This window comes from Peromyscus californicus, unplaced genomic scaffold, assembly GCF_007827085.1.
Source record: "Peromyscus californicus insignis strain IS unplaced genomic scaffold, ASM782708v3 Scaffold_8__1_contigs__length_139910024, whole genome shotgun sequence".
NCBI lineage: Eukaryota > Metazoa > Chordata > Mammalia > Rodentia > Cricetidae > Peromyscus > Peromyscus californicus.
The window spans coordinates 5653811-6108824 of record NW_026294606.1 but is presented as its reverse complement, the minus strand read 5'-3'; the positions used below and the strand labels follow the sequence as shown (position 1 = coordinate 6108824).

The 455014-nt window shown below is 42.8% G+C and overlaps 8 protein-coding genes and 1 long non-coding RNA gene across 37 annotated transcripts; 3 read left to right on the top strand and 6 right to left on the bottom strand.

Annotated features, from left to right (window-relative positions):
• Window positions 1-4434: 4434 nt before the first annotated feature.
• Hnrnpa0 (heterogeneous nuclear ribonucleoprotein A0) lies at window positions 4435-5715 on the bottom strand. Its single transcript, XM_052728827.1, has one exon. It carries the CDS (start codon window positions 5606-5608, stop codon window positions 4697-4699), a length of 912 nt encoding a protein of 303 aa, XP_052584787.1. The 5' UTR covers window positions 5609-5715; the 3' UTR covers window positions 4435-4696.
• Window positions 5716-36636: 30921 nt separating this feature from the next.
• Window positions 36637-46668, top strand: Idnk (IDNK gluconokinase). Of its 4 annotated transcripts, XM_052728745.1 has the most exons (5): window positions 36637-36720; window positions 40457-40487; window positions 40881-40967; window positions 44682-44725; window positions 45074-46668. In XM_052728745.1, the coding sequence occupies exons 1-5, from the start codon at window positions 36671-36673 to the stop codon at window positions 45420-45422; spliced, it is 561 nt and encodes a 186-aa protein (XP_052584705.1). In that variant the 5' UTR covers window positions 36637-36670; the 3' UTR covers window positions 45423-46668. The 4 variants fall into 4 exon arrangements, with proteins under 4 accessions (XP_052584705.1, XP_052584706.1, XP_052584708.1 ...); XM_052728746.1 differs by lacking the exon at window positions 40881-40967; XM_052728748.1 differs by lacking the exon at window positions 44682-44725 and having other exon boundaries at window positions 45074-45281.
• Window positions 46669-55901: 9233 nt separating this feature from the next.
• On the bottom strand, window positions 55902-94318 carry Ubqln1 (ubiquilin 1). Of its 2 annotated transcripts, XM_052727517.1 has the most exons (11): window positions 94047-94318; window positions 78222-78373; window positions 75151-75266; window positions 72403-72665; window positions 71351-71509; window positions 70977-71211; window positions 63126-63268; window positions 60767-60850; window positions 59492-59607; window positions 59113-59281; window positions 55902-57771 (listed from the first exon to the last, which is right to left on the bottom strand). In XM_052727517.1, exons 1-11 carry the CDS (start codon window positions 94197-94199, stop codon window positions 57619-57621), a joined length of 1743 nt encoding a protein of 580 aa, XP_052583477.1. In that variant the 5' UTR covers window positions 94200-94318; the 3' UTR covers window positions 55902-57618. The 2 variants fall into 2 exon arrangements, with proteins under 2 accessions (XP_052583477.1, XP_052583478.1); XM_052727518.1 differs by lacking the exon at window positions 60767-60850.
• Window positions 93417-198803, top strand: LOC128103286 (uncharacterized). Of its 3 annotated transcripts, XR_008215662.1 has the most exons (6): window positions 157086-157201; window positions 177789-177911; window positions 182802-182912; window positions 185125-185208; window positions 190377-190476; window positions 195919-198803. It is a non-coding gene; the product is annotated as an uncharacterized LOC128103286 (long non-coding RNA). The 3 variants fall into 3 exon arrangements; XR_008215663.1 differs by lacking the exons at window positions 157086-157201; window positions 185125-185208 and adding an exon at window positions 93417-93769; XR_008215661.1 differs by lacking the exon at window positions 185125-185208.
• On the bottom strand, window positions 120149-158931 carry Gkap1 (G kinase anchoring protein 1). 4 transcript variants are annotated; one of them, XM_052727522.1, is made up of 13 exons: window positions 158010-158931; window positions 157004-157179; window positions 148827-149060; window positions 148208-148351; window positions 144161-144238; window positions 140379-140502; window positions 137501-137523; window positions 129788-129926; window positions 127231-127328; window positions 124521-124584; window positions 123069-123139; window positions 122551-122628; window positions 120149-120461 (listed from the first exon to the last, which is right to left on the bottom strand). In XM_052727522.1, the coding sequence occupies exons 3-13, from the start codon at window positions 149040-149042 to the stop codon at window positions 120414-120416; spliced, it is 1083 nt and encodes a 360-aa protein (XP_052583482.1). In that variant the 5' UTR covers window positions 149043-149060; window positions 157004-157179; window positions 158010-158931; the 3' UTR covers window positions 120149-120413. The 4 variants fall into 4 exon arrangements, with proteins under 4 accessions (XP_052583482.1, XP_052583481.1, XP_052583479.1 ...); XM_052727521.1 differs by having other exon boundaries at window positions 129788-129944; window positions 157073-157179; window positions 158010-158927; XM_052727519.1 differs by having other exon boundaries at window positions 129788-129944; window positions 158010-158926.
• Window positions 172166-283606, bottom strand: Kif27 (kinesin family member 27). Of its 10 annotated transcripts, none has more exons than XR_008215660.1 (19): window positions 282831-283377; window positions 279399-279782; window positions 274707-274907; window positions 272957-273915; window positions 265122-265265; window positions 241554-241760; window positions 238523-238692; window positions 237656-237759; window positions 224432-224587; window positions 218237-218442; window positions 211884-212081; window positions 200718-200831; window positions 198810-198986; window positions 190785-191000; window positions 184967-185173; window positions 183314-183512; window positions 181313-181480; window positions 176383-177866; window positions 172166-172908 (listed from the first exon to the last, which is right to left on the bottom strand). XR_008215660.1 is itself a non-coding variant. In XM_052727511.1 (19 exons), exons 3-19 carry the CDS (start codon window positions 279694-279696, stop codon window positions 177403-177405), a joined length of 4188 nt encoding a protein of 1395 aa, XP_052583471.1. In that variant the 5' UTR covers window positions 279697-279782; window positions 282831-282896; window positions 283403-283606; the 3' UTR covers window positions 172166-177402. The 10 variants fall into 10 exon arrangements, 9 of the variants coding, with proteins under 9 accessions (XP_052583471.1, XP_052583472.1, XP_052583468.1 ...); XM_052727511.1 differs by adding an exon at window positions 283403-283606 and having other exon boundaries at window positions 172166-177866; window positions 282831-282896; XM_052727512.1 differs by lacking the exon at window positions 282831-283377 and adding an exon at window positions 283403-283606 and having other exon boundaries at window positions 172166-177866.
• Window positions 283607-292604: 8998 nt separating this feature from the next.
• On the bottom strand, window positions 292605-302765 carry Qng1 (Q-nucleotide N-glycosylase 1). The gene is made up of 4 exons (XM_052728776.1): window positions 302392-302765; window positions 299929-300188; window positions 296012-296207; window positions 292605-294205 (listed from the first exon to the last, which is right to left on the bottom strand). The coding sequence occupies exons 1-4, from the start codon at window positions 302720-302722 to the stop codon at window positions 293973-293975; spliced, it is 1020 nt and encodes a 339-aa protein (XP_052584736.1). The 5' UTR covers window positions 302723-302765; the 3' UTR covers window positions 292605-293972.
• Window positions 302766-309276: 6511 nt separating this feature from the next.
• Hnrnpk (heterogeneous nuclear ribonucleoprotein K) lies at window positions 309277-320674 on the bottom strand. Of its 8 annotated transcripts, none has more exons than XM_052729626.1 (16): window positions 320559-320674; window positions 318635-318719; window positions 318209-318306; window positions 317310-317366; window positions 315907-315950; window positions 314977-315049; window positions 314286-314357; window positions 313673-313786; window positions 313279-313407; window positions 312686-312990; window positions 312536-312590; window positions 312331-312414; window positions 311916-311931; window positions 311755-311837; window positions 311264-311433; window positions 309277-310515 (listed from the first exon to the last, which is right to left on the bottom strand). In XM_052729626.1, exons 2-16 carry the CDS (start codon window positions 318690-318692, stop codon window positions 310482-310484), a joined length of 1392 nt encoding a protein of 463 aa, XP_052585586.1. In that variant the 5' UTR covers window positions 318693-318719; window positions 320559-320674; the 3' UTR covers window positions 309277-310481. The 8 variants fall into 8 exon arrangements, with proteins under 8 accessions (XP_052585586.1, XP_052585585.1, XP_052585588.1 ...); XM_052729625.1 differs by having other exon boundaries at window positions 320555-320668; XM_052729628.1 differs by having other exon boundaries at window positions 309277-310455; window positions 320555-320668.
• A 142-nt stretch (window positions 320675-320816) lies between these two features.
• Rmi1 (RecQ mediated genome instability 1) lies at window positions 320817-333467 on the top strand. 4 transcript variants are annotated; one of them, XM_052729623.1, is made up of 3 exons: window positions 320817-320942; window positions 325873-325959; window positions 328648-333467. In XM_052729623.1, the coding sequence occupies exon 3, from the start codon at window positions 328652-328654 to the stop codon at window positions 330530-330532; it is 1881 nt and encodes a 626-aa protein (XP_052585583.1). In that variant the 5' UTR covers window positions 320817-320942; window positions 325873-325959; window positions 328648-328651; the 3' UTR covers window positions 330533-333467. The 4 variants fall into 4 exon arrangements, with proteins under 4 accessions (XP_052585583.1, XP_052585581.1, XP_052585582.1 ...); XM_052729621.1 differs by having other exon boundaries at window positions 320820-321208; XM_052729622.1 differs by having other exon boundaries at window positions 320820-321427.
• Window positions 333468-455014: the final 121547 nt, after the last annotated feature.

Below are 455014 nucleotides of genomic sequence, written 5' to 3'. Positions count from 1 at the left end.
CTAAGCAGTGGGAATGTCCTTTGTGGCTTGACTTCCTAACCCAAATGTTAAAACTAGTTCGAACACCTGTCACATTTTCTTATAAACACAGTCACAACTGCTTATAGGTCCAACTCAAATGCTGGTACTGTCATAGTTGTTTAAATTATCATCCAGACAAAACTGTGGATACCTTAAAAGGCTGGCCCCTATCAGCTTAGTACTCAATTTTTTTGTTGAAGGTATCATAAGAACAAATCTCAAAGTTTCTCTCAAACTGTTAATAATTACCAAGAACGATTTGAAAACCATATTAAATCATAAGGTATCTAAACAATTGCATAGTCTAAGAAATCAGCTGACTTACCAGGTTAAATAGCAAACTGAAGTTGTATCTCAATCTAGAAATTCACATTTTTGGTGATAGTCACCTCTGACCCAGAGCAAACCTCACCCAGCACTTCCCAATTTGTTATTTTCCCAACTTCTAGAGAAAGCTTCATTCATGATAAAAGTATTCAAGCAAAAGCAAATGCTGCTACTAACATCTATTAACGTACAACTGGAAAACTGTGCCCTCAATTTTTAGTAGGATAAAACAAGAGTAATGCTTGCTATAATCTCTGACCTCACTGTGTAATCCCTTCAGAACAGCAGCTAAGCAGTCTAGCACTCAGAAGGCAGAGGCAGGTGGATCTCTGAGTTTGAGGCCAGCTAGGACTACATAAAGTAAGAGCCTGTCCCCACCAAAAAAAATAATTTTATTTTAAAGCTGCAAGATTCCAATCTCCTATTTTCAATCCTTCATATTAGGCAAACTGCTTAAGAACCTGTAGCCAGCAGGCAGATGGAGATAACAGGATCTCTTCATGGAGTGACTGAGGACAGAAATCAACAACACATACAAGCACTTACCTACTTCTTAGGCTCTCAAGGAACTTCTTAATGGGGAAAAAAAAAGTTTCATTTTTAAGAGATCAGGAAAAGTGTGACTCAAGCATGTCTGCAATAGAACACTGAGGGGAAAAAAATGTCCCACTTAGTTCCATAGGCTTGGCCAGTCCTTCCAAAAAGGCGGAAGAGCATGTCCACAATCCTAGCACTAGGTGGGCAGGCTCCTAAAAATTCAAGGACAGCCAGGTCTACATTAGCTAGTTTCAAGCCAGCTAGGGGCCCCCAGGGCGGGGCGGGGGGTGGGGGGGTGGGGTGATGAGGCCAAAATGACAGGGCTCTTCCCTTCACACTGACTGAAGTGGAAGAAACTTTCAAGTGTCAATGTTCCACAGGTAGCACCCATACACTAGCTAAAAGCAGGTGATGAGCAAACCAACCCACACCTCAGAGTACACTTTACACTTTCATTACCAGATGCAGAAAACAATCTGAAATGCAAGTAATCCAATTTAGAGTGTGAACAAACAAGTCTACAAATCAACTGACCCTCACTTGTGGTCTTGAGGCAAGGAGTCCTAAATTCCAAATTCTCAGCCACCCTTCATCCTTTAATAGCTTTCCTAAGACAAGATTCCATATTAGGGTATAACCATGAATACATTCAGACTCAAGAGCATTTTGTGAACCTAAATCACTTTTAAGCTTTAAAGATTTGAAATTCTGGGGTCTGGGAATGGCTCAGCTTTTGAAGAGGACCCCCCCCATCTAGCAACTCACAATCACCTGTAATCTAACTCCAACGGATTCAATACCTTCTTCTGGACTCTGCAGGAACCTGCACTCACAAACCTACACACACACACACACACACACACCAACCTTTTTTAAAAAATAGACCTTAAAAAAAATAAGATTTTAAACTATTGCCATCTTATTTCAAGATCTCCCAGATCCATCAAGATGGCTCAGCTGGGAAAGGCACTTGCAGCCAGGAGTTTGATCCCCAGGACCCACCCAGATGGTAGGGCAGACTTGCATAAATCCTGACCTCCACAGGTTGCTGTGTGAAAGGCACAGGCTTATACACATACACTCACACAAAATGAATGTAAAGATCTTCCAAACTATCTTTTAACTAATGACTACTTTAGAATTTACACTCAAAAAAGTATTTGAAATACAAGGATCTTCACATTGGGGCAACTTCATCTTGAAAATCAGGTTACAGGGCTGGAGAGCTGGCTCAGAGGTTAGGAGCACTGGCTGTTCTTCCAAAGGTCCTGAGTTCAATTCCCAGCAACCACACGGTGGCAGAAAACCATCTGTAATGAGATCTGGTTCCCTCTTTGGGCCTGCAGGGATACATGCAGGCAGAAGACTGTATACATAATGAATAAAATCTTTAAAAAAAAAAAAAAAAGAAAATCAGATTATATTCATTCAAGTATGAAAACCATCTCCACCTCCTGCCAACTAAGCTTGAAGTCCTCTGTTCAGACTCTCACAGATAAATCAAGACACCAAACAGCTGTCCACCCATTTAAAAAGCTCCCCATGCTGGCAGGGGAACACAGGAACTCTATTTCCTGTCCTACTATTCAATTAGAGATTTCTAAGGTGAACATAGATGACACTGGGTTGTTTGAGTATGCACCATGAACTGTGGGGTCAAACAGGAAATTTTTATAAATTTTTCTAAAGTCACCATTTTCAAAGTAAAAAATGACCTCATGTTTGACAATCTTCCCTAATTCCTACCAGCTAACTCAATCTTTTCACCAAAAATAAGCAAACATCAGAGGTAGCACGTAACAATAGCTCTAAATCATTTCCTGTCTCCTCGAGGCACCCCCCCAAAAAACTGCATTAAAAAAATCTCCAAGTAGTCTTGTGAGTCAAAGCTGAAGCAGAAACTTAAGGGCAGTATAGCTTAGCGAGCAAAGAATTCAATTTCCATCCAATTTTCACTTTCATGTGGGATACTTACCTGTTAGAGGTGCTAAATATTTGAACCAAGCATCAACCATCATTCATGAAAGTACCTGAGCAAACTAGCCTAACCTCCAAGTCCTTTTTGACCTCTTTAAGAGCCTTGGTAATTACACTATTTGGGCAAGAATCGGATCTTAGAAATTATATAAGGACTAGTTAAAATGTAGGGGTTTCAACATTAAAATATTACCATAAGGCTTTGGGCTTTCAAAATCCGAGTCAAAAAATTTTACCATACCATTAAACCCAGTAAGTTAACTGGTACTCTGAACCACCCACCGGATTATACATACTCTCACTCAATCATGTAAAGAATTGAATTCTTTATTTGTGATATCCATAAACGTTGCTATTCTATGTTTCTATCCAGGAAGGCAATTTTTTTTCTCCTATTATCAGGTTTTTTTTGTTTTTTGTTTTTATAAACAACAACTTGAATTCTATTGCATGAAGGGCTACAAATACACGTTAACCAAGCAGAATACATATATTTTGTTTTACAACTTGCACCTAAAACCCCAGTACACATAGCTGCTTCAGTAGCTATCAGAGCAGTTTGGGGCTACTGCCCAAGCTATGCATAGCAGTTTACATTTTCAAATCTCATGTAGAAAAAAGACTGATAAGGGCTGTTAACTACATTCCTGTGAAGCCCATCTCAGTTACAAGTAAATGTGGAACTTTCAAGTCTGCACAGATTTCTGATGGCAAACTGCTAAATCTGATGAAATTGTCCTGAACAAATTACTTGTTTAACCAACTGTCTTGCAGCTATACGGCCACTCTACCAGTAGATGGTGCTACATGGGTTGGACTCCAAAGGACAAAGTTCAGATTTAGGAAAAGAAACGTTTTTAAACCTGCTCTGAAAATACAAAAAAATAAAAACAAAACAAAACAAAAAATCACTTAGTGTTAGGGTAAACATAACCCTTATTTGTAACCATTCATTACAGACAAACCAATAAGGATGAAACTAGGTCATCTAAAAAAGTTTTCAACAGTTTTATATGAATGAGAACACATGCTTAAACACAAACTATTTCTCTTAAAACTACACAGTACATATTCTGAAGTAAATTCTCATAGAAAGAAGTGACCAACCATGTCAAGATGATAAGCTTACTCGCTCATTACAAGGAGATGGATGCACAGAAACCTTCAACAGCCACATCCACCACTTCAAAAGTTTGACTGTAAGGGGTAAATTCAACACATCACTAGCTGGGCAACAGGAAGGGAAAAAAATAACCCACAAGACCTCTTTTTTAAGTTTCTCAAAGTACATCAAAAACTAACAAAAATATCCTTTAAAACGGTAAGGAGTGGATCCTAGAAAAAAAAATGTTAGACATGTACGGTCAAACACAATGATTTATTAAAAATAAAACGTAAAAATGATTTTTGTACATATGCTTCCAAATTTCAGGCATGGGATCCAAGTAGGTTTCATAGAAAACGCTGTAGCCAGGTATCAAGTCCTTACAACAAAGTAAACTACCCCCCGCCCAACCCCCACCCAGGTTTTGCTACAGAATCAGCAAGTTCACTCCCTCCCACCCACCCCCCCCCAAAAAAACACAAATTAAAACAAGACATTTTGCTAGTATAAAAACGACCAAGGTCCAAGTAATAATAAAAAAATAGAGTCCATCAATGACTGTAACACAAAAATGTGTGTGTGGGGCCGAGTCCACCTTCAGAGGGAGACAGGCAGGCAAATGGGGGGACTGCCCCCCGCAGGGTAAGCGGCTCCCCCGAGGGCACCTGGGGCGGGCGCGGAGGGGAGAAGCGCCGCCGCCGCCGCCGCCTGGCATCCGGACCTCGGCTTCTAGAACGAGCCTCCGCCGTAGCCGCCGCCGCCGCCGTAGCCGCCTCTGTACGGTCCACTGTTGCTGCGGCCGCCCCAGCTGCCGCCGCCGCCGCCGCCGCTCTTCATCGGCCCGTACGAGGACTGGTGCTGGCTGTAGCTGCCGAAGCCGCCGAAGCCGTTGCCGTAGTCGCTGCCGCCGTACGAGCCGCCGCCGCCGCCGCCCCCGTAGGCGCCGTAGCCCCCGTAGCCGCCGTAGCTGTTGTAGCCGCCGCCGCCGCCGCCGCCCTTGGCCAGCCCGTTCTGGTCGCGGCCGCCGCCGCCTCCGCCGCCGCCGCGGCCCCGGCCGCCGCCGCGCCCGCCCCGAGCCGCCCGCGCGCCCCCGCCGCCCGCGTGGATATCCTCCTTGGGCACCGCCTTCTTCACCTCCACGCGGTGGCCCTGGATCGGGTGGAACTTGACCACCGCCGCCTTGTCGGCCGCGTCGTGGCTCTGGAAGTAGACGAAGCCGAAGCCGCGCTTCTTGCCCGACTGCTTGTCGGCGATGATCTCCGCCTTCTCCACCGCGCCGAACTGCGAGAAGTGCTCGATGAGGTCGCCCTCCGCCACGTCGCCCTTGAGGCCGCCCACGAACAGCTTCTTCACCTTGGCGTGCGCGCCCGGCCGCGCCGAATCCTCCCGCGACACGGCGCGCTTCAGCTCCACCGTGTTGCCGTCCACCGCGTGCGGCGACGCGGCCATGGCGGCGTCCGCCTCCTCCACGTTCGAGTAGGTCACGAAGCCGAAGCAGCGGGAGCGCTTGGTCTGGGGGTTCACCACCACCACGCAGTCCGTCAGCGTCCCGAAGGCCTCGAAGTGGCCGCGCAGCCCCGACTCACTCGTCTGCACGTTCAGGCCGCCGATGAACAGCTTACAGAGCTGCGAGTTCTCCATGTCGGCCGCCCGGGCCCTGCCCCCGCCCTGCGCGCTCCGCGGCGTCGCCGTCGCCGTTAGCGGTCGCCGAGGCCTCGCCGGAGCCCGGGCCCGGCCGCCGCCGCCGCCGGCGGGGAAGGGGCGGGAGGGGGAGGGAAGGGGCGCGCTGCCGGCCCGAGGGCGAGCCGAGGACGCTGGAACCCCACCAGGGCAGCCGCGGCCGCCACCTCCGCTCCCCTATCAGGGCACCACACAAAGAGGCCGCTGAAGGCGCGCGCACCCTCCCCGCGCGGTGCGTCACGAGCGACGCCGGGCCGCCGGCCAATCGCCTCCACGCCCGCCTTGGTCCCGCCCACCGCGCCGCAGCGCCGCTCTAGGCCGCGGCCTCCCCGCCCTCCGCGGTCTCGTCCGGGCCTCGGGCTGCCCGGCCTCCGCCCGCCCTTCCGCCCCCGCGCTCGCACTCGGCGCGCTTCCGCCGTGCCCCGGACAAGGGCCTCCAGAGCGCTCCGCGCGCATCCGCCGAGCGTTTCCTATCAGGCGCGCGGCTGTTCCCGCAGCCCGCCCGCCCTCCCCTCGCCGGATCCCCCGGCCCGACTCCGCAGTGGCGTTGGCGCCAGCCCCTTGAGGGACGTGTCCGGCCAGCCAATCACTGCCAGGCTCTCGAACCCACTTCCGGCGGCCGCGGCCGCGGCACGGGCGCGCTCCTCTTACGCGCTGGCCCGGCGCCTCCTGTGCGGAGCCGGCTGTCGCCCGCACGCCTCGTCCTCGCGCGCCCTCGCGGGACTCCTGGCCGTTCCCAACGGATCTGCCCGGGGCCTCCGCGCGGGCTTTTTGAAAACTTGACTGTTGGGACCGGCCCGCACCTGGCCTCCGCTCCCCGCGGGCGACACAAAGATGGAGGGCCAAGGCCTGACAGGAAGGCGGTTATTGGCAGTTCAGGGTGGGCTGGCGGCTCGATTAAACCAGTGTGACTTATGGCCCGTGCCAGCGTGCCCGCCAGAGCGAGCTCGTGTGAAGTAACAACGCCAAAAGCCCTTCAGACCGGGTGACCCAGACAAGGCCCGAGCCCCGGCCCGCGGTGGCCTCTAGCGCTCCTGCAGCCATGTCCCGTGCGGGCCGGCCAGCGCTTGTACGTTTAATCCGCCCCATGTATGCGCTGCTAGCTTAAGTATTTGAGACGGGCATTATCCAGGCCCTGCTGGCCTCGAAGTCGCGGGACATTAGCCCCCGAGTGCTAGATTACTAGCATGTTCTGTGAAGAAGTTTAACATTTTTACTGCATCCTCACCGCTACCCCTGTTTGGGAATTAAACCCAACTTCACTAGAACCCAGGCTTTACCCGAGCTGTGTCTCCAGCGCTCCCCCTCACTTTCCTCTTCCCTATTCCGCTGTACCCCGGTGCCTTGCAGCAGTTTACTGCCTGCCTCTCCACTGGGCTGCCAGCTTCATAAAGAGGGACGCACTGTCATTTTGCTTCCTTCTAGCACATTACCCGTGTAACTGGATAAAACAACTGTCACTTAAGTGCTTGGTGTCCACAGACAAGATCTCAATTTCTTTTTTTCTTTAAATAATTTTTATTTTATGTTCATTGGTTTTTCACCTGCATGTGTGTCTGTGCAAGAGTGTCAGAAGACCTGGAACTGGAGTCATAGACAGTTGTGAGCTGCCACGTGGGTGCTGGGAATTGAACCCGGGTCCTCTGGAAGAGCAGTCACTGCTCTCAACCACTGAGCCGTCTTTCCAGCCCCCAAGATCTCAATTTCTAAAACAAGGAAAATGTGTTGTGTTTTGTTTTTTCCATTTTAAGATGATAGAACCAGGAGGCTGAAGAGATGGCTCGGTGGTTAGGAACACTGCTTCCAGAGGACCAGAGTTCTGCTCAGTTCCTAGCACCCAGGTCAGGGCTCTGGTCTCCGCAGGCACAGGCACTCTTGTGCACGTTCCCTCAGGTAGACACACACCTACATGTAATTTTTTAAAAGTAATGTTTTAAAGATATTAGTGCCCAAAAATTGCATGCCAGGGTTTATACAAATGGGATCTGTGTAACAGAAGTGGGTTTATACAAATGGGGGGATCCGTGTAACAGAAGTGGGTTTATACAAATGGGGGGATCCGTGTAACAGAAGTGGGTTTATACAAATGGGGGGATCCGTGTAACAGAAGTGGGTTTATACAAATGGGGGATCCGTGTAACAGAAGTGGGTTTATACAAATGGGGGGATCCGTGTAACAGAAGTGGGTTTATACAAATGGGGGGATCCGTGTAACAGAAGTGGGTTTATACAAATGGGGGGATCCGTGTAACAGAAGTAGGAAATTCAAGGGAAGGAGCTATTTTGGTGTCAAATTCCTGTAACTAGAGTTACAGGATGTGCCACGTGGGTGCTGGGAATCAAACCCATGACCTCTGCAAAAGCAGCCAGTACTCTTAACCTCTGAGTCATCTTTCCAGCCCCAAGTCTTTATTTTTTATTGATTTTGTTTTTTAACAATTTCTGATTACTCTTTCTCCTTATCATTTCTCTCTTATCCCTGCCAACCATCTCTTCCTTATTATTCACCTTCTTTTTTTTTTCTGATTTTTCAAGACAGGGTTTCCTGTGTAGCCCTGGCTGTCTTGGAACTAACTCTGTAGACCAGACTGGTCTCAAACTCACAGAAATTGCCTGCCTCTGCCTCCCGAGTGCTGGGATTAAAGGTGTGCGCCACCACCGCCCGGCCGGCCAGGTCAGTCTTTTGACTAGTGGATTGGAACTATCCACTGGAGCCTAGTGGGGTCACAAAGGCAACAGCCCTCTCTTCTTGAGTCTGTCGGTGGCAAATAGGTCAAAAGTGAGAGTAGGAACCCGTGAGCCCCTACGCCATCCAAGCCTGGGTGTTGATGGGCCCATTCTTGTGCAGACCTTACTGGCACCCTTACAGCTGCTGTCAGTTGTGACTGCAATGGCTGTGTCCAGACTAGAGCTGTCATTTCACTGTCCTTTCTATCTTCTGGCCCTTAGGTCCCCACCCCAGTGTTCCCTGAGCCTTAGAGACTATTATACCAGACTCTTTACTATGTATGGGCCTCAGTAAACTCTAGAAGACCTGCAACTATTTCCTCCTAGACCAGAAGGGCACCACTTCCCACTGTGGTCTAGAGAGGGTGATGTAAGCAGGATGCTCAGGCTCACATGGTGAGTCAGCTGAGACACTCCCATGTGTCGCCTTCCCTGGTGTTGCCACATTAGCCCCAGTAAAGTTTCCCTCTAGTGATCTTTTAGGGAGGTTTAGTGGTGCAGCTGACCTGCTAACAGGATGAAAGCAGCAGCAGCAGCAGCGACACCCGAGCAGTTAGAAGGCTGGTCTTTGCAAGCAAGTCAGCCAGCGCTTGGCAGGCAGCTAAAGCAGGGCACCTTCCATGTTAGGGACGGCCCAGGGCATTGGGAGCTGTCATATTGACCAGATTGTCTAACACTAGAATCCTAACTGATACAAGATGATTCCCTGGTCTCTATTGTGTCTTGCAGATGTCCACTGGAATCTTAATGCCTTAGACCAGTGGTTCTCAACTTGTGCGTCGTAACCCCTTTGGGGTTGCCTCAGACCATCAGAAAACACAGACATTTACATTATAATTCATAACTGTAGCAAAATCACAGCTATGAAGTCGCAACAAAAATAATTTTATGGTTAGGGATCACCACAATATGAATTGTATTAAAGGGTCACAACATTAGTAAGGTTGAGAACCACTGCCTTATACTTCTCTTTCTGAATCTTTCCAAGGATTGTGGAAGGTTCTGTTGGGTAGCAATTTCCTCTGAGATAAAGCCTTCTACCTTTGAGGGAAGGCCTTATGACACAGGTGAGCCTTTCTGCCCTGCAGGGAATCCCCTTAAACTCAGAAAGTAAACAACTCAATAACTTCAGGAAGTCCCTGAAATCCACCCCATCCACCAGGCTCCACCTCCCCGGGGATGGGTAAGCAGTAAGTGCTGCCGAGAGAAGACTTTCGGACCAGTAGAAGCGCCTGGAAGACAGTCTCCAGAGCTGCCTGCGAGCTGTGCGATGAGCTATGGTGGTGTTTTATTTGTGCTGAAATGTGATTTTATTTGTATGTTAATAAATAAAGTTGCCTGGGGATCAGAGCTAAGAGCAAGCTATTGAGCAGAAGTCCAGCAGTGGTGGCACACGCCCTTAATCCGATCACATGGCAGGCAGAGTCTCTGTGTGGTCAAGGACACAGCCAAGCGGTGACCCGAACCTTTAATCTCAGTATGAACCATAGAGACCTGGAGGTCTGTATAGACAGGCAGCGACAAGGAACCAATGAGAAGGCAGAACAGAAAGGCAATAAAAAGACAGGACACAGGAAGAAGGTCTCTCTCAGGGGAAGGACAGCAGCGAGTGGTAAGATAAGGTGGTCTTAGCTCTTGGCTACTGTTCAATCTCTGGGCTTTTAACTCTTTATTTGACTCTGTTTCTTATTTAATAAGACCATTTAGAATTTCATCTACATTTGGTGCCCAACGTCCATGGTACGAATTTGAGAAAAAGCTACTTGCCTGGGGCCTTGTGAGCCCCAGCTCAGACCCCAGCTACACTCAGCCAGAAAATGGTGGCACACACGCCTTTAATCCTATTACTTGGGATATCACACTGGAAACAGCCAGGCATAGTGACTCACGCCTTTAATCCCAGGAAGTGATGGCAGAAAGCAGAAAGGTATTTATGGCATGAGGACCAGGAACTAGCGCCTGGTTAAGCTTTTAGGCTGTTAGCAGCAGTTCAGCTGAGATCCATTCGGATGAGGACACAGAGGCTTCCAGTTTGAGGAAACAGGATCAGCTAAGGAATTGGCGAGGTGGGGTAGCTGTGACTTGTTCTACTTCTCTAATCTTATAGCATTCACCCCAAATAACTGGCACTGGGTTTGTTTTTATTAATAAGACCTTTTAAGATTCGTGCTACAATGAGCTCCAGGATCCTACCTTCCCCGAGCTGTGCATGCTGAGGTGCAGTGAGCTCCAGGATCCGACCTTCCCCGAGCTGTGCATGCTGAGGTGCAGTGAGCTCCAGGATCCGACCTTCCCCAAGCTGTCCCATGCTGAGGTGGCCACTTGCTGATGCAGGTGTCTTTGAGGCAAATCTGCTTCTGTAAGTAGCCCCAATAAAACTCATTGGTCCACTAAGTTGGACCTTGATGATATCCTTAATTTGGTCTATTGTTGGTTCCCTGTGCAGTGTGTGATGTCTTCTCAGGGATGGCATCACATGACAGGTATATTGGATGCCAGGCTTCAGTTGAAGAAACGAAGGCTATCTCCACGTTAAGTTGCCCAAGTTCTGTCATCCATACCATCCTGCTTTCTTAAAGGACTAAGCCAAAGAAATACAATAGACTGAAAGTAGAATAAATCATGCTCACATCTTTATGAACCCCTTTGCTTTAAATATTTTTAAGAATCCAAGGAAGGTGTTTTCAGTTTGATATCATTAATGTGCCTAGCTAACTGCATCTGAGGGTGATTATAGAGTTTCTATCAATTGTTAGCATAAACAACATAAAAAAGTCCCATAAGGTTTTACCCCTAGTGACACTGGAGCTGTCAAGTGTTAATTAGCGTGAGTAATTCTATGGTGTTTGCACACTGAAATCAACTAATGGAACACTTCTTAGAAAGTTACACATCCCTGTGGCTTAGGGATGCATGACTGTAGGTGCAAAATATCACTTGAGCAGAGAAAACACTTACTGTTTGAATCTGCGTACTTCATAAAGGAAAAATCAAAATACAGAGTATCAACCTCAGTGTCTTGCTTATGAGTGGCAGAAGCCAAAGTCCACCCTAGCCCTTTCCGCTATCCCAGAGGTACATTCCCAGAGTCAGAGCCAATCCCCAAGCTCATGTCACACCCAGCACAGCTTGCTTCTGCCATCTCTGTTGTTGCATGGTGTCCCCAGAATAAAATGGTGCCCCACAAATGGTTAGTGTGAGGCCCACATCATGAGTCCTCCAGAGATCACCAGGAGTCTAAGTTCATATGCAAAGGCAAAGAGCCTTTATTGTAAGCTTAAGCTTAGGCCTCCCATCCATTCTGACACAGCAGTTGGATCAGGGAGAGCATCGAGCTCAGTTATGGTAGGGTTTTTAAGGAGTAAAGGATGAGGGGAGGGGATCATTTGAAACAGGAAGACCCACTTTTAATCCAGATCTTTTGAACGAAGTACAAACCCAGTACTCCTCAAAAGGCATTGTCAAGAAAACACAGAGGCAAAGTCATCAAGTCGAGAAGCCACGTGCAACCCATGCATGATGAAAGTTTTGTGGTGAGAATATGGAAAGAATTCTCACAATTTGATAATGAGAAGGCAGAAATGAAACCTTTAAAAATGGACAAAGACTTTGATAGAATACTTACATGGGATGATAGAAGAATGGCCAATAAGCACATGGAAAAATACTTACTATAATTGGATTTCTGGGAAGTGAGAATGACAGGTTTGATGAGAGACATCTACATGACCATTAGAATGACCAAAATTATTAGTTTTTTTTTTTTAATCTGGGCCACACCTTCTCCTGGCAGCCTATATAAAAGATGTGGAAGAAGGAAGCTTTCTCTCTTTGTCTGCTTGGCTCTTGCTCTTGCTGGTGAGTCCGTTCCCTCACTGGCATTAGAGCCTGCTTTTTTGAGATTCCATCAAATACTGAAGACCAGCTGAGACATCCAGCCTCACAGACTGAGCAACTACTGGATTCTTGGTCCTTCCATTGGTAGACAGCCATTGGTAGACTAGCTGGACCACAGCCTGTGAACCACTCCAGTAAATCCTCTTTATACATATGTAGATTCAGTCTCTAAGTGTTGGTGGCCCTGTCAGAGGAGCTGCAGTCAGCAATGGAGCTCATGGAGTTCAATTCACCAAATAGCAAAACTAAATCCTGAGAGGCAAAGCCCCAGGGTGGGGATGGGGTGGGGGGGACTGTCTCCAGAATGTCCTTTGCTCCTGCTTGCTGCGACCCGGTTCTTGCTGTGTCAATCATGGTGTGAGTACTATATGAAGGGACCCCGCTGTATCTAGTATAGTGTGATTGTTTCTTGGGAAAACCCCACTCCTCGCTGGGCAATTTACTTGCGGATCATAATGAAGATAATTTTTATAAGAACAATGATAATTACTTAGATCTGTGATTTAATTGGACTTTTGGAGTTAGCCTAAAAGATTCAGGTGGTAAAGACAGTGAAGATGATTAGGAAAATGGTTTAGGTTATTCTGCCAATTGCTCCACTAAGAGATACAAAAAAGGCAAAAATAAGCTAAAAGTCACCTTCCCCTTTGTTAGATGTGAGATTTGCAGAAGATGGAAAATAAGAACACGGAAGTTTTATGCATTATAGAACCATGAATTCTGCTTGTGAAAAAACAGGCTGATAATTAAAGAGAACAATTATGTCCCTACTCCCAAGGCTAGGCCTGAGTTCCTTGGTCATGTAACAACAGAATTAATCACAGGCCCTCGTACTCACCTTGAAAAAACAAAGTTGTGAAAGGAAATTAAATGACCCTCTTGTGTGTAAAGAAAATAGATGGTGAACTGTCCACTTGTTGAAGGTTTTATAGAGTCAAAATAGGAAAGGAGTTGGCTGCACTGAGACCACCAACAGCTGCCTGCCAGTACAAAGGAGCTGCAGGAATAGACTTGGCCTTCGGGAAACTGTTCATCAATAATAAAAGCATCATTGCTTTGGGGTGAAGAAAAGCGCTGAAGTATGTGTGGGCTTCTAAGGAAAACATGTAACTTGTGACCTTAATGCGATTCCCACCCCACCCCCCGCCCCTCCCCCCCAGCTGAGGACCGAACCCAGGGCCTTGTGCTTGCTAGGCAAGTGCTCTACCACTGAGCTAAATCCCCAACCCTCGATTTCTTCTTATGTAAAGATTTTAATTTGTTTTTGGAAAATGTGTAACTGGTAGTTGTGAGGTGATCTTTCCTTCCATAGGAATCTTTGTATTAGAAGGTATAAAAGAGGCCGGGCGGTGGTGGCGCACGCCTTTAATCCCAGCACTCGGGAGGCACAGAGCAGGTGGATCTCTGTGAGTTCAAGGCCAGCCTGGGCTACAGAGTGAGTTCCAGGACAGGCGCAAAGCTACACAGAGAAACCCTGTCTCGAAAAAACCAAACAAAACAAAACAAAACAAAAAAAACCAGAAGGTATAAAAGGGATATAAGAGAAAAATAAGAGATAGAGAAGAGAAGAAAAGAAGGGATGGTGTAAAGGGAAATATGGGGAGAGATAAAAGAATCAGATCGGAAAGGCATGCAAGAGAACAACTGGGAAGAAAAAGGGGGACACCAGGGCCCAAGAACAAAACAAAAAAGAATAGGAAGAACATGCAACAGAAAGAAAAGTAAAATGAAGAAGTGAGCTTTGGTCTTCACATGAAGTTCCCGTGTATGTCTGTGTGTCTGGTCCAGTAGCTCACTTAGTCCACATCTCCCAGTTTCTCTGGGACTTTCAGCACTGCTGGCCTTTCAGCAGCATCCTAGAGAACCCTGACTCACACACTGCTTTTTTTTTCTTTTGGTTTTTCAAGACAGGGTTTCTCTGTGCAGCCCTGGCTGTCCTGAAATCCACTTCTGTAGACCAGGCTGGCCTTAAACTCAGAGATCCAACTGCCTCTGCCTCCCAAGTGCTGAGATTAAAGGTTTGAGCCACCACTCCCCAGCTCATACACTGCTTTAAGTCTCACACACTGGGTCTTAAACAACAATTAACTTCCTCACAGTTTTGGAGGCTAGAAGTGCAAGATGGAGACAGTGCTAAACGTGGGTTTTGGTGAATCCTCTTCTGAGCTGGTGGGAGGCCATCTTTGCCCTGTGTTATTACATGGCCTCTTTTCTTGCCAGTGTAGGTTGAGATCTCAACATCTCTCCTCTTATAAAGAGATTCTGGTCCTATCAGGTTATAGTCCCAATTATGACCTCATGTACCTTTCCTGAGGAATGGTGTCACACAACTGGCCCAAACTGGACTCAGCATAGAGGGGCCAGGAGAGAGGCAACACTATTCCCTGTGTATGATGTCCTTCAATACTTTGAATATTTCCTACCCCAAGCTTAGGGTTTTGACTCTTGAATCTGACATGAGAATCAAGAGCAAAACTCCCCAACCATATCAGTGTGGTCTGTAGACGAAGTGCTAAATGGTCTTATTAATAAAAAACCCGGAGCCAGATATTGGCATCTAGTGAGGTCAACAGTTGATATTCAAAATCAAGAGATCCAAGCCTGACAACCATAGTTCAATTCTTAGGACCCACAAGATGGAAGCAAGGAACTGGCTCCCACAGGCTGTCCTCAAGCTGTGACATGTGCAGACTCCCATCCCCTAATAAATGTTCAAAAATTAAAAAATAAAAACCTGAAAACAAAACAATAGAAAGAAAAAGAGAGGGAGAGAGGAAGGGAGGGATTGAGAGAGGGGAAGAAAGAGAAAACAGCAAGACAGACAGAAGGAAGACAGAAGAGAGACGGACAGCAGATTGAAGGGCGGACACTGAGATAATAAGATGAGAACTCTGACCAAATGGACAAAGGGATGAGGACAACAGCAGGTGGGAATTCCCGGATGGAGCCGAGGGAAAGTCACAGAAGCCCACATCCGCAGAGAAAGGAGGACCTCATGAGGCCACAGCATAAGGGCTTTTCTCCTACCCCAGCCCCACACCCTAGTTCTGGTTACTATGGTAACAGCTTCTGGGGGCTGAGTATCCACTGTGTCTCAGCACCGTCACACATGGAAGGTGACTTTACAGAGCCCTCAACATACCTCTGGAAGCAGTGTTGTCCTGCACAGTCTCAATCAGGAATCTGAGGCACAAAGACAGCATTCACTACAGCTTCAGAGCTGTGGTCCATGACATCTCCAGACTCTGGAACCTTGAGCACCTCCTTCTGCCTCCTGAGTTCTGTAAAACTTCACGTGGATTTGAGAAGGGGGTGGGAGCTAGACTCCTTGTTGCAGCAAGGTTTGCCTGGAGGATGAGGAAGCTGACCAAATGCAGCGGGGTTGTAGAATGAGCAGGGGAGATTCTGGGACTGCCCGAGAAAAACAAGGATTTAATTCAATCAAGGCAAGAGGAAAAAGCGTAAGCTGTGGGGTGCAAAGGGGCATTTGACCCCCTGAAATAAAGCCTGGCTTTGCATTTTGACTCTGTTTGCTTTCCTCTCTGCATTCTTCTTTTGCACTTTATTTATTTATTTTACATGTGTGTATGTGTGTGTGCACTCACACACATTCACATAGAGCATTTACACATGGAGTCAGTCCAGAGGACCTTCTGGGTAGTTTTTTCGACAGGCCTCTCACTGGCCTGAAGCCTGCCAAGTGGTTAGGCTGGACGGCCAGCAGGCCCTTGGGATCCATTTGTCTCTGCTTTCCAAACACCAGAATTACAAACACACACAACCCCACCTGGCTTTTTCACACAGGTTCTGGGGATCGAACTCAGGTCCTTGTACTTGCAAGGCAAGCACTTTACTGACTGAGCCATCTCCCCATCTTGCAATAGAGTCTTTAAAGAGGCAAGTAAAGTAAAAATAAGGCCATCCAGATGGGCCTACTTCAGTACTGCTAGTGTCCACGCAAGAAGAGGGCATGGGAATTCACATGCTCATCCTGGCGAGACAGTGGGAAGGCATGAGAAGACAGCCAGGGAGGGCGAGGAGGGCGGCACCAACCATGCTGAGAGCTGGATCTCAGACTTCTGGTCTCCAAACTAGAGAGAAAATAAAATTCTATTGTTGAGGCCTCCAAGCCTGTGAGACCGTTCTGGGGGAACTCATTACCATGCACTCACAGAAGAGCTCCCACAGTGGCCACAGCCAGGGCTTCTTGTTCATTGGCACCTGCCCAGACAGCTTGTGTGGATTTCCCAAGGCCTGTTGACTGAAGTAATGACACTTAGTGATTTACCTGTAAATTCTGGTTTTTAATTGACTTAACTCATTTTATGTGTATGGGGTTTGGGCTGCACATTTTGACAGAAGAGGGTGCCAATCACCTGGAACTGGAGTTATAGCTGGTTGTGAACCACTGCATAGGTGCCCAGGTCCTCTGGAAGAGCCTAACTGCTGAGCCACCTCTCCAGTCCATACCTGTGATTTTTTTTTTGGGGGGGGGGTCAGGGGTTGGTTTTTTGAGACAGGGTTTCTCTGTGCAGCCCTGGCCATCTGGGAACTTGCTCTGTAACCCAGGCTGGCCTTGAACTCAGAGATTTGCCTACCTCTGCCTCCCGAGTGCTGGGATTAAAGGTGTGCACCACCACTGCCCAGCTACCTGTGAATTCTTTAAAGAATTATAGATTACATATATCCCTTAAAATCATATAAATTATTTAACTTTGGGTTTGAATGTTATTGCTTTTATTTATATTTACATATTTATATTATCCTAAAATTGCTTTCATTTTAATAGTGTTGTTGTATAATCCACTAAAAACTTGGATTTGCCAGGTGGTGGTGGCACTCACCTTTAGTCCCAGCACTTGGGAGGCAGAGCCAGGTGGAACTCTGTGAGTTCAAGGCCAGCCTGGTTTACAGAGAGAGATCCAGGACAGATACCAAAACTACACAGAGAAACCCTGTCTCGAAAAACCAAAAATAAATAAATAAATAAATGAAAACTTGGATTTGTTTTGAGTATCTCTTCCAACAAATTTTATGCTGAATATTTCATCTCTGTGGGGCATCTGTCAGAAAGATATGAAAATAAAGTTTTTAATCTTACCCATTAACCTCATCCATTTTCTAGCTTTAGCATGTAGGATAACTGGGGGTGCCAAGAGTGACTCACCAAGCTCATCTTCCTCATCTTCTGAGACAGACAACAGAAACACCTAATCTTGACCTACTTCCCGTCAACCTGACGAGAGTGATGTCCTCTTCACGATACCCATTGGAGCCCTGAAGAATCTGGTTCTTCCTCATTTCTAAGCACACAGTGAGCCGGGGTGGAGGGGTTGGGGGAGGCTTGGTGGCGGCACCCTGCTGTCATGTGGGAGGTTCTGTCTCCCAGCATCACAGAAATAAATGAATACAAGCTGAACAGAAAGGAAGATCTGCCTATGGAGCTGACCAGGAGAGGTTTCCTCAGTCACAGTCAGATCTTATAGATACAAAGCTTTCTGGACCATTCAGTCTAAACATTTTTAGTTAAATGGTACTTATTATCACACTTTCAGTACATTAATATTAGAAGGAAAAAAACAAGCATCTTGTTCAACTAAAAGTGAGCAGTGGAGAACATGAAAATAGCCAACCTTCCAAGAGCAACAATGAACTGATGTGGAATGGACTCACTCCTGCCGCTCCCCCAGGCACAAGCCCCTGGGATGACACTGGCCACCTCCCACAAACCGTGGACAGCCCAACTTACCGGAAATCCAGTTTCCTTTCCACCCAGGATTCTAACTACACTGTCTTCTGGCTTCTGAAACAGTGTAGAAAGCATTTTCATTGACCATTATTAATAACTGGATATTCTTTCAATGACAAAAATTACATCAAAATCATTTCCATTTCTAATGATTTGCTAATTTCATTTGTTGTTCATTCAACGACATTGATATCTTTGGCACTCAATCAAAATTTGTAGTAGCACAGCTAAGTTTTATCTCAAGGTTCTGTTGGATTAATGTCACTGTTGTCAGGTCTCAAAGACTGGGACAAGTCCCACTGAGTACCTGAGGCCCTCCCTGCACTTCCCACCCCACCCCTGCTCTAAACCTCTACAGCCCAGGGGCGGGGCTTCGCTTCTAGCTGCTCTTCCTGATAACTCAGCCATTTTAGTTAGCTACATGCTCTCTTGGTTCCCATGGCCTCCTCTTCTCTCTTCTCTTCCTCTCTTGCTATCCCCATCACTCTCTCCGCTCATGGTCCAGTCAATTCTGCTGGCCATGTTCAGCCTGGATTCTTCCAGATGCCTCTGTTCTCCCCCTCATATCTACAATAAAACACTTCTCAGCCATACCTAGGAGCAGCCATGGCCTCATATTTTCTTCTCTTTTCTTTCCTTTCCTTTTCTTTCTTTCTTTCTTTCTTTCTTTCTTTCTTTCTTTCTTTCTTTCTTTCATTTCTTCCTTCCCTCTCTCCTTCCTTTCTTTTTTTCTTTTTTGTTTTTTGGGGACAGGGTTTCTCTGTGTAGCCCAGGCTGGCCTCAAACTCACAGAGATCTGCCTGCCTCTGCTGGGATTAAAGGCATGCGCCACCACCACCCAGCATGTTCTTATTTTCATTCAACTGCAACATTCAAATTTTCTATTAAAAATAATCCTACATCTATTCATTCTCTGTGATACATTCTCTGTATCGATTTATATTTATCTTCATTCTAAAATGGTACAAATAGAGCATAAGGAGGCTGAGTATGATCATCCAGTCCAAATAAGAAGCAGTGCACACAAAGTAATCCACAGTCAGTCAGCCGGCTTTTCACACACAGTTAAAGCTATCATCACTTGTGCTGTATTCCCTGAATTTCTTCTTTCAATTACTAAAATTACATCAAGTTCATTTCTAATAATTTGTTTATTTCCATCATTTGTTGTTCATTCAACAACCTCTGATATCTTTGGCACTTAAAGATTCCTTTTTTTAAAATTATAAATAGCTCATTGATTTTTTTTTAAGATGTAAAATCTATTTTTCTCTCAATACTATAGTCTTTTCTAAAAACTTATGTCTATTTGTTTTGCCCAAATGAGTGTCTATGCACTGTGTATGTGCCTGGTGCCTGCAGAGGTTAGAAGTTGTTATAGCCCCTGGAACTGGACTTACAGATGGTTGTGGAACCATCATGGCGTTGCTGGGAACTGAACCTGGATCCTATATGACAGCAGCCAGTGCTCTTAAATGGGGAGAGATCCCTCCAGCCCTGATTTGATTTGATTTTTTTTTTCAGAGCTAAGGACTGAACCCAGGGCCTTGCGCTTGCTAGGCAAGCGCTCTACCACTGAGTTAAATCCCCAACCCGATTTGATATATATATATATATATTTGTCTGTTTGTTTGTTTTTGTTTTTCGAGACAGGGTTTCTCTGTGTAGCTTTGCACCTCTCCTGGAACTCACTTGGTAGCCCAGGCTGGCCTCGAACTCACAGAGATCCGCCTGGCTCTGCCTCCCGAGTGCTAGGATTAAAGGCGTGCGCCACCACCTCCCGGCCCCGATTTGATATATTTTTAAACAGAAGAAAAATGGGGAAAGTTTTAGGTTATGAAATCCCTCCTTCCAAAACAAATGCTTTTTTAAATTACTTTTTCTAAATGGGTCCATGGACAGATGTGTTCAGTGACCAGTGGCATCTAATTCCTACCATGTTGATGGTTCATGGAATTGAAAAGAATGCCCAGAGCTAGGCATGGTGGTGCACACCTTTAATCCCAGCACTCAGGAGGCAGAAGCATTCAATTGATGAGTTTGAGGCCAGCCTGGTCTACAGAGCTGGTTCCAGGACAGCCAGGGCTACACAGAGAGACCCCGTGTCAAAACCAGAAGGCCAGCTTCCACAATCCCTGCCTCAGAGGAATGGCACATTTTGGATTCATTTGGAATGCAGAAACTGTTCTTGCCACTTCAATTTCCAAAAATTGAATTCACATATTGACATCAAAGAAAATGAAACAAACAAACAAATAAACAAAACCCACCATGCGGGAGTTAAAACTAGAACAAAGGAGCCGGGCAGTGGTGGCGCACGCCTTTAGTCCCAGCACTTGGGAGGCAGAGACATGTGGATCTCTATGAGTTCGAGGTCAGCCTGGTTTACAAAGCCAGTTCCAGGACAGGCTCCAAAGCTACACAAAGAAACCCTGTCTCAAAAAAAACAAAATCAAAAACAAAAAACCTAGAAGAAAGGTGAGCTTATGTCCTCTTGCCCAGTTCCTGTGTCCTTCTGCCTGCACCTCATCCTTCCACATCGCCTAAATCGCCCTCTGTGGGGCAAAACTTTAGATGTAATTTAGGAAACAAAAATATCACTGAAGAACAAGTCGAGTCTCTATTTTTCCTCTTTAAAGACAAGGATTGGAGAGATGGCTGGCTGCTCTTCCAGAGGACCCAGGTTCAAGTCTCAGCACCTACATGGCAGTTCACAACTGTCTGTAAATCCAGCTCCAGGAGATCTGACACCCTCAGACAGACATGCAGACAAAATGCCAATACACATAAAAATAAACCATTTAAAAAATTATTAACAAAAACAAAAACACCAATAGGGTTTTACTCTGTAGCCCTGGCTGGTACAGACTTTGAAGAGATCTGCCTGCCTCTGCCTCCTGAGTCTTGGGATTAAAGACATCACTAAGTAAGTACATTTGTCCATTGACCCACTTAGAAAAAGACCACCATGCCCCCCATCCCTTTCTTTTTGCTGTTCCCTGATCCCAGATTCTTGTATGGACTAGGTAAATGTTCTACTGTGAGCCAAACTCCAGCCCTCAGTGTATCCTCATGGTCATTGTGTAGCCAAAGTCCATCAACAGTGTGTCACAATTAAATTCTCCAGGCTTAAATTAAGATAACTACATATATGGGAGTGCCAGGTGTAGAGGTACACACCTTTAATCCTAGCACTGGTGAGGCAGAGGCAGCCAGATCTCTGTGAGATCAAGGCTAGCCTGGTCTCAGAGTGAGTTCCAGAACAGCCAGGGATACACAGTGAGACCCTGTATCAAAAAAAAAAAAAAAAAAAAAAAAAAAAAAAAAAAAAAAAAAAAAAAAAAAAACTAAGAAGAAAAGCATATATAAGGGTTAGATACTTGGATGAGATTTTGTATGTGGAGCTAAAATTTTGAATCCCTGGAGTAAAGCTGCTGTTGGTCCCTTGAGCTCAGGGTATCCTGGGGAAAGGGCTTTCTCCTGAATGTCACAGTTTGTCCCTTCCATTCCAACACCAGCTTTTGGGTTAAAGAGAATAAAAGAAAACCAAGCTCTTTGAGGTAGAACGAACTTGTCTGGCATTGATTTCTGAGTATACAGCAAATGCTCTCTCGTTTGTTTTCTCATGGAAATTTGAGCCAGGTGGTGGTGGCGCACACCTTTAGTCCCAGCACTGAGGAGGCAGCGACAGGCGGATCTCTGTGAGATCAAGGCCAGCTTGGTCTACAGAGGGAGTTCAGGGCAGCCAGAGGTACACAGAGAAACCCTGTCTTGAAAAACCAAAACAAACAAACAAACAAAAGACACTCTACATTTTATTTGAAAATGCCTTTTTATGTGTAAGAAATTCCTGACAGACACTGAGAGCTAGAGACATGGGGTGGTGGAGATGTAAACTATCCCTCTGCCCTTGAAGAAAAATGCACATTATTTTCGTATTCTCATGTCTCACCTTAAACCTCTCCGAATGTGACTGAAACTCTAACTTAAAGTGATAAATCCATGGGAGTCTGCTTAACAAGCATTAGGGAAATTTATTAAGGTAAATTGAGGAAAATAGGGCGGTGGTAGCACACGCCTTTAATCCCAGCACGGGGAGGCAGAGCCAGGCAGATCTTTGTGAGTTCGAGGCCAGCCTGGTCTACAAAGCGACATCCGGGAAAGGCATAAAGCTACACAGAGAAACTCGGTCTCAAAAAACCAAAAAAAAAATTGAGGAAATCCACTCACAAATACAGAATGGAGTAGACAGCTGAAGTCATCCTCTGATCTGACAAGGAGTAAATCTACTTTGCAGGCAGACAGCAGGAAGAAGGGGCATGTGACCCTTTTAAGAGGTCATGTACAATGGCAGGAAGCACCACCTCCTTCGGGCCCTATAGCCCAAGGCCATAGGCGGAGCAAATTCCACTACATTTCCCCTTTTTGTCTAAATAAGAAGGTTCTAAACTTAATGCAAACTATATACAATAAGAATGATTATCAAGTATTGTCCAGGAAAATCAAAGGTTAATAACATAAACAAAAATGGAACAACAACCAACAAGAATAACATCAAACAAGAAAGACATGCTTAATGTCCAGAAACATCCAGAACACAGGTAAATGGCAAATTGCCAAGATTACTCCGATAGCTGTCTTATCTTGAGGATTCTAACTCTAGCACTAATATGTTCTAGCTAGTACTAGATTGTAACTATAACTATCTAGTCTTCAATCCCATCAAAGATCTGAGAAGGAAAATAATAATATCTGAGAAAACGGAAAATGCAAGCAAGCAGTTTCCGAAATTCTTGCGAGACTAAACAGAGACAGCTGGCAGCCTGGACAGTCACCTAAAGTTTCTCAGCATCATTGGGGCATCCAATTTGGCTATAGGCCTAGAATATCTGACATAATCAGAAGCAGGGATTTTGAAAGACCGTCTTACCCTGTCTTGGCAGAGTTCAGTAGTCACTTTTCCTTGTGTCCCACTCATCCAGAAAGGACAGCGTTCATACTGTCAGCAGTCAAGGCAAGGGCAGTTCTTTACCCAGCAGGCCATTTTGTGCCAAGAAGAAGACAAACTTCTAAATGGAAATGTCTCAGAAGCCCAACATTCTCTCAGGATCAGATCAGTGCTGCCAGGAGCAATTGTGTCTCATGTCAACAGAATTCTAAGTTATCAAAACATTTAAATGCCATATTCTTTTTTTTTTTCTGGTTTTTCAAGACAGGGTTTCTCTGTGTAGCTTTGTGCCTTTCCTGGAACTCACTTGGTAGTCCAGGCTGGCCTTGAACTCACAGAGATCCGCCTGGCTCTGCCTCCCAAGTGCTGGGATTAAAGGCGTGCGCCACCACCGCCCGGCTTAAATGCCATATTCTGTAGGTCTATGAAGTGTTTGAAGATTACCCTATCCATCTGACCTATATATCTGTAAATCTGGACAAGCTAACTAACATAACTATTGAGATGACAAGCCTGGGTGATTATAAATCTGTAAGTAATGGATAAGATATCTAAATATCCTAAGTACTAAGGCTTCACATTAACAAGATAAACAGTCTATAAGCAGATGTACAGTATAAGAACAAAGACCTCAAAATGGTGACAATACATAAAATATCTTAAACAGAGATAGAAATGTGTAGTGCAATATGCAGTGACAGCCATATCCTTAATATGTATCAATATGCAAAATATCCTAAACAGAAGTAGAACATACATACAGTATGATAAATATAATATTACATTTGTATCAATATATAAAATATTTCAAACAGGAGTAGGAATATGTGTACAACAAATATAGTTTTGTATTTGTATCAATATACAAATTATCTTGAATATGAATATAAGAATAGTTTATGTTTGTATCAATATACAAGAATCCATATCATTGCAAATTATCCAAGACTGATAGTTTGCTAAATCAGTTTACTAGTACATACAATAATCTACCTTAATATACTATTCCTATCCATTCCCCTTTTTCTTTTCTAATCTTTTTTTTTAATTTTTATTTTACGTGTATGGGTGTTTTGCCTGCATGTATGTCTATGTGCCACATGTGTGCCTGGTGACCACAGAGGACAGAAGAGGACACCAGATCCCTGGGCCTGAAGTTACAGGCAGGTATGAGTCATCATGTGGGTGCTGGGAATCGAACTCAGGCCCCTCTGCAAGAGCAGCCAGTACTTTCAACCACTGAGCCAGCTCCCCAGCCCACCCCTTTTTCTTTTCTAAAGGAGAATACTGAGTCTAAATGTTATTGTTCCACCCCCAACCCTAAAATCATCCATCCATAACCCTGAGAAAAATGAAAACTTTAGGAGAGGGGGCATAGTTTTCTTAGAATTGCTTCCTGCTGTTTAGGGATCAACAGTATCTCTGTGGGGTCCTATAAGAAAACGTAGATAGTTAGGGCTCAATAGGGCTGGCTGTAGAGTCTGCAGCCAATCTCAGAGTAGTGGATAAGATTGTCTGAGATTCTGGTTAGAGGTGTAGTATGATGGACCATCTCATCTTAGAACTGTCCTGAAGAGTTTTCAGTCCAAAGCTGATCCTTGAGTAATGTTCTTAGGTACAATGACATCTTTCTGGACCAAGTAGAGTCATTGTTGTGGGGGCTCCATCTTCCTTATGGAGATTTTAGAGATTGCTATTGGGAAGATTTATTTTCACTGTGGAAAACTTGAATATTATTAATATAAAAATGGAAAGTTTGGATTTTGTATTGGATTGAAAAGGGATTCCCAGAAAGCAAGGACATGAAAAAATATAGAATCTTGACAATAATGGTTCCTAGATTATTGGCTTTCTTCTGTCTCACACCAGTTGGCTTTTCCGATATGAGACAGATTCTCCTATTTTTCCTTTGAACAATATGCTTGGGTTTAGAGAAGAAGAGAGCCACATTCCAACTCCAAAGCCAGCTTGATTTATAATTGAATCAGGACCACAACTTTTCTACAGTTAAAGAGATATTGATGTTAGACAGTGAGATACTACCCTGTAGAGTATATTGGTACCAGTAGGTCCTTCCTTTATGTAGTAGATGTCTAGGTGTCCAAGGCCTTATGATTTCTTTAAGATGGGTATATCTATTATCCTTTAAAGACAAAAAACAGAACCCTGTCCTCACCTTTGTTTGTTGAGTTCTTCTTACAACTTGTAGAGTTGTTACATTGGTGGATGAGCTATTACTTCTCCTCATCAAGGGGTTTCTCCTGTTCGAATCGAATTTTTATTAATTTTGTTGGTATCCATAGCTTTTCTTCTCCTGCAGAAACAAAGGCAAAACCCCTTCCCCAACGTAGAACATATCCAGGTTTCCATTCTGAGGTCAGCACATCCTTGAAATAAACTGGTTGGTTTAGCTCAGGAGTTTTGTCTGTCGTCCATTGTCTCTCCGCAGCTGTTGTTCCTTTCTCATCAGCATTGAGAAAATTCAAGGTTAATAAAGCACTGTGCAATCTATTTCTAGGATTACCTGTTTCTGTTTATTTAGTATATTCTTTAAAGTTCAATTGGATCTTTCTATGACTGCTTGGCCTGTGGGATTGTGTGGTATACCTGTAACATGCTTTATATTGTAATAAGCAAAAAACTCTCATTTTATTGGAGACATATGCTGGGGCATTGTCTGTCTTAATTTGTACAGGTATTCCCATGATGGCCATAACTTGTAATAGGTGTGTAATCACAGAGTCAAACTTTTCAGAACTCATAGGAGTTGCCCATTGAAATATTGACTATGTGTCAATGGCATGGTGTACATATTTTAATCTTCCAAATTCTGCAAAATGAAACACATCCATCTGCCAAATTTCATTTCTTTGTATACCTTTTGGATTGCTCCCTGCAGGTAATGGAAGTTGGTTATAGATGGAACAAGTAGGACATTTTTTTATAATTTCCTTGACAAGTGATGGAAAAGTCCTTTTTCAAACCCTTGCTGTTTACATGGTGTTTCTTTTGAAATTCTGAGGCTTCTAGAACATTAGCCATTAATAACTGAGCAATCTCATCGTTACCTTGTAGATGGAAACTGGCAGACCCATATGGGATTTGATGTGTGTTATGTATAGAAAGAATGTTCCCTATTTTTGATGATTTTCTGTAATTGTATAAATAGTGAAGTTAATTTTGTATTACCAGGAATAAATTCAGCAGTTTCAATATGTAAAACAACTCTCTCTGCACATTGAGAGTCAGTGACTATATTGAGAGATTCTGTGAAGTCCATTAGTAACATAAGAATGGCATACAGTTCTGTCATTTGTACAGAATTTTAGGAGCTATGAACCACTTTACTTAAAACTCCTGATATACATCCTGCCTTTCCTGATTTATTTGCATCAGTATAGAATGTGGGGACTCCAAAGATTGGTTTTTGCCATACAATGTGAGGACGGACCCATCCAGTTCTTTTTATGAGTTCTATTCTCTTGCTTTTAGGATAGCTGAAAGGATGAACGGCGCTGGTAAGAGGGGATAGGATGGAGAAGTCAGGCCTGGCAGAGAGGAAACAGAAAGAGAGGCAGAGAGAGAGAGAGAGAGAGAGAGAGAGAGAGAGAGAGAGAGAGAGAGAGAGAGAGAGAGATGTAGCTAGAGTTTTCCTGCCTGGCCCACAGTCAGGACAAATCTCTCTCACCCACCAATCCCAAGCCGCTCAGACCCGATCAAATAAACACAGACACTTATATTGGTTTCAAACTGTATGGCCGTGGCAGGCTTCTTGCTAACTGTTCTTACAGCTTAAATTAATCCATTTCTATTAATCTATACCTTGCCACGTGGCTTGTGGCTTACCGGTACTTTACATCTTCCTTGTCCTGATGGCGGCTGGCAGTGTCTCCCTCACCCAGCTTCCTGTTCTCTCTATTCTCCTCTCTGTTAGTCCTGCCTATACTTCCTGCCTGGCCACTGCCAATCAGTGATTTATTCATTGACCAATCAGCAACACATTTGACATACAGACCATCCCACAGCAGAGAGAGACGGGGGAACATGGCTCAAGCACAGAGATCGTGCGCGACTATGTGTAACCATGGGGCATGGGTCACGCAGGACGTAAGACCCAGAAATGATTAGGAGGAGATGACCAAGTGTCCCGCCGGGCATGCACGTCCATGGAGCATGGTTGGAATTACTATCAATAGCAATTGTTAATCTCTCCCAAAAAGTTACTGCAAGCTCTTTGCTAGTATATATTATCTTTCCATAAAGAGGAAATTTCCTCATTAGTTAAAGGTACCACAATTTCTGCTGGGTCCATTCCTGTCAACTGATGAAGTTTTAATTTTCCTTTTAGAATAAAATCAGAGATCTTTTCTATATAAGTCTTTAACTTCTTACTCGGTTTACATGGTAGAAATATCCATTCCAATATAGTATCTTCCCTCTGCATTAAAATCCCAGTGAGGGAGTGTCTGGAGAGGAGTATGACCAGAATGCAGTTAAGTTCTGGATTCACATGATCCACATGTGCCTCTTTTATACTAGAGCCCATTCTTTTCAGCTTCAGCTGATAATTCTCTTGGACTATTTAAGTCCTTGTCCCCTTTTAAGGTATTGGCCGGGCTGTTGAGATGGCTCAGAGGTTAAGAGCAATGGCTGTTTTCCAGAGGTCCTGAGTTCAGTTCCCAGCAACCACATGGTGGCTCATTATCATCTATAATAAGATCTTGTGCCTTCTTCTGGCATGCAGGCAGAACACTGTATACATAATAAATAAATTAAAAAAAAAAAACGAAGGTATTGGCCAAATTTACTAGTCCATCTTTAGGTATTCCAATGATAGCCTGTAAGTTGGAAATACTTCCTAACAATTTTTGAAAATCATTAAGAGTCCATAATAGATCTCTCCCGAGTAATACCTTCTGGGGTCTAATTTTTGTAGACCTATCTTATATCCTAAGAAATTAATAGAATTTCCTCTTTGTATTTTTTCAGGAGCAATTTGTAATCCCCAGTGAGGCAAAACGTTTTTTACTTTTTCAAACATGTTTTCTAAGGTACCTAACTTTGGATCAGCTAATAAGATACCATTCATATAATGGTAGATTATAGATTGTGGAAATTTTGCACGAATTATTTCCAATGGTTTTTGCACAAAATATTGGCACAGAGTAGGGTTATTTAACATTCCCTATGGGAGGATCTTCCATTGATATATCTTGACTGGCTGGGAATTATTATAAGTAGTACCGTGAAGGCAAATTTTTCTCTATCCTTTTCTTGTAGAGGTATGGTAAAGAAACAGTCTTTTAAGTCAATTACTATAATAGGCCATTCTTTAGGTAACAGAGAGGGCAAGGGCATCCCATTCTGTATTACTTTATTTATGGCTCTCGGATCTATCAGCATTCTCCATTTACCAGATTTATTTTTAATAACAAATACAGGAGAATTCCAGGGGCTGGTAGATTCTTCAATGTGTTGAGCATTTAACTGCTCCTGAACCACTGTTCTAAAGCTCATAGTTTCTCTTTTGTCAAAGGCCATTGTCCAACCCAGACAGGTTTATCAGTTAGCCAATTTAAAGGTAGGACCATTGGTACTTCTGAGAGTTCAATGGCAGTTGTGCTCTGTTTATGTACAGCCTGAATGGTTGGTTGCTGTTTTTTATAGTATCTTATCAATCTCTAGAAACTGGACATCTACCTCTTGAAGAGGCCAATTTGGATGCCATGATTTTAGTGTAATTATATTCACATCTGCACCCGTGTCCACTGATCCTTCAAGGACATTGTTATTAATTTGCACTTTAACTTTTGTCTTAGTTCATTTATGGAAGTCTGCCAAATTATTCGTTTTATGGTGGTTTTTTTTTGGAATTTTTGATCATCTATCAAAGCTGTTCTATCATCCAGTGCAGTATCATTCTTTACATTAGGCACTGGGTTATTTAATTGTCCTGGGGAGGAATTTCCTCTACAGTGATTGGAAATGTTTGGACCACATTCGGTTTGGGGGCCTTTGAGAGGCCCTCCAAGGCGTTTCCTACTGGTAAAGGGTTGTCTTGTATGTCTCTTGTTGATCTGCATTCATTGGTCCAGTGTCAGCCTTTGTTGCATCTTCTGCATAATCCAGAATGTTGGGCTCTCCTGTTAGGGTTATTTCTAAAAGAAACATTGCTTCTAGGAGCACTCTGTGTACAATTTCTTCTAATATGGCCTGGTTACCACAGTTAAAACATTCTTTACCTTGATGCCTCCTTCCACCTTTGGAAATGGCCTCTCCTGTCCAAACCTCATTACCATAGTTAAGAGACTCAACACCATTCATATGTTGAATCCATTCCTCCAAAGGTGCTGGCCTGACCTTTAAAGGTGTAAGGACTCTTTTGCATTCTGTATTAGCATTATCAAAACCCAAAGACTGAGTTAATACTTGTCTTAATTATGGGTCTGATATTGCCTTGTTTACAGCCATGGTCAGCCTTTGTAAAAAATCAGTAAACAGTTCTTTTGACCTTTGGAAAACCTTCATATATAGCTCAGTTGGTTTCCCTGGTTTTGGAATTTTTTCCCAAGCATTTAAAGCTGCTGTACAGCATACAGATAATGTATGCTCATCCATGGTAGTTTGTACATTTAAATCAGTGAAATGGCCCTCACCAAGAATTTGATCTTGGGAGATCTCCAAACCTCTGATTTCACCTTGCTGTTCAAGGGCCTTAGCCTCTTCTCTAAACCAGCTTTTCTGTTGTAACTGCTGGCTGTACTCTAAGAGAGCTGAAATTAACTGATTCCAGTCATCTGGTGTGATTCTATTTGTGGAAGACCACGTATTTAACATCTGTTTTACATATGTTGAATGTATTCCATAGGTGACTACTGCTTCCTTAGTATTTTTAAAATTTCCCATATGACTAGGTTGCTGATATATTCTATATATTCTTCAGGATGTGTATCATCTGCTGGCTTCTCACGGATGGTGATAGGATAAGCCATGTTATAAGAGCCACCTCGAGATGTTATGACTTGTATGGCTCTGACCTTCTGCTTATTAGTTCCTTTATTATGCTTACTGAGAGACTCCTCCAGAGCTGGAAATCGATTAACTGCTGCCTGTTGCTGTGTGTGAACCTCCTCTGCTGAAAAGGATTCTAGAGACTTCATGAACTCACACAGTTTTTTGGGTTTTTTTTTTGTTTTTTTTTGTTTTTTTTTTTTGTTTTTCAAGACAGGGTTTCTCTGTGTAGTTTTGCACCTTTCCTGGAACTCACTCTGTAGCCCAGGCTGGCCTGGAACTCACAGAGATCAGCCTGCCTCTGCCTCCCGAGTGCTGGGATTAAAGGCGTGTGCCACCACCACCTGGCTTCATACAATTTTTTTTTTTTTTTTTTTTTTTTGGTTTTTCGAGACAGGGTTTCTCTGTGTAGCTTTGCGCCTTTCCTGGAACTCACTTGGTAGTCCAGGCTGGCCTCGAACTCACAGAGATCCGCCTGGCTCTGCCTCCCGAGTGCTGGGATTAAAGGCGTGCGCCACCACCGCCCGGCTCAATTTTTTATGTTCATCAGAAACATATGATTCCCAAGACTGATTCTATCAGTTGGTGATGCTCTTTCCTCCTTAGAAATTATCTGAATGGCATTAAGATTGCTCTGAAGATTTATTGTTTTATGCATTAAGTATTCATATTTATCATCAATAGAATTAAATCTGGTTGTCCAGTTATTATTAATGGACTGAAGTTCTTATGGTAAATTGTAGATGAACAGTCTTATTAAATAAGAAACACAGAGCCAATTGCAGAGTTAAAAGCCCAAGAGTTCAGAGCAATAGCTAAGAGCTAAAAACCCTTTCTTACCCTCCACCGCCGCTGCTGTCCTTCCTCACAGTAAATTAGTGGGATCCAAAGAAAGAATCCTTCTATTGAAGTCCTGTATCAGTCCCAATAATGAAAGAATCCTTCTATTGAAGCGCTGTATCCGTCCCATCAATGTCTCATTTTTGTTATTATTAAGCCAATTTTTCAATGATATGAGATGAATCACTATGCTAATTGCTATTTTGGTGAACATTATATACATCCCAGGAAGGTCATATATGTCTTGTAATACTTCATTCATAGTACAAACAAGAAGGTTTTTAAACTCCTGAGTGGTGAAATTGTCTGCCATTTTTTTTGAGAAACATTCAAAATTTGTAAAGAAAAATTTTATTAATTTATTTATTAATCAGTTTAAAGTGTAAAATTATCAAGTAATTTACCTCAGATAAAATCTTTGAAAGACCGTCCTATGTGTCCAGATGTTCCAGGTGCAATTAACCAGGTTAGGCGAATGGCTGGTTCATTTGATGATTTTTGGATGTAGTATTGTTTGTTGCTTGGCCAGTAAGTGTCGCAGGTGTAGCACCAAAACAGGTCTGGTGTGAGCTGACTCAGTCTCCCTGAATGGGCTCTTGTGAATTAAGCACTCACCCGGACAACTCTCACCTGGTACCCGTGAGTACTAGGCAGAGCAGATCACAACAGATGAGGAGATACACCAAATGAACAATTAAAAGTGCTGCCTGCCAGGCAGTGGTGGCGCTCACCTTTAATCCCAGCACCCAGGAGGCAGAGCCAGGTGGAACTCTGTGAGTTCGAGGCCAGCCTGGTCTACAGAGGGAGATCCAGGACAGGCACCAAAACTACACAGAGAAACCCTGTCTCGAAAAAGAAAAAGAAAAAAAAAGTGCTGCCTGGGACACCGGCAGACACTCTGCAGGACTGGCTGCATGCATGCGCTCCATGATGGCCGCACACAAAATGGCAGTCACGGCGGCAGGAGTTTCAGAAAATGGAGTTGGCAGCAGCCACACTGAGCAGTGTTAAAAGTAAAAGAACAGTGGCTGGTCATCTCTAACCAGGCGAGGTCTGTTACCCGATCTGGCCACTTCAAGCGCAGACCTAGAAAGGCGCCCAACTGGATACCTTTCTGTCTGCTGCAGTGCTCTATCATCTGCCGCAGAACTGCAGTGCTCCTCTATCCACCGCAGAACTGCAGTGCTCTCTCCTCTGCAGAACTGCAGTGCTCCTCTATCCACCGCAGAACTGCAGTGCTCCTCTCTCCTCTGCAGAACTGCAGTGCTCTATCATCCGCCGCAAAACTGCAGTGCTCGATCATCTGCCGCAGAACTGCAGTGCTCCTCTATCCACCGCAGAACTGCAGTGCTCCTCTCTCCTCCGCAGAACTGCAATGCTCTATCATCTGCCGCAGAACTGCAGTTCTCCTCTATCCTGCAGAATTGCGTGCTTTTGGCAGTGGTTACAAGAACGGCTGCCTTGAGAGCTGCCTGGCCTACAGGCTCCCAACATGGCCGCTGTATTCAGGCGGTCACTTGAGCAGGGGTCAGGCAGTTCTGGAGGGGCGGGGGCAGTTTGTGCAGGCTCTGCAGGGCGGAGAACCTTACCCCAGCCACCCGCGGGTGTTAGGGGGTCACACCAGTAGTCCCAGTGGGGACTCATGGGGTTCAGATCCACGTGGTTGGGTGCCAGATAAAGCGATAAATCCATGGGAGTATGTTTAAGAAGTATTTGGTGGCGCACGCCTTTAATCCCAGCACTTGGGAGGCAGAGCCAGGTGGATCTCTGTGAGTTCAAGGCCAGCCTGGGCTACCAAGTGAGTCCCAGGAAAGGCACAAAGCTACACAGAGAAACCCTGTCTTGAAAAACCAAAAAATAAATAAATAAATAAATAAATAAATAAATAAATAAAGAAAGAAAGAAAGAAAGAAAGAAAGAAAGAAAGAGAAAGAAAGAAGTATTAGGGAAATGTATTAAGGTAAATTGAGGAAATACACTCACGAATACAGAACAGAGTAGACAGCTGAAGTCATCCTCTGATCTGACCAGGATCAGGAAGAAGGGGCATGTGACCCTTCTCCCTCTCCTTTTTAGAGGTCATGTACAATGGCAGGAAGCACTGCTTCCTTCGGGCCCTATTAGCCCAAGGTCATGGGCAGAGCAAACACTACTACACTAACCTCAGTCATTCCTGGGGCTGTGTCCATGCCAAGGGCAGAGGCCTCAGGCTTTACACAGTCCAGAATGTAACAGGCCCCCAGACCTTAGCACAACTGACCCCATGATGGAAGCACCATTCAGGCTGTAAAACTCAGCATGTAGACAGCACCACCGGCCAAAATGAAAACAGACCGAATCTATCAAAGTCCATAGGTATGGGAAGTCTCACCCACATGCTGGGCTGCCACCAGCACCCTCCGGCCAATGAAGAGGTCTCCTACCTAATGGCTTTTGGATTTCAAGGCAAGGACAAAGGGAATGGAAGGGGTGGGGAGTGGAGGGGAGGAAAGGAAGAGAAAGGAATGGGTGGGGAAGGGAAGGAAGGGAAAGGGCAGGTTTTCAATTCAAAATTGCAGCACATACCTGATCAAGCCATTCTAATAATAACTTCTTTCTTTTTTTTTTTTTTTTTTTGGTTTTTCGAGACAGGGTTCCTCTGTGTAGCTTTGCGCTTTTCCTGGATCTCACTCTGTAGACCAGGCTGGCCTCGAACTCACAGAGATCCGCCTGCCTCTGCCTCCCGAGTGCTGGGATTAAAGGCGTGCGCCACCACCGCCCGGCAACTTCTTCCTCTTTTGATGGTCACCATCCACAAGAAAATTTATTCATGAGTCAGTGGATAAAATTGAAGGTTTTTATAATTTCTAAAATGGGCCACAATTGAAATTATATGTTTAAGACATTTATTTTTTTTTAATTTATTTATTATAAATAGTGTTCTGCTTCCATGTATACCTGCAGGCCAGAAGAGGGCGCCAGATCTCATTATAGATGGTTGTGAGCCACCACCTGGGTGATTGAAGGACCTCTGGAAGAACAGCCAGTGCTCTTAACCTCTGAGCCATCTCTCCAGCCCAAGAAACTATGTGTTAGGACTCTAATAGCTCATTTTTTTTTTCTGTTTTACTGGGAAATTAAAAAAATTCAGAACAGTGGGCACAACGAGAGTGACAGTTGCAGGTCAGGAGGTTCAGTGGTCTGAGATCACCTGCAGGGCAACAGGAAAGCCAGACTTAGAACAGAGCTAAGCAAGGGCAGAACATGCAGGGCCTTGTGCACCAGGCACACAAAAACAGGTTTTAAAGAACAATAGAGCCGGGCAGTGGTGGCGCAGGCCTTTAATCCCAGCACTCGGGAGGCAGAGGCCGGCGGATCTCTGTGAGTTCGAGGCCAGCCTGGCCTACCAAGTGAGTTCCAGGAAAGGCGCAAAGCTACACAGAGAAACCCTGTCTCAAAAAACCAAAAAAAAAAAAAAAAAAAAGAACAATAGAATCACAGGAAGGCTTTAACAGGAACTAGCATGATATGATTTCTTAAAACTTACAAGACTGCCACTGGAGAGTCTGCTGAGTGGAAAGGACCTAGGCTGGGCTCTCAGAACTGCCCCATATGGGGTGACTCACAACTCCACTCCAGTTTCAGGCACCCAAATGTCCTCTTCCAGTCTATATATGCTCTGCATTCGTGTGCACACACCCACAGACAGACACACATGCGTGTACATAATTAAAAATAAGTATTTATAAAACTTTAAGTGAGTGTCTTCTATGTGAATCTGGACAGCTGGACAGAAGCAAGAAAATCAGTAGCAGTCTCTTTCAGTAGCGCAAGCAGAGGGGGAGATGTTGGGAACCAAGCCCATGGAAGAAGACATGAAAAGTAATGATGAGTTCAAACAGTGGGGCGGCAAGGAATTTGCTGCTGGTCTTGATTAGCATGTAAGACAAAGCAGTTAAGACAAGTTCATGGAGGCTCTGTTGGCCAACCATGGGGAAAGCAAACTCATTGTTTAAAGTTTGGAAGGCTGAGAGAGGAGACAGGCATTCTTATGAATTTTGTTTTGTTAATATTAAGTCTTGAATTAGACAATCTAAGAGTTAAGTAAGCAGTTGGATATATGGAGATCAGGGATAAAGACCTACAGGGAAGTAATTTACACATAGTATTTAAACACACAAGATAACATCACATAGCAAAGCCCTGGGATAGAGAAGCTGACTCAAGACAAAGCCTGGGGTCATTCCAACATTTAGAACCTGAGAAAAAGAAATGGAAGAGGACTAGAAGGAGGAAAAGGGAGAGGAGGAAGGGGAGGAGGAGGAAGAGGAGAAGAAAGAAGAGGAGGAGGAGGAGGTAAAAATATAACAGGGGCTTAGAAAGAACAGTGATTGAGGTAGAAGACAAACTAGGAGAGTGTCATGACTTAGAAGTCAGTGTAAGGCAGTGTCTCAAGAATGAAGGATGGAGGTGTGGCTGGAGAGATGGCTCAGCAGTTGAGAGCACTGGTTGCTCTTGCAGAGGACCCAGGTTTGGTTCCCAGTATTTGCATGGCAGCTCATAACCATCTGTAATGCCAGTGTCACAGGATCTAATGTCCTCTGAAAACACTGCATGCATGGGGTGGACCTATACACATGTAAAAAAAACACTCATACACATAAATTTAAAATCTTTTTTTAAAAAAGCAAAGATCAAGATAGTGTGAAAACAACAGCAACAACGTTAGCGGCGAGCTGAAGAAGGCTCGCACACTGCTTGGTGGGCCTGTAAATGTACAGCCACTTTGTAAAACATTTTGGTATTGTCTCAAATCTAGAGATACCCTAAGATCCATCGCCCTCTTCTGGCTCCGTGGGCATGCGCGCACGTACACACATGTAGACAACACACACACACACACACACACACACACACACACACACACACACACCATTTTTAAAAAGAAATAAGAGGCTTGTTTGGAAGACTGTGAGTTTACCTCTCGGACTCGGGGGCAAAGCTTTGCTTCTGGTGACTCATCCAGGCCTCTCCAGTACCTTCTGTTTATGGTTGTCTTTAGAGTGACTCTGGCTGGTGGTCGCTGTGGATGAAGCCTGTGGACTAAGGGACAGTCTGAAAGCCCCAGACTGTTTGAAATCACCAGACTGTGTTGCTTGTTCTCAGGAAGAAGTTCATGTGAATGGACGGCAGCTCACTTCCAGCTCTCACGTGCACCTGTTTTCATTGCCAACATTACTGAGAGCCGCAGTTCTTGAACGAACAGCGCGCCACTAACACAAACCCCTGCCGGGAAGAGCTACCTCCTGGGTGGGGGTCCTTACTGAGCCTGCTCTGCTGGCTCCCTCTGGGAGAGTCAGCGAGGCACCAGTGTATGTGCCGAGCATCTGCCCAGCCGGATTTAGTGAGAGTCCTCCTGCAGAGTTGGTGTTCGGTCACTTCCTGCAGAAGACAGCCACTTATGCAGATTCGCTGTTTGCACCGTGGAAGGGGGTCCAGGGGAACTGGCTTTCAGCAAAGTGGGGACAGGGGATAATTTCGAGGAGAGAGAGAGAGAGAGAGAGAGAGAGAGAGAGAGAGAGAGAGAGAGAGAGAGAGAGAGAGAGAGAGAGAGAGAGAGAGAGAGAGATCCACCCCTGGCTCCACGTCGTTGTCCTTCATTGTTGTCTTTGTTAGTAAAATATTTCTATCACTGCCCACCTGTCCCTGGTGGATTCCTTGTTGCAGAGCACAAGCACCTGGAAGTGCCAGCAGCTGCCCTCTGGCTGCACCACCCAGCTGTCTGCACGAGTCGGCGGGGGCGGGGCCTGTGACGTCAGGACTAGGCGGGCCCTGTCCCGGAAGAGGGCGCTGAGGACCAAGGAACTGGGAGATGGAGGCACCCCTGGTGTTGCTGGTGATGGGCGTGAGCGGCTGCGGGAAGTAGGTCGCGGAGGCCGCAGGCGGGCGGGAACTGGGAGGCGGTGGGGCGGCCTGAACCCCGGGAGACCTGCCGAGGTCCCCTGCTCTCCTGCCCCGCTGGCCGCTCCCCAGGGTCACCACGGGTGAAACGCCAAGGTCCTGTTGATGGTGGCTAGCAGCCGGGGAACGAAGGTCGGGCATAGAGAGAGGCTGCTGGAGTACAGAGTGGAAAGTTGTAACGGGAGAGACGAGTCCCGCCACAACTTTCAGCTTCAGTCTTAACGAACCTGGGCCTGGGGACATCTTAGAGAGAGCAAGGTGGGAGGGTGCAAAGTCCCAAGCAAGAGGTAAACCTTGTCCCGGGTCTTTACAAAGCTTTGTCTGGTTGGGCAGATGGTCTCCCTACTGGGTGAGTTTCTGGATTTTTCTGAATAGACTTTGAAAAGTGAAGATCACTCTGCAAGGTATCGTCTTCTTTGATCATGTTCCTGGCTTAAGAAGGAATGTTCATATGCAAAGTGCCAGAACTATGCAAAGTGCCAGAATTCTGCAAAATATGCAGTTTCTTCTCAGCCCAGGGCAGCCAGTTTAGAATTAAGCAAGCAGTAGGCACTTGGTTTGATAGACACCATCAGACTGCACCGGGTATAATCCAAAAGACACCAAACTGCAACATACAATCATAGGCATCACAACATCACATCATCTGGTGAACTAGAGCCTTTTACGGGTCACTGTGTCTTTCTGAGGACTTTCTAAACCATGAGGTAGCCTTTTAAAATGAAAGACTTATTTTTATTATTTTTAAGTGTGTGTGTGTGTGTGTGTGTGTGTCCGCACCTGCACACAGTAGTGCAGGTGCCCTCCGAGGTATCTTATCCTCTGGAGCTGGGTGGCAGTGAGCCAATCCATATCGGTTCTGGGAACTGATCTCAAGTCCTTTGCAAGAGCAGTATGTATTCTTAACCAGTAAGCCATCTCCCCAGTCCTAGAAGGTAGCTTTATGTTTCCAAAATTACTAAGTAGTGTTTAATTTGAGAGAGAATTTTTGATGTGCAGTTAAGGCTGGCCTTTCAAATGCAGGGATCTTCCTGCCTAGTTTTCTAGGTGCTGGGATCACAGGCATAGTCCATCATTCTCTGCTTCAAAAACCAAGACTCAGAACTAAAAGTGAAATGGAACACAGAGCCCAGAGCTGTAGGTGTAATTCAGTGGTGGAGTGCTTGACTCTCATACCCTGAGTTCAATCCCAGCGCCACAAAAATGAACAGAAATCACAGAGCCTGAAAATCCCGGCTGTTGTATAATAGGGAAACCTGTTTGCTGTGTTCATTGTCTCTTCCCCCACCAGAGACCCTTTCTGTCTTGTCCAGAACAGCACCTATCCCATAATAAGTGCTCAGATTGTCCTTGTCACAGAGACTGGAAGGATGAGCCAGAGGACCTTAGCATTGTTTATTTTCTTATATTTTAACATCATAGTAAAGCCATCTCAGCTTCTGCTAGGATAAGCTTAAGCCTTTCAAATCTGGTTTTCTTCATTTCTTCCCTCTCCCCGATGGCCTACTGTCTTCCAAAGTGTCTTTTAGTCCAACCTGCTGGGAGAGAGACATCTGGGTCCTGAAGTTTGGTTTGCAAGCTTACATCCAGCCATTGCTTATGAGCCCCACACTACGCCTTGTTCCTACTGTGGTCCCTTGTGCATGTCCTCGCATCCAGGTCCTCTAGTTTAGATCTGGATGGAGCAGGGAGAGTGGCTTTTTCCTTTCCCTCCTGCCTCCTTTCTGCCAGTTGACACGTAACTTAGCTCTTCTATAATCAAATGTTTCTCTCCCACCTGCCTGTCCTTAAATACCTGGCAGCCACTTCCCAAATAATTGACTCAGAGGCTTAATATTACTTATAAATGATCAGCCGAGAGCTCAGGCTTATTACTAGCTAACAGTTACACTTAAATTACCTCATAATTCTTACCTATGTTTAGCCACGTGGCTTGGTAACTTTTCTCAGTACAGCATTCTTATCTTGCTTCTTTACATCTGGCTGGTGACTCCTGACCCCATCCTTCCTCTTCCCATCATCCTTAGTTTGGTTGCCCTGCCTATATTTGCTGCTTGGCTACTGGCCAAGTGTTTTATTTATTTTATTAAACCAATTTGAGTGACAAATCTTTACAGTGTACAAGAGGATTATTCCACATCACTCTTCTTTTAGACTATAGTTGGTGCTAACATGTTTATTCATAGTTAATCTAACTTGATCTTAAGTATGATTTTTTTTTTTCCTGTGCAAAACTCTGGTTTGGGTCCGGTGTGGTGCACTCACCTTAATTAAAGTACAGTATAGTGGTCTCTCTCTTCTTTGTCTTTTGGGAACTGCTAGGTGATACATACTCAATAAAAATTGGCTGAATTGGGATTGGAGAGACGGCTCAGTTAAGAGCACTGGCTGCTCTTCCAGAAGACCTGGGTTCAATTCCCAGTAATAACATGGTGGCTCACAATGGTCTATAACCCAAGTTCCAGACCCTCTTCTGACCTCCCTGGGCACTGCACGCATGTGGTACACTAACTTACATGCAAACAAAACACCCATATACATAAAGTTCTCTTAGTTGGCTGAATAAACTAGAGATGAATGGACAACTTGTGTAGTTCGGTTCCCCTGAGCAAACTGAGGACTTGAGAAGCCCAGTTAGCTAGGAACAGTCATTTAATGACAGAATGACTGAGGCCCAGACCTCCACTTTTGAGGCCCCCAGTTCTCACTAGCACATTCTGTGGGACACCCTGTCTTAACAGGTGTTGGCCATTCTTGACTAACTGACCTTCTCTTTTATGTGTATGGTTTTTTGTTGTTGTTGTTTTGCCTGCATGTATGAGTGCCACATGGGTGTGGCACACAAGGAAGCCAGAAGAGGGCATCAGATCCCTGCCATGTGGGTGCTGGAAATCGAACCCAGGGCCCTTGGAAAAGCAGCCAGTGCTCTAACTGCTGAGCCTCCTCTCCAGCCCCTTATGCGTATCTAGTAAACTAACAATGCTTTGATGTGTTTATGGGCCCCCGAACTTTACACAGTGCTGCATGGTACTAAATTTCTTATTAAAAACCCCTCTCTCACTGGGTGCATCAAGCACTCCTGGGAGGCCCAGGAGTAGTTGGCCAACACAAAATAGTATTTTTTAAAAAATAAAACCAATCCTCTCTTGAATTTTTGATAAAACTACCACTTTATTCATTTGGTATTCTCTCTCAAAAGATGAGCATCTATAGGAACTAAAACAACGACTCTCTGTTGTCATTGTTTGTTGTTTTTTTTTTTTTTTTTGAGTCAGTGTCTCAGTGTGCCATCCAAACTGGCCTGGAACTGACTACCTTCCTGCCTCCACCTCTCGGATCCTGGGATTACAAGTGTGTGCCAAAACAAGTAACTATGAAACACCGATTATTGAGAAAATGCTTTGTTGTTGTTAGTTTGTTTGTGTTGTGGACCTCCAAGTGTTGGGATTACAGACAGGCATGCACCACCACACTGGCTCAGTGGTCTAATTAGTTCTGATAAACTGCTTTCTGGATAATACATCTTAGGACAGTGAAGGTTGTCTCTAGACTCCAGGGTTAAGGGCATCTCTGCTTTAGGACCACAGAGGGACCTGCACATTAATGTGACAGCTGCTCCTCTCTCAGGCATCCTCTCAAAACAGCTGGCACTTACATGTGTTGAGTAGAAATGGACACATCTGTATTCTTTCCACAGATCTACCGTGGGTGCACTGCTGGCCTCTAAGGTAACGTCCCTCATCCATTGTGCTCTGGTCCATGGCTTCCTCCCTTTCTTTTGACCTATGGTTTGTGCAGATGCCTTAGCATGGCAATCTAGGTTTCTTCTTGGTGTTTATAAGTGAGAGGGGCAGCCTCAGACCAGTGATTTCTTTTTTATTTTTTGAGACAGGGTTTCTCTGTATAGCTTTGGAGCCTGTCCTGGAACTCACTCTGTAGACCGGCTGGCCTCAAACTCACAGAGATCTGTCTGGCTCTGCCTCCTGAGTGCTGGGATTAAAGGCATACTCCACCACTGCCTGGCTAGACCAGTGATTTCTATACCTGCCTGCCAGTAAGCTCTTGGTGACTGTTTATGGGTCTTGCTGATGCTACATACACCTCTCCCTTCATTCCTAAAGCTGGGATGGAAATTCTATGATGCCGATGATTACCACTCTGAAGAGAATCGGATGAAGATGGGAAAAGGGGTACCTCTGAGCGACCAGGTAACGTTGGCCGTGGGTGTCCAGTATCTCTGCATCATGCCTCCTTGTCTAGTAGCCTAGAACCTGAGCTTGTCCATGAACTGGGGCCCAGGAGTGAGCCACCTTCTCCCCTATCTTGTGCACAGCCAGCCACAGCTTGTTGCAGGATTTTAACCTCTAATCCCCAAGTGAGCAGAGGCTCCTTTGTGCTCAGACAGGGAAATTGGTGCCTCCTAGGTTCTTTCCCCTTCCCCACACCATCAAGTTCTGGTGAACTCCAAGGCAATAGTGATCATACAAATTCAATGTGGCCATGTGTCTTAATTACTTTCCTGTTGCTGTGCACCATGACCAAGGCATCTTAGAAAAGCGTTTAATTGGGTTTACAGCTTCAGAAGATTAGAGTTCATGATGGTAGAGCAAAGGCAAGACAGCAGGAACAGCTGAAATGTCCAATAATTGATCTGAAACAGGAGGCAGAGAGCACATTGGGAATGCACAAATCCTGCTCCCAACGACACACTTCCTCCAAGGAGGCCATACCTTTTCATCCTCCCCCCAAAGTTCCATCAAATAGGGACCAGTATCTGAGCCTATAGGGGCCGTTCTCACTCAAACCATGGCACCAGGTACCATGTCTGAGACCCTTTAGGCTTTTAACTGATCTCACATTATGTGGAGTCTCTTTTAGAAAAGTGTTAGGTACTCCTCCGTGTCCACAGGAACCTCTCAGCTCCTCAGTCCCTCCTGTGACCATGCTCTTCCTCATAGGGCTTTTGTGTCCACTGCCCCACTGCTATCTGGAATGTTTCCTCCTTCACTGAGTGACCGATGTTCATCCTTAATATCTCAGCTCCTAGGCCACTCCTTGGGGATGCCTACTAAAAGGCCATACTGTAGCTAGAGTTTTCCTGCCTGGCCCACAGTCAGAACAAATCTCTCTCACCTGCCAGTCCCACAGCCGCTCAAACCCAAACCAAGTAAACACAGAGACTTAAATTGCTTACAAACTGTATGGCCGTGGCAGGCTTCTTGCTAACTGTTCTTACAGCTTAAATTAATCCATTTCCATTAATCTATACCTTGCCACGTGGCTCGTGGCTTACCGGCATCTTCACATGCTGTTTCTCATCCTGGAGGCTGGCAAGTGTCTCTCTGACTCAGCCTTCCACTTCCCAGCTCTATTCTCCTCCTTGTCCCACCTATACTTCCTGCCTAGCCAATGGCCAATCACTGTTTTATTTACTGACCAATCAGCAACACATTTGCCATACAGAACATCCCACAGCACTCCCCCCCCCCGCTTTTTTTTTTCAAAAAGGAAGGTTTTAACCTTAACAAAGTAAAATTACATATAATTTGGGAATTTGGGCGTAGCTTCTCTTACTACTTCCTGCTGGAGGGGGATGCTGTATCTTATGGGGACATAAAGAAAATTTTAGAATTTATGGAATAATCCATGAGGCTGTATTGTCTGAGCCAGTTGCCTTCAAACCATTCTGGATGTTGGGTCATCTGGGCCATGGTGTCATCGGAGACCTTTCAGGGGGTCTTGGCTGGTCAAACCTGATGTATCTGAATCTGGAACAAATCCATAGCCTTTGGCTTTCTGTGGGAACAAAAGCAGAGTCTCCTTTCCAAAGTAACATATCCTTACATCCAAATTTTGAAGTCAAGGTATCTTTAAAATATACATTTTGGTTTAACTCAGCTTCTTTTACAATCAAATATCTCTCTGCAGTTAAGAATCCCAAAGACAACACAATCCAGATTCTCTGTGTAAAATTCATCTTTATGTGGCTTATTTTTTATATTAAATTTAATGTCTCTTTAAAGACTTTATTTTTTAAAACTATGTATTTGTTTATATAACTGTATATATCACCTTTTTTGTCTCTTTCAAGCCTAAGTATATTTTACACACATTATGTAAACTATTACATCTGAATCTGTCTTATTGTGAATCTATTGCTTTAAACTGCAGCAGCTGTGGCTGCTGGCTCCGCCCACCTCAGCTTCCCAACATGGTGGTGGTAGTTTACCACCAGCTCTGGGAGCTATCGTGGGTCTCTATGCTTTTATCCAAGCAGCGTGTAGCCCAGAAACCTCTTTTTTTGTTTTGTACTAGCAAAGGCTAAATCCACCATGCAGCTTAATGTGCCACTTGCAGAGGCCTCATTCCCACCATACAGCAGCAGGTCGAGCACGCATACAGAACATCCCACAGCACTCCCCCCCCCCCCCCCCGCTTTTTTTTTTTTCAAAAAGGAAGGTTTTAACCTTAACAAAGTAAAATTACATATAATTTGGGAATTTGGGCGTAGCTTCTCTTACTACTTCCTGCTGGAGGGGGATGCTGTATCTTATGGGGACATAAAGAAAATTTTAGAATTATGGAATAATCCATGAGGCTGTATTGTCTGAGCCAGTTGCCTTCAAACCATTCTGGATGTTTGGCTAGAATTTTCCTGCCTGGCCCACAGTCAGGACAAATCTCTCTCACCTGCCAAGTCCCACAGCCGCTCAGACCCAACCAAGTAAACACAGAGACTTATATTGTTTAAACTGTTTGGCCTAATGGCTCAGGCTTCTAGCTATCTAGTTCTTACATCTTAAATCCCACAGCAACATACCTTCCCTGTTGGGCTGAAGGTTTGATAATCCACAGGGTATGGGAGTGGTGCAGTGTGGTCGAGGTGGGTGGTGGTGACAACACTTGTACAGAATCCCAGGAAAGGAGATAGAACTTTCTTGGATGGCCTTGTCAAGGCTGAGTCACCTTCTGCTACACAGGCCTAGGAGCTGCTTTACACAATATACCTGAGAGGCTGGAGAAGTGACTCAGTGGTTAAGAGCACTTGCTGCTCTTCCAGAGGACCCGGGTTCAGTTCCCAGCACCCACATGGCAGCTCATAGCTGCCTGTAACTCCAGTTCCAGGGGATTCCTCCACTCTTTTCTGGCTTCTGAGGGCATGCACTCAGTGCACTTATACACACACACACACACACACACCGGCGAAACATTCACATGAAATAATTAATACTTAAAAAAAAGAAAAAAATATATACCCAAGAAGTTAAAATTAAGAAGCTTATAAATAATCTTTTTCATCCCCATTAGTTCTTGAATGTTGTAGGAAACCTTGGCTAACCACAAGGTATTGCAAGAGTCATTTTGAAAGATTTTAAGTGCTACATTAAGAAGTTAGCTCGGCAGGGTGGTGCTTGAGCACACCTTTAATCCCAGCACTCCAGAGGCAGAGGCAGGAGGATCTCTGAGTTCAAAGCCAGCCTGATCTACAGAGGGAGTTCCAAGACAGCCAGGGCTACACAGAGAAACCCTGTTGGGGGTGGGAGGGTTAACTCAAGGGTTGGGATAGAACTCAGCGGCAGAGCATGTGCTTAGCTACAGGTTCTGATTAGATTCATTGAAAGACTATATTAGCTACAGTAAGAAGTGTGTGAGCATCAAAGCTGGGGAGACATTTACACAGTGGGGGGGGGGATTTAGAGAGGGTATAAAGTAATGTAGCTTAAGGGGACTTATATTATGAAAGAGCCATTGATACCAGAACCAAGGAACTGCTTCTGTGGTTGTAGGCAGTGGGCATGGCCCTCAGGCTGTCCATGCCCAGTTCCCATTAAGGTCTCTGGAGTTAGCATTTGTGACTATGGTACTACTGTTTCTGTACAAGAAATACCTGGGAAAGCTTGTAATTCCTGCTCTAATTTCAGGACAGGATCCCATGGCTCTGCAGCTTGCATGACATTTTACTAAGGTAAGAAGTCATCTGGCTCCTGGTATAATCCAGTAAATTAAAAAAAAAAAAACCACTTCTGAAATTAGAACCAGCTGCATCAGCGTGGAGCCAAACACTTATGCAAACCAGGTACTCACTTAGCTCTGTCCTGTGGACAGCTTTCCAAGGGCCACTTAACAAGCGAGGAACTGATGCCTGGAGATGGAACACTTGAGCCCAAGACTACTCAGTTCACTGAGGAAGGTTGAGAGCATCCCAGGCTTAATCTCCATTTTCAAGTAACATTTTACATTGGCAGGGACTAGTTCACCACCTAGAATTGGCACAAAGTATCTCCATTCTTCATTTCTTATATTTTGAAAACAGAGATGTGGCCTCAGGACAGCATGTTGTTCTAGCCTGTTCAGCACTGAAGAAAATGTACAGAGACATCTTGATACATGGAAGAAATGATGTGCCTTTGGAAAGTGATGAGTCAGCAAAGGAAAAGCTGGCTGGCAAACAGCTCTTGGTGGTCTACCTCTGTGGGTCGTTTGAGATCATTTCCAGACGCTTGTTCCAACGAAAAGGACATTTTATGCCTCCTGAGTTACTGCAGTCTCAGTTCAGTATTCTGGAGCCCCCATCAGCTCCTGAAAACTTCATCCAAGTCAACGTGGACCAAAGTCTCTCAGAGATCGCTGATGCCATTATGGAGGAGCTGCAAATGAAGTAATCACTTCACACCTGTGGTTTACAGCGCACTCTGGTTCCAAGCTCCTCACCAGTGTGTATTCTAAATGCCGAATTGAGAACAAACCACAGTGCGTGGAGATCGTTGTCTGACTGTATTACAGGAGTCTGTGGTATGCTTGGCATCCTGCAGGTGTGCCAGGAGGGGAGGATATCAAAAGCTAAAGCTGAAACTTAAGTTTCAATTCATGTATAATGCAACCAGATTGTCAGTGGAAATTCTGTAATCAATGCTAGAAATTACTACCATTCAAAAGAACAATGCTCATGCTTGTGTTTGTACAAATGAATGAAATATGTTGTCCTGGAAATCCGCTGGAAATTGGTCTCAGCAATAGAAACCAAAAAAAACCAGCCACCCACTGCAAGTCATTTCACACCACACTGCCTTTCGTTTTTTGAAACATGGTTTCTCTGTGGAACAGCTCTGGCTGTCCTGGAACTCACTCTGTAGACCATCCTCAAGCTCAGAGAGAGCCGCCTGCCTCTGCCTCCCAAGTGCTGGGATTAAAGGTGTGGGCCACCACTGCCCAGCTGCAGTGACTGTTTTTAAATATTTAGGTTAGCATACAAAATCTAGGCTTCATTTTCTTTTGTTATTACTGTTTATATCTTTCTTTATTCTTGTGACTATTTTTTATTAAGAATATTTTTATCCATTTTACATACGAACCACAGATCCCCCTCTCATCTCTCTTCCTACTCCCCGCCAGCCTTTCCCCTCAACCCAGCCCCGATTACCTTCTCCGAAAAGGTAAGGCCTCCCATGTGGAGTCAGCAAAGCCTGGTACATTCATTTGAGGCAGGTATTATGACTATCATTTTTTGGGGGGCGGTGGGGGTGGGGGGAGACAGAGACTCACTATGTAGCCCTGGTTGGCCTTAAACTCACAGAGATCCACCTGCTTCTGCCACCCCAGTGCTGGGATTAAAGGTGTGCATTGCCATAACTGGCTTCGTCTTCACACATACTTTGTTATTATACTTTGTTCTAATTCATTCCCCTCCCCTGTGTTGCCTGCTCCTCTCTGGCTGGTTCCCTTCCTTTCCCCAGGTGACCACCTTCCTGCATTTATGGTTTCTTATCCTTTCTCAACATCTCTTCCTGCGTGTTTGAGCGTGGACATAATATATATATATAAAACTTGAAGTCCTGCTTGGGAGAAAATATGGGCCTTTTTACAACCACGTAAAACTCCATTGTGTACATACACCACATTTTAACTTTTTGTTTGCTGGCTCCGTTTCCTGATAGGGGTTACAAATAGCTGACTTGCTAACAGAATCCAAGGGCTCTTTTGGTTGAATAGTGAGTGTGAAGGATCATCTTGACTGTCAACCTGACAGACTTAGAATCACCATGGGGAATAGCTACGATGGATTTTCTTTCTTCTTGTTTTTAAAAATCACTGTTTTAGCCGGGCGGTGGTGGCGCACGCCTTTAATCCCAGCACTCGGGAGGCAGAGCCAGGCGGATCTCTGTGAGTTCGAGGCCAGCCTGGGCTACCAAGTGAGTTCCAGGAGAGGCGCAAAGCTACACAGAGAAACCCTGTCTCGAAAAAAAATAAAAAAAAATAAAAAAAAAAAATAAAAATCACTGTTTTGTCTGTTTTTTGAGACAGTGCCTCTCTGTTATCCTGGCTGTCCTGGAGCTCCCTACAGTGACCAGGCTGGCCACAAAATCAGAGATTAAAGGTACGTGAGGCTAATGATGTGGGAAGACCCACCCCAGTGTGGGCAACACTACTCCACGGGCTTGGGTCCCACACTGAGTAAAAGTACATGAGTTGAGAAGCAGACTTCACTGCTCTGTGCTTCCTGACTGGATGCAATGCGACCAGTCATCACCAGCTCAAGCCTCCATGCTGTCCTTTGCCATGGACTGTATCCTGTCAAACTGAAGCCAGAGGAGCCCACCCTGGCTTCCCCGAGCTGCTGCTTGCCAGGTGCCTGGTCCCAGCAACAAGGAAAGTTACCTGTCACACAGCTGGCACTCCTGGGAAAACAGGAAGCTTTCTGTTCTTCCTCTTTGCCAAGTTATTTGGAACATGTTCTCTTTGGTTTCAGACTTGACATGGTCCAATCCTGCCAGAGGAAGATAAGAGTTCCCCACATGGGCCAGGCATGGTGATGCTCACCTTTAATCCCAGCATGCCAGGAGCAGCCAAATCTTCAAGTTCCAGGCCAGCCTGGCCTACATACTCAGTTCCAGGCTAGCCAGAGCTACACAGTGAGACCTTGCCTCAAAATAACAAATAAAAATAAGAGTTCCCCACACCAAGCAATAGAGGAAGGAACCGTGATGTATTCGCTGAGCCACATCTATGGTATGTCTTCTGAAAGGCAGGAGGATGATAACACAAAGCTGTGCTTCTTAGATAGCTCCATTTGGAGGGAAAGGGAAAGACAGGTCACCTTGTGTTATCAGGCTAGACTCCTCATGAGGAAGAAAGGACATGGCAGGAACCTTGGGACTTGGTAGAATGTCCCTGTGCCCCACTCCCTTCCCGTGACAGAACTGAAAGCATATCCCAGATAAGATTTGTATCAGATCACCACAGACGTGCCACAGTTGGACCTTAGACCCTCTGTCATGTGACAAGAAAATGTAAAGAGGAAGGCACTGGTTCCCAACATCCAATGCACTTTAGTATTGATATCTCAGGGCTGCAGATATAGCTCAGGGTAGAGCACTTGCCTAGCATGTTCGAGGCCCGAGTCTGAGCCCCAGCACTACAGAGACCATGCCTTCCCAGCAAGTACACTAACCCATCTCAATCAGGGTGCTCCAGTGGCTGACCCGAGAGCCTTACAACTGTGAAGAGCAGCCTGGCCCAGGACCGGGGCCAGCTCTGGCCAATCAGACCCATCTGGATATGCAGTTTATGTAGACCACCACCTGGAAGGAAGCAGCAGAGACTTTTCATTAGGGTCAAGTTCAGAGCTGGTGGGTTCAGACCAAGCCAAAAACCCACTGGACAATTCACACAAATCTACAGAACTCCAGGTGAGAACTCAGAGAAGACCAAAGGAAGAACAGACCACAGAAAGGGGTGGGGTGAACTGGGCTTAGAATACAGGAAAGGCCAGGCGGTGGTGGCGCATACCTTGAATCCCAGACTCTGGAGGCAGAGGAAGGTGGATCTCTGAATTCAAGGCCAGCCTGGTCCACATGGAGTTCCAGGACAGCTAGGGCTACACAGAGAAACCCTGTTGACACCCCCTCCCCCCGCCCTCCCAAAAAAAGAATACAGGATAGACTGAGCTTGCTAAGACGTTCTTCCCACAGGAAAAGGAAACTCTGTTTAATGTCATTTGAAGAGGCCTTGGGCCACCTCACAAGTGACAAAAGGTCAGTGGGAAGCAGCAGTGAGGCTGAGTCTGGGTAACACTGGAGACTGCGTTCCAAGAGAAAGCGCATTGGGAATCAGGCAAAGGTGGAACCTGAGCTGTCCAGGCTGGACTTGTCCTACTCAGAAAAGACCACACTTCTGACAGGCCTTAAACCTGTCTGGCAGGCAAGCTTTGGAGACTCAATCCATTTTGTCACCCCCTATATCTCAGAGTGCGATACAGTCAGCCACCATACTGAGAAGGGGATACTTATTGTTTGAGACCCAGGCACTCTGGGGACCAGAAAGCAAGCAGCAATCAGGGATCCTGGGGACTCCCTGCCACTGGGTTGCCATGGAAACAGCCACAAAGGCTTGAAAAGGGGGAGGGCCAGATGTAGACACAGTGAGAGGCTGGAACACACTGGAGAGCAGAGCCTGACTATAGAATGCAGTGCTCATCCACTTCTGTGGTGAGGGGAGGGACGAGCCTTTAGCTTGCACATTACCATGGAAACAGAAAGCTCTGAGCACAGGTCTAGGACTGCACATCTTTCCAGCCTCCTCCCCACAGGGCAGTTTGCTGCTGGGTGGGTCTATAAGTGCCCAAACCAACAGGCAGAACTTAGAGCTCCCTCCTCTCTCTTCCTGCATGCAGAACTCAGTGCTCGGCTTGCCGACCCCTCTGACACACTTCAGCTGGGACACTTACTACCTCTGGGTGTACAGAGGGGTGGAAGGGGATGCTCTGGAGGAAACAGGAACCGAAACAGGTTACAGGCTACAAAGCCCATGGGAGCCAGCAGCAGCTCCTGATGCATGGAGCCTGCAAAGTTCTAAGATTAACCCAGCAGTGACCCTGGCAGCTTAACATTGATCAGCCCAGGCCTCAGCCAGAGGGAGCCAAGAGGAATTGCAGTGAACTCCACCTACAGATGGAGTAAATCTCACGCAGAGGGTTGGGAGACTCATGTTAGAGGACCCGGAAAGAAGCTCCTACATTCATCGCCCATCCCCACATACACACAATCAACATTTTACCTTTTTATTATATTTGACTATTGTTTTCTTTTTATTAATTTTTATTTTGTGTTGTTCTTAACACTCCAATAGCTGAATTCAATGCTATTAAAATGACTGAAATGCTGCATAAAGAACTGGAAGCCTAGTTTTAAAAAATGATAAATGGGAGAGAGGCATGGTGGCACACAACTTTAATCCCAGCACTTGGGAGGCAGAGGCAGGTGGATCTCTGTGAGTTCAAGGCCAGCCTGATCTACACTGAAAGTCAGGTCACTCAGTCAGAGGTACATAGTAAGATCCTATCTCCATAAAAAACTGGAGGGATGGCTCAGCAGTTAAGAGTGCCTATTGTTCTTAAAGAGGGCCTACATTTGGTTCCCAGCACCCACATGGTGGCTCATAACCAGTTCCCGAAGAGCCAATTCCTCTTCTACCCCTGCAGGCTTCTGCATACTTGTGGTACATAAACATACTTTCAGAAACACACACATACACATAAAATTATTTTGTTTTAATCATGAATGACCTCAAGAGACTTCAAATCAAGTCAATTTATAATTTGGATGAGAAATTCAACTTCAATGAGAAATTCAGCAAAAAAGGATTCTAAAAAATAAAAACCAAAATATTGCAACATAAAGTTCAATACATCAACTCAATGGAAAGCATTACTGCTGTGGGATGGTCTGTATGTCAAGTGTGTTGCTGATTGGTTAATAAATAAATCACTGATTGGCCATTGGCTAGGCAGGAAGTATAGGCGGGACAAGGAGGAGAATAAAGCTGGGAAGTAGAAGGCTGAGTCAGAGAGACACTGCCAGCCTCCAGGATGAGAAACAGCATGTGAAGATGCCGGTAAGCCACGAGCCACGTGGCAAGGTATAGATTTATAGAAATGGATTAATTTAAGCTGTAAGAACAGTTAGCAAGAAGCCTGCCACGGCCATACAGTTTGTAAGCAATATAAGTCTCTGTGTTTACTTGGTCGGGTCTGAGCGGCTGTGGGACTGGCAGGTGAGAGAGATTTGTCCTGACTGTGGGCCAGGCAGGAAAACTCTAGCTACACATTACCAACAGACCAGCTTTCTCTACACATAAGGACTGGTGGGCCTGGTGTGCATACTGAACAGGCGGATCTCTGAGTTCAAGACCATCCTCAGCTACTGAGCCCCACCCCAAAAGGAAAAAATGTGGGGCCACAAAAAAATTGGCTATAGTAATGGTAGGGGGACAAGAAGGCACATCTATATTCTGTATTTAAAGACATTTTCACCTCACATTGCTGAAAGGAGTCCGCTGTATTTAGTTCATATGTACACAATTTTTGGTTCTGAGTCAGCACCCACCCCACCCTGCCCCTACAGCACAGACACCCCAGGAGGAATACAAGGCTGGCACTGGCAGATGTTAACTAGACTTGAGGTTCAAAGAACTGCCTGAGCCCAGACATGCAGAGAATGCCAAGAGATGGTGAAAGACATCACACGTCTTAGAGATCTGAGTCCCTAGAAGAAAGGGACAACACGGAACTCTGGAATGATTGGCTCTATGGTCCACCCCACCACACCCCTTGTAAGGCTGACTGACTGGAGAGAAGATATAAGGCAGTTTCCAGGCAGTTAGATTCTATTAAGATTGTTGGCTTTAATAGATTAGAGTCTAAAGTTCAGCCAGGTGTAGCAGCACAGGCCATTACTGCCAGCACTCAGGAGGCAAAGGCAGGCAGATCTTTGTGACTTTGAAGCCAGCCTGGTCTACATTGTGAGTTCCAGTCCAGCCAAGGCTATATAGTAAGACCTTGTCTCAAAAACCAAAAGCAAATGGAAACAAAGATTTCAGTTTGTCTCCACTCATTGGACATCCCAAGTGCCGGGAATAGGTTTCTGACATGCAATACCCACAGATTAATTTAAAATCAAACATGTTAAGAACCCCAGGTATCTCTGGAGCTCAGCTGTGTTATAGCATGTTACAGCAGCTTCCTTCTGAGCACATGCACGCACACTGCACCAGATGCTGCTGTGGCAGCCTGTCAGAACACAGTCCATGGATGAAGTCTGTGAGATTTCTGGGAGCTTGTGAGAAAACCCCAAGTATCCAAGACAAGAGTCTTGTAACCTCTGTTCCTCCATAACATGAATTGTTCCTGGATGTGCTTTCACGCCCCTCCCAGGTGTAGTAATTATTTCCAAGAATGGGTCGTCTTTGTGACTATGTACAACTGAACTTTTCTTGAATGGCTTTGCCTAGCCCTCAGAATATACATTGTCTGATGCCCTGAACAGTTAGCTGTTGTCAACTTTGGCCTCCCTGTGGGGCATGTTGGAATTACAGATGTTTGTGAACCACCTCTGAAACACCTCAGACCAGATTGGAGACTAGTATACGTTACGGAATGCAGGAGAAGGAAGTAAAGGGGAAATAAATAAAAAGGAGTAGTTTCTAAATCTCACATCCAAGTGTGTTCCTCAGGCCTTGCCCAGATCATTCCTGATCATCATGGTGTCCCCTTGGTTTACCATAACTACAGTCTAACCCCACCATGCCCACTGTGGTCCTGAGTACCAGCCAGCCTGTGAGTGAGCCAGCAGTGCTTCTCCATGGCTTCTCTGTCCTTCCTTGGCTAGGAGTTCCTTGATCAGAGGCAATGCTGTATGGAACAGCTAGCAGACCTTCCTTCAAATTCCTGCCTTGACTTCCCTCATTGATGGATCATGACCTGCCACTGTCGCAATCGACATTTTCTTCCCCTAAGTTGCTCTTGATCACAGTATCTCTCACAGTCTCAGCAATACAACTAGAACACATCTAGCCAGCCCAAGTGCCTGTGACCTCTTAACCTAGACTGCCACCCTGTTCTCTCTAGACCCTTGGTTCTCAATTAAGAATGGCAGAGCTAGGCTGAGGATGGCTCAGTTGGTGAAGTATCTACCACAGAAGCAGGAGCAGCTGAGTTGCATCCACTAAAAAGCCTGGTATGCTACACTGGCCTGTAATCCCAGGGCTAGGAAAGTGGAGACAGCCAGACTAGGCTCCTCAGTGAGTTCCAGGTTCAGAGATCCCGCCTCAACAAACAAAGGAAGGAAGGGAGTGATCAGGGAAAGAAACGTGACATTGGTCTCTGGCCTCTACACCCAAGTCCATAGATACACATGCCCACACTGACAAGCATGTTCACCACACAAAACACACCAGGAAAAAAAAAGCCTAAACTCTCTCATTCATTAATAACCACAAATTCTCGGTGGGACACAAAAATGACACCACTCTCAAGATAGTTAAGAATGTTACCCCTTGTAATGAGAGTGCCCACTCCTGGCCCAGATTCTACCACAAGGCTGTACTTCTTGCAGAACCTCCTCGCACTGGCAGGCAGTATGTTGTATGTACTGGCTCCACTACTGTCAGTACCAGACAGAATTGTATTTGACTGCTATCCTTGAGTGAGAGAACAAAGAGCTTCCGACTGAACAGCATCACCCCCAAAAGAGAAGACCCTTCCAGTCCTCTTCAGCCGTGACGTACCTTTGTAGCAGATGCCCAGATCCATCGACCCACGTATCCTCTCAGTATGCGATAAACAGGTCCAAAATGACAACGGTCTCCCTGTCACCTGTATATAATCAAGACTTAAAATACTACTTATACTCATTGTTCGCGGTTTCTTTTTTGCTTGTTTTCTGCTCTGTGGTATAATGACTTTGTTTAAAATGTCAAAAAGACCAGCAGATAGGACAAGAAAAAGAGGAAGCATTTATGTCCATCTATAGCACAGGAAGTCAACCTTCTGGAAAACCTGGACAGCGGTACACCATCTTATTAAAGAGTATGGTACTAGAATAACTACCAGATATGACCTGAAGAAACAGGAAGAGAAATTGTTGAAGGTCTGGGCTGAAAGTGAGCTAAGAGTAATGAAGAACAGAAAAACATGGCATTAAGCTAAAACTGAAGCACCCTGGTGAAGTACTTAAAGAGTGGACCCATCAGTGTTAGCAGTGAACACGTGCTGTTGGACAATGTGCTGCTTGTGAAACAGCCAATAATCGAGCAGAACTGTGAATATGCAAAGGCTGACTGCAGAAACTTAAAAGAAGGAATGGCATTAACATTTTAAAGATGTGTGGCAAAACAGCATCTACAGCAGAGAAATTCATGGACAACATGAATACTGAAGAAGCTCTGGACATTAACGATGAGCGAGGCTCCAGGTGTCCATTCATTTCACTCACTAGACTGTGGTAAACAGATGGACTGCCCTGCACTAAGATGGCCGTAACAGTGATGAAGACAATGTGGGGAACACTGCAAACATGCCTCTAGACACCGTGTGCAACCGTGTGTGGGCTTCCTGAGGGGCTGGGCTGTGTGCACTCATACCTGAAGGTCAAGTCCATTTATCAAAGACACTTCTGGGACAAAAAAAAGTCATTAACGAAGCAGATGACTCCAGAAGAAATATTTGAAAAAAAACAGTCAGCAACATATTCCCACACATCTCTAGAAGATCCATTTCCCAGTTCCTCAGCTATTTTTGATGTTTCTCACTTAAATCATACAAGGTACAGTAACACTTTAATGAGAAACAGTACTACACTGCTAACAGCTCATCTCGGTAGCCCGAGGAAGCCATTTTCTCCCACTGTATTAGTAGGTCATATTCTTCACTACTTATGTGTTAGTAAGTGTAAGGAAATGGTTGCTCACTGGTGGCATATATATTCAGCTAGGGTTATGGTGATGTCAAATAGCCAGATTGTCCCCATAGGGAGGAAAGTGAGACCTTTGCTTTCTGGTGAGCCAGTGAACACAAACTTTGTTTCATCCACAAAGTGATTAAAATACTGTGTATAAGGTATGTGTGAAACATTAATGAATTTTATGTCTAGACTTATATCTACTCCCTAGATATCTCATTAGACACAACTACTCTAAAACCCAAAACAACTGGAACTTTTGGTCCAGAGCATTTCAGACAAGAGATACTTTTAACATAATGAGATTTCTGCTGCCTGTAGTGAATACATACACATATTTAACTATGGACTTCAGAAGTAGGGTAAGTTCCTGGCACACTTTATGACACGAAGTACAGCGAGGTAAACTGAGCTCTGAGGAAGTTTCTGCTCCCTGTAATATTATCCTGTTCCCTTGCCACACTCCCTGGTAACAACTTCAATCTATTTCCATAGGTTGTCTTTGTTTTGACTACACACCGCTGCTGCCCCACAATAAAAGGAAATGCTGTTTAAAAAAAAAAAAAAAAAAAAAAAAACCCACAGAGGCTAGTGGATCTTTGTGAGTTCGAGGATAGCCAGGGATACATGGTAAGGCCTTGTCTAATTAATAATCCCTTTCATTACTATGGTTAAACCAAACTTGAAATCCAAGATTTGAGTATTTTTCCCTTTTCTTCTTTTGATACACAGAATTTCACTGTATATCCAGACTGGCCTCAAACTTTGGATCTCCCCCCAGTTACAGGCACATAGGATCCCAACTGGCTTGAAAGTAGAAATCCTGAACACACAGAGAGACCCAGCTGTCATGTGCCTGACTGTTTGCTATCTGGTAACTTTGGTTTAGAGTTTCAATTTCACCCCCTCCATTCTTTACTCAAATTGTTCTAAAGGACTTGACGTAAGAACAATCCATGCCTGCACTCAATGTTTTCTTAGCACTTCTAAGAATTCCAGCAACAGCTCTGCTGTTCGTACATGGGGTCATTCCTAAACAAACCTACTGGGAGCGGAAAGCATCAAGTCAAAGAACACTCGGTAACCTAACCTACTCGATGGCTCACTGTCACAACACTGCACTTGCAGTACAGGACGGCTCACATGTTATCGCGATACTCAGGAGACTTACTCAGGAGGAGGACCAGTGCAGATTCAGTCTAGGGATACATAGATAATGAATTTCTGAACAGCTGGATCTACGGAGTAATACCCTGTTGCATAAACCACTGCTGTACCCTCCGCCCCCACAAAGAAGAAATAGCCAACTTTTCACAAAATCTGGGATAAATTAAGCCAAATAGCCTTTACATTGAGACGTGTTGAGAAAAACCAGACATTTTTCTACAAAAGAGGCAAGACAAACCAGTGTAAAAGCTGGAAATTTATTGTTATTTGTGATTAATAAATCAAACTGGTGATGACACCGCCCCGCCTGTGGTACCATTCACCAGTACAAAGTCCTTAACCCAGACAGACGGAGGCATAAGGCAGAGCGCAGGGACACACCAACACTATCCTTGCCAAGCTCCTCCAGCCATGCCTCCACCCCGACCTTTGTACACGCTTTCTTCCTGGGGAAAGTGTCACAACAGTGCAGTCTGGGGGCAACCTGGCCTCTCAACCTTTTCATAGCAAGCAGCTTACAGAATTTATGGAATTCACCTTCTAGTTCCCTTGATTTTATTTGTTTGAACTCGTTTTAGATTATTTTAACATCATAATTTTGGTTAACTGTACAAGAAAGAATACAATGACCTAAGAGAATACTGAACCAGAGTCAGCCGCATATATCACTGACCCTGAAGTTATATTTTAATTGGTCCCGAAGGAATGTATCACCCCAACAGTGTGAGAGTTAGGCAAATAGAACTTCTTTGGGGAAGGAAGAAAGAGGCTATAGGATAGCCAAACTTACTCAAAACTGTTAAAACGGCTCTTTGTTTTCACCAGACTGACACTACTATATGCAGAGAGTCTCCACAGAATCTTGGTTGCCAGTATTACTTAGTTCAGGCTGGCCCAATCCAGAGTAGATTCTGTCTTACCCCTCCCCCACCCCCCTTCTCTGAGGCTCTGAACAGCACAACATTCAACTATTTCTTAATAGAACTAGGCAAACACTTCAGAAACAAGTGGCTCACTAATCATTTTAAATCCAGGTATTGCCTATGAATGAGAAAGCTGATAAACCCAAAAGATAGTTCTACTTTTATATGGCAATTAAAACGGAAACATCAGCACTTTCAGTGAAAGCAACATTCAATCAAACTCAATGCTGCTTAGACACCTATGGGGAGCAGAAAGCCCCGGGCATATGCATTGGAGTATGTTACAGTGCTTCTTCAATCTGAACAAAATAAAGGTAATTTACAGCCATTATGTAAATGTTGAGATATTATTACATTATATTTTCTGTACAATTAAATGTCCCTAAAGAGATAACCAGAATCAGTTTTTCTTTATTTTCAACAAACTGACTAAATGGCACTTCTGCTGAGAGATGTTTATCAAAGGTGCTGTAAGATTCTACACAATTAAGAATCCTTATTTTACTTTTTTGGTTACAGGAATTTTGCTTAGATGATCTAGAAACGCGCAATAATTTGTACTGTATACAAATAAGCAAAATTGTCAGTAGTATAAATCTTACAGCATTATTTGCAAAAATACATGCCAAAGTCACAATAAGCAATACTGTCCCACAAATCATGGAGCGCAAATGATCTGCTTTTTAATGCCTTTATTCTACATAAATTACTACCATAGGGTTATGTTTAAAAAGCAAGTTAGTTGGACAGATGCAGGACAAAAATTTATTCACCCAATTAGAAAAGGTGATATTTTAAAAAAATTACAATAAATGCCAAGTGTTTGATGCATGCAGCAGCCTTAACTGAAAACATTGATTCCCACTGTTCCAAAGATACAGAAAACCTGCACATCTTACTGCACTCCACCTCAGATGCTTCCTATTGGTTTCGTTTATAACAGCACAGAATTCCAATGAAATAAAGCAGGTTATTTTAAAGATTTAAGAGCCGTTATCAAAAATAAATTACATTTTTTTCAGGATACAGAAATGCTGCTATGATGGCTGAGAGCCCAGTAACCTTTCAATCGCTGCGTTGATGTCACCCCCTGTTGCTATCAGTGCTTGCAAGTTTGCTTCTCGGTTCAGAAACCCCATGGCACTGAGCTGTTCCAGCTGCTGCTGGAATCTGACTTCCGGACTCTGCAGCTGTTGAGAGGAGCAAAGAGGCACGTTCTGAGGAAGGCAGGCTATGCTAATGCCGAGTCCCTGTCCAAACACCTCAGCTGCTTTTTAAATGATGCATGCGGGTCTACTGAGCTTTCTTTAAATTACTACCTGTGCCTGGAGATACATCCACCATATTTGGTAATTTATTAAAGAGAATGAACTTATATATTTTATTGAGTAAGTTCATTCTCTTTAATAAGACCAGCTATAACTATTTTATTAAGAAAGTAGATATTTCCAGGTGTTGTTTAGTTTATAATTTATCCTTACATATATAAGTGCATATTTACTTCAAATGAGCAAAATATGATTTAAAATAATTTAGCTATAATTTATAAATATCCATCACATTTAAAAGTTGTTTAGCATTTTATTTTAGAATAGTTTATATCTAAACAACCATGATAAATAGACTATATAATTCTGCCTTTTAAAAAAACCTCATAGCCTGGGGATGAGTGCTTGGGGCCTTGGATTTGATTCCTTGGGGTCCTCCCTTTCCCCTTCTCCTACAAAGGGTAAAATAGGCTTGTTAAATTCCATTGCTTTAAGGCTTGTGAACAAGCAGAAACTCTTTTTAAAGCTCATGCACAGTTAATGCTTTCTCATGTATTGATACTGAATGTACTTCAACTACAGTATACTAACTAGCCTGATGGCAGAATTTTTTAAAAACTTTATCTTATGTGTTTTGCCTGTATGTGCACCATGTGCATGCCTGATGCCCACAGAAGTTAGAAGAGCCCTGAGACTGGATACTGAAGTTACAGACATCTGTGAGCTGCCATGTGGGTGCTGGAATTGGATCTGGAAGCACAGCCAATCCTCTTAAGCACTGAGTAGGTCATTTCTCCAGGCCCCCTTAATGGTAAATTCTTAGTAAAGACAATAAATGCTCACAGGTGCAAGACCATCACTAGGAGTCCACACATGTTAAGTTACTACAAGAAGTGCTGGGGTAGTGGATGAGCTAAAACAGGAAGCCTAGATACAGGTGTTCTGAAACACAGTATGCTTAGGTTCTCCCTGATAAATCCTTATAAAATAAAACTTATTTCAAATGACTTTGAAGAAAGGACTTCAAAACTCTCATTTTATAAGGCTATTTCTAAATACTATGGCATTAGATTGAAGCATTCTCTCCTTTGGTATCTGATATAACAACAAAATTAATTTCTGTAATGCCTGGTTTTAGATTTAATATCCTTGAATAGTACTTTTCATTACCTAAACACTAAATGGCTGCTGCTTTCCTTTTGCCTTTTTTGAAAGTTCTATACTTAAGCTAAATGTAAAATTTGTAAAGAAAAGCATTGTCACCTGAGGATTCACCCCAGCAAGAGCTTGTAGCATTTGCTGGATAAACTGCTGGTGGCCTGGCTCAGTAGCGCCCCCTGTGGGGCTCGTGTTTTCACTAGGTGCAGTGCTAGGTGCGTTGTTTCCTGAAGTGCCTCCAGAATTGCCTGCTGCCCCCAAGCCAGGATTAAACCTAGGGAAAGCACACACATCCCCATCAGCTGATCAACCAGTTACATTTAAACACAGTATTCGCTAAGTTATTTTCTTAAAAGTAAGCCGGTGTAACTTTGAAAACTAAAAGTCAACAACAACCAAAATAAAAGGCAGAACAATATTAATTCTGTAATTCTCAGAGAAATGAACCATTACGAGCTTTCAAATCTTTCCCAAATAAGCCTACCCTGGGATGAGGCCGGGGGCTTCTGTCGCCAAGGTCTGCAAGCCCTGCTGAATCTGCAACAGCGCCTGCATGGCTCTAGGGTTCGACATTGCTGACAGCGTGTCAGGATTCTGCATCTAAGGAAGAAGGACAGACAGTGGTTATCACAGAATTAAAAGCAAGGGAGGTACATTTTTCCAACTTTGCTACATTTTTAAAAGAAAATCTAAAACCTTATTCCCAGACAGCAGTACTCCATATTTCTTCCCAAAATACACACAAACCCTCCTCTTTGACAGCAAAGTCCATACACAAATCATGACTTGACTCGATTGCAAGCCTACCATAAAAGCCATTTTCAGAATGAAGACAATTAAGAGCAATCCCAGAAGCCACATTTCCCCCTACTCCAAAAGAAGAAAAAAAAGAACAAAAACCAAACAAACAAAAAGCCAACCATTTCTAAGCAACTCCAACTGCACGGTTTATTGGATGGTGGTACACTGGTCAAAGTGTGAATGTCTCCTGAGCACACACTGTCTGCTGCTAACTTAACAGTGCTACCAGTCTGCCACCTCAACAACTGCTCCCAAGTGGAGTCAATCCAGGGTCCCATGGCTAGCTTCGTTCCTTTCAAACACCCACACCTGACTGACAAAAGGGGGCGTAGACTACTGCAGCAGACCAAGGACAATCACTGACCGTGGATAACGGCTGCCTGGCCTAACAATCATTTCAGTCAGATATGAACCCTGAGAACTACCAGTTTCCAAAGCACCAACACCACCTTCATGTTTAAACAATACTATGACAATCTTGGGCACTGTGTTTTTAAACCTCCCTGACGTGACATCACTGACAATTTTAACCTTACTATTTATTTCTGGTTTTGAGGAAATGAGGTCTACTCCTTGGAGAACAAGCATTCTACTAATTTGGAAGAAACTGAGACATTACAACAAAACCCAACTTGTGAAGTAAGAGAGGGTAGCTCACTCAAAACTAGTCCAAACTAGTGTATGTGCTACAAGGAAGCACTTCAAGGCTAGCAGAGTGAAGGGAAATGGTCTGTGCTATTAACGAAGCCTTCCAAACCCTAAATCCTCGTGAGCAAGGCAACAGGGCATTAAACACAGTCAGGAGTGACACGGCCAGGAGGGTCAGGCTGGGGTCTGCAAGTGGGTGGAGTCACACACTCCTCTCTCTGCTCTGCTCTATAGTCGGGAAGAAGGCCACGAGCACCATCAACCTTTCAAGCAGATCATTACAAAGACAGCAGCGTCTTTTCTTACTCACTTGTTGGAGGAAAGTTGGGAGCTGTTGTCTCATTTGTTCTTGAAGCTGAGGATTTCCAGCAAATAGGGGATTATTCAGCATCATCTATGGGGCAAGTGTTCAAACAATTTTAACTGGAAATATCTGAAACAAGTAATGTACCTGGTTTAATATTCTACCTTCCTCCAAGTGCCTAAACTGGCACTTCAAAGGGAGGAAGGGAGAACACAGATAAAAAGGGAGCAGGGACGTTCTATCCACAAGGAGCTCAGGGGGAAAGAAAGGAGAAAGGTAGGTAGGTAGGAAGGTAGGAAGGAAAGAAGGCAGCTTCTCTTCACCGAGAATGGTGGATGATGATGACATGCTGGGCCCTAAAAAATGAAAGCAACTGTTTTGTGGTCTTTTCCTTGAACAAAGGTGAACTTCTGCCTTTGGGGGAAAACTGGGAGTGCCAGGCTCGCAGGAAGATAACACTTTTGGCTACACTACAGAATAAAAGAAACATCAATCTGTAAAAGCTTAATATGGCTTGCTTAGAAACCTCAACAGACAAACAGCAAGCACAGAAAACACTCAGATCTGGGGCCACTATTATCTACCTGCCCACATCTAACAGTTGGTATTAAGTCCAGGGTAACCACCAAACAGCAACCAACTTGCCAGAGAAATGGAGCTGCTAGATGAAAACCAGCCCAAACTAGCACCAACAGTCCTCTGGGGAAGTGTTAAAATACCTAAGACCCAAAGATGGAAATGAGACCACCAAGATTAACATCTGGACTCCACCTCCTTAGCGCCACAGCAGAAAAGTGGGATGCCTCCTAACCTTCGAAGTCTGACCAACTAAAAAGCCAGGGCAGTTGTAACAGGACTTGACTGCCTGAAGATACACTCACACAGTCAGCAAACCAGAGACTGTTCAGTTCAAAAGACAGATGGTGTGTCACTTTCCAATGAGTGACTGACAGCCTGTTTACCTGTCCAAAGTCTGGGGAGGAAATGACCTTTGCCCTCAATTAGGTAACCATACTGAAGAACAACTGTATGAAAATCCTGTTTAAAAAAAAAAAAAAGAAAAAGAAAAAGAAAAAAAAAAGAGAGAGCTTTCCCTTCCCTCTTTCAAAGTAGATTATTTAATTTCAACATCACCAAGTAGGAAATAGTTAATGCTTTATGGACACAGATTACTTCCGAGTGAGCAGTAAATAAAGCAGGAGCTGCTCCAAGCCAGGAATGCCTCTTTATTCTTCCAGACAAATGCTGCTTTACTATGAGGTTATTAACCAGTTATCACATTCATTTTTCATTTTAAATTATTCAACTGGTCTGGAAAAAGCTTGTCACAGAAAAATCTTTTCATTTATTATATTTATTATTTCTCCTAACTTACCTGAACCTTCATACCACAATTAAGTTTTTATATTTCAAATTTCAAAAAATAAACTAAAAACTTTAACCATCTGATGCCAGAGCACACTGTAAGTTTTAAAATATTCTCTAATAAGAGACACCACCTAGCATTGTCAGTGTTTTGCTTTAAAGTTAGAAAACAAGTGTGTAAATCAGCCCAAATCCTTTATAAACATAAATTGTACATGAAATATGCTTACTAAAGAAGAATTTTAAGAACAAGATACACATTCAGTGTTGTAACTAAATACACACTTGAAAATACAGGAAAGGATCACTTCACACATTTCTACATCTTAGCTCCCCAAGTGACAAAAGTGGCTCAGGATACATTAACATCAAGCATTTCAGTAATAAAGTCACAAGACCAGCTTTCATAAAAATAGACCCATAACATACATAGTTTAAGATAAAAATTATCCCAAAGCATTATTCTTTAATGATTTGTCATTATGTAAGTTTTCACTGAGGATCCCACCTCAAGGACACCTGCTATATTCTTCTGCCAATGTGGATTCAGAATTTTGAAAATAAAAACCATTTCATCCAGCATAATGAAACAAGGAGCCTTTGGACGTACATAGAGGAGCTATGAAGGAAAGCATTCTAAACCTCTAACCCAGTAGCAACCACTGTGGACGATCACAGTTTACAGCACACCCTCCACAGTTGTTCAGGCCCAGGAGTGGGTGCTGCTCCAGGTGGGACACGACCACCACCCAGAGAGCTGACACCCAAACAACAGACAAACAGGGGGAATGTGATCAGAGCAAGTTCTCCATAAGCTTCATTTTTTTTTTTTTAAAGCACATTGCATCAACAAATAGCAGAAATGAGGTTGTTCTAAGCATGTATGAAATAAAACTGTCCCCAAAGCTGGAGACACAATTTGTCTACATCTCTAGGACCCGGAGAGCCCAGAACAGAACTACTCAACTCACAATACTCTTAAACACGTTTATAAGCTCACCTGTGCAGCAAGGTCAGGGTTCTGGCTTAGTGACTGCATCATGCTTCTCATGTATGGGGCAGCCAGCATGTTCTGCATAAGCTGTGGGTTTTCAGTTATTTGTTGCAACAAGCTTTGCATTCCTGGTGTGTTGAACATACTAGCTAAAATTTTATTTACAAAAACAAAAAAACAAAAACCAGATTAAGACATATTAATATTTTAAAACAATGTACACTGTACTTAAATTTTAGCTACTTAAAGTGGCATTCTCTCTCAGCAATAGGTTCACTTTATGAAGTTTGGTTGCCCACCCATAGTCAACCACAGCTCCCAAATATGGAATGACAACCTTTACAAGTAGACAGCTAAGTTTAAACTGTATGGTTTCTGAGAAGCATGAGAAAATGCTGTCCCACCCTACTCCGTCCCTTTCTCCAGTACACTCGTGCCTAATAAGGGTCTATGACCTGATGAGATCACTTAGCTGTTTTCAGATCAACCCTTATTTTACTTGTCTCCAAGGCATAAGAATTCTGACACTGGCACTTCAGAGTCAACACACACACACACACACACACACACACACACACACACACACACACACACACACACACAAAGCAAGTATGCTTCCTTCAAGTGAAGAGAGAACACTTCTGACATAATACCAAAGGAAAAGAAAATGCCAGTATAGTGCTAACAGAACTATTTAATTCTTCACTTCCATTCTGGTTTTTGAACCTTTATCTGACTTAAAACACTTTTACTATTTCCACTTATCTTTCTAATTTGCTCTAAGTCTTGTGCTTGTGGTGTACCTATATTATCAAGTTTCAAGTTAGTTTTTTCCACACTCTATAGTTCAAAAATATCTTAAAGAGAGTTTGGCAAACTAAAGCCTACAGGACCAATCTGGCTTTCACAACCTGTTTTTTATATAACAAAGAGAACATTGTTTTTACATTTTTAAATGGGTAAGAGGAAAACTTCTAGTGAAGATAAATATCTGTATAAATGAGGAAGTTACTGAAATCCATGCTCAGTGTCTATAAGTTATCATTTTGCAGGAATAATTATGCTGACTATACTGCTAGGTGCTTTTACTCTAGAAGTTCCAAGTCAGTCTGTGGTACATAATGGAGACCCAGTCTCAAAAAATGAAACAACAGTATGGCTCAGTCGTTGGGAATTGGTCCCTATTTCAGAGGACCCAGGCTCAAGTCGCAGGACTCACATGGCAGTTCACAGTGCTAGATGCAATGCCCTCTGCAGGCTTCCTCAGGCACTGCATGCACGTCGTACAGACATACATGCAGGCAAAACACCCATATACATAAAATCATCTTTTAGAAAAGATATTTAAAAAACAAAACAACCCAACCTCAACCAACATTGTCTACTCACAGGAGAACAAAGATCAGAAAAGTTACAAAATGAATGTGAAGTATCTCAGCAGAACTATATTTCTTTGATTATGCTGCAACCAGTTAAATTTTCAAGGAGCATATCAGTAAAGGAGAGTCATGTATCAGCAGTAACTAATTCACAGTTAATTATATCTACATTGTACAGGCAAATGTGTTTAGAGAAAGTAAACACAATCTTTTTGGGGAGAACAGATGCTTTTCTCAGAACTAAGGACAGTGGAGCCAGCATCAATATTAGATTAAAAAAACAGTACTAATGATTCTGAGTAATAGTTTCTTGGTTCCTAAAGGTCAAAAGACATTACCAATGGTGTCCTGTCCTAGGTTATTTAGGGAATCACAAAGTTTACTCCTGGGCTGGAGATCACTCAGAGGTTAAGAGCATTTGTTGCTCTTGGCAGATGTCTCAGGTTCAGTCCTAGCACCCACATGTAACCCTAGGTCCCGGGGACCCACAACTTTCATATATATATACATAAAGTAACATCTTTCATGGAACTGCTCAGGGAGATTGTTTTCAAGGGCACCAAGGATCTAGTGTTGGAGACCAGCCTGAGCTGCAGTGAGTCCTTAAAAACCAACAAAACAACCAAGTGAGAAAATACAACTTCAGTGAGACCTAAAGTAGGGTCTGCTCAAGTAAGCTCCATCTGACACTGACCAAAATATGTGTGGAGAACTACAAGGGTTTAGTTGGGCCAATTTACAAGTCTTATGACTGGCTTACTCATTATAGGCAGGTACCTGAGAAAATACTTAATTGGTGTTATTGAAACAGAAGACCATCAATGATGACCATCACTTACTCCTACAAACTTAATCCGTTAAGGTCTATCTTGTCAGAAACAGCTCAATATCCTGATGTGCCAAAGCATGGATGGTATCTTGGCCGAGGTACAGCAGTGTTTTTATTAGTTCATGGGCGAGATTAATCTTTTTCTAAATAAGAACACCCATTCAATGTTATGAAACCTTCGATAATTTTAGAAATCAGCTTTTGCCAGAAACTGAAGTTTCTCCATGGACTTAGCATGCTAACTCACATTCATTCACTGTAATGAACTAATTTTTTGTTGTTTTTGTTTTTCAAGACAGGGTTTCTCTGTGTATCTCTGGCTGTTCTGAACTAGCTCTGTAGGACAGGATAGCCTTGAACAAAAGAACCTCAAACCACCCACTCAGTTAAGTCCATCCAATAATAAGCTGAGTAGTCAGTTCTCAAAAGACATACAAATACTTGAAAAGGTTCAAACCTTAGGCATCAGGGAAACACAAATTAAACTGATTTGGGATTCCATCTCACTTCAGCTAAAACACAGGCAAGGAAGGATAGAGGGCAAGAGGAGACCTTAGTCACTGCACATGGGATATAAACTTGTGCAGCCACTATGGAAATCAGTGTGGAGGATCCTAAAGAACTGAAAACTGAACCACACATGACCCAGCTACACCATTCTTGGGTATATATCTGAAGGACTCTGAAGTAACATATTGTTGTGTTATTCACAGCAGCCAGGCTAAAGAGCCAGCCTAGGTGTTCACCAACAGACAAACAGATAAGAGAATATGTGAAATACATATGCAATGCAAGTTTATGCAACTGTAAAGAAAACTACCATTTGCAGGAATATGTATGGGAGCAATTAGAAATCCTTATGCTAAGTGAAATGAACCAGACTTAGATACATTTTCTCTCACATGTGGAACTAGACATAAGGCTGAGTACATGTAATAAAAAAGCAGAGGTTGGGTCAACTGGGAGAAGAAAGGAAACCAGTTTGGGAAGATGGGACATGGGGGAGGACGTTGTAGCCTAGTGGCTGTACCCAGCAGGACTGCATAAGAGGTTGATTGGACCACGGGCCTGAGTCTCAGGTGTTTGTAAGGGTCTACACTTGACTGTAACTAGCAAGGGGGAGGTCGTTTGCCCCGCCCCTTGGCATTGTTATAACCAGCCCCTTGGAATAAAGCTCTGTGTCAGTGGATAAGGATCCAGGCCCATCTGAGTCTATCCTGTTTTCTCTCGCCTCTTCATTTCTAACTAAGTCTCTTATCTCTCATTCTTCAAGTGCTGCGGGCCGCAGGAATATATTATAAGAACTCAGCTGGTTATGGCAAAGTCACTACCTGGAGGAATCAGGGAATTCCTCCAGAGGAAGCCAAATCCCAAGGAGTTTTTGGTGTTATTTGGCTTGTTATATATCAGCTGTCTTCTGTTATGAAAATCATGTGTGCCTTCATAGTTTTTCCAATTGACTTTTCCCTAAGAAGGGCTAACAGTGTGGACTGATCACTCTCTGGACATACACAATCCAGGTATTTGGAGAACAGCCTCAGGAAAGGCTTTCTCTGGAATCAGATATCTCCCTTGGCCACTTTCAAGGACTAGCAGTAATAACAGTCCACATGCAAGTCTCCTGATTTAAGGCAAATTCCACAAGGAGACACCACCTAGGTCAGGTGGACGTTAAGTAATAGCTTTACACAATTCAGCTCAGACCCTCCTTTCTTACAGTCTTACTAACTTTATTGACCGCTAACTCCTTACCTAACCGCTTCTAGGAATATTTAGATAACCTTCTGCGCTGACAGCTATGCTCAGCCAGAAGCCCAGTTCAAGTCTCCCTGTAATTATCATCATTGGCAGCATCCGGCTAGGTCCATCCCCGGATGGAGGAAAGTACCTTATCAGAGATACCTCTGTACTCTCTAAGAACAGACTTAAGCATCCAGACTACCTGTTTGAGAAGGCCTGGCGGATGTGCCAATAAGCCTTACTTCCTCCTTTCCCAAACCTTACCTCCAGTTCCAGATCTCCCTTTAACTATCACCAGAGGCATCTAGCTGTACACAGGTTGCCTAGCAACTGAGCACACTTTCCCCCACCCTGCAGAAAAAACGGCAGATAGCTTGGACAGATAGGAGCCACAGGAAAAAAGAAGGCAGTTTTATTTTCTCCCATTGACCTAGCAACTTATAGATTCTTAACATTTTCTACTAATCACGTTTAAGATTATAGTTGAGCACATAAGAGCCCTCTTCTTAGATATTACCTGAATTCAGCCTTTAGTTAATTCATTTCCCTTTGGGGTTGCAAATGATAATTAATGGATATTGCCTCTCAATGTGATTCTTATCACCCCTCCGTTTGACCCTGGAAGCCTGGCTTTATATACCAGGACTTCCAGGGCACGGAGAGTCGGAGAAGAGAAAAGAGAGTGGAAGAACTAGATGGGTAAGAACTTGAGAGGAACAAACTGAGATGGGGAAGAACTAGGTTGTAGGGCTAGAAGAGAGTACCAGAGGAACGAGATGGAACATGAGGAAGAGCCAGATGAGGAAGAACAAGATGAGGAAGAGCCAGATGAGAGAGAAGGAGACGGGAGAGGAGCTGATAGGGGAAAGAACTAGATAGATGAGAACCTAGAAGGGACAGAACTAGATGAAGGAATTAAGATAGAACCTAGAGGGGACAGTAGATAAATATAGAGAAATCAGGCAAGTAAGGAGCTAGACATGAGAGCAGAATAGAAGCTGTGTAGAGAGAGAACTATCACAGAATAATAAAGTGTATGGACTAAGGAGTCTCGTGTACATAGATTCATTTCTTTTCATCAAAGATTAATTATCAGCTGGTTGTAGATTCTTCCTGGACCCTGGGAGGGGACTATCGAGGGGCTGGACCCCCATAGTCCCCGATATTCAAGAGTCCCTGGGGGTAAATAAATGTAGGGGCTGGTCCACCACAGGAGGATAGAAGGGAAGGGGAACAAATAAAATGTATAATGATTCATATGCACAAAGCTGTCATTGTGAAATCCAATTTTTTTTGTTTGTTTTTGTTTTTTGAAACAGGATTTCTCTGTGCAACCCTGGCTATTCTGGAACTCACTCTACAGACAGGGCTGACCTGGAACTCAGAGATTCACCTGCCTCTGCCTCCTGAGTGCTGGGATTAAAGGTGTGCACCACCACGCATGGCAACCCAATGCTTTTTATGCTAATCTAGAAATATTAAATTAACCTCCTTCCCCCACAGATCTCATACCTCACAATGAAAGGTTCTGGTTCATGAGGTCTGACATTAAGACCCAGAACCTTGGCTTTTGAGGGTGGGAATCAGTCACTGTTAACCTAGCCTGGTCCCGTACTTCCATATTCAAGTAGTCTCCCTATCTCAGTCTCCCAAGTAGCTGGACTATGGACCTGAGCCTGGCTGCAAAAACCTGCTAGTTAACACATCTGGCAGTTGCTCTACTTCAGCTCAGTTGGGCTCGGCCTTTAGACTCAATTTTGAGAATCCACAGGTATAGATCAAAAGACCAACTAAAACTCAGGAAATGAAAACAATTTCTCTTGACACTATCTTATTAGGATGTGTGATCACAAAACTGCTTTAGAAATCTTCAGTAACACTCTTACTGACAATGCACAATTAACAATCATGTATGTAAAATTTCCTTCAGGAAAAAAAAAAATCTTTCACATAACAATGGGAATGAACCCAGGAAGGAAGCATCTAATTAAAAGACCCACAAACAAAATGTTAATTAAGTGAAAAGCAACCAAGACCTGAGCATGTCAATACTCAGATTCCAGCCTTCACAAAATATGGCCGGCCTCAAAAAAAAGACGCACATACCAACAGTACTGAAAATTTGGTTAAAAAAGCACAGAGCAAAAGGATCCCACCACCAGCAATTACCTACGGGTGTGAAGTCAAGACCAATCTTTTCAGAGTAATATGGACATATCCTTATCTCTGACTATGTCAACTCTGGAGCCTTAGTTCACACACATCATCCCTCACACTCATTCCAACTCAGCAGATGTCACAATTTTCAAGTCTTTTCTGGCCTCTGCTAAGATCCAACACATAGTGCTTTCACCTTATCTGGGAATCTCAATTTTGTTTTCCAAGCTCCATGCCTAATTTGTATGGCTCTACATCTCTACAAAGTATAGAAAAACTAGGTTAAAGGGGGGCGGGGAGGGGGAAATACACATGTGGTAATGAAGCCATATACCCCTAGAAGGAAATACCTTTCAGCAAAACAAATCAGAGATATACACAGTATAAATGGATTTCAAAATGAGTACAGACAGACACAAAAGAACTACACACTGTGTAGTCTATTTCTATGAATTCCTAGAGCTAAAGATGGCTGTCTCAGAGAAAGAAAGAATGAAGCAAGAGATGGAAATGTTTGAATTAGTGTGGCAACAACTTAGGTGTCAGACATCTAAATCTGCATTTTTATACCTTGTATTTAACAATAACAGTATAATCATGGTAATAATAAGGGCAATTGTTTTACTTCATCAGTAAGTTAATATGTGGCTTATTTTCCTTTTTTGTTTTTAGTCACTCAGCCATTACTTCATGTCCTAGGTTACTCAAATGACTTCAGAATCAAGTTCCTTTCATTAATTCTGACTCCCCCGAATATATTAGTATTTTTATGTAACTGTGACAAAATATTGGACATAAGACAATTTAAAAGAGGAATTTATTATGGCTTATGGTTTTGAAGACACCAGTCCACAACAGCATGGAAATTGTGGCAAACAAAGCACTGGAGTTCATATCATGGCAGCCAAGCAGCAGGGAAGGGGCATCCTAGGACTCACCTCTAGTAACCTACCCATCTCCTACAGTTTCTAATACCTTCCAAAATAGTGCCAGCAGCTGAGGCTTTAACACATGAACCTGTGAGGAATGTTTCATTCCAAACCATAGTACTCAATCCATGCTCTTCGAATAGTAGCCAGGATAATTTCATTATCATCTTAAAATACGTTATTCTTCTGTTTAAAAATTTCCCAGGAATGAGCTCTGGAGATCTTTTGTATAACATGGTGACTACATACACTTAATCATTTCACAACAAATACACAGATCAGAACATGTTGTAGGGGCTAGAGATAGAGCTGTGATTAAGAGAGAGTTAAAAAAAAAAAAAAAAAAAAAAGCCGGGCGGTGGTGGCGCACGCCTTTAATCCCAGTACTCGGGAGGCAGAGCCAGGTGGATCTCTGTGAGTTCGAGGCCAGCCTGGTCTCCAAAGCGAGTACCAGGAAAGGCGCAAAGCTACACAGAGAAACCCTGTCTCGAAAAAAAAAAAAAAAAAAAAAAAGAGAGAGTTTACTGCTCTTGCAGAAAACTTGTGTTTAATTCCCAGCACCCACATGATGACTTGCAACCATCTATAGTTCTAGAGGACCCAACACCCTTTTCTGATTTCCATGGGCTACTGTATACACACACACTATAAGAGATAAATATTTAAAACAAATGTTATACCTCATAGATACATATACAATTTAAAAATTCTATCCTTCAAACAATCCCAAAAGCCTGCAACAAAGAATCTTCATAAGAGGGATGCACATGAATGATAGACAGTATCAGCAATAGTTTCATTATATCAATGCAAGGCCACATACCTCCTGCTCCAGGCACCAGGCCTGGCCCTGAGGCGCTCTGCCCAGCGGGGGTACTGGTGGCACCCCCAGCAGAGCCACTCACAGTGCTGGTGGTGCTACCAGTAGCTGGTGAACTCTGAGAAGTCTGCGGAGCCCATGGGTTGGGTAGTGGATCTCTATTTTCTGTTCGAGAAGGCTGACTTCCTTCACCAGAGGAAGTACTGCTCACTAAGGAAGCAAATGGATTACCACCAAACTGAAAGAAAAGAAATATTAACAAACACGTAGTTATTTTTCAATGAAGCCACATTCTCCACATATTGGTCCCTCAATCACAGACATCTGTGTTAGACATGAACAACTCTTAGGCCCGAGTCTTGGAATAAATGGATCACCTGCTCTTGTGCAGCACTCAGCATAGGCTCCTGAATATCTGTATACATGCGTCGTAAAGCATTGTAGCCCCCAGGAATGCTTTCTAGGTTGCTCAAGGCTCGGTCCTGGTTTCTCATCATTTCCTGCATCATTGCTGGATTTCTGGCAAGTTCCAATGTCTAAGAAAGAAATCTCCATTTTAAAAAAAGGCACTGAAATATCGTTTAACTAGCTAAGTTTATGAGAAGCCACTGACTTGGACTAGCTCCTGTACCAGGCCACAGAAAACTGAATGGAGCCACTGGTGCTAAGTGCCAGGTAGTCAAACTGAACTTTTAAAACAGTCAGCATCCTAACTGTTGGGAAAGTGACTGTCGCACTTGCTGCCTGTCTCTGCTTTCCCCACCTGTTTTCTGCCTGCCAGGAAGCCCAACTCATTTGTCCAGTTCACAGAAACACTAACTCTATTTTATAGGACAAGGTGTCATCGAATTCTAGCATCATAAAAGCCAATTCAGAGTTTTAAACCAAATTTCTTATAACATTTAAATTGGGAAAGCACTTCTTAACTCACAAGAGATCCTCTTGCCTCTGCCTCCCAAGTGTTGGGATTAAAGCCATGCACCACCATGACCAACCTAAATGTTTTTACTGAAAAATTTTTTTCTGGCAGTGTTTTCCCCTCTCCCAAAACTGTTTTGTTTTTATTGTGTGAGGGAGGAGCAGGGCACTGACATCATCTCTCCATCCTGCATTCTAAGAACCTTCTCTTGGACCCCCAACACTGAGGAGAAATGGGCATGGAAGGTTTGTCCTCTACAGTGTTTTTTAAAAGAATTTTCAAGCATAGCAGAAAATTCAGAGTTCAAACAGACCCAAATAATATTTGTGTTTTGCTGACTTTCCTTAAACAATGGTTGGAATGCTCTTTAACTTAGGACATACACAATGCAATCTCTGAAACCACAGAAAGTAACATATAGTGTGTGTGTGTGTGTGTGTGTGTGTGTGTGTGTGTGTGTATATATATAAAAATTTGTAGTTAAGTGAAAGGAACTACTTCTCTACATACCTGTCTCATTATATCTGGATTATTAAGCATATGGCTAATCTCTGGATTTCTCTGTATCAGCTGCTGCATCTGTGGATTGGCCATAATCAACTGCCGCATCAGGTCAGGGTTTGAGAGCATGCTCTGGACGAAGGGATTTTCCATGATCTGGACCATCATTTCAGGATTGGACAAAAGCTGCCGTTGCATTTGGCTCTGTAGTTCAGAGAAGTTGGTAGTATTTAAACCCAAGCTACTGAGACCTGCAAGTCCTCCAAGTCCACCTTAGAGGATAAGAGGGAAACAAAAAAAAAAAATGAAATTCAGAAGCTTGTGCTAAAACATGAATAATTGTTAACTCAATAATACACAAGAAACCATTTAAAACAAAACAACTTCTCTCACTCATTTTTATGATATTAGGTTATACTTACTATTATACTGTTCAGCTTTAATTCCTATGCTATGGCTTAGATAGGAAGTGCTGCTGCCCCAAAGCCTTGATCCTCAGTTGGTGACACTGATGAAGGTGACTGGTGCTGTGAGTTCATAGCTCAATGGGCTATGTGGTGCAGTACATTTGAAGGGACTTCCTGCTGCTACGGCTAGAGGACTTCTATATCTGTATTGTAAAGACATACTTGTACTCCACATTGGAGAACACTCGATAACACCATACAGCACACACTGCACCCACAGCAGACCAGATGCCCCTATCAATGCAGCACTGACACCAATCAGATACTAATTAGTCTCAGGTTTCAAGAACTGTCTGAACCCAGACACCCAAGGACTAGGGGATGAATGAAAGGTCTAACACAGGAGACATAGACACTACCAGTCTCATGGCTGACCATCTGACCAGAGAGGCAAACCTGAGCTCTGAAATGATCAACCACCTTGTTTCTGTTCTCCCCCACCCAATATCATCTGCTGGCGGAAGGTAAGATGTGGCCTCCTCAGATTACTAGCACTGAAATAAAGCACAGCTTATAGACTCAATCTGCCTCTTCTCATTCACCTCTGCAGTGATAGGCAGAAGCTCAGGACTGCAGTTACTCTGGGAGGGAAACAGCTCTCTGCTGCCCCTCCTTGCCACACCACAGGCCTTAACGCAGCAGCAGTCCATCAGCTGAAACTATGGGCCAACATTTTTTCCTCATCTAAACTGCTTCTTTCTGATGTTTGTCACAGTGGAGCCCCTACCCCAAATACATTCTACAATCAAAACCAGCCAGATTTTCAACTTTGATATTTAACAGAACCAACAAAACATATTTTTTAACCTGTCTAGTAAAACACAACCTATTTGTTCCTTCTTGATCCCTTACAGGATTCCTAAAAGCCTAGGCATCTTGAGTGCCTTTTGTTGTTATAGCAGGCCCTGTAGATCTCTCCACTGATGAGGATAACTGGGAAAAGACAAGGATGGTAAAGCTGGTCATCAGAAAGCCTAACGGATTAAAGGTGGAACTTTCAGTCCCACCAACCAGTCATTGAAGGAGAAGAGAAGCAGCTGGAGACTCCTCTCTGTGTAAACCTACAAAAGTTTCTATTTACTTGTTATTAGTACTGTGTGTTGTGTAGCATCCATGCCATGCTCTAGAACTTGTGTACCATATACTGGCATACTATAATTGAGCTACCCAAAAATTTCCATGAAGGTGTATGATTCCTAATATGTGAAAATGATACCCAAGAAAAACTTCAAAGCACTATACTAGCTATAGCCAGCGGGGCTGATACCAACATTTAAGCAATTCTTCTATTAAGCCCAACTTTTTTTAGCTTCAGAACATGCTTCCTCAATAAAATCTCAACATATGCAACTGGACAAAGAGTAGCAGTGTGGGGCTGGAGAAGGTCAGTGTGAAGTGCTTGCACAGAGAGCAGGGGGACAAGGCAGGGGAGGAGAGCAGAGGGGCTGAGGTGAGCGGGGAGGAAGGCAGAAGGAAAGGAATGTGGCTGAAGTATTAGATTTAGTTATTTTTTATTTTATGTGTGTGAGTGTTTTGCCTGCATGTATGTATGTGTACCACATGCACGCCTAGCATCCACAGGAGTCAGAAGAGGGCATCAGATCCCTTGGAATTGGAGTTATGGATGGTTGTGAGCCACAGTGTGGGTGCTGGGAACTGAACCCAGGTCCTCTTCCAAGAGCAAACTATGAGCCACCTCTTAACTACTGAGCTCTCTCTCCAGTCCCTAGGACAGTTTCAAAGCAACTACTGTAGGTCCAGAGTGATTCTGTACACCTGCAATCTCCACACCAGGAAGCTGATGTAGAAAGACCAGAGTTCAAGGCTAACTCAGGCTACATGTGCAAGACTTTCTCAAACAAAACCAAGACAAAAAGGTAACAAATAACTAGCATAGTCCGCCTAATACCTTTCTTGTACAAATGAAAACAATATCATTCACTTGATCATAGCTTATCATCAATTAACTATATCTTCATATGCAATTATGTGGTAGTCAGATTACTAGGTACACACAGGCTACATCTTTTTCAGTATAAAACAGGTGTGTCATTTACTAAATGTAAATGTAAGCTAATCAAACATGCTTGTATCCCAAGCTACTTTCTTAACACAATTACAGAAGTAAACTATGAAAAGTCTAAAAAAAAATTTTTTTAATGGCATGTTTTATCCTGTCATTTTATCTAAAACTACCCTTGGAGAAAGAGAACTTTTTACTCCCATCCTTATCTAAAAAAAAAAAAACAAAAAAACAAAACAAAAACAAAAGGACCAAAACAACACTTACCTAAGCCAAAAGGGCTGTTAGCAGCAGGAGCAGATGTGGGGTTACTATTAGGAGATGATGAATTGGTGGCATCACTTCCAGTGGTATTTGTTTGCTGAGCTGAATGATCTTGCGGCCTAGTGAAAATAATTAAACCACAATGTAAAATGTAAAACTAATTATTTTTAAAAGAATTTCTAAAATTCCAATAGCCAGAAACAAAGGGTAAGTTCTCATAAACACAACTGTCATCAATACCCTGTCTGAAATGACTGAGCATTAGGAACAAATATTGGAAACAGTAAACTTTATAAAATTACTATTGTCTCTCCTCTTTGAATATAATATACACATGAATGTTTCATTACTTTCAATCATAGTGATTATACGAGAAAGAACCAACAAGTCACCTCACAGAAGACAATCTAACTAACACCCACAAAGCTCAAATACTTAAACCATTTTCTAGTTCTATGGGGTTAGGGGCAGTTTAACTTCAGTCCATGAAGACTGTTAAAAGTAAAAGAACTTAAGACACTTTATGAGGCTGGCTCGCTGGGCGGTGGTGGTGCACGCCTTTAATCCCAGCACTCAGGAGGCAGAGCCAGGCGGATGGATCTCTGTGAGTTCGAGGCCAGCCTGGTCTACAGAGTGAGATCCAGGAAAGGCACAAAGCTACACAGAGAAACCCTGCCTCAAAAAAACAAAAAAAGGCTGGGCGGTAGTGGTGCACGCCTTTAATCCCAGCACTCGGGAGGCAGAGCCAGGCGGATGGATCTCTGTGAGTTCGAGGCCAGCCTGGTCTACAAAGTGAGTTCCAGGAAAGGCGCAAAACTACACAGAGAAACCCTGTCTTGAAAAACCAAAAAAAAAAAAAAAAAAAAAAAAAAAAAAAAAAAAAAAAAAAAAAAAAAAAAGGAGGCTGATTCAGTAGTTAAGAGCACTAGGTCTTCCAGAGGACCGAGTTCAGTTTCCAGCACCCTCAGCTGGTGGCTCACAACTACCTGTAACTCCAGCTCCAGAGGATCTGATGCCTCCAAAGGTATTGCACTCACATGCACATACCCATGCACAGACAAACACACAATTTTAAAAATAAAATCTCAGCTGGGTGGTGGTGGCGCATACTTTTAATCCCAGCACTCAGGAGGCAGAGCCAGGCGGATGGATCTCTGTGAGTTGGAGGCCAGCCTGATCTACAGAGCGAGATCCAGGACAGGCACCAAAACTACACAGAGAAACCCTGTCTTGAAACAAACAAACAAAAAGATGACACTTTAATCACAAAAGCTGACCGATTGCCAAGGCACTGGCTGTGACAAAGGAGAGAGTTTGTGAGGGTGCAGACTCCGACACTACTATGTAACTACACAAGAGTTGAGACCCTGTCCCATGCATCTCCCTTTGGCTGTCAGACTCCTGACATACCGGTCCAAGGAGCTGGAGTTTCCCCAGGAACCACATGCTGGGAGAAGGAAAGGCTGGAGAGCTGTTATCAACTAGTGGGAGAACCTGTCCTGGAATTTAATTTCACCGTTTTGACAACTGGATAGAGATTGAAGCCAAGACAAGGATGGGTCCATAGGCGGGACCTCACTTTTACCAGGGCTGCTTAGATATGTATACCTCTTATCCTCCATTTCAACCTAACGTTTGTCAGGACCTGGAAAAAGGGGTGGGGAGGCTGACACTGGACTCTACCTGCTCTTCTTCCCAGAGTGTGACTGCACTCAGTGGAGTTCCCTTCTCTGACCTTCAGCATCACTTGTCTGTTTAATGGGACACTAAGGACGAGAGGTGGAGCCAGCTTGTTAAGGAGGCCAGGGCTCAGACTGTGACGCCTACAATTCAGGTGTCATCATTACTTAGTACTTTAAGAACAGCAGGACTTTATTAGAAAAGCCTCTCTCATCTGAGGTCAGGTAAGACTGTGGATCTCACCACTTCATTGTTGATTCAAAGGTCTACTTTCACTTTAACATCCCAGAAATCATAATCTGCCTTACACTTGCTTGGCAACTTGACATCAGTCACCATGTATGCCTCTGTGTGCTGTGTACCACAGTTATCTGCATGTGTCCTTAACTTCTTACTTGACTGTGATGCAGCTTTATCAAGGACACAGAAAAGCACAGGAAGAACACATTTCCTTATCAGCTCTCTGGGGAACACCAGCACAAAAACCTGCCTAATGAGTATGGATGGCTTAGAAGTTCCTAGAGCAAATGCAAGCTTGTGAAAGACATGCTTCACTACAATGCTTTTCAACTGCAGTCTGTAGCAATGGAAGTATCAGAAGAATCAGACTCTCTGTCCATAGTGAGGCACACCTATAATCCCAGCATTCAGGAGGCTAAAGCAGGAGGAGCAAGTTCATGTCAGCCTGGACTCGACTGACGCCTCTCTCAAAAAGAAAGCTAGTGCAGCAACATAGGTATGCACTTCCAGGACTCGGGATGCCAAGGCAACATGGCAAGAGACTCAGGCTGACCCGGGCTATGCAGCACAGCAAGTCATGGCTAGCCTCAAAGTTAAGAATAAACATGAAAACGTCTTAGGAGGCTTTAGTCATTTACTCCATTACATTATCTTAGGTATGTGTATAGCAGAATGATGTAATAAAACTTCATATTCAATAAATCTGATGAAGCAAATGATGAAACAAAAATTTAAATGATATTCAGAGTGACAGCAATATAAAAAAATAATAGTTTCTCTCAAAAATTGATCACACAATAAATTATGATTGGTCTATAGTCTGATAGTATATTACCAAAATCATGTCTAAAACTTCCCCAAAGCAAAGAGAATAGCTAAAAAAAAAAAAAAAGTTGTTACCTAACTCAAAACATTTCTACATAATGCCAGTTGAATTTTCTAAAGTATTAAATGAGGGTTGCCCTAGATTTGCACCCCAACCCTTCCCATAAAAACGTTTACCTAACGAACACGGCAGAACTAATACTGGCATGGAGTCACACTGCTAAACATTCTGCTATCAACAGAAACAAAGAAAAATACTTTAACCATTTAAATACTAATGATAACGAAAGCCCCTTAAAGCCGAAACTGGTTATTTTTAGAAGACATACCTGTTCTGTGTTTTGATGACAAGGTGAACAGTAAGTCCATCGTGAATTCCATGCTGACTCAAAGTATCTTGATCTTTTAAAATTTTTCCAGCAAATATCAACACAAGTTGGTCAGTATGAGATTTGAAACGTTTAGAGATTTCTTCTTTGAACTGAGTGAGATAAAATAACGTATGTAGTTTTAATCCCAGGTGTTTGCGCAGCACCATCCAGACTGGAGAGGCCCTATAATGCAAGCACTGCATCTCCATCTGAGTGTTCAACAGTTCTGTCTCTAACACAAAGGACTTACTTACTCCAGGTGTGTTCGTTAGAGACATGATCACCTCGCCCCAAGATGGAGAACGTGATATGTTTCCTCCTTCTTACGCTAACAGGACCAAGTTTAGTTGGGGGGTCACAAATTAGCTCTTGCTAAACTTACCCTGTTTCCTGGACCTCCATCTCCAACCCCGTTGATTTTTAGTTCCAATACACACATAGCCAAGTTCATATTCTCAGCCATTTTTACTGACTATACTAACCACTTCTCTCCTTCAACATTTATTAATGAGCAGTACCACGGAAAGGCAAAGATTAAATAGTAAAATCTTTCCATGAGAGAGTCAAACTGTAAACAGAGAAAGCACAAAGAACAGTTGGCGAAGGCTTTTCAAAACTGAAAACCAAAAGAAAGATTAGAAAGAAATCAGGAGAACTGCTTGCTAGAGAACAGAATAGCCTGCAAATGCAGAAAAAGACAATACTACAGAGAAAAACTTATCCTGACCATCATTAAGTTTCTATTAAAATAACCAGAATACACAGGCTTTATTCAAATCAGAAAGCCTCACAGTAGCCTGGGAATCCACATTAATAGACTACCTCAGAGCACCACAGTTCAAATCTAAAGAAAAGAAACACTTCTTCAACTCTACCCACTACTACACAGTGGTAGGTTTCAATCCAGCACTACTACAAAGAGGAAGCTTTGTTATAATAACATGAATCTACTGGGAAGGGTCGAGTGTTCCTTATCTGAAATGCTTCTGGAAGCAGCTAGCTCATCTTTAATATCAGTACGTGACTCTAATCCAAAATACCCCAAATCTAAAACTGTTCCAAAATAATCTGAAACTTTGAGTGTCCTGTTGTCCCTCAAAAGGTCTCTGACCTCAGATCATTTCAGACAGGAAAGCTCAGCCATCTGCGTACCTGAGTCTTAGAAAGATCCTCCAGGATCAGGGAATATAAGTAAGGGCTACAGACAAAACAACACAGCCAGCACATGTTATCAACCAGAGCTGAAAACCAGAGATGCACAAAAATTCACAGTATTCGATACATTCACACATAAATGACATTCCCCCAAGCCAAGTCCCAACACTATGTAACTGTAAGGCTTTGTTTGTTTGGCTTGGTTCTGAGACAGGATATGTCACTCTGTAGCAGAAGGGTGACCTCAAACTCCCAGCCATCCTCCCAAGTCCTGGCATCACAAGCTTGATCATCACCTCACCTAACAACCTGGATTTTACAACCTACTTTCTCCACTCATGCACACAGCCACAATTTTGAAAAAGGCTGAGAAAGCATAAAAATGCACAAAATTGTACTACAGTAAATATTCTGGAACTTTCTCATCTGAGCCACCCCCCACTCCTCCATTTGAAACTATATGGTACATAATGTTTTTTGTCATTGATGGTTTTTTAAGACAAGGTCTCGCTACATAGCCCAGACTGTCCTGGAACTCATTATGTAGGTAGATCAGGCTAGCCTTGATCTCATAGCTATCTAACAGCCTCTGCAGGAAATTAAAGGTATATGCCACCACACCTGGCTATGTGATATATAATCTTTTCACCTAAGCAATTTCCAACTGACTAAAAAAACAAGCTGGGTGGTGGCAGCACATACCTTTAGTCCCAGCACTTGGGAGGCAGAGGCAGGGGGATCTCTGTGAGTTCAAGGCCAGGATGGTCTATGTAGTGAGTTCCAGGACAACTAGGGCTACACAGAGAAACCCTGTCTCAAAAAAACAAAACCAAACCAAATAAAAAATAAACAAACAAGCAAGCAAGCAACCCCCTCCACACACACAAACTAAATACCATTCTATATTCTGTACCACTGTACATGGAAAGAGCACAACTTAACCACCCATTAGGTACTCCCTCCTTTTGGTAGTTATCAGAAATAATATAATGAAGAAAATATTTGTATAAGATTAAATCACAATGCATAAAATACAAGCATCAAACACAGTAAATGGTGGCCACTTTTCTGCCAGTCCTCTTAATCCACAAGAACAGAGAAAAGGGTTAAAGACATGGCCCTGAAAAGTGTCAATGATATTAAGTTGCTGCATTGGGTTTTCACCATAAATCCAATTTCAAGGACAAATCTATACAAACCATACACAAAAGAAAATTTACTAAACTAGATTAAAATGTATTTAATATATAAAATGGGAAAGCTGATCTAAATCAACTGTTTTATTCTTAAACTCAGAAGTCCTTTTAGTTTAATCTCCCTCACATTCTGAAGTAAATAATCTAAAATAAAATCACTGGGCTGGCAGGATGGGTCAGTGAGTAGACACGCTTGCTGCCAAGCCTAACAACCTGAGATCTATCTACTCCTGGTACCTACATGGTGGAAGGAGAGAACTGGCCTTTGACTTCCACATGCGGGCTGTGGTGCACACACACAACTAATAAATGCATTTATATAGCATTTTATAGTGTTTGAAGGTAAGATGTTAGATCTAAGGCATGCTCCCACTTTTGCCTCCAAATTCCCACTAACATAAAACTTTACTAAGTTATAAATCACCAGGCATGGTGGTGCAAGCCTTTAATCCCAGCACTTGGGAAGCAGAGGCAGGCAGATCTCTGAGTTTGAAGCCAGCCTGGTCTACAGAGAGACCCTGTCTCCAAATACATATATCTCGCACACCATATAATTTGGCCACTTAAGTGTGTAATTCAAAGATCTTTAGTATATTCAGAAATAGACTGCAATGATGACAAGAGTCAATTTCAGAATACTCTTCTGTTTCTGACCTAATATCCTTGAATCAAAAAAATCTTTAAAATGTATTAATAAGCCACTAGCTTATCCAATGCAAAAACTAAGAAACCATTATACAGCATCCAAAACCTATAGCAATTTCCTCTTTGCTATACCCACCTACTGTGGTGATATTTTGTTCCCCAAAATACTGTGCACCCTAATAAACTTACCTGGGGTCAGAGAACAGAACAGCCACTAGATACAGAGGCCAGAAAATGGTGGCGCACACATCCTAGCATTCCAGAGGCAGAGATCCAGATGGATCTCTGTGAATTCAAAGCCACACTGGAAACAGTCAGGCGTGGTAACAAGAGCCTTTAATCCCAGGAAGTGATGACAGAAAGCAGAAAGGTATTTAAGGCGTGAGAACCAGGAACTAGAGCTGGTTAAGCTTTTAGGCTTTTAGCAGCAGTTCAGCTGAGACCCATTCGGATGAGGACACAGAGGTTTCCAGTCTGAGGAAACAGGATCAGCTGAGGAATTGGCAAGGTGGGGTAGCTGTGGCTGGTTCTGTCTCTTTGATCTTTCAGTGTTCACCCCATACCTGGCTCTGAGTTTGTTTTTTATTAATAAGACCTTTTAAGATTCGTGCTACAACCTACCTGCAATCTTCACCAATGCATCTGGCAAAAATACTGTATTCTGTAATGAAATCTCTTGTAACCACCATCACAGCAGAACATGCCTTTCAAGCTAACCTCGACACATATCCCTGGATCCTGGTCAACTCATATTTGGTTCAATAAACTCACTCCCTTTGAAGTGACATCTGTGCTCTGCATCAACAATTTATTCATGTAGTGTGTGTGTGTGTGTGTGTGTGTGTGTGTGTGTGTGTGTGTGTGTACTTCATTCATCTCTATAGTCAGAATCTCCTTTGTGATTGCTGGTGTCCATTTTATACTCCTAGCTTCATAGGATTCCAACATTCCCACAGCCTCACCAACAGTTTTGATTATCAGACTTTTCCATAGCCATTCTAGATGTTGTGCAGTTTGATCTGCATTCTCATGACACAAACGGTACTGTGCCCCTTGTTCACATGCTCACTGCCCACTTTCCTTGTGTGTGAATGTGGTGTGTGCACACATGGGGGCCAAACTCAGGTCCTCATGCTTGCAAATGAGCTATGCCCAAGACTCCCCAATTTCCTGAAAGATGAAACCTAGAAAAACAGTCAATCTCCTATAGAAACAGGAGAAACATTTCTCAACTCATTTCACAAGGCCCTTATTACTAGAGACAAAAACTAGTAAAGGTAAAGAAGAAAACCAGCATTCTCCTGAACAGACTAACACCATCAGAGCTAATCCAGCTATGTGGGCACTAGGGGGAGCTGGAGGGAGGTAGTAGTGGCTAGACATGATCAAAATACATATATAGACACACAAAATTTATCAAAGAATAAAAAAATGTTACTTTTAAAAAGTCTAAGTGACCAATTGAACTTAAGTCTATAAAGGGGAGGTTCCCCATGTGGGGAAAAGGTCAGGTAGCTCATTGGATTAACTGACAAAAAAGAAGAGCCACACGGTCAGTGCCAGAAAGGCATTGACAGCATCACTTCACAGCAACACTCAGCAAATTAAGAGTTTGGAAGAAAAAAAAAAATCTTAGACTAGACAGAAGTGTCCCTACAAAATAATGGCAAACATAGATTTAACTGTGAACCAATGGATGGTTCCCTCTAAAATCAGTAAGAATGGAGTGTGTCAACTGGGGACATCTGGTCTTCAGGGTTCTTGCCAATGCAAGAATTTGGAAGGACGGAAAGAAAGAAAAGAGCAGGAAGCTCTTATTAGTCTCCGGCCATTTAAAAGCACAACTGGACACAACTTAAAAACATCTTTCAAGAAATTAGAAGAGCCGGGAGGTGGTGGCACATGCCTTTATTCCCACCACTCAGGAGGCAGAGGCAGGTAGATCTCTTGAGTTCTGAGTTTGAGGCCAGCCTGGTCTATAGAGTGAGTTCCAGGACAGCCAGGGCTACACAGAGAAATCCTGTCTTGGGGGAGCGGGGGAAGAAAGAAATTAGAAGATGAACAACAGAAGAGACAAAAATATTTGCAAAAGGCATATTTTGATAAACAGCTATTGCCCAAATATACAAAGAACTTATAAAACTTGACAATAGCAACCCAATTTTAAAACTGGCCAAAGCAGGCACTTCACCAGAGATATACAGATGACAAATTAGCGTGAAAGATGCTCCTCCATCACACCCAGAAGATGTAGAACTAAAGCAAAGAGATAAGCAAGAGATGCATTAAAACAGTCAAAATTCAGAATACCAACACCACCAAATGCTGGCAAGGCTAGGAGCAACAGTGAGGCCTTCGACAAGGTGAGAACACAGGATAAAGAGCCACTGCAGAAGAAGGCCTAGCTGTTTCTTAGGAAACCAAACATACACTCAGCATGAAATTCAGCAACCACTCCTTTATATTTATCCCAAAGAACTGAAAGGTATTCACATTAAAACCTTCATGTATATACATCTTCAAAGGCCTTATTCATAATTGCTAAAATTTGGAAGTAACCAAGAAGTTCTTTAGTAGATAAACTGTGGTGCATTCAGATAATGAAATATTCAGCACTAAAGGAAGTGAGCTCTAAAAGAAGTGAGGTCATGAAAGGATATGGAGAAACTTTAGACGTATATCACTAAGCAAAAGCTGACAAACTGAAAAGGGACCTACTATGTGACTCCAACTCACTGATCAAGCCCAGGACCCTCTGCAAGTCAGGCAAGTTCTCTACCACTGAGCAATATCACGTCCTAGTCTCCACCTACTTGAATTTAATTATAAACTTTTTTTAAGAGAAAGTGACCTAGAGTTTTATATTCAGTAAAATTTCCTCAAAATTAAACTGAAATGTAAGAACAAAACAGCCCACATGATCTTTTTCATACTCACATAAACAAAGAATGTGACACCTAGCAGACAAACAGGTTAGAAAATGTAACAGGCTCCTTCAGGCACAAGAAAATGACCCTGGGTGAAGGAAAATGAAAAACTGTACAGACAACTCTTAAAGCCAATTTTACAAAGCCCTTATACATCTTAGGTCATTTGACAGGGACCAAGAGAGGGAACAGAAAGTCCAGGGTACATAGAGTTCAAGAGTTCTAGGATCTATGCATTATTCTAGGAGTAACAAGTACTTCCTGATTTGAACAATTTATAAAATTCATGGAGAAATCTCCAAAGGATATAAAAACAGAAAAAGAAAGTCAGATAAAACAGCCACCACAAAGATAACCAGCAGAGGGGGTTGTGAAGAGCATGTACTAGGCCATACATTGAAAACTTAGCACCACTGGGTACACTACTTGCAATCCCAGCACACAAGAGGTCAAAGCAGGAGGGCCAGAAGTTAAGGTCATCCTTGGCTACTCAGAGTTCGAGGACATAGTCTAGCCAAATCATAAGCTCCAGGTTCAGTAAGAGAGAGCATCTCGGAAAAAAAGTAAGTCCGAACACATGTGGGGGTCCACATTACTTACTCAAGGTCAGAGAATCTGAGCTTGCTTTACCCAGCAAGGCTGCATAATGGGATGATTTGGCCACAGGCGTGGTTACCAGGTGTTCTGAAGAGTCTATTTGATCTTGAATGGGGGAGGTCTTTTGCCTCTCCCCCGGGTAGTGTTTATTTTATGTGTATGGTGTTTTGTCTGGATGTATGACTGTGTATCACATGTACCTGGTGCTTGTAGAGGCCAGAAGAGGGTGTTGATCCTTTGAGACTAGTTACAGAAGATTGTAAGCCACCATGAGGTTGCTAGGGATCTAATCCTGGTCCTCGGCAAGAGCAGCCCACAGACCTCTTAAAGGCTAAGTCCCCATTCCAATCCCCTCACACCATTTCTCCTACCTAGATCACACTGTTACATAGTAAAAGATTTCCAATGAGCATTGTAACAAGCTGCTGAAGCTTGCAGTTTCCGTAAAGGGCTACACAAAGTCTATTTTGTTTCTAGAGGCCAGACTGGTGCGCTGTGAAGGAACCAGCCATATACAATACAAAGGCAGACAGGAATTGCCCTTCCATAGTCGCTAGCCTCTGTCTAAGGAAACCACTTAAGTAATAGCTTCTTAATTTTTAGGAATTTTTGAAGCAGTTTAATACTGGTGGCTTGAAATCTACCATTGTGAGAATATATACTACATACGAACAAGTAAACATTCCAAATCTGTGCTGTTTTTCCTGGAGAACTGATTGACAATCATTTACCAGCTTAACATGGACTCCGCAAAAATATTAATTTCTCTACACATCTGAAAATTTATCAGGGGTCAGTGGGATGGCTCAGCAAGTGCTTGCAGCCAAGCCGGATGACCTGAGCTCAATCAATAGGACTGAGATGGTAGAAAAAGGACAGAAGCAATTCCCATAGGTTGTCTGACTTCCATATATGCGCCCTGTCCTGGTGCAAAGGCCCACACATACAAAAGACAAATGTAATAAAATAGTTATCATCAGTTACAAACCATCTTTTTAAAAATATAATGTATTTATTTTTATTTCATGCACATGCATATATGTCTGTGTGAAGGTGTCAGATCACTGGAATTACAGACAGTTGTTAGCTGCCATGTGGGTGCTCAGAATTGAATCCGGGTCCTCTGGGAGAGCAGCAAGTGCTCTTAACCACTGAGCTATCTCTCCAGCCCCTACAAACCATCTTTGATATAAGGAGGCGAATACTAAAATCATTTTCTATGAGCCCGAAGATCTCTTCAGCTGAGAAATAAGGAGCCAGTGAGACGGCTCAAATGTGGAAAACACTGCTATCCAAGCCCAGCTCACATGTAAAATAACTCTAAAAAGTATTTTTAAGAGTTGATCTGGGCCAGGTACATGCCTTTAATCCCAGCACTTGAGAAGCAGAGGCAGGCAGATCTCTGTGAGTTCAAGACCAGCCTGGTCAACATAGTGAGTCACAGGACAGCAAGGGGTACTTAGACCCCATTTCAAAGGAAAAGAGTTCTGAGCTAGGAGAATTGGTTAATTAAGGAAGAGAAGCTTAAGATGAGGTTTCCAGGGGACAGTTGCCATTTGTTCATGCTTTACTCAGTAAAAGTTCCACAATGGGTATTTAGTATTAAATACATATTACTGTGCAAAATGTTCCAAATTCATCCACAAACACAATGTTTATGGAGTCTATACTATGCACCAGGTTCTAGGGACAGAAAAGTAACAATCACAGCCCTTTTTTAAATAATAACTATATAATTTTGAACTGTAATAAACAATCATACACACACACACACACACACACACACACACACACACACACACACGCTAATGACATTGTGAGAAAATGCAACAGGTGACCCCAATCTAGCCTGGGCAATCAGAGATACTTTGAGAAACCGGTCTTTGTTCTGCAATTCCAAGGATTGGTGGAAGCCAACAAAGAGCAGGCCAGAGCAAGCTGTACAAAAGTCCTAAGACAGGAGTAAATGTCGTAAGAGGTCAAGGTATTACAGAGACAGTGTGGCTAACCAAGAAGATCAAGGAGCCCTGACATGAACTCAGATTTTAAGACAAATAGACCTTTAGTTTTATGCATAAGGACACCATCTAGTGAACAATTTTCAGATTTTACTCTGGGAATAAATGGGAGGGAGAAGGCCGGGCGGTGGTGGCGCACGCCTTTAATCCCAGCACTCGGGAGGCAGAGCCAGGCGGATCTCTGTGAGTTCGAGGCCAGCCTGGTCTACAAAGCAAGTTCCAGGAAAGGCACAAAGCTAAAAAGAGAAACCCTGTCTCGAAAAACCAAAAAAAAAAAAAAAAAAAAAAAAAAAAAAATGGGAGGGAGAAATAAAGAGAAGTCAGAGACTACCAGTAAACTACAATCTAATTTCCAGACAAGAAGCAATGGCAACTTAGTGGGGCCAGTCCTCAAATGTTTTTAAGCAACTACCTGTCATTTAATTACACTTAATTACAGCAATTTGCTAGACACCATTTCACACAAGGGCTATTCAGGCAAATCTCAACTATTGGTATTATATTGGAAATTAAAACTTAATAATCTAAAATGTTAATTAAAAAACTCTTCCCATATTACTACAGTCTTCAGAAAGACCGCTGTAATTTCCTAGTAGAGAAAGTTGCACCAGGACTGAGAAAGGTGGATCGGTGTTGAGAGCAAGAGCTGTTCAGGGGACCTGGGTTCTCAGCATCCACACAGTGGCTCACAACCAACCATCTGTAACTCCAGTCCCAGAGGATCGAACACCCTTTCCTGGCCTCCACAGGGACCAGGCACACGTGGTACATCAATGTACACGCAGGCAAAACGCCCATACACATACATTTTTTAAAGAGTTTTCTTTTTTTCCTTCACTGTTTAAAATTTTGTTTATATTCACACTGTTATGGGAAGGAGGACACACAGGACAAGATGCACAATGGAAATCAGAGGACAACTTCTGAGAGTCAGTTCTCTCCTTCCACTGTGAGTAGCTGTGACTCAAGCTTCAGGCTGTCAGGACTGATGACAGCCCCTTTATCCTCTGAGCCATCTTGTCAGTCACTTCAACATATGACAGCTGGGTTTTTCTGCATGTTGCAAATATCCCATAATCTCAAAATCTGCCAAAAATCATTTGTGATATTTAAAAAAAAAAAAAACCCACAATATCTCTAGCCCATCGGTGGTGGTGCACACCTTTAATCCCAGCACTTGGGAAACAGAGGCAGGTGGCTCTCTGTGAGTTTGAGGCCAACTGAAAGAGTGAGTCCAGGACAGCCAGAGTAACACAGAGACCCTGCCTCAGAAAAACAAAACAAAAAACTCAAACCAAACAAAAACAAAAAAAACACAACATCGCAAAATTACTATGACATGGCCATCCTAAAAGAGTATTAGTAATAATAAACAATATCTTAGTGACACTCAACAGCCACTGGGACAGTTATAATCAAAGTCAGACAATAGAAAGTGTCAATGAGAAACTAGTAATTGAAACAGCCTGTTTAGAAAATACTTTGGCAATTACCCAGAGATTTAAACATACAGTTACCATGTGATCCAGCAATTCTACTTCTAGGTCTACACCCAAGAAAAATGAAACCATATGTCCACAAAAAAAGCACACAAATCAAGTGTTCATGGAGACATTATTCATAACACAAAACAGAAACTTAATGTCCAGTAGGTGATGAAGCAATCAAATGTGGTACACATTCAGAGTAGCATATTACTTAGCAATACATAGGAAATACTTGGGGCAATTTTGAGATAGTTCAGAAGGTAAAGGTATTTGCCATCATATCTGGCGCCATGACTTCAATCCTTAGGACCCACACGTTATTTTGATGGCCACCACACACACAAACACACACATATGAATAAAGAAATGCTTTAAAAAAAAAAAGTACTGCTAGACTACAATTCAGATGATCTATGAAAACATTCTAAGGCAAACACAGCACAAAACCTAATCCCAGCACTAGGAAGGCTGAGGCAGAAGACAGCAAACTGAAGGCTAGCCTGGACTCTACAGAGAGAACTTGCTTCAAAAACTAAAACAAGGGAGAGTATAGGATTTCTCAGGGGTAAGGGTGGGGGGTAGGGAGGTGTTACATAAGCCTAAGAATGTTCTTTTAAAAATGATGTCAATTACAGCTTAAAGGAACCAATTGAACAGTCTCTGAATTTTTTATTTATTTATTATTCATTTATTCATTCACTTATTTATTTATTTATTTATTATTGATTGATTGATTGATTGATTGATTGGTTTTGAGACAGTGTTTCTCTGTGTAGCTTTGGTGCCTGTACTGGAACTGGCCTTGCAGACCAGGCTGGCCTCGAACTCAAGAGATTCATTCACCTGCCTCTGTGTCCCAAGTGCTGGGATTCAAGGCATGTACCACCACCGCCTGGCTTTGAAATCTTAAATTATGCTGTTAAAGTTAATTCTCTGCTAATTAGAATCTTCACATCAGTTCTTGGTAATTCTTTAGAGCACATAAAACACTAATCTCAGGGACATATATCCTGTGATACTGGCTCAACCTAAGATGAGATGCTGTCCAGAAAAATACAACAGAAACCACAGAAATGATTTCAAACATTCAAGCAGACACACTAGAAAAGTAGAGACTGAGGATAGCATGGTGGTAGAGCACATAGCACAAGAGGCCCTGGGTTCAAACCCCAACACCAGAAAGAAGTCAGATTCACATTTACATATTATTTAATGTAGTGTGTGCAAAATATTATTTTAACACTTACTATCTCTAAAGTCTATTAAAGTTTTTGAAAAATACCAAATTCCCCAAACCTGGCTGATATTTCATAGCTACAATATAGCTTAACTCAGTGCGCAACGACAATTTTACAAGCTCAACACCCGCATGCGGCTCTTAGCATTAAGATGAGCATGGGAGTTTCATACCCTGCACGGCATCATGTCAATGTTACTTGTAATGACCTAGAAGTATGTAATCTCCCTCATCAAAGAAGGGCTCACATTTAAAAGTTATGCACAAGCTCCCCTCCATTCTCTCTCTCCACCAATACACACACACACACACCCTTTTGCCTTTTGACCAAGAATCCTGGAATTCTCAAAGCTGCCTGCTCATAAGTAGCAGAAAAAGTCTCATACACAAAGCCACTACACATTTGCCTTTTCAAAATCTATTTTATAAAGAATCTTTATTAATGAAACCACTGTGGAATATAAACTGTTCCAGTTACTCATAAATAACAAATTAAACATTACACAATTCATTCTAGCTACTCCATGAAAAAAAATGTTTTTGCTCTAATTTGGGTAAAATTTCAAGCTTTATTAATACATATAAAACAAGTAATACTTATTAAATGCCAACTGTACATGGTACTGCATAGAAATCTTGTTTCTATTTGTTGGTTATACACACACACAAAAAAAAAAAATCAAGAATTAAGCTGGGCCTGGTGGTGCATGCCTTTAGTCCTAGCACTCAGGAGGCAGAGGCAGGCAGATCTGAGTTCCAGGCCAGCTTGGTCAACAGAGATCCTGTCCCAAAATTAAATAAAAAGAAATAAAAATCAGCTGGGTGTGGTGGCACATGCCTTTAATCCCAGTACTCAGGAGGCAGAGGCAGGTGGATTTCTGAGTTCAAGGCCAGCCTGTTCTACAACGAGAGTTCAAGACAGCCAGGGCTGTTTCACAGAGAAACCCTATGTGTATGTGGGATTTAAATTACTTAATTTACAAATTACTGAGGAGGTTTAAGATAATTCATCTAATTAACTATAACAGTCACAGAAAATGGGGTATTGAAGCTGGGAGATGGATCAATGGGTTAAGCACTTCACCCAAATATAAGGGGGACCTAAGTACAAACCCTCAGAACCAAGTCAGGCCTGCAATCGAAGTGCTCATACAGTGAGCTACCACAGACAGGGATTATGAAACAAACAAGACGACCCTATCACAAAGCAAGGGGGAAGGCAAAGAAAGATGATACCTGAAGTGGTCCTCCAACCTCCACAATCCTGAGACTCTGGATATGTCTCCCCCTTTCCCTCTCTCACACACAACACACAAAGATTTTTAAGAGAGATTTCCTACCATAATGAAACCCATTACTTTGTGTGCTAACACATGTTTTTAATGTGATTTGCCAGCCAGGAGGAGGTGGTGGCGCACACCTTTAGTCCCAGCACTCCGGAGCAAAGGGAGGCAGATCTGAGTTCAAGGCCAGCCTGGTCGGCAGAGTTCCAGGACAACCAAAAATCATTCTTTTCCTCCTTCCCCTTCATAGGTTAAGAATTTTCAGAATCAAATAATTCCCAACATCAGCCTGCCACTTAGGATGTGGGGGTGTGCTGGGGATTCAACCAGGGTCTCCTGTATCTGAACCACATGCTCCAACACTGAACTATGCCCCAGCCTCTTCACAATTACTAACTACTAGGTATTTTTAAAGGAAATCCTACTGCCATCAAACATTGCTCATTGACAAGCTTTAATGTATAGCAAGTATCAAATCTAATAAATTCTGTAAAAAAATTTTATCTTTTTCTTGTATATGTTTCTAAGTGTACTCTCCTCACTCAGCAGTTTGATGTGTTTTCAGTTTGTGGTGCAAGGGTAGTAAGCTTTCAACTTTTATCATATTTTCTGTTTCCACAGAAAACAGACAAAACTTTAAACATTAACCAATATCAGAATAAGTGACTTTAAGAAAGCTTTAAAGTCATTTTTAGTTACAGCACAGTAAAATATAAACTTCCATGGAATTTAAAGTTTTAGTGCCACTATTACAAAAAAATCTTACAAATGTTCATATAAATAATTTTTTCTATTTATAAAATATTATTTCTAATGTCCTGAAGTAAAAAGTGGAAGCTTCAGGATGATGGAAATCTAAACTGGGAGTCTCAGACTCAAGAGCTTCATAATTTAATATTAGCTACACATTCATTAAACAGCTACAATTAAAAACAAAAAAACTGTTCATAGCAAATATTAGCAAGGATACAGAGAGACAGAAACACACACCCATATGCTGTTGACTGCTTCTTATAAAACTAAACAAAACTGGACAGGCGTGGTGGTGCAGGTCTTTAACCCCAGCACTTGGGAGGCAGGGGGCAGAGGCAGATGAATCTGTGAGTTCAAAGCCAGCCTGGTCTACAAAGCAAGCTCCAAGGTGAGTTCCAGGGCAGCTGGGACTACATGATGAAATCCTGTCTTTAAAAACAAAACAAAACAAAAAAACAAGCAGGGCATGTTTGCGCTCGCCTCTGATCGCAGCACTAGGGAGGCAGAGGCAGGTGGACCTCTGTGAGCTTGAGACCAGTCTGGTCTACAGAGTTCCAGAACAGCCAGGGCTGCTACACAGAAAAACTGTCTCAAAAAACCAACCAACCAAACAAACAAACAAAAAACCCCAACAACAACAAACTAAACAGAACTATTCTAATGCAGAGAAAAGGATATAGTCTCAAAATGATTTATTTGAGGCTGTTCACAGGAACTGCAAACCGGCTGAAAAAAGACCCGGGGCAGTAAGTACACTGGTACATTCAAGGTATGGAAAACCACAGTACTGAGCTGGGGACATGGTTCAGTGGTAAAATGGAGCCTGGGCCTAGTATGCAAATCTCTGGGGTAGGGGGAGTGCAAACACTCACAAAATAAGTGGAGTGAGGGAAAGAAGGAAAAAAAAAAAAAAAAGCCTTACCCAAACGATTGCACTATATGTGACTCTGCTTATGGGAACTTCTGAACAGGCAAACTCAATCTCTGGTGGGGGAAAAAAAAATCCCCACAGGAGTGACAAAAAGTGACTTGAAAAGAAAAGGTGAGACCAAACCTTTCTAGTCAACTCTAACAGGCTACACCTAGTTGTGTGCTGACACAGGTGTAGATGGATTTGTGAAAACTGGCGAAGGCAAACCACGTGCATCTCATTGCACCTCAAATCTATTTGGAATAAATCTTTCAAAACAGTTGTTCTCAAGTTACTAACATGCGCTCGCCTTATGTGCCTTATCAGATAATGCTGATATTTATAACTTCGAAGTGTATTTTAGAAATAAGAGACGCATAAAACAGCAAATGCAGGAAAATGTCAATGGTGTGTGACGCACAGACATGCTGAAAAACACAAAAATGTTAAAACTTTTTTTTTTTTTTTTTTTTTTTTTTTTTTTTTTTTGGTTTTTCGAGACAGGGTTTCTCTGTGCAGCTTTGCGCCTTTCCTGGGACTCACTTGGTAGCCCAGGCTGGCCTCGAACTCACAGAGATCCGCCTGGCTCTGCCTCCCAAGTGCTGGGATTAAAGGCGTGCGCCACCACCGCCCGGCAAAACTTTTTAATAGCGTTAACAAACAAGGAATGATGATTCAGTCAACAAGAGTTTCTCTCAGCTGATGCCACACACCCTCCTGCTTCACAAAAAACGGCTTCACCTTTGGAACGAGATAAACGTTCAGAGAACTTGAAGGTCCATTCCAGTGGTTAACTGCTTCCTCACACAAAACTGCACAACGTTTGAGACTGTCAACAATTCAAGTGCTCTAGAATGCGTTGAAAAGATAAATTTGACAAATTCTACCAAGGCTCTTAATTAGTTGCAAAATTTATTTTCCTGAACAGAGTTTAAAGCTTAGTAAAACTCGTTTACTAAGATTTCCCATTAACACCAATTTTGTTTCCTTGCGTTCGGTTGCAACCACTAATATCCAGCCAGGTATAGCTCTCGTCCCCCTAAAACCAAACAAAAAACCTATCCAACGACTGCAGCTAAGCGATGACGACTGTATTGAAACAGAAACAGCAAGTCGCCTATGAATCAAAGTCATTTACTTTCCCCCTTCGGGCGTGAGCTATTACAATGTGACTGAAAACAATTCCACGTCATAATTTTTATATAAAAGGCTGAAAGGTGGGAAAGACTTCAGTATTCAAAGCTGAGAACTAAACCTCACGTGCTTCTCACCCCCAAGCCTCTCCGATTCGCAAGCAGGTAAAACAATGACCCCCCCACCCAGCCCGACCGAAGGCCGAGCGCCGCCCGCGCCCAGCCTCCCCCCAGCGCCCGGCTCCTTTGTGAGGAGAAGGGTCCCGAGGCCCGGAGCTCGTCGGCCGCGGCGCGGCCCAGCCCAGGCCGCGCGGCCCGCCCGTCCAGGCCCCGCAGAGCTCCCGCAGCGGAACCTGGCGGGGCCGCCGCCCGGCCTGGCCTCCCCAACGCCGCCCTTCCCTCCCCGCCGGCGACACGGCGGCTGCCCGGCCCGGGACCTCACCTGCTGGACCGAGCTGTTCTCGGGCACAGCGAACTCCTCCTTCTCTTTCGGCGTCTTCACCGTGACCTTCATGATCTTGGGCTCGGCGGGGCCGCCGTCGGCCGCACTGTCCTGCGCGCCCGGGGGGCCGCCGCTCTCCGCGCTCTCGGCCATGGCGGTGACTCAGGCGACCGGGACGCTGGGGGCTGCGGCCGAGTCCGCGGGGCGCGGCAGGCTGCGGGGCCACCGAGGGCGCGTAGACGCGGGCTGCGGGTGCGGGTGCGGGCCCGGGTGGGCGACCGGCTGCCGTGTGGACGCGGGGACTCTCCGCGTCGCCGCCGCTTCCTCCTCCTGCACCTCCCCCACGTCCGTCGCCGGCGCCGCGCAGGGCACGCTGGGTAACGCGCTGGCCGCGGCGCCGACTCATGGCGGCCGGTGGCGCGAGGCACGCCGGGTAGCGCGTTGGCGAAGGAGCCGAGTCATCGCAGGGCTCCCTCCTTTCTTAGCTGGTGGACGAAGCGCGGCCTCCTCCTCCAGTTCGAAGGAGCGCTGGGCTCGGCGAGAGAGCATCACTCAGTTCGCTTCGCCCACCCTTCGTTCAAAGAAAGGAGTCGGGGATTCTGGACGGCACCATGATGGTGCACTAAGATGACGTCAGGCCAGCGAAATTGCTAGAAGCGGCCTGGCGCACCGGTGCTCACGTCCCGGTATCCTCCCGACCTGGTCCCCGTGGGCGTCGGCCTACAAAGAGCGGCGAGTTACTTTGTTCTAATACGCCCGGTGTTTGCCCGGGTAAAGGGGGCTGGAACTGTCCTGTTTCGTGCTCAGGGGTTGCAAGCTGAGTCACTGGAGGAGAAGGGTCTTCCGATGGCCTCGAGATTGTTTCAGTGAGGCCAGAGCTTCCCTCCCTGGAGGCAGACCGGTTTGGGCAAGATAGCGCAACCCTTGTTTGTCTTCCAAGCTGTGTGGGACAGAAACAGGATGCCCAGGACTGTCCACCCCACGGGTAGGATTTAGCCTAGCTGATGCGTGCCTTTAGTAGTCTGTCCAATTAAGTTACTGTACCCCTCAGGCTTGAGGTGGATTCGGGGATAATCGTTGAAAAATATTTTCAGTATAATGTAGGTACAAATAAGCTATTTTATGTGTGAATCCCACGTCATTTATTCATAAAGATAACTTGCAATACATCCTGGCAGTTTATATTAATCAGCATTTCACAAATGTGAACCCTGACAGCATACTGTGACCCAAATATGCAAAGACATTCCATATTTCTGCTCTTGGGCCATCGAACCCTGTTCTATGATCAACTACTGTTGCATCAACACTTCTGAGCAGAGCCCTTTGAAATCTGGGTCAGAGTTTCAAAGGTATAAATTACAATACAGGTATGATTTGATATCACTTAAATGCCTGCCAGCATTGTTCAGTAACAGGAAGAAGTTACAAGGCTTATGTCCAGGTATAAGAAGAGTGTTACTTCTTGGGGTAGAAAGTTCCACCATTGGGCTAGCAAGCATTTGGGAATTTTTCTCCTGTATATTTAAGTAAAATTTCTTCCCAATTTCATTAGTTCCCTGTTGCTGTCTTGTTTTCCTTCATGGTGTATTCTCCCTGTTTATTTTCCCTAGGCTGCCTCTCATGCCCACAGTGACCTCTCTTACCTTCCCCTGCCTACCTTTATTTATTCTTATATCACATTCCCCTGAAAGTCTTCAGTCCCTTGCCCTTTAGAAACCTGAATTCTTGTGCTCTAATAAATCGGCTGTAGATAACCTCTAACAGTGTACATATGGAATAGTCTTGTAATTGTCCATTTTGTCTGTTTTTTTTTTCCTCTTTCTTTCTTTTTTTTTTTTTGTTTTTTTTTTAAGACAGTGTCTCTGTGTTGCCGTGGCTGTCCTGGAACTCACTCTGTTGACCAGGCTGGCCTCGAACTCACAGAGATCTCCCTGCCTCTGCCTCCTGAGTGTTGGGATCAAAGGTGTGTGCCACCACCACTCAGCCTATATTGATTTCTAAAAATTTCTAATATAACATGTTGTGAATGACTGTTCTCCCAGCCAAGCAAGCAACTGCCACCTTTGGGGAGTTCAGCTGCATTCTCTTGGAAAAGGTTGATCCCAGCTAGTCTTGACTGTCACAACCCATCATGGGATGGTAGGTAGAGTCACAAGATCTGTTTGCAACGCTGCCCTAATTGTATACAGGTTAATGTACAAGGAAGGGCTAGGGTAAATAGGCCCTGAAGAGACTTAGGGGAGAAGGCCCCATCTATGTGACTAAGTGAAGGCCCTCACCACTGCTGTGTAAAGGCATTCTGGGAGCGTCTGCATCCCTGTAAGGAACCCCTCGCCTATGCTGTGTAAGGAAGTACAATAAACTCACAGGTTCTCCCAAGTGAACTTTGGTGGAATCATGCCTTGGTTTGTTGAGACCTTAGAGGAGGTAGCCATTGCTTCTGTTGTCCCCTGGGAAGGAATTTTCGCAATATGGCATATTTATGAGTATTTAGTGTATTGCTTTCTTCATTGCTTTAATCAAAAGGTAGGTACAAAAGATGAGCCTCACTGATGCCTTAGGTGTGTATAAGCAGGTTGATAATCAAAATTAACCATCACAGTCAAGAAGATAGGGTGTCTTTAATTGCCCATCATCATGATGTTAACCTGACAGAATCATAGATTATAAAGGACCATTGGCAATGTGGACAGGGATTTTCTAGATAAGGGATCTGTAAACTTTCTCCAAGGATGGGGGTCCAGTAGGCCATACATTCTCTCTCCAAAATATTCAGTGGGGATACGTTGTTAATCTTTGGTCTAGATGTCTAGAGCCTTTTTTTTTTTTTTTTTTGCAGGGGGGGGTTGGCTTTTATTAAGTGGTTGGTCTAGAGATAATTATAAGAATATATTTCAGGCCGGGCGGTGGTGGCGCACGCCTTTAATCCCAGCACTCGGGAGGCAGAGCCAGGCGGATCTCTGTGAGTTCGAGGCCAGCCTGGGCTACCAAGTGAGTCCCAGGAAAGGCGCAAAACTACACAGAGAAACCCTGTCTTGAAAAACCAAAAAAAAAAAAAAAAAAAAAAAAAAGAATATATTTCAACTGTTCTACATTTAGTTGAGTACAATTGATTCCCAAATACTGAATCAAGGATTGATGGATAGCATTTCCCAACTTCCTTGCAAATGTCCAATTTAAACTACCAACTTGAGGTCACTGGGGAATTAACCATTCAGCTCTCACAAGCTAGTTTGAGCAGCTCCAACTAGGTAGTGGCTCATGGCTTTCGTCCCAGCACATGGGAGGCAAATCTCTGATTTCATGGGCAGTGTGGTCTATAGAGAAAGTTCTAGGACAGCTAGGGCTACACAGAAAAACCTTGTGTTGGGGGGAGTATTCCTTGACAACATGAATTAAGAGTTTATTGTGCACCATTTACCAAGTTTATTCTAAGCCTGTGTATAAGAATTAATATAACAAACACAATGTCATTTATATGTCAGATAGATAAAAGTAACATGCACTCTATGTTACCCCCTGTGCTAGTCTCTCCCCCCCCCCAGACAGGGTTTCTCTGTGTAGTTTTGGTGCGGGTCCTGGATCTCACTCTGTAGCCCAGGCTGGCCTCAAACTCACAGAGATCCGCCTGGCTCTGCCTCCCGAGTGCTGGGATTATAGGCGTGCGCCACCACCGCCCGGCCCTGTGCTAGTCTTATGTCAGCTTGGCACAAGCTAGAGTCATCAGAGAGGAAGGAACCTCAATTGAGAAAATGCCTCCATAAGATCAGGCTGTAGGCAAGCCTGTGGGGCATTACATTTTCTTAATTAGTAATTGATGGGAGAGGGCCAGCCTATTGTGAGTGGGGCCACCCCTTAACTGGTGGTCTTGGGTTCTACAAGAAAGCAGGTTGAGCAAGCCATGAGGAACAAGCCAGTAAGCAGCACCTCTTCATGGCATCTGCATCAGCTCCTGCCTCTTTGAGTTCCTGTCCTGACTTCCTTTGATGATGATGTGTAAGTGGAAGCCAAATAAACCCTTTCTTCTTCAAGTTGCTTTTGGTCATGGTGTTTCATCATAGCAACAGCAACACTAACCAGGACACTTCCCTATTGTGCAATCTGTATAAAATAAAGCCCAAGAGCTTCAATAGAGGCAGGAGGATCTGAAGTACAGATCATCTTCAGCTGCATAGTCTGAGGCCTACCTAGAAAAGAAAAAGAAATGGCATTTTATGAAAGTTCTTTTAGTTTCACATCTGTGTAATATTTAAGATAAATCTTAGTGTAGTATTGCCAAGATCCCATTATAAACTTACATTTAATTTCAGTTGTATTTTGTGACCTTGTTTTTTTTATCTAGCTGGGATATACTTAGGATTTGGGAAGAGGCCTAAGAATATCCCAGTGAATCTTCCTGTGGCATCTATTAAACACACACCTCCCAGTGCAGTCCATCTCACAGAAGTTGTAAGACTGGTTCTCCTGGAAACTAGGAACACAATGTAACTGCTCTGGTAGGTAGGCTTTGGCTCCAGTCTTACTGGTTTTCAAAATTGCAGGCCTAATAATTTCTTTGCAGATGACAGATTTACCCCAAACAATTGGATTTAAAATGTGTTTCCTGAGCTTCTCTATGTAAAGATTTTGCTGTTATACATTGTGGAAACCATAAGCAGGTGAGCTGTATAGAAATGGTGGACGCTTTGCAGTAACAAAATTTTAAACTGCAAAACAAATTTTCTAGGATAATAAGGCATCTTAGGGAAAACAGGTCTTCAGGACTGAAATCAGGTCTTTCAGGAAAGGCTTTTACCTCTGGAGCACTCAGGAGAATCCATCTCTTGCCTTTTCTGGTTTCTGGAGGATACCTATGTTCTGTGACTTGCTGCCACATCATTTACTCTCTACTTCGGTTGTCACTTTCTGTTTGTTCTCTTCCTAAGGATGGTTGGCCCGCCCAGATAAGCAGGCCTCCTTTATATGCAACAATGTACACAAGAATTCTGTAGACTAGGCTTGGATAGGTGTTGCGAAAGAGTTTCCTCTGAGATTGAAACATTCTATCCTTCAGGAAAACTCCTTAATTAGGAAGGTAAACAACTCAAAATAGCTTCAGGAAGTCCCTGAAACTGACCAGATTCTCTAGGTCCACTTCCTGCAAAAGTCAGCAATAGAAACAGAGTTGCTAAGGAGATTCTCAGACAAGTAAGCAATAGAAACAGAGTGGCTAAGGAGATCCTCAGACAAGCCAAACAGCAAAAAAGACTGACCCCAGCCCAGCTGCCTGGAAGATGGTTAACGCCAACGAGGCACCAAGAAAGAACACTCTCCAACCTGATGACTTGCCTGTAGTCTGTGCAGTGAGCTCAGGTTTCCCAGCCTTGTGAGTTGTCACCCATGCTGGAATGGGCTTTGCTGATGCAGCTGTCTTTACTCATTTCTGCTTCTATAAGAAGCCCCTCACATATATTCCTGTAAGTAACTTCAGAAAAACTCATCCGCTTACCAAATTGGACTTTGGTGGTATCCCTACTTCAGTCTGTCCTGGTATCCCTATCTGGGGTGAGTAGGGGTGTGTGTTGTGTCTCCCCAGGAAAAGTTTTATCACACAACAAAATGCAAGCAGAAGGACCCCATAAAGAACTATATTTCAACTACCTGCACATTGTCACTGCAGTCTTCACTGTCTGTGAGCGTGACAGTCCTCTGGTCATGGATCAGTCTCAACTCCAGGTTCTGGGACAAACCATCTCAATTTGTTTTACTTTGCTTTAATAAGGTTACTGTCCACAAGACTGTTAGCAAGACAAGAGCAGCCTGCAGAATTAAGGGCCACATTCTGTAGTGCTCCACTCCTAGGCTATCTAAACAAATACCATAAACCATCAGACTCTACGTTGGCTCTGCCTAATTATTGTATCTGTATTGACTTTTTCACTTGATCCAAAGCATTAGTCCAGGTACTAGAAATATCAGAGTTTTCACATCCTTTGTCATGGCCTGCAAGGAGGAAATCTAGAACAGTCTTACTGGTCACAACAACAGTGAGCTGCAGTCCACTTGAATACTCCCCCAGGCTAATGTGACCATTGATCATTCCTGCTAAAATAAGGCCAGATTTTGTTCCATCTCTTTCAATTGGATGTTCACATTGTAGGAATAACATATACAAGAGACACATAAATACCAACCAGCCATCCTTCTGAGAAGCTCCTGAAACAATCCTAACCAGTCTCATTTTTAGACAATTTTCTCCAGAGATCTGTTGAACTCTTGGGGCTCTTATGACTAGCCCTAAGTCACTGTTTCCAGAGTGGGGTATTATTGCTGACTTTTGTATAATACAGTGCTGATGATGTATGTGGTGCACCTGAAAGAAAATGTTAGTAATTATTAGAGGCCAAAATTGTGACCTGCATCAGTTGGGAAGTACAGGCAGGCAGGACCTTCAAAATGGTTGATCGCTACACCTTAGTTTGAATATTCAGTTTAGTTCTTGTTTATGGAGAAACTGCCTAAGAGCATCAATTCAAAATATGGTAACTGTGCCACACAGTAAGTAGCATTCATCTACCCTACAGAATGGCTGGCAAAGGGTAAACATGGATGCTAGTGGGAAAGATACTCAGAAGTGTTGACAGATGCTTTGCTTAAGAGGGGCAAGAGTTAATCTATTCCCTGCTGTCTTACTCTCCTACTGTACTTAGTGGGCAGGACTCAAGGCCTGTCCCTTATTTTCTGAGTGACAGTCATCCTCAAGAAACTTGCTGCAGTTTGTGCTCACTCTTTTTGTTTTGTTTTATTTTATTTTGTTTTGTTTCTGAGACAGGGTTTCTCCATGTAGTTTTGGTGCCTGTCCTGGATCTCGCTCTCTAGACCAGGCTGGCCTCGAACCCACAGATCCACCTGGCTCTGCCTCCTGAGAGCTGAGATTAAAGGCATGCGCCACCACTGCCTGGCTGTGCTCACTCTTAGGGACAGTTTGAGAAGACTGATTATGTGGCCAGAGCTGTCTGATGCATACAGCAGACCCAGCCAGGTCAGGAGAACCTTCTCAGAAGACTTCACTGTCTTTTTAGTTAGGGTTTCTGTTGCTCTGGAGAGATACCATGACCATGGCAACTCTTATAAAGGAAAAACATGTAATTGGGGTGGCTCACATTTTCAGAGGTTTAGTCCATTGTCATCATGGCAGGAAGCAAGGCAGGTTGCAAGCAGACATGGTGCTATAGAAGGGGCTGAGAGTCCTTTCATCTTGACTCACAGGCAGCAAGAAGTGGTTGAGACACTGGGTGGTATCTTGAGCAAAGGAGACCTCAAAGCCCACCCCCATAGTTACACACTTTCTCCAACAAGGCCATACCTACTTCAACAATGCCACACCTAATAGTGCCACTACCTTTGGGGGCCATTTTCTTTCAAACCACCACATTCTACTTCCTGGCCCCCAAAGGCTTATAGCCATATTATAATGTAAAAATGCATTCAGTCCAACTTCAGAAGTCCCCATAATCTATAACAGTCTCAAACTTATTTAAAAGTCTGAAGTTCAATGTCTCTTCTGAGATTCATGCAATCTCTTTAACTATAATCCCCTATAAAATAAAAATCAAAAACTATATCAAATACTTCCAACATATAATGGCACAGGATATACGTTTGCATTCCAAAATGTAGGGCAGAGGGCATAGTGAGGAAATAGTGGACAAAAGCAAGACCAAAACCAGCTAGACAAACTCCAAACTCTTTATCTCCATGTCTGATGTCAAAATGTTCTTCAGATCTCCAACTGGAAGTGTGATCCTAATTATTTTTATCAATAAAAATCAGGAGTCAAATATCAGGATAAAGCAGCCACTAGAGACTTCTTACCTCTCCGAATCCTCAGACCAAAAAGGGGGTTGAGATCCTATCTCCACCAGCCTTATATTCCTGTTCCCACCTCCCAATTGTGCTGGAATGAAAGGTGTGAGCCTCCCATGTTCTAGGATCAAAGGTGTGAGCCTCCATCATTGCCTGGCCTCTATGGTTAACTAGTGGCTAGCTCTGCCCTCTGATCTCCAGGCAAGCTTTATTTGTCAGAACACAAAATATCACACAACACCAACTTCTTTCAGCTTTGTTAACTGCAACACACTTCTTTCTCTTGGACTGGTTCCATTCCCTATTAGCAGCTCTCCCCAGCAGGTAACCCACAACTCTGGCATCTCCAACATTTTGGGATCTACAAGGCAATCCAGGCTTCAACTTCACAGCTTCATGCAATGTCCTCCCTAGGCCTCCATTCAGGGACACCTAAGACACATGCCTGGCCTCAGCAGCTTTCTTTAGTCATGGAGGCAAATTCCATAACTCATTTCTTCTATCCTTAACTCTAGAACCATGTAGCCAAAACTGCCAAGTACTGCTGCTTACTGGGGCTGGAATATGGCCCCCTTGTTCATTTACATCTCTACCAGCTTTCTGTTTTCCATGGTTTCCTTCACTGCCTAAGCTTGGCTGTTCTGGAACTTGCTCTGTAGACCAGCCTAGCCTCAAACTCAGAGATCTGCCAGCCTGTACCTCTGGAGTGCTTGAATTAAAGGTGTACCCCACCACACCAAGCTCCTAGCTTTTATTTAGTACCTTTTCACAAGTTGGAAACTTAGCTGGGTGGGATCTTGCCCTGAGGCCACCACCCCCTTTATTCCATTTCTTAATCTATCTCCTTGAACACAGGATTTAACTCTATTCCACTTCCTAGTGCCCCTTTTCTCAATCTGTACATTTTGTATTTTTATTTGCTCAGCTTGCTCCTTTTCATTATAAATCTTCATGAGAGTTAACACTAATAATCACACGAGAGTCTAAATGAGGCTGTTTTGAGATTTTCTCTGCCTACAGAATTAATCCAAAACTCTCTACTTTAGCCTCAGACAGACTTTTCAGAGAAGGGCAAAAAGCAGCCACTTTCTTCACCAAAATATTGTAAGACCAATCTCTAGACCACATAATAACAGTCTTCTCCTCTGAAACCTCTGATCTCTACAGTTCAAATCACTTTTTAAAAAATTATTATTATTATTATTATTATTATTATTATTATTATTATTATTTGGTTTTTCGAGACAGGGTTCCTCTGTGTAGGTTTGTGCCTCTCCTGGCACTCGCTCTGTAGCTCAGGCTGGCCTCGAACTCACAGAGATCTGCCTGTTTCTGCCTCCTGAGTGCTGGGATTAAAGGCATGCACCACTACTGCCCAGCTTCAAATCACTCTTAACACCACTGTCTTCCATGCTCCTACTGGTATGGCCCATTAAGCAGTGCTTAAAGCATTCCACTGTTCTCCTTATCCAGAGTACCAAAGTCCAGATTCCTCCAAACAAAACCATGGTCAGGCCTATCATAGGCAATACCCAAGTCCTGGTACCAACTTCTGTCTTAGTTAGGATTTCTATTGCCGTGAAGAGACATCATGACCATGGCAACTCTTATAAAGGAAAACATTTAATTTGGGTGGCTTCCATTTTCAGAGGTTCAATCCATCATCATCATAGTGGGGAGCATGATAGTATTCAGGCAGACATGGTGCTGGCTACATCTTGGAAGGCAACAGGAAGTGGACTAAGTGATACGTGACCACAGCAACTCTTATAAAGGAAAACATTTAATTGAGGTGGCAGCTTACATTTTCAGAGATTCAGTCCATTATCATCATGGCAGGGAGTATGGCAGTGTGCAAGCAGACCTGGTGCTGGAGACAGAGCTGCTACATGTTGATTTGCAAGCAACAGGAAATAGACTGAGGCACTGGGCATGACTTGGGCATATATGAGACTTCAAAGCCCCTCCCCCCACAGTGACATACTTCCTCCAACAAGGCCATACCTACTCCAACAAACCACACCTCCTTGTAGCACAAATCTTAAAGGGTCTTATTAATAAAAGCATGAGAGCCAGATACTGGGGTGAACACTGAAAGATCAGAGAAACAGAACAATCCACAGCTAACCTCACTTCACCAATTCCTCAGCTGATCTTGTTTCCTCATACTGGAAGCCTCTGAGTCCTCATCTGAATGGATCTCAGCTGAACTGCTGCCTAAAAACTAAAAGCTTAAAAAAAGGTCTAGTTCCTAGTCCTCACACCTTATATACCTTTCTGCTGTGGGATATTCTGTATGGCAAATGTATTAATAAATAAAACTGATTGGCCAATAGCCAGACAGGAAGTATAGGTGAGACTAACAGAGAGGAGAATTGAGGGAACAGGAAGAAAAAGGGAGACTGCCTGGAGCCGCGGCCAGGACAAGGAAGATGTAAGGTACTGGTAAGCCATGAGCCACGTGGCAAAGTATAGATTAATAGAAATGGGCTAAATATAAGAGTAAGAGCTAGACAATGATAGGCCTGAGCTAATGGCCAAGCAGTTTAAATAATGTAAGAGTCTGTGTGTTTATTTTATAAGTGGGTTCTGGGACTGGAGGGACTTGGCGGGAGCTGGAGAGAAATTCTCCAGCTACACCTTTCTGTTTTCTGCCATCATTTCCTGGGATTAAAGGCGTGAGTCACCATGCCTGGCTATTTCCAGTGTGGCTTTGAAATCACAGAGATCTGGATGGATCTCTGCCTCTGGAATGCTAAGATTAAAGGCATGTGCTATCACTGCCTAACCTCTATGTTTAATATTGTGGCTATTCTGCTCTCTGATCCCCAGATAAGTTTATTGGGGTACATAATATATCAATCATATTTCCCCTTTTTTGTTTAAAATAAAAAAGTTATAACAAATATAAGAAAAAATATATACAATATATTTTATATACAATGTATACACTCAAGAATTACATTAACAATGTCTAGTCCATTCACATTTGACAGATTCAGACAAAAACTCCATTATAAACATTAACAATTTCCAGTCCATTAACATTTGACAAATTCAGACAAAAAATTTCATTTCTTATTCTATTTAAAACAAGTAGCTGTTGTGTGGCTATTCTGTTCTCTGACCCCCAGATAAGTTTATTGGGATGTACAATATATCAACCACACCTCCTAACAGTGCTAATCCCTATGAGTTTATGGGGGCCAATTACATTCAAACTTCCACACCCAGCAATTCTGGATTTTCAAAGTAAATCTACAAGCTTCCTATGCCATCTCTTTTGTCCTTATCATTACCTTCTAGGAAATGGTCAGGAAGAGGTTATTCTTTTCTGAGGATAGCCATATTTAGTGACTAAAATATCTAGTACCGAAGTGTGTGAACTAAAAAATGATGAAGATAGAATGTGAGGTGGTTTTGATCTGAGATAATTTTTTTTTTTTTTTTTTTTTTTTTTTTTTTTTTTTTTTTTGGTTTTTCGAGACAGGGTTTCTCTGTGTAGCTTTGCGCCTTTTCCTGGTACTCGCTTTGGAGACCAGGCTGGCCTCGAACTCACAGAGATCCACCTGGCTCTGCCTCCCGAGTGCTGGGATTAAAGGCGTGCGCCACCACCGCCCGGCGTGCGCCACCACCGCCCGGCGATCTGAGATAATTTTGATATATTGTGGGGCCCCACAGAGACTCCATAGTGAGGTCTTATTCCATCTTGACTCAAGGTCTGAGCTTGTTTTACCCCTGCAAGTCTGCATAACAGAATGTTTTGCCAAAGGTGTGGTTACCCAGTGTCTTGAGTACTAAGGGGGTGTTTACACTTGTTCGTACTTTGAACCATGATGTCCTTAAAAGGGGGAGGTCTTTTGCCCCACTTGTTTTGGGTATGAAGAGGCTGTGAAAAATAAACTCAGGGCGACGTGGTGTTGACCCAGAGCCCTCCTGATGCTATTCTGTGTCTCTGTCCTTTACTTTCACGTCTACATCTCTATTTTTCATATCTATTATTTCTCAATCCACACTCTCCTATACCAAGAACTGTCCAAAGGTCAGGCTGGACTCAACAATAAATCTTCCAATACTGAACAATACTACATGCCAATGATTGATGGGGAGTACAGAAGACCACTAAGTACCTTGACCACTGACACTCTGGGCAGTGACCTTTGCAATGAAAGATGTTCCAACTGTCAGACTGTGAAAAGCTCACAAAGTTAAAAAAAAGACACATTAGTGTTAAGAGCCACAACCGTGTAACTATGTGGTTAAAAATCAACTGACTGGGGTGGACTAGAGATACCGTAAACTGAACAAATTATCAACCAGAGAAGAAACCACCTTTATCCCTGAGGGACTGCCAGAGACCTCTGGTAATCAATACACTAAGGACATGATCCGCTTCACTGAGATAGATGTGTGAGCTTTAATCAGGAACCACAATATGGTCTGTATGACAGCCAGTGCAGCAGATACACTGATAGCTCTATGTTCAGTCTGTGATGATGGATGGTTACTGGGCATAGCACATCAATGTACACAGGCAGCAATTTTGTCTGTTGATGGTGCATCAGCAGCTTGACACACCACTCAAATTCATCAGAGAATGTAGTGAGTCTTTCTCTGTCCTGCCTGCCAGCTCCCAAATAACCACATGGAGCTTATTATTCATTATGAAAGCTCAGCCAATAGCTTAGGCTTTATTCTAACTAGCTCTTATTACTTAAATTAACCCATTTCTATTAATTTACTTTCTGTCTCATGGCTTTATTACTTCATCTCTGTATTTCTCATCCTGCTTGCTCTGCATGTGACTGGCAACTCCACCTTCTTTTTCCCAGCATCCTCTCTGTCTACTTATTGGCTATTTAGCTTTTTCTCAAACCAATCACAGTAACATATCTTCACACAGTGTAAAGGAATACTCCACAACATTTCCCCCTTTTTGTCTAAATAAAAAGGAAAGGTTTTAACTCTAACACAGTAAAACTATATACAATAAGAACAAGTATCAGGTGATAATTAAATTTACAATGTCCAGTCCATTTGCATTTGGCAAATTTAGAGAAAATATTCCATTATCTATCCTGTCTTAGTCCAAAATTTTATACCTAAACCATTTTTATCATAAATTGTATTAGCATCCTAAAAATATCTTTGTAGACCTTAAAATTTTTTTTAAATAAACAACTTAAGTTTTTATGTTTTTCAACCTTATAAACTTTATATCACTTATGTAAGTTTCTTTTTTGAACTTGGTAACATAGAAAACTGTAAAACTGTAACTATCTAGTCTTCAATTTCCATCAGAGACCCAAGAAGGATGAAATATAACTTGAGTAAAAAGGAAGTGTAAAGAAAGCAACCTCCAAAACTATAGAAATGACAGGAACAGCTGGCTGCCTGGACAGCCGCCCAAGTTTCCTCTGCAACATTGTGGCATCCATCTTCAGCCTATAGGTCTAAAATATCTGACAGACTTTTCTGTAAAGCGGGGATTTTGAAGGACTGTCCTACCTTGTCTTTTGTGTCCTTACTGTCTAGTTTTGACAGCAACTGTCAGCAGTTGAGGCAAGGGCACTTTCTTGCCCAAATGGCTAGCTTTTGCTGCAAAGAAAGCAAACTCCATATGGAGTTTCTTTGTTGTCCATTATCTTCTCTGAAGTAGATTGGTGCTGCCAGGAGCAGATGTGGGTTTTTTTTGTCATCAAAAACCTTATGTTATTAAAACATCTTAAATGCCATATTCTGTAGGTCTCTGAAGCATTTGAAGATCACCTATCTATCTAAAACATATCTCTGTTTGACCTTGAAAACATATTTAACATGGTAAGTTTATTATAGGTGACTAACTACTAACCTGCATTTCTTTATTATCCTAAATAGTTTGTAATTATAACTTTCAAGGACTAGAATTTTACATTACATTGTTAAATGAGCTGCATTGGTACAACACCTTCAATAAGAGTAGAAACATATGTGCAGTGTGTTCTAACAAAAATAACATTAAATTTGTATCAATATATAAAATCCATACCAATGTAAAATATTTGAGATTAGTGGTTGTTCAAAAGTAGACTCAGCAATCCACCCTTTTATCTCATTATTTTTATGCTATATCTTCCCTTTTTCTCTTCAGAAAGAGATCCCTGAATCTCCTTTGTTCAGTTTTTTTCTAACCATGACCAATAACAATTTGTAAGCCCCCTAAACAATGACAAACATCCATAGCCCACTGAATGACCCAAATCCACCTACCCCATTTATTGAGAATATGGACATTGTGTTCCCTAGACTGTTTTCTGTTGTTTGGAGGCACTGGCATTTTTGGAGGACCCTGAGAAAATTAGGATAATGGTCAAGTCCTGGCTAAAATAATCTGTGAGGCTGGACCATCTCAGCCAGCAACCTTGAAATGTTCTTGATGCAGAACTCTGAGGCAACAGAGGCACTCTGAGAGCCTGGATCACCCTGACCACTCATTTTTATTGGTGTCTGGTCCCCTTACTCTGAAAACACATAAACTTTGAAAGGTAACATACATATCTACATTAACACAAGTATAGACTATGCATTGTACATAAGCCAGCCAAAGATAATTTTTTGTTTTACGTTTGAGCAGGTAAAATATACATCACTGCTGTGGATATCACTCTGTATGCTGTGAATGTGTTGCTCTGATTGGTTAATAAATAAAATGCTGATTGGCCAGGAGCCAGGCAGGAAGTATATGCAGGATAAGCAGACAAGGAGAATTCTTGGGAAGAGGAAGGTTGAGTCAGAAGATGCCAACCCACTGTTCAGGGAGCAGCATGTAATGGCACACAGGTAAAGCCACAGAGCATGTGGTGACACATAGATGAACAGAAATGGGCTGGGTTTAAGTGTAAGGGCTAGTCAGTGGTAGGTCTGAGCTAATGGCCAAGCAGTTTTAATTAATATAAGCCTCTGTGTGTTTTCTTGGTTCTGAGCGGCTGCGGACTGGGTAGGACACAGAAAAATTCAGCTACACATCATCTGTATTATAGTTTTTCTAGGTTTATTTCTTTATGTCTGTAGCCAGGATTCATGTGTGTGTGTGTGTGTGTGTGTGTGTGTGTGTGTGTGTGTGTGTGTGACTTTAATTTTTTTAAGAAATTTTTTTATTCATTTTACATACCAACCAGAGATCCCCTCTCATCCCTCCTCCTGCTCCCCCCCCAGCCTCCCCCAGTCAACCCTCCACCCCCTCCTCCAAAAGGGTAAAGCCTCCCATGGGGAGTCAGCAAACCTGGTACATTCAGTTGAGGAGGTCCAAGTCCCTTCCCCCTGCATCAAGGCTGAGCAAGGCATTATAGGTAATGGACTCCAGAAAGCCAGGCCATGCACCAGGGATAGATCCTGATCCCACTGCCAGGGGCCCTTCAAACAGACCAAGCTACACAACTGTCTCCCATATGCAGGTTCCACAGCTGTTGGTCTAAAGGTCATGAGTTCCTATGAGTTTGGTACTAGATGAAGGTTCCATGATGACAGTCAAGGTATTCACCAGTCTGATTACTGGGGTAGGCCAGTTCAGGCACCCTCTCCACTATTGCGAGTAGTATTAATCTGGGGTCATCTTTGTGAAATCCTGGGAATTTCCTTAGCACCAGGTTTCTCCCTTACCCCATAACGTCTCTCTCTATCAAGATATCTCTTTCATTGTTCTTCCACTTTGTCCCTCCCCCAGCTTGACCATCCTGTTCCCTTATGTTTCCACCCCATCCCCTCCCCTGTATTGCCCCTCCTCCTCAGTTTACTCATGGAGACCTCATCTATTACCCCTTCCCAAGGCAATCCATGCACATCACTCTTAAGGTCCTCCTTGCTTCTCTGGAGCTGTGGGTTGTAGTCTGATTTATCCTTTGCTTTACATCTAGTATCCACTTATGAGTGAGTAAATACCTTGCTTGTCTTTCTGGGTCTGGGTTACCTCACTTAGAATGATATTCTAGTTCTGTCCATTTGCCTGTAAATTTCATGAGGTCATTGTTTTTTACATCTGAGTAATGCTCCATTGTGTATATGTACCACATTTTCTTTATCCATTCTTCAGTTGAGGGGCATCTAGGTTGTTTCCAGGTTCTGGCTATTATTAATAATGCTGCTATTGAACATAGTTGAGCAAGTGTCCTTGTGGTATGATTGAGCATCCCTTGGGTATATACCCAAGAGTGATATCATTGGGTCTTAAGGTAGATTGATTCCCAAATTTTCTGAAAAGTCACCATACTGACTTCCAAAGTGGCTGTACAAGTTTACACTCCCACCAACAGTGGAGTGTTCACCTTGCTCCACATCCTCTTCCACATAAGCTGTCATCAGTGTTTTTTATCTTAGCCATTCTGACAGGTGTTAAGATGGTATCTCACAGTAATTTTGATTTGCATTTCCTTGATGACTAAGGATGTTGAACAATTCCTTAAATGTCTCTTGGCCATTTGAGATTCTTCTGTTGAGAATTCTATTTAGATTGATAGCCCATTTTTAAATTGGATTGGTATTTTGCTGTCTAGTTTTTTAGTTCTTTATATATTTTGGAAATAGCCCTCTGTCAGATGTGGAGATCTTGTCTCATTCTGTAGGCTGTTGTTTTGTCTTATTTACTGTGTCCTTTGCCTTACAGAAGCTTTTCAGTTTCAGGAGGTCCCATTTATTGATTGTTGCGCTCAGTGTCTGTGCTACTGGTGTTATATTTAGGAACTGATCTCCTGTGCCAATATGTTGTAGGCTATTTCCTACTTTCTCTTCTGTCAGGTTCAGTGTAGCTGGATTTATGTTGAGGTCTTTGATCCACTAGGACTTGAGTTTTGTGCATGGTGACAGATATGGATTTATTTGCAGTCTTCTACATGTTGACATCCAGTTATTCCAGCACCATTTGTTGAAGATGGCTTTCTTTTTTCCACTGTATAGTTTTGGTGTAGCCAGGATTTTAAGGGTGTCTTCCCTGATCAAATCTGATCTCTATCAACTTTGAATGAATCCACAGCCTTTTGTTTCTATGGAAACAAAAGCATAATCTCTTCCCCAATGTAACTTATTGACTTCCACTTTGAAGTTAAGACATTTTAAGAATATATAGGTTGGTTTAATTCAGCAGTCCCTTTCACCATCCCATGTCTCTCAGCAGCTGTTAATTCAAAATTTACAAAGTACCATATATGGTCCAAACTCCCTGTGTTATAATATTTCCCATCCTTATGTGGCTTATTCTTTTTTTTTCTTTATTACTTTACTTCTGTCTTTATTTATATGAATGCTCTGTTTGCATGTACAACTGAATGCCAGTAGAGGGCATCAGATTCCATTATAGATAGCTGTGAGCTACCAGGTAGTTGCTGGGAAATGAACTCAGAACCTGTGGAAGAACAGCCAGTGCTCTTAATCACTGAGCCATCTTTCCAGCTCCTTTACTTCTGTCTTTAAAGACTATATTATTTTAAAACTATTTTTATGACTGTATATGTCCTTTTTCTTTTCTTTTTTTTTAAAAAGCCTACATACATTGTTAAACACACTGTAACCTGTTTAGAGGTTTTTTTTTTTTTTTTAGTCTGAATTTGCTTTACTTTTGTCTGCATGAGCAAAACTTAAATCACTGTGCCACTTCGCTCATGGCATGCTGGCAGCTCACACCCGCAGCGATGGCCTGGAGATGCATCTCTGACTGCCACCCACATGAGAGACTGTAGGACTAGGAAGCTGCATTTGGCTCCATTTTTGTGTGTCTGGAATATTTTTTAAGTGTTCTTAGGTTTTATGTGGAAATACGTGTCCCCACATTAGATGCCATTTGTAGTGAGTCTTTCTCTGTCCCACTTGCCAGCTCCCAAATAACCACATGGAGACTTATTATTCATTATGAAAGCTCAGCTGATAGCTTAGGCTTGTTTCTAACTAGCTCTTATAGCTTAAATTAACCCATTTCTATTAATTTACTTTCTGTCTCATGGCTTTATTACCTCATCTCTGTATTGCCCATCCTGCCTGCTCTGCATCTGGCTGGTGACTCTGCCTTCTTCCCAGCATTCTCCCTGCCCTGAAAATCCTGCCTAGCTATTGGCCATTTAGCTTTTTATTAAACCAATCACAGTGACATATCTTCACACAGTGTGAAGGAATATTCTGCAACAGGAGAACTGGCCCTTATCATAAACATGTATTGAAATGTGGTTGGGTCGGCAGCTATGATTCCTTTTCACAATTCAGTCACAAAGCCATTTTCAATCTACTAGTCTTCAGCATGCCAAGTCCAGCTAGCCCAGTGGTAACAGCCCAAGGGTAAGAACAAACACAGGAGGCTTCATAAAGATGGCAACTGGTGCCTTAGTTAGGATTTCTACTGCTGAATAAAACACTGGGACCAAAAGCGACATGTCGAGGAAAGGGTTTATGTCATCTTACAGCTCCACATTACAGTCCATCACTGTAAAGGCACGAAGTCAAGCAGAGAAGAAACCTGGAGGCAGGAACTGAGGCAGAGGCCACTGTTGTGTGATATTTTGTTTGTGTTCTGACAAATAAAGCTTGCTTGGAGTCTGTGGGGGACCAGCTCCCACATTTATTTACCCCAGGGACTCTTGAGGAATGAGGGATAAGAGACTTAGGTAGAAATAAAGAAAGGAGAGAAATGCAGGATAGACTTGGGTGGGCCTCGATCCTTATCCACCAGCCCAGAGCTTTATTCCAAAGGCCTATTTATAACAATGCCAAGGGGAGGAGCAAACGACCTCCCCCTTGCTAGTTACAGCCAGGTGTAGACGGTTACAAACACCTGATACTCAGGCCCGTGGTCCAATCAACCTCTTATGCAGTCCTGCTGAATACAGCCACTAGGAAACCTAGTGGGCTCCAACAGGAGTCAGGGGGAGGAGCTAGCCTCTAGTTAACCATAAAGGTCTGGAGGTCTGTGCAGAGAGAGGATCTAGGCCCTTTTGGTCAGAGAAACCACAGAGGTAGGAAGTGACTGTGGCTGCTCACCTGTGTAGATGTATCCAACCTTCCCATCAAACAATAAACACAGAACCAATGCAAAGAAGAAAGCCAAGAGGTCAGAGCCAAGAGCCAAAACCTTACCCTTCCTCCTGCAGTGGTCCTACCTCTCCGAACCAGAGCTACCCCTGTGTTAAAGTCTTTATATAGAGTTCCTGTCCTGCCTTCTCATTGGTTGTAAACCCAACCACATGACCGCCTCCTCACAGCCTGTCTGTATAGGCCTCCAGGTTTTCCATGATTGGTATTAAGATTAAAGGCATGTGTATCCAATAATGGCTGTATCCCTGAACACACAGAGACTTACCCAGCTCTGCCTACTAAGTGCTGGAATTACAAGCGTACGCTACCACTGCCCTGCTTTCCTATGGCTTGCTAATAGCTCTGACCCCCGGGCAACTTTATTTATTAACATACAAATAACATTTTAATACAAATAAAATATCACCATACACCTGCTTCTCTGATCTTTCAGGTTTTACCCCAATACCTGACTTCTGGTTTTTATTGATAAGATTAATTAGATTTATGCATCAGGTCATGGAAGAACACTGCTTACTGGCTTGCTTCTCATGGCTTCTCAGCCTGCTTTCTTATAGCACCCAGAACCACCAGTACAGGGGTGGCACCACCCCCAATGAACATTTTCTCAATCGAAGTTCCCTCTTACAAAATGACTCTAGCTGGGTCAAACTGACATAAAAATATCACAATTGGTTAGAGATAATAGGTAAACCCTAACTCCTGTTCATAAGTATAATGGTGGATATTTCTGATTCTGTGCGTCAGCATGGAGACTGAACTGCCTCAGTAGCTCAGAATTTCTGTAAGGCTTCAACTAAGCTGAACCCTTTGAGTGAGGCCCAAGGACACAGGGAAACTGTCAAGTGAGGGTCCCACCGAACAAACAGCTTTGCTTCAGGGAGAAAAGTCAAAAGGACAGGGAGGAGAAAGATAAATTTAATTAATGCAAACATCACTTATAAAATCAATTTTGTCTGTGACAACTTTGTACGTGTTTATAATACAACCCAATCATACTCCTCCCTCCTCCTTTTGGCTGCACTTCCTGCTTCAAGTCCCCATTCCACTTTCATGTCTTAGCTTTTGCTTTGTGACCCATGGGTCTGACCAGTGTCACTTGCAATGGCATGGATGTAGGGCTATCCACTGGAACATGGGTAACTCACCAAGGGCTACATCACGAGATAATGAATTCCTCTTCCCAAGCAACCTGTGATTGCCATTAGATAAGACATCCTTTCATGGCCCTGATCCTCATCATCTGGCTCTTACACCCCTTCTCATTTTGCTTCTTCAGTGTTCCCTGAGCCCTGGTGTGGGGAGGTGTGAGACGGGCATCCCACACAGGTCGAGCACACAGCAATCACTTGTCTCAATATCTTGACCAGTCACGATTCTGCATTAACTGCTATTCGCTGCAAAAGCTTCTTTGGTCAAAACCGAGGACTGTACCAGTCAGGTTTGACAACATATCCATTTAGCAAAATAAAAGTGCTCATGAGCTCTGGGTCTTTGACAAGATCTGCAGTACTAGGCATGAATTCCCTCCTATGGAATGGGCCTCAGAGCCCATCAAAACGAATTTGTTACCTCATAACAGTTGTGCCACTGTTACTTCAGTGAGCACCCTTGCCTGGCAACTTGATATTGTAGTTTGCAAGGTCCAAAGCTAAGAAATACCATTTCTGACTTCCCGTACCCCCTAAACTGCCTACACAGCAACTTCTGGCACCATGATGGCCTCCCAGCAGTGAGGAAGCTTCCTGCTTGGTTCCAACATGGCTTCTCTATATTCTGTATCCAAGATGTGTGGTTGTCATCAACAAAAGGGATGTCTTACCATCCAGTTCTGGTGGGCAAGCAGGTGCAATGGCCATAACTTGCATAATTTAGGAGGTCTTTCTTTGGGACTTCCTGGCCAATAATTCTTAGAGAGGTATCTCATACCCAGGACTGGGATTTTTGTTTAGTGACCCAGGGCTTCAGGAATGGGAAATGCAACTTTTAAAAAATTATTTGACAATTTCACACACGTATGTAATGTATTCTGATTATTCTCTCTCCATCCTCTCTCATCTGGCTTCCACCCCAACATCCCTTCCCCTCCCGCTACGTCCTGCCCCATCACTAGCAAGGCCTTCCCTACACTCTTGACTTTGGCTGTTAGTGACCCATGTAGTTTGACCAGGTTCATCTCTGTGACAACTTGTATGGTCATCGATGTGATGCACATGCAAAAGCCAATGGTTCTTCCTCACCCTGAATCTACTGGTAGCAATACTTCAGCTGTGAAGGGCAGGGCCTTCTTGTGCAGCTCCATCTTGTGTCTTGTCCAGAAGATAACACTTCGCAGTCCTTCGCTGTCTTTTCTCTCTTTTTACCCACTCTTCTGCAGTGATCCGTGAGCCTTAGAGAAGATTGTACAAATGTTGTCCAGGGCTGGATTGCATCTGTCACTTACTCTTGGCCCCATGAGGCTTTGCATTCACCACCAGTCACTGGAAAGAACTTTTCTAATTAAGGTTGACAGTAGCATTTGCCCATGGGTATAAGCATAAATATTTAGAAGACAGCTTAATGCTATGTCAATTTGCCAAGCTAGGGTATTCAGTTGCCTCCCAGGGCCTATAATTTCTTCCACCACTGATTTTTGACTGGGTTTACAGTGCTAAGCCATGGGCTTTCCTCTGGTCTCCAATCTCATCGGAGAGCAGAGAGCTGCTGGCTACCTTCCCACCAATAGTATATTGTTTCATTTTACACTACTGTTGGAGTGGTGAGTGCACACAGTGCACACCAACAGAGGACAGTGGTCCCTTTACTATTTTTGTTTGGTTTTTATGTTTCCTGAGACAGGGATTTTCCGTGTAACAGCCCTAGCTGTTCTGAAACTCGATTTGTAGACCAGGCTGGCCTCGAACTCACAGAGATTCACCTGCCTCTGCCTCCCAAGTGCTGGGATTAAAGGTGTGTGCCACTATCACTTGGCTTAATTAAGCTTTTTCTTTTTTCTTTTTTGTACCTTTTCTTTAAAGTTTATCACTGTATATATGAATTGTGCCTGGTATTAAATAAGAACATTTTCATACAATTATATAATGTTATATAATGTACTTTGAGCATACCCCACCTTATTTCTCATCTTCCCATTTCTGTCTGTCTTCCTGGAAGCCCCCTTTGCTCTAGACATTTTTCACTCTACATTCATGCCATGCATACATGGTTTTATACATCTATCCAAAATCTAGGAACAACAGATGAGGGAAACATACAATAGTTGCCATTCTGAGACTGGTCTAATTTATACGATTATCTCGGGTTGCATCCATTTTGCTGAAAACATAACTTCATTCTTCTTTGTGACTGAACACACATGTATATCTCACACTCCTCTGCTGTTGGACACCTAGGTTGGTTCTGTAATTAGACACATTGATTCTCAAGTACCTCTGTGAGATGCTGAAAATAGTAATGACTATTTTCAGATTTCTGAGGAGACTGCATAGTCATTCCCATGGTGGCTGCACCCGCTCACATTCCACCAGCATCATGTAAGAGTTCCCTTGGTCCACAATGGTACCAGCATTTATTTTTCTTTTGGAGAATGAGTACTGCATTAACATCATTTACACCCTCCTCCTCCCCCAAGTTCTGCTCGCTTTTTGTTTTTTTTTGTTTTGTTTTTTTCTCTTTTAACCATGCAACAAAACTTCTATTAACATTTTTAGCAAAGATTCAGCTATTACTAAAACTTGTAATTTCTAAACTTAAATTGGGGCAAATGGCTATAGTGCAGAGTAGTGCCATCATTGCCCACTAGGAATGCAGACTGAAGAATTAATAGCCACCCCTCCGATGGAGGACCAGGTGCAGGGTGACTCTTTCTGGATGCTGTAATCAGAAAGTGTGGCCATCTTCCAGCTGCTGGGGATGGTGGTGCCCTCTTTATCCTGGATCTTGTCCTTCACGTGGTGGTGCCATGGGCTCCACTTCTAGGGTTATGGTCTTGTCAGTCAGGTTATTTTGACCTGTTAACCAATGTGATGAAACCACAAAGCGCCTAGAGCACAGAAACACCTAGACACAAGGTCCACTGAAGAGTCTCTTGTCACTCTGTTTTGTTTTCTTCATGACTGCCATAATGGCTGGGGTAAATGAAAATTCAATGTAGCTTAATTTGCTTTAAAGTACTTTTTATTATTTTTAATTAAGTGTATTTATGTGTCTTCACCTGGCTGTTTGAATTTCTTTGAAGAACTGTTCACTAGCCCATTTCTTTTGAGTGGTTGTATTTTTTTAGAGTTTTGAGTTTTGTGAATGTTCTAGATAGTAATCCTGTCAGACAAACAAATTTATTCTCATTCAGGAACTGTCTCTCCATGTGGTGGTTTCCTTTTCTGTGCTAATTTAATGCATGAGGTCCTATTTGCCAGTAGTTGGTCTTATTTCCTGAACAATTGAAATACTGTTCAGAAAGTCCTTGCCTATGATTCTAGAAGTGGTTTTTTTTTTTTTTTTCTGTAACAATTTCAGCTTAAGGACTTACATTAAGGTTTCTGAAGCATTTGGAGTTGATTTTTTAGATGGGGTAAGAGGTAGGGATCTAGTTTTGTTCCATCTGTGGGTATCCAGTTTTTCCATCAATGTCTGTTGAAAAGGCTGTCTTTTCTCTAAGGTGTATTTTAGCATCTTTCTCAAAAATCAGGTGGCTGCAGCTGTGTGGGTTGATGTCTGGTCCCGTTTTACTCCACAGATCAGTCTGTTTTGCTGTTATCATGCTCATAGCTATACTGTGCAGCAAGAAAAGACAATGCCTGCAGAGTCAGGCCTGCTTTGTCTATCTCAGGGTCTTTTGTGCTTCCATGCAAATTTGAAGATGGCTCTTTTGCTTTTGTGAAGAACGGCACTGCCATTTTCATGGGCTCACACTGCATCTTCAGGCTGCCTTTGGCAGCTTAGCCTCTCACAGTATTCATATTCCCAATTCCTGAACATGGGAGGTCCTTCAAGTCTTTCATATTCTTGGTTAGGTTTATTTCTAAGTGTTTTTTCTTCAGTTGTGAAGAGATCCCTTCCCTGATTTCTTTCTCAGCAAGGTTGTTACTGGTAGATAGGAAGGCTACTGACTTTTGTATGTTAGTTTTGTGTCCTCTTTCTCCTGTGTGTACTCTGGGGATTGAACTCAGGCCAGCAGATGTGACAGCAAGCACCTTTACCTGCTGAGCCGTCTCACCGGCCCACAAGTCTGTTTTCTCCCACTCTGCTTATAAGTATTTATTAAAGGATCAGCTCACTCTCACTTAGGCCTGAGATCTTGTCTTTGTCTCTGAAACAAAGTTTTTTCTTTCTCACTATTCACTTTTTTTTCCCCTTGAGACAGGATCTATTACGTATCTCTGGCTATCCTGGAACTCACTATGTAGACCAGGCTGGCCTCAAACTCACAGAGATCCACCTGCCTCTGTCCCTCAACTGCTGGGATTAAAGGCAAGTGTCACCACACCTGTCCTAAACTCAATTTCCTTAAAGGACATGGATTACAGGACTCTCATGTAAACTTTTCATGGGTTTCCTTCACTTATCAAATTATGTTGATTTCCTAATTGGAAGCTCAAGATGGATCGTTGGCTATCTGTACACTACTTCTCTGCCTTTCTAATTACTATCCTGTGTAAACATCCATGCTTTAGTCAAAATGAAGGCCACCTGGGTGGCAAGTGCAACTCAGCAGAGTGTTTCCTACTCACCTAAGTGTGTGAGGCCCTGGACTAGACCCCTAGCATAAAATAACTTTTCAGGCTTCTACTCCTTCACCATACTTTATCATTTTTCTTTTATCCTAATTTTTATTTTCCTTCTCCCCTGAATATCCTCTTTATCAATCAAACACTGCTTCAGCATCTACTCTATGCCTCATGACAGAGCAGCACTGGGCACACAGGGAATGATAATCACAGCTCCTTACAAGGCTCATATAACCCAATGGAAGAGTCAGAGAGAGATAAGTAATGACAACTCATCACATTTCTGTTAGAATTGGTTTGTTTCTCAAAAACTGTCAAGAAATAGAGCCAGTGAGATGGTTCAGTGGGGAAGGGTGCACTGTCCAGAAATAGAGCCAGTGAGATGGTTCAGTGGGGAAGGGCGCACTGTCCAGAAATAGAGTCAGTGAGATGGTTCAGTGGGGAAGGGCGCACTGTCCAGAAATAGAGCCAATGAATGGTTCAGGGCCGGGGACACTTGCCCTCAAGCTCAGCACCCCGAATCTGACAGCTAGGCCCCCGATGGTGGAAGGAGACAAGAGTTACTCCAGGTGTTCTCTGACTTCACGCATGCTACAGCACACACCGCTTCAGTAAATTAAAAAAATAAAAAAGAAAGACTGCCAAGAAAGGGAATCTTGGGGGCTAGAGAGCTGGCTCAGTGGCTAACAGCACTTGTGGCTCTTGCAGAGGACCTGGGTTCTATTCCCAGAACTTGCATGGCAGCTCACAGCCATCCCTAACTCCAGTTCCAGGGGATCTGACGCCCTCTTCTGGCCTCCATGGGTGCCAGGCACACACATACATTCAGGCAAAACACTTATACACGTAAAACACACAGAGAAGCGCGCGCACACACACGGAGTATTTCAGTAATATTGGCTTAAGAGGCCAAGCTCAGTGTGCATGTATTCACTTCTAACATTACACACTGCTTCTGCCACTCAGCAATCTACTTCAAAGGACAAAGACAAATTTTAATAAATCATAATTGTGTATCACTGAACATATTGAAGGAAAAAAGTCCCCATTTGCAGTTAATGATTCTAGCAATTTCCCAGCAATCGAGCGTCCCTTGTTGACCCCCTCACCAAGCCTCCTAAGTGTCGCTGTGTCTCTTCTGACTGTGCTAGGCCAGGCTGCTATTTCAGCAAATCTTCTAGTCCAGATTTTATTCTTCGGCCAGAATGCTTCTCAACAAAAATACAGGAGAAACTCTCTGTAAGCATCATCTCTTGTAAGCTTTCTCAATTTACATTGAGGAACATGTGATACACTTGTGATGACTCTTGGAGACACGTGGTCACTAGTTTTTCCTCTTTGCTCACCACCACCTGAGGACATCAGCCGTGTTCTTTCTACTCATGGTGCGATCCTGTCAGGTTCAGCACACAAAGGTGTGGAAAACTGAGCAATAACAATACCACACTGTTCAGGAGACTTAAAGATCAGGCAGATTAGTGGAAGAGTAAATTAATTTTATTGACTGATGAAAAACTAAAGTCATAAGAAGTTTGGACAGAAAACAATAATCAAGTTCTGCTGGTATTCTATATTTTCTTTTAACTTTAAGCCAAAAGAACATAAAATTGTAGACTATGAGTGAGCTAGTTACTTTTAGTTCCTTCAACAAAAACTGCAGTCTAGCAGTTACACAGCATTAAATATACACATTTTTTTGCAGAATTCTGAGAAATCTGTGTGTCGACCTCAAAGGCTGCCGTAATCACCTACACTGGTCAGACTCAGGGTTCCTTTTCCCTCTTCTGCCGCCCTGTGAGGAGAAACAGCACATTCCTTCAGCTTGGGGCATTTTCAGTTTGCAAACACACAAAATCAAAGTGCAGCTAGGCATTCTACCTGGCTGCTTTCACAGTTACTTTTACAAAGACTACATAAAGTAATTGTTTAGGCTGATTAAGTAAGATCACAAATACCTCATTTTCCAGAGTTTACTTTGTCCTAAATACTTTAAAAAGTACAAAACAAGCAAAGTTTATTCATTTCATATAATCAGCAAATTTGGTAATTCAGGTAATTTCTTTTTTGGTAATTTAATTTATAATTTATGTATAGTTTTGTTCTTATTTAATAGCATTAGAATTTAAAAATTTTCAATTTATTTGTATTTTCTGTACATGGGTGTTTTCCTGCATATACGTCTGTGTACTTTAGTGTCTGGCTCCCAGGGAGGACAGAGGAGATTGTCGGATCTCATGGAACTAAAGTTACAGAAGGTTGTGAGCTGCCTGCCATGTGGGTGCTGGGAACTGAACCTAAGTCTTCTGGAAGCACAGTCAGTGCTCTTAACTGTTGACCCAACTCCTCAGCATTAGAAATTTGATTTTCAGGCTGGGACGAAGGGCAAAACACCAACACACATAAAATAAAAATAAGCACTTAAAAGTTTAAGAATACACTAAAAGTCTATTTCTCAGCCGCACTAGGGACATGTCAGGCGAGGCTCGTGTGAAAGGGTAGTGGCTTCTCTGATTTCTTTCACCCTTTGGGCCTACAGCATCCATTTGAAGTCAAATACATCAACTTTCTCAATTAAAACCCAAAAACTCTTAAATATATGAATGCTGTTCTTCACTCCTGATCACACACAAAGTTCCAAAAGATTTATTCATTTAGGGGGAAAATGTACTGATTTTGCGGGAAATGAAATGTATAATAAACATACATTTAAAAAGAGATTTATTTCCTGTTAGTAGGAAAATAAAAATAAGTTTAGAAAACATTCCTTTAAGGTAAATAGCCACTATGCTCAGGCCCTACTATTGTGTATCTTAAAATTCTTAGCATGCTTCTCAATGATCAGAATTACCAATAACACAGCTGGATGAGTATCACTGGCTATGACGTTGCCAGTGTGAAAATCCAATGAGATTAAAACAAAACCAAAAAAACCCCCAAATAACAGACATACAAGGATTGCTTTCAACATCTCATTATGACCAGGCTGGCCTTGAATTCACAGAGAAACACCTGCCTCTGCCTCTCAAGTGCTGGGATTAAAGGCATGTGTCACCATGCCAGGCTGGATTAAATACTTTTTATATTTTCTATGCCTCCAATGGCTTTCAAGCCTTTTTTTTTAAACCATGATTTCACATTGATGATTTACATGTATATGTGTAAGTATGGAAAAACATATCTGACACATTGATTAATGGAAAATATTGATGATTACTCTCAACTGTTTCATACAGGAAAAAAGAGCTGAGTTATCTTCTTAAGCCTAGCAGAATCTAATATCATCAAAATAATAATGAATGCAAATAACATCAATGGCTACAAAATCACTGGTGAAAGATCACACAATCTCAAAGTATCAATCTCTGCCCACTTGTCGGTTAAAAAGAGCAAAATCTACATCCAAGTCACCAAATGTGTGATGCTGTGGTGTGTCACCTGCGCCTTTCTGTTACATAACTAACAGTACAGACTGTCTACATAGCTCTGATGCACTTCTCAAATCACTTTAGTTATTGTTGTACATACCAATATCTAGAATTACCTTTATATTTTCGAAAATGTACATTATCTGGCCAATAACAAAAGCATTAACATGGAATTGGAGAAATGGCTCAGTGGTTAAAAGCCAGAGGACCTGGAGACTTACAAGTGTTTCTAACTCTAGCATCAGGGGATCAACACACTCTTTGGCCTCTACAGGTACCCCTCCATACACACACAACTCATACACATAAATAAAACAAATCTATTTTTCTTTTACAAAATCATTAATATATCTGGTGAACACATTTTCACTTAAAAATAAAATAGCACATTTATTCTTACATTGGATCTACTCCAAATGTAGCTATAAAGAAAAATTCAAAATTATAAAAACATACCTGGTATTTGGCTAATTCTGCCTGTAATACTTTCACTTTAGATCTTTCCTGTTCCAATGCGGCATGAAGTGAAGTCACCTACAGCCAAATAGTCAATAAGAAAACTCTTTTTGCCTTTTTTGGAAAGTACACTAATTCTGAACATACCCAGTGTGGTAAAATCTGACAACTGTCAGTATCAGAGGTGCCCTTCCCATGGTTTCCATGAGACACCACAGGTGTGCACAGACAGGAGGAGAGGCTCACGGTGTAGAGAACACACCAGAACAGGGTAAGCTCTGCCTGCTGTTGGTGTTCATGTCCACTAACTCACAACCTTACCTTTTCAGACTCTTTAGGACATACCTACCATCTTTAATTAAGTAAGCAGAAACTCTCTTTGCTAGTACACAGTAATAATGAATACACTACTGTTTTCTCGCTTGCTTACTGGGCAGTACTTCTGTTTTGTGGGGCATAACAATTAAGACCTCAGAACAGCATGAGAAACACAGTCAACAGGTCCCAAAGCCCCTCACCTGGACCGTCAGCTCATTCTTGATGCTCTGTGATTCATCCACTTGCAGGAGTATCTCTGCCTTGTCTTTCACTGAGGGAAAGAAAGCAGCGGCGTCACTGTTCAGTCCCTGCAGTGCCGAGTGAGATAAACTCAGGGCAGCACAGTCAGAACAATCGTTTCTTCCTCTTTGCTTAATGCACGTCCTTCTGGGGCCTGACTGGCCTTATTTCTCACTAGTACATACTGGTCATTATTACAGCAACAGGTTTTTGTTTTGTTTTTTAGTAATTTAATTTTTTTCTGTGATGTTGAAATACTATCCGCATAGATATGATTAATTTTTCAATTTACAACCATTAGGACAGGTATATAAGAAAACTGAAAAATTATAAGAAAAAAGAAATATCTTGAATATTTATCTATTTATTAGGTCATGTTTATATTTTTTGTTATACTTATTTATTTTGTGTGTGTGCATGTGTGTGCATGTGCCACAGTCCACATGTGTCAGTATAACTTGTGAAAGTCAGTTCTTTCATTCTATCATATAAGTTCCAGGAATCAAAGTCAGGTTTATCATGTTTGGCAGCTCAGTTTTACCCACTCAGCCATCATTTTACTTTGTAGCCCAGGCTGGCCCTTGAGCTTCTGATCCTCTTGCCTTAGTTTCCAAGGTGCTGGGATTACAGAAACAAACCACGATACCTGATTCTTGGCTATTCTTAAAAGAAACATTTTATTTTATTTCTTTTCATTTTTTTGAGACGGGGTCTCATCACTATGCAGCTCTGGCTGGCCTAAAACTCAGAGATCCCCCTGCTCCTACCTCCAGAGTGCTGGATTAAAGGTGTGCTCCACCATGCCCGGCTTGGTGCAACAGTGTGTAAGAACTCGAATCTCAGCCCTCTTACCTGAATAGTGGTAGATGTGCACAAAGCCAGGTGCTTGAAGAGGCCTTACAGTGGTGATATTACAAAAAACTATCCAACTTGTATCACTCTGGGAAATTGTGTGTGTGCGCATTGATAAAACATGTAATTTGGTGATTTTTCTTCAGATATTAAGATTAACTCTAATTCTAAAAAACACTCAAAGGCTGAGTGTGGCGCACACGCCGCTAACCCAAGCACCTGAGAGGCAGAGGCAAGTGGATCTTTTCGAGATCAACACCAGTCTGGTCTACACAGCAAGTTTCTGGCCAGCCAGAGCTGCACAGCAAGACCCTATCTCAAAGAAACAAACTAAACAAGGGAGCACTGCTGCTCGTATGGAGAGCCGGAGTTCAACCTGCACACCCACACGGTGGCCACAGCTGTGTGAGTCCAGCTCCAGGGAACCCATGCCCCTCTTCTGGGGTTTCTGAGCACCAGGCACACTCACAATACATTTACATACACACAGGCAAAACACCCACACACCTCAAATAATTAAACAAACAACCCTTGCACCCAAAAACACGTGAATCACTTACTTTCTCCTTCCTGAAGCATTTTTAATAATTGTCCATTTCTTGCTTTTACTTCTTTATACTTTGTCTAATAATCAAAGAAAAGAAATTTTAACTTTTTAAAAGTAAATGATAAATTATGGTCCACTTTTAATTTATTGGGCTGTACATTCTGTGCTTGTTTAAAAACATAAATCATTTAGGAAATAGACAGAGGAAGATGTAATTGGAACTACTCAATTAAATCTCGGAAAACTTAAAAAGGGCCAACAAGATGGCTTCAAGGGTAAAGCTAATGACATGAGTTGATCCCTGGAACCCACACAAAGGTGCAAGGACAAAACGGACTCCACAGGACTCAAGTCTACATGTGTTGTAACACACGCACGCGCGCGCGCGCGCACACACACACACACACACACACACACACACACACGCACGCACGCACGCATGCGCACACACTCATGCCCCCCCCAACTAATAAAATTAAACTTAAAAAGTTTCAAAGTAGTAGGGGAATAAAAGTGAAGTCAGGAAATTATTAAAATTTCCTGAAGGATTTTTTTCTTTCTTCCCAAATAAAAACTCTAAATAATTCCAACTAATTTCGATAAAAATCAAAAGAAAATGGCTTCCTGCAAGTTTTACCATAACTCTCTGTCTGTTCTACAACTGCTATGGTCAGATACAGAACTATCAGCACTACTGGACTTTTTCAGTTCCTTTTCCCAAATGTCTTGGTTCTTCTAGTCCTAACAAACAATACACCATACATTCATGAATAAGAGGAACTGTGCTCCCACATGGACCATTTGAATTTTTGATAATTATCTCCCCAAATTGTCTTCACTCAACATTTCTTTTAGTACTCTAAATACCTTTAAACACTAATAAGCAATTAGTGAAAACATTAAATGTTATAAAAAGATAAAAGCCTAAAAATGTCAGTATAAAAACCTCTTTTTTTTTTTTCTCTCAGTAGGTACCAAGTGTGTGCAGAATTTACCAGTTTCATTTTTATTTCCACAGTGCTGGGGTCCAACCTAGGGCCTCACCAAACATACAAATCAAGGAGCTACCACTGAACGATGCCAGAGCACAGTGGACTTAAATATATTTTATTTTTATTTATTTATTTTGGGAGAGGGGTTGAGACAAGGTTTCTCTGTCTAACAGTCCTGGCTGTCCTGTAGACTGGGTTGGCCTCAAAGTCACAGAGATCCGCCTGCCTCTGCCTCCCGAGTGCTGGGATTAAAGGTGTGGGCCACCACCACCTGGCTTTCAATATATTTTAAATTCTATAAAAAGTGACTTTTACTAAATGGTACTCTATCCAATTAAACTGCTGATAATAATTATTTACTGAGTAATACTGCAGTCCACAAAGGGAACTGAAGTGTCTGCCACAGTAAATATAAAGAAAGCAGAAACACTTAAGACATTGAGATGAAAGAGAGATGCTGCACGCGGCAGCCCCAGGACCCTGGCATGCCCACAGGCCCCAGGAAATAACCAGTAGACTAACGTTGGTCAGAAGACACCCATGCCTAGGAACTGGAGCATCTTTGTCCAAGTCTAAAGGGGAGCAGTAAGAGAGTGCTTCCTGAGTTTGTGGTTAAAAACCACTGTTAAGGGCTGGAGAACCAGCCCAGAGTCAGGAGCCCTTGCTGCCCCTGCAGAGGACCCACCCAGTTTGGTTCCCAGCACAACTTGTAACTCCAGCTCCAGGGGATCTGACACCCTCTTCTGGATTCCATGGGTACCTGAACACACATGTGCATTCATACAAGCACATATACACACAAATAAAATTTTAAAACTAATCTTTAAAAGAAAACAATTGTATACATAGTATTAGGAAGGGTATGGAGAAATTAGAATCCCTGTGCATTTCTGGTAAAAAAGGAAAAATAACAGTTGCTTTGAGAAAGCTTGGAAGTCACATAAAAAGCTAAAACAGAATATCATATAATCAATTCTACTTTTAGTTTCTCAAAATATTCAAAGAACTCAAAGCAGGATCCCAGATACTTGTGCACTCATACACAAAACGTAGTCTGTACATTTAGGAGGATGTTATTAAGTAAGGTAGGACAAGGAATGAAGTTCTGATAAATGCTACAACACAGAGGAACCTCAAAAACATACGTTAAAAGAAATAAGCCAGAAAGAAAAGACAAAAACTGTGTGAGCCTCCAAAACGAGGAATCCACAGCAGGCAATTCACAGAGATGGAGAGAGGGCGGGAACAGCAGGCTGCTTCAGGTCAGCGTCTCTGCAGGGGACAGCAATACCGGTCACTCGACAGTGGGAAGGTAGTACTTTATGTTACTGGGCCTTTAATCCCAGCACTCGGGAGGGAGGCAGAGGCAGGCTAATCGCTGTTTGAGGCCAGCCTGGTCTACAGAGTGAGTATGGTCGGGGCTACACAGAGAAACCCTGTCTCAAACAACAAACAACAAGCAAACAGACACAAAGAACAAGTAACTAAATAAACTTAATGCTACTGAACCATATGCTTAAAATAGTTTATACAGCTAAATGCATGTAACATACAATGTATTTTACAATATGTATTTCCTAACAAAATTTATACCATTATTCAGACTTTAAGTGAATAGTCAGTTTAAAAGACTGAATAACAGAATGACTATTTCTAGTAACTGAATAATAAACATATATAAAAACCCATAAAATGTAAATTCCTAATTCTTTTACAGGAATGGATACACACCTCCCACTGGGTGATCACAGCTTTGAGCTTCTGAATTTCAGCATCCTTCCTTTCAAGTTCTAACTTTAGTCTTTCAATTCTTCCGTCTTTTAGACCCACTTCCTGAAAAAAAGAAAAATACTGCTTGTGACCAAGATTGTTCCACCTATCATTGTTTACAATAGTTCTTTGAGAAAATATTAAGAGGAAAAATACTGTATTTTTTTTAGACAATTTTGAATTACTACATTTCTACCTTACTCAATTACATGATCCTAGTTTCATACAGTGATAGCAAGTGAGGTTTTTATGACAAGCTGTAAGTATACGCTAGACCAATATCCAGTCCTAGAAATGACAGTTCTGTCCTAGAATAAACACATGCTGGAGTTCCCTGACGAGGCTCTACATAGCCCCGGCTGTCCTGGAACTCACTATGTAGACCGGGCTGGCACTGAATTCAAGACACTCTCCTGCCTCCGCCTCCCGAGAGCTGGAATTAAGGTGTGCGCCATTAGGCCTGGATCTATTCTGATGAATGTAAACTGGCTATATTTTCCTCAAGAGTGATGCACACAGATGCTCAATGAGTAGTTTCTAGGTGCCAGGGAAGAGACTGAAACATTTTTGTCTTTATGAAACTTGTCTAGTATAGCATGGGCATTTCACATAAAGCGCGTGTGCATATAGAAGCCAAGGTTTAAGCTGTGAGGTAAACTCTGGGCAGTGTTATGAGGGAGATGGCAGGAGATGACTTTGAGCTGGGTGTGGTGACATGCTGTGGTCCTGGTGCCTAGAAGGCTAATACTAGAGGACTACTTGAGCCCACAAGTTAAACCCAAGCAAGACAAACAACAGTCGCTCTTCATTTTTCTGAAAACATTTGAAATAATTGTCTGGCCCTGTGCCCATCTCACTGTTTATGAGGTCAGTAGCCAGGGTGTTCTCTGTTGAAGGGTCTTATGTTTTTGTCCTGTGATTTTCCCATCTGTTGGTTTGAGTATCTTCCTATTCTGGGGTGTGTGTGTGTGGATCTTTTTCTTACTCAGTCTTCTCTTGAAGACTAGATCCTGGTACACTTACCAAAGCAAAAAAACAAATTGCCTTTAGAAGTGGCTTCTGCTTCTCTCCTCCCTGACAGGGCTAAGTGTGGAGCTGTCCTGGCTCCCTGTGCTGCCTGTCTGTGTTCCAGCTCTTTCCAGGCTCCTTTTATTTCTTTTGTGGGTTTCTAAAGCTATTTCTCTCTCTCTTTGGAATAGAATCTATTTTTTCCTTATTCTGCTTTTCTTAAAAGTTTCACTGGTTTACACAGAGGCATTCTCAAGTCTGCCATCTTGTGTGTAAATCTGATATTTATTTATTGTGTGTGTTTTCACAGTGAATTTTAAAATACACCGTGTAATGAGAAAAGTCACTAAATAATAGTTCATATATATATATATATATATATATATAATTCATTCTCCAGATGTGATGTCTCAGGTCTGTAATCCTAGTGCTTGTGAGGCTGAGGCAGGTAGATCCCTGTGAGTTTGAGGCCAGTCTGGTCTACATAGCGAGTTCCAGGACAGCCAGGGCTGTTACAAGGAAAAACTCTGTCTCAAAAAAGAACTGAAAAGAATTAGCACAGCTTAAGTCATGCCCATCAGCTAGCTTCAGGTTTCAAAGATACTGCCGCACTGGTTTTGAAATGGCAATTCTAATCTCCATTCTGCCTAGTTTGCTCTGCCATCCTGTCTCCTTGAAACTGTTATCTAGCCCCATGCATACTCTTCATGTTCCTTCAATTCTCCCTAGACTCTGCAATAAAATTATTAGTACTAAATAAAAAGTTTATTCTGCTCAAAAATTTCCTGAAATTCTTTCCTGTCTACAGACTAAATTGCAAACTAGGCTTTAAATGCTCCACAATGCTTTCCAATCCACCTCTGCAAACTTATACAATCTCCTCTTTTCACTAAACTGATTTCTGTTTCACTGTTCATGGTTTTACTGAAGACAAAAACTCATCATGATGTCCATTCCCAACTACACTAATGTGCTATTTTTATACTCACGACTCTTATCTATACAACATCTATAAATACATATTGTGTACACAGACTCAACGTTAAGTATTTAAACTGAATTTCTAACTCTAACCATCACATAAGAAGGAAACAATTATGTCCACTGCAGTATGGCAGATGAGTTGCAACGCTGATATTTTTATAATATTTGATTTCAACAACTGTTCTCTTTCATTACACTCCACTGTCATTCAGGCTTTATATAGCACTAATGCCTCCTAATCATCTTAACTACATTTATATACTCAACTTAGGTCTACCGAGAGAGCAGGGCCTGAGAGACAGGGACCACCCTCTCCAGCACCAGTTCTTAACTATACACACAGCACAGCATGTGCTCCATATTCATTAGTGAACTAACTGCACATACACATTATCCTCTCAGAATAATGACTAAGATAATATCCTAAAACTGTTACTTTATACAAATAGAGTTGAAATCTGTCATTTCCCTTATTTTAAAAAGAAAAAGAAAACTTCACTGTGATTTTAAGAGAATTTTATTGTACATGCCTGGTTGTGCTCCGGAGCGGGACAATTATCTGTTCCGTTATGTTCTGTAAGTTGTTCTCTTCTTTTTTCTCTAGTAAGAATCTTATGAACATCATCTTCCAGTCTATTGAAGAATCCCCCATCGTGTGATAAAGTCTGAGAAGAATTCAATTCCTGTCAAAATAAGTCATGATTTTCTATCATTCCACACAAACACACACTAAACCCTGTGAGTCATTAGGAGGGTAGTGGAAGGGAATGGTTGCTAGGAGACAGGCCACCACTCTACCCTGTCTCTGGAAGAGAAGCAGGAGATACACTTGCAGGTATCTTTTTCTTACTCCTTCGCATTTTGGAGTGTCATATGATTGACAGTTTTTAGAGGGAGGGTCTTACTACAGAGCCCAGACTGGTCTGGAACTTGTGATCCTCCTGCCTCAGCTTTTCAAATGCTGAAACTACAGCTCTGTGACATCATGCCCAGGCACGACTTGCCCTTTAAATTTTTATTATACACACACCACACAGTTCACCCTGTTAGCGTGTAAAAGTCCCAGGTTTTGTACTCTCAAGAGTTGTACAACTGTCACCACAAACAGCTTTATATACTCTTCACTCTGCATTCATTAGCAGTCACTCTGTCCCTCATACTCTTCTCCACCCTAGGCAACACTAATTTTCTGTTTCTATAAACTTATCTATTCTGGACATTTAGTATAAACAGAATAATTGTGTTTTCTGTCTCAAACTTCTTTGATCTAGCAATATGTTTATAAGATTCTTCTACGTGATAACATGGATTAGTGCTTAATTTTTATTACCAAGTAAATACCCCATTTTACATTGTGTTTTTCTTGTCACTGGTGGATAGACATCTCTTTTGCCTGCTATGAGTGGTGGGGCTATGAGTATTTATACACAAGATGTTTATAGACAAGTTTCCAATTCTGTTTGGCATATACCTAGGAGTAAGGTTATTGGATGGTTTTAACCCTCTGAAATCTTCCAGCTAGTGTTCCAAGCAGCTCACTATTTTACAATCAGCAACATGAGACAGTTCTAATATCTATATTCTCACACTTATGTTATTGTGTTTTTATTGTAGACACCCTCATGGATGTGAACGACTATTTCATCAGGGTTTTGAGTTGCATTTTCACTATGGCTAACAGAGCAGGCCTGCTTTCATGTGTTTACTAGACACTGTATAATAATCTCTTGAGAAATGTTTACTTAGCACCTTTGCTCATTTTTAACTGAGTTATTTGCCTACTCACTTTCAAGTTACAAGGATTTCTGTCTTCTGGCTGGAGAGATGGCTCCATGGTTAAGAGTGTGTACTGCTCTTGCAGAGGGCTGGAGTTTAGTTCCCAGCACCTATTGTGGGTGACTCACAGCAGTCTATATAACTCCAGCTCCAGGGGATCTGACACTATCACTCACGTACACATACCTGTCCCTTCAACATGTCCCCCAAAACATACAGGCATATTTACAGTAAATACAGATAAAAAAGAAAATAATGTATTTTAAAAAGCTGAGCATGGTGACAAATGTCTATAATCCAGTGAGTAGCAGAGGGGTCAGAAAGATCTGTCCTGCTGAGGACCTCTGATGGTGAATCTTTTCTGTTGACACCCTCCCATTCTCAAGTCTGTGAATAAAATGGTTTGACACCCTCCCTCAATATAGTATATAAAATGAAGAGCAACTGAGGAAGACACTGGACATTGACTTTTGGCCCCCACAAACACACACATGCACACATACATGTACATGTACACATACAAAACCTTATTTTAAATAAATATCTCATTAAATATTATTTGTATTTTCTCTCATTCTAAGGGTTGCCTAAGCAAGTATTTCATGTCCTCTATATAACACAAAAGTTTTAGTTGCCCCTCGTTTTTTTTTTTTTTTATTTTTAACTAGGGGTTGAGTTCAGGATCACATGCTAGGTGAGCACTTCACCACTTTACTTCCAATCTTCTTCTAAGAGTGTTGGAGTTACAGCTCTAACATTCAGCAAACCTTTCCACTTAGATCTGCCTTTGTGGTGTCGGGGTTCAAACCTTGGCATGGCCTCACTGATGTCAGTGGTGGGCACTTGACCACAGGAGCTGCAACTCCAGTCTGCCACTTCAACCCTTGTGTCCAGGCAAGCTCCAGCCTCTCAAGCAGCTGGACTGCAGTGCATGCTCTTCTGCTTGGTTTTAGGTTTTACATAGACTTCTGTGATCTACTTTGAGTTAGTGTCTGTGTATGGTATGCAGAAGGCATCCAAATGTATTCCTATGCATACAGTTATCTCACATTTATTCAAGGAGAAGACTATTTTTCCATACTGAGATGTCTTGGCACTCATACTCAAAAAATCAAACAAATACAGATATCAAGGTTTATTTCTGGACTCTTAATTCCATCCGCCTCTGTGTCCATTCTCAAGACTCAATTCTCAGTATCAAATTGACTTGATTACTACAGTTTAGTAATTGCACTGTTTTACACTGCATTTAAAATTCACTTTGATGCCAGGTGGTAGTGGTGCACACCTTTAATTGCAGCATTAGGAGGCAGAGGCAGGCAGATCTCTGTGAGTTCAAAGCCAGCCTGGTCTACAGAGCGAGCTTCAGGAGAAAGGGCTACACAGAGAAACCCTGTCTTGAAAAATAAAAAAAAAAAGCCATTTTGACATAAACTGTGCTTACAAATAAAGACAATACGTTAAAGAGGAGTGATTTTAACACAAACTATCAAATTACTTAAATTTGGAAATTTTACACATTCTCTAATAGAAGTAAGATTTCCCCTCTCGTTATCAAGCACAGAGACTGACAGAAATTCTCCTCCTGTCCCCCTCAATTCCATACCCTTAGGCTACAGTACTGAGTTTTATCAAGTTCAACTGTATTTGTAAACAGTGATCCACAGTTAAATGGCTGCTCACTGTTTTACTTCCATTTCACCTAAGAAAGTGAAATGTTTGAATGAAAGTTTACTTGTCTATCAATACAAATGAAATTGTTAACTACCTGTGGAGAACTTCATGTTCTATAGAGCACTAAGACCCTGCTTTACCTGAATCTCATAAACACCAGGAGAGGCTGACAGAGTCATCAAGGCTTGGGATGCCCAGGAGCCACCACAATGTGGCATAACCATACTTCCAAGTATTGCTTTATAAAACATGTCCACTATATGGTAAGATCTCATTTAAAGCATAAAACAGTGCTGAGCTTCCATGGAAGGAGCACCAGGCTGACATCAACTAACCAGCTTCTGGATTTACACTAGTCAGTGGCCCTGTTTGACTGACAGTTTTGGAGACAGATCTCACTATTCACTCTGCAGCTTTGCAGGCCTTGGATTCACAGAGACCTACACCTCCATACTGGGATCAAGGACATGCACACCATACCTACCATCTTCTGACAGCGGCTCCCCTTACCAGTGTTCCTATCCCCCAAAACAATTTTAGCCCCTCAATATTTCTGAATGATACACACATAAAAGCACATTTAGAATTGGCAAAAAGAGAAGACTGTTCAATAATAATACCAGAATTTTGACAAACACATGAAAACATACTAATTAGTTATCCTGAAAATGCAACTGAAATTCAATGGCATACACTACATTCCCACTACTGTGGTGATGTTTTATTTGTGCTGAAATGTGATATTTTATTTGTATGTTAATAAATAAAGTTTGCTTGGAGATCAGAGGTCATAGTGAGCCACAAACAGAAGTCAGGTGGTGGTGGCACATGCCCTTAATCAGATCACATGGCAGGCAGAGTCTGTGTGTTCAAGGACATAGCCGAGCATGGTGACACACGCCTTTAATCCTAGTACCAACCATAGAGACCTGGAGATCTGTATAGACACAGTGATGAGGAAGTGAGGTGGCTGGGCTTACAGCCAATGAGAAAGCAGAACAGGAAGGCAATAAAGGTGCAGGTTAGACAGGAAAATGTTCTTTTGGGAAGCTACAGCAACATGGTTAGTTGGCGGCTATTGCTCTGATCTCTACGGCTTGCACCACTGTATTTGGCTCTTTGTTTCTTATTTAATAAGACTGTTTAGAAATTCGCCTACAATTGGCACCCAATGTGGCAAGAATGTCTTTAAACCGTTGGTGGCCTTATAGCTTTACATCATTGGTGGGGATAGTAAATGGAACATCCACTCTTTAAAACAACCCGACAGGCTCTTGACAGCTAAATAGCGTCAACCAGGTCTCCTGGTGCAGGCCTACAATCCCAGATAGTGCAAGGCTGAAGTAGGAGGAGAATCAGGTCAAGGCTTGCCTGTGATAGAGAGTTCAACGCCAGCCTAGATAACTTTGTAATGAAATGCTTTCCTAGCTGCTCAAGGCCCTGGACCTGATCCTCAGAACATTACAAAGAGGCAAACATTTTCAATCCCTGCCTCTGCAAAAAAGAAAAATATACTATACAGCCTAAGCAATTTCAGCCCTACAGAGAAAAACACAGAACCACATAAATATTATCAACAGTTTGTAACTGAATACAAAACATTTCCACAATGTTCAGTAATAAAGCTGAATGAACTATTGTTTACTTGTTTGAGACAGTCTCACTCTGTAGTGCAGGCTGGCCTGGAACTATGTGGACCAGGCTGGCCTTGCCTCTTCAGTGTTGGGATACAGTGTGCAACTATGTCTAGCTGAATAATTACTGATACATGCCACAACATAAATCAACCTAAAAACACTATGCCAGGTGAAAAAGCCAATCATAAAAGACCACACATAGTCTGTTCATAGGTTACCAGAAAATGTAAATCTCGAGAAATCAAAACAGAATAGTCATTGCCAGGGACTCAAGAGGGGAGCATTTACAAGGGAACTCTGGGGAATTATAGGCTATTCCAAATCTAGACTGTGATTATGGTTGAATAACTTCTTAAATACACTACAAATGGGGCTGGGAGTTTAAAAAAGCAATTGTTTAATATATCTGAGACCCTGGTTTGATTCTCTGTCTTTGTTCATGACTTAGTTATACACATGCAATGGTAAATTAATTATATAACTCAATAAAGCTGTTATTTTCAATTATATTTTGTTTACTGAAGGGGGTAGAAGCCAGAGAAGAACTTGTTTTCTGCAAGAGTTAGTAGTCTTCTGTCACATGGGTCCCAGGGATTGAACTAGGATCATCAGGCTTGGCAGCAAGTGCTTTCCCATGAGCTACATTACCAGTCAGTAAAACTGCTTGTAAAAAAGCCACCCACGACCTCGTTTCTCTTGAAAACTAGAGCATGACCTACCAGTGCCTGTGCCCTTCATCATCTCCCACACTCAACTTCTTGCCTCCACAAAGTAACCATGACCCTGAATTTAGTGTTTATCACCTCCATCTTTTTTGTTATTAGGTAAACAGCATTCAACAATATAACTTCATTCTGTTTGTTTCATTTCACTTGTATACTTCTTGACTTAGGTATTTTTTGCAATAGGGACACCATGGCCTAATCTGCATGAGGCCTACATTACAGCTGCTGATCTCTCAAGTCTCTTCTAATCTAGAACATACCCCTTTCTACAACCCACTTTTTCTTCACACATTCTTATTGGAGAGACCAGGTGAGTTGTTAGACAAAAATCCATTCCCCAGATTTGCTGGGAATCAACCTAGGGCCTTATTCACAGCAGGCAAATGCTCCGCCATCAGCAGCATCTCCAGCTGCTTAACTGCTTCCTTTAGGATTCGTTTCACTTGCACATCTGAGCCCGGAACCTCATGTAGCATAGACAGCCCTCTTAAGACTTGACTTATATTTAAGTCTGTTAAGCACTGTTTTTGAGCACACACAAAACTTTAAAGGATAGTTTTGCTTATCCTTAAGTTATATCATTACTTCATAAACCTCTGTGTGATTACTCTAAAATAAGTATTCTACTAAAGATAAACATCTGGATTTATTCTAGTCTTTTCTTGGGTAAGATGAAGGGTAAGGCCTGGTCATCACACACACAAATACCAATATTAATGTACATGGTTCCCAGGTGGTCACATATGTAAGCTTCTCTAGAGCAGGTATATCTGTGATGGCCACACAATCTTATCTTGTATATGTTTGTGTATGTTTGAGTGCTTCTGTACATGTGTGCAGAGGTCAGAGGCACCCTTCTTTGTCACTTCCCACCTATTCCTTAAGGCAGGATCTCTCTCTGATCCTGGCGTTTGTATCAACTCACAGGCTGTAGTTAAGCTAGCAGGCCCCAGTAATCCTCCCACTTCTGCCCCTCTCGGAACTGGGGTTACAGGATAAGTGCGATCCTCAGCCTCTGACATCTGAGCTCAGGCCTTCACAACTACACCACAACACTGCACTACTGAGCATCTCTCCAGCCCAACATTTTCTGATTTCTAAGGGTTCCATATAACCTCTTACATCCATCTTTATAATTAAAGATCTCTCTCTTTTTTTTGTTTTGGTTTTTCGAGACAGGGTTTCTCTGTGTAGCTTTGGAGCCTGTCCTGGATCTCGCTCTGTAGACCAGGCTGGCCTCGAACTCACAGAGATCCACCCACCTCTGCCCGAGTGCTGGGATTAAAGGCGTGCGCCACCACTGCCTGGCTAAACATCTCTTAATGCACTGCAATACACAATCTTCACAACGGTCCATCTAAACATGCTGCCCCACTAGTCAAGTGTTTGTAATGTATTCCAAGAAGCAGCCACCAGTGGTGTTCCTCAAATGAACTACCACAGATGACACTAGTTGGCTCTTCCCTTCTACCAAATGGTCTCAAGGATCAGATTCGGGTTGTAAGCTTGACAGCAAGCACCATCATGTGCTGAGCCATCTTGCCAGCCTTTTGGTTGTTTTGTCTTTTTTTTTTTCTGGATTTTTCTGTTGTTTTGGCTTTTAGTCACAGGATCTTGCTATATGTTTGCTATAGCTTTGCTATATTTTTAGCCTTGAGCCAAAAATCTCCTGCCTTTGCCTTCCAAGTGTGAGATTTGTAAATGTATGTCACCACACCTAGAAGGGTAAGCATTTTTAAAGGTTTTTTGGTGTGCCACATTTAGGGTGGCATGTGTACCAGAACACATGCAGAGATCAGACAACAAGCTGTAACGGTCAGTTCTCCTCCACCATGTGGGTCCACAAAGGTGGACAGCATGTAAGGAACAACATCTGCACTTGTTTCCTGGCCTCCACACACAACCATGCACACACATGCATGAACACACACCTGTGCAGACACACGCTTTCCCCAGTACAAAAGAATGAACGCACTACAAACACAAAAATTAGCACAGGGCAGTGGTGGCATATGCTTTTAATCCCAGCACTTGGGAGGCGGAGGCAGGTGGATCTCTGTGAGTTCAAGGCCAGCCTGGTCTACGGAGTGAGTTCCAGAAGAGTCAGAGCTACACAGAGAAACCCTGTCTCAAATAATAATAATAATACAAAAATTAAAATACAGATTTGGAGACTAAATCACTCCTTTGAGTTTTAAGCCTTATAAACAGACGTAATTAGGATAGTGATGCCAAACAGAACTGTAGCTTATGCAAATAATCACTTTCACTCTACTGTGTTTACATCCTCATGATACCAAAACACAGTGAGTTTAGTCAAGACAAACCTTTCAGTGGCCGTGTCTCTAGAAAAAGACTTACTGTTAGTCATTATAGTACTATTCTTCAGTGTTTTCTAGACTACAGGACAATCATAGTAAAACTTACCTCTGCCTTTTTACTAATATGATCTGTAAATGAAAAAAGAAAAGAAAAGTTTTACTGGAAAGAATTAACAAATACAAATATTTTAACATGTAAAAAACAAAAATATCCAAAAGAATGTTAAAATTGTAAAGAGGTGCAAACAGAATGTTCTAAGACTCATATCTGATTTACTTTCAGGCTTAGGATGTTAATTCTAGTACAGACTGGCTAGTTTGTTCAGCTCAGGGACTGTATCTTATACCCTAGTAGACACCACCACTTGGAGGGATGTTATTAGATTTTAAGCATGTGAGTTTTATATATAACTCAGTTACCTGGCTTCATTTATTTTTCAGGGGACAGAGATTTGAAGAGATACATCTATGTCCAAAATCAAATCACAGAGGACTATTAACTGAAAATGTTCCGATTACTCTCTTTGTTGAATGAAATAAAAAATATGATAGCAATTTATGTCCTTGAAAGCTACTGGCTATATTATTTTTAAGATATCGTGATTTAATTGCACTGTAATAAAACCCTTAGCATAGCTATATACATATGTATAGATGTGTATTTATAGAATTTAACGATGGAACAACAACAAATTATAGATGAAACAAACCATGGACAAGAAACTCCCACACAGCCCTTCTAGGCAGGAGTGACCGAGAGCAGGAAGAGGGAACCACTGCATTTAAGTCAGGGTGATCAGGATGTCTAGTTACTTAACAATGTTCTTGTACACAAACAATTATCCCCTCTCAAAGAAGAACCTGATAAAATTCTTTTTTTCTTTTTTTCTGAGACAGGGTTTCTCTGTGTAGACAGGGTTTCTCTGTGTAGACAGGGTTTCTCTGTGTAGACAGGGTTTCTCTGTGTAGACAGGGTTTCTCTGTGTAGACAGGGTTTCTCTGTGTAGCCCTGGCTGTTCTGAAACTCACTTGTAGACCAAGTTGGCCTTGAACTCAGAGATATGCCTGCCTCTGCCTCCCGAGTGCTGGGATTAAAAGGCATGTGCCACTACAGTCCCAGACTAGCTTTTTTATGATCAACAATTTGAAAGTTGGCCTCATTTTCTACATTATTTGTTCATCAGAACAGTATAAAACATGGTCAATATCAAAGCCTTAATTCACATCAAATTACCAAATGATTGTTCTTCTGGTATGTCCTACTTGGTAATATGATGCCATAATCCAAGGAAAAATCACAACTGTGATAATCACACCTTGTAAAAAGCATGTAGCTTACCTTTGCTATACTCTCAATGCAGCTAATAAGTTTGCTTACAATTTGAAAAATCCAACACACAGAAAATAAATTTTTTAAAAAAGTATTTTGGATACGTATTTTGTCTCATGAACTTCCAATTCATCTTTCAGTTAAGGATGAAATGGAACTTCTTACCTTCCTGCCTCCACCTCTTCAATGCTAGTATCACAGGTACATGCTACAGAGCTCTGTGTATGTGGTGCTAGGGATCAAATTCAGAGCTTCTTGCATGGTAGACAAGGCCACTACCAAGTGAGCTGCATCCTCAGCCCCTATTAAGTATGCTTCTGCCTAAATTTTAATGCAATTCTTTTTTTTAAAAAAATTTGGGCTTGAGAGATGGCTCAGTGATTAAGAGCACTGGTTGCTCTTGCAGAGGACCTGGGTTGGATTCCCAGCATCCACATAGTGGCTCATAGCCACCTGTGACTCCTATTCCAGAGGATCTGATGCCCTTTTCTGACCTCCACAGGGACCAGGCGCACATGTGGAGAACAGATATATATTCAGGCAAAACAAATTTACAATAGAAGTAAAGACATAAATTTTTAAAAATTTTAAAAATTTACAAAATTAAAAAATTTATTATCTTACTCTATGTGTACGGGTGTTTTGCTGGCATGTATGTCTGTGTACCATGTCTGAGTGGTGCTCAAGGAGGCCAGAAGAGGGCACCGTTTCCACAGAACTATCTGACACAGTTGTGGGTGCTGCCTCACCTGCCCTTAACTGCTGAGCTTCTCCATAGACCCAACATTTACTATATAAAAAATTCTTCTTGGTAAACTTGGCTATTTTACTTTAATGTGTATGTTTCATCCCTAACCCAAGCAACTTAGACTACAGAAAAACTTTCTTCCTTTTTATGATTTTTGTGGGGGGGGGGGGAGAGGGAGAGGGAGAGAGGGAGAGGGAAAGGGAGAGGGAGAGGGAGAGGGAGGAGGGAGAGGGAGGAGGGAGAGGGAGGAGGGAGAGGGAGGAGTGTTTAGGAGCTGCCACCCAGGCTGAGATGGCTTTTGGTGATGCACGTGTGTCCTCTAGGTGACCTCTCTCCTGTGCTTCTGTAGGAAAGCCCCATGAATTCATTGGTTGGGCAGGCTAGACTTGCAGGCAGCTACCTTTGGTCTGTATTGGTGCCCCTCCTGGGTGAACAAACACTTGTCCTCATCTCTCAGGAAGTCACACAGCACCTTCTCTCTGGCCCTTTTGCCTTCTACTGTTTGAGCAGCAGGCATCCCTCTGACAGATTCCGGCACCTCCAGAACCGTGAGCCAGTGCATTTCTGTTTGTTGGGAATTACCCACTACAGCAGTACAAAATTAACAGGCTTACATTTTTATACTTTACATGGTAAACAAACCAAACCAAAATCAGAAAAGTACTCCTAACTATAAAAAAGACTCAGTTGGTAGACTCTTGGCCAGCACAACCAAGCTTCCAGGTCTGACCCCCAGCACCACATAAACTAGACATGGGTGCACGGCCTGTGACCTTGAGGCAGAGGCAGGAGGACCCTCGGCTACACAGTGAGTATGGAGTCAGTCTGGGGAACAAGAGTCCAGACCTGAGAGACAAAGAACACATTGAAGCGGCTCTGGTGTGGCCGGGGTTGCACATACTTTACCTTCACACTGAAAATCTTTTAGTGATACTGTGAGAGGTTTGTCTTTTCCCTGCTGGTTCTTTCTTTTATCTTTTTTATTTATAACTTTTGACTGAGTTGAAGCATTTTCAGCATTTTCATAATCCTAAAAAGAATTATCAACAGTAATTAAGTTTGGTTCATAAAGCACATCAACTCCTCAATATGTTTCTTAATGTTTTACTTTTAAAGATTAAAGGCAAATAAAAAACTGAAAACTCAGGTTAGCCAAGTTGTATGAAAATTCCTATTTAGTTATTGTTCATCTTCTCAACTGAAAACATTGAAGTAAAAATATCATAGATTGGTATATAAGCCTCCCCCACTGCCAACTTCTTATTCTTTCCTTCAGGACTAAATTTAAGAGACTAATCTACAATTTCCAACCTCATACCCTGAAATGGGGATTGTGTTTTTCTCTGACACTAACATTAAGATACAAATCTAAAAGACATTTTTTTAATCAACTCATGTTTTTAAAAGAATACTTTTATTTTACATGTATGGGTGTTTTGTCTGGTGCCCAAGGAGGTCAGAGAGGGCACTGGACCCCTTAGAACTGGTGGTTGTGAGCTCTTACATGGGTGCTGGGAATGGAACACTGGTCCTCTGAACCACTGAGCCAGCCCCTAACTCCACACATTTTTTTTAAAAATGTTTTTTTCCATACATTTGTAATGCCTCGGGTCTCCATTGCTGCCTTCTTTTCCCAACCCTCCTCATAAGAACATAGCTGTTATCCTTAACCTATTCTTACATGCTCTTCAATATCCAAGTTCCCACTTTTACACTAATGATTTCTCTATGTACAGACAGCAGCTGCAGTGCTCAACACACTCTGTCACACCGTGTTTATTTTTCAATCAACAACCCTGGCTTCCACTTGATGCTCTACTATGTGCTTGGCTATACCACCCTCTACACGGCCATCAGCTATAAGCCATTCTTAGATGCAAATAGCCATTCAGTTGGTTACCAGGTCTTGCTGAGTTCATCTCCTAAGGATCTCTTTGCCCTTTGTATTTCTGTCATTCCCTTTCTCTTCTCTGGCTTGGACACTGACAGTCTCTAATTTCACCTTCTATAATATTGATCGCATATCTTTCTGAAATAAAACCTGAAATCAATCTGGAAGTTAAAATAGCAGTATCTTAGGAGAAGGCAAGCCCACCTGTGTTCTGACACCCTGTCTTCCTTCCATACTGAAGCTTTCCTAGGTCACTCAATTAGTCTCCTATACAACACATTCTCTCACATGTGATCTGTTGTGTATTTTTTTGTACATCTTCCCCGAGAGTGCCTCTCTCTGGTCTGCTTTGCAAAAACAGCTAATACATTAAGTAAGACTTTAAAAAATCTTTTTTGAAAAATCCCATCCTCATCAAAGGCTGAGAAGCTGTGGATGCTTGAACCTTCATTGTGCTAAGAACAGGTAACTCTCAGCACTAACAGGATGATCATTTGCATGCCTCTTGCACTGAGCTCAAGGGCTGAAACTGTCTTTATCTCTACATCCTAGGCAGCACATTCTGGCTATTTAATAAGCACCCAGTGAGTAAGTAATAGAAAAGGACAGAAGACAGCATCTCTAATTTTCTTTCTTTTCTGTAGCCCAAGCTGGCCCAATGCTGTGGCAATCCTCCTGTCTTTGTCTTATCGGTGCTGGGACTATAGATGTGAGCCAACGCATGGCCCAAACTCATTATTTGTTATACAAACTCACAGTAAGAATAATCATGGCGCAGGGGAGGAGTGAGTAGAGATGATCAGTTGGTGTTTGCTGTGCAAGCCTGAGGCCTGGAGTTCAATCCCTAGTCTCACGGAAAATAAAGACACCTGGTACAGTAGTGAGTCCTGTAACCCCAGTGCTGGGCACGGGGCAGAGAGGACGACCACGGGCCTGCTGGCCAGCCCATCTAGCGGAGTCTGTGAGCTCTAGCTTCAGTAGAGACCCTGTCCAGAGAGAGACTGAAGAAGACACCCAATGCAGATTTCTGGCCTCCCCACACCTTGTGTATGGGCACCAACATACACACATGTGCCTGCATGCATGCAGGCGCATGAACACACACACACACACACACACACACACACACAATTATGGTGATTTGGTTGAAATACTGACTTATAAACTATGAATACACTAACACAATTACATAAAACTAAAAAGTAGCACTTCCATTCTCTTCGAGTCATTATTGTCTAACAAAAAGCAATGCTTTGGGGTACTTAGGCCTATGAATTTAGCAAGAAAACTGGCTGGGATCATGACATTTTATCAACACCATTTGCTCCACTCCTGAATAGCTAATCCTTTTAGCTTCAGAACAACATACATCCAACAACTAATCATTACTGTATGGTAATATTCTCTAAGTTAAAATCCTATGCATTAATTCAGAAATAAAGAAGGACCTTGCCAAGCATAATCTCTAAGTCCATTTAAATGGCTAAATCACAGTCAAGTGTGTTGTATTCACTTTTATACTAGCTTCATTTTTATATAAGTGGACATCTAACCATTTTGGTTATAATCATTCTTTTGTTTTCTCTTTAAAAAATATGTGTGTATTTTTATGTGTATGGGTATTTTGGCTGCAAATGTGTTTACCACTATGTGTGTGTATGTAGTGCCTCTGAAGAGCAGAAGAGGGTGTCAGATCCCCTGGGCCTGAAGCTGCAGGTAAGCTGCCTTGTGGTTGCTAAGAATTGAAACCTGAGTCCTCTGGAAGAGCAGCCGGTGCTCTTAAGCACTGAGCCATCTCTCCAGCCCTGATTTTGGTCACAATCATTTTCAATTATTTAGCGTACAAGGAATAAGGACATGGAAAATAAAGCACACAGGATACATAGACCACCAGACTGGCAAGTTTTATTTATGTATTTATTTTATAGCAAAGTCATCTGCTGTGGGTTTTAATTCCTCTCTTCCTTTCTCCTGGGATAGAGGTACCAGCGGACTGTAGCATGGCCAAAAGGGCTTTAATCATGAGAGGGGGGCATTCTGTTCAACCATTAAGTTATACCATGAATTAATCTAGCGAAGAACAGCAGAATTCTAATAAGTGTTAAGAATACGTTACATAAATCAAATCCCAAGTAAATACAGGAACTGGAAACCAACATTACTTTTCCCTTAGTATCCCTCTAATCAGAGCTGCACAACATAGTCCAACCTCTAGCCTAAGGCCAGTGCTCACGACACATGCTGAGCTTCAGAACACAGTCTGGGAGGTGAGCTCTGTGTCCTGCACGGCCATGCCTCTCTGGCAGGGAGCCTTTGAATGGGTTCCCGTACACTGCAGCACTCAGATTTCCTTAGATTTCTAAATCTCCTTTGGAGGAGGAGCAGCCTTGATGACTGGACAGTATGTGGTAAGCCCACACTTGGCCTCTGAGCATCACTCAAAGCTCCCTAAACGTATTACATTCAATGCTCATTTGAAATGAAAATAAATCATCTGGCATTAATTTCATTTCTTTTGCTTGCTTCATCTTGGTTGGAGAAACTTCACATTCCAAGTCATTAGACAAAGTACAGCTCACTTGTTTCTGTCCCTCAGAATCTGAGGAGGGAATCCTATCATGGATTTTTAAGGCAAACTTTATTTATTTTTTTGTAGTTCTAGGGAATGAATCCAGAGCCTAACACTAAGTTACATCCCAGCCCTAAAGAAGAAATTTTATATAAGTTCAGGAAGGACTGACCTGAGCTTTACTACATAAAAATTTTTAAATGCTTACATTGGTAAATATATAAGTACCTGTTTGTGCTCTTCATATTCTAATTTGCTCAGCAACAATGCCTTCTCAAGATCAGCTTCAAACATTTCAGATGTCAGCTGAAACAAAAGTTTCAGAATAAACATAGTTTTATACCATACTCTCAAAATAACTATGATATAGGATAATACATACAGGAAAAGAAAAAGAATGCACTTTAAATAAAACGTTATCTGTTCTCCAAAGTTTAACCATGCTCTCCTAGGAACCCTGTATGTATAAAAGCATAACTCCTATCTTTGAAATGTCTATTTCCTCTTTCATTGTTGAGTACATATCTGTGCCTACATATGTTATTGATGTCTCCTATTTCTTCTCTCCAGAACCCCTTACTTCATACTTTAAATAAACTATTCTGATACTCCTCGATTCAACAGGACAGTTGAGCATTCCCATCATTCTGCCACACTACCACACGAACACCCAAGCTGAACCACCAGCAACAGGTCAGGGAGATGACCCAGGGCTTCTCTGCTCTTCTAGGCATTAGCTCAAGAAAGGTTTAACCACCTGACATCACCCCTGGAATGTGGTATCTGCTAGCTCTGGCTTCTAAGTGTCCCAGAACTTTAGTTTCCATCTTTCCTATGGCCTAAGTTTTCAGGTTTTAATCACTCCTCAATAAATTTTTGCCCAAGTTATTAAAAATTATTTATGTTGTGAACTCTGTGAGTTCGAGGCCAGCCTGGTCTCCAAAGCCAGTTCCAAGAAAGGCGCAAAGCTACACAGAGAAACCCTGTCTCGAAAAACAAAACCAAAACCAAAAACAAAAAAAAAATTATGTTGCTTAATGTTTAGAAATATATAGACTAAAATAGAAACCAATGTCAAGAGGGTATAAGGGTATCTAGAAAACTTAATATTGAATGCTACGAATTCAACTTTCTAAATGAAGTCACCCCTTTGAAAGTGTCTCGTCTAATCCTATGCTGAGACAAAACCAGCAAAACAAGTCGGCTTTACACAGAAAAGCACTCATCTAACAGAAAAATACAGCGAGAATTAAAATGATAAATGCAAGAATCTAAGTAAGCCCACAGTAAGCTACAATAACCTAAAAAGACTGAGGATTAACTCAATTCAAATTAACTGTTATCAGAAAATAGCACTTTACAATTTAATTATAGGAGCCCAGAAAGGTGGCTCAGTGGTTACAAGCACTGGCTACTCTTGCAGAGGACCCATTCCCAGCTCCTACGTAGCTGCTCACGACCATCTGTAACTCCAGTTCCAGGGGATCCAACACCTGCTTCTGGTTTCTGCAAGCACTAGGCACACATGTGGTACACATATATACATGCAAGCAAAACTCCCATAAACAAACAAAAACCCTAAATCATTATATTGATAATGAAAAATAATAAAGTAAAAATAGGATTTATGTGTTAGCCACATTAAAAAGAAAGTATAAACCAATTTCTACATCTAAGTTGAATAGTTTGTTCATGAATTAAAAATTTGATGATCTTAACAAAAAAAGTAGCAAATCTTAGTTTATTCTGAACAAAGCTCGTTAACTGTCATTAAAATCCTATTTTTAACATTTAATTACGGAAAGAAAATTTGTGGTTATTTCTAATGTATCATATATTTGGGCTGATATCCCAATGAGCCAGACAGAAAAACAGGTTAGGAAGCTGGAAGTCTTGCAAGATATTGTGATGTTCCACATTAACTCACAGAATTTAAGTGCTAAGGTAGAGCATTCCGATAAAACAACAACAAAAAAATGAATTAAATCAATTTTTTTTGAGATGGTTTCACTGTGTTGCTGTGGAACATTCCTTTACATTGTATAAGGATGTGTCACTGTGATTGGTTTAACAAAATACTAAAAGCCAACAGCTAGGCAGAAGGTGGAGCAGGGACTTCTGGATAGAGAGAGCTCTGGGAAGAAGAAAGGGGAGTCACTAGCCAGATGAGAGGAAGCAGGATGGGCAGTAGAGAATAAAGGTAACTGAGTCACATAGAAGAACAGATTTAAAAATATGAGTTAATTTACGTTATAAGAGCTAGTGGGACAACATAAGCTAAAGGCTGAGCTTTCATAATTAATAATAAATCTGTGTCGTTTTTTTGTGAGCTGGTAGCCCAAAGAAAAGCCAGACTACACTGCCTATCCTTAGCTGTCCCAGAACTCACTACACAGACCAGGTTTGTCTTGGCATAGAAATGAAAAAGTGAAAAACAAACAAACAAAACAACAACAAAGAAAACAAAGCCATGGCTCTCCCTGGGATCTGAGTCTAACTGTGACAGCTCAAGGTCCGCCTGACTTTATTGTGGTGCTGGCAACTGGTCTAAGTGTGATAAGAAGCAATGATACAGTATAAAGCATCAAACAAAACCCTGACCTATCCCTTAAATTTACTTTTTTTATTAACATACACTAGTATACAGATAAGCATGAATGAATGAAATTCAAAATTCTAAAGAATAGAAAAGAACCTTAATTGGGATATACTGAGAATTTTATGGAAATTAATTTTATGTTGATATTTAAAGGACAGAAATAATTTTGATAGGTAGAAAAAGGAAAATAGTAATTGTAGAATAGCGATTCTTACATATAATGCTTACATGAGCTTACAAAGTATAGCTGTCTTATGGAATACTAAAGACCATCCTGACACAGAATGCATAACCTTGACTGTTTGCTTCTAAGCAGAAGTTCTAACTAAGATCTAGGTCTTCCCACATGCTCCAACAACACACCCGGTACGAATTCCTCCATGTTCCTGAGCCATAGAGGAAACGTTTACATAGAACACCTGATCACTGTGCTGGCAAACATGGACAAGAAAGGGCCCAGCAGACTGTGTGCATGTCAGCACTGCACACATTTCTGAGTGACTCTCAGTCATTGTCCTACATCACGGTCCAGTCACCTTTGGGCAATTGAGAGAAATTCCCTCTAGTGAAGACAATGTCAATTCTATGACTGCCCAACAGCACCTCACTATCTGGAAATGTCAATGCCATTAATGCATGGCTCCAGAGTAATAGTTGGTGCTCATAAGCGGCGTCTTGGACAATGCAAGATCCTAAAGAAAATACACTGAACACAGCTTGTGAAAGGAGCATACTGAAGCACTGGCGGCCTGTGTTAGCTTGTCTTGCCCAAACAGGCTGGGCTGGAACTCAAGAGCTTCCTGACTCAGTTTCCCAAGTGGTTAGATGCTTGGATTACATATAAGTACCACCACACCCAGCTTTCTCTACTTCCTTTAAAACTGGTAACATAAGAATGATAGAAAAATCCACTAAATGGACCAAACATGTTTGAAAATAATGCCTATTTTCCTATGGACCAAATTATAGTTTAATAAATATGCAAATAAACAATGTTCATTTCCTATGCATGCAGAGCTCGTGAGCATGCGTGTGCACCTCCACCCACACTTTCTCCCTTTCCTCCCTCGTGTGTACTCTCACAATAAGCATTTAGAGACAATAAAACACCATGTAAACAGGTCAGCAGAACAAACATGCCTTCAACAATTCTGCACTGAAGTTAAAAAGGAACTCTCACCTCAAAGTCCTTATGTTTAATCAAAACTGTTACTAGACATTCTAACAGGAGACCTGTAGCCCTACAAATCTGGTTTTAAAAAATCTGAACAAGTGTTTTTTAACCACTGAGATACCTCTCCGGCCCTCAAATATCTGAAATAAATTAATTATATTTCTCTATGTTCCTAACACTCTTCTCATACGTAAACAGTAGATGAATTAAAAAAAAAAAAGACACACACACACAAAAAAAAAATACAGGGTTGTAGCTCATGGGTAGAGCACATGCTCGCATGCCCAAGGCCCTGGGTCTGATCCCCAGAACCCATAAACAAACAAAGAAGACACTCAACTGCTTCGCACTGACAGATCTAACATGGTGTACACACTGGCCACCAGCTCTCAAAGCTGCACACAGGAAGCGTCCAACCCTAACTGCTCTCTAGAAGGCAGTGACGGGGACTCAGGTGAACTCAGGAAACAGCTGGGGCATTCCTCTGCTGACCCGGCCGTACCTGCTCATCTCTCTGTCTCCACTCTTGCCAGTTCTCTTCCCGAGACTCCTTCTGTGCTGGGTTTGGCAATGGAAGCTCATGTTGAACATTGCAAATGGCATGGGAAGATTTCTGGGGAATTTTCTTAAAAGCAAGATTCCTGAGCTATAAAATAAGCACAACATATATTAAATTCAATTAATTTTAATTTTAAAATATTTCTAGTCTAAGTACTCATATTAACTTTTAAAACTTAGATAAAAGTTATTTATGGATTTATCTTTACTTATAAATTTCTTAATTTGTTTACTACATAAAGTCTCACTATGCTCTATGCTGTCAGGTTGGCTCAAGTAACCCCATCAGCTCAGTCTCCTGACAAGCTGGGGCTCCAGGCATGGGCTGCCTCCTTTTAAGACTTCTCTGTTTTAACTTAAGATCTTGAACACACAAGCTGCTCTGGTCAGGAGAAAACGCCTGTAAGTGTTTACTACATTTGAATTCAGGTAGGTGTATGTTCACCAAGTAGCTCTGCTCCAGAGATGGGGCACAGTGGCTGCCCCAGCGTGGCTTACATCAGTGCTCACAGCGTGGCTTACATCGGTAGCTTAGGGAAACAGACAAAGAACTCTAACAGTACCTCATTTGCTTCACTCTGCTGCTGTTCCTTCTTTTTTCTTCGTTTCTCTCTCTTTTTTTCATTTGTGGTTGATTTGTTTCCCAAAGTTTGAGACTTCCCATTATTCCGGCCTTTGCCTTTTCCAGGCTCGGAATCAGAACCACTGCCACTATCAACTTGTAACAGGGCAAATCGAGAGGCAGTAGTGAGAACAGAGCTAAGGACTGCTGAAGCCATGGTTCAGAACAGTAACTCCTGTGGGCAAGGAGGAGAGGAAGCAGATGAGAAAACACACTGAAGAAAAATTATTCTAATGTCTAGAACAGCCAGACATATAAAATACATTTCTCCTAACATCAGATTTGGTAGTATTTGGATTTGTACCCACAATTTCACTGTCATTAACATATTTTTTAACTTAAGTAAAAAAAAAAATTAAGAAAACATGGGTTTTATTTATCTCACAGGTAACAATACAAAACTACAATCAAACATGATGCTCATTCCCACATCTGGTTTTAGCATCCTTGGCTTTCCTTTTCTTTGAATGCTTGTGTGGTGTGTACACACTCATGGGAAAAATCCTAAATCACGATGGTCTTGCTGTGGAAGAGGAGGAACAGCACTTTTCATTATACACAAAGGCCCTTACTGCAGCTACATGTTTATCCCCAACTTCCAAGAAAACAAAAGAACAGAAAAGAACATTCTTATATTCAAAATGCTGAAGTTTGATTATAAAGACTGAGGTCTTACAACTAATTTTAAAAAATAAAGAGCTTATATTCCTTCAACCATGGAATTCATGCCTAGTACTGTCAACTTTGGCCAAAGCCTATGGCTGATGAGGTCACAGGCCCTAGGGGTACTTACTACGGTAGATTTGCTGAAAAGGCATGCCAAACCACCATGACCAGTGCTGCTCTAAGCCTTGGCCAGGGAATCGTTTCTTTAGAATGGAGTGCAGTTAAAACAACTGGGGCCAGAAAAGGGCATTGTATCCCCTGAACCACTGTACAGATGGTCGTGAGCCACTGTGCATGTGGTGAAAACCAAACCTGGGTCCTCTGCAAGGGCAGTAAATGCTCTTACCCGCTGAACCACTTCTTTACCCCGAAATACTAGCTTCAAACGACACTGTGTTCTCTTTCCCCTTCATCTAAATTCTTGGAAGCGTATGCTATACTGGCATGGGGTTGGCTCTATTAGCCAGATTGATATAATCTGAAGCCACAGTGAATTAAACCCTTAATAACCTGTGCTAGGCATGTGGCTTGAACCAAAAGGTTGTGCCACTTTAGGCTCCTGGGATTTTCAAACTGTTACTGCAGTATAACCTAGCTTTATCATGACATATTTAAAGACATTTCCAGAAGAGGGCGCCAGATCTCATTATAGATGGTTGTGAGCCACCATGTGGTTGCTGGAAACTGAACTCAAGACCTCTGGAAGGGTAGCCAGTGCTTTACCTCTGAGCCATCTTTCCATCCCCTATGAGCAGGTTCTAAGCAATGGCCTTAAACCTCTACACTGACATTTTCCCTCCTTTGCTAGCTAATAGCATGCCCTTTTAATAGCACAAAAATATATCTACAAGGCCTTGCTTAGACAATGCAAACATATTCTGCCAATCAGAGCTTTGTCATCAGTTTAAAACACCTGAAATTAGAAACTCATTAAATTTGAATTACTGAACTTACACAAATTCAGTATGTAGTGCCTGTCCTGCTAACTTACTGTTTTATTCCTCCTGATAACATTATTTTTAAAATGTGAATTTATTTCTTCCATTAGCTCTATATGAACACTCACAGGTCTCTTTCCAGTTTTAGATTAAAAGATGCCTTTTTCCTGTGTGTTAGAGATGCAGATGTCAAATGGTAGGGGTACTAAGCCAGGAGCTCAGTCTGGGAGCCAGGGAGCCTAGTCAAGCCCAATGTGCTACTTAGTGAGAGCCCCAAGGCAGTCTGCTATCTTCTTCCTCTGTGAGATGGGAGTGACAGCTGTCTGATTTCAGTAGGTCAAGATGTGTGAACTCTGTACAGCGGCAGCATAAATCAAATGTCAGCATTTACTGGTATTACTTGACTGTAATGTCTACATGAGTTAAATGCTCATAAATATCTATTCTAAAACACTTCTTGAAGAGGAGATAGGATCTGGCACAACTAAAATGTGACTAAACACAATGATTCCACTACAAAGCATGTTCCGAAATTCAAACCAACATTTGCCCGATCTAGAAGCTAAGACTTTGAAATGAAAGAAACAAGTTTTTAGGCGTGAAGTAGAAATTAGGCAGTCAGCAAAGCTCCATCAAAGGCCTAGTGAGTCCACTAGTGTAGCACAGAAGATAAGCATGGGTTTACCTGACCACAACTACAGCTGGGACTATGGGGTTTTTTTCTTTTTGGTTTTTCGAGACAGGGTTTCTCTGTATAGCCCTGGCTGCCCTGGAACTCATTCTGTAGACTAGGCTGGCCTTGAACTCAGAGAGATCCACCTGCCTCTGCCTCCCCAGTACTGGGGTTAAAGGTATGCACCACCTCGTCCAGTGGGACTATGTCTTAAACACTGGACACACAGAAGTGTTTCCTGAATGAGTGAGAATAACAAAAGGCAAAGCACAAAGGGCCTGAGAAAGGCCAACAAGAACTGTTGATAAGACAAAGCACGCTCACTAAGAAGGCTGCACCTCTGCAACAGCTTGAATGTGAGCACAGCATTAAAGGGGAGAGCGCAAAGGCGGAAATGCTCCTGAGCAACAGCATTCCTCGTTTGCTCAGGTTCAAGGGCGCAAAAGGACAGGACAGTGGCAGTCACCAGAACAATAATATAATAAATTATTATAATATGCTAAATATTTAATATAGTAAATAAAGTAAAGACAAAAAATTGTTCTACTTAGTCTTCAAAGCTAAAATTTCAGGGTTTTATGGTCCCTGTTCTTTTTTAAGACCAGGATTCTCTAGGTAACCCAGGTAAGCTCAGAGGTTACTCTGAGGCCCATGTGGCCTCCAGGTGCTGGGATGATAGGTGTGTACCATGACGCTGACTGAACCCAAGATAAACAGCTGGCATGTCTTCTATCTCAGCAGCCATGAGGGGATCTACATGCCATGGCAAAGGCAGAGTAACCAGTACTTCTAAAGTGACAGATGTAAACTTAAATGAAGAAAAGAGAATATGGTTTAATATAAAAACCACGCTCAGTTCCACTGGCAGTTGCTGACAGCTCTCCACCAGTAGGATTTTCATTTTTCTGACCTCTTAACTCTGTAACTTTTCTGTTTCCATTTTCCATATTTTCTTCAGATACCTGCTAAATTCTTAAATATACCTGTCTTAACACTCTGGGCATTCTCATTCTCACACTTTCTCTCAAGATACTCCTAAAGTCAGCCGGATGGCAGTAGCCTTTAATCCCAGCACTGGGGAGGCAGAGGCAGGTGGATCTCTGTGAGTTCGAGGCCAGCCTGGTCTACAGAGTAAGATTCAGGACAGTCACCAAAACTAAAGAGAGACCCTGTCTCGAAAAACAAAAACAAAAAACAAACAAAAAAGATACTCCTAAACTCAATACAGCTGCTTGCAGACTTCCACTCTGAGCCTGCCTTCTTGGACATGATCTCAAAAGACACAACACTTTTCCTTCTTCCAAGAACCTACCAAAATGTATAACTTTCCTGCAGTTTTTAATCTTAAAATCCAATAAAATTGTCCTTGAGCTTACAAAATACAAAAAGAAAAATCAAAATGCTTGAAATTACATTATGTTTTCCAATGACTCCTATGAAAAACAAAATACCTTGAAAAGGGAAAATTACTATCTCTCCCCAAAATGAAACAGAGTGGAACCAATACAGTCGGGCTTTTCCTACCACGAATCAAAATGAAGAATTAAGAGAATTAGAATTGGCAGTCAGACTGCGGTCTTTCATGTTAGTGACGCCTAAGGATAGCAGAAGGAGAGCATGCTCCTAGAGTCCATTAGCTTCACTAATCAACTTCTAAGACTTCCCAGAAATAGTCATTTCATACAATCACCATCTCCTTTGCAGCCCTACAGCTCACACAGACACATCCCAGGTCCCTACAGCTCACACAGACACATCCCAGGTCCCTACAGCTCACACAGACACATCCCAGGTCTCTACAGCTCACACAGACACATCCCAGGTCCCTACAGCTCACACAGACACATCCCAGGTCCCTACAGCTCACACAGACACATCCCAGGTCCCTACAGCTCACACAGACACATCCCAGGTCCCTACAGCTCACACAGACACATCCCAGGTCCCTACAGCTCACACAGACACATCCCAGGTCCCTATAGCTCACACAGACATCCCAGGTCCCTACAGCTCACACAGACATCCCAGGTCCCTACAGCTCACACAGACATCCCAGGTTCCCTACAGCTCACACAGACACATCCCAGGTCCCTACAGCTCACACAGATATCCCAGGTCCCTACAGCTCACACAGACACATCCCAGGTCCCTATAGCTCACACAGACACATCCCAGGTCCCTATAGCTCACACAGACATCCCAGGTCCCTACAGCTCACACAGACATATCCCAGGTTCCCTACAGCTCACACAGACACATCCCAGGTTCCCTACAGCTCACACAGACATCCCAGGTTCCCTACAGCTCACACAGACACATCCCAGGTCCCTACAGCTCACACAGACACATCCCAGGTTCCCTACAGCTCACACAGACACATCCCAGGTCCCTACAGCTCACACAGACATCCCAGGTTCCCTACAGCTCACACAGACATCCCAGGTCTCTACAGCTCACACAGACATCCCAGGTTCCCTACAGCTCACACAGACACATCCCAGGTTCCCTACAGCTCACACAGACATCCCAGGTCTCTACAGCTCACACAGACATCCCAGGTCCCTACAGCTCACACAGACATCCCAGGTCCCTACAGCTCACACAGACATCCCAGGTCCCTACAGCTCACACAGACACATCCCAGGTTCCCTACAGCTCACACAGACATCCCAGGTCCCTACAGCTCACACAGACATCCCAGGTCCCTACAGCTCACACAGACATCCCAGGTCCCTACAGCTCACACAGACACATCCCAGGTCCCTACAGCTCACACAGACACATCCCAGGTCCCTACAGCTCACACAGACACATCCCAGGTTCCCTACAGCTCACACAGACACATCCCAGGTCCCTACAGCTCACACAGACACATCCCAGGTCTTAAAGCTCTTCCCGCAGGATGTGGCTGGGGTTAGTGCTCCTTTAGTCTTGTGTTCTCAGTTTCAGCATATCACCTCCAGTCACATCTGAGAGTAACACAGCATCACTTCCTCTCCTCCCATCCTCTTTCAAGCATATTTAGTTCTTTAAATCCAGATACTGACTTACATATACATACTTACATAATTAGTTAATAATTAATTATATAATTAAATGGAGGAATAATGGCCTGCACTAAGGTAGTCTATAAATATGGTGTTTACTATATAGACATTTATATAGCACTAAAATACTGCAAAGTCAAGTTTTAAATCAAGAAATCTAAATATAGTTTTGTATTTTTTCCTCTCTACCCTGTGAGTCTTCCATTAAGAATAACTTTGGTGCTGGAGGGCAGTTTAGTATAGGACAACTGCTTTGCTCTCCAGTACTACTAAACATAAAAAGTAAATGTGTCCTCTATAAAATAAATTGTAAAGCTAGTGTAAGGGGTTGATGAAAGACAAAACAAGTTCACAAGGTAACTTAAAAAGCAAATGTTGCAGGGAAAAGTAAGAAAAAAAAAACACAAAAAAACAGGTTTACAATAAAAACCATGCAGGTAATTTATCATCTGCAAATCCATCTCACTAGTCCACTGCTTTACCTGAGGCTCCAGTGTGCTCCCTACTCTACAATCCCAGGTCTAGAATGTCTCCTCCACCTAAAACATCTCCATTCCTCAAATTTAGCCCTGTTGCAAGTCAACTCTGATCTGCCCTCAAGTTAAGCATTCACTCTAATATTCCTTCTATTTACTCCTGTTATTCAATGGATTCCTTAAAACAGCTGTTATTGTATCTAGCTCCCTGCTGTCCCGATTTAAAAATGTTGAACATGGATCTCTTCCCCGTGTTCCCAGGGAACATAAAGAACTTGGCACACACATTAACAGATAAATTGATCAGTCATTTGTAATGGTGCACATCTGCAGTCTCAACACTAGAAGAGCTAAGGCAGGAAGGTCTTATGTTCAAGGCTAGCCTGGGCTACACATTAGGAAATTGTCTCAGCAAAAAGAAAGAAGAAATAACATTAGATATATCAATAATGACATCAAGCTTACTGGCTGGGGCCTAACTATATTTTCCAGGTACAGAGTGCTACATACCTAAGTGTGCGCTGAAATGTGTGCTTCTGAACTAGGAGAATGAGGGTACAAAGTACACGTGAATGAACAATCAGTTCAAAACTATTTCATTAAAAGCACCATCACAACTAATTATTCCTACAACTAATTTTTTCTAGGAATCTTGCTTTTGTAGGGAGTTTTTGATTTTTAAAAGGTGAGGGTGCAAGATACACTGTTTATAGTAGAGAAAAGGCTAAGCTGCAATCAGCAAGATTTATAAATGATCTAGATTCTTGGTCTCTATGAAGGGCCACAGCCATTATGACCTCCTTCCTCTATGACCTCACTAGAGTCAGGAAAGAACTTGTCCAGGGAACTCAATTACACTCAAGAACAATTAATTTTATTCCTTTTTTTTTTTTTGGTTTTTCGAGACAGGGTTTCTCTGTGTAGCTTTGCACCTTTCCTGGAACTCACTTGGTAGTCCAGGCTGGCCTCGAACTCACAGAGATCCGCCTGGCTCTGCCTCCCGAGTGCTGGGATTAAAGGCGTGCGCCACCACCGCCCGGCAATTTTATTCCTTTTTAAATGAACAGTAGTTATCATCTATCAATACCATCAACCAGTTAGCTAGATCCAAAAAGAAAATTCACAATGTATATACCATCAATGAATGTGGCTATATGCTTTGAGACAGGATCTCACTGTGTAGCCCAGACTGGGACTCTCAATCCTCCTATCCCAGCCTCCTGAGTCCTAGAAATACAGATGTATACCACCACATCCATCTAGAGAGGCCTTGGTAAAATCTAATAGATTAAAAACAACAAACTGATGAATTAGACCATGAAAGGCCCTGTGTTTGATGCTAAGCACCCCTCCTGCCCCCCACCCCCAATTAAAAGTGAGCATAAAATGAAATGTCATTAAGTATCACTAAACTTTGTGCCTGTCATTTTGACTTCTTAAAACTTAAGGTTCACAGGCATCAAGGGCCAAGTGCATTCTGAAACTCTGCTTTCAACACACTTATTGCAAATGGCATAAACTTAAAGGTCTACCCCAAATCCCACCTCCCCCACATACACTGGTTAAGTACAGCCTTCCTTCTCTGATCTGCAGCTCTCAATTTCTGGGACTGAAAATTCTTTAAAAAAAAAAAAAAAAAAAAAAAGAAAGAAAGAAAGAAAGAAAGAAGGAAGGAAGGAAGGAAGGAAGGAAGGAAGGAAGGAAGGAAGGAAGGAAGAAAGAAAGAAGAAAGAAAGAAAGAAAGGAAGAAAGAAGGAAAGAAATCCAAACAATGTACTAAGGGATTCTGTCGTGAAGGAAGTGTAAGAATTTTCACAGCATCCCTATGATCCACGTTCATGTTTGCTAGAAGCCCCTGGGTTAGTGCAAGTAAGTTTATTTTGATCTTTAATAGATAAGCTCATTAAATAAGCTTTAACTACTTGCCAATTTTAGTGGTATAAACTAGTGTAGGGAAACCCTAGATTTCTAGAAAGGTTTTTCAATATAGTTTTACGATTTTTTCGATAGTTTCTCAAATATTTTTGGAGCTACAGGCTTAACTTCATTCTGGTTACAGGTGCAAGCACGTTCTTATAAACAGAGCAGGGTGCAGAACAATGTGTTCTCGGCGTTAGGAAAGCCATCTTTCGCTAGAACTCTCCACCGATATCAACTGAGAAATATGGCAATGGGAGGGGGCGGGGCAGACAATGGAATAAACTTTCGTCCCAACTGCTCAGGATCTAGGAACACCTCAGCGCAGGCGACCCCGCCACAACGCGCAGCTGTTAAAGGCAGCGGCAGCAAAGGCACGCCTGAGAAGCCCGCACGTCTACCTCGGGCTGCCGGGAGGAGGGCGGTGTGGCCGTCCCCTCCTCTCCCTCCTTCGGGACCCAAAGCCAAACCTCACGCACGAGCGGTTCCGGGTGCTCCAAAACTTGTTCGCGAAGTACCCGGAGAAAGAGCGCGGGGTGGGCGAGCCCCAGCTGCAGCCGAGACGCGGCGTCCAAGCCTGCAAGCAACACGGGAGTCAGGTGGGCGCTCTAGAAATTTCCGGGCGGGCGAGCGGCCGCACCTGTCACGCCCGCGGCCCGCCGAGGCCTGCGGCCCGCACTCTCCCGCAGCCTCCGCGGCCCTCTCGCCCTTCCCGCCGCCCGGCCCGGTCCCCGCCTCAGGCCGCACTCGGCCGCGTCGCCTTAGCCGCGAGCTGCGGGGCTCCGCGGACTCACCGGGCCTCGCCGCGGCGCGGCCGCTCTCCTCTCCCCCGCCGCTCCCGCGCAGCCCCGGGCGTTGGGCGCGGGGCGCAGGGCGTCCGCAGTAACGGGCCCGCGGCCGGGCGGCGGGCGCGCGGAGGCGGCGCGGCGCGGCGCGGAGCGGCAGGCCTGGCGCCCGCAGCGGCGCGCGGGACTTCTTTCCTGAGGGTCGCGGCGCGGCGGACGCGGACGCTGGCGCCGAGGCGAGGTCCGCGGGTGACGGACCGCGGAGGACCAGAACCACCTGCTGGAGGAGCCGCGCTACGGGGGCCGCGCAGGGTCCAAACGGCTCGCGTAGGCTGCGGCTCCGCGGTCCTCGGGGTCGCGGAGCACCGCGGAGCCGGGAAGGTGGGAGGCCTTCCGGGACAGAGGCTTAGGCCGCCGCCCGCGCAGCGCGGCGGGATCACTGGGCTCTCCCGAGGCCCGGGGGCGGAGGAGGACCTCCAGGCGGGGAAGGAGGGCGGTGCCGCCAGCGAGATGCAAACAGCCAGGCGGCCGCGGATTCCCTAGGGAAAAGAGAACTGCTCCGCTCTGCCGCCCCGGACACCTATCGGGTCTCGGTTTAGTTTTGCAAAGTTGAGTGGCTTACCCAATCCCGGCAGCCAGCGGCAGAGCTGGAACGGCGCTGTACTGCCCTGACGCTATCCCACACAAGTCACTTCCACGGGTAGGATGCTGCGGGGACACCGAGAGGAGTTGAAGTTATCCTCGCCCTCACGGAGAAAGGAGCGAAGCAAAGCTGAAACTGTAGAAAACGCCAGACCACCGTAGGGGCCTTGAGGAAAAATACAGAGCACTACACAGGAGGACGGCGCGCATCTGTGGGCCAGCGTGAGGGAGGAGGCTTCTGGAACTGGCCTGGGAAGAGGTGGAGTTTTGCAGGGAGACCTTGGGGCCTCAGATGGAGGCCTTTGGACGCTGCGTTCCAGTGACTGAAGACGCCAGAGGCTGGGGCATGGTGCCGAGTGGCAGAGACAACTGGAAATGGGGCACAACTTCCAAATGGAAGGATTTGTATTTAAGGCAGTGTTTCGTTTTCTAGGTTTAGAAGTTGAGAGGAAGAAAAGGCTTTTGCGTTGTAAGTACTGTCTGAAGGAAAGCAGACGTTAGAGATGGAAAAGTGACAGCCCTATGTAGACCAGGTAGAAGGTAATGACCAGCTATGACAGCTATTGAGGTGTGGTGACACACGCCTGTGATCCCAACCCTGGGAGTCCGAGGTCAGTGGTTACACAGAAAGATTGATCTGGGCGTTAAGACTGAGATGGGGGAGGGGCAGAAAGAATTTTAAATAATGTGTAGTACACTTTACAGGATTTGACAGCTTGATTGCTTAGGGTTAGGGAGAGAGAAACAGGGGCTTAAGACTGGACGATCGTCAGAGGGACAATACTTAGAAGAGAAAGGAGACAGTTACTCTAAAAAATATTTTTAAAAATGTATTTATTCTACATCCAGGCTGAAGTTTCCCCTCGCTCCTCTCCTCCCAGTCCCTTCCCCCCACCCTGTGTTCCCACCCATTGTTTTTGGTTTTTCACACACACCCCCCCCCCCCAAAGCTCCCAAATAAATCACACACAAAGGCTTATTCCTAATTATGAATGACCGGCCTTAGCTTGGCTTGTTTCTTGCCAGCTTTCCGTAACTTAAATTATCCCGTTTACCTTTTGCCTCTGGGATTTTCCCGTCCTCTTCTGTAAATCTTACTCTTACTCCATGGCTTGCTATGTAGCTGTGTAACTGGCCCCTGGAGTCCTCCTCCTCCTTCTCTGACTACTTCTTTCTCCTCCCAGATTTCTCTTTCTATTTATCCTCTCTGCCTGCCAGCCCCGCCTATCCTTTCTCTTGCCTCGCTATTGGCCAGTTCTTTATTGGACCATTAGGCGTTTTACACAGGCACAGTAACACAGCTTCACAGAATTAAACAAATGCAACATAAACAAAAGTAACACACCTTAAAATAATATTCTACAACACACCGTCTAATCCACTCCTCTTCCGTTTTTTGTTTAGGAAAGGGCAGATCTCCCAGGGATATCAACAAAACATGGCATATCAAGTTGCCTTAAGACTAAGCCCTCCCCATGTGTTAAGGCTGGGCAGGGCGATCCAGTATTCAGAGTAGGTCTCAAAAGCCGCTGGAAGAGTCAGAGACGGCCCTGCAGGCGCTGCTTTTTTTTTTTTTTTTCAAATGTTCATTGGTGTTCTGCCTGCACGTATGTCTGTGTGAGGGTGCCACATCCCCTGGAACTGGAGTTACAGCCTGGTGTGAGCTGCCATGTGGGCGCTGGGAGTTGAACCCGGGTCCCCTGGAAGAGCAGACAACTACTGAGCCATCTCTCCAGCCCCCAGACAGCTGCTCTTTAGGAAAAGATGATCAGTTTAGACTTGGACATTTGGAAGGGCTGAAGGCAGCCCAACAGATGTGGTTACTAAGAAGTTAGAGAGAAAAGTTCTGAAATAGGTGGAAGAACTGGATGGGAATGCGCATGGGGCCGAGGGGGCAGTACAGTGGGTAGTTTGCATTCTATCCCCAGAGTGAGTGTCAGATCTCCCATGGTAGCATGATCTTGTCCCAGTGATTAGCAGACAGGGAGAGGGGGATCCCTGGGTCTTGCTAGCCAACCTGTCTCAAAAAAACAAAAATCAAAGAACAAAAACAACCCAAGGTGGATAGCACTTGAGGAATGATAATCAAAGTTGTCCCTCTAGCCTCCACACACACATGTACACACAATCCACCTGCATATATATGAGCACCCCCACATCTACACACATGTACACACAATCCACTTGCATGTATATGAGCACCCCCACATCTACACACATGTACACACAATCCACTTGCATGTACATGAGGACCCCGCCCCCACTCACATACACACAGAAATAGATTGGAAACTCCTCAGCCTAGCATTGTATTGCTGTGAGAGAAGCAGGTAGACACAGTCTTCATATACATTGTTAGTCTTGCTACCTCAAGTATGGCCACATCTGTGTCATCAGCAAGTCCATTAGAAATATGGGGATCTCAGGCCCCAACACAAACCTGCCAACTGACACCCTAGGCTTCAAAGACATTGCAGGAGGTGATCCACATGGGTGTTTGGGAAGCTGGGTCATAGGTGAGAAAAGCCAGCAGTAGAAGAGGAAGAGGGGCACCTGAGTAGGACCGGAACACCAAAGCAGGGGGACTTGAGTCTCATGAAGCTGGGCATGAGGAGTGCAGGTCAGTGCCATGAACTGTAGAGGTTGAGAAGGACGAGGGACAGCGATGCCATGAGCACCATGCCAGCCAATTCTCAATGGAAGCTTAGAGACTTACTTTCTGACTGGGGAGTACCTAGAGACAGTCCTTGCTGTGTGCGCACACTTGGGACATGTTGAAGTAAGCAGGTGGACTGATAGATGGAGAACAGAACGTCTGTCTCTAAGGGTTGCTTCTGCTTTCTCAGCAGAGTGAGGAGCAAGGTCATCTTTTGTCTGTTACAGTTCACGTCCCTGGATGCAGACTGCTTTTCCCAGCCTAGAGTGGGACTTGCCGAGTCTTTACTTGAGCAGTGTGCTTCCTCCAGGTGTTTCCTCCTTCTGCCAACTGGACCAGGACACAGCAGCTCTGCTTCGATTGTCTAGACTCCTGGAAGCACCTGGAAGTGGCAGAGCCACAAGAAAGCGCCTGGAGGAAGAGGAGCTTCTGACGGTTGACCTAGAACACCCAATTATGTGAATGATGTCTGGACTTGGATTGAACTAGAGCCTTAAGACTTTGGGGTCCATTTGTTGTAGCCTAACATGGCATTAACTAAAACTCATAAAGGAAGAATAGAACTTGGCATGTCTGAGTGAAGAAAAGTGATCAGACGGAGCTTTCCAGACACCACTAAACCCTTCAGTGAAGGACCAAGAAATTAGAGGGAGACTAGTCAACCAGTCCTACATTCCAGTTCATGTGAGGCACTGAGGAGATAGCGTGGGCACTATGCAGGACAGGGAGCTGGCCAGGAAGCATAATAAGGGAGAAGGACAAAGTATTTGAAGGTAAGAAACAAAGGAAGCATTATTATGTCAAGCATGGTAGGAGAGAAGGTTAAGAAGAGGGTAAGGAGTAGCTAGAAATATGGTAAGGTTGGGGCTGGAGATGTGGCTTGGTGGTTAAGAGCACTGGCTGCTGTCCAAAGGACCTGGGTGGGTCTGATTCCCAGCATCCACATGGTGGCTCACAAACTTCTGTAACTCCAATCCCAGGAGATCTGGCTTCCACAGGCACCAGGCATGAATGTGGTGCATGATATATATGCAGGCAAACATCTGAAAACATTAAAAAAAATAAAATATGGTAAAGTTTCTAAACTGGAGCATTTGACCAGGTTAAGTAATTTTTAGAATTTGGGTGCTGTGGAACAATCTTTGTACACTGTATGTATTTCTCTCATTGTTAATAAAAAGCTGATTGGACGATGGCTAGGCAGGATTTGGGGGCAGAGAGAATGCTGGGAAGGAGGGCAGAGTGGGAGGAGTTGACAGACAGACAGGAAGCAGGACATACAGGAAAGGTAAAACTCAGAAGCCCTGGGACAGCACATGTATTAATAGAAATGGGTTAATTTAAGTTGTAAGAGCTAGTTAGTAATAAGCCTGAGCTATGGGCTGAGCATTTATAATTAATGAGTATCTGAGTGGTTATTTGGGAAGTGGCTGGCGGAACAGAGCTGATTGTGGTCCCAATGAAAGACTCCACCTACATTTGGGTCCTATGGGGAATGACCTAAAAACAGCACAAGTGAAAAGTAGAATCTGCACATTAAAATTAAAAGGGGATCTGTGTAGCAAGTCTTGCTTTGTCCTGCCAATTCCCAAATGACGACATGGAGACTTCTTATTAATTATGAAAAACTCAGCCTTTAGCTTAGGCTTGTTCTCAACTAACTCTTGTAACTTAAATTAACCTGCTTCTATTAACCTATATTTTTCCACATGTCTTTTTTACCTCTCCTCCATTCTGTATGTCCAAATTGATCTGAGTCTCACTGGTATCTCCCCACCTCTTCTTCCCAGAGTCTTTTTTCTCCTTGGAAATCCTGCCTTGTCAGAAGTGATTGTCATGAGCTATTGCAGGCCATGATGTAATTATAGCTTATAGCAATTGATAATTCAGATATCAACCCATCAGAGGAATGATTCTATGATGGGACACCTGCTGTGGGATGTTCTGTATGTTAAATGTGTTGCTCTGATTGGTTAATAAATAAAACACTGATTGGCCAGTAGCCAGGCAGGAAGTATAGGTGGGACAAGGAGAGAGAATTCTGGGAGGAGGACGGTTCAGAGAGAGACTGCCAGCTGCCGCCATGATGAGAAGCAGATGTTAAGATACCGGTAAGCTATGAGCCACGTGGCAACTTATAGATTAATAGAAATGGGTTAAGATATAAGAACAGTTAACAAGAATCCTGCCTTGGCCATACAGTTTGTAAATAATATAAGTGTCTGCGTGTTTATTTTATAAGTGGGCTGTCGAACTGCCGGGGCTTGGCGGGACTCGGAGAGAAAACTCTAGCTACAGACACCCCATCAGCAAGGCTTACGGATCACTGACTCTGAAAACTGTTGCTTTTGTCTGTAACTTCACTTGCACAATAACAGCTATGATGTCTCCCCATTACCATGCACTTTCATGTAATGTGTACATGTAATCTCATGATTACATCTCAATCTTTTGGCCACACATATTTTTGGATGGTCAGGAAGATGACTTCTCATTTAGCTGTGTAATTTTGATGAATAGAAACATACTAAAATATGCTTCATAACTAGATCTATTGTTTCCTATGACTTAGAGGTCTGCTCTCCATCCTTGGCTTACTGACGGGGCACATTGTCCAAATGAAGTGTCCTTGGGATAGATTACAGGCATAAGTTTCACAGATTTTATTCATGAGTGAAATTGCAGGTGTTTGGCCTTATTGGATCAAAACCATTCAAAAGATTTATGGTGAACTAGAGTGATATTGCAGGTGTCTGGTCTTGATATATCATAGTCCTCCAAGGGATCTACAGCACCTTTGTTGCCCTAAGCTTCCTCCACCAGCTCTGCCTTATCAACACCTCCCCATTCTGATTCAAAAAGCAATTACCACTTTGTATTTATTTCTACACTAGTTTTTAATGCAAGATTTTAGGCTCAATAGACTTAACTATGTTTAGGCCCTGCAATTCAGATGATTAACAGAAAAAGGCTGTTAACTGATTAACCATGCCCGGATATTATTAATCACACTTAAGAAATATGATAGAATGCAGGTATTCTTCACCTCTTCCTTAGATCTCTCATTGGTTTAGTGTTTTCCATTGTAACCCTTGTAGCTATCCCTCTAAGAGATAAGCCAGAACTTTTTTTTTTTTTTTTTTTTTTTTTTTTTTTTTTTTTTTTTTTTTTGGTTTTTCGAGACAGGGTTTCTCTGTGTAGCTTTGCGCCTTTCCTGGATCTTGCGCTGTAGACCAGGCTGGCCTCGAACTCACAGAGATCCACCTGGCTCTGCCTCCCGAGTGCTGGGATTAAAGGCGTGCGCCACCACCGCCCGGCTAGCCAGAACTTTTTACGGCTGCAGCTATGACCAGCCATCAATTAAGCTCACAAAGCTTTTGCCTAGTGTGACTCTTATTGTATCTACAAAGAATGCTTGTCCCTGAGAGTTTGCCTTGTAGCCTTTTTTTTTTTTTTAATTACTAACAAGTTACTAATGAATGGATATAGATGTGCTTGGGAATTTATAACAGAGAACAATAAAGAGACATGACTGGAACTGTAGCTAGAGCTTTCCTGCCTGGCCCACAGTCAGGACAAATCTCTCTCATCTGCCAGTCCCACAGCCTCAGACCCAACCAAGTAAACACAGAGACTTATATTGGTTACAAACTGTATGGCCGTGGCAGGCTTCTTGCTAACTGTTCTTACAGCTTAAATTAATCCATTTCTATTAATCTATACCTTGCCACATGGCTCGTGGCTTACCGGCATCTTCACATGCTTTTTGTCATCGTGGCGGCTGGCAGTGTCTCTGACTCAGCCTTCCACTTCCCAGCTTTATTCTCCTCCTTGTCCCGCCTATACTTCCTGCCTAGCCAATGGCCAATCAGTGTTTTATTTATTGACCAATCAGCAACACATTTGCCATACAGATCATCCCACAGCATGGAACATGTGTGAGTTTTCCCATAAACCCTCAGATTAGAAATATCCTAATTTCCTTTCCCTTTGTTGTGGCTTCTGATCCTGAGACAGATCTGTAGTTATTAGTAATATCAGAGTGCATGAGGATATATATATATATATAGATATATAGATATAGATATATCTATATATATATATTTTTATGAAGTATGCTATATTTCATATCCTAAGGGGCTCCCCAAAGGAAGGTCTACCTGATCGAGGTTTGGTGCCCAGAATCTTTGGAGGTATTTTTTAAAAGATATAGTCAACTCTGACCCCACTTCAGTCTCTTTTTCCTTCTTGGCTGTGAAGTAAGCAGTTTAGGGGTTTGCTCCCTGGCGTGATGTTCACCACAGGCCCTGAAGCACCAGTCAGTCATGCACTAGAACACACAAAACTGTGAGCTAGTGTTAATCTTTTCTCTTTAAAAGCTGTCAGGCATTTTATCATAATAGGTGACTAGCAGTGAGGGACCAGAGGAAAGGGTCAAAGAATCAAGAGGCAGTAAGAGTTTTGAAAGGATTATCTGTAGTCATAATAGGCCCCCAAATCATGACACACCGACTTATGAAAGCTCAGCCTATAGCTTAGGCTTATTTCTAACTAGCTCTTATAACTTAAATTAACCTATTTCTATTTGTCTATGGCTCATTGCTGTGGAATAATCCTCTTGTACAATGTAAAGATTTGTCACTTGAATTGGTTTAAGAAAACACTGATTGGCCAGTAGCCAGGAAGGAAGTATAGGTGGGCCTACCAAACTAAGAATGCTGGGAAGAGGAAGGCGTAATCAGGAGTCACTAGCCAGATGCAGAGGAAGCAAGAAGAAAATGATGCAATGAGAAAAGGTACCAAACCATGTGGCTAAACATAGATAAGAATTATGGGTTAATTTAAGTGTAAGAGCTAGTTAGTAATGAGCCTGAGCTACCAGCCGAGCATTTATAATTAATAAAAGCCTTTGAGTGATTATTTAGAAGCAGCTGTGGAGTGGGGTAAGACAGAGAAAAGCCTCTGTCTACAGCTCATGGCTTTTACCTCTCCTCTTGCATGTCTTGTATCCTCTATGTCTGGCTGGCACTTCCTCCTTTCTTCTTCTCAGTTTTTCTTTGTCCAGAAGTCCCGCCTATACCTCCTGCTTAGCTAATGGCTATTCAGCTCCTTATTAAACCAATCACAGTGACACATCTTCACACAGTGTAAAGGAATATTCCATAACAAATATCCATGTTTTATTGTTTATATGTAGCCATGCATTGTCTTTGTTATCCACGTTTTATTATTCATATGTAGCCATGTGTTGTCTTGGTTAACAACACACCACATACATCAGTGGTCTCAGAGATCGAAGTGCATGATGCTGTACAGCTGCCATTCCAGTACTCAGGAGGTGAAAGCAGGAAGGTCATGAGTTTGCTGCCAGCCTAAGCTACAAAGAGTTTGAGGCAAACAGAGCCCCATCTCAAAGAAATAAAAACACAACCTAACAACAACCAACCAAGGTAATGTTGCCTAAGGACATCTAGCTGTGTTTGTCTGTGTAAGTGGCCCTCTGTGCTGTACAATGACTAAATCACCATATGCTCACAGAACATATCCCTGTCATTATACAATCAGACTCTCCCATACATATGTGGGAAGAGAGCTCCTCTTTGTTCCCACCGATCCCCCATGTAAAGGCTTGGTTGCCATTCAGTGCTACTGGTAGGTGACTGAAGCTTAAAGAGGGGGGCCTGGTGGGAGGTCTTTAGGTCAGCTCCTGAAGAGGGTGGCAGGACCCACACCTTCCCTTATGTAATCCCCAGCAATGAAACAGTGGTTTTACTTTCTAAGTGCTCCTGTCCCAATGCAATGGGGCCAGTCAATCACAGGCGGGGCCCTCCAAGACTGAGCCGAAATTACTCTTCTCTTGTAAGTTGTCTACGTTAGGTACTTATCACCATAATGCAAAGCTGATTAGCGTGGTTTGGGAACCAGCTACTCCAAGTGAAGAGATCTCTAAATATGAAGTTTGGCCCACTATAGTGAGGAGGAGGGTGACTTTTTAAAAAAAAAAAAAATCTCTTACAGTGAAGTTATCCACATTATCAGAGACCTCATTAGATTTCTATCACTGACTCTCAAATGTAGGTACTACTTTAGGATATGCATGTATTTGGAGAAGCCCCTTGCATGAGAGACCAGCCTAAATGAACAAACAAGAAATTTTAAAAGAGTAAGATGGGGGGCGGAGGTGGTGGTAATAAAACCAGTGCACAGAGCATAAAAATGTATCCGTGTTTTTTTAATTAAAAAACTTTTTAAATTAAACAAAAATAGTTCATGTATATGGGTGTTTTGCTTGCTTCTCTGTTTGTGTGCCGTGTGCATGCAGTGCCCTCAGAGTCCAGAACAGTGCATTGGCTCCCCAGAACTGCGGTTAGAGATGGTTTTGAGTCACCCTGTGGCTGCTGGGAGTTGAAGCCTGGTCTTCTGGTAGGGCAGTGTCCTAGTTAAGCTTGCTGTTGCTCTGATGAAACACCATAACCAAAGCAACTTGGGAAGGAAAGGGTTTATTGGGCTTACACTTCCATATTGCTGGTCATCATTGAAGGAAGTCAGGATAGGAACTCAAGCAGGGCAGGATCCTGGAGGCAGGAGCTGAAGCAGAGGCCGTGGAGGGGTGCTGCTTACTGACTTGCTCCCCATGGCTTGCTCAGCCTGCTTTGTTATAGAACCCAGGACCAGCAGCCCAGGGATGGGCACCACCTACAATATGCTGGGCCCTCCCCCATCAATCACTAATTAAGAAAACGCCCTACAGGCTTGCCGACAGCCCATACTGGAGCGTGATTATAGCTGTGTCAAGCTGACATAAAATGCCAGCACAAGCAGCCAGTGCTCTTAACTGCTGAGCCATCTCTCCAGCCCCAAATCTTAAATATTCTGATTCCCATCTGCTTTATCCAGGAAAGTGCCAGAGAGAAGCACTCTATCCAAATAAGGGCACAGATCAAGAAACATAAAAACATGAGCATCTAATGAGTAGAAGCTGAAGAGAGAGGGGAACGAAATTCCCTTAGCCCAGGTAAAGGTGCAGGGGGCTCCAGGAAGAAGACTCTGCCAGGGCTAGAGACCAACTGGCCCTTCCCGAAGCTCCAGAGAGCCCATCTCCAGTGTGTTTGAACCATATGAATGAAACTTTCCAACTCTGGTGGGACACACAGCTGAAATGCTGATAGGTATAGAGAAAACTAGGCAAACTAAAAAGGAGGGGTTTATAAATGCCAAGGAAACATTTTCCTAGCAAATTGCCTGTTCCAGGATTCCACTTTGGTCAGTTAGCCATGAAGCCGAGGTAGAAGCTGTGCCACGTCTTGGTTCCCTGCCTGCTCTGCCACAGACACTGCTCAGTGTGGTGGTAGTGTGTCCCCAATATATCGTGCACCCTAGTAAACTTATCTGGGTCAGAGAACAGAACAGCCACTAGACAGACATAGAGGCCAGAAATTGGTGGCACACACACCTTTAATCCTAGCCTTCTGGAAGCAGAGATCCATCTGGATCTCTGTGAGTTCAAAGCCACACTGGAAACAGCCAGGCATGGTGACACATGCCTTTAATCTCAGGAAGTGATGCAGGAAGCAGAAAGGTATATAAGGCATGAGGACCAGGAACTAGAGCTGGTTAAGCTTTTAGGCTTTTAGCAGCAGTTCAGCTGAGATTCATTCAGATAAGGACTCAGAGACTTATAGTCTGAGGAAACAAGATCAGCTGAGGGATTGGCGAGGTGAGGTAGCTGTGGCTTGTTCTGCTTCTCTGATCTTCCAGCATTCACCCCAATAACTGGCACCATGTTTGATTTTATTAATAAGACCTTTTAAGATTCATGTTCTGGCTCAGGAGTGCAGACAGCTGAGAGGAGACCTGCAGCTCTCCCACTGCCGGGTGTGAGGCATCACGGAAGGAATCCTTTCTTCATCTAACAACACAGTGGTATAGGGAGGGTTCTGTGGTTGTCAGTGTGGTGTGGAAGTGGGTCGATCTCTGGGACAGCCAGGGCTACATAGAGAGACTGCGTCTCAAACAAAACAAAAACTTAGGGCTTTATACATGCTAGTAAGAAGCCTTCTGACACTCATTCAGGAAGTATATGAAGTCTTTCTCTCCTCTTATTGATTCACAATCCCACAGAACTCTTCAGACTGTAGGTTCTACTCCCTCGAGTCTCGTCCTCCTGGCTTGCCTGCTCAGGTCACGGATACTCCGATCTTGAGATGAAGCATTTCTTAATGTTGCTAGATATCTATAAACTAATGGGAAGGAGCTCCCTCTGAAAACCCATGCTGGACAGGCGACATGGTAACGTCAAATTTGCTCTGATTACTTCTGTATCTGGTAGCATAGATCAGGACGTGCCAATGATGATGTCTGGCAGTCTGACTACCTATCTATGGAATGAACTACCAACTGAAGCAGGCTTCTTCAGCGTCAAGAATTGTCATCTCCCAGCTATGGTTCAGTTACTCTCGAGTGACTATTGCTAATGGAAGAAATAACAAATAGCCTAAAATACTGGTCAAAATCCTAGTAAAAATGCAGTTTTTCACTCGTAAGTCAAGGGTAGTCACAAAGTATGACTTATGCCTAGGAAAATGGATTTAGCGAGTGTTTAAAATACTTTCCTGACTGAAGTCACATGAAAGTGCAGAGAATATGGCAGCTCCTGTTGTTAAGATCTATGACTAAACTGGAGGTCAACCCATTTAGAAAATGCTTTGCTACATGTATACTGGAAGTTATTCTGCTTACATAGCTGTTGGGGACCTTTGGATAATCTCATCCTAAACAATGCACTACTTATAATATACTTTTGTATATTTCTCTGGTAAAGCAACAGACTGCTTGCCATATATAATTTAAAATAGTCATTTTTCTTCTTAAAGTGATTAAATGTTGCATTTGAAATATTTTTTAAGAGTAAAGGAATGATAAGTGGCCTTTTTATTTTTAAAGAGGCTTACTGGTGGTTTAGAAAACACCACTAATGCACTCTATTAGGATTATAACTGGGGTTGTGATAATTGGTGACACCCAGAGCCACCTGGGAAAACATCCAGTGAGAGGAGATACACTGAGGCTGAGGCCTAGAATTACAATTCAGATGCTGCCCAGCTTTGAGATGATGGTAATCTCAAAGAGACTGGCTTCAGCATAAAAAGTATTCTCATTTCATTCTTCCTGTTTGGAGAATGCAGTCACACTAAAAATACCACCACCACCAAGCTTAAAACTGGCAAATTATCAGAACTATCGGTTAATAAATCTCCTAAATCCTCAGTCTGACAGTGTTGGGAAATGTCACTGCAAGCCACAAACAACAGTGGACAGTTTAGCCTCTCAAGGCAGACAAATGGCTACTGGTTTTAGTCAGTTCTCAGTGAAAACCTTCTCTTCACATGGATATTTTTAATGAAGGTAAAATTAAGGAAAAGAATTGAGATTATACTGCTTAGTAGAGATGAATCAACAGGTTGTCAGATATTTGTCAGATATTTGACCAACCCTTCCTGGTTCTTCACTGTAAACTCACTTAAGTCTTAACTAATTCCATTGGTTTATATACTGACTACTTCTGTGTGTCACCTGTATGGCTCCCCATTTCCCCCAATTCGGCCTTAGAGGGCTTTTTATATAATCCTGAGTAAATGGTAACCCCAGGAAAAGAAACAGATATAAAACTGGGCTGTGTATTTTCTTTCTTTCTCCCTTCCTTCCTTCCTTCCTTCCTTCCTTCCTTCCTTCCTTTCTTTCTTTCTTTCTTTCTTTTTTGTTTTTTGGTGACAGAGTTTCTCTGTGTAGCTTTGGAGCCTGTCCTGGAACTCACTCTGTAGCCCAGGCTGGTCTCAAACTCATGGAGATCCGCCTGCCTCTGCCTTCCGAGTGCTGGGATTAAAGGCGTGCACCACCGCCACCCAGCTGGGCCATGTATTTTCAAATGGCAAGTTTAGTGCTCACTATGAGTTTTCTTCAGGAGGGTCCTCTGTGGTGTCTGTCTTCTGCAGGAGGGTCCTCTGTGAGGGTCTGTCTTCTGCAAGAGGGTCCTCTGTGGGTGTCTGTCTTCTGCAGGAGGGTCCTCTGTGGGCGTCTGTCTTCTGCAGGAGGGTCCTCTGTGGGCGTCTGTCTTCTGCAGGAGGGTCCTCTGTGAGGGTCTGTCTTCTGCAAGAGGGTCCTCTGTGGGCGTCTGTCTTCTTCAGGAGGGTCCTCTGTGGGCGTCTGTCTTCTGCAGGAGGGTCCTCTGTGGGCGTCTGTCTTCTGCAGGAGGGTCCTCTGTGGGCGTCTGTCTTCTGCAGGAGGGTCCTCTGTGGGCATCTGTCTTCTGCAGGAGGGTCCTCTGTGGGCGTCTGTCTTCTGCAGGAGGGTCCTCTGTGGGCGTCTGTCTTCTGCAGGAGGGTCCTCTGTGTCTGTCTTCTGTAGGAGTCTTCTGTAGGCTTAGAGGCATTTGAATATTGATAGTAAGTTTTAGTTCTTTTGCTAGAAAACTAAAATAAATCCTCTCCAAATACTTAAACAATTCTCTGCTGGTTTATGAAATACTTTCCAATAAACCTTTCTGTACTGTTCCCTCCATTCCTGTCCCTAGACATATGTCTTCTCATATGTTACCTGGATCCCAGTGGAGATCCAGGGTAAAGCACCATGTGCCTGTAATTTGCTGCAGATAATTGGGGATCTGGGGTCCAAGTGATGATTCTTCTAAAACAATATATATATATAAGATGTTTCTTAGGCTGGTGCAGTGGTGACTGCCTGTAATCCCATCAGTCAAAAGGGCCTAGATAGCCGAGTTAGGAGCTTGAGGCAAAGCCTCGCCAGCAGGAAGAAGGAAGAAGGGATGGGGGGTAGAGAACAGGATAGGGTAGGAGAGGGGAGAGAAGAGAGGAGCGGAGAGAAGAGGGGAGGGAGAGAAGAGAGGAGCTGAGAGAAGAGGGGAGGGAGAGAAGAGAGGAGCGGAGAGGAGAGGAGAAAAGAAGGGGGAGAGGAAAAGGGGGGAGGAGGAGAGGAGAGGAGAAAGTAATGGGGAGGGGTAGAGGGAGGAGGGGAGGAGGGAAGGAGAAGAAAGGAGGAGGGGAGGAGAGAGAAAGAGTGAGAGGGAGCAGCGGGAGGAGGAGAGAGGAAGAGAGGAGAGCTCCAGGAGGGGAGGAGAGGGGAGGAGAGAGGTGAATGCATGGGTCCTTCTGGGGCTGTAGAGATGGCTCAGTTGTTACCAATGCTTGAGGCTTTTTCAGACAATCAGAGGTCAGTTCCCAGCTGACATCCACATCAGGCAGCTTAGGACTCTCTGCAGCCAGCGCCTTCTGGCTGACCTGGGCACCTGCACTATGTGCACATTCTGTCTTACACACATAAACTTTTAAATTGTTTTAAGAAAAAGGCACTTGAGGCTCAATGTTGAGTGCTTGTGTAGCACACACAAAGTCTTGGGTTTGATCCCCAGCACTGTAAAAAAACTGACACCTCAAATCAAATCAAATGAACAATATTTACCTATCTGGATTTGAAAAATCATATTTTATTTTGTATATATTGTAACAAGCTTGAAACATGAAACATAAATAATTTTGAAGTAATTTCCTTTGTTATACTTTAATGACACAGCATTTAAAAAGGTTTTAAACTTTTTACTGTTTTCTGAGTGGCTCTATCCCTTGAGCATCAAGGATCTTACACATTAGAATGAGGTCTGAGAAATGGTTCTGTCTCTCTGAAAGCAATGTAGCAATAACCCAGTAGAGGTCTCTGTGTTAAAATCAGCCAGTAGAATATAGCACCTAGGTCTAATTTAGTATCTTTGGGTTCAAATTACATTGCTACCAAATAAAGGCAGTTCTGTGACTAGGGACTGTTGCGGGGATCCACCAGAGAAGACAGCTCAGATGTGGGTTTAAGCCAATAGAAAGTCTTTATTAGCCGGCTATCGACTACACTGGGTGTTCGGGATCCCAGTGTAGCCCTGAGCCTTTCTCAGGGTGAAATTTTAAGCACAAAAAACATGTTCTGGGTTGACATACTTCAGTTAATAAGAACAGTTAGCCAGAAGTGTAACTAACTACAGAAGCCAAAAAGCAAGGTTAGTACATTTAGAGACTTCCCACAACTGTGGGCTTGGATGGTTTTTGCCTCTGAAAAGGTTTTGCTGGTGGTGCTGTCTACACACTGAGTGTTGCAGCCTGAATGACACTTCCATCATGGAGTCAGTTGTGCTAAGGTCTCGGACTCTGTTACAAGGGCCTTCCTATAAAAAAAATTAAAATATATTAAAAGAGACAAATACAGCTTGCCTTCCCTAGGGGAGGGATTTCTCTTAAATTCTAATAAAATTGTCTCGAGTGGGAGCAAATGAAAACCACTGGAAACATTAAAAACTGACACTGTAACATAAGGCTTTTAGTTTTGTTTTGTTTTTTTATAACTTCCCTGGTTCTGATTACTCCCATGCTTGGTTCAATTCAAAGGATGTTATGACCATCAAATACCATTTTCAGTATTTGGTGCCTGTGAGCAGTTCATTCTAAGAGGAGCAAATAAGCAGTGACCATGTGCAGGTGAGGCGTGTATTTCTGTAGAGAATTTAAACAGTTAAATCCCTTGAAAAGTCAGCCGTCAGCAGCGACTGCAGTGGTCAAACACTGCCTGCTGGGTAGATGTGCTCTTGTGGTAAACGGCAACGTTACAGGCTCAAAGCCAGTACTCAGAGCGCTAGAGACAGTTACTGGAGAGGGGCTCATTCTCACATTTGGTACGTTTTGAAAATGTTACTCAGATTAAGACAGCCTATAGCATGTTCCAGTTTTAAATGTAAGATACACATAATATTTTTAAAATTCCAAAGAAGAGAACTGTCACTATGAATGACCTTCTACTTGGACCCCTGTGTATCATCCTGCACCTAATGTTTGAGAACCTGTGCTGAGCACGAACTGCCCTTACTAGTGATTTGATTCCATTATAACCAATCATGTAAGGCACCTGTTCTTAAATAAGCCTGACTTTATTGCTGTAGGTTATTATAAACAAAGTAATAGCTAACGAAAATCAAGTCCATGTCATTAAAAATCATAATGTATTTCTGTTGACTCTTTGAACTCCAGGTTCATAAGGATATGAATAACTGAGGGGCCCAAACAATTCCATCAGAAGTGAAATCAAACTAAAGCAGCATCCAGTGCCTGTGAGGGCAGCAGAGCACCTCCGAGTGTGCCCACAGCCTGTGATGACCCCAGCACAGGACGGGGTGCAGAAGCACCTACATCCTGTTGTCATTACCCACGGTTCCAGATTTACAAACTTCTCCTACAAACACTCCAGTTAGGGAGTGAAAGGATATTTTAAAGAGGCAAACCATTCTCCCTTTAAATATTCTGTTGCATGTGGAAAATGTGAGAATATACCGAACAACAAAGATCCTGTTTTATATATGCTCAGAGGTGGTGGCATACACCTTTAATACCAGCTAGGGAAGCAGATGAATCTCTGAGTTCCAGGCCAGCCTGGTCTACAGAGTGAGTTCCAGGACAGCCAGGGCTATACAGAGAAACCCTGTCTTGAAAAAACAAAACCAAACAAAGCCCCCATTTTATATACACTGAGAAAGTCAGGCTGAGGAGATGGCTCAGGAGGTCAAATGCTTGTTGCTTGAGCATGAGGATCTGAGTTCAGTCCAGGGGTGGTGGGGACTATAAACCCCAGCATTGCAGGGGCAGGGCAGGGCAGTGCAAGGCAGGGCGGGCAGAGAAGCAGGTGCTCTTGGGGGCTTGCTGGCTAGCCAGACTAGTCTAAATAGTGATTAGGTTCAGTGAGAAACTCTTTTCCCAAAAATTATGTGGAAAGTACCCAACTTCCTTCTCTGGCCTCCACAGGCACATGCACAGTGAATATGCATGAGCAGGCAAATGCATGCACACCCCATGGAGAATGGGGCTGAGTTTGGGGAGGAGGTACCTTATATTTTGATTACTCTGTAAGCATACTGACCTAACTAGAATGAATTGTTCACACCTAAATTACATGTTTGGAACATTATATATGTTTTAGTATGTGAATAAAATCTATCAAAACATATACAAGATACAAATGAAATGTTTAACAAAATGGGGGAAAGCATACTTTTGTTACTTGGCAATCAATTCATATTTGTATTATCTGATGAAATCATTGTAGTTTTATGTAACTTCTGTTGCTTTGTTAGTGAAAACAAGGTTTATATTTCCACAGGTACAGTAAATGTTTTAATTCCTTGGGTAAAAGAGATTCTAGAATCAAAACACATAATTGTATGAATTAATTACTGAGGCATAGCATGTTATTTATTCTTAAAGAAATTTACAGTTAAGACCTTCATTAATAAAAAGGTATTTACTACTACATAATTGTTTTTTGAGACAAGGTCTATGTAGTCCTGGTTGTAGCTAGAGTTTTCCTGCCTGGCCCACAGTCAGGACAAATCTCTGACACACGCCAGTCCCACAGCCACTCAGACCCAACCAAGTAAACACAGAGACTTATATTGGTTACAAACTATATGGCCATGGCAGGCTTCTTGCTAACTGTTCTTATATCTTAAATTAATCCATTTCTATAAATCTATACCTTGCCACATGGCTCATGGCTTACCGGCATCTTCACATGCTGTTTGTCATCGTGGTGGCTGGCAGTGTCTCTCTGACTCAGCCTTCCACTTCCCAGCTTTATTCTCCTCCTTGTCCCGCCTATACTTCCTGCCTAGCCAATGGTCAATCAGTGTTTTATTTATTGACCAATCAGCAACACATTTGCCATACAGACCATCCCATAGCACCTGGTTGTCCTAGGGCTCACTATATAGACCAGGCAGACAGAGATCCACCTGCCTCTGCCTCCAGAGTTAAAGGCGTGCGCCACCACACCCAGATTAACATATAACTTATATTTAGTTGAAGGCACAGACTTTTTGCCATGAGACTAATATATGATATTATGTGTGTGTGTGTGTGTGTGTGTGTGTGTGTGTGTGTGTGTGTGTGTAAACATAGATAGACTTTTAAAAAATGAACTCAGCAAGGAAGGAGGTGGCAAAAGAGTTCAGTGGGAACTGAGTAAACACCTGTAAGCTACTGGCTCCACACAACTTTAGTCGAAAAAACTCAAACCAAAACAAAAACCAACCTTGACTTACACATGAAAGTTTGGAAAAGGAACAATATTTCAGGGCATTATAATGAGATGTTGCCTACCATAGACAATTATGGCAGGAAAGAACTAATTGCTCATTTAATTGAACCGGAAAAAAACTTAAAGGGAAATGTTAACAAGATTTCATGTACATATTTACACCCCAGTGCCATCAGGTCTTCAAAGCTGGAAAGCTGAGATTGTCAGGTCTCAGCGTTTAGCCTATCAGATGCATGCATTACCCACGTACTCCACAAGGCCATGCTGCTTCTTAGAATGCTGGAATGTTTTATGTTACTCTGTGTGGTTCCCTGTCCTGTTCCAGGAGCTGCAGACATTTCTCACAATTCTGTCATCATATGAGAGGGATGCGAAATGCACAGGGCAAGATAAAGGTGAAAACTTGTATTCTATTGTATTATCAAACAAAGAATATATAACTATAAAAATGAAAGATACCATATTAGAGTTAAGGCTGATGTGCCACCTCTGTGGATCCTAACAACCGTGATGCACCCTTGGCCCTCAGGCTTAATTCTGGCAAACATTTTCATCTTACCAAACAAACACAGTAGGTAGGTAACTCTGGCACAACTGGGATTTATCTGGAGCTAAAAAAATAGCAACATATGTATACTTTAACAATACTTAAGGGTTATAATGTACTTCTATAATATGCCTTTATATTATATAGAATAATATACATTTGAAAAGTGTTTTAGTCTTAGTTTTGTTCTTCAAATGTGCTTAAAAAAATAAAGCAAATATTCCTGGAAAAGAACTTAAACATATTTATATAAGTAGAAATAGTTCAATGTACCAAGCATTCAAAAATGCATTTATGAAATAGTAAAACCCCAAAATACACTATAGTACACAAGAGTACCATCTGGCCATCCTTTCCCTCACATCTAGAATCCACTTATGAGTGGGTACATACTATGTTTGTCCTTCTGAGTCTGGGTTACCTCACTCAAGATGATATTTTCTAGTTCCATCCATTTGCCTGCAAATTTCATGATATCATTGTTTTTTACTGCTGAGTAGTACTCCATTGTGTATATGTGCCACATTTTCTTTATCCATTCTTCAGTTGAGGGGCATCTAGGTTGTTTCCAGGTTTTGGCTAGGGGGCACCCAGGCAGGGGGATCGGGATCTGTCCCTGGTCTATGGACAGGCTTCTGGGAATCCGGTGCCTGTGGTGTGACGCCTTGCACAGCCTTGGTGCAGTGGGAAGGGGCTTGGACCTGCCTAGGCTCAGTGTGCTGGGCTCTGCTGACTCCCCATGGGAGACCTCAATTTGGGGGATGTGGGGTGGCTTGGGAGAGAGAGCTGGGGGGTGGGAGGAGGAAGGAGGGGGGATCTGTGGATGGTATGTGGAGTGAGTAGAAAATTTCTTAATAAAGAAAAATGAAAAAAAAAAAAAGAAGAGTACCATCAACCCCCCCCCCCCCCTTTCCTATATCCTGGGAAAAAGCTGGTGACCTTGAGTTTTCATTTTGTAAGTTAGAAAAAGGGATCATTCCCATATTTACTAAATTAAAAGTTTTATTGTTCAATGCCTATGCTTTGAAGTCACTAGGTTTCCCCAGGTACTTCAAGGGAATCAGCAATTACAGACCGGGCCCCAGCTCCAAGACTGGAGCGTCGCAATGACAGCTCCAAAGCAGAAATCTGACGTAATTCTCTGCGACACAGTTTGACAGGCTTGAGACCCTGAAGCTGCCCTGTATTTCCCACAGGATGAAATTGGGAGGGTGGTGGACTCTGAGGTTGTATGAAGGGATGGTCCTCTGGTTTATCGGCATTGGTCAACAGTTGGCCACTGGAGGGTGCTAAGGAGCCGTGGACTGGAAGTGAGTCTGGGCTACCTTCCAGAGTCTGCACTGGCAATGGTTCGGTTTTTAAGCTACTTGAAGAATTGTCTACTTCTCTTTCTCTTCCATTCAATTTCGTATTTTCAGTTCTAGATGCCCATTTTAGTTCTTCAGAAAGCACAGTTGCCTCTTCTGGATTCAGGACTCCATCTCCAGCATCATGGTCTAAGGAGAATCCACACAAAACAAAAGCAAACATCTCAAAACCAGGTACTAACTACAGCATTATGATTGAACATACACAGTGTTTTCAGACTTTTGCTTAATGACTTCCTCAAATAGATGTGTGACTAAGAATCAATCTTGATTCACTTATAAACTTCTTGAAATGTGAATAACAGATTTTTCTTTAACTCACTTAAGTTGAAAAATCATGTAGTGATTTGATTTTGGTACTCTCTAGAAACCTGAGTACTTGGTGTGTCTCTGAAATCTTTTAAACAATAGTTATTAATTTTTAAAGTTTAATTTAATGCAATTCACTGTTTTAGTTTGTGTGTATGGTGTTTGCCTGCATGTGTGTCTGCACACCCAGTGCTTATGTATGATGCCTGCGGAGAGCAAAAGAGGGTATCAGATGCTTTGGGACCAGAGCTGGAATCTACTGTGAGCTGCCATGTGGGTACTGGGAACCAAACCTGCATTCTCTGAAAGAGCAGCCAGTGCTTTTAGCCGCTAAGCCACCTCTCTAGCCTGAAGAGTTATCTATTTTTATGTATATGAGTGCTTTGCTTGCATGTATGTATGGGTATTATATGTGTGCAGTGCCTGAGGAGGCGAGAAGAGGTTGTCAGGTCTCCTGAAGTTGGACTTAACAGGCGTCATGAACCACCTGACATGGGTGCCAGGAACTGAACTTTGGGTCCTCTGCAAGACCAGTGAGCCATCTCTCCATTTTTGGGTTTTTTTTTTTTTGGTTTTTTTTTTTTTTTTTTTTTTTGGTTTTTTTCGAGACAGGGTTTCTCTGTGTAGCTTTGCGCCTTTCCTGGAACTCACTTGGTAGCCCAGGCTGGCCTCGAACTCACAGAGATCCGCCTGGCTCTGCCTCCCGAGTGCTGGGATTAAAGACGTGCGCCACCACCGCCCGGCCATCTCTCCATTTTGACATCTCTCTTCGCTTGGCTTGTTACTGGTTAATTCCAAGTCCGGGTCAAGTTAAGCTTGCTCTGCCCTTACCTCCAGGCACTCATCCTCACATACATGTATGAAAACCTGGTCTTGGCTGGCCCCTAGCATGATAGCAATATTCTGTTATCCATCTGTAGTCTGTGATATGTACCACAACTTCTGCTACCAGAATGGAGGTCAGGGCATACACCTTTGGTGAGTACAGCCCCCTTCAGTGAATGATTAAGAGTGACTGGAGAGTTAAAACCTCAGAAGTCTTCAATTATAACATATCTAATATAAAATCCTGCCTATGGTTTATCACATAGTTAGTAGTGATAAAACAGTTACCAACTTTAACACGTGATGTCAAATATTTAGTACACTTTCTAGTCCGGTGAAGTCCAAATGTAAACACAGGTTGTGCCCTGGCAGCACTCAAGCCCACACAGGTTTCATTTACCTTCTCCCTCTACCTGGAGCTTGCCTTTAAACTGACCCACATTATCAAGGGAGCAAACTGACTGTTTGCTGTAAGTTGTCTCTCTGACCCCTCACCCCTGCCCACACGCTCACACACATAAATGCACACACAATAAATAAAGGAAAGAAACCCAGTGGGCGTGTCTGGGTCTTGGCTTCACAGATCTTTGTCTCATGTACGACTGCTCAGAGAGCTGGCTCCGTCGGCAGACACTGACAGGCAGGAGTGGTAAAGCTCACTGGTGACTAGAAAGCTCGCACAGCCAACTTCAGGAGCCACTGCTTAGTGTCAGCTTTGTGTCTGTCCTACCTCCGTGTGAAGACTGTGCCAGCACCTAGTCCATTCTTTCTGGTTTGGAGGGATTGAAAAAGCTTCACAATAAGTTCTGCTTGGTTTCCCTAGTACCAGAGATCAAGCTCAAAGTTTACAAAGTCAGTTGTTTTAAACCCTGAATTATAAACTAGAATATGGTTGGCTAATATCTTCTTTAGTCATAGAAATTATTTTTAAAAATCAGCTAAAGTGTTTCTTCTATAAACTTCCTAACTTTTAAATCTGGGGTCAAGTTATTTCAGAAATATTGATTGCCCTCCTATTTTGAGGTCTTATAAAAAGGAATAATATATTACTTTCCAGGAGCTTCTGACTTTTGCAGAGTACTTTGTCATGGTAACTATTCTATTATGAAGGGACTAATTTTACATATGTACATTTAATGATTATACAAGGAAATATCTTTGAATTTGGTCATGTTTTTAAATTTCTGGAGGGCACACCTTAGGACTGACCTTACTTTCACTTGTACTATTCTACTTTGAACAATTTTTTTAAAGTCTTGTTTTAAAAGATTCATTTATTTATTATGTGTTTGCATGTATGTTTATGTGAGGCCAGAGGATTTCAGACCCTCTGGAGATGGAGTTACAGGTGGCTGTGAGCCGCCATGAAGGTCCTAGGTCTATGGCAAGAACGGCCAGTTCTCCTAACCACTGCATCTCCTTTGTACAGTGTTTATGGTACTCAGAAGGCTTACTTTCTTATAACATAGGAAAGTAAGAGTTAAATGATAGGGCCGCCCTAAGGGCTAAAGGTCAAGGATAGCAAAAGCTACTCTCACACAACAGGAAATCAGTAAAAATAATCATTCCTACAGTTTATGTATTACTTAGCATAGCTTATATATTTAAGTTTTACACATTTTTAATGTTTGAAATCAAGTACATCCCTTAATGGTTAATAAGAGAATGTTAACAAGTCTGTAGCTACTGTTCATATTGATAAACTCCAGGGCAGGTTTACGAGTCTGCGCTAAGGCTAACCTTAAGAGTGTATACTTGCTGAGCATGGGTGAGGTACAACACTCCCAGTTCAAGAGGGAAGAGGTTCAATTCATTAATTCACCACACAATGAAGAACTAAGTGCAGCCTTTATACTACCACAAGATATGATTTGAGACAACCTTTATTTGGAGTTAATATATTCTTCTGAAACAATATTTTGGGCATATTATACTTTCATTTTCAAATTTGATTAATATTTTCCATAATGAATAAAGCCTTGCCCATAAGAAAAAAAGTGATCACCAGGGGGTGATGGTGATGGTGGTGGTGGTGGTAGTGGTGGTGCACTTCTTTAATCCCAACACTGAGGAGGCAGAGGAAGGTGGATCTCTGTGAGTTCGAGGCCAGCCTGGTCAACAGAGTGAGTTCCAGGACAGCTAGGGTTATACAGAGAGACCCTGTCTCAAAAAACAAAACAAAACAAAACAAAAAACAAAAAGAAAAGAAAAACATGACCATTATCTACACACATACACGTGCTCATGTTCCCAGTACTCCCCATGGGGTCTGTCTTATATACAAACTGAGGAAACACTGTTTGTCTACAGAGACAAATTCAGCACCTCCCCTAAACAACCTTGTCACTTGGGAAGGGCTCACTGTGTGTCAGGCGGGGCCTCAGCGGATGTTTGGGAAGGGGAGGCAGGGCTAACATGGCAGGTGGCACTCAAAGCCTTACGCTCTGCTAATGAGGGCTGCCACGGGGATGCTCCTCCTTGGGCAGTCTCTTTCAGTTTCTTCTTAAGATCTCTGCTGGTTCTCTTATAGAAGTAAAGATCTTTTTCCAGTTGCTGGATTTTATCTTCATATTTTTTTAAGGTTTCTATAATGCCTTCTCCATCTTGCTCTACAAAGCAAAAATTTACATTTAATCTCGGCTTTAAACAAATGATTCAAAATTATAGTTTAGCATAGCTCCAGACTGACTTTAAAGGGTCAGAAGTATGTTATACATATCTGTTACCTGAAGGGATTTGTTCAGCCACAATATGGATTCTTTTGGCTATAAAACTTTTTTCAAAGAATGGATCCCTTCATTTCCTTCTCTACCTACTCTCTTCCTGGTACTTCCTGCTCACAACTCAGCATTTTTTGCCATTACTACTAACAAACCTTATCAAATGGGCATTCCTCTTAAAAACAACTCAAAAGTGTAGAACTCTACCAATCATCTGTGTTAATATATTATTTCAAGCTTGCATTTGGGACTGTGGATATATGGCAAGTTATATGCCTGGGTTTATAGGCCCAAGAAATATTAAGTTAAAAAAAACCACAAAAAAGTAATAAAGCTGTTAATAATGAGCCTAGAAAGATTAAATAACAAGGAAAAAACACTGCAGAATGGGGGGTGGGGAGCTTTGGTTGTTGTTCCAGGTAACTTAAGACTTCTAGTTAATATTGTGAATGTGTACCATGGTTCTATAATGATAAAATCCAGTTTTCTGACCTTCAGAAAATACACTTTCAGAGCTATGCCCTTCTTCGTACAGCACATATAAAAATGTAACTCTATTGGTATTCAATCTTCTTTTGCCATCCTTCTATCTTATTTAACCCATCATCTAGCTTTAAAAATTACTTCAAACCAGTAGCATTCCAAATGGTAGAATGCATGACTAATGTGCAAGGCCCCAGGTCTGGTCTTCAGCACCAAAACCAAAAAGGCCAACCAACCAAAAGCCACATAGCCTATCAGCTTTATTTCCCATACAAATACAGTTGAAATTAGAAAATTCTCAAATTGTTAGTAATTTTAATTATAGCTATTGTGTATAATCTGCATGTATAACCATAGGAACAATTGGGTTTTTATTGATTTTTTTGAGACACAGTGTCATGAGAATAAGAGGTGCTGGGAACGGAACCCAAGGCTTCCCCATGATCTGTAGGTGCTCCACCAACTGAGCTGGGACTCATGCTGTGCAATCCTAGCCATCTCAAAAACAAGGAATTCGATTCAATTATCACTTTAGAGTTGTTAAACAGAACTACAGAAGGAACAGGACATATTTGAATGCAGTGGTATGAGGGATCCTGCCAAGGGAAATCCTGTTCGTTAGGCAGTTACATTAACATTGTAAAATTAGCTCACTGTCATTTCCTCAAGACCCAAATTTATGTTTTCCAATTTTCTGCTTCTTTCAAATCCCTTCCACCCACTGCAGCTCTGTATTCAGGAACCTCAGGGCTACGCAGCCTGAACGAGAGCTGAAGGAGACTCAGCGGGCAAGACTGTGTTGCCACAGCATCTGTTTGGATACCAGCCATGTGCTCAGGTAACGTGAGGCCAGACTGTGTGATAGCTTTCTCTTTCTTGTTGAACTGCTGCTGGTCATTAATAATATTATAGTATTACGTATCCATCAATTTTGACCTATGATATACTCGGCTAAAATTATAACAAGAAAAGTAACTAGGAATGACAACAGAACCTATCACTCATCTGTACATGAAAAAGCCACAAGTTGTCTTACATTTCCACACAGGAGGCAGACTAACAAACCAACAGGATGAGAGGAGGTTCTGAGTGCCTGGGAGCAGGTACAAAGCGTGGTAGCCCCACACGTGAAGGTCCAGACTGTCTGTAAGGAGTAGCTATGTACACACACTGGAGACTCATTCTGGCCAGGCTTCCCTCCTCGGCACTCCCCACCTCAGCCGACACCCAAGGGGTTACCTCTGAAATGATGTAACAACAGCTGCATCTTTTGTTCGTGTTCCTTTTGCTGGAGGGTCAGTCTTCGGTCACACTGCAGTCTCAGATGCTCCAGTGCAGACTCTAACTCATGGACCATGTTATCCAGTTCCAGAACCTTCACTTTCATCTCCTTATTCTGCAACTGTTGTTTGCGTTCAGTTTCTCGCAAATTAATCACCTATCAAAGACAGTTTTTGGCCTTTTAAGTGTATCTTACATAGCCTAATACAAAAATCAGTCCAGTTTTCTTGGATTACTCAACCTCAGTAACATCTTCAGTGCCTTTGAAAAGGGGTTGGATGCCTCGGCAAATGCTTTAAAACATAACTATAAAATGGTCTAACAACCTTTTGAATTTGTTGGAATTTTGAATTGGTAATATTTTCATTTTCAATACAATAGTGCACTAATAGTTACCACTCTAAAACTTCTTAGATAAGATCACTGAGTTCAGATTTTATGATTCTCTTTCTTGCTTGCTTTTTCTTTCAGAGACAAGGTTTTTACTATATACCCTTGGCTTTGAACTTGCCTCCTAAGTGCTAGGAATGTACAGACATGTGCCACCATGCCTGGCTATAACTGTTTCTCTAGTCCACAAGGATACTGGAGTATGCTTTTATTCTTGCAACATTTACTCTGTCTAAGTAGAAGAGCATTCTGACATCGACACAGAGGTTCCTCTTGAGACCATGTGTGTGTCTGTTGAGGTCTGCTGTGCGGTAGGAAGCAGAGCAGTGTGGACAGTGTCTGTGCAGTAGAACCCACAGGAATCTCCAATGACCTCACTAAAACAGCACCTACTTCTACACAGTGGCCTTGGGCTAGGAGCCCTCAGGATGCAATCAGAGACTCTATCTCCAAGCCTAGGCCACATGCCAACAAAATACAGTCTCATCAGTAACAGCTACTGATTACTGACTGATACACAAGCCTCAGATTTTCTTTTTTTTTTGAGACAAGATCTCACTATGTAGCTCTGGCTTTCCTGCATGCAACTCATTATGTAAACCAGGCTGGCCTCTAACAGAGATCCACCTGCCTCTGCCTCTCTAGTGCTGGGATTAAAGGTGGTGTATTACTATGCTGAACTTTTCATTCACTTTATTTCACACAAATAGACCTTGAAAAAGTCTTTGTCTAACTTTGTATCAACTGTTGGATACTCTCATTAATTCAATATATTTTTAGGGAAAAGCCATTCTTCATGATATATCTTTTAAGTGAAAAAATATTAGGGAAAATGTGAACATAGTTCTCAATGACACAGACTATGTCCATCAGTGAACTGCCGATTTTTGTAAGATGATCAGATGAAGCACATTCAGACTAATAATGCCTGCCACTGCCACTGCCACTGCCACCGCGCACCACTTCATCTCCACCAGCTCCACATCATGATGGGAAATGCACAGTGTAGTCTACCCACAGCAACGGAGGAAGGAAAACTCGCAGGGCCCTAGACTTTTCATGAACAGCATTTAAATTTAGAATCAAGGAATAATAAGGAAGGCTATAAATTAAAGTTATATCACCAAATCTTTCAATCTTTTACTTTCTTTAAATGTTTGATATAAATAAGGGTACCTTGACCATTTCTTGTAAGGAAAGTGTTGTTCCTTGGAAACATACCTTATTGAAATATTTGAAAAGAATAGCTCTAATCTCAGTAAGATTTAGGCAAACTAGTTTCCCCACGACATTAGCTTCACTCTGAGAGAGATTTTGGAATGATGCTCTAAGTGAGTTCTGGCGACTCTGGATGCTTTCGTTCTCGAATTCAATTGCAGCTTCCAAGGCTTCTATTCCTTCTTCAAGTTGGAAAAGAAGATGTTCTTCCTAGAGACCACAGAGAGCATTCATCTTAAGAAAAGGTATAACCTGAATTCTGTCATATGCTTAGCTCAGATCTTACCATGTGATGAAACCTCCGTCTAAAGGACTATCCCCTTAGACTCTCACTGATGTTAAGGATCCATTCAGTGTTTGCGATTTGGCTAAGCTGTATGATGTATCACCTGTCATTGTACAATGCAGAATCATCAAGTCTTCACCATAAACATTGCATAACAAAATGGAAGATGTAAAAGCTAAGTGAGTTCCACAATGTTCCAAGGCTATGCAGCAAACACTGATTACCTAATCCAAAGGATACACCTGAACCTGGCCTCAGCTCACAGAAGTTGTAATACTGTCATCTCCTTCCAATATTCCTAAAGTGCATTTAAGTGTAGACTCTCCACTAAGGAGACCTGGTGGATCTGTTGCACCTCCAAAGAGTGCGAGGGCAAAGGGAAGGGACACTTGCGCTTGGAACCAGCAACTGAGAACAGTGATCAGAAGAGTCTCTGGAGGAAATGCAGCATAGGGGACAGAAGCAGTCAGACCCGACCAACTGGAACATTTCATTCCTATGAAATGGACCAGCCACAGAAGCCTGTGCCTAAAATTCCAGTACTTGGAAGGCTAAGGCAAGAGTTCAAGGGCTGCATAACAAGACCCTATTTTAACCCCCTTCAGAAAAAAAAAAGATTCCTATGAAGTGTGGTGATATACTGACTGTGTACTCTAATAAAATTTACCTGAAAACCAGAGGACAGAACATGCCACTAGATTAAACATAGAAGCCAGGCAGTGGTGGCACACATCTTTAATCCCAGTACTGGGAAGCACACATGCTTTTAATCCCAGGAAGTGATATGGCTGGGTGGAGAAAGGTATATAAGGTGTGAGGAGACAGGAACTAAAGGCTTTTCAGCTGAGGAACCCCTTTCAGCTAGAAGACTTTTCAGGCTGAGGAGTTGGTGAGGTAAGAGGTGGTGGCTGTGGCTTGTTCCTTTGTCTCTCTGATCTTTCAGCATTTACCCCAATATCTGGTACAGGGTTTTTTAACTGAAAGACCATTTAGCAGTTCATGTTACAATGAACTGTTATTTTAAATGGTGGCACTATAACATCAGTTAATATACCATTTGTGTCAGAAGACAAAACAGTCCTTCGAGTTGTCCAAATTCATGCTATCTGGGAGAAAGCAGGGGAAACCCAGACCCCTGGCAACGGAGACATGGCTGTATCTCGGTACTCCTATGTCTGCGCTGAGGTCACCTAAAGCAGGCTTCTCCAGGAAGACTACCTGACCCATACTCACATCCTTGCTGCTAAGCACAGTATTTATCACATAATTTAAACTTACTATTTGTTGAATGTGTTAATGAAAATTTAAAAAAATATTTCCATTTCCTCACCACTCCTAAGAGTTATTAGTGACTCCCAGACCTCCTTTTTTTTTCCAGCTCAAGAATCAGATAATGACTTCACCTAGCAGGAAGTCAAATATTTACTTTAAAAAGCCATCTTATAAAATCTTCTGGAAGAGCAATTTGGGGAAAACATTCAATTGCCATTTCTCTGTGCAGTAACTAACCATCCTTTGCTTATATGATAATTGTTCCAAAATAAACAAAATAATCATATTTTGAAAGATTAATTTTTATGGTTTTTAAATTATGTATATTGTGTATTGTCTGGCATGTGAGTGCAGGTGCCCTGCAGAATCTAGAAGAGGATATTGTCTGTCTTGGAGCTGGAGTTACAGGTGGCTGTGAGCTGCTCAGTGTGGGTGCTGGGAACTGAACCCAGGTCCTAGTCACCGAAGGCATGTTTTCAGCCCCAACAATCACATTTTTAAAAGGAAAAAAACACCTTAAATACTTTTGAAAGGTACATAAGTGAATGAATAAAAGGAACCTAGAAAAAGAAGTGAGTTATCTAAAGAGAATACATCTGACTTTTCAATTGATACTCAGATTATATTTTATCAAAAATAAAAGTTTGCTGAGATCTATTTAGTATCATTTTAGTTTCCATAGTTTTGGATGTAAGTCAAGGAACTGCTAGGAAATATGAGGTCTTATAACTATAGCACCCTGAGGACTGTCCACTCCAAATAACTGTGCACATGGGCCAGTGCCATGGCTCAGTGGGCAAAGGCTTTGCTGCCAAGCCTGACTACCTGAGTTTGTACTCTGGAATCCACATGTCAGAAATAAAGAACCAACTCCCTAGCTGTCCACTGACCTCCATACATGTGCTACAGCATACAAGCATGTGCATGCATACACATGTAAGTGTACATGTACACACACACACACACACACACACACCACAATGAAATTATAAGAGTGAAAAGGTAGAAATATGATGAAGCACGCCACGTGGCTTTGGGTCCCTCTAACTCAAGGTAAGTGGCCATGGGGAACTGTCACTGCACATTACCATTACTTAGAACTAAAGATACTGATAAAGATCTGAGACAACCAGTCCAGGTGAGTCCTAGAGATCTACTTTTCTAATAGCTTCCTAGAGAACAAGGCCTACAGCACTGGTCTCTAAATGTTTTAGACCACACATTCCTTTCAATAAGGAAGTGAAACAAAAGACTAACAAACGCTCCCTCACAAGTATTGTGTTATATGTACATTTTGGATGAGTGAATAATCATAAGAGAAGGAACTAAGGTCGGAAAGGCAGACTAGACATAAAGGTTATTCTGTTTCCTTCCCTGTACACCACTTATTAGAGAGCAGCTCTGCAGCGTTGAGTCTGCAGCAACATGGACAGAAGTGGAAAGCATTATGTCATAAAATGAGCCTCGTCAGGAAAAGGAAGACAAAGCATTTCCAACCCACCTGAGCAGGATAAAAAACTGACAACCAAAACACTAAAAACACTAAAAGCGGGGAGCAGGAGAGCGGTCAGCGGAGACTGCTAAGTGAGGAGGACAGTGAGGGGTTAACAGGAACCCCAACACAGTCGGAGAGGCAGATCTAGTTCTCGTTCCACAGCAGAGGAGGTATCCCAGTTAGACACAGCTAGTTACTTGAGAAGGGCATCTCAACTGCGGGGTTTCCCAGGTCAGACTGACCTGTGGATAGATCTGTGTGGAACTGTCTTGACTGCTGATTGATACAGGAAGACCCAGCTGACTGCTGTTCTGGGATGTATACAAAAGGGAGCTCAGCATGAGCCAGAAGCATGCCAACAAGCAATGTTCCTCCATGGTTTCTGTTTCAAGTTCTTGCTCACGTTCCTGCCTTGACTTCCCTCAGTGAAGGACTGTGACCTGAGAGCTGAAATAAACCTTTTCCTTCCCTGAGTTGCCTTCAGTCAGAGTATATTATCACAGCAACAGAAAGGGAACTAGAACAAAAATTGGTAGTAGAGAAGTGGGCTGTTGCTATGATCAACCTGACCACACTGTTTTGAGAAGAATGTAGAAGACCTTAAACTGTGGGCTAAAAAAGCTGTTGGCTACTCAGAGCTTAATAAAAACATACAGTGGGCAAGGAAGACAGGGATGCTGAGAGAAATGCAGATGGTGGGGCCTGGATATGGGTCAGAGAGAAGCAAAGACTCTAGTAAGCCCTGGGAGGGGGCCATTGTAAGACACGGAGTAAGAATGTCTGATCAGCTGGGGCTGAGAACCTGCTATGACTAACAAGAGGTCACACCACTGAAGGAAGTATGTTCCCCGGAAGCGGCAGGAAGTATCTGCTCAGGGTCAGCACACAGTCTCAAATTGGCAGCCAAACTTGGCAATTTACAAAAGTTCCCACAAAGTACTGGTTTGGAAAGCATGAGAGATGCAAGATTGCAGGAATCATAGAGAGTGGGTGACGTCTGGTGCCATGTGGCAGGGACAAAAAGTCCCTGAAGAAAGGCCAACAGAGCCCATCAGTGAAGGTGTACCCTCAGTTGTAGTGGATGTCTGCCAAGGACAATGGCAGGGGCACAGCTGAGCAGGCACAAGCCTGCCGGGCGCACTGTGTGTGCTGTGGATGGCAGACATGATGCAATGAGATTACTGTTCAAGCCTTTGGGAGCTGGAAATGGCAGTGAGTGAGCCCCAGGGGCAGATGTGAGCTACAGGATCTAGATTTACATTGCTAATTGTTTATATGCCCTAGTTCTCTCCTTCTGGGGTAAGACAGTGTGTAACTTTGTTCCGCAGAAGTCCATAGTTAAAAGACTTTGGACTTTGTATTTTAGTTTTAATTTATACGCATGTACATGTCTGTGTGTGTATGCCACATGTGTGCAGGTGCTCAGAGTCCAGAAGATGACACAAGTTCCCCTGGAGCTGGAGTTACAAGTTGTTATGAGCCACTTGAAATGGTTGCTGGGAACTGAACCCCAGTCCTCTGGAAGAGCAGCAGGTGCTCTTACCACTGAGCCATCTCTCCAGTCCTAAGAGACTTTTAACTTCTGGGATCTTTTGGGGGTGGGAGCAGGGTTCAAGAAAGGGTTTCTTTGTGTAGGCATGGCTGGCCTGGAATTCACAGAGATGTGCCTGCCTCTGCCTCCCAAGTGCTAGATTAAAGGCGTGCACCACCACTGCCCAGCCTCAAATATATCATTTTTAATTTTTGGATTTCATCAAAAAATGGAAGTGTTCTGTTTTCAGTGAATTGTTGGGCAATTTGCTACTAAAATGATCTAAAGTCTATCACTTCTTGTAAATAATATAATTAGAAAAATAATTACTGTAAAAAGAGAAAATAAATTTAAGCAAGTTTAAAGACATCAAGATAGCAAGCTATTCCACACCTATTCGTGTCTTGGGTCACTTTAGAATCTCCTTCCATTAATTTGCTACTGGCAGACTTATTGAGAATATTAATCTTGGCTTTAAAACACGGTAGTGAAATCAGAGTATACTTCAAAACTACACTAAAGAAAGCCAAAGGGAAGCTTACAAGGCCAAATGGAACATACAACTGTGTTCCACCTGGATGGTATTGTTCAGAGAGTGTTGTCAATGTTATCTGCCACAGAACTCCACACTAAACAGAAGCCATTCTCTGTGAGACCCACCTCACCATGTAGTTGGCCTAGACCTTGCCTTGAATTTGCAGCCGTCTGTCCACCTCAGTCTCCCTAGTGCTAGGGTACCGGTGTACACTACCACGGCTTCACTGTTCACTAATAATGGGCTTCTGCCCTCTGCTAATGGTTTCCTCACTCTTCTGTCTGCTCTACCTAGCAATGTCCTATCAAAATCCAACTTATGATTGCAATCCACCATGGCAGCATTGACACGGCTTCCCAGATGACCTCTCTGCACTATTTGTGCAGATAATGTAGTAAGTATAGCTTTCCTACATTACTCGGCATTGTCTTTTTCATGTTCTTTTGGGATTCTGTTTTCTTGTATTTCTGTCTTCCCAGTTGGAATACAAACTCTCAAGAGAAACATAACTTAGCCGTTGTTTGTGTCTTTGTGTCTCTCAGCAAGCATGGCTTATAGTACCAAACAGATGCCAGGTGAACTCATTAGCTGACACAGTCTTGAAATGGTTTATCAGCTTTATGATCATTGGGATAAGAGTCCAAGGAATCACTCACATCACCCATCATACAACAACTCCAGTTCCAAAGAATACTGACTCACTTTGGGGGACAGCACTCTGCCATTCTGAAGCTTTTCGTCCATGAGGCTTCTCTGTCTCTGCAGCTGACCCTTCTCTCTTTGGAGAGCCTGCACCTGTTCTGCAATCTTGACTTTCTCCTCAGCTGTGCTGCTCTCAAGTTGCGAGCTTTTTTCTGACAACTCTTGGTCCAACAAGTTCAGGCGAGTTGATATTTTCAGACTATCTGTGCTTAAGTCCTAACGGACACAACCATCAGATAGAAAGAGAGTTAACAAGAAATTCAGACAGCTTAGGACAGGAAAAACATCATTACGATACTAAATGATTTTATTTTTATCTTTTATTTTCTTCCATAAACTTTCTAAAATCTTAAGTTTAATGGTTCTTAAAAAATATATAGGTTTGCCGGGTGTTGGTGGCAGGTGCATCTCTGTGAGTTCAAGGCCAGACTGGTCTACAGAATGAGTTCCAGGACATATGAACTTCATATGTTCCTTTTTCCAGAACTGTTACGCAGAGAAACCTTGTCTCAAAAAACCTATCTACCTATATATTTTTCAAAATATGAAGTTATGGGGGCTAGAGAGGGGGCTTGGTGGTTAAGAGACCTGGCTGCTCTTGCAGAGGATCAGGGTTCAGTTCCCAGCATTCACATGACAGCTAACAACGTCTGTAATCCAGTTCCAGGGGATCTGGTGCCCTCTTCTGGCCTCCTTGGGAACTGCACACACATAATGCACTATACAGGCAAAACACTCAGACTCATTTTTTTAAAAAAAATCAAAGGTTTTGAGAGGCAGTATTTTTCTTTTTCTTTTATTATTTTACTCCTTAGTTCATTACATGGTAAAACTGTTACAATTTCTTAAGAGGTTAATATTTGATGTGTTCAGCATACTTTTTATTCTTATTTCATTATGGTCAGAAAATATAAGAATCTGGTCAAGTTTATGAAGCTGTCCATTAGAACTTAAAACAATGTGTAAAGATATTATATTATATACTTCCATATGGTTTCTAACATACATATAGACTATCATAAAGTTTATCATATCATAATAGAAAGCAGAACCTTTCCTAAAATAAGTCTCCTTAACTCCTTCTAGTTGGTTCTTCTAATAGTTTGCCCACCTGTCTAAACAACCCACTGTAGACACTGTCTGTCTACTACAGGAGCGAGAACTTAGCACTCACACCCTTCTCTGTGTACATCCCTCCTCTGTTTTCCCACTGTAAGTTAGATTAGAGCTTTTGGTTAAATCGATACTCACTTACCTCATTAGGAACTTGTGACTATTACCCATAGCTGATATATCTGTAAAACATGGTCAACTTCCACTAAATACATCTTTTTTTATATACCTTGTAACTAACTCTTCTACAAGACTGTAAAATCTCATACTTTCATTTAATCAACGTTGTCAAGAAATGTATTCAATAATCTCTTTATTTTACATGTGTTTGTTTTTTCTTCTCCCGTGTGAGCCCTGGGGTCACACTGCATTTGGTGACCACACCCTTACCCACTGAGCCATCTCAGCAATTCTTTTCTTGCATGACCATGCTGAGTGATGTCTTCTGTCATGTTCCTTTTTCATATGTGAAGTGCGGTTGTTTGACAGGAAACACTCTATACTAATTAGGAATCTGGACTAGGAAGAGGATTTTTAGTTGAACATTTTCCTCATGAATCTGAAGACTGCTTCAAATCTTTTAAGTGGAGAAAATGGCTCCTGAGATTGACAAGTGACTGGTTTTTTCAAGTTGGAGTATCAAAGATTTGTTTTCCTCTGGTCACCTAAACCCTTCACAAGGCTTTTGTGTTGGGTCCTTGATGGGCTTTTTCAGTCTAGAATCTTATGTCGGGAAACTTTTCTTTTTAAGATTGATTTTTTTTAGATGAATGTTTTGCCTGCATGTATGTATCTGCGCTGTCTTAGGGTTTCTGTTGCTGTGAAGAGACACCATGACCATGGCACCTCTTATAAAGGAAAACATTTCTTTGAGGTGGCAGTTTACAGTTTCAGAGGTTTTGACAATTATCATCATGGAGGGGAGCATGCCAGCTGGGAGTATGGCAGCATGCAGCCAGCCATGGTGCTGGACAATTCTACATCTTGATCCAAAGGCAACTGGAAGTGAACTGGGAAAATTAGTAGATTGAGCAAAGGAGACCTCAAAGCCCACCCCTACAGTGACACACTTCCTCCAAAAAGGCCATACCTCCTAATAGCGCCACTCTCTTTGGGGGCCATTTTCTTTCACACTACCACATGCACCATGCATGTACCTGAGATCAGAACCTAAGTGTTCCTAGAAGGGAGAAAGTGAAGGCTAATATGATGTTGAGAGCTACAGATGTCAGCTACAGATAAGGGCATAGGATCCTCTGGAACTGGAGTCACAGATGGGTTGTGAGCCACCATGTGGGTGCTGGGAAGGGAGCCTGAGTCCTCTGCAAGAGCAGCAAGGGCTCCTACCCACTGAGCCATCTCTCCATCCCAGGAGCTTTGACGTGTGTGTTTTCTCTGACTCATCTTTTTGGATTTCCTGTTACTTCAGTGCTGGGTTTCCTAGATTTATCTGAGATTTTCCCCTTTATTTTCTAGTGATTTTTCTTTAACACACTCTCAAATATTTCAACTTTTTCTGTTTGCCCTTTCAATTCCTAATAGTTCCTTCATGTCATTAATGTCCTGTACTTCCTGTCTTATGGCTACAGTATCTTTTTTTAAAACCACATTGAAGATATGAGTCTTTCCTGAAGCTTTTCCAGCTTCTTGTTCTATTCCTAGTGTCCACCAGTTCCTGTTTCCTTCAGTTGTATTGCTTGTTTTTAACACTGGTGGTATTTTTTTTCTATTTATTTATTTTTAGAAAGGGTCTTATTATGTAGGCTTGACTTGCCTGGAAGTCACTACGTAGACCAGGCTGGCCTCAAACTCATAGAGCTCCGCCTGCCTCTGCTTCTCCAGTGCTGGGACTAAAGACGTGCACCACCATGCCAGGCAATGTGGTAGCATTTACGAGTCATGTACTAGGCTGGAGAGATGGTTCAGTGCGTAAAGCACTTGCTGTGCAGGCCTGATGACCTGAATGATTTTCAGAACCGTTATAATGGCTGGGTGCACTAGCTTGTCTCTAATCTCAGTGCACCCCATAGGGAGATGGGAGATGGAGATAGGAAAATTGCCAGAAGCTTGTGGGCCAGCTAGCCTCATCTACCCACCAGTGACTAAGACAGACCTTGACTCAAATAAGCTAGAAGGCAAGACCTGATACCCAACAGGGTCCTCTGACTTCCAGATGCATGCTATGGTACCACCATCCCCACCCCCCAAAAAAACCCCACTTGCATGAGTTAGGAATTTACTAGTTCCTAAGACTGCTGGGAATGGTGGCAGTAATCCTAGCACTTCTGGGACGTGGGAGGGTGAGGCAAGAGAACCTCAAGTTCCATGCCAGCCGGAGGTCCATAGTAAGACCATGTCTCAGACAAACAAATGAACAAAAGCAAACAAGAGTAAGTGAACTGCATTTCACTAAAGCTGTTCCTTTGTTTAAAAGGTGTGTGCAGGGGAGGGGCTGAAGTTCTCCCTCAAGCCTTCATCTTTTGTCCTAAACTCTGGGTGTCACCTACTTGTCTCCATCTCACAGACAGTTTTTGAGTAATTATGTAGCTTTTGTTAAGTCCTTTCCTGGCTTTACAGCTATTCTGTTTTTGGTTTTTCTTTTTTCTTTTTTCAAGACAGGGTTTCTCTGTGTAGTTTTGGTGCCTGTCCTGGATGTCGCTCTGTAGACCAGGCTGGCCTCAAACTCACAACGATCCACCTGCCTCTGCCTCCCAAGTGCTGGGATTAAAGGTGTGTACCACCACCATGTGGCTGTTTTTGTTTTTTGGTTGTTGCTGGGGTTTTTTTTGTTTGTTTGTTTGGTTTTTTTTTTTTTTTTTTTTTTTTTTGAGACAGGGTTTCTCTGTGTAGCCCTGGCTATCCTGGAACTAGCTCTGTAGAGCAGCTTGCCTCTTCCTCCTGAGTGCTGGGAGTAAAGGCATGCACTACCACCACCCAGCCTATAGGTAGGTATTCTGAATAAGATAAAATTCAAGTATAATATAACTCATTTATTTAAAGTATGGCAAAGGGTTTTAGTATATTCAGAATTATGCAATCACTGCCACAATCCATTTTAGAATCATTTCATCACCCTTCAATAAAGACTCAGTAAGTCACTCCATTTTTTCCCCAATCTCACCTCACTTCACTAGCCTAGGTGACCACCCACTATTCTACTTCCTTTGGAATCGCCTATTCAGGAAGAGTGTTACACAATACATATTGTGACTAGCTTATTTCACTTAACGTCTGTCTTCAAGGTTCACCATATGTAGCAGATATCAATGCCTCATTGCTTTCTAATACCAATACTCAATATACTACAGCCTATTGATTCATCAGCTGATAAACACTTGTAGTGTTTCTATTATTTAGCTATGATTCCATGAACCTTGAAGTTTTGACATGGGCATGTGCCTTTATTTCTCTTGAATATATACCTAAGGAATTGCTGGGTTAACAACATATCTGAATATTTAACCTTTAGAAGAACTCCAAGATGGTTAGCCGAGGTAACTGTACCATACTAATCCCACCAGTAGTAGACAAATGTTCCATTTTTCCCCACTCCCTCAGCAATACTTCTAATCTGGTTTTCTAATTATAGCCACCCCAGTGAGCGGGATCTCATTGAAGGTTTTGCTTTGTATTCATTACTTTGATGGCTAACTTATGACTGTCTTCTTATGCGATTATTGTCACTTTTCTTCTTTGGAAAAAAGTCTTTTCAGATCCTTTCTTCTTTAATTAGGTCATATTTATTTTGTTTTTGTTTTAGACAAGATTATGCTATATCCTACTTATTCCTACTATATTCCTACTTCAACAACCTCCCAAGTGCTAGGAGAGAACTAGGTTACTCTTTTATTATCAAATTTTAAATCTTTCTCAATCTCTTAGCAGATAATAAAAAATTTGCAAATACTTTCCTATATTCCGTAAACTATCTTTTTACTTTCCTGATCATGTCTTTTAAATCTCCAATATTTTTAATATGAAGTCCAATTTATTTGTTTTTTCTTTTCCTGCTGTGTTTTAGGTGCAATATCCAAGAAATCACTACTCAAAAGTCACAAAGCAGGCCAGAGAGATGAGTCAGAAGTTAAGAGCACTTACTGCTCTCACAGAGGACCCAGGTTTGGTTCCCAGCACCCATATTAGGTGGCTCACAACCACCTGTGACTTCAACGCCAGGGATCCAACACTCTCTTCTGGCCTCCGTGGGCACATACATAGATGTAGACACATGCATATAAATAAAAATAAATCTTAAAAAATTACATTATAAAATGGTTGCAGTCCAGACTGTGTGTTCTTCTAATAGTGTTATAATTTTAGCTCTTATTTGCAGGTCAGTGACGTATTTTAATTTTTTTGTTTCTTTTGTGGCAGGGTATTCTTGTGTAGCCCAGGTTAGCCTTAAACATGATATGTAGCCCAAATGGGCCCAGAGCTTCTAATCATCTTACCTTACCTCAGGAATGCTAGATTTACAGGTACTAACATCATGCTTGGCTTGAGTTAACTGTATGCAATGCATTTTTCTTTCTGTCATTTTAGATAAGTATTCAGCCTACCATGGTCCTTATCTGAAATGCATATCATCAAAGTCTTGTAAATATTCCTCAAACACTAGAAAAAATGAAATCTTTTAATGCCTTTTTTACTGAAAAGAATCAAGTGGGATAATAGTCTCAAGTCTGTTAAAATTTTCAAAGTATTAAGGTGGTTTTCACTCATTTATACTTCCTATTTATCTCAGTTTGTTCTTGCTTCTTAAAATTCCATCTCTCAAGGATGGAGAGATGCGCAGTGGTTAACACCATGTGCCGTTCTTGTAGAAGCCCCATGTTTGGTTCTGAACACCCTTAAGAGGTGGCCCACAACCACCTGTAACTCTAGCTACACCCTTTTCTTCAGGACACGTGCACATACTCCTCAGACAGATAGATATATGCACCTAATTTTAAGAAACAAAATCTTTGTAAAAAATGATAGCTCTTTAAAATCAGAAAACAGCTGTTTTTATGCATTTTCTTTTCCCATCTCATAAAGTAAACTTTAAGAAAATATTTTACTCCACAGTCCTTTACTTTCTTCTCCCTTTTGTAAATAGGACATATCTTAAAGATCCAGGTAATTTCTTCTATCATTCCCTTGTAATTTTGATTTGTTAAGCTTTTGCTGTTATTTTACATATTTTGAGGGATAGTTTCTATAACTTGACCCTGACAGTTTAAGCAGTTAAGATATGCCATCAAGAATCATGTTTGTCAGAGCGGTCACCCAAACCCTGTATTCAATGACAACGAGACTAGAAATGGATGACAGCAGAGTCACACACAGGTCCCAGTGGAGCAATGTTAAGAACACACCATGATCAGTTTGGACTCTCCGGTCTAGATGCTTACTGACATGTGGACCACTGATCCTTTGTTCTATGACACAGGTGTGGACTCTCTCTGGACCCAATGCCAGCTCTAAGTGAAATTATCTTTTCAAATCTGACAAGTCAGTTTCATTTTTAGATGCTATTAGTGAAAATACATGCAGGTAAGTCAAGAAATAGTTCCTGCTGCTTTCACTTCCACAATCATTCCTTTCTGAAAATCTGCGACTGAGGCAAACCTGTTCATAAAACTACTTCATGACTTGGCTCCTAAGGTCTAAGTCCTGCAGGAAAAGTATTTATGACATTACTTAAGTCTTTATAATTAAACAAAACAAAACAAAACAAAACATCTAACCATCATTCTACAATCCTTTTTCTTTTTTATATGAATCTTGTAACCCTCTAATGTTGGGTGGTAGTGACATGTGGATAACATTTTCCAAATGCCCACTGTAGAATACCAGGTAGTACAATCTATTTAAAATACCCTCTGACATCACTAATGGAGGGTGACAGGGAGGAGGGAAAGAAAGTTACTGTGGAAGGTCACAGAGCTTCTATTTGGGAGAATGAAAAAGTTTTGGAAATATATAGTTGTGACAGTTCAACAACATTGTAGGTATTAATGCCACTGAATTGTAAACTCAAAAAAAATGTCTTCTAAAGTAAATTTTAAGTTGACCACGACCATAGGCACATTCCTATAAACCTAGCACCAGACACTGAGGCAGAAACTCATGGCCAGACCAGGCTACATAGGAGACACTGGTAAAGAACAAAACTAAAAGGTAAATCTTATGTTCTATATATTTTACCACCATATAAAAGTTAATAAGTCATACTTGAAGACTATTGAACATGTTACCTGAAAGCAGCAATGCTTTGATGTCAATCATTTGATAAAGTAGCAGAAGACACTGAGAATAATAATTTTTCTTTGGCTTTTAACTACAGTTTATCTTTATGTGTCTGTGTGTCCATGTATGTGAACATGTGTTTCAAGACCAGAGGTCAGCATCAGGTGTCTTCCTCAATGGGTTTTGCACATTATGTTTGGAGACAGGGTCTCTCAGTGGACCTGGAGCTCAGTGATTTGGCCGTGTTAGCCAGTCAGCCCCAGGAACTCCATCTCCACCTCCCCAACACAGAAATTACAAGTGACTGCTTCCATCCCCCACTTTTTATGTGGGTTCTTGAGATCCTAACTCAGGACCTCACCCTTGGATGGAAAGCAAATTACTGACTACGGTTATGATTTACCTTTTAATTTTCTAATTTTTATATGTTTATGGGTGTTTTGTCTGAATGTATGTCTGTGTTTCATGTGCATGTCTGATGCCCAAGGAGGCCAGAAGAGGATCCCCTGGGACAGGAGTTGTATATACGTGGTTGTGAGCTTCCATGTGTGTGTTGGGATCAAACCTAGGACCTTGGAGGGGCAGCCAGTGCTCTTAATCACTTAGCCATTTATCCAGCTCCGGATTTACCTTTTAGAGAGAAAATATCATAGAAGCAGAATAAAGTGACAAACAGGATACCTGACTAGAGTGCAGCTTCTTATTTTCCAGGTGGCTCTTCTCCTGTAGCAGGGCTTCCTTTTTAGAGATGATGGCTTCGCGTTTCTTCAGGTCTTCTTCCAGCATCTCTAGTTCTTGGCGTTGGTTCAAAACTTTCTCTACTTCTTCATCTAACCATTTCTTTTGCTCATCCAATTTCTACATTAAAAGAAATACTGTGGTTTGTTTCTCCCCTACCATAAAGACTCTTATCATTTTAAATGGCTGGAACTTTAAAAAAATGAACATTAAAATTATTCATCTTCCCATTTGGCTCTGATGATTCTGGTTAACATGTTGCTGTGTTGTTTTGTAAAGAGTAAAGTTTATTATCCTACAGTGTTACTCAAGCTCTTTTTGCCTGGCAAAAGCATCACAATTTTCTCTACATCTATTAAAGCCAGGCTGGGTATCTTCACACGTTGTAGAGGCCATGCTTCCACCATGGCTCTCTTTAAGCTGCCGTCCTCCAACCTGAGCTACTTGAAAGACTCCATGAGCAGTACTTTTCAGTTCTCTATGATTCATATCTGACGTGCTGCCTGGCCTGCAGATGGTATCTGATACAAGGTCAAATGAGTAAGTAAATAAATGCCTTATTCAATCATCCAATGGAATAAACACTCCATGAAAAAACAAATCTACTTTATAGATTGTTAACTTCAAAAACTGCAAAATACAACAAAAGGGTGGAAGGATATACAAAGTATGTTAGTATCCTGTTAACACAACCAGAAGCAAGACAAATATAAATAAAACATGACTAAAATACATCCTATCACAAGCACACTGAAATGTCATTAAAGGCACTAAAACAACAAATAAATAGAAAAGTCAACACAGCACAGAAAGAACTGGAAATCTGTATTAAGAGAGTGAGAAAGCAGACACCGTGTCCCAAGCCTGTAATCCTGCATTCCTGAAATTTTCAGAGTAATCTCGACTTACCTGAGACCCTGCCACAAAACAACAACAAATAGAAACGAGGCAATAAAAATGCACAAGAAGAGAGAGCAGTGTAGTCAAGGCAACAAAGGTTTGCAAAGCCAGTTAATCTTCCAACAGACCTGTGAAGTATGATCTTGTGAGCATTGTCAATCCACCCAACACTGATGCCCACAGGAGCAGTAGCACTGCAGTTATCAGGAGTGGGAAGTGTTCAAATACTTCAGTTTAGCCTAGACCCAGGAAAAGGCTTTAGGAAGTCCACAATTAAGTTAATATTTACAGCATTTCTCAACTGTGAGTGGGGTTTCCAGTAGACAAAAAGACAATTACAATTGTTGAAAATATTTCTGAGTGCAAATGGTATCTGTGGGAATACATCCATACTCTAAATGTTACTATTAAAATATGTAAAATGTAAATATTTTTCAAATTTTAAATAGATGTATTTGTATTCTGAATATGATTACAATTTTAAGTACACTGTTTTTCTTAAATAAATATTTTCAATTTTTTTGACCTTTGAAATTCGTTTATGGGTTATGGTTTTATTTTTTTAAATATGACACCAAAATACTCCTTAATATGTTATTGTACATACATAATTTGATTCTGTTTGAATGTAGAGTTCTAGATTTTAGAAATATACCTGTCTCTCTGAGAATAAATCTGTCTGTAATGGGAATAAATATAATCTAATATTATAACATGTATTTCATACAATATTCAAATAAATCATTTCTGCCGACATAAGAAGATAACACATTTCTGGATAAGAAATAATTTAATAAAATTTTTTGAAAGAAATACAGGACATTTTACAAACAAGCAACAAAAAAAATCTAATGTCTGAAGATTTTATTCAGAATCTTCTATTTTTTAACCTATACTTAGACTCTCATCAAAATTGAAGAGCATTAGAAACACTGAACAGAGCTGACCAACCTGGAGTTGGTCCACACTTCTAAAAGGACCTTTTCTTCTGTTCGAGTTAAATCCATCGAGATCTTCAGCCTTTGGGTTCAGATCTTCTCCTTGTCCTGTTTTTAACTGCAGCTCCTGCATACAGAGAAATTAAAAATGCCTTATTCACTTTCACTACCCGCTACCGTCGCTCATTAAGTATGCAGATGACCATTCTTTCTCTGTTCTCTTCCCTTCTCCCACTGCCCCTTTCCTTTTCACTGCTAGGTTAGACCCCAGAGCCACACGCCTGTCAAGTGTGCTCTGTTGAGTTTACACCCACAGCCTTTGAATGATTTTCTTAGCATTCACATTCCTTGTTACAAGAGCAAAAATAAGATAGAGTGAGGTCATTTTAACTTTAAGGCAATAAAGTCGGTTTACTAACAAAACTGAATCTTTTTCATTCTTTGTATTACAAATTTCCCTGTGTTCTTCTTTTCTACCTTTCTGAGATTGTGACCCTCACAGTCACCCATGATACTTACCTGCCATAGATGTATCTGGACTTACTATAGTAGAAATGCAAGTTTCCAGTGCAGAGTAATTCTCGGGCTGGAACACTAGCTTGATAATTAAGAGTGGGTGCTCATCTTGCAGAAGACCTGAGTTGAGTTCCCAGAACCCATGTCAGGTGGCTCACAACCACTATAACTCAAGCTCTGGGGGATCAGATGTCTCTGACCTCTGTGGGACCTGTGCTCATATGCACATACACACATATATACAAAATTAAAAATAGTATTTTTAAAATGGGAGCCTGTAGCTTAAGATCAGACAGAACAAAGCATTGAAAAGAGCAGTCTCTAACTTCATTAGCTTCTTTTACGTCTTAAGGACTGAATCAAGAAGCCCAATGCTCATGGTGTTCCCCCACTACTGACACCTGGAGTCAGGAAGGAGGGTGTGGATAAAATGGTTCCCATGTACTGGATGGTAACTAAGGAGAAGAGATACAGGGAGGAGCCTGGCCTTGACTTCAAGAGACCTAAGGATTATTTACATTTTCAGAGTAAGATTTGAACAGATATTTGGTTAAATATGGGTTTGTTACTGATCGACAATGGGTAAGTATAGAGATTGAAAGCGTTCGGTAACTTTCATAGCAATTCCACCTCATAATTCTTTTACCTACTGACTTCAAACAGTTAAGTCTTGTGCTGATCTGAGCATAATTTATGCCTATAATCTTGCTACTTGGGAGGTTGAAATAACAGGATCACATGTTTGAGGCCAACCTAGACAACAATAGTGTGTGTATGTGTGTGTGTGTGTGTGTGTGTGTGTGTGTGTGTGTGTGTGTGTGTGTGTGTGTGTATTTTAAGTGAACCTTTAATCCCAGCTCTGGGGAGGCAGAGGCAGGCAGATCTCTGTGGTGAATTCAACCTGGTTTTATACATAGTGAGTTGCAGGACAGCCAGGGATACATAGATACTGTATAAAAAAGAGTATGGGGCACAGTAGCAGGACACACCTGTCCCCTGACCCTCAGCCATGAATTTGAGACCAGACTGAGCTACGTACTGAGATCATGTCACAAAGACAAACAAGTAGAGAAAGCAATCAAAAATGTGTGTGTGTGTGGGGGGGGCTTTTATTAGTATAATTTTACTTCATTTTTCTGCTAGTTTATGTTTTACAAAAGCATTGGGCTGTGACAAATGTATAAGGAAGTAAAAAACTGCTTCTCAAAGATCATTTCAGGAGTGTTATCACAAAAGAAGCAAACAGAAAGATCTGAGTTCTGGGCATGAAATGATCAAGCAGAAATAACAAAGATCTGTGCTGCAACTGGCCTCTCCTGACTTCTGGCACAGACAGGGCAGGAAAGGGCTCAGGGGAGCAGAGGGGTCTAACCCTGGGGGACAAGAGTGCTCAGCCTCTGTGAAGGAGCAGACAGGCACAGTTAGGAGACACTGACAGACTTCTGGGTACCATTTGGTGTGTATTCTAAGTGGAAAAGCATGCAGGCCAGTCATTAAGGACAAACAAGGACACAAGGCTGAAGGCAAGGAAAGACCGGGCTAACAAATTAGATAAAAAGACTCAGTGGCCTCAATACAGTTTATAATGTCATTGGAGAAAAGGTGAAATAAAAGCATTGTCATGCTCTAAAGCAGAGCAACCTGTAAGTTACTCCAGCCAGGGGCCCATCATCAAGAGCCAGGGCTAACAGGTTAAGGCAGGCCAGATTCTAGTCAGCAGTATCTTCAACTCTGTGGATGCAGCAGGAGATCCACACACTCTGGTACCATATATGGAGATGCCATCAAGGGCAAGAAATATAGGGAAGGTGATGGACTGGACCTTCTTATTCCAGAGAACTAAGAATTATATAAAGGAAATGCTTGTGTTTCAGCACAAGCTCTGAGTGGACAGGTGTTTTTAAGTTCTTACCTTGTCTGCAGCATTAGTGTAGCATAGATGGTGGTGCAAAGCTGAACTCTCAGAGAACCTCCCCTTTGGCTCTAGTTCACAGTCATTATTTACCCTGTCACACCCTGGGAATTTCAGGATACTGAAAGAAATTTCCTTTGAACAAAGGCACCTTGACCTGGGAGGTGAACCTATATAATACCTATTCATCTCTCCCATGTGCTACTTTAGAAACTACTGCCTTTTCTTTATAATTAATTCCTGTCACAATACAAAATAATGGTGAAACTGGTGCCTGTGCCGGACTTGAAAAAACCAACCACTTAATTATAGTATTTAACTGTTGCAGAATAGTTGTACACTGTGTGAAGATGTGTTGCTGTGATTGGTGCAATAAAAAGCTGAATGGCCATTAGCTAGGCACGAGGTATAGGTGGGACTTCTGGGTAGAGAGAAACTGGGAAGAAGAATCTAGGCATGCAGGAGACACCAGAAGATGCAGAACAAGTCGACGTATAGGAAAGGGGAAGAGGTTAAAAAAAGCCACATGGTAGAATGCAGATTAATTTAAGTTATAAGAGCTAGTTGGGGGCAAGCCTAAGATAAAGGTCAAGCTTCCATAATTAAATGGAAGTCTCCATGTTGTTATTTGTAGGCTGGTGATCCAAAATAGTCCAACAAGAAAGCTTGCCACATTTAACCCTTGCAATGACACCGTGAGAACAGAACTACTGTAAACTCCATGTCAGAAGGAAACAGTGCTGATAAGTAAAAAGCCCAGTATCACAACGCGACCCATGATTTCAGAGATTCTCCCTTATTTCTCTGCATAAGCTCAGTATGGTGCTTATGACTGTAACCAAAGCACTCTGGAGGCCGGGGCAGAAGGAACGCATGTTCTAGGCCAGCCTCAGTGACAGAGACACACTCTGTCTCAAAGCCAAACAAAACCTGAATCTTAGCCATAGAGATGTGGTTCAGGTACCCAGTGCATGACTCATACACAAAAGACCATGGGTTCCGACTCTAGTGTGCCCAAAACAAAACAGAGAAGAAGAGCCCATGAACAAGCCATTCTATGCTCTGGATGGTTTAGACAAGTATAAGTTAGATAAACAGATTAAAGTTATCTCTAAACAAATGCCGAAGTATTCTTTTGGACTGAGCATGGTTCTCTGTTTTATAGGAAGGAATACAATGCTACTACATTTGGAGTAATCTGTTTCTTTGTCTGGAATACCTATACTGAACAATTGCTGCAAAGAGTGTGAAAGTTTAAGTTATAGGTAGAGTTGCATTTCAATGGTTTATAGCATGGATTTAGACAGCACTATGTCTGAGGTAAGCCATGGCCTGTGTTACATGAAACCCCAAACCATAGTCTGACAGGCAGGCCTGATCCTTATACCAATGGAAGAATGTAGACCAAGACTCAGAGTTGCTTACAACAGAGACTGTAGTGATGTATTGTGTACCCTAATAAAGCTTGCCTGAAGATCAGAGGACAGAACAAGTCATTAGATTAAACATAGAGGCCAGGCAGTGGTGGCACACACCTTTAATCCTAGCATTCAGGAGGCAGAGATCCGTCTGGATCTCTGTGAGTTCAAAGCCACCCTGGACTACATGAGATTGACTCAGTCTAGGAGAGAAACAGAGCCAGGCAGTGGTGGCACACACCTTTAATCCCAGTACTTGGGAGTCACATGCCTTTAATCCCAGCACTTGAAATCTCATGCCTTTGCTTTGGAAGCACACATGCCTTTAATCCCAGGAAGTGAGGGCTGGGCAGAGAAAGGTATATAAGGCTTGAGCAGGCAGGAACTAGAGGCTTTTTCAGGCTGAGGAGTTCTAGAGGTAAGAGGTATCTGTGGCTTGTTCCTTTGTCTCTCTGATCTTTCAGAATTTACCCCAATATCTGGTACTGGTTTATTTTATTTTATTTTTTATTAAAAGAACATTTAGAATTCGAGCAACACAGACAGAATTAGAAACACTACAAACTGGCAATTGACATTCCCAAGAATGTCAGATAACATCTACTCATAGGCTGTGTCCAGGGACAGTTAGAGAGTAGCTGCCTTATGATGTGGTAGGTAATGGCAAACACTAATTTCAGTAGCAAAGGAAGAAAGAAAGGGAATTTTGGAAAACAGAACAGTGGAGAAAGTGTAGAGTGTATCCTAGGGGGCTTGTCCCTGACTGGGGTGCCTTCTTCCTGGTTAAGGACAAACACAGGCTACAGAATGACATAACAGGACAAAAGGAAAGCCCCAGAAACTGCACACAGGTAATTCTAAAGGAGAACGAGAAAGAGTGGAGAGGGAGGAAGGGAGAAGAAGAGGAAGAAAGAAGGGGAGGAAGAGAGGGGGAGGGGAGGGAGGGAGGCACTTGCAGCAGCTACACTGGCAGAGGGAAGAATGCCAGGAAAATCCTCTCCTCTCAGCACTCAAACAGCATTGCTAAGCAGCAAGTTGGCAGCTAGACGGGTTAAGAGGTAATGATCCCTCCTGGGACGCCTCACTATAAAAACCCAAAGCAAATGTCACAGTACTATATTCTGAGATTTGAGCTGGAGAATTTCTCTAACTAAAGAGGGAAAATTTGAACCACAGTATTTCATGAGGTGGGGATCTGACCTAGGCTAGGGATCCCAAAGGCCCACTGAGACAGGCGCAGCACCCATGCTAGGCTATACTAGGGACCATACAGAAGAAGGCCCAGCACCCATGCTCACATGAAGAATTAAACAGTCAGGGCCAGCACTAGAGCCCAGCAAGGGACACACACAGACGACACACACAGTCTTTCCTTCATGTCCACACCTCCCTCACTGAATACTGACCTGCAAAGTCAGCAGACCAGTTGTGTTTACCCTGTTTACTCTCCTCCCTCTTTTTCTGACAGGCTGTCACCTCCCAGGTGCTGGGCTGTTCTGGTGTCTGACCTCTGCCTTCCCACCTTTAGCTGCCTTATTATCTCTCATCCCTTCTGTTTACCTCTCCCTCTTTACATTCTCCTCTGTTCTAACGCTAACCCTGAATCCTGTCTTCTGTGCCCCCAGCCCTGGTAACCAGGATTGAATATGTTGTGCTACTTTGTGCCTGTACTCTTCCAAATCTCTAGAGTCCAAGAGCTAAGCTTTTTGAATCAGGATATAAATCCGTAGCCTATTTTAACCTTGAAATTGCAATCCTCCTGCCTTAGTCCCTTGAATGTGGGATTCCAAGCCTGAGCTATCAGATCCAGCTTACTCTAAATACAACATTCTTTAACTGTCGTCAGTAATCTACCCATTGGATGTCTAGACTTACTCATCCACCTTTGTGCCCTTTAACCAACATTCCTCCATTTCCCAATCCAACTCAGTTTTGACAACATCCTCTTCAGTTCCATCAGGAAGAAAGAATAGTGTCCTCAACAGATGGCGCTCGTACAACTGCAATTCTACATGCAAAAGAATGAAGCCAGGCCCATGAATCACACCATATAGGAAAACTGACACCAAGCAGATTAACAATCTGACTGTATCCGCTACAACCATACAACTTCTGTGAGTAAATACAGGCTAAGTTCTTCATGACCTTGGACTTGATAGCAAAAGCAATAGATAAAGTGGGCTTCAAAATTTGAAGCTCTTGTGCATCAGAAACATTACAGGGATGTAATGAGGATGCAGCTCAATTGGTGGAGGTCCTATCTAGGATGCAGGAAGTCCTGAGTTCAGTCTCCAGCACCACATAAACTGGACATGGTTGTGCATGCCTGTAATCCCAGCACTCAGGGAGTGGAGCCTATATGACTGGAAGTTCATCAAGGCCATCTTTCGTTACATAGTGAGTTGGAGGCCAGGCTGAACTATGTGAGACCTTGTCTCAAAAAAAAAAAAAAGAATAGCATTATACCCCATATTATTGGACCTTTCAACACCCTGCCATGGAAAGGGGAGGGACTCATGGACTCCTACACCCAACAAGGATTTATAAGCAGCTAACAGTTGACAGGGGAGGGAGAAACCTTTCTGCAGTGGTGAAGCCACTGGTAATGAGTACATGCTCCTGTAGACAACCCAAATGAGTCACTGGGTAACAAAAAAAAAAAAAAAAGGACACGAAAACAGAAGCAGAGTGAAGTGAGATTGGAAGGGAAAGAGAAATAATAGGAGTGAGATGGGGTAAAAGTGGGTAGCAGGGGGAGCGGAGACATCCAAATACAGTAGGTTAATGTATGAAAATGTCATAGTCACCAACCCCACATCTGACAGAGGGCCAATATCCACTATACATAAAGAACTCAAGAAACTAGACATCAACAAACCAAATAATCCAATTTAAAATGGAGTACAGATTTAAACAAAGAATTCTCAACAGAGGAATCTCAAATGGCTGAGAAACACTTAAATGTTCAATCTCCTTTGCTGTGGGATGGTCTGTATGTCAAATGTGTTGCTGATTGGTCAATGAATAAATCACTGATTGGCAGTGGCCAGGCAGGAAGTATAGGCGGGACTAACAGAGAGGAAAATTGAGAGAACAGGAAGCTGGGAGGAGAGACACTGCCAGCCGCCATCAGGATAAGGAAGATGTAAAGTACCGGTAAGCCACAAGCCACGTGGCAAGGTATAGATGAATAGAAATGGATTAATTTAAGCTGTAAGAACAGTTAGCAAGAAGCCTGCCACGGCCATACAGTTTGTAACCAAAATAAGTCTCTGTGTTTACTTGGTCAGGTCTGAGCGGTTGTGGGACTGGCGGGTGAGAGAGATTTGTCCTGACTGTGGGCCAAGCAGGAAAACTCTAGCAACACTCCTTAGCCACCAGGGCAATGCAAATCAAAACGACTCTGAGATTCCATCTTACACCTGTCAGAATGGCTAAGATCAAAAACACAAGTGACAGCTCACGCTGGCGAGGATGTGGAGCAAAGGGAGCACTCCTCCATTGCTGGTGGGAGTGCCAACTTGTACAGCCACTATGGAAATCAGTATGGCCATTCCTGAGAATCCTGGGAATCTATCTATTCCAAGACCCAGTTATACCACTCTTGGGCATATACCCAAAGGATACTCCAGCCTACAACAAGGAAACTTACTCAAGTATGTTCATAGCAGTTTTATTCATAATACTCAGAAACTGGAAACCACCTAGACGTCTCTCAACTGAAGAAGAGATAAATAAAATCTGGTGCGTTTACACAATGGAGTATTGCTCAGCTGCTAAAAAAAATGACCACATGAAATTTGCAGACAAATGGGTGGAAGAGAGGGAGAAAAAATCATCCTGAGTGAGATAACCCAGACCCAGAAAGACAAACATGGTATGTACTCACTTATAAATGGATATTAGCTGTTAAGTAAAGGATAATCATGCTATATAATCCACAGATCCAGAGTCTAAGTAACAAGGAGGGCTCAAGGGGGGATGCATTGTTATCCCTGGGAAGGGGAAATAGAAGAGATATCGAGGGTAGACTGGGTTGGATGGAGATGGGAACTGGAGGGATTGGGTGGGGGATGGAGGAAGAGAGTACTGGGAGAGAAGACTAGAACTAAGGAGGCACTTGGGGGGCCAATTTGGAAACCTGGAAGTGGAAACTCCCTGGAATCTACAAGGATGACCCTATTGAAGACTCCTACTAAGGGGGGATATGGAGCCTAAACTGGCCGTCTTCTGTAACCAGGAAAAGGTTTCCAGTGGCGAGACTGGGACATCAACCTACCCACAAAACCTTCAACCTACAACTTGCCCTGCCTGCAAGATATGCTGGGGTAATGGTGGTACAAAACTTGTGGGAGTGGCCAACCAATGACTGGTCCAACTTGAGGCCCACACCACAAGAGGGAGCCCATGTCTGACACTTCCTGGAGGGCCAGGAACCAGAGGCTGGATATCCCAGAGACCTAGGATAGAACTAAACACTGACAAAACAAACAAACAAAAAAAAAAAGTCAATGAACTGATTCCTAGTGCTATTCTGTTAAACTCATAGACTGGAGCCTAGCCCGATCATCATCAGAGAGGCTTCCTCCACCAACTGATGGGAGCAGATGCAGGGATCCACAGCCAAACATTAGGCAGAGCCAGGGGAACCCTGTGAAAGAGGGAGAGGAAGGATTGTAGGAGCCAGAGGAGTCAAGGACACAAGAACATGGTCCACAGAATCAACTAAGCAAGGCTCATAGGGGCTCACAGAGACTGGAGAGACAATCACGGAGCCTGCATTGGTCTGAGCTAGGTTCTCTGCATATATGTTATGATTGTGCAGCTTGGTGTTCTTGTGGGACTCCCAACAGCGGAACTGGGGGCTGTCTCTGACTCTTTTGCCCACTTTTGGGACCCTCATTTTCCTCATACAGCCTAAACATGAGGGGGTGTGCCTAATCTTATCATAACTTGTTATGCTGTTTGTTTGCTATCCCTGGGAGGCCTGCTCTTTCTGAAGGGAAATGGAAAATGGATCCGGGGGAGGTGGGGGAGCCGGAGGTGGGGGTTGAAAGTAGAGAAACTACACTTGGGATGTAATGTATAAGATAATAAATTAAAAAAAAAAAAAGAAAACATCATGATAAGTCTATTCTGTATTACTGGTAGGAATGCAAAATGATGCTACAGAAAACCAACTACTGGCAGCTCCTCAAAAAGCTAAAAGAACTTAAACACTTGGAAATTAAAAAGGCAGCAAATACCATGCCAATGTTCTTAGTAGCATGTACACCCTAAGCATCTACTGATGGATAAAAATTTTAAAATGATTAAATAGGCCAGACATGGTGGCACACATCTTTAATCCCAGCCCTCAGGAGGTAGAGGCAGGTGGATCTCTGTGAGTTCCAAGCCTGGTCTACAGAGTGAGTTCCAGGACAGCCAGAGCTACATAGAAAAACCCTGTTGGGGGGAGGTGGAGATGGAGTCTTGCTATGTTGCCCAGGCTGGCTTCAAACTGTCAAGAAACCACCCTGTCTCCGCTTCAGGAGCTGGCACTACACACAGATGCTACTGCATTCAATGTCCCAGTGAGGAGAGTGAGGATCTGACAAATCCTAAAAACACCAATGAACTCTGAAAACATGCTATGTAAATATGCCAGATGCCAACGGATGAATTATCCCACTTACAAGATATACAGAGAAAATGAAATTCACAGAGAAAAAATAAATATTAGAGCTTATCAGAAGCTGAAAGAAAGTGGGGAAAGAGAATTATTATTAATAGTTATGGAGTTTCTCTTTGAAGTCTTGGAAATGTTTTAGAAACTATGATGGCTTCATCTCACTGTGAATATAATTAATGCCACAGAATTAAACATTTATAAGGGTTAGATGGTAAGTTTTATATTATATATATTTTGTCATACTTTATGAAAATTGATAGGGCTAACAAGCTGGCTCGGTAGGTGCTTGTCACCAAGCCTAATGTCAGGAGTTTGATTCACAGAACACACAGGAGAAATGGAAGGAAAGAACAGACTCCTGCACCTTGTTCCATGACCTCCACACATGCACTCTGTGGCACATGCACACCCACACATACACACACATACAGAAAAATAAGTGCAAAAATGAAATTTCAAAAATTATAATAAAAATAAAATTTAATGATCTATCAAAACCCATTGTAAAGAAAGTATATTCCAATAAAAATTTTTACAATAACAAAAAAATTTAAGAATGGGCAAATACTTAAGTTCCATAATTAGGTTCTGTGTTGGATTTTAAATAGTCTGAAAGCAGATTACAACCAATGTTAAAATATATCTAATCTGGGGGTGCTTACAATGGAGGAAGCTATGTGTTGCAGCAATTATCTTTTGTTTCCTGAGGCTCTAAAACCACTCTAGAAAGAAGTCTTAATTTAAAATAAAATAATCCTAGGGAGTTTCTTTTTTTTTTTTTTTTTTTTTTTTTTTTGGTTTTTCGAGACAGGGTTTCTCTGTGTAGCTTTGCGCCACTCCTGGAACTCACTCTGTAGCCCAGGCTGGCCTCGAACTCACAGAGATCCGTCTGGCTCTGCCTCCCGAGTGCTGGGATTAAAGGCGTGGCCACCACCGCCCAGCCCCTAGGGAGTTTCTAATTGTGCTGCAACCTTGGATTCTGTTTGCTGTTTCAACAGAACAAAGCCTGGCACACACAGCTAGGAAGTACTTTTAGGACTGTCCACTTCTTTCCCAAAGAGTCCTGGGAGCTAAGTGTGATGAGGGCAACTTTAGAGAAGACTAAACAAATCCAGAGGGCTAATGCTTTTCTCCACACATCTCATGCAGGACTAGAGAAAGCTGGGGTTGAACACATGCCAGCCTGGCTCCAGGTCCCAAGCTGACCCATGTTCCTTTCCAGCTCTCCACTCCATATCCCCACTGGGTGCACAGACTGGCCATTCGCACTTGAAAGGGGATGCCACCACTCCACCTGGACCTTCTCCCACACAGCAGCAGGAACAATGTGTGTCAAAGCATTCTGAAAATGAGCAATCCTTTACAAATGATACTGTGCAGAAAGTGAGCTTTATAAGCTTAAAAATGTGACATCCTTAATTAAAGATCTGAGCTTTTATCATTGTGACTTATTGTGATGTCAGAACCTTCAAGAAAGTACTCAGAGTTGAGTAAACAGGTTTTACTATGTGGCTGAGCAAAGCTTTGCAGGAATAAGGACAGTGCTGAGATACAGGCAAGGCGAGAGACACTGCACAGAGCAGCTGAATGAGGCACGGGCTGCTCTAGCCTGAGTGTTCACCATTTCATACAATGCTAAGCAGGAAGTATGGACAGTATTACTTTGATTTTTTGTTGGTCTCTCTTAATCTCTGCATCCAGGTGCTTCTTTTTCTCGCTCTCTTCAAGAAGCCTTCTCTGCAGTTGCATTTTCTGGTACTTCAGGTGATCCACGTTCTGCTCCAGCTCGCTGGCACGCTTCTCGTTCTGGATGGACAGTGATGCCAACTTCTTACTATCCTGCTGCTTCTTTTGTAAGACCTGGAATCACATGGAATATTCCAGAATGAGAAAGAAGTATTTCTCTCATTCATTTCCTGTGGTGATATATTATGTACCCTAATAAAATTTGCCTGAAGATCAGAGGACGGAACAAGCCACTAGATTAACATAGAGGCCAGGCAGTGGTGGCACACACCTTTAACCCTAGCACTCAGGAGAGGAGGCCAAGATCTGCCTGGATCTCTGTGAGTTCAAAGCCACCCTGGACTATATGAGATTGACTCAGTCGGTCTAGGGGAGAAACAGAGCCAGGCAGTGGTGGCACACACCTTTAATCCCAATACTTGGGAAGCACACACACTTTGAATGGCTGGGGCAGAGAAAGGTTTATAAGGCATGAAGATACAGGAACTAAAGGCTGTTCAGGCTCAAGAGTCCTAGAGGTAAGACGTGGCAGTGGCTTGTTCCTTTGTCTCTCTGATCTTCAGGCAAAGTTTATTAGGGTATACAATATATCACCACAATTTCCAAATAACACAATATTCAATGGTAAGGGCAGCCATTTTTTTATTTACATTTATTTTTGACAGGCTCACCAACACATTTACTTTTCTACCCTTCTTTTTAAAAATTTTTGAGATAGGATCTCTCACTTCTAATTTTGTAATTGAAGAAAACATCGTACTTTCATCAGATATACAAAGAACGATGAAACTTGCATTGACAATCAGAGGAAACAACCTCTTTTCCGTTTTTATGAAGAATTCTAATTTAAAATATATATGGCATGAAGTATTCTAGTTACTGCCTAGTCTGCAAGCCCCTTGCACACAAACACGACACAGTCACACACACACACACACACACACACACACACACACACACACACACACACACACACAGGCACAGAGGCTCACACTCTAATCTCAACACTGAAAAGGCTGAGGCAGGATGATCACAAATTCAGGCCAGCCTGGGCTACAGAGTGAGGCACTATCTCAAACACACACAATGTGTGTGTGGTGTGTATGTGTGTGTGTACGTGTGTGTATAATTAGAACAACACAAACTGAGTTTATATATAAATTATGTTATCCTAGACTCCATAGCTACCTGTCCTGTTCCATGACATAAATTATTCATGACAAGCTCATCAGATGTAAAGAGACATATGCATGTAAATGGATCCCCTCCCTTTTCTATGGATCCTGGAGTCCTAAAACTTCTTGCTTTGTACCTGACTATACAATAGTCCACTCTTATTTTTCTGATTCAACTGTATGAACCTTTGAATAAAGCTGAATAAAACTGGTCATCTCCCCTGAAAGCCTATTACGTCTATAATTATCTGTTAGCAGCACTAAAACATGCTCACATTTTCCAAGTGTTTATAGTAGTAGTAAACACTAGCATGTTACAAGTTAATCCCAGTCAAACAAATGACACATATAAGTGTCACTTGTATCACGGCACTGTGAGAAGTTCAGGGGATGGGGAGTGGTGGCTATCCTAGTTTCAGAAGGCAAAAACAGAAGGATGACCACAAGTTCAAGTCCTGCCTGTTCTCCATAGGAAATTCCAGGCTACCCAAGGTTACAAAGCAAGACTATCTCATAAACAAACAAACAAACAAGAATTAAGGAAGTATTAATGAATTATGTAGGTCATAAGTAATTACTATCTTTATTATAGCAATAGATTGTTAACATAACCATATTTTGTTCTAATTTAAATATTCATGGAAATAGTGCCACTTATAGCAGTGCTATTCAAAGTCAATCTTTGGACCAGCATTAGTCAGACTGTTGCCTACACTGCAAAACATACTATTAGACTGAGGTAATATTATTTCCATGCAAGACATCTTGTTTACTTTAGACAGAGAATAGTGCAGGATGGGCTTGAACTCATAATCCTCAGCTCTCTGAATGCTGGGAGTATAGGAGTGTGCCATCTTACCAGCTCCTTAAAGAATTTTTCTTATATATAGTTTTTGAAATTAAAATGTAATTACATTGTTTCCTCCCTTCCCTTCCCTCCCTCACCTTCTCTGCACTCCCCCAATCTCTCTCAAATTAATGGTCTCCATTTCTTTAATTGCTGTTACATATGTGTGTATACATATACATATATATATATATATATATATTTCTAAATATTTAAATACAACTGCTCAGTCTGTATAATGGTACTTGTATGTATATGATGTCAGAGTTGACCACCTGGTATTGGATGGCCAATTGGGGGATCTTCCCTAGAAAAGACCATTTCTGCCATTCTCGGTCATGCAAGACTTTTTGATGAAGGAAACTGTACTGACTCACTGTATTTCATGCAAATCATGAACTAACACTGTGCACAGAGGTCCCACCGGCTTGGAGCCCAAAGCCCTTTGCAGTTTTTCATATTGCAATTGTAAGACGGCTTTGCCACTTACCATGATAATAGAAAAATTAACAATGCTAGCATTTTGAGTGTTTTTCATATAGTATTAAATATCAGTGTGCAGCCTAATGAACTTATTTAAAAATCAATTAAGGCTGTCACTGTATTTTATATTTATTCCACAGAGGCTCAGAAGTACACCTTTATCAGTATTATAGTATTAATGCAGAATATAGCTCTCTATGAAGATAAAAAGTTTTCATAACTTTAAAAATTAAGTTTTAAAATGGAAACTGTTTCATTGGAATAAAAACACTAATATTTCAATATTCTAAGACGCACATTAGAGTACTAAAAACTAGTATCACCATTCTGCAACTTGAGATGAGTCACTTAACTTTGTTTCTTTCTTTATAAAGTAATGTAAAAACATCTACCGCCAAGGGTGGCGATTAACTGAAACATATTTATATCGGGTTTGTACAGGGCATGTTGAAGACACTGAGCAGATGGTTACTACACCCTTGTCTTAACCCTACACCAACCATCATCTCACTCCCACCCAATGTGCCTGCAGACGTCAAAAGCACAAGATCTTCTAAAGGGGCGCATTTTGTTTTAGCCCTCCTCAGTCAGATGTTTTTTTCTGAGGTTCAGTCTGTGTCTTTTTTCTTTCCTTTTCAGTACTATGAGCAAAAATGAATATACAGCAAAAAACAGGAAAAACAAAATATGTTCACCTATTCAGAGCTTTAGTATTTTTTTTTTAGTATAACTATGTCATTTTTGTACTTATTTCAACAAGATAAAGGTCTGTTGCCACCTCTCTGGTATGTCAGAATTTATCACTGTTGGAGACGCAGAGGTGGCCAGACCAAAAGAGTCCTTCCTTCTGAAGTTTCTAGTACTACCTTAAACATCCTAAAAACTAAAACTAAACAGTAATAAAGTGACAAAGAAAAGATAAAAAGGTAGATTATTGAATCTACTTTAATCCAAAAAAACGACTGTTAGTCTCAAATACTTTACATTTTGGTTTACTGATACAAATTTAAGGTCAATTTTGTTAGACTATATGTATATTTCTACTCTTGTTTAGGGTATTATGTTTATGCAGATCATTTAAAATGTAGTATATAGTTAAGAAATATGGATTAATAGTCATCTGTAATAGCAAACATGGTCATGTTAGGTATTTTTCAAGGTTACACAGAGATATACTTCAGATGGCTAGATAATCTTCAAAGACCTACTGAATATGGCATTTAAAATGTTTTAAGAACTTAGACTTTTCTCGACAATGAGACACATATGCTCCTGGCATCACCAATTACTTCCAAAGAATGATGGGCATCAAAGAAGCTCTTTATGGAGTTTGCTTTCAATGTGGCAAGGCTAGCGATTTGGGCAAGAAACTGCTCTTGCCTAGACTGCTTGACAATATGCTGTATAAACTGAACATGCAGGACCCACAGGAAAGTGACTGCTGAACTTGCCAAAACAAACTTCAGGTTTCCTGCTTCATGAAAGAGTCAGCCAGATATTCTGCAGGACACAGAAGAAAGTGACTGGTGAATTTTGCCAAAATAGGTGAGACAGTCTTTCAAATTTCCTGCTTCACTGAGAAATCTGCCAGATACTCTAGGCCTGTAGGCTGAAGTTGGATACCTCAATGTTACAGAAGAACTTTGGGGGACATCCAGGCAGCCAGATGTCTCTGTCATTTCCAGAATTTTGGAAGCTGCTTACAATGCACTTCCTGTTTACTCAGGTAATATTATATCTTTCTAGGGTCTTTGATGGAGTTGAAGACTAGACAGTTATAATTATAGTTTTCCTTAATTATGATACAAGATAAATTAGATATGAAACTTTAGCCTCACAAAGATAGGATAGATAATAGAATATTTTCTTTAATTTTTCCAAATACAAATAGACTAAATATTTTGACTATAATTCTTACTTGATAAGTGTTTTGTTATATGTAATTTTACTATGTTAAAGTTAAAATCTTCCTTTTTGATTAGACAGAAAAGGAGAAATGATGTGGGATGTCTTTCTGTATGCTGTGAATGTGTTGCTCCCTTTGGTTAATTAAAAGAAAAACTGCTTTGGCCTATGGCAAGGCAGGATAAGAGCCAGGTGGGATATTCAAGCAGAGATACAGGGAAGGAGAAGGGCAGAGTCAGGAGTTGCCACCCAGATGCACAGGAAGCAAGATGAGAATTTCATATTGAGAAAAGGTACTAAGCCATATGGCTAAACATAGATAAGAATTACCGGTTAATTTAAGTGTAAGAGCTAGTTAGTAATAAGTCTGAGCAATAGGCCAAATGATTTGTAATTAGCATTAAGCCCCTGAATGATTATTTACAAGCAGCCATGGGACAGGGTGGGACAGAAAAAAACCTCCATTTATAATAAAGCTCTGAATAGGTCAATTATAACTCAACTCTACCTACAATGTGGACAATATAAATATGTTTCTACAATACGGAAACAGATACAATGAAAAAAAAAAAGCTAGATATGGTAGCATGCCCCTTTAATACAAGCAATCAAGAGGCTGAGTGAGGTAGGACAACAGTGAGGAAAGTAATCTTGGCTACATAAGATCCTGCCTCAAAAATACAAAACAAATGAAATACACAAAAAGAAGAATTGGAAGAGGCATTTTGGAATTTTCAAAGCACTTGGAAATGGCTCCCTTGCACAAAAACCTTTCTGTATAAAATATTCTTACTGAATAGGATGTGTGTGTGTGTGTGTGTGTGTGTGTGTGTGTGTGTGTGTGTGTGTGTATGTGTGTGTGTGTGTGTGTGTCCCCACCAGAAATTGAACAGAGCCTCATACATACTCACTAAGCAACACACCTAACCCCAGAACAGAAGTTTTAACTCTTTCTAAAGGTATAGCTAAATCTAAAGCATTTGGAAATGAAGTCTGAATTGTAGTACTCAAAGTTACTAACTTTTTTTTTTGGTTTTTTTTTTTGTTTTTTTTTTCGAGACAGGGTTTCTTTGTGCAGTTTTGTGCCTGTCCTGGATCTCGCTCTGTAGACCAGGCTGGCCTCAAACTCACAGAGATTCACATGGCTCTGCCTCCCGAGTGCTGGGATTAAAGGCGTACACCACCACCACCTGGCAAAAGTTAATAACCTTTCAAAACCAATCAATTACGATCTTAAAAACTGAAATAGTTCACATTTGCAGACTGTCTACAAAGTATCACACTGGTACCTGATGTTTATATGCATTGCTTAACTGTTAATCTTTTGTCCTTCAGAAAAGGATACAACTTGTTACCTTTATGTCTTATTATATATGATTTTATGCCAATATTTAATGTTTACAGAATGAAGAAATACACTACCCAGACTGTAAATACATAAAGTAATGGGCACACTAGGCAAAAGGAAATGTCATACAGTTTTGATGACTAAAAACTGAATCCCATTTCTCTCAATACAAGACTCTTCAAAGATGAGACTTGTTTTCTTTTTGTGGTGCTGGGGATCAAAACCAGGGTCTCACACCGACTGGGTAAGGACTTGACCCGAGCTTCATCCTCAGCCCAGGAAGATTCAGGAAAGGATGGATGGCTTAGCCAGGCATGGTGGTGCACGCCTTTAATCCCAGCACTCAGGAGGCAGAGGCAGGTGGATCTCTGTGAGTTCGAGGCCAGCCTGGTCCACATAGAGAGTTCCAGGACAGCCATGGCTGCACTAATGAGCCTGTTTCAAAAACACAAAACAAAACAAAAGGAAGGTGGACTTTACAAAGTTTACTTGATTGCATTTAGTAAGTTACCTGAACTCTCAGCTTTGCAGCATCCATCTTTTTACGGAACTCTTTCTGTAACTTTATCTTCAAAGCAACATCAGAAAGTTCTTTGCTTTCCAGCTCCTGCAGCTGCTTTCGGGTTTCAGTGAGCTCCACTCTCGCTCGCTCAGCTTCATGTTCCAGTTTTGTTACCTTCAAAGAATACTGTCTGCTCATAGACTTGGCATTGTCACCTTCACCAAAACACAGCAGTAAGGGTAATTACAAGTCCAGCCCTCTACTCTAAAATGGCAGGCAGTTACAACTAAGGGATAACATTAAACACCCAGCTTGACCTTCATGCATTCCAGCTTGTGACTGTTCCCCTCTGGTTCTAGCTGATCTCTTCACTGGTTTATCCCTTGTGTCTTAATGTTATAGTCGAGATCTGTTTTCTATGTGTGAATGTGTGTATTTGTGTATGTAGATGCCCATGTGTTTGGTACCCACTGGGGCCAGAAGAGGCTGTCCAATCTTCTTCAGCTGGAGTTACAAATGGTTGTGAGCCCCAGTGTGAGTGCTGGGAAGCAAACCCGGCCTCTTTCACCCCAGTGAGCTGTTTTTATCTTCCAAATTTGCAACTGAGGTTTGCTAGTGTCACGCTTCAGTTAAGATATGAGAAGGCCAGAGAGGTGGCTCAGCATTAGGGGAACTGGCTGCTTTTCCAGAAGACCTGAGTTCATTTCCCAGCACCCACATAGGGGCTCACAAACATCCACAACTCCATTTCCAGGAGATCCTATGCCCTCTTCTGGCCTTCGTGAGTACTAGGCACACATGTGGTACACATACATGCATGCTGGTGAAACACCCACAGACATTAAAAAAATAAAAACTACTAGGAGGGACTTGTCCTCTTATGTAGGATACTTGAGCTTTTGCTATCCATGATGTCTTCTTAATATAAAAACAATTACTATGAAATATTTTTCTTAAGAAACTTTATTATGCCAGGCAGGGTCGCAAATGCCTTCAATCCTAGCACTCAGGAGGCAGAGGCAGGCAGATCTCTGAGTTTGAGGCCAGCCTAGGCTACAGAGCAAGCTCCAGGACAACTAAGGCTGTTATAAAAACAAACCCTGCCTTGAAGAAAAAAAAAATCCCAGCTGTTGCTTAAATTAGCAGAAACAATGTAACAGACTTTAAAACTTGTAATTTTTTTAATAAAATGAAGTTCTTAACTTAAATGCACAGTGAAATATCTTCTCACTCTAAAATTCTACAAATATATAACAATAATATATACAGCTAGAGGGCTGGCAGAAACTAGAAACACCTAATGCATATTTTAGCAAAACTTAGATTGGTCATCAATTAATCAATTATTAAAAGACCAGTATTTTATGAACTACTAATCAAAAAAAGTCATAGGGCCAATTTTGTCATGAAAACATGCTGAGCTGATATGGATTTATGACACACTGGCCGAGCATGAGGACGCACACCTTTACTCCCTGCACCGATGTGGTGGTGTGAGGACGCACACCTTTACTGCCTGCACCGCTGTGGTGGTGTGAGGGTGCACACCTTTACTGCCTGCACCGCTGTGGTGGTGTGAGGGTGCACACCTTTACTGTCTGCACCGCTGTGGTGGTGTGAGAGTGCACACCTTTACTGTCTGCACCGCTGTGGTGGTGTGAGAGTGCACACCTTTACTGCCTGTACTGCTGTGGTGGTGTGAGGGTGCACACCTTTACTGTCTGCACTGCTGTGGTGGTGTGAGGACGCACACCTTTACTGCCTGCACCGCTGTGGTGGTGTGAGGACGCACACCTTTACTGCCTGTACCGCTGTGGTGGTGTGAGGACGCACACCTTTACTGCCTGCACCACTGTGGTGGTGTGAGGACGCACACCTTTACTGCCTGCACCGCTGTGGTGGTGTGAGGGTGCACACCTTTACTGCCTGTACCGCTGTGGTGGTGTGAGGGTGCACACCTTTACTGCCTGCACCGCTGTGGTGGTGTGAGGACGCACACCTTTACTGCCTGCACCGCTGTGGTGGTGTGAGGACGCACACCTTTACTGCCTGCACCGTTGTGTGCACACCTTTACTCCCTGCACCGCTGTGGTGGTGTGAGGGTGCACACCTTTACTGCCTGCACCGCTGTGGTGGTGTGAGGACGCACACCTTTACTGCCTGCACCACTGTGGTGGTGTGAGGACGCACACCTTTACTGCCTGTACTGCTGTGGTGGTGTGAGGGTGCACACCTTTACTCCCTGCACCGTTGTGGTGGTGTGAGGACGCACACCTTTACTGCCTGCACCGCTGTGGTGGTGTGAGGATGCACACCTTTACTGCCTGCACCGCTGTGGTGGTGTGAGGGTGCACACCTTTACTCCCTGCACCGCTGTGGTGGTATGAGGACGCACACCTTATTCCTTGTAGTGGGGAGGTTTGAATGAATGGCTCCCACAGGCTCAAGTATTTGAATGTTTGGTTTGCAGTTGGTGAAAATGGAAAGGATTCAGAGGTGTGTCACTGAGGATGGGTTTTGAGCTTTCTTAAGCCTCACTATTCCCCATCTGCAAGAGAGTTCTCTGTGCCTTGTGCTTGTGAATTGAGGTGTGAGTTCTCAGCTACTACTTCAGCACTATGCAAGACTAACAGCTGCTATGCTCCCTGCCATGATAGTCATGGACTCACCATCTGAAACTATAAGCCCACATTAAACACTTTCTTCTAAGTTGCCTTAGTCATGGTGTCTCTTCACAGCAATAGAAAAGTAACTAAAACAACTGGGGAGGCAGAGATAGGTAGATTTCTATGAGTCTCCATAATGAGACCTTGCTCAAAATGAAGAGACACACACTGATTTCATAAGACACTAAGGCATAAAAAGTATATTGGAATAGATGAGATACAGTATCCATGTCCCTGTCATTACTAATGACTGGCATGGGTGTTGTTTGGGAGAAGTCTTCACTGAGAGTACTAAAAATAAGCATGCACTATTCATTTTCCCAATCACCATCTCTAAAGATCTTTAGGGAAGCCCCACAACCACCTTTGGCTCTAATGAGTGAAGACTGCCTAAATATAAGCTTGGATGCCTTCTACTTTAAGTCACTCGTAGGTGTACACAGCTATAAAAGCATGTGTGCCCTGGGAGCTCCAGGGTGAGTGAGGCCCTCTCTGAAAGACCGTTTACTCTGGGAGGTAATAACTGTCACATCTCACAGAGGCACTACCCTGAAACTGTGAGGATGGGAGCCATTCACCTCCATCAGCTCTCTACATCCCAAGGGGGTGTCTGACTGCACATCATGAGGGAACAGTCAAACCTGACACAGCTGTGATCACTGGAGTGAGGGTGACACAGAGCATGAGAATCGTTAAGAATGAGGCAGGAAATAGACTTTGCAAAGCAGAAGGAAGGACCGATAGCTAGACAACAGCTGGCAAGGAAGAACATGGAAATGGGGAAGCCATGTTCTTGCTGGAGCAGATTTGAGACTCAGCATAATTGATGTAGTTGATAAAAGTGCTGGCCATGTAATAAAAGCCGGTGTAGTGGCACACACTTGTGCTAGCCTACTCTACTTAGCATGTTCCAGCCAGTGAGAGACTCTTAAAAAATAGGCAGACAGTGCCTGAAGAACACCCATGGTTGTTTTCTGGCTACCAAAGGCACACACAGCTCTTTACCCAACTCCCACCCAAAGGAATGTTTTTCTCCAGTTCCCTTAAATGAGACCAGAGTTGTTTTACATCAGAATTGGGAATAAATGCTGGTGTCTTTTACACCTTCAATTCTTTATTGAAGTTCAAAGTAGTCAGGGCCAATCATTTAGACTACTGGGAAGAAAAAGACCAAAGAGCTTGAGTTTCTCTTCTTTAATGCAAAACTAATCTGCCTGATGATGAACATGGTATCCACCCCAACCTGACAAAAGTCAAATGTAAGACAAGAGTTAAAAGCTTGGCTCACCAAAGAAAATAACTCTTAAGAACAAATATTTACATTTTCAGAGAAATAAAAATTACCTATATCCAAAGTACAATATTTAATGTTAACAATAAACTACCAGGCTGGGGATATAGCTCACTGGTAGAGTACTTGTGTAGTATGCTCAAAGCACTAGGTTCAACCCCCAATACAGAAAAAAAGTGAACTATCTAAGTCAATGGTGACTAATAATTAAAAATAATCATTGTTAGGGGATACTTATTTGACAGTTACTCAGTGCATGCAAATACCTAAGCTACTTTGCTTTGGTTTTGTTATTACTGTTGTTTTTATTTTAGAGGGAATGTCACTCTGTAGCCCAGGCTGGTCTGGAATTCACTACCTAGCCCAGATTGGCCTTGAACTCACAGAAATCCTCCTCCTCAAACTCTAAAATGCTAGGACTACAGAACAGAGGTGAGGCTCACCTGGGTTCAATCCCCTGCTCTACAGGAAGAAAAGAAAAGTAAGATAACTATGTTCCTTTTAGGTCCATACATTTAAGTGCCATAGAGTTTCATCCAACACAGAGCTGACAGTAGCAAGAACAATTGAAAGGTGAGTCCCAGCTGCCAGTGGTGTATCAGAGGAGCAGCAGGTGGCAACTGAAGTTCAAGGTGTCAGCCCACCAGGAGGAAACTCCACGATGGGTGAATCCTGGAGAGGCAAGGCCCTCAGACCACAGACCCCAGCATGTCTTTTGCTTCTGCTGTGCCTTTACATGTTTACTGCTGTTATCTTTCTCTGGTATCTGGCATGGTGTGAATGGGTGTGGGAGACCCCCACTGCCTGTAATATAGTGTGTTTATCTCATGGAAATATACCTTTCTACTGGGCATTTTTTACCTGTGCATTATTATGAAGATGATTTCTTCCTAAGCTGTACTGTCTAAATGATAATGATAATAATAATAATAATGTTAGTTTGAATAGAGTTTTGATTATTTAAAATATAAACAAGGAAGTGTTACACAGCTACAACACATGAGTTTCTATTGAGGAGCTGTATAGACTGTTGTGGCTTAGGTTAATGATTAAGAAAACAATTGAGTCCCAGTTAGTCTAACTAGCTTAAATTCTTTTAACCTTAATGTTGGGAGATGTGTTCACAGGTGTTGAAGTGCATCATAGCTGAAACAAAGCTTTGGAAATAACTTAAAGTTAGACTGAGATGTTTTTGTTAAATAGCGTTGAGGTGAAAAACCCAAGAAGACAATCTAAAGTTTTAGAAAGGCACGTAGTTGAATGCAGAACATTTTAAGGTCAAGAACAAAGCAGCTCAATTATTACTAGCTGACACACTATTCTTGCTAGGATTGGTTGATGACCAAAGGTGATGATTAATTCCTTGTACTCATTTCTGCCCTCAATCTCCTGATATAAGCAACTAACTACTGATGAGTGGGTATGCACCCCAAAGATTTAAAGTAGAGCTGACTGATTCTTTTTCATATAAAAGTTTAGGTTTGTGATTCCTTTAAGATTCCTTATAAGATTATCTTCCAAGATAAGTAATCAAGTAATTGGCCCCTTCTTTGTAACTGCAATATGCACCCTGCCAACAAAATAGTTGGCTGTGGAAAAAATACTTTCTATTTGCTCAAGTTCTGTTAATCTATAACAAGTTGCTTGGGTCTTAATGTACATGGGTTCTTGGGAATTTTATTTTTCACCTGTAATATGTAAATGTTTAATCATGTAAGGGATATGGAAAACATGCTGTTTTGTATTCACTGTAATCATTCACTTGAGAAACAGAATGTAACCACACTGTAATTTTTAAATTTCCTGAAAGATTTTGCTGGGGTGTATAAGCTGTAAGGGAAAGAATAGAGATGGAGCTAGAGAGAGTTAAAATGGGCTAGAAGAAAAACATCAAGAATGAGAGTTATAAGGAAAACATCAAGAATGAGAGAGAAAAAAATCACCAGGAAAATAAAGAATAGAGAACACAAAAGAAGAATAAAGAAAAGGTCTGAAGGAAACCATCAAGAATGTGTGAGTGTCTTTTCCTAACCCCCTCAAATAAAAAAGTCTAGTACATGCTGACACTGTGGATTTCCTTTCAAGCCCTTCTCTGCCTGGAGACTGGTCCCCCAACCTCATAAACTTCTGCACACGTTGGTTCTAAGACAAACCCAAGTTGCAGAGGACAGCTGGGAGCTGCATGTCACCACATCACATGCAGTCTCAGGGGCTTTTCTTTCTCACCCAAGTACAAGACACTATTACCTGTTTTTATTAACTCTTTGATCAGATCTTCTTTCATCCTGATGTTAATTGTAAGTTCTCTCATTTTTTGTTTAGCTTTATTAAGTATGAATTCTGAAGTCCTTAATTTTTGCAAATTTAACTCTTGACTCTCCTGGAGACATTCCATCTTCAAATCTTTAAAATCAAAGACACAAAAAATCCCTGTGATTAAAATATTCAACTGAAGTGGAATTTCAAAACAAAATCAGAACAAAAGCAATTTAGAGTATCTTAGTTACTTTTCTATTATTGTGAAAAAACATCATGACCAAGGCAAACTTATAAAAATAGCACTTAATTTGGCTTACAGTTTCAGAGAGTTAGAGTCCATGAGGGCAGAGCAAAGGCATGGTGGCAGGAACAGCTGAGAGCTCACATCCTCACCCACAATGATGAGGCAGAGAGAGCACACTGGGAATGGTGTGAATCTTTTGAAACCTTAAAACCTGTCCCCAGTTAACATACCTCTTCCTCCTAATCCTTCCCAAAGAGTTCTACCAACTGGAGACCAAGTACTCAAATAAGCCTCTGGGGGCTGTTCTGTTTGTATCATCACATAGAGGTTGCAGGAGGGCAAACAAGAAGAGAATGAAAACAGGAATAATGTACAGCAACTGAGATCTAAGCTTCTGGTTTACAGGAAGTTTGTAGCTTAAAAGTTTTTTAATTTAAAATACATACCTTTATACACATATACATATAGCTATGCATATATTTTTATCATATCCCATAAGTTTGGAAAAATAGTTTTTACTCCCTTTAACTAAAGTTATTTGAGTTAGAAATGAGATCTCCAGGTGAGCAGAACAGTGAGTGCTGTCCTATTAACCTCGATTTTGCTATAAGCAGAGAATATAGTCTTTAGCTTACTCTGTTGTAGAACAATCTTTTTGTACACTGTGAAGATTTGTCACTTTGATTGGTTTAATAAAAAGCTGAATGGCCAACAGCTAGGCAGGATTTTGGGGGCAGAGAGGATGCTGGGAAGAAGAAGGGCTGAGATGCAGAGAGCCACCAGCTAGAGACGGAGAAAGAAGGAAAGCAGCATGGGTGGTACAGAGTAGAGGAAATAAAGCCACAAGGCAGAAAGCAAATTAACAGAAATGGGTTAATTTAAGTTAAAAGAGCTAGTTAGAAACAAGCCTAAGCTACCAGCTGAGCTTTCATAATTAATATGAAGTCTCTGTGTCATTTTGTGTGTGTGTAAGTTGGTACCCCAAAGAAAAGTCCATCTACAAATGTCACCCAACATCCAGCCTGTATATCCACATAAGACCAGAGAAAGCTTAGAAATAGGTTCTAAACACACACACACACAAAAGCCAAACCAAGCTTGGTTTCCTAGTCTTGTGATTCTCATGCTGACCATGATACAGAGACATGTCTCCTGGTAGCTGCCTGTGTAATTGAGCTGCCAGTGTGCCAAGAGCTAAGCCATATGGTGGGTTTAAGGTTTTGCTCAAATGGGTATAGACAGTCAAAGAAAAATTAGTTTAAAAATAGTAGACTTCAAAGAGAGAGTAAAAAAAATTAAGCCACATAAGGATGGAAAATACAGAGGGAGTCTGGATCTATATGGTATCTTGTTAACTTTGAATTTTTTTTAAGGCTAATGTACAAAAAATAATAGCTGCTGAGAAAAACTGGATTATGGAAACTGTTGAATTAAACCAACCTACATTATTTTAAAAATGTCTTAACTTCAAAATGGAAGTCAGACAATGTGGTATGTTGGAGGAGAGGTTATGCTTTTGTTTCCACGGGAAACAATAGGTTGTGGATTCCTTCTAGATTAATAAAGATCAGATATGACCAGGGGAGACCTCCTGAGTATCTTGGGGGATACTCATGGGGGAGGAAGCCAAAAAAGACTATAGGACAGGTGATGTGTAAGCTGATCCCTTGACATAGGAACAGCTCTGAGATGAGATGAGACATGATAAATCTTGTTGGCTACAGAATCCTCATGACTTATTATTGCCTGCTATTCTTTCATAAGGGATGGATAGAGATTTATATTGAAATTTAATTATACAGTTCAAACAGACTTATAAAGTTAACAGATGCCTTTTACCTGCTCAAACATAAAACAAAAAAAATCATCTTTAACTGACTGGTGCACACTGCACATTCCATACACGTGTTAATGCAGATATGTATGTTACCTTTAAAAGTTTATGTGTTTTCAGAGCAAGGGGACCAGACACCAATGAAAACAGGTGGCCCAGGTGATCCAGCCTCTCAGAGTGCCTCTGTTGCAGTTTCCTCAGAGTTCTGCATCCAGAAGAGCTTCAAGGCTGCTGGTTGAGATGGTCTAGCCTCACAGACTATTCTAGCCAGGACTACAGATAAGCTTTACACTTTTCCATCACACAGAAACTGGACAACAAATGATACAGTGACCTCTCCCAGGACTTGACCATTATCTCAATTTTCTCAGGATCTCCTAAAGATGCCAGTGCCCTTAGACAACATGAAGCAGTCTACAGAACATGACACCCACATTCCCAATAGATGGGGTGGATGGCTTTTGGTCATTTGAAAGATTACAGATGTTTGTCATCATTCTAGGGGAGGATTGTTACAAGTTATCAGTCATGGTCAGGAAAAAACTAAACAAAGGAGTTAGATTCAAGGATCTCTCTGTGAAGGAACAGAGGGTGATACAGTATAAAAACGATGAGATAAAAGGGTGGATTGTTGAGTCTACTTTTAAACAATCACTGGTCTCAAATATTTTACATTGGCATGAATTTTTGTATATTGATACAAATTTAAGGTTATTTTTGTTATACTGTATATATGTTTCTACTCTTGTTTAAGGTATTGTACCTATGCAGCTCATTTAAAAAGGTTATGTAAAGTTTTAGTCTTTAAAAGTTATTTAGAATAATAAATACAAGTTAATAGTCATCTACAACTACTAAACATATAGTCAGGTATGTTTTCAAGGTTATACAGAGACGTATTTCAGATAGGTAAGTGATCTTCAAATACTTCAAAGACCTACAGAATATGGCATTTAAAATGTTTTAATAGCATAAGGCTTTTCATGCCAGTGAGACATGTCTGCTCCTGGCAGCACTAATCTACTTCAAAAAAGGATGACAGGCATTGAAGAATCTTCATATGGAGTTTGTTTTCTTTACGGCAAAAGCTAGCTATTTGGGCAATAAACTGCCCTTGCCTCAACTGCTGGCAGTATTCTGACCAAATTGGACCAGCAGGACACAAAGAAAAGTGACTACTGAACTTTGCTAAAACCGGGTAGGACAGTCCTTCAGAAATTCCTGCTTCACAGAAAAGTGTGTCAGATATTCTAGGCCTGTAGGCTGAAGATGGATGCTACAACGTTACGGAGGAACCTTGAGTGACTGTCCAGGCAGCCAGAGGTCTCTGTCATTTGTTTTAGTTTTGAAGATGTTTGCTCTGCACTTCCTGTTTACTCAAGCAATAGTTTATCCTTCTTGGGTTTTTTAAGGAGTTGAAGACTAGGTACTTATAGTTGCAGTTTTCCTTAGTTATGATAGAAGGTAAATTAGGCACAGAGCTTTGGATTCATCAAGATAGAATAAATAATGGAGTATTTTCTCCAAATATGCCAAATACAAATGGACTGGACATTGTAATCTAATTAATTGTTCTTATTGTTTATAGTTTTATTATGTTAGAGTTAAATCTTTCCTTTTTATTTAGACAAAAGGGATAAATGTTGTGGAATAATCTTCTTGTACACTGTGAAGATTTGTCAGTTTTTATTGGTTTAATAAAAAGCTGAATGGCCAATAGCTAAGCAGGACTTTCAGGGCAGAGAGGATGCTGGGAAGAAGAAGGGCTGAGATTCAGAGTTGCCAGCCAGAGAAAGGAAAAAGGAAAGCAGCATGGGCCGTACAGAGTAAAGGAAATAAAGCCATGAGACAGAAAGTAAATTAACAGAAATGACTTCACTAAAGTTATAAGAGCTAGTTAGAAACAAGCCTAAGCTATCAGCTGAGCTTTCTTAATTAATAAGAAGTCTCCATGTCATAATTTGGGAGCTGGCAGGAGGAACAGAAAAATCTGCCTACATTGCTCTTCAAGAATGTGTTCCAGTAGAGTATGTCAATGTCCTGAGCAGAATGCAAAGCACACTGCTTTTGTTTGGTTACTTCATATTCATCACCAGATTTTCAAGGAAGGAACTAGTGCATGCACTCATGTACATTTTGGTCTGAGTTTCCTTTGTGACTGTAGACCAGTAACAAATAACTCAAGGATGGGTACTTGACTAGCACTTGTCTTTACTATTTTGACATTTTAAAATTATCATTAGTTTTATTTATAGTCTGACTTTGGTATGTATTTATTAGCATAGGCTCTTTGAAAGATGTTATTTTCACAATTTGATACTTTTTATGTTAAATTCTCTATAATCTTACTTTTTGTGTACTAACCCACTTACAATTCAAAAAGAGAAGCGAAAATAGCTTATTAGGGTAGCTGGAGAAATGGCTCAGAAGCTAAAAGCACTTTCAGAGGACCTGAGTTTGGTTTCCAGCATTCACATTGGTGGTTCATGTGGGAGCCCGTTTTCAGGTTCCTCATGGCTTTACTCATCAGGTCCTCATAGAGAGGAGGATTGGACCATGGGCCTGAGTGCAGGTGTCTGAGTTGGTCTGCACTTGGCTGTGCTGGGGGCGGGGGAGGTCTTTTGCTCCACCCACTTGGCATCTCTATAAATACCCTGGGGCAGAGACAGTTGGGCTCCTTGGAATAGGTTCCAGGCCCTCTCGAGGCTATCCTTTATTTTCTCTGTTTATCTCAACAATCTAGATCCTTCTATCTAATATTTCCTGCTGCTCACACTCAAGAAAACTCTGGGAAACTCTGGGGTTGGTGGGTAAACGCCCTGCAGAATGGTACCATGAACAGGGGAGTAAAGAAAAAAGAAAAAAAAAAATAGGGACTAAAGACAAATGAAGAGGGACTAAAGATAAATGAACAGGGACTAAAGACAAAGTAATAGGGACTAAAGACAAAGGAAAATAATAGTTTTACTACAGAGTTTTTGGCTAAAGTGCGAGTTAGGCCCTGCCAGTGGAAAAAAAAAAAAGGCGTTGTTAGTTTTTCGGCTGCACTGTGTTCTTACCCTGCAAGGAAATGTCACGAAACACGACAGAATCCGCTAACAAGAGTTTTATTAAAGGTAAAGGGACAGAGAATAAACAGGCCTGCAGGAAGCACGTGTGTGGAGGAGGAGGAGGAACCGGGAACATGGCGCCGGATTTTAAAGGCTGGGCGTGGACAGATCAGTGTCACTACTACACGCAAGTGCGTAGATCACATGGCCACGTTGCGCGCCTACGTAACCAATGGAACGCGAGATGCCCTGACCCGGAAATGGCTATCCTGACCTGGACCTGGCTAGGCGGAAGTGTCCACCAGGCATATGCGAACACGCCCGACCGTGGGGGCTTGTTGTAAACCTTTCAGGCGTGTCCGGTGTTATGGAATATATATATATATATATATATATATGTGTGTGTGTGTGTGTGTGTGTGTGTGTGTGTGTGTGTGTGTGTGTGTGTGTGTGTGTGTGTATTAATAAGGGGCAGGGTGTTTTATCCTTGAGAGTAAAGGAAAAACGGACTGGACTGGAAGGATGTCCGATGCTACAGTGCAAAAATCTCTTCTATCAAAAATTTCTATCTTCTATCCCTTTCTCAATTTCTATCTGTGAAAAATAAGGAATTAGAGTGTAGCAATATCGTGTAGGAAAAACTTAGAAGTATAAGATCATGTAGAAAAAATTTATTCAAGATAAGTAAGGCAGCTAGACAGAAAAAACTCTTCAATTTTCTAACTTTGGGGGCTATGAATGCAAACTGGGAGGAAAAAAAATCTTTGAGCTTTACAGGTATTAAAAAAGCTCACCGGGCGGTGGTGGCGCACGCCTTTAATCCCAGCACTTGGGAGGCAGAGCCAGGTGGATCTCTGTGAGTTCGAGGCCAGCCTGGTCTCCAAAGCGAGTTCCAGGAAAGGCACAAAGCTACACAGAGAAACCCTGTCTCGAAAAACCAAAAAAAAAAAAAAAAAAAGCTCTTCTTTGAGTTTATCGAGCAGAAAAAAGAAAGAAAAAAGTTTCCTCTGGAAGCTTTTGACCTGGGGACAGCTGAAATGCTAAATCCAACCGGCAGGAGAAAGTGATTTCTCCCTGAGGCAAAAATTCGGGTGTAAGAAGCCAAAAAGTTTAAAGTTCAGAAGTTTTGGGAAAAGTTGGTCTTTCTCTTGGGGGGAAAAATCTTTCTCTTAAATTAAAAAGCTTTTCTTGGAAAATTTGGGGGAAAAAAAACCTCTCTAAAACACCTTAATCTTTCTCAAACTAAAAGCTCTTAAAATTAAAAATTAAAGAACTCTCTCTCAGAAGGAAAAATTAGAATCACCTGAGGATACTAGTATGGGAAACATAGGTGATTGTCTCTAGGGGAAAACAACAAACCTCTTAAGACAGCAAAACCTCTCTAAATTCTGTCTTTCAAGCCAGAAAAATCCTCCCTGCAAAGCAGGAGGCAGGGATGGAGTTCCTAAAAAGCTCTAAGCTTTGCCTCTTCAAGCTAGTAAAAGACAGTGGGTCAAAGTGAGGAGCTACAGAGAGCCAAACAGGAAAGAAACTACCTGAGAAAAGCAAAAAAGCCAAGCTTTTCAGTTACAGCTGAGCTGAGGCATCAAGGGTTTTGTTTCTGAGTGAGCGTTTCAGAATGAAAAGGTGCTCCTAAATGTCCTAACACAAAGATCCCCTGAAGCAATGCCAACTCTGTTAAGCATTGTATCCTCGCTTCTAACCAACAACTGAGAAGCAACTAGCTAGTAAATCCAAGTTTGAGTGCATTTCAGGGATACTAGATTTCGTGCAGTTGTGAACAACTTCCTGGAGTGCAGAGCTGAGGCAGGAAGGTGCAGGACAGAGCGGGGAGGGGGACGACAACTAATGAACTAACAAAGCTAAAGCCAGCAGGAACAGCATAGCTGCCCGCTTTCCTACAAGTCCCGGGTTGATAGGTCCACAGCTGCAAAAAGAAACCTAAGAAAAGCTTTCCTATCAGAAAAGACTATTCTGGGAAAGCAATAAACCTGAACTGTGTCTGAAGCAGTTGTGCTGCCTAGTCAGGAAGCTGTCTAGGGAAAGAGCCCAGCCAGGGCAAAAGGGAGAACTATCCAGAAGTAAAGCTTTCTTTTCTATCAGAGAAAGCATCTTTATGAAGAAACCTTTGTTTCAACTGACTCCCGGGGAGGTTGAGGGAGTGTAGCCCTAAGGGGTGATTGCCTTAGGCATAAGCTCTGTCCTTGAGTGCACAAATAAATGCAACCCATTGGGGGACTGGGTCAGGTGAAGGCCTGATGAGGCAAAACACCTGTTGTAAATTCGAGCTTGGGGGAACAAAACCCTCCCTTGTTAGAAAAGCAGAAGCTTGATTTTCAATCTGTACACAAACCACACAGACCCTGAAAATAGAGATGGACTAAAGCCCCTACCTTCAGAAGCAGAAAAGCTGCCACTGTGACATTGGGAAACTGTTTCTGAGGCAGAGGGAGTAAACTGAAACCAGACTGGGTACTGTCAGGGAGACTCTGAAGAAGCAGAGAAGGAACAAATTTCTCCCCAGAAAATGAAAGCTGCTAGAATTTGAGGCAGATTGGGGGATGGGGGGGTAGGGGGGGGAGAGCCCCTACCTCCAAAGGCAGCTAGCAGAGGAGCAGAGCCGCAGCCTGAGATATGAAGCTCTGCATCTGGTGCAGAGGAAAAAGCAAAATGACATAAAGACCTATCAGTGGGAGAAAATCTCTCTGAAGGAGCTATGTAAAAGCTCTGCTGTAAATGTTTTTGTTTTTTACTGACTGGCTAAGGCAAACACAAGCCCGGAGGGAAGTTGGTAAAAGGAATGCCCGCCAAAGTGTGCAGTTCTGATTTGGGTCCAGTGTCTGATGAAGGAGAAACACCTGTTAAAGTCAGCTGAGGAGAGACCAGAAATCTCTCAATGTCCCATAGCTGAAAATGTAAAACGTTGTTCAAATCTCCCATTGCAAAAGCAAAAACTTCTAAAGTAAGCCCAGTAAAAGAGAACCAGTTGACTCTCAGACCTGAAAAGAACTATGGGAAATGGAGTCCATAAGCTAGCTCATAACAGCGAACTAATATAAGAGAAATGAATTCTGGGAAAGGTAGTTTTTCCACCAAAGACCGCGACAGTGCCTGGAAGAACTTTTCAGCTCAAAAAGACATTCATAGTAAACTTAAAATACAGCTTTTAAAAGAAGAAGATGGAAAATCGTCTAAGAGTTTGTTAAATGTCAGTTCCAATGAAAAATGGAAAGGATACGGAACTAGGAGCTTGGCAGTTTGGGGCTCCGTTAGTAAAATGCCTTACTTACCCTAATAGCTGTGCAAAGTTTTTACAGTAGTTGGATGACAAAAAGCTACCTTCAAGAGCAAACAATCCTTCAGAAAGCATGAGAAAGCAGTCCATAAACTGAACATTGTTTTAGATATGAAGAAACTTATGGGAAAATAAAAGTTCTTTGCCTTTTGAACAAACAACCTGCAATGAATAATTCCTTTGCAAATCTAATAAGGAGACAAGGAAACAGACATTCAAAAAGAAATGACTGCTTCATAGATGGGAACAAACTAGAAAATCTAGCTGTCTTATGAAATAAGAGTTGCTTCACCTGAAAGTTCCTTATAAAAAAATCAATGCTAAATATCACAGCTGCTAACAACAATAACATCAAGGGTTTAAACGTAATGAAGTGAAAATACTAAATCCTGAAAATTCTTTTCCTCAGTAAGCTAACGAAGGATATGTTTCATGAAAGAAATCTATGTTCTTGACTCCTTTGAATAGTAGTAGTTTTGGTGAAAATATTGGGCTAATAAAAACCTATCAGAAACTCATGGAAAATACAGCTTTAAAATTAAGGGGGAAAATTGTATAAAAAGCAACTAAATCAATTTTCTTGCTGTTAAGGTTCCATCTTGCAGTCTGGGGATGGTAGGAGGATAAAGAGGCTTCCAGACTGCTGAGGAGTTTGAGACAATTGTAACTAAGTTTCTGCAATGTTTTCAGACCTGTTGAAAGCTGCAGGTCTGGAACCTGACTCCAATTTAGACAGCTAAGCAATTCAGAAACACAATATTCCTTACTGGGTTTTTCTTCTCTTTTTTCTTTCTTTTGGGTTTGCTGTAAACTAACATAGCTCTTAATAGAGTTGTTATAAAGGATCTGAAATACATAAAGTACTGTTTAGCAACACTCACTAAATTCTAGAGTTAAAGCCATTAATCCTTTCAAAAGAACTCTCAGAACTATTAAAGCTGTCTATAAGCTCTGAACTTTAGAAATGATTTGCGTTTTTTGTCTAGTTAAGAGAATCTTTCTAATAGAGATAGTGATAATAATTAAGAGTAAGAAGTAGAAAATTATTCTGTCTTGTTAGAAAATGTTAAATCTCTAAGTGTTAAGAAATCTTTAGGTGTTTCCTAAGTTAGATATATGCTAAAGAATATAAGCTTGTAAGAAATATATGCTAATGGTAGTCCTAGAGTTTCCTCAATAGTATAAGTGTGTAAAATAGATTAATAGAATTTCTTTAAGACATGTAGTAATAAGCTTGTAAGAAGTAAAGATGATAGTTGTAAAAGACGAATACAAGAAGTAAATAAGAAATATATTTGCTAAAGTAGTTCTATAGTTTCCTTAAGGAGTATAAATAAGCAGAATTTGTTATATGTGAGTTTGTGAAAAAGTGTAAATGTTGAATGTGAGTCTAAATGCTTTGCAAGATACGTGAGTTTGTAAAAAAGTGTAAATGTTAAGTGTGAGTCTATGCTTAATGTACATGGTGAAAGAACCTGAGATACAGTAGTGTTCTAGGAGACTGCAAAGCAGGAAGTCTGAGTGGTTTCAAAAGCTCCAAAAGCTGCTAAGAAGCTAAGAATGGTGGATGCCCGAACCAGCGCAACAAGGCATCTGTAGCTGAGATCTATGAAAAATCAATGCAACACAGAAAAACCTGAGCTAACAGCAAAAAACAGTGCAGTTTAAAATATTACTGTAACTAAGAAGGTCTCTGACTTGAGAATGAAAGTTGCAGAGATGCTTGTTGGAACTAAAATTGTTAACTGCAAAAAGTTTTGGTTGTAAAATGTCTCTTCATATTTGGAAGTGAAAGTCTAATACCAGAATTTACTTTTTTTGAACTTTTTGAACTTAAAAAAATGAGATAAAACTACAAAAAGATCTTTGTTATGGAATTCTTCATATTTGGAAGGCTACTACCAGAATTTATGAATGACTTAAGAAATGAAATGAACAACAGTGATTTCATTGCAATGGGATAATTTTGAATTTACTTATAGTGGTGACCTAGGAACTGTTTTCTGGAATTTGTGTTGAAAATTGAACTGTTTAAATGAAGAAATTTATTGTTTCTACCTAGACTCAAGATGCAGTTTTGTATATGTATATATGCTTTATTAACTGGTGATTCATGAATTGTTTTGTGTTAAAAATGGAACTGTTTTATGGAACTGTTTATGTAAAAATGGAATTACTGCCGGGCGGTGGTGGCGCACGCCTTTAATCCCAGCACTCGGGAGGCAGAGCCAGGCGGATCTCTGTGAGTTCGAGGCCAGCCTGGGCTACCACGTGAGTCCCAGGAAAGGCGCAAAGCTACACAGAGAAACCCTGTCTCGAAAAAAAAAAAACCAAAAAAAAAAAAAAAATGGAATTACTTATGGAACTGGTTTTGTGTTACAAATGGAACTGTTTAAACAGAAAAGTTTGGGTTTTCTAACTAGGCTTGAGATTTTGCTTAAATTATAAAGAAAAGGGAGAGTTAATATTCCTTACTCTATTTAATTTAAAAAATTGTTATTTGAGTGGATTAATGTTTTTAGTAAGAAATGCAAATGGATATACTAAGAGATTAAAGTGTAAAGAGTTTTATTAAGAAACTGCTTTTGGATGTTTTACTAAAACTTTTCAAAGTGTTAATGGTTAGATTGAGAATATTGCATTTCAATATGGGTTTGTAGGAATTGTGTAAGTTTGGGTTTTTCTAACTAGGTTCGAGGTTTTGTTCAAAAAAGTTTATAAAGAAAAGGAGGAATTATGAGTAAATTAAGGTTGAATGTATGTTTGCAGAAATTATGTTAACCTATTGATATTAATGCACCCTGGTTTGAAGTTAAGGAAATATTTAAGCTTGTGTAAACATCAGAAGTTTTTCCTATGTTTTCTTAGCAAGAAAATTCAAATGATTCTATTAAGAGTTAAAGTTGTAAGACTGAGAAAATTGTTAACTATATATAGCACCATTTATGTTAATTCAAATGGTTCTGTTAAGAGTTTGCTTTGAGTTGTAAGATTGGGAGAATTGTGACTATGTATAGCAATATTTATTTTAACCTGTTAATGGTAATGATGAAGCTAAGGGATTCTTTAAGTTTGTGATTGCAATAAGTTTTTGGTTTAGAAAGGGCTTGAGGCAGCTAAGACTGCTGTAGTCACCTTGGACCTAATCCAAAAAAGAAATGCCATCTTTATCATCCTCTACTCCCATACTGGGAGGTGTAACAGCTATGGAGATTGCTGAATAATGAGTTATTTTTTATATATTAAGAAAGGGGGACCTGTGGGAGACCATTTTCAGGTTCCTCATGGCTTTACTCAGCAGGTCCTCATAGAGAGGAGGATTGGACCATGGGCCTGAGTGCAGGTATCTGAGTTGGTCTGCACTTGGCTGTGCTGGGGGCGGGGGAGGTCTTTTGCTCCACCCACTTGGCAGAGACAGTTGGGCTCCTTGGAATAGGTTTCAGGCCCTCTCGAGGCTATCCTTTATTTTCAATCTGTTTATCTCAACAATCTAGATCCTTTTATCTAATATTTCCTGCTGCTCACACTCAAGAAAACTCTGGGGAACTGTGGGGTTGGTGGGTAACCGCCCTGCAGGTTCATGATTGTAACTTCAGCTCCGGAGGATTTGACACTTCTGACCTCCACAAGTATTTGTGCTTGTGTTTACATACCCAAATACAGACACTAGGGTTTTAAAAAGAATCCTATTAGTATTTTTGCTACATAAATTTTCATTTTTTAAAATTTTAATTAAAATATAATTACATATTCCTCCCCTTCCCCTTCTTTACTTCAACCTCTTCCATGCCCCTGCCACTGCCTCTCAAATTCATGGTTTCTTTTTCTTTATTACTGTTTTTATACACACACGTGTACACACACACACACACACACACACACACATTATATAACTGTTTTTAATATTGCTGTTTGATGCATAAAAAATTCTACCAATTCCTTCTAAAACATTGCTAGGACACTAATTAGGCTTCAAGGCATGATGGATCACTAATAGAATGCCAAGTGGACAGACTCCTGGCAGACTGCTTATAGTACACTTCAGGGTAATCAGTAGTACAGCACAGATCAGAGCAAGTCTGGATTTAAACTTCTGTTCTGAAGAGTTTATGTCTCCAGACAGAACTGGTTGGTAGAATCCTTTTCTGTTTTTGTTTTGAGATAGGGGCTCATTAAGTAATCCAGGGTTACTTCAAACTCTTTTTTTTTTTTTTAAGATTTATTTATTTGTTATGTATACAGCATGTATGACTGCAGGCCAGAAGAGGGCACCAGATCTCATTACAGATGGTTGTGAGCCACCATGTGGTTGCTGGGAATTGAACTCAGGACCTCTGGAGGAGCAGTCAGTGCTCTTATCCTCTGAGCCATCTCTCCAGCCCTTACTTCAAACTCTTAACCCTCCTCCTCGAGGAGCCTGAGTGCTGAGATTTCAGACGTACTAGTACACCCATGTTTTCAAAAATTAAGGAAAGCCAGGTGTGGTGGCGCACGCCTTTAATCCCAGTACTCCGGAGGCAGAAAGCAGGTGGACCTCTGAGTTCGAGGCCAGCCTGGTCTATACAGTGAGTTCCAGGCAGCCAGGGATACACAGAGAAACCCTGTCTCCAAAAACCAAAAATAAAAAAATTACAGAGTAACTATCTTGAAAAGACAGAGGCTGACTGAGAACATGCAAGTAGCCCCACAAGCACAGAGAGCTCTGGACCTACTGGCCCCGAGTGCCTGGTGCTTCTAACTGACCACGGAGAACACCACCATGTCTGCACAGTCTGAGAAAGACACCCACCTCCATTTCCCAGATGGGACTTATGGGCTTCATCCTGAGGATCACTTAATTCAACAAGAGAGCAAGCAGAGCCTGGCTTTTTGACCCATGAGTGACTTCTAGATCTAAAAGAGAACATTGTAAAAGATTAGGATTAAAGGCAACTTCCTTGTTAGCATATCCTAGGCTCTCAAATTAGATCCTCCAAAAGGTAACAGAATGTTTTAAAAAGGTAATTGTACGGAACAGGCACATTTTACTAGTATTCTTTAAAATACAGAGATTACCCCATTTTGGATCTACCATTTGCAGCCATTGTAGCAGAATACAGAAATAAAAAAAAATCTCTGAATGCTTAAGTCTAGTGGCTCAGAGGTTAAGAGTCCTTGTTGCTCTTGCAGAGGATCCAGGCTCAATTCCCAGCACCCACACAGCTGCTAACAACCATCAGTAACTCCAGTCTAGGGAATCTGAAGCCCTCTTCTGGCCTCCTTGGGTACCAGGCAGGTGGTATAAAGACAGACATGCAGGCAAAATACTCATACACATAAAACAATAAAGTAAATAAATTTTAAAAAATTAAAAGGCACACGCCTTTAATCCTAGCACTTGGGAGGCAGAGGCAGGCGGATCTCCGTGAGTTCTAGGCCAGCCTGGGCTACAGAGTGAGTTCCAGGAAGGGCGCAAAGCTACACAGACAAACCCTGTCTAGAAAAACCAAAAAAAAAAAAAAAATTAAAAAATTACTTCTATTCAAACACTATTTTCTTACTAAATAAGATTTAGCAGAAACTACCCACTGCTTTACTAAATGAAAAAGACACTACAATGAATGAAACCATCAACAATTATAACAATGGTCACTAAAGGGGTCTCTAGACAACATACCTAGTTCTAGGTTTATCTTGGCGCTCTGACTCTTCATCATCGCTGTTGTCAGAAAACTGGCAGTGGACAACTTCGTCTTGTTCTTCTAAGTGACCCATGAGCATCTGGCTTCGAGTCCGGAACCCAGCGAATACTTGATCCAGAGAGTATATAGGAGGACTGGAGTAAACCTTGCAAGTGACCCCACCCAACAACAAAAGAGGTGATTCTTTAAGCCAACTTTTATTCTAGGACTCAAAATGTTTTTGAGGGAATATAGGTAAGTACTCTTAGGTAGCCAGTCACTGAAAATACGCTCTCTGCAAACATCAAAGTTAATTCTACAATACTATTATGCTTCACAGACACAAATTTCTTTCAGGTACTATAAAGTTCTATTTTCAGTGATGGTTTTATGGAGAATAGTATTCAAAAATAAAGCCAATGATAAAATCCCTGCTGTCTGGCATAGCTCATGCTCCCCAGCAAAAATGTTCAAAACCCAAGTGTCCCAGTTCAAAGCTCTTGGGGAAGTGTGGGGCTGCCACAGGATGCACAGCTCCTGCACCCCAATTCCAACACAGGGCAAATCTCACATCAATACACACTCCCTGCTATGATAATATTTCAAACCTGGAAACCAGAACAGCCATAAATCCTTGATACACACAGAGGATAGAAATCACTGAATTAATGCTCCAAATCATACATTTAATGTACATCACACAATAAACAAATTTTATGGGCCAGCTAGGAATCTTCACTATTATGTTTCTACTGTAAACATACTCTAAGTGCTCAAAAACTGATCCTGGAAACAATGGTGGAGTAGAAACTGCTTTTATACTTTTGTTCTAGATTCTATTTCCAAATGTTTCCTCGTCCATCACTTCTCAATAACTAAACAACAGGGTGACTTCAAATAATAAATTAATTTAAAAATTCAATTAGCTGACAGTAGAGCCCTCATGCATTTCATTCCAAAAGTGTGTACTTGGCACTGGTTCTCTTACATTTGATTTTTGCATTCCTGTGGTTGGTCACCTGGTGAGACTGTCAACAAGGAGGTGGAAAGGGAGTAAAGTGTTCTAAGTGGCCACCTCCCAGTTCCAAGGATTGAGGCATGAGAGAGGGTACCTTGGCCCTTCCCTACGGTTCCCTTCTCTCTGTTTTGCAGCCACTGAGGCAATAAAGCTTTCCTATCACATGCTCCTGAGTCCATGATATCCTGCCTCACAATGGGCCTGGAAACAGGAAGCCAAGCAATCAAGGACTAAAGCCCTGGAACCTGTAAGCCCAAATAAAGCTTCCCCATATGAAGTTGCTTTTCTTAGATATTTGGTCACAGTGATTCAGAAGCCTAATATTCTTCTATAATAGTCCATGGAAATTAGCCATATTTGACCACAGAGAAGTCAGCAGCTTCCCAAAGCAAAACTGAAATGAATAATTACAATGGTTTAAAATACAAAGCCCTAGCACTTAAACCTGAAAAGCTTACAGATAAGATAACATTTGTCTTACCAACCCTGAAGCACCCAAGCCTGGGACATAACAGAGGTACTGTGGATACAGCGTGAGGATACAGTGGGGCAGTGCTATGCTGGGCATGGTCACCTGAGCCTGGGACATAACAGATACCATGGGTGTGTGGTAAGGATGCAATGCAGCAGCAGCGTCAGAGTCACACTCTTACAAAATCTGTACACTCCTTTGGGGTCCCCACGCTTCCCTAAGGAACCTGAGATCACTTAGGTTTAGTCACATCTAACACAAAGTCCATCCCCTACGCACACCTTGCTGCTTCACCTATTTCTTATCCTACTGATTAACTTACTATACAGATTTCAAACAAGTCATTTCCATTCCTGAAATTAGTAAGTAGAAACAAAAACTCAATCAGATAATTAGATCTCCACAGTAAATTTTTTTGTGTTTTATTCAAGATAAATCTACACTGGGGCTGGGGCTGGGGAGATGCTCAGTGGTTAAGAGCACTGGCTGCTATTGCATAGGACCCAGATTTGGCTCCCAGCACCTGCATGGCAGCTCACAACCAGTTCCACAACTCCAGTTCAAGGGGATCTGACGTCCTCTTCCAGCCCATGAGCACCAGGCAAGCATATGATGCACATACCCATACACATAAGATAAAATTTAAAAAGATAATTAATCTACATGGACACATATTTGCTACCTACATCTTTACAAATAAAAATTAAAACTAAGTTTCATGTGATGTTTATGCCATCTTGACTGTCAACTTGATAATGCCAAATGATACAAAAGTTTAACTTTGAAAACAAAGACGGATAAATTAGATCAAACAAACAAGCAAAAACCACTGCCTAGCCTCGTTCCACTGTGAGAAGTTACAGGGACAATACCATGACACCATCAACCTTAATCGTGTCTGAAAATACAGCAGGAGATGCAGCTGTTACTTTCACTCAGCATTCCCCCTAAACCTCTTACATAGGCATCCTCTTATTTACTTTTTTTTTTAAAGATTTATTTACTTGTTATGTATACAGTGTTCTGTCTGCACATATCCCTGCAGGCCAGAAGAGGGCACCAGATTTCATTACAGATGGTTGTGAGCCACCATGTGGTTGCTGGGAATTGAACTCAGGACCTTTGGAAGAGCAAGCAGTGCTCTTAACCTCTGAGCCATCTCTCCAGCCCTATTTACTAACTTTTATCTTAAAACATGTTTAAAAGGAAATACACATACAGAGTGTCCATGAAACCAAAAGAAAAAAAAAAAAAACTCCCAAGACTTTACAAATACTCTGATATTACAAATAACTTTAAGATCTAAGCAGGAGCCGGGCAGCGGCAGTGGTGCACACCTTTAATCCCAGCACTTAGGAGGCAGAGCCAAGCAGATATCTGTGAGTTCGAGGCCAGCCTGGTCTACAGAGCGAGATCCAGGACAGGCACCAAAACTACACAGAGAAACCCTGTCTCAAAAAACCAAAAAAAAAAAAAAAAAAGGAAAAGAAAAGAAAAGGAAAAAAAAAAGGAGGGTTGATGCTAACACCTGACTCACCTGCTTGGAATCCTGCCTTGCTGGGATGTAAACATGATGTCCCCCGTGACTATCAAATGGTACCGTGTGAGGTCTCTTTTCAGAGATCCTGGCATCAGGCCCGTCTCCACAATTTTCCTTAACTGAAGACGTCACTGACAGGTTAAATTTTGCGAGTTCTTCACTCAGCTGATCCACAAGAAGTTGCTGTTCTATTATCTTTTCATTCTTTTCAGAAGAGAGATAATTGAGAAACAGAGAACCTTAGTATATGTGTAATCATGATAAGAAATAAGTTACACTGGCCAAAATTACAACTGCCTAAATGGCACCTCACCACTTCCCTCTGGTATCCATCAGTAACTGTACTACTCTAAGAGCTGAGAATGTTTTCTTCTTCAGTGCTGACATCAAACCCAGGGCCTTGTGCACACTAGGCAAGGGCCCTACCATTGAGCTACATCCCTAACCCATAGAAACCTACTGAATAGTAAGCAAAAATAGGCAAAGAAAATACTACAGAATAATAATGTTCCATTAACTGTAATTGGATAATCTGACACTGTGATTCTAACCGTCTACTTAATTAGCTATTTTTATAAAAGTTTGAACTTTCTGGCTGAAATACAAGATGTTCTAGACAAAGCTGAGAAGCAGAAAAAGTATTACACATAGGAGATTACAGCTAAGGAGACAGCAAATCGTAAATTTAGCAAGTGAAACTCTCTGTGACAAAGGAAGCCCAGAACACACACAGACAGGAGACAGTGAACCAACAGTCCTGGGACAGAGCAGATTTGGAACTTAAAGGCAGAATGGATATGACATGAGTGTGTCTCTGGTCTGTGGACAGTTTGGGTTTGAAGCATGGCCAATGCAGAAAGCTCTAACTTCAATATTTGTCTCAGAAGCACAGAAAGTGCACCACTGGTGCCACCTATTTTTAGTCCCTGTATTCTGCAGGCAGAGAGGTAGCTGGATATCTGTGAGTTTGAGGCCAGCCTAGTCTACACAGCAAATTTCAGGTCAGCCATAGCTACATGAGACCCTGTCTTAAAAAAAACAACAAAAACACAGAAAGTATGTAAACAAAAACTTATCAGACAAGGCTGGGGATGTGGCTTAGTGATAGAACTTCCCCCAGCACATACAAAGCCCTGGATTCAATCCCAGTGCCACATAAAGTGGGCATAGTAGCTCATGCCTATAATCCCAACACCTGGTAGGGGGAAACACAAGTTCAAGGTCATCCTTGACTATGCAATGAGTGTGAGGCCAGTCCAGGCTACATGAGACCCAGTCTCAAACAACCAAAGCAAGAGATTGCTAGGTGTGGTGGGACCTGCAATCTGAGAAAGAGGAGGAACCAGGATCACAAGTTCGAAGCCAGCCTCACACTATGTGATCTGATCTCAAAAGCAAAATAAATAGATAAACAAAAAAAAAATGTCATTCATCTTAACTTCACATATACTAAGAAGTTTAATTAGGGAGAAAACACCTAAGATTTCATTGAGTTGATACAGAATAATAAAATATAATTTTATTTTAAAATTACCTTGTAGGATCATTGAACTATACAATATTAGGGCTGGGAGTAGTGGCTCATGCCTTTAATCCCAACACTTGAAAGGCAGAGGCAGGTAGATTTCTGTGAGTTGGAGACAAGCCTGGTCTACACAGCAAGTTTCAGGTTAGCCAGGGCTACAGAGTGAGATTCTGTCTCAAAAACAAACAATGAAAGGACTAGAGATAGCTGGATCTGGTGGTGTAGGAAACAGACAGGAAGACTGATTCTAAGTGCAATGCCTTTCTGGGCTATAAATGAGTTCAAGATCAACCTTGATGATATAATAAAGTCACGGCTCAAAATAAAAGGTAAGGGGCTAGAGAGATGGCTCAGCAGTTAAGAACAGTGGCTATTCTTCAGAGGACCCAAGTTCCATCCCCAGTGCCCAGATGGCAGCTTACAACAGTCTATAACTGTATTCTCCTGGGGTCTGATGCCCTCTTCTCGTATGCAGACATACATGGAAACAAAACACCTATACACATAAAATACATAATTTAATAAAATAAAAAGAATATTGAGGACTATAGCTCAGTAGTAGAGTGTTTATTTAGCATGCATGAGGCTTTAGGTTCAGTTTCCAGTAATATGCATGCACATACACACACACTCTCTCTCTCTCTCTCTCTCTCTCTCTCTCTCTCTCTCTCTCTCTCTCTCTCTCTGTGTGTGTGTGTGTGTGTGTGTGTGTGTGTGTGTGTGTGTGTGTGTGTGTGTGTAAAGGGAAGGGAGAGATGAAGAGAAGAAGCTGGGGATTCATGCACAAATGTACAGAGTGCTTGCCTAGCATTCATGAGGCCCTGTATCAGGTTGCTAACATCACTTGTCATCATCAAGAAAGTGAAAACTAAAACTACTTTGAGATAGCAGCTTACCCTAAGTCACCATGGCTACCAGAAACCAAAAGTGATGGCAAGACAGTTAAAAGTTAAGGATGTTTGTTGCCAATCCTAATGACTCAAGTTTGATCCCCAGGACACACATGGTGGAAGGAAAAAAACAACTCCAGTAAGTTATCCTCTGATCTCCAGAAGTACACACATATACATTGGGGGAGGGGGTAAATAAATGTAAAGGAAAATAAAAAGACAGCAATGGTGGCAAGAACGTGGGGAGAAGGGCAACTCTTACTGTTGGGAGCATCAGGGTGGAGGTATCTAAGGTTACAGTACAACTCCCATATGGCCCAGCTCTACCTCTCCTGGGTGTTTATCAAGAAAAATCTATACTACAGGACAGAGATACTTTCATATCCAGGTTCACTGTGACTCTGTTCACAATACCTAGGAAAAAGAAGCATCCTACACTCCCATTAACTAATGAATGGATAATAAAATGTGATGCATATACACAATTGGCTGAAAGGAAAAGTGAGCTTTTTCAGGAAAATGGATGCAATTGGAAAAGACTATGAATCAGGTAACCCAGGCCCAGTAAAACAAATTCTAGACATTCTTATATGTGGATTGTAACTTCAAAACCTTCAGAGTCAATATGTTCCAGCTGGAATGAATACTTGCACAGGCCAAGTAGCAAGAAAGATCCATTAGAGGTGGACAAGAAGGTAAGTTCTTCATGGGAATGGGAAGAGCAAAAACATCTGCTATAAAGTAGAGGGCAGAATATTAGGGGCTGAAAGATTGAAAGAGGGATGAGGGTACAGAGATGGGGATAAGGGAAGGTTGGAGAAAGGGTCAACCAAAGTAAGGATGTATGGAAACCTACTGTATAAACTAACTAAAAATGGAATCTAAGAAGCTTGAACGGAGGAAGTGCCATGCAGAGGTGAAGCTGTTGCCCCCAGAAGCCATGGATCTTTAAGTAAATATCCTTGGGCAATACTGGACTCCTTGCTGTGAGTCCTCTGAGGGTTCTCCATGATACAGCTCATTGCTGCTGTATGGTGGTATTTTATTTGTACTGAAATGTGATTTTAATTGTATGTTAATAAAGTTGCCCAGGGGTCAGAGCTATTAGAGCCATAGCAAGGGCCAGGCGGTGGTGGTGCACACCTTTAATCCCAACACTTGGTAGGTAGAGCTAGGTAGATCTCTGTGTGTTCAAGGATACAGCCAACATTGGAGACACACATTTAATCTCAATACCATAGAGGACCTGGAGGGCTGTACATACAGGCAATGACGAGGCAGTCATATGTTTGGGTTTACAACCAATAAGAAGGCAGAACAGACAGTCTATATAAAGACGAACAGACAGGAAGTAGCTCCCCTTTCGGAGAACTCTCTTGGCTGAAGCAGGAAGGGTAAGGCTCTTAGTTCTGACCTCTTGGCTTTCTTATCTGAATTGGCTCTGCGTTTCTTATTTAATAAGATGGTTGGTTACATCTACACTGCTGTTCTTGGTTACTCACCAAAACTAAATGAAGAACCTAAAGCTGAAGGCACCACACTTTGGCTGCAAAACAGAGAAATCAAGCTGAACTGAACCGGAAGCTTCACCCCTGTGGCCTAGTTCTCACAGTGCCACAAGGCACTGTGCATACTGCTAAGGGAGAAAAGGCAACACTATCTTTCCCGGCTGTGAACCATTCATTTGTGCTACAGGCTGACTTTCCAGGCAGGCATGTTTTGGTGTTAACCAGTTGCTTCACTATTGGATTTGAGACCCATTCCACAGGAAGAGATCTGTACTTAGTATTGTAAACTTGGTCAACAGCTTATAGCTGGGGAGGTTAACGGCCTTGGGAGAGAATATACTACTGATGCTCTGCTAAATGGACAACACTATCTTCTAAATATTAGCTTCTTTTTGCAGAAGATGACAGTCAATGCAGAGGCTCACAACTGGCAAAGTGAATTAGTGATTGCTGAGCTCTCAGCCCTAAACATCACATCTTTATCATTCCCTCCAAGGCTCAGGAAACATCACAGATGAGGGGTTAAAAAGATTACAAGAGCCAGAGAATGGAAAGGAGGAACACTATGAAATATCATATTCTGGACCCTATGTCATGTTAAAGCCACAAACACAACAGAGAGAGAGAGAGAGAGAGAGAGAGAGAGAGAGAGAGAGAGAGAGAGAGAGAGGAGGCTAGTTGTGAGGAAGAGTGGGAAAGGAGTGAGAGAGTGATGAACATTGAATATTATCACAATACATTCTATACCTATACAAAATTGTAAAAAAAATTTAAATAAAAAATTTTTAAAGGCGAAAAGAAGATCAAATTAGTTCTGTTTGTAGATAATGTGATCTTTTTAAGATTTATATGCATATATGTGTACCTGCATGAGTTTAGGTACTGTGCATGCAGGTGCCTGTGGAGGCTAGAAGGTGTCAGATCTCCTGGAACTGGAATTATAGGCAGTTGTGAGCTCCCTGACGTGGGTGCTGGGAACCAAACCCATATCTTCTGCAAGAGTAGTAAGCACTCTTAACTAATGTGCCATCTTTCCACCTCCAATATGATCTTATTTTTATATTTTTGGTTGTGAGCTTAGCCTCTAATGGCTGAGCCATTTCTGTGGTGGTATTTTACTTATACTGAAATGTGATTTTAATTGTATGTTAATAAATAAAGTTGTCTGGGGGTCAGAGTTATTAGAGTCATAGCAAGTGCGTGGCGGCGGTGGCGCATGCCTTTAAGGACCTGGAGGGCAGTACATTCAGGCAGTGACGAGGCAGTCACATGTTTGGGTTTACAACCAATGAGAAGGCAGAACAGAAGACTTTAAAGACAGACACACAGGAAGTAGGTCCTTTTCGGAGAGCTCTCTTGGCTGGATAGGATCCCTGAATCAGGAAGGGTGAGGCTCTTAGCTCTGACCTCTTGGTTTTCTTCTCTGAATTGGCTCTGTGTTTCTTATTTGATAAGACCGTTGGTTACATCTACATTTGGCGCCCAACGTGACAAGAATCCATTAAAAACCAATTAACTTGGCTTGGCAGCAGGTCCGGCCTCCCGCCAGGGCGGCCGGCAGGTCCGGTCTCCCGCCAGGGCGGCCGGCAGGTCCCGTTTCCGCCAGGGCGGCTGGCTCCCTAGCCCGGGCCCAGGTCGGCTTGGCCTCAGGCCGGACTAACTTTGAGCTACTTGCTTAAAGCCGGTGCTACAGACAATTCAGGCCTGCCTGCTGTGGGATGTTCTGTATGGCAAATGTGTTGCTAATTAGTCAATAAATAAAACACTGATTGGCCATTGGCTAGGCAGGAAGTGTAGGCGGGACAAGGAGGAGAATAAAGCTAGGAAGTGGAAGACTGAGTCAGAGAGACACTGCCAGCCGCCACGATGAGAAACAGCATGTGAAGATGCTGGTAAGCCACGAGCCATGTGGCAAGGTATAGATTAATGGAAATGGATTAATTTAAGCTGTAAGAACAGTTAGTAAGAAGCCTGCCACGGCCATACAGTTTGTAAGCAATATAAGTCTCTGTGTTTACTTGGTTGGGTCTGAGAGGCTGCGGGACTGGCGGGTGACAGAGATTTGTCCTGACTGTGGGCCAGTCAGGAAAACTCTAGCTACAAATGGCGTCCAACGTGGTGGCAAGAGTTTCCACCTAAAAACTGAGAAAAAAGATTGTAAAACGGAGCTAAAAACAGCTTCCTAATTGTCTCTTTCAAATGAGCGGCAGCTGCTGGTTTGAGCTACTTGTGGGTTTCTGGTGTGTGTGCTCGACCTGCAGTATGGCGGGAATGAGGCCTCTACAAGTGGCACATTAAGCTGTGTGGTGGATTTAGCCTTTGCTAGTACAAAACAAAAAAGAGGTTTCTGGGCTACACACTGCTTGGCTAAAAGCATAGACCCACGAGAGCTCCCAGAGCTGGCGGTAAACGTAGCCATGTTGGGAAGCTGAGGTGGGCGGAGCCAGCAGCCACAGCTGCTGCAGCTTAAAGCAATAGATTCACAATAAGACAGATGTAATAGTTTACAATGTGTGTAAAATATACGTAGGCTTGAAAGAGACAAAAAAAGTGATATAGGGTGATATATACAGTTATATAAACAGATATATAGTTTTAAAAAATAAAGTCTTTAAAGAGACAGTAAAGGTAGTATAAAAAATAAGCCACGTAAAAATGGATATTACACAGAGAATCTGCATTGTGTTGTCTTTGGCACTTTTAACTGCAGACAAACATTTGATTGTAAAAGCTGTTGAGTTATGCCAAAATGTATATTTTAAAGGTACCTTGACTTCAAAATTTGGATATAAGGATATGTTACTTTGGAAAGGAGACTCTGCTTTTGTTCCTTCAGAAAGCCAGAGGCTATGGATTTGTTCAAGATTAAGATACATCAGGTTTGACCAGCCAAGACCGCCTGAAAGGTCTCCGATGACACCATAGCCCAGATGATCCAACATCCAGAATGGTTTGAAGGCAACTGGCTCAGACGATACAGCCTCATGGACTATTCCATAATTCTAAAATTTTCTTTGTTTCCCCATAAGATACAGCGCCCCCCTCCAGCAGGAAGTAGTAAGAGAAGCTACGCCCAAATTCCCAAATTATATGTAATTTTACTTTGTTAAGGTTAAAACCTTCCTTTTTGAAAAAAAAAGGGGGAAGTGCTGTGGGATGTTCTGTATGGCAAATGTGTTGCTAATTAGTCAATAAATAAAACACTGATTGGCCATTGGCTAGGCAGGAAGTGTAGGCGGGACAAGGAGGAGAATAAAGCTAGGAAGTGGAAGACTGAGTCAGAGAGACACTGCCAGCCGCCACGATGAGAAACAGCATGTGAAGATGCTGGTAAGCCACGAGCCATGTGGCAAGGTATAGATTAATGGAAATGGATTAATTTAAGCTGTAAGAACAGTTAGCAAGAAGCCTGCCACGGCCATACAGTTTGTAAGCAATATAAGTCTCTGTGTTTACTTGGTTGGGTCTGAGAGGCTGCGGGACTGGCGGGTGACAGAGATTTGTCCTGACTGTGGGCCAGTCAGGAAAACTCTAGCTACACCTGCCCTGCCGAACAGGGCCCCTGCCTGTAAAGCCAACGCACGTGGTTGGAGCTTAAGGTAGCCAGAGCCAAGGCTTGGCTAGGCTCAAGCGGGAACACGTGGCTGGATTCAAGTTCTTAGGCAGAACTTGTGGCTACGGTTCTTGCGTGTTCTCTCTCTCTCTCTCTCTCTCTGGATTCACACCTCGGACACTAGGAGGCTGTTTTGAAATTCCCTCGGATTGGTACTGTTCTACGAGGACTTGGTAAGTCACTTAACATATCGAATATTTTAAAGGAAACTATTTAAAAGAGAAATTTTTTTCCACATTTAAAAAAAATGGGTTTTCTGTGTTCATTGGAAGAAAATTGGGCTTTGTTTGCAATTTTAGACAGTCTGACAATGGAACAGCTATATGAGAAGATTAATGTTGACCGAATTATGCATTTTATTACTATGCTTATTCTCATTTTACTATTTAAAAAGATAGTCAATTTAAGTGCCAGGATGACAGCTTTAGAAAAACTTGATAAACCTGTAAAAACTCAGACAGAAGAAACTAACAGTGAAGTTGCTTCAAGATTGGATCATAGGGTTACAGAAAGAAAGCCTGTTTTCACACAGTCACCCTTAGTTTGTCCAGTAACCGTACAGCAGTTGCCTGATCAAATGACTACACAAAATATTTGGGCTCCAATTGAAATGTTAGATTTACGAAGGTTTAAGGAGGCAATAGTATCTTATGGCATGCATTCCCCATATGTAAAGCAAATGTTAAACTCTTGGTCAACATATAATAGGATTGTACCACAGGATTGGCGGGAGCTGGCACAAGCTGTTCTTGAACCCTGTCAAAGGCTTCAGTGGCTAACTTGGTTCAAGGATGAAGCTAAAAACATAGAAAAACAGTGGAGGGATAAAGGAATACAAGTCTGCCAGGATCAGCTTATTGGAGAAGGTCAATATGCTTCAGCACAAGCACAATGTTTATATGATGTCCAAACCCTAATTTTATGTCGAACAGCAGCCTTGAATGCATGGGACAGAGTTGAGGAACCAGGAAAAAAAACTGAGTCATTTACAAAGGTTGTACAAGGCCCAAAAGAATCTTTCACAGATTTTTTACAAAGACTGGCTTCAGCAGTAAAGAGAATGGTCCCGGATTCAGAAGCTAGTAAGATAATAATTGAAACTTTGGCCTTTGAGAATGCGAATGCAGCATGCAAAACAATAATCAGGCCATTAAAGGCAAGATCTGCACCTTTGGAAGACTGGATTAGAGACACGGTTAATGTTGAAGCTCATGAGCATGATGATACGTGGGTAGGAGAAGCAATTTCAAGAGGTTTGAGGAATGTTAGATGTTTTGGATGTGGAAAGCAAGGACATTTGAAAAGGGACTGTAAACAGGTCATTCCTAGAAACAATGTTTCTTCAAGGAACAATGGCAACAGACTGCCCCTTCCTTCTGGAGTATGCAGAAGGTGTGGTAAGGGAAAACACTGGACCAATGAGTGTAGATCAACAAGGGACAGACAGGGTAATCCTTTGCCTCAGTCTTTGGGAAACTCCCAGAGGGGCCTCAGGCAGGCCCCAATAGCAAATCCAGTTCAAACCTTTCCTGCAGTCGTAGAGGAAACTCCTACTCAGAGCAATTAAATAACCAAATGCCTATTGGAATAAGTCATGCTGGTCAGGATGATGAAACAGAGAGAATAGAAAATTCAGGAGAAAACATAAAGAAAATTTTTTGGCAAACTTCTATTAATGAACAAAGACCAAAATTATCGATAAAAATAAATGGTGTTTTGTTGTCTGGTCTGGTAGACACAGGTGCGGACGTTACCATAATTGCACCAGAATTTTGGCATCCAACTTGGCCTCTTCAGGAGGTAAACATTCAACTGTTAGGAATTGGGACATTATCTCAGGTGAAACAGAGTGCAAGATGGCTCGAATGTATAGGTCCAGAAGGACAGAGAGCAAAATTAAAACCATATGTGGCTAACATAGCTATGAACCTGTGGGGTCAAGACTTGTTACAACAATGGAATATTCAGATTAACATCCCTCCAATCTCAGAAACAAATCATAAACTAGCACATGTTTCTGAGAGAAATATTAGAAGGCATTATTCTGAGTGGTCACCAGCCATCCATATTATACAAGAACAGGGCACAACAACTGATGATCTTCCAAAGACATCAACAGCTCTACCTTTAAAATGGTTAACAGACAAGCCTGTATGGGTCCAGCAATGGCCTTTAACAACAGAGAAACTCCAGGCTTTAGAAGAGCTGGTAGAAGAACAGTTAAATGCTCAGCATATTGAAGAATCAACCAGCCCTTGGAATTCTCCTGTATTTGTTATTAAGAAGAAATCTGGTAAATGGAGAATGGTAACAGACCTTAGAGCAATTAACAAAGTAATTCAGCCAATGGGCTCTCTACAATCTGGAATTCCTTTGCCTACTCTGTTACCAAAAGGATGGCCTCTCATAGTTATTGATTTAAAAGACTGTTTCTTTTCAATACCCTTACAAGAAAAAGACAGAGAAAGATTTGCTTTCACAGTGCCTACTTACAATAATTCTCAACCAGTTAAAAGATTTCAATGGAGAGTCCTCCCACAAGGAATGTTGAATAGCCCAACTCTGTGCCAATATTTAGTACAACAGCCATTGGAAGTGATAAGTAAAAAATTTCCTAAATCTATAATTTATCATTATATGGATGATATTTTACTAGCTGACTCAAATGCAGATACTTTAGAAAGAATGTTTGAAGAAGTAAAGAAAATTTTGCCTTGCTGGGGATTACAAATTGCTCCTGAAAAGATACAAAGAGGAGATTCTATTAATTATTTAGGATATAAAATAGAGCTACAAAAAATTAGACCCCAAAAGGTGCAAATTAGGAGAGACAGACTACAGACTCTTAATGACTTTCAAAGATTATTTGGAGATATTTCTCATCTAAGAACTATTGTTGGGGTAAAAAATGATGAACTGCATAATTTGTTCAAAACCTTAGAAGGTGACAAGGACTTAAATAGTCCAAGAGAATTATCACCTGAAGCTGAGAAAGAATTGGCCTTGGTAGAAAAGAAAGTACATGAAGGGCACGTGGATCGTATTGATCCAAAGCTGGATTGCATTTTGGTTATTTTACCTTCTAGGCATTCTCCTACAGGAATATTAATGCAGAGGGAAGATATTATATTAGAATGGATATTTTTACCAAATAAACCAAATAAAAAATTAAAAACTTATGTGGAAAAAATCTCTGACTTGATTTGGAAAGGAAAATTGAGACTTCGTTAATTAGCAGGAATAGACCCAGCAGAAATTGTCGTACCTTTAACTAAGGAGGATATTGAAAAATTATGGACAGAAAGTGAACCTTGGCAAAGAGCTTGCAGTAATTTTTTGGGAGAAATTAACAGCAAATATCCCAAAAGCGATAGAATTGATCTTATAAAGAGAGCTGATTGGATCTTGCCTCGAATTATATGGGAAAAACCCATATCTGGAGTTCGTACATTTTATACAGATGCCAACAAACAAGGAAAGGCAGGTTACAAATCAGAAAATTTAAGTAAAGTGGTTCAAAGTCCTTATAATTCAGTTCAAAAATCAGAATTGTATGCTATTCTGTTGGTATTAATGGATTTTTCAGAACCTCTCAACATAGTAACTGACTCTCAGTATGCTGAAGGAGTAGTATTACATATTGAAACTGCAGAATTTATCCCTGATGCTTCAGAATTAACTTCACTATTTATTCAATTACAAGATACAATCAGGAAAAGGAGTCATCCTTTATATATAACTCACATTCGATCCCATACTGGTCTGCCAGGCCCTCTAGCACAAGGCAATGATGAGATTGATAAATTATTAATAGGAAATGTGCTGGAGGCCTCAGAATTTCATAAAAAACATCATGTCAATAGTAAAGGTTTAAAAAAGGATTTTTCCATAACCTGGCAACAAGCCAAAGAAATAGTAAAGAAATGTCCTACTTGTTCCTTCTACAATCAAACGCCATTACCAGCTGGATGTAACCCAAAAGGTACTCAAAGGAATGAAATCTGGCAGATGGACGTGTTTCACTTTGCAGAATTTGGAAAACTGAAATATGTACACCACACTATCGATACTTATTCAGGATTTCAGTGGGCAACTGCTTTGAGTTCTGAAAAAGCTGATTCTGTAATCACTCATTTGCTCGAAGTTATGGCCATCATGGGTATACCTGCACAAATCAAAACTGATAATGCTCCATCATATGTCTCTGTTAAAATGAAACAGTTTTTTGCTTATTACAATATAAAGCATATTACAGGCATACCACATAATCCTACAGGTCAAGCAGTTATAAAAAGATCAAACAGAACTCTAAAGGATATGCTAAATAAACAGAAAGGGGTAACAAAAACCCCCAGAAACAGACTGCATAATGCTCTGTTAACTTTGAATTTTCTTAATGCCAATGAGAAACGAACAACAGCTGCAGAGAGACATTGGATAATAAGAAAAAACTACAGAATTAAATCAGCCTATATACTTTAAGGATGTGCTGACCTCAGAATGGAAACCAGGGTATGTGTTACGTTGGGGACGAGGTTTTGCTTTTGTTTCTACAGGAGAAGATAAGTTGTGGGTACCATCAAAATTGATAAAGGTTTGATTTGAACAAGAGAAACCTCTTAATTAGAGGAGGTGATAGTTCATCAACCAGCATGAACATCCAAATTAAACTAACTTATACCAATAACACATGTCTTTTCATTTAATCAGATAATAACTTGCCAAAAAGGAACATCCCCAAAATTAGTCTTGGGGAAAGGTTTTTGTTTTTGTCTTTTAGGAGAATGAAGGTTAAGGAATCTGAAGAACACTGGACAAATGAGACAACTGAGAAAAGGGACAAATCATCTATCCCAGGAAACAGAGTGAAACGGCGTATGGGTATATATTATCTAAAAAATTTTATGTCTTCCTAAATGTTTGTTTCTGCTTTTCTCTAAAAATTTAACACTATTGGTCTTCTAATAGTCCCAGTTCAATTAAAATTTAAAGCTGACTTTAGAGTTGGAGAATGGCTCTCTCCTTCTTTAAACTCAAGCATGTTGTTAAAAGGAAAATGCAAACCCCCTGTATCATGCCAGAATAAAAGAGCCATCTTCTGCTATGGGACAGGAGAAAAGCCAAATTAACTAAGGGACTATTCTATTACTAATCTCAACTCTTTGATTCTATTCTGATTCTTTAAAACTTTTCTTAAAGTACAAATTTTATATCAAAATTTACAAGATTAATATATAGATATATAGATATATATACATTTTAACCTTTGTTAAGATATGAATGGTCATATAGAGTATTAATTAATTCTAGAAAAAAGGCTTCAATTAGCTGCATATATATGTCTTTGTGTTCGAGTCTCTTATCAGTTTTCTGCAGGAAATCACGGCCAGGCCTAACATCAACTGGAGTCTCCAGGAAGAAGTTGGGGCCCCACAACAACAACAATTCCACGTGGACAATAATAATATCACTAAGCTGACAAACATCATCTACAGATCAGCTTTGAACTACAAGGTGCTCATAGCAATTTTGAGATGACTAGCTGAGATGATCCAGTCTCAAAGACTACTTGAATAAAGACTTGAGATAAACCCTGAACTTTGGCATTATACACAGACTGGATAATGAAGGATATGGTTACCTTTCCTAGAATTTGACAATTAACCTAAAATTTTTCTTTCAGGATAAAGATAACTTCGCCCATACCCAGCAGGAAGCAATTTTAAGAATACGACGCCCACATTCCCAAAAAGGTGGTGTGGGGCGGGTGGTTTTTTGGTCTTTTTAATGGGTTTTGGGTCTGGGATAATTTTCATTGTTTAGGGGAGTTGGTTACAAGTTGTTGTCAAGGGTTAGGAAAAAGGCTAAGCAAAGGAGATTAGATTTAAGGTTCTTGTTTAAAAAAAATAAGAGAAAGAAAGAAGAAGAAAAAGACAATTACTAGTTTTAAATACTTTACATTGGATTGGATTGTTTTATATTGTATACAAATTATATATATTGAAATTGATATTGTTAGAAAATGCTATATGTATATCTCTAATTGTACTTATACCATTCATTTAACAATGCTATTTTCTGATCCTTGAATGTTATTATTACCAACTATTAGGATATAAAGAAATGAAAGTTAGTAGTTAGACATTACAATAGAACTTGTAGTCATATTAGATATGTTTTAAAAATTGAGCAGATATATTTTAGACAGGTCATCTTCAAACCCTTCAGAGATCTACAGAATATGGCATTTAAAATGTTTTAATAACTTAGAAAATTTTTCTTTTTTGTTATGATTATGAGGCATGTCGGCTCCTGGCAGTACCAATCTACTTCAGAGAAATTATGGGCATTGAAGAAACTGTGTATGGAGTTAACTTTCATTGTGGCAAAAGTTAGCCACTGGACAACAAAGTATCCTTGAATCAACTGCTGACAAAATGGACAGACAGGACATGAAACAAAGGACTACTGATTCTTGCCAAAACAAGTGTGGTTATGGCTTTATCAAAAGGCATCTTCTGAGGCCAGGACAATATGGCACCATCCCTGAAGTGGCCTTCGCAATTTGGAAAAGGTACAGTGCCCTTTTCTTCGAAGGCAGCTGAATAAGCAGTGGGCCGATGGCTTCTGATGTGCAATGGAACAGCAGCTGAAACAGTTATTCTTGAAGAGTAACTAAGCTCACGCCTCTCAATAGTAGACTGGCATTTGATAGAGGGATGTGGAGAAGAGCGGGATGCTGAGATGACACCATATATACACAGCCAAGAAGAATGGACAGCTGAATTAAAAAAACATCAACAATTTCCAGAATTTAAAATCCTGAATCATGACATGACACTAGTGGAATTCAGGTGTTTCTGGTACATGGACTGCTATCACCCAATGTGAGGTTGAACTGTTGACCTTGTGTACATCCTACTTCACAAACGAGTCTGTCAGATACGCTAAGCCTATAGGCTGAAGATGATGCCCCAACACTGTGGAGAAACCTCAGGTGACTGTCCAGGCAGCTGGCTGTTTCTGTCAACTCACAAATTTTTTGGAAGTTGCTTGCATGCATTTTCTGTTTTTATTTTTGTTAGCTAATATTATTTCCTTCTTGGGTCTCTGAGGGAGTTGAAGATTAGGTAGTTATAGTTGAAGGTTAGTTAGTTATAGTTGAAGATTAATTAGGATAGAAAGTGAATTAGATACATTTTGGACTTAACAAAATAGGATAGATAATGAAATTATTTTCTCTGAATTTGTCAAATACAAATGGACTAGACATTGTTTAGACATTTATTACTTGTATATATTGTATATAGTCATTGTACTTTTGTATATAGTTTTTCTTTTGTTAGTTATAACCTTTTTCTTTTTTTTTCCTTTTTATTAAAATAGAAAAGGGGAAATGTGGTGGTATTTTACTTATACTGAAATGTGATTTTAATTGTATGTTAATAAAGTTGTCTGGGGGTCAGAGCTATTAGAGTCATAGCAAGTGCGTGGCGGCGGTGGCGCATGCCTTTAGGGACCTGGAGGGCGGTACATTCAGGCAGTGACGAGGCAGTCACATGTTTGGGTTTACAACCAATGAGAAGGCAGAACAGGAAGACTTTAAAGACAGACACACAGGAAGTAGGTCCTTTTCGGAGAGCTCTCTTGGCTGGAGAGGATCCCTGAATCAGGAAGGGTGAGGCTCTTAGCTCTGACCTCTTGGTTTTCTTCTCTGAATTGGCTCTGTGTTTCTTATTTGATAAGACGGTTGGTTACATCTACACATTTCTACAGCCCTTTGATCTTATTTAAAACAAACAAACAATACTCGACAAAAAAAAACTTGTTAAAATGATAATGAACTCATCAGGGTTGGCAGAATACAAATCAACTTATAAAAACTAGTAGAGCTTTTAAATACTAATAACAAAATTCCTGAAAAAGGAAATCAATTCATAGTTAAATATTAAATATTACCAAGAAGTGAATAACCTCTACAATGAAAATTATAAGACCCTAATGAAAGAACATAAAGGGGAAACCCATGATAGAATGACCTTCCATGTTCGTGGACTGGAAGAAATAACAGTTAAATTAATACTCCACAGTACCCAAAGCAGTCTATAGAGTCAATGTAGTTCCTATCCCAACAGCAGTGATATTCTTCATAGAGGTATAAGAAATACTACTAAACTCTGTACAGGACTACAAAGACTGTATAACCAAAGTAATTCTGAGCACAGGGACAAAGTTGGGGACATTAAAAAACACTAACTCCAATCCAAACAGCATGATACATGCAAAAAAAAAACACAGAACATATGTTTATTTAAACCATGGGGTGTGTTAAGTTACACAGAACAATGAAACAGAGTCCTTACAGACAGAGTGTTTACAGCCAATTGATTTTTGATAAAGACAGTGTGCTGGCTAGCCTTATGTCAACTTGACACAAGCTAAAGTTATCTTTTAGGAGGGAAACTCAATTGAGAAAACACCCTATAAGACCCGGCTATAGGTAATTTTCTTAATTAGTGACTAATGCCAGCCAGGTGGTAGTGGCGCATACCTTTAATCCCAGCACTTAGGAGGCAGAGGCAGTTTGAGGCCAGCCTGGTCTACAGAGTGAGTTGCAGGACAGCCAGGCTACACAGAGAAACCTTGCCTTGAAAAACAAAAAGAAAAGCAAAAAATAAACAAACAAAAAAATCAGTGATTGATGGAGGAGGGCCGAGCCCATTGTGGGTGGTGCCATCTCTGGGCTGGTGGTCCTGGGTTCTATAAGAAAGCAGACTGAGAAAGCCATGAGGAGCAAGACTGTAAGCAGCCCTCCTCCATGGCCTGTTGCAGGATATCTAATCACACTGTAAACCCAAAGATTGCTGGAAAAACCTGCTTCTAGTTTTGGTGTGGCTCAACCTTAGCATACACCTTACCTTTAATTCAAGAGCTTTCTGCTTGAATATTGTAAACAGAATTAAATAAAGTCAACCATAGGTCAAGAGGTGGAGCAAGCAACCCGTTGACAGGAAGTGAACACAGGAGGATAAAGAAAAAAACCATAGCGAGTAAAGGGGAGTCAGGAGGACAGAGAGAGATATACATAGGAAATAGAAGGGAGGGACATTGAGTTTGAGGAGACTTGGTTGAGACAGTAGGAGAGAGTGTGGTGGTATTGTGTTCCCCTAATATTGTACACCCTAATAAACTTATCTGGGGGTCAGAGACAGAACAGCCACTAGATACAAAGGCTAGAAAATGGTGGCACTCACACCTTTAATCCTAGCATTCCAGAGGTAGAAATCCCTCTGGATCTCTGTGAGTTCAAGGCCACATTGGAAACAGCCAGGCATGGTGACACACGCCTTTAATCCCAGAAAAAAAATGAGCCTTTAATCCCAGGGAGTGGTAGAAAGCAGAAAGGTATATAAGGCGTGAGGACCAGAAACTAGAAGCATTTGGCTTGGTTAAGCTTTCAGGCTTTTGAGCAGCAGTTCAGCTGAGATTCATTCGGGATGAGGACTCAGAGGCATCCAGTCTGAGGAAACAGAATCAGCTGAGGATCCGGCGAGGTGAGACAGCTGTGGCTTGTTCTGCATCTGATCTACCAGCGTTCACCCCAATAACTGGCCTCAGGTTTGATTTTATTAATAAGAACTGTTAAGATTCCTGCTACAAGAGAGGAGATGTTTCTGGGGTATAAGCTGAGGAGGAAGGTCAGCTGGGTGCTTTCTCTGCCTCTCTGAGCATGCGGTTCCCAAGTCTTTATTGGTAAAGTCAAACAACTGAGAATTTGTTAAAAAAGAACAATGGCCTCTGCATCAGCTCCTGCCTCCAGGTTCCTGCCCTGTTTGAGTTCCTGTCCCAACTGCCTTTGATGATGAACAATCTAGAAGTGTTAAGCCAAATAAACCCTTTCCTCTCCAATTTTCTTTTTGGTCATAATGTTTTGTCACAGAAATAGAAACTTTAAGACAGAAGTTGGTACTTGGAGTAGGGTATTGCTGTGACAGACCTGACCATGTTTTTTGGGGGACTGTGGAAGGACTTTGGAACTTTGAGCTAGAAAAGCCATTGAGTGTTAAGAGCAATGCAGACAATGAAGGCCTGGCTTATGAATACTCAGAGGGAAATTTAAATACTCTATCAAGGCCTTCTATTTGAATTAAGATTCTGGCACTCTGGTCAAGTGGGGCTGAAGAGTCAGCTGTGATTAACAAGAGACCAGCACAAGTGAAGTGGAACCTTTACTGGGACAACTGGTGCTAGTTAGCTGGAGCTAATCAGTTGTGATTAAGAAGAGACCAGTGTTTTTTATCTTAGTCATTCTGACAGGTGTAAGATGATATCTCAGAGTCATTTTGATTTGCATTTCCTTGATGACTAAAGATGCTGAACAATTCTTTAAGTGTATTTTGGCCATTTGAGATTCTTCTGTTGAGAATTCTCTGTTCAGATCTGTATCCCATTTTTAATTGGATTATTTGATATTTTGATGTCTAGTTTTTTAAGTTCTTTATGTATTTTGGATATCAGCCCTCTGTTAGATGTGGGGTTGATAAAGATCTTTTCCCATTATGTAGGCTGCTGTTTTGTCTTTTTTTTAATTTATTATGTATACAGCATATGTGACTGCTGTGGGATGGTCTGTATGTCAAATGCTCTGATTGGTCAATAAACAAAACACTGATTGGACAGTGGCCAGGCAGGAAGTATAGGCGGGACTAACAGAGAGGAGAACTGAGAGAACAGGAAGGTGGGAGGAGACACTGCCAGCCACCGCCATGACAAACAGCATGTGAAGATACCGGTAAGCCTAAGCCACGAGCCACGTGGCAAGGTATAGATTTATAGAAATGGATTAATTTAAGATGTAAGAACTAGATAGCTAGAAGCCTGAGCCACTAGGCCAAACAGTTTAAATAATATAAGTGTCTGTGTGTTTATTTTATAAGTGGGCTGTCGGACTGCCAGAGTTTGGTGGGATCCAGAGAGAAAACTCTCCAACTACATGTGACTGCAGACCAGAAGAGGGCACCACATTTCATACAGATGGTTGTGAGCCACCATGTGGTTGCTGGGAATTGAACTCAGGACCTCTAGAAGAGCAGTCAGTGCTCTTAACCTCTGAGCCATCTCTCCAGCCTGTGTTTTGTCTTATTGACAGTGTCCTTAGCCTTACAGAAGCTTTTCAGTTTCAGAAGGTCCCATTTATTAATTGTCTATCTCAGTGTCTGTGCTACTGGTGTTATATTTAGGAAGTAGTCTCCTGTGCCAATGCATTCAAGGATAGTTCCCACTTTCTCTTCTATAATGTTCAGTGTAACTGGATTTATGTTAAGGTCTTTGATCCACTTGGACTTAAGTTTTGTGCAGGGCAACAGATATGGATCAATTTGCATTCTTCTACATGTTGACATCCAGTTATGCCATCACCATTTGTTGAAGATGTGTTCCTTTTTCCATTGTACAATTTTGGCTTCTTTGTCAAAAATCAGGTGTTCATAGGTGTGTGGATTTATATCAGGGTCTTCAATTCGATTCCATTGATCCATGTGTCTATTTTTATGCCAATACCAAACTGTTTTTATTACTATAGCTCTATAGCAGAGCTTGAAAACAATTGTCAGAATGGCTAAGATCAAAAACACTGATGACAGCTTATATTGGAGAGGATGTGGAGTAAGGGGAACACTCTTCCACTGCTGGTGGGAGTGCAAATTGGTACAGCCACTTTGGAAATCAATATAGCGGTTTCTCAGAAAATGGGAATCAATCTACCTCAAGACCCAGCTATAACAATCTTGGGTATATACCCGAAGGATGCTCAATCATACCACTAGGACACTTGCTCAACTACACAGCAGCATTATTTGTAATAGCCAGAACCTGAAACAACCTAGATGCCCCTCCACCGAAAAATAGATAAAGAAAATGTGGTACATTTACACAATGAAGTGTTACTCAGCTGTAAAAAACAATGACCTCATGAAATTTGCAGGCAAATGGATGGAACTAGAAAAAGCAATTCTGAGTGAGGTAACCCAGACAAGAAGACAAACATGGTATATACTCACTCATAAGTGAGTATTAGGAGTAAAGTACAGGATAACCAACCTACAATCCACAGCCCCAAAGAGGCTAGAAAACAAAGAAGGCCCAAAGAGGGACACATGGATTTCCCTGGGAAGGGGAATAGAAGAGATCTCCGGGTAAACTGGGGGCAGGGGTGGGGAGGAATGGAGGGATGGGAACTTGAGGGAGCGGGTTGGGCAGGCTCGGTGCAGGAGGCGTTTTGGGGGCCAGATGTTAGGGAGAAACCTGATGCTAGGGAGACTCCCAGGAATCCACAAGGATGACCCCAACTAAGACCCCTAGCAATAGTGGAGAGGGTGCCTGAACTGGCCATCTCCTGTAATCATATTGGTGACTACCCTAATTGTCATCAGACAGCCTTTATCCAGTAATTGATGGAAGCAAATGCCGAGATCCACAGCCAAGTACTGGGCAGAGCTCTGGGAGTCATCCTGAAGAAAGGGAAGAGGGGTTGTATGAGCCAGGGGGCAGTCAAGGTCCTGACAGAGGAACCCACAGAGACAGCTGACCTGAGCTCATGGGAACACATGGACTCTGAACAAACAGGGAGTCTACATGGGACCAACCTAGGCCCTCTGCATATGTGTGACAGTTGTGTAGTTTGGTCTATTTGTAAGGCTTCTAGCAGTGAGATCAAGACCTGTCCCTGATGCTTAACTGGCTTTTTGGAACCTGTTCCCCATTCTGGATTACCTTGTCCAGCCTTTATACAGGCAGAAGAGTTTGGTCCTGCCTCAACTTGATATGCAATGCTATGTTCAAGTCCATGGGAGGCCTGCCCCTTTCTGAATGGAGACAGAGGAAGAATGGGTGGATGGGGAGGGGGGTAGATGGGAGTCAGAGGAGGGGAATGAGAGGTGAGGAGGGAGGGGAAACTGTGGTTGGTATGTAAAATAAAGGAAAAAATGTTAAAAAGAAAAAGTAGAAGAAGAGGAGGAGGAGGAGACTAGCATCAATCATCAAGGGGAAATCTTCTGAGAAGTGTTTCCTCAGAGTCAGCACACAGAAGCTGTGTTCCAAAGGTGGCCAAGGTTGTACCTCATGCTGGAAGCCAAACTTGGGTAATGTTAGGAATCACCCTGGTTTTTAGAATGTTATTATTTGTTATATAATATTTCTGGACATTTATTTTTATTGTGATGATCTGTTGAAGATATGTGTGATTGAATAGATGTTTTAATCCTTGAAAAAAAAAAGAATCACCCTAGTAGTACTGGTTTTGAAGGAATGAAGGTGTCATGGAAAGCAGCTGAGGCTTGGCACTGTGAGAGGCCAGGAGAGGTCATTGGTGAAGATGCAGCCTCAGTGGCAGTTGAAGGCCCAAGATTGAAGGGATCATGCAGAGAAGTTGAGGCTTGGTACCAGGAAGAAAGCTTATGAGAGGACATTGGTGAAAGTACTTCCCAGTTGCAGCAGAAGACCCCAGAATTTTGGAGATGTCCAGTATCATGGGATGACCACCAAGAACAGCAGCAGTATTGGAGTGGAGCCAACTGAAGCCTAGAAGACAAGCCATGTGTGCTGCAGAGGACAGACCTGGAGAAGTAACCCAAGTCCCTTGGAGGAACCCAGAAGATTGTGAGTGAATCTAGATATTGGATGCTGAGTTATTTATACTTTTGGAGTTTGGTTTTGCTTTGATTTGATTGTAATTGTGCCCTGGTTCTTTGTTGTAAAAATGTTTGTTTACACTGTAAAGATGTGTCTCTGTCTGAGGTGCCTTTTGATTGGCTTAATAAAGAGATAAATGGCCAATAGCTAGGCAGGAGAGAATATGCAGAACTTCCAGGGGAGAGAGAGAACTCTGGGAAGAAGAGAGGCAGAGAGATGACAGTGAGAATCAGAGCAAGCTGGATGTGCCATACTGAGGAAAGATAAAAGCCACATGGTAGAACATAGATTAATAAAAGCAGGTTAATTAAGTTATAAGAGCTAGCTGGGGCGGGGGGAAGCATAAGCTACAGGCCAAGCTTTCGTAATTAATAAATCTCTGTGTCATTATTTTCGGGCTGGCAGTCCAAAGAAAGTCTGACAAGAAAGCTTGCTACAGTGTTTCCTTCTTGAAATAAGAAAGTAATTTATTTTTTATTTTACTGGAGCCCACAGTTGAGAGGCTTTGAAATTTAAAAGACTTTGGATTTTAAAAGAGATTGGCTATTTTAAAGTGACTGAAATTTTAATGTGTTTGAATTTGTAAAGACTGTGGGATTTTTTAAGTTATTTATGATTTTAATGTGAGATCTTGGGGACAGAATAAGAAGGGAAGGGTTGTGGCTTAATAGTGATGTGTTTGTGTGTCAAGCTGACAAAGTCAGTTGTGTTGGCTAGTCTTATGTCAACTTGACACAAGCTAGAGTTATCTTAAGGAGGGAACCTCAATTGAGAAAATGCCCCATAAGATTCAGCTGTAGGGCATTTTCTTAATTAGTGATTGATGGGGAATGGCCCAGCCCACTGTGGATGGTGTCACCTCTAGGCTGGTGGTCCTGGGTTCTATAAGAAAACAGACTAAGCAAGCCATGACGAACAAGCCAGCAAGCAGCACCCTCCATGACCTCTGCATCAGCTCTTGCCTCCAGGTTCCTGCCCTGTTTGAGTTTCTGTCCCAACTTCTTTGATGATGAATGGCAATATGGAAATTTTAAGCCAAATAAACCCTTTTCTCCCCAATTTTCTATTTGGTCATGCTGTTTTGTCACAGCAACAGAGACCCTGACTTAGACAGACAGTAAAGATACACAGTGGAGAAAAGACAATATTTTCAACAAATTGTGCTTAGGAAATTGGATATTCACACAGAGAATAAAGAGACTGGATGTCAGTCTCTTCTATACAAAAAAATCAATTTAAAATGGGTCAAAATGCAAGGTCTGAAACTAATGGGGAAAAAACCCAGGAAATATTTCAGAACACTATTCTGAGCAAAATATTGTGTTTTGTTTTTGAGACAGGGTCTCACTGTGTAGCCCTGGATGGCCTAGAACTCCCTATGTAGACCAGGCTGGCCTCTAACTCACAGAGATCACTTGCATCTGCCTCTTGAGTGCTGAGGTTAAAGGTATGAGCCACCACACTTGGCCATTGGCAAGAAAATTTTAAATATACAGGCATATGTGTGTTATGCATAAGAATTCCAAGATAGAGAATTTGAAGACAACTAAAATCAAAGAGCAAATAACTCAGATAGTGTAAGAGGAGCCTCATAAATTATAAAAGTTTCAATTTTATGATTACTTTCCAATTGCTTTGGGATTTGAGGAGAGAAGAGAGAGAGGAAAGAGAAAGAGTATATGTTATGAGACTTGACCCATGGTCTTGTATATAAGTTGTAAGTTATATATATGTATGTATGTATATATATATATATATATATATATATATATATATATATATATATATATGTAAGTTGTTTACCACTGCACCACACCACCAGTCCTGCTTTGCAGTTCTTACTTAATACCACATTGCCTAGTAATTTGACAAAAGTAAATAGAAAAGTCTGGAGAAAAGATAACTAATGCATGATTTGTAAATCAAAGTCCATAGGTATTTTCTTTGTCTGTGAAACAGATACCAGGCTAACAACAAAATGGTTTCTCCTTAAGATTTAGGGTTTAAAAAAAGTAACTTGGGGCTGGAGAGATGACTCAGAGGTTAAGAGCACTGGCTGTTCTTCCAAAGGTCCCGAGTTCAATTCCCAGCAACCACATGGTGGCTCACAACCATCTGTAATGAGATCTGGTGCCCTCTTCTGGCCTGCAGGCATACATGCAGGCAGAACACTGCATACATAATAAATAAATAATTCTTTTAAAAAAAAAGTAACTCTTTCAGATGCCAGTGTCCAGAGCTATCCACCCGAAATACACCTCTGTAAGCACAAGTTTATGGTTTAAGATGCTCTTTGTTCACCCAGATGCTGCATTACAAAGCTTCATCACTGAGACCTACCTGTAATCTATTCACTTTCTGTGCTTCTTTCAAAGTTACAGTGTGTCCTTTGTTCTCCTGCACCATCAGCTGCACTTGACTCCTGAGCTCCTCCATCTCCAGCTCCTTCTGAGTGAACAGCACTTGATCAGCAGCCAGGGCACACTGTGGGGGAGGGGCGGGGGCAGAAGGCAGAGCTCAGAACTGCTCAGAGAACTACACAGTGATATAAAACCCAGAACGGCCACTTGATGGTGTCATTTAGTGTTGGTTTTTCTTTTTTAATTGGTTTTTCAAGACAGGGTTTCTCTGTGTAGCTTTTGGAGCCTGTCCTGGAACTCACTCTGTAGACCAGGCTGGCCTCAAACTCACAGAGATCTACCTGCCTCTGCCTCCCGTGTGCTGGGATTAAAGGTGTGTGCCACCACCACCCGGCTCATTTAGTGTTTTCTTATCCTCTTCCTTTCACTTCTAGATTCTTTTTGAGAAAGGCAGAAATAGAGGGACTTATCACTGTGACTCTCTGAGAATTAATTACCATGAAAACAAGATTTTCTTGATGATTTTTTCCCTTATCTAGGTTCTAGAATGTGATCAATAAGAGCGAGAATGAGGAGGGTTTATATGAGCGAGAATTGTTGAGACCAAGGTTGGATAAAGCACAGGGAAAAATAGCCAAATGAATGGAAACACATGAACTATGAACCAATGGCTGAGGGGTCACCAACTGGATCAGGCCCTCTGAATGGGTGAGACAGTTGATTGGCTTGATCTGTTTGGGAGGCATCCAGGCAGTGGGACCAGGTCCTGTGCTCATTGCATGAGTTGGCTGTTTGAAACCTGGGGCCTATGCAGGATTGCTTGGCTCGGCCTGGGAGGAGGGGACTGGACCTACCTGGACTGAGTCTACCAAGTTGATCTCAGTCCGCGGGGGAGGCTTTGCCCTGGAGGAGGTGGGAATGGGGGGTGGCCTAGGGGGAAGGTGAGGGGGGCCATAGGGGGGAGAACAAGGGAATCCGTGGCTGATTATATGTAGAACTGAATTGTATTGCAAAATAAAAATACAAATTAAAAAAAAAAGATTTTTGTAACTTTGCTAGAGTTGTCATGAGATTTTAATATGGGTTTTTTTTTAAAGATTTATTTATTTATTATGTATACAGTGAGTGTTCTGTCTGCAGGCCAGAAGAGGGTGCCAGATCTCATTGTAGATGGTTGTGAGCCACCATGTGGTTGCTGGGAATTGAACTCAGGACCTCTGGAAGAACAGTCAGTGCTCTTAACCTCTGAGCCATCTCTCCAGCCCTTAATATGGGTTTTTAATAATCAAAGCTCTCATATTTTCCTATAAGATATAAAAACTCATTTGGGCATTTAAATAAAGTTTCCTTGTGGATTTTTAATACTTTTACTAGCAAGAGACAGATTCTAAAGCCTGGAAGTAAAATTTAATGTCTTTATTTCTTGTTTGTGACTACTTTTGTTAGGTTTAACATACACTTAAGATATATAGCAAACAATTTTTAAACTAAGTAAGCACAAACAAATCTGTCAGCCAGGCTGGTTTTAAAAGGTGGATGTGTCTTTAAGGTTTTTGAATAAAGGCTTAACTGAGGGAAAAGCCACAGTAAATGTTAATGGTACCCTTCTACAGGAACAAAAATGAGGAAGCATGTAGAACACCAGCACTCATCTGTTCTCCTGACAGCAGGAGCAACATGACCAGTAGCCCTCTGCTCCTGCCATCATGGCAGCCCTTCATGGCGGACCGGACCCTCCAAACTGTGAGCCAAAGTGAGTCCTCCTCTCTTCAGGCTGCTTCTCTCAGGTATTCTGTCACAGCAACAAGAAAATTAACTGACAGAAAAAACATGGCTACTAACAAGTGGGGCCATTGCTGTGATGAACCTCATAACATGACCTGGTGTGCCAGAAGACTATGAAAGTTTGGAAAATTAATGTAGAAAACCCTAGAATGCTATACTTGGAGTTTAATGGGCCATTCTGGCAGCAGTTTGGTAGACCAGAACACCAAAAGAAATGTGGACAGTGGCGACTCAGTTCATGAGGCTTCAGAGGGAAACAAGGACTCTAATGGTAACTATTACAGTTGACAAAGACTTAGGCTGCAGTCTGTCTGAATTCAAAGCATTCTGGACTAATTTGTTTGGTGAAGAAAACTTCAAAACAGGATAGCATTCAGGCTATGGCATAGTTACTACTCACTCCTCTTACCCAGATCTATAGTGTGAGAGAAAGCAGCAAGCAAAGCATACACTTGTCGGAAAAATGTACTGTCTGGCAGGAAAAGAAATGGGTTGAAAGCTATTGATGAGGTGGCTGGGCAATAGGAAATGTGCCTTGATGGCAAGAGTCTACCTAAGAAAGGCTCCATCTTGTAAGAATGAAAATTCATTTGAAAGAAGAAAGCCCGAACTGGCCTTGCTGTTTAAGGGGTTCCCTTCTAAAAACGACTACCTAGGAAAGTGTCTCATTGAAAGGTGGACACGACTGCAGTACAAAGGAGCCAGGCCCCAGCACCATCTAACAGCAGAACTTGGCAGCATTATCCAGGAGATAGTGATTGTGTAGGTGTGACAGATGCAAGAGTGTGGAGGTCACGGAGGCTTGTACCAAGTTTTTAGAACGCCACCGAGGCTAGTTAATGTATTGTAATGTAGAATTCCTTGCAAGGAATCCCTGAGAGGCCAATGGGTAAAGCTGTGAAGGCAATGCCTAAGTTGTAATGGAACCCCAGGGTATTGGAGATGCCAGGACCATGGCACACTGATTAAGGAAAGTTATAGACAAGCAGTAGGACAAGCCTAAGAGAGAGAATATCTGTACTGAAGCAGCAGAGCTGGAGAGATGTGGCTACTCAAGTCCTTTGTAGCCCAGATGATACATCACAAGCCCCAGATGCTGGACATGAAGATGCAAGATTTGGTGTTTTCCTTGCTGGGTTTCAGTCCTGCTTTGGTCCCACTTCCTTGCTATGTCCCGTTTCTCCCTTCTACATTGCACATGTTTATTTGGTGCCGTTGCACACTGACATTATAGGGCCCAAAGTTAAGAAATCTGAGTCTCAGAAGATCCTTTAGACTTTAGAGCAATCTTAGGACTGTTAGACTATGGGGATATTTAGAGATTAACTAAATGCATTTTGTATTATGAGATGAAAATGAGACCTAGAGACAGGGATGGGATGTTATGACCTAAAACAATGGATGTCAAGTTGATAAGGGATGGAATTGTGATGGGCGAGCTTCATTGTCAACTAGACTAAATTTATAATCACTTGGAAACATACAACTGCAGGTGTGTCTATGAGGATATTATAAAATGTTTTAGCTGAAGAAGGAAGACCCATCCCAGAATGAATAAAAAACCCAAAGTGAGTATGGCACCAGCATTCACTTCTCTACGTGACCAGCAGTCCCCTGTTCCTGCTGTCATGCCTGTCCTGCCATGATGGACTAGACTTTCAAACTGTGACCCAAAAGAAAACTTCACCTTTAAAAGTTGCTTTTGGCACATATTCTGTCACAGTAACAAAAAGTGATACTTTGTGCTTTAACAAATAAAGCTTCCCAGCCGGGCGGTGGTGGCGCACGCCTTTAATCCCAGCACTCGGGAGGCAGAGGCAGGCAGATCTCTGTGAGTTCGAGGCCAGCCTGGTCTACAGCGCGAGATCCAGGAAAGGCGCAAAGCTACACAGAGAAACCCTGTCTCAAAAAACCAAAAAAAAAAACAAAACAAAACAAAAAACAAATAAAGCTTCCCTGGAGATCAGAGTGTGGAGCTAAGAAGCCACTAGAGGCCAGGCAGTGGTGGCACACATCTTTAATCCCAGCACTTAGGAGAAGGAAACAGGAAGTGATACGGCTAAGAGGAGAGAGGAAGTGACAGGTGGGGTGGAGCTCAGCCCTTTCAGGCTGAGGATTCCAAGAAGTATTTCTAATGGTTGGCTGCTCTGCTTCTCTGATCTTTCAGCTTTCATCCTGATATCTGACTCTGGGTTTTTATTATTAAGACCAATTAGAATTTGTGCTATAGTATATTTTTGTTACAAAAATATAAACTTCAAGTTTCATTAAAAGAAAAATTAAGATTTTTAGAAACCATTTCCGCAACTGGGAGTGTAACAGCTCCATATAACTGCTAAAGACTCTGTTAGTGAGATCACCGGTGACATTAAGAAATTTAAAATAAAAATGTTTAAACACTTGGAATATCTGTAACACTAAATTCTTTTCCAAATGACCACTGTATAATCATTTAATCATAAGCAGAAAAAAGATTCACTCAAAGGTCAAGATAGAGACCAGTAGGTTTTAGTTTATAAATCATAATATAACAAAATAATTTCAAATCACTCTTTGCAAGTCAATAGATAATTTTCACTTACTAAGTTTTGGTATAATATCAAAAAATGTCCACAATTATCTCAAAAGTTATTGAAATACTCATCCCTGCTAATTATAAATCTACATAAAGATATATTTTCTGGGGTTGGGGATTTAGCTCAGTGGTAGAGCGCTTGCCTAGCAAGCGCAAGGCCCTGGGTTCAGTCCTCAGCTCTGAAAAACAGATATATTTTCCTTATAACTTTGACAAGATCTTGCTAAATCATAAGAAAATACAAGTGTCTTCTACTAAGTCACATATCAAAGACACATTTACCAAAATGTAAATGGCTCTACTAAGTTGTTTCCAAGTGCTGGAGATCAAACCCAGGGCTTTCCAAGTTACAGGCAAGTGCTCTACCACTAAGCCACACAGTCCATGTTTTCAAAGGTTTATGGGGAAGTTACAAACTTTAAAAGTGAAAACAAACTCTGAATTTAAAAAGTTCAAGAAGAGCTTTTTTGTTTATTTTCAGACAAGGCTCAATTGGTAGCCCCAGAAGACTTTTCCACCTCTAGATCCTCCTGCTTCAACCTCCTGGGTACTGGGACTACAGGCATGTGCCACATGTACAGCTTGAAATGGCTTCTTCCTAGTACATGTAAAGAGGTATTTTGCTGAAATCTATAACTAAAAAGACTGTTTTTAATTGTTTTCCAGCTTAAACAAACAAACAAACAAACAAACAAAAAACAGTGGGCATGGTGGCACATGCCTGTAATCCTAGGACTTGGGAGATGGAGGCAGGAGGATCCATCCTTAGCTACATATAGAGTCCAAGGCTATCTCACACTACTGGAGATACTTCCTTGGAAAAAAGAAAAGTAGGGTTAGAGAGAGATGGCTCAATGGTTTAAGAACACTGGCTGCCCTTCTACAGGACATGGGTTCAATACTCAGAACCCAGGCAGCCCAGAACTGTTTGAACTCCAGTTCCAGGAGATCTGATGCTCTCTTCTGGCCTCTGTGGGCATCAGGCAAGCAAACAGCAATACCATGGAAGTTGATCTTGGTGTTACTTAAGGAACAACTGAAGGCCCCCCTCACTGGAATTTGCTTGCAAACTCCACAAAAGCAGAACTGAATTTTACCTTGTTCTCTACTAGCTCCTGCACATAATCTTCAGTGAAAAAAAAAGTGGAAGTGAGATGATTCAGTGGGTAAAGGTGCCTGCCACTAAGCCTGATGACTTGAGTTCAAACCCTGGGACCTACATGGTGGAAGGAGAAAACTGATTCCTGCAAATTTTCCTCTAACCTCTATATATGCAACGTGGTACACACACATACATACACACACACACACAAACACACACACACAAATTAATTTTTTAAATGTGTGGAGGTAATTTTGAACTAAATATATATACACACAATATGTATACATGCACACACCCACTGTTTAAAAATCAAGTATGTAGACAGATATGGTGGCACATACCTTGCCTTTAATCACAGCACTCATGAGGCAGAGGCAGGCACATCTTTGTGAGTTCAAGGCCAGCCTGGTCTACAGAGTGAGTTCTAGGGAGCCAGGACTACACAGAGAAACACTGTCTCAAAAAAAATGTATAATCCAGACTCAAGTGCTGTGGGATGTTCTGTATGGCAAATGTGTTGCTGATTGGTCAGTAAATAAAACAGTGATTGGCCATTGGCTAGGCAGGAAGTGTAGGCGGGACAAGGAGGAGAATAAAGCTGGGAAGTGGAAGGCTGAGTCAGAGAGACACTGCCAGCCGCCATGATGACAAACAGCATGTGAAGATGCCAGTAAGCCACGAGCAATGTGGCAAGGTATAGATTAATGGAAATGCATTAATTTAAGCTGTAAGAACAGTTAGCAAGAAGCCTGCCACGGCCATACAGTTTGTAACCAATATAAGTCTCTGTGTTTACTTGGTCAGGTCTGAGCGTCTGTGGGACTGGCAGGTGAGAGAGATTTGTCCTGACTGTGGGCCAGGCAGGAAAACTCTAGCTACACTCAAGGATAAAGTATTTTCTTCTTTCAAGAACCATAGTGGGCACTCTAGAGATATAATTAAATTGGTAGAGTGATTGCCTAGCATGCATAAAACTCTGAGTTTGATTTCCAGCAATGAATAAAACTAAGTGTGGTTGACATACTCCTATAATCTCAGCACTTGGAGGTAGAGGAAGAAAGATTGGAAGTTCAAGGCCATCCTTGGCTAACAAGTTGAAAGCCAACATGGGAAATCCTGTCTAAAAACCAAAAAGAACCACAGACCCAATAAGCCAGACATGGTGACTCACACCTGAAATTCCAACACCTGGGAGACTGTGGCAGAAGATTACTTCAAGTTCCAGAAAAGACTAGAATATCAGGGGAGTTTCTGGCAAGTCTAGGCTATCATACAAGACTGTGTCAAAGAAAAGAATCAAGAAAGGACTGAGGGTGTAGCTTAGCGATACAGTGAGTGCCTAACATGTTCAAGGCCCTGGGTTTAAGCTTGCAAACACACACACCCAAAGAAGGGAAACTCAGTGCAACATAACTTAATTTTGTTTCTAAAAATGTTTCTTTGACCCTCTAAATTGCTATAGAAGTTCAAAGGTTCTATTTAACAACACAGTACCTTAAAATGTTCTCTGCTCACATCGCAGGAGAGCGAAAAGAAACTAATAAAGAATAAATTCAAGGAAGAACAGGAAATGAGATGGAGAGATGTCAAGGAAGAAAGGCGAGTGAGACTTTTATATAATTCTTTCCTTTTTTTTTTTTTTAAAGACAGGATCTCACTATGCGCCCTGGCCAGCCTAGACTCACTGTATAGACCAGGATGGTATAGATCTCACAGAGGTCCAGCTGCTTCTGCCTCCCCAGTGGTGGGATTAAAGACGTATATCAATACGCCCAGCTAATTTTTAAATACTTAAAAAAGAAAAACACCCCCAAAAATTGTCCTCTGACTTCCACAAATATATGCTTGCATTCCTCACATACCATCTACACAGTAACAAAATAAAATAAAATAAATTTAGAACTTCTGAAATTCCAAAATGACTTTTAGGACTTACTTGTCCAAATAAATGGAGTACTTAAGCAAGTGCTGTCTATGATCCTGGTGTGAGAGTTCACACCCATAACCCCAGCACTTAGGAAGTAGTTCCTGAGTTCAAGGCCAGCCTGGATAATCGAATAAGACTTTATTTAAAAGAAGATAAAATAGATCTGGCAATGTATCTCAGAGAGGAGAGTACTTTGCTAGCATATACAAGGCTGGGTGTTCAATCCCCATTACCACCAGAGTAGGGAGGGGCATTCTATTAGTCAGGTGGGATCACACACTCCTATTATCCCAGAACACAAGAAACAAGGGAAGACAGAGACCCAGCCAGCCTGGCTGGTCTACATACTGAGTTCCAGCCAGGGCTACAGAGCAAGACACCATCTCAAAACACACATTAATGAATAAAGTAATGTCTAAGTACCTGGTATTTCTTAAGTTCTCTCTTCAGCTGGAGAACTGTCACATGCTGGGGTCCTTCCTCCAGGTTCCCAATGCCCTGGTGTCCTGGGAATGGGGCGAGGACAGCCTTCCTGACTTCCTGAGTCCTGCTAAACCACTCCTGTAGCTTGTGCTGCTGTTTCTGGTTTAGCCTGACAGCATCTTTTAAGTCCACCAGGAAGGTGAATGCTTGCTCTATGCAGTCCTGGTAGCCCAGACATTCCTCCTGGAGCTGAGATACCTGTTCCTCTAGAGAATGGATCCGATTCTGGTCAGGAATACCTTCTGAAGGGGTCTGGCTAGTTTGGCTGATACTGGCCTGATGGCTCTGCAAAGCTTCTCGAAGCAACTTAATCTCAAATTCCATCTCATCCATTCGGTCTGACTCAGGGCTAAAATTTAAAGTGGGTTTGTTTCTAATGTTTCGTGCTCTGTTGGCATATTTGAGAGAATTTAAGGACTCGTCAAAATCTGAGGAGGATGGGCTGACGCACGTGATCATGACAGTCTTGGCACTGCCTCCCAGGGAATCCTTCAGAAGCCGGGTAATTTTAGCATCCCTATATGGAATATGAGAGCTCTTCCTGCGTGGGTCCCCAAGGGCACTTATTACGTTTCCTAAAGCAAGCAGCCCACTGTTGATTTGAATGGACTCTTTGAATCGTTCACCAGTGTTCCCCGTTTTGGTCACTCTTTCTGATCCAGCCAAATCCACAAAATGGAATTTGGAGACAATATGCCGATGTGAATACCACTCTCCATCTTCAGCTGCCTCTGTATTTTTCTCAACTTGGCAAATGCTTATTGTAAAAATTGCATGGGATCTACTGGAGTGCTCATTCATCTGGGTGGTGCTGGTGTGCCTGGCCGCATTCCCTACCTCCAGAAGACTCATTACTTCATCCACGCTCTCTACTTGGCATTCCTTGGCCCCAACAATCACTTAAAACAAAAAGTTTTAAAAACCATGTTTTCATCAAAATCCAGTACAATTAAATTAATCACACAACCGCTGCCCTTTGCTAAGCAACCCCAAAAGATAGTCCCTTAAAAGAAGCAGTAATGTTTCAAATGTTTCAAATACTAGCATCATTAAATAATTTCAGCAAAGCTCCAGGAGGAACGGTTTTAAGAAATAGTATTGTTTAAACTCTAAAAGATGTATTTTATTCATTAAGATCCAATTGTTGCTTCTGGTCAAACATCATACTTAATTCTTTAAAATGACTGACAATCAAAACCTCTGGAGCTGGGGTTATATAGCTCAGTGGGAGAGTATGTACAAAGAGCATTTGAGGCCCTGGGTTCAAGTTCTCAAATCAAGAAAAAAGACAGACAAAGAGAGACAATACTTTGTTTCAATACTTTGATTGTAATTATTACAAGAACATAGGAGCCATGCCTGGTGGCACAAACCTGTGACCCCATCTACTCATGAGGCTGAGGCAGAAGAATTAAAGTTCAAAGCCAGTCTGGGAAATCATGAGTTCAAGGCCAGCATAGGTGAATTATAATGAGACTCTGTCCCAAAATCTTTTAAATTTAAATATGAAAAGAGAAGGCTGGTGGCACAGCACTTTCCTAGCTGGATGACTTCCAGCATGGCAAAGCAAGTATATGAATAAAAAGTAAGAGCAAATTCATTGTGCATACATTTTTAATTCCTGGGATACTGACACATTTTTCCTAGCTGACACCTGGAGGCACTCAGTAATGTCACCGAGCTATTTCACCTGTGTTCCCCTTGTCATCTTCTCGGATGTGAAGGTCCTTCATGGAAGTCTCCAACTCTAGAAGATCTCTGAGGTCTTCCTTATACACTTCTATATATGATACTTTGATTTTAAAGTCAATGCTAGGGTTTTCAGAGATGCTTTGAAATATCTCCTGGATAGCCCGAGGAATGATACCCTTTTGACCCTCCACAACTGACGCTGAAAATTTAGAAATAGAAAGCATATTTGAAACTTGAAATATAAGAAAAACTAACTACAATCCAAAATTTATGCTTAATATATTTTTCTTACATTTCTATTATGAAAAACTGGGTAAGCATGGTGACTCACACCTTTAATCCCAGCACTCTAGAGGCAGAGACAGTCTGGCTGGCCTACAGAGTTCCAACCAGAGTTACACAGCAAGTCACAGTCTCAAAATGTATAATAATTAATTGAATTAATGCAAGGCCAGCCTGGTCTATATTGCAAGTTCAAGGCCTTCTAGGCTTAAACCATACAACCATAAAATTCGGGGGGGCGGGGGAACGAGGGGAGCCGGGCGGTGGTGGCGCACGCCTTTAATCCCAGCACTCGGGAGGCAGAGCCAGGCGGATCTCTGTGAGTTTGAGGCCAGCCTGGGCTACCAAGTGAGTTCCAGGAAAGGTGCAAAGCTACACAGAGAAACCCTGTCTCAAAAGACCAAAAAAAAAAAAAAAAAAAAAAAAAAAAAAAAAAAATCGAGGGGGAAAAGGAAAAGGCTGGGGCATGATTCATCAGGTAAGAGCACTTGCTGCACAGGCACAAGTCCCTGAGGTGAGAGCTCCAGTACCCATGTAATAAGTCAGGCACAGCACAAGCACGTCTGTAACTCCAGAGGGCAGAGACAGGAGGATCATTGGGGTTTGATGGTCACCAGCCTAGCTCCAGATTCAGTGAAAGACCCTGTCTCAAGGGAATAGAGTTGAGAGTGATACACAGGCATGAAAACATACACGTGTGTGTATATATACCATGCACTTATACCTATACAAAAAAATTCAGGGCAAACATTTTCACATGTATCCCTCATGCAGAATTTATTCATTTAACAAATATGCATTTAGTATCTACTACATACAATGCAATAGTCTAGGGCTCTGGGAACAATCAATCAACAAAACAAAGGAAAAATTCTCTAATGCTGTGAGATCCTCCTGAGAAGAAAGAAGCAGTAGCAATAAAGAAAAACTTTAGACTATATGGTCTTTTAAAATCCTGGCCACACACAGTGGTATACACCTAACATTCCACTGAGGTGCTGAGATAGGAGTATTGAAAGTTCACAGCCAACCTAGGCTATAGAGAAGACTATCTCAAAAGTAAACTAATAAATAAGTCCAAATAAACAAAAACTGGAAGAGTGTTTGGAGGGCAAGGCAAGGAGACTGGAGTGTGACTCTGTGATTACAATTTTAAATATGAAGGTCATGAGCAAAAACTTGATTGTGGAAGGACGCATGTTGAAGGCACTGCCTGATGTGACTGCCAGAACACAGGGAGCAAGAACAGAGCAACAGGAGATGAGGTCAGAGGGGCGGCGTACAATAGATCATGGAAGTCCTTGTAGATTACTGTACATTTGGAGTCATTCTGACTGAGGTCAGAGCCACAGGGTAGAAGAGTAACATTACTGTCTGGAATTTTACACACTATTCTCACTGCTGTCTTTTGCAGGAGATGAGTGGAGACCACTTCAGAGTAGGACTCTGGTAATTGAGGGATTTGAAGATAAATATAACAGGTCCTGATATGATATCAGGACAGAATGACAGCATGTAATGTAATGAAGCTGGCTGTGACCACTAAGGACAAGAATTTTTAAAGAGAAAGGGGTAGGGGGGAGCAAAAACTGATCTTGAGCATTGTAATTGTTGGTTCACATGCCAGAGCACCTACAAAGGGACTAGCAGAGTAGGAGAAAAACCAAGAATGTGGTCGGTCACCTGGAAACCAAGTAGAGGATGTGCTAATGGGTCCAGTAAGGTAAGAAATGAACTGACTACTAGATTTAGCAGAGTGAATGTCATTTAGAATTATCTCAACAGGTGCAATCTCAATGACTGTAGAAGTCTGAATAGACTGAGTTTAAGAATGGGGGTGGGGAATGGAGAGATGGCTCAGCAGTTAAGAGCACTGGCTGTTCTTCTAGAGGTCCTGAGTTCAATTCCCAGCAACCACAATGTGGCTCACAACCATTTATAATAGGACCTGATGCCTTCTTCTGTTGTACAGGTATACAGGCAGTGCACTTATACATAAAATATAAATAATTTTTTAAAAAAGGAAAGAATGGGGAAGGAAAATGAACATAGTCACAGATGATAGTTTCAGGCCTTGATGCAGCAAATTAATTTAAAAATCAATTTCAAGGAGCTGGGGACTGTAGCTCACTTGGGAGAGTGCTTGCCTAGTGTGCAGGAAGTGTGTTCTGGGTTTGAGCTCCAGCACCACATAAATCAGACACAGTGGTGTACATCTACAACCTCAGCACCCAGGAGGTAAAGGCCAAAGGACTGGGAGTTCAAAGGATGACTACATGTTGAGTTCAAGCCAGCTGCGGTTAGAAACTGTAGCTAAAAACAAAAACTGAACAAATAACAAAACAAAACCCTGATTCCTGAAAGTTGTCCTCTGACCTCCATTCATATGCCATGGCATGCTCCCCCAACAATAAATAAAAAAATTAAAAGATAGTTTTTCTGTAAAGAACTACAATGGCACAGAAAATTATCCCCCAAACTGACAAACTACATAAAATTTAAATTTGTATCATACAGCAAAGGGAACAATCACTTGAGTGAACAGAGTGCAGGATTAGAAAATATCTTCCTCAATTATACAACACATCAGTATTAATATCCAGAATACACAACTTCAAAAATTAAATTCCAAAAATTATCCTATCAATAAATGAACTAGTTAACGGAACAGACAGTTCTTAAAAGAAGACTGTTGGGACGGCAGTCTTCATGGAAACAACAAACGCTGGCAAAGATACAGATAACACAGAACCCTCACACACTGCTGGTGGGGTGCAAACTAGTCTAACCACTGTGGAAATCAGAAAAATGGAATGTCCTCAGAAAACAAAGCAGACCTACCATACGACTCAGCTATGCCACCTCTGTGTATTTAACCAAAAGATCCCGAGTTCACACACTCCAGAGACACTTGCGTGTGGGTGTTCACTGCAGTGTTATTTACAACAGCCAAGTAGAAGCAATAGCAGAACGGATAACGAATGTGGTTTATATACATTGTGGCGTTTTTTTTTTCAGCAATAGAGAATAGTGAAGTTATGTCATTTTAATAGATGCAATCGAAGACATTCATATTATCATCATCTTGAAGAAGACAAGTATCATGCAGTTTCTCTTATTTGTGGGTCTAGATTTTACATAGACACATAGTATCACACATGTATAGAAGACACATAGTGGTCTGGAGGGATGGCTCAGCGGTTAAAAGCACTGGCTACCCTAACAGAAGTCCTGAGTTCAATTCCCAGCAACCACACGGAGGATTTGATGCCCTCTTCTGGCATAAAGCTGTACATGCAGATAGAGCACTCATACTTAGAATAAATAAATCTTTTTTTAAAAAAAGACACATCACAAAAAAAAAAAAAAAAAGTTAGCCGGGCGGTGGTGGCGCACGCCTTTAATCCCAGCACTCGGGAGGCAGAGCCAGGCGGATCTCTGTGAGTTCGAGGCCAGCCTGGGCTACCAAGTGAGTTCCAGGAGAGGCGCAAAGCTACACAGAGAAACCCTGTCTCGAAAAACCAAAAAAAAAAAAAAGACACATCACATATGTATAGAAGACAGATAGTATGACCAGCCTAGATGTCTATCGACAGATAAATGTGGTACATATACAAAATGGAATTTATACAGCCATAAAAAATGAAACCATGATGCTTGCAGGAATCATATATATGCATATATATGCACATATGTGTGGTCACAGAACTAGAAAGGGGCTCTTGAGAAGGAAGAGATCTAACAGGAGTTGGGAAATAATATAAAGGAACATGCAACAAGAAGCAGAAATGAGAACTAGCTGAAGGAAGAAAGGGATCCGCTGGAGAGAATCGGGCATGAGAGAGGGTAGCGAGGGGGGCCAACGATGGAGAAGAAAATATAGTGACAGATGCATACAAAGACGCCTGAGGAAACCTAGGACTTTGTATGTTAACCTCAAAAATTATTTTAAAGGCTATGGCAGGGTAGGGCCTAGTGCCACATACTTGCAAACCCAACTCTGGTGAGGGCTGAAGCAGGGGAATCATACTTTCAAGGACTACTTGCGCTACAGAGTGAGTTTAAGGCCAGCATGGGCAACTGAATGACCCTTTCCCTTGAAACAAAAAAGCAAAAAGAAGGCAATGGATGTAGCTCAGTAGCATGGTGCTTAGCTAGCAAGCACAGCAACCTAGCTCTATTTCAGTACCATAGAAACCAAACAGAATTAAAATGTCAAGGTCTATGAAGGACTCAAACAGATGGCTGTACAGCAGTGTTTGCAGCATCTAGAACAGGAAACAAGCCACGGCTTATCAGCAGGGCAAAGCCAAATAAAACACACCCAATAAAACAGTGCTCAGTCACAAAAAGAAACCAAGTCTTCATACATGCTATAAAATGCTAAGTGAGACTCTGAGAATCTTACCAACATGGCCTCCTCCAATGGTGTATGTCTTCCCAGATCCAGTTTGTCCATATGCAAAAACCGTTGCGTTATAGCCCTCAATGAGTGATAACACTAGGGGCTTTATGCATATATTATAAACTTCATCTTGAGTGGAATTTTTGCCAAAAACAAAATCAAAAGTAAAAACTCTATCTCTCCCAATGATAATCTGCTGGGTGTTTGGAATATCCCTCACACAAACTTGATGATTATGAAGAACTTCTTTGCAAAGCAGAGGTCTAATTCTTACAGCGACTTTTACTGGTATTTCTTCCATTGCAGCTTGGATTTTACTGAATAGATTATCTACTTAATGTTCAGTAACAGTGTGAGAAACATCCATTTTATGTAAGATCAGAACTCCTGTATATTAAAATAAAAGATACAATTTAATTACTGGCTTGATTTATGCAAATAAAACCACACATTTTAAAGCAAAATCCTTTAAAATGGATTCTTTACCAGTACAAATTAAATTACAAAGAGTTGATCTGTCTTGTAAAGTGCTTAATTTAATAATGAAACAATTCAGCATTTAGGTTTGCTTCAAAATAGTTGAGGGGACTTGGGACACTGAATTGGTTAATTATAACGTTAAGGAGTAAATATAAAGGATTCTATTGTATACTTATACAGTGGTAATGTTTTCTAGTTCACTAATATAAATAGTGAATAATGTCTAACAGAATTAGAAAATTCAGGCAAAAAAAAATAACTAAGGAGTTCTAAAAATGTTAAAAGCAAATATCTGGGAAGGCAGTAAAATGGTTCAGTGGTTAAGAGAACTTACTGCTCTTCTAGAAGACCTGATTCAGTTCCCAGCACATACATCAGGCAACTCACAACTGCCTACAACTCCAGTTCCTGCACACACATGGTACACATAAACTCATGCAGGCACACATACATACATATAGATAGATATATAGACAGACAGACAGATAGATAGACAGACAGATAGATGATAGATAGATGATAGATAGATAGATAGATAGATAGATAGATAGATAGATAAATTTTAGCCCGGTGGCGGTGACACACCACCAGTACTTGGAAGGCAGAGGCAGGCAGATCTCCAAGTTCAAGCCCAACCTGGTCTACAGAGTGAGTTCCAAGACAGTCAGGGCCACACAGAGAAACCCTGTCTCGAAAAACCAAAGAAAGTAAATAAATTTTATAAATTATTTGTATTATATTTGAAGGTATTGATAAATGGCATTTCATCTCACGAACATCAGAATTAAACCATGAAAGCAGTTTTAAGGGTTTCTGTATCAGTATAATTAAAATAATTAGTTCAAAAGCAATCAAAACTATAGGCTATAGTGATAGCTCAGCAGGTAAGCACTTGCCACACAAGCCTTGAGACACATGGAAAGGTGGAAAGAGAAAACAACTCCACTAAGTTGTCCTCTGACTTCCACTCATATTCCATGACTCACTCCCCAAGCCCAACACACACAATGAATTTAACTTTGAAAAATCCTAACAAATAGGAAAACGTCTTCCTATCTCTAAACACTGTCTTAGTTTCTTTTCCTGTGCTGTGATTTAAACATCCCATTGACAGCAACTTAAAGGTGCAGTCTATCATGGCAGGGAAGCCTAGACAGCAGCTTGAAGAAACTGATCACGTTATAGCCATAGCCAGAAAAGAGCAATTAATGCATGCTAGTGCTCAGCTTGCCTTCTACATTTTATATAGGCCAGGGTTCCCTTCCCAGGAAACAGTCCTTCCCAAAATTAAGATGGGTCTCCCAGGACAGCAAAATGTTTCAGTTTGTAAAGGTACTTGCCACCAGGCCTGACAACCTGAGTTTGATCCCTGAACCCACATGGGAAAGAACAGGCTTACACAGATGTCTTCTGATCATCATGAACACATGTACACACACACATGTACACACACACACACACACACACACACACACACACACACACACACAGAGTATTCCTACATCAACTAACATATGACAATCTCCTACAGGCATGCCCAGATGCTGGGACTGCACCACGGTCCCACATATTTAGCCCTAGAATAAACTATTTCTTATTCCTTTTTGAAGTGACAATTTTTTTATAACAGTTTCTGATGCCTTAATATAGGGGCCCAAGAATGATCTGCTTTCACAGGAGGAGCCACCCAGTCTGGCCCTCGGTACCTCTTACGCCCAATGTTCAGGCAGTGCCTCCTCACATGTGTGTCAGTGAGTTCTTTCTGGGTCTCAGCCCTCCCTTGGTTTGGACAGTGGTGCGCTGGTTTATTCTGAATTGGCTGTTTGGATACTGTTTTGTTTGGACATCTCTTTTGGTTTCCAGAGCGCTTGTTTAGGAGTATGAGGGAAAGTAGCCAGGCTGGAATGGGGCATATTCTTTGTAAAAGTGGGTCTTAAGATTATCACCAACCTAGAAGACCACTGGACAACAATGGCATCTTGTGAACTACTTGGTATGGAAATACTATTTTGGCTTTATACAGGTCCTCACTCTGCAGCCAAGGCTGGTTTGGAACTCAGTGCAATCCTGCTGCCCCCACTAGCATTAGAGGTGTGAGCTACCACAGCTAACAACTATGGAAATGTTAACCATGAAAATTAACGTTCACTAGTCCTTAAAAAAAAGCTGAGCAACAGTAAAAATGAATGCCCAAGAGGATCACAACAGAAACCTTGTATGTGACACTACTAAAAACTCAGGTCCCTTGGGCTTCAACATCCCAGAGTCAACAAACTATCTTTAGTGGGGTGGGGTGCGGTGGATAACACATAGCTTGGCAGTTTTAATAATTCTAATCAAATCAACAACAAAAAAGCAACACTCATATGTATGGTAAACCCTTATATTCTAAAGCACTCTAAGAAATTCAGGGATGCAGTCTTTGATGATTCTTCCAACAGCCATCATACAGATTAGATCACTTTTTTTAAAAAATAGGTCATCTCAGTAAGGCAAAAGCCAAGGTCTGGGCCGGTGCAATGGCTCAGCGGGCAAAGGCAGTTGTGGCCACATGCCTGACAACCTGAATTCGATCTCTGGAACCCACATAACAGAAGAACTTAAAATTTTAAGTTGTCTTCTGACCTCCATATGCTCACATTCACACACACACACACACACACACACACACACACACACACACACAAGGTTATGGTCTATGTTAAGCTTAACCCAACTTCTTTCGATGAAACTGCTAATTTTAAAAAATACCAATTGTACTTTTCAACTGTGCAGTGGTGGCACATGCCTTTAATCCCTGCACTCGGGAGGCAGTGGCAGAAGGATCTCCAAGTTAGAGGCCAGCCTGGTCTAGAGAGTGAATTCCAGGACAGCCAGAGATACACAAAGCAATCCTGTCTCGAAAAAACAAAAAACAAATGAACAAAATACAAACTGTAATTGCAGTATTTTCACCTCACTGGTTTTTGTGACGGCAATGTTGACATAAGCAGTGTGGCCATATGCTGTTGCAGTCACCTACTGCAATCATAAGAAAAATGATACATAAATATATGGCTCATAAACAATATTCAGTCAAGTTTTTTAAAGCTTGCATGCAACAGTTATTTTTCAGCTTCAGTTCGGTCCTCGGAAACCTATTAAAAGACAAACAACAGCAGGAAACCTAACTGGCTGGTAATATTTAGGGACACCCACTGCGTTTTTGAACTGTGCAAGGTAAGTACTGGGCCTCGTGCCTTGTCATTTGCCAGGAATAGGGTCTTCAAATACCGGCTTCTCCGGACGTGGCGGGAGTGTAGAAGTTGTGGACTGCGGGTTCCAGCAGGTGACGAAGCTCGCAGCATCTCACGACGGCATAAAGGAGCCTGAGCGTGAGCGGGGAACAGCCCCGGGCCGGTGGCGGACACCGGCGGCGCCGCACCGAGGCTTCCCTCGCGAGGGCAGGGCACACCGCGGCGCCCACCTCACGCCGCAGCCGCGCGCGCCCCGCCGCCCTCCGGCCCGCGCCCTGGCCCCGCGGCTACCTCAGGACCCCGCTCCGTCCGCCGCTCGCTCGCCCGCCGTGTTCGCGATTTTCAGCGGGACAGCCGCAGGCCGGCGCCGCCAGCTTCGCGCCCGTCGGCCCGCCGCACGCCGTCCGGCTCGGGACAGCCCAGGTCTTCGCAGGCCCCCGCCTCACAGAGCGGCCTTTCTCCGCCCCGCCGCGCCCACGTCTTTTGTTGTCAACAGTTCTCCCGGCAACGGCGCAGCACGCCTCCCGCCACCCCTCCGCACCGCGACCCCGCCCCCCGCTGGCTCCGCCCCAAGATGTCCCCGCCCCAGGTAGGCCCAGGTTCACGCAAAACCCGCCCACAAGGCCCCGCCCACACAAGGCCCCGCCCACAAAGGTCCCCCTCTGAGGAGTCGCCGGCTTGGCTCTGCCCAGGAGCCTTCTCTGAGCATCCCAGTAGACACACAGATGTGAGCCAGGTTTGAAAATGAATAAACTGGATTCCACGTGGAGTTTCAGTATCCACCTGCTATCTCAGGTAGCTTGTTTTTGAGACAGGGTCTTATGTAGCCCAGGCTAATCTTGCCTTCGCTTCTGGAAACCTAGGACCCCAGGCACCTGGCACCACACTGCTTATAGGTGCAGAACCTGACCTGGTGAGGGGTGAACACCAGTAATTCTCAGCACTTTGGAGACCTGGGCAAGAAGACTGAGTTCAATGTCAGCCTGATCTATATATTGATACCCTCTTAGGAATAAAAAGGTTGGGGTGGGGGGAGTGGAACAATGGCTTTCAACTTTTACCTGTTCCATTAACAGAGATAAATTTGAGAACCCAATGTATGAGGCAGTATGAAAAAAATTTGCCATACGACTCAATACATATGTGTAAGTACGTAAATGAAAACGAGTTTCATGAAATAATAGTTAGCTCTGATCTTATTCTAACTTTTCTTTTTTAAATTTATTTTAATTTTATGTGCATTGTTGGTATTTTGCCTGCATGTATGTCTGTGTGAGAATGTCGGTCTCCTGGAGGTGGAGTTACAGGCAATTGGAAGTTGCCATGTGGGTGTGAACCCAGGTCCTCTGCAAGAGTAGTCAATGCTCTTAACCACTGAGCCATTTCTCCAGCCCCCTTTAACTTTTCTTAATGTTGACTACAACTCCCTAAATTGATTTCATTGGCACAAAGGGTATAGTATAGTGATTGAGCATGTGTTTATAATGTACAAGGCCCAGAGTTCATTCCCTGTGACTTTTTCCACAAACAACTGATTTCACAACTCAGTGATTAGGACACAACCTGCAGTTTAATGTGTTTTGGTCTTCAGTGAAAATCTAGCTGAAGATGATAAGACATTTTCTATACAACAGCCATTGCTGTACTCTGGTGTCTCAGCGTTGATACTGCTGTAATGAAACAACTTGGAGAGGAAAGGAAACGGTTTATTTGGCTCAGGTTTATCCTGGGTCACAGTCCAGTGAGGGAAGAAGCCAGGGCAGGAACTCAAACTGAGCAGGAACCTGGAGCAGGAGCTGATGCAGAGGCCATGGAGAGGTGCTGCTCACTAGCTTGCTCAGCCTGCTTTCTCACAGAACCCAGGACCACAAGGCCAGGTGGAACCACCCTCAATGTTCTGGGCCTCTCATATCAATCACTAATTAAGAAAATGCCCTGCAGGCCTGCCTACAACCCCCCCTTGTGGAGACATTTTCTCAGTTGAGGTTCCTTCCTCTCACTACTGTAGCTTGGGCCCAGCTGAATTAAAACTTGGGTTTAAACGTGCTGTTGGGAAGTGATGGATGTCTCATCAACCATCTAGAGTCTGTCCTTGAAGAAATAGCGAGAAGCCTCCTTTCCTCTTTCCCCCTTTTACCTCGAGGTCCTGAGGTAAGCAGTTTGCTTCTGTGTGCACTAGCTGCTATGTTGTAAGCCTGACCACGGGTCAGAGCAGTGGTGGCACCGACTGGCCACGGACTAAACCTGTAGATGTAACCCTCTTACTAAATGAGAAACAGAGCCAAATGCTGAGTTAAAAGCCCAAGAGGTCAGAGCAGTAGCTAATAGCTGAGACTTAAAACAGACTTCTTATCATCCGCTGCTGTCCTTCCCTGAGAAAGAGACCTACTTCCTGTGTGTCGTTCTGTCTACTCATTGGTTGTAAACCCAACCACATGACCTCCTTGTCACTGCCTGTCTATACAGACCTCCAGGTTTCTATGGTTGGTATTGAGATTAAAGGCATGTGTCTCCAAACTGGCTATGTCCTTGAACACACAGACTCTGCCTGCCATGTGATTGGATTAAAGGTGTGCTCCACCACCGCCCAGCTTCTGCTATGGCTTGCTATTAGCTCTGACCCCCAGGCAACTTTATTTATTAACATACAAATAAAATCACATTTCAGCACAAATAAAATATCACCATATAAACCCTCTGAAACTGTGAGCCAGATAACTTCCTGTTACAAGAATTTGTGAGTTATATCTTAGGTATTGTCTGTCACTGTTCGACTGCTGTGAGGAGACACCAAGACCAAGGCAATATATAGAAGAAAGCATTTAATCAGGGGCTCACTTAAAGTTTCAGAGGGTTAATCCATTATCATCATGGCGGGGAGCACGGTGACAGGCAGGCAGTGGAGCAGCAGCTGAGAGCACACATATGATCTTCAAGTTGTAGGCGGAGCGGATAAGACAGGCCTTGGAGAGGGCAAGAAGTGCACACTGACAAGTCCTGGAGAAGCCAGGGAAGTTAATTAAACTCACAAGCATCCTTCAAAGGAAGGAGATGTTTAACCTGACCCTCCTGGAATGCTGGGAAGGGTGTACTTTACAGCCTGATGATCCTTTGCTGTCTGATGAGCCAGGTTCTGCCCATATTTTCCAGAATTGATGGTTTATTTATCCCGGACCCTTTCCCCCTAAAACCTTGATCATTACTTCTAGGCCATAAAACCCATCCTTATGAGTAATGTCACTTGTAATTTACAACAGCCTAAGAGACTTCTATGTTATCTTAGGGCCAAGCCAATCCTGACTCCCACAGGCATTATGTTTACCTCAGTGAATCTCACTAGACCTAAATCTTGGGTACTATTTCTGAGTCAACAGTAACCATTCTTGTGAAAGAAGCCAGATGTACTTTGTAAAGAATCTTAATGTAGGTCGGGTGGTGGTGGCTGCACATCCCTTTAATCCCAACACTGGAGAGGCAGAGGCAGGTGGATCTCTGAGTTTGAGGCCAGCCTGATCTACAGAGCGAGTTCCAGGACAGCCAGGACCACACAGAGAAACCCTGTCTCCAAAAAAAAAAAGTCTCAATGTAAAGATGTCTTGAATTTGTTGTGCACTTGGAAATAAGTTATCAGAAAAAAAAAGTATTTTTCAAAATTGGGCTGTGCTTAACTATGGCTAACGTAAATGATCTGGCATCAGACTCTAGAAAGTATGGCCCAGCACTGGTATCTAAAAATCAGTCTAGACTGAGTTTCATTCTTGTCTCTTTGCAGATCATTTTCCCCACTTGCTGTAAACCTTGCAGAGACCCCTCCATGCCTGGCTTGGGCCCTTGAAACCTCAAAGTCTACCCTCAGTGACACCTCTTTCAACAAGACCACAACTCCAAATCCTTCCCGAACAGTTCCACTAACTGGTTACCAAGTATTCAAATACATGAGTCTGTGGGGGCCGATCTCATTCAAACCAGCCCAGATATTTTGCTCTAGTAACAGAAAGATGACTGATACATTATTCACCTATTGCATTTAATACCTACTGCCGAGCAACAGATTACCCTGAAATTAGTGGCTGAAAACGACAGACAGTTTCCAGTTTGAGTCCTGAGCCTGGGAATGGCTCAGCTGAGTGCTGATTCAGGGGCTTCACAAAGGTCCTGTGCTCTCTCGAGTGATCTGTCTAGAACAGCAGTTTTAACCTGTGGTCACAACCCCTTCACAGGGGTCACCTAAGACCATCTGAAAACACAGATTTTTTACATTACAGTTCATAACAATAGCAAAATTACAGTTATGGAGCAGCAATGAAAGTAATTTTATGGTTGGGAGTCACCACAACATGAGGACCTGTGTTAAGGGTCTTAGCATTAGGAAGGTTGAGAAGCTCTAGTCTAGAGCATAAATCAAAATAAGGGGAGAAAGGTCCCTGATAAAATAGAATGCCTTCTGTAATGAACATATTTTAAAAATGACTTTTGGACATAGAAATAGCCTAGTCAGGATCCCCACTACACTCAATGCTGTACCTAATAACCAGAACCCAGTGACACTGCTTACTCAAGGTAACCAGGCATACAACTTTGTAAGCAGAAACCCTACGACACCCACTTGACACTCTTCAGGACTGCTGAAGACTGGAGAGATGCCACCTGATCTGTCCTGCTGCTGAAGACTGTCCCCTAGGACCCTGACCCTTGAACTGGAGACTACTATTAGAGACTGGACCTGACCTCCTGCTAAGACATGCAGCCTTGGGGAGACAGGCTTAGGATCAGTCGGGAACCTGGAGTGCAAACCTTGTGTGAAGACCCTCAGCATAAGAAAATATAAGTTTTGTTATACCAACTGAGTGTACCTACCTTTGCCTGCAATAACTTCCTAGTGAGAAATCACTCCACACACTTAGAGATTAATTAAGGAAAATCTCTTTCATAGTGCTTGTTGGCTGGACTAACGCCCAAGGAAGAGCTGGGTGTTCAACAGATTTTACTAAATTATATACACTTTAGGCTTATGCATTCCACAAACACTGTCATCCTTAAATCTCTTCCAGATCCTGGCCCCAGGTTACATTTCAAACAATTTATACAAAGAGAGGAGACTAAAGTCTGGCTGTTCCGGCAGATAGGGAATTTATTTACACAGCAAAAATGTTACATATTACTGGAATTATTTTAAGTACAGCAGTCTTTCTTGTGGGATATTTTGATTGCACCCTGACACTCCCGAGACTGCCAATAAAGTTTACCTTGAATCAGAGGGCAGAACTAGCTACTAGCTGACCTGAACCAGCCATAGAGGTTTTGGAGGACTGAGGACATACAGAGACACAGGAAGTAGTAGGGAGGGGCTTAGAAAGAGTCGCGGCCCTTTTGGATCAAGGAAGGAGAGAGAGGTCATCAGTGGTTGCTTCTTCACCTCTTCTCTGATCATTCAGGTTTTTATCCCATATCTGACTCCCAAGTTTTTATTGATAAAAGAAAAATTAGATAAACACTTCAGTTAACTCTTTTCAAATAGTTGACCCAGGTTCACCTTGCCCACCTGGCAGAATTATGTTTTTCCTGATAAGAGCACAAAGGACTTAATGGCAGACCAGAAGTTTAGGATACTTGTGGACAGACAACCCCCAAACCTCCACATCCACACCCCCTTTCTTTATGGATTGTTTGTTTCGCCATTCATTTGTTAAAAGGAATCTATGTTGGGTCAGGTGAAATGTAATCCAGCACTTGAAATGCTGAGGCAGGAGGATCACAAGTGTGAGGACAGATTGGATATGTAATAAGAGCATGTTAAAGGGAAGAGGAGAAAAAGGGGGAGAGGAGAAGCTACATCAATTAGTATAGAATTCTCCCTTTCCTCCCTCCCCTCCCCTCCCCCTTTCCTTCCCTTCCCCCTTTCCTTCCCTTCTTCCCCTCCCCTCCCCTTCCCCTTTCCTTTCCTTTTCTCTCCTTTCTCCTTTCCTTCTTCCCTTCTTCCCTTCCTTCCCCTCCCCTCCCCTCCCCTTCCCTCCCCTCTCCTTTCTCCTTTCCTTTGGTGTTTTGAGACAGGTTTTCTCAGTGTAATAACCCTGGCTGTCCTCGAACTCTCTCTGTAGACCAGACTGACCTCAAACTCTCAAGAGAGCCTCCTGCTCTGCCTCCCAGATACTGGAATTAAAGGAGTATGCCATCATTGCCCAGCAGAATTTCTTAAACTAGATTTGATCTAGCCTATCTGTGTTTTCATTTAACTTCTTTTATTGCCTTCATTTTTGTAAAACAGTAGAATTGAAGCCTTTATTAGATTCATGTTCAGAGCTTATGGCAAGATCAAGGTGGCTGTGTACTTCCTGCAGCACACCAGATGGGTGATGTCCACACAACCTGCTTTTAAAAATTATTTTTATGTGGGTGTTTTTCCGGCATGTATGTCTTTGCACCACATGTGTGCCTGCTGCCAGAAGTGGAGATACATATGGTTGGGAGATGCCATGTGCCTGCTAGGAATCCAACATTGATCCTCTGCAAGAGCAGAGTTTTCTCAACCTCTAAGCCACCTCTCTAGCCCCTCCCTCCTCAGTATCTCACCTAATGACTTCAGTGGCCACTGATAGTCATTTTCAAGATCTATTCATTAGATTGCAGAACAGTAAAAAATATATATATGTATTGTTTTTTGTTTTTTGGAGACAGGGTTTCTCTGTGTAACTTTGTGCCTTTCCTGGATCACATTCTGTAGACCAGGCTGGCCTCAAACTCAAAAAGATCCACCAGCCTCTGCCTCTGGAGTGCTAGGATTAAAGGCGTGTGCCACCACCACCCAGCCTTTTTTTTTTTAATTAAATATTTATTTAGTATGTATACAGTGTTCTGTCTGCATGTATTCCTGAATGCTAGAAGGGGGCATCAGATTTCATTATAGATGGTTATGAGCCACCATGTGGTTGCTGGGAATTGAACTCAGGACCTCTGGAAGAGCAGCCAGTGCTCTTAGCCTCTGAGCCATCTCTCCAGCCCTCAAATTCTAATAGTCATTTTACATTCATTAGCTCACATTATTCTATAATAAAGGCCTCCTTCCACCTAGTTACCCTGAAATGGTGTTCATGCAGGAATAAGAGGGCTAGTGCTGCTTCCCTTCTTTCATTTATCAATTTTGACAGTGATGAATTGACTCCTACCAACATACCAAAACCAAATATAGTTTCTTTCCTTAGAGTATGTGTAATTATGAATTTATAGATTTTTATTTGTTTGCTTTCCAATACTCTATTGGGTCTCAAAGAGTTTCTAGGCTTCTCAGATACCATCATCACCTATTATTTTTAAAAAAGGATTTCTTATTATGTGTGTGTATGTTTTGTCTGCAATATGTGTCTCTGTACCACATGTGTGCCTTGTGCCTGAGGAAGCCAGAGAAGACATCAAATCTCCTAGAACTGGAGTCACAGAGGGTGGTGAGCCACCATGTGGGTGCTGGGAATAGAGCCCAGGTCCTGTGCAAGAGCAGCCAGTGCTTTCAAGCCCTCTTTCCAGCCTCATCACAGATTCTTTCATTTCATTTTGACCCAGGCTTCATTAAACTTAATTGAACTAGGGACTGGAGAGGTGGCTTAGCAGTTAAGAGCACGTGTTCTGGCAGAGGACCTGTGTACAGTTCCCAGCACCCACATAATGGCTTACAACTGTTCAGAACTCTAGTTCCAGGAGATGGGACTTCTGTAGGCACTGGGCACCACACATGGTGCATATGCCTATACACAGGCAAAACACTCGCACACATAAAAGTTAAAAACAAAAAACAAAAAAAAACAACCACACAATCAAATTTTAAAAACTGAATTTCAGCCCTGCAACATGGATGCCGGTTTTAGTTAGTTAGTATCAGCGGACCTTTAGCCCACCCTGAGAACAGCGAAATAGGGAACAAAGTGATGAGGCTGTAATAGCTGCTCTTCACATTATAAAAGTCAAACTAACAGTTTGTCTTTTGGAGAAAATCTTGGAAAATGAAATTTTTTGTTCCCCATAGGTTTTTGTTGTTACTACTTGGGTAGGGCCTTTTATTATGGTACAGGCTAATAGTAGAATTCTGTTATATAGCACAGACTGGCCTCAAACTCACAGTCATCCTCCTGCCTCTGCCTCTAGAATTCTGAAACCACAAGCATGACTCACTGAGGCTTCCTATAGATGCTCTTCTTGACAGACTTTGAGCTCTGTCATAGTAAACGTGTAAAGCCACTTGTGACATATGGTGGCCTGGCTTCCAAATGCACGGCTCTGCATTTGTAGCATAGAGAAAACAATTTCTGAAAGCAGCCTGAAAGCAGTGTGCCCTTAGGTTTGTTTGATGTAGCGACATCAGAAGCCAGTGGTACCATGCAGGCCGAGCAGTGAAAACTACTTTCCGCAAGGGGCTGGAGCAGTTAAGAGTGCTTACTCCTTTTCAGAGGACCTTGGTTTGGTTCTGGGCACCTTCATCAGGTAGTGTATAACCCCTTTATTTCAATTACAGGGAAGTGTGACACCTGTGGCCGCTGCAGGAGCCTGCATGCACATGGTACATATAAACCCATCCAGGCCTGATGACTATAGTTAAGTCACCGGAACCCACATGGTGGTAGGAGACACTCAACACCCGCAAGTTACCCTCTGAATTCCACACATGTGCCATGGCAAGCACATGCATGTGCACACACATAGTACATAACAAAACAAACTGAAAATGTAATGTGTTTTTTGTCTCAAGCATGAAGTGCACGAACAGAACAGGTACCAGGGGTACAGCAGAACTCTGGATCCTCAAATTGGCGGCAATGGGGGAGGGTGTGGCTCTGTGGGAGCCTACCTGCCTACCTACAGAATACCAGAGGCCCTAGGCTCCATTCCCAACATCAAATGTAATAAAAACCAAGGCTACTATTGTCTCAGCTGCCATGCTTCAACAGACCATCTCTCAGAGAAGAGAACTTCCCAGTGTCCTTCCCGACAGCTGCACCCCCGTTCCCAGGACGATCACAAGCAAGGGGACAGGTTGACAGTTACTCACTGAGACTGAACCACACCTACCTCTGGATGGGCACAGGATCACCTGCCCTTGAATCACACGAGGAGGGACAGGCACCAGCTACTCCATGTAAGCTGTGTACTGCTCAGTCACTGTCACAAGTGTCCAGCAGACGGCAGCAAGGTACTCAGACACAAAGCACCTCTCCCGGGTTTATGTGCTTACAGCAAGAAGGCAGGGGTGAGGAGAGCCCCTAGGCATTCATCTCCGCACACTAACCAGCTGCACCAGAGCTTTGGTACTTAGCTCCGTGACACAGGAAATCATCTTACTGTAAGTCTCTTAAAATTATACTTGGAAAATTCTATCTTGATGATAATATTCTACTCCATGTTAAAGAAGTTTCTAAGATCTTAATTCAGTTCCAGTGAAGTCTAAAAACAAACATTTAGGCAAACAGACATTCAAAACCCACTACTATTACCAATAAAAAGCCCAAAATTAAATGCCAAGCTTGATCTTTTTTATTTTTTTCAAAGACAAATTCTTGGAGGTGGTGAGGTGAGAGGGAATCTGGGAGGAGTTAGGGGTAGATTGAGGGGGTAGGATCAAAGTTCACTGTATACAGTTCTCAAAGAACTAAAGTGCTGTATTAAAAATAATACAAGGTCTTAAGTATTCTAGGTTAGTCTTGTACTATCTAGCTGAGACGGATGACCTTAAATGTCTCCTTCCTGACTCCGTCTCCTCAGTGCTGGGATCACAGGTATGCAACATTACACACATGGTTTTATACAGTGCTGGGAACTGAACTCAGGGCCCTGTTCATGGCAGGCACTCACTCCATCAACTGAACTGCATTCATAGCCCAATTTTTTTAAAAGACTTTATGTGTATGTGCACATGTATGTGGATTACAGTGGAGGCCAGCAGAGGGCACTGATCTCTTGGAACTGGAGTTACTGGTAGTTGTTAGTGCCCAGGGTGGGTGCTGGGAACCAAACTCATGTCCTCCACAAGAGCAGCAAATGTCCCTAACTGGGGAACTGTCTCTTTAGCACTTATTTTTGACTTTTAAGATAACCCAGGATGGTCTAGAACTCATGATCCCTCAGCTTCCAACTTCTGAGTACTGGGATTACATGTACGTGTGCCACCATACCAAGCATTACTTGATGGGAGAATTCCCACTGAGCTACACCTGGTCTGGCTCCAGAGCACCTAGCCTTGATCCACCTTTTGTTTTCCTTGTCGCCCTTGAAGTCAGTCTTGTCTGAGAGAGTCCCAAGGGTGCAAAGCCTATGCAAAACTTAGTTGGGAAAAATCCTGCACACTGTGATATTCGTAAATTGAGAATCTGCATTTGCCATTGTCCTTTTGGAAGCTTAGGATGTTTTGGGGATATGGATATCGACTTGCTAAAAGTGCAAATTGGAAAATAATAAAGATGCCCTTGTAAATGAAAAAGGAAGGGTGTCTCAGTCCGAGAGAGACTGGGCCCCCTTCAGCTGGAAAGGCTAAAGATTCATCCTTAAAGTACGCTATCTAATATTAATTATTATAGCACATAGAAAATAAGTAAATTGGCCTGTGACTCAGTGGTAGAGTATTTGCCTAGCATACACAAGGACCCCAGGGCCATAGAAACACAAAAGAGGGAAAGAAGAAGAACATGGCTATTATTGAAGATTATACAATATGATTATGGGATTATGGGAATACACAATGATATGCCAAGAAAAAAAAAGAAAAGACTGGATAGTCAATTACCTATTCTTGTGATTTCTATCTATATCAAATCAAAATGATGAAAATGACTGTATGATCTAAAAGTGCAAGTATTTCCACTGGATCCATTCACATTCACTGTCAGTAATAAATGCAGCGTGTGCGATGAAAGGGAATTCCTCTCATGTCAACCCTGTGGTTACGGGCATAGTCCCACAAGTGAAAATCCAGAAGAACAGAGTTGATCTCGCCCTGAGGTTTCTCACCCCTTTTCTCAAAAAGCTCCAGAAGACAATCCCGGATCAGTTCGACACACCAAATTGAGCAACCTCTAATTTCCACCTCTAGTCTATCTCCATTTGAGAGCATTTCTCCTGCAAGAATTAAAAAAGGGAAAGAAAAAAATTCATTTAGAAACCTAGGCATTGCTGGGCAGCGGTGGTGCCTGCCTTTAATCCCAGTACTCGGGAGGCAGAGGCAGGCTGATCTCTGTGCGTTTGAGGCTAGCCTGGGCTACAGAGTGAGTTCCAGGACAGGCTCCAAAGCTACACAAAGAAACCCTGTCTGGAAAAACCAAAAAAAAGAAAAAAAAAAAAATGAAGCCTAGGCATTAATGTAAGAACACAAGTTAAATTCACAGTGACTGAGGCTGTGTCTGGCTTGTTTGACTCAGTACTCCAGGACCAGAACCTAGTATTACACTGTGCACATACTAGTTCCTGAAGCAAATCTGTTATATGAAGATATGGTAGCCCTAAATTTAAAGGGCTTTTTGCTTGGATATAAAGGAGACAGATGTGGCCCATAGGAAAATGGCGGTTTATAAAGGGAAAAGGGGAAACCATGTTAGGATGAGGTGTTTAATTTTAATTGGGCACATTAATTAGGGTGGCCAAAGGGAGATTTAATACTTTGGAGTTTAATACTTTGATAGCTGAACCTTGGTAATCAGTCTCAGCGGGAGGAAGTGGCCAAATAAGGGCCTAGCCCCTGGTGGCTGGCTTTAGGAGTGTAATCTCATGGTTTTCATCGGGGGAGGGGGGAGAGGGGACCCGTTGGCACCAGGTTTGCCAGACTTGGGCTGCTGGAGCCCTTCACTAGCCAGAAGCACAACACTGAACCTAAAGAGACTACAGCATTTTCATGATCAAGTTATCTTTGAGGTCACTGGCTGATTTCAGCAGAAAAGGAGGGGGGAAATGTGTCAAAACCCATACGATACACAGCTTGCTGGTAGCCAGGACAGGCACCAAAACTGTCTCAAACTCCCCCACACCCCCCAAAAAAATTAAAAAATAAAGAACTAACATGAAAGTAATACAGTCATTTTTCTTGTAAAAAGAAGTCACTTTCTGTGGTGGTATTTGTAATCTAAGAAATAAAGCTTGCCTGAAGATCAGAGGATAGAGCCAGCCACAGAGTTAAACATAGAGGTCAGGCAGTGGTGACACACACCCTTTAAGATCCGTCTGGATCTCTGTGAGTTCAAGGCCACACTGGGCTACATGAGACTGATCCGGTCTAGGAGAGAAATAGAGCTAGGCAGTGGTGGCACACACCTTTAACTCCAGTATTTGGGAAGCACACATGCCATTAATCCCAGCACTAGGAAGGTTGAGATAGGAAGTGAAATGGCTGGGTGGAGAAAGGCATATCAGGCTGGAGAAGACAGGAACTAGAGCCTTTCGGCTAAAGACTTAGAGACATTTGATCTTTTGGCATTTACCCCAATATTTGGCTCTGAGTTTTTATTATAATACCATTTAGGATTTGTGCAACAACTTACACAAACTTTTTAATTTACCTGACCTATTCTAACATGCAAGATGCCCAGCCTCATGTCTGTAACTGTGCCCAATCATGACTACGAAAGATAACTCAGTGGCAGGCCTTAACTCTCTTGACTCAAAATCTTGTACCTACTACCTCTCTGTTACCACCTTCATATCACAATGCACTTTAGTCGGCTCAGTTAACACACATCAATCACTACATGTATTCTACACATCTCCATGAAACAAAATAGGTTTCATTTATCAAGCTCTGAAATTATAATGTCCATATAAACACAATTTTCATTCTGTCCACATTCCACACTGTAAGCAAAGTTGTTTATAAACAAGCCCAAACAGACTCAGCAACAAACCACAGAACAGCAAACAAGGATATAAGCTGCAAACCTCTGAGAAGCTTCTTCAGTAATTCATTCGAGTATTTCAGGGCTCCAAAGTAAAGGAGAATCTGTGGCAGTCTGTAATCAGCAAACATGGTGATGCTGGAGATGTCCTTAAAGCAGCCATCTCCCTTTCCTTCCAACACACTCCATGTGTCTGCCACAAGGATCTGGGCTCGTTTGTAAAAGGCAATCCTTTTCCCCTGGTAAGTGAAGAATACAGATCACTGTGGCTTCTGTGTAGTCTTTTTTTTTTTTTTTTTTTTTGGTTTTTCGAGACAGGGTTTCTCTGTAGCTTTGCGCCTTTCCTGGAACTCGCTTTGGAGACCAGGCTGGCCTCGAACTCACAGAGATCCGCCTGGCTCTGCCTCCCGAGTGCTGGGATTAAAGGCGTGCGCCACCACCGCCCGGCGGCTTCTGTGTAGTCTTAACGTATACTATTTAAAAAGGGCACTTGATGGAGACAGACTGTCCCAAAAAACAAAAAAGGGCACTTGTTGAAAGCATTTTTTCAAGGGACAACGATCCTATTCCATTGGTAAGAATTTATGAACTTTTTACAGAAAATAAAAGGATCTAACAGCAAGATGGCTCAGTAAGCTAAGGTCTGTGTTGCCCAGGACCCACATGGTGAAACCAACTCCCAAATGTTGTTTTCTGACTTCCACACTCACACTGCACTACAGCACACAACCCGGACCCAAACACATAATACATACATGTGATTTTTAAATTATTCTTGCCCAGTGTGCAACCCATGCATTTAATCCCAGCGCTAGAGGCAAGCAGATCTCTGAGTTTGAGGGCAGCCTGGTCTACACAGTGCCCAGACCAGCAAGGGCTACACAGTGAGACCCTGTCTCAAAACATTAACATTATCATTACAAATCCTCTGTTTTTGTTTTCTGAGACAGGGTTTCTCTGTGTAGCTCTGGCTGTACTAGAACTCACTCCATAGAACAGGCTGACCTCAAACTCACAGAGACATATCTGCCTCTGCCTCTCTAGTGCTCTGATTAAAGGCATGCCCACTATGCCTGCCTGGTTTTGTCATGTCCCACACCACCACCACCCCCTCACCCGGCCACCCAAGGTACACAAAATATTCAGTGTAGATGTAACGATCTTATTAAATAAGAAACACAGAGGCAAATGCTGAGTTAAAAGCCCTCAGAAAGAGACCTACTTCCTGTGTGTCTTTTTATTGACTTTCTGTTCTGCCTACTCATTGGTTGTAAACCCAACCACATGACCTCCTCGTCACTGCCTGTCTATACTGACCTCTAGGTCTCTGTGGTTGGTATTGAGATTAAAGGCCTGTGTCTCCATGCTGGCTGTATCCTTGAACACAAGAGATCTGCCTGTCATGTGATCGGGATTAAAGGCGTATGCTACCACTGCCAGACTTCTGCTATGGCTTGCTATTAGCTCTGACCTCCAGGTAACTTTATTAACATACAAATAAGGTCACATTTCACCACAAATAAAATATCACCATATTCAGTCTTGATACCTTTTGGCATTCAGTAGTCATTTTCTTCTTCTTTTCTTTTCTCCCTCCCTCCCCCCACCCCCCAGTGCTAGGGATCAAACTCGGGGCTTCATGTGCACAAGGTAAGCACAGGGAGCTATAGCGAGCGAGCAAGGAGCTAGATCCCTAGACGCCAGCATTTTCTTTCTTTAAAAGGAAAAAAAAAAAAAAAACCTATTTCATTTCTAACCATTTGCACACGTGTTTGGGGTGGTGGTGGTCTATGATGCATGTATGGGTGTCTGCAGAAGCCAGAGGCATTAGATATCCTGGAGCTGGAGTCACAGGTGGTAGTGAGTTGCCCAGCATGGGTGGTGGGAGCCAAACACTGGTCTTCTGGGAGAGTAAGTGTTTGGTTTTTTGGGGGGTGGGGTGGGGGTTGAGACAAGTTTTCTCGGTGTAACTTTGGAGCCTGTCCTGGAACTGGCTCTGTAGACTGGGCTGGTCTTGAACTCACAGAGATCTGCCTGGCTCTGCCTCCTGAGTGCTGGGATTAAAGGCTTGTGAGGTGGTATTGTGTTTCCCAAAATATTGTGCACCCTAATAAACTTATCTGGGGTCAGAGACAGAACAGCCACAATACTAAACATAGAAGTTAGGCAGTGGTAGCACACGCCTTTAATCCTAGCATTCCAGAGACAGAAATCCCTCTGGATCTCTGAGTTCAAGGCCACATTGGAAACAGCCAAGCATGGTGACTCACGCCTTTAATCCCAGAAAGCAAGCCTTTAATCCCAGGGAGTGATGGTAGAAAGCAGAAAGGTATATAAGGCGTGAGGACCAGAAACTGGAAGCATTAGGCTGGTTAAGCTTTTAGCTGGTTAAGCTTCAGGCTTTCGAGCAGCAGTTCAGCTGAGAGCCATTGGGATGAGGACACAGAGGCTTCCAGTCTGAGGAAACAAGATCAGCTGAGAAGTTGGCCAGGTGAGGTTAGCTGTGGCTTGTTCTGTCTCTCTGACCTTCCAGCATTCACCCCAATAACTGGCCCCAGGTTTGATTTTATTAATAAGAACTTTTAAGATTCCTGCTACAGCTTGAGCCACCACCGTCCGACTGAGTGTTCTGAACCTCTGAGCTAGCTCTCCAGTCTCTCGCACTCATTTTCAATATTAGTCGTAAATATATGTCAGTGTGCTATAATTCAACTAGTTATTATTTTTATATGTAGACAGCATTGTTTTTGAAAAATTCTTTAACCGAAAACATGCTTATCTGTGGTCGGGGGTATAGTCCAGCGGTTACATATTTGTCCTCTGACATCCACATGGGTGCCTTGACACACACGCAGTGTACACAAGTGCTTGGGTGTGTGCACATGCACACACAGAGAAGTAAAAATGTAAAAACATGTAAATTTTAAACAGTAAAAAATGATATCTTATAAAAATACTCCATCATAATGAGAAATAACCTATTACCTAGCCTTTCATAAAAGGTTTACCTCCTTTTATGAAAAGAACATTTCTAAAGTGGCTATTGAGGGCTTTTGGGTGAGAGGAAGCAGGTTCCCTGCACCAGGAGTGGTTCACAACCATCCCTGACGCTGGTTCCTGGGGACACCCTCTTCTGAACTCCATGCGCACTAGCCATGAACACGGCACACATAGACACAGGCAAGCAAAACATTCATATACAAACTAAACACATTTCAAAAAGAAAAGACACTCAGCCTGGAGGAGGGAGATTTAATTGCTTTTCTGTTGCTGTGATAAAGCACCATGATCCGAAGCAATTTAGAAAAAGTAGAGTTGGTTTGGGTTTACAGGTCCAGAGGGAGATTCTGGGGGAGGAGACCGGCCACAGGCATGACTGACAGCATAGCACAGGAGGCTGAGAGCTCACAGCTCATACACATAAAATTAATCAAACAAAAAGTCAAAACCGAAAATATTCAGTGACAAGGATTCCAAAGGATTTCACAAAAATGAAACCTAGGTGTGTAGTGGGAGCATAAAACCAATGCTCATCATTAAAAAGTACATCCATTTAATTTTTTTTGTATCATAAAACAAATTTTATAACTGTGTGTAAGAAAACATACACCAAGCTTTCCAAGAAATACTTTTTTCCTAGAGAAAAACTGTTATACATTCTACCTTCTGATTCTCGTCCAACTTCATGAACTTTTAAAGTACTAAAGGTGCTTCTTTATCCTCAAGTGACAGCATTATTTTGAGGGCTGAAACATTTTAAAGGAATAAAAGACAAAATAAAGGAAATCTCCAACTGGAAAACAAAAAATAATGGATCTGAAAGGCAAATTTTGTTATTGCTTCTAGTCCACAGTAAACAAGCTTCAAATTTTAAGTTGCTAGCCTTAAAAACAGCTCTGGAAAGAAAAGCATTAACTCAGAATCATTATGGATTCCAAAATCCTCTGGCGATAAACTCACCTTAAACTCTGTCACATCTCTGTAAGAAGGAAAATTTTCAACAACCAGGTACATTAACTTCTGTGCACTCTTTTCACTTTTTTTGACACAATTAAGAAAAGAGCCTCCAAATTTGTCCAGCAGAATTTTCCCAGTCTCATTCAGAATCCGATGTCTCTCTTCTATTAAAGGCATGGGCACGGCTGTGTCTGAACGAAATATATTCCGAACTTGATCAAGAGTCACCGCGGCGTAGTAGGAGGCACTAGTTATTGGTATCCCTTTAAAGAGAAAATTCAGAGATTTTTACAACTTGTAAATAATATGGAATCAAATTCACGTTAAAGACGATGGAGTGCAGTGCTGCTGCCTACTCTGAGCATTGGGGTAGAGGGTGAGGCAGCAGGATGGGATCCCAGTGAGTTCAAGGCCAGTGTAGTCTGAATTCTACACCGGCCAGGGCTACTCAGTGAGATGTCTTTCTGTCAGAAGACTAGGGTTCAATTCCCAGCACCCACATGGCGGTTCACGACCTTCTGTTACTGTAGTTCAAGGGCATCGACCTCCGTGGGCATTGCATGTACATGGTGCACAGATATGCATTGAGGCAAAACAAACAAAACAAAACAACAACAACATACAAACAAAATAAATAACTCTAAGTAAGTGCTCCAGATATGCATAAAAGGTGCACAAATAACAATCTGAAGTAACCCCTGCTTCGCTGTATATTTACTCAAACACTACTCACAACAGCAATGTGACATTGCTATAAAATGTGACATTGTGCCAGGCGGTGGTGGCGCACGCCTTTAATCCCAGCACTCGGGAGGCAGAGCCAGGCGGATCTCTGTGAGTTCGAGGCCAGCCTGGGCTACCAAGTGAGTTCCAGGACAGGCGCAAAGCTACACAGAGAAACCCTGTCTCGAAAAACCAAAAAAAAAAAAAAAAAAAGTGACATTGTATAAAACGTTCTATAATCTGTCCTTTTCTTCTTCAGGTGGCGTTCACTTTTCATTTGTTTTCCTGTGACAGGGTTTCACTCTCTACGAGCCTGGCCTGAAACTACACTGTTCAGGCTGGCCTAGAAACCAGTGATCTTTCTGCTCCTGCTCTGGCCTGGAGTGCTGGGATTGTGGACAGGTGCCACTATGGCCAACTTAAAGTGACTTTTTTTTTTTTTTTTTTTTTTAAAGAAAACTGGTTTTGTCACTGAAAGGACCAAGCAGAAGCCCTAACAGGCTGCTCAGTCTTCTCTCAGAGATCAGGCCCCAATTTCAGTTTCCTGAGACTTGAGCAAGAGGTTTCTAGGAGGGCCATAAACAAAAGACAAAGTCCTTGTCTGGCAGTGGCTCCCTTTCTGCATGTATTGTGGTAGTATTGTGTTCCCCAAAATATTGTGTACCTTAATAAACTTATCTGGGGTCATAGAACAGAAAAGCCACAAGATACTTAGGCTAGAAAATGTTAGCACACACCTTTAATCCTAGCATTCCAGAGACAGAAATCCCTCTGGCTCTCTGTGAGTTCAAGGCCACATTGGAAACAGCCAGGCATGGTGACTCACGCCTTTAATCCCAGAAAGCAGCCTTTAATCCCAGGGAGTGAGCCTTTAATCCCAGGGAGTGGTGGTAGAAAGCAGAAAAGTTTATAAGGCGTGAGGACCAGAAACTGGAAGCATTTGGCTGGTTAAGCATTTTGGCTGGTTAAGTATTCAGGCTTCTAGCAGCAGTTCAGCTGAGAGCCATTGGGATGAGGACACAGAAGCTTCCAGTCTGAGGAAACAGGACCAGCTGAGGAATTGGCCAGGTGAGATAGCTGTGGCTTGTTCTGTCTCTCTGACCATCCGGCATTTCACCCCAACAACTGGCCCCGGGTTTGATTTTATTAATAAGACTCTCTAAGATTCATGCTACAATGTACTCTGACCGCTCAAGGCTCAGCCAATTGTTTATTGTCTGGGACCCCTCACCAACTCTGAGCTATGTGCATGAGTCAAGGACAGAGCCTGGACCACTGAGTTAGCTCCCAGTCAATACGTCCCAGTCCAGCCAGCCTTCAAGGCAGCTCAAGGAGAAAGCCTGTGACCAGGCTTGCCCCAAATGATTAAAGTAACCCCCAACTAACCCTAGCCAATTAAAAGTTACTAACATGATTGCCACTTCCATAAACCAATCCTGAGTCTGTTCCTATGTAGTCTGTAGACCCTAAGCCCCCCTTGCTTTAAAAACCCTGCCCCATTGCTACTCGGGGGTCTCTCGCGCTCTGCTGCTGTCAGACAGACGGAGAGTCCCGAGTTAACTGGTAACAATACAAAGAGTCTGCTTTTGCATCGGTTTCGGTCTCTTGGTGGTCTTCGGGGGACTCTGGGTACAACAGTCACCTCTGCTGACTGACATATAGCTTCTGTGTGTGGACTTCAGCCTTAGGCAGAGGACACCTCCAGACCCGCACCGGGCAACAGGTGCGAAGGGCCACACCCACCTTGGTCGAGCGCTCGGTTCACCGCGGCGCACAGAGCCCAGAAGCCGGTGTATGCTCTCCCGCCGTACCGCACCTCACACTTGTGCTCCTCCTGCTCCGCCCAGAAGGAGAAGTTGAGCGTGTCCACCACGAACACCCAGTTGAGCGCAGCCTCGTCGGCCCCGCGAGGGTTGAGCTCGTGCAGGGACTTCCACTGCTCCACGCGCCACGCCGAGGCCGCGGGCAGCAGCAGCTCGGCCGTCCTGCGCACGCCCTCGAGGTCCACGTACACGTCGCGACTGTTCTCGGTCACGAACCATGCCGCCTCACGCGGCGGCAGCGGTGCATCCATGCTGCCCTCGCCCTGCTCCGCACGGCTGTGGCCACGCCCACCTTGGGGCCACGCACTTGGGGCCTCTTCCGGGTGTGAAATCCGGAAGCCGCACCAGGAGGCTTCCGGATGGAGTCTGTGGCTCCGGGCTCGGCCAAATTGTTCCTGGTCGCACGCCAGTGGCACGCGGGTCTTTGAGGAAGACTTGGGGATCGCTTGGGTCGTGGGGACTCAAAGTTACTGCGGGGCTGCCTGGTGGCGGGATGTAGACAAACCTTCGGCGGCAGCCAGCAAATGGCTACTTGGCTGCAGCTCCTCTGTCTCCACACTTCAGAGGCCGAATGGATGTTTAGGATTAGTTGGAACATTGAGTAGAGGAGGGAACATTATTGTGTATCTGACCTTGTGCGCAATCACTGGATTTCCTGCATGTAACAGGAGTGATGGTGAGCCCCGGTTTGCAAGTAAAGGGGAATAACCATATGATGAGGTTCCCCGAAGGGAACTGTATGAGCCAACTGTAGGGAAAAGGACCAGCCAAAGAAACCCACCCTAGCCCTGAGTCCAGAGCCAGTGAAAGAAACACTTTAGCCCTGAAACCAGATCCAAATCTGCCCCTAACCAACTAAGCAGAAAACGAACCAATCTCTGAGCACGAGATCGAGGCAATCAGAGCTCAAGGGACTGAAATCTGACCAATTCCCACCCAGAAAAACTTCCTCATGGAAGCCCTGTATAAGCCCTGCGCGCCAGCCTGTTCAGTTCGCGGCTGCCTTTTTCCACCCTGGCAGAGTGGATTCTTCCCTCCCAATAAATAAATCTCTTCTTTCGCCAGAGCAGAGATGAAACCTGGACCGAGCGGAGCAGAGAAGGGCTTTAACACTTTGGCTGGGGAAACCTTCCCCTAGGGGACCAGAGTTGTTGAAACCTGAACAGAACTGTAACTAACAATTTCGTTGGTGAAGCCCTGCGCTGCTGGAGCAAGAGCTGTTACATTGCAGCAATCTTTCCCTGGAGCAGAGCTGTGATTTGTCCTATTCCTTGGTTGCCGATTGCCAGAACCCCTTTCCATTCGAGTTGCAATGCTTACACCAATCATAAATGCCAACCATTCTGGTCATTAAGTGGTGACAGGGCAAGACAGTGCAAAAGTTCCTCTAACATGTATTCTTGCCGCTCTTGATGGAGAATCCCATAGAAAATTACCCAACTCTATTCTAGGACCCAGAGTCAGCTAATTTAGCTTATGTTAAAACTGCTTGTTTGTGTGGAATCCCCTCCAGCTAACTGCTTTTCTCCGATTTTGTTAAAACTGCCTGCTTCTTGAAAACTTCCCTACAGAGGCTGAGCAAGGTGCCAGGACGTGGTGCTTCCTGCCTTTAAAAGACTGGTGATCTTCCAGGACAGGCACCAAAAACTACACACAGAACCCCTGTCTGTAAAACAAACCAAAGCTGGTGATCTGGACCCTCGGGACCACACCCAAGTCCCTGAATACCTGAGTGTGGTCCCAGCTGGCTAGAATAAAGACTTTCAATTGACTACGTACTGTAAGTGGTGATCTCTAGTGGGCTACCCAGAAGAACAAAGTAGCAACTATAGACAATAAATAAAATATCACCCCAAATTCCAAGTTTTAACAGACTTATCAATAGATACATTGGTCAATGTAGAAGTGATCCAAAGTTGCCTGGGAATGCAGAATTAGTACAAAAGGATGTTTTTATTCTTTGAGATTTTGTTGTTTTGAGGCAAGGCCTGTGTAGACTTGGATCACCCAGAATTTACTGTGTAGACCAGGCTGGCCTTGAACTCACATAGATCTGCCTGTCTTTGTCTCCTGAGTGCTGGGATTGAAGGCACCCATGGGTCACCATGTCCAACTTTGTCTTGTTCTTTAGATGTTGATTTGTTGTTGTGGAATATTAGTTTAAGATGTGTTATATTCATTTATGCTGTGGAATATTTGTTTAATGGTGCAAAGATGTGTTGCATTCTTTTATGCTGCATTAGTTTAATTCTGTAAAGCTGTGTTACTTTGCCTGTCTAAAACACCTGATTGGTCTAATAAAGAGCTGAATGGCCAATAGCTAGGCAGAAGAGAGAAATAGGGGAAATCTAGACTAGAGAAAGTGAGCGAGAAGTGAGAAAAGGAGGAGAGGAGGACACCAGGGGCCAGCCACCCAGCCACACAGCCAGCCTGGACTAAGAAGGAAAGATATATAGAATAAAGTAAAAGGCCCAGAGGTAAAATGCAGTAAAAGAGAAACAGGATAATTTAAGTTAGAAAAGCTGGCTAGAAACAAGCCAATCTAAGGCCAGGCATTCATAAGAATAAATCTGTATATTTATTTGGGAGCTGGGTAGCAGGCCCTCAAAGAGTTCAAAAACAAAACTACATTTTGTATCCTGCAATTTTGCTGTTTATTAGATTAAAAAAAATTTTTTTTTTCAGAGCTGAGGACCGAACCCAGGGCCACTGAGCTAAGTCCCCAACCCCCAAAATTCTTCTAGTAAATTTTATGGTCTTTTAAAAAAATTTGTTACTATTTAAGTTTTTTGTCAGGAGTATTTTGCCTGCATGCATGTATGTGTAACTATGTATGTACCTTAGACCCATACAGGCCAGAAGAGAGCGTTGGAGCTCCTGGAACTGGAGTTACAGGAGATTGTGAGTGGCAATGTGGGTGCTGGGGCTCAGATCTGGGTCCAGTGGGAGAGCAGCCAGTGCTCTTAACCTTTGACACAGCTCTTAAGTCCACATATAGTGCCTTGTAAATAGAGTCCCATTTTCTTAAAATAGGAATAGATGGATTCTTTTCCTATTTTCAATCACAGCCAAGACTTTAAGCACTATATTGAATAAACAGGGAGAATGGTCAACCTTGTGCCATTCTTGATTTTAGAAGAAATGCTGTCTTAGTTTTGTTGTATATAGACTCTATTGAGGTATGATCCAATCCATCTATTTCTTTTTTTTTCTGGAGCTGAGGACTGAACTCAGGGCCTTAGCAAGCGCTCTACCACTGAGCTAAATCCCCAACCCCCAGTCCATCTATTTCTAACATCTGCAGAACTTTTTATCACAAAGGCATGTTGAACTGTGTCAAAGCCTTTTTGATTGAGATTATATGGTTTCTGTTTATATGGTGTACTACATTTTAAAAAAGATTTATTCATTTTATGTATATGAGTGCTCTATCTGCATATACTATACACCTTTATTCCAGAAGAGGACACCAGATCCCACTATAGATGGTTCTGTGCTACCATGTGGTTGCTGGGAATTGAACTCAGGACCTCTGGAATAGCAGTAAGTGCTCTTAACTGCTGTGCCATCTCTCCAGCCCAGTGTAGTACATTTTTGATTATCTATGTTGAGCCACATCTAGATTCCTTTTTTTTTTTTTTTTTTTTTGGTTTTTCGAGACAGGGTTTCTCTGTGTAGCTTTGCGCCTTTCCTGGAACTCACTTGGTAGCCCAGGCCGGCCTCGAACTCACAGAGATCCGCCTGGCTCTGCCTCCCAAGTGCTGGGAGTAAAGGCATGTGCCACCACCCGGCCTAGATATCTCTTTATCCAAAGAAATTAGTCATCACCATTAACATTTCATATGTATATAGCCACCCCAACTCAGACAAGTTCCTCATTTTAAAAGCTTTATTTTATTTTACACTATAAAGTAGCAAGGAAACTTAAACACAGCAATAGTACAAGTCAGATACACTACAGAACAAAGGGCTGGGAGTGCTCGCTCAAGGGCCTGGATCTGACTTACGTGTCTGAGCTTTTCCTTGGGTCAGATTTTTTTCTCGAAGGGAAATGACTAAGCTTGGAGGAATCCTACCCATTTGCGCACACAAACTGACAGTCCCGACTTTTATGGCTCTACTAAGTAGACCAGTTTGGAGTCCCAACGCTTGAGAATGTATATACACGTGACTGGTCACCTTCAGTACACAGCAGAGAGCAGGCAGAAGAGACCTTGCCTCAAAATCAAGGTTAAAGGAGAGAAATGACTTCAAAATAGTCCTCTGACTTCCACTTAGGTTGGGGTCCCCAAGCACCTACACTCATTCCCATAGGGGGATGGGGTTGAGTAACCCAGTCTAGTTACTTGTCTTACTGGTGTCACAAAAACACGTGACAAAAAACTTAAATATTGTTTTAGTCCAGCTTGAAGACAGTTTTATCATGGCAACAGGAGCTGAGCTAGCCACTCACGTCTGCAGTGAGGAAGCAGAGCAATGAATGATTATGCTTAGTTCACTTTAGTCAGTCTCAGACCCTAGTCCATAGAGGATGCACCTCCAATTTAGGCGAGTCTTTCCCACCGCAATTAACCCAATCTAGATTCCCTCTCATAGGCAGTAATATTCACCATCACACCTAGGAACATGCCCATTACTAGTCCCTCCATAGATTGGTTTAGTAGAGTTATGCTTATTGCTTTGTCTTGATAGGGTCTCAGGCATCCATGGCTGGTCTTGAGCGCCTTCCTATTCCTGCCTCTCCTGTGCTGTCAATTTGCATCATAAACCTTTTTATTTGGTTTTTCAAGACTGGGTTTTTCTGTGTTGCTCTGGCTGTCCTGAACTCCCTCTATAGACCAGGCTGGCCTCAAACTCAAGACACCCACCTGCCTCTACTCCCCAAGTGCTAGGATTAAAGGAACGTGCCACTCTGCCTCACTTAAAACCTTTTAAAATGGACATTGAAATTTCATTTTTGTTAATATCAATTTAAGATTTTTGTGTATGACACGAGTGGGCACTCTGATCTTCTCTGTAAGTGGAGATCAGAGGACAGCTTTGTGGGTTCTGGGGATTGACCTCAGGTTGCAAGGCTTGTGTGACAAGTGCTGTCTGGCCCCTCGATTTAATTAACCAGTACCCTTGGTGTTTTTGTTCTAATTGCAATATTGCTTTTCAAGAATTCTGTAGTACTACGAAGCTGTGCCTGCCTTGGTGTGGTGGTGTAAGATTATAACCCCCTACATTCAGGAGGCTCAGGAAGGACCACAGATTGTGAAGGCCAGCCAGCTAGCCTGTCTTAAAGTAAACAAAGAACACAAGTTGATATGTGTTCGTAGAGATAACTCATAAATGTGCCAATTCTGACCAGTTTCATCCATGGAACGCCCATAATCAAGGGTATTGAGTCTTCCAAATTGTTCCCTGACCCCCACACATGCATGGCACACATGTCCACCCCACCCCACACAAATAAATCTAATAGAGAATTTGGGATTATTTCTGAGTTTTTGGAAAAATCTTATTTCCAAACTTCTGGTAGACACATTAAAAAAGACCCTATTAATCATATTTTTGAGGGGCTAGTAAAATAGTTCAGTTGGTGGAAAGTGCTTGCTGTACAACCATGTGTTAGGGTTCCCAGAACCCCATAGAAAGCCAGGGCAGGAGCCTGAAAACTGCTAGGAAGGAAGAAAGCCAATTCAACGAGCAACCAGGAAGGTGAAGTCAGAAAACCCTCTGGCCCCCACACCCTATGTATAATCCCCTCATAAACAGATACAATGCATACAAACTTCAGTAAGTCTTATGCACCAGTTGCTCCCTGGAAAATTGTATTGCAGAGTTTCCTTTGAAGTCTTGCTATGTACCCCCTTGGTTGGCCTAAATCTTCAATGATCCATCTGCCTCTGTCCCAAGATTACAGGTATGCACAATCCTGCCCAGCTGCCGAGATACTGGGGATAGAACCAAAGGCCTCAAGCACTCCACCAACTAAGCCACTCCTTTACAGTGGGCTAGCCTGGTTCTTAGTCCTTAGACCACTAGGTAAAAAGCCCATCCTTTCCAAAACTTTATTCAAATCAGTGTCACTCTCCAGGGCATCCATGTACTGAAGCATTTATGTTGTTGAAAGAACAGTGTTCCTTTATCGACTGTGAAAGCAGTCTTAAGGGATGCTTCCCCTCTGGCAGTACTAGCAATTTGTTACTTTTTTGCTTCACTCCAAACTTAAACCCTAATTCACTTAAATGCCAAGGCAAGGCCAGCCATGCCTAGGACGCAGTACAGCTAAGCCTTACCCTTCTGGAAAAAAATCTCAGGTTATGACTTGCTGGTTTTGAGAGTGAATTCATTTAATGGTTCCCTAACGAAACTATATGCCCTTCATAAGCATGTCACCCCTACAAAGTCCTTGGCAAGCACTACTCAACATGTGTTACAACAAAAACCTGCCCATTTTACACTCTTACACCAATCTTTTCAAGCTTAAGCTATGACTCTACCTCAAACTCACTGGCACAGGAACCAAGTTATCTTTACTCACTGCAGTTATTTTACACTGTCTCCAATGAGTCACACATTTGAGGCTTGATTTACTCAAAATGACTGAGCTCTTAGGTCTAATTGTCTCTTAAGAACTTCCTGAACTGTCTATGGACTGTCCTTAACCAGACTTTGTCTCTATGTGCTAAAAAAACACTCCACACAAAAAACCCCAATGTAATTTAAGATTACTTACTATATTTCCTTACAAGAGGAACACTTCAACAAACTTTACATATATCAGTCAACCCCCTTTCAAATTGGGCACACATCAAACTAACATCATGGAAGTTTTATTTAGATGTGGATTTTGAACTATCAATACAGATGCCAAGTTACTACACAAAACATCCACAGGAACTTTTTCCATTTGTTTTGAATCGTTCACAAACATTTCCTACATAATTCAACACACAACAGAGAAATGGTACATCTTTTTTTCTTTCATTGTGCATACAATGGAAAAACAAGTATATATATATTTTTACAAAGTTCAACTAACAAGACACTAGCAGGTTGACAGTTTGTCTATAGGTGTGAAATTATCTAACAAAAATAACCAGATTTACTCAGCATCAGCCACTTCCATAACCAAGTGTTATTCTGATTAATAAAGCTCATTGCCCATCAGGCTTCTGGCATATACTTAAGATGGTTAACTCTTGTAATATTGCTCCCCACCTTAGTTCTCCACAACTAACACAGAAAACTGTTGAAAAGTATTGGCAAACATTTGCAAAAACAAACAAAATCCCAAGCTTATTATAAGCATGAATATGTGATGGAAATTTAATCAAGCCACATCTTTCCAACCATTAAGAAATCACCCAAACTGAAATTGCCAATGTGTTTTGCCTATATCCAAGAGGTGCACTTATATCCAACAGAGGAGCTGAAAATCAAACTTAGTGTTTAGTTTAGGGGTGGACTGAAAAATTCAACCACCATTTGAAAATTGTATTTAAAAAAAAAAAAGGACCACCAAAAATAGATTCACTAAATTTATTTTAAAAATCATAAAACGTTTCTTACAAAAGAGCATTACATTCTGCACACTGCTCTGAACAAATGCCAGGGACATGTGGACTAATACTTTCCTCCCTGTCCCACCCCCCCAATGTTACAAGTGACCACAAAGCAAGGTGTTCACAATAATTACACGGGGGGAATTTTTTTTAAAACCACCAACAATGAACAAAAAATAAAATTCACTCACTCTGCTGCTGTTTCAAAATTTCAATGTTAGTTTTTGCATGCCCTCCCCCCAACCCTGTTTGTAAGGAACTAAAACATTACATCTGGTGAACAGCAAAGATTTCACTACACCTCAAATGCAGAACACCTATGAAGCAGAGGAATGTTGGCTTTTTAAACAGAAGCAGATAAAAAAAAAAGATGCAGGACTCCTTCAGTTCTTCACTAGTCTTAGAAAAACTTTCCAGAATACTGCTTCACACTATAAAAAAGAAAAAATATCTTGCATTAGAATCCTTCAACATCTGCATACTGCTTCACACTATAAAAGAAAAGAAAAAAAAGTACGAATTAGAATTTTTGTTTGAAACATTTTAATCAACATTAAGACAATTTCAATGCTAAATTAAATGATAAACACGTCCATTACAATTAGAAGAACTTTAAAGAGCACTAACAACTATAAATTAAAGCAATGTAAAACTCTAGAAAATGTTAGACAGTAGTAGTGCAGAGTTAAGAAAATGAAACTAGAAGCTGTTAATACTTGGTAGAAAGACAAAGGAATGCGAGGAAGGTGTGAAATGCTGCGTTTTACAGCACCATCATTATCTGTCCTGTAGAGGTGGCCTGTGCCATATGGCAGACTGTGATTTGTTGTCGTTTTAGTTATCTAAAAACAACAAAATCACTAGTCTTCCACACAGAACTAGGCCAACATCCAATGACTCTTCTACATTTTCTACAGGCTCTGTATAATTTATTACAAGTGGTGGTTTTGGCAGCAGTTTTCACCAGAGAAATGAGAAGTTTGCTTGGTTAAGGCTTCTTCCAGCAAGATTAGTATTGAGTGTCTTCATTTTTTAGTAAGAAAACAGAAGAATATCAAGGCAGAGCTATTAATTAGGATGTTTAAGAGGTTAGATTCCCCAAGTGACGGAAACACCATGGTTTCTAAAAGAAAAATCAATTGGGAAGAAAAGCTTTTTAAAAAAGGTTTTAGTATATATGTGTGTGTGTGTGTATATATATATATATGAATGATAACACAAAGGTAAGCTTAAACTGACCTGTTCTGCAGCAAATACTGTGCGTTCTGTATCTGGTCCTGTGTTCCTGTAATAGTAATGATCCGATCTTCGGATCCTTCTAAAGGCTCATCAATTTTGATCGATGCTCCAGACTCATGACGGATTTGTTTAATCCGCTGTCCACCTTTGCCAATAATAGATCCAGCCAACTGAAAAGATTTTTAAATACAAGCTTAATGACTTTAGTATCTTATAGTTATTATATAATAATTTATTTAGAAAAGCAGTCTTGAGTTCCTTAACTAAATTTTGGATTAGAATATGTGTAATTTAACATTTCCTTAATCAACTAATCAAGAAATCAAAACCACCTATTTTTATCAACGTCACCATCTGATGTGAGATTTAACACCCCACCACAAGTTCTTAAACATTATCTTAATCATAAATTTTAAGTCTTTGCTGAAATTACAGAAGCAGCAATCATAACAAAAAATAATAATAAAGCCCCCTGAATTAAAAATACTTACATCTTTGGGAATAGTAACTTGTGTGGTAATAATAGGTCCGCCAAGATCACCATATGAGCCACGACCCCCTGCATAGGAATAATCTGATTTAAATAATGAGCAGTAAGTTCATGTAAGAATTAGTATGAAATAATGTTTGATTTCACAAAGAAGAAACTTACCATATCCAGAACCACCCTAAAAAAAAAGGAAAACAAAATTACTTATTTATTTATTTGGTTTTTTGAGACAAGGTTTTTGTGTAGCTTTGGAGCCTGTCCTGGAACTCACTCTGTAGCCCAGGCTGGCCTCGGAATTCACAGAGATCAGCCTGCCTCTGCCTCCCGAGTGCTGGGATTAAAGGCGTGCACCATCACTACCTGGCCAAAATCACTTAATTAAAAAAAAAGCCCCCTTCCCATAACAACACACATCCAATTTATTCTAGTAAGCAAACTGGAGATTTAGGTGCACAGCATTCTAAGAAACTCTAGAAATTGGGTGTGTGTGTGTGTGTGTATGGGGGATATGAAACCAACTACTGTTAATAGGAAAGTTAGATTGCTGATAATCACATTAACACTATTAATACTCAACCTGTGGTTCATAAGCCATCTGCCACTCTGATGGACTCCATGTGTCAATTGCAGAGTCCCAAGTTTCGTCAGCACTGAACCCAACCTGTATTCAGACAGAAATACCAAACTATTTAAATGGCTGTGTGATCTTATAATCAGACATTTAAGAGACATTATAAGGTCTCTTACAAAACATACACATCCTTATAAATCAAAATTCTCACCATGCCATCATAGCGGTCTCCAGGCCTTCCTCTTCTGTCATAAGCCATTAGATCTCTGCAAGCATAAACAAGTGTTGTATTGTTTATATACTCACACCAAGACCACCCCATCTATTGCTAAATGAAGCCTCTTTTTGGCTAAAAACTTACCCCCCTCTAGGTGGTGGTGGTGGAGGAAGAGGAAGATTCCGAGCTCTGCTGCCACCACGGCCACCTCGACCAGGAGGTGGCGGAGGAGGTCCTCGACGAGGGCTCATGTCATCATAATCTCTTCTAGAAGGAGGCAGGGGACGCCCACCCCGAGGAGGTATTCTGTCAAAACCACCTCTTCCACGCATAGGAAATCCCACAGGACGTCCACGGCGGTCATCAAACATCATTGTAAAACCACCATAATCATAGGTTTCATCATAAAAGTTGGGATCATAAGGTTGTGCACGTCCTTTGATGGGAGACTAAAAACAGAAACACAGCACTTTAAAGAGTGAAGTAAAAGAGCTTTGGTCTTATCAAACCACTTCAATTATCAATTAATCTCAATGGTAACAGAGGCAGCGACAGGAAAAGACAATGATGAAAAGGACTTTAACAATACTAAAGAGCTATTATTACGTCCAGGTAAGTCTCAAAAAAGCAGTCAACATATAACTCCCAGGGAAATGTCAAAATTAAATACTGCCACATTTCTGTTTGATGACAATGAATGCTAAACAAAACAAAACAAAATACAACCCCAAAGATACCTCAGATATAAGGTCAAGGATGATCTTGATGCACTCTACAACCCTATCAGGTTTTCCTCCAATAAGAACAACTCTGTCAGTGGAGTGAGGGCAGCATTCCTGGAAAAGCTTGATTGTTGTCTGAGTGTTCTACAACACATTTACAAAAAGAAAATTCATTAGAGGAAGTTAACACATTAAATAAAATTCATAGGCTCCCAAGTTCAGACAGGAACCCAATTACTCCCAATAGAAAAAAACTGTGGTCAATTAAACAGTACCAGAAATGGTTAACAGAACTTAGTTTTGTTACTCTAAGAGCCAACTAGTGATGGGGTTATTTATCTTAGGGAATAGCCCACACAACCAACCCTGGATAGAAAATTAAATCCAGCAAGGAACAAAACAGTCTTACTTCTCGAAGTTCTTTAATTTTAGCACCTTTGACACCAATAATTCCTCCTGCCAGACTTTGATGAATCAATAGTCTCAACTCGCAGTCAAAGTCACTTCCTTTATAGTGCTGGTACTGTGGAGGGGGAAATACACAATTTTACTCTCTTGTAAGTATCTTCCCAACACACTATCAGCTTATGTTTAAGCACACCATAATGCACTGTTGCAGTAAGCAACCTGAATTTATATCTCAATAACTTTACCAGTTATGTGCTTATTATCCTCAATAGCCAGGCCCAAAAAGGACAATCTGCACCACCTTAAAAAACTATTTTATTTTCAGGTCCTGCAACACCATACCCACACTGCAGCCATTTAGCATGTCGCTGTTACCACAAAATTATTAACATTCAAATAACACCATAATAAAAATGACTGCAAAGCACTTTGCAAATGTAGTTAATTCCCACTGCAGCATGGAGCAGGGTCAACAGTGAGTTGTAAGACCATTCATATCTCATAATTTTAAGCCTTTTTCTATAGAGATGGGAAAAGCACACTATGTTAAAAATAAATCGATCCTATGGGCCAGGCTCCATACTTCAGTGGGGTTCAATGGCACTATGACATACATTTAAGCATTCCACAGCATCAGATTCGAGCGGGAGCTGGCTGGTTGCAGTGGGTGATGGCAACTGCAGGCCCTGAAAGTAGAAAAATAAGAATAATAGGTTAAGTGTCTAGCGTGATCAGGCTATTGTCGCATATATTGGTAAAGCTACTACAACATATTTTTAAAATCTATTATTAATCCAGAAAACAGCTTATTTAACACTAAAATCCAACATAAAACCCTTGTTCCACCCAGTAAATAAATGTTTACATAGACTCCAGCAGCCATAGGTCTGCTGCCTCCTGTCTAGAAGCCCTAGGACACGTTCCTGACTTAAGATGGACTGTAAACCTGTAACTGAACAAACCTTTTCTTGTCACTTAAAAAAAAAAAGAACTTTAACCTGCACTAACTATATCTAATCTGCCCATTACATCTCAACATTGTTAAAGAAACAAGACTCTAAAACTTTAAAATAAATACATGCTATATCATGATATATGACCAGATAGTTACCACTCCATGAGTGGCCAGCCTGAATTTTAAAGACTAATACAGAATGCTATATATACTGTGAAGATTTTGCTGCTACAAAACTGTCATATTTATCTTCCCTCTCCCAGTATACCCCAATAAAACTTAAACATCAACCCTTATCTTGCCAAATTTTATTGAAAAAAAAAAAAAGAAGAAAAAAGGAAGAAACCTACCTCTTCCAAGGTAGGGATGATTTTCTTCAGAATTTCTCCAATCGTTTCAATATCAGCACTGATACTCAGTATGCTGCCAAATATCAAATATCACATAATACAAAAAAGTGGAAAAGAAAAGTGAGTTTTGTCATCAGCAGTCATAAACTTTTAGAGAAGTAACATCACAATTACTTAATAGTCCCCATTTAAAGTAGCCTATTTATGAATCTCATACATGCATTTTATTTTTATGCCCAATACAGACATAACATTATTAGAAGACTTTGAGAGAGAGAGAAAGAGAATGGGCTGCTGGAAGGGCTCAGATTAAGTGGCAATAATCGACCAGAATTGAAGCAGAGTTGAATTCTCATGTTCCCCGCCACCAAGTTAAGGACACCCTCGCTGTTACATTGGTAATACTGGCACACCTTCTCTTGGGTAAAGGGGACTATGCAAGTGGTGAACACTGTATCTGGAGTAAGGTTATGGATACCAGTTAGAAATTAGACTACTAATGGGCTCTGCAAGAAAACAAATACAAATGCAAGACAAAACAAAGACAATACAAATGAGAAGTGAAGGAAAAGTGAACCAGTTAGCATTTCATCAGAAAAAATTATGAACAGACAATGTTTGGGAAGCAAGGTGGGCCACAAAGACAGAGCGAGAGACTATTTGGGTAACAGTTTGATTTACAATGCAGCAAATATATGCAACACTTGAAGCTGTGCTCCTTCCATTGAAATAAAATTAGTGGATCGTTTGGGTGGGCAACTCACGGTCAAAGTTCAGTGACAAAAGGACTTAATGGGGAAAATAAGACAGAAACTTGAAAAACAATACACCGGTCTAAAGGGGATACTATTTAATTATATAAAAGGCAGGTAATAAAATACATTTCTCTCTTTCTAATCAGGCAGTGAGGCATAAACTGTTGGGACATACCGCTCGGGGCCACTGCTGTCTGGGACTGAAACACTGGCATTGTACTGCATTGGTCATTGGCGTTCGTGGATGTTGGCATTGGGCATGGGCATTCAATCAGAAGTTGTCAAGTATTGTACCCGTTTGGCAACGAGCACATTTTTGGGCATAGCCAACCAGGGTTTTCACATGGGCGTTCAGGGGCGGATGGGCCAACGTCATGGTGGGCAACGCAGGGGTAAGTCGATCCAGTACATGGGCAACGGAGATATATGGCCAAAAAAACAAGGAGAGGGAAAAGGGGGAAAAGCAATAAATTTTAATTTAATACAAACTATACTCATACTCTCAATTAATGAAACAAGCTTAAGTTGTTCTGAAGACTAACACAATAATGGACTTCTCTATATCTGACTGTGGCTTAACATTTAAGGACCTTAAATGATGGTTCTAGTTTTGTTTTGTTTTGTTTTTAAAATGTTTCAGTAGCAGGCTGGCTCGTGAGGGTAGACACAAAACCTGTCATGACTCAAAAGTTTACTGAAATTCTTGAGGAAAATGGGGAAATAACCCAGATAATTATACAGAACATCTGGATTAAGAGGAAAAAGAGGTTCAAAGACAAAACAAAAACTCCCACACCAAACCCCCAACTAGTAAGACTTTCGGTTTCATGAGGTGTAAAACACATTCGTATATCTCATAAGCAGGCTTATAAAAATTAAAACAAAATTTAAAGTTTATAGCAATCAAGAGAAACACAAAGATCTGTTACCGAGAGAGAAATGAAGTACTGTTAGGTACTCAACACAGTTATTCGCCTTAATTTTACCAAGATAAACATTAAGAAATTTTGGTGTAGTCAAGTTCTAGAAATACACACACACACTTCTGGTGCTGCCAACATTTAATGTGTCTAATCACAAGAGTCAACCCACTATAAATTACGAAGACTCAAATTCCAGGCAGTTTCGATTGCCAAGATTAATCTATTTGTTATCCACGTTTAAAAATCAGTTAACATTAGCTCCATGTTGCAAGCTGTGGAACAGATGAACTATTTTTTTTTAAAGAAGAAAATAAGTTGGTTTTTATAAGCCATCTTCAACGGCTTTCAGTAACACCTGGTTCCCTCTCACACATACAAGAGGAATGATGCAATTAAGAGTTTTTATTACACTTAGTCTCTATTTCTAATTAAGATGTTTTTTATTTGAAGTGAATTAATTTGAAGGGCCTTATCAGAAAATGAAAAGATTATTTACGTTCCACCTTAATCAGGGTTTTAAAAAAAAGCAGGAATCATCTATATAACCATTAATTATCACAAATGGTTTGTAGCTGCATTCAGTGATTTCTAAGATGTGAACCTTTAAAATTCTAGAAACACAACGAATTTGCTTGTTTAGTACTTTAATACTTACGTCTGTACGGAGAGCCTTAATATTCTTGCCTCCTTTTCCAATCACTGCCCCAGCATTCTGGAACAGACAAAACAAACAAACAAAAAAAAACACCTCACTTTGCGTTTCCATAAGATTAACAGTTACACCAGTATCTTTTAAACTTCAATAACAAATCTACTTCAGAATGAGTGGAAACAAAGATTCTACTTCCTGAGTATGAATAATTTTACAATAGATTGTTGGAATATTTACAACATCAGACATGAGTGTAAAATTCCTAGAAAGTATAGATTACTTTACAAATAAAACGGAGTACAATCTACGCAGCAAATACTTTTATTGTGACTTGAACAAAGTTATAAGGTAAACCTAAATAAACTAGTTCCCCAGGGAAACAAAACTAACCAATATCTAAAAATTCATTGCCTAGAGTCCTGCTCATTCCTCAACTTCATCTTTGGTGGACCCTGGTAATAGGGTTTCATACCTTCCAAACTCCAGCACCACCCAGAGTTCAGAAGTCTTTATAATGAACCAAACCAACTAAATGGGAAAATACACATCTGTAATCCTGGTACTCAAAAAGGCAGATGATCAAGTGTTCCAAGGCCAGCCTCACCTATATAAGATCCTGTTTCAAAACAAATCTACGCCGGGCGGTGGTGGCGCACGCCTTTAATCCCAGCACTCGGGAGGCAGAGCCAGGCGGATCTCTGTGAGTTCGAGGCCAGCCTGGGCCAACAAGTGAGTTCCAGGAGAGGCGCAAAGCTACACAGAGAAACCCTGTCTCGAAAAAACCAAAAAAAAAAAAAATCTACAAAACTTTAATAATAAAAGCTCTAAAAGCTTTCCAGGGAGCCAAATCAGGGCTTAAAGTGAAATATTTTAATTTAAGAGGACAAAATGTGTATTTATACCTTGCTCTGAAGCAAAATGCGCAGTTCAACCATCTCATCAGTATTTCTAGATCTTTTAAAGGCTTGCTCCTCTTCCATATCTTCTGCAGGGCGTTTACCTAGAAATTAAATTTATATTTTAAATTAGAAATATCCACAAGAAAGGGTAGTTTATATTTTAAAATCCCTGCTATTTTCTCCGTCTTTTCCCTTTGTAAGGTCAAAGATCATTATTATAAACACTTCAAACTATTAAAAATTTGGGTGAAAACAATTTTTACTGTCTAAGACAAGGTTACTTCCTATTCATAAAAACCAAGAAGTAACAGAATCTCCAGACTATGGAATTATAGTTATGTATGAGGTAACCACAGCACATACAAACTACCATGATACTGAAATTAACACATGTATGTATAATGGCTTATAATTAAAATATCTTCTCACCAAATTCACCATTGGTTTCGGTGTTGGGGAAGGTTTCTTCTGGCTGCTCGGTCTCCATTTTCTTGAATTAAATGGATACACCAATCTGTAAAAAAATAAAGAAGCTAGTTCACTTGGCTTATGGGAAAGCAAACACTATCTTGCTTAAAATCTTTAAAAGGGATTCTGGTTCCAGAACACAGACACACAGCCTTGAAGAGCAGAACTGAGACCCTAGGTCTACAGTAGTCTATAAAAACCAACAGAAATCAGTTTTGCCTTTCATTATTTAATACTAATTAATATTGGGGTCGCAGGTCTCATTTGAGGAAGCGGGAAAACCAGGTGTCTCAACGAAACACAGCAGCCCAACTACCTCCACCATCATTGAGAAGCCCGTTTTCCCGCAAAACAATTAGTAATCCATCCTCAACCAACTTCATTTCATTACAACTGCAAAGCCAGCCGACCAAAATTTTGCTCACAAAACTAATTCTTGAAAAACCGCACCTTATCACAAAATCAGACAACTATTACTGTAAGACTAGTAGTAACTGGATTTCTTTTTTGGTTGACGACACCATTCAATGAAATCTGCCCAGTTTACGAATATGGCAAATACAAAGCTGCTCTCAGCGTCCACAGGGAGAAATCTAAGGATCAGACTCAAACTACTGCCACTATCCAGCAAAGCTAGCGGAGCCTTTAACCACCACCACCATCATTATAATTTTAAACGGTGCTAAAAAGGCTACAATTCAACAATTCCACCTCTAACACGACGCTCAAAGCCTGCTACCAAAGCGACGTAACTTGAGGCCGTACCGCGGTCACAGCACAAGTGCCGAAAGTCAAGGCATCACATTTAAGCCGCCTCCTATTCCAAAACGCTGGCCGGTGGTGTCAGCGTAAGGGCGGCTTGAACCTCCCCACTCCGTCTCCAGCCGCGATGGCCAATAGCCCCGGGCGTTGAAGACAGCCCGCGCCCTGCAGCCGCCGGCCCCGAAACCCGCTAGCACCAGCGGGACCCGCCGAGCCGAAGCTCGCACACCGCCCGCCTGCCCACGGCCCGGCCCTCCGGAGCTCAGCCCGTCGCCGAGCGGCGCCGCGCCTCTCCTCACCCGGATCCGACAGGAAATGGCGGCCCGCGTAATGGCGACTACGTGCGACTAGGCGGAGCCGCGCGAGACCCCCTCCCCCACCCAGCACGCGGGCCCGCGGGCTCGTCCCCCGCACCTCCCCCACCGCCCGAGACAAAGCCGCCGCCGCCGCCGCCGTGCCATCGGCCCTGCCCGGGGCCCACGCCGCGGAGGGACAAAGGGGGCGGCGGGGCCGCCGCGGCCCGCGCCCCCCCGCCGGCCGGCCCGCGCCCCCGGCTCGGCCCTGGGCAGGCCTCTCCTCACGCGCCCCCGAAGCCTCGAGCGCCCGCACGCCAACTGCAGAGGCACGCTCGGGGAAATGGCGGCGGTGGGGGAGGGGAGGCCGGGCCCCGCTCCCCGGCGGGCCGGCGGGCGGGAGGGCGGGCGAGCGCCGGCCGGCCCGAGCCCCTCCCGGCCGCCGAGCCCCGGGGGTTCCGGCCCCGCTCCCACACGCGCGCGGCTCGCCCGGCCCCGCTCACCGCGCGAGTCCGCCGTTGCCTCCCGGCCGCGCCGCCTCCGACGGTCGGTCACAGCTAGACAGAGAACCAGGGCCAACCCCCTCCCGCCTCGGCGTCGCGCCCCATTGGCTGCCCAGGCTTCGGCGGTGGTGCGAGGGCGCAGGGATTGGCCCGAGGCCGCGTCAATGACGGCGCCGAGAACCCCGCCTTCCGCCGGCGACTCCCTTTGGGCTGCAAGGCCGCGGGCCTGAGAAAGCCCGGGCTTGGGGACAGCCCGAGCCGCCATCCCGGGACGCCAGCCCGCTCCCCGGACCCGCCGCCCCCGAGGCCCCGCCGCCCCATACCTACAGGCCGCAACCGAGAGAGAGGCGAGCACGACGGCGACGTCCGTGCAGCGGAGAAACAGAGGATAATGGCGTCTGCAGCGCTGTCGCCTGGAGCGCCCTCCTCCTTTCTCGTTCGCGCACTCGGGAGTGAGGGGGAGGGGAAGAGGGGCACTCCTCTCGCGAGATTTGAAGCGGCTGTTCTCGCGTGCCGGGAGGGGGCGGCGCAAGGGTGTTTTCGAGCCCCGAGGCGGGTTTGTGGGATTGCAGGAGGGAGGCCGGTGCGCGCCAAATTGGGCGGTGAGAAGTGAAGGGAGGGAGAGAAAGCGCGAGAACAGTGAAGGACGCTCAGGCGGGCCCGGCGGCGCCCTCTCCGTCGCGCGGCCCCGGGACGAGGCGGGACGGCCAGGTCGGTGCTCGGCCGGGGGTCCACCGCTGCCCGTCGCGTCTCGCTCGCTCCCAGCGCGGCGGGGTCTGCGGCCCCTCGGCTGGGCCCGGGAAACCCGCTGTGCTAGCGGCGCGCCGGGCGGAGCGCGGGAGGACGCGGCGGCCCTCGACGCCTCAGCCCGCCGCGCGCCGGCCTGGCAAGGCCTTCACGGCGCCGTCATTGATCCTGAGAGGACTCCGGAGTCGCTTTCGTGTTGGTCCCGTAGAACGCAGACCGCAGAACACGGGGTACGCCTTGGAGCGCGCCCCGCGGTCTTGGGACCCCTTCCCCACCCCGCCCTCCAGGAAGCCCGCAGGCAGTGTGGCTGACCAGCCAGGGAAGGGCCGGCTAGGTAGTCCCGACTCGGTCACCTTCAGCGTCTTACCTGCTGCCCCCAACTCTTGCTGAAACGTCAGGCTGTGGTCTGGAAGTGGTCTCTAATGAGGGAGGCTTTGCTGCTGGTTTCAGTATGTATACCATAAGTATACACGCCCTTTAAGTAGCTCTGTCGTGTAGTAGTTGCGTTACCTTTTACTTACTTGACAGAAGAAAACTGGGAATTGAGGATTTGATGAAGCACGCAGTGAGGGTGGATGTGAGAATGGTTTTGAGACAGTCTATGTAGCCCTAGCTGCGGTGGAATTTACTGTGTAAATGAGACCGGCCTTGAACTCACAGATAATCCACCTGCCCCTGCTTCTCATATGCAGAGATTAAAGGTGTATGCCACCATGCCTGGCCCAATTTTTTTTTTTTTTAATTTTTTGGTTTTTTGAGACAGGATCTCACTATATACCTCACAACCGCCTCCCTCTACCTCCAATTCCCAAGAGTTGGGGATTAACGGCGGGTATCACCACACCCCAGCAAAAGTTAACTCTTTTTTTTTTTGGCTTTGTAAATAGTGATGAATGGGAATCTAAAGGAAACTATACTGGAAATCTTGACTAGACTCTAATGAAAAGTTACTTTCTCTAGACTCCATTATGGGATTGTTAATGCCCTCAGCTCCACCCATTTGGTTTCTTCTCTTTTTTTAGGTTTTCTCTTTGAGTAACTAAAAGTTTGTCTCTCCTCCATCCTTCATTTTCTATTTGAAGTTGGAAGTTTTCAATTCATTATCAAAACCTCTGCTCAGTGGCATAGCACTTAGACTGTGGAGGCCCTGGATTTGGGTGGCACAACAAAGCCTGTGCCAGTTTGCTTCATTTAGTGGCTCCCGGGTATACCAGGAGTTAATGGTTAGATTGTATAGTCTAATGATTTAGTGTCATTTGGAACCAGTATTACTTGACTATGGGATTTAGTATAATTGGAACTGTACAGTAAGTAGCTAGTTGGAATAATAGTTAAAATACTATAGGTACCAAATCCGGCATTCTGTATTGTATGCCAGAGTTTGTGCTGGCAATTTAATGCTTATCACAGTTCTTTGAAAAAGTTGTGATTATCTTTGTTTTATGAGTGTGGTTGTTCATGCCTTTAACCCTAGCACTTGGGAGGCAGAAAAGGGTGGATTTGTGAGTTCAAAGTCATCCAAAGTGCCATATAGTTAAACTCTAAGAAAAAAACAAACACAAAACATAAGGGGGCGTGGCAGATGAGTGGATCAGTGGTTAAAGGTGCTTGATGCCAAGGGCAAGCTTGTTGTAAATTCCATCCCCAGAATCAATATGGTGGATGGAGGGAACTGACTCTCAAGTCGACCTCTAACCTCCACATGCATGTGTGTATCACACACACACAATGCAAAAAATTTAAAAAATATTGAGGATAAGAACCATATCCATGGTCATATAACAGCTGGGTTGCAGACTCCTAAATGGAATTTTCTCTCACTTTTCTGGTTTTGGAGGGTACACAAACAGCTCCTGTTTTTTCATCCCTGATTTTTTTTTTTTGAGTGCCTTCTTAAAATTCAGAAATGACCTTGAAGTCTTTAACAAGTTACAATGGACTTAAAATTTTATTACATCGTGTGTGTGTGTGTGTGTGTGTGTGTGTGTGTGTGTGTGTGTGTGAGAGAGAGAGAGAGAGAGAGAGAACGAGAACATGCACACATGTCATACAAGTGGAAATCAGAGGGCAGCCTTGTGGAGTTGGATCTCTCTTCTACCATGTGGGAACCATTGAACTCAATCATTGAATTCAGTCATTACTCTTAGTGGCAGGTACCTTTATCTGCTGAGCCATCTAAAACTTTTTTAGATGAAAATAATATGTATATAGTGGCTATAAATCTTTTGACAGTGCTTTAGAATCTCAACTATTGGTTGGATGTCAAATACACTATCTAGGGATGGTACTTTTCCACTAAAAAAAATTTTTGAGGCTGATTGAAAATTAATCATTGAGCCAGATGCCTAAACCTCAGTGACAAGTAATAGAACTTTTCTACTTTGTTCTCTTCTGTTTCATTCTTAGTAGTTGGGATTTAGAATGGAGATTTGTACAAACAGCCAAATCTATCAGGTACAAAGGTTAATGAAAATATTTTCTTACCATAAAAGTTAAGTTCTGTAATTTTATATATGGCTATTATACTAAGAAAACATGAACATATTTTCATGTCATTAGTCCCTAAAAACCTCTTCAGAGCTGGGTGTGGTGGCTCACGCCTTTAGTTCCAGCACTTGGAAGGCAGAGGCAGGCGGATCTCTGAGTTCCCGAGGACAACTTGGTCTACAAAGAGAGTACCAGGTCAGCCAGGACAACACAGAGAAACCCTGTCTCAAAAAACCAAAAATAAAAAATAAATGGAAAAAGAAAGAATAAAAGAAAAACAACCCCCCCACACCACCAAAAAAACCCCTTCAAGTTCTAGAAGGATGGTTTGGGGTCAAAGCATATATTTATTTTGATTGCTCTTCCAGTGGACTAGAATTTAACTCCTAACTACTTGTTACTCCAACTCCAGGGGATCTGACACTTCACCTGCTTGGGTACCTGTGCTCATGTGCATATACTCAAGACACTTAAAATTTAAAAAAAAAAAATTGAAGATTACAAAGCCTTCTATTTCATGGATATAATGTAGATTTTTTTCTAGATAACATTCAAAACCCCTGTAATATAAAAACATAGATAAACATTAAGATAAATGTTCTGACATCTTTTCTCTTTTTCCTCTTGCCTTTCCTTCCCCCCTCCTTTCGTATATCCTAGAGTTTGAACCTAGGGCTCTAGAGCTAAACCTTGTTCTTGCCTATATTTCTAATTTTATGTTGGTTGTTTTGTTTTGTTTTGTTTTGTTTGTTTGTTTGCTTTTGGAGACAGGGCTTCTCTCTGTCCCTGGCTGTTCTGGAACCTGAACTCAAAGATCCACTTGCTTCTGCCTCTTGAATACTGGGAGCTACCATGCCTGGCTTCTTTTAATATTGGTTCTGGAAAGTTTATATCCCACACACAGGTTATAAACTTAATGTCCAATTTAAGAAACATCTTCTCCAGAGTTGTTTTTCTTCTGTACTGAGGGGTTCTTGAGACTCTGAGGCTGTTATTTGTCTCTCAGCAGATGGGAAATTGTGCTGTCCTAGCTAACCTTTCCTTCGGAGCTGTTATCTGCTGTGACTGTGGTGATACAATTCTACAAGAGTAGGGGTGGGCCTAACCAAAAGCAAGTGGGGTCTCTGTTAGCATTTCGATATCTGTACTGTACTGGCCTGCACTGCCCTGCCCTTAGGGTCCTGACAGGATACATCCTCAGCTGTAACCACTAAGAGCACCCCTGTGTGCATTTGCTAGTCTTCTTATAAAAGGCGGGCCTTACTCACCTCCTGTCTTTCTCTTCCTTGCTCCTGTTTCCAGGGACTGGTCTCTGTTCCCTTCTCTGCCCCTTCACTCCCCTCCCCTCAATAGATCTCCCATGTGGGCCCTGTTGTATGGTTTGATTCTTTCTCCTGCCTTTTTTTTTTTTTTTTTTTTTTTTTTGGTTTTTCGAGACAGGGTTTCTCTGTGTAGCTTTGTGCCTTTCCTGGATCTCACTTGGTAGCCCAGGCTGGCCTCGAACTCACAGAGATCCGCCTGGCTCTGCCTCCCGAGTGCTGGGATTAAAGGCGTGCGCCACCACCGCCCGGCTTCTCCTGCCATTTTTAAGGGCACTTGTCACCAAGCCTAAAACCATGCTTTTGACTCTGGAACCCACCTGGTGGAAAGAGAGAACCAACTCCTGCAAGTTGTGCTCTAACTTCTGCATGGGTACCATGGTATACATGCTCTCCTCCAGACACACACAAGTAGTGGTAATATATTACCAGAGTTTCCTCTGAACTGCTCCATCACACTGCATTAATTTACTTTTTTTTTTTTGTTTTGTTTTTTTTTTTTGTTTGTTTTTTTGTTTTGTTTTTTTTTGTTTTTTTTTGTTTTTGAGACAGGGTTTCTCTGTGTAGCTTTGCACCTTTCCTGGAACTCCGCTTTGGAGACCAGGCTGGCCTCGAACTCACAGAGATCCGCCTGCCTCTGCCTCCCAAGTGCTGGGATTAAAGGCGTGCGCCACCACCGCCCGGTGCATTAATTTACTTTTATTAATTTTCTTCTACCTTAATTTTCATAGTAGCCTGATGAGTTTAGTAATGAAATAAGAGAGTGACTTTCAGCAGCTTGTTTCTGTTTATCTCACTCTATACTCCCCCTCATTCCCCACCCCCCAGACAGAGCTTCTCTGTGTAGCCCTGACTGTCCAGGAACTCACTCTGTAGACCAGGCTGGCCTCGACTCACAGAGATCCACCTGCCTCTGCCTCCCGAGTGCTGGGATTAAAGGCATTTGCTACCACCGCTTGGCTACACTCCCATTTTTAGCCTATATTATTTTCATTTTACCTTGTTAAGAAGTCCCCAGAACCATGTGATCATACTCTTACATTCTGTGGCTTCATTTTAGAATCCTTACTGCTGCTGTTTTCCCTCAGGGTCATTTCTCTGCAGTAGAGGTTTTGAGTACTCCACTGGCCCCACTTGAAATCTTGTCATCAGATCTCATGTTGTCTGGCAAAGTGGTAAGTTTTCTTACAGACATGTTAAACCTTAGATAAGTTCTACCTCTTAAGTATCTTCCTCTCTGGAAGGAACAGATACAGATAAATGATTTGTCTTTAGTACTTTGTTATTGCATTATTATACTGAGAAAGAAAGATTTAAGTATTCCTGACAGCACAGTTGAGAATATTTAAGCAAACAAGACTTCTCAATGTCAGCCCAGAGCTAGGTTGCCAACCATAGTCAAATAAATTTTAATAGAGTTAAAATATGAAGTTAATTATAGATATTAAAAAAACCTAGTGAACATTATTTGAGTAAAATTTAAATTAATAGAATCTGATTATTTGGAGAATCAAGATGGTGCTGCTGGCCACTGCAACCTAAACGTCAGGCTCCTCAGGCTTCAGGCTCTTGGTGATGGCTGAGGCAGCTGTAGCTTTGGCCAGGGCCTTGATCTCTCCCAAGAGTGAGAGAGCTCTGGTGCCTCTGTAGCCTGGTGAGGCGAGGCCTGGCTGTGAGGAACAGCATGAGAGCAGTGCTAGCTCCTGGCAGCTACCATGACTGGGATCATCCTGGATGCTGAAAAGCCCCCAGACAACATCAAAGCCCCATGAGGTAGGAAGTGAGTAAGTAGATGGTGAAGTGATGGGAGAGAAAGAAGTGAGCAAATAGGTGGTAGAGAAATAGAAGATGAGTGGTTTGTGTGCTCTGAAGTGAGGCTGAATAGGAGACTTGAAGGCGGTTTCTCTTCTTGCTCCGTGGAAAAGGTAAAATATACTGCCCATCAAGAGAGCCAGTAACAAACACAAGTACTAGTGGGCTCATGAGTCTTCCTTTGAGAAAACCGACCGCTGTATGAGTCGCTGTGACTCCCAGAGCTGCATCCTAGCCCAGGCAGAAGAACAGTACCTGCAGAATGGAGACCATGTCTGACTGGACATGTCCTGCTGTGTTTACTTCTCATCACTGGTTGTAGTGGTTCAACCATGAGACTGGGCAACTCTGTTGAATTATAGTTTTACCGTGCTGCGTCTAACTTTGGCCAGAGATTAATTTCCTTTGGAAGCTTTGGATTGGACAAACACTTGAAGACACCCAGAGGCCTCACCCACCGCCATGCAGAGTGGGCAGGAAGAAGACTAGAGACTCCACCCAAGTAGTGGCCTGCCTGAAGCACAAGCCACTACTGTGTGCAAGTATGGGGTGGAGAGATGGGAGAGAAAGAAGCAGAACAGCTTGAGCATTATGAAGAGGCAGGTCTGGAGACATGAGGGTGGAGAGAAACAGCCCAATGTGAGAAGCCTATGATGAAGTCCTGGCCCATGCTGCTGCTGAGGGCCATGTCTGACTCCGTGGCCATATAGCAGCAGGGGTCTGTGTCAGTGTTCATGGCCTATGTCACCACCAAAGGCTGTGCGGATGTCCCTGGTCTGGTCTGAACTACTGCCTCAGACCACATTAACATCCACAGACTGCACAGAGTTGGCTCCACCCCTCACCATCTGCAGCACTTGGAGAGTGGGCCCTGAACCTTGCCTAAGCAACACAGTAGGGCTAGTCCTAGTAGTGGGGGTGAGGGTGATGCCCTCCCTGCTGTTGTCTCCTGCCCCTCACCTGGGCAACTCAGTAGAGCTGACCCAGTTGGTGGGGGTGGGGGAATTGGGGGTGTGCATGTGGGGTGAGCTAGCACTGCTATTTGTCGCACAAGGGAGAGATGCCCCTCCCTTCACTCCTCGCCACCTATGACAGGTGGGAGAGCGGGCCCTGGAGTCATGAGAACAGGAGAGTGGGCCCTGCATCTCACCTGGACAACACAGTAGAGCTGGCACTGGTAGTATGGGTGCTGGTGTGCCAGCCTGAAGGGCAGATCTGGCTCGCCCCTTGCCTGCATTGGGTAAGCTAGCTGGGGCAGTGCTGGAGAGCTTGCCCTGGTGGTGAGGATGCAGGCAAGCTGGCAGGCTGACCAACTAAGCTACCACCCAGGTCTAGATCCAGAGCTATGAGTTGACCTGTCCCAGGGTCCACCCCATCTGTGGACTACTGGAGTACATGAAGGGGCTGGTCCTGTAGATCCAAAACTGCAGAATCTCCAAGATACAGGGCAGCAAAAAGAATATCTGAGAAGAGTCCCAAGTGAAGATCCAGTATCGATGATGTAGCAGAAGCCAAAGGCCTCGAAGCAACCAATGACTCATTGCAATGAGCACTTGCAAGTAAAGATATATGGACTAAAGGGAGGAAAAAGAATCTGATTATTATTTTGAGAAAATAGTAGATATAGTAATGACTGAGTATCTTTCAAGATCTGACACTTACACTTTATTATGAATATCAATTTTTCAACAGCCCTGTAAGACAGATGGTGATACTGATGAAAATACTGAGTTAGAAAAGTTAAAGTATTGGCATTAGGTCATGTAGCCTGTATCTTGACGGAGCTAGCTCTTAAACATTTTGTTTTTCTCATTATACTATCTGAGTACTTCTAAAGTTTGAGTTTCAGCAGGGTAGAAAGTCAAGGATTTTTTTAATGCTGGATAGAGAAAAGTGTAAAGGGTGTAGTAATTAGGCCTGTCTGTGTATTTGAGAGTTATAGGTGGTGTATTTAAGTATATTAAATCACTCTTTTTGTTTTCAAGTGGGCATATATGCTCTTATTTAAAAGAAATGAATGTAACTTTAAGTGTATTGAATCTCTTTTTCAGGTGGATGTGTATGCTCTTATTTAAAGAAATGAGTGTGTCAAGTGCTGTATTGAGAGTTGAAACTTGGCTTTTGGCAACATGGCATGTTAAAGTGCCTCTAATGTGGCTGGAAGCTTGTGTTAACTGGATCCAAGAAGAAAATAATAATGCTAATTTGAGCCAAGCACAAGTAAATAAACAAGTGTTGGAGCAATGGCTTCTTACTGACCTGAGAGACTTGGAACATCCTCTCTTACCTAATAACATTTTAGAAACTCCAAAGGGAGAACTGAATGGATTTTATGCTCTACAGATCAATTCCTTGGTTGACGTAAGTCAGCCGGCATATTCCCAGATACAAAAGCTGAGAGGAAAGAATACAACCAATGATCTAGTTTCAGCTGAAACACAGATTACTCCAAAGCCATGGGAAGCAAGGCCTTCACGGATGCTGATGCTGCAGCTCACTGATGGTGTCACACAAATTCAAGGGATGGAATATCAGTCTATTCCAGCTCTCCATGGTGGTCTTCCTCCAGGTACAAAAATTTTGGTTCACGGATGCATTTTGTTCCGTCTTGGTGTTCTCTTGTTGAAACCAGAAAATGTGAAGGTATTAGGAGGTGAGGTAGATGGTCTTTCAGAAGAATATGCTCAAGAAAAAGTACTTGCAAGATTAATTGGTGAACTTGATCCTACAGTTTCAATCATACCAAATAATTCTGATCACATTTTGCCCAGAGTTCCGGGGGGGTTAGATCCTATTTTGGGACCTTCAGATGAAGAACTCTTGGCAAGTCTTTATGAAAGTGAAGAGCCTGCAGCAGATAATGACGCATCGGTGGAAGGAAGCTGTTTCGGCACAGGCAGTTCCTCAAATACTACTCCCACAAGTCAGCCTAGTTTTGAGCCAGGATGTGATACTTCTTCAAGGCAAAAGGAGAAGCCACCAAACAAATCTGTGCCTTTCACTGATGGAGAGTTTGATGACTTTTCACTGGAAGACGCCTTGCTTTTAGAAGAAACTGTCCAGAAAGAACAGATGGAAACAAAAGCATTGCAGCCACTAACTTTGAAGAAAAATACAGATAAATGTGTAGAGATATTTTCACATAAATCTAATACTCTGAACCACACTGCTTTAATTCATAAACAAGGAAACAGCAATTACAATGAAAAGTTATCTGAACAAATGATTGACGAAGACAAATTTTTTGGCTGTTCGTCTGCTAGAGACCATCATAAGAGACTCTTAGCCCATGATTTTACAAATGACAGCAAGACTTTGGAGGTAGATAACACAACAGAACCAAACATTGCCAGTTCAGATGAGCATTGCTTAAGTAATACAATGTTAAATAGAAAACTTGGAACCTGCATATCAGAAAAGAGTTCAGAAATTTCTAATGAAAATGACTACCCTTTACAGGCTTGTTCTTCAAGATCATTTGAGAATAATATTGATCTTTATATTGGCATGGACTTAAATTCTCCACCCTTTATCTATTTGTCTGTTCTAATGGCCAGAAAGCCAAAGGAAGTTACTACTGTGAAAGTCAAAGCATTTATTGTCACTTTAACTGGAAATCTCTCAAGCTCTGGGGGCTTTTGGGGTGTAACTGCAAAGGTTTCTGATGGTACCGCATATCTAGATGTAGATTTTATAGATGAAATACTTACCAGTATGATAGGGTTTTCGGTACCAGAAATGAAACAATTAAAAAAGGACCCTCTTAAATATCAAAAATTCCTAAAAGGATTACAAAAATGTCAACGAGATCTGATAGATTTGTGTTGCCTAATGACTATTTCATTTAATCCTTCTTCATGTAAAGCCGTGGTACTTGAATTGCAGGATGTTGGTGTGGAGCACCTTGAGAACCTAAAGAAGCGGCTGAATAAATAATTTGCCAAAATACTATTGGAGTACACTTTAAAACATGCAAATATTTGTAACCAAATTTGTTTATATTCTTATTTTTGGGATTCTGTAAAAGAAGAAAAAGCTTCGGAGCTTAAAAACGGGTGAGATGGTTCAGTGGTTAAAGAGACTTTCTGCCAAGACTGAGGACCTGAGTTTGATCCCCAGGTCCCTTGGGACTGAAGGAGAGAAACAACTCCCAGACTTTGTTGTCTGTCTTCCACAAATGCAGCATGGAGTACACACACACACACACACACACACACACACACACACACACACACACACACATACACACACACACACACACACACACACACACACACACACAATGACATTTAAAAATAAAGGTGTTTAATCAAAATGTATGTGTAAGGGTATTTTTGCTTGGTTTGGTGATGCTGGGCCAAGGTCTTGTAATGCTATCATAAAGCAACATCTCTAGACCCTTGATTTTTTTTTTTCCCCTTCCTGGAAACAGGATCTCATATTCCCAGGCTGGCCTCTAGCTCTTTTGTATAGCTGAGAGTAACCTTGACCTTCTAGTCTCTGGTCTCCATCTCCCAAGTGCCAGAACTAGGGTTGTGTAGGTTTAGTTGGTGCATTGGCTTAAAACCAGGGTTGTGTTTTTTAGGCAAATACTCTACCAACTGAGCTACATCCTCAGTCCTGCTTGTTGAAGAACTTTGCTGACCCATTCTTGCTGAGAATATAAGATAATTGATAAAGAATTGTGAATTGAATGTAAGATAACTGATAAAGAATTGTGATGAGGTGACAAAATGGCTTGGTAAAGGTGTTTGCTGTTGAACCTAATGACCTGATTCTGTTGCTGGTACTACATAGTGAAAGAGAACACTGTCTCCCACAAGATGTCCTCTGATTTCCACATGTGCCCCCACCACACACACACACACACACACACACACACACACACACACACACACACACACACACAAGTACACACAGTGAAATAAAACAATACACCTTTAATCCCAGCACTTGGGAGGCAGAGACAGGCGGATCTCTGTGAGTTTGAGGTCAGACTGTGCTACAGAGTAAGTTCCAGAAAAGGCTCAAAGCTACACAGAAACCCTGTCTCAAAAAACAAAAACAAAAAAACATAATAAAGAAATGTGAGGATGTTCCCCATGAGATACATTATTGAAAGTTAGAAATTATGAAAGTAATTTTACCTCTAATATGTTGACTATTTCCAAAAATTTGTGCTATTATTTAGGTGTCATTTTACATTTATTTGTATAGGTCAGAGGACAACCTGTGAGAGTCACTTTTCTCTTACCATGCAGATTCTGGAAATAAAATAGTCATAGACTTGGCAGCAATCACCTTTTACCTGCTAAACCATGACTGGCCCTATGTTTTTTGAGATGGCGCCTCACTATGTAGATCAGGGTAGCCTAAAATTCATGAGACATCTGACCTTTGAATTAGCTGTGCATATAAGTTACTTAATTTTGTTGTGATTGTTTTAAAGAGACTGTTTGGGAGGTGAAGTTATTTTTATTAATCCTTTATCTTAAAATTATAAGTAGGGTGCTGGTTAGATACTTAGTGGTTAAGAGCTGATTGCTACCCTTCTAGAGAACCCAAATTTGGTCCCTAAGATGGCCTGCTGAGCTGCCAGTAACCCCTATCTCCAGGGGATTTGACACCTTCTGGCTTCCCCAGGTGTGGTTATGGGCACAGTGTATATACACATACACATAATTTTAAAAAATGGTTTTTGAGACAGTTTCTCTGTGTAGTCCTGGCTGTCCTAGAACTTGTTCTGTAGACCAGACTGGCCTCAAAGGTGGAGATTCACTTGCCTCTAGTGAGTGCCACCATGTCTGGTTTCATAATTCAGAAAAACAGCATGGTAATGGAGGTAAGAGGATCAAAAGTTGATCATTCTTGGCTGCATAGAGCCCTGCTTGGACCACATGAGACTGTCTCAAAAAAAAATTTTTTTTTTAATAAAAGGATGCAAAAATGTTTTTCATTGGAAAAACCAGTTCAAAGCACAAGAATACAAATATGTATTTTTAATGTGTGTCTGCCATGTGTGTTTAGGTGCCCACAGAGGCCAAAAGGGCATCAAATCACCTGGAGCTGTAGGTGTGTGTAACCTGCCCAATGTGAATGCTTAGAACTGAATGTAGGTCCTCTGCAAGAGCAGCAAGTACTCTTAACCACTGAGCGTTCTCTCCAGTTCCAAAAATACAGATACTGTTGATACATACTCTCATAGTACTTCTGTCTGTATACTTAGGTATCTTTCACTGTGAGATGTGTATGTGTGTGTGTGACATTTTGTTCTTTTAAATAACAGTCTCTGTGGACTGTGATGGCTATTCTTGGTTATCAACTTGACTACATCTGGAATGAACTACAATCCAGAAATGGTGAGCGATTATTTTTGCTTGGTTTGAAGTAGGAATCGACTCTAGTCCAGACCTCTGAGGAAGACCGGTGATCCAGATTTCGAGATGGGAAGACACACCTTAAATCAGGTCCATACCTTCTGCTACAAGTCTGTATAAGGACATGGAAGAAGGAAGCATTTGCTTTTTTGTCAGCTTGCCCTTGCCTTGCTAGCATATCCATTTCTTCATTGGCATTGGAGCCTACTTCTTTGGGATTCCAGCATATACTGAAGGCCAGCTGAGTCATCCAGCCTTGTGGATGGAGCAACTATGGGATATTTGGACTTTCTGTTCACAGCAAGCCATTGTTGGATTAGCTGGAATACAGCCTGTAAATCATTCAATAAGCCCCCTTTATATAGAGAGATTGATTCTGTAAGTTCTGTTACTCTAGAGAACTTTGACTACTAATACATGGATGGTGCTTAAAAATATATAATTAGATCTTGATATTGCATCACTGAATAGAAGTAACAATCCATTGTTCTGTATTCCTGGTGTTTGTATTGGGGTGTTGTGGCTATCCCTCTGTACAAATAAACACTGATTGGCCGGTAGCCAGACAGGAAGTGTAGGCGGGACTAACAGAGAATTGAGAGAACAGGAAGGTAGAGGGAGAGACTGCCTGGAGCCGCCGCCAGGACAAGCAAGATGTAAGGTACCAGTAAGCCACGAGCCACGTGGCAAAGTATAGATTAATAGAAATGGGCTAAATATAAGAGTAAGAGCTAGCCGGGCGGTGGTGGCGCATGCCTTTAATCCCAGCACTCGGGAGGCAGAGCCAGGCGGATCTCTGTGAGTTAGAGGCCAGCCTGGGCTACCAAGTGAGTTCCAGGACAGGCGCAAAGCTACAAAGAGAAACCCTGTCTCGAAAAACCAAAAAAAAAAAAAAAAAAAAAAAAAAGAGTAAGAGCTAGACAATGATAGGCCTGAGCTAATGTCCAAGCAGTTTAAATAATGTAAACGTCTGTGTGTTTATTTTATAAGTGGGCTCTGGGACTGGCGGGACCCAGAGAGAAAAGCTCTTCAGCTACATTGGGGTTCTTTAGAGGAACAGAACCAATAGAATGAATATATATTACAAAAGAGATTTACTAAATTGGGTTACACCATGTTGGCATGGTAGTCCATCAGTGGCCATCTGCATACTGGGGAGGCTGGGAGCCAGGCTAAGTCTGGTTTGATGAGACTTGGTACCCCAACTGTCCCAGTCTGATGCAGAAAGCCTGAAAGGTTTCTGAAGAGCTACCTGACTTTGTGTTGGAAGGCCACAGAAGATGGGTTCCTATGTCTGTGAAGGATGGTGGCAACAGCCTCAGAGAGCTTTGTACCTGGGCTGCTGCTAGAAAGTGCTATTCATCTGGGGGAGGGGCTTCCCTCAGTTCTTCCAGGAAACACCCTCACAGACCTGCCCAAGGGTATATCTTTTTTTTGGGGGGGGGTTTTCGAGACAGGGTTTCTCTGTGTAGCTTTGCGCCTGTCCTGGAACTCACTTGGTAGCCCAGGCTGGCCTCGAACTCACAGAGATCTGCCTGCCTCTGCCTCCCGAGTGCTGGGATTAAAGGTGTGTGCCACCACCGCCCGGCAAGGGTATATCTTTTATTTGATTCTAGATCCAGTCAGTTGGCAACCAAGATTTGGTTCTGAGTCTAATCTGATCTGGATTATGTTTAGTGGTTTATTAATTGGTTTTAATTTTGTTGTCAAACCATTCTTCATAATGTTGCAAGAGTGACTGTTTTTTTTTCCTGAGACAGGGTCTCTCTGTGTATCACTGGCTGCCCTGGAACTCAGTCTATAGACCAGTCTGGCCTTGAACTCACAAAGATCTGCCTGCCTCTGCCTCCTAAGTGCTGGGATTAAAGGTGTGCATCACCATCACCTGGCTGATCTTTTTTTTTAATTAATTTTTTCCTTACAATATATTTGACCATATTTTTCTTGCCCCCAATTCCTCAGATCCTACCCACCTCCCTACCTACCCAGCTTCTCTCTCTCAAAAAAAAAGTCAAAACAAACAATAAGGAAAATAATAAAAAGTGTGCATACACTGTTGTGTGCTATTTTGTTTCTGTTCTGAAAATAAGCTTGCTTGGAGTTAGAGGGCAGAGCTAGCCACTAGTTAGCCATAGAGGTCTTGAGGTCTGTCTGTACAGGCAGAAGACAGGATTTCAGCCCTTTTGGTTAGAGGAATGGAAGAGGTAGGGAAGTCACTGATGGCTAGTCCCCTGCTTCTCTGATCTTTCAGGTTTTTACCCCGATATCTGACTCATGGTTTTTATTGATAAGATTAATTTAATTTATGCTCCAACACACACTAAAACAAAACAAACAAAAAGCCTATGGTGTCTATTTCATGTTAACCAACAACTTCTGGGCATGGAGCCTACCCTGGAGTGTGTTCGATATACTCAGTGATGCTCAGTTGGAGAAAACTGATTTCCCTTTCCCAGCAGTTATCAATTGCAAATACCTTCTCGATTAGAGGTGGGACTTAGTGTCCATTTCCCCTCTTTGTGCTAGGATTGTGTCTGGTTTGAACCTGCGCAGGTCTTGTGTGTGCTGCCACAGTCTCTGAGTTTATACATGATCTGATCTGTTGTGTCTGGAAGATGTTTTCTTGGTTACAACTTAGAATCTTTCTGATTTTCTCCTTGTTTTCTCATCATTCACCTTTAATATCAATCTCTTGCCATTCTCTTAATTACTAGGTAAAGTCCAAACTCCTTACCCAATTTGTGATCTAGCCTGACTTCCTTTTTTGTTTCGTCTTGCCCCTTTTTTCCTGCCCCTGAGTTTTACTCACCCCAAATTGTTTGTAGTTGCCCAAATCTGTATAGGAGTGTATCTCCCACTTAGGTACTTCTGCTCTTAGTGCTCATATTCCCTACCGCTTCCCCATATATCCAGCTCAGTTAAAGCATTAATTGCCCGTCTCAGTGTTTCATGAGCTAGACTATGGGCTTCAATGCCTTTTTGTGCATCTTTCAGACTGATTCAGCTGTTTTACTAGCTTGCCTGTTTCTCTATCACTGCGCTGCTGGATGTTTTCACAGAATAACTTGCTGTCATGTGCACAGTAGGCTGTTAGGAGCATCACTGGTCTGTACACACCATGCCGATAGCATCCTTCTAGTTGTGATGTTGCTAAATCTATCCTAGGGGAAAATACTTCCATTTAAGAACTGTTGCTCTGCTGGGACATAAGCTGCCTGAGCTGTGGGGCTAGGCAATTGGCCTGTGTTAATGTATTGATGGTTCTGTCAGACCAGTTGTCTACCCCCTTGCTCAATACCTAGTTACTTTTCTTGTTACTGTGATAAAATACACTGACAAAAACAACTTAGTGAAGAGAGTGACATTTCATTGCAAGACATGTACAAACAGTAAATTATCAGGGACTATGGGGGTCTAGCCCCTCGATAGTCCCCTCCCAGGGTCCGGGAAGAATCTACAACCAGCTGATAATTAATCTTTGATGAAAAGAAATGAATCTGTGTACAAGAAATTCCTCAGTCCATATACTTTATTACTCTGTGTCAGTTACAGGTTTATATTCTCTCTCATATTTGGCTCCTTTCTTGCCTGATTTCTCTCTACTCTTATCTGTGGTCCCCTCTAGGTTCTATCTTAATTCCTTCATCTTAGTTCTGCCGCTTCTAGGTTCTGATCCATCTTGTTCTTTCCCATATCATCTCCTCTCCCATCTCCTTCTCTCTCATCTGTTTCTTCCTCATCTTGTTCTTCCCCATCTGGCTCTTCCTCATCTTCCATCTGGTTCCTCTAGTACTTTCTTCTAGCCTTTCAACCTAGTTCTTCTTCATCTCAGTTTGTTCCTCTCAAGTTCTTACCCATCTAGTTCTTTCATTCTCTTTTCTCTTCTCCGTCCTCCTGTGCCCTGGAAGTCCCGGTATATATACACTTACAAGCAGTAATCCCTTGGCAGTGCAAAGCCAGGCTTCCAGGGTCAAATGGAGGGGTGATAAGAATCACATAAGAGGCAGTAATTGTTAATTATCATTTGCAACCCAAAAGGGAAGTGACTAATGGGGAAATGAATTAACTAAAGGCTAAATTTGGGTAATATCTAAGAAGAGGGATCTTATGTGCTCAACTATAGTCTTAAACGTGATTGGTAGAAAATGTTAAGAATCTAGCCAGGCGGTGGTGGCACATGCCTTTAATCCCAGCACTCGGGAGGCAGAGCCAGGCGGATCTCTGTGAGTTCGAGGCTAGCTTGGTGTACAGAGCGAGATCCAGGAAAGGCACAAAGCTACACAGAGAAACCCTGTCTCGAAAAACCAAAAAAAAAAAAAAAAAAAAAAAAAAAAAATGTTAAGAATCTATAAGTTGCTAGGTCAGTGGGAGAAAATAAAACTGCCTTTTTTCCTGTGGCTCCTGTCTGTCCAAGCTATCTGCCGTTTTTCTGCAGGGTGGGGGGAAGTGTGCTCAGTCGCTAGGCAACCTGTGTACAGCTAGATGCCTCTGGTGATAGTTAAAGGGAGATCTGGAACTAGAGGTAAGATTTGGGAAAGGAGGAAGTTAAGCTTAATTGGCACATCCACCAGGCCTTCTCAAACAGGTAGCCTGGATGCTTAAGTCTGTTCTTAGAGAGTACAGAGGTATCTCTGATAAGATACTTTCCTCCACCTGGGGATGGACCTGGCCGGATGCTGCCAATGATGATAATTACAGGGAGGCTTGAACTGGGGTTCTGGCTGAGCATAGCTGTCAGCGCAGAAGGTTATCTAAATATTCCTAGAAGTGGTTAGGTAAGGAGTTAGAGGTCTATAAAGTTAGTAAGGCTGTAAGAAAGGAGGGTCTGAGCTAAATTGTGTAAAGCTATTACTTAACATTCACTTGACCTAGGCAGTGTCTCCTTGTGGAATTTGCCTTAAATCAGGAGACTTTCATGTGGACTGTTATTACTGTTAGTCCTTAAAAGTGGCTAAGGGAGATATCTGATTCCAGAGAAAGCCTTTTCTAAGGCTGTTCTCCAAATACCTTGAATGTGTATGTCCAGAGAGTGATCAGTCCACACTGTTAGCCCTTCTTAGGGAAAAATCAATTGGGAAAACTATGAAGGCACACATGATTTTCATAACAGAAGACAGCTGATATATAACAAGCCAAATAACACCAAAAGCTCCTTGGAATTTGGCTTCCTCTGGAGGAATTCCTTGATCCCTCCAGGTAGTGACTTTGCCATAACCAGCTGAGTTCTTATGATATATTCCTGTGGCCCGCAGCAGTAAATGAGCATATGAAGACTTGAGATATTATCAGTGATTTAGAGCTCTTACTGTTCTTTTAGAGGACCTGGATTTAATTCCCAGCACCATGTTAGGTAACTGAGAACTCCAGAGAATCCGACACCTATGGCCTCAAAAAGCACCTGCCCTCATGTGCAGATACCCCCCCAGTACCTCCCCCATTATAAACCTTTTATTTTTAGTTTTTTGAGATGGGGTCTGTAATATATAGTTCTGGCTGTCCTAGAACTTTCTATGTAGAACAGTCTGGCCTTGAATTCACTGAGATCCTCCTACCTATTGTTGGTTGGTCTTTGGTCTTTTAGGGCCCTGCTCCCCAGCTCCCAAATAAATCACACACGGAGGCTTATTCTTACTTATAAATGTCCGGCCTTAATTTGGCTTGTTGCCAGCCAGCTTTACTTAAAATTATCCTGTCTACTTTTTGCCTCTGCCTTTTCCCATTCTCTTACTTCTGTAAATCTTACTCTTACTCCATGGCTTGCTGTGTATCTAGGTGGCTGGCCCCTGGATCCTCCTCCTCCTCTGGCATTTTCTTTTTTCTCCTTCCAGATTTCTCCTTCTACATATTGTCTCTGCCTGACAGCCCCACCTATCCTTTCTTCTGCTTTGCTATTGGCCGTTCAGTTCTTTATTACATCAGGTGTTTTACACAGGCACAGTAACACAGCTTCACAGAGTTAAACAAATGCAACAAAAACAAAAGTAACACACCTTAAAATAATATTCGACAACACCTACCTCTACCACACTCAGCCCATCATGATTATCGACAAGCTCCTTTATAACTTCACACAGTGCACTGTAGCAAACTTTCTTGTTTGGATCATCTTTGGATCACCAGCCTGCAAATATTGATATGGAAACTTCTTATTAATTATGAAAGCTTGGCCATTAGCTTAGGCTTAGGCTTGTCCCACTAGCTCTTTTGTTTGTTTGGTTTTTTGTTTGTTTGTTTTTTGTTTTTTTCGAGACACGGTTTCTCTGTGTTGTTTTGGTGCCTGCCCTGGATCTTGCTCTGTAGACCGGGCTGGCCTCAAACTCACAGAGATCTGCCTGGCTCTGCCTCCTGAGTGCTGTGATTAAAAGCATGCGCCACCACTGCCTGGCCCCACTAGCTCTTATAACTTAAATTAACCTGCTTTTATTAATCTATATTCTGTCACATGACTCAGCTACCTCTACTCTGTACTGGATTTCCAACTCCATTGTTTCCCTGGCTTCTCATAATCTGTACTCCTAGATTCTTCCTTTTCTTTTTCCCTGGAAATCCTGCCTATCCTCTCCTGCCTAGCTATTGGATATTCAGCTCTTTATTAAACCAATAAGAAGGCACCTTGGCAAAAACATGTCTTCACAGTATACAAAAAGATTATCCCACAACATTTTCCTCTTTTTGTCTAAATAAAAAGGAAATGTTTTAAAAGTAAAACTATATACAATAAGAACAATTATCGGGCTGGAGAGATGGTTCAGTGGTTAAGAGCACTGATTGCTCTTCCAGAGGACCTGTGTTCAATTCCCAGCAACCACATGGTGGCTTACAACCACCTGCAATTAGATCTGGTGCCCTCTTCTGGCCTGCAAAGACACATGCAGGCAGAAGACTGTATACATAATAAATAAAATCTAAAAAAAAAAAAAAAAAAAGAGCAATTATCAGGTAAGAATTACATTCACAAAATCTTAAAAAAAAACAATTATCAAGTAAGAATTGCATTCACTATATCAAGTTCATTTGTATATGGCATATTCACAGAAAATACTCTAGTATCTATCCTATCTTGATGAATCTAAACTTTTTTTTGTTGTTGTTTTTTTTGTTTTTCGAGACAGGGTTTCTCTGTGTAGCTTTGCGCCTTTCCTGGGACTCACTTGGTAGCCCAGGCTGGCCTCGAACTCACAGAGATCCGCCTGGCTCTGCCTCCCGAGTGCTGGGATTAAAGGCGTGCGCCACCACCGCCCGGCGAATCTAAACTTTTATACCTAAAACATTTTATATCATAACTTGTATTACCTACATAAAAATAACTTTAAACCTTAAAATATTTTCTTAGATGGACAACTTAAGCTCTATGTCTCTTGACCTGAGAGACCATGGTCGCCAGAAACAGAAATCATTTTTCAGGCCTTATGTGGATCTACGTGCCAGACATTGGGTGCCAAATGTAGCAAGCTTTCTTGTTGGACTATCTTTGGATCGCCAGCCCCCAAATATCAACATAGAAATGTTTTATTAATGTAAAAGCTTGGCCATTAGTTTAGGCTTGTCCCACTAGCTCTTATAACTTAAATTAATCTGCTTTTATTAATCTATGTTCTGCCACTTGGCTCGATTACTTCTACTCTGTACCATATGTCCAACCTCTTCACTGTCTCCATGGCTTCCCACTGGCATAATCTCATGCCTAGATTCCTCCTCCTCTTCTCCCTCCCCTGAAATCCTGCCCAACTTCTCCTGCCTAGCTATTGGACATTCAGCTCTTTATTAAGCCAGTCAGAAGTTGCTTTGGCAAAGACATATCTTCATAGTGTATAAAAAGGTTATCCCACAACAGTGGACTTTCAAGATCTCTTTGTTGAGAGTATTGCCTAAGTAACTTACTAGAACTTTCCTGAAGGTCTCCATGGCTTTGACAAGAAGCAAACTAAGAAAGAAGAAATTAAGCCGGGCCGGGCAGTGGTGGCACACGCCTTTAATCCCAGCACTCAGGAGGCTGAGGCATGCGGATCTCTGTGAGTTCAAGGCCAGCCTGGTCTACAAAGTGAGTTCCAGGAAAGGTGCAAAACTATATAGAGAAACCCTGTCTCGAGAAACCAAAAAAAAAAAAAGAAAAGAAATTAAGCTGGGCGGTGGTGGCACACACCTTTAATCTCAGCACTTGGGAGGCTGAGGCAGGCGGATCTCTGTGAGTTCAAGGCCAGCCTGGGCTACAGAGTGAGTTCCAGTACAGGCTCCAAAGCTACACAGAGAAACCCTGTCTCGAAAAACAAAAACAAAAACAAAGTTAAAAAAAGAAAGAAGAAATTAACTCAGCTCTTGGCTTAGAGATAGTCACAGTGGTGTCAGTGGGTAGTTGCTCATATCTGGGCATATCAGGAAATGAATTCTGACACTCGGATGCTTGGTTTTTTGTAGGCAAAATATCTTTTTCTCTTGGTGTTACTAATTTTCACTGTGAGGAGTTTGAGATTTTAAAAAGTATCTGTTTGGCATCTGGCAATTTCAATGAAATGATTCAACATGTCTCTTTAGCAATGCCTAACTTTCTCTCACCTGGAATCTCAAAACACTTTCCTCTCTATTCAAATCTCTATCCAGTTTTTGTGTGTGTCTTAGTTGGGGTTTCTATTGCTGTGAAGAGACACCAAGACCACAGCAACTCTTATACAGGAAAACATTTAATTGAGGGGGCTCACTTATAGTTCAGAGGTTTAGTCCATTATGATCATGGCAGGGAACATGGTGGCATGCAGGCAGACATGGTGCTGGGGAAGTAGCTGAGAGTCCTATATCTTGCAGGCAACAGGAAGTTGACGGAGACACTGGGTGGCATCCTGAGCATAGGAAACCTCAAAGCACACCCCTGCAGTGGCATACTTCCTCCATCAAGAGCATGTGCCCTTGTGGTATGATTGAGCATTCCTTGGGTATATGCCCAAGAGTAGTATAGCTGGGTCTTGGGGGAGATTGATTCCCACTTTTCTAAGAAAGCGCCATATTGATTTCCAAAGTGGCTGTACAAGCTTGCATTCCCACTAACAGTGGAGGAGAGTTCCCCTTGCTCCACATCCTCTCCAGCATAAGCTGTCTTTAGTGTTTTTGATCTTAGCCATTCTGATGGGTGTAAGGTGGTATCTCAGAGTCATTTTGATTTGCATTTCCCTGATGATTAGGGATGTTGAGCAATTCCTTAAATGTCTTTCAGCCATTTGAGCTTCCTCTGTTGAGAATTCTCTGTTAAGCAGCTCTATAGCCCATTTCTTAGTTGGACTGTTGGGCATTTTGATGTCTAATTTCTTGAGTTCTTTATATATTCTGGATATCAGCCCTCTGTCAGATGTGGGGTTGGTGAAGATCTTTTCCCATTCTGTAGGCTGTCGCTTTGTCTTGTTGACCATGTCCTTTGCTCTACAAAAGCTTCTCAGTTTCAAAAGGTCCCATTTATTAATTGTTTCTCTCAGTGTCTGTGCTACTGGTGTTGTATTTAGGAAGTGATCTCTGGTGCCAATGTGTTCAAGACTACTTCCTACTTTCTCTTCTATCAGGTTCAGAGTAACTGGATTTATGTTGAGGTCTTTGATCCACTTGGACTTCAGTTTTGTGCACGGTGACAGATATGGATTTATTTGCAGTCTTCTACATGTTGACATCCAGTTATGACAGCACCATTTGTTGAAGATGCTTTCTTTCTTCCATTGTACAGTTTTGGCTTCTTTGTCAAAAATCATATGTTCATAGGTGTGCAGATTAATGTCAGGGTCTTCAGTTCTGTCCCATTGGTCCACATGTCAGTTTTTATGCCAGTACCAAGCTGTTTTTATTACTGTAGCTCTATAGTAGAGCTTGAAGTCAGGGATCATGATGCCTCCAGAGGTTGTTTTATTGTATAGGAGTCTTTTGGCTATCCTGGGTTTTTTGTTTTTCCATATGAAGTTGAGTATTGTTCTTTCCAGGTCTGTGAAGAATTGTGTTGGTATTTTGATGGGGATTGCATTAATCTGTAGATTGCTTTTGGTAAGATTGCCATTTTTACTATGTTAATCCTGCCTATCCATGAGCATGGGAGATCTTTCCATTTTTCTGACATCTTCTTCAATTTCTTTTTTCAGGGACTTAAAGTTCTTGTCATACAGGTCCTTCGCTTACTTAGTTAGAGTTAGCCCAAGGTATTTTATGTCATTTGTGGCTATTGTAAAGAATTGTATATAGGAGGACTACTGATTTTTTTGTGTTAATTTTGTATCCTGCTATGTTGCTGAAGGTGTTTATAAGCTGTATGAGTTCCTTGATCGAATTTTTGGGGTCACTTATGTATACTATCATGTCATCTACAAATAGTGAAAGCTTGACTTCTTCCTTTCCAATCTGTATCCCCTTGATCTCCTTATGTTGTCTTATTGCTCTGGCTAGAACTTCAAGTATTATATTGTATAAGTATGGGGAGAGCAGACAGCCTCGCCTTGTTCCTGATTTTAGTGGAATCGCTTTGAGTTTCTCTCCATTTACTTTGATGTTGACTGTTGGCTTGCTGTAAATTGCCTTTATTATGTTTAGGTATGTTCCTTGTATTCCTGATCTCTCCAAGACCTTTATCATAAAGGGGTGTTGGATTTTATCAAATGAGTTTTCAGAATCTAGTGAGATGATCATGTGGTTTTTTTCTTTCAGTTTGTTAATATGGTGTATTACATTGACAGACTTTCGTATGTTGAACCACCCTTGCATCCCTGGGATGAAGCCTACTTGATCATGGTGGATAATTGTTTTGATGTGTTCTTGGAGTCTGTTTGCCAGTATTTTAGCATCAATGTTCATGAGGGAGATTGGTCTGTAGTTCTCTTTCTTTGTTGCATCTTTGTTTGGCTTGGGAATCAGGGTAATTGTAGCCTCATAGAAGGAGTTTGGTAATGTTCCTTCTGTTTCTATTGTGTGGAACAATTTAAAGAGTATTGATATTAACTCTTCTTTGAAGATCTGGTAGAATTCTGTGCTGAAACCATCTGGTCCTGGGCTTTTTTTTTGGAATTGGGAGACTTTTAATGACTGATTCTATTTCCTTAAGGGTTATTGGAGTATTTTAATAGTTTATCTGGTGTTGACTTAACTTAGGTATGTGGTACCTATCCAGAAACTTATCCATTTCTTTTAGATTTTCCAGTTTTGTGGAGTAGAGGTTTTTGAAGTATGACCTGATGATTCTCTGGATTTCCTCAGTGTTAGTTGTTATGTCTCCCTTTTCATTTCTGACTTTGCTAATTTGGATGCTCTCTTCTTGAGAGGCAGAGCTAGGTGGATCTCTGTGTGTTCAAGGATACAGCCAGCATGGAGACACACGCCTTTAATCTCAATACCAACCATAGAAGACCTGGAGGTCTGTACAGCCAGGCAGTGACGAGGAGGTCATGTGGTTGGGTTTACAACCAATGAGAAGGCAGAACAGAAAGTCTATATAAAGACAAACACACAGGAAGCAACTCTCTTGCTGAAGAGGACAGCAGCAGCAGTGAAGGGTAAGGTTTTTAACTCTTAGCTCTGACCTCTTGTGCTTTCATCTCTGCATTGGCTCTGTGTTTCTTATTTAACGAGACGGTTACATCTATACTCTCTCTCTGCCTTTTGGTTAGTTTGGATAAGGGCCTGTCTATCTTGTTGATTTTCTCAAAGAATCAACTCTTTGTTTCATTAATTCTTTGTATTGTTCTTTGTTTCTATTTTATTGATTTCAGCTCTCAATTTGATTATTTCCTGGTGTCTATTCCTCCTGGGTGACTTTGCTTCCTCTTGTTCTAGAGCTTTCAGATGTGCTGTTAAGTCACTAGTGTGAGATTTCTCCAACTTCTTTATGTGGGCATTTAGTGCTATGAATTTCCCTCTTAACACTGCTTTCATAGTGTCCCATAAGTTTGGGTATGTGGTATACTCATTTTCATTGATCTCTAGGAAGTCTTTATTTCTTCCTTGACCCATTGGTGATTCAGTTGAGCATTATTCAGTTTTCATGAGATTGTAGGCTTTCTGTAGTTTTTGTTGTTGTTGAAATCTAACTTGAAACCATGGTGGACCGACAGAACACAGGAGGTTATTCCAATTTTTTTGTATCTGTTGGGATTTACTTTGTGGCCAAGTATGTGGTCGATTTTAGAGAAGGTTCCATGGGGTGCTGAGAAGAAGGTATATTCTTTCTTGTTAGGATGGAATGTTCTGTAGATATTGATTAAGTCCATTTGAGTCAAAACATCAGTTAAGTCCTTTATTTCTCTGTTAATTTTCGATTTAGCAGATCTGTCCAGTGGTGAGAGTGGGGTGTTGAAGTCTCCCACTATTAATGTGTGGGGTTTTATATGTGATTTAAGCTTTAGTAATGTTTCTTTTACATATGTGGGTGCCCTTGTGTTTGGGGCATAAATGTTCAGAATTGAAACTTCATCTTGGTGGATCTTTCCTGTGATTAGTATGTAATGCCCTTCTTGATCTCTTTTGATTGATTTTAGTTTGAAGTCTATTTTGTTGGATATTAGGATGCCTACACCAGCTTGCTTCTTAAGACCATTTGATTGGAAAGACTTTTCCCAGCCTTTTATTCTTAGGTAGTGTCTATCTTTGAATTTGAGGTGTGTTTCTTGTATGCAGCAGAAAGATGGATCCTGCTTTCGTATCCATTCTGTTAGCCTGTGTCATTTTATAGGTGAATTAAGTCCATTGATGTTAAGGGATATTAATGACCAGTGATTCTTCATTCCTGTTATCTTTTGGTTCTAGTGTGTGTGTACTTCTCTCCTTTGGGGTTTACTGTTGTGGTGTTATCTATTGCCTGTGTTTTCGTGGGTGTATCTGACTTCCTTAGGTTGGAATTTTCTTCTAGTGCTTTCTGTAGGGTTGGGTTTGTGGATAAGTATTGTTTAAATCTGGTTTTGTCTTGGAATGTCTTGTTCACTCTGTCTATGATGATTGAAAGTTTTGCTGGGTATATTAGTCTAGGCTGGCATCCATGGTCTCTTAGCATCTGTATTACATCTGTCCAGGTCCTTCTGGCTTTCAAAGTCTCCATTGAGAAATTGGGTGTTATTCTGATGGGTTTGCCTTTATAAGTCACTTGGCTTTTTTCCTTTGTTGTTCTTAATTTTCTTTCTTTATTTTGTACGTTTAGTTGTTTAATTATTATATGGCGAGGGGACTTTTTTGGGGGGGTCTAGTCTGTTTGGTGTTCTATAAGCTTCTTGTATCTTCATAGGCATTTCCTCCTTTAAGTTGGGAAAGTTTTCTTCTATGATCTTGTTGAATATATTTTCTGTGCCTTTGAGTTGGTATTCTTCTCCTTCCTCTATCCCTATTATTCTTAGGTTTGGTCTTTTCATGGTGTCCCAGATTTCTTGGACATTTTGTGTTATGACTTTTTTGGCATTGGTATTTTCTTTGACTGATGAATCCATTTCCTCTATTGTATCCTCTACACCAGAGATCCTCTCTTCCATCTCTTGTATTCGGTTGGTTATGCTTACATCTGTGTTTTCTGTTCATTTCCTTAGGTTTTCTATTTCCAGCATTCCCTCTGTTTATGTCTTCTTCATTGTTTCTCTTTCCCTTTTCAGGTCTTGTACTGTTTCCCTCACCTGTTTCATTGCTTTTTCATGATTTTCTTTAAGGGATTTATTGTTTTCTTCTGCTTTTTTATTTGTCTTTTCCTCTAGTTCTTTATAGATTTCTTCCCATTTTTTTGTTTGACTTTTTCTCATTTTCTTCATTGATTTCCTCCACTTCTTTTGTTTATCTTGTCCTCAATTTCATTTTTTCTTGAAAGGCCTCTAGCATCTTCATGGTGCTATTCTTAAGGTTGCTTTCTTCTGCTTCTTCTACCTTGTGATGTTCAGGTCTTGCTGTTGGAGGAGGGCTAGGTTCTGGTGATGTTGTATTGCTCTTTATGTTGTTGTATGTATTTTTGCATTGACATCTGCCCATCTCCTCCTCTAATAGGTATAAGAGGTGCCTGTGTCAGAGCGAGTTGCTGTTGGTCCACTCTGTGTTTGTTGTGTCTGTGTCTCAGGGAGCCCTTCTGGGTCTAATCTTAGCTCTTGGTCCGATTGGAGCAGGCAGCTTCTGTGTCTCAGCGAGCTGCTCTTGGGTCAACCCAAGCTAGTTGATTCTGTGACTCACAGATTCGTTCTTGGTCTTATCAGGGCTCTTGGTCCAGTTAGAGCTGACAGATTCTGCATTTCAGGAAGCCTCTCTTGGTCCAATGAGAGGTAGCAGATTCTGCTTCTCAGAAAGCCACTCTTGGTTTAATCAGGGCTGACAGATTCCCTGTCTCCTGAGTTTATTCTTGGTCCAATGAGAGCTCTCTCTTTCTCTGGGCCGGATGGGAGCTCTCTGGGCCGGATGGGAGCTCTCTCTGGGCCAGATGGGAGCTCTCAGGGCCGGATGGGAGCTCTCTGGGCCAGATGGGAACACTCTGGGCTGGATTGGAGCTGGGGTGTTGGTCTCCAAGTCTCAGGAAGTGGCGGGGGGGGGGGGGGTCTCCGGCAGATGGGTGTGGGGGCAGGGCGTGTAGATTGCAGGGTCCTCTGGGGGGTCTTGGAGAAGGGGGGCCCCATTTCCATTCTTAAATAGTCTTTGTTTCTATTACCTTCAAACAAGCAAACCTCTGTGGATTGAGAATTTCATTCACAAGTGGTGTTCTAGGCTAAGGCCTTGGGTTTATCTTCCCAGTACCACCACCTGCTGTGGAATAATCCTTCTGTACATTGTGAAGATTTGTCACTGTGATGGGTTTAATAAAGAAGCTGACTGGCCAATAGCTGAGCAGGATAAAGTTAGGCAGGACAGCCAGACTAAGAGAATGCTGGAAGGAGAAGGGAGGAGTCTGGAATCACCAGCCAAACAGAGGGAACAGGAGATGAACATGCCATGCTAATAAAGGTACTGCAATGTGGCAGAGCATAAATAAGGGATATGGGTTAACTTAAATGTAAGAGCTAGTTAGTAATAAGCCTGAGCTATTGGCTGAGTCTCTGTGTGGTAATTTGGAAGTGGCTTCCAGGACAGAAAAACTAGGTCTACAACCACCATTCCTCCTCCTCCCAGTGCCACACCACTACCCCTCCACACATACTTCCTTTTGATTTTGAATTTCTAGCCCAGGATGGCCTTTAATTCACTGTGTAGGTAAGGATGCTCTTGAACTTCTGATCCTCCTGCCTCCACCTCGTAAATGCTAGGATTGTAGGCCTATATGCCTCAATGCCTAGTTTTATGCAGGGTGAGGCATCCAATGCAGGGCCTCCTGCATGCTCAACTATTTCCCCAAACCCAAAACCATTCTGTACCACTTTTTCTCAACACTCTTCTGATTTATTGTGAAACCTCAGATATTTCCTTTGTAAATATTTCCTCAAGCAAAAACTTGTAAATATTCCTTCAAAAAATACTCTTTAATTGTATATATGTATGTATATCTATCTATCTATCTAGCTAGCTAGCTATTGTATCTATCTATATATCTACACAACTTACTCAACAATTTAAGAAAAAGAACTCATATTAAAGAGAGCAGGGTGTTGGGGGAGTATATGGGAGGATTTGGAGGGAGGAAAGAGAAGGGGAAAGTGATGTAATTATAATCTCAAAAAATTTAAAAATTGAAACACACTCTTTAAAACTATATAGCTTAGTGTATATAAAGAGATGGTTCAGCGGTTAAGAGATCATACTGCTCTTGCAGAAGGCCTGAGTTCGGTTCTTAGCACCCTCATCAGGTGGCTCACAACTGTCTCTAACTCCAGCTCCAAGGCATTCAATGTCCTTTTCTGGCCTTTTTACCCCCTTTTCTGCTTTGTTTTGCTTCTTTTGTGGTGCTAAGGGTTGACCCTTAGGTTTTGGGCAGGAAAGATCTGCTTCTCTGAGCTGTATCCACAGCCTCTACCTTACTTTGCCGTAGGGAGGGCTCCTTTAAGTCTCGAAGTTTAAACCTCCCTGCAGTGTCCTCGATCTCTTAGGTGTGCTCAGCATCAGAGTTGGGCCCTCCTCTGTACTCACATCCATTTAAGGGAACACTGCAGCCGATGTTTGTCTGTCAAGACCACTAGGATTTTCTCTGTATCATCAGTGTTTCTTTTTCTTTCTTTCTTTTTTCAAAATAGGGTCTTGCTACATAGCCCAGACTGGCCTTGAACTCATAATTGCCCAACCTCCCTAAAGATAGAATTACAAGTCTGGGCTGCCACACCTTCCTGGTGGTTTTGTTTTCTTTTCATTCATGTGTTCACTGGAGTAGCACTTTTAATTTTCTTCAGGAACTTTTCCTTCAGATTTACCACTTAGCTAAATACTTGGCTTAATGGTAAGCTTTGAGGCTGTCTCAGCTTTTAGCATACCTTCCTCAGTACGTCCTAATCATTTGTATATTTTGTAGTTCATTTTGTGGAGGTTTTTGTTGGTGTTTTTCTTGAGAGATGTCCCAGAAGCCTGGGCTGTGTGAACCTGAAGAAGTCCTCCTGCCTCAGCCTGCGGAAAGCTGTGGTTATGGTGCCTGGCACCTAGCTTTGGTTTAAACTAAGACATGTGCAAATCTTTCTTTCATCTGAATATTTAGAGGCCATTGTGGAGTTATCAATGGACCATATTTCAATATTGTGTTGCACGTAGTAGGGTAGTCCACAGAGAAAAAAAGAGGCAGATAAATAGCTGGCCAGTGGGGAGATAAGATGCACACACAGCTTAGTTTGCTTCCTTTCATAGGCATGATTTGTGATGCCTCTAAATAACTACAGTAGTGATGTCAAAGATCACTGGTGGACAGATCACCATGACAGATAAAATAATAAGAACATCTGTGATGCTGGGAGAGCTATCAAAACATGACAGAGACAGAGTGAGCACCTGGCTTTGGAAGGATGGTGCCAATAACTTGCTTGATGTAGGACTGCACAAACCTTCCATTTATAAACAATGAATTATCTGCAAAACACAGAATGAGGTCGGCCTGCACCAGGATTGTACAATGGGCATCTTTCCATTCTGTTCTTTTCATGAAGCCGCACATTAACAATGTGGTGTTGGATCAATAAGGCTTAGGTTGGCCCATTCCTAGGACTACATAATACCTTCTTGTCACAGTGGGCTGTAGGAAGCTCAAAGATGCTTCTTCTTCATGTGTGTGACCACTTAGAACATCCCCCCAGGCTGATGTGTTTTCCACAGGACTGATCTATTACCTGGTTGTCACTTGCTTGTGAATTATAGCATTGTCGTGAACATAAGAATATCCAGTTGGCTATATTAAGCAGCTGACCTTTATTAGACCTTTCCTTAGGGTAAAGTTGGAAAGGAAAAGGAAAATGAAAAAGTCAAACCAGAACAAGCGTCTAAACAACCGCTAAATCAGTAGGCAGACGCCAAGATGTCCTTACTGTTACCAAATGTGTTCTTCAGGAACTTTACAGCTCTGTTCGTATAGATGCAGACCTGCAATGTACTTGCTGCAAGTAAGATAACTCACGGGCAGCACTTGCTTGGTACAGAGCCTGGCACAGGATGAGCTCTTATTTCATTATTATTTGGAGTGCATACCATCCACCCCCTTCCCTGCTTTCTTCTTTCCCAGCGCTATGAAGGTAAGCAGCATCCATTCTTGCTCCCAAGGACCAGCTGTTCTGAGGTCAGAGGTTTTAGAGCAGCCACCAGCCCTGGGAACTTCATTTCAGATTCTGCGCAGTTTTGCTGGGTCAGCATAGCTGCTGGGAGATTGAGGTCATGTTCTAATTGCTATGCACAGCCCAAAGTCTCCCCTGGCAGTAAGGAGCAGAGGGTGGCCTGAGCTCTGCTTCACAGCAATGCTGATGACGTAAGCCAGAACTCAAATGCTTGTATAGACAAGTGCACTCATTTCTGGATATGTAAAGGCATTTTTATCAATTAAAGATCATTATTCAGGCCAAAGTAAAGTTGCTGTATTTGTGCCTCTGTTCTATTCACCTTGCAGATAGAAGGATTTGGATCTTTCAGAGGTTGCACATCAACTCTTGTCTCATGCAGATGGCTCCTTGTTCTGAATATCTGGTTTTGGCATCTCTAGCTTCCTGATTTCCACTTGGATTTCCAACTATGAACACCTGTTCCTGACTTCTGTGTGTCACCATTGATGTGTTTATGCAGCATCCAAGAGTGAGGGATTTGGGGGCTGACTGCTGGGTTCAAACTCTTGCTATGCTACTTACTAGATGTGCAGACTTGAAGTTATTTGACTTCTGGAGGCCTTAATTATGCAATCTATATAGTGGGAAAATAATTATGTATCCTTCACTGTTTGTTTTAATTAGTTAGGTTATATTGGGCTTCATGTAACAGAATATCAGTTAAGAGTAGCTTGGATTTAAAAAAAGGATAAAATTGTCCAACATAAGTAGAATTCTGGAGGTAGTAAACTTTTATTCTGAAGGACTAGTTTAATATTGCCAAAGAACCAATTAAATTATGTATTATTAATGTTTTTTTTTTCAAGACAGGGTTTCTTGTATAACAGCCCTGGTTGTCCTGGATCTCGCTCTGTAGACCAAACTGGCCCCAAACTCACAGAGATCCGCCTGGCTCTGCCTCCTGAGTGCTGGGATTAAAGGCGTGCGCCACCACTGCCCAGCAAATGTTTTTAATTTAGTGTACAAAATAGTGGATTTCCTTATGACTTCCTTCCTTCCTTCCTCCCTCCCTCCCTCCCTCCCTCTCTCCCTTTCTTTCTTCTTTCTTAAAGACAGGGTTTCACCTGGCGGTGGTGGTATACGCCTTTAATCCCAGCACTCGGGAGGCAGAACCAGGTGGATCTCTGTGAGTTCGAGGCCAGCCTGGTCTATAGCATGAGATCCAGGACAGGCACCAAAACAACACAGAGAAACCCTGTCTCGAAAAACCAAAAAAAACAAACAAACCAGGGTTTCACTGCCACTGCCGGGTGTTGGTGGAGCATACCTTTAATCCCAGCTCTAAGGAAGCAGAGGCAGAGGCAGGTGTATCTCTGTGAGTTCAAGGTCAGTCTGGTCTACAGAGCGAGTTACAGGACAGCCAGGGCTACAGAGAAACCCTGTCTCAGAAAACAAGCAAGCAAACAAACAAACAAAAACAAACAAACCGAAAAGACAGGGTATCACTATGTAGCCTTGGCTGGCCTGGAACTCGAGATAAAGAACCAGGCTGGCCTCGAACTCACAGAGATCTACTTGCCTCTGCCTCCTGAGTGCTGGGATTAAAGGTGTGCACCACCACGCCCAGCATTTTTTATGTATTTTCGAAGTTAAATGTCTTTGACAACTTCACACACACACACACACACACACACACACACACACACACACACATATAGAGAGAGAGAGCATCTGATTGCACCTTCCTGCCTGCTCTTAGCCCCTTCTCACCATTGTTAACCTCCATCTCCTTCTACAAGTCCCCCTCTCACTTTCATACCTTTTAAAAAGTTACATTATGTATGTATGTATGTATGTATGTATTCCCCCATGTGGGTGGGCACATGCAGAGGTCAGGACAACTTGCCGGAAGAGTCCATTCTCTCCTTCAGCTATGTGTGGCTGTTCTTCAGGCTTAGTAGCAAGCACTGTCTTAGTCAGGGTTTCTATTGCTGTGATGAAACACCATGACCAAAACAACGTGGGGAGGAAAGGGTTTTTCCTCTTATGAGTCCACATCACAGTTCATCATTGACGGAAGTCAGGACAGGAACTCACACAGGGCAGGAACCTGGAGGCGGGATCTGATGCAGAGGCCATGGAGGGGGTGCTGCTTACTGACTTGCTTCTCGTGGCTTGTTCAGCCTGCTTTCTTTTCTTTTTTCCTTTTTTGTTTTCTGTTTTTGTTGTTGTTGTTTTGCTTTGTTTTTTGAGACACAGTTTCTTCGTGTAACAGTCCTGACTGTCTTGGAACTTGTTCTGTAGACCAGCCCGGCCTTGAACTCAAGAGATCCGCTTGCCTCTGCCTCTCAAGTGCTGCGATTAAAGGTGTGCACCATGACTGCCTGGCTCAGCCTGCTTTCTTATAGAACCCAGGACCACCAGCCTAGGGACTGCACCCTGGATGATGGGCTGAGACCGAAAATGCCCTACACTCTTGGCTCCAGCCTGTTCCTATGGAGACATTTTCTCAATTGAGGTTCCTTCCTCTCAGATGACTCTAGCTGATGTCAAGTTGACCTAAAAGTTCCCAGCACAAGCACTTTGTCTTTTAATTTTGTTTTTATTTTTCAACTCACTAAGTTTAACCAAGGCTGTCAGTGTGTACAAGTACAAGGCTACACACTGGAGCAGAGAGGACCCACCAGAGGCTTTATTACCAAAGAGAATGACTCCCCTTTCCTTAGAATCCATCAAGAGACAGTTATCCTAACCCAGGGAGGGGTCAGGCCCTCATGAGACCATCTCCAGTCATGACTGATTATCGATAGGCCCAGACTTATACAGGCCCAATGCTTACAACCACAGCTACTATGAGTTTATGGTTGTGATGGCCATATCATATCCAGAAGGTAGCAGTTCACAGCTTTCCTGTCCATCATTCATCTCTTCTATGTTTTCTATCCCCTCTTCCACAAGGTTCCCCGAGCCTTGGAAGGATGCTCTAGATGCCCTGTTTAGGGTTGAACACTCAGCGCTCACTTTTTCTTACACCGTGTGCAACCCTACTCTGCTTTCACTGTTGACAGCAAAGCTGTCCTGGAACTCATTCTGTAGACCAGACTGGCCTTGAACTCAGAGATCTGTCTGCCTCTGCTTCCTGGGTGCTGGGATTAAAGGTGTGCACTACCACACCTTGCTTCTGTATTTCTTCTTTTGAGACTCTGTTTCAGTTCCATGGCATATGCTTTAAATTTTTTTCAACTAGTTTCTTTCTTTAAAATTTTTTTTTTAATTTATTTTTGGGGTTGGGGATTTAGCTCAGTGGTAGAGCGCTTGCCTAGCAAGCACAAGGCCCTGGTTTCGGTCCTCAGCTCTGAAAAAAAATTTTTTAAAATTTATTTTTAATATTTTAAAAAAGTAAATTACCAAATCCAACCCTACTCCCATCCCTTCAATTCCTTCTTTATTTCCCCACCACTATTCTCTCCCAAGTTCATGTACTCCTTTTTTCCCCCAAACCCACTGGGTGCACAGTGTGTACATGGATGTGGAGCCATCTAATGTAGCATGGGGAGCTTCTGAGAGCTACATCCTTGAATAAAACTGATCCCCACCCCCACCCCAGCAACTGTCAGTTGTCAACCGTGCCTCAGCTAGGGGTGGTACTTCATGATGCCCTCCCCATTGGTGCTTGGCTTTTTGTCTGGCTTGATCTTGGGCAGTCTTTGTGTACACAGTTACAGCTGCTGTGAGTTCATGTGACGACAGAAAATACTGCTTCATTGCAGTCACCCAGTACCTCCACCTGCCACAGTCCTTCTGCCTCCTCTTCTGAGATGATTCCTGAGCCTTGGGAGGAACGGGTACGCTCTGGTTAGTATTTGTTAGCTCGACCAAAACCAGAGTCACACAGGAAGAGGGGGACTCAGTTGGGGGTTGCCTCCATTACACTGGCCTGTGGGCATTTTCTTGATTAATGACTGATGTTAGAGGGCCCAGGGCCCAGCACACTGTGGGTGGTACCACCCCTGGGCAGATGATCCTGGGTTCTATAGGAAAGCAAGCTTAGTAAGCAGTAAGCAAGCAAGCCAGTAAGCAGTGTCCTCCGTGGCCTCTGCATCAGTTCCTGTGTCCAGATTCCTGCCTCAGCTTTCCTAATGATGGACTGTAGACTCAGCTTCCCTGATGACGGACTGTAACCTGGATGGTGGACTGTAACCTGGATGACAGACTGTAACCTCGGTTTCCCTAATGAAGGATTATAGCCTCAGCTTCCTTGATGACGGACTGTAATCTGTATGATGTACTGTAGCCTCGGCTTGGATTATAGCCTGTAAACCCAATAAACCTTTCCCTTACCCAGGTTGGTTTGGGTCAGTGCTTTTGTCACAGCAACAGTAAACAAAATGTGTAAACAAACAAACAACAACAAAAAGGTGTGATATAGCTATCCATTAGCACTGAGTACTCTGTAGTCTCCTACTCTCTTCATGCTGACCAGTTGTGGGTCTCTGTATTAATTGCCATCTACTGCTTAAAGAAACCTCTCTGATGAAGGTTGAGAGATGATGCACTAACTCATTGGGTAGAAAGATAAGTACTCAGGGGCAGTTTAATACTGTGTCCATTTAGCAGAATAACAGGTTCTCCTCTAGAGGCTATGACCTACTCAGTTACAGGTTCTTGGCTCAGTTAATGATATCAGTTATGATTTTCATCTTGCGGAGTAGGCCTTAAATCCAGCCGAAATGTTATGGTTACTCCCCTAACATTCATGCTCCTATTGCACCAGTGGGTGTGTCTTGACAGGCCAGTCATTATTTGGTCTCTGAGTAAAACTTGATCACTCCGCCTACCCAGTAGCATGCATAGCACCTTCCAGCATACTGAAAGCTAGGCTGAAGAGATACAGTTTTCAGCTCTGTTCCAGTTTGATTTCTTATTTTCCTGTCACTCAAATATGTGCTATCTTTAGTAATAGGGTGTCACCATCAAGTTCTATAGGTAGCCAAGAGTAATGGCAGTGTCCTATAATGTTTGTGGGAGTGAAATCTATAAGGCCTCATTGACTGATCCCCCTATCCAGCACTTTTGATGCCTATTGGATAGAATGCTGATTTTGGTAGCAAAAAAAATGCATTATTAATGATAAAAATTAGAAAAATTTCATAATTTGTTTATTTAACAAGCCAGTAATTGGTAAATATTTTACTATTCCAAGGTCTTCCTTGATGAGTGAGGCAGAGGCTTCTGGGAGAAACTGATATCTAGTGAGGAAAGAAATGTAAAAAAGTTTGCTGTGGAATGTTCTGTATGGCAAATGTGTTGCTGATTAGTCAATAAATAAAACACTGATTGGCCATTGGCTAGGCAGGAAGTATAGGCGGGACAAGGAGGAGAATAAAGCTGGGAAGTGGAAGGCTGAGGCAGAGAGACACTGCCAGCTGCCACGATGACACCATGACAAACAGCATGTGAAGATGCTGGTAAGCCACGAGCCATGTGGCAAGGTATAGATTTATAGAAATGGATTAATTTAAGCTGTAAGAACAGTTAGCAAGAAGCCTGCCACGGCCATACAGTTTGTAAGCAATATAAGTCTCTGTGTTTACTTTGTCGGGTCTGAGCGGCTGTGGGACTGGCAGGTGAGAGAGATTTGTCCTGACTGTGGGCCAGGCAGGAAAACTCTAGCTACAAAAGTTCGATAAGTGGTTTCTGGCACAGCTATGAGAGCATGAGGTGTGAGTTGGAGTGGGGAAGAACTGTGGATAGCCTCTCTCAAGAGTTATCTTCTCAGCAGGGTGTGATGGCACATCCTTTTACCCCAGTGCTCAGGAGCAGAGGCAGGAGGATCTCTGGGGGTTGGAGGCCAGCCTGGTTTACAGAGTGAGTTCCAGGACAGTCAGGGCTACACAGAGAAACCCTGTCTCAAAAAACTACAAAAACAAAAAAACCAAGTTATTTTCTCTCTCACCTTCTACTATTACACGTGGCTTCTTCTAGAATCTCGATAGAGTGATTATTTTTCTCATGTTTGGTGTTGCTTTCTTACCAACTACTACATTTTAGAGTTAAACATCCAAGGAATTGATAATATCTTTGTACAAACTAGACTTGAAAAAATTTTGGAAATCATCATTTTCAATTTAGCCAATAAATGAAATGCTTATCAGTTTTCTCTCTTCTTATCAGTTTCCCATCCTTCTCATATTTCTGCTCACCCCCTTGATTATGAGGGACCCAGGGTCCTCAGCCATTCCAGTGCGGCTGGGCTGAGGAGTGGCCTAGGAAACCAGCTTTCGGTGCAACATCAGACCATCCTGAAAAGATTAGCATGGCCTTGGCCCACGAGGATATAAAGAAATATTCAGAATGAAGGGACTTGTATCTGTTTAGGTTAAATTCTTGACTAAATGCAGCAATGCTGTGTTGTCTTTGTGACACCAAGTGACACACTGAGACTTGATTGTGTCCTTGGAGCCAAACTGCTCAGGTCCAGAGCACAGTTTCTCACCACAGCCTACTGTGCTTGATTTGCGCACTGGTTGGGCTAAGGTAGAACCAACATGATATTTGGCATAACTTCCCTGGAATTTTCCATTATCTCAAATTCTCAGGGTCTCAAAATAAAATTGCATCAGTCAAAAATAGAAAGTATATATTTAACTATGAGTGGGTTAGAAATGTGGCCCAGTTGGTAGAGTATTTATTTAGCATGTATAAGGCCCTGGCTTTGATCCCCAACCTGCAAAGAATTAGTGTTGTGGCACATACCTATCATTCCAACTCTTGGGAAGCAGAGGCAGAGAGATTGGGCATTCAAAACCATCCTCTCCTACATAGCAAATTTGAGGCCTAGCCTGTGCCACATGAGACCCTATCTCAAAACAACAACTACGACTGTTTTTATATTAACCTCCTGATTTTTGTTGGCTCTAGGAGGCAGATTCGAATTGGAAGACAGCCACTATTCAGAGGAAAGACCACTGTCTACTGCCCAGGGAAAGAGACCTTGGAAGAAATTATCTCTGTGAAAGCACGATCAATGGCCAACATGCTTCTGGAAACTTACTTTCTGTTGTCTAGACCTCCTAGTCCATGGGCAGAGACTTCGATTAGGTCTTCCGGATACGCGTGAGGATTTAATTCATGTGGGAGATAGTCTCTCAGGAAGGGGAAAAAGGGGGAGAAAGGGAACCAATCCAGAGTGATGACAGTGGGGACATCGGAGGGCTCGCCAAGTCCCACTGTGGGCCTCTGATGACTGAGATACCTCCCACGCTGCCCTCCCACAAGGACGGTGTGTGTGTGTGTGTGTGTGTGTGTGTGTGTGTGTGTGTGTGTGTACAGTAAAAAATTATGATTAAAGATTTAAAATCAACAAAGTGATTGTATTACTGGGACCAGTTTTAACTTTAGTATTAAAAACAAATGATTACCAGATTCAGACTATGAAACTTGGCCTACAGATAAAAGTAGCCTTTTTGAGAGAGAGGGAGAGTATAAAATAATAGTAAGGATGTCATAAAATATCATAAGGATTCATATTATTATCTGTTTGTCTAAAATTATACATAATACGTATAAGTCAATGCACACACACATATATACTTCAATACATATGTAATTTAAATGAAAAATTTCTACCTGGGCTGACAATGCTCCGCCCCTCAAGAGCCACAGTCTATCTAACAAAATCTCAGGAACAGGCATGAGAAGTCCCTTCCTAGTGTTGGTCAGGAGAGTTTAAGAGACTCCAAAAGACATTTATGGACCATTGCTTTTGCTCTTGGTTGCCTCTCGGACATTGGAAGTAAGTCCCTATTGCTGAAGACACCTTGTACTTTAGATACAGAACCTAGAGAATCTGATTTGGTTTGATGTAAAATCCTCCTTCTTCAGGACTAGCTCTCATGATCCTAGAAGACACCATGCAAGTTTCCAAAGGGGACAAGCCACCAACTGCCCTACCCAAGTATGATTTATTCTAAGGACCAGCATGGTGTGATAACACTGAGGGTATGCAGTAGTGGCGTTCATACCTCAGTGGTACCAACTCTCTAATTGGACTTAAGTCCCACTCAACAAGAGGAAAACAATACCTGGTCCTGGAAACCTAGCCAACTACTACCTGGAGGTAGTGAGGCCATGGACCTTGGAGGAGAACCCACAACTAGACCAGCACAGTTCCAAACTGCATTCTAAACATTTGTCCTTTCACCCACAGAGAAGTTTAGCTCTCAGCCTTCTTCAAAGAAACTTCTCTTTGTAACAGACTAGTGCAGAAAGCCACAATTGCTCCAAACGCAGAGAGCAAGCGATCGTGATCATGGGTGCCTAGTCCCAACTGATAGATTCACAGCACTGTTCCTGCACCTAAGGTTCAGGGAACATCTTGTGGAAAGATTGTGAGAGCCAGGGGAACAGGAAGTTGGCTGTGAGGTTGTGTCCTAGAAAAGTCAGGGAAGCCACACTAATGAAATCTCTACTATGTGGTCGCCAAAGCAAGACCTGGACAAAGAGGACGTCAACAGACATGTAATATTGAAGAGGATCTCATGGGGTCCCAACCCTAGATAAAGAACTACAATAGACATACTGACATGGAAAAGAGAAGTCTAATGGGGCTCCAACCCCAAACAAAGAACTGAGGAATGAGAAGGGGAGAAATAGTCTTTCCCAAGGAAAAGCCCCCCATTGTTATCAAGTACCAAGTGATCAGCCCTGAAATCATATCATATACATACAAGTAACATTGTATGGACTGAGTAGGTTGTATTTATATATTTAGGAATATATGTATTCATATGTAACAACAAAGATAAAGAGGCCATGGTCATGTGAGGTGATACCTCATGGAGCTGTGGAAGTGAAGCCATACTGGAGATCCTGGGAGAAAAGCAGTGATACCAGTGTCCTCAAACACCAGCCACAGAAAGCTGCAAGCAGTGTGACACACAGGCCTCTGAAAGCCGAGAACATCAGCTTGCAATCTTCAGTAGCAGCTGTGAGGGTGGAGCCCAACAGAGCGTGGAGACTCCTTTCTAGACGTCAGGAAACACCTGGATCTACCCCAGAGGTAGAGTCACTACAGAGAGCCCACACAGAGGAAAGGCTGAGCAGAAACGTCCAGACAGAGCTGAGCCCCAGAGCCCCCTCCAGCACAATGCCTACCGGAGTTACAGGGGTAGGGCTGCCATCGAAACACCCGGAGCTACAGAGCTCCCAGCATGGAAAGGCCAGCCTGAGAAAATTGCCGAAAGGAGACTCCAGCCTGTGAGGACTGAAGCAAGGGCTGAGGCCAGCAAAGCCCCGCAGCAGAGAAGGTGACTTGGAGGTTTGGGATGAGACATTTGCCCCATTGTCTTTGCTCTGGTCTCGCTAGCCTGTCCCTTCCTTTAGGGACAGGAAGGTTTGTTTATGCTGTGTTTGTCCCACACCCGGATCTCTTAGAGTGTAACTTGTTTTGTGCTCAAGGCTCATGGCCACAAGAGGTTGACAGGTGTCTCTGGTGAGCCTTGTGAACCAATGCTGCCATGAGTTAAGACAATTGGGGACAATTTGATGGAATTTTTGTGTGTGAGAGGTCAGAGCCAGGAGTGGAATGCCGTGGTTTGTTCCCTGAACTCATGAAGGCCTTTCTTCCTCTAAATCTTGCACTAATGGCAGTAAGAGGGTAGAAACTTAATCAGACTGTGGTGGCTAGAAATGGACCTTTGGGAAGTGATTAAAATCATCAGAGTGGAGCCCTAAGGACGGAGTCCCATGACATTGTTGGGGAGGGAGAAGAGTCTATGTGCAGAGACAAGGTTTCCCATTAAGGTGGGACACTGCCCACCCCAGTAACATCCTGTTTGGATTCCTAGCTCCTCAATCTGGGAACTAAATAAATTTCTCTTTACGGGGAAAGAAAAAAAAGAAAAAGACAGTTACTAGTTTTAAATACTTTATATTGGATTGGATTTTTTTATATTGTATACAAATTATATATATTCAAATTGATATTGTTAGAAAATGCTATATGTATATTTCTAATTTTGTTCAAGATAGTGTTCTTATACCGTTCATTTAACAATGTAATGCAAATTGCTGATTCTTGAATGTTATTATTACCAACTATTAGGATATAAAGAAATGAAAGTTAGTAGTTAGACATTACAATAGAACTTGTAGTCATATTAGGTATGTTTTCAAGATTGAGCAGATATATTTTAGATAGACAGGTCATCTTCAAACCCCTCAGAGATTTCTTTTTTGTTATGACTATGAAACATGTCGGCTCCTGGCAGTACCAATCTACTTCAGAGAAAATATGGGCATTGAAGAAACTGCATATGGAGTTAACTTTCATTGTGGCAGAAGTTAGCCACTGGACAGACAACAAAGTATCCTCGAATCAACTGCTGACAACAGGACAAAATGGACAGACAGGACATGAAACAAAGGACTACTGATTCTTGCCAAAACAAGTGTGGTTATGGCTTTGTCAAAAGGCATCTTCTGAGGCCAGGACAATATGGCACCATCCCTGAAGTGGCCTTCGCAATTCGGAAAAGGTACAGTGCCCTTTTCTTCAAAGGCAGCTGAACAGGCAGTGGGCCGATGACTTCTGATGTGCAATGGAACAGCAGCTGAAACAGTTATTCTTGAAGAGTAAGTAAGCTCACGCCTCTCAATAGTAGACTGGCATTTAATAGAGGGATGTGGAGAAGAACGGGATGCTGAGATGAAGCCATATATACACAGCCAAGAAGAATGGACAGCTGAATTCAAAAAACATCAGCAATTTCTAGAATTTAAAATCCTGAATCATGACATGACACTAGTGGAATTCAGGTGTTTCTGGTACATGAACTGCTCTCACCAAATGTGAGGTTGAACTGATGACCTTGTGTACATCCTACTTCACAAATGAGTCTGTCAGATATGCTAAGCCTATAGGCTGAAGATGATGCCCCAACACTGCGGAGAAACCTCAGGTGACTGTCCAGGCAGCTGGCTGTTTCTGTCAACTCACATTTTTTTTTGGAAGCTGCTTGCATGCACTTCCTGCTTTTATTTTTTATTAGGTAATATTATTTCCTTCTTGGATCTCTGAGGGAGTTGAAGATTAGTTAGTTATAGTTGAAGATTAGTTAGGATAGAAAGTGAATTAGGTACATTTTGGACTTACCAAAATAGGATAGATAATGGAATCATTTTCTCTGAATTTGTCAAATACAAATGGACTAGACATTGTTTAGGTATTTATTGCTTGTATATATGGCATATAGTTATTGTACTTTTGTATATAGTTTTTCTTATGTTAGTTATAACCTTTTTCCTTTTTCTTTTTATTAAAATAGAAAAGGAGAAATATGGTGATATTTTAATTGTACTGAAATGTGATTTTATTTGTATGTTAATAAATAAAGTTGCCTGGGGGGTCAGAGCTAATAGCAAGCCATAGCAGAAACTGGGCGGTGGTGGTGCACGCCTTTAATCCCAGCTCTTGGGAGGCAGAGCTAGGTGGATATCTGTGTATTCAAGGATACAGCCAGCATGAAGACACACGTCTTTAATCTCAATACTAACCATAGAAGACCTGGAGGTCTGTACAGACAGGCAGTGACGAGGAGTGTAGATGTAACCAACCTTCTTATTAAATAAGAAACACAGAACCAATGCAAAGAAGAAAGCCAAGAGGTCAGAGCTAAGAGCTAAAACCTTACCCTTCCTCCTGCGGTGGTCCTACCTCCCCGAACCAGAGCTACCCCTGTGTTAAAGTCTTTATATAGAGTTCCTGTTCTGCCTTCTCATTGGTTGTAAACCCAACCACATGACCGCCTCCTCACGGCCTGTCTGTATAGGCCTCCAGGTTTTCCATGATTGGTATTGATTAAAGGCATGTGTATCCAATACTGGCTGTATCCCTGAACACACAGAGACTTACCCAGCTCTGCCTACCAAGTGCTGGGATTACAAGCGTACGCCACCACTGCCCTGCTTTCCTATGGCTTGCTAATAGCTCTGACCCCCAGGCAACTTTATTTATTAACATACAAATAACATTTTACTACAAATAAAATATCACCATATTTCCCCTTTTCTATTTTAATAAAAAGAAAAAAAAGGGAAGTGCTGTGGGATGGTCTGTATGTCAAATGTGTTGCTGATTGGTCAATGAATAAACCACTGATTGGTCAGTGGCCAGGCAGGAAGTATAGGCGGGACTAACAGAGAGGAGAAGGGAGAGAACAGGAAGCTGGGTGAGGGAGACACTGCCAGCCGCCATCAGGACAAGGAAGATGTAAAGTACCGGTAAGCCACAAGCCATGTGGCAAAGTATAGATTTATAGAAATGGATTAATTTAAGCTGTAAGAACAGTTAGCAAGAAGCCTGCCACGGCCATACAGTTTGTAACCAATATAAGTCTCTGTGTTTATTTGGTCGGGTCTGATGGCTGTGGGACTGGTGGGTGAGAGAGATTTGTCCTGACTGTGGGCCAGGCAGGAAAACTCTGGCTACAGAGGAGGTCATGTGGTTGGGTTTACAACCAATGAGAAGGCAGAACAGAAAGTCTATATAAAGACAAACACACAGGAAGTAGGTCTCTTGGCTGAAGAGGACAGCAGCAGCAGTGAAGGGTAAGGCTCTTAACTCTGACCTCTTGTGCTTTCATCTCTGCATTGGCTCTGTGTTTCTTATTTAATAAGACAGTTACTTCTACAGTCATGAACTTGAGAGAGAGAGAGAGAGAGAGAGAGAGAGCTCACGCGAGCAAGTCAGCAAGGGTATATGTGTGAAAGGTTGGAGGGAGGAAGGTGTAGGGGAAAATGATGTAATTATATTTTTATTTTTAAAAGCTATTTAGCCAAGCATGATGGCACATGCCTTCTATCCCAGCACTTGGGAGGCAGAGGCAGACGGATCTCTGTGAGTTCGAGGCCAACTTGGTCTACAAAGCAAGTGCCAGGACAGCTAGGGCTACACAGAGAAACCCTGTCTCAAAAAACAAAACAAACAAATGACCAAACAAACAAAAAAGCTGTTTAAGCCAGGAGTGGTGGCGCATGCCTTTAATCCCAGCACTCAGAAGGCAGAGGCAGGTGGATCTCTGTGAGTTTGAGGTCAGCCTGGTCTACACAGTAAGTTCCAGAACAGCTAGGGCTATGAAGAGAGACCCTGTTTAAATAAACGAATGAATGAATAAATACATACATAAATAAATAGATAATAAAATCAGTTAGGAAATTATTTCATAAAAGAAAGAAAAAAAGCAGCTTCTCCAGGTAGAGTGTGACAGCGTCCAAGTCTCCTACTTTCGATGCCCTGGTGGCACTGTGCATTGTGCCCACAGCGTCATCTCATTGCCACTTGTGAGTTCCTAGGAATTAGACTTCAGTAATGCTGGGGGTCTCTGAGGTTCCCTAAAAGTCAGTAATACAGTAATTGAAATAAGAAGTAAAAGCTGGATGTAGTGCTTTGAACCTGTGATCCCAGCACTCAGGAAGCTGAGGCAGAAAGGTGGTGAATTGGAGCCAGTCTGGACTACAGGCAGAGTGAGATTTGGCTCAGACAGGGTGGAGGTGGGGGACGACATACACACAGACATACACACACACACACACACACACACACACACACACACACACACACACACATGCACAGACAGACAGACAGACAGACACACACACACACACGATGACGACGACAAACAAAAAAAGATGGTTCTTATTTAAACTGGCTAATGGCAAACAGCAAACTTGTTTTTCTTGTGTCAAAATGAAAACAGAGCTTGAGTACTACTGTACCATCCGAAGCCTCCTAACCTTCCCGGTGCCAGTCGAGACAGTGTGGCTTGGTGCTGTCCTCTCAGGGACCTGCGTAGATAATACAGGTTCAGTTCCCAGAAAGGGTCTGGCTACTGTGAACATGAAGCAGATGGGTCACACGAGTGACTGTGTGTGCATGTCATGGAACTCTCAGTATCTGTCCGAATAAGTTCTCTCTTTGGATGCTGCTGTTCCTGTTAGTGATGAGACTGCCGCTGATTTCAGCTGACGATGGAGCAGATCTTCAATCCACTGTGCTAAGGGGAAAAGAGATGGCTGTGGCCTTCCTCCATGAGGAAAAGAGAACCAGTAAGGGCTGTTTACCATGTCTGACCTCAGTCAACACCAAAGGGATTTCCAGTAAATGCCCGGAAGAGGATGTATGAATGGTAGAGAACAAGAGAATGTGGGCAGGTCGATTAGAAGATGGCAGAGTATGCCTTTGGGGCCAGGGAGGTTTTGTAGGCAGTGGGATAGCATAGGCGTTGTGGACCCCTGTGTGACTTGAGTGAGTCCATGTTCAGAGTAGACCGCTTTGAGCTCATTTGTGGCTGACTGACTGAAGAGTAACTGGGATAGGAGCGTTCATAAATACCTTTCCCCATTGTTGAGTGAGTCTGTGTTCAGAGTAGACCGCTTTGAGCTCATTTGTGGCTGACCGACTGAAGAGTAACTGGGATAGGAGCTTTCATAAATACCTTTCCCCATTGTTGTTACTGCATTCTCATCAACCACTTAAGTGTAGTGTATAATTTTGACTATAAATGTCTCCACACATGTGCCCGCTGGTGCTAATATTCAGTGTCCATCTACACAGTTTGGGGGGGGGGGATGCATTCTGATAACTCATTAGACCACATGGCTGGAAAATTCTCATTTTAAAATGGAATCATTCTAAGCAACATTAAAATTTAATTAGAAGTCTTCACTGCATTTCATTATGAGGTTATTCTGTAATTACTCAGCAGGTCCTGGTGTTTACTAATGGAAAAGTGGCAGTACATAGTGATACTAAATTACTGTTGTGTTGTTTTAAAAGGTAATTAGAGAGTGGGGAACTGATCCAGGCATTGTTTAAAGAGCCTTAGGAGAACACTATCCTTATTTCCTCGAGCTGACTTGGTGCAACACTCAGCACCGTGGACCCCACCTCTAACAGCTCTAGCTGCAATTTTCATGTTTAGCACGAGACTCTTTTCTTGTCAGAGTGGGTGCGGAGCGGATCCTGCAGTCCTAAATTGCTTAGATAACATATGTGGGGAGGGAATGCATTTCTAAGTGACTCGCGGTGGAGGGTTCTGAGGAGCTTTCTGCATTTTAATCCCATTTTGTTCCCCTTTCCTTAGGGTAGGGGTAATATATTATAACTAGGGAACATAATGGGGTTAGAAAGCTCCATTAACTAAACCCTGGTCCTTAGAGCATGGCTGGTATGTTCATAAAAACGTACTGAAATCCTTTTTCTTTTTAAGTTTTGTTTCATGCAGATCTCATATTCTTGGGGTGAACCCAATTCCCTGCCTCTTCCCTCATTATGTTCAAACAGCCTTTGTTTACATCTAGTGAACTGAGGGACAATTTTGATAATTTAGGTGAGAGCATTTTAATGGAGACCTTTAGAGAATGGAGAGACGCTCAGTGGTTTAAAATTGGTTAACATTTAGATAGCAGGCATGTGGGGTGTGTGTGTGTGTGTGTGTGTGTGTGTGTGTGTGTGTGCGCTGGGGGTGTTGAGGTGAGGGGATACCATATATGGAATGGATTGTGTGGCTAAGACACCTTTTGTGCTAACTGATGACTACAGACATTTTTGCTTTGTTCTTAGAGTATAAAGCTGTCAAGCTTGCCCCTTAATTAGGTGTGAGGTCAACTAAAGATGACTTGAGGAAGTCTCTGCTAAGTACAGCTAACACAGGTAACAGACCTTACAGACTGAGTGCTTAAATACTAAATCTCTCTCTCTCTCTCTCTCTCTCTCTCTCTCTCTCTCTCTCTCTCTCTCTCTCTCTCTCGTATTGAGTTTTGGACATGCTAGGCAATGCTCTACCACTGAGCTACACCAAAATTTTAAATATATATTTTAAGGTTTTAAAAACTACCCAGGAGCTGGAGAGACGACTGAGCAATGAGGAAGCTGGCTGCTCTTGCAGAGGGCCTGGAGTTCATTACATGGCTGTAATCCCAGCTCTCAAGAGGTTGAGGCAGGAGGGTTTTCATTTGAGTTTACCCCGTCAGCAGTGCCTCTGTCTGTTTGTGAAACATCATTCTATTTCTAAATTGCTGAGATTCTTCCCATCAATGAAGGCTGAGCTGTGTCAAGTGAGTTTAGTGTAATTTGATAGGAGCATGTAGCTTTTTCTTCCTTAGAATGTCATAATGGTGGTTCTCATTGATTGTTTCTTGTACTTTGATACAGGGTATTATTTTAATGTATTGCTAGATTCAGTTTGTTAACATTTTGTTGGGTGTTTTGGAAAGCATTCACAAGGCATATTGTTTTCTTTTTTAAGTATTTAATTTTTTGTGTGTATGTATATGCACCACATGTGTGCAGGAGCCCATAGAGGTCAGAGGAACAGGAGTTACACGTGGCTGTGAACCCCCTGTGGGTGCTGAGACCTGAACCCAGGTCCTCCAAAGAGCGGTGAGTGCTCTTAACTGCTGAGCCACCTTTCTAGCCCCAAAGTATATGGCTTCCTCTCCCTATAATGGCTTAGGCTTTGGTTCCAGATTAATCCTGGCATCATGACATGTGCCTCTCCCCTCTCCTACCTGTGGAAAAAAATTGTGCAGAATTTGTGTTTATTCCTTTGCTTTGTTTTGGTAGAACTCATCAGAGAAACATTCTAAGCTCCTGTTTCAGGAGACGTGAAGCTGTGGATGAGATTTCTCTATGGGTTGCCTTCACTTCAAGGGAATGCTATAATTGGTGTTTTGCAAAATGCTGCCTTTCACCCAAGCCTTGAGCTCTTGTGGGTGCAGGTATATTAGGCCTGTGTTGTTCTTTGATCTGCAAACATCCCCTTTCTCATTCTGGCATTGGTGATCTTTGACGTCTCTGTTTTTTGTTGGTGTTACTGGAGGCTTATCCATTTTATTATCGTTGTCAGTCTTGCTAGAGACATTGATCTATTAATAGAACTCTCTCTCTCTCTTTGTTTCATTGATCCCTCTCTATTGTTTTCCTGTTTTCAATTTCAAGGATTTTTGCTTTTTAATTTTATCATCCCCCTTCTGTGTACATTGGTGTATTAGTTACTTTTCTATTGCTGTGATAAGACATAATGACTTATGAGCCTATGGGGGCCATTCTCATTCAAACCACCATAGTTGGATTTATTTCTGTCTCAGGTGGCATCTTCAATTACTAATTTGAGACTTTTTCTTTTAAATTTTATTAATTTATTTAGTGAGACAAGGTCTCACTAACTGTGTAGCCCCGGCTGGCCTGGAACATGCTATATAGATCAAGCAGGCTTCAAACTCACAGATATAATTTTTTTATTTATCATCAGTGGTGTGTGTGTGTGTGTGTGTGTGTGTGTGTGTTCTTGGTGTGTCTGTGTGCATGTGTGTGTGTGTGTGTGTGTGTGTGTGTGTTCTTGGTGTATCTGTGTGCATGTGTGTGTGTGTGTTCTTGGTGTATCTGTGTGTGTGTGTGTGTGTGTGTGTGTGTGTGTGTGTGTGTGTGTGTGTGATAGAGGACTGTGGTGCATGTGCAGAGGCTAGAAGACAAGTAGCATTGGATGTGAATTTTCTTCAGGCAACATAAATTCTCATGTTTATATTCATTTCTAAATCTACTTGTGTCCTTCCAGATTTCTGTTTTTTAACTGGTATATTTAAAATATTTACATTTAATTCAACATTTATATTTAATAGGTGATATATTTGGATTTAGGATTAATCTTATTGTTTGTTTTCTGTTTTTCCCCGACTTTTTTTTTTCCCCGACTTTTAGTTCTATATTCCTTTCCTTTCTTTTTTTCTTGAGGGTTATTTGCACATGTTTTATTATTGTATTTAATTCATCCATTGTGGGCTTGATTACTTAAATTTTTATTACATTTATTTATTTTATGTGTGTACACTCATATTATGCACATGCACAGAGGTCTTAGAATAACTTACGGGAATTGGTTTTCTGCTTCTCCTGTGTGGATTCCAGGGATTGAGCTCAGGTCCTTAGGCCTGCCAATAAGGGCTTGTCCCTGTTGACTCATCACAGGCCCTGACCACTTTTTCGGTTATTATTTTTAGTAGTTAGCATATAAAGCAATAGGTTTTCCTGGGATATTCTAACTGGGATATATATGTATCCACTTTTTTAGTAGTTAGCATCCCTCGTCCAAGGTGTTTGGAACCATAAATGTCTCAGATCTAAGATTTTTTTTTTCATTTTAGAATATTTGTAAAGATATATCAGAATGAAACCCAAGTATAAAGGCAAAATTCTTTTGTGGTTGAACTATATCTCGTGTCTCTAGCTGATTATAGTTCTATCGAGTTTTTAGTATGCTTGTGCTTTCACTGTGATCTGTTCCACAAAGTGAGATGTCGAGCTTTCCACTTGTGGCATCACCCTGGGAGCTCAGAAAATTCCGGATTTTGGAGTACTTTGGGTTTGGGTTTGGGGATAAAGGAGATCTGCACTGCATTTCTTTGCAGTAGTTTTATTAGGAATTATAAAACATTTACATCACACCTTATGTCCTACTGAGAACTAGCACTTCACTCACTCACATGCAGTGAGGGAACAACTTAATACGGGAGACTCAGTCTACGGCATGGTCCCCGTGTGCACTTTGGGGTGGGCCAGGGACCCACAGAGAATGCGTATGCTTGGTTCTCTGAGTTCCATCCTTTCAGGGACCTGTCTGGTCCTATCTGATTCCCTGGGCACATTTTCATCTTTCTGGCCTGAAATCTGGGCCTATAGTGATCACCCCCTGCCCCAGTGGGGTGAGGAAAGGTTGCAATGAGGACAGACTGGGGGACTTTCTCCTCTCATTCTTTGAACTCACAGTTCAAGGCTGTTTGTCCTGCCTTCTCCGTTCACTCTTTATTGTTCCTAGATTGTTCTGGGGCGTCAGGCGGGGCTCCTGCTTTTCTGGGGTTGTGGGGTGAAAGTCTGCATAAAATCATTGGGTAGTCATTGCTTTAAAAGTCCTGGCTTTTCTTGGATGGGCAAAGAGCCATGATGTTTTTCATGCTAAAAATAAATTAATTTCTTGTTAAATATTACCAGAGATAATAATTATCTGCTTTTTTTGGTAATTGCTATGAAATTCAGAACAACTTTTATTTGTGAATCTCTTTAAAACAAAAAGTTCATATAAGCAAATGCTATTATTTCAAGAAAATTCTTGTAACAATAAATCAACACCTGAAAATGCTGTGATATGATTTCCATTTAAATAGGCATTTAAAACATTTCCTTCTAAATTGTCTTCTCTCCCATAGAACTAAAAATTGATTTCTTCTTTTTATCCATCCAGGTGCCTGTTAGGGCTCATGGTTAACAGTGCATCTGTTTTCTTTCATGTCTCCCGCTTGGGGTGGTAAGGGCCTGAGAGCAGGACAGATGGGAACAATAGAAACACCAGGCGTTCTAAAACTGCAAAGGATTGATTGGTGACTTAACAAAGACCACCTCAGTGTGGCATTCTCTGGAGAAATGCACAAGGCCACACAGAGAAATCCCCCTACTTCCAAGCAGTTGGCCCATCTTGTTTCTGCATTCTCCTGGGACCAAAATGACCCTCATAAGAGACACTGGAAGGACGAATTTTCCTTGCTTTTTTTTTTTTAAGACAAGATTTCTCTATATAACACCCACTGTCCTAAAATTTACTGTGTAGAGCAGGCTTGCCTCCTAAGGGCTGACATTATAGATGTGCACCACCAAGTCCAGCTTGCTTTTCTTGTATTTAAAAGATTGGGATAGGAGAATTCTCTAAAAGAGCTTCCAGGAGTGCAGTGTTCTAAGTGGGCTTAGCAATATTTTTTTTTACATTTGTTTATTTTGTGTGTATAAGTGTTTTGTTCTCATCTATGTATGTGTACCATGGGCCTGGTGCCCTTGGAAGTCCAAAGAGGTCATGGAGTTACAGATGGTTGTGAATCATCATGTAGGTGCTAGGAACTGAACTTGTGTCTTCTCTAAGAGCGGTAAGTGCTCTTAACTGCTGAGCCATCTCTGCAGCCACAAAAGTGCGTTTTTAAACATTTTTGACAGTACCATGTTTGTTTACAATACACTATGGTCACATTTACCTTCATCACCTTCTCATCCCTCCCCACCCCAGCCTCGCATGGCTGTCACATCTGCAATGTTCATGATTGTAGTGGTCAAGTCACATTCAGGTGACACAGCCCTACTGTGCCCCTCCACATCTTTTGGCTCACACAGCCTTCCCACCCCCTCTTCTACAATGTTCCCTGCCTCGGAGAGGGTGACAGAGATGTCCTGTTTGGAACTGAGCCCTCAGCAGCCAGTTATTCTCAGCACTTTGGCCCTTTATGGATCCCTCCCTGCTTTAACCACTTCCGAAAGAGGCTTCTCTGACCGAGCCTGAGAGTGTCACTAGTCTGTGGGTGTAAGCGCAAACGATGAGAAGACAGTTTAACTACATGTGTCTGCTTGGTGTAACATCAGTAGAAGGTTCTCCTAAGGGGCCTGTGACTTCCCCAGCTGTGGGCTTTGATCAGCTCTACAGCACCAAGTATGTGTTTGAAGTTGGCCTCAAATCCAAGCTGGAAACAGTTGGTTTCCCCAGAACATCCATGCCACTGTTGTGCCATTGTGTGTCTCTTGCCAGGCAGTTCAGGACTGCAGAATGCTTGGTGTGATGTTAGTAACTCTTCTCCCCCAGCAGCCTGCACAGCGCCTGCTATTCCTGAGCGAGAGACAGCAGGTAAGGATCTAATGCTCTCTGTGTCCTATATCTAGAGTGTGGGTGTCTAGTTCTGCTGGGCATCCAAGAGCGACGGCAGTAGGCTGTGTTGTGTTAGGGAGTCTCTGTGGGCTCCCTCACTAACAGCTCACTGGGAGGTATCCCTCACTTGGCTGGTTTTGAAAATCAGTGACTTCTGGAAGTAGTACTGACCACTCACGCAGAGTACTTCCATCCAAATAGCTCCTTAAAATTTTTTTAAAGTTAGCTTATAAGGGAGTGGGTTTCTATGTTGTTTTTTTTTCATATATAGGTTGACTTTGCTTTAGTCCTTTTCTCCCCTAGTCTTACCCACTTCTACTTCCATGTGAAAAAACATGGAACACTCCACAAACGTCATTCTTGTGCAGAAGCCACGTTGGTCTTCTTTGATTGGTTCCAATTTTACAATTAGCGCTGCAGAAGCAGTTATGGAAATGGGTTTTGTATGAGGTCTAGGCATTTGAGAAGACAAACGCAGTATGGATCTTGGAATTTACTGAAGTCTTTCTTCAAATCTCTCTTCAGGTCTGCAAATGGTCTATGGCAAGAAATTTTAGAGGCTCACCAGAGGCCATGGTCTCCTGCCCTCCTTCTCATTTGGCCACGTACTTGAGGGTTGTTTTTAGTCTTTGAGACAGGGGCTCACTAGACAACCTTGACTGGCTTGGAATTTTCTATGTAGTCCGAGATGGCCTCAAACTCATAGAGATCTGCCCGCCTCTGCCTCCTGATTACTGTGCCTGGGCTTACTTGAGTTTTATTCAAAACTGATTCAATACTACTTCTAGTATGGCCCACCAAGCCTCTGCCATCTACCTTGTTCTCTTTTCTTCCAGGCCAGCTGGGAGGAGATGACTTCTGGGATAAGCATGAAGCGGGGGGACCCATGTTGTCCGTGGGCGGTGCCTCCATCGTTTCCTCCCCAGCCCGCTGTTCTTCCAGCTTGTTCGTGGGTCCTGTACTGGGTCCGTTGGCACATTTTTCATATATTGGTGGGTCATTTGGACCTTTTGTATTCTGTAGTAGTACTTACTTGAATATTAATATTCGTACCGTATTCCCGGTTTCTTTTATATTTGAAACTTTTAAGATGGTGTCTTTGGTTATTTTTACTTTATGAAGCATCTGTCAATCTTTCGTTTTCAGCCTAAGACAAATCTTCCTCACTACAAGCTTGTATGTACAGCCTCTTCATTTTCTTCTGCATAAAAATGTGTGGACGAAGCAGAGAGAGTCGGTCCAGCAAGCCCTTCCTTCTCAGCACCCAGCCAGGCTTGAAACCCAACTTGCCTTGTGATTGAGTGTGGTCAGGCTGTTAACAGAGTTCTGCCCAGTGGAGTGTGGCAAGAAGAGAAAGGCGCTGTTCTGGGGCTTGCCTGAGTGGTTGACAGGGAGGATCAAGAGTCATCTGCTGGAGATGTCGGGACCCTGCTACGGAAATAACAGCAGCAGACACTTGTGGGGCACACTCGGTGGCGGAGGTGAGCGGCAGACATCGTTGTTTTCAGCACACCTTGTCCGATCACCAGTTCTGAAAGTGACACAGAGACAAAAGCTCAGATTGAGGAAGATGGATGAAAGCCATTTTAACCATCACAACAGCTTTCAGCTACGGAGACTCTCCGTGAGTGTTATTAGCCAGTATTCACCAACCACGCCCTCACGATGCAGCTAATGAGACTGAGCACTAATGGCCCGGGAACAATGAGGCAAATTACTAAGTTCTACTAAAATGTTTCTCCACTTATCTTCAATTATTCAGATCCAATCTAATTTCCTTCAAAATTAAATGCTGCGGCTCCAGTTAACTCGTGTGACTGAACATTTAACAACAGATGCCTTCTGTACCTGCACGTGACTTTGCTGAGAAGGAACAGGGCAGGTTCACTCCCCATTGTCTCTGAAATACAACCGTTTCTTAGATATGCTAAGATAGTGTGCTACAGAAGGTGCATAGCTGGGTCTTTGTTCCTGAATGCTAGGACTTAAGGAGCCTCCAAACTACCTTCTTCCCAATTCTGCTGCCCTCCACCCATCTAACCGCTTCTTCAGCAACTGTCCCAAGCTTCTGGTCACTTCTGGCTAAACCACTGGGCCTCTGGACACAGACAAAGCAAAGACCTGAGGTGGAAGTCTGAGATGATAGCGCACTTAATGGGTAACAATACACATTCAGTTTTCACTCACAAATGTCACAGAGCTTTCTCCCACAGCTGGATGCCAGGGTGGGCTTCTGGGATCTGGATCCATTGGTGTGTGGTCACAGCTATGGCTCCACATTCAGGAGCCAGGCACAGCTAGTTGTCAGAAGAAGAATGCTGAGTAGCTTGGTGCTCTTCCCACCTGGGCTTCTGTGCACTTACGGCACTGCTGATCTGTGTGCCGTCCATCTTTCCTCTCTTTCTTTATCTCCGATTGCTCCTTTGCTATAATCTGGTCTTTCCTGGTCTCTTCATTTTCCTTTGTAACATTTGCTTTCCCTCTGAGGCTCCACCTGCATTATCATCTTACTTAGGAAAAATTGCATTTAATAGAACCAGAACTATCACATTTAATAGTGTTCCAGTGGGAACAACCTGCCTTAATGAAGTTAAGAGTGTTTCAGGTGGCATGACTTTTTCTTCAGAGGGCATGAAGTGATTTCATTCGAAGGGACAATATACTCATTTTAGTCTTCAAAGGCCTGAAGGCCCTCGCATGCAGTCATTTCTCCACATTCTATGGAAGAGGCACACAGCAAATGAAGAATTGCAATCATTTGGCATTAGATTTGCACTATGACTTATTTTATTAATTAGCCTTAGTTTTTATTTGTAGTGTTTCCCTGGAGTCCGCAACAAGCTCTTCTAAGTCCATCTAGAACCAGTTGGACTTAAGATGAAGCCAAAGGGAAATAAAGACCCTTCCCAAGTAGACAATTCCACATGCAGCCTGTCGGTCCGCACATCTATCTTCCTGTAGCCCGAAGAGAATTATGAGGGTCTAGGCGTGGGGGTGCAAGCTTGTAACCCCGTACTCAGGAGCCAGGGCACAAGATTGCCTTGAGTTTAGACTCAGCCATGTCAGCCTACTGAGCCCCAGCCACGGCTGCATAGCAAGACCTCATCTCAGAAAAACAAAAACAAAACCAGTGGAACCACAGCAAGAACTGGGGAGAAAGGCAGCTCTGGCTCCTTGCTTAGCATACTGTGCCTTCTGATGACCAAATGCACTTTGTCCAGTGTGGAACTTGGTCAACACAGTCATTGGTGTGGATGACTCACCATGTGCCAAGAACATACGTCAGGCTCTACAGGGTTTATTATCTCATTTAAACCCCATATGATTTGCTGTCTGCTTTTTCAGTTGAGGTTCAGAGAGGTTAATTATCCCACCCAAAGTCACACAGTCACACAGCCTCTCTTGACCTCAGCTTTTAAGATCTGCTGCCTGTCTCTTCCTCCTCCTCTTCTTCCTCCTCCTCCTCCTCCTCCTCCTTCTCCACCCTTTTGGTTTTCTGAGACAGGGTCTTACCATGTAGCCCAGGCTGGTCTGGAACTCACTATATAGACCAGGCTGGTCTCAAACTCTCGGAGATCTGCCTGCCTCTGCCTCCCGGGTGCTGGGATTAAAAGTGTGCACCACCATGACCAACTGCTTGCTGCTAGTGTTCTTAAATCTTTTCCCCAGTTGCCTCTGACTTCTTTGATGAAGAAAAACATCCAGCATTTAAAAAGTGGATCTTAGGGCTCAAAGCACTATGTTGGATGTGGAGAAAGCAGGCGTTGTTATGGGTGGGTTCCCCCACATGAGAAATGAAGTGGTTTGTTTCACCAGGATGCTTCTGAGGAACAAGTGAAATACAAACTGCTGGTGGGATGGCTCAGGAGGTGAAGGTGCCCACTGCCAAGCCCAGCAGCCTGAGTTAGGTCCCTGGAACTCACGGCGGGAAGGAGAGAACCCACCGCTTCTTGCTGTCCTCAGAGCACATGACCTCCACACATGTGCTCTGGCATGCATGCACATAAAATAAATAATATAAAAATAAAAAGGAAGCAAGGCTGGTATTTTCCTCACCCTTGAACTTGATGGTTTTATCTGGCCCTGAAATTTATGCCAGGAAAAACTCTAACATAAATTTTTTGTTGAAGTAGTGTAAACAAACAAAAACTAAAAGAGGCAAAATGTTTAGCATTCAGAAAATGCAGTCTCCAAGGACCACGCTCTCCTTCTGTGGGTCTGCACATTTGTTTGCAGCGGAAAGCTGATATTAGCACCACCAGCCTCTGAGTTCAACACAGAAGCCAATGATTTGGCTTCAAAGCAGCATTAATGAATTAGTCCTGAAATTTCAGTCACAGGTAACAGTCTGAATTCCCCTTCCATTCCTGTTTTAGAGGCCCAGGGACCCTTTGAGATTCAAGACGAAGCAAAATTGACTTTGATTAGTTTCGAAGCATTGCTCTGCTCTTCTCTATACCCTCCAAGTCTAGGGCCTGGTAAACATTCTCCTTCATTCAGCAAGCATGGATGGGCTGTCAGCCCTGTTCCTGCCCGGGGAGGACAGTGGCCACAGAGCAGAACTCGGCTCTCTAAGCTTCTTCCCCACAGTTTGATGCAAACTTGCCTGAGGCGCTCTGATGTGCATTAGGGATTCTATTCAGATACCGCTTCCTCTTTCATGTATAAAACATACAACAGTGGGGTCCCTGGCATTTTCAGAGAACCTGTGTGGTTCCTGTTGGAAAAGTACTCTCACAAAACCAGAGTCCAGTGGTCGGGACTCTTGGTGATAAATAGTGTGTTGTGACAGAAAAATGATCCTGCTTCTCTCCCTTTGGTAAGAAAGACGTGCATTTCTGAGAGCATTATGAAATGATTTGGTTTTCCAATACATTATCATGAATTAGTGAAATTGGTTATGGACTTAATTATGCTTTTCTAGAAAAAATGATTTTAGTCTGCTCTCAAACATTTTGAAGTGGACCTTGATTATAGTTACCAAATTGTATGTAAGTGCCTTGCGCTTATCACGGAAGGGCCACAGGTGGAATGTAGCGGGGCTGGAGAGGAGGGTAATGGAAAAATCCCCTGCTTGTGTTTGCTACTTAAATGTCATGGTCGGTAAATGGATTTCTCTGCTTCCTGGGACTCGCTTCTCCTGCATTAGCCTGGCAGCAATTAGAGGGCCGAGATCGCCCTGGAAATGGGCTGCTCAACCGTGTGGTTCATCTTTCTATTGTGCAAAACAGAAAAAATTGCTTCTAATCAATCCACTTCAACTTTTAGTCGGAAAATTATTTACCATCCCATCAGCTGAAGTACCAAGAAATGTTCTGTTTGAATTAACTGGGAGAAGAGGGACTCGTGTCAATCAGCAGGCTACAGTGACGGCGGTGCAGTCTCACGATGGAGACAAGAAAGAGATGGCATTATTCCTGGTTTCCTTGCCCAACTGATTGGTGCTTTTAGGGTAATTAATCCTCATTTCAAGTATAATTGGACTCTTATTGATTGAAGCAGCAATGTACGATGTGGTTGCTGTAACATGGAAAGATAGGCTTTCTTCCAAGCAGAACACGATTAATTTTGAACTTCAAATCTTTTGCATTTCATTCACACAGTTGATCAATCCCCCTGCTTTGCAACTGACTTAGGATGTAACATTTTGTGAGCTTGTTACTTTTTTTCAGAAGGGAATTTTTACTGATTTCCGCTTTGCCTATCAGTTTAGTCACTGACTTTCCAAAGCGGAGTGAGTCACACGGCCGTGTTCTAATGGATTTCAGATAGTGCAAATTAAACATTGACAAAAATCTGAGAAAACAAAACTATGTGTGAATTACAAGAATAGACACATTAAAATTGTGCTTTAACACAGCTACCTTCATTAAGGGAAAAAACCCAGCTCAGGCTGAGCTGCTAGGGATGCTGGGAAAGCAGGAGCAAAAGGACCAGCAAAGGGCGTTTGTGGGAAGTGGGTCCTGAGGTTCCGAGTCTGTGCTGGAATCTGGTGCCGAACCTTTGTGTGTGAGAAACTTCTCCTTCATTGCAGGGAAAGAGACTTCCTTCATAGCTCCCAAAATAACTATTGTTTGTCTCTTCGGTGACTGGAGATTACCACAGCAGCAAGCATGCAGGTTTCTAAACAGATCATCTTAACAGACATGAATAAATACACACATGATTTTTTTGTCAGCTTAGTGGCTGTACATGAATTTACTGATATTTTAATTATCGTCTGCCGCCCCACAGTCCCTCAGTCAGCACTCTGCCCGCCACTTAGCCACTTGACCACGGCCTGTCGGGGCTTCTGGTCCAAGGGCCCTGGCTCTGTCATAGCTGTGATATGTAGGTTTAAATTAAGTCTCCATCGTTCTGTTTATCAATAAGGCTCAGAAGTCAAAGGCTGGAGTGAAAACCTGCTAGCTCAGAGAGGCTGAGGAGCAACTAACTGACCTTCTTTTTGGCCGGAGACACCACAAGAGACATGTCTCTTTCCTGGTCTCAGAACCGAGAGAGCTCAAACTGTAGTCCATGTCGCTCCCCCCTGGTTCCTTCCTGTGGGTCTTCTGTATCCAAGTTGCTGGCTTCTCTATGGCCAATTCAGGTCAGTTAGTCACTGGCTCCACCCCCTGATTCAAGGTATAACTTTACTGGGCAGTCTTGGGAGTGTCAGAGTACAATCAAAATATCCTACAACACACATGTACACACATACACGCATATACACACACCTACACACACATACATATATGTGTGTATATATTCTTTGGAAGAGATAGTTTACCTCCTTTAGATCAATGTTGATTAACAATAGGGGTATAAAGCCATATCTGATGACAGTGCCCTGTCTTATTTAAGCAGAGGTTTAAATTCTAGGCACCCATTTAAAAGGAAGCCCCTCAGCCTTTGTAAAAATTAAATAGAATCCCCATGAAGATATTTCTGTTCTGCCTCTGAGGCCACTTTAAGTGCTGCTTTCCACTCACTGGCTTTTGCTCAGCACACTGACCTCGGCTCCCCTTCATTCTCAGGGCCACACACATGGCATCAATGTTCATAAAGCTTCCTACCTCTTACAGAAGAGTTTAGCTGAAGTGGACTAGTGCTCACACTACACAGGGTGCTGCCTGAACTGGGGGATCCTACCACTTCTACCTTCTGCTTCTAGGGCTTTGTCAGAGCTGACACAGCACCCCAAAAGAAGCAAAATAAAAGACCCAGGGAGGGCTTCCAGATGTATAGCAGGAATCTTAAAGGTTCTTATTAATAAAAACAAACTCAGAGCCAGGTATTGGGGTGGACACTGAATGATCAGAGAGACAGAACCAGCCACAGCTTCCTCACCTTGCCAATTCCTCAGCTGATCCTGTTTCCTCAGACTTGAAGCCTCTGAGTCCTCATCCAAATGGATCTCAGCTGAACTGCTGCTCAAAAGCCTAAAAGCTTAACTAGCCTAGTTCCTGGTTTTCACGCCTTAAATACCTTTCTGCCTCCACTTTCTGGGATTAAAGGCTCACTTCTTGGGATTAAAGGCATGAGTCACCATGCCTGGCTGTTTCCAGTGTGGCTTTAAACTCACAGAGATCTGGATGGATCTCTACCTCCCAAGTGATAGGATTAAAGGCGTGTGCGCCACCATTTTCTGGCCTCTGTATCTAGTAGCTGTTCTGTTCTCTGACCCCAGATAAGTTTATTAGGGTGCACAATATTTTGGGGAACACAATATCACCACACAGATGCTCAGTGTAGATGTGACCATTGCTGTTGATGCAGGTGGAGGGTGGCCTAGGGATGCTTACATGGAGTTTTGTGCTTGCTGGTTAGGTTTGAATGCTTGCTCCCAGGCCTCCTCTGTCTTCAAGACTTGTGTCCTTTAGAGCTAATCCCAGATCACCATCTCCATGGAGTCTTTTTCCCTGATTGCGAAGATGAGATTGCTGGCTTACTGGAGGCTGTGCTAACATCTGAAATCACCTTTCATATGTCTCCCTCCCGTCTTTGTATCAAGTACATTCCAGAAAACACAAGGTATGTGCTGTGGGATGTTCTATATGGCAAATGTGTTGCTGATTAGTCAATAAATAAAACACTGATTGGCCACTGATTGGCAGGAAGTGTAGGCGGGACAAGGAGGAGAATAAAGCTGGGAAGTGGAAGGCTGAGTCAGAGAGACACTGCCAGCCGCCACGATGACAAACAGCATGTGAAGATGCCGGTAAGCCATGAGCCATGTGGCAAGGTATAGATTAATGGAAATGGATTAATTTAAACTGTAAGAACAGTTAGCAAGAAGCCTGCCACGGCCATACAGTTTGTAAGCAATATAAGTCTCTGTGTTTACTTGGTCGGGTCTGAGTGGCTGTGGGACTGGCAGGTGAGAGAGATTTGTCCTGACTGTGGGCCAGGCAGGAAAACTCAAGCTACAGGTATGGATAATTATGAGTGAAGTAAGATCGTCAATCTACGCGGAACACAATGGGGATTTTCAAAAAGGATTTTCCTTTTAAGCCTGCATGTGAAGTTCAAGTGTTATATGTGTCCAAGTCAGACCTGTAGAAGACATTGGGAGGTGACAGGAACCGGAGTCACCAGTACCCCACCTTATCTAGCCCCTTTAGCGAAGAAGTTTCTACCTCCAAAGATGCCCCCAGAAAGCTGGAGTGTGGGGGTGTTGACACCAGGTTAGCTCTCATTACACAGCTCCAGGGCAAGAGCGTGCACACACATCAACAAGTCTGTGTCCCACACGAAGAAGCGACCGCTCATGCTGTCATCGCTCAAACGTTTTGTTTGCTGAGAAATCAGGCTTGGAGGGGGGCGGAGTTCCTCGGAAAATGCAAAAGAACTAAAATTTTGTGCCATTCGTTTTACAGTATAATTCCATCCTCCCTCCCTCCATTCTCCCCATCCCCCGCCGCCTCCCCTTTTCTTCTTCCCAGAAAGTATCCTTGGCAGGCAGCAAATTCTTAGACACCCGCAGAGTAGGGAACGTGTGCCGCTGGCCAAAGGGCACAGGATTTGCGGGCGTGAACCACTCTACCCCTCCCTACCCCGCCCCATAGCTTCGCTTTTTGTTGGGTTACTACGGAGCATTAAAACTGCTACTGAAGTTTTTCTTTGCTCCTCCTGGGCACCCGTATTCGGAATGGAGCGAGGGCCAAGCTGGATCCTGTGTCTCAGGCAGCCGGGTGCAGGGGCCTGCGCTGTTTCTGTCTGAAATGAGAGTAGCCGAACTGGGTAGGCTTGGCCTGATGCTGGTGGCGCGTGGGAGAAGCAACCCAGGAGCCCTTGGTGATGGGAGCCACTGCTCTCCAGTCCCTTCCCAGTTGGGTTAGCCTGGGCTGCTCAGCTATCTCGGGACGGATGACGTCATGGGACAACGGGGGGTGGGGTGGGCTGGGGACTAGAGTCACCAGCATCCCATGCCAATCAGCCCCGCCAGAGAAAAAGTTTCTGCCCCAAAAGCTGCCCCCAGGAAGTGAGATTGTTAGGAGATGTTGACACCTGGAGAGGGCTGCTCTGGAGACTTAGATAAGCGCTACTGTGTTCCCTCCTTTAGAAGCTGGTTGAGTCCTTATTTTACTCTATGGGCAGCCAGTTTTAGATTTTCTGTGTGGGGTTTAAAAGACATTTCTCGTTCAACACACACGCATATCTAAACCAAATGTCGTTTTTCGAGTTTTAGAGCTGGTACCATTTGCAGCGTGTTTACCTAGCATTTAACTAACAAAGTCCTGAAATACTGTCTGGAGCAGCGGCTCTCTACTTTCCTAACGCTGTGACTCTAATAGTTCCTCACGGTGTGGGGACCCCCAACCATAAAAGTATTTCGTCGCTACTTCATAACTGTAGTTTTGCTACTGTTATGAATCGTAATGTATCAAGCTATCTGCTAGGCAATCGGAGAGGTCTCTACCCACAGACTGAGAACCACTGTTCTGGAGGTTGCTTTACTTTTGGAAAATAGAAATTCCCTTTCCCAGTTGGTAGGAATTTTATGAACAAGCTTCCTGCTAAGGAAAGAGAATTCTGAGTGTTTAAGTAATACCATACAGGCTGGAGAGGTGGCTCAGTGGTTAAGAACACTGACTGATCTTTCAGAGGACCTGGGTTCAATTCCCAGCACTCACACTGCAGCTCATAACTGCATGTAACTCCAGTTTCAAGGATATTGGACACCTTCACACAGACATACATGTAGGCAAAACACAAATGTACATAAAATAAAAATAAGTAAATATTTTTAAAAAATAGCATCATGCTACTCTGCCACAAACTTTAACCAAAGTAAAAACTTTATATACACAGGAACACAGAAACATGACAAAGTAATTGTAACCTTCTAAGTCTACCAAACCCTCTGTACTGGTGAGCAGCCGGATCCCCTCACTCTGCAGACCGGCCTGGCTTCACAATCATTCCTTTCTCCTTTTCCGGGAGTGAGTGCGCTTGCTGAGTGATGGCTTCTAAGAACTGTCACAGCAATTCTGCAGCATTCTGCAGCCTTAGGTCTCACTTTGTCGGCATGGAGGATTCACTTTCTCATTTTTTTGTGTCCAAGGAAACAATACTCACTACAAACTCTACATTTCTAATTTGTTTGCAGAGTTAACCAAACAAGTAAATCAGCATCATTGTGTGGGGGTTCCTGATTCCCGGTGTCAGAGCCTGCTGCTGGTGTGGGTGGCTGTAGCCACTCTAATGATGTAGGAGGTATTTCTAGAATACATGGGTTTGCCATGGTGGCCATTTAAGAAGGCCATGGTCAGTGGGAAGTGAGAGAGTCTCTCATTTCTCTGCAGTAGCTAAACACACAATGGCCGTTTCTGCCTTTGCTCTGGAGAGCAGCTTTGTGCCCACTTTCCATTTCTCAGTAATTATGTAGGTCTAGGTACTCGAATTTACACGTGTGCAGGGATTATGACGAGAACTCCAAATTCCTAAACTGCACAATACTTTCAACTCCTTCCTACAGTCCATCTGTGTCCACAGGGAGGACAGCAACAAGGGGTGGAGTCTGTTCTTGTTCTCTTCTGGATCTGAGAGGGGCTCAGGGCTTCGGCTGCATTCTTTCATTTAGTATCAGTCACAATCCTTTACAGTAGGGTCTTCGTTTACAAATAAGTCAAATGAGACTCAGAGACATGAAATGAACTGCCCACAAGCACACACAGAATCAGGCACAGCATCGGGTACCACACTTGAACCTCTCTAATGATAGACACTGGGTTCTTAGTCTTTGCTGAATCACCGTGGCCAGAGAACATGTAGTTTTCATTTCCCTGGTCAAATGGGAACACAGCTTTTAATTTGAAGCTATGTTTGAACATGGTTCCTTCTTTAGTGTGATATAGCTCTAACACATGAGGCAAAAACAATTTATTTCCATGACACCACAGACTTCATTTCCAAACCTACCTTACACCATTCCCATTAGTGCTGAAATTTATCCTGAGGTAATTACCAGGTCTTCAGCAGCAGCCTAGAGCTCTGTGGAATGCTCGTTAAGATGCAGCCTTCTTGATTCCCATGTGGACAAGGATTAAAATTTGGAACTGAGAAAGTGCCTTTAATTTAAAAATATATATATATTCTAGAAATAAAAGATTAACAATAAGGCCGGGCGGTGGTGGCGCATGCCTTTAATCCCAGCACTCGGGAGGCAGAGGCAGGTGGATCTCTGTGAGTTCGAGGCCAGCCTGGTCTCCAAAGTGAGTACCAGGAAAGGCGCAAAGCTACACAGAGAAACCCTGTCTTGAAAAAACCAAAAAATAAAAAAAATAAAAAAATAAAAAATAAAATAAAAGATTAATGATAAAATTGTATTAATGTAATTGTTCTATGGGAAAAAAATTTGTAATCATTGAAGATGATTATTGGAAACATTGAGAATGTATATTGAAAATATCATCTGATTTTTAACAAGTTGAATTCAGGGCATTCTTACCTAATATGATAAAGTGTATATATCTGAGACCAACATGAACATCACAGTTAAAGGGAAAATACTGAGACATAGATGTTATTTTATTACAGTTAGTTTTGCATTTATGAATGGTTTGTTTCTGGAATTTTCCATTTAATATTTTCAGACAGCAGTTGGCACCTGGTAACTATAACCAAGGAAAGCAAAAATGTGGCTAAAGGATGATGGATGCCCAACACTGGACTTTAATCTAGCCTTGCCTGCATTGGAGGAACCGCCTTTTGAATGAATCAAACTTATGAGTGAACTAGAAAGACAAATAGAAATTTTGGAATAAAACCTTGACTTTTTATCATGATTTTAGCTCTTTTTAATTGCATGACTCTGGGCAAGCTGTTTAGAGGGCTGTAGTGAAGTCTAAACCATCAATAGCATATGTCAAATATTCATTTTTACACGTGCCAGGCCGGGGCTGGAGAGAGATGGCTCAGGGGGAAAAGCACTTGAGGCTGAAGCCCGACGACTTGAGTTTGATCCCCAGAATGCATCGTGGAAGGAGAGACCTGACTCCCAAAAGCTGTTCTCTAATCTCCATGTGTGTGCTTTGGCACACATGAGCCCACATTTGCACACATCATACACACATATAATAATAATAATACTAAATTAAATAAAAATAAAACTCAAGAAAGTACCAGTGATGCTGAAAGCTATAGTTTCCTGAACACTTGCTGCTGGCCATGTAGACACTGTGCAAACATTGCATGTGCAAACTTACTGAAGCATGCTGGGACATTTGCAAGGGAAGGCTACCCTCACCTTAGATCTACAGAGAAGAGGCTGGGGCACAGAGAATAAGCTGAGCCAGGATTTGTCAGGGAGTCTGGCCCAGTGTTGTGCTTATCACAGCACCTGGTTGACTTTCTTAGTGGGCAACGGCTGCTTAAGAACAGCAGCAGGTGTCTGGAGAGATGGTCCACAGGTTAAGAACACGTGTGCTCTTGCAGAATGCCAGGATTTGGTTCTCAGCACCCACACTGGGAGGCTCACAACCACCTAGAACTCCAGTTACACAGGCTCTTTCGCCCTCTTTTGTCCTCTACAGATACTTGCACACACATGGTGCACATACACACATTTGGGCACATACACATAAAATAATAAATATTAAAAAAGAATAATATTAAGAAAAACTGATAATACTGGGTAGAAAACAGTAAGAATGTTTTCTTCTCAGAGTAAGGACCCAGTAAGGAAATGCTAAATTCCTTCTTGAGATAAGTTATCAATCTGGTAGCAGAGATGTGTGTTTAATAAGACAGTAGTCATCTGTCTGGGTTAGTCTGTGGTCCTATGGACTTTGGACAGCTACTGCAACTTGTAGTCAGGACAGCCATAATCATCAGCAAGGCAATGTCTTAGAAATTTGTATATACTAATTATTGAAAATAATGGGTTTCATCTTGGTGTTTTTATGTGTGCACATTATACTTTGATATTACTCATCCTGTGACTTGGATTTGTCTCCCTCCTCTCTCCCCGACCCACTTTCTCTTTCCTAAAATCTCTTTTTTATGTGTGTCTGTTTAAAATATAAATTCTACATGTGAAAGAAAATGTCTTGCTTCTCTTCCTGAATCTGGTTTATTTTGCATAACTTTCTGGTCTCCAGTCCATTTTGCTGAAAATGACATCTTTTGTTCTCTGTGCTGAACAGAAGTTCACTGTGTATAAATTTGCTGTTTTCTTTGTAAAGTGATCATCAATGGGCACCTAGCAATGCTGACTCTCTGTCTTGGCTATTGTGACAAATGCTGTAAGGGACATGCGTGGACAGCAGAAGCCATCGCCTGCCTGCCGGCAGCTGCACTATCCATTTCTGCTGTAAGATGGGAAACGCCAAGCCTTGCACCATCAGAACCACCTTTAATCAAACTCATCTGAGATTCAATTTGAAGAACTGCGCTTTCCTGGAAATGGAATTGGTACAATTTAAATGTAAATCTCATCCAGAAGTTATTTCATAAGAAATATGAAGGTTAAATATGTCTACCCATTTCCCAAGACTCCTATCATCAGGGCATTTAGCAGGTCACAGGGGTAATGTACCCAGGACAGTGATGCTCAGCTTCCAGCTTCTCTGAGAAAGAAACTGCAGTCTCGGCCACGGCAGCTTCTCCTGCTTGCCTTCTCCTCCCAAATATGAACAAAGGGAAAGTAAGTAGCAAGAGAGGCTCTGAGGGCGATGTTAACAAAGATTAAAAACAAACAAACAAAAACCAAAACAAACAAAAATAAAACAAAAAAACTGTCCAAGGAAAATATAATAGTTGAGTTTAAAGATATTAGTTGCCGTTGCTTTGTGACTGTGGAGTCAGCCAATGCTTCATTTGATTAGTAAGCGTAAGTATTCCATGGAAATAGAAGGGGGAGCTGTCTGCAAGGGGGAAGGGGACCTAGTTAGGAGAGGGCAAGAGGGCTGGGAGAGAGCAGTGGGGTGGATGAGTAAGAACACACACAATCACACACATGAAAATGCAAGAGGCAGCCCATGGTTTTTAATGCAAACTCAAACAATAACACAAAGAGTAGCTATTCCAAGAGTGGAGCTGAAGAGATCAGCTTTAGAGACGCAGAAAGTCGACGAGCAGAAACAAGAAACAGAGCAGTCGGTCATTTCAAAATCCCTTTATCTGAAAAGAAAGGACAAGAGAGAACAACTGGTTGGTTGACATCCGCTACTTCAGGCTACTTTTTGTGAGAATAAGAGGATCAAATGAGGTCTGGAGATTGATTAAGAGTGCTTACTGCTCTTTCAGAGGACCTGGTTTGGGTTGCCAGCGCCCACATGGCAGCTCACACCTGCCTGTAACTCCAGTTCCAAGGGACCCAATTATGGTGATATTTTATTTATATTAAAATGTTATTTGTATGTTAATAAAGTTGCCCGGGGGTCAGAGCTATTAGCAAGTCATAGGAAAGCAGGGCAGTGGTGGCGACGCTTGTAATCCCAGCACTTGGTAGGCAGAGCTAGGTAAGTCTCTGTGTGTTCAGGGATACAGCCAGTATTGGATACACATGCCTTTAATTTCAATACCAATCATAGAAAACCTGGAGGCCTATACAGACAGGCCATGATGAGGCGGTCATGTGGTTGGGTTTACAACCAATGAGAAGGCAGAACAGGAACTCTATATAAAGACTTTAACACAGGGGTAGCTCTGGTTCGGAGAGGTAGGACCACTGCAGGAGGAAGGGTAAGGTTTTAGCTCTTAGCTCTGACCTCTTGGCTTTCTTCTTTGCATTGGTTCTGTGTTTCTTATTTAATAAGAAGGTTGGTTATATCTACACCCAATGCTGTCTTCTGGCCTCTGTGGGCACTTCCTGCACGTGGTGCACATTCATGTGCTCAGGAACACACACACATACACAAAGTTTAGGGTCTCAAGTGGGCGCTCCAAGAACCCAGACTCCAGTCCAGTTGATGCAACAGCAAGAGGTGTTTATTAATGCGGCTGTACAGTCAGGCAAACTCTGCTCCAAAGAGTAAGAGTCGCATCTTACTGTAGCCACATGGGTGCTTTTAAAGGAAAAACCCACAAAAGCCATAAGATTACAATTCCCATACAATTTCGTTTCACAAGATCATGGTCTGATCACAGAGTGGGTACAGTCACGTCCGCATGTACATTCTTCCTGAAACCTCAAGGGGGGTATCAGGGCAGGAGTGGAGTTTACACAAAGGTCACAGTGGTCCTTCCTGGAACACCTGCAACTATCCCAGTCACAGTTGAGCACATCTCTTAACAGAAATCTTTTTACATTGTTACATTGTTACAGGGGAGGTTGAATAATGGCTGAGTCAGGTGGCCCTTGGAACTAGTTTTCTTTTTAGTTCCTTATTCTCCTGGGGCTTGGGGGCTGTAAGCCTGAAGGGTTAGGGTCTTTCAACACAAAGTATTTAAGAAGAAATTAAATGACGTAGGGATTAAAGCAGATGACTCCGTTGTCATGTCTGGTGGTCTTTTCAGGAAAACCAGCCCACTCTCCATCCTGCTTTCATAGGAGGTCAGGCAACGCTGTACTTTAGGTTTGGAGATGTGCAACTTTTGCACCAGTGACTTCATTCAGATTTCCAGTCTGGTCTGTTTGGACCCAGTTTAACAACTTAGTCCAAAACAGTGGCCATCTGGAATCATGATAAAACAAAGCCATGCACGAGGAGGCAGGAGTAAATTGACCTGAAAACGGACGGGTGGGAGAGGGAAGGCTGCGTGAATACTCAGGAGGTTTTGTTTGGGGTTTGAGAGCTTCTGTCTGTGGAGAAGACAAGAGAATGGCAGGGACAGATTTTAACACTATTTTATCTTTCACACTAACTTTGTTCCTCCAATTCTTAAGCTTTTGATACAAACCCCATGTAGACTATAGCTACTTTTAAACGTGGTCTTTTCTTGGTGCTAGCTTGTGTTGGCTTGGTTTTTAATGGACAGTATTTCTGAGAACCTGAAGACTCCAAGAGGCCCTGAGTTACTGGAGTGCTGGTGTTGAGTTGTGTGGGCAGGGTTCTTCCGAGTGTGGGCGGAGTTCTTCGGGTTTTAGAAGAGGTGGCATTTAGTCAGATTTTTAGATTTTTGAGAGTAGATTTTTTTCTTGTTTTGAGAAAGCGAAAAAAACTTCATGGTATTAGTTCAAATGTGGGATACAAGGGGTGAGAAGGTAAAGAGATTGAACTAGAATATGGGATTTGTATCAGTGTGTGTGTGTGTGTGTGTGTGTGTGTGTGTGTGTGTGTGTGTGTGTGTACCTGTATCTCTATGTGTGCATGTATGTAATTCAACCCCAAGCCTCATACATGTTAGGTAAGTGCACTACCACTGAGCTATATCTCAAGCTCGTAGTCCTTTAAAAATTGTAGTAAATACACATCACCAAGAGTCTTCATCCCTTCCACCTGTACATCTTAGTTTGAGGCATACATACCCTCACCACTATGCAGTTGAGCGGGACTGCAAAGTGGCATTGCACAGAGGCATGGGTTACAGAGAAGGCTGAGGTACTATGGCTGCTTTTGCAGTGTGCTGCAGGATGCTAGATTTTGGTGGGAGTGGTAGCTGTGAGAAGTCTGCCGTGAGATTCCCGGGGATAAATGCCCACCATAAATATTCCAAGACCTTTATAAGGCTAAAAGTAAGCCTATAAAGCAAGAAAGAAATTTCCTTGGAATGCTTATCAGACAATTCTGGGATGTTAAAAGTACAGTGTATGAATTTAAGAAACAACCCCTTTTAAATTTGAGATAATCTTAGATATACAGAAAAGTTGCAGAGACGGCAGAGTCCCCGGTGTCCTCTACCCAGCCTTAGCAATTTATGTCACCACTGCCACACATCAGCCAAAGCAAGAAATCAAGGGAAGAGACTGTTCCTAGATGTTCCTAGTCAGTTTGTTTCCTTAACTCTTCACTAATTCCGGCCATGACTCACAGTCATCAGTTTACTCTAGTTCACTAACTGGCTTTCTAAAGTGCACCCTTGATGAATCTGCACCTTTCCGAGCCCAGAAAGCTCCTGCTCCCCCCACACACCTCTTAGAGACTCTTCCATGTAGCCCTCTTCTTGAGCTTTCCCACATGCTCAGAGTGCTTTTCCTCAGTTCACACCACCTCGTCCTGAAGTGTCACATAAACGCATGTGGCTTTTACAACCTGACTGTCTCTGCTGGGTGGGCACAAATTCCCCGTGACATTGCGGTGGGTCTCAGTGGAGTGGGGTAAGTAGGGGCCAAAGGGAGGGTGAGACTTCACATTCTGTTTGTGTCCCTCCCAAAACTGGAAACCCACCCCAACCGACCGACTGACCAACCAACCAACCAACCAACCAACCAACCAACCAACCAACCAACCAACCGAAAACACAAACAAAAGTAACCCACTGTTTTTGGAAGAGCTGATAAAATAATTATTTCTTCTTGCCTGGCTGTGGTGATGCATGCCTTTAATCCCAGCACTAGGAAGGCAGAAGCAGGCGGATCTCTGAGTACAGGCCAGCCTGGTCTACAGAGTGCGTTCTAGGACAGCCAGGGCTACACAGAGAAACCTTGTCTTGAAGAACAAACAGATAAACAAACAACAACAATTTTATTTTTCTTTCTAACAGGGACAGCTGAGTTCTACTGTGCCCTTGTTTGACCCTTTGTCCCTGCAGGCTAGTCAGTGTCCTCCCCCAAATATTCAGCTCAGGGCCTTCTCTGGAGCCATAATGTAGCTTTGGGTTGTGTTGTGTGTGCCAGACACGAGCTTTGGTGAACAGAGAGGATGGGTAGAGTGTTGGTCTCAGAACTTGTTTTCCTGAGCAGTCCCTGGTGTCAACTGGCTTTGTGGTAATTTGTTGCCTGTTAAGAAGGTAGAGGGAGGCATGCCCAGCTGTGGACTCCTGGGTTGTATCATGTGCCTGGCGTTCTGGCAAATTCATTAGCCAGTTTAAGGCAGGAGCAGCATTTCCTCTCAAGTGATTCTTGTCCATAGAAACTTATTATTTCCCTGGGGAACATTCTGTGACTCATGACTTGCTAGCATCTTTCAAAATATTATTCTGCCCACAATGGCACAGCCCATACCTTCTACTCACAGTTTGTGTTTTGAATCCTTGTGTACCAGATACCTCCCAGACAGATGCCTGCTCTTACACACAGCTCACACTAGAGTTACAGTAGATGGGAAGACATTTTATTTTAAAAAATAGGTAACACAGCATTCTTTGGAGTCACAAAGATGTTTATGTGAAAGTAAATTATTGGGGTTTTTTTTGTGGGTCATTTAAAATTTAATATTGTTCTTTTTGATTGGAAAAATGTAACTGTATACATTTGTGGGACACAATGTAATTTTTTTATAGGGCTAGAATATTTAGCTTGATTAAAATAATTTAGCTAACATATTCATCAACTTATCTACCATTTTTTCTAGTGAGACACTTGAAGCATATTGTCAGTGATTTTGGAGTATATAGTATATCATTATTTAAGTAAAAGCACCTTACTGCTCAAGGCAGATTTACAGAGACATCAAGAAACTTCAGAGCCCATCACAAGGATCTCTAGTTACCACAGATGCGAACCTTAAAATGGTATGTCAGTCCCTTTACCTATGATTTCCTGAGGTTTTCAAGCTAGGAGGGTCATACATCTCATCGTTTTTCTCTTTTTTGTCTGCACTGGTTTTCTCCCTAAGCATGCCTTGTTGGCTTCTGCTCTCACTGAGTTTTCTCTGTACTATTAAACAGTTTTTGAGATTCTTTTTTCCATTTTTCATGATTCCTAAGACTTCGTGCCTTGCTTGCCTGTCCTTCCTTCCTTCCATCCTTCCTTCCTTCCTTCCTTCCTTGCTCCTTTCTCCGCTCCCCCTCCCCCTCCCCCTCCCCTCCCCCTCCCCCTCCCCTCCCCCTCCCCCTCCCCTCCCCCTCCCTCCTTCCCTCCCTCTCCCCTCCCTCCCTTCCTTCTTTCTTTTCTTCCCTATTTGGTTTTTCTTTTTTAGCTGCAGCACATAGTGAATCTAGCCTATTGGTTAATGTGGCTGAGGATGCATGGGAGTGGGTAGGTGGGTGGGTGAGTGGACATTCTCCTCTTTGAGGCCACAGTCTCTCTCCTTGACCTACCCTGAAGCTTTCCTTTATTAATTTCATATAATGGCAATTGAGTTATTAAGTTGTTTAAATAAAAATAGCAGATGTCTTTGATAAAAAGCTGCCGAACTATCAAGAGAGCAGAAGCCTGTAGCTTAAACCATCTATCCCCGCTGTTTCATACCCAGCATATTGGGGACTTCTAGTCCTGTTTACTTTTCAAATATCCTTTACTTCCTAATGGTTAATAGATCTCCAAGGAGTATTGCATGATTAGAGAGATAAAGTTATTGCAAGTTAGAGAGATAAAGTTATTCTTAGAAGTCAGTATACAAAAAAAAAAGGAACAAGATTTCATTTGTTTTAGAGACTATATAGCTAGAAAGAGCAAGCCTTTATTTTTATTTGTCTTGGAAGCCACAGTATTTCTTTTCCCTTTATCCTAATAACTCAGTATCAAAGTGCTACTTCATTTTCTTGAGCACAAACAAGTGCAGAAGAATCAAAAAGTTGGGGACAATTACCTCAGGAAAGTAAAACTACAGAATTCTTTTTCACATCAGGTTTTATTTACAATCTTTCTCCAGTGTTTTCTCTCTTCCTCTGTCATACCTCTGTATTTGAAAAATGCTGATTATAGAAGTAACATCTTAAAAATATAAATCACTGGTAGTAAATACATTTGAAAAGTGTAAGGCAGGGCCAGCACAAAGGCTCTGTGGGTAAGGATGTTTGCTCCACATGTCTGACGACTTTGGTTTGTTCCCCAGGACCCACAGAAAATGGAACTGATTCCACAAAGTTTCCTTCTGAAGTCCACAGTCACATGCTGTGGCATGTGTTCCCCCACCGCCGCCGAGTGTATACACATAGAACATGCACACACACAAATACACACAATAAATATAAGACATTAACAGTTTATAGCAGAATGCGGACCCTGTAGACCCCCGGAAGCTCTTTCCCTCTTAGCACACACAGTACAGGGACATCCCGTTGTTTTGTTTTCCATAAAACTTCAGTGGCTCCATGAAATTACAGCTTCATATGCTGTGATTTATTTAGCTGTTATTTGATGTTTAACTCATTTCCAATTTGGGATTACTGGGACCCATTTGCTGGCATTGTGGCCCGCCTGCCCTTTGTCCTGACTTAACCCCTTCTTCTTCCTCTTCCCCTTCCTCCCTTCCCCGCCATGACGTGTGCACACCTCCACTTTCCCTCTCCTTCTCTTTCTCTCCCTCTTCCCCTCTCCTCCTCCTCCTCCTCCTCCTCCTCCTCCTCCTCTCTCTCTCTCTCTCTCTCTCTCTCTCTCTCTCTCTCTCTCTCATAATAAACCCTCCACATGGATGCTGTGTCTGCATGGCGTGAGTGACTTTCCACAGCACCACAGTCTCCCTCACCCACTGGGCCACCTTGGCCCAACCTGCCAAGGCCTCCCTCGCCATATTATTATACCATTAGTCTGTGAGAACATAATGATACACATGTCTACATGTTCTGAGCTGTTTTCTAACATGTCTGCATATGTTCTGAGCTGTTTTCCAAGAGAATTGTGATGTGAAAAGTGAGAATGTTTTTAAGACTCTAAATGATGCCAAGTTGCCCTCTAGAAAGGCTGAGAAGCAGGACTCTTGACCTCTTCAGTGTCCCCCATAAACTTGTTGCTGAGTAAACAGAATGTTAGGGCTCCCCTCTTTACCAGCGTGTCCTCCCTGTTCCCAGACGTGCCCCATGGAGTTCATCACAGCAACTTCTGCAAAGACTCATCAACAGAAAAGACCCCAAGAGCCTTTGAATTCCTAGAAAGTCCTTCCCTTACTGTTTCCGCCAATCCTGGGCTGTTTTGTCAAGATCCTCACCCAGGCCCAATCATGCCTGTTGGAATTCCTGGCCAGTCCCCTAGCTATACGACCACACATGTGCACATGCACTGTTCAGATGTTTAGTCATTCCAGGGCTTTACGCAGAGTGATCATGCAATCTAAGAGCATGTTGTGGCATGCGCAGTGTAGCTCTGTAAGCCCATATGCACATGTGCAGGGAATGCATAAAAAGTGGATACAGAGTCCTCCCCCTTCTTCTCCCCCACCCCCCTGTACATGTCTTCCACAGGCTTGACCACACTCTGTCCTGCCCCTCCCTCCTCCTGATAAAACTCTGATAGTGGGTTTTGTCGTGCCTTGAGGCCTTTCTCGAACGGCAACAGTGTCACTTAACGAATAACATTGCGCTGCCGCCGCACAAAACCAACAATACCCACTTCACTTCCCTACTGGAAGTCCCACCTAAAACCAAATTTGAGCTAGCCTTGTTCATGATTCCCAGTGGTGCTGTTTCCTGTTCTAGACACAGAGCTGCATGGAGTTGGTGTGTTCCTTGCCTCCAAAAGCACGAGCTCAGCTTGGTCTAGCACATGGTGTTGGTGACATCTACTCCATCTATGCATTTTATAGAGTACAACATCCCCCCCTGCCCCCCCCCCCCCCCCCCCCCCCCCCCGTGGGGATAGCAGGTTTACCAAAGGACATAGCACATGAAAGGCACTAATTTGGTCCAGCAGCCAGCCCCATCCTGGAAACTTTTCATTAGGTATGTTTTCAGTGTAAGGAAGGATTATTGAGGCAGGGTGGGACAACAAATTCCTGTAATTCTTTAATCCTAACATGGGGTTGGGGTGAAGATGGGGACAATGGGGAGGAGGAGCAAGCTGAGACAAAGAGGTCTCTACTTCAAGAATAGCCTGGGCTACACACTGAGATCCTGTCTAGGAAAAAAACAGGAGAGAAAAGGGATGGGAATAGAGTGAGGAAAGGAGAGGTGCGGAGAGAGAAGGTGGGGGGGGGGTGTCAATAGAATACCCTACATCCCTTCTGCCAGGGACCTTTTGGTTTGTGCTTGTCCTGATTCAGCCATTGACAACATTGTCTTTCTCCCTGGAATTGACGTGCATTCCTAGTTCTTCACTATTCATCAGACCCCATTATGACCCCGTCTATCTTGTGCTCCAGAAATTGCCATTGATGTTTTATTATCAACAAACAAAGCTCTCAATTATTAACTGTCTCCTTGCCAAACCCTGGGCTACTAACTTTATGTGCATTTTCAGTCTCATGCAGTTTTCACAATCCTCTGGGCTCGGATTATTCTTACAGCTATCTTACTCTGTACTTACTACCCTGATCTACTCTGACTTACAATGCTACACACAGGACACATTTTTTAAATGCTGGGTGACTGCAATGCTCATGCCCATGGAGGGTGTCTGGGAGCCACTGTGGTTGATGTGGGGAAGGTGACAGTCTGCACAGACGTGTAGCTGGTCACATGCAAAGGCTTAGGAGTAGTGAGGCTGTTAGCCACTATACGAACGCCCCCAAACTCCTATGGCATTTACTCTTAGAGGCCAGTGCTGATATTATAGTCACACTACTGCATAGCGATGTGAGGCCAAGGTTTCTGCTGTTTGTGATAGAGAAGACCAGTTGCTAACCTCTTGGCTTGAATTTTAACACTTTTATTTTATCAGTAGTGCTCCTGAAGAATCATGAAATAAGGAAAATATTTAAAATGTTTAAAGCCCCAACCTCTTCAATTTGATTTTTTTTTTTTTTTTTTTGGTGGAACTAGCCTTTTGAATTTCTTTGAAATCAATTTAAAAAATTGGATTTTGCCGGGCGGTGGTGGCGCACGCCTTTAATCCCAGCACTCGGGAGGCAGAGCCAGGCGGATCTCTGTGAGTTCGAGGCCAGCCTGGGCTACCAAGTGAGTTCCAGGAAAGGCGCAAAGCTACACAGAGAAACCCTGTCTCGAAAAACCAAAAAAAAAAAAAAAAAAAAATTGGATTTTAACGGAGCTGGGTTTGTCAAGATAGGAGGAAGTGGGTACAACAAACGACACATTTGTGTAGATGGTAATGAAGTATTTACCTATAGGAGCACACTGTATGTGCTGTTCCATGATTTCCTTGGTATTTGAAAGGAAAAGTGTTGTCATGGCAACAGTGCAACAAACAATGAGGAATGGCTTACAGATGAATCACAACTATATGGGAGACAGAGAAGCAAATGTTCTGTTAGGGCTGTTAAAGCTTAACAAGCAAAGCAACATTTTAATGAGGCTTTCTTATTATTTTCCATGAAAAAATAAAACTAAGGGGAGTACATAGAGGGTAAACAATGTGATTATATTTATTTCTATGCTATTACCACAGCAGGCACAAGGCTGTTGCTATAGCCTCACCCAGTGGGGTCCCAACCTATTTACAGAAAAGAGGTGGAGGGAATTTAAGATGGGTTGTGTTCCAGAGTAAGTACACACACACAGACTCTCACACACACATGTGCATACACACACACACACACAAACACGCACACAGGCATATGCACTCACTCAGCATGGTTGAGTCAGGTATATGAATCTTTCATTGCAGAGTGTAAGGCAGAGCACACTGACTATATTCCTGACTTCAGGGATACTCTGCTGAGCCTTCCTGAAGAACAGGAATGCTGGAGATGTCATGCTTGAGGGAATAAACCTGAGTGTCTTTTTGATTCTCTGAGAATCTTTCTTTGAGGTCCATGAGAGAGATGCTGTTAAATCATGTGATTACGTCTCGCTTATTGTCCCAGGTCTACACACTGAGTGCTTTCTGTAGCTTCTTTTTTTTTAAAGGAAAAATGCCATCTGTTGACAGATTGGAGTGTCTGGGTGGGATGCTCTTGACTCGGCATTTGCCCTTGGTGACTCTTAAACTTGAGACTGGATTAGAACCACGTGGAAGGTCTGCTAAAATGCAAGTGACCAGGTTGTCTCAGTAACCGCTGACTTTGCATTTCTCACAAGACTCCAGGGATGGCAATGCTGTGCTCTGTGGGCCACACCTTGAGAGCCGCTATTTTAGCCAAAATCGAATCTGATAAAAATGTGGTAGGGGGGCAGGGGCAGACAAAAAGGGGCTGGTGAGGTAGCTCAGTGGTGGAGTGTGTGCTTAGCAAACCCAGGGTTCTAGGTTCTAGCCCCAGCACTGAAAAAATAATTTAAAATTATCTTTTTGAAGACTTGGAACATTGGTGGTACAGGGCTTGAATATGGCCCCACCCCCCCATTCTTATGTTGGAAAGTTAATTTCCAAATTCATAATTTAGCAGTATTTGAAGAATTGGGATTAGATGAGGTCATGGGAGAGGAGCCCCAGAGATGGCACTGGGGTGTAAGTGGCCGCACAAGAAGGGGAGATCTCTACACCAGCTGGCCTGTGATATTTTACTGTGTTAGGTTACAGAGAGGAGAGATCGCCAGACAGTCTGCACCGTACTCTTTGACTATCTAGTCTCCCGAAACGAGCTACATAAACTCTGCCACAGTTACTTTTGTGATTTGTAAGTGACAGTCTGCAGCATTCAGTTTCCGTGACAGAATGGACCAAAACAATTGTTGTTGCGGTGTTTCAATTCAGGGAGGTCCCAGGGCAGAAGAGCCAAAGCTGGGACTTATACTGAGTGAAGAAGGGGATGAGCACAGGGCTTGCTTTCACCAGAGTGTAGGGAGCAGAGGGCCGACTGTTTTCTGCACGTCTCTGTAACTGAAAACCCTTGGCGACAGTACCACAGAAATATGCTTTTCAGAGACTTATCCTTACACCTTCAGCAAGCTGCCTGAGCCTGAACCCCACTGCACACGATCCCCGTGGAGTTCAAATGCTCTGAAAGACAGGTTGCCAGCTTGCGGCTCTTCACTCCAGGGTCTGAGCCTTGGTTCTGCCTTTTGTCAGCCATGAGGCACTTACTGGGCTCCAGGCTGTGCGCTGGGGGTGGGTTACTGACCCACAATTCTTGCCAGCTCTTAGATACTCTAATTCTGAATCATAGCTTGGCAGGTACAGACCTGTTCTACTTTTTGGGGAGGCTTCTGAGAACTGGGGGTCCTAGGGCCTCTGAGGTGCTTGAGTGTCGGCTCTCTGTTCGATCTTTCTCTCTCTCATGAGTTGGTATAAGCCCCAAGCGCTGCTGAGGGTATGCACTGGTCCAGCAGGTGACACCCTGTGAACTTCATGGAGACATACCTCCAGTCTGACAGCACCAGGGGTAACAAAGACCTTGCTGAGGAGCCTCTAGGAGGCAGCTGGGCTGGCTTTGACTCTCCTCATAAGATCTCAGTATTCACAATAGTGTTCTAGTGTCCAGGGGCCATTGGTTTTCAGGTAACAAAACCCATAGATCAGTGCTTCTCAACCCTTGGGTTTTGACCTCTTTGGGGAGGTGAATGACTCTTTCACAGGGGTTGCGTAAGACCATTGGAAAACATAGATATTTACATTATGATTCATAACAGTAGCAAGATTACAGTTATGAAGCAGTAGTGAAATAATTTCATGGTGGTGGTCAGTACAACATGAACTGCATTAAAGGGTCACAGTGTTAGGAAGGTTGAGAACCACTGCCACAGATGCTCAAGCCCTGTGTATGAAAAGGACAGTGCTTGCATAGAACCCGTGCATATTTTCCTACATACCTCAATCATCTCTAGATTCCTCACAGTGTCGGATGCTAAGGACACACGCCATGCAGATAACTAGTCTATTTGTTTAGGAAGTAACAGGCAAAGAAAAAGTCTGTATATATCAATATAGACTCATCTCCTCCCTCTTATCTCTTTCTTTTTACTTTCTTCCTTTCCTTGCCTTGGGTCTCACCACGTACCTCTGCTGGCTCTGTAGACCAGGCTGGCCTCAAACTCAGAGACCCACCTGCTTCGGCCTCTCAGTGCTGGGAGTAATGGAGTACACTGCCTTGTGTTCTATTCATGGTTAGCCGAATCTGAGGGTGTGGAATCGAGGATCCAGGCCACTCATTAGTTTAGCTTTACACACATAATCATCCTCCACACTGGTGAAGCCCTGTCATATGGGAACTGTGAAGTCGTATGCCATATGGAAGCATTTCAGACTTGAAACATGAGTTAATTAATATTAGATGAGCAGGAAAGATATCTGGTGGCCCAAATTAATAGCAAGTGCTTCCTCTGGGAATGAATGTTTAATCAGCTTGATAGGGTAGACCATTCTGAAGGGTTTTAGAACATTGGTTTTCATGATGAACTTTCTCTCTCTCTCTCTCTCTCTCTCTCTCTCTCTTCATTTTTGTTTGTTTGAGACACAATCTTACCATGTAGCCCAGGCTGGCTTCAAACTCACAGAAATCCCTGCACCACCAGCCCAGAATCAAAGCTGTGGAGAAGCATCTAGCCACAGGGCTGGACTGATCCTCACAGGATCACATTTCATCGGCTCAGAAGAGCCCATCACCCTGACATGTTATTAATTTGAACCTGGGACTGTGAGGCGAGCCTGCTTGCTCCTGGGAGTTGACTGTTGGTGAATTTCATTTAGCTGTCGTTGAGAGAAAACTTTTGGTCCCTTTTCACTTGCTAAAATACTGACCAAAGGTGCTTAGGCTGCAGGGCAGGGCTCTGGGCCAGAACAAGCTATCACTTTCCTTAGAGCCCTGTCTTTCCTGACTTCTGTCCCTGTAGGTTTGGTTTCTACTGAGGTCTCCTGACAAGCACCCTCTGCCACGCGGGTATTTCCCAACAAGAGGAAAAGAGGGAGGGACCTCCTTAAGCTGAGGGGGAGTGCAGACGCAGCAGGGTTGGGCTTTCAGGCTTAAGGTCAGAGGTGAAGGGGAAAGATACCGGATGAAACACTTTCCTCTGCAGCCCGGGTGGTTTTTAAACAAAGCCTTCTGTCGGGGGCGGGAGGGCCGCTGCCGCTGGAACCTCCCCACCGCTTGGATTCTGGGCTGGTGGAGGGGGCCCGGCAGAGACTTCCGTCTCCTGGATGCCTGTGATTCTGTACTGCCTTTCCTGAGGGTTCTGAGTGTTTTTGGTTGTTGCCTTTCCTTTTTATGTCAGCGTGGTGTGTATGTCTTTCCAGGGAAAGCTTGAGGGTATTCAAAATTTACGGTAGCTTTGCTGGGAATTGCACAGCCCTGGAGATAGCCCAAATGCTCACCTGTATGAATCACTTAGATAAGTGATCTACCTCAGTATTAGGAAATACATAGACTTAAAACTTGAATAAAGAAAGTGACAAGATACGTATATACCTATATTGATCCTTAAAGTTAACTGATTGCTGCAAATTGTGCTCTGGCTTCCACATGTGAGCTCCACAGGGTACTTAACATGTCCACGCTCACACACATACACAATTTAAAATATGTAAGCAAAGGGAAAAAACTCTGCAAAGATGTAAAAGAAAGCGCGGATGTGGCTGCTTCTGTGGGAGCAGAGCTTGAGAAACCATGTTTCCATGGATACCTTCTCATGCTCTTTGAAAATGTTTATTTTGTATATAAGAGCCTCAATAAACAACCAAAAAACCAAACCAAATCCAAAGATAAGCAAGTACTCAAGACAGAGTTGGGGGTGGGGTGGGGTGTTCTCCATCGTGGGATACTTCTGGGGATTAGGAAGGATGCACACTAGCCTGCTGTATCCCTGGCTGCGAAGGAGATGCATATCCCAGCTCGCTCACCTTTAGGCTCTGACCTCCAGCTCCCAAGGCACTCACAGTCAAGTTCTCCTTGAGGGGTGCAGCCCTAGACAACCTACCTCTGCTATCTGCTCTGTCAAAGGTCTCCTTCTGCCCTGTCCTGCTCTGTGGCAGCCCTCAAGTCTTTCATTTTCTGTTTAGAAGACTAGGGTAGACTTGACTTTTCCTTGGGGAAACAAAAGCAATACAAAGGGCATGTGTACGGGCTTCTTCCGAAACAGTGGGGCACTTGAAGCAGGGGCTGCAGCTGCGGCAGCGGCAGCAGCAGCGGTTTCAATCTCAAGATCGCATTTTCTGAAAGTGCTTTAAAAATGCTGGAGAGAGGGAGGGGGAGGGAGGGAGGGGGGGAGAGACAGAGAGAGAATGAGAGAGAGAGAGAGAGAGAGAGAGAGAGAGAGAGAGAGAGAGAGAGAGAGAGAGAGAGGAGTACTTTTGGAAATGAGACATTTTGAAAGCCTTTATTTATCTGCTCTTTCCTTTAGGGAAAGACCCCCCAGCCTCCCCATGCCACTGTGCACAGAAAATGATGCTGATTGAAGAGATATGGGGAAAGACCAGAAGGGAACCGGGTGCATCTCTGAAAGTCTTTCTTTAAAACAAAATTAAATACAGCCTTTTAAGTGTTAGAATTGTGTTAAGAAAATATATATAAAAGTATTAGGGAAGATAGTGTCCTTAGTCAAAGCTTCCATGTAAAAACTGTTCAGAATTTAAATAAGAAAATTAAGATTGTTTCCATGAATGTATTTGCTTTAAAAAAAAAGTTCAAACCTGAAAGAATAAAGAGATGGGTCTTCTCCCTGCCTGGCCAGCCTCGAGCTCAGTTACCAGACAGATTTCGTGTGGATTCCATCTACTCTAGACATCCTGATTTGCCAGAACCCTGAAATGACATGCCGGACATGTCATGTCATCTGGAAACACCCTACATTCTAGCAGAGAGGCTCTGAACATACCACCCACAACACCGCTACCTCAAAAACAATTTCTCATTGTTAGCTAATACCCAGTCCATATTTGGTTTTCTTCATTCATCTAAAAAATGTCCTTTTATTGTTTGTTTATTTGAATCAAGGTAACAAAATTTATAGACAAATCATTTGCCATCTCTCGCCGTTTCTTGTAAGTTTTGAATCTATAACACCAGCATAATGTCTTTGTGTGTACTTTTATTTATTCATAATTACTTTTGCCTATTAGGAAAGAGGCTTGATTGAGATTGAATTTACACACAGCATGCTAAGAAATGAGCCTGCTCCCTGTGACATTAGCAGGTCTAATGCCTGGCACTTACGTCGGCGTCCTGGATGGAGGAAGGGCCTTACAGATGGGATCAGTTAGGATTTCGGCATGGGGAAATTGTCGAGTGTGCCTTAAGGCCACCCACGTCTGTACAAAGCAGCGGAGGGAGAGATGACACACAGGAGGGGTCTCTGGAGATGGGATGCGGAGAGATTTGAAGATGGTGGTGACTGTGAGGATATAAACCGATAGTGTCAGCGGTGACCAGAAGCTGAAAGAAGCCAACGGGTAGGTGAAGTTGCCAGGACAATGTGAAGGTGAAGCTGCAAACAGTGCGAGCCCCCCTCCCCCCCCCTCCCCCCCCCTCCTCTCCTCTCCCCCCTCCCCCCGCTTTGTTTTCCCTGGACCACCCTGGAAGGTGCTGCTCGCATTAGGATGGGTCTTCCCACTTCAATTAAACGGACTGAGGAAATCCTCACCAGTGTCCACCATGTGTCATCTGTCGGTTCAGATTGGGTTAGGTTGACAACCAAGATTAGCCATCACAGCACCCAAGATGGAGAGGGAGGGTGTTCCTGAGGATGGCACTCTGGTTTCAGAAAGTCCCTGAGGGGCAGGCAGTGTGCAGCAAGATTGGATTCCCCACATGGAGCTCCAGTGTGGGCTGTGTGTGAAGGTACAGCTGAGACCCCGGGAAAATGGAGATGCCATAAACATGGGACGTCCAATGAGGAAAGCTACAGGCACTGAGTGGTCACGTGTGCCACCGGCAGCAGAGCTACAATGCCAGGACTACACAAGGCTGCTGAAACTGCCATGAGTCCCAGTTGCCAGGCACGGAGCTTCAGGGTTTGGTGTTGATCAGTTATTTGAGGCATGAAGACTCCCCCCACTTAAATGTGACACCTTCTGGTGGCAGCCCAGATAAAAGAACAGGGAAGAAGGAATCTTTGGTTTTTGGCTCCTTGCCTCCACTCTGACTGGCAAGCCCTGCTCTGAGGCATTCCTTCAGCGGTGTTAGAGCCTGCTTCTTCAGGCTTCCACTGTAGGCTGAAGACCAGCCGCTCCAGGAATCTTCCAGGTCTCCAGAGCCAGGTTGAGACAGCTGGGACATCCAACCTCCTGGACTGAACAACACTGGGTTCTCAGCTTCTCAGGGACGAGACAGTCATTGTTGGACTGTCTGGATCATATCATGTAAACCCATCTAATAAATCCCCTTTGACTATGTACACATTCATTCTATCAGTTCTATTTCTCTAGAGAACTTGATGGAGACATTGATGTATTAGATGCTTTCAATAATTTAAAAGTCCACCTATCAAGAGAGTCATTAATAAAATAAAAGACAGGTCACAAGTGAGCACAGGAATGGAAATGTAGCTAGGAAAGGGTTTGTATCCTAACATGTTAAACACTCTCAGAAATCTATAGAAAAAGTAAAAACCATGCAAAGATTTGAAATGGCACTTCACAAAAGACATATGAATCGCCGCTGAGAATACAATAATGGTTCCACGTCATCAGTATCAGGAAACATCAGTTCAAACCACAGTGAGATGCCACATTATTAGTAGAACGGCTGACATTAAAGTCTGACAGCACAAACACCGCTCAGGACTATCCTCCAAGCCAAACTCCACCATCTCCATGAGTTCAGCTGTGCCCACTTGCAAAAACCCATCACAGCTGGGCCTGTTGACTGTTCCCCTTCTCTCATCGAAGGAGGGTGCAGGGTGGATCATGAACCCTTACCTGAATATCTGGCCACTCCCCTAAGCCAGTTGTGTATGATTCTACCCTGATTGCACATAGACTCGGGGAGGGACTAGAGGATATAGGCTGGGAAGGAGCAGAGAGGGGCCCCAGTTATGAAGGCACGGCTACATCGCCATCATCTGTGCTGGGTGCAGGCCTCTAGTGCGGCCAGCCGCGCTCCTTAGTGTAAACCTTCACCCATGTTCTATGAGGAACCCTGATAAACTCACTGGTTCCCCAGGGTGGACTTCAGTGGAATCCCACCTCAGTTTGTCATTGGTGCCTTAGGAGGAGGGGTAGACATTGTTTATGTATTCTCCAGGGAAGGAACTTTAGCAATGAATGTTGGTAAGGAGCAATTGAATTTTTCAAAATTTGCAGGTGGGAATATTTTGTAGTATTAACTTTAGAAAACTCTGTGTCCATGTAAGCATATCTAAAACCTGTCACTTTACTCCCAGATGTTCACCCAAAAGCTGTAATTATGTCTGTCATGAGACTACACAAGAGTGGTAGTTACATCAGCTTAATTAATTTGTAAGTAGTAAAAACCTAGAAACCTAATTGTCAACAAGAAAAGGGATTAATGAAATTCAGTGTAGTCATGCAATGGAATACTACTCAGCACTTAAAAAGAACAAAGAGCTAATACAACAGCACACGGACATACTCTTGTCAGTCAGATGGATTATACAGAGAGCCACGTTGCAGGATTCCACTGTCATGAACTGAAGAAAACTTACAATGATAGAAATCCAGACAGTGGATGTCACTGAGCATGAGTGAAGGACACAGACTTCATGCACTCAGTCAGATGTCACTGAGCGTGAGTGAGGAACACAGTATACTCACTGCACTCAGTCAGTCCTCCATATCTGTAACTGTATCTGTGGAGCCAACAGGCAGCCAATCAAACACGCCTTTAGAAAGCTGTGTCTGCACCGAGCGCATGTGGAAACACAGTGTAGAAACTACTTACCCCACATTTACATTGTGCTGTAATTCTATCTGAAGTGTTCTCCAGAGGCTTTGTCTGTGGCACTGTCAGAGGTGATGGCACCTTCACGATGGGGGTGTGGTAGGGTGGGGCTGGTGGGCAGTGGTTAGCACATTGTGGGTATGCCCCTGACTCCATCCCTCTCTCGTTGCCTCTCAGTCCAAGGTTTCCTCCATCCCATGCTTCTGCTGAACCTGTGAGTCAGCAAACGCCTTTCCTTCCTTGCAGTGGTTCTCACCCTTGCTAATGCTGTGACCCTTTAATACAGTCCCTCATGTTGTGGTGATTCCAACCAAAAGATTATTTTCGTTGCTACTTCATAATTGTAATTTTGCTACTGTTATGATTTGTAATGTAAATAACTGTTTCCTGATGATCTTAGACGACCCCTGTGAAGGGGACATTTGATCCCAGGGGTGGCGACCCATAGGTTGAGAACCACAGTTTTTAAGTTTAAGGGGTTCAACTTAGTGCTTTGTTAGAGTAACGGGAGTTACCTGGAGATGCTTCAAAGCGTATGGACGGATGTGCGTACGCCAGCACCATACTGCTTTATATAAGGGGCTCTATACAATTGTGACTTCTCAGGTAAATCTCAATAAAACTGGAAGAAAAAGAATTTTCTGGGGGAATGATCATACAGGTATACGTATTTAGCAAAAATGTATCATTTTAATACATGATTTTCACTCTGTATACTTTTTCTCTCTTTGCAGTGCTTTTCTGTATCCCAAAGCATATTTTATTTGAAAAATTTTAAGTCAAATTCATTAACCAATACTTAAAAATGGCAAACAGCAACCAAGCCAAAAAAAAAAAAAAAAACCAAACAAACAAAAAACAAAACCTACATAAGGCTGCAGGAACACTCCAGCTTGAATTATGTACAGAGCTCAGCTGTGATGTTTGACAGGTGTAAATTCCCATGCAAATTTACCACGTCTCACATCTGCATGCAGAACACTCAGTAATCCTGTTATTTTTAAAAAATAAATCTGTGCTGCTTCTTTGAGAATTCCATATGATATGCTTATGAGAATGATGAGAATTCCATATGATATTCATCCCCCATTCCTACCCCAGCTCCTCCCAGATCCAGCCTTTCCTCCCTACCCTCTCCCAGTCTCATGTCCTCCTCTCTCTCTCTCTCTCTCTCTCTCTCTCTCTCTCTCTCTCTCTCTCTCTCACACACACACACACACACACACACACACACACACAGCACAAATCTTAAAATATCTTATTTATAAAAACAAACCTGGAGCCAGGTGTTGGGGTGAATGCTGAAAGATCAGAGAGCCAGAACAAGCCACAGCTAACCTCACCTTGCCAATTCCTCAGCTGGTCTTGTTTCCTCAAACTGGAAGCCTCTGTGTCCTCATCCGAATGGATCTCAGCTGAACTGCTGCTAAAAGCTAAAAGCTTAAAAAGACTCTAGTTCCTGATCCTCATGCCTTCTATACCTTTCTGCTTCTTGCCATCACTTCCTGGGATTAAAGGTGTGTGTCACCATACCTGTTTCCAGTGTGGCATTGAACTCACAGAGATCTGGATGGATCTCTGCCTTTGGAATGCTAGGATTAAAGGTGTGTGTGCCACCATTTTCTGGCCTCTATGTCTATCTAGCAGATGTTCTGTTCTCTGACCCCAGATAAGTTTATTAGGGTGCACGATATATTGGGGGACACACTATCACCTCTCTCTCTCTCTCTCTCTCTCTCTCTCTCTCTCTCTCTCTCTCTCTCTCTCTCTTCTGAGACAGGGTTTCTCTATGTAACAGTTCTGGCTGTCCTGCAACTTGCTTTGTAGACCAGGCTGGCCTCAAACTCACAGAGACCTCTTTTTTTTAAATAGTGCTGCTCATATACTCCTGGGTGTGGGACCATACCCTTAAAGAAAACAGACTCCCTTCTCCAGTACCAACCAATTACCAGTAACTTCTCAGCTAGGGGTGGGAATTCGTGACTTCCGCCTCCCCTTGCCAGGCTTTTGCTTAGCTTGATCTTACCCAGGTTTTACTCAGGCTGTCAAAATTGCTGTGAGTTCGTATGTGTGACCACACTGTCCAGAAAACTCTATGTGATGTAGCCATCTACTGCCTCTGGCTTTTATAATCCTCTGCCTCCACTTCCAGGCTCTTATCCTCTGCACTCTGACTAGTTGTGGGTCTCTGCATTAATTGCATCTACTGCAGAAAGAAGCTGCTGCAGAAAGAAAGAAGGTTGGGAGAGATATTAATCTATGAGTATAATGATAAGTCATTAGGAGTCAGTTTAATGCTATGTCCACTTAGCAGAACAATAACAGTATATCTCACGGACATATGACCTATCTAGTTATAGGTCCTGGGCTCCAGTAATGGTGCCAGGCATGGGTTCTATCTCATGGAGCAAGCTTTATCTCCAATTAGAAATTAATGAGTTGCTCTACCACCTCCTACTACATGTAAATTCTAGAAATATAAAAGCCATTTAGATTTTGTTCACGCCTTTGTTCCCAGAGCCTGTCCCAAGTATTTACCCACAGACACTTGTTGCTATTGAGTTAATAGTGGATCTAAGAGAAGAAAAAATTAAACAGATTAATGTAGATTAAATTTCTTCCCTCTGTCTATACAGGGGTATCCTATCATTACCCAGACCGACAATCAGCTCTTTTCTTCCTTGGAGCAACACTTCCTAGACATCTCTTTGGGCTCTGAGAACTGGTACGAAACCAAAAGACCCAGACAATAAAGCCAGGTTGTTAGTGGCATTGAGACAGATGTTGAATGGTGAATAGACAGGTTGGCTACTGTGAAGTGGGGCAGGCTCTTTGAATCCCTACATGCTTTGGAACATCTTTGTTCGGGTCCACTTTACAGATAAAGTTAAGGAAGCTAAATTTGTTTTTCAAGTTTAAATTGCTACCAAGACTTCAGAGCTGAAGGAGACAACCAAAAAAAAAAAAAAAAAAAAAAAAAACCAGGACAAAAAACAGATCATTTAGAATCCATGCGTCAGGGGATAATGAGTCTAACCTCTCAACTTGACAAGCTAGAATCACAGGAGAAGAGAGTCCTAATGAGGAATTAGTTAGATCACATTGGTCTTTGGGCCTGTCTATGGCGGGTTATCTTAATTATTATGTAGGAAGACGTAGCTCATTGTGGGTGGCACCATTCCCTAGCCAGGGGGTCCTCCACAGTATAAGAGGAAAAGAAAGCTAGTTGAGAACAGCCACTCAAGGGTTCCCGTATTTATTCTCTCTGCTCTTGACTGTGGACATGAAGCTTTAAGCTTCTGCTTTTATTTCCTTGCAGGTGGACTGTGCCCTGGAACCATAAGCTGAATAAACAATTTCTTTCCCAAGCTGCTTTTGGTCAGGGTGCTTGTCACAGCAACAGAAAAGGAATCAGGATGGAGCAAGAGCATCAGGAGGGAGAAAGATCTCCAGGTCAACGCATGCTATCAAGCAGCAGCTTTTGTTGTGGTGCTCTTGTAAGAGAAGTCAGACCTTGGCTACTTGTAGCAGGCTTTCTTGAACTGCCAGCCCCCAAATCATGATACAGAGACTTAGTATTAATTATGAATGCTCAGCCTTGAAAGGACCAAGCAGATACCATTACAGGCTGCTCAGTCTTCTCTCAGAAATCGGGCCTCAATTTCAGTTTCCTGAGACTTGAGCAAGCAGTTTCTGGGAGGGCTGCAACATAGTCCTTGCAGTAGCTCCCTTTCTGTATGTACTCTGACTGCTCAAGGTTCAGCCAGTTGTTTACTGTCTAGGACCCCTCACCAACTTAGAGCTGCGTGCACGGGTCAATGGGAGTGTGTAAGGCCAGCCAGCCTCCATGGCAGCTCAATGACAAAGCCTGGGACTTGTCCAGGCCTGTCCAAAAATGATAACTGTAACCCCCAACCAGTAAATTCAAAGGATACATATCCTCACCCAATCATATGACACAAAGACTTATACCATCGAGCTTGTGATTTTTCCCTTTAAAAACCCCTCACTCTGAGAGCTCAGGGCCATCCTCCTCCACCCGCTGTGTCCAGTGTTGGACACGGACCAAGCTGGTCTTGCTGGGGTGTGTGTGTGTCTGGGGTGTGTGTGTGTCTCGCGATGTGGGCACAACACCCTTATCTTATGCTTATCCACTAGCTCTGATAAATTAATTTGACCTGTTTCTCTTCATCTATGTTTGCCTTAGGGCTTTTTACCTTTCTTTCATTTTATATGTTCTACTTTCTTGTTTCCTCCATGTCTGTCTGTCTGGCAGCTGCCTGGCTGGCTGGCCCCAGGCACTTCCTTCTCTTTCTCCCTCATTCTCTTCTTCTCCCAAGCCTAGAGTCCTCCTCCTACTTATTCTCTCTGCCTGCCAGCTCCGCCTACCCCTCCTCTGCCTAGCTATTGGCCATTCAGCTTTTTATTAGACCAATCAGGTGCCTTACGCAGGCAAGGTAAAACAGCAACACATCTTTACACAATTAAACAAATATAGCATAAACAAAAACAACACATCTTTATGTAGTTAAACAAATGCAGCATAAACAAATGAAGTACATCTTTTCATAGTTCAATAATTATTCTGCAACACAAACAAATGTAACACATTAGTTAAACAAATATTCTATTCCACAACAGCTACTAAGATTTATATTTTTGTTGAAGCATTCTTTTATGATAGTTCTATAAGATTTAGAAGATTATCGTGCTATTTGTGATTACTGGGAATTTTACACAAATGTTTTAAAAATGTTATTCATTGATTGAGTTATTGCTTGCAGAAATCTATTGATTAGATTTTCATCTAAGAAACACTTTCCTTGGCTTTCAGAAACTAGAATTCACTCCTTTCAGTTGGTCACAGTCACTATCCCCTCCCTCTGCATGTCCTGAGCAATGATAGCACATATATTTCCTCTTCAGAAAAAAAGATACTGGCCATGGGATAGCATGATGAACAGACCTCCCAGGAAGTAAGCAAACAGCTGATCTCTGAGTCCATGAAGAAAGTGGATGCGGTAATTTGAATGTAATTGGCCCCCATAATCTCAAAGGAAGTGGCACTATTAGGAGGTGTGGACTTGTTGGAGTAGGTGTGGTCTTGTAGGAGGAAGTGTGTCACTGTGGAGGCAGGCTTTGAGGTCTCATATTCTCAAGATACCACCCAGTGATACAGACCACTTCCTGTTGCCTGCAAAACATAAGACTGTCAGCTACTGCTCCAATACCATGCCTGCCTGTGGTGGTATTGTGTTCCCCAAAATATTGTACATCCTAATAAACTTATCTGGGGTCAGAGAACAGAACAGCCACTAGATACAGAGGCTAGAAAATGGTGGCACTCACACCTTTAATCCTAGTATTCCAGAGGCAGAAATCTGTCTGAATCTCTGTGAGTTCAAGGCCACACTGGAAACAGCCAAGCATGGTGACTCACGCCTTTAATGCCAGGAAGTAATGGCAGGAGGCAGAAAGGTATTTAAGGCGTGAGGATGAGGAACTATGGCTGGTTAAGCTTTTAGCCTGGTTAAGCTTTCAGGCTTTCGAGAAGCAGTTCAGCTGAGACCCATTTGGATGAGGATTCAGAGGCTTCCAGTCTGAGGAAACAGGATCAGCTGAGGAACTGGTGAGGTGAGGAAGCTGTGGCTTGTTCTGCTTCTCTGATCTTCCAGTGCTCACCCCAATAACTGGCCTTGGGTTTGTTTTTATTAATAATACCTTTTAAGATTTTTGCTACACCTGCCTGCATGCCACTGTGTCGCACCATGTTAATGAACTAAACCTCTGAACTATAAGCCATACCAATTAAATGTTTTCTTTATAAGAGTTGCTATGGTCATGGTGTCTCTTCATATCAATAGAAACTCTAAGACAGTGGATTTAAATTCCAGCAGGGGCAATCTAGTCTTGGTTTAAAAGACAGCTACTTAATTCTGGGTCTAAAAGGAGCAAACCATGAGACAGTTATGCAGAGTGATGGGAACTGTCAGATCACAGCTGCTGCTTGTGCTGGTTGGAATGAAGATGGCCCCCACAGCCTCATAGGGAGTGGCACAATTAGGAGGTGGGGTCTCGTTGGAGTAGGTGTGGACTTGTTGGAGGAAGTATGCTACTGGGGGTGGGCATTGAGGTTTCAAATGCTCAAGCCAAGCCTAATGTCTCTCTCTTCCTTCCTTCCTTCTTCTTCTTCTTTTTTTTTTTTTTTCTGTGTTGTTTTGGTGCCTGTTCTGAATCTCACTCTATAGACCAGACTGGCCTTGAACTCGCAGAGTTCCACCTGGCTCTGCCTCCTGAGTGCTGGGATTAAAGTCATGCACCACCACCGCCTGGCTCTTCCTGCTTTCTTTGGATCTAGATATAGAACTCTCAGCTACCTCTCCAGCACCATGTCTGCCTGCATGCCACCATGCTTCCTGCCATGATGACAAGGGACTAAACATCTGAACCTGTAAGCCAGCCCTTAATTAAGTGTTCTCCTTTATAAGAATTGCTGTGGTCATGGTATCCCTTCACAGCAAAAGAAACCCTGACTAAGACACTGCTGCTCTGGAAGGGATTGGCTACACCTTCTTTGGCTTCTCTCCAATCTCAGGTACAATAGACAGGCTCTAGGCTGTGGCCATTAGAACTTGTTTAGTTTTCAAAATCAAATAATAAAGACTAACGTAGAAGACAAATATTTGTCACAACCCCATTATCCATTCATAGCCACTATATTCTTATGTCCTTGGGGGCTCTCTCTCCCTTGCCCCCTTCCCTGTCCTTCTCTCTCTCAGCCTCCCCTTTTTTTCCTTCTCCATCTCTCTTCTTCCTTCCCCCTCTCACTCCTCCCTTAGAATCATATAAGAAGAGAGTTCTAATGAGGAATTAATCAGATCACATTAGCCTTTGGGCTTGTTTGTGGAAGATTATCCTAATTATTAATTTATATAGGAAGACCTAGCCCATTGTGGGTGGCACCATTCCCTAGCCAGGGCTTCTGTCTTAGGGTCTCTATTGCTGTGAAGAGACACCATGAGCACAGCAACTCTTATAAAGGAAACATTTAATTGTGGTGGCTCACTTAGAGTTCAGAGGTTCAGTCCATTGTCATCATGGCAGGACATGGTAGTGTGCAGGCAGATTTGGTGCTGGAGGTGTAGCTGAAACGTCGATGTCTTGCAGGCAACAGGAAGTGGACTGAGGTGCTGGTGTGGCTTGAACATATATGAACCCTCAAAGCTCACCCCCACAGTGACACACTTACTCCAACAAGGCCACACTTCCTAATAGTTCTGCTCTCTTTGGAGGCATTTTCATTCAGATCCCTGCAGGGTCCTATACACTATAGTTGAGAACAACCACTTGCAAGCGCCCGTGTGTTCCTCCCCCTCCTGCCTCTGCTTCATGGTTACCACAGAGTGAGCTGCTTTCCTCAGCCTTGCTCTCCTGCTGTGACTCTTCTCCCTTACCACAGGCCTAGAAACAGTGACCACAAATAATCTTTCTTTAAGATGATTTATCTCAGGAATTTTGTTGGAAGATTGGAAAATTGTTGAATTATAGCTAATTAGTCTTGTGAAATGCAGTCTTTTTCTTTTTTCTTTTTTTTTTTTTTTAACCTTAGGAAGGCCTTGGTTTTCCTGGCTTACATTGTTACAGTGCTTAGGAATCTGGTTCTGATAGGGGACAAAGGCTGGGGTCACATTCACACCAGCAACTGGTATGAACTGGGGTCAGTGTGGCACTCAGCTGTGTGTGTCTCTAGTTGGAAGCCTTGTGAATTCCATATGCTGCTCCCTGAAGTTCTTCCAAATTGTCTCTGATTCCTGGCTATCCTTGGATTTTTGGGGTACTGCTAAGAATCCCAGTCTAAGCTGAGTTTAGAAGTGTCAGACTGGAAAAACCACTCACTGAAGCTCTGAGTTGTAAGATGAATTACTAAACAGTCTTATTAATAAAAAAAATCTTAAGCCAGATATTGGGGTGAAAACTGAGAGATCAGAGGAATAGGAGAAGTCATATCCAACCTCACCTTACCGGCTCCTCAGCTTCCAAAGAGACCTACTTCCTGTATACCCACATCTTGCCTTTCTGCTCTGCAATCTCACTTCCTCTTTCTGTCCAGCTCTTTTACTTTCTGTCTGTCTGTACAGACCTCCAGACCTTTATGGAATTAAAGGCATGTGCCACCATGCCTGGCTCTGTTCCCCTTGTGGCCTTGAACTCACAGAGATCCAGATGGATCTCTGCCTCCCAAATTAAAGGCATGTGCTACCACTACCTGATTCTATGTTTAATATAGTGGCTGGCTTTTTCATCTGATCCTCAGATAAGCTTTACTAGGGTGCACATTATTTTGGGGGACACAATATATCACCACACTGAGTTATGTAGAAAATGAACCCAGTGCCACTCAGAAAGCAAACCCTCTGTCCTGGAGGGTCCACACTGATCTTAAATAAACTTCTTTTTCCTACAAAAGAATTATGGTGAGTGAACTGAGTCATGCAAGATTTAACAAAAAACAACCAACCAAACAACCAACCAAACAACCAACCAACCAACCAAACAAACAAACACACAAACATGCCAAGGCAAATTGCGCTATCCCTTGAGTGAGATGAGCACCATAAATAAGCCAGAAGAGAGCGAGCTGAATCCACAGGCAGGTTATTGAAATGTGACTAGTTTTTCTGTTTTTCTACTGCTGGGAAGGTGGCAGTGTGTCCATTTTTGGCCTTTGTGGGGTCTCATGGTCTTGCTCATCTGGAAACATACCAGACCCAGGAGGAACTTGGTCTGCCAAGTTTTTTTTTTTGAAAGTAAAAAGACAGTATTTAAATGGCCAGTTCTACCCAACCTGTGCCTAATATTTGCAAGGGCTCTGTCGTCATCTGCTTCTTGAAAACACCTCGAGATTAAAAACGGTGGTGGCGGCAGAGGCAGCAGCAGCAGCGACAGCAGCAGCAGCAGCAGCCGCTCTCTAAGCCTCCCCCAGTCGCTTTCTCACAATTTTCTTCCTTTAATGAAGGGAGAGAGACATGGCAGAGTGTTGCAGTTGGGAGCTTGCTCAGCTACAAGTGGACAGTAAAGAGCTCCCAACTGCCAGTGTGCCAGGTGTTTGCTGATTATGAAACAGAATAATGGATAATAACTGCCTTAGTGTGCTGATCAATGCAGTTCGCTCCTATGATGCAGGAGAGGTCACTGGAGACAATGTGTAGGCCTCTCATGGCTCCTATTCATTAACAAAACACAGCCGGCTAGAATACAGGCTCCATTACCTACATGCAGCCATGATGGGGACCCTGCATCAAGTTGTAATTAGGTTTGATCAGGGCTGGGGTATAATCAGAATCACTCTGAATTAATTTTCTACTTGTGAAAGGATATGCGGTTAGGTTGATTTAGTGGTAACCAAAGCAACCCCTTTTCTATGACTCTTCAAGCTTAAAAAGAGAGACTAGGAGGAGTGGAGGGGGGGGGAACAAGAGACAAACATTTCAGTCCTATTAATGCATCACGGCTGCTTAGGAGGAAGTGTGCTACCATCAGTGCACACGCACTGCAACCACTGTCTGGGTCATAGAAACCTCGGTGGTCTCTCTATGCCCGAAGCAGATCTGGGGATGCTCCATTTCCCCGTCTGAGAAGGACAAAACAAAACTAAACAACAACGTTGTCTCAAGAAAAAAAAATTACTTCAGCATTGCCCATAATGCAGTCTAGTGGTGATATTTTCTCTATCGAGGTTCCCTCTTCCAAAATGACTCTAGTTTGTGTCAAATAGACACAAAACTAGCCATCACAATAATTAAGTCAAGAAAATAAAGATTGTTATCGAAAATAACTTTATTTACAGGCAGGATTGTTACAAATATCCAATTGGTGTTCAGTTCACAAGATGCAGGACTCTGAGGCAATCAATCAGCACTGACTCACAGAGGGTGACTTCCTGTTCTTTCTGCCTGAGATATTTTTGTACATCTCAGGATAAACAGAAACACATTTTTTTTAAGACTTTTTGTTTAATCCCCTTCTGAGTGAATGAGAATTGCTGTAGAATGCCCACCACAGAGATTTGCAATCTTTCTCAAGTCTATTGTTCACTCAGTTATGGGTGGACTTAAAAAAGGATGGTTGGCCAGGGAAGGACCCTTGAAAATCTTTCTATGCCTGGAGAGGATCACGCTACAACCAGAATTAACTAAGAGTTTTTGCACAGAACCTACAACTTCAGTTTAGAAATCAAGACAAATGCAAAATTGTTCCTGTCTGGGGGTCTTGGTGGAGTTTGTTTTCTCTGCTGATCAAAAAACTAAAAGGCAGGAAAAGCCTCAGATACAGCAGGTAGCAACAGGTAATGGATTTTACTAAAAGTGAAAAAGCACCCATGCACCGAGGCACACAGAGCAAAGGACTCCCCCCAATGTGGAAAGGGGATTTGGAAACTAAAATCAAATTTCTCCCGGAGGCTGGGGGTTTTAAGTGTTTTTGGTGACCTGGGATGGTTCCCCCCACCCCACCCCTTTTTACTTTGGTCAGCCTAGACAAAGAAAAGTGGGCTAATTAGCTCCCAGCTCATGTCCAGGGCCAGCTCAGGCAGGGCATCTGAAAGGGGGCCCACTGCGGGTAAGTGGAAGCCTGCCAGCTCTCTCCTGGCTGGGAGTTTGCTTTCTTGTTGATTTACGGCCCTTTTCTCTGTCTGCCTGTCACAGGCTATCTGACTGCTATATTCCCTCAGAGTGATGCTGAGACCCTGCTTGGGGGAGAGGCCAGTGGGATAGGATATAGTGGGGGACGTTCCTTTTTTCTTTTAACTCACTCTTCTCAAGAGAAAGCCCTGACTCCATTCTGAGGCAGCTTAGACTCGAGTGAACTTAAGTGATTGGGAATACAGCCATTACTAAAGGGCAAATCCTAGAAAAGCAGCCACATTTTCAGAGTTGTCAGCAAAGAGCAAGTGATCACAATGGCAAAGATTCTTCCACAGATGATCGGGGATGGGGGTGAGGGTGGGTGGGGCTCATTTCTGTGCAGGAAACACTGTGGTCACCACCATCACAACGCACTCCCTAAATAAATTTCCAAGTTGGTGGTTTGTTTGTTTGTTTGTTTATTTGAGACATGGTCTTAGATGTAGCCCAAGATGGCTTCAATTTGCAATGATCCTTCTGCCTTACCTGAGTGCTGGGATTATAGGTGTGAGGTACCATGTCCCACCAAAGTTTTAAGTAAGGAAGACAGGGGCATGGTGGTACATGCCTTTAATCCCAGCACTAAGAAGGCAGAGGCAGGTGGATCTCTGAATTTTAGTCCAGCCTGGTCTACAGAGCTAGTTCTAGGACAGCCAGGGCTACACAGAAAAACCCTATCTTGAAAACAAAAACAAAAACAGACAAACAAGCAACCCCCACCCCATAATCCTAGCACTCGTGAGTCAGAGATCTGTCTGGATCTCTGTGAGTTCAAAGCCACCCTGGATTACATGGGATTGACTCAGTCTAGTAGAGAAACAGAGCCAGGCAGTGGTGGCACACACCTTTAATCCCAGTACTTGGGAATCATAAACCTTTAATCCTAGCACTTGAGATCTCATGCCTCTGCTAACAGTTGTTTGGGAACCACACACCTTTAATCCCAGCACTAGGAAGGAAGTGATATGGCTGGGCAGGGAAAAGTATATAAGGCGTGAGGAGACAGGAACTAAAGTTTTTCACTGGAGCCTTTTTCAGCTGAAGCCCTTTTTGGCTGGACCCCTTTTGGCTAAGAACTCAGAGACATTTAGTCAGAGGATTCACAGAGTTGGTGAGGTGAGAAGTAGCTGTGGCTTATTCCTTTGTCTCTCTGATCTTTCATCATTTACTCTAATATCTGGCTCTGCTTTATTATTATTATTATTATAAGATCATTTTAGAATTTCTGCAACAGCAGTCAGGTCATCAAGCTTGGAGGCAAGTGCCTTTACCATCTGAGCCATCTTGCCAGCCCTGGGTGAATTCTTACGTGTTATGCCCAGAGTAAAACACTTTCAGAGGTGAGTCTATTCATGACACAGATTGAGAGCAGAATCTGAGGTTGTGGAAGAGTTTCCAGGAATGCCAGAATACTTTAAAAGGAACCAGGGAAGACATGGGGGAAATGCTACTTTGATGCTGAAGTTGGCTTAGATAGAATTCGACTAGTTCTCCTCAGATTAGAAACAATTACCACTGCATCGCATCTCAAACCCCAGCTGAACTAAGGCTACAAATCGCATCCATTTGTAGGGAACGGCTGGGAGATGACTCTCCATAATGAAGGCTCAGAAACCGGGCTGTAGTTTGTGTGAGATGTAAACAGAGCCTTGCTTGTTTTCCCTGTCGGAAGCTCTAATTCATTTCTAATTACCTTCTCTGGGGAAAACACTGTGTTGTCGTTGCCTCTGAAATGCCTTCCTCTTTCAAGGGGGAAACCCCCCTCACATATTTTTAGGTCATTAGGAAAACCTTGTTTTGTTTTGGCTGTTTTTGTTCAACAAAGCAGAATTATTATTTCATTTTATTCCCAGTTGACACAGTGGAGGAAGTGCCTGTGTGCATTTTAAATCAGTGATGGATTAACAATAATTGGGAGCTCTCCCAGGGTGTTGCTCTTCACAACTACATGCTTACCCAAGACCGATGAGACACATCTTTGCTGTTTGGAGGACAAATGTTGCCATGTGATATACTTTTCCTTAACTTTTGACCCAATATTGCTTTTTAACATTAAAAATAAAAATCCACGAAGAAAAGATAAATGCTCTTAAAGTTATCAAATGTAATAAAGAAAAGCCTATATGGTTTTGTATAAACAGGGAAGTAGATCATGGCAGAGATCGACATATTATTATTATTTTTCAAAAGACTTCTTTATTTATTATGTATACAGAAGAGGGCGCCAGATCTCATTACAGATGGTTGTGAGCCACCATGTGGGTGCTGGGAATTGAACTCAGGACCTCTGGAAGAGCAGTCGGTGCTCGGTGCTCTTAACCTCTAAGCCATCTCTCCAGCCCGGTTCTTCATATTATAAAATGTTACCCAAATGTATGTTAAAATGTAAGTGGGTAAGATTGTTTTTCAGCTTAAACTGAGATTTTTTTTTCAGGGATTTGGTTAGTTCTTATAGTAAGTTTAGGAATTGTCTGGACTGATGGGATACATTTTTTTTCTTTTTTCCTTTGAGGCATGGCCCAAGCTTGCCTTGTACTCGGCAGGTATATTCTCCAGGTTGGCTTTGAACCCACGATCCTTCTGTTCCAGCTTTCTAAGTGCTGGAGCTATGGAATGTATGACTGTGCTTGCTTTTCTATGACAGCGAATGAAGGTGGAGGGAGTCAAGGCATTTCACACAGATGTTGCTGTCCAGCACTTTTCTCTCCAGAAGACCTGGGAGGAAGGGAGCAGCGGGCAGGCAAGGGGGCTGGAGAACTGTGTCTCAGAGGACAGACTAGAGGGAACTGTGGGGCTCACAACATTCAACTCTACACCTCCAAGGTGAACTCTAGTGTTGAGAAGTGGTCAAAAGTGTGTCAGTTCTAAGCATTCCTGAAGAAGAAATTCTTCAGTATTTAGGTTACAGAGAAACAAGAAGAGATTTTGGTTACTTCTTTTTGCCTTTTTTTTTTGGAGACAGGGTTACTCTATACAGACCTGGCTGTCCTGAAACTCACCATGTAGACCAGACTGGTCTTGAGCTCAGAGATCTGCCTTCCTCTGCTTCCAGGGTGCTGGGATTAAAGGCCTGTGCCACCATACCTGGCTGAGAATTTGGTTACTTCATATATTGTTATTAAAGCACCAGGCTTTAATAACTATTTCCTCATCTGTTTTTTTACCACCTGAATTTTTGCATGATAAAGGCTAATTGCATTTGTTGCAACAATGGAAGATTGGAAAGGCTGAAAACTCAAAAGAAATATACATTATATAAAGTTCTTCCTACTGTGTGTGTGTGTATGTGTGTGTATATGTGTGTGTGTGTGTGTGTGTGTGTGTGTGTGTGTGTGTGTGCAGGCTGTATGTGTGTATATGTGTGTGTGTGAATATGTGTGTGCAGGCTGTGTGTGTGTGTATGTAATTTTAAGTAGCAAACTGGGAAAAAAGATATTCCTAAGATAGTCTTTTGAAAAAATGTTTCATGTTAAAAGGTCAAAAATACAAGTCCTCAGCCAGGCGTGGTGGTGCATGCCTTTAATTCCTACACTCATGAGTCAGAGGCAGACAGATCTCTGTAAATTTGGGGCTAGCCTGGTCTACAAAACAAGTTCCAGGAAAGCCAGGGTTATTACACAAGAAACCCTGTCTTGAAAAACCAAAACCAAAGCAAACCAAACCAAAACACAAAAAACAAAAACAAACAAAAAACACCACAAGTGCTTAATTCATACCATCCATCATTAGTGGTAAACCTGATACTTGGTACACAAAGCCAAGAACCAAGATTTTCCAGCATTTATTTTTAACCTACCATCTTTCTGACTTTTGGAAGAAATAAGGAAAGTGGGAAAATCGGGCCCAGGTCACTTAGCTGGGAGGTCCTGGGAGCAGTGTGAGCAACTGTGTCACTGTGAGCTTGACCCTACTCAAGACCTCCTGATTTAGAGATTGTGAGAGTGCAGGCCAGCAAGCTGGGTTTTTTGTATCCAGAATTATTACTATCATAGCATTAACCTTTTGTTTTCATTAATTTTTAATTTAGTATACAAATTAATTTTGGCATCTGAATCATATGTGTCCTTGTACTTTGTTCATATTAATACCCCCTCCCTCTCTTCCCAAACTGTTTTTAATTGACGTGCTAGCCAGTTTATGTCATTTTGGTGAAGGAGACCTCATCTAAGAATGCCCCGCAGACTGTCCTGTGGGAAACCTGTGGTGCATTGTAGATGTAACCAACCGTCTTATTAAATAAGAAACACAGAGCCGATTCAGAGAAGAAAGCCAAGAGGTCAGAGCTAAGAGCCTCACCCTTCCTGCTTCAGCGATCCTCTTCAGTCAAGAGAGCTCTCCGAAAAGGACCTACTTCCTGTGTGTGTCTTTATATAGTCTAGCTGTTCTGCCTTCTCATTGGTTGTAAACCCAAACACGTGACTGCCTCATCACTGCTTGTATGTACAGCCCTCCAGGTCCTCTATGGTATTGAGATTAAAGGCGTGTGTCTCCAGTGTTGGCTGTATCCTTGAATACACAGACATCTACCTAGCTCTGTCTACCAAGTGCTGGGATTAAAGGCGTGCGCCCCCGCTGCCACACACTTGCTGTGGCTCTAATAGCTCTGACCCCTGGGCAACTTTATTTATTAACATACAATTAAAATCACATTTCAGTACAAGTAAAATACCACCACATTTCCCCTTTTCTATTTTAATAAAAAGAAAAAAAGAAAAAGGTTATAACTAACAAAAGAAAAACTATATACAAAAGTACAATAACTATATACAATATATATATACAAGTGATGAATATCTAAACAATGTCTAGTCCATTTGTATTTGACAAATTCAGAGAAAATAATTTCATTATCTATCCTATTTTGGTAAGTCCAAAATGTATCTAATTCACTTTCTATCCTAATTAATCTTCAACTATAACTAACTAACCTTCAACTATAACTAACTAATCTTCAACTCCCTCAGAGACCCAAGAAGGAAATAATATTAGCTAACAAAAATAAAAACAGGAAGTGCATGCAAGCACCTTCCAAAAAATTTGTGAGTTGACAGAAACAGCCAGCTGTCTGGACAGTCACCTGAGGTTTCTCCGCAGTGCTGGGGCATCATCTTCAGCCTATAGGCTTAGCATATCTGACAGACTCATTTGTGAAGTAGGATGTACACAAGGTCAACAGTTCAACCTCACATTGGGTGATAGCAGTCCATGTACCAGAAACACCTGAATTCCACTAGTGTCATGTCATGATTCAGGATTTTAAATTCTGGAAATTGTTGATGTTTTTTGAATTCAGCTGTCCATTCTTCTTGGCTGTGTATATATGGTGTCATCTCAGCATCCCGCTCTTCTCCACATCCCTCTATCAAATGCCAGTCTACTATTGAGAGGCGTGAGCTTAGTTACTCTTCAAGAATAACTGTTTCAGCTGCTGTTCCATTGCACATCAGAAGCCATCGGCCCACTGCCTGTTCAGCTGCCTTCGAAGAAAAGGGCACTGTACCTTTTCCAAATTGGGAAGGCCACTTCAGGGATGGTGCCATAATGTCCTGGCCTCAGAAGATGCCTTTTGATAAAGCCATAACCACACTTGTTTTGGCAAGAATCAGTAGTCCTTTGTTTCATGTCCTGTCTGTCCATTTTGTCAGCAGTTGATTTGAGGATACTTTGTTGTCCAGTGGCTAACTTTTGCCACAATGAAAGTTAACTCCATATGCAGTTTCTTCAATGCCCATATGTTCTCTGAAGTAGATTGGTACTGCTAGGAGTCGACATGTCTCAAAAAAGAAAAATTTTCTGTTATTAAAACATTTTAAATGCCATATTCTGTAGTTCTCTGAAGGGTTTGAAGATGACCTGTCTAAAATATATCTGCTCAATTTTTAAAACATATCTAATATGACTACAAGTTCTATTGTAATGTCTAACTACTAACTTTCATTTCTTTATATCCTAATACTTGGTAATAATAACATTCAAGGATCAGAAAATTGCATTGTTAAATGAATGGTATAAGTACCATTAGAAATATACATATAGCATTTTCTAACAATATCAATTTCAATATATATAATTTGTATACAATATAAAACAATCCAATCCAATGTAAAGTATTTAAAACTAGTAATTGTCCTTTTCTTCTTTTCTTTTCTTTCTTTCTCTTTTTTTTTTTAAAAACAAGAACCTTAAATCTAATCTCCTTTGCTTAGCCTTTTTCCTAACCCTTGACGACAACTTGTAACCAACCTCCCTAAACAATGAAAATTATCCCAGACCCAAAACACTGTGGTTGACGCCACACCTGGGCAGTTGGGCGTGGGCTGTACAAGAAAGCAGACTGAGCAAGCCACGGGGAGCAAGCCAGTAAGCAGCACTCCTCCATGGCTTCTGCATCAACTCCTGCCTCCAGGTTCCTGACTTCCCTCAGCCGTGGCCCGTGATATGGAAGGATGAGTGAAATGAACCCTTTCTTCCCCAGGTTGTTCACCATAGCAACAGAAACACCCTGGCTAAGATAACTGAAAAACACGACTTGTACATATTTATGGGGTACAATGTGATATTCAGTATGCTCATATCATGTGCAATGCTCAAATCAGGCTAACATGCTTTCACAGCACCTGAAATACATCTTTGTGTAGAAAGCATTCAAGACCCCCCCACTTCTAGCTAGAAGACCTCTGATGTGTACACACAAGAGAGGATTAATATTTAGACTATGCAAAGAGCCCAGTTAAAAAGAAAGGGGCATGAACTGAACAGAGAGTTCTCCTTCCATTTTTTTTTTTAATCCTGGCACAATTGGACACTAGACAACCTGGGTATTGAACCCGGGTCCTCTGGAACATCAGTCAGTGATCTTAATTGCTGAGCCACCTCTCTCCTCTGAGCAGAGGGTTCTCAAAAGGAGAAATACAAATGTCCAGTAACTATTTTGAAAGTGTTAAATATTACTAGCTATAAAGGGAATGCAGATTAAAACTGCTCTAAGAAGCATTGCACCTCTGTCAGGATTGTGGTGGTATTGTGTTCCCCAAAATATTGTGCACCCTAATAAACTTACCTGGGGTCAGAGAACAGAACAGCCATAATATTAAACATAGAGGTTAGGCAGTGGTAGCACATGCCTTTAATCCTAACATTTCAGAGGCAGAGATCCCTGTGGATCTCTGTGAGTTCAAAGCCACACAGGAAACAGCCAGGCATGGTGACTCATGCCTTTAATCCCAGGAAGTGATGGCTGAAAGCAGAAAGGTATATAAGGCGTGAGGACCAGGAACTAGAGTCTGTTAAGCTTTTAGGGTTTTGAGCAACAGTTCAGCTCATTCTGAGATTCATTCTGGATGAGGACTCAGAGGCTTCCAGTCTGAGGAAACAGGATCAGCTGAGGAATTGGCCAGGTGAGGAAGCTGTGGCTTGTTCTGCTTCTCTGATCTTCCAGCATTCACCCCAATAACTGGGCTCAAGTTTGTTTTTAGTAATAAGACCCTTTAGGATTCATGCTATACAGGATGGCTACCATCAAGAAAATAAACAACAAATGAGACTGGAAAGGATGTGGGGAGAGTGTGCGGGTGAGTGGAACCTGGTGTAGCCACTGTGGAAATCAGCCCAAGGCTTCTCTCAGTTTGTTTTGTTTTGGCTTTTCTTTTCTTTCTTTTTTAAAAAAGATTTACTTATTCATGTATTTTTATGTATACACCAGAAGAAGAAATCTGATCTCGTTACAGATGGTTGTGAGCTACCATGTGGTTGCTGGGAATTGAACTCAGGAAGATCAATCAAGTTCTCTTAACCACTGAGCCATCTCTCCAGCCCCTTGGTTTGGTTTTTCAAGACAGGGTTTCTCTGTGTAGCTCTGGCTGTCCTGGAACTCACTCTGTAGACCAGGCTGGCCTTGAACTCTGAGAGCCACCTTCCTTTGCCTCCAAAGTGCTAGGATTAAAGGCGTGTGCTGCCACCACCCATTTGAGGCTTCTCAAGAATCTTAAACTAGAACTACTACATGATCTAATGATACCAATCCTGGGCTCATACCCTAAAGGCTCTACATCCTACTGAGGGATTTTTCGATATCCATCTTATTTCTGTTCTATTGACAATACCCAGGAAGTGCACACAGCCCTAGGAAAATAATTTGATCAGATGATTGTAAAATTATTTCCCTGAAGTATCATGGTATGTTCCCAGAGGAGTCTAGACTGTTTTTATGTGTGTAGGCTTTGAATGTCACCAGGCTTACAAGCATAAGTTTGCATCCGAGATCGGGGAGAGACCCAGACCCCCACCAACCCTGGAGGAAGTTACCCTTGCTCTAGTAAATCATTTCCCCCTTCTGCTCATGCAAGCAACCCTAATGAAACTCAGTGAGTCACACACACAGAAAAGATGTGAAGTGGGATGGGACTTGGGAAGAAGGTTTGGGAGGAATGGAAAGGGAATAGAGGAGAACGGGGTTGAATATGATCCAAGTACTTTATAAACGTGTGGGAAGCTTTGAGAGTGTGAAGGAAAGGGATAGATAAACAGAAACACCAGGAAGGAATCTGTAGTAGAATATTATTTTAAGATGTGTTATTTTTTGTTTATGTTGCATTTGTTTAACTCTGTGAAACTGTGTTACTGTGCCTGTGTAAAACACCTGATGGTCTAATAAAGAACTGGCCAATAGCAAGGCAGGAGAAAGGACAGGTGGGACTGGCCGGCAGAGAGTATAAATAGAAGGAGAAATCTGGGAAGGGAGATCTAAGATGGAGTAGCCAGAGAAGGAGGAGGACTCCAGGGGCCAGCCACCCAGCTGCACAGTGAGCCACAGAGTGAGAGTAAGACTTACAGAAATAAGAGAATGGAAAAAGCCCAGAGGCAAAAGGTAGATGGAATAAGTTAAGAAAAGCTGGCAAGAAATAAGCCAAGCTAAGGCTGGGCATCATAATTAAGAATAAGCCTCCATGTGTGATTTATTTGGGAGGTAGGTGGCAGGCCCCCCTCCCAAAAAAGAGCAAAAACCCCCAACAACAGAATCCATTATGTCTAATGCTGTAGGCTCTCACATTAAGAGGGAAAAAATAAAAACCCAACCAACCAGAGAGCAGCTAACAAACAGAATGTCAGGAATTGGTAAAAACCTCCTGCAGGGATAACCTTAAATGTGAACACTTACTGATGAAGAGGCAGAAACTTACTGGCTGGATAGAAAAACTACATTTAACTTTCTGTTGTCTCTAAGAAACACACCTCATCAGCAAAGGCACCTATAGGCTGAGTCAAAGGATGGCCTGGACAAGCCATAGCCAACAAAACAGCTGTACCCTGGGCTGGAGAGGTGGCTCAGAGGTTAAGAGCACTGGCTGTTCTTCCAGAGGTTCTGAGTTCAATTCCCAGCAACCACATGGTGGCTCACAACCATCCGTAATGAGATCTGGTGCCCTCTTCTGGCCTGCAAGCATGCATGTAGGCAGAACACTGTGTACATAATAAATAAATAAATCTTAAAAAAAAAAAAAAACAAAAAACAGCTGTACCCTGTGAGTTCACTGCTATTCAATAAATCCTGATGCTGTGGACATAGACGTGATCATCTGTGTTTCTGACCCAGAATGGTCATGACCCAGATACACAATGGAATTTCACAAAACCACAAGGCAATCATCATGACATTTGCAGAAAAATGGGTTGAACCAGAAATCATTATGTTAAGTTTAATAAGCTAGATTGAGAGAGACTAATTCCATGTTTGTCTTATATGTAGGACCATAGAACCTAGGTGTGTTTTGTTTGTTTGTTTTGTTTTGTTTTTGAGACAGGCTCTTACTCTATAGTTCTAGCTGGCCTGGAACTTTCTATAGACTGATATGGCCTAGAACTCACAGAGATCTCTCAGTGCTGGGATTAGAGGCATGTTCCATCATGCTGATGGAACCTAGTTTTAAGTGTGTGTGTCTGTGTGTGTGTGTGTGTATGTGTGTGTGCATGCACATGTAGAGCATGAAGCTAGACTAGAAAGGCTATGAGATGGGAGGAAGAGATGTTAAGTGAGGGGAGCAAGGAAGAGTTGCAGTGTAAGGGGACATGTAATAAGAAAACAGAAGGGAACCTGGGAGAATGGAATGAATGTGGGGGATAATGAAGGAAGGGGATGAATTAGAACAAAGTGTAATGGCACATATGCACGAGAATGTCACAATGAAACCCATATTTTGTATGCTAACCTACTTTTTTTTTTTTTAAAGAAAAAAGAGGCAGCTGCCACTGTGGCAATCTTCTTGGGATTCCCAGTCTACAGAATTGTGAGTCAAAGTCATCCTTGTACATTATCAAGCCTCAGGCTTATGTTATGGGTACAGAGCATGGGCTGAAGTATGGAAATGCATGTTTCTACAAGGTGAGGATCTCAGTAATTCCTCAAAAGCAGATGCAGGTGATGATAGAGAAACTGTGGTCTTCCCCGGAGAGCCTGCTTCAGAGGAACTGAACCGGGTGAGGGCTGCAGTCACATGCCTAGCAGGCATCCTGCCCCCCCCCTGCCTGAGACACACCTCTCTAGGGGCAGATGTACCAACATAGGAAAGGGCCCAGAATAGGCTGTCTTGACAGCTGTGAGACATGGAAGTCAGCTGAAGGCATAAAGGAAGTCTGACGAGAAAGGGGCATGATGATTCTGGGACGCCTTTGAAGTACCATGGGTACCTCTTAGTGGTCAGGAGAATAAAATACTTTAGAGTGACTCTCACTGGCCATCACCTCCCCAGCCACCTGCCTCTCTAGCCTTTAGGGGTCTCTGAGCAACACACAGGACCTGGCAGACACTGCTTCTAGGGCTGTCAATATAAAAGGTTTGACTTTTTAAAAAAGATATGAGGCCAGGGATACTTCTAATGTTTAGAGACATTGTTTTATTATTTTTAAATTTTGGGTACATATATGTGGGTGTGTTTGGCTTTTTACATGGGTCCTGGGGATTAGAACTCAGGTCCTCAAGCTTGTGTAACACTCATCTGGCAAGTCTTTCCCCAGCCTCCAAAGTTTTGAGACTTGGGTATATTAAAAAATAGAGAAATCCAACAAAGGACTATTGAAATAACAGTGTGTATCGTAAGTGTATGTGTAGAGATATGTAGCTTGCATTTAACTATGTAATGACTTCATACAAAAATATTGTGAGGTCGTTCAGTTTTGAATTCACACGTCGGTAAGATTTCTTTATAATATTAATTCATGATAGGTGATAGAATCCAGAAATGGAACAGCTTTAAAATTGTATGATGGCCCCTTTTCTCCCCAGCACTTCAGTGTGTCTTTGTCTAATTGTCTGTCAGCGTCACTGGGAGATGATGTCAGGGTGCTAAATTTGAGGCCCTTTAGCAAGTGACCTCTGGGAGAAATAGCTCTCTCCATTTGGCTCCAGACTAAGTCCTACTATTAAGTACATTCTCTGTTTTTATTTCTATAATTTGCAAAGGATTTTGCAGGAAATTTCTTATTAGCCATCTGCATACTTTGAATGACAAGCATGGAGCTCACATCTGTTTCTTCTGACTTAGGTGACTCCTTTGCCAAAGCTAGTCAGCAGCGCTTGAATTTAGGCTAGCGGCTGTGACTGACCTGCGGCTGTGACTGGCCTGTGGTGCTGGCTCTGTCGTGTGTTTACAGAGTGTGGGTTTTGCTTGTCATCCTTTCCTCCTCCTGCTCCTCCTCTTCTTTTCCTGACACAGGGTCCCTGTGAATCCCAGAGACCTTGGGTTTACAGTCCTCCCAGCGCATCCCCCAGGGTGTTGATTTCCAGGCATATGCCACTACGTCTGGCTGGAGAGTCTGTTGTTTCCATATAAATTTGACTTTATGGATTTCGCTGAGCCTTTGTGACTCACAGAGGTTCAGCTGCCTCGGATGAGCAGTGTTTAAATTAGCACCAAATTGCATCAGGTTGCTCCCTCCAATAATAGCCCCATTGGCCAGGCACGTTCATTACTGGTGGCCCATTAGGTTCTTGCTAGTGAAAGGGAGCGATCATGTGTGGTTTGTCACATAGCCTAAATACGTGAAGAATCTGGCAAAAATTTCTCTGGTATGTGACTCCACTACACTATCCCAAGCAGTTGTGGCATCAAAGTGTCTGTAAAATTACTCATTCATCGTGTGTGTGTGTGTGTGTGTGTGTGTGTGTGTGTGTGTGTGTGTGTGTATGTGTGTTCTCATCTTCAACAGTGTTGTATCTGTAGATTCAATGAATGACAGACTAGAGCGGAACAGGGTCTTGCTGAGAGGTGGAGAGTCTGCCAGCTGGCCCTGTGGCCTGCTTGGCTCCTAGGAGGCTATTCTTGACACCTCGTCCCATATGGCAGTGCACTCTTGAGGGTAAGAGTCAAGCAGGTCCTTGGAGTGACAGAAACATACCCCACACTGGATCCAGGCAGACACGGGGAGGGGAGGCAGTGGATGGTGGGGGTCCTTGTGAAGGGACCTGAAGGATGTGTGTCTTCACACATGCGCTCATGGAAACGCAACTGTGGGAAGGCAGTCCTGGTCTCTCTGCCTCTGAGACACCAAGGGATGGAAGAGGATTCTTAGAGCCTCTCAGTGTCTTTTCACAATTAAAACAAGCTGCTTTTCCTTCCTTCTTCTTTCCTCCCTTCCTTCCTTCCTTCCTTCCTTCCTTCCTTCCTTCCTTCCTTCCTCCCTCCCTCCCTCCCTCCCTCTCTCTCTCATTCTTTCTTCCTTTCTTTTTTCCTTCCTTCCTCCCTCCCCTCTCTCTCTTTCTTTCTTTCTCTTTTTTTGGTTCACTTTGTTTGAGACAGGGTCTCACTATATCTTGGTTGGCCTGGAACTGGCTATGTAGACCATGCTGGCCTGGAATTGGCTATGTGTTTTGTAGCAGGAATCTTAGAGAGTCTTATTAATAAAATCAAACCTGGGGCCAGTTATTGGAGTGAAATGCTGGAAGATCAGAGAGACAGAACAAGCCACAGCTAACCTCACCTGGCCAACTTCTCAGCTGGTCTTGTTTCCTCAGACTGGAAGCTTCTGTGTCCTCATCTCCGAATGACTCTCAGCTGAACTGTGCTGCTAGAAGCCTAAAAGCTTAACCAGCCAAATGCTTAACCAGCCAAATGCTTCTAGTTTCTGGTCCTCATGCCTTTTATACCTTTCTGCTTTCTACCACCACTCCCTGGGATTAAAAGGCTCGCTTTCTGGGATTAAAGGCGTGAGTCACCATGCTTGGCTGTTTCCAATGTGGCCTTGAACTCACAGAGATCCAGAGGGATTTCTATCTCTGGAATGCTAGGATTAAAGGCGTGTGCTACCACTGCCTATCCTTTATGTTTAATATTGTGGCTGCTCTGTCTCTGACCCCAGATAAGTTTATTAGCATGCACAATATTTGGGGGAATACAATACCACAGTGTTTGGAACTCACTATGTAGACCAGGCTGGTCTGGAACTCACAGAGATCCACCTTCTGCCTTCCCAGGGTTGGGATCACAGTTGTGCGCCCCTGGACCAGGCAGAAACAAGCTTACTTGCTAGTTTTTAGAAATTCACTGAATTTCACCCTCACATTCACTTCCTCATGCCTGGCTAGATCCACCTGTCCGGCATGGTCTAGAGATGAATCCCTACTTCCCATGTGGAGTCTTCCCAGGACAGCATTAGAATAATACAACGCCTGCACTCTGATTTATATTCTGTGGTGTGTGTCCATGCCTTGCTGTTGCACTTGAGATGACAAGGTCCTTGATGAATATGACAGTGTCATCTTTGCCTCCTCAGTAGCAAGGACTCACAAAATGTGGATTTATTGCAAAGAGTCTCACATGGAATCTTACCAATTTATGTTTTGAGGTCCCAAGCCAGAGGACTCTGGTTCAGAGGCCTGGGCACAGACTCTGTTCAGACAACCCCTGCAAAGACTGGATGGGGCTGCCCTCCTCTGTACTGTGCTTTGCACTCAACACTTTACGTTTACAGAGCAGAATCAGTATCTGAATGGAATCTATCACCTTCTCTATCAGTTAGAATGTTCCCTGAGTTCATGAAGATGTAGTCATGAGTCAAGAACTCAGCACAAGTCAGAGTCAGAGCTCCTCACTAACCATATGCTCTGCTGTTTAGAAATGCTCTGTGTGTTTTACTCCCCAAGTAATTTAGTCCTGGATTTTACTTGGAATAGATTTTAAAAGATAATTTTTTTCTTTAATTTTTTTGTGTTGTGGTGTGTGTGTGTGTGTGTGTGTGTGTGTGTGTGTGTGTGTGTGTGTGTGTGTACATGCACAGGTCGATTTCTCTGTGTTAATATAAGCATGTGCATGCTCTTGTGATGTACACCAGGCTAGACCAGGCTAGTTGACTCATGCACTTCCTGTTGGGCATTGGCTTTCCTGTCTGTGCCTCCCATCTCCCTGTACGAGGGCTGGGGTACAATTGCTCACATGGAGCATCTGGCTTTTCCATGGAGTCTAGGCATTCGAATTCAGATCCTTCCCTTCTGTGGCAAATTCTTTTACCCACTGATGTATTGCCATAACCTGAAATAGGCATGCTTTCTTTAAAAAACACACATAGTGTGTGTGTGTGTGTGTGTGTGTGTGTGTGTGTGTGTGGTGTGCATTTGTGTGTGTATGTGTGGTGTGTGTGTGTGCATTTGTGTGTGTGTGTGTGTGTGTGTGATGTGTGTGTATGTGTGTGTGCATGAATGAGTGCCATGGAGCATGAGTGGGGGACAGAGGACAACTTGCTGGAGTTATCAATCATTTCAGCATGTGGGTCCCGGGGATTAAATTCAGATCCTAAGATTTGGTGGCAGGTGCCTTTGCCCACTGAGCCATCTCCCTGACCAGAGGCAACCTTTCTCACAAGGGAAGTGAGCATCGCTCAGTTCCATCCCCGCTTCCCTCATCACTCGTACGCCTGGGAGGAGATATGAGCCATTCTTAATTCTGTGCCTCCTCTCCTTCCATTGAAACCTGCCTGGTCCCCTGTTCACTCTTTCATTGGCCCTGTGAATGTTGGCTGCCCAATGCTAACCCTGGGAATGCAGCCAAGTAGAACAGGCCTTGCCATCAGGACCATGGTGTATGTGATGTAAATAGTAAAGATATTACTTCCTGGCTTCTGCCTCTTCTGCTGGGCTGATGCTTAGAAAGTGTCGGGTGCTGGCAATGTGACTCTTTATTCTTGGCAGTCAGAAGGGACTTCGGCACTGCAGCCCATGAAAGAAGCGGGCTGTACAGAGGGGCTGGGGGAGCAGAGTCAGAAGGGAGCCTCTGTAGAGGGACCTTTCCTGACATTTCAAAATGTGTGGTGTGTAGTTAGACGTCTCCCCCACCTGACCACTCTCTTCGGGTCTCTTCGGGAGCATGTCCTGAAGTGCTGCACACATTCTAATGGTGACACACGTAGTGTGACAGGTGTCTCGGATGTGACTGTGTCCTGAGGGTACCAACATGGCACTCCTTCCTCTCTGTTGATGGCTTCTATGACCACATGCTTGGGGCAGTCTCGGTTGGCAGGAGCTGGCTTGGTTCACTGTGTACAAGAGGCTTACAGTGCCAGGGAGTGAATTCTCTACCTGTAAGAGTGTTCAAAGTATGAAGAAGGGCATAGTGAGTGAGTGGATCTCTGAGGCCCAGTCTGGGCCATGGCAGTATTGTCCCCAGATAATGACCTTTATGTTCCCTGGTTCCCTGGTGATTCTTCCTGGGAATCACCCCCCTGGCCAAACAAAAGGTCTTTAATCCTAGTTTGAACCCAGCCTAAGAACAATAGCACATATCCATTTTAACGGCATGTATTTTAGTATGTAGTGAAAAAATTTGAATTGATAACTTTTCTGTGATTCCATGGATATTACTGAAAGTTTATAACGTGAAGCTGAGAGTTATGGCACAGGCCTGTAATCCAACCCCAGCACTCAGCAGGCTGAAGCAGGAGGATTGTGAGTCTGAGGCCAGCCTGGGTTAAGTCAACAAGTGGAGAGCAGTGTATTGGCGGAAGAGACCAATCTCAAAGCCACTGTGAATGGCAGGTGACTGTTGGCAGCTACTGCTGACCTTGTCACAGAATCGAGGGTACCTGCCAGGGTGAAGCTCCTCGGGGGTGCCTCAGGGGTGCCCTGGAGCCACAACCCTTGAAGAAGTTTGTAGTTTTACATGACCAAATCCTCGTCCCCTCTAAGTTGTCTTCCCTTAGTCTCCTAAGGAGGGAGGGAGGGAGAGGGGGGGTGGGGGAGGGAGGGAGGGAGGAAAGAGAGCAGAGGGAGGGAGGGAGAGAAGGGGACAAGCATGAAAGAGCTGTTAAACAAAGTAGGTTTCTTTTCTTTAAAAATTAAAACTATATTTATTATTTAATTAATTAATTTTTTTTAGGTAATAACCGTGATGGTGTTGTTTTATAAGGAAAGACTGATAGAAGAGCCAGAAAACACAAGGAACCCAAGTATCTTAGTGCCTGATTTTGATGCAAATAAAAAAATTTAAGAGACCGAGCATTTCACAGGTAATTGTGTGCTGTGCCATCAAAAAATGATTCAGTCTGAATTAGAATGAGCTGTAAGGGACAGAGAATCCAAAATAACAACTGCCTGAAAATAGTTGTTTTTTCTCATGTGAGATTCTGGGTAAACGGTCTCAGGTCATGTGACAATTCACGGCACGGGGGGGCCTTGTGCTCTTTCTCCATGCTGCCCTTTATTCTCACACGCTCAGTTACTGCCCAAGAAGGGCCGCTGCAGCTCAAGCCATGGTGTCCACACTCCAGCAGCAGCAGGAGATAGAGAAGCTGCTTCTTAGGGGCACATCTGTGAAATTGTACACATCACTTCCTCTTACATTTTTTTTGGCCAGAACTCAGCTAAACTTTGCAAAGAAGACTAGTCTTTATTTTGGGAGGCCACATGCTTAGAAAAGCGCCCTATTGAAATGTGAGGGGGTGAGCACAGGAAGTGGGTAACACAGGCATCCCAGCCACCCCGTTGTCTCACTCACACGTAGTTCCAGGTGGTTAAATCTGGCCTGCTCTTAACCCATCCACCCTATTTAATGTACTAATGACCTTGCTTGGCCCCGAGATTACTCCTCGTTAAACCTTTGCTGAAGCTCACAGGCAAAGCACATTTTTCCTTTGCCTTTCTGTCTGATGGGCGAAATCCAGCCCATGTTACAATCACACAGACGCTTTATTCTCTTTTCTGATCATCATAATTTGACAATTTTCTCATTATTCAAAACAGGGAATGGTGAAAAAGAATGTCTGGCTGTTTTTTTCTCTTCATGCCATTTGCAGAGAACCGAAGTAGAAGATATTGAAATAATAACTAAGCCGTTGGGTTATCTGTCCTAGAAACAGTCCCCGATGCCAGGTGCTGGGCAGAGTCCTTTTCTTTGCTGTCTGTAATTGCAGCAGCAGCCTGGGGAGGAGGTAATGACATCTCCATTTGGGAGAAGAGATTTGTGGAGGAAACAGTCGCTACTGTCCTTCCCACTGCTCTACCCACTGACTCCCTCCTGCAGGAGTTCAGAAGCATCGTCTCTCTGCTGGAGAGACTGTTTCTGCGTGCACGCGGTCTGGACTAAAAGTCTGCCCAGAAGATTCAAGCAAAGTGGCTAGGCCTGCTGCGTGCCCACCATGGTCTCTCTGCCACCCACATTTTGAACTTTGCTATTAGCAGCACTTAGGGGCACTTGAAAGAGTGGTCCCTGGGGCGTTCAGGCCAGGCACTCCATAGAAGATGGAGCAGAATACACTCATGCTGCAGGACTCTGAAAGACTGAAGATGGATTTGGGATGGCATTTACTTGGCATCTCATCTTGAGAGGGGGCAGTCACCACTTGTACATACACTCACACAGTTACACACACACTGTTTGGCCCAGGGACTCTTCTTTAAGGCCTGATAGCAGAGCCTGGGAGTGGTCCCTCTGTTAGTCCCCAGACCATTCTGGCCACTGTTCCAAAGAGTCCAGGTATAGGATTTGGATACAGAATCTTGAGTACTGGAGTATGAGGCAGTACCCCTTTGTAAGCACTGGCTGGAGGTTGAAATGTAGGCAGCGGAGAGTCAAGTCTGGAAAGGATGTGTAGGGTGCATATTTGAGGACATTTTTAAGGTGAACTGGTTCCAACAGGTCGTGTGCAATGGGCTTTGGATTGGTGAGCGGGTGCAGGTGCAGAGGCACTCCTCCTCACCCCTGTGAGAGAGCTGGCTGCAAACTGATAGAATGCACTGGGCCACCTGATTGGTAAGCAGCCCTCTGGGCTCCTTCTGCCTCGTCCCTGGGCTGGAGACTTCCCTTGCGGGATGTCTCATACTCAGCTGTTTCACAGCTGTATTACCACGCTGACCTTCATTGTTAACATCTGTTCTGACTGGCCAGACCGTGTAGGAGATATTTTGATGATCACCCTTGACCCTGTGTTAATATCCTTCACCTCCCATCAGCAAGAGGATTGTGGCTTTGCTGGCACAGTTGGGAGGCTTGAGAGAATCCTCTGAGTTGGGAATCTCACATTCTGCACTTGAAATGTTCATGCTGCACTGTAAAGGAGTTGGGAAGGTCTGCTCTAGGGGAGAGAGCTGGTTTGTACAGTCTGGTGGGAGGCTGTGCACAGGAGCAGTCCAGAGGCCAGCCAGTTAGTCTGTCTCTGTGGGATGGAGTCAGGAGGCAGGTACATACTGGAAAAGCCATCTTTGCTAGGCCATTATTTTAATCTGGATTCCCGACTCCAAGCTGATTCTGCTATGAGTTGATGAAGGAAATGCTGGCAGGGTTTGGGGAAGTGACCCTGGGAAAGGGAAGACAGGCAGCAAGCAGTGGTCTCCAGCTGGTCATCTCTGCGGGCAGCTGGAACTCAGGTGCGGAAGTGCCAAGAGATTAGCAGAGGACTGGCCTGTTGTTAGGCAGTCTAGCTGGTTTGAAGAGTCAGAGGAAAGGCCAGGTAAGTGAATACAGAGGTCTGTGCTGGAACCAGGCCTGGTGACCCGCAGTGGTTCCCATGAGGCTGAAGTGGAGCATTGGCCAAAATTGGTACAGTTGTCAATGTTCTAGGCAAGGTGGAGAGCTGTAAGCATGTGTGTGTATGGAATGTGTATGTGTGAGCGTGTGAGCGTGTGAGCGTGTGAGCGTGTGAGCGTGTGTGTGTGTGTGTGTGTGTGTGTGTGTGTGTGTGTGTGTGTGGTTTTAGGGCTAGAGATTCAGTTACCAGAAGCAGTGCAACAGACACTGGGAATCCAAATGCCCAGACTTAAGTCCCACTCGGGGTCCTGAGGTCTTTGGTCTCCCACTCATTGCCTGCTGGGAGCTTCCCCTGGACGGAGAGGGTTGTCCAAGTCAATGTTGACTGGTAGAGGCCACAACTTCATCTCTGTTACCAGGGCAGCCAGTAGCTCTAACTGGCTACTGTGCCTTTGAGAGGGGACACTGGAACGTTGGAACGGAGATAAGAGTCACTGCTGTATTCCTAACAGACATCTGTCAATCACACATACTTCCCCACATGGCCCTGTTCATTCTCTGTGGCCCTTAGAGGTCAAAAGCATTTGAGAATAAATAGATAGTCCATCTTGGGGAAGATGAGAACTCCCATCCAGACTGCTGACAGAGACGTTGTTTCACCGCCCCAGCGCTGCCCTCTCTGGAAGGGAACCAGAGTGAGTGAGGGGAGCTTTGGGGTCTCCACACTGGAACCTGACATCCTCCAAAGCTCCAACTAGGAAGCTTTTCAATCCAAACTGCTCATTTCCCTTTTTCTTCCAAAGATCCAAAGCAAGCAGAATTTTTGTTTCAAATTCTTTGGCGTCATATATATATATATATATATATATATATATATATATATATATATATATATATATATATATATAAAATGCATCATTTTAAGTCTTGTTTACATTTAAATAAAGCACTTCTAAATGACTCCATTTCTGATTGATATTTCGATATTTAGTATTGTAAATCCCTCATCTGGGTCAGTGGTGAATGGCAGATGCCATTCATTGGGGAGCGTACAAATCCCCCAAATACATGTGCTTCTTCCAGCCTTCTGGGTGGCGTTAAATGGGTTTATTTCTCACCCTGCACCCCCTCTGCCCACTGCACATCATGACCCTTATTAACCTTAAGTGTTCTTGCTTTGTGCAGCTTGAATGGCTGGCACATGGGATGTGTTTCAGGGAGAAAATTTCGATAAGAGTTAAAAACTCATGATTGTAAATATTCAGCAGGCATTTATTGTTTCAAAACAGCTTTTGTGATGTAGGGGAACATGTTTTTCTGTCAGCTGTTCAATATTTATTTTAACATATTAAACAGCCTCAGAAATATTCAATGCACGGAAACCTTTCTGTGTCTGAGCGGATTAAATTCACAAGCTGAATTAATGGTTATAAATTGCATTTACATAATTCATTTCCCACTAAGCAGAATTTATTTAGCTGACATTTCTGCTAATATGTATATTTATGGAAAAAGCAGCCCCGTTTCGGTTGGCCATGTAGTTAATTTAGCCTAAGTAGAACTTAGAAGGCATCTTTGTGTTTCGTTACCAGATGTCCCCCCTCCACCAGACACCATCTAAATGTGACAATTAAATAGCGTACGTGTGCACAGTCTCATGCAAGGAGACAGATCTGCTGAACAAGCCAGAGTCCCTTATTTGGCTTTCCAGAACACTCCGTGATATCTTTACAAATCATCTATTACTTGTACTTTGCTAATTTTGTGTGAAATGGCAAAACCAATAAGAGATGAACAAAACAGGCTGAAGATCTCACGGAAACTTTGAAACTGTTAACTCAAACCAGAATGGATTTAAGATGGTTAAACAGGTAGAAAGAACCAAGTCGGGATGCTGGCAGTGCACACAGGGACCAGGAAGGCTGTGATCTGTCCTTTAACTGTCCCGTCGTTCTCACAGAGCAGGGTGACAGCCACCTTGCCTTTGCTGGTCAATTCTGAGTTTGAGAATGTTTGGAACAGTGTGTTTTAAACAACATCAATTGTTAAGGGCCCTGTCGTTATCCATTGTTGGGTCTCTTACTCTGTCACTGGCAGAGAGGACATCGCTTCACCGTGTGAGGCTTGGCTTCGTGCAGTGGGCCCTGAAACAGGCATTGTTGCCTCAATCTCCCCCCTCCCCAAGTGTTCTCCTCAATCTCCCCCTCTCCCCGAGTGTTCCCCTCAATCTCCCCCCCTCCCCGAGTGTTCCCCTCAATCTCCTCCCTCTCCCCAGTATTCCCCTCAATCTCCCCCTCCCCAAGTGTTCCCCTCAATCTCCTCCCTCTTCCCAGTATTCCCCTCAATCTCCTCCCTCCCTGAATGTTCCCCTCAATCTCCCCCACTTTCCCCGGGTGTTCCCCTCAATCTCCCTCTTCCCCAAGTGTCCTATTAAATCTCTTTGTGAAGAAAGTCAGCTGCTTGTTTTCACTCAAGATAATGGCTGAAACGAGCATTTTAAAACACTCCCGCGGAGCCTTCTTTCTGCAGGGCCGTCTCTGTTCTTTTTGCTATCATCTGTCTAGAAGATGACATTCACTAATTCCATGGTAATAAAAATTCACAGAAACACAAGGACATAGCATGGCATTGGAGTCACCACGGAAACCGAGGGTTCTCACCTTCGCAGGGCTTCTTCTTTCTCCGTCTCCCCGTACTAGTTTTTAAACTGAGCAATAATTTTTATATACAGTCGGATGTGCAAATTTTAAGAACATAATTTGCTGAGTTTGGACTAGTGTGTTTTCACACATCGCCACCATCTCCACAGAGATATAAGACATTTATTACCCCAGAAAGTGCCCCCCCATCCTCTGAAAAGCCACTGTGGCTTGGCTTGTGGTCACCATCAGTGGCTTTGGCCAGATTTTGTACTGTACATAAGCAGAGTCCTACAGGGTGTATCCTCCTGGGTCTAGCTTCTTCCTCAGTACACCACTCTCGAGATTTATCCACATGGGAGCACAGATCAGTGGCTGGCTGCAATGTCCTGGGCCCCACTGCAATTGAGCTGTTCTGTTCCTGGGCTTGTTAGTATTTTATTTCCAATTTTGGTTATTCTAACTACAACAGTTATGAATGTGTGTCTATATAATATACATATATGTATACACACATGGTTTTGTGTTGATATTTGCTTTCATTTCTCTTGGATAAATGTGAAGGTGTATAATTGCTAGTTTGTACGGTAGGTATGTATTTTACTCTATCAGAAACCATGACAAGGCATGAGGCAGGCAGAGGTTCCCCCATCTTCTATTCTGGCTGAGGCCATCTCAGGTTTAACAAGAATTTGATCTCCTTGATGGGAAGCCCTGTGGAAAATTACCCAGCTCTATTCTGGGAACCTGACAGGGTCAAGATGTCCCAGCTAACTTTTCTTAACTTCTGTTAAACTGCCTGCTTGTACAAACCTCCCCATCTAACTGCACAGAGAGATACCAGGATGTGGTTTTGCCTTTAAAAATAATGCTCAGAGCTATGCATGGGTCTCCAAATACCTGAGTGTAGCCCCAGCAGGCTGGAACAAATACTTTCAATTGGCTATAAATTGTGTTTGAGTGATCATCTTTGGTGGGCTCCCCATAACAAAAGTGACAAAGAGTTGTCCAAAGTGGCGGTTGAGTTCTTTTCTCTTTTAGGAAATGAAACATGGATATTGAAGAAATAATGAATTTTGTCTCTGGTGGTTAGACCAAGAGACTGTGGAATTTGCCTGGGAGTCAAGACAAGGTGTCACCTGTCCTGTTTTATTATTGTGGTTGTTTTGCTTTTTATTTTACGTGTATGGGTGTTTTCCATGTATGTGTCTGGTACCCATGGAGACCAAAAGAGGGCATTAGATCTCCCAGAACTGGAGTTACAGACAGTTGTGAGCTGCCGTGTGGGTGTTGGAAGAGCAACGAGTGTTCTTAGCTGCTGAGCCTTCTCTCTTTCATTTCTGCTGTTCCTCTGCCTCTGCGTCCCATGACCACGTGACTATGAACATGTGCCACATGCCCAGCTTTGCCTTTCTTTTTGACACACTTTTACTTTGGCGTCAGTGTCAGGTCCAAAGGAAACTCCAGTTCCCCAAACTCCAAAAGGGAGTCCATATATTCAGAAGTGAGGACTACAGAGGGTTTCTGGTGGTAGATGAAAGCCAGATTTCCTTAGGAAACCTGGAAAGTGGTTCCTGTCTGCCAAAAGGAGCCATTCCCTTCACTTCTGGGAGAAGGGACAAATGACTCCCAGTAGTTGTATATCAAGCACTTGCCAGCCTCCAGCCTCCTTCAGTATCATATTTGTTATGTATTTGATATACGTTTCAAAGACTGTGCTAGTAGCCCTTCTCACCTCCACAGGCTTCCCTCCTCCCAGATACTCAGTTCTTCCTCTCTCTCTCTCTCTCTCTCTCTCTCTCTCTCTCTCTCTCTCTCTCTCTCTCTCCCCCCCTCCCCCACCCCACCCCCACCCCAGACAGAGTTTCTCTGTGTAGCACTGGCTGTCTTGGAACTCAGTAGTCTGTCAGGTCTCAAACCCCAGGACAACTGGCTGAGATGTCTATTAGCATATCAAAGCGGACCCTGGCTGCCACGTTCTTCCAGGATCTCTTAGTCCCTACCTGTTACAGGGTCCTCCAGGCTGGCATACTCCTACTCTGAACTCTTCAGCCCAGGGGCTGGGCTGCCCTTCCCCTAGCTGCTCTTCCCTGTATAATCCATTTTGGCTACATCGACCATTTTCCCTTTCTAGCTTTTTTGTCTCCTGGTCTCTTGGCCTCCCCTTCCCGCTCTCCTCACATGGCCTGATCGAGTCTGCCGGGTATGTCCACTCTGGACTCTCCCAGATGTCTCTGCTCATTTCTATGCTTTCCTTGTATCTACAGTAAACCCTCTCCTCCCACACTTAGGAGCAGTCATGTCCTGTATGTATGCATGTATGTATGTATGTATGTATGTATGTATGTATGTGTTTTTCATTCATACAACAGCTGGCCCTGAACTCAGAGATCTGCCTGCTTCTGCCTCCCGAGCGCGGGGATTAAAGTCTTGCAGGCCCTTCACACGGCCTCTGCTGTTCTCCCTGTCTTCTCTGTTCTCAGCTCCCTGCTTTTCTCCCTCCTCCTGAAGATAGCCCCCACCACGTCCAGACTGCTGGCCATGTTCAGTCCCCTTCTTTCTCTCCCGGCTCTGGACTCTTCCAGATGCCTCTGCCCGTCCCCTTGCCCCCCCCCCCCCCTCAAAAAAAAGAAACTCCAAAAACCTTCCCAAACTGTGGAGCAGTTATGTAGGCAGTTTCTTTACTGCACCCCCTCAAGTACAGAAAGGACCTGTTTTTGGTTTTTGTCAACAAAGACATTTGAGGTATGACAATCATACCTTATTTAGTAAGTGGAATTTATTTAGCTTCTCTTCTGCTTTAAGAAGGAGGACCTGTACCCACGACCCAGGCTAGCAGGAGCTACATATAAATTTGAGCTACATTCTTAAACAATCAAGAATGAGACCCGGGGAAGCCTGAGGCAAGTGTTCCCAGGAAGTATGCCTATGTGCCCCAGCGGTACGCTCTAATAGACACAAGACCAGATCTGCAGGTCCCCCATGAGAGGGGTTTGTCTTTCTGTAGCAGAGCGCAGTCTGCATCAGTCTCTGCTGCGGGCCGCAGGAATATGTCATAAGAACTCAGCTGGTTATGGCAAAGTCACTACCTGGAGGGATCAGGGAATTCCTCCAGAGGAAGCCAAATTCCAAGGAGCTTTTGGTGTTATTTGGCTTGTTATATATCAGCTGTCTTCTGTTATGAAAATCATGTGTACCTTCATAGTTTTCCCAATTGACTTCCCCCTAAGAAGGACTAACAGTGTGGACTGATCACTCTCTGGACATACACAATCCAGGTATTTGGAGAACAGCCTCAGGAAAGGCTTTCTCTGGAATCAGATATCTCCCTTAGCCACTTTCAAGGACTAACAGTAATAACAGTCCACATGAAAGTCTCCTGATTTAAGGCAAATTCCACAAGGAGACACCGCCTAGGTCAGGTGGACGTTAAGTAGTAGCTTTAAACAATTCAGCTCGGACTCTCCTTTCTTACAGCCTTACTAACTTTATAGACCTCTAACTCCTTATCTAACCACTTCTAGGAATATTTAGATAACTTTCTGCACTGACAGCTATGCTCAGCCAGAAGCCCAGTTCAAGCCTCCCTGTAATTATCATCATTGGCAGCATCCGGCCAGGTCCATCCCCAGGTGGAGGAAAGTACCTTATCAGAGATACCTCTGTACTCTCTAAGAACAGACTTAAGCATCCAGGCTACCTGTTTGAGAAGGCCTGGTGGATGTGCCAATTAAGCTTAACTTCCTCCTTTCCCAAATCTTACCTCTAGTTCCAGATCTCCCTTTAACTATCACCAAAGGCATCTAGCTGTACACAGGTTGCCTAGATACCGAGCACACCTTCCCCCACCCTGCAGAAAAAAATGGCAGATAGCTTGGACAGATAGGAGCCACAGGATAAAAGAAGACAGTTCTATTTTCTCCCATTGACCTAGAAACTTATAGATTCTTAACATTTTCTACTAATCACGTTTAAGGTTATAGTTGAGCACATAAGATCCCTCTTCTTAGATATTGCCCAAATTTAGCCTTTAGTTAATTCATTTCCATTGATCACTTTCCTTTGGAGTTGCAAATGATAATTAATGGCTATTGCCTCTCTATGTGATTCTTATCACCCTTCCATTTGACCCTGGAAGCCTGGCTTTGCACTGCCAAGGGATTACTACTTGTAAGTGTATATATACCGGGACTTCCAGGGCACATGGAGAACAGAGAGACGGAGAACAGGGAGGAATAAGGAGGATTTTGACCAGAGAGTATGTGTGGAGGAGATGGAAGATGAGGAAGAGTCAGATGGGGAAGTACTAGCTGGGTAAGAACAAGATAAAAAGGAGCTAGATGAGGCAGAATTAAGACAAGAGAATTAAGATAGAACTTGGAGCAGTAGATAAATATAGAGAGAAATCAGGCAAGAAAGGAGCTAGGCATGAGAACAGAACTAAAGCTCTGTATATAGGATGTTATGCCAGAGGAATTAAAGCAAGTGGACTATAGAGCTCAGTGTGCAGAGATTCTGTTTCCTGAAAATAGTCCTCGCCGTTAGTAGTTCTCTCTCCTGAGCCCCTGGGATATTAAGACTGGTCCCTCTAATATTATACAAGAAGTCTCTCCATGGCAACACAGATGTTCCGTGCTGATCAGTCAGAGGAAGGAGAAGAAGGCTGGAAACTTGACAGCTTTCTCGTGAGCTCTGGGACAACGATGAAGACTCATGGATAGTGTCATGCCCGACAAATGTGTGGACCTTCTTCACACACAAGTTGCTCAGGTACCTTAAAATTGCCATAAGCAAACTGGCTTGGATATTTTGCAATGTTTCTGATCCGTTTATCTTGATGTGACTGAATACTACTAATAAAGAAATAGCACTGTATTCTGCCACCCAGTTTTCAAGTTTGGCAAGGTGAGCCAGGGCCTGTGGTGTGAGCAGGGGCATGGGTATCTCCCCCACCTCTCCCCAACTTTAGAAGCAAGATACCTAACCAGCAGAGTCCTGCTTTAAGTTCAGCATCCCTGGCTTCTTAGTTTTGAAAATTAACACCACACTAACTCTACAGCTGCCCAGTCATATAAAACAAAAAACAGAAGCAAAACAAAACAAAAGGAATGAAAACAAAAACAAAAAACCAAAAGAAGCAGCCTGGGAGATGCTCAGAGGGTGTCAGCGTTTACAGCATAAACCCGAGTTTACTCCTGGGATCCACAGAAAGGTGGAGGGAGGGGTTGTCACTTACCTCTTGGGTTGTGCGCACGCTATGTCAGAAAGGCCTTATTTCTGATTCTTAAAACTTTTTTCTTCTGAAAACTCAGCAATGTTATATCATCATTATATATCACTATACTAATGTTATCATTACTATAGCTGTGCTCGCTGTGCCGTGGGTTTGAAGAGGTGCTGAGATTTTGCTCACTGTTGCGTTAGATCTCACATGTCCCTGCTCAGCCCATCTGCCACTCCCTCTTTCCTGTTCTCCTTGGTCTTGTGGTATTCTTGGGAGGTGGCCCGGCCCTCCAGGAGGTGGGGCCTACCAGAAGGAAGTCAAGCCACTGGTGCAGTGGCCTGGAAGGGGTGCTGGGGTGTTGGTTTATCCCTCTATTTTTGTTTCCTGTAGAGCAGCCTCTTCTACAACCTGTTTCCTCCACTATGTGCTGTCTCAGACCCAAAGCAACGCAGCCAAGCAGCCACAAAGCTTCTCCCTCATGTGCTAATCTAATCATTTTAGGGTTTTGTCTGTGAGAGGAAGTGGACACACACACACACACACACACACACACACACACACACACACACACACACACACACACACACACGGCAAGGCTTTGGGAGACAAGTCCCTGGCCATCCAGTTACCTCCAACTGTTCACCCCTCCAGCCCCTGCTGCAGCTTTGGGGAATGCCTCCCTGCTCCTCATTCCTCAAGTCTGAAGGCTCCCACCCCACTTGCTGCATAGTTCATCCTTTTCCAGTTGGTAGATAGCTGTACTGAAAGATAAGTGTTGTGTGACGTCACCCCAGACCAAGAATTGTGACACACCGAAGTAAGAGTCCACCAAGTGGTGGACCAACGAGTTCACTGGGGTCACTTACGGGAGCTGAGATAGCCCAAAGGCAGCAGCATCCCTGATGCCTACTCCACACAGGTGATGGCTTATGGACGTGGCATCCATGGCGTTCTCTGCACTGTTGGCCAGTAGCGTGGCTGCTCAGAGAATCCTCTCTGCCCAGTAATTGTCTGGGAGGAGGAGGAAGACCAAAGAAGGGTGAGAGAAAGGAGGAGGAGCTGAAAGGGAAGGAAGATTTGATGAGGGCCAATGCCAATGTGGTGTTTGGGGACTGACGGCTAGCCTGTCTGGTTATTGAGATACCTGTCTTAGCCGGATGACCTTAGAACATTTACAAACGTGCCACCAAGTAATGGACTTTTCCTCTTCTCTGGCACCAGCCCCTGAGAACCAGCACAATATTAGGTTAGAACGTTGTTTTTTCTTTTTCTTTTTTTTTTGTAATGAGAAATGTCATTTGCCATGGGCAAACCAAGAGTCTGTAGTAAGGAAGCAGCGGCATGGTCTTTGTCCCTGTGAAAGGGGCGAGTCCCTGAGGGTGAGAGGTGTGCTGGGGCACGGTGAGGGAGCAGATGCTTCTGAGTCCCATTGCTTTCCTGGGCAGTTGCAGCAGCAGGAATTATCATTTTTCTTAGAAAGAATTCCAATATCTCTAGGCTGGAGAGACAGCTCAGAGGTTAAGAGCACTGGATGCTCTTCCCGAGGACCTGGGTTTGATTCCTGGCACCCATGTGGTGGCTCAAAACTGTCTGTAACTCTAGGCCCCCGAGATCCAATGCCCTCTTCTGGTCTCTGGGTACTGCATGGATGTGGTACATAGATACATATGTATACAAAAACTCACACACATACAAATAAAAATGTTCTTAAAAATTAAAGAATCCAACATGGCCATGCTTCTTGTTGAGTCTCTAGGTGTGTATGGGAGTCCCAACAGGAAAGCGCTGCTCAGCAGAGTTGAGCTGAGGTAGTTCCAAGGCTTCCTCAGGAGGAGAGGCTGAACTGCACTTGATCACACCAGACTGGATGTTTCAGGGAAGTTACAGAGGAACAGATAGAAGCCGCTGGAGATAATGTCTTGTTTGGGACATCACTACTGCCAATCAGCCCAAAAGGAATTGGGATCTAGGACCCAATAGTGTTGAGAAGGCAAGTCAGGAGCAGGGGAATTCCACCTTCTGTTGGATCCTTCAGCTGCTAACAGAAGGCACTTGAGGATGCCCTAGTGGGGGAATTTAGCTAAGTACTATGTCAATTGCCCAGTCCTTTCCTTCATTGTCAAAAACTCTCTTTCTTTTAACTCCAAGACACCATCCCATCAACTCATTTAAATCTATATATATTTAATTATATAATATATATAACATATATAATATATTCTGTGTGTGTGTGTGTGTGTGTGTGTGTGTGTGTGTGTGTGGTGTGTGTGTGTGTTTCTGCATTGAGAAAAAGTCAGAGGAAGGGTCCATCCTGGGGGTGCATAATAAGACAGTTAAAAAAAGAACAGATGCAAAGCAGGTTCAGGGACCTTAAGTTCCTTGGTGGTGGCGGCGGCGGTGGCGGCGGCAGCGGCGGCAGCAGCAGCAGCAGCAGCAGCAGCAGCAGCAGGAGCTTTCCAAGGTCCAGAATGCTTTCAGACAGGAAGTCAGCACTGCAGAGTGAGAAACAATTTCATGGGGCCCGGGAATGGTGGTAAGAAAACTAGATCCCCCCCCCCTACACACACACCTCATAGGACAAAGTAGGTGTGAACTGAGGGTCCATAGCTTTTACATCATAAAGAATTGTAACTGTGAGGCTGGAGAGATGGCTCTGAGGTTAAGAGCAGGCTGCTCTTCCAGAGGACCTGGGTTTGGTTCTTAGCACCCATATGATGGCTTACAGCCATCTATAACTCCAGTTCCAGGGGATCCAACACATTTTGTTCTGGCTTCTGTGGGTATCAAGCATGCATGTAGTACACATACATACATGTAAGAAAACCACTCATGAACATAAAATGAAAGTAAATAAGTCTTTTAAAAATGGTAATTAGAAAGGGTTATAACTTTATTTTGTTATTTTAAGCTAGTGAAGCCTGGGCATTTGGCCTGTTTGACACATAGAACTGAGTGAGGACTGCTTGCTGTTCATTTTTGCTCGTTTTGATTATCGGGGAATGGGAACAAGGTCACGGGCCCTTGAAAATGAGGAGTAAACTGTGGTGGAGAGGAACGTTCAGCTTTCATTCTGTAAAGTTAGAGACACAGTGTAACACTCCATATCTGACTAGTTATCATCACTGACGTTAGTGTCCGTGGGCTGAATCTCAACACAGGCTGCTCCATTTGTGACTGTCATTCACCTTAGCAAACAGGATGGCAGTTGTTCCCCTTCTTGCCTTGAATGTGGCATCTGTTCAAATCGTTTGCCTAGCCAACCCACTCAATATCTGAATCCCACGTCTGCTCCGACGTCTGGGGGCTGGCTTTCCAACTCTCCACTTGAGCAACCCTGAGTGCTTGCCTGAGCTGCGTTGCTAGCCAAAAGGAGAGAAAACTGAGCAGCTGTGTCTGCAGGCTCCTGACGAAGTAAACAGGAATAGCACTAGCGTCCAGCCTAGGATAAGAGTGATTCATTTATTTTATTTTTTTATTTACTTAAGTTCATATGCTAATTTGAAAAAAGTGAATGAATACTATTTGCAGAATAATGATGTTTAAAAATTTAATACCACCATGGGCTGGAGAGACTGCTTGGTGGTTAAGAACCCTGGATGATCTTGCAGAGGACCTGGGTTCAGTTTCTAGAACCTACATGCTGTCCCACACCCTTTATAGCTCCAGTCTCAGGGGATCTGACACCCTCTTCTGGCCTCCTTGGGCACTGCCTGTGTGTGGTGCACAGTGTGTTTTCCAGTGCCAACACCAGGCATGTGAGTTCATCCTGCAGATACTCACGAGTCCAGTTTCCGTCTGTCTATAATCAAATGAGTGACCCCAAGTGAGAACCACCCAGCTGAGCCCATCCTCTCCCAGCAACTTGAGGGGCAACAGTTAATAGTTGGTTACTCTACTAGGCTTTGGGGGTAGGTTTTTTTTTTTTTTTTGTGATAGTCACACGAACGACTTGATTGCGAGACAGATGTGATAGGTTGTAGTTTGAATTTTAAGTAAAATTCTCAGTCTTCTGTTAAATTTTATGATAGATGAGACTAGCTTGGGAAAATGCCATTATTTATGGTTTAGAACAGCATTGGCTAGAGTGCATTGAAGTCACTGATTTTATGCTTGGAATGGGCTTTTATCTGAGATATATGTATGTATTTTATCTCTGTAAATGTCCTGAAATGTAGCCCAGTGGCAGAACACTAGCCTAGCATGCACAAATAGTCCTGCAATGCTTTTAATCATTTCCAAATAGAAAAGCAACCTAGAAGCTGAACATATGACGACACCTTGCCTAGCTAGTATCATCACTGTCCTGAAATTGGAGGCTTAGGAGTGTGACCCAAGGTCACGTAGCTAGTGAGTAGTGTGGGAGCAGGATTTGAATCCATCTGACTTGGTAAGTTTGGTCTCTGGGCATTTGACTGACAGCCCCTGAGGTGACTCATTTCCTGGCATCCTATGGCTAAGGGTTTTTGTTCTCTCTTCCCCTTTCCTCACTAATCTCTGTAGTCTCTTACCCCTCCCCCAGCCCCTCTGTGGGATGGCCTACCCATGCAGACTTCTGTTTCTGGCTTAGTGGAGTGGTGAATATAAAACATCCCAAAGTTCATCTGGGTATAATCTTCATTTCACATGAGCACTCCAGCCAGTGGGTGTTCCCATATCCAGTGACTGTTTGGAAGCAGCATGGTAATTTAAAAATTATAAGTGAGAGGCAGATAGTGCCTGTTTATAATAACTAGAAGCATCATCTTACTTAATAGTTAAAAATTAAAAATAGAACCTTTTAAGCAGATAGCACATACCTTTAACATAAAAAGACTGTCTGTAGGGGCTGGCAAGACGGCTCTGTGGGTAAAGGCACTTGCTGCTAAGACAGATGATCTGGGTTCAGTTCCCAGGAACCACGGTGAAAAAAACTGACTCCAGCAAGTTGTCCTCTGACCTCCACATATATACCTCACCCTCCTTCATTACACGCTAAATAAATAAGTGTAAACAAGAAACCAAATCCACAAACCTGTGTTTTGGAGACTCTTTTCCCGAAGGATTTTATGTATGCAGTCAAAGGCTTACATGTTTTTGACAGGTTAAAAAAATGAATCATGTGTAAAACCTCCATAAAACTGTGGAAGAAAGACCAAGGAAACATGGGAGCAAAGAATGCTTGGATTTCAAGAGCAAGATTGTATTTGGTTACAATGGACAGGGAATATCTTCATAAAGCGAAGGGCACGTGAGCACGTGCGGGTTGGAGATCTAGCTGCAAATCTGCCTGGCCCTGCACGCCTTGCAGAAGAGTGCCCTTGGGAGCTGCGCCAATGTAGAGCAGGGACACTTCTCACCTTCCTCGACATCAGATCCCTCTCCTCCCCGCCCTCCTCACACTCCATTCCCCCAGAGCTACTTCTCTGCTTCCTCCTCACCCTCCACGCCCTCAGAGCCCACTCCTCACCCTCCACGCCCTCAGAGCTCACTTCTTCCCTTCCTTTAATGAAGGCAACCTCTTTGGTCTTAGCCGTCTTAGGATCCAACCATAGGCCGTAAGAACACACTTTCACCAGGAGCTGTGACAAGGCTTTTGGCATTGCCAGGAGTGGGTTGTGGAGACAGTTCCGCGCCTGCTGTGCCAGCAGGACCTGAGTCCAGTCCCCAGAACCATGATCAAAAAGTTGAATGTGGCGCCATGTCCTCACAATCTTTGTCCTGGGGCGGTGGAGACAGCAGGTCCCTGGGGCTGGTTGGTCATCTAGTCCAGCCTATGTGGCAATTCCAGGCCAGTGAGAGACTCGGCCTCAAAACACCAAGGTGGACGGTACTTGAAGAATGATACCCGAGGTTGATCTCTAGCTCACATGTGCACCTGTGTACACACGAACACACACGTTTCTGTTTGATTACAGGCAGCTTAATAACTTGATCATTGAGTTAAGGGTGTGTGTGAAAAGAGATGAAAATTAAAAATTCACATTAGCCAGCATTTTCTACAAATGCAGTTTAGGAATAGAGGAATAAAGTGAGTGGCTTTTTGGTAGGAAATACTGGGGTCTCCTAATGCCAACGTGGCTCATGCCACATCTACAATCCTGTCCTGGGGCTTTGTGGTCAATCTGAAATAGAGAGATGAGCGCTGTTATCTCAGCAGCAGAGTTGGGAGTGGGAGGAGGAGGAGGCGTGTAGGGGAAGGTGCTTCTCTGATGCTAGTTGGGGGATAGTTAGGGAGGCTGTGTGTGTTTAAGTCTGTGGCTGGAAAATTCCCTGAGTTAGATGAGACGAATTCCAGGATTCCTTCTGAGCTGCTGCTGCTGTGTGTGTGCATGCATTCGTGTGTGTGTGTGTGTGTGTGTGTGTGCGTGTGTGTGATTAACCATCTTTCTTGTTTGCTCTTAGGTTGGGTCATGTTCTCTCAGAAGCCTTCTGGTTGCCAAGTATTAGCTTGGTTTGGACTGACGGATTGTGTTCTATTAGGGAAAGCATCTGTAAATACAGCCCTGAGTGGGAATTAATCAAAGCATTTTCTACAGATCCACTCCATGGAACTCGTGTAGAACTGACACTTGAAGTTCAATGTGTCACTGGCCATGGCATCCTGGGCATCTCCCCATGGAGCGTGTGTGTCCATGACCAGGGCTCGATGCGGGACAGACCTCACATGTGGCTTCCTTTTCTTTCCTATTCTCTCCAAGGCTAAGAGTTTCACCTAGATACATACCATGAAATGGACCCACTTAAAATGTGAAATCCCCCGTTTTTTAGTGTGCTCAGGGTTGTGCTGTCAGCAGCTGGCAGAACACATCTTTTTTCTACTCCAGGAAGAGTCGTCACTCTGCTCCACAGCCAGCTTCTGTTTCATTAGCTGCTGCCCTGCAACACTGAAGCGTTTTCCGTCTGTGTAAACGACTCTGTTAGAGACATTTCTGTGAAAGTAGAATGGTACAACACAGCTTGTAACTGACTTTAAAAATTAAGGATAATGTCTTCAAGGTTCACCAATGTAACTGTTAGTATTTTGTGCTTTTTTAACTGTCAAATCGTATTCTATGATACGAACAGACTGCATTTTACTCATTCATGTTAAAGTTAAGGGGAGTATGCGTGTTTACACTTTTTGGTTCAGCTGAAAACAGTGCTGTGTGAGTTTTTGTGTAGACATGCTTTCATTTCTCTTGGCTAGACACCGAGGAGAAGCTGCTGAGTCATAAGCTAACAGCTCTTGCCTCTGGAGGAATGCCAGGCCACTCTGAAGTGACCTCACCTTCTCCCATTCCTTCCACGACACCACCGCCGCTGCCTGCAGACTTCAGCTTCTCCGTGTGGCTGTCATCATCCTGCTTTTCAGTGGTCACCATCCTAAGGTGATGTGGCACAGCCCACAGGGGTTTGTTTGCATTTCCCTGACGGCCAGAGATGTAGTGTATCTTTTCCTGTGACTCTTGGCGATTTGCGTATCTGTCTTCTCTGGAGAAATATCTGTTTAAAGTCTTTGCTCACTTTTACATTCAGTTATTTGTCTTTTTTGTGATGGAGGTATAAGAGTTCACTGCACGTCCTAGATACAAATGCCTTTCCAGATGTGCTACTTGATTTCCCCCCTCACTCTCTGGTGCTTTTAACTTCCTTGATGATGCCATTTGAAACAGAGAGACATGTAGTTGTTATGAAGCTCTTTGTTGCTCAGGCTCTTGATTTTATATCTAAGAAACCAGCGTCGCAGAGACCGGCCACTGTGACTTTGTGTTCTCTATCTCACCAAGAGGAAAGTGCCTCCCGAGGTTCACAGCGCCCCCCCCCCCCCCCCTTCACAGACCTCAAGGTCTCTGCTGATACCTCACTTCTCTCCTGCTCCCCAGCCTGTCAGCTCTTCCTGCGCACTCCCAGGTGCTGGCCTCCTTCCTCTTTAACTTTCCTGTCTGTTTCGGTCAGGCTCCTCAACCCCAGGAGCGTGCACTGCTCTTGCAGAGGACCTGTGTTGTGAGATGCTTGTACAGTGTGTGAAGATGTGTTGCTGTGATTGGTGTAATAAAAAGCTGAATGGCCAAAAGCTAGTCAGGAGAGTATAGATGGGACTTCCGGGCAGAGAGAGAACTCTGGGAAGAGGAAAGGAGGATTTGCCAGCGAGACACAGGGGAAGCAGGACGTGCAGTACAGAGATGAGATAACGAGCCATGTGGCAGAATGCAGATTAAAAAATATGGGTTAATTTACGTTGTAAGAGCTAGTTGGTAACAAGCCTAAGTAAGGCTGAACTTTCACAATTAATATTAAATCTCCATGTCATTACTGGGAGCTGGCAGTCCCACAAAGGACAGTCAGATTGCATTTGAGAAAGTTTGCTACAAACCTGGATTTAGTTCCCAGTATGCACCCTGCACACATACATACATACATACATACAGACAGACAGACAGACACACACACACACACACACACACACTTAAAAATAATTTTAAAAGGAGTGAAGAAAGAAATCAGGCTGTACTTCAAGACTTTGCTCTCTATTTTCACCCATCTTTTGCTTTTCTCAGGTAAAGGTGCGACTGGTATGTCCACATGTATGTGTGTATGTATATATGTTAAAGTAGGAATAGATTCTAGGATCTACTGAAAGCTGCCTACTCCGCACTTGCTACCAGTCACCCATCAGTCCACTCCCCACCTAACTCAGCACCTTGCTTTGTGCAATTTTTCCTGTAGACACTCTGGGCAAAAACCATTACTCATTGTCCCCGCTCCTTGAGGACCCATTTCTTTTTCTTTTTTTCTTTTCTTTTTTTTTCTTTTTGGTTTTTTGAGACAGGGTTTCTCTGTGTAGCTTTGCACCTTTCCTGGAACTCACTCTGTAGCCCAGGCTGGCCTCGAACTCACAGAGACCTGCCTGCCTCTGGCTCCTGAGCGCTGGGATTAAAGGCGTGTGCTACCACCGCCTGGCGGGGGCCCATTTCTGAAGTCAACTGTGGTGTCCTCTCTTGCTTGTTCATCTCACATCTCTGGCTCAGGGAATTGTGACATGGTTCCTACATCAGAGACGCCGTTAGCTGCTCTTGTCTGTGAACCTGCTGGCTCGTGGCTACAGGGCTTATTAGGAGTCATTCATCACAAGTCAGTTCGCTCTTCCAGAAATAAGGATTTCCAAAGGTCAGTTGACTTTTAATTAACAATGAATCTTTTTTGCAGCCTGAATTGTGACTCCAGGTGGCTGTGCTGAATGGACCCAGCAGCAACCACTCCTGCCGTCATTAGCAGGCAGGATGGCTCCATGTTCAGTGGGACTCAAAGTCCCTTTGCTTTAACGAGAGAAAGTTCCTCAGTGAGTGGTCCTCACTGCAGCTTTTCCTGGGAGCAGGGAGGAGGCAGGTACCTTCCGTCACCCTCCCTATCTTGTTCATGCTGTTCCTCTTTCTCCTCTTCCTCTTCCATTTCCTCCCCTGTGGTGGCTCTGTCCTGCTTTCCTGACTGAGGAAAGCAAGTGAGGTCTTGTCTCCTCGGTGACTTCATGCCACCTCCAGGGAATAGGTAGGGCTCCAGCACGGATGAAGGTGAACTTCTGTGGCAAATGTTCTAGGCATTTGGGATCCTTCTAGCAATGTTCAGAAGCATGTGGTGATCCAGAGAACTCTAGAATGTTAGAAGGCTGATGTCTCCCAGACTTAAGTCAGAGGCACATTTGATGGCAGTGCCGCAGAGACCAAGAAACAGACTCATACTGACCATGCCTACTTCAGGCCGAGAGGCCTTCTGATCAATCAAACAGCAGCAACCTCTGTCTGTCTGTCTGTCTGTCTGTCTGTCTGTCTCTCTCTCTCTTGATTAGCCCTTGTGACTTCACCTGGCAGCAGGCAAGGTCTGGATGGGATTTAATAACATCGTTTGGATTTCTTTGGTGGCCAGTGAATGCTTTGCCTTTTCAGTAACAGTACTGTTAATAACAACTATGTATAAAAGGGGCTCACTTTGAAATTGTTCAAGGGTTAGTGCTCTCTCTGGAAAAAACTTGTGAAGTCACTACTGCAAGAGCTCTGAAGATGCCACTGAAGCTGTGTAGGTGTCTACTGGTGAAGGCAGACAGTAACTGCTTGTTTCACACGGAGAGTCTTCAGCAGGTAGAGGACAGTGACGGAAAGCCTCTAAGTACAGAGGTGAACTTTGAAGGCCATGCATGGTTGTCTCTATGTTTCCCCTTGGCTCTTGGCTCCCTAACCTACCATAGATGATCTTATAATATATTTATTTTTATTTTATGTGCATTGGTGTTTTGCCTGCACATATGTCTGTGTGAGGGTGTTGGATCCCCTGGAACTGGAGTTGTAGACAGTTGTGAATTGCCACATGGGTGCTGGGAATTGAACCCATGTCCTCTGGAAGAACAGTCAGTGCTCTTAACTGTTGAGCCATCTCTTCATGATTATCTTTCACCTGTGCCTTTCTTTATGGGTATGGGGAAAATGAGAGACATGGTGGGCAACTTCACCGACAACATTGCTGCACTAGGCGTAAATACTCTCTGTTCCAGGTGTCCCCCGGAATCTGGAACCTATAGCCTTTCAAACCATCTAGGAGGCAGTCATGGAGGCTAGGCTGAATCTTCTGACTTACTCCTTGGCCATCTGTATTAGTTACTTTTAACTATGACAAAACACCTGAGCAGAAGCATTGTACAGAAGGTGTTATTTGTCTCACAGTTTGAAGGACACAGTCCATCATGGAGGGGAAGGCATGGCAGTTGGAATGTGAGGTGGCTGGTCACTTCTTATCTGCAGTCAGGAAGCAGAGAGAGATAAATATCGGAGCTCAGCTTACTTTCTGCTTTTTGTTAGTCTGAGCTCTGAGTCCAAGGAATAGCGCTGCCCACATTCAGGTTGGGTCTTCCTCTTCAGCTAAGCCTTTCTGGAAATGCCCTCAGACACATACACAGAGGTTTGTTTAATGTGACTCTAAGCCCAGTTGAGTTGAGTTGACAATAAATATCAACCATCACAGAGCCTGCTACTTCAACAAGGTGACACTTTCCAGACTCCAGGACTGACCTGTTACAGGAGATGAAGCAATTTGTTCCTTCATTGCTACACTGGCCAGTTGTTTCTCTATTGTAAAATAAAAGATGGTGGTTTGTGGGTATGACCTCATATCCATTCTGAAACTTTTATCAAATACTGACTGGCATGTCTCAGCTAGGAGATGAAACACATGGTGTATAAACTTGGCAGGTTTGATGCATGACCATGTGATGTCAGGTATAATGGGCATAATTAGTATGAAGAGTCAGTATTTAAAAGTGATACTGGGTCCTGAATGTGGTTTCTTCTCTAAAGTTATTGGGACATCTTGCCTCTGAATTCATCTGGCACTTGTAGTTTTTCTATGCCTTTGGTGTGTGTGTGTGTGTGTGTGTGTGTGTGTGTGTGTGTGTGTGTGTGTGTGTAGTGTGATCTCTCCCAGCAGACTCTCAGACGTTTCTGAGGGATGATGTTGGGCTGAATAGTTGGCATGGCTGACACCCCATAGTGATTTTCCTGTCTTGTGGGGTGTGCGGAGGGGAGGGGCGTCTTTCCAGAAGCCCGTGTTGTCATCAGGCTGGTGTTCACACTTGGTGTTCCAAGACACAGTGCGACCAGACACAGTTGACTGCACTAGTAGACACACACTAGGACTGCACAGTTCTTTACTAATTTCTCTTCCCCAGCCGTTGTGACCACGGAGGGACAGGGTCGGTCTGTGCCTGTGGCATCACACCTCAATGCTAAACAGAAGTGGTTTGCCCGTGGTCGCTGCTAAACAGAGTTTCTGTTCCTGTGACCACCTAGTTAGCACTGGGGACTAGTTTGGAGTTTGGGGAGGTCTGCAGGAAGCAGCCATTGTCCCTGAGTGTGTACAATTCCCAAGAGGGTCTGTCTGTCTCAGTAGTACCATAAAACATCCCAGGTTAGAACCAAAAATGCAGAGGACACTAATCCAGTCTGCTACTGTGTGGCTGCCTACATACAATACATCCCGAGGACTGCCACAAACTGAGGTATTTATTACTAACCGGCTGGGGCGAGTTCCTCAGGCAGCTTCTAAGCACTTGTGGTAACCAGGGGTGGAAGTGTGGCCAGGATAGGTGTGTGACAAGTGGGCAATGCACCCAGGAGCTGCTGTACTGACCCCAGCCTCCAAGTGACTGACGTGGAAAGGCACCAGTGCAAATGCAGGTGACTGTGGACCCTAAGGCATCAGCTGGGTCTCTTCAGACTGGGCCTCTCTGTTTGGAATTGGAGGAAATATCACTGGGGAGGTGCTACTGAGATGGCTGTGAAGGAGACTGAGACTTACTAGAAAGCTCTGGTAAGCAGTGGATCCAGACAGGATGCACAAGCACAATGGAGCTTCAGGGAGTACGAGGTGCAGATAAGGGGCCTTCTTCCTGGAGGGAGGTAGAGAGGTGAGAAGATACAACAGTGAGAGGCAAGAGGTGGGAGGTTCAAGAGGAAAGACACAGGACAGACTTTCTTGGGGAGGTGTGAGTGCTGTGTGGACAGCTGTGAGTCATTTAACACTCTGGGAAGGTATCTGGGAGCGTCTCTTTCCCTGAAGATCACTTTGTTTTGTATGTATGTGCATTTTGCCTACATGTATGTATGTGTATCATGTGTGAGCACAGTGCCATCAGAGGTCAGAAGAGGGCATTTGGTCTCCTGCATTATGCTTCCTACCATTAAAGCCAAGAAAGAGGTCAGCACAGGAGGGCACAGGAGGGGGAGGGGCGAAGCACTCAGACACGGAGGGGTTAGGAGCTCTCAGCTGAGGAGAAAGAGATGGCAAAGAGACTCGTGATCTGGAAGAGGTTGTTTAAAACAAGGCAGGGCTCAGCACTGCATGGCTGCCATCCCCTCACTTGAGAGGTTGAGTTGTAAAGACCAGGAGTTTGAGGCTAGCCTATGCTACACAGTGAGTTCAGGGCAAACCTGGGCTATGTGAGACTGTTTCAGAGAGAGAAAGGAGGAGGAGAGAGAAATGAGATTAGGCCAGAGGAGATATAATTCTGTGGATCAGGCCCTGACTCAGCTACTCCTTCCCCGTGGAGTGGGGACTCGGATGAACGTGAGTTTCAGGAAGTCGAAAAGCTCCATTATTGTGTACGTTTGTGTTGAAATGCACAATATTTCTGATCCCGCACACACGGTTCTGTTTTACTGGGAGCATATGGACGTTTGCCCTGTCTCAGTCTTTCCACCCTCATTCTTCCCTCTCTGCATGTGATAATGAGGCGAGTTTAACAAACTGCGATAAACTTGTTTTACTGTCTTCAGAACATTAGTGAGGGGTGAGAGACAACATTCCCTGTCTCAAAGCGACACAATGTCTATCCGACAGGGAGGGGTGTGGTTGGTTGTTTAATTTCTCAGTGGTATGACTGAGAGATCTTTCCTAGTCCCATATCACTAATCTAGATGCTCAATGTCAGAAGACCTGGGAATGTGCCATCTCTGTACAGATAGCACAGAATGGATGACATCCATGCACTCTGACAACAGGTGCTCAGGTCTGTGCTGGTGAGCTTTGCCAACTTGACATGAGCTAGACCCTCAACTGAAGAACTGCCTCCATCACACTGGCCTGTGTCTGTGTCTGTGGGACATTGCTTTCTTCATTGTTAATTGACATGGAGGGCCTAGCCCAGTGTGAGCAGCACCATCCCTAGGCAGGTGAGCCAAGAAAGCAAGCCCAGCAGGGCAGAGGGAGTCAGCTGGGAAGCAACACTCCTCCATGACCTCTGATTCAATTCCTGCCCTGGTTTCCCTCAGCGATGAAGTGTGGCCTGGAAGTGTAAGCTGAAATAAACCCTTTCCTCCCAAGTTGGTCAGGGTTTCATCACAGCGACAGAAAGCCAACCAGAACAGGGTCCTCTCTTACTCTTGCTTCGTAACAATTTTCCTTATCTGAGTTCTAGGACAACAGGTTAGAAGCCGAGATAAAGTGGAAATGAGTCAGGGCCAGGCTCCCTGGACACAGTGCTGGCTTCTGACAATCAGACCCAGGAATCAAAGAAGCTCCATATGGCACTTGATGTTCAGTCTAATTGCTGAATGTGAGGACTGGGCTGGAAGGAGGGAGATGGAGCTTCACGCCCAATGGTTAGGCGGCTTCATTATCTTG

Coding starts and splice junctions, on each gene's coding strand:
- Hnrnpa0 (XM_052728827.1), bottom strand. CDS start 5,608: ATGGAGAACTCGCAGCTCTGTAAGCTGTTCATCGGCGGCCTGAACGTG.
- Idnk (XM_052728745.1), top strand. CDS start 36,671: ATGGAGGCACCCCTGGTGTTGCTGGTGATGGGCGTGAGCGGCTGCGGG. Junction 36,721..40,456: donor GGCGTGAGCGGCTGCGGGAA/GTAGGTCGCGGA, acceptor TTCTTTCCACAG/ATCTACCGTGGGTGCACTGC. Junction 40,968..44,681: donor GGGTACCTCTGAGCGACCAG/GTAACGTTGGCC, acceptor CTCTAATTTCAG/GACAGGATCCCATGGCTCTG.
- Ubqln1 (XM_052727517.1), bottom strand. CDS start 94,199: ATGGCCGAGAGCGCGGAGAGCGGCGGCCCCCCGGGCGCGCAGGACAGT. Junction 59,608..60,766: donor TCCCAACTTTCCTCCAACAA/GTGAGTAAGAAA, acceptor CTTCTTCCTTAG/ATGCAGAATCCTGACACGCT. Junction 59,282..59,491: donor GCCCCCGGCCTCATCCCAGG/GTAGGCTTATTT, acceptor TGCTTTCCCTAG/GTTTAATCCTGGCTTGGGGG.
- Gkap1 (XM_052727521.1), bottom strand. CDS start 149,042: ATGGCTTCAGCAGTCCTTAGCTCTGTTCTCACTACTGCCTCTCGATTT. Junction 129,945..137,500: donor ATATTAGTAAAAAGGCAGAG/GTAAGTTTTACT, acceptor TTATTTTGACAG/GAATTGAATTCTTCTCAGAC. Junction 123,140..124,520: donor AATGCTTCAGGAAGGAGAAA/GTAAGTGATTCA, acceptor TCTTTCCCTCAG/TGAAAGACAAGGCAGAGATA.
- Kif27 (XM_052727511.1), bottom strand. CDS start 279,696: ATGGAAGAAATACCAGTAAAAGTCGCTGTAAGAATTAGACCTCTGCTT. Junction 274,908..279,398: donor CATTGGAGGAGGCCATGTTG/GTAAGATTCTCA, acceptor CTAAATTTTCAG/CGTCAGTTGTGGAGGGTCAA. Junction 181,481..183,313: donor GTTGTTACATCATTTCAGAG/GTAACCCCTTGG, acceptor TTTGCTTTGTAG/AGCAAGATGGAGAAGGCATT.
- Qng1 (XM_052728776.1), bottom strand. CDS start 302,722: ATGGATGCACCGCTGCCGCCGCGTGAGGCGGCATGGTTCGTGACCGAG. Junction 300,189..302,391: donor GAACCGAGCGCTCGACCAAG/GTGGGTGTGGCC, acceptor TTCTCTTTAAAG/GGATACCAATAACTAGTGCC. Junction 296,208..299,928: donor GAGATGTGACAGAGTTTAAG/GTGAGTTTATCG, acceptor TTCACTTACCAG/GGGAAAAGGATTGCCTTTTA.
- Hnrnpk (XM_052729626.1), bottom strand. CDS start 318,692: ATGGAGACCGAGCAGCCAGAAGAAACCTTCCCCAACACCGAAACCAAT. Junction 315,951..317,309: donor TTAAGGCTCTCCGTACAGAC/GTAAGTATTAAA, acceptor TGACCAATGCAG/TACAATGCCAGTGTTTCAGT. Junction 315,050..315,906: donor GACAGCAGTGGCCCCGAGCG/GTATGTCCCAAC, acceptor GATATTTGGCAG/CATACTGAGTATCAGTGCTG.
- Rmi1 (XM_052729623.1), top strand. CDS start 328,652: ATGTGTATGCTCTTATTTAAAGAAATGAGTGTGTCAAGTGCTGTATTG.